Raw genomic sequence first — 509311 nt, forward strand, 5'->3', positions numbered from 1 at the left:
GAATTATTCACAAATTATAATCTTCACATCTTCACGGAGATTGGTAGTAATTCTCTCGACCACATTAATCCTCTGCCTTCCGATTTCACCCATTTGCTGAAATTACAAAATTACGGATCCACGACTTTTCGACCTTCAATTATGGGGTACATATCCTTGACGAGCATAGCCCATGTTGGTGCACGAGAATTGAATACTTTGGTAAAGGAGCTATGTATTCATGCGGGTCGTAGGGATACCTCCGAAAAGTAGGTAAGCACGCTCGAGACAGGGCGAATAATAGAGACATGTTTTTGGTTTGAGTTTGGAGGACTGATTATCTGATTTGATATGATCTGATGATAATTGAATTGACTGGCTCACCATGTTTGAGAAGTAGACTGATATCAGAGCCCAATATCATATTTAAAAAGTCTGATTCCCGCGTGAGTATCAAGAATGACTTGTCTCCTGTCCTTTCTTTTTCTACTCCGTCAAAGGATTCCATCTCAGCTGATCAAAGAATTAAATATCCAGAACAGTCTTCCCCCGATTTCGCTCCTCACCCACACTGTCACATCCTTTCCTCTCCCCAGCTTGTCGTCAACATGCTTGTCTGCCCCCCGCGTGTGGCGCCTGCAAAAAAGGTACCCTATGTGCCTATCCTGCTCCTTGGTAGTCTGTGGCTTCTGGTATTGCATAGAATGGTATGCCCATGAACATCAAATTTTTCCTTGTGCTTCTTTAAACCTTTTCCTTTGCTTGTTTCCGTCTCAATACAACGGTGATAATCATTGCGCGAGTATCTTTCAGTTACCCCTTCATCTTCGCCTATTTTCAATTTCTATGCATCGAATCGTGAAATTTACCAACTCTGCTGCAAACAGTCAATCAATTTGCCCAGATATATCATACATAGCCCAGTTTCAAGCTGAAATTACATCCCTTCTCATCATGACGTACTCCTCTTCTATTCTCTCCTCTCCTAAGACATCAATCAGTTCCCCCAATCTCTCAGGAATCTCCCCTTTGACCCTTCAAAATTATAAACAAATAATCAACAAACTTGTTATCTTTTACTCCAGATAAGCTGTGTTTCCTAACCTGAAAGCATCTAGTTTTTACCCCTGGAACTCATTAGCCTTATCGTCGTTGAAACCGGCCAATGAAATCCCGCATGACAAAAAGCCTTGACATCTCCTTCCACCTATCACATGTGTAGATGTCTTTATCGTTCCTGTTATCTTTAAACTAAAGATTGACTAAGAATTAGCTCACTCGGCTCGCTCGATGGGTCGTTGCAAGCTCCGCTTTTCGGCAGTACAGATAGATTAGACGGGGGGGCGTTCCTGTACGTTCTAGAAAAATACTTAAAGCGAAGAGGTAAGCGAGGAGGTGGGTGGAGTAAATTTGTATGTACGGGGGTCAATGCTTCCGTTTCCCTTTTTTTTCTCACACGAGCCGGAGTCTTCCGACATTGATATTTTATTATACAAATGAAAGGAAGGCACAAGTCTCCTACACATTTCGCTTTCAAATACCTAAATGGATTTCATCCCTATTGCTTCTATTCATATATCTTAATGCGGCTGAAATATTGGGGAGCATGAGGAACACTTTATTGGGATAGTTTCACATGTATTGTTTGCTGGGCAGGACCCCCACGTTTCTTGGGCGCAGGTGAGGCTGTCTTGAGGAGAATGCGAAGTTGGGGATCAAATCCTTGTACTGCATCAATGGATGAAATGAATTCTGGAAGGGAGACTTCCGAGTTGTAGGAAAAGCGAGAGATCAGAGAGGAACTCGAAGTATCGATAGGCTCTTGAATATTCGCGTCAACTGTCGATTATTCACCCATGCTTTTCCAAAAATTCGGATCAATACCATCCATCATGCCTCACGACACCCCCCCATCTGTCTTTCTCTCAACTCGTTTGAGTGCAACTCATGCAAGTGCCTCTTATCACTTCTTTCAAGTCGCAGACTCCATTGTTTCCTGTATACCTATCAGCGGGTCTGCTCCCATTTTCTCTTATCCAACTCTTGTTCTCCACACAGTCTCTTACACCATCTTCCTATCACGTCTCCTTAGTGTGATAAATATCACACAATCGCTATTCTCATTTATTTGTTTTTTAAAAAGAGAAGAATCGTTTCTTCTGCTCTACTGGCAATGCGGTTCTGCCAGGTTAGGGATAGTCGATTTGGATCAATTCGTATGTTTTCAATATGAATCTCTCAGGCTTACTAGCAAATTGGAGCTAAGCTGCCTATTCCGAAGGAACTCTGTCTCGAATCTCGTATTGCGTTCCACGAGGGTCAAGATTCATCCAGAATGAGCTGCTTAGGTTAGAATATTGCCGCCACAAGTCTATCTGTTGATCATAAGTTGATCGAGAAACGCAAGTAGTTGTTTCCGTTGTGGGAAGGTTGTTCCTTTCAAACCGTCGAGAAACATAGATGAGTGAAGACAAAAGCGAAGCTAGGTCGAAAACTGTAGCCTGCACCACTTGAGTCACAGTAGTCACTTGCTCTCTGCAGTTGCATGCAAGACTGGATGCTACTAGCTGAGCACAGTACCATATATGTGTTCTCGGTTGATGCCGGTGTCTCCTTATCCTCAAGAAAACCTTCTCTGGACGTTGGAAGTACCACGGTACCAGAATCCTCACGGTAATCTAGGGGCATGCGTGTCTAAGCAATTCACACCGCCCGTGTAACTCGAATTGTTTATAGTGTCCGAGTACAAATTATTGCAAGAAATTCTCTATTGCAGGTGAGGTGACTGATAAAATTGGTAGAAATCTAGAAACATTTTCTTGGTTGAGAATACTATGGAAAGGGGTTTTTTTAGACTTCAAAGAAGAGACATCGAAGGCAAGTGTACATGTAGCTCAACACTTACTGACACCAGTAATTTCTATGTACCGTCTTCCAACCTCAAAACCTGACCAATAAAAACTGCTTCAAGACAATAGCTTCAAGTCATAATGACCGGCATATGCCGAGGTTTCACAGTGCTGACTAAATATATGCACACTCGCATGAACAATCAACGACGTACGACCCCAGACCCAACCCCTCATTTGTTTTCGGTGAAGCAACGAGATACATTCTAATATAGGTAGGACGATTGTTTAGATTTGTCAGCCTTTCGCATATTGTCCAATTCTATCCAGGGGGGTCGAAGAATAGTCGATGTATATTGGCTCAACAAGCTGAAGGCTCTCAGGATATGTTGGTGTGGTAGTACTGTGTAGTCAGTCGCTCACTCTACATATCGGTATTGCGAAGCTGATGTCATGATTCAAGCGTTGGCTCTGAAATATGACATAGACTACGTTGTGGGCTCCGTCACGATATATTGCCGTCTTTACTGAGTATTACATCTCCACTATCCCAGCTGCCAGCTACGATTCCACCTCACTTCTCATGATATAGTTCATTTGAAAGTGAGTCCTAAACATGTCATCTAGTCCCACCTCCGCAATTCCCATTATCGACTTTGCTCCCTTCCTACATCCCACCTCTCCAACATCCCGTCTCGAAACTGCGAAAGCCCTCGTCAATGCTTGCCGTCATTTCGGTTTTGTATACATCATAAACCATGATGTCCCTTCCTCGTTACTTGAAGAAGCTTTTGGAATCACGAAACAGCTTTTCGATCTTTCACACGAGGCAAAAATGCAAGCGCCACATCCACCTGGTATGAGTGTTCACAGAGGATACTCGTATCCGGGCTTGGAGAAGGTATATCAGGTTATTGGTGACAATACTGAGTTGGGGGAGAAGATGAGGGGTGTGAAGAACTGTAAAGTGAGTTTATGGGGCTGTTCGGGAGGTTGTTCTATTTTCCGATCTTAGCATATCGCGAGACAACTATGAAGACGCTAGATCGAATTGGTATTTTATTATGCTAGACTAACGACACGCTCACAGGAAAGTTACGAAATCGGCTCCGAGGAAAATCCCTCCCAGCCAAATATCTGGCTCCCGGAATCTACACTCCCGAATTTCCACTCCTTCATGCAATCCTTCTACCACCGTCTATCGACGACCGCTCAAATGATTCTCCTAGCCCTGGGTACAGGACTAGAGCTTCACAGCCCCTCCTTACTTGCGGACTTCCATTCCGGACATACCAATCAACTACGACTCCTCCACTATCCTCCCATCCCCGCTTCTGAAATCGAAACCGGACTTGCGGTGAGACTACCAGCCCACACCGATTTTGGAACTATTACTCTAGTATTTCAAGATGAGTGTGGAGGATTGGAAATCGAGCATCCGAAGAAACCCGGTGAATTTATCAGGGCGGACCCAGTTAAGGATGCTATTGTGATGAATATAGGTGATCTGCTTATGAGGTGGACTAATGGTATTTCAACCCTTCAATTTTTTTTTCACTCCATTTCCTATACTCAGCGTATGATTTGTAATTGCCAGCATATTAACCCATACAGATGATCTCAAATCCTCACTCCATCGCGTACAACTCCCTCCATCAACCTCTCGCTACACAATCACCGAGGAAGGAGAAAGAATGACACAAGCGCGTTATTCGATCCCATATTTCTGCGGACCGGATACAGATAAATCGATAGAAGTTCTCGAGGTATGTGTAAAGGAGGGAGAGAAGAAGAAGTACGAACCAATTGTGGTAGGAGAATATTTCAAAATGAGAAGCGCATTCGCGTATCAGAGTTAGGTTGAGGTATGAGAATTTTGAGTGGGAGATCAGGAAATAAGGGTAAGAGGATGGACGAATTCTGATTTTCTACAGTTGTCAAAGGTTGATCGATTGGTGTTGTTTGACAAACCGTGAGACAGACATGATGGCATTGCTTGTTTTGCTTGCCACTGCCAGTTAACCTTAAAATCAAAGCTATAAAAAGTCGAGCGATAGATGCTTGTAGTTCTAGCACATTCCTTCTCGTCTGAATAAATCCCAAAATTTAGTCATGCTTAGACTGAATGTGTTTGTTTTCATATCAGCCCCCAGGAGAAGTTTCGGATGCAACGCTTTAATCTCTAATACGTTTACCACTTTGTCTTTCGGTATTTGGGCCATCATACGCGAAGTAACGCGGTCTAGTCTCAGAAGCTCGAGATATTGCCTTATGAAATCAACTTTAGACGCCCGCCAGGCGACCTGCATTGCATACCAAAAGAGTGTGCCTTTCCGCGAGATCGAGATGATAAAAGAAATGCCCTGCTCGACTTTGTAATTATATACCTCGCGTTCCACCACGGCTGATATGATAGCGCGATACTGATTCACCAATAACAGATGTCTGCATTTTCAAATGAAGGATTGCGACATATTTTCCACTTGTGAGTATGTATTCAAGCGTGAGAAACTCGGAACCCAGGATTTGTGGTGCCGAGATGAATATGTGGTTTTGCATTCAAAATGCAGATCCAGATCGTAATCTTATCTACTTGCTTTAGCTAGAAGCTGCGTACAGGCGTCTATCAGCAGCTGAGACGAATCCAAGCGCAATATGATATTATGGTGTTCGCTTCTGGAATTGAATTATCGGCACCTCCCTACTCACGACGTAGGCATCTTTCAACTGATATAAATTTCGATTCATTCTTCCCGATCTAAAGCCTAGAGATCCTTCGCCTGTAGTGTCACCATCTGGCTTCTTGAGATCTATACGATACATTATCCTAGCGATTAGAATAGACGTTTTCAACATAGTCGATTTTTGACCTGCACAATTAGACGCTCCACAGGAGAATGGATAAAGGGCAGAGTTGGCCTTGGTGACATCCTCGAAATTTACGCCTTATACCTCGTTCGCAATTCATGTCTCATGTCTGAAGACACTAGGACCTTGGAACTATTCCTCGTTGTAGGTAATTGACCACCCAGAAGTGCCGACAACCATGTCTTCAGAATAAAAGGCCCATCAACCATCAAGCCACCTAACGTCACTACGCGGCTCAATTCTTTGAGTCCCGTAGACGCCATGTGTAAATTTCCATTAAGACATGCTCAAAAATATTGACACAAGGAGAGCTTAGACCCAGACAAAATATCCTCGAGTGATAAGAACGTGGATTAAATCTCGTTTGTGGGTTTCTCGCAAGGAAGATGATTGTGAGCAATATAGAAGAAGAAAGCAGATAAAGTCACTAACGACGTGTCAGATCAAGCACTTATTAGCATTTGAGTCTCTCCTCTCTAATTAAGCGATGGATAGGGTGGCTTGCTGGTCTCTTCATCTCGAGCATTGAACAGGTAATGAAACGTATCTCGGTGAATGTCTTGTCCTTTGGATCCTCTATCTCGCAAGCTCTCTTCATCTTTTACTCAGTACATTTACCTCGGGCTCTATTATTATGAGTGATCTCCCGAAACATAGATCTCCCATGAGATCAAAGATGGTTAGATTGATAGATCGAGTTTCTAAGGTCGATAAATAAGGAAGGAATGGGAAGATGGAAAGACAATTTTACTTACGATTCAGAGCAATAGGACTTCATTCTAACGCTGGCCATGCACAGCAATCAGCGTCAATAGACAAAATTGACACAAACCTCTCCAGACGACAAACATAAGCAAAATACAGTTTGAAAATCGAAACAAACGAAACAATCCATATTTTCAACTGCCGAGAAATCTCAAACAACAGATTTCATAATCCGTATCTGCTCCTATAAGTCTACTCGATGAATGCAATGCATCCATCACCACCACATCAGCCGACTACCCAACCAATCGCCATCCTTACACCAGCCTGCACCTTCCCGCCGCATACTTGCATGCACCCATGCACTCATGCACCCACCTTCCACATTCACCAATATGTTGCATATCGTAAGATCTGGAACATTTTTACTACTGCAAAGACTAGCATTCATCGACCGAGTTTATCCATCCAATTACACTTCTCGGAGAGGTGAATACAAACACTCTAGCCCCAGACTTCTCGCTTGAAGGTTTTCGGATAGTCCGATAGTTGTTGTCCTATTTGATGGATTGATACACTCGGATAAATACATGAATATATGTATAGAATTTGCCATGAATATTTGGATGAGAAAAGCCACGGCGACGGAAGGCAAAAATCAGACGTGCAACAAAGGGGTTGGGAGAGATTTTTGGTCGGGTTAGAGCGATGAGATGTGCAGCAATTTGTTTTGATCGGATCGGATAATGAGAAGATGAGATGTGAGGGAGGGCGTGATCATGTGAGTGTGATCTTTTCATTTCAACATTTGTCTGTATCTTGACGGTACATTTTAGTGCATTGCAACAAGTCGTCTAGTGACGACAAGATGAATTGTCCTGATTTGTATGCATATTGAAATGCTTTTCGTTTTACATTTCTATTGTTTCAGGGCATATTATACGATATTACAAATATCCCTCCCAGCTTATGCCTACTTAGATTTAAAAGCCTTATATATGTCAATCGTTTGTATTGGTTTCCATGGGCAATGAAGATCTACTTGGAATATTTTGATAAGCGGAAATCGACGAGTGTCATCTAAGACGCAAGAAAGTTACACTAACTGGCAAACTGATTTGTGAACTTGGTGGGAAATCAGTACAAAATAATGAAATTTACTAGGAGTCCTTTGCTCACAAAGATGCAACGACGAATCGGAGGTTGTGTTTGGTTCCTAGGCAGTGTTTAGGTAAAGTGCATATATCCTCACTAGTATTAATAAGAAATCGTTTCATATTCTCATTATGGGACTTTCAAACGATAAGAAAGTCTCCTTACCTCTAGGAAAAGCCAAAAATATAGGGAAAGCATGATACCTTTTTTTTTTTTTTTTTTTTTTTTTTTCAATTTTTTTTTCAATCGAGCTAAGATTTATGTTTGAATTTAGATATTGTTTGTCCTTGCATCAAAACTTGGAGCAATGGAGAAGCAACGCTCTGGGATGACAAGTCGCAGAAGATTTCTGTCTAGATTATGAAGAATTTTTACGTTCTAACGTCACCGTCATGGAGATATAAAGCCCTATGATCATATAGCTCGAAGAGCTTCCTACGAAGCACCAGCGTTAAAGCAATACAGTTTTCCAACCGGACGTTCGCTGTAGATATATTTTCCCAATAAGTGTGCATGGCTCATTACCGTAGGAATACTTCCAATTGCCAGTACACAAACGATGCTTTAACAAAGAAAAGCGGGTACTTAACTAAGTACTCTCCATACTAGAAGCGACGGAGAAATGTATCCAACCATTCTTGGGGTATGAGAGATGAATTATCTTTCAAAGCTCAAGGAATTAAATGACTAAATCGCATACAAGTGGTTTCCTCGTCGACAACACTTGTTGGCGCTACTGGCCACTGTCATCAACAAAATAAAATTTTCAAACCACTACAGACATTCCATAGGGTATATCCACACTGCGTGCTCCTTGGTCCACACCCTCAATCACTTCAATTTCATCTCATACAACTCGCCACTCCCAGCTCCCAATCACAATATCTCGACCGAAACCCTCTAACGAGCAAAAAGTGCACAGGCGATTCAGAGACCTCCTAGAACCCCATCTCTCACCACACTACCCCAAGTGTATTTTCAATGTGCAGACACTATCAGATAATTATATCCTCGCACAAGCATGCATGAGAAACAAATCTAGAAACCCCATAACCACCGCTGTGACATCAACACATACAGATACACGTCACGCAGACCACTCCAATGCCATTGATCTAGCTCTCGAACAACTAGCCATGTCACCATCCCCAACCAGCCTTTCTAGCCAGCGCACTTTCCGATTTTACAGCACTGAACTGCAGCCAGCTCAAGAGTGTATGGATGACTTGCAGGAATCTCGTGTAACGTTACACCCCATCAATGCAAGCAGGCAAGTAAGCAAGTAATGAATAGCATGCCCATTTTCACAGAACCCCAAAGTCTAAGAGCACATTCACTAACCTCTAGCAACTCGCCATCGCCAATTCCATCCATCCATCCAGAACCACGCTCTCCAACCACTCTAGCACATTCACGTCCTCGTACGATGCGCCCAAACACCGTGGCGAACACATACGAAAAAGCGGTTCTGGAGTCCAGGGTCTTGACGTACTCACACATTCCCAACCCATCATTCCCGGGCCTCGAACACGAGCCGGCGAGCAGAACACGAAAAGGTTCTCGATGCATCATTCGCGATACGCGATTCACGGCCCGCTTGATAATCCGGAAGGAATGGCTTGGCTCGCAACGACCATGCAGCGTAATCACATAACGTAAGTTTTGCATGCGCATTTCGTATATCGGTACAGGCGAGCACACTTCAGCTGTCCCAAATTTTGCCAAGCCCTACCCGAAAAATCCACCTTGGATGACATCCGGAACAGCCCCGCTGCAGATATACGAAGATGGTGGCATTCTCATTGGCCGTGGCCGATTCCCGCCATTCAGGCTGTTTTAGCTGAAGAATTTTCGATCTTCGTGTTGTCAATGTACCCCTCTGTCAGCATATCCACTTACAGACTATGATGTTCATGAATTCTGTAGATCAGGAACTACTTCATGTACTACTAATACTCGTCTACTTTCTCCATTGCTAAACCAATCTAACAACGTTCATTCAACCAAAGGAATAATTAATCTCACCCAAACTCTCAAAGATATCAAAATGTTAACAAAATTCACCGCCCCCCTGGTATTCCTCTTCCTACGCACAGCCATATGCACGCCCCTTACCTCTCATCTCCAAGCACGGCAATCCGTCACCCCACCCCCAGAGTGCGACGTCATACCTACCTGGGAAGTGACAGAATTCTCCTGGTTTAATTCCACGCATAATTTAGATTGCGTTCACCAGGTAAACGTTCGTAAGTACCTACTTATCTACTTATCATTCCCATACTCCTTCCCAATTCCATCCCTATGAAACCCCAGCTAAGAGCCTCTCCAGCCGAAGTATGTGTCAACTCCACCGCCAACGGCCTCGTAGGCTGTGACGGCAATCTCGGTCCCTGCGACGAATGTGGCTTGAACGGCTGCCTCACCGGTCTTCCCCTGCAGCCTGCTGGCTTCGGCCCTCCAGACGACATTAAAATCGGCATTAACACTCCTAGCGACTACAATCGATGTGAGCAAACTAACCCAGCTGGATTTCGCCGCTACGACGTCGGCGATGGAGTTGTCTTCTGTGCAGGAGTGGCGTATCGAGTTTCCTTCATCGGAGATAGCAATCCCACCAGTGACGGTTCGCCAAATAAGGGAACGCTTTATTATGAACCGAACCATCAGTGGGCTTGTACGAATGGAAGCGTTATTCAAGGGTCTGGGAGTGTAGAGTTTGAACTTGATTGTTCATATGATTCGGGCAGTAATGCAACTTGTGTTATCCCTGAGGGGAACAATGTTGTTATTCCCCTCCTATCTTATACGATCATTTAGATAATTAGCTTATGAAATTGGGTTTCCCAATAAGAGGAAAATAGTCAATATCGTGTCGAATATATAGTCTAAAGATTATCAATCCACCCCGTGTTAGCCTGCAAAAATGCTTTCGTGTTCGCAAGAGGTAATTAATCATCGGATATCAAAATCGGGGGTGCAATAGATGAATATGAAATTTGTCCTATTTCTCCTTTAAATTAATATCTATATTCTTTGCAGCAAATGCCATATACCTAAAGGTCAAAAAGCTGTCTAATATCTCTCATGGTATCATCTGGATTCTTCACACTGTGACCAATTGTCCTGGGGTCCTCGTAAATCTCGTAGTCGTTTCCTCCCTTGTATGTCTTATCTCCAAAGAAATGAATAGTGGTGTATTCAATACCGCCTGGGCGCTTTGCGTCATTCTCAAGATGTTGGAGACAGTATGTCTTATCCCAGCCAGTAGGGAAGACATCGAAAGAAATTTGACCACCGATGGAGTAACTGCGTCGCAACCTATTAGCCTAGCCCATCAATAATTTTCCAAGCGATCAAGAATACTCACGTCAAGTCCAGACCAGTGAACTTTTCCTTCAATGCCTCGATGAATTTCTCTCTGATATGATGTTCCTTATCATAGACCTCATACTCATTTCTCTCCACAACACTCGCATTTCTACCAATTGGGCTAACATTGATCATGCCATTTCTGAACTCGATAAATGTTCCTCTCTTCACTGGAATATCCAAATCCGCAACATAATGCAAGATAAATCTGACCAACTCTTTGTACTGAGACTCCCCAATCCATTTGATGAAGCTATTCGATTGAAGAGGAACACCGCTCTTGAAAGCTGTAAGACCGTTTTCGGCGAAGCAGAAATCGAAGATGGAGGTAACGGGGATCTCAGCAGTGCCGAGTTGTTCTTGTTGCTTGGCCATGTCGCTGCCACCTACATAACCGATGGCGCATTTTTGGCGGAGAGCGGCAAGAAGATTGAGCATTTCTGCGGAGGCAGACTATAGTTTGAATTGTTAGCGGAGACATAGTGAAAGGTGTTGGGAGTTTGGGAGAAACATACCAGCCGCGCAGGAGAGAGAGTTCCATCAACATCGAAAAGACAGATGGTGTTTTTGACAGGTCGCTCTGCGAGAGGGGGGAAACTGGCAATTACGGCGTCTGTCATCTTGAAATGGTGTGTTTGAAGGTAAAATTAAAAATTGAACGAGAGAATTTAAATTGGAAGGAAGTGAAGGATTGAGTTTGGAAAGTTGACACTTTGGCGGTCTGGCTGTTTTACTAGAAGGGGGAATGAGGGGCATAGTCCGACAGGGATGAAAGCTGATTAAGATGTTGATCTAGCGAGAACCCTTGGCTCCACTACTCGAGTATCATTATCATCTACTATCGTTTGATCTACACGAGTAGACATTCTCGAGGCATACAAAGATCACAACTTAATTGGACACAGACTGGAGAGATCTTGTGAATATATTCTCCGACACTCAAGATTTTATTCCAGTGAATACAATACGGTGCAAAAGCCATCCTGTCGTCCCCACCCAGTGATCTCATCAATCTGTCTACAGGGAATACATACACCTCTCAATATACTTCTCAAAAGACCATAATTTCATTCCAAGTATATCTGGCTGGCACTCATAGGTTAGTTCATGGCATTAGAAGCAGGCATACACAGAAGTGTATTCTATAGGACTGTGTTATTCAGCTACCCAACTACTCTCTCTTGGTATGCTGCCACATCAACGAAGAAGGCAGTCCAACAAATATATATCAAGATTGCAATCATTACGAGAGTGTTTCGTCAACTGCACCGCGTTTCTGATACCTCTCTTGCCTATTGCACAGTCGCATACCGATCCAATCCTTCCTCTTCCTCTTCCTCATCATCTGCCAAACTCCAAACTGGGTACAATCACAGGGCCATATTTAGTTGGTGGACTAAATCCTCCATCTCCTTGCACCACAAAATCAACGGCCAGACTCAACTTGGCCAACCCAGCATTTCCACTGTGCATACTTCCATTTGCACTCATGCCGCCCATCATTGAATCTGGATCGAAAGCAACAAACGCTACGTAATTTCTCCTTCCCATTAACTTCTTCATATCTCGTGGTCCCCCATTGGTGTCTGTCTGGAATATCTCCATCATATCTTCTTTAGTATCGCTGACTTGGTTTGTTGTTTTAACACCATTTTGAGGAACGTAAAGCGGTTTATTGTTGTGAAGCATCTTGAGAACATATGACGGGGGCGGAGCGGCGACAACTGCAGATGCGATGATTTGATACATGGTTTTGTGGTCAGAGGGGTGAGAAGGATCGTGGACAAGTCCTGCACCGCAACAGTTTACGTCTAGGGATGAGTCAGAAATCTGTACTTTTGTAATAGATGCATAGGTAACTTACCGCCAGATAGGAATGTCATTCTGATACCCTTCTGGTGAGCAATTCCTTGCAAAGTCCGTATTAAATATGTCCGTTCCAAATCTTTACTTTCGTGTGTCCACATATCTCTCAACTCATCCGCAATATCAATATCACCGAATGTATTAAGCACACCTCCCATCAAACCAGATTTGCCAACTGCCTTCTTAACATGGGAAAAGCCAGTTGCCACAGCTTCTTTACCTCCCACTACTCCAGCCACGGAACTTGTGACTTTTCCGAGTAAGTTATACGTACTGTTCACAGCTTTCTTACCTGTGGCCATGGTATGCGCGAGACTTTCTACGGCTTCAAGTCGTGGATATACCACAGGAACTGATATCATCCATATGCAGTGTTGTACGCTCGGAGGTAAAGTGGCTACTTTAGGGAAGATGCCTTGATAGGTAGGGCCAGCGAGAACTTGGCGTTGATTACGTTCTGATCGACAATCTGGCCCTACCACAACGACGGAAGGTCCTAGATATTTGACAAAGTGCCAACCAGTTCCGGTAATTGTAAATAAATCAATATCAGTGCTAACATTTCGAAGAATATCAACAGTGGTGTGGTGCTGAAAGAGAAGATACATCTGAATACCAATACGACCAATGTTTCTGAACATGTTGGAATTTTGCATGTAGTCTGGATAAGAGCCATAGCCATCAAAACTTCAAAGTGTTAGTAACAGTAAGAGTGAAGAAATACAATGTCGAAAAACTTACATGTCATGGTCATCGACCTGTAGTATGTGAGGAATTTGAGCAAATGCCTCCCTCAAGTATGGCTGATCAAAATGACTAGTATAGTAATGGAAATAAGCATGCGAGACGTCCTCCTCATGTCTTGCTGTCCATGCTGCACTTTTTCGGTTTTCTTTGCCGCTCATAGCAAGCCATTGCTTCAGCAAAGGTACGTCCTTCCATAGTCTATCGCCATATATTTGATCGCCCAAACCCAACTGCACGTGAAAACCACCACATTCAACGTTTTTCTGCAAAATATCTTTCCACATGAAACCAATACCGCCAAGCTTTGAACGCTCGTTGACGGTAGTATTCATAGCAAAATCGTTGCCAGAATGCGCAATAAATCTCCAATTTGTCTCGAAACGTCCAGCCACCAGAAACTCATATCGCGTGCAACCCAAATGCGAAGTTATAGCATAGGTCCACTTATCACCTGGACCTTCTCCCATTTTCAAATCCACATCATAGCGATAGAAGACCCATCTTTGATGCGTGTATATTGGGTTTGGCTTAAGTTGCCTGGGATTCGGCGACAGATCGACACTTTGATGAATATGGATAGTTGGTGGTTGTGGAGCATCTGTCACAAGCATAATTGTACCCAGCCATACGCCATTCTCCATATCCATATTAACGTACCGCAAATAAGGACCAAAATACACGCCATTCGTGGGAGCAACTTTATACATGTCAACCCCTGCGGTGGGAGGCGGCCCAGAAAAGCCTGCAGTAGTTGGCGTGCCTGACGCCATACTCATAATACTCTCCGCATAGCCCGGGGTGTGTGGAGGAAATCCTGGTGAGCCAACAAAGCCAGGCGAGGCCATTCCATGAAAGCCAGGTGATGCAAGAGATTGTTTGTTAAACATGCTCAAACCCGGAGACGCCATGGGGTTTCCATATCCAGCATAGGTTGATTGTACTGGTGAAAGCGGAACATCATTTAGTGGAGTAGGGCCCTTGGGAAATTCCCATTGAGTGGCTTGAGTGGGAAGATGAATGTAATAATACTGACCAGAGTTCTGGTCGAGATGAGCGATCCAGCCCTCTGGAAGCGGTGGTGGAGATGACGGACCAGCGCCTTGAAAAGGAGAAATGTTGGCAGGCTGCGCTGATGGGCCAGCTTCAGTAGGCTGTTGATGTGGAATTTGTTCCTGTCGTGGCTCGTTTGCAAATGCAGGATGGTCAGGATTATTTGCGGGCGTTGCCAATGGCGGAGCAATATTTGGTTTTGGTGTAGTGTCTATGGCAGCAGGTGGATTGGTACGCTGTTGCTTCTCAGCCGGATACGCTTGTGAGTTATTGGCTCCAGGAGTCACACTAGAATAAGCTGGCGGTGGCTCTTCAGCAGACATTTGCATGCGCTGAAAGTCCTGTTCCAGAGTGTTAGCTGGCGGCGCCGAACCTTGTCTTTGGGGCCGAGTGACAGCGGGTGGAGGCGACGATGGTGTGATTTCATTCAAGCCTTGATATACTCTAGGCGGGCCATGCGGGGCATTCTCCGGAGACTCGGTTGGAGTCCAAGGTCTTGCGGGAGGCGATTGTGGCATTTGCGGAACAGGAGGCGGCGCATATTGATTAGCTCGCTGAGCAGCAGCAGCATTTTGCGCATGTAAACTACCTAAGGTTGCTGCACCTGCAATCCCAGATGCAGCATATCGCGCCTCGATACCACCACCTCCAAGTTCGTTTGGTGGATCGATAGGAGTTTCTGGGGGAGGTGGGGATCCTCTATTTGCTCTGGTAGTAGAAGTTGAAGCTGTGGAAGCGAATCTATTCATATCATTCCTTGGAGTTGGTGAAAGTATTGAAGGTACCGCATTAGAAGAGGTAGGCTTAGGAATAGGAGGTGGATAATAGTGTCTGTTGCCCTCCGAGTACGCACTTGCGCCAGATGAAGGAATTTGTTCCTTTGGAGGTAATCTGCCAAACATTCCTTCTCTATCTGGGGAGCTTATCTCTGGAGAAGCAGGCAAGGGCTGTGGTGCATTCCCCCTTCTCTCTGATAGCCCTGGGCCAGTTTTCTCTATAGGACTTGTAAATCGTGGTGCTGTGTCATACGCATTTTGCCTGCTATTTCCTCCAGGTATTCTATTTTCTTGATCGCTCAGCTGAATCCTCTGTGGAGCCTTTCCTCGGTCGTCAGGATAAGGGGGGTTTGGTTTCTTCTGAAAAAGGTCGTCGTCGTCATCATCAGGATATGGCAAAGGATTTGCGGAGCTTGAGGCACCCGGTGGCAAGGGAAATGTAGGCTTGGTCGCAGGAGGTGGAGATGCAAATCGACTGGAAGAGCTGGATTCTGCTCGATGTCTGGGCGGACTTGTCGGCTTCACAATTCTCAAAGGTTCTATAGTGACGGTAGGACTATCGCAACCATCGCCAGGACGTTGCATGAATAGCTCATCGCCGGGTTTTCCAGTGCGCCGAGCCATCTTGTACAGATACCAGCGCTCCGCTAGATAAACTTGTCAAAGGGTCGGTAGATTCTTCTTAATACGAGTTCTTCCTTCAATAATCTGCTGAACAGATGGCTGAAATCGAGCCAAGCTCTTTGCCGGCGAGGCGGGGGGGAAGTTGCGTCAGGTATTATCAAAGCTTACAGCGGCCCCGAAAAAGGCCTGTAGGGCAGAAACAGATAAACGATAAGAAAGCCTGCAAGAAGGAAGATCCAACAAGCCGTTGTAAACTTCTTCACGGCGTGAAATGCGAAACAGGGAAAGGTCTGGGATACAAATCCGTGTAGAGAGACAAGAATGAAGAGAGAGAGCTTACGAGTTAAGAAATCAAGCTTGGAGAGCAAGTTTAACAGGTTAGAAGATTGTATTTGATTGAAATGAGTGAATCTGAACGAATAACGAATAGGAAGGGCGGGGCAGTCAAACTCGCATACACAGGTTTTATCCTGAAGCCAGTCATCGTGAAGGGGTAAGGCAAAGACCCTGGCACAAAAGATGGGCGGCTACGAAACCTGATGGAGGGTGGTGGGATACCTACCGGTACTTATCCTCTAAACGCTTTGCGCATTGGTTATATTGAATGTGAGTGAACAGAAGTCTTCTTGGTATTGGTATTGACATTGGTTCTTGCTGTGTGATTGTTCGGTTGTGCGGTTGTGATGTATATATGATCATAGATGCGAATCTGTGAAGATTGTGAAGTCTAACTTGAAGCATGTTTGAAAGAGTTGGCTAAGAGTTTGCCCATCTCTTTCGCAATTTGTTTGCTTGCTGCCCAAGCTAATAATTCATTGATCTAGTAGTGGTGAGTACCTACCCCCAATCACCTGGTGGATGTACGCTGTAGATGACACTAATGCCAAGAATCAACTTTCTTTCTTTTTCCTTCCGAGTCCCGAATCCTTCCCGTGATCTACTACAATTAGCATCTCCTAGGTATCTGTATTCTATTCCAGGTACAAAGACAGGTAAATGGTGACATCTCACTTCCATCTAGAGGGAGTGAGTCAATGTAAAGTGCATTACACCTCCTTAGCGAGATTTCCGTCTATCCTCAACTATCTCGACTATCCACAGAGTAAGTAGACAATGAGGTTATCTTCACTTCCCATGGCAAAAAAGCTACTCGACATACCCACGTGATGGAATTTCCAACATTCACGTTCCATCGGTCTCGTATGCCATACCTAAAATAGCATATGGAATATTGATTTCCAAAGACCTGTAGGGACATCACACTCAGCACACTTATCACATCTTGGAGCACGTCTAGTTTGGCCTACATGTCTTTAAATATCTTTGGTATTCGAGAGTATGCAAATACTTGGCGATTAGGCTAATGAATACTCCATCCGACGTTCCAGTTGATTCATGCCATTTTCAAAATGTATATCAAAGCATCGTGAGAAGTTTGCTCGTGGTCTTCCGGTCGAAATCGCAACAGCTTACAACCGGATTTTGACAGTGAAGCTTGAATGATAGTCTTATAACCCTATAGAATCTAACAATCCGCATGTGCATTATCGTGTGCCGGTAATCCATACAATGGACATACTCAAATGCAACATTATCACAACTTGCATCAACTCCTTACATATTCTCGTGCCATGTGCATACATAGGCTAGACTTTGCCCGTTGCCGTACCATTGCTCTGCTACACCGAAATCATGAAATTCAGGGGTTGTTAGTACGCGTGAAATCCACTATACGCGAACGCGTTCAACGCGATCTTTTACATATCAATATCCGACCCATTGAATTTTGCAATTTGCTCATCATCACAACTTCCTCATTTCTCTCAACTCCAAGTAAAACTTTGCGTGATTAAGAAAGAACATTCTTGAATTGGGTTGGAGAGATATATACACATCATCAATTATGCCTTCTGTATTAGGAAAAAGAACCCGTAGCACCAGAGCGATAGCAGGTACGAAGCACCATTTCGCAGACATTCAATAACATTCTAACATTTCTTCTACAGAGTTCACAGTACCATCAACGCGCGCAAAACGTCAAACAAACACAGAAATATACAATGACGAGAATGAAAACCCTTTCATTACTCGCAAAAGGCGCGATGAGGTCGACGATTCCGATGACGATTCTATGGAGATTGACGAATTGTCGGCATCTATACCTATCAAGCCCTCGCCTTCGAAACATGGACTCGCAAGCAGAAAGATCGCATTGCCGAAAAAGACATTGATAGAAGAAGAATCTAAAACAGTCCAAATTCCTACTCCTCAAACACCTCGACATCGCGATGCGCTCTCCAAGAAAGTACAAATGACTCCTCGACATCGTGTCACTATTACTGGAAAGCCAACGACTCCTAGAACTCCAAGGACCCCTGTAACACCTGGCGGATCAATTGCGACTGTCTATAGTCAAGCTCGACAGATCTTCACACGGAGCTCAGAGCCTGGACGACTTGTTGGAAGAGAGACCGAAAAGGGCGAATTGAACACTTTTGTACAGAATTGTGTCGATAAAACCAGTGGAGGATGTATATATGTTAGCGGTCCTCCTGGAACTGGAAAAAGTGCCATGATCAATGAAGTTACGACGGAATATGAAGAATCGACCACATTACACAAGACATATGTCAATTGTATGAGCATGAAAACCTCGAAGGATTTGTATGGCATACTGCTGGAGTCTTATTGTGGTGAGGAAGTGGTTTTGGAAGGCGATGAAGAAAAGACTTTGCAGGACATGTTTGTTTCGAGGAAAAAGAGTAAGGATGTCTACCTCATCACACTGGACGAAATCGATCACATCCTCACATTGGATCTGGAGATATTATACAAGCTATTCGAATGGTCTTTACAAAAGTCATCGCGCCTGATTCTTATCGGAATTGCAAATGCATTAGATCTTACAGATCGTTTCTTACCAAGACTAAAGGCCCGGAATCTCCAACCACAACTACTCCCATTTCTTCCATACACCGCTTTGCAGATCAAGAATGTTATCATGACACGCCTTAAGTCACTGGTTCCCGCGGATAGTGCGACGCCAAATCACGTACCATTCCTCCATCCAGCAGCCATTGAGCTTTGCTCTCGAAAAGTAGCAAGCCAAACGGGAGATTTGCGCAAAGCTTTCGACATCTGCCGAAGAGCAATCGATTTAATCGAGACCGAAACCAAGCAAAAGCACGAACAAGAACTCAAAGACAAAGTTCTCCTCGATAGCCCTTCCAAACGAATCCTAGAAGACAACATCAATCTCTCCTCCATTACAAACACCCCCAGCAAAAACATCTTTCGTCCACGAACCTTAGCTCAATCCCTCGCAACCCTCACTGTTGAAACCGCCCCCCGCGCCAGCATTCAACACGTGAACAAGATCACCGCATCCACCTTTGGAAACGGCTCGACCCAACGTCTCAAAACCCTTAATCTCCAACAAAAAGCCGCTCTTTGCGCTCTCCTCGCCCTCGAATCACGTAATCGCTCTCAATCCTCCAATCTCCTTGCTACCCCATCGAAATCCCATAACCTAGCCCCAACCATCAAACAGTTGTATAACACATACAGCATGCTCTGTACTCGGGATGCAATCTTACATCCTTTAACGAGCACGGAATTCAGAGATGTGGTAGGCAGTCTGGAGACGCTATCATTAGTCGCGCCGGTCGATGGAAAAAATGGCTCGTTTGTGTTAAATGGAGGAGTCAGGGCAAGAGGTAGGCCCGGGCGATTCGGATCCGGTGTGGGAGTGGGTGATGAGAAGAGAGTGGCTAGTTGCGTTGGACAGAAAGAGGTTGCGGCTGCGGTGGAGGGATTGGGAGCGGGAATTTTGAAGAGTATTTTGAATGGAGAGGGCTTGGATTAGCGGGGTTTTTTGTGCCAATTTGTATATTGTTGCATAGCGTTGCGTTGCGTTGCGTGGTTTGAGCGCTTTGGTTTGTGGACATGCATGGGCTGATGAGGCATTTACTTGGAGGAGTTGTATCGTTGCATAGGATGGAATGGGTGTCATGAAAAAAATCACGCGGTGCAAATTATGGGTTTATGAAAGTAGTAGGATGGATAGAATAGATGGATACTACTTGTTTGTATAGGTAGTTATTGGTATAGGTATAGATTAATAGGATTGCACATTCAATCAATAATTATAATCAGCCATAACTCACTATGATCTGAATTGGAGGTGCAAACGTGGTATAATAGTCATTTGAAGTGATGCTGCATGATATTATTATCACTAGGGACAAATGTGAAAAATCTTATTATCACATCGATTGTAGAACACTCTCTCCTAATATAAATTCATTTCTAGGATGGATGTATTTCCAACTTTCGTAATCATATGATTGATCTAATGATTAATTAACATCATCCCAATCAGTGAGGGATTTCAAATCCCATTCCATTTTCTTTATATACGTATTATCATTACTTAATCCTCTCCTATATCACCTTTCTCAGCTTTTCATCATCATCATCATCATCATCATCATCATCATCATCATCATCATCATCATCATCATCATCTATCCATCCATCCATCTCATTCCTTCTTACTTCCCACCCTGCTCAGCAGCCACCGCAGCAGTCCCTGCATTCCCGGCCCCCAATCTCTTCCTGCTCACGACTCTCAAACCGGCAACCACAAGGACCAAGGCCTCAATTCCCAAAACTACCGCCAACGTAACCATAGCGCCGATCACACCCGCAACAGCTTTCGACATGCCTCCATTTCCGTCGCTATTCCCCGCGGAACCAGAGCCCGAGCTGGAAGAAGAAGATGCAGACGAAGAAGCGCAGTCGCCTGTCGATTCTCCACATGCTTTGCACCAGTCTGCTTGGTCACCGATGGCGAATTTGTTCATCTCGTCGACGAAGGTGGTGTAGGGGAGAGTGAGTTCGGATTGGTTGAAGAGGGGGTACGAGACGAAGGGGTTTTCAGAGGCGGTGCCGTTGGAGAAGTAGAAACGGACTGAGATGTCGGAGGGGGAGGGATAGGAGGTATTGGAGACGGTGGCGTTAGTGAGGAGTTCGAAGGTCATGGAGGATGCGTAGTCGACGATGCCGGTGAAGTTTGGGGAGAGCGTGGAGAGTCCCGAGAGTCCGAAGAAGGAGAGGAAGGAGGCGTAGGCGCCGAATTGGATGGAGACTGGCACGGCGGATTTTCCGGTGATGGTGGTGTTGAGTTGTTGGAGGCTAGTGGGTGTTAGTTGATTTGATTTGGTTAGGTTGTGGTGGACTTGGAGATGGTGGAGTTATAATTGTGTTTATTTGAGGAATAATAGATGTAAACTTTCATCTGATGATCTGACGTGAGGTATGATAAATTTAAGGACTTACATTTGTGCTGCCAATGTAGATCCAGCAATCGCACGAATGGTATCTGAAGCATTATATGCGAGGTTGAACTCGTGAGTGTTGGCTAAAGCTAGCAATTGGGACTGTGTCTCATCCGTGAGAAGGTCATCGGAAGGAATAGATGAGTTGTGAATGGTAGAGACGTGAATGTAGTCATAAACTATATCTATTAATAATGCACCGATCAAACGGAAGCGATCAGATCTTACTTGTGTATGCATTCTTGAAAGTGTCCGTGCTGGAATTGAAAGTGGTGTTGATCACAGGGAGAAGGCTCTGATAGAAGCTCTTGGTCGAATTGAGTAGACTCGCATATTCTTCCGAATAGAAGTAGTTGTTGGAGCTGGTGACAGCATTTCCACAACCACTGGAGCCTTGCAGCCAAGACGAACTCTCTGAATTGGCACTGCTAGATGCTGTAGCAACAGCATTGACAGGAATAAGTTGGAAACCACCTAAAGGTGCTTCAATAACTGTGCCATTGGCAAGTGTTTGACTTCCCAATGTTGCGCCAACAGGTGGGTATAGACCTTGGAGAAATCCGGATGCAGAGTTTTGAAGGACATTATCGACTGGAGCTTGAACATTCAATTGAGAGACCTTAGCTACGTCCGAACTGATCTTGTAAAGAGGAGAGGAGGCGTTGGAATCGATGTATCTGTTTCGATAGAAATTTCCAGAATCATAAACTTGAGCATATCCAAGATCTGTGAGAGACGTAGGAGCATAGGATTTTGTAGTACGGTCTCCATGACGATGGAAGATATAAACACCCAACACCGTTTCCGATGTAGATTCTTGAGCTTGAATCAAGGGCAGAAGAGCAGAGATAAAAAGAGCTTGCTTGGCCAACATCTTGAAGGTCCGGTGTATCAAACAAACAAGGTGACTAACAAACTGGCAGACCGAGTTTGAAAAGAGTAGTTGACTGCCCTTGAAAGAAAGCAGAGAGAGGTTTGAAGTATGAGTGACTGCTGGACTAATGCCATGTATATATCTACTATATTTCTGCACGCAGTCGGCTATCTACACCCGTCATACCTTCCTTATCTTTCAACCACATCTACTCGCAGATGTCTGTGTTGTACCGGAGATGCACAAAGCTACAGAGTAACCCAAAAGTGTGGTTAATATCCTCATTCCCATTAGCCTCCCGAGGCAATTAGCCAATCATTTCTTATATCTATCGTTAGTTCATGGAGGGGTATCAACAAAAGATCCACTCCCACTTTTCCCCTCACTAGAAAATTTTAGCTCTCCACTCAATTCGATTTATCAACTATCAGATCTTTTGGAATATTGGGAAAACTTCCTCAATCGGCCCCGAGGAAATGCTGCCGTTCGAAGATCGTGCACAACAAAACGAAGATTTGAGATGTGTCAACAGAGCAGCTAAATTATATCACACGGAATCCGCCTACGCCTTTCAATCACAAGCGGGGCTTCGGATTGTTTGTACATGCCCGTAGCTCTAGATTTATCCCATCTTTCTATCCACAAGGCCTCGGCCGAACAATGCAACGATAGCTTGGAGCCTTTGAATAGTTCCCGTTACCTTATATCAAGCTTGGAAATGGCGCCGATTGGTTGCGGGTGCAAGCTTTGGGAAAGGAACTACCCGCGTTAGGCATTGTCCGATATACAGCGATTTGATTTGATGGCTGATTTATGTAATTATTCTATGTGGTCAAAAAAAATGTATCGCGCAGTTCGCTGAAGTATTATAACATGTTCCCAGTAAATCAATCGACATCCTCCCTGACTGTTATCTGTTTAACGCCGAAATCACATGGTATCTCTCGCACATAAACTCCCTTCTGATAGAAACTCCCAATCCACCCGCAATACCATAAACTCCCGGTATTTGAACTAACATATTGTCTTGTATACTCGTTTCCACTTCGGCCATACGGCCTTTTCTGCTCGCTCCTCTGCTATCAAGGCTGGCAAGTCTAGACCGCGCATTCCGGTCTTTAGATCCATATCCTTGGATCTCATCACAGAAGTTCGATACCAAAATTTATATCCCGCGTAGAATACAATTACGATGGGTGCGGCCAAATATGCCAGAAAGAAGCTTTCGCATTGCTCGAGTGCTGTCATTTGCTGATAGCCTGTCGGCCATGCCCCAGTCCAAAATTGTGCGATCAGAATGAGGACATTGAACAAAAACCCAATCCACGAGCCGATGACGCCTGGCTGCGAACGAAAAGCCAACTCGTCTAGGCTATGACCCTGGAGTCCCCAAGCCCGTCGAAAACGAATATGGGCAAGACAGATAGATCCCCAGGTAAATATCGAGGAAAGTCCAGACAGTGCTAGCATCCAATCCAGAACTGTTGCCTGGGCACCAGAATCCGCTGCATAGGCAAGAAACCCAAGGGCCGACGATACGCCAATAGCTACGATCGGACGTCCTTTACGATCAACATAAGCCAAAATCTTAGGAGCTTGCCCCTGATCTGCTAATGCTGCAAGAGTCCGAGAGGATCCGAATATTGACGAGTTGCCCACAGATAGTACAGCAATAAGGATGACTGCATTCATAACAGAAGGAAGTACGGTTATTCCAGCGTTTTGAATAGAAATAACGAATGGACTTGCCGCGGTATTTGCATTTCCAGCAGCAAGCAATCTTTCGTCGGTATAGGGGACAAGGAGTCCAACGAGAGTAAGCGAGACAATATAGAAAAGAGTGATGCGCCAGAATACTTGTTTCACGGCCTTTGGCAATGACTTTCTGGGGTTCTGAGTTTCAGCGGCAGCGAGCCCCACCAACTCAGTGCCAGCAAAAGCAAATGCTGCAGTGACAAAAACACTACACATGCCTTTGAATCCATTGTTGAATGCGCCTGGATCACTCCACAACGTACCAGCTACGTAACCTTCTTCAAGGCTAGCACCGCAGTTGAGGATTATGGCCAAAAGTCTATTGACATGGTCAGTTTTGTGTTCTGTTGAAACATCCATAAAGTCTCCCGAAAAGCGTGAGAATAGGACGATTTTCAAAACATAGATCGAATATAATAACGGTTAGACCTACATATATCCAATAATAGCCACGACTTTGACAATAGCAAAGAAAAATTCCGCTTCTCCATACCCTTTCACTCCAAACATATTTATACCAATAATTGTGAAGAGAAATACTGTGACAAATATAGCGTGATCATATCGCTGTTGTATATCCCAGAAGTCGATTGTGATAGATGCCGCAATAATTTCTAATGGAAGAACCACAAGCCATTGCATTGCATAATTCTGTTTGCTAGGAGTCAGTATTTTATGCTAGTCTCCATATTGTCTAGGGCTTCTCATACCCATCCCATAGCAAATCCCCAAGCCTGCAAGTCACGCAATTAGTTAATGCCTTTCCCGTTATATCAATGGATGAACTTGCCGGATCCAAGAAACGAGTCGAGTAGGCCGAAAACGACCCCGAAACGGGAAACAAAACGGCCATTTCACCCAAAGCATGCACCGTGCAATATAACATGAGCCCGATGAGCGTAAAGCATATAATAAGCGATGCAGGTCCGCCGGTTGCGAGAGATTTGCCCGATGCAACGAAAAGCCCGGTACCTGTCCATAAAGGAGACTCAGTAATAGCCCCTTAAATCACTCGGCGCGTCAAGCAACTAACCTATTGAACCTCCAATCGCGATCATCTGCAGATGCCTCCCTTTCAATCTTCGTGCAAGAGGAGAATTCGCCGTTGCTTGCGCAGCAATCTCGGCATGGAAGACTCTTCCATTTGCGCCCACCACACCCGGCGGGGTCATAGTAAGACTTGGATCTCTTCGAAAGCTGTCTACAAAGCGTCGTCCAATTCCATGTTCTATTTGCGTTGTTTCTTCGTAGCTTGGTTCCCCGCGTCCGCTGCTGTAGTCCGGAGTTGTAGATTGGTCTTTATCGGGGTAGCTTGAACCCTTTTCAATATCGTTCATCCTGAAACTATTCATCTTGACGATTTCGAGTTTTGATGTGTATGTAGTCTAGGAGATGTCGCGAGCCTGTATTGGGAATGATGCTCGTCGATCTAGATCTTCCGATTCAGGATTGCCGGTGAGGCTGAGTTGTCTCGAATAATTAAGAAGAAACTATTGAAGCTCTCGACCGGTTGGCTAGAGCTCAAAGGGTGTTCAAGTGATAATGTATGACATATTTTCCAGGAGTTTCCAGCATCATGTTTTATGCTACGAGCATGAGTATGAAAGTTGGCTGAGAAAGGTTGAGTGAGTAGATGAAGTTGTGAGCCCGGAAGGCACAGTTATCTCGGGGAGCAAAGGGCTTATCTTTTGCATGAGATTGCTCGAAGTGATTGGACGTGATGAGCTTGATTTGGGGTACGGGGGCGCTAGGGCTTGTGGAGCTCCCATGGTAGCGGGATGAACTTCATCAATTGCACGCTGATTGCCACAAACACGGCGACGAGAGAAGAAGAACGAGAAAGAAAAGCGGCGAATGAAATCAGACGCTTCAAAAGGATACAGGACATTCGATTGATGCCACTCCATGACTGCCAAGTAGGTAAAATAGGGGCACAATGCCTCAACTGCTGGGCAAAGCTTGGTGTTCGACCTGCCAACAATTGGTGCAACGACGGTCCCGTCAGCTGAACGTGGATATGGGGTGTGATTGCAATTGTTGACTGACTTTGACAGTTCGACGCTTAAACATATTCTTCCAAAAAAAGAAAACTTCCGATTCGATTAGCCGGCTGTCAAAGTTACATCAGGGAAGTGCCGACCCAATGTCTGTGTATCATTTAAGTTTGAGAGATTTACGTTCGGTGTTTTGGATTGCGCTGCTTGAGGCAATGGCTCGCAATTTCCTTCCTGCGCAGTAAACCGATTCTCAGATGCAAGAATGGCTCCATAGGTAGACATGTATGTGTGCAGTTTGAAATGTTCAATGCAAGGCAAGGTGGTGAGACGAGGGGCAATGCAATGTGAAATCGTTCAGCTCGTTAAGTATGTATAGTATAGTAAACCATCGGAATGTAAATAGACAGGATATCTCGACGCAAATGCAATAACGCTATCTATGTTCAGATTGTTCAAATCCGCAAGTAGTAATAAGAAAGGCATGCAACAGCCCACAATCTAGATGCGATAAAAATACAACGAATTTACATGGTCATCATCCATTATATAGGTACAGTTTTGCTTTTTGTAACTTCACTTCTCACCACTCTTCACTTCCTGAACCTCGATTTCCTTCACTTCGGGCTCTTTCTTTGGTTCTGCTAAGATCTTTCCGTCTGGGCCCCTGGGCTTTCTCTTCCATCCAGTTGACAACAATGGGCCCATTTTGAATCGTGGGAAGGCATGCGCTTCCGTGTTAATAACTATTTGGTCTAAGGGAAGAATATCATTTGGCGAGAAAAGAAGATAAAAATATTTCAGAGTTTCAGCCTAGTTAAAGTCAGTAAATTGTCAACGGTAAGAGGAGATAGGGTGTACTTACAAGCCAGAAACTCTCCATGTTGTCTTTGGTTTGCGGAGGCAGAACATTGGCATTAGAGAGACTCGTGAACCCGCCACCTTCGCCAACAGCTGTGTGGTTCATAAAGGACCTGAACATCTCCCAGCCCCATTCTCTGTACATCTCCTCTCCTGTGATACGCCACATGTAAAACAAGGTTTCGATAGTTTCCGGTCTCTGGAGGTTGTGGTTATCGTTGTTCTTTATAATGAAGTCCTTGCGCCACTCTTGATTCTCCGGGTCATCAAAATTTGTAGGTGCATGATGTGGTGCATCTTCTGGCAATGGTGGATTATCAATGTTGAAATGTGCAATTTCAGGGGCAAGTCCGGTTGCCATCACCTTGTACATTCCCCAGCAGGTGTGCGTCAGTTCTCTTGCTAGTTTCATCTCTTCATCCTTCTTCGCGCTCCAGCTTGGTAGCTTACGTGCCTCAGCCTCCGTGATGCCACCAGTAGCACCTAAAGCAATTGTTCCACCCATAAAACATACCAAGTGATCCATCTTTGGCGAAAGAGAGCCACCCAAACCCTCAGGTCGCTCGGCAAGAACAGTAAATTGGGAAGGGCTAGAGTAAGTGATGAGATGCTTCCGAACTCCCTCGAGTGCCTCGTCCCACAATTCTTCATAGATAGGCTCTTCTTTTGAGGTTTGAAGATATTGCTTGATCAAATATTCGTAATATGAATCGCCGCGGCTGCCAAGACGAATGTTGCTTCCGCGGAAGTTTCCAGTATTCGCGTATATATAAATTGGCAAGAGTCCATCCTCCATGCCATTATCATCAATGATCTTCATCACCTTCTCAGCCTTTTCCCAGTACTCTGTCTCTCCTGTAAGTTTGGTAAGATATTTCAGTTCCAATTGCAACGTCGCTGCCTCTGCTGTGGATGAGGCCCCGCCATCGTCGTGAGATGCAACACCTTTGGTGGTCTTGAGATTAACGCTGGCGAATGGTATTCCAGAGGGAGAGTCAAAGGCGCCAAGCAAACGATCAGCTAAATCCCTCGACTTTTCCAGATATAAATCCTCCCCTGAAGCTCCTTCATCATCCTCGGCCAATGGAGCTAAGTGTGGATACTCGGTGGAGAGATAATGGGCGGATAGAAGACCCCCAAGCATGCGAATTGTAGTTTCAAACGTGTTGACCTCTTGGTCTTGGTCGTAGTCCAGTGAAGTTGTAATCCATTCCCTTGCATGCTGCACCCTGCTCGTCAGATTCATCAATATCATTGTATCCAAAGCGTCTACAATTATCCAGCCCATTCCTTTCGGTGTCATTTGCTTTCCATGTTTAGAAACTGGATGAAACTCATCATAGCCCCATGCATATCGCTCATATGCATCCCAACTCAAAGTAAAAGCTTCCTTGACCCTTTCCCTTCGATCCAGCCAATCAATTGAACTAGGTCTCTTTTCCGGCCGCTGTAGCCATGTCCATCGGTCTGTCGATTTCTTTTTCGTCTCACCACTAGATCCAAAGAACCCTAAAAAGTATAGCACACAAAATACAAATGCAATGGACCCGAATATGATGCGCCGCCGTTTGTAAAGAGGTTGTGCTCTCCTGGAGGAGGCATATGAATACGGCTTGTCTTTATACATCGGCAGATCCCTATTGTCTCCAAGAAGGTTTCCAACTCGATCTTGTATGCCGCTAATTACTCCTCCGCTTGTATTTGCCGTCGATGATCTCGCGGTCATGCCAGAGGCCGCCCAAGCTTTGTTTTCCAAATTGCGCTGAGGATCTGTGAAAGAGGGAACGTTTTTGGGTATAGAAAAGGTGGACATCTCTTCGACAGCTTGCTTCCCGGACTCATAAGCTTGCTCGCCTGCTTCTTTCACCCTCTGAGTGATATTTGAAGCAGCTTGCGTCGCAGTGCCTCGAAGGATGTTGAATGCTGGAGAGCGGCGTAGGTTAAAGGGGTCGCGACTGTTCATGGAAACTTCGAAATCATTTCATTACTAGAAGGCGCGACTATGAACAGACACTAAGATACAAAAAACTTAAAATATTTGAAGGGTATAATTAGGTGTCATTTCGAAACGCAGAGGCTCAAGAGTTATAAATTCTAGAGAACAGTACACGTAAGGCGTACTTACCGAGCCTTGGAAGTAATTACAGGCGTTGTTCTCAGCCTTATGTAGTACTCCGGTGCGTGCTACCGGTCAGATTTGCATTTCCAAGTTCTCCTTGAACCGTCAAATGTGTCCAATAGATCGGCTTGACGTTGATAATGGAGATTTGTGTCTCTACCCCGTATGTTTGGAAAATCATCATCACGCAGAGAAACTCGGGAGAAGAGCTGGTGAGAGTTATCTGGGTAGCTTCAGTGGGTAGCTTCAGTGGATAGACACCGAAAAGCACAGCTACCCCTGACCACGATTTTAAACTGGGGCAACTGATGGGAAAAGTTGAAATCACCACATCTTATACGTATAGCACTGTAGGTGGGTGTTCAAACGTTCCTTGAGGAGTGGCTACAAAAAATACAATGACATGAACCATCAGAACTAATATTCTTCTCCTTTCGAATCTACAATATCTAGAGCGTGAATTGACTTTCAAATTGACATCTGAAGAGCGTTCTGTTTGGCAGGATATACGAGGGATTCGCTAAATATTCACCGGCCACCTACCGCAACTGGCAAGCATAGCAACGACGGTCCTTACATCAATATTGATCTGTGGGTGGAATCTTTTGACCCTGTAGCCAGTGCTACATCGGTCATAATGGCGACACATCGCCATGAATATCGTCAGTGGCCATTTCTCACGGAAGAAGAGTTTGAGCTTGCCTGTGCGTTTCTTGATCGAAGATATTGTCGAGCATCGTTGGGACCCGCAAGGAAGAACCTCAAGCTGTCCATGGGACGAACAGCAACTACTGGATCATGCTATGTTGAAATCATTCGACTGATTCATCCACCACAAGATGACGATGATCTGTTACTTGCTCTCAGCAATTTGAGTAGTGGTTACGCTCCAGATTCTGCTCCGAGTCAAGAGGTGGATATGATGGATGAGGATGAAGACGACGTTAGTGACTCTCTTCATTCATGTTGATACAATGTGGAAATTCAGACTTATTGACGTGGCATAGGAGGCACTGCGTCTAAACAACCCCTCGATACTGAAGACTAACGCTATCCCCAAATACAATCTATATTCTCACCAGCCTTACGTTACTTATGAGATTCACCTGCATCCCACTTATAGAATACCGACTTTGTGGTTTACGCTTCACGATTTACCAAACGATGAGCCTGCGTTTGACATAAATTCTATTTATCGACATCTCGTTCCAGAAGAGTACAAAAGTGAACTTCGCGCAATAGGAGTTATGGGGGGAATTTCCGCTGCTGTAAGTCGCTAATGTTGCTGCGAAAATACATCCTAACTAGGTTTTAGCCGCACCCCATCACAGATGTACCAGCGTTCTTCATTCATCCATGTCAAACAAGAGAGGCAATGGAGAATTTTGACTGCCCGGCAGATAATTATTTGATGGTATGGCTTGGCTTGATAGGTGGGTGTGTGGGATTATGGATGCCTCATGAAATGGCCCAGGAAGATCTATAAAGAAGAGCTATTGATATTCTAGCTTCTCAGAGAGGTTCGTCTCCACACTGGATATATAATACTTGGATCCAAGATATCACATAGATATTGAAATTTCATATTCACTTTGCAGACATGAGACGGCAAAACCTATCACATGATTGAAACATCACCAACTAGGTATGTACGCTTGTGTTGCATCGGAAAAAGACAATGGTTTACACGCCATATCTGACATGTCATTAGAGGTCAATGTACTTCATATGCGAATTGTATAGGAGCCGTAGCCCTTTAGATCCATTTTAGTCGATAACCGTGTGACCAAAACCAATACGCCTCAAACAAATCCCCCAACGCCGTTGCCATGCAATATCATCAGTCGCTAATCGTCATCACTGTCTTCCTCCATTGCAACGTCTCCTTCACTATCTTCTTCCTCCTCTTCATCCCTGCGTCTTTTCTGTCCAGCAACACTTGCACTTGGGCTTGTTGCATCTTCCATAGCGTGATCAGAGGTGGGAGCTGGAACTTGGAGGGTTGATGGCGGTGGTGGAGGAGGTAAATTGCTCGTAGTGATAGCTGCGGAAGGTGGCGCATTGAAAATACTTTGCTGCAATTCTGTGGCCGTGACTGCAGCCGCTGCTGCAGAAGGCACACGGAAAGTACCGTCCAACTTGGCGATGGTGTCTGACTTTGATTTGGCATATTGGATATTCTAGTAAGGCGAATGTCAGCCCTTAATCATTTCAAGTAAATGGACAACAAAATTGTAGGATTTCCAACTAACCATTTCACGTCCAAGAAACTCAAATCCTTGTAATGCTCTCATAGCTTGAGTCGCGGTCTGGATATCTCTATACACTACATGTGCTTGGCCCCTCATCTTCATTGACTTAAGAGCTATGACATCGAGGACTGGGCCGTAAGTCGAGCATAATGTGTAGAGTTCTCTTCGTAAATCATCTTTTTGAATCTTCGACGAAGGTAAATTGGTGATGTAAATGGTTTGATTAGGAGGGAACGACGTCCTCACTGGGACAGGCTTTACTGCAGCACTCATTCTGTCGTTACTCGGTATTCTGTCGCGTCTTGAATTTGGGGTACTTCCAACATATATCAATATAGATATAAATTTCGAGTCCGCCTTTCACAGCCTTGCGCTAGCTTAAAGTGGTTAGTAATCAAACGTAAAGGGAGTACCCGCCCCACGTTCAAGCAAGCATCTCTCGCCCATGCGGTAATGCCAACATAAGTACATATTTACAGTGATAGTAGAGAGCTCCTCCTATCAAGAAGCAACAAAATGCCTGGTCCAGAAGTTCATCACCTTTTCCATCATCCTATCGCGGATCACTCGTTCTCAGCCGATAGACAAACATTGGCTGTAGCACGCGACACTAGTGTCGAGCTCTACGGACGAGACGGTAAGGGATTCAAGCTCAAGGACGAATTGAAAGGTCATGACAAGACCGTCACCAGTGTTGATATAGCTCCTAACAGCGGCAGAATTGTAACTTGCTCCCAAGGTTTGTACCCATTTAATCTTCCCGGTTTGAATTAAAAATGCTGATAACATTGGACTAGACCGCAATGCTTTGGTTTGGGAACCATCTCCCACTGGCTATAAACCTACTCTCGTCCTTCTCCGAATCAACCGAGCGGCCACATTTGTTCGATGGTCTCCTTCCGAAACGAAGTTCGCCGTTGGATCTGGTGCAAGGGTGATTGCTATCTGTTACTTTGAAGAGGAGAACGACTGGTGGGTTTCGAAACACATCAAGAAGCCTATCCGTAGCACCATCACAACTGTCGCATGGCATCCAAATTCCGTTCTCCTAGCTGCCGGCTCTACCGATGCTCATGCGAGAGTGTTCTCAAGTTTCATTAAGGGAGTAGACGCTAGGCCAGAACCTGGAGTCTGGGGAGAACGTCTGCCATTCAACACTGTCTGCGGAGAGTATCTCAACAATTCTGCTGGATGGGTTCACGCTGTATCTTTCTCGCCAAGTGGAAATGCTTTGGCCTTTGCTGCACACGATAGCAGTATCACAGTCGTATACCCCAATGGCGCAGACCAACCTCCAAAGGCTGTTGTCAGTGTCAGCACACAGCTTCTCCCTTTTATGAGTTTGATCTGGAATGGCGAAGCTGAGATCATTGCTGCAGGCTATGACTGTGAGGCATTCCGATTCGGTGGTAGCGAGGGAGGCTGGCAACTCACAGGTTCCTTGGAATCAAAAGGGGGCCCAGCCAAAGATGTTGGAGAGGAGAGTGCTTTCAATATGTTCAAGCAAATGGACTTGAAAGGAAAGGTCAAGGATGATACACAATTGACAACTGTGCATCAAAACACCATCAGCACTATTCGTGTCTATGAAGGTTCAGAGAGTGGGGTCAGCAAATTCACTAGTAAGTGCTCTTATGATCTAGATCTTTAACTTTAAGGGGAAACTAATAATTTTTAGCGAGCGGTGTTGATGGAAGAATTGTTATTTGGAACGCTTAGAATAGAGTTGAATAGAAGCACTGACGAGTTTCACAACTTTGTGTACAAAGCCTCAGCATGCAACGCAGTAGCTCTTTGCCGTTCCATACTTTCCATACAGAATTTAATATATTACATGACCCATTTCAATTATGCCAGAGAACAATCCAGCTAAGTATATTTCCTTCGAGAATCACACCATGCTTCGTTGTAATCATTGCCCTTAGAGGAACCAGACCTTATCTCTCTCACTCTCCTTCAAAAAATTTAGTATCCATTTCCATCTTCCATTCCTACCACCTCTGCCCTAGTAATACTTTCTCTACGCCATGAATTTTAACAACGATGAGAAATTTAAAGTTTTTCATCCTTTTGAGATTAATTCATTACTTCACACCCGAAGTTTTGGAGGCATTGAAAACGGGATCAATAATCCTATGCACTTATCTAGCCAAGCGATTCCTCATCCTCCTATTGCGTCTAGCACTCAGAGGTATTCGGTGACGGGAAACGCTAGCGCTGAGGGAGGTAGGCCCTTTCAAGGCAGAAATAGAACGTCTTGTGGGTATGTATTTCAAGAACACTCTCCAGCCATCGAGGCGACGATTGATCCTGATCCGGACTGTCTAATGACCACACCTGTCTCAACCCGACAAAATTCTCAGATCTTACCCAACACAGGTTACTGTCAATGCCAAGGAGGTTCTCGTATAACTGACAACCGCGCTGGACATTCACGTGCCCTACCTCTCCGCAATGTTTCTAGCAATTGTCTTCCCACTATTGCAATGATGCTAAATAACCCTCCGTCAGAAAGTGTCCCCATACCTTCCATTGGAACTTACACACGGTCTAAATCAACAATGGACAATAGGATGTCCATTTCGAATGCCTCAGATAGTACAATTGTTGCACCTGTATCGATTCCCGAGCAGCGCTACTTCCTCTTGAATACCCTCTATCAAATATGTCTAGATGCCACTACCACTTACATTCGCGCTCTTCCATATTCCTCTCATATTGGTGTCGGATATGAACGAACTCGTTCGTGTTCCCACCGATACCATCCATACCGTGGCAGGGGACGAGAAAGATCATATAACGATGACCATTCCAAGACTCTCATGGACAATATCGAAGTGATCAGTACATTTCTATGGAGAAAGGCCAGGAGAGATCAGATGGCACCCCATCGAGCCGAATCAGATGCGGTCATGGATATGAACAATCTTTATAGATGGGGAGAAAACTTGATCGATGGCATGGAAGAAAGAGCCGGGACCGAGGGAGCGCGAACTGCAGTATTGAATGCGGCTTTGGCGATGTGTGAGTGGTTGAGGATTTCAGAAGCTTGTACTTTATGCAGAGAGGTTGAAGGAGAGCTAAGAGGTCTTGCGAATTTAGAAATGGAACGCGCGAGAGAGGGAGATGGCGAGGAGGGTGATATTCTCTGAAGAGTGTGTATCTCAGAACTTGATGGGGATCCAGCTAGGTATGTCCTATGCAATTTATCAATATTGAATGCAGATAGCACATGATGTTCTCGTCCAATATGAAGCCATTCTTTGAAAGAATGTTAGGTGTTTGAAAACACATAATCGATATCACATCCATATATGATCTTGATGTGACCTATAACACAGAACCATCGAGATGATGTAACATGATGTAACATGATGTAACGGAATGCAGCCGTGACCGATTCATGGATCTAAAAGGCCCTCCTTGGGCCGAAAATAATTCAATGATTGAGAGGACTGAAACTTAGAGCCAAAGAGGAGGAGGGCTAGAACACAGATCACAGATCTAATCTTATCTTATCTTAGATCTACCTACGAATGACCGAAACGAACCCGAGTGAGGGGATATGCACGATAAATTTCGCCATACCGAGTTCCCTGCAGATCAACTACTTCCCGTCTCGTTACTAATAAGAGGATAAATAAAAACTATGAGGTCTGCTATGAGGCGTTTTCAATCATCTATACGCCCTCCATGATTTCCCAGTAACGCGTTAATATCTACATATCTTCACCCGTCAAGGGAGCAATTTTCACAAAATGGCAGCCATCAAGTCAGTGGCAATCATCGGCGCTGGACCAGCCGGCGCAATTGCACTCGATGCTCTAGCTCAAGAGCAAGCATTTGATGAGATCCGGCTCTTTGAGAGAAGAGAGAAAGCTGGAGGATGCTGGTGAGTACGAAATGTCTGGATGGCTAGAACATTAGAATAATCACTCATATTCATCTCACAGGCTCGGAGATCCGAAAGATCATGTCCAACAAATCCCAGACTTTGAAAAGCTTGCTTCTCGCAGACCGGACGAGACTCTTCCCATTCCATCCAAGCTTCCTACCACGCTTCCGCGCAATACCCAGTATAGATTTTCTGATACCTCGATATATCCTGCGTTGGAAACAAATATAGATGCTTTTGCTATGTCTTTTTCTCAAGAACCGTTTCCGGAAACAAGATCGGCGGTCAATATTAAGAGACATGGCGAAAATTCACCATTTCGCCATTGGAAGGTGGTGGAAAAATATATTCAAGATTTGGTGGATCGGAAAGGATATCCGGATCTGATATCGTACAATACTACTGTGGAGCTTGTTCATAAAGACCCACACACATCGAAATGGGTTTTGACGTTGCGCAAACCCCTTGACAATGGAATTGAAGATAGATGGTGGACGGAATCCTTCGATGCAGTTGTTGTAGCAGCAGGACACTACAACGTCCCGTTCATTCCTTCAACTCCGGGTCTTTCAACCTTTTCCCAAAATTTTCCTGGAAAGATTCTTCATTCAAAAGCTTGGCGTGACCCAGAAACATATCGTGGGAAGCGTGTAGTAGTCGTTGGCGCTAGCATTTCTGGTCCTGATATTTCGTATGCTCTTGCTGATTATGTTGAACGACCTCTTCATTCTGTTGTTAGAGGTAGATATCATCCTTACTTTTTTGACTACGCTTTCCAGCATCCTCACATCCTTCGACGGCCGCCGATATCCCACATAACCTCAGATCCTAATACAGATGATCGAACAGTTCATTTTGAGGATGGGTCTGTATTAGAGAAAGTAGACTATATTATTTTTGGAACTGGATATTCCTGGACTCTGCCTTTTATTCCTAACCTCGATTCTACAATTCGCAATAATCGCCTTCCAAATCTCTATCAGCATATATTTTGGCGCGAGGACCCTACCTTAACTTTCGTTGGTGCTGTGGGCGCAGGGTTTACATTCAAGGTATTTGAATGGCAAGCTGTACTTGTAGCACGATTTTTAACCGGTCGCGTCACTCTTCCTTCCGCTGAAGAGCAAAAGAAATGGGAAGAAGATAGAATCGCAGTAAAAGGGGATGGAGCAACCTTCACAGCTCTCTATCCCGATTTTGAAGAGTATTTTGAGACCATCAGGGAAATGGCAGGTGAGCCAAAGAATGGTAAAGGTAGAAGTTTACCGAAGTTCCAGAAGTGGTGGAGGGAAGGGTTTGATAATGGACATTTGAAAAGAATAGATATGTGGAAAAGGGGGAACGAGGAAGCGAGACGCAGAATCGAGGAAGAGAACCGTGAAAGTGTAGTATCACCAGTATCATGAGCCAGCGATCTGTAAATATCTGAACGATTACTTAAATATATTGAGAATTCTGGTTTATTGAACGGTTCTCTGATGTTATTAATACATGGGCATGAGTTTTATCTAACTCGATTCGTTGCTTTGGTTCTAGAGCAGCAGAAATGATTATTGCTGTGCTCTCAGACGATCCGTACTTAATTTTGCTCCTCCGGTCTCTCCTCCAACCTCTTTCGCTCCACCCTCTCACTCTCCATTTTTTCGTTCTTCTCCTGTATAAAATCTAGTGCAGTTTTCGTGACAAAGACAGGTTCACAGACATCAACCAATATAGGCCCTCTGCGGGACGTGGTTTGCTCTTTAACACCAGATTTTTTGTAGTATGGATATCTTTCCTTGAGACGCTGCACAAGTTCACTCATGTCGATAGCTTGAATAGCATATACATTCCTGACAAGGTGCCAGCCATTTTTGTCTCCGCCAAATCGAAAATAGCTATGCCAGGCATCGTCACCGCTGACATCAATGTCGAAGTCTTTGATATCATCAATTTTATCGGGCTTCCGACTCCACTCCCATAGTCTCGGGTCGCTGCACAATTTGTGGTGTACCACTTTTGGGTGATGACTGGGAAAAAGGGTTCCATTGATTGTAAATCCAGGCGTTGCCCTTATAACTATACTCCGACTCAAAATCTTTAGCTTCATTCTGAATTTTTTGAGGAAGGTAGAACGACTGAGCATCAACGGACATATAGTCGTAACAAAGTCAAGTGACTCGCTACTATAGATGTCATATTCAAGAACAATGCTCTGTATGAATAAAAGCTTTCGTCCGATTTTAGCAGAAACCATACATATGATCAACGGATCAGTGAATCTAAAGGTCTTTATCTTGTATAAAAGGGCGCCACCTTTAATCTCAAGATATGCCTGTGGACAAATCATCAAGAGATTGAACATTTGGGCTCTAAAGCTAGGGTGTACTGGGTCGATGAACTTTTGGCGAAAGTATGCTTGTTTTTGTAGGCAGGGTCTCTTAGCACTGATAGATCTAGTAAACAGATGCAAATCTCGATTATGCTGCCGCCGAGATATCTCTATTGTGATAGGTTTGCGACCGCAAGCTGCAACTGTTAGTATGTATACGCCTGCATCATTGAGACGCTGGAGATAGAGGATACTACATACGAAGATTGAGGATACAAAACTCCCAGATGATCAGGCGAACTTCAGGCAGTAGATCTAGGAGCAAACACTTTTCTTTCTGATGGCGAATGGAATTGGCCCAAGTTTGAGACTAGAAATAATTAGCCTCCTTCAAAGCGAGAGATCTAGCTAGAGGGCTTGGGCTCACTTACTTCGACACCCATACGCTCATCCGCGAGTCTGCAGAGTTTATTTTGCACTTTCAGAGTTTGTCGCGCCTAGAAATAGCTCAGCTTCAAATGATCGAGTAGTGTTTTCTCGCTATGAACTTACTGCTGCGGCGTTGAAACCCTTCGCCATCAAACTGCCTTTCAAAGAAGCTCCTGGCATGATTTTCTTGTGGCTCTTCCCTTTCCGTCTTTGAAACTTTCCTTTCCCCATGGTTAACAATGGTAGTCTATAAATACAAGACTGATATAGATAAACTGCTTGTTTGGATTACAGAAATCTTGGCTGTGGAAGGAGAATGTAAAGGGTTTGTTGAGAACTCTACCTCAGGAAAGGGCGAACACCTCAAGTGCTTAAATTTTATCTCTATGGTGGAACTTTAAAGCAACCTTTGGCTACTCGATAGACTGTGGCTATTCAATACCTTTTCTGCATCTATCACTGCACTATAGATGTCCAAATTACTCGTTTCATGTCATCTCGGTCTCTAAGGCAGAGGTAAGTAATTGTTTTGCTTCGAATCAAACTTTTGTCTATGAATCATTGATGGCCCAATTGATCGGACTTGAGCTTGCCAATTTCGTGATGAGGAACCTCCCATAGGAATGTAAATGTAGCGGATGATCCAGCGGTTATAGTTGCGAACAGAATGGAAGCGAAACAGAATCGCACTTCATACTTACTAGCGACGGTGCGACTATAGCTTTCGACGACTTCGTTCCTTCTTTTCTCTCCTTCCTCCTTTCCTTATCTCTAAAACAACTAGAAAAAGAAATCGATTCCATCAAGAACGACCAGAGATTTTCATTTTTCATTTTTAATAGAGCAAAAGCAAGGGATTTCAGTTTGCGAAAACTTTGGTTTGGAGAGATTGACCAGAAATCTGTTTCTATCTGAGGACTCAGCAACACCGGCCAATAGACCACCCACCATGATAGTGGTAGTATCAAGAGCAGCATCCACATCAATTAGCATCGAGCCTATAACAATGTTGGAAAGATCCTATATAATGAAGTGTACACGCCAGTCAATCGAACATGCTATGATATGTGCCAATTTATCTTCAACAATCCTGTCATGATGTATGTTAATCACTACTTCGCTGCCAGAAAATTAACCGACTTTCTCAAATTGCTACGAGCTGATATTAAGCCAAAGATCACTGGCTGACAAATGAAACCTGAGAAATGGAACTGCATACCGCAAATCTCTTCGAACCGCCATGCCGTCATACCGCGCGTTTCGTTTCGTATTTCGAACTTACGAATCTTCCACTTGACGAGGAACGTCAGGTTTCTTGAATCTTACCACCATATTAATGACCCTCGTAGAGTCTGAATGCTCCAAATGATCAGGAAAGCTCTGATCATCCATCGCATTAGCCCAAAAAATTCGAATCCTTCAAAGCACCATAATACCCCATCCCCAACGCTATCTATCCACGGTAGCCAACATACCCAAACCTCGCATCTGGAAGTCTAACTTCGCCCTCACCCTCAATAGCCCACTGCCTCTGTCTTCTCTGATGCCCTCCCCTTTCCCAAAATATCGTATGCTGTCTCTGCGCCTGAAGCCTATGCCTGCAAAGCCAGCTCTGCAACGGACCCCATCCATGATAGAACTCGGCCCAAACCCGCATCACAGAAACGCCCAACCACCCCCTCTCAGCAAACATTCGCGGCCAGTCCCGCGTGTCGAAAAACCGTCGATCACGGTGATCTGACGCATCTAAAACCCAGTGAAATTCAGCCCACATGCGATTTTGCAAAGGCGTGCCGTCTGTCCATCGACCGGCTTTCTTTTCCTGAGTTCTTCGCTTGGCTCGCCAGGCGGCGCTCATGACTTGTGCAATTCGACGACGGGCTTTGTGTCTCTTGGGAATAGGTTCTTCAATCTGAGTCTGCTCCATATCATCTGCTTTCACGGCCATTGCCTCGACGACATCGATTTTTCGCTTTAATTTTCCGTATTCTGCGTCAATTTCATTCGCAGCCCATACCTTTACGCCATCCCAGATCTGACAGTTCTTGATATGAACCTCCTCCCTAAGCCCTCTACCCTTCAAATCATAGAAGACGCGTTTTCTCTGCGCCCACCACGCCCCCGGCATTCTCTTCTGTCCGCGTCCAGCCATCCTCTCTTTCTCCGCATCCACACCCTCAAATACCTTTTCAAAAATACCCTTTGCCAACCCCCCATCAACAACAATTGAATCCACCTGTTCACCCCACGAAAATTTCAAAAACTGTTCCTGCAATTGAACCGCTTCCAAAATCTTCGTATTAGGTTTCTGCCACGGATTGAAATTATCATGCCATTGTTCTCCCTGAACTCGTGCGCGATTCCATCCTGCATTCAAATCCAGATGTGGATAAGGATTGAGTTGTTCATCGCGTTTACACTTTGCCATAAATCCAGCCATCTCATACCATTCTCTCAAACTCTCCTTCACCATTCTGGGGTGCAAGTGGATTTTGGTTGGGAGTGGCGTTCTAGAGGCAAACGACTCGGCGAGACGGCGGGAATCTGGTTGGCCATATTTGCGCGGTGTGATTGGGGACGATCGTACGCATTGTAAATATGTTTGTTGGTTGAGATCTCGGTTGAAGAAGGCCGGCGGTGGCGCAGGAAATTTAGGGCAAATGTTGGGATACTTCTCGTAGAGTGCTCGGAGCTCAATACGGGTTGTTGGAATGACGATTGTTGGAATTGCTGAAGTAGTGGTGAGACTGGTGACAACGTTGCTTTGATTAACGATTTCTCCTTTGTAATTTGAATGTTGAAGATTACTGGTATCTGGAACAACAGTACTGCCAGATGCTTGTTTTTCATGGCCAGTTTTAGAGATGACTGGAGTTTGAGCTTTACTATCGACTTTCAGACTTGGATTTGTGCTGGTGGATATGGAGCTGGATGCTGAGCTGGAACTAGATCTGGAACAGGGCAATGAAGGTTCTGGTGTCAACACAAATGGCTGTGTGTTAACTGTCAGAGGATCGATTTCTTCATCATCAAGAGCTTTATGCACCGTAGTTGTGAAAATACCCGTTTCTTTCCCATTGCCTTCATCAAAACCAGATCCAGGGGTTTCAGCTACCCCATTCAATTTGAATTTGTCATCAGAGATAGAAACAGCAGAATTAAAAAGCTGAGCAAAGTCAACATCAATGTAAGAATCAAGAGCCTGAAATTTTCGTATCGGTTTCTGCGTAGCAGAAATTTGTTCCATTGAAAGGGTAATTTATTTGTTGTCCTCGAGGGGGTAGAGGCTGTCGTAGTAACTTGAAGCTGGTTGAGAAAGCAAAAGATTATTATGTGATTGTTGAGCTGGGGAAACTGGCACAAGGCTAGAAGGAAATTGGGAGCAAATTTAAAAAGTAAATGCCATGTGCAGTGAATGGAAGATGAACAGAGCCGTAATGTAATGTGAAGAGCAACAATAGGTGTCCGAAGATGATCAGGCAATAGTAGCTATTCTGATACAACTCGAAGGGACATGTTCGCTTAATTGGCTTAATTGGACAGGGGATTCCTCATCATGACTTCAAAGTGTTAAGTGACAAGGTTTGAGCTAGCAATTTGACCATACACAGGTTTGACTGCACAAATCTTTGAAAAGGAGAAGAACTACAAAGTTCAGGGCCAGCCCAGCAGACTGCCAGATCTTCATGATAAATTGTTTCGATTAATTGAACATTTTTGGATCTTCCAAATCTTTGTAGAACCCACAATAGTTGACCATACCACACCACAATGTTACACCAATTTTATTCCGTTTTCCAAAGATTGACCAATGCCTAACCAACCAACCAAGCTCCAGTAAGACCCCGTATCATCATTCATTTCTCGTATCACTGACCTCGTAGGGCCTTGATTATCGCCAATTCCCCTGACTCAACGATAAAAGCCCTTGTATACAATCGACATCGTCCTTCTTACTCGGGCTCACCGGAGCTTGCATAAAATGTTGAACATCATCATCGGGAGCTTTGGTGTTCTTTGCACTAGTTTCTCCATCCTCAAAAACCTGGGGTTCAGAATGCGTGCTCTTTCTTCGCTTATTTCCATCGACGCCAAAGTCTGCATGAGTAGGTATACTAGGATTGTCTTGAAGAATCCCTTTCGGCTCTTTGTCACTCTCCTTTGGGATATGAGCAGGTCGCCGGCGCGGGTTTACACCAGTTTGAGACGGAACCCAATTCTCCTTGTCCGAGTCTCCGGATGGAGATCTCATCAACTGATCTTTATCATTAACGGACTGTCTCGATTTCTTAATACCACTCTGCATCCTCGCAACACTTGACGATGCGCGTCCCATTTTAGGTCTCTTCCCTTGCAGATTCGGTCGGGACGGCGTGTTTCGTTTATTGGGGTTAGGTTTCAAAGCACTGCTGCTAGTCGAGCGGATAAGACTAATCGCTGCGATTGCTGAACCACTGGACTCATTTTCCGCCTGAGTGGTGAGTTCGTCACGAGGCTCTCCTTCGGCGCAAAATTCCCAAGTCCGTGCATCACGCGAGCGGCCACTCAGTAAACGAGGCGTGAAAGGGCCATTAAAGGATGAAGATCCGAGAGGGAGAGCACTGTGGCTGCGATATAAGCTTCGCATTCGCTTTAGTGGAATGACGCTAGATAATGACGATGTAGGACGTTCGGCATGTGAGCGGGGAGGGGTGATTTCTCCTTCGACTAACTCTGCTCTACCATCAAGGCCAGTTGAGAGACGCACTCGAGATGTAGCAGCTGGAGTAGTATCCGTTGTGATTCTTTCGGGGCAAGACGATGGGAAGATTGGTCGAGAACTGGGTGTATTTTGTTAGTAGCCCATTTTCCATAGGAGAGTTGGAACTATAATTACATACATGGTGGGAGTTGTAAACATGATACTGTGAGCAGCAACAGGGGTTGAGAATGGGTTCACGTTATTCCAACGATTGGCCAGATATCCAGGAGTGGCGGAAAATGATTGGGATAGGGCGTCCGAAATCGACTGAGAGCGAGTTTCCTTGCTGGGTGTCTCTGAGACCAGAGGGTTATGTTCAGTCTTTACCGGAAGCTTTTGAGTACCTTCTGCAACTTTCTCTAAGGATTTGATTTTAGATGTTGTTTCGGGTGCTGACAGCTCAACATCATGTGAAATTCGAGATTCGTCCTCATTATCAAGTGGTCTTAAAGCCTCGTTCGGCAGAAATGATTCGGCTTGCTCATCCGTTTCCTGGCTGCTACTATAGTTGACAATGGATGCAGGATCAGAAGACAAGGGGTTCAGGCCAAGACCAAAGGCTGCAATCTCATGTGGGAGAAGTGGACGCGACTTTCTCCGATTGATTTGGCGACGGTTTTGGAACCATATCTATGGGGATCGGATGGTCAGTCGGGACGCGTCTCGTAATACAGTAAAATGGAACTCGGCAGCAGCCATACCTGAACCTCCTTCTCGTTCAATCTAACACTCTTGACAATTTCTGCACGCGCTGCTTTGTTCGGTTTGGGGTTTTCCTTGTACTGGGCTTCGAGAAATGCTTGGTCTTCGGGGCTACAGAAATAAACTCATCAGTACGCCACACTTCGTATAGTATATAACAATTGGCATAGAAACAGCAAGTTTAAGCCAAAATTCTCGAACAATATGACCTGCAGATGGCAGATAATGATATAGTCCTGCATACCTGGTCCGTTTCCTTTTCTGCTTTCCGCCTTCCAATTTCCCTTCAGTGTCAGGGGCCTCTTCCTTAAGGGGAACAAATGCGGCAACGTCGTGCGAGGAATTGGCGGATTCTAACTCCTCGTTATTATCTGAGTAGTTGGGGTGTTCCTTTTCTACTTCAGGTAGGCTCCGGGGATCAGATCCAGAATTAGGTTGGGGAATATGTTCAGGGAGAGTTGGTGAGGGAGAGCGGGGTGGAGGCATCGGGGGCAGAGTCGCGTCGTCCATATTAATGATTATTCATACCAGATGGATATGTAAATAAAGGATGGGTTATAGAAAGTAAAATCCTCAATAGCAAAAATTCCAATTCCGGTGTGGATAAGATGAATTGGGAGGGATGAGGAACTAGGGGAGGAAGATTTGTATGCATGAGTTGAGGTCGACGCGTTTGGGGAACCGCGACGCAAGCGAGACTCTAAAGAATCTAAAGAATCTAAGGAATTTCCACATCTACTACCCCGGAACAAATAATGTTATCATCACGAAGTATGACCAATTAATTTAAATGTTTCATGCAGTTCAAATTCAATTGATCAAAACTTTGAAGGTTCGTCAATATTTCACAATCAATTTTCACAATTCAATAAGGTCTTGGAAATATATCTATATTTGCTTCATGACGAACGATTGATCGTCAACACGTGACCTGCATGCACTTTCCGATACAGGACAGGGATTCTTGGTGGTAAGTATACTCTCAAACGGAAATACTTTTCTATCTTTACCAGTTGGGCAAACCAGCTGCTGCTGTACCAGATGCTGATGTGGATGACGGCAAGGCAACAAAAGGTTCAGTGTGAGTAGCTGAAGCGATGCCCGGGCTTGAATAGTTACTGGCAACCCTTGCCTTTCCTTCCGCGATGTCGAGGTCAAGTAATGTTCGTCTAAAAAACTCCAAGCTGGCTACTGGCTGGTAGTAGGGTACTTCATGTCCTTTTTGTAAGAGTCAGTGCGTGAATCAAATGTTGATCATGTATAAGTGTAGGGAGGTATGACACACCTGCTTCGTAGATCCTCAAGAAACTGAAGTTTCCATACTGTCTCACTTCTCCATACTCTGTTCCATCGACGATGAAAGGAGCATATCCTGCTGCCGCAAACTCAGCGCTGTGGGTGTAGTTTGCGGCTAAGGAAATGGCTTCTCCTCCGAACCACTAATTGGGTGTGTTAGTTTGGATTCTTAATTGTTGACGAATTAATTGTTTGGGGATAAACTTGCATTACAAATGTAATCTGCATCGCCGTAAAATAAAGATACTCGCACGTCATTTGCGAGCAAGTATTCTAGATCTTCCAAGAAAGAGGGATAGACAAAATCTCCAGTCTGTTGGAACGCGTAGTAAACCTCCGCACTGGAATCCTCAGTGTAATTTAAATTTACCCCCAAAGCATTCTGTGTAGAGGCCAAGTTGAGGTAATCAATAAAGTACGTTGGTGGAGTTGGATCATCTGAAAATGGAGTTAGCTCAATTTTATACCAATGTCATTTTTGAATCGCATGAAAAAGAAACTGGGGAGTGTGTGAAAGTGAGCCAACGAACCATATGGATGTCTGATGTCATAGGCTCCCCGCTCTCCATATGTATAGAAGACCCCTTCCACTGTGTCTCTGCAGATGTTCTCGGCTTCAGTACAAATTGCTTGCTCCACCGCCGTTGTCAAATTTGTTGCTCTGCAAAAGCCGATCTGGTCAAGGCAGCCATTGCCCATATTTAAAGCAAACTTTGCAAAGTTGTAGACTATTGAAATCAGTACAGACAGCGAAAGTTTCATGGCGGATCAAATACCTGTGTCATTATATGCCTTGATACCATATGTGTTGTTCACCGCAAATTCGGGATAACTATCGATTACATGATTAGTAGATCTTCGATACATGCACAAACATTAGTGACTTGACTTACAAGGGTGCTTGAATATATTCGTCGATGATTCCATTACCAACACCAAGGGTGTTAAAGTCTAGGTGAATACCTGCAATAGTGCCGTTTGCAATTTCCTGGTTTCTGTCGTAGAAGTACTTGTAAAAAGCTGGGCCATAGTGACCCCCATAACTTTCTGTCCATAGATTGAACTCCTTCTTCGTGGTGAGGTTGACAGCTGGGTCGAGTTGGGGCAAACCGCCAAGAAACCCTTGCCTGTGAAAACATTAGGACGATGAAAATCTTGAAGCTGTTATAGCAGGTTGAAAATAACAGAGATGAGAGACCCAAGAGATTGAAGCATAAGTAGACTGTTCCTGTACATTAAGCGAAGAAAATGAGTTTCTTACAGAACGTGCCAAGCAGCCACAGCCGCCAGATCTGTCGTGTCGAGGGCTGTCGCATTGGTAATAGGATATCTCCCTTGTACTCCAGCAAAAGAAGCATTTTCATAAGCACCGGTGACTGTTACTGAAGTTAGTACATCTTCATAAATGATGTGCCGAGCTACTTGCATGGATTCAAACTTCCTTCGCCTTCAGAACCATATGAAAAGCCAACACCCAGAGGTTGAGAAAGGAACAACAAGTTTGAATGCTCGCTAAACGAATAAGGGTTCAACTGAGTAGTGAGGTTTGCTGTAACATTACAAGGCCCCAATTCTGGAAACGTCAGCTAGCATCCGATGGGGGTCCCACGCTGGTACATGCCTTGGAAGAGACCAATCATAGAATCTGAGCCTGGTCCACCATTAAGCCATAAAGTGACTGGTGCATTTGCAGGATCATTTCGAGCTTCAAAAAACCAGAAGAAGGTATGTGAGTTGCTAAGAAAGTTTAGCATTCTGTGACTATAATACTTCAGATAGCAGGCTTCAAGATTAACGTACGCATCGAGGTCAATATATCCCGAGTATGAATTCACACCAGGTGTTGTTTCACACACGCCTTCTTTCCCGGGCTCCTTGTAACGAAGTGTTATGTTTTGAGGTGTAACAAGAGTCTTTACCCCAGTTGCGTTTGCTGGTACGCCTCGGCCTTCTAGATTAGCTTGTATATTCCTTTGGGTGATTTTGGCACCGTTCACCACGGTGAACAATGCCAATCCTGCCGTGATTGGGGAAATCATTGTTTATACAAAGGGGTATATTCAATGAGAATGTTATCTACATACTGCATGTACAGTTTTGGGGGTACGGTACTTATAGGTATGAGAAAACACGTTAGCATCGCGCATCTTAACGTCCTTCCTGATGTGTTTTAGCTCAATATCAGTATGCAAAACTCCTGCATCAACTCCACTGAGTGAGCATTATGAAGACCTGGTCACATTTCAAGTAGTTAAATCGAGTTCGGAATACGAGGTATAGCAGCCCGCCTCATCATATTGCAGATCGAGTGACGATTGTACTTCAAGGATAATCTCGGAATCTTGCTTCAACGGCATTGCGTAGGATACGGTTTATAGATAAGACTTATTTTTTTCGGTAGACGTTGCTCAAGGCTACCTGGAACATAGGAAGAGTTCGGCTCGGAAACATTCATTGGGCAATTATGATGAACAAACTTGTTAGCCTTCGCTCAACCTGGCATAACGTTGTACACGATAAGAACCGGTGCGGGGTTCGTTGGCTGGGGTATCTAGATGCAACATTCGTGTGTTCTTCACATGGAGTAGCATCTCTGTTGGGAGCTGCATCTCACACAGGGATACAACTGGCGACAAAAACGAAGACTATATCGTCATGGAACCAAAAACCGATGACAAGCAAGCAAAAAAGTATGAGGGGTAGATAGCGAGAACTTAGAAATCGGCACCCGAGCTTCCTTCTCTGGCCTAGTAGTCAAGTCTGACCGCTGATGTAGAAAGTATCGAGAGTTGAAATTGGCAAATGATGAGATTTGCTGACAATGCATGTCTGGGAGGTTGGGTGGTACTTTAAAAAAAAATCCATTTTCCCGGTCATGTCAATCACACTTTAACCACTTTTTTGTTCTGGCATGGCCTTACAAGCCTTTGAGTTCATAAAGTTGTCTATCAAAGAACTAATGGCTTTTTGCTCTAGCTACATAAGCTGCCAATGGCAGTGATATCTCGAGAATTAATTCTATCTCAAGATGTTCGTCGCTCGTAAAATTCCCAATCCATCCCTCCCAGCATACCCCTTGGCCTGATGTGCCCTGCCCCGAGTAAAAGAGAGAGCGTCATCTGCCTCTATCCGCAAAACCGTTCGACAGGAGAAATGCAAATACCACCGAGAGAAAAAGAACTATCTAAGATGCTGCTAATTGATCGAAGGTCCTCTGGACATTATTGTGGTCGATTTACAAATCGTTGTCATCCTCATCTGGAAGTGGCATAGCGGCGGCGTCCTCCATCTCCTTGTGGTAAACCTTCAAGAGTTCTTCGTCGACTTGTGCAGTTGGTGGTGCCAATGCTGGTGCAGCAACGAATTCCTGTTACATGTTAGTCACTTTACTTTTGAAAATGGTGAAAATAATAGTGTCCATACCAAAGTTGGGTTACCAACGAGCTTGCGGGCCAACCACAAGAAAGGCTTCTCGAAGTTGTAGTTGGATTTGGCCGAAATGTCGTAGTATTGGAGGTTCTTCTTTCTGTGGAAAGTGATGGTCTTTGCCTTTACTTTACGTTCCTTCACATCGACCTTGTTTCCGGTAAGAACAATAGGAATGCCTTCGCAAACACGAACCAAGTCACCTATTCAAAGATTTAGTTCTGAGACCACTGCCACACAAGAGTTGGAAGGAACTTACGATGCCAGTTAGGAACGTTCTTGTATGTGATACGGGAAGTAACATCAAACATGATGATACCGCATTGGCCGTTAATGTAATATCCATCACGGAGACCTCCGAACTTTTCTTGTCCAGCAGTATCCCAGACGTCGAATTGAATGTTTCCCAAGTTCTGCGAGAGTTAGTAAACATCGTCTTGGATCAAGGTGGGGGATTCGCAACATACGGTAGTAAATCCAAGAGGGTGAACTTCGACACCAAGAGTGGCGATATATTTCTTCTCGAACTCTCCAGTCAAATGACGCTTGACGAAGGTGGTCTATTTGATGATTAGTCTATATTTCAAGATGCTACTACGCTACTGTCGTTGGAATGGAGGCGCAGATTTCGCGACAATGATATCCAACTCGACAACTTGACAACGGCGGGAGCAATATGATCGTCCGGAAGTTCGACTTGCTTACCTTTCCAGTTCCTCCATCACCGACAAGCACGAGCTTGAAGGTTGGTGTTTGGGAAGCAGAATCATCCGCCATGATTTCTTGATGATTTCGTTAGGTAGAAATTTAGGTAAACAGATCTCGTACAGGTCGATACTGTTGATCAAATGGTCAGCGCAAATGAAAATTTGTTGATGCGAAAATGGATTTGATGACTAGAAGAGTTGTAGAGGGCGAGGGGTACCTGTTATCGTTGAAAATTCGTCGTGGACGTGGTGGAGTATGATTTGGTCTCCAAGGATGTGAGAATGTTTTGATTGCTACAAGACCAAAACTTTAGTGAGAAGAAAGCGGTGGGCGAACTTTATGTAAGCGAAAAATGGATTTTTGACAGAAGTCACGTTATTATTCTGTCATTCATTGGATTCATTCACTTGCCAACCAAGTTACAAAATCTTGGAACTGTGGAATTAGGTGGAATGGATTTTTTGGAATGCATGAATGCAGTTTGTGAATCATCACATCACATTACTTTTCTTTGTTTTGAAATTATCTTCAGAAATTATCGGATTCGAGGCCTTTATTAGACAGTGGCGTCGCGTGTGTGTGTACTTGCGAGCCTACCTGGTGGGTAGAGGATATCAGAAGTTTCCTTGTTCGATTTTGTTTCCCTGTGCGCACAGCTACCTGTCTAGGTATCAGGATAGCAACAAGTATATGTTCCAATCACAGTGTTTTCAGGAAGCTACTGGTCAACCGCCTTGGTTTTCAGATTTGAGATCATCTCGACGTTTCTATACCAAGCTATGCAGCTTGACTTTGATACACAGAAACCGTTCTTTAATCAAGAAGTGTCCCTGTTAACTACCAGCATATGCTGAATTCAACGACGCCCAAAACAACCTTATGTGTTGGCATGAAAAGTAGTTGGGCCGAACTATTCCACCTGAACCCAAACGCCATGTAAACTCCTACGCTCGAATAGCAGATGCCGCGACATGTTAATAAGAGTGGCCAGCTTTAATTTACAATGGCAGAATGTGACAACCCAAAAGTCCTCTGCCTCCCCAATTTCTTCGTGGTGTCAAACTTAATTGCAGCTCTTGGCGTCCCGAATCTCTCGAAACCTTTACCATAACCTCGCGCTGTTGTAAAAGTATAAATTAGCAAGATTTTCGAGCATCTAGTCATGATGTAGAACACATACGCCCTCATTTCCTTGTACACACTCTCCCACCCTTTTCAAGCCATCGTGGTTCGCATGATTGACATAACCAAAATTTCTGATTGTGTCACCAGGTTTTAGACCAGCGTCATCCGCAGGGCTTCCCGCTGCAACGCTATTGACCTTTGCGAAAGGTAGATCTAGAGGTGCTGGCTCATCGAAAGAAGGTACGATTCTACCAGCCTGAACTTCGTCGACAACGGGCTCCTCTGTGTTTGGGTTTTCGGCAAGCCTCGCAAAGTGTTCATGGATGTGCTTCTCAATGACGCTCATGAGAGCTTTGTGGTCGTTTTTAAGATAAATTATCCGTGATCTAGTAGTTCTAACTTTACGGAAGAAATTAGCCTAGATCATCCCTCCATAAAAGTAGAATGCTTACTTTGTGCAACATCTAAATCTGCTCTAGGGAAACCATCAGGAGTCAAAAGCCTTGTATTCATGTCCACACCATGCTAATATATATTAGCAGAAGCCCATATGATTTGAAATATAACCTGCCGAGTCGAGAACACCACTCAGAGCTTTGATTTCCGCCTCTATATTGTCTTTCTTAGCCTGAAGTTGAGAAAATGTTAGGCCATTAGTTTGTATTCCATTTGCAGCTCCTGGCCCAGATGTAGGGCCAGAGGGAATCGTAGGGGCATGTAGATTTTCCATGTTTAAAGGCAATCCCATCTCAGGTTGTGCTGCTGCTTGATATTCTTTAAGAATGTGAGATCATTCGTTCAGCCTTGTGGATTATGTTAGACCAGGCTGCGACGATAGACGCAATGCATTGAGCTTATGTAAAAATAGCGGGGTATATCAAGGTGGTGGATTGGGCTCCAGTGATGACTAATCTCCCGTTCCACAATCCTGCATTCACTCCAGTTGACCAACTTCCGTTCCTGAGCATCTTCATGAGGCTGGCGAATCACAAGTGTGATTATTGATATAATGCACTATCGACACACAGGAAGGAAATTTGCCGGTTAAAGTTTTCTTGTAATGAAGAAGGAATAAGAAGTTTGCAATGCCAGAGTTGAGTCATGTACGCTGGAAACGAGAAGTGTATCGATATCCATCACAGTCTGGAGACATATCATACCTCTGCATGCCTTTCCTCTCCCGTCATTCTTACCCGTTTGTTCAGCCATCATATTTGGTCGTTCCGTGCATCTCTAGGTCAAGACGCCACAAGAATAGTAATTCATCTTCATATCATTATGAAACTTGTACAACAACGAGAATTGGTGCTGCCCTCTGCCACCGTGGTAGATGCCAGCATCTAATAATCAAAGCAGTTATGAAATAGTGACATCACCTTGATACCGGGAAATGCTATCTCAATATCTAGGTTGTGATATTAGCGAAAGCAATGCATTATGTCCCTCAAAATCATTGATATTCACGCAAAGCTTTTTTGCTCACAAGAGGCACATTTTCTTTCTCTCACAACTTCCCCCTTTACTCCGTGAATATATCTTCTAGCTTTGTAAGTGGTTTGGAAAGTTAAGCTTGTCTGGTGATGTACTAGTGGCTGGCGTGCGAGTGTTGAGCGAAAGTCTTATAAGAAGGATGAGGGATTGTCATGGTGATTTAATAGGGATCGCGATACAAGAAACTGAAGAGAGAGCTCTGTTCGTCTCTTTTGATATCCCCAATGCTATTTGTTGTGCCTAAATCTTATGTGCAAGAGTTTATGCTTGATCTCTAAGCAGCAGTACGATACTTAGCTTCTGCATATATGACCCTTGTGATATTAGTATATGTAGATGAAAATATTGAGACAGCCCTCTGTATAGACCACATCGCGAAGCTTCACCGCAGAAACATGCCCGACGTTTTTGTTTGTGACTCACAACAAGAAACCAGATTAAACTATTGATATATGTTAGTCATATGACCCAAGTGCCGTTTCATTCTTCAAGTGTAAGGAGGTGCAAGGTAAACTTACAGCAAGCTTCTTATTATCTATAGAGCCGCAATTACAAATAAGTGACTGTGAGCCGGCGAGTGTATCACTGTGATGGCTGATGACTGTCAGTATCAATGGCAAAATGCCTCTGGAGCTGCGCTTCTAGGGATGCGTTGGCGATTTAAAGACATGGCTCGGCGGGAAATTCAGCAGCGGTATTCGAAAACTGTATTTTACTTAATTTTCCAAATGTGACTGTTTTTCGAGAGGCTTGGGCATGGTTGACATCCTTTGTGAATTCCTCTGTATTTTTCTATCTCTTCTGGTTAATATAACAAGACTTGGAAAGAAGTGTCTGGAGCTGGGCAGGCGTCAACCCAGGAGATCAAGTAAAAGAATGGCCTTTTGCAGTTCATCAAATATGAGAATCAAAAGAACTACAAAAATGCAACAAAAAACTACCAAAAAATAGAAGCACAGCTGGACAAGCAAGATAAGCACAACAAGGGAAAGAGGGCATGCATCTTAAGATGAAAGCACAACGTGACCAAAGCAAGGGAATTCGCTCTCTGCAAAGGTGATGATGGTCTTATGCAAGGTACTAGACCCATAGTACTTCTATTTGATGAATATCGCTTTACTTTGATATATGTACTACTAGCAAGCGAGCTCGAGTGGATCCCCCAAGCTAGTAGACGATTTTGTATGATCATAGGAGAGTCTGCGCATCCAAAGAGTAAGATCGAGAGATCAAAAGGAGGTTAACATTTATATTTCAAAAAAGCTATTCCGTGCTGGTTAGTAAGGGAGAGTAAAATCCGAATTTATTTATATCAAGATCCATACCCCACTTTCCAAATACCCAGCTTCGTTACTTGAATAGAGTGGATAACAATTTACAAATACTGTTTATGGCAGTTGTAGGCATAGTACTCGATTGTGTTGTGATTTGACCATAGAAAACCTCATGATAAAGTGATGCATAAAGAATCTATGCAGGATTGTGACAACTCCCCCAATTGTTGGTTGTTAATGTTGTGACAAAACTGAACATTATAGTTTAGTATTTGGCAATCATTTTTTGTTTATGCTTTGATTCTAATTTTGTTTTGTATTGTATCACTCGGCCGATGAGTTGTTGTGATCAACCTTTTTTTTTCAGACTCAACTTACATTTGAGATTACCCCTTCGCGTATATTTACACCAGAACAACCACCCCTCGAACCTTCCTATTTGACTTATACTCAGAGAGTTGCTCTTTCTCTCCATCCTATTGTGATATCAAAATTGATTTTTTTCAGTTGATCTTCTTCTCCTTCACAACTCTACATTGGCAAACCCTTCTTGGTCCATTGGAATGATTTTGTATCTACATTTTTGCTCCACTTGCTCCCTTCGCTTTTGCTCCTTTTTGATTCAATTTTGATTCAATTTTACTCCTTTTTTGAAGAATATTATGGAAACTTCTATCCAGGAAGATACAGCTCTTGACAGATCAATCAAATCCGCTCCCGCTATCAACAAATTTGGTACCTTGGCCAAGAAAAATACCCTTCTTCGTGGATCTAAAAATATAGGTACCTCGGAGTGTATCAAAGACAAATTTGGTGAGGAAGTTCCAGCTCTTGGTCAGAAGTGGTGGTCAAATAGTACAGCCGATTCACCCGTCAAAGGCCTCCGCGAAGCAAGATATTGCCCTGAAAATTGCATCACCTTTGACACCAAATACACTATCAACTACTACAACGAAGAAGGTATACCAATTGAAAGCCCTATCGAAGACCCTGTCGAAGAACCTATTCCAGCAAAGAAGTTAATGTGGAACAGAGAGAGAGCTTCTGGGCCCTCTGATACTGTTCATTCCGACGACGGTCTAGCGGTCAATTTCCAAGAGCTTATCAAAATGGAAACAGACACCCCAAACCATCCAAGACATTCCGCCACTAATGATCGCTTTGATGAGAATTCTGAAGCTAATACCGCGCCTATCATAAATCAATTTGCAGGCGAACTTACTGCAATGCAAGTCATCAACCACCAAGAGAAGCCTGCTACCGGTGGCAGCTTTGATATCAATCCCCGAATCAGCCACTCAGCCGTCGAAAATGAACGTGCGGAAGAATCCTTCACTGCAATATCAGTCTCTGCCGACCGAGAGATATCTGCGATAGACAACAGTCTCGGAAATAAAATCTCTAATACTATGCGAAACTTGGCTGCTAAAGGACTACAGGTGGTCAATGATTTAGATGAGAAAGCTGCTGCTCGCGCTCAATTTTTTTTCGATGGCACAGAAGATCAATATACGGATGATCACGTTGCAGCAATGACTGCCACCAGGCGCCATGACAAGTCTTCGACGAATAGCAGTCTTGGAAGCAGAGTCTCTAGCACTATGCGCAACCTGGCTGAAGTTGGATTACAAGTCATTCATGATCTAGATGAGAAAGCCGCTCGTCACGCTAGATTCTCCTTAGACAGCCCAACTCCAATGGAACAAGAGCCGGTAGTCACAAGCCAAACAAATCCCTTCGAGAAATTTCTACATACCATCAAGCGACGAAGTGGACATAGGAAGACAACCAGCTGTGACATGCCTAGAAACAGAATTGAAGGAGGCTTGTTTGAATCACCCATCACCTCACAGAGACCCGGCCACAGGAAATCCCTGTCGGGCAGTTCCTATGGGTTTGTGAATAACATGAAGAGTGTCGGAACCAGTCTTGCAAGCTTCAGTATTGTACCACGTTCAAGAACTGGCATGTCTTCTCGCCATCAGCGAACTGACTACAGCAGTAGAGCATCATATGCTGTAAGTAACCTACTTTCGGTTTTCAACTCACAGAGGTGCGCGACTAATATTATCCGATAGGGAAGAGCTTCTGAAGACAACGGAAACTGCTTGTCACGGGCATTTATCCTCGATAAGGACGTGATTAAGCGCATGGAACAACGTCAAGGTGTTATTGAGGAGATTATATCCACCGAGAAGGCATACCTTGATGATATTCAAGCTCTCATACGTGTATGCTACAATAAATCCATCCCACTTAAATTCTTTTACTGATTGTCACCTAGGTTTTCGACGGTCTCCTAATTGCGATCCCTATTCTCTCTCAAAGCTTACGCAAGTCCATTGTTCTTACTCTCAAGGATATTTGGAATCACAATAATGAGCTCTATAATGAACTCGTTACAGTTGTGGCTAATACAAACAAGTCTTCTGGGGTAGGAGTGGTCAATCCACCAAACCATCCGCCAGTCAAGGGACACAAGAGATGGCAAAGTCTAGGGGAAGCACCTGCTTCGGATCCTACCGAAAGCCGTGGTCGACACATTGGTGATCCTAAAGTTGCGGGAGAGATTGCAAAGGTCTTTTGTGGAAAGGTTCGGAAGTCATGCTTTCTTTGATGACACAGATATTAACACGTTATAAGCAGATCCCGGGATTGTTCTTGTATGAGTCTTTTGGAATCATGCATAGCGAGGTTATGAAGCAAATCCATACATCATACAGAACTACAGATGAATGGAAAGATTTCAACCAGGCAATTCGATCAACTGAGGAAATGATCATCTCTACTGATAATCGAGAAAATGGCTCCCGCAAAGGAAGACACTTCGACGATTACTTCATCAAGGTAAGATAAAGACCTCTTTTGAGTTTGCGGGCGCTGACAGTGTTCAAAGCCCATTCATCGCATTGCTAGATACGAAGTTTTGTTTGGTCGTCTCCTAGAACAAAGCCCAGTCTGTGATTGCCCAGAATCTTCAACCACCGTTGAGACTGCGCTTTTTAGAATCAAGGAAGTTCACAAGACAATGAATTCTGCTGCAGGAAATCATCAAAAGGCAACTGCAATGTCAAGAACATGGCTATTGCAGGATCGTCTGCTTTTTACAAGCCAGGTAAGTCTTCAAATTTCAATCAGCTGCCTTCTTCTCCTAATATTACCTAGCCGGAAAGCAGATCTCGTGATAAGGTCCGTATGCTTGAGCAGAACCATTTGTGTGGTGTGCTTCATGCTTGTTGGCAAACAAAAGACACTGTTGCAGGTCGTAATATCACCGGACAATACCTCATAGCTCTCTTGTATGAAAAGTTCTTCGTTCTTGCTCAGCCTTCTGGAACGCAAGACGAGGTTTACGTCATTCAGGCTTGTATTCCGATCAGTGAGCTCACTGTGGAGGATGTTGATAATGGAAAAGGTAGTAACAATTTTTCCTGCTTGATTAATTTAATATCCTTTGCTCTTCACATAAGTTCTGACATGAAATAGGCTTACAGTGTCACACGGCACCCCATTCCTGGAAGATTGTGTTCGAGCACATCTCTCAACTCTTCGAAATTATAGTGAGCGCATGCTCAGCAAAGGAAGAGTTGGAGTGGAAGAGCCGTTTGATTGATCGCTCTAGCAAGCCATGCAATAGCACTGTTCAGCAAGAAATGACTGCATCATTGTCATTTGATATCAAGCCAATGGGAACAGTCTATGGAAAGCCAGGTAGATTCCATGCACTTCTAGTATTTTCCTGTTCTTTCAGCTAATCGATTCTGCAACAGGTACTGTTGCTCGACGCAACTCTATCCATAGAGCAACAACAATGAAAGGTCAAACAACCATTCCTCGTAGCGTGATTGTTAGGAACACGAGTGCTACAGTCGAACCTTCTCTTTCAAGCTCCGCTTCCCAGCTCTCGATCAACAGATCTCAATCCCTGGCCGGTCCACATCGCCCGACAGTCCTTGCTCCTCCCCGCACAGAGCGTGTCCGTCTTGAAACCCTTCTCGCCGATGTCTGGACCCGTGATATCATCCCTTACCCTGGCATGGGCTCCAGAGCACACAGAGAGCACACGGTCAGAGCATCTGCAAGCTCTATGATGCGCAAAATCAGCCACGCAAGCATCTACAGCATCACAAAGCGTTCGGGTAGTATTGCCAGTCTTCACAAGAGCGCAGAAGATCACACTGCCACCGAGCTAGATAGTCTCAGACCCATGGTTGTCAATCGTCAAGCTCGTCACAGCTCTAGCGAAAGTGTGCCATTGCCCGAAGACGAACACTCCTTGTGTCAGGATGCAAGCGGCGGAAGACATGGCTCACGTCTTGCTGTGATTATCGATGAGAAGGAGGGCAGTGCTGGTACGGGTGCTGCTCGTTCTACAGCTGCCAGTCCAATCGTGGCTCGTCTTGCAAGTTTCAGAAGCAAGAAGAGCTCAGGCTCATTGGATGATTCGTTGAACTCTAAGCGTTCTACTGGTTCCAAATCCCCATCGGGAAAGAGCTCATTGGCATTACCAATTGTTACTGCTGCTCATGGAGAGGAAGTCAGAAAGGAGAATGTATTACATTCGTCAATGACTGTTGATGGTAGTAGTGGTGGAGAAGAAGTAGCTGGGGAATTATTGCAGGCACACCAGCGAAAAGGTAGAAACAGAACCATGCTAATGGAGGGATTCAAGAATCTTTTCCGTTAGATTCAGAGATAACATACTGGCTTGTATTAAAAACTTCATAGGTAGCATTTGTTTAAAGGGAATATTAAGGATTATTTGATACTGTTCGGCTTTGATGGTGTGACTGTGAAGAAGCATTATGAATAATAGGCATTCTGGGTTACGATATATGGGAAGATTAGCAGTTTGTTAGTTGCCCAACTTCAGTATCTGGTTCCACAATGGATATAAAAAAAATGAAGATCTTTTCGGTTTTTAGTCTAAACTCATAGCATTGTGTGAGTACTTAATCTCTACTCTGTCAATGCAGTTAGATGATACTCTATGGTGATCTTCCAAATCTTACCTGCCAAGGTAATACTAGCTAGAATGTTTGAGGTGATAGAACATGAAGTTCATTTCCATGTGGTACTATTTGGTAATTATTTGGATGTTTACAAGTTAGCTTATTAAGCTTTCTCCGGCAATAGATGTCGAATTACCAAATGTCTCGTAAAAATTTTATAGACAAGTTGAATTCTTTTATTTTAATATTTGAGTAATTTGAAGACTTAAAATCCTTTCATCATTGAACTGCGGTTCGCATTATTATTCGAACCCCCAGATTCTCCTTCCGTTTGATCGCCTCCCTTCTCGTCCACTACATGATGACTGGCTGTCCAAATCAACCCTTCACATTCACCATCAGCCCAACCCGGCCTTCATAATTCGAACAGCACCAAAAACGGAAATTCCCACAACTCCCTGGGATTGATCCGTCGTTGAAGATGGAGACCATGTAGAAGGACAACGATCGAGTAGCAAAGACGCGTTATTGTGGGTAATAAGAGTTTTAGAAAATGAGCGCTGCGTTACCGATGAATATCATCAGCAGCCCCGGCGTGAAGGTCATGAACAATGTATCGACGAAAGAAGACCAGTCGATTATGGCACATGGTTGGTTTGGGGGCTCGTACACGTATTTTCATCGTGAAAAGCGGAGTGATAAAGGTAGCGAGGGTACTAAGATCTATGATTCATACAGATTAGGGGAAACAGGCTTGTCCCTGAAGCTTGTATAGCACGATGTGGTAGATGATACCTCCAGCCGAGGAGCCCGATGACGCAATCCCAACAGCGAGACCTGTCTTAGTGGTAGAACATGTCGGAATCGAAGATACCATAGGTGTAATGAGCAAACTTCCCCTATTCCTAGGCAAAAAACTTATGCGGGCAATGCTTGCCAATACTCTGTGTACAAAGAAAGCACCATGAAAGCAAACACAACCAGGAAAATTCCCGTGAACAGGAAAAGACGAAGATAACCTCGGTCGTAGATAGGCCGGCAATGAGTCCCGTAAACTGGAGTAGAACACACTCAACGGATCCAATCCATAATATATTAGACGAAGAGGCCGTAAAAAGATAGCCCGACTCGTAGTATGCTTGAAAAGCAAACTAACACATGAGAACCAGTCGCAACCTCGTCCAATCGATTGACTTCCTGGCACAAACTCTCACCCGGCGATCTTGACCAAATGTATGTTCATGTTTGCAATCACTTTACAAATTCCAGACGGAGACCCGTTCATGGGCCAGATTTCTGAACTGCCATGTGACTGAGCCGTCGTTCAGTGGCGGCTGCAATAACCTGGGTAACAACCAAAGAAGAGATGCATGGAGGCGTGGAAAGTCTGATTTGCATTATTCTAGAAGATGTCTTCAAGATAAATTGTGGGAACCTTCGAAAGGCGTAGGGTATTCATCGTAGAGCAATGACTGTCGCCCAAATCATGGGCCTTCGCCGCTCCCATATACCATCTCTGCAAAGTATCAAGCCAGATCTTATTGCCGATCCAGGTTTTAAGTCGTTCGTCAAAATCCCATTGCTCGAGAGCAATCAAGATCTTAGAATTCTCAAGGCGAATCTATACGTAGGAGGTCAAAACTTGTCTCGTCTAATAACACTTGCCCAGATCTTTCCTATACACCACCACCTGGGGCGGGGCAACAGTAATCACTGAACCATCTGTATGGCACGGAGCAGGAATCCGGCATGTTATCAGATTATCTGTGCGCGCTTGAAGAATCAGACACCAATCTAAACACAAGAATCGATAGGGAACAGCATACTGATATGCTGCCAGAATCTAGTTCTCTTCTGCAAGCTCAGACGTATCTTGAAATGCCGGGGGTTATGGCTGGCGTGAACGACTGGCATTTTCAAGGTTGGTGTAGCAAGAGTAATAAGGATAAATTAGAAAACTCTATTTCATCCTTCTCCGCATAGATCGATTACTGCCCTAGCCATCATTGAAAATGATAACCTTACCACACGCCGATTGAAACACGGAATCATGTACCGTCAACATCAAATCTACGAAACGCAATATCTCTGAAACCTGAGCGTCGCAAAGACCAGCACAGGAAATAATTGATAAGAATACCAGGGTATGTTTTCGTCATGATTGTGACTTGTGGTGGCTTGTGTGCGATGATCGTTCAGGAAAAGTCACTTGATTTGAAGATTTGAAGCTTAGGTAGGCAGTGCTAAGAGTGCGTAGAGCTCTCTGCATTGCACAGCATATACGAGGACATCCGAAGAAGGAGATGAAGCATTTGTGGTTCCGAGGTGTGTGTTTGTATGTACGACAGCGCTGACCGAATCGCCGGCCAAATCACTGACCAAGAATGTGATGTGATGATGTGACGATGTATCACTCCACTACCCGGTATATCTAAGATTACGGTCAGATATTCTCGACTCCATCACCACCTATCAAGAGACCCAGCAAACCAACTTGAGCACATAAGAAGCGCGCGCATGAGAGCAGCCGCCACAGTGGCAACGGCGGTGTCCTTGCAGCAATGAATACATGGCATGGCATTGCGATATGAGGCATTTATATACGGAGGAGATGGTTCCCATTGGAAGCTTCGTTTGATACATACTATGGCTTCTTTTAACTTTACCGAACATTCCGGATGAGATGGGGCTTCTATCAACCCCACTCAATTCAAACAGCAAGATCCTCGTCGTCAAACTCAAAACAAAGCGAGGATACGACCAATACGACCAATACGGCCAATACGATCAATACGATCCCTAACTCATAACTCAAACTTCATCATTCCAAACAGAGCATCAGCACGATCTATACGACGGCTTGGACGCATACGATGCAATAGGTAGTTTGTATGAGGCCTAGTCTGCACAAATGCCACATCTACTTTCAAACTGGGGAACCCTTTATGAGGATTGTGGACAGGGCTATGCGTTTGTCGTTCCAGGTCTCATCTTCCCCTTACGACTTGGCCTTGGCCTAATTGATCTTGGCCTAGTTGACCTTGACCTAATTGATCTCAGCTTGCATTCGGTTGGGATGGTAACTGCGCCTTGTGGATTGGATTGGATTGGATTGGATTGGATTGGATTGGGAGGATTCGCAACCAGATGCTTATTCCACCCCGTGTCCGCTTACCTTATATTCCTTCTGGTGTTCCGAGGTCAAAGGATGTGTTGCCAACTGAAAACCGAAGCGCCGAGCTTTCTTCATAAAGAGAGTTTAGACTAACGTGGTTTATCATCGAGTGGCCCATATCATCGAGTGGCCCACTTTCACCTCAATTTACACTTTCAAACCCATATTATTCAACAACAATTGAATCAATTGATTAAAACTATTAAGAATCTAATAATCTAGGATCTATTACATTATTTTGACAGGTTCTTGCATTATGTCCTGTCTTTCCGCATTTACTACAACATCGATTAGAAGATGCTTCCCCATTAGAATTCCCCCCTTTTTGACGCTCGTCGCGTTGAATCTGAATATCAACCTCTTGCTGAGATAATATATCAAGAGCCTCTTGTCCAGTGAGCACTCCTCCTTGACGTAATTGAGTTTTTTTCGCGCGTCGACGCTTGCTTAATGCCTCATTTGCTGCCCGAAGTGTACGATTCTCTGCACTTAAAAGTGTATTCTCATGAGCTAATCTCTCTGTACCCTTAGCTAGAGCTAGTACAGTTTCGAATATAGGTGTAGGAGAGCTTGATTGATGACGAGTTATTCGAGATTTAACTAATATTGATTGAGAAAGAGCTTCTGTTGGGTTGCGAGGGGTTTGAGAGATCCATTGATTTAGATCGAAAGAGGGGGGGGTAGGTGTGCGAATTCGAATATCTAATTTCGAGAGTACAGCTTCAGGATTAAATGGGATTAAACCTGTTCCTCGGAATCCTGATTTCATATTCTGAGAGGTGATTGATTCCTCGTATGCAGCTTTAAAAGCTATAAAGAATTCAACCTTCGAAATATGATTGATATGTGCCTTGATAAATCCATCAATTTGACCACCATATGAACGTTTTAGATTGCTAAAACAGCCAACATCAAGTGGTTGAGTTAAATGACTTGAATGCGGTGGTAAACGTAAACATATAATATCGTTCTCTTTGCAGTATACTTGAAAAGCTATTGATTCGTGGCTTTCATGCCCATCCAGTACCAACATTCGATATTTGCCCTTTCTTCGATTCTTAGTATGCTTGTCGAAGTGTTTCAACCATTCTAAACCCGTCTCATTATTCGTCCACCCATTAGATGTAGGTTTAATAGCCCATTCCGCAGGAAGATTCGTTTCGGTGTACCAATTGGAGAGATGAACTTGTCCTTGAACTACTAGAAATGGGGGAATAGTTTCACCCTCGCCATTTCCGCATATTATTGCTGTAGCCCATTCTCGATTGCCTGGCTGTACTGTCTTGCTTCTGCCATTTCGTTCAGCACTAGTTACTACCATTGCTGTACATATAATCCCCATCATAAAGCCTGTTTCGTCGAAATTGTAGAAATCTCCGTCCAAAATGCCGTATTTCGCTCGCATATTCGCAACTAGTCGAAATCACTCTTCAAGAAGCTTAGGATCCTCGCAGAGAGCTCTTTGAAAGTCATAAACACGACTAAAACGCGTCTTTAATTCGATTCGACGCTTTACGAATCGATGCGCCCAGAGCTTCCCAACGCGTTTCGCACCCCTCGATTCGAGAATATCATTCGCCATATCTTCCACATTCTTTAGTTTAGGTGGAAATCCTCTTAAATCCATATCGAGTATATATTGAACAATCACCTCTTCTTCTAATTCTGTAATATTATGACGATTCGCTCGAGTTTCTGTACGAAGAGGTAAACCTTCCATTCTATGTCGAAGAGTCGTACGAGGAATATTATAGAGCATAGCAGCCTTTCGAATGCTTAATTTTTTATCTTTATGAATAGCTTCGATAGCAAGGAGTATACGAGCTTCTTGATTATTCGAATTCATTATAGGTTGTTGATAAAACGCGTGTTGAAAGAGACAGGTGTAAATTGAGGTGAAAGTGGGCCACTCGATGATATGGGCCACTCGATGATAAACCACGTTATTATTATTATTATTATTATTATTATTATATAAGCGGCCTTGTCGGACTAATCCAAATAGCGGCACGGTGGCGGTGAAGCCGATTATCCGCGCAGTAAGGCATAATAACAAACAGTGGCTGGCTTGATTTGTTTTTGGATTTATGTGCTCTCACCACCACTTCGCATGTCGTATTTCGCATTCCACATATCCCTATGTCTAGAGATCTGTCTGGCTTTGCGGTACCTTTTCCTTTCCATTCCTCCCTGCATACACAAGACACCCCGAAATTAGCCGGAAGGATCTCTGCCATCATTCCCATCATCATCGTCATCATCATCATCATCATCAAGAACCAAGCAAAGTAAGCAGTACTCGAGCAGCTTAGCAACACCTGTACTCCTGCGTGTACAAGTCGAACCTCACCGCAGTTCTTATATCTTCTCACCCCACATCATCAGCACCATTTTAGTTCTATTCTCATACAAGGCTGTGAAAGGCACATACATTAGCGAACCGGTACAACCACGTCTACTCCGTAATACACACATGCAGACGGACATACAGACGGATATCCGTCTAATATACCTAGACACCAGCGAGACTTTTGCTACATTGTCTCGCAAGGTTAAGGCTGAGGTCTCCACTAGAAGGAATTTAGTCAAATAATATAACTGCCTAACTATTTCGTCTCGCAACTACCTTGTCCCTTTCTAGTTTTAAACCATTTCCTCACCCAATTTGCTTTTTTTTTCTCAAATCCCCTGAACGAATCAAAACAAAAGTCACCAATTAGTCGGAAATTTGCGTACATTAGTCGCCTTTGACTCCCTGTAGATCTCCCGTACTAACCTTTAAGGCGGAAAAAAGCGTGGACCTGCGTCATACGAACATATAAACTGGCTGAGCCTCGTTCTTTGGCTTTGCCGTTCCCGTTTGAGCTCTTTGATCCAAAACATCATCTTTTCTAACAAGTACGGGAAAGAGGAGAAGAACGAGAGGAGAGTGAGAAGAAGAAAGTTTTGCATTTAATCCCTTTAACTCTATTTCATCTCTTCTCAAATTTCTTTCTCATCTTTGCTTTCTTTTGAATATTCTCCTACCTACTTACGGGTAACGTAACATAAGACGGACAATATGAAAGGGTTCGGAGCTATAGTTGCTTCGGTTGCATTATCTTCAATATGTGATGGTATTTATTCCTTCCAGAAAGTTCTAGCCTCAACCTTATTAACTCATTTGTAGCTCGTCAATTGGTTTTACCTCGAGATGCGTCTCCCAAAATCGTCGCTGCTGAAGTATTAGCTGCCCCTATGTATGCTGTCAAGCGTGCATTGCCAGATTCGCCAACAGGAAGCTATACACCAGGAGCAGTGGATTGTCCTGACACGAGACCAGCAATCAGAAATGGCAGTGAATTATCTGCCAATGAAACATCATGGCTAGAATTACGAAGAAATAACACGATTGACCCCATGATAACTTTCCTCGAAAGGATGAACATTTCTGGATTCGATGCAAAATCATATATAAACAGCGTCTCCGGCAATGCATCTACATTACCGAATATCGGTATAGCGATTTCTGGAGGAGGCTACCGTGCAATGTTGAATGGTGCTGGATTCATCGCTGCCGCCGATGATCGAACGGCTAATTCAACAAACTCGGGACAAATCGGAGGTCTTTTACAAGCTACAACCTACCTTGCAGGTCTATCTGGTGGTGGATGGTTAGTAGGATCAATCTACACGAACAACTTTAGTAGTGTCGAAAATTTACGAGATAGTTCTGACGTGTGGAACTTTCAAAATTCGATCTTCGAAGGGCCTAACGATGATCATATTCAGATCTTGAGTACTGCTGATTACTACAGCACCATCAAGAGCGAGGTTTCTGGAAAAGCAGATGCCCCTCTCAATTTCAATACATCGATCACCGATTATTGGGGACGCGCATTATCCTTTCAATTGGTCAATGCTACAGATGGTGGACCAGCTTATACATTTTCATCAATTGCACTCCAGGACAACTTCGCAAATGGCGAAATTCCTATGCCTTTTCTCGTCGCTGACGGCCGTTCGCCATACACCGAGATCATATCACTAAATTCAACCGTCTACGAATTCAATCCGTTTGAGCTTGGTTCATGGGATCCTACGACATACGCCTTCGCACCCCTTCGTTATATTGGTTCAAATTTCACCGCTGGTTCCATCCCTGACGGTCAACAATGTGTTCGTGGTTTTGATCAAGTCGGCTACGTGATGGGTACTTCGTCCTCACTTTTCAACCAATTTTTGATTCAAGCCAATCAAAGTTCGCTTCCAACTATTGTCACCGAAGCGTTCACCGCCATTCTTGACAAGATCGGATTCATCAACAATGATATTGCGCAATATCAGCCTAACCCCTTTTATGGATTCAACAATGATACCAATCGTAATGCCCAAACGACCCAATTAGATTTGGTAGATGGTGGTGAGGACGGCCAGAACGTCCCTCTTTATCCTCTCATCCAACCTATCCGTGAAGTAGATGTAATCTTCGCAATCGATTCATCTGCGGACACCACATATTTCTGGCCCAACGGAACATCTCTCGTTGCAACCCACGAACGTTCTCAAAATGCAACCATTGCAAACGGAACCGCATTCCCCTCGATCCCTGGCCAAAACACATTCGTCAATCTTGGACTCAACAAACGCCCCACTTTCTTTGGTTGCGATCCCTCCAATTCCACAGGCCAAACACCCTTAATCGTCTACGTCCCCAACGCTCCCTACATCTACCAGTCCAACGTCTCGACCTTCGATCCCACCTACAACGCCACCGAACGCAATCTCATCATTGAAAACGGCTACAATGTCGCTACCATGGGTAACTCCACCATCGATCCCGAGTGGCCAACCTGCGTTGGGTGCGCAGTCATCTCTCGCTCGCTGTACAAGACCAATACCACCGTCCCCGATGCATGCACCGCCTGTTTCAACAGATACTGTTGGAATGGTACTTTGGATACTAGCGATGTGGAATACGACCCTGCCTATATCGTCGGAGAAATTTCAGCTTCTTCCGATGCGACAGCCCTGGGAGGAAACAAATTCACGAGTATCATTGTTGCTGTCGCTGCAGCTGCATATGTTGTTTTTGCATAGAACGATATGAGGAAACGTACGTATGAAAAGGCGAAAAAAAAAAACTATCGCGGAAACGGGGAGAAAAACTTTGGATTTTGGGATGGGTTTTTGTATGTTTGTATATATAACGACATTCTAATGAGGGATGATGGGGGTCCGATTCTACACTTTTAGCATTTGCATTTGCATTGCATTGTATTGCATTGAGGAAGATGGTTGGTTACATACCTGGTAGTTGATTGGTTTTTATTTCTGAATATTAATTATGGGTGAAGAGATGATGAGCGGACTGTACTGTACTATGTACTGTTTATATCTAGTTCTTTGGATGTAAAAAAATCGAATCATATCGTGTGTGTATGTGTGTATCGGCATGTATGTATGTACTAGAGTATAAATATGAATCTAGAATTCGAAGAGTTGATAATTTGAGAGGCAGGAGTTATTAGGAGGTTGATATTTTATAAACTCATAAACCCACAGACTTGTAGACTTGTGTATATACATATGTATACAAGCAAATTGAGCAAATTACGCAAGAGATTTAAAAAGATGCACAAGGTGACTTTGACTACATACATAATCACATAATTATTTTCTCCCAAATGAGAAATCCCTTGTTATTCTTTGATTCATCCTCTCTCTCAAGTATATATATATATGTGCACTTCCGGATTCATGAGGTAGGTAGGATTGGGTTTTACATACATTTCCTGATCTCTCTCCACACTTAAAATCCAAAATCACCCTCACGCAACCTCTCTTCTCCTTACGACACAATCTCTCTCATTCTCTATCGAATCCAGCAATGGATCATATTTTTTTTCCTTTCCTTTTCTTTTTTCGTTTTTTTCTTTATGTATTCTGATATTCCATTCTGATATTCATATATCACCAAGCGCTTCATCCACGAGAAGCTTGGTTCACGGGCTAGAAAACGAAAAGAGGAGAGGAGAGGAGAGGAGAGGAGAGGAGAGGAGAGGAGAGGAGAGGAGAGGAGAGGAGAGGAGAGGAGTGGCTGAGAAGTGATGGATTGATAGAGTAGATGTAGGGAGGGGGGCGTAAAACAATATTTCTCAGTTCCTACTTCTCCACCTCCTGATTCCGAGGAAGGGGGGAGATATAAGATAGAGAGAGAGAGAGAGATATATATATATATATATATATGAAATCCAGAAGAAGCGAAATGAGACAAATCAGAATCAGAATCAGAATCAGAATCAAACCCCAAACTAACATCTCAAAACCCCTCCTCCACCTTTCCTCCAAACCCATCAAACCCACACACACCCAATCCAACCATACCATTCAAAAACCGAACCCCCAAATACAACCAAAAAAAATTCAATTCTAAATTCTAAATTCCAGCAAAGTTATATATACAAAAACCCCCCAACTCAACTAACTAATCAACCAACCAACCAACTAGCTAGCCAACCTTCAAAACACAACCCTGATGGATTTTCTCGCTGGATATGAGGTTACAGTATAATTGAATAGTCAGTTAGCCGAACTTGGAACATAATACATTGATACGCAATGCATATCCGGATAGCCGAATAGTCAATAGCTATAACGAGAAAATATCTTTCAGCTATTACTATTCTCTCTCTCCCTCTCTCACACAAGGAAAAGAACCCCAGCTTTTACTGAGAATCTGGCGAAAGCTCCCCTAAGAAGAATAGAACTCAAAGTAACTCACCGGTAGTGTCAAAATGCGTGTAGTTACAACCATATAAATCACAGCATCATCCTTATCATTTCAATATGCATCATGATTCTCATTTATTCTCATCTCCATACATACATCGAACCTTTCGCATCCATTTAGCTTCCTCTCTTCAAATACCCCCCTTACCCCTCACACCATACATATCCATCATAATATTCACTAGCATTCAATATTCCCCGCCCTTCCGTCAAACCATCCACCAATTTCTCATCAATGCATAATTCTCCACCGCCCAAAAAGTAGTAATAGTAGCAAACACTGCCAGTTCGCACAGGAACGAGTGTTGTGAAAGTAAATTGATTTGAGCCCTCAGAGAAATCTCCCGGATGGGTGAAATAAAACAAGGCAATTCCATGCACCAAACAAAAATACTTCGTCCAAATTTATTTGACGAAACGTGGTTTATTCCCTTTCCCCAAAAACGCCCTTCGCCATTCTGAAAACAGGTTTGGATGAGATAATCGAAAAGAACAACAAGTACTCGCAGTCGGTGGTATCTACGAAAAAGAAAATGGAAATAATGGCAGAGCTTTTCTATGCCCATCAATCCATGCATATATCATCGAACTTCGGCCACGATGAATCTCACACTAGCTGCTATGCGCACGCATTAGAAGCTACAGAACTGCTTAGTACAGGCTCTGTGGAATTTAGAATGTAGATCAGCAAGTGCTTACCCTCGCAAGTGGATCCTCAGCATCTGCCGTTACAAGTGAAGGACTCTCTGCACTTCCATGATTTATAGGGCCAGTGGTCGTGTATGCACGAGGTTCGATAGCCGGTCTCATATGGGCTGGTGTGGGACTTGATGCAGGATGCTGTGCACCGCGAGGACCATTTTGCGAATTGGGGCTCTCTTCATTAGCGGATTGCCTAACCTCCCTACCCTTCTCGAGCAATGCACCTCCAAGGGTTGCACATTTCAAGATCGTCTGAATAAGATGATTTTGTTTCAGAGGCTTAGAAAGATATTCATCCATTTGGGCTTGAATACATTTTTCGCGATCACCCAACATAGCGTGTGCTGTAAGTGCGATAATAGGCGTTCTTTGCGTTCCAAGACTCCGTTCGTACTCTCTAATCTTAGCGGTTGCTTCGAATCCTCCCTACAACAATGTTAGTTATGTCCCGTATTATAATGTGAATGCACCTTGCACTTACCATAATTGGCATTTGAACGTCCATGAGAATAACATCGTATCGTTTCTCCTTGATAGCATCTAGTGCTTCTTGACCATTGCCAACGACTGTGACGACGTGGTGATACTTTTCTAGAATCTTCACCGCTAAGCGTTGATTGACGATGTTATCTTCGGCCAAGAGAATGTCGAAGGATTTTGTGTTGTCCGCCAATGAGGGTGCAGCTCGATTCTCCAAAGCAGGAATCATACCATTGCCAAGATCGATCGTTAAACATGGAGTGGTCATGTAAGAAGTGATACCAAGATCCAAAGCAGACTTTAAGCTGACATGAATAACGGGAGCTAAGAGAACAATTGGAATATACTTGAACTCATCGATTGATCGCAGTTTTCGAGCGGACTCAATTGAGTCCACAACAATCACGTCATAAGTTGAAGCAATCTTCTCCTTGGTTCTTCCATTGCCGAGAAGAATAGTGTGCTGCTCAGAGTCAACAACAACGGGTACCAAACCAAGTTGTGTAAGCATAGTGATTATTTCTTTGCCATGGCCAGTCTGTCCTTTGTCGATAAACAAAACATTGTGACCTTGATATGGCTTGAGTTGTTTCTGAATGAAACTGATATCTGAGGTTGCGAGGCGGACGGTACACGTGAAGTAGAATGAACTGCCTTTTCCGTACTGACTCTTAACCCAAACATCTCCACGCATGAGGTTTACAAGTCTCTTCGAAATTGATAGACCTAGACCAGTACCTCCGAATTTCCTCGTCATAGATCCGTCAGCTTGTTGGAAAGTGTCGAAAATCAAATTGAGCTTATCAGCTTGGATACCGATACCAGTGTCAGAAACACAAAACTCGACTGCATATTCGTTCGGCGCACAATGATCTTGCTCGGCTTTTTGGATGGTCAACGAAACTTCACCATGCTCTGTGAACTTGATAGCGTTTCCAACCAAGTTGAGAATAACTTGTCGAAGACGGAATGAATCACCAACCACGTGATCTGGAACTGAGCTATCTACGCGGTAAGTGAGGTCTAGGAACTTCTCATTTGCCTTGACAGCGAGAGTCTTGAGGGCGTTGAAGACGGTTCCTCTAAGAGTGTATGGAATCTCCTCCATGATCATACGGTTTGCTTCGATCTTTGATAAATCGAGAATATCATCAATGATGGTCAATAAACTGTTGGCCAAGTTGTGAACAATGTTGAGCATTTCTCGTTGATATTGAGTAAGATCGGTGTCGAGTGTCAACTGAGTCATACCAATGATACCGTTCATCTATCACCAATGTTAGCGAAAAAGCAATTACATTAGGTTTAGGAGAATGAAAGATTGGTAAGAGGAATTAGTAGTGAACGTAAGAGCCTGCCACGTAGAGCAATTCAATGTTCAAGCCAGTACAAACAATTGAGAAGGCACTCGGCGTAATGTAAATGAAAAAGAAGAAAAAAAGAGACAGAGGGGAATGGAGTGGTACTGACAGGTGTTCGAATCTCGTGAGACATGTTAGCCAAGAATTCAGACTTCGTCCTATTGGCGAATTCGGCAGCCTCCCTAGCCAAGGTGTTTCTTTGAATACTGTCCCTCAGATTGTACACCATCTGGTTGATCTTTCGCTTCAGCTCATCCATCTCTCCAGATGCCTCGACAGTGATCAATTTTGTGAAGTCGCCATCGGTTGCGGCGTTAGTTATATCACCAAAGGCGCGCACTTGGGTTGTCAAGTTGTTAGCCATGGTATTGACATCCGTTGTGATCTCTTTCCAACGGCCGCCAATCCCAGCAACGTCAGCTTGGCCACCCATCTTACCATCCACACCCACATCTTTGGCGACTCTTTGCACTTCGTTGGAGAAGATACTCAATCTGTCTACCATGTTATTTATGGTTTCCTTTAGTATGAGTATTTCACCCGCAGCAGCAACCTCAATCTTCTGACTCATGTCTCCATTGGCAATAGCTTGTGTAACAGTCGAGATACCTCGTACTTGAGTAGTCAAGTTTCTGGCCATGGTGTTCACATTTTCAGTGAGGTCTTTCCACTTTCCTTCGACGTTATCAACTTGCGCTTGTCCACCAAGAGTTCCATCAGTTCCGACCTCCCTGGCGACTTTGCTAACCTCAAAAGCGAATGTACTAAGTCTGTCCACCATGGTGTTGATGGTATCTTTCAGCGAAGCGATTTCTCCCTGAACCTCGACTTCAATCTTCTTGGTCAAATCTCCTCTGGCGACAGCGGTGGTAACCTTTGCAATCTCTCGTACTTGTGTCGTAAGATTCATGGCCATACCATTCACATTTTCGGTGAGGTCTCTCCAAGTGCCTTCAACATCATGCACTGTTGCTTGTCCACCCAGTCTACCTTCGGTACCGACCTCCCTAGCAATCTTCGTGACTTCTCGCGCAAATTGTTGTAATTGGTCCACCATGGAATTTATAGTCTCCTTCAACTGCTTGATTTCACCCTTACATTCTGCTTGGACCTTTTGAGTCAGGTCTCCCTTTGCGACAGCTGTTGTGACAATGGCTATATCGCGCACTTGTGTGGTGAGGTTATTGGCCATAGCGTTGACGTTCACTATCAATGTGTTCCACATGCCCTGGACGCCTTCGATTTCTGCTTGACCCCCAAGAATACCTTCAGTTCCTACATCTCTTGCTACGCGGGTGACCTCGGCGGCGAACGTTCTCAATTGATCCACCATGGTATTGATAGTTTGTTGCAGTTGGAGTATCTCACCCTGGGCTGGTCTCTCAATCTTTTGTGTGAGATCTCCATGAGCTACAGCAGTAGTGACGGAAGCAATTTCTCGGACTTGATCGGTGAGATTTTGTGCCATAACGTTGACTGTAAACAATTAGCAAGTCCGCTCAGATAATTAAAACAAGGCCTTCAAAGTAGTAAAATACATACCATTGTCAGTCAACTCCTTCCATGTACCATCAACACCAGAAATCTTGGCTTGTCCACCGAGAATACCTTCTGTGCCGACCTCTCTAGCTACACGAGAAACCTCACTAGAGAATATCTGAAGTTGATCCATCATAGTATTAATAACCTAAAAAATAGTTAGAGAGGGTGGATGGAGAAAAGTCTGACATGCTATGCTTACACGCTTGAAAGTTGTAATCTCAGGGTCCATCTCCACGGAGTGGATTTGTACCTTCTTACTGAGATCACCCCTAGCTACAGCTGTGACAATCTCTCCTATTTCCCGTAGAGCTTTTTGGAAAGCCTCGTTGGCTTGTTGATGCTTCTTCAGTTCTCTTTCGAGAGCTGCTACGCGTTCGACTTCAAGAACGTTGAGTGCTTGTTCTTGTCTCTGCTTCTGCTCAAACAGTTGAGCATGTACACCGGCCAGCTCAGATTTTTGACTATCGAGTTGTTTCGATTGATGGTCGACATGTTCGCGGAGTGCTTCGAGTTCCTCGTCACTTAATTTCGTAAATTTAGGAGGTCTTTCACCGCCGGTGGGCGCTTCTCTGGCGGCAAGCAACGAATTTACGAGCTGTTGTCGGGATGTAGTACTCTTTGAGGCTCGGGATGGGGCACCAGTGAGTACATCTGCGAAAGCAGATGGCGCTCCTAATTCATTCGGCGTATCGGGCAGGGTTTGATTATTGACTGTGATCGCCCTTGCTTCTAATCTTTGGACTCTGGATACCAAGGCCGCAAGTTCTCGTTCGAGGGCAAGCTTCTCTGCCGTATCTGCACCTGGTAACCTAATCCCCTTGTTGCCGTAAACATTCGTCAGTGGAAGATCGATGCTCGATAATGCGAGAGTTTGCAGGATCGCAGTAGTATGTGCTATTGTAGAATCCTCCATTTTGGTCTCTGAATATGCAGCCAGGCTGCTAAGTCGTCACGAATAATTTTCCGTCTACCATGAAGACAAAAATCTCAGTTACCCGCTTCGACGGTGTTGGGTTTTTCGATCGGTAAACGCAATACGAGGTGGTGGTGTCAAGGGGTGGACGAGCTGCAATTTTGTTAGGTTGAGATGAATGTGTGTGTGTGTGTGTGCGTGCGTGAATGAGTGAGTGAGTCAAAGAAGACTTCACGATCGCATGACGCTCTTGAATCGAGGGAGAAGGGGAAGAATTATTACAATGATGGAGGGTAAAATAGGAATTGCCTCAACTCTTTTGAAGATGTGTGAAGTGGATGTCTTTTCTCTAGCAGAAAGTCCAACGGGCTTGTCTCCCTTGTCAGGTCGACAACTTTTGAACTCCACTACGAAGCGATAATGCCGATTCCCGATTGGAAGGAATTTCAAAACAGGACAGACCCTGATAAAATAGGTGGGAAGGGAATGAATGGGCTGATAAGGTGTAAAAAAAGAAAAAGGCGATGGATGATGTGTGATCGATAGAGTACAGCACCGAAAACTTTAAGTTTGAGGAGAGAAGAGAGAAAGGGCAGTGTGAGGGTCGAGACGTGCGATGCAAAGTGTGAGGTGGGAGTGTGACTAGATTGGATTCCGGACACGAGAGAGTGAGTGCACCAGGTAGGCAGTTTCTTTTGCAGATGAATAGTGTCAAAGAGGGGAGGGAGGGGGTGGAAGTGGCAGGTGTTGTCGTCGTCTTGGAGCCTCTACATTCTTTCTCTCTTTTGCGTGTGTTTGGATACAACTGTGCTGTGTGAAGAACGCAAGAAGAGGGTTTCGGTACTTACACAGTATGTGCACTTAGATACTGTCGGCGGGAAGGAGATTGTATGGAGGATAGAAGATATGTCTGTCTACTCTGTACCTGTGTCGGTCGGCAGCTAGAAAGCTTCTCTCCCCCTTCGATATCGACTGGAACGGGGACTGGAGCTGGAGCTGGAACTGGAACTGGTATTGATTTGCCTGCACGGGGTGGTATAGGACGATACAGAATAGCTTTTTGGGTTTGGGATTTTGGGTTTGGGTTTGGGATTGGGATCTTTTGCTTTCAAGGGTTCCCCCAAATTCTCACTGCACTTATCTAACTCGGTTTAATCACAGGGGCTTAGCGGTTCAGCAGTTTATCGCTTAGTATTCTTAGGGACCAAACCTTCCGCTACTTTGCTGGTCAGTCACAAGTGTCCCAAGTACATGCTAACCAAATGCACGACTAATCTAAATCTAAATCTAAAATCTCATTTCATCCTCCTGGCAGTGGTCGCGATTATAGAGTATTATATACTCTGTGGTGCTGCATGCGGAGCACATGCCGACTAGTTCATCTAATATAAGATTCATGATCAATGGCAGAAGAAGAAAATGATGAAAAAGGGCAAGGGAAAGAGGAAGAGCAAAAGGAAAAACACAAATGAGTGAACAAAAGAAAATATATCGAGCTATCTCGTTCTATCTCGTTCTATAAATAAAATATACGTATCAAACAACATTCGTAGACATCTTCCCTTCTCTTATTAGCCAGTTCCTCATTTCTGTCGAGTATGGAATCTGAGCCTGCCTACCCATCTACCATTTATTACACACCGGCTTCTCAACTTCCTCTCCGCCTCGAAACTTCTCATTATTAACCCTATCAGAGAGGAAACGTCAAATTCAACCCTTTCGACGTGCAAGGGATAAAAAGAAAGGTAAGAATCCTGAATGGCTTGTGTCCCAGGGATACATTTGCCAATCCATACCCAAATAGGTGAACGAGCGAATCGTATCCCATCTCACATTCTTCCACTCTGACCACGACATATTCACCCCACGACGCTTCTGCGTTATATTGGAGGAAATGATCTCTTCTTCTATCCAATGGCCCTTCTTTCCAACTGCTGCTCGCCTCAATATGCAGATGCAGTACTCGGCCATTTCATTACCATACCTGATTCTGATCGTGCCCAAGTTAAAGTGGAATATGCTTCAATCCATCATATCACGAGTCTTGGAAAGCATCACGAGCGATATCGATTTGACGCTGACGACTGAGGCTTTTAATTGTGTCCTTTGTATCGCCAAGTTTTGGATAACGGTTCCGTGTGTTTAATGTTCATCAATCATCCCTCCATCCCATCTATTTCATCCTTCTCTTCCTAAGGCTTCCTTGCCAACACGTTGGGTCCCTGGCATGATTCAAACAGCGCAGCCAATCTTACAAACGGTGTAATCTGGGGATAAACCTGGAGAGCGAGAGGAGTGAGAACGTTCGATATATTCCGACTCAAGACCAAATGCCTTCATCGTCTACCGAAGGGACAGAGTCATTAATCTTTTGAACCCTTACAAGCCCGCATATGTCAATTTGTCAACCCAAAAACTGTGTCACCGGAATCACAGGAATCACAGAGTTGAGACGTTTCAGATTATAGATCATTCAAGTAGATCTCTGCGCCCGATCTTCCATTTCCGCTTCCATCAGACCAAGATTTACGACCAACAACGCCTGTTGTAATCAAACTTTGGTGTCAGTTTCGAGAAGGGATCGTCGACCGCAACAGTTGCATGCATTAACTTAATTCTTATTGCCTGAAAAAGCGAACCTAAGCATCCACCCTACTAGCTGATGGGACGTTTTTTCGGTTAGTACTTCCCATTTTTCTTTTCAATACACCGCTGCTTCAAACCACCACCGACGTATACGATGGTATGGAAGCACGAGAAGCCCGACACGCCCTCGAGCCCCTCCAATTCCTTTTTCCCATATCCAAAAGCGGCCTTCGAAGAATGAAGCACCAATAGTTCGTCTTTTTCTTAACCTCGGGGATTGTGCAATATGCATGCGTAAATGGCATGAGTGGGAACTGTCTACAGACGTACCGGTCTTGATTGGCATTGACTGGCATGCTCATCACCTCAACCCCCTTATCAAAATCCATGCGGAGGCTGTGTACTCCGTTGTATGGTACGGATTGGTTCGATAATCCGTTACCGTTACCGTTGCCGTTACTAATAAGATACTGGTTTGGTTCAACCCCATCAATAGCCTCACACACGGCGAAACCGAGGCCAGCAAAGCAAAAAAAAAAATTGCATGAAAGAGCCGCTTCATGGGCACTGAGCCTCACTCAAAGAAGCTCCAATTTTCATACTTCTTTTTTCTTGGCTTTTATGACGCCCTGAGCGGATCCAAATTCAATTTCTTTACACGTGCAAGATTTTGATGCCAAAACAATTACCGAAATTCTCATACAAATTACAAGTGAGTCAGTGACGAAGAAAATGGGTCTTTCTCCCCCTTCCCTTCTTTCCAAAGAGTCTCCAAACTAATCCCTCGAATCCGAAAAATAGCAAACAAAACTACTCCAAAGAGTCAGTTACATATTTTGCTTCCCTTTCCAAAATCTCAGGGTCCTAAAATCCTTGGTACAGTGGACCCTTTCTTTCCCTATTTTAGCACCGAGCTGCCACGCTTGCCATGCTTGCCACACTTGCCCGAGCTACCCAGAGTTCTTAGATATTTCCACACTATACCTTAACCGGCCGCACTCTCTTCCGCATCTCCATAAATAAGGCTCGCTTACGAGTCGGCCGGCGCTTCGGATCTTTTGCACGTACGAAGGATATACGAAAGAATATCTGGATGCTGTAGATCTGCCGGTATATTCTTTCATCAGCTGCGGTGCGGGCTCTTCGACTTGATTACCTCACCGCATGAGTGTCCCGTGGTGTATATCAATCCTAATATACATTTGTCAGGAGGAATAGAGAGTTTGAGAGGACACTTGCTTCTTTTCAAAAAATATCTGCTAGTTTTATGTTGCGGATATGGATGGTGAAGGGATACTATCATTTGCTAGTCTACTATCAACGATATCAGATCCTCTCTCCATCTCCACCTCTATGTCCATCTTCATCTTCACCTCTACATCTCATAACATACTATACCGCTACATCTCCTAGCCCAACAAACGAATCCCCATCCTGACCCAACAGCCTCTCGACATCTATCTCCTACAACAGTCCATTACCATCCCAAACCACACCATACCATACACACCACACCACAACACACTACAACACACCATACCGATTCCCCGAATACCACCCACCCACCTACCAACCCACACATCTTCCCAATTTTCACAACAACAGCCCTATCCCAATCCAAATCTACCACCGCACCATTCCCTCTCACCCTCTCCTCTGCTCTCCTCACCTCCCCCCCCCCGTTCTTCCCTCCCCCCGCAACACCCAAAAATCCCAGCATATAATATGAATCCCCGTACACATCCCAGCATCGCATTTTACCATTTTACCATTTTACCATTCTCCATTTTACTTTTCGCCTCTTTGTCTTTTTCCCTTGCCTTTTCGCCTCGTCTTGCGTGTTCCTTCTTTGCTTGTTTATCGATCTGAAATCTGAGAACCAAAAAAAAAAAAAAAAAACACACACACAGATGTCAGAATCGGAAATCTGGAAATCAGACAAAAATGGAGATTGAGAATCAGAGATGTGTGTATTGTGTTGTGTTGAATAATATGTGATACCATAATACAGCACAGCACAGCACAGCACAGCACAGCATAACAACATTCCCCTCCCTCTCTTTCAGATATCAGATAAACTACAAAGCTACAAAAAAATAAATCCTGATTCCGATCTTGAGAAGCACAAATCCCCATGCCACGGAGGGGGAAGTACCAAGTCCAACGATCGATCCATCCATCCACACACATATTCCATCAGCAAACCTCGCCAAAATTCAGCTCACCGGTGATGGATGTGATGCTTTGAGATTAACAATTCACAATCAACCCGCTCCCCTTCCCAAAAACAAATATATATATAAAAAAAATTAACCCCATCTATCTCACCTAAATAAAAACAAAAGACATTCATTCCCAATCCATCAATCCATCACTTCTGTATAGTTACATTTTATACATATCAAAATACACACACATATATATATATATTAACTCTTCCATACCAATCAGTATGTTATGTTACGTTATATTAAATTGTATTATATTACCCAACTATCTATCTATCCCATGTAATTAGTATATATATATACCCAGCCAGCCAGCCAGCCAGCCAGCACTTACTCACATTATAATAAAGACAAGAAGCCAAGAAGCCAAGTCCACATAAATCTCCATCTCATCACCAACCCATCCCCATCCATCCATCATCGATCCAAGGCCCCAGAAGAGAAAAAATCTAAAGACATTCAGCTTCTCTGGTTTCTGTGATATTGATAAATGGTATGTATACACACAGATATTACAATTTCCAGAATGTTTCTTGATATTTGCTCTCATCCCATCCCATCCCATCTCACTCACATCTCCATTCCCCCTCCCCATCCATCCACAAAACACATAATCATTTCCAAATAATAACTTTTTAGAATTAATATCTCAGTATTTCTACATACCTAACCTAACCTACATACATACACATATACACAAAGGCCTTCCTCCCTTCCCTCCTTCCCTCCTTCCCTCCTTTCTTTCACACCCACCCTCGCCTCATTAATCCCCACCACCTCAATCCAGTCCAGTCCAGCCAAACCAAACCAAACCAAAACCAAGGCAAAGCAAAGAAGCGAAGCAGCCACCACAACTTAAACTCAACCCCAGCAGCCATAGATCAATCAATCAGCCTACACACACATTCCTTCTCTGTGAGATTTTCAAATGATCATCTCAATAATTAGTTCCTTATCCACCACTATTGTCTTTCCCTGATATCTTTCTACAAACCTCCTATCTTCTGCTCAATCTCTCGAGTAACAAAAAAAATCTCACCAAACCCCACCGAAACCTCAGAGAAAAGGAATAAAGAATATCTAAATCCCAAAACAAATATGCCAGTGGTATCTCTCAGTCAAAAGAATAACGCCAACCATCTTATCCCGTCTCCTGTCATAGATTCATAATTACTTCCCGTCATCCATAGATCCCATCTTTCTCTCTATTGAAAAGAGCCAACCTCCGCTATCTCCGAGGCAGATTATTTGCTCCAAACCTTGGTCCACCTCCACTTGCCAAACTTTGTCTTACAATCATCTCGGCCGCTGCAGCCGCGGCCAATCTCTCCTTCTGCCTACTCCTATCCCTCAAATAAGCCGTTGCCTCCGGTCTCATTCTTAAAATTCTCAAAATCATATCATCACTCGGATCTGCCTGTGCCTGTTTCCTCTTTTCCTCCTTGGCCTTTTTCATAGTTCCCAAATTTCGGCTCAACATGATACTCTTACTCCTGCGCATAGAAGTCGAGCCCATGAGACCTCCAAAAGAAGCACCGAGGGTAGCAGGCGCCGAAAGACGATTGCGTTGTTGTTGAGCACGTTGAGCGGTTGCAGTGGCCATTCGTTCCGAGGTGCGGATGAGGTTGTCGGTGGTATCAAAGTAGAAGAAATTGAGTGAGGCGAGTTCGTGATATTTAGGGGACTTAAGGACATCGGCGGGCACTCCCATTGCTTCGCCAGTTTGCTCATCCCGAGCATGAAAGAATTCAAATAGAAGTTCGAGCCATTTGAAAACAATGTCCATTTCTTGTTGTGTGAGAGGTCTTTGAGTAGATGGCTTGTCTGAGAGAGGTGGAACTAGGAGACTCTCGAGGGCGATGAGAACTTCCTTCCACAGTCGAGTCATCACCATAATCATGGATGCATCTGTTAGAGTCTGCTTCATAATGGCGAAATTCTCATCAAAGTAATTGAACAACGGCTTCAAAGCGTTCTCGACGTCTTGGGGGGTTAACGTTGGAGCTATGGATTGTCTGTTCTTCCAGAGACTAGTTACCGATGCTACTGAAATGCCTCGAGATAGCAAGCCCCTCAGGGCTTCATGCGAAAGACTACTATTAATATATTGCGAGAGCTATGATCGTCAGTCTATGCTATGGAGTTGGAGAACTGTTAATGAATTTAAACGTACCTTATCCGTGATCTTACGCGTCATATCTCTTTCAGTTCTTTTTAGCAATCGAAATGCCTTACCAAAATAGAATTGGATATCATCACGTTCTCCCTCCATACTGACACGCAATAACAAACGACCTTGAGTATCAAGGTTGAGCCAGTACTCACGAGGCATATAGTCGCTGAAGTGAGCTGGATCCAATTTCAAAGAAGTTCTTCCCACGTAATCATGGTCACCAAATGTATCCCAGTCCCAAACTGTCGCAATAATGTTTAATGGACCTTGTACTGTTATATCCACGGACTCATCCCACCGAGGATTGAGACTTCTCATTACGACTCGAGTCTTGGCTAAGCGCTTCTGATATTCGTCACCGAGAACGACATATGGATCGCTAGTGCCGTTAGGGTCACAAGCCTTGAGATCTTCGCCCTCCACAATTTTGATGGTAAATACATATTTCGCAGTTCTTCTCTTCTTCTCTACCGGTGGTGCGTTTTTAGCAAGAAGATCTGCACATGCATCGACATTTATTGTCTTTTCAAGTGCATCAAGTTGCTGCACGGCATATTCAATGTTGTTGAGCTTAACAAATGACTGTAATTTTGCATTAGATATGACCTTCCACATTTGCATGAATTCAACTTACTTCAGGGTAGAATTGGAAAGGCTCTATCTTCTCCTTGTTATTCCAAGCCTCTTTGGCCAATTGCATCCACTTCTCCTGTTTGGATTGTGACGCAGCCGCTTCTTGCGCGGGAGACAGTCTGTCCATCTCTTTCGAGAACTTTTGCTCGATGACTTCGCAATATCTCGCCAATCCAATGCCAAAGGATTTCGATAAAGCTGTCATGAATTTGGCGTGCTGGATCGCGTCGGCCCAATTGAGTTGGAATACCTGATCAGCCATTTGATTGAAGAGACGGAATATATCAATGATTGACACACTATGACGCTCATCATCTGATGGGATTTGGTCAGGATGATCCATGCGAACCTGAAATTGATCTTGTTTGATAGCTTGGTCAACAAGATCTACCGTTTTCGCATCAGCACTGCGAATCCAGCGCCAAACAAAGTCAGCAAGCAAATTTTCTATATTGAAAGCGAAGGATCTACTTGGTAGAACGTCATGATGAATACTGCGGATCTCTACAAGCTCCTTATACAGATCAAACCCATCTTGTAGAGGGACTTCGCTTTCGTTGGTATGTGCTACGTGTAAGATTCTCTGGATCAAATCATTCGCATCATCCTCAAAGCTGGGAAACATCGTCTCGACAAGGATTGTTAGAGGATTGACACCCATAATTTCGGGATTTTTCCGATATCTTTTCTGAATTCGCTCACATAATTTTACGACAGATTTCCCCAGCTGAACAACATGGAAAAATTCCCATTCCTCTTGATTTTGAGGAACCTCTGCTTCAAGATATTCCCTGTACACTTCTGCCGCTTTAGATTTAAGACCCTCAACCAACTGTTCGACATAAGCGTCGTAGCCGCCAGGGCTTGTTGAGAATAAGGGGTCATTTTTGATATGAGTTTCTAAGATGAGCAGGACTGGGCCAGGAGAAGGCGGCTTAGCCTCATAGCAATGCTGTAGAAGATCGTATAGATCCCGGAGAAGTGCATCATGTAGACTCGTCAAAGTTTGACGGTATAAAGCAAAATCATGTATCGTCCATTCATTTTGATCGAAAGAAGACAGGCTCGCAGAATGTGTATGCGTATTTGCACGTTTAGTTTCCAAAGACGATGGTGGATTCTTGATAAACTCAAAGGCGCTATCAAGCTCATCAAGCCCAATCTCCTGGTCTAAGAATTTTTGGCTTGCGACATCTAAGAACAAAACGAACCTTGAGATCTGTGGGATTCTCCAGCGAACACACAATTCAGTCAATAGTTCTAGAGACGGCTTGCTAAGAGGCTGAGACTCGGCGCCATCAGCTTGAGCATGGATCTGGTCATAGGTCATGGCATAAGTCAAGATTGTTCGATAGTATGCTCGTGTATCTGTCGGTATAAATGTATATGTAGACTCTTCCAGAAATATCTTCGAGGGTTCCTCGTCCTCCAGGTACAATGAAGACATATCTGCAGGTTGTTCGAAATTGTAGCCAGAGCCTCCATCTATGGGGCTTGTGATAGCTATAGACTTAGCTAAGTCTGCATATGCTTGATCCTCAGCACCTGAAGTGGTCGTGGAAAGTGGTGGGAGTGGTGGGAGAGTTCTATTCTTGCCTGTCGAGGCCTTGACAAGATCTGGCCTAGCTTGAAGTATTTCAGAAATCATGGCCGAAAGTTCTGGTATTTCTGACCTCTTCCATGTCTGGTATCCCTCATCAACGTCAAAATCCTCGCTTCGCAGCGTTCGTTTAGTGTTTGCATTCAAGCAATGCTGGTAAGATTTCAGATCATCGAGCGCTGCGGACTCCGTCCAGATACTTTTATTCAAGTCAATGTCTGTTTGAACTTCCGAATTACTCATACCAAATATTCTTCCAACAACCTGTGCCATAGGCATATCTTTAACATCGTAGCTTACTGGTGCGGTCACTTCAATGGAATGCCCACCGCCAGGTGCAGTGGAAGAGTTGACGTATAGATCTTGCGAGTTCGTCAATAGCTTGTTCTCCAAGGTTGATAGACGACTCATCAGCTCGGGTCGATCTTTGTCTTTGTCAAGATCCTTGAGAGTTGCACTAATCAGTCTTATGAACAGAGCCACATGGCGATCCACGAGACTTTTCCACGATTCATCATCCGCCGCCTTGCCCTTTTGTAAAGATTTAGTGGTGTTGGAGTAGAATATCAAAACCAAGTCTTCAACACGTCTCTCTTTATCCATACGCTTTCGAAAGCCTGGTTCTGTAAGAGCTGTATAGGCCTCTGCGAAGGTTCTTTTGACAACTGGTTCTTTGTATTCCGGACGCCTTTCAGTCCCTGTCAAGACTCCTTGCAAGCGCTTCTCTAACTGCGACATAAATCCATGGGGGAATTTGGTTTTTGTATCCTTCATAAGAGAAAAATCCTGCATCAACTCTCCTATCATGACGCTCTTCCTTGAAATAATCTTTCTCTCTGCGGGGACATATTGTTTGGTCTTTCGTCGCGGTTGGAGAAGGTGGTGCAAGTATGCAACCCTGAGGGCGAATGTATATGCATCGGTATACCCAATAGCTTTCGGTCGTGATCGAGAGCTATTTCGAGATATGGACATGCGCTCACTATTTGCCAGACTGTTCACCCGTCGGTTGGGGCGAGGTCGAGAGGCGGACGACATCTTGTCTTCTAAGAGGGCAGTTATGCGACAGAGAGACAGAGAGGAAGGGAGATGTGAGGGGGAGGATACCACGTCTTCGTTCAATGTCCTGGGGAAACCAGATTTATCTTTTCCCAATGTTTAAATATGCGATTTCAGACAGTAGGACTCTCTGATTGTGTGTGATGGCTGTAAGAACATTAATATATCTTGGCAGTGAAATGCGATAGTCAATTCAAACCGGCACAGGACGAATGAAGTATGAGGTAACAAGGTAACTTTTTTTTATGGCAAATGTCCAGGAGAGGCGTAACAGGTAACGAACGGTCGGCCAAATGCCAGCCAGCCTCAAGCAACGGGGAGGATTCAGGACTGGCGATTAGGAGAGAATCTTAAGCTCCAGGGGTCGCTAATCTGGCAATCTATCTTTCCAGGGTGTCAGATGCTCTTTAAATTGATCGGGTGAGTGTGCGTGGTCTGGTCGCGCTGCTTATGTTTTTGGAGGTCTTGTCTTGAGACAAGCACAAGTTCCAAGTTTGTTTCTTGGAAGTGGTGTGTGCACTTGTGCCGACCCAGAACTTGATGCTGATGTTTGCTTATGATTCTGTCGCAGTGAAAGGAGGTATTCACATATGTCGATACACGTCCATGTACGTCAAAGAAACTTTGGATGGGCAATGGGAGGGAGGAGGGGGATTGAGAAAGATGCAGAATCGGATGATGTTTTGTTATTCCACAACCCCCTACATTGATATGGAAAAAACAAATACTCTGAAACTCCGTATTTTTCCATAGCAATCTGCCTGTCTATCTATTTGATGGAACCTCATCCCTTTTCTTATGAGGATTCCCAAGTTCTTGCGAGGATAATCTATGCTGTCAATCAAACTCTGTACGAAGCCTGACGCAGTACCTGCCAAGGATAGATGAGGATACATAGAGGACGTTTGCGTGAGAATGGCTCTCCTGTTATCCATACGACATAACTCTGAGTGCCTTCTATGCTTGACATACTCAGGTGTTCAGTGGAGACTCGATGCTAGATAGTAGATAGGGAAAACTCTATGGTGCCCGGGTCGCGAGCGGCACACAACAATAACAATCATACCTAGGTAATGTCCACCCACATGCACTAGCTGTTAGCACTGCTCTTTAGTACGGAGGGAGATGTTCGTGCCTGAAAATCATCCGTGAGGCATCAACACGAGTGGCTGATGAGTGGGATGCCGCAATTGGCTGCAGCCACCGACCACCGACCACCGACCACCGACCACCAAGCACCAAGCACCAAGCACCAAACGTCCTACCAAAGCACCTGCTCATAAGGTTCCTTGTGTCGCTCTGGATACGAACGTCAACCTAATACTACCTGCCTACCTACTTGACTACCTTAAATAATTCAATCCTCCCCCTTCAAAAGACAAAAACTGCCAACAAAGGATAATGGTTTGATCGCAGAGACTCGCTTCATTCTACAATCTATTTACATGTCATCCAAAGGATGCTGTCTGTCCATACGAAGGGGAAAGTACTACTCACTGCCATCACCGTGAACGATTCTATATACAACCCACCTCCTCAGATCTCCATACCGCAACGCAATGACAGCCCACCTTCCTCCTCCTGATCCCCAACTCGATGATATTGTATCACAATCCGATGAATCTTCCCCTTCATGTCCAAAAACTTCCGCCGCTGCGCAATCATTTGATAGTTCCTTGTTACATGATATTATTGCTTCCGGTAGTGCGATGGCTACACCACCAACATCCGGAAAGGCTGACGAGGCTATGATCGATGCGAGATCGAAAATCGCCAGTCTACTGCCAAAGGATAAAGCACAAGAATGGTCTGCTGTAGTGGAGAAAAGGAATGGGCCTCTTCGACTGTTGGATCTACCTATGGATGTTCTCAAAGAAATTGTGAAGGAGGTAGACTATTGATTCACCTTTCAGCCGTCTCATTCAAAGCTGATGGAACATTTAGGTTACCCATACCAATGACTTAACTTCTCTGGCCCTCACCCATTCTGCTCTGCATAATTTAGCAATACCCTATATATATTCGCGGTTTGATATCGTCTGGCCCGATGCACATGCTACGTCTGACCCGAGGACCGGAGTCGATGCGCTTACCTATGGACTTTCCACTCTCTGCATGGGCAACGCCTTCACGAACTCAAATCCAACACAATCTTTTGTTTGTAAACATTGCGGAACAGACAATTCTATAGATTGCAGCCATGAAGCCAGACCAGAGCCATCTAGCTTCCCTAGGCGAGTCGGTAATGAATATCCACAGTTTACTAGAAAGTTTTCCCTTGGAAACGGACCTACCGACTGGGTACAAGAATATCTTATAACTAAAGAAAGTGGGAAGATGTTAGGCACGCTTGTTGCGTTGGCCGTGGCTAGAATGATAAATCTAGAAACATTTGTTTGGGATATGCCAACAGGGGTGTTAAGGGACGTCTGGCTTGCTCTATCCTCTTTACAATACAAGAGCCCAAAACAAGAATGTCGCCTAGAACGTGTTTGGGTCAGGTGGCATGATAATACTGACGCTATTCACATGTCATCAACACAAAACCCAACCTCCTCAGCCACTACTACAAATCAGATGTTAGCTGGGAAGACAATGACTTCGATAGGCTGGTTACTGCCATCCGGTTCTTCGATAATTTCGTCGCCTCCCATACAAACCATGGCATATTCACAAGGCCGTGTGGAGTATCCTACACTTAGCGTACTTCCACCATTGCAGAGCTTGTCTGTGTTGGATATTGATGAATTAGATTATCTAGACGAGATGAGTGTCTTGATAGCGCGGTCGAAAGATAAACTTCGGGAACTCCGTGTTGGCATTTCCGCGAAGGCCACCCACCGCGACTTTGCTCTTCCATGGGACGGACCTGAGCTCCAACAGGTTGATCACGAAGCAAAGTGGCCCGGTGCCAGTAAGATTGGCGAGCGAAGATTGGGTGGGGTACTAGGTACCATTCTGGGTCGCATCTTCGATATCCGAAATAAACGAAGGATAAAAAGTGAGAGGACAAAGGGTCCCAAACTTGGTTCTTTCATGGCGAATAACCAGGTGCAAGCCCAACAAAGTAGCATCGACGCCGGGGAGAATTTACTTCCCGAAATAGCCGGGAATGATCATACGGATCCAAGTTGGATCGATAAAGATCTTCCAGCAGCGTCAGGTGGACTAAATCCACAGGGAGTGGAATTCAATATCGAAGCAGAGTCCGTTTCAGAAAATGTTGATCCTGGCCATGAAGATTTACTGTCGAGTACTCTATTATCGCCTCACTCTGATATGGATTCGCTTACTGCGCTGATATCCGAACATCAACTGACCTCGGATAACGATACTACAGTCAATGACATACTACAACCACCTGTACCTTCCGATATACCTGCAGAACCTCCTTTGCGACGTTCTCAATCGTCGAATAGAAAACAAGCCCACTTTTCGGAGATTTTCCCCGCTGGTAGAGACAGACTTGAGGGAAAGCTACGTCTTCAAACATTGGAACTGGAGAGAGTTCCTTTATCTGTTTATGTACTGCATAGAGCTTTCGATTGGTCAGTTCTGACCAATTTGACGATTCTCGACTGTCCACACCACGATAAGCTTTGGTCCATACTCAAAAAGCATTTCGCGCCTTCGCCATTAGGTAATCATACCTCCACAAAGCACAGCACACAAATGATATATCATCTAAATCTTAAAAAGATTCATACTGATGCAGCATCTCCTTCTCTAATATCCTTTCTGAAAGAAACATTGGCACCAAACACTTTAGAAACACTATTCTTACAAGATAGAAAACGAGCACTAAACTCGTCGGTGACAATCGTAAGCTTAATATGTGAGAGTATGTAGTAGAGTGCTGACGCGACCATAGGATTCCATCTACCGGGGCCCACTCAAGAGACATCGTGCTAGTCTTAGAAAGCTGTTATTGGATAGCTCCGAAAGACCCCCAAGGAATGTGAATAGTACAGTCGAATCCTCCAAATGGAAAGCCTGGATGCCCAACCGTGATGTCTTGAATTTCATCACTAGTGGCCGGATGAGCAATCTCCGCGAACTAAGTATTGCAATTGATTATAAAGACTGGGTAAGTGTTCCGAAAATCACCCTTTGACGTATATTTCGATGCTCGTCAACAAGAAATCACTTCATTATTGTTGCAATATCTAATAATGGCCAGCATCACTTTCTTCAACGTCTCCCTCAAGTACCCCATCTCCGCTCTCTCAGTGTTCCTTTCATCGCCGATCACATCACACCCGCATTCGACCCTAAAGAACTCGCTCATCAGATTCTCGACGTGATTTTCCTCCGCCCAGAAGTTGAACTTTGCTACGTAGGCATATCGCATAAATGTTTTGAGATACTCGAAAATCGCCCTCATGAGGAACCATTACTTTCTTCGCCTGATCCCCATACATCAGCTGCAAACGGCGGACCTGTAACCGATGATGAAGAGGATGAGGATGATGATGGGAGTGAGGATGATGACGATGATGAAGGGGACGAAGAAGACGATAATGGGACGGCTATCGCCCCTATTGATCCAGACGAAACAGAGGATGAGCTATCAGATGGTGATGAACATGACGACGGTGAGAGCGACGAGGATAGTTGGGATGGGGCGAGTGATTGTGATGGTAATGGGAAGGTGAGGTTGAGGCTAAGGGAAATTCTGTTTTATGATGATAAGGTTGCAATATTTAAAGCAAGGCATGGTAGACTTTGAAGGCGTGTGCTGTTTGCGAGGAGTATCATTTATTAACTCAGGGGAGCATGGAAATAGGGATAGGATAGGTCTTCACATGGGTTATTATGGGGCATTACGGAACGTTGATACGATATAATACGGAGAAGCGAACAGTTTATATACGTTTCTCTTTTTCCTTTGTTTGGGAGGGCATCACTTCAAAAGCTAAACTGCAATGAATTATAGGATGGGGCGGGTGGATGCTTTTTATATGGAGTATATCATGTAAACAGGCAGGCATGATTGCATGGGGGGATGGCCATTCGGTCAATTACGTTAGAAGATACCGGACAAAGCGACGAATCCAGGAATGGTACAGCGAATGAAATTCACTTCGTATTTTGAAATGCTTTTTGCTTTGAAAACATAGCAAGGGGGGGGGGGGGTTAAAGTTTGGCGAAAATGTCTATACTCTCTGTACGCGGCGTGAAATAAATACCATGATTTTCAGAGAAGAGGAAGAAGAAAATACTTTTAGGTCGACTTAAATTTTTGTTTTAAACGATGTTCAACTTTTGGGGCAGATTATGCTGATGAGCTGGCTGCACACACATGGAGAGCTATCGGAAATGATGTTTTTCGTCGGTATATTTTAATTTTTTCCTCCTACCATGTTTCTCGTCAGTTCTAACCCTTCATGAGAGAAGAGAATCTAGAACTACTGGTATATATTTTCCTGCCGAAAATCCAAACACATCAATCAAACTAAGAAAAAAAATAGGAAAAAGCCAGTCCAGAAAATGAAGCAACGAAACAAGACTATCTCATCTCCCTCCAACCTGTCCCTTCGGAATCGGTTTCACCCACGACACTGCCACATTAACTGCAATTGTGAAGACGCCAATAATCCAAAAACACCTCGCATAGTCCTTCCCCTCGTAGCGGAAAATAATCGCAAACACGATTCCTCCCAAATTTCCGCACGCGCCAACGACACCACTGATGATCCCATTGGCGAATGGATGGATATGGGGCACAAGCGAAAAATTTGCCCCATTGCCTGCTTCGAGAAACAGTCCCATGCCTGCTACGAGCCCAAACATCGTGGAGTGGTTATGTGAGTCCGTGAGTCCGATGGCGATCAGAAAGGCGCCGGTGAAAATGGCAAGAGTGTGCAGCCAAATTTTCTTCGCCCACACGTTTCCTGTTTTGCGATAGAGGAGATCGGAGAGAATGCCGCCTAGAGGACGGAAAACAATGTTGAGGAGACCGAACATGGCTGCCCAGCGACCGGTTCCGGCTTCGCCTAGCTTGGGGAAGTTTTTGAGATAGTAGGAGCCGAGGATGGAGTTGATGGCTAGCTCGGCACCGAAGGAACAGAAGTAACAGGAAGCGACAAGGAGGGTTTGTGGAGTGAGTATTACGTTGAGGGCTTCGTGGAAAGAGGGTTTTTGGATTACTTCGCCCCGAGCTGTAGTGAGCATTTCTTGGGGAGGGAGGGAAGCTTCGTTGTTGTAAGGTTCTGTGGTGCTATGCTTGGCTGACGCGATTTGTGCTTCTTCTTCAAGGCGTTTTTCATTGCCGAATGTAGAGTTTGAGGAGGAGACGGGATCGGTGGGCGTATGGATGTTATCAGGCTTGCGGTCAGTGATTGAACCGGGTACGGACACTATATTGTCTGAGGGGCTGTGGATGCCGTGGGCTCGGAGATTTTGTTGGACCGCGAGGTGTCTATCTGACCATTTGCCAGTTGGGGTGTCAGGGCAGAGGATGAGCATCGATATGGCCGTTGTGGTTATGAGAATAAAGGGGACGATGAAGGATACTCTCCAAGCGACATGAGCAGTGAGTCCTTGGTTCAGTATCAGAGAGTCGACAATGGCTGGCATGACGAAATAAGTTATTCCTCCTCCACTGTGTGAGCAGATGTTAGTATGCGATAGTTGCTAAGTAGGATGTTATGTATCAAGGTAGTTACTTACGAATTTCCCCAACCACCGGTCAAGGAGTTGGCTGTACCAACAATGTTCTTATCGAAAAAGCCAGTGGACCATACTTGACATGGAACAAAAGAGCCACCGAGTATACCAATGAAGAATCGAAGGACCATAAGACCGGTTGCAGTCGTCACGGTGCCGGCAAGAGCAGTTGGAATGGCTCCGAGTAGTAAGCATCCTGCAAATGTGACCTTGGGGCCGAAGTGATCGCAACATGGTCCTGCGACTAATCGGACGAGAAGTCTGTGGGGGAGTGTTAGTACTTTGAATAAACATTGTACGTGCAGCTTATTATACATACGTCGCCACAAGAGCAATAATGTTGGAATTTGCGATCTCATTTTGAGTGAGGTGAAGATCTTTCTTGATAGTGAGAGATAGCTAGAACAGGTCAGAAAGCGAAGATCAACAAACAACAGGACTAGATCATACCAATGGCGGAAAGGCATACCTAACACAAGGATTAGCATGATGTGAGGTCAATAAGCAAAGGGGGGGGGGATGACTAACCAGGACCAAAAGGCTATTAAAAAGCCCCACCAAGAAAAGAAGAACACTCTGCCGTATTTGTTAAAAGGATTAAGGACGGGGATAGATCGAGCTTTTCCGTTGACCGGATTGATCTCTGGCGCCTGCCAGAGCGTTTGGATTTTGAACATGGCAAGAATGGTATGATATCGAGATGAGAAAAGAGAAAAGAGTTGTCAATTGGAGACTCGTTCTATCTAGATTGTTTCTGAACACGACTGATTTCTGAACTCTCAACTCGAGTAGATACAGATTGTTATAAATTGCTGATCAACTGAATACGAAAATCGAACGCATATATAAATTATGAAATGATATAGCCTGAGATCATAGATAAGTGACGCTCGCCCACTGGCAGTTGAAGCATCTCCGGCAGAGCAATCTTCGGTTCAATCTATAGGGCGAGTTGATAATGCCATGGATCCCTTCCTTGCGCAGATCAAAGGTCGACCAGATGTTGGGCGCGGGTACGGAACGCCTCGTCTGTGCTTGATAGATAAGCTGCGAGCCGGGTGTAGTATAGGTGAGCCGAGTATAGGACAGTCCAGCTTAGCAGGCTTGGGCGCCAATATCTGGTGGCTGTCAGACTATCTAGATGTGTATCTCGACTCTCGAGGCTGGGATATTAGATCTCCGGGGTGGTTTGGTAATGGGGAGTCTATGTTTGCGAGCTCGAGGTCGAGATTATGCTGGGGGTTTACACACGGCTGATATGATTGAATATGCAATATTGTAACGGGAAACATCTCTCGCGAGTGACTAGTGGAATATTGGGGGGGTAGTTTTGACCACTTCTTGGCTTCTTATACTTGGACTGTGTATTGTTTCCAACATTGATGTAACTCGGTAGCTGAAAGCAATACTCGAGAAAGTAACACGGTGATATAGATGGCGTCTTTGCATTCCTCCTCCCAAGCATCACGCATTTGCTTCTCTGAATTTAGAGACCAGTGTTCGGGGATTATCTCAGGAGAGGATCATCACTGGTACGGTCAAGATGAAACAAATCATCGCGCCCATGGTTTGAATGTGTATGGATGCACACACTCATTAAAAGAAATCCGGAGCACGCAAACCTTAAATCCAGCATATCCAATCACGCTCTCTGTAATCTATCACATCGGCGTCATCACCCACCCGGAAAAAAAAGGCTGGAGACGCTTCTGAAAGGCCTTCGGGGTATCGATCGTAGCAAAATCCATGAATGAATGAGGAAATGGCGTGGTCGCGTCGTCGGTCGCTTCTTATCTTTGACGAGGCTTAGCGACGCCCGGAATGGGAATCGACCCACTCGCTGTAGATAAGAGATTGTGGGGGAAAAATTTCGAGATGCAATTGCAATGCAGTGAAATGGAATGTTCAAAAGATATGGATATGACATGTGCGAGATTGCAGATTCGGTGTGTATCTGGCGGGGATATATATGATGTATGTATCTTCCTTCTCCGCGGCCGGTGGGTGTGGAATTTTACGCTGTCACAGTTTTTTTTTTTTTTTTTCTTCTCTCTGATTGCGATTGCGATGGGCGCCGGAAACGTTGATGGTGTTTCGTTTCGTTTCGTTTCGTAACTTGCAATTGTGTATATGTATGGGTTCCTGCTCGGTTGTATTCGTGAAAAAGATGTGTGCACCAGACTAGGCATATACATATGAACAAGCAGTGGCAACAGCACAATATGATAGCATACGCATCAATTGGTCCTCGCGATGCATTATTCCAGAGTTGTGTATGGATTGGATTGTCCGGGTTCCATTCGCATTCTTCAATCAGTTCCTGGCCGCGGAGATGATCATTTCACAGTCGTGATATCGATATCTATCTCGAGGACCCATCGCTTCTTTACTGTTGGTTTCATATCATATCGTATCGTATCGTATCTGTAGGTAGATAAGTAGTCCCCCACGATAGTGTTATCTTTCATATCTCTGATATCTCTGATATGCCGTCTGCAGATAAACCAATCAGCGTCTCTCGCGTTGTTCTGCCGTCTTATTTTAAATTAAGCCTTTTGGTGGATGTCAGGCACAAGTGGGCCTTCTTACAATATATATATATATACATGTACATATATACATACCTCCCTCTCTTTAGCTTCCGAGCAGGAAAAGCTTATTTGACCACTGGTGCTCGGAATTCTCGCAAGATATATAGATAGTAGGCCCCCCATCTTCAGCATATTTGCCCTTCTTCTAAAATAAGCTTAAATTATTTTGTATCATCCTTTGTTTCTTCCAACGTATCAGTATGTTCTTACCAGAAGCTTGCGGTGCAAGAAAGAAAGCAGTTGTCATGCTTACTGGGTCTCATCTCCCATCACTAACGTGTATCTCAAATACTCGTTGAGATTCAACTAAGATATACAGACAGGTATTGATTGATCAGGAGCATCTCTGGTCGTTTCACTTTCCTCAACATACATCTGCTTTTTTCAGTATCCTGCGTAGGATTTGATGAACCAGGAAAGAATTCTGATTGAAGATAATCATCAACATGTCTAGATGAGTTTGGATAATTTCAGCATTGAATACGACTTGTTTCTCTTCACAATTCTTCTAGCTTGTTGTATCTTTATTCATACTAATAGCAACAACCATCTCTAATTCCTTAAGAATAAACGAACCCCCTACATATGCTATTCAGATCATTGTTATTATATCCTTTGGGCTTCTCAGTATTTCCTTGATACAATTTCGATATAAATCGTTGATCTTTAAGGGCAGTAGTTTTAAATTTTACTTAATATCTCCGAGAAAGAGATATCTTGAACTTCGAATTTCATACGGGAGCATATCTATCTTTTCTTTGGTAGCTTCAACACTAAACTCTCATATTATTAATGAATTGTATTTTAAATGAGTGCAGCTCCATTTGATAAGATTCGTCAAGTCCTCTTCCTAAGCACAAAGAGTTTTTCGAAGGAGAATTTCCAATATCCATTACAAATTCTGCTTGCCTACTTGTACAGAGCAATTTCAGAAGAGGTTGCTTGGTACTGATAGTATAAAAATATGCTTTAGATTTGTCAGGAGGTTATTAATCTCTGTGTCGTAAATATTGAGACCATTAATAATGCAATAGATATGAGTATGTATATATATATATACATATCGGTTGCGATCAAATTGAGGAAGACTCTCAGAATTCCTTCTTTTCGTTCTTATTTCGAAAGCGATTGGGAAGCTTCTGAAATTAATCGCTGGCCTTTGTAGAGTTGGGAAATAAAAGATCAGAGAATGAATGATACTGTTCGGGAACTTTCCTCATTTTGATGTTGCAAAAGTGGTATGTAATCTTGTTATGGAGCTTTTGCTAGTCTTTCAAATTGTCTATCACAAAATTGAACAGAACAGACATTTCATGCCCAGGACTTCCCGTTTAATCAGAGTCTCTCCATTTAATAAAGTCTTGTTTGAAGTCTGTCGATGACATACGGACATAAAGCGTACATGTGAATAGAAGTATAGAGGTCTCAGAACTGTACGACCCTTATCAACAGAGGGTTAGATTCCATGTTGACAACAACTAGTGGGGGTTGTGTATATTAATCGAGACATCTCTACCTCCGAAGAGAACCTGGAGAAGCTAAGAGCCATTAGGAACTCTAGAAGATTATTAGTTGAATTAACAACACCTTCAAGCTCATCCCTTTGTGACGTTTATTATGATATTCTACTTCGCTAATAAGCAAATCTTATCTCCAAGAAACCTATTGACTTTTCACCTGTGGACTAAACCACACATTTCAGTGCATTTTCGCCTCATAGGTTATTGAGCAAGTGCTTTTCGGAACTTTGGATATTGCCTCCATGCGCTTTTCATTCGCCTTCCTCTCAGTTCCTCTTTCTAAATTATCTTTCACAATTCATTTCTATCCTTCTCTGGAAAGTAATACCTTTTATTACTCTTTACAATCATTTATGATTCCTCTCTCTTTCCAGAAGGCCAAAACCTGCGATCTGCTAGGAGGGCAATACCGGAACACTAGCTCTAGAAAGCAAACGAAAAGACAGAAAAGATGAAAATTTTCTTTATCGATGTATGATGGGCGAGGATATTTTACTTATGGCCCTCTAGTAGAATTGCCTATTGTTGCAAATCATTTGACAAGTTGAGAATGTGGAGGATAAGAAGCGGGGTGTGTGTGGCTTCTTGATATCATTCCAAAGTTAAAGAAGCATGCCAAGAGCAATTCAAGTCACGCCGTCGCTTGAGAATTGTACGGCACGCTTTGGATGTTTTGAACTCCCTGGGGAAAGAAGGCCTTATCAAAAGTATGCTTCATCTGATATGACGTCAAATGGCTCAATTTCATCCACGGTTTATTTGTATGATTCAACTCATAAAAGTTGTCATGAAGATGCGTCACAAACTTTGAAATACTGCAGATTTCAAACATACATCCAACATAAGTATGAAAACTGAGATCAATCAGGCTTCTACTCTTGAACTTTCCGAAACATTGAAACCGACTCCTTGAGCCAGTTTTTGTGGGTTCATAAATGGCTGTATATCGCTCCCTTAATGAAACTCCCTTCAAAATTCAAAGGCCTGATTGTTTTGCAATGGTTTTTACCATTGAGAAAAGAATCATATTAGTATATCCGTGCCTCTAATGCTTTTGAGCTCCGTATGGAAGAACAGCAGATGCACAGGTCGTGGAACCAAAAGAAGAGGGAACAAGATGACAAGTCATACTAGGTAAGGGACGGAACGAATCAGAATAGAATAAGATAAGTGTGCAGGATCTACTAAAGAAGGGGGGATCGTAGTAAGTCAAGACTCTGTAGATTATAAATCAATTGGCTCTGATAGTAGTCCCACAAAGCAGCATATCTTTTGTCTTATACCTAGAAGTCTTGCAGAAAGCCGTTAGCTAGGACCAGGTAGCTGTTTAGAAGAAATCGTTCAGAGTATCTTGGATAGAAGCTTGAGAACTATGGATTTTATTCAATTTGATTCCTGAATTTATGATCTTAGCTAGAATATTGACCTCCAAGAGTACATCTCCCACCGCATGTTCCGGACTAGTCGAATCCCAGAAGCAATCTCACACGCGACGATGCGCCAATACTTTCGCTTTCGTTCCGACGCTGAAGAAAGTTGCAGGCTGCATGTTCCGACTTCCCCTAGGGAATTATGCGGTTTGATACTCCGGAACGAAAAACCGTTCAACAAAATTATCAGACGCTACGCAATCAAGATAGATGTACGTGAAGATTGTCGGCGAGCCCGAGTACAAAATAACAATCAAGCAAGCATTGACATGCAGAAAAATGGACCAAATTGGAACTTCACAGTCATGCCACGCAGGATGTATGTAGTCAATCGTCTCAAGAATCAGGACTTCCAAGGTTTGAGACGTTGCCCATGCATTGTAACATTGTCCAGCATCCATTAATGCACTAGTTGCGGCACAATAGATCTGCACCTTTATCGATAGGTGTTTTATTTGCCCCTTCATCTATGTTAGAAAGTCCAGGGGTTGTTAGCACACCTAGTCGTCGTGAGTTGAAAGGGATTCTCACGATGAACGACAGGTTTCTACGACCGGGTAAATGCCCTTGAAGCAGTGTTATTTTGATTGGGTTTTATAGGTTAGCTCTGACAAATCAAATATGGGTCTCGCAATTAGCCATTTCTATCTATTGGTTCGGGTTTCATAAGACATAATCTCCCATCTAAAATGCGGGACAGAATATGGAATTTCGAGAACTGATCACGTCGTCACCTTGTCAATGTGCCTTGTAACTGTTACCTTATCACCTTGTCAACATTCTCAACTTGTTTTGGATTCCATATCTTGACGGAGCATTCATATGTACATGATCTCATGTATTACTGACACGTTATTTTTGTATCAGCAGTTTCCTACTTTATCCAGAAAAGAGGGGCGAACCCATGCAACTCGAGGCTGAAGGATCACATTGTGCCATCCCATTTACCGTAATTCAGAAGCAGAAGAGGCCAAGTGCAAATGGAGAAATGGAACGATGAGATCTAAACAGATATACGAAGAGAATCATTTTGGCGTAAGATGGGCATTCTGACACGCGGGAGAAAGTTTGCTCAAGATTGCTGACATACCTGTCTACCATTTCATTTCACCGCAGAACCGGATTCGAATATGATGATTGACTTCATACAAATTGAAGGACGCATGGTTGTAGTACAGCAAGTCTGATCTTACATACTCGGCCGGTACAATTCAATATCTCATTGAGTGAACATTCAGCTTTTACCTGAAAGTTCCCCTCGGCCACTCAGTGATATCAATTGCTTTAGCGTAAAAGATGGAGTCAATCGACCAAGTGGCCTTCTCTGCTCTCCAAGTATTCGCCGAATGAGAATCATGATAATAATCTGGCAACCTAGTTGAATAATTTGTCCTTTTCTCCTCTTGTTGCACAGCATATGCTGCGCTGTTGTAAACCTCAACTGGTCATCATATTTCGAAATAATATAATACGAAACACCACCTTTCTCGCCCTCTTGAGCAAACCATCTTACTCATTTATAGCCCAAACTGGAAATGGAGCAAACATCACAGACAAACCATCGTTCCGCACTTGCATATCCGTCAAGATTCCAATGCACTACGGTACAAAAAAGAACATGAGATTTTAATCCCTTCTTCCCTTCCCTCTTTGCATCTGCATAACTTTTTCCACGTTGTGCTGCAACCTCAGTCTGCAATGCAACACAGTAAGACAAACGAGCCAACCAACGATCACCGGCCCCCAATCCCAGATAGCAACTGTACTTGACCCATCCCTATTTGGCCTCCATGTATGGCTTCCCTCGGCAAGGAAGACACCTTGTGCGCATGGCAAACCGGGATATCCTCAAGTCCCCTGGCTTCCCAAAATCTCACCGTGGCCACATCCAGCCAGGACTGCTAAAGGGAACGCTGCAGGAATTCCACATGCCACGCCTGTTTAATATGCAGAAACATGGGTGCGCGCATTATGTATGTATATGTATATGTATGTAGCATTTAACTTCGTGTAGCACATGTAAGCAAAAATGAACGACGTTCTCTACGCCGCCCGCCCAGCATGCCATTCTGCGTTTCATGAGTATGTAAAACGTGCTGTACCTGATGCTGCACCCGCCTGGTCTGAAGTGCCTGGGAGATGCAGAGGCGTTGTTACTAGCAGAACTCGCCCAGCTGTTTGTTGCTATTTGTGAAGGGGCTGTGTCGTGATTTGGGGGAAATTATGTACACGATGGAAACCAATTTTCTTGAAACAAGAACGAGAACAGATGCAAAGGACAATTAACGAGTGCAATTCTCGTTTATGTGAAATTTCGGAGTCTGCTTTGATATGAGTGGAATCTGACTCTTCAACCTGTGCAGGTATTACATACAAATCACACTGCAGATTGGCTCGAGGTGTGAAGGTATGATGTATGGTGTGTCGCACATCCAATCAAGAGGGAGATCTTTACTCATTCTTACCTCCCTCAACCCCCAACCGACACCAGCGAATGTAGTCGTCTCCCCCACCCCCAAAGGACTGTAAAGTAAGAATGTAATAATCACAAAGCACACACCGACTAACAATCCAGCTTGCAATATAATGACTATAGCATTGCCAAAGAAAAAGCCTCGTCGCCACCGGCTGAAATCAGAGCTAACTCCCCTTTCCACAACCTGTTTACCGCACTTTTGGACCCCGAGTAGTACCGAACCTGACTCGTTACTGCCAACTTGACGCCTTCTTACATTTTCGCCCAACTGCAAGAGTCACGTCCAGCATTCATTATCTCGACACTTATTTCTGACCCTCCTCTTCCATCGACTCCATGATTCGTGCACTCGTAACCTAACTCGTCGGTTCAGAGAAAGTTCGGCAATAATCATTCATTCGATCAATCAGTCAATGCCTTGTCCATTTGCCAGTAGAATATCCAGCCCGAGAGAGATATTAAACAAAAGAGACCAGCTAAGCATGAAAATTGAATTTGTGTTCCATGTTTCCATACTACCGTTTTAGTACACAAAACCACACAAAACCACACAAAAATACACCAAAAAACATTGCCCATCCAGTCTTAATAATTTGATATCTTAATTCTTTTTCATATTTCCAAAGCCATAATACATTTAATCCAAATACCCAATGTATACCTAGTATATTGATCCCATGATTGATTCCAAACAAAACGATTGACAATTGCTTCCAAGGAAAAGTTGGGGGTATAGCATTGCAGATTGCAGGTGACAACAAGACCAGACCAGAAAAGCCAGTACAACATAAACATATAAATAAAAACAACCCAAAATCATTTTTTTCGCTCCCAAAAAACAAGACTCGCTATCCGGATAACTAAAAGTGCCTGAAAGAGTGTAGAGAAATGAAGTAGATGATCATATACATAAAACCCGAAAGATATCTTTCTCCAGCCAGAACAAGAAACCTAACCAAAACCCCAATAAATAGATGCGGCCAGTGACAGCTTTAATTTTAACTCCTCCCGTAGTCCAGAGACCTGAATATGATAATGGTGATGAGTGTGACGATGAAATTATGAGATGACCCGATACCCGATATTCTTACAATTCATTCATTCTTTCTCATGACGTCCTATTCGTCTCGTCTTATCTCGTCTGGTCGCATGTAATGTCCAATTCAAGTAAATGATGAAGAAGAGCAGCCCCCAAATAAATCAAACCCACGCCCAGTGTTGCACAGCCCCTGAAAATGAAACGCGCCTCTGCGTCGAAAAGAAATGAAGCCCGTACAGAAGGGCTAGCTTAAGAGTTTCTCCTCTGCTTACATTTCTCATGTGCCATATGGCCATTTCTAGCAGTCGTTCTTGTGAACTCGGCACCGCAATTGGGGCATGAAGATTTACTCGCTACACCTGATTTTTCACGTTGGTGGCGTAAAAGATTGGAGAAGGTACTGAATTGACGGCCATTGCAGCCATGATCCCAACACTGAGGCTTGGGTCGCGATTGCACGACACGAACGTGATCGCGAGGTTCGAGGGGCGAGGGATGAGATATCGAGGAGAGGGGAGTCAAAGGGGAAAGCGAGTGCGTGTGTGGTACATAGATACTGCCGAGGCTAGATTGATCGGAGGCAGATGAGAGTGAGTGTGGTCTAGGACTAGGAAGTGTTAATTAGATGATTTGAAGTGAAAATTCACTTTGGTTGGAAATACATACGCATATGAGGGAAGGGTACCATCGGGGCCTCCCATTGAGTATGGTGCTGAATATGCTGAGATTGGTGTATAATCGTTTGGACCCATTGTAAAGACTGGACCATACATATCGGAAGGTGTAGTATCAGTCACCGATACTTGTGGTGAGTATGGTGCGAGGTAAGATGGACTGGGGAGGCCATGACTGGGAGGACCTTGTGATAAGAGTGGAGTTGGAGCGAGTGAATTAGGGTTTGAATAGTGATCTGGGAGAGTTCGTGGTAACATGTCTGGTGTTGTTCTGTTTGATGCGTACGGGTTGCTCAGAGACCTCTCTCTTCTTTGCCTTGTCTTCGTTTCTCTCCTTGCATGGTCGCGCTGACGCTTCAATTCTCTCTGTTCAGGCGTGAGACTTGCTCGTGGTGGGCTATCTGAAATGGCTCGTGCGTACATTGGTGTTGGCTTAAGCTCGTTGTACGGTGATAGTTGCCCAGGACTCATATGTGGGCTCATATGTGGGCTCAAATCATGTTGTTGGATGAATTGTTCGTTCATCTCAAATTCTGCTCTAGTTAGTTCTATTACTCCCGAAAGGATTTTTGAATACATACGAGGCCAAGTGTATGATGGCCGTACACCGGCATCAAACCGTGGGTCATAATGCTGAATACCAAGAGTAGACATAGTTGCCGGAAGCGAATTTGAATGAATGGGAATTTTATATTCAAGATTTTCAATACCGGGAAACGTTTGCCCTGGGTGGATGCTTAGTTCAAGTGAGTTGCCTGATTGAGCTTCTGAATTCGTGATACAGGACCAATCTGTGTCAAGTTCACTCTTGTTGAGGACCGGAAATGGTGTGTATTGCTCAGGGGCTGGTGACGATAGACCAGTGGCAGTTGAAGATTCGGATTTTTGTTGAAGGAATGTGGATGTCGGTGGACTAATGAGTGTGGTAGCTGTTGTAGCTGAGGCTGCTGTTGCTGAGTCTGATGAAGATATATCAACTTGATGGTCTGAAGAAGTGGTGGGGTCAGTCTCAATAAGAAGACCTTGAAATTGCGTTGTAGCTGACGACAGGTGACTGTCTGTTCGGGACCTGAACTGACGTGAGTCTCTGTGCTCCACATACGGTGAATCCATCTGTGCAGGGGATAAGAAGGCTGTGACTAGTAATGGCGGCACATACAGATAGCTTTAAAGAGATGAGGCACTCGAAATAGACTGACGTTACGTTCGGATCTGGGGAGATTATAAACTCGGCTTTGGTGAGGAATAACAGACGTTGTGATGTACCTATTTTGGTTCTCTTCGAGGGATTCCAGGAGGCACTTAAATCATGGTCTTCGCCTCAAGTTGTCCAAGGGGAGTAAGGCTCTAAAGTACCTAAAGCACCTAAAGCATGTAAGTGGAAGGCGCTCTAGCGCTGCTCCCGTCAGCATGTGATTGGTCAGATTGGGGACATGCTCAAAGGATTCTGAACCCTGTCGTACATGGTTGCCCCTCGACCTGAGAACTGCTTGTGTGAAGAGATGGGGGAAAACAAAACAGGCGCCAGAGCGACACACCCGCACTTTGGGTTCATCTGGGCACGTCAACGTCTGAAAAAAATTAGCGCGACCGTAGGGCTTTCTAAGGAAAGGACGAGGCACACCATACAAAGTTAAAACCAGGAGCACAGGAGATTTTCCCCTCTCAATCGTGGGCTACGCCGCCCATCACGGACCCCATTGAGACCATTCGAGGGGCCCACAAAATGTTAACTCGCAAGATTTAATTAATGGCAATTCTAATTGAACAACCTTCCAGCGTCTGAGTGATTATTTCTTGGTGCATCGAAGTGGGATCTGTGATGAAGCAACTTTCGGTTAAAAAACCAGGGAATTGTAAATTGTCCGCCTAGATTCTAATTTGACTGTCGTTACTTCGAGGTTACCATCTGAATGGCATGCTGAAGAGACATTTCCAAACTTGCGGGTAATTTGTAACACAAAACTCTTAGCCCAATTCGTGATAGATCTGACAGTGTGTCATTATGTTGTGGTAGCAGCAGGCCAGCACCACGGTTAACGTTTTATAAGCTAGCCTCAAGAGGATCAGAAATATGCGAGGGATTATTCTCCATGGAGTAGCATTTATCAGGATAGCATGTAGCAGCTTTGACGAAGGCAGTGAAATTGGACCAACGTAAAGAGATATTGCGCGCGCTTACACAACATACCAATGCTCCGACATCATTTCAGATACCGTTAATGACATCTTGTAATGGACCGCAAGCTTGAAGATGTAGAAGAGGCTTGCCTTGTACTGTGACCAGGCAAAGCAATCTTAGTGTAGGCAGGCAAGAAAAGGGATTAAAAGAAAGTTTCGTAATGGTGCGTGCCCAAGTGACGGGTACAGACTAAAACTACCAACAATGGTAAGTTGCAGATCAACCGCATGAGAAATTGAGTGGTAACCTTACAATTACAAAGTTCCGATAGATGGAAACACCCTTTTGGTTCTTTAGTTGATTTGCCCCTTGATCCCTACTCCATCTCAATCATCCCTACCATCTCACCTTTTCTCCAGCCAGACCCACGTTTTTTGAATGAATCAGCCAGGGATCAGGAGCATGGCACCGCTGCTGCACCGGTCTGATAAACGCAAGCATGTCTAGCTAGTCACCATTGTCTCCATATAAAATGTACTTTAAATTTCAATCGTGACAGGAGAACAATTAAGAAACTAGACTATACCTCAATGAGATCTGCGGTATCTCCATACCAACATGTTAGGCGCGCTAAAAATAACGATCTTCTTCATTTCAAGCTTGTTTCCCCCCATCTCTCAAATGCTGCATTTTCTCATTTCAATATCTAGGTAGCCGAGGCTCTCAAGCGGCAAAATCATTTCATACCTAGGCAGTGTCTTGTTTCTGTTTGCATCACCGTTGTCGTATGTCTATTTCCTATACGGGATGTCATGTTTTGAGGAAGAACACGAACGAGATACAGTCAGTACTCTCTGACGTAGCACTGTTTGGTAGTTTTTGTGTAATCTGAATATTATAAAAATGGTATATGCAATCTTAATTTTGTAAGATGTTCATTTCTGGATTCAGCAGCCCAGCGCAGCCTCGCCGAGAATATCTTTTTCAATTCTCATCAGAGGAAGTATCGATTGTTGATTTGTTGAACACGCGAAGAACTTCATATCCGTCGCGTTACAGGTTCGCTTAATGATGGTAGGGGTCAAGAGAATCTACAACGCTATTATGTATTAGTATTAGCTTATGTGACATACTCGCGGGGCTAATATCCAAAATCTCGTTGCCTTGCGGAAGAGATCTATACTTGGTTATATGTGGATTTTACGAGTTCCACTTTCTCACTGAATAATACAACATCTATATTATCATACTCAACATTCAAATTTCACACCACCTTTTGGTGGGTCGTGGTGTGCGATCGCAAGAGTTACCAAATCATACCCTTCCCAAATCTCACATCGCTCCCAGGCTTACTAGCCCTCCTTTCTACCAATCATCGCTCGGCGGGGTGATTATCCAATGCGAACTCCACCTCGTTTACACTAGGTATCGATATCACCACCATCTTATTACCTCGTCTGGATCTAATCGATTTCGTCCAGTATCACCTGCATATGGCTGCAGTCTTGTAATTTAGAATCTTTGAAGCGATACGGCAGCATGGGGCAAAGGCCATGGTCCAGTCACTATCATCACACTTGGAACATGTCACCATGATTACAGTCATATACAGTGTGTGGAACTTGAAACATGGTTCTCGAGGCAGTGTCGGTGAATACTCGAAGGTGGGAGAATTTCTCAAAATAGAACCAACAGAACCCGAACCCGAGATCCGGAATCGAGGGATCCCATTCTTGATTTAATTGTCCGTTGCTGGAAATGCGGTGTTGCACTTTCTGGCTTCAACTCACCGCGGCTCTGTACAGAGAGAGGGCTACTGTCGACTCTCCAAGAAGGAAAGAGGCTCAAAGGATCATTTAAGATATTACTGATGATTTCAAACTTCACAATGTTTCCATTTTCGATTGTTTCAAGATCCAAATTTGGAAGTGACTAGTCCATTGTAATCACTATGCTGCTGTCTTGGGTATACGGAAGATACAATATACAATTGGACACCGTGTTCGTCCCGCCCGTCCAACAATGCTCCACGCAGTACATGGTAAATTATGGAAAAAGAGGCATTACGCCACCTTGGCCTAGAGATCTATCAAATCTACAGGTTGGACCAACCTACCGCACGGCTCACAAACCACCCGCTGTCCCCAATGCATCATCACGAATCCCATCACGAATATCATCACCAAAACAAGTTCTTCCATTCAATGGTTCACGAAGCGATATCCCGTGGTCGTTTCGATTTCATCATGACACTTAAAATAAACACAAAACAACAACACCACTCCCTGGCCTGGCAAGTATCTGCAGTCCTGGCCTGTTCAAACCTGCATATCTGCAGCTAGCCAAGATAGAATACTTCCAGAATCCCCCCCCCCCCCCCCCCATGATTACCTCATTTTGATTTTCGTAATGAGTTCCAATTTGTTCATTGGCAGCGTTGCATTCTCCCATTCTAAGTGCTTACCTGCTTTAACTGCTTTGTAACATCATCATGTGGGCAAACATACTCAAATACATGTACCTCTTCGAGTGTGATTGTATGAGGAATACCCTGTTGGTGTTGCGTAGACGAGCAATTGCTGGATACTGAATACTGGTTTCTAAAAAAGGTAATACTCAAATTGCTTGACCAGCTATCCAACCTCTGCTTATGTGATGATGGTTGTGTTCTGACATTACATCGTCTCTAGAATGTCTCAAAAAACTTGACAAGAAAAGTATCATTCATCCCATCCAAGCAATTAGTCCAGTAAGAATAGAATACGCCGTCAGAAAGGCAAATTGCCATTATGCCCGACCCCATCGACGATGATACCTTTCACGTACGAAGTCAAACAAACTTACGAATATAACCTCAGCAAATTCAACAACAATTTCAATAGCGCGAGTTTGATATGATAATGGCATAATGGCGTGAGAGCGATAGCAACCCCCCGGAAACTCCTCGAAAACTCGCAAAAATACCGACTCAGCATTGTTTTCCATAATTCACCAATCAAAAATTTCCATCAACCTCATGTCTACTGCACTACCCCTCGTGCCAAATCAGCATTGTTCACTCTCCCCAATCGCTTTTTTCCATCTCCCGTCAAGCCAGGGCCCAGGAAATCTCACAAACTCAATTTTCCGGGCCTTGTTCCGTTCCCAGCACATGTCAAACAAAATATCCTTCCTATCTTGGAGATCAACGAGATAAGCTGGTGCGATATCTTCAAAACCATGTGGCATTTGTAAACCAACAGACCTTATTTGATTAGCATCCCCATTTCCCACGGAACAAAGTATCCACATACACACTCTCTCACACCTTCTCGAAGCGAGCAGAGAACACACCCTTGCTGGTGTATGGCGCCTACATCGAGGATAGTGTGCGATGGGTCTCAGCTGAGGAGTCTTACTGGACATTTCATATGTAATACTCCATGTACACTGCAAGTGTGCGGCGGGGAAGTGTCTGAAACGATCAAGGAACCCATGAAAATGCAGCAAGCACAAGGGAATGTTCTACGAGACTCGATGCAGCAGGCCGGGATTCCCGGGTTATCTGGGAGATGTCAACGTTGAAGCAGCATCTTTACGATAACAGAAGCCAGCCGGTAATTGTTGATCTCAGATCATCATCATCGCTCACACCACCCACGAGCTTCGCAATCGTTCCCCGTCCCCGAAGGTAGGATGCGAGGATTCGGTACAGGCCGGAAGGTGGTCTTGGTGGCTTATCTATTTCCCCTCTGTCCTATCAGTTGCAACGGCGCTTCCACTACACAATCTCAGGGCAACACAGCCAATCTGGAGAATCAATCATATCATCGTGCTTGTGCATCTATCTACAACAATCTTCCTCTCTCCTGACGAAATACACAGCCAGTATGTAAGGTTCCTGTTGTGTTGGTTTGATCGACAGAAGGTGGGGATCAAAAGGCCCCGGTGGGTGGTAGGTGGGCCAAGCCATGAGGTTTCTTAAAATAGTTTTATACCTCTGCAAACTTGCAAACCCCTTGAACGGCGCTTCAATCGCGATTGGCATTCGAAGGCAATCTCTCGAGTCGCCAACAAGCTGGAAGGTTAATTCTCGACTCGAGAGTCGGCGGAGATAGCCTGATCATGGGGGAATTTCCTTCCGACCCGCATAAATCAGATAGTTGTGGGCAAGCCATGGCCGGCAATGGCTACAGGAAGGAGCCTATGATGCTGTCGCCATACTTCAATCAAAAAATGGTTAGCTCTTGAATTTTATTTTCCTCGGCAGAGCAAAGAAATTGTCCAAGAGCGAAGAGCTCAAGACCAACGACATGTAATGTACACTCTAGTCGTGTGGTCGCGCTTTCTTCACACATTGTTTTGGCGTAAACAAAAACTGGCAAGCACGATGTGGGATAGCAGTAACTTAGTGACCTGGCAATGTTGGAAACATCGTCTTCACATCCTCTCAACCCTAAGAAACTTCTCAGCACATTCATAATCTCTAGGATTGTTTCATACACTGAAAAGCTGCAAGTGAGAAGATGGCATCCCCGCCCGGCATAGGTCGTCCCTACGTTGAAAGCGGATTCAGGGGTATTATCGCATCGCCTTACGTTGCTGGGGCTGCTGTGTTGAGTACGGTTGGCGGACTTCTATTCGGTACTGATACAATCTGATCTTTTAATTGTTGGCTTTGATCACAGACAATTACAGTATTTGAGAGTCCTAACAGATTTCAGGGTATGACCAAGGCGTAGTCTCAGTCGTTCTTGTCATGGAAAGCTTCGTTTTCGATTTTCCTCGTATAGGCCCCAATTCTAGGGGCTTTTGGAAAGGCATTTTAACGGCTATGATCGAGCTTGGGGCCTTTTTCGGGGCTTTGAATCAAGGTTGGATTGCCGACAAATATTCGAGAAAGTACTCTATCATCATCGCTGTGGTTGTATTTATCGTAGGGAGCGTTCTACAAACTGCGGCAGTCAATTTCAACATGCTTGTCGTGGCTAGACTCGTGGGAGGCATTGGCATTGGGATGCTCTCAATGGTTACGCCCGTATATATTTCGGAAATTGCTCCGCCGGAAATTCGTGGGGTATTACTCGTCATGGGCAAGTTTTAATTGTTCCGTTGCAATTCAAACAATCAAAGTGTTGACTAGTCATGCAGAGGAGCTTTCAATTGTTGTAGGTATCGTCGTCGCTTTCTGGATAACCTTCGGAACAAGATATCTAGGTAGCGAGTGGGGCTGGCGCCTTCCTTTTTTTATACAAATCGTTCCTGCCTTATTCTTGGGAGTTGGAGCGTATTTACTTCCATTTTCGCCAAGATGGCTTTCATCTAAAGGTCGCGACGAGGAGGCTCTGAAAGCTTTAACAAAGTTGAGACAATTACCCGATACCGATTTAAGGATCCAGGAAGAAGCACGTCAGATACGCGACGAAGTGTCGCATATTCGAGAGATACACCTACAAAAACACGAAAAGCTTATGAACTCACCAATGAAGTTCGAACTAGCTTTGTGGGGAGATTGCTTTGCATCTGATTCTATCAAGCGTACGCACGTTGGCATACTTATCATGTTCTTTCAACAATTCGTCGGTATAAATGCCCTGATTTACTATTCTCCTACTCTGTTTGCTAGAATGGGCTTGGGGTCAGAGATGCAGCTTATTATGTCGGGCGTTCTAAATATTTGCCAGTAAGCCCTCACTTTCCTTACCTGTTGAATGTCCGTACAGTATTGTTTTGGAACAATGGACCACCCCCTGAAGCTAGTATGCTAACCGAGCATAGGCTCGTTGGTGTAGGCTCTAGTCTCTTTACAATGGATCGGTATGGAAGGAGGCCCTTACTTCTTATAGGCTCATTTTTCATGACTATTAGCCATGTTATGATAGCTGTCATGGTCTGTATGTTCTCTTATGACTGGCATTCTCACCAAGCAGCTGCCTGGGTTAGCGTGGCATTTCTTCTCTTCTATATGCTAGTTTTTGGAGCATCCTGGGGCCCTGTTCCTTGGGCATTGCCATCAGAGATCTTCCGAAGCGATCTTCGTGCAAAAGGCGTCGCTCTCAGCACCTGCTCTAACTGGCTGTAAGTTCAATTAGCGAAGGTCGCCCTTTAGACGACTTTCAATTACTGAATCAATTAGGAACAATTTTATCATTGGTCTGATCACTCCACCGCTAGTCGCATACACCAATTGGGGAGCATACGTTTTCTTTGCTGTTTTTTGTGCGCTATCTGGTGTGTGGACATGGCTTTACGTGCCAGAAACAAAGGGGTGCAAGCTGGAGGATATGGATGTTCTCTTCGATTGATTGAATGTCCGAATTTAAATCAAACAATGGGGAGGGTGCTAAACTGCTGGGCTGGGCAAATGAAAGTGTGGCTTGGAAATAGCTTTAGAATTCGAACACTCCTAAGATATTAATCCTATGACAATCAATCATTAACTCAACTTGCCACTTTTAGATCATCGGTATTAGAATTCAAAAGGCAACCCGTGATGTGATGGTTTTGAAGCAATCGGATTGTAGAATAAATCGTACTGGGCTTACAAGCTCAACACTCTGTAGGCGAGGGTGGAAATCCATTCGCAAGCTCATCCCGCTGTGATTGGCCTATATTCAAGGTCTGTGCGCCAGTCAAAAAACCACTCTACGCGTTTTCTCGACACCGCGTCGCAGCCCTTCCATCTCAAAAAGTCAAACAATCAACTTTGCAATCCAGAATATCCCTTCCACAAACAACGCTCTTTGAACAACTTCACTATAACCTTCTAATAATCATCTCATTACATTTACAGACTTCAATACCGTCAAGAGTATGTTATTATTCTAGTATACGCCACCCTCTGGCATTGCAATACTAAACATATACTAGTGTTAGAAGCCCGCCTCGAACAAGCAGACCTCCTCAAGAAGGTAAGAGAAAAGAACCGTCAACCTCCTCTCTTGTGCTGATAGTGTAACTTAGGTTGTCGATGCCATCAAAGATCTCGTTCAAGACTGCAACTTCGACTGCAATGATTCTGGAATCGCGCTCCAAGCTATGGATAACTCGCACGTTGCGCTCGTATCAATGATGCTGAAGGCTGAAGGATTTTCTCCTTACCGATGTGACCGCAATGTCGCTCTTGGTGTCAATCTCACTTCCCTCACAAAGGTCCTGCGAGCTGCACAAAACGAGGATATTCTCACCATCAAGGCCGAGGATGCACCAGATGTTTTGAACTTGGTATTTGAGAGCAGCGAAAGCGATCGATTGAGCGAATATGATTTAAAGTTGATGGATATCGATCAAGAACATTTGGGTATCCCTGATACAGAATATGCGGCAGTCATCAACATGCCAAGTTCGGAGTTCAAGAGAATCTGTGTCGATCTTATGGCTTTGTCCGAGTCTGGTATGTCTCATTGTCCCCGTTGCGCTCTCCCCTCACAAATGAGAGGTGATACTAATTCTTTGTTAAATAGTGTCGATTGAGGCCTCAAAAGATGGTGTTAAGTTCTCCTGTGCTGGAGACATTGGCAATGGTGCTGTCACCCTTCGCAGCCATAGCAATGTCGACAAACCAGATCTTAACGTCGATATTGAGCTTACCGAACCGGTCTCCTTGACCTTCTCCCTCAAATACTTGGTCAACTTCTGCAAGGCTGCTGGTTTGTCTAAGTCTGTCAAACTTTGCTTGTCTAACGAGGTTCCTCTCTTGGTGGAATACCAGCTTGCCGGAAGCAGTTACTTAAGATTTTACTTGGCACCAAAGGTATGTTTACATGTGTCATTTAGTATTCAGATCCAGAGAAGCTAACGTTTTACCCTAGATTGGTGATGACGAGTAGGTATGGCTGTCGAAAAGGATTAATGAACAATGATATCAAAGTTTAAAGCACATTCAGTATGGCGCGTGGGTTGGTTTATGGATATGGACAATGGTTGTGGTAAATTGTGCCATGGATGGTTTTGTTGCTCAGCGCATGGCATGCGATAAAGCAATTCATTGATTTTTTTCTTCAGAATCTGTTAAAAAAAAAACAATAATAAGATACATTCGGAGAACAATTTTTCTTACAATTTTTCTGTCATCTCCTCCTGTCTGCACACATAAATTTGCTGGTCTTCATGCATGTTCCTGGATTGAGGATAGCGCGGGGCAAACCTGATGCCCCACTATCCATATCGTCAGCATGAAATCTAGAGCAAGATAAGATTGATGTTTTCCCTTCGTTGAGAAACAAAACGTTCTTGGGCAGTGAACTTTTAGCTTCTGAACTTTGCATTTGAAGATTTGTTGTTCTCTTTGAGATACTTGGGTATTGCAATTAAAACTCTCCTCGCCAATCTTTCCTGACGATTCCGGCGCATTTCAATCTGATATCAAACCAACCCCTCTCTTCCTCACGAAGCAACATCTCCGTCAAACAAGCAAGATGTCTGAAGATTTTCCCGTGCCAGATACACGAGTTCTTGCTGTAGCCAGTCATGTAGGAAGGCCACCCTTACGCGACTTTTGCTGAACTAACGTTGTCTGCTCAAGGTTGTTTACGGGTGAGTCCCATGAGTCACAAATTCTCTCTACATTGTGTATGCAAGTCGACTAAATCATATAATGTTAATAAAGATATGTCGGAAATACCATGGCCACGTTCGTTATGCAATCTCTAGGGTGCGAAGTCGCTGCTCTGAATACAGTACAGTTCAGTATGTAGCCTGGATACACGTCCCATCGCAAATCGACGCGGAGACGATATGGATTGAAGGCTGACAGGTGTATGAAAAGGCAATCATCTAGGTTATGGACAAGCTAAAGGCACACGCGCTACCGCGAGCGAAATATCGGATCTCTATCAAGGACTCAAGGACTCATACCTCGATGATTTCAACATGATGCTCTCGGGCTATCTGCCTGGAGCCGCATCTGTAGAAGCCGTTGGCACAATAGCACGCGATTTGAAATTGAAAACTACAATGAAACCGGGAAGCTTCTTTTGGGTGTTGGATCCGGTTATGGGGGATAACGGGAGATTGTATGTGGCGGAGGATGTGGTGCCAGCTTATAAAGCATTGATCAAAGATGCGGATTTGATTCTACCAAATCAATTTGAGGTTGAGTAGGGCGCCCATTTTTTCTGTTCCTAGGAGAGTTTGAATTCTGGAAGAGGTGAAGTACAAATTAGCTGACTCACGTAGGACACTATCTGGTGTCAAAATTCAGGACATGGATACACTTAAATTGGCCATAACGACATTACACGAAGTATATAAAATCCCTCATATAATGGTTACATCCATTTCACTTCCATCTCCCGGCGCGGAGCCCCATCTTTCGGTTGTAGGCTCGACTATGACATCTACGGCTGAACCAAGAATCTTTAGCATCAAAATACCAGCGATTGATTGTTTCTTTAGTGGAACAGGAGATATGTTTGCAGCGCTCATGTTGGTGAGATTCAAAGAGGCAGTGTGTAATGTGGAAGGACTATTGGAGAAAGATGCGTGGATTAGTGATGATGAGGTGGAGGCTACGGAATTACCGCTTGCGAGAGCCACGGAAAAGGTTTTGGCTAGTATGCATGAAGTGCTTGGGAAGACAAAGATCGCGAGAGATGAGGAGATTGAGAGGTGGAAGAATGTTGTGGGTGGAAGGGGGAAAGATGAGGACTCTAAGAGAGAGGGATTGGTCAGGTCGAAGGCGGCTGAAGTGAGACTGGTCAGGAATGTGCACTTTCTGAAAAATCCAGTAGTGAGATTTAGAGCAGAAAGTGTGTAGAATTGGGGAGAAGCTACAGTTTAGACATCCTGAATACATAGATGCATCATAATAGACAGCGATAGATTTTTTTCATTTTTGTCTACGTCTGCCCGAACCACAGCCCCTCTTCTTTAAAATGTGCACAGCACGGTATATCTAATTATCTCCACCAATCCGAACAATCATCAAAGCTTCATTCCTTCTTCCCTTCCCCACAATCTAACCTGTGCTTCCAAAGCCGCCTTCACCCCTCACACTCTCCTCCAAAACCAAAACCTCTGTAACCTCTGGTGTATAAATTCTCTCCAAAATCAATTGTGCTACACGATCGCCCTCCTTAACCTCGAAGTCCTTTTCGCCGTGGTTGAAGAGGAGTACTTTGACTTGACCTCGATAGTCAGCATCGATTACGCCAGCGCCAGTGTCAATCATATGCTTGGAGGCGAGTCCAGAGCGTGGGGCTATACGGCCATCTGAACAGAGAATTAGTTAAATGCAATTGAGTGAAGACAATGTGATATGACGAAGAGAGGGGCAATAGAGTAGGAAGAATGAGGGGACAAAAAACATACAAGTTCCATCTGGCACAGCCATACTGATATCAGTATCCACCAAAACCTTTCCCTTCGCAGGCACAACCGTTTCTTTTGCAGCGTAGATATCGTATCCGGCAGCGAAAGCGCTACCTCGTGTAGGCAGACGGGCGCGAGGAGAAAGCTTCTTAATGAGGAGGGGGGGAGGGGTAGATGATTTTAGGGGTGTGGGGGCGGGGGCTGAACCGTTTGTTGCCGGTGCTGGAGTTGTGGTGGGCGCGGTGCTTGGAGTGGAAGACATGATTTCTTGGAGGGAAGAGGTGGCTGCGGCTGCGGCTGCGGCTGCGGGAGTAGATTTACTGGGAGAGCTCGAGGACGAAGTCTTTTGACGTTTGGGCAGCGGTGAGGTTGGAGAATTGGGTGGGAGTGTGGACATTGAGATAGGAATGTTGGAGAGAAATTTGTTAAAGAGGGTATAGGTGAAATTGACTGAGCGAGTGTGGTTGAAGAAGAGAGTTCGGGGTTGGGTTTGGTTTTGGAAGACTGCCGAAACAAAGTTTCGGTGAGTGGGAAAAGAAAAATATGGGGAGACGCGACGCGAGACGTGTTGGGCAGGGATTTTCATTTTTGGTTTCATCATTTTTCATTGTCACCCTCATTTCAGACGTGGTGAGCGTGACTAATTGGTCATTCTTAGTATATGGCGGGGTGTGAGGTTAGAACCAATGACAAGCTTACATTCTGCAGATGAGGTGTGGTTAGAGTAAGAAATTGACCCAGATTTATCACCACAGCCTCCAGTGATATTGCTCACCTCATGTCGTCGATGAGGGAGGTACGATCATGCCACCTCGAGGGCTGCTCCCTTCTTATAGTTCTATACGAAAGTGTCGAGTCTTTTCTCTCAAAGGACTAAAACTATCACAGCGGAGGTAAATTCGTATGTTCGTCGAATGCTCAGATATTCCTTCCTTGCTGTTTCCGAGAACTTTATATCAGATGAAGAAAAGGAGTAAACGGTTGGAATTTGGAGAGAACGAGTACGTTGATGTAAAGCAAGTGGTTTTAAATTCAGGATGAGCGCTTGCGTTCTTAAAGGGTGTTGAGGCGTTCAGGTGGCCAGGTCTAGCCCGTAGTTGTGCAAGACCCTCGATGCCTTCCATCGCCGCAGGTCTACTGACCTCTCTCTCCCTGACACCTTCTCGAACCTGCTTTTATCTCTATTGTACCGCAACTGGGTAGCATGCCAGTGCCTTTCATGGGATGTCGTATTGTATTCAAACATCTTGTGTATGAGTGTTGTCCTCATCAATTCTTCAAACCCCAAGCACTCATAGTGAATCCGTCTCTCTACCTACCCCTTTAAGCCCACTCTCTCGGGCTCACCGCACCGCCCTTACAGTTCCACTCCCCATCAGTATCGTCCTCATCGGGATCGAGAGGTGTTTCAATCCCATATTTTTTCTCGATCATCTCACTCGCCTCTTTCCATTTCCGCTCCTCGTTACATAGTTCAAGCTGTCGCCTCTGGGAATGTTGTGCCTTCTCCTCCTTTTTCGATTTCTTTAGCTGGGCCTTCATCTCTTGCAAACTTAATTGACCCGTGGCGTATTCCTCGGCCACCATCTGTCTTGCTTCTTTTGCCTCATTTTTTATCCGGTTCTTCTCGTCTTTCCTCTTCTTTCTTTGTTCTTCTTCTGCTGAAAAGCTTCTCGCTCCTCTTTCCTTTGCTAATTTGTTGTGGGTCGCCTTCCTTCTTTCATATAAAGAGAAGGTTAATGATTCATTCGTGGAGATCCTCTGGAGTTGCGGGTTTTGAGCGCAAGAAGGCCTCATTCCGTTTTGTAGCTTTCGAAGCTTGAAGAATAATTCTTTGGCGCCCATAATTGCCGTGTCTTTGAGTTGTTCGGTTTCTTAATTTGCAGAGATTGAGATTATAGTTGATATGAGAAGTACTATTGTGTAGTATTATATCTTGTGGAGGATTCGTTTAGCAAGCAACCAAGGTAAAATGTATGTATATTCAACGAAAGAATGAAAAAAAATCGAAGAGAAAGGACCTTTATATACTCAAGTGTTATATCGCAAATGACATGTCAAAAGAAAATCCAAAACCTAGAAGCGCGCCGTCGTGAAGCGGACTCGGATCTAGCGCATTCCATTTTACCAATGGGAGACTTTCACCCTCTCATCACGCTCTAAGTTTGTTAAGTACTCACCATGTGATATCAAGTGGCCAGCAAAACTCTCAATTTATCTCTGAGTGTAATAAAGGTTAAGTTAATGCTTATTCTGACAGGTATCATGATGTGAAGATCATTCATAGAAAAATTGATCTTATTGTAATAGATCTGGTTACTATTGGACCAGCCATACCCCTTAGGGCTCTGGCATCAAGCTAATTGCATGTTATATGCCTATTCAGGCTAGCACCCTCTTCTTCCATCATGATCAAAAGAAGATTTTGCTTGGCGATACCGGCTAAAAACACTGTCATACCTCGCACCTCTGCAGGTCCAGGTGTAGAAATTGAATCATAAAAAAGCATGCATCACTGTCATTTTATAAATTTTGTGTTTATCAAGACTAAATTCAGACTATGTGATCTATTCTGGATATCTCGAATTGATCGACTCTGACAACGTCCATCTACACTCCCTCGACCTTTCTTTCCATTTGCTATCTTCCAAGTTCCCTAACACTTCCCATTATTCAAATGCCTATTGTAATTTTCCCTCCAACTCAACTCTGGTACTAAATACTACTATGGATCTTCAGCATGCTCGACATGCTCAACATGTTCGACGCAACTATCCTTCTCCTCCCTCTATTTCTCTCCGTCCAATTCTTCTTCATCCCATTTCACCTCGTCCCATTTTTCCTCATCCCATTCTACTTCACTCCAGCCCCAATCATCCGCGTTCAGACATCCGTCTTCGACTTCACGATTCAAAGGCTCGATATCCATAAAATGCTTTCCCTCCTTTGCCTCTTGAGCAATCTCATGAGAATTTTTCAAACTAATCGACTTATCGAAGACATCCCCAACCAAATTACAAGTCTTCTTGGAGTGAGTTTTCCTCTACTGCTGCTCTTGCTCCTCGGCTTCCTTTGCCAAACGTCGGCGTTCTTTGTAGACCGAAAGCGTGATCGATGCTTGCGATGCAGTTCTCACTAGATGGATATCTTGGAGAGAGCCAGGACGGGTTTTATCAATCGCTTTCCACCATCCGAACAGTTTCTTTTCGGTATGCTGGATAAATCCCATGGTTACCGAATCGCTGAAATCGGCGCGAGGGAGTGGTGCAGATGCCTGTGGTATCGTGTGTTCTTTTTTCCTATGCTCAAAATGTCAGAAGTGGATTGGATAGTGATTTGTCATTCTGCTTGCCTTGAATAGTATAGAATTCTAAGTAGTAAGTACAGATTACGCTTATCGTCGTCTAGATACTATAATATCTTCCCAAATTTCAAAACAGCACAATCTCAACTCATGTAAAAATCAAAGATCAAAGTATTTTCTGTAGAGACGAAGCCCGAAAGAAAGACAGGAGAAGAATCATTACCATTGATAGCCGGCTCTCGTAAGCGGCCGACTAGTTGTTCCTACTACTGCAGAAGAAAAAGAAGATCGATCAAACCCATCTAACATAGAATTTCTCCAAAACGCCCATTGTGCGAAACCCTATCAACGTCTGTCTCAATGCTAAAAAGAATCGCCTCGAATGCCATTGAACTCTCGTCATTAATTTTCCTCCTAGCATACTAACTAGCATACCCATCTCGACGCATTTTAACACCATGACCAGAAGAGTCGGAGTTAATTCCATTTTCCCCACCTCTAGTCTTAGAATCACGCACTAATAAGCTTGTCAAACCTGCATTATTGCGCAATCGCTACCATTTAAGCTTTCCAGACTAGATATCTAAGAATAGTCTCGAGGGAACAATAATGGAAACAAATCCGCATCATCGATATCACATTACCACAGACTATCTCGATTCACGATTCGGGTTCGAGGAAACTTTCTGCTTTTGGGTAAAGATGTGATGAGGATGAGATTTCATTACCAATAGTGTATGTATTGATTAGCTAACGAGAACTTGATTTCTATGTGCCCATCTCATCGATACGATGAGGACAGCTCTCTAAAAGGTACTTAAGGTATGCATGTATAGCTAAAAGTAATTGGAGTGTGGGTATGCATGGGTATAGTACTCCTTCAAAGCCAGTGCAGTGCGAATGAAGTGAAAAGAAGACTGCAACAAAAAACGAAGTGCGCAAGGAGCGCGGATGAAAGAAATCTAAAAAAAAAAAAAAACACTACAAATATATAACCATAAAACCTATATGTCCGATAGCCTCTCTCCATAAAGTCCACCCTAATTATGTGCAATAAAATATTGGTATGCAAGAGAGAACTATCTCTTTCCCTCCCTAGCCTTAGCGTGAAAACACATGAAGATAAAAACTCATAACAAAAATCGGTTGATTGGTCCATTACAATTAGACCTTAATAGACATCTTTCTTGGTCTCTTGAGCTCTTCCGATAATTCTTCCCTAACCATTCGACACCATTTCCAAATTACTTCTTCGAATCCCTCCCATGCATCACGGTCTTCGCTATTTACTACTCCCATAACATCAAATTTGACATCTGCTTCCCATCTTAACTCGGCAGCCTTGACCCAGAATCGAAGGTTCTCGGCTGATCGATATGGCTTGTTAAATTCAGTATGGAACGTAGATATCGCTCCAAATGGTCTTTTGCTTTTCTTGACTGCTGCATTATGAAGCTTCACTAATCTTAGGCCAGTTTTCATTTCCGCGAGAAATGGTGTAGGGAGGAGACTGTCATCTTTTACATCGTCCACTAATGATAGTGGTGGCAGGGTATCGGGTTCTGGATCCATAGATTTTAAAAATGCATACTCTCTTTCGATCTCCTTTCCTGCCCAACCATCGGCATGAAGCCAGGTCCAACTCGCTATTAATTTTCGCTCTTCTTGCTCCAGGACTTTCTCCTGTCTAAGCATATTACGTACGCCGTCAACCCAGTTATCCATCGTTTCTCTTTCTTCTGTGCGTATTCCGTTGGCGAATCCTCGAGTAGCCATACGTTTTAAAACCTCCAGGACAGATAACAACTCTCCTCGGATTTCTCTTTCCGATTTGATTGCTAGGAGGCGTTCGGGATGTTCATGAGCGGTATAATACATTTTTGCCGCACGAATAGCGAGAGTCATAATATCCAGCATATTCATACCCTGTACCTCAAACCAACCTTTCTGCTTAGCATCGGGGGTTGCGGAATTTGTATTTTCGGCTTTGGATGTGGGTAGGGGAGAGGCTGGGGGAGTTCTTGCATGCTTTGCGTCTTCTAAGGCCGCAGTAGCATTATTGAGGGCATCCACCAACTCCTGCCTAAGCTGATTCAGAGTTGGGGGAGGTGCAACGACTTTCTCGCGATGAATATAGGTACTTGCTGTCGGAGGGAGCATGTGTAAAGGATTGTCGTCTTCTTCGCCGCTAAAATATTCATCTACATCCTCGTTATAGTCGTGAATAGGACTGTCCGCCAGCATACCGCCAAATTGAGCAGAGAGCTCTGGGCTGCTAGCCGTAGAAGCATATGACGAGTCCGCATCAGACCCCGAGCCAGGTACGAGGAATGACGTGTCCAAGACCGATAAATCCAGAGTCTCTCTACCATCCTTCCTCTTCTTCATTAATCGCCCACCTTTCCCGTCCAATAGACCAGTTCGGGCGAAGTAATACTGTAAATGTGCTATGCTTCCCAAGCTCAAGACGCTCTCTCTCGATTGTGCCGACTTTGCGAAATTGGTTCCTTGTGGTCGAACATAACCGCGTCGTTTCGGCTTTTCCTGCCCTGCCATAGAGGTTCTAGTTCCATAACTCGCAGACGAAGATCGAGAAACCGAGCTTCCGACCGAACTTTGCTCAGACGCACGGCTCATAGCACTTGATCTGCCAGAGAAGACCGAGCCTTCGGAGGCTGTCGAAACGCATCGAGCGGAATCCCCGGTTGCTCCTATCGCGGGTGAAGGCCTTCCAGTTGGAGATGGTGATCTTCTGGTGAAGGAGGGTCGTCCGGTGTATTCTTCGGCTGTCTCCATGTTTGCTTGTTCTGTAATGTAAGTTTCAGGAACGTGTATTGCAGATGACCTTGTAAGCCTTGAACCCAATGTGATATTATTAACGGTCGAAGATGATTCACTTGACACAGCCTTGGAATCCTCGGAATTCTTGTCCCTTCAAGAAGAGGAGTTTTCAAAGCAAAGATCTCAAAGCAACACGGTATGAATAACCTAATGCCGGCCGGTACAATAGCAAGACCTTCTGAGTATCAAATAATTTCCTCGGTGTTAAGGAGAAATTGCAGGGTTCCGCGTTTGAAACAAGTGAAGTGAACTTTTAAAAATATACACAGAACTGCAAGGCTGCCCAAAGCGTTCTTAATAAGCCTAGGTTTGCAGGAATCGGGATTCGATCGTTCTGGTCAGATCTTACAATGCAATGTAGCGAATGAAGTGAAGGAGGGAAGAAAGAAAGAGAGAAAGAAAGAGGATGTCAAGATTAGATAGTGTGAAGTTCCGAGCGTGAAGAGGGTTGACTTGAATGTCTTACTTGCTGTAATGTCTGTGTCTGTCTGTGTCTATGTCTGTGTCTGTGTTGTTCCACGAAGAAGTGCGTACGGACAGAGTACATGAAGAGGAACAAGAAGAACCATCGACATGGAGATGGAAACGCCTCCCTGGTATCCACGCCCGCTCATGAACATGTTGCCACGCTGTCTAATCTGCTAATCGGAGGTAATCTTACTCAATCAAACTCCCTGAATATATAATTTCGTCTCCGGACCATGAAAATGCGCGTTCCCTTGAGGAAAAGCGTCGGAAGGATCTCCACTCTTGGGTGAAATTAACTACCGATGCCGTCGCGCATTAATTGAATATAAACGAGGCGAAAGGGCAATTCACAAGAACGTATTTCTCAATCTCTTACCTAATTGGCCTGCACCGCGTGTCAATGTGTCTAATCGGCCAGCCCTACAAAATCCCGGACCAAGAATAGTTTGGAGACGAGCAACGCCGCGAACATGGAGGAGAGGGGAGGGACGAGAGAGGAGGGAGGGGGGAGGAGAGGGGAGGGAGGAGGGACGAGAGACGAGAGCGAGGAGTGTCCAAGGGCCACACCTCGTACCATGCCTTTCAATCAACAAGGGATCCGGAGGGAGTGCATGTCCATATCTTGGTATCTGGCAGGTCACGTTACCTGGTGTGGATATCCATCATTTTGTTTTGTTTCACATGAGTGCTTGACACCTCTTGTGGATTGAGAACTCATGACTCATACAATGTGGAAGACTCGAAAAACAAGAAGAATCCATTGATTGCCTCAGATTGCCTTCAAACTTATTCTTATTACTTCAAGAGTGGTGGAGCGGTGGAGCCACTCAAGAACCCCAGGAACATTGCAACCCCCATCAAGCGCCCAAGAACCCCCCAGGAACAATCCACAGCCTATGACTTTCCCGTTTCAAAATATCTTCCCAGCAAACTGGTCCTACTACCGCCCCAACGTCTGACTTGAGATCTCTCGATGCCAATCATATTGGTATAACGATAGAGAATTGTCCTGTTCGATGCAAAAAACATCTACAATTCACAGCCGCAGGTTTGAAGTCTAATCTGTTGGAGCTCATCGAATGGGCTGCTGATTCTGGATCGGAGAATGCGGTGAGTAATACTGTAACAAGGTAGGACTTCGGTGCTGTTCTATGTGTTTTATTTTTGGCAACTTGTAGACGCGGGAGAGGCAATGGAAGTGTATATAAGAAAGAGGAGGTTTCTGTGGAGATAATGTGTCTTTCCACAATATACATTTTAGTAGCTTTCCTGGCAGAGTGCAATAACTCGAAGATCTTCACTTCTATATTGATTGCCTGGTGCATCAAGGTTTATACTTTTTTCTTTTTTTTAAAAAAAAATTCCATTTTTCTAAATTCCTTTTTCCACGACGGTCTAGGTTTCATTTGCTGTCTGTCTCCTTTTTTTTCCAATTCCCACATCACAAATCAAACAACAATCTCAAAGTAATCCACGATGAACATGGAAATGGAAATGGATGCACCTCTCCTCCGCTCCTCAACTTCAACCTCTACAGACACCAACTCTACGAGTTCCTCCACAAGTACTACTCCTACCCACCGCAGCTTCAATTTCAGCCGGAGCAGACCCCTCTCCATATCAAATTCGTACACTTCATCCCACACCCTCTCATCTCATACCTTTACACCTCCCCGTTCCAACCCCCCAAGCACCCTCTCACGCACACGATCTCTCTGCGCGAAATTCAGCACCGAAGTGCAATTTATGAAAATGAAGTTGTCCACGCGGGGAAAGAAGGAGAAGGGGAAAGGGAAGGGGAGATGGGTTAGGGTTGAAGGGGAGGGGGAGAGTGAGAGGAGAGTCGAGATGGTGTGGAGGAGGTTGGATGGGGGTCAGGGTATGATTCCTTATGGAGGGGTGGGGAGGGAGAGATTGGAATGAATGGCTCTTTTGAGAGGATTTTGGGAAGAAAGACCAGTGATGTGATGTCATCGGAATGACGGGAACGAGAAACTAAATTCCCACGATCTGAGACGATCGAAGATATAAAGACGCTGTGTGAGAGAAGGGGAAAGGTTGCTGTAATAGATTTAGATTGGACAGCAATCAGCGATGGAAGTCCCCCCTTCGGTAATCATGGATTCTCTGAATGTATCCGAGGCTCGGAAATGATGGACGCAACGATGTCCATTATTACTAGGGAAGAAACGATGTTAGTATCATTGCCGTTAGATTCTCTGGAGAGAAATCTGCGGGGCAAGAATTCCAACAGTATCCCAATTGGATGTAACGGCACAGAGCTGTTTGTGTAGAAGAAGAAGAACCCCAGTAGAAGGAAGGTGGAACTATTGAGCTAGTCTCGAGGCGCGGTATGGACGAGAGACGCGGCGAACTCTTTATTTGCGATGACGAAGCATCAGAAGAACAATTGAATTCAAATTTGCTATAACCTCCACCTCAGGATATCCTATCCAGACTATATACATCATGTGTCCAACCGTGTGAATGACCTTAAACCCTCCATCCATACTCTAGAGACTGCCAACCGGCAACCCACCTCCAGCATGATAGCTGTACCAAAGATTATCCCCAATTGTGCCCGGTTCCATATCATATTGATCAAAAGAGTTACTCCTATGCTCCTCTACCCGATCTCTCAACACATCCCAATCCTGACACATCTTCATTCGCATGCAACCATCGACTCTATAGCCACTGATATACCAAAATGCGCAATCCAGATTACACATGATATATTAACGAAGAGAATTAAAACGACAATAACCGTGCCAATCTCAGGACATCGCCAATATTCTGCAATGAAGATGGAGCCTTGGACCAAATCAGCGATTTGCACCTTTGGATTTCCCAGCGGGGTTGAAACTCACGAAACTCGTATGGCATGGCATGGTACGTTTCGACAAGTTATACACACTTGGCTTTTCTCCGCCTCAAGCAAGGAGCACAAGTGGTGGCTCGATAGCATCGATCACAAAATCACTCCCGAGGTAAGCTGGCCCATATCAAGAATGAAAGACCCTTAGACTAACGGGACTGAACAGTGTCGTAAACTTCTCGAGGAGTATAGCAAGATCCCACCCGAGGACGTTCGTCAACACATATATGACATTGTGAGTCGTCTCTCCTACATGGCGATGAACATCATCAGTGCGTTTTATGTGGAGGAAAACTAACTGTTGTACAGCGTGAAAAGGCATGGGCAATTCGCCCATACCCGTGCACAGGTTTGGGTCGCTTCCTTGATAATCTTCTCGCTCAGTCGCCAGCGTACAAAGATATTGTTGCCCGACTCAAGGGCGGAGACTCATTCATAGATATTGGATGCTTCCTCGGCCAAGAATTACGTCAATTGGTGTGGGACCTCAATGGTGCGCCTACAGATCAGCTCCATGCCGTGGGCATTGTCAATCATTGGGGCTTGGGTTATGAATTTTTTTCGTGACAAGGATACTTTTAAAGTTGATTTTTTTGAAGACGATATGTTGCAACCGCGCGAAAAGTTGTAGGCGTTGTGCGGAACGATAGATGTTATTTTGGTGAACTGGGTTTTCCATCAGTGGAGTTTAGAGAACTGGATCGAGGCTGGTGACTTGGGAGCAACTCGGTAATGATCCTAAAGAGACTGCACATATGGGAACAGATGTGTTGATGTTGGAATTCGTTATTACTAGGGAGTAATTTGAAACTTATATCAATTCCTCCCTGAGAACACCTCATGCTTGTTTTTGAAAACTATGAGCTGGTGATAGACGTATCCCTGAACTTCGAGAATCTTAAAAATGTATATTCGTTGTTCTAGACGGAGTATTATCACGGTGATCAATTTGTTGGCCCTTCGAATCGACTTCGGATCCGGTACTGGACATGTTATCTCTGAGCCAGGGCTTTCCTCTCCTCTCAATGTTCCTCAAGATGCTATGGACTGTCGCGCCATCTTTCGAGCTCCCCAAGATTTTCGACCACTCCTCTTCATCTAACAAGTATAAATCCTCCCGATCATTTTCCCTCCTGTAAGTTTTGACGATATCGTAAGCATTATAGTCCGGTCGATTGCACACCTCGACTAAGGTTCTGAATATCCATACTTCTTGGTCAGCGAAGCTCCAGTCATGTTTGGGAGTACTGCTGGCTCTAATAGGTCGAAGTGACCTGTCGGATGCAGCCAGTAAGCCTTTGAGGTAGTCGGGATTGGACTCAGAATGGTATGTTTCATCTTCTTTACTTGCTCGACGTGAATGATTGTTATGGATTGACTCCGAGGTACGGGCACACAGCTTTTTGAGGAAGGATTTCACTGGCATAATGACCAAATTGGGGTATCCTAACGTGTAGTGAGGAGACAGTGTTGCTAATTGTATAAGAAGAAAGCAATTCTTCGTATGAATAGTTTGATATTAGTTTTGAGGAAGATATACTTGGGGTTGTGGGATGTCGTTGAGTGACCTGTGGTCTCTAGTTTTCCACTACATAATATCAACACTTACTAAGAGTAGTTTACCTCTTATAATGCAGTACCGGAGCCAAGAATAAGAAAGTACCGTAGTAGGTATGTGTAGTTCAAGAAGCACTACCGTGTGTGGGGTTTCGAATTCAATCGATTTTGAGAACTACTGGCCCAGCGAGACGATTGATTGGATAACCAGTCATTCTGGGCCCCCCAAATTCGATCAATGACACAACTATATGTCTAGTAAAATCCTTATTTCAACGGTGCCTGAATAAGCGTCCATCGTCACAGCAATATCAGCGATATCAAGGTAGTAAATCCCGCCACGTGCCCACCAACCCCGCGCTATGAGAATTTCGTCTCCAGAGACTGGACAATTGAGACGCTTGGAGTTTCCCCACGATATTATGATCGGCATCGGCCAGGCAATAAGAATTTGAGAACTACCCAAACCGTGGCCCAGCAACGATGGTTTATACGGATACTTATTGACCCTGGGAGTCTGTTCCAAATTGTGGTTAAGTTGCCCGTCTACTGAGGATGTCGTCATGTTCATGTTGCACAAAGTATAGGAACGTTGGATGCATCAAACAGCAATAATAAGAAGACTGGTTTCGACGGTGGTTTGTGATGATTCGAAAATTTAGATGGATCAAAAGATTGGAGAAGATTGGAGGGTAGAAGGGTGAAAGGGTGGGAGGGTTAAAAAGGTGGAAAGGTACTTATTAGATAATAGATGTATGAAATCACCTCGAGGTACGTAAGCAAGTTGAAACATTCGCCAGATTCCGGTTTTCAACACGAACAGCGAACTCTTCACGTGGGATTCCGCCATAAGGAAGGATATTGTGACATTTTATTACTTGCATCTCATTCGTACTGTGTTCCCTTGTTGCCTTGTTGCCTTGTTGCCTTGTTGCCTTGTTGCATTATTCCCCGCTCCTCCTCCTCCCTCTTCACTCCTCCCTCTTCACTCCCTCCCCGCTTCTTTCTGTCGAGCCAATAGAGCGTAACAAACCCGCGAACCTCCCTTGTCGTCGTCGTCGTTATCAAAACCCTTATCAGCCCTTGATTTCATGGGATTTGCTGTTCGGCAGTTCTGCGTCTGTGTTGCGTCCATTCCCACTCCCATTCCCATTTTTTTTCTTTTTCTTCTTCTTCTTCTGCCCCCAGCAACCATATGACGTAGTAGATGGCTCTCCCATCCTCCTGCACTGCATGAAAATCTGCACGCCATGATCGGATGCCAGACCGTGATTAGTCTGCGAGACAATTATAGCATGCGTATCTTATCAATGAGAATCCAAGCCGAGTCTAGCGTGTCTCGTGGATATCTTTCTTCGATTCTCAATTTCCCCTCCAGGGTTCAGGTCAAACACCAAGACGGCTGTACGGAATTCACGGCTCCAATTATAAGGAGTAGATTATATACATTTCTTGGAAACTTGGTTTTCTTTTGCGCTGGATTGGATTGTGTGTGCAAAAGACTAGCGAAGGTAAGCTTAAAGTTAGATCTCACCGTTGAAAAAAAAGAAGATCAGACCTCGGGATTCCTGGCAGTGGTTGGTGGTGGAGTCGATGGACGTCGGCATGTCACTCGACGGTGCGATATGATGATGTGATGAATGCGAGTCCCTGGGTTTTCTTTCAGTGCGTGTTCATTCAGTCCATCGCATATGCATTCCAGATGCACACAACCGGTATAACTTTTCCTTTCAGCCCTCTTCCTCTCATCCCGCCAACTCTTCCCACCCTGCCAAGTAGACGACCCTGCTATCCATCTTGGCAAAAGCTTGAATCAGTCTTTCCGGCACGACACCCTACGATACCCTCCTCTAATAAGAACTGGGTACTTCTCGTTGGCCTGGTCTCTTCTCTCTTACGCTCTAATAACTTCAATAACAATAACTGTATCCCTCCATCCGACTTCTTCCCAAACAGCAGCACCCGTGCGTCAAACCTTCCATTGTTGACTCGCGCCCATTGTCCGCATTCACCTTGTATCTACGAAATTAACCCAATTAGAGGGCCTAGTTCCATCCCGTTTTGGCGCTCCGTCGTATTCGTCCTTTCCTTGTCTCTCCGTTCAATTGGTTGCCTTGAGGATATATGAATTATTTTTCGTCTTTTTTTTACTCCCCTCCTTCCGTGTTGCACTTTGTCATACGAAGCTTGGCTGTCAGCTCATTTTACAACTACAATCACAACACTCTTCTTTGCGCAACATAACTCGACTGGAGAGGATAAGCAAAGATGTCGGAAAAGGTCGAACGTCAAGCACTCGGCGACATGTCAAATGGCGCAAATCACCCAGCGCAAGAAAGTCCAGCGCAGGTGACTCCAGCACAAGTAACTCCAGCGCAAGAGAATCCAACCCAAGCAACTCCAGCCCAAAATGGCACACAAAAGAATGGCGACCCAGAGAAACAAACCCCAGGCCAATTGAAGTCGGCAAAGGAAAAGGTTGCCTCGAAACAGCAGAAGCTGAAAGACATGGCCAACAACCCTCCAGGTGGTTTCGATGCGACGCCAATTCCCCATGCGCGAGATGGTTATACGGTACGATTTACGTTCCACCGAGCTGAGAACCTCCCTGCCTCGGATCTCAATACTCGCTCCTCCGACCCTTTTATCTTAGCAACTTTGACATCCTCGCTATTGAAAAGACACAAGGAAGATCCAGATCTCGTTATGCGAACTCAAACGGTACACAAAAACACGAATCCAGAATGGAATAAGACTTGGACGGTAGCGGGCATTCCCGGAAGTGGCTTCCGTTTGAAATGCCGTCTATATGATGAAGACCCCGCAGATCATGACGATCGATTGGGAAATGTTACAATTTATGCAGAATCACTGGGCCCAAATTGGCAAGGTTTCAAAGAGAGAGGATTTGATGTCAAAAAGAGAATGGGCAGCAAGAGAGCGTATGGAGTACGAGCTTGCGCTGCTATGTTTAGTAGCAATGTTCACATGGATGGTACACTATATGTCAGCGCAGAATTATTGGGACCATCCGAGGAACCATATGGCAGAATGTATACTGTCGCGGAAACATATTTCTTCAAGCATTATTCGCCCATGATTGGAAGATTGGCTGGTACTAAAGCGCCTGGAAGTGAGTCGGGAGATAAGCCACAAACTGAGAAATACGAGTAAGCAATTCTCCTTCGTACCTAAAACTATGACAATACTAACGAGTTAGTTTCCAAGCAAATCAGATACAACTTCAAGGTCCAGTGCCGGCAGAGTTATACCATCGCTTTGTCGAATTCAAGCCTTTCGTAAAAGGAATGTTCTCAAAAGCAGGCCTACGAGGACGAGTCTTGAATAAAGCTCTTCATCACCAACACGCCCGTGTGTATAACTTTAGCAATAGTACAGAATACGGAGTGTTCAAAGCCCGATCAGAAGAAGCTGCATTGCAATTTCTCAAAATGGTACACTTTGATGAAGGTGGAAGGATATTCACCTATGTGCTCTCACTCGATGGACTTCTTCGATTTACCGAGACGGGCAAGGAGTTCGGTGTTGACCTTTTGTCAAAACATACCATGCACAGCGATGTAAACATTTACATTGCATGTTCTGGAGAATTCTTCATTCGTCGACTAAAGCACCCACGTCGATCAGTCGATGATCCTAGCCAATCCAGTCATCCAATAGAAGAGCTTCCAGGAGGACCACCCCACGAGGCACCTCCCAAAGACCCCAGCCATTACGAACTGGTAATCGACAATGACAGTGGCACTTACCGACCAAAAGGCTCCCTACTTCCCCTCCTCAAGAAATTCCTCAATGAGAATCTCCCCGGTCTTCACATCGTCACGAAAGAATGCACCGACGATCATCTTACCAAGATGAAAGAAGGACAACGAGAACGCAAGAAGAAGGAAGGAAATGAGATTAATATGGTACAGAATTCAGATGATGAGATCAGTAGCAGTGACGAGGAGGATTTGAACGATTTGGTGGGCCCAGGACGCAAGAGCAAGAGGGAGAGACTTGTTGCTGGGCTTGAAGATCCGAGTCAGGCGGTGAAGGACCTGAAGAAGGACTTTGTACCAGGGAAGGCGAAGGCCCAGAGAGAAGGAAATGGAAATCCTCCAGAGACAGTGTGATGAGGAGAATTGTGAACGAAGGATTTCGCTGACGGTTACAATCAAAGACGAAATCTATCTCCGATGTTTGCATAATCAATCATGATTGGTCCTTTTACGATAGGGACTTATGTGTGGGTTAAGGGGGTGGAGAGGAAGAAGTTAATGGATACCACCACCATGCTGGGTGCAAATGAACGAGTCGACGAGTGATATTCTACCTCACGGTCACATCATAACTTAATAACGCTTTTTTTTTTTTTTTGTTTTTTTTTTGGCGACGTCCCTTTTTTGATACCCTCTACTAGGGCCCATTTATCTATTCTACTTCCATAATCATCCCCTTCATTAGACCATTGTGGGATAATAGTATGGGATGGAAGAGATTGTAATTGCCCAAGGAAGATGTTTTTTTTCTTGTATTGCTTTACATTGCTTTACATTGCTTCGCCTATCGTACCGTAGAGTACAGTATAGCATAGTTAGTCTAGATATCTTTTAGCAGTCAATACCTCCTCGTGGTTTTCAGTACTTTACATTATGTTGTTCTAATATATAACGGATTGAATTATTGACTGAATGAACAGAATGAATGTAGATAAATACAAATATATACCAAGTCAAGCAAGTAACCACCCTCCAATCCACAAATCAAACCACCTCTACGATATCATATCACATCACATCACATCACATCAAATACCATTCATTGCCCATCATCAAACTTCTCATTTCCTCATTTTTCTGATGTTTTTTTTTTCCCTACTGCCCTTTACATACAGACACACACATACGCAGGTAGACAGACAGGTAAGCAATTATGAGAACCCCCCTCGCTTATCTCTTCTACTCGATTTTTATCAATACACGAAGTCATAAAGAGGTATGCATATAATCAATAGACTATTTGGGATGTAATTTAATGTAACGTAATGTGTATGAGTATGTATGAGTATGAGTATGTGTATGTGTATGTGTATCACACAAAGCATCGTTCCACCATCTCACACCGCATGTGCATCCATCCATCCATCCATCGAGCCAACCCCAACTAAACCTATCCATCTCCACCCAACTCATGCGCCATTAAGATTATTCCTCCCCTTTTCCTAACCTAACCTATCCAAATCCAGGTATCTAGTGGCTTGCCTGCTTTCATTTCAATTCTTCAAGCCATGGTGGATATCGATACCATACCACTTGCTCACTATACAGTACAATGAATTATACCTCCTTGTCATTCATCATTGTGCCAATCTGCCAACCGTCGACTAGTCCCCCTTCCAGCTATAATATAAGCAAGCCACCCTAAGCTAATACAAAATAAAATATTTCCGACCAAGAACACGAAAAACGCCAACAATGCTAATCCCATGGTATCCCCAAATCATCCATCATTCATTAACATACCATGACATGTCATACCATCAAAAAATTTCATGAACGTTCCTGGATGGGCGTCTTAGCTAATCGTCCGCCAGCGCTGACACGTTTCTGCAATCTCGCCTCCCGCTCCTTAAGCTTCTCCTGTGGGGTCATTGTGGTTGGCAAGGCCCCTAAAGTATCACTAGTGCCTCCTGCACGCTGTGTCTTTTGTTCGATGTACAGCGTCGCGCTTCGACTCAAAGGAAATGCAGGCAATGAGGTTGGGATCTCAGCCCCATGTTGTATGAGCATTTCTGCGATTGGGAATGGCACAATCTTTGCAGGAGGTTCGACTCGAGTGGAGGACGTAACTTGTGCTGGAGATGCTGGATCAGCAGCAGCAAGAGCCAAGAATACTGAATGAGTTCCACGAGACTTATCAGTAACATTAGGGTTTGCCTTGAGCGCTAAGGCATATATCACTTGTTGAACATCGTTCTTCTTGACCGCGGCAAGAAGGGTCTCATCCGCCGTTGCATATCGTGAAAGAGTGGATGAGATCGGTTCCACAAAGGCTCGGTCAACATATTTGGCCGTGATGAACTTCAATCTCTGCTCGCGTGTAGCTTGTGGAGCGGGTTTTGTAGCTAGATCGAGTCTAGCTTCCCAGACCATATTGGAGACACGATTGCCAACCAATAAAAGTAATTCGACAATATCCGTGGTAAATGAATTGATATCGAGAGTCAAGGAGCGTACTTTGCTGATATGTGTCCCAAGAGAACGATGAATACCACTGCATTCGATGCAAAGAATGATGGCTAAGTTGATCGACACCCACTCTGTTTTGATTCCAGATCCACAATCTGCACACCAGCAGTTTCCTTGATCCGTTTCCCGCAGAAGCTGTAATAGTTTATCTGGGCTTTCATCAAAGCTACTACTATTCGAACGGCCATACGCAGGTCTCGCACCAACCGTCGTTCTTCTAAACACATTATTTGTGTTAGAAGTATTACTATGATTCGAAGAATGTCCGTGGTTCATCGAAGAACTCTTTCCTGTTAATATAGACCCAATATCTCTCCTGATCGAATGAGGCTCAGGCTGTGGCGCCAAGGCTGGGTAATCTTTCATACCTCTACCCTCAACCGCACTTTGAAGCGCATTGTTGATAGCGGAAATCCAATTCTTCATGTCGTCTTCCGATGTTGCCTGATATACTCTCTTGTAATGAGGTGTTATGACCTCAAAACAAAAACGGCGCTCGGCATCGCGAGCCTCACGAACAGATGCCATACGTAAATCTATAGGCTCCATGTGTAGGTCTAGACGCTGCTTCCAATTACTGTACTCAGAGAGTTTACCGGCATCAAGTACGATCCAAAATCTATGAAAGTTAGTGGGCTTACTGCGTCTATGCGTGTCAGACTTACTTGTGCCAAGCTTGCTTATTTAGGCCCCTTGGATCAACGTGGCTACCGGGCCTGCTTAAAGCCCAGAGAAGACCCTCTTTACGTTGCGTACCCAACTTCTCACTCGTCGTGATTTGACTGTGATCTTTTTCTTCGAGGTCACGTATGCCACGAAACCGAGGATTTGCGCCGGGGCTTCCTAATTGTCCTCCGACTGTAGACGAGAGGCTACCAGGAGATCTAGAAAACTCCGTCATGCCGCCATTGGTAACTGTAGCAATTGTACTATTTGTCGCCACTGGTCTCAGTTGATGCCCAGTGCTATCCGCTCTGTTGAGCTCAGAGTCTGATGTATATGCGCCGTTGCCCGAACTTGAGGTTCCAGGTACGACGGGTTCAACTGGGACCGCGGGAACTGTCTCAGGTTCCACATATGTAATAGTACTCTTCTCGAGATTGCGCCGTTTTTCTTCACGTTCAGTCCTCTGGTACTGGAATTCTTTGTCCGCATCCTGCACTTCCGCGCTCAATGCTTCTAATTGTGGAAGCATTTGTTCCACCTTCTTGGCTGCGGCGAGATAACTCCTCGTCTGAGCATCTGCATACTTAGTCAAATGCGACAAAACTTCTTGTTCTTTTCGTCCCCCATGAAGATCCTGCATGAATGAAGAATAATCGAAACGCTTCAGCTCGAAATTCCGACGTTTCGTTTGGTATTTTGTGTCGCTTTCAACGCGCTTTTTCTGTTTGAGCGAATCTTGACGTTGGCCCAAGTATCTCGAGACATATGCATAATAATCTTTACTTTCTTCCTCAAAGTCTCGTTTCTTTGATTCAGCTTGTTTGATATCGAGGGTATATAGTTTTGCAAGTGGCTCTATAATGACTTTCTCTAGGTTGAGAGCGTTCTGCTTCTCATACTGTAAAATCTCCCGCGCAATCTTATCAAAGTAATGGTCCAAAGCGGGCTGAACTGCGTTTGCGTTCGAATTAGATGCTTCTCGAAGCGCTTCCATAAATCCTCCAATGGCATCGTTGCATTGCATCTGAGCAATTTGCGCTGCCTCTGCCTTTCTGAGAACTTTCTTCATCCGTGTGCGCATATTTCCAGTTTTTTGCTCTAACGCTTTCATGGTAGCTCTGAACAACGGTCCATCTTCGGTGGCGCTCATATCTTCACCCGGGCGTTGACAAGACACATCAACCTTGGGTACATCCGCCATTTGACTTTGAGGAACAACCAAATCGAGGCTAAGGGGATTTGGCGACGGCGGTGCATCTTCGTAGGATAGTTCTTGTCCGCTCACGCGAGAATCGAGGGATTGAGAAGAGGGAAGTCGCAATTTTGGGGGTGGAACAAGATGGAATGGGGGAGATGGCGAGCCTGGCATACTCAATGGTTGAGAATCTAAGCCCTTGTTAGTAGATTATTGGGCTTTAGCAATTAGAGCCTTACTTGACACCCAGAATGAGAAGCTAGCCAAAGTATTCAATCGATGCGCCCGTTGATCATATTCGAGAAACTAGAAAAATGTCAGAATGAGTAGCATATGCGATTCAGTCGAACGTACACTACAATTATTTCTCCAACCACCCCCGCGATCTTCTGTTGGCTTTGGAGGCCTCCATTTCCAAGACCATTCGAACGACACTGATTGACTGCCTCCAGTAGAATAATCCCCAACCAATTGTACGTTGGCATTCTTGTGCAAATTCGGATCGGCGTGAAATTCTCGAGTGACTAGATTCTCTACTTCTCGCGCCGTCGAGGCCGATACATATGTAAGTCCATTTATAACTGAATCTATCAATCCGACCACATCTTTTGCGCCGTTTGTTGCAGGTAGGAATCCTTGCGATTGTCGAATAATGAATGTGAAGTTGAAGGTAAGTTCCTCCTCGTTATTGATTTTGATGAGGAAATTGGGAGCGGCGCCAGGAAGTGTATCAGGGTCCTGCAGAATTCTGATTAGGATTTTTGGTAATACAAATGCAATGTATATGTATGTATAATCGTTACCTGGACATATTCCACCACAGCACTGTCTCCCAGGTCGCGAATCGCAGATACTCTTGTTGCTGGAAAGCCATTTGGAACAATGTTTAAGAGTGTTTTCCTTCGCTGATTGGTGATTGACAAGGACGATATAGTTACTAGTAGTGTATCGTAATCAGTCCCCTCCTTCTCTCGAAATCTGATGAGTATCAATGGGAGTACTAACAGCGAGTTTGATCCCTCAAGTACAATGGCGCGCCATCATCTGGCCTGCTACTAACATTACCCATTTTCCTGTGATGTATGTACGTTCCTCACTCTCTCACTTTCTCTCTCCAACACAGACACACACACACACACTCTCTCTGTCTGTCTCTCAGGGTTTACCCCACTAAAGTTATCTAGTTGGAAGTTGTTGCAGGAGGTATGGCGGCCCTTGCTCTTGACAATATTGTCGAACACTGTAAAGAGGATAATGTTTTTGGCATCTAATCCGGATAATAGCAATTACGAACAAATGTAATAAAGAAGGGATTTGGCTGATTATTCTGGTGTATAAGGTTGATATGATATGGTACCCTAAACTCTGGGATTGCTAGAGTCGAAAGCAACGAGTGCTATTTTAGCAGCTAGACGGGGAGACTGGGAGACCGGTACAGTAAGGTTCTCGCTAGACGGGGTGCTGGCCGCAGTAGTAAAAGATTAGCCTTTGCTTTAGTTCGTCTCTTATTAGAGGCAACCCTGATGTAGTTTCTGTATCTGGGTCTGTATCTGGGTCTGTTTCAACTGTCGTTTCACTGCTGTTAACTTGATGAATGTTGAAGCCGCTGTGAGGAAAGGCAGATAGATGTAAGGCGACGAAGAATCGGATCTTGCTTGTTAGCCCCTGGCCGAGAGATAGTAGCGATGTGAGATGTGAGTAGATGAGTAATAAGTGCCCTTAGCAGTCGCGGTAGTCGCAATAGCAGATGTATAAATGGAATTAGATGAATCTTACTTGTAAGCAAAGCAAGGATATTACCCAAATTCTACATTATATGTGATACAATCCCGTGCATTCATTCCCTCTGCAGTGTCTCGTGTTACTTTTGACTCTTATTTTTCCCTATTGCATTTCCAGGTAGCTGATACCTAAAAGATTCAAATTCCTCCATGATTATTGTTCACAGCCTCTTGAAGCACGCCCGTACCCGTCGCCAATACCCACGTCCACGCCCTTGGTGCTGACGCACATTGTTGGGCTTGTGAATGAAACGGGCCAGGACCAGCAATCACAGGGCTGTTAACGTGTTTATAAGAGCGATAGAGTAAAACTTGGCATTAAACGGGCCCCACGGGCTCCAAGTGCCTTTTCGGTACCTAGACGTGCTAGACAGAGGCAGCGGAAGCAGATAGTCAGGGGGTCTCTTTTATCCAGCCAAGTGAATAATAACAGAGTCACGATTCTTGGAGTTTGTTCTAGTTTCACTCAAGGTTTGATACGAGTGTTATGTTATGTATTTCCGTCTGCGCCTCCATGTCTAGTAATGTGTGGCCAAAAAGTATGGTGAAGATTCGTCTTCGAGAGAGGTGTATTCGCGGCAAATGGACTACTCCGTACACTGTACACTGAATGCATTTTCGATACGAGATCCTGCCCTGCTGCGGACTACCTACTGCACTGGCACTCTGTATTGGAGCATTCCAATGCATTCATAGCTAGCATTCGCAAAATAGAACAAAAAACCTCCGAAGATACAAGCGTGTCACCCTTTTAATCGATAAGCGATAGAGCGTGCGTCAACCTCGGCATGTCTCACACCACGGCTCACCTCTCCAAGATACCTACCTACCTTTCCCTCCCCTTCCCTTCCCATCTCCACAAGAACTTCCCCAGGTTTCCTGAATATATAATTAGACCAGAAATTTGGGTTGCTTCGTGGATTGTTTCGTACTTTATTTCATCAATCTTTCCACACCTTCTCTTGTCTCACCTCCCACGTTTGTATATACGACATGACGTCCCTTCCTTCATCAAACACAGGTAGCAACTTTGCCAATGCTACCAAGGTCCAACAATTGACTTCGCATACCTACTCTGCAAACTTTCCCGATGTAAGATTCTTGATATATGCTGCATAAGTTGACTTTATGGCTCTGAGCTATACACACATGGGTTTAAATGATCTTACTCCTGACGTCCAATCTCGCTTTACTGAGGTGCCATACTAACAATCTACGCAGGACTGGTGCATTGGATCAGGTAAATAAGCATCTTACCAAACCCCCTACTTGGTTACCCATCTCTCAATAAATTTGTGGCCTTACCAGAAATATAGTTCCCCATGGCGGCTTCGTAACCGGTGTCTTTCTCAAAGTCTCTGCCCTCCATTTTCGCACCACCTTGTCAGCCCAAAACCAACCAAACCCCATCACGCTCCATCTAGAGTTTTTGCGGCGCACTGAAGCTGGTCCTGCCCTCTTTACCGGTTAGTCTTTCCCATGACTTCTATATATCTAGAGCGTCGTATGAATATCTCTTTCGTCCTATAGACTGGCTTCTGTGTACTAACGTTCTCTTTAGTCCAGGATACCAAACTTGGGAGGCAGACATCTGTTCTCCATGTGACCCTATCACAAGGTGACCGCGTTGAAGTAGTCGGTTATATCACGCACTCTAATACCATGACGGAAGAAGGCGTTTCTTCTCCTCACACTCATGTTCTTCATCCAGCCCCCCTTCCTGCCTCTCTCTCCCGTAAGCATAACCAATGTTTTCATCCAACGCCTTCGTCTTTATTGCCCCTTGCCATCTCCTCTTCTTAAATCCTACCAATTAACCCTCGAGTTTTAGTCCTGAAAACTGGCAACGACCCCAACTATTACCTCGAAGGCATGCCCTTCCCCAACTTCCGTAAAGCTAGCACAAAAGCCCACACTTACTTTCCTCGCACCCAACCTTCTCCCATCATCTCAGACGAATGGATCCGACTATCCACTGGCGAATTTGTAAGCACCGCGTTTCTTTTATAATACAGAGCCTAAACCCCCAATCGCTCCCTCCGCTCCCTTGCCGTATTCTTCTAGCCTACACCCTAACTAAACCACAATTCTAACCCAAATCCTAACCAGTGGACTGACGAAAGTCTCGGCTACGCTTGTGACATGTTTTCGCTCCCCACCGGATTCCTCCCAGAAACCACTGCCCCCTCCGAATCTAAACCCGCCATTCCTGGCGCAAAGTACTGGTTCCCAACTCTATGTTTAAGCATAGATTTCAAGAAGTCCCTCCCATCAGATGGCGTTGAATGGCTCTTCATTCGAGTTGAACGAAAGCAGACCCGAAATGGGCGCATGGATATAGAGTTGACGGCTTGGGATGAGGGAGGAGACTTGGTCGCTATCAGTCATCATGTTGCGCTAGTTGTTGGGAGTGAGAGGAACACGTCGGCGAGAACTTCGAGTAAGATGTGAAACGTAGAATTCGAGTATGAATTTTAGATTTGTGGGATTGGGCATAGAGTGGAGGTATTTGTTATATATATTGCACACGGGCTCTTCAACCTAGACTTAGGAGTCATGATAGAAATAGTGAATCACTTGTTGGAAACACGATAGATGATTGAAATCGTATAAAAAGGTATAGAAGCAGGTATATTCCCAAAATTACGTTCAGTCGTGCTCGCTATGTCTATCCATGCTTAAATCCGACTAGTATGTATAGCAAATCTTGAAGTCAAGGAAGAACCGAAGTGCAACCTAGAAATATCAGACCAGTCATGTCATTAACTCCCCCCCAATCACTAAACCGACCCAAATCCGACCCAGCACCATTTGCTGTCATCTATGTATCAATGTTTCGTCGTGCATTCGTAAAGGAGCAACTTCATCTTCGGCAGGTTCTGTATATGCAGTGTGTAGGGCTCGCTAGACACTAGTAATACTTTTGTACCTGAGTAGGACCGTGTAAAATTCCATTGGGGATGTATTCCCAGTTTTGACGGATGCTGGAGAGACTGAGTTGTGATAACTACAACTGAAGCCCTTTCACATAAAATCATCACTGCAACCCGTCAGTAATTGCTTCGTGGGAGAAGGGGTAACATAAACTTACTCTCCGAAATCATCATCATAGGCCTGGGTATCTTTGCTGCCCATAGTGTCCCTGCTTGCATTCAAGGTAGTCTTGGTTTTCTGTGCTTTAGACTTCTTTCCTCCCTTTTCAGCTGCCTTCTCCTCTTTCATTTTCTCGTTACTCAAAGCCGTCAGTGTACTGGCGATCTTCTTGATTTGATCACTTGGAAGTTCTTTGGAAATCTGCTTAGTGAACTCTTGCAAGAAGATGATGTATTGTGCTTTCTTGGCATTGTTGGTAATAAGAGGGACAAGAGTTTCGCGGAGCTTCTCAAATTGCAGCTTGGTCTTAGGATCGAAAAGTGGGAGGGTTGTCAAATCGACAGTCGCCGCGGGGTTCTTTTCGTCAATTTGCACTGCGTTCGCAGCACTCGTAGACTTGCGAGAGTTGAAACCAATGCTGCCAAAAAGATCCTCAGCGTGCTTCAAATCGGATTCTTGTTCGGTTCGTCTGAGACGTTCTCTTCTTGTAGCCTCATCCTCTTCACTGCTCTCATCGCTACCTTCTGCCAGTTGTCGTGCTCTCTCGGCCTGCTTCTCAGCGACACGTTGGGCCTTTGACTTTTTGTTTGCAGCAGCCAGTGCATCAGCCTTCGCCTTTCGCTCGGCTTCAACCTTTGCTTTCTCGCGCTCAACTTCAGAATCTTCAGCCGCACTCCAGGAATCTAAGACTTCATCGTCATCCTCCTCATCATCGAACTTTCTTCGGTTCGAAACGGCAGTTTGTGCGGGTGTTTGCTCCGACTCCTCTCCGGAGGATTCCTCATCTATGTGGTAGAGTAGCGGTTAGTTAGGGATACTTTGTTTGTGCATCTGTATGGCGGTAGGTCTTCGAACCAAACCTTCAAATGCTCGTCATTCTATGAGACATTTCGCGCAGAACACGCCGTAGAAAAAATAAAATATTCTGCCACTTACCCCACTTGTCAGGCATTTTCAAGACTAGATTTCCTGTGAATGGATTTTTTTATTGATTCTGACTTGACTGTTTCGAATACTGAGCCTGGAGTCTCAAAAGCCTTACTGCAATAGTCTTCACTATGTGTTGTGGTGGTAGAAAGGAAAATATCAAGAAAGAGGGATTTTGGAAGTTTGTCTTTAGGTTTGCGCCCGCACTTGTTAATAGGCAAGTACCCACTGCTGATGGTTATAAGTTAGACCGATCGGAACAGACAGTGTCTAGTAATGTTGATTGGTCCCGAATTTAGTAACCTTGTACAGTTACAAATGTGTTAGCTCATCACCAATTTAAACCTTTCCAGTCACATCCACGACCACAGACTGCAGTATGTACAATAGCAACAAATTGTACTGATTTCTTTATCATAATGGAAACAATAGGTTGCATTTATACGGCAAAATGAAACATCGTTACAGTCACAACAAAATATGGAAGTAAGCATTTTGTCAAATTGTTTCTCATTTTTAGGTATCATTCATCATTACTCTGGCTATGGTATCGCTCATCCCGCATAAGACAGTTACCTACCCAGCTTACTTTTGTCAAAGTATCTTCAGCTCATTTACAAGTTGACGGCAGTTCTGAAGCTGTCTCCAGCATAGACAGCCTTATCACCGAGCTCCTCCTCAATTCTCAAGATCTGGTTCAACTTGGCCAAACGCTCAGATCTAGCTGGGGCACCAGTCTTGATTTGACCAGCACGGAGACCAACAACAATGTCAGCGATGGTGACATCCTCAGTCTCACCGGAGCGGTGAGAAACCATAACACCCCATCCAGCAGCGAAGGAGTCCTTGGCAGCTTGGATGGACTCGGTAAGAGTACCGATTTGGTTGACCTTCAACAAGAGGGCATTGCAAGACTTAAGTTCAATAGCCTTCTTAATTCTGATTGGGTTGGTGACAGTCAAGTCATCACCGACGATTTGGAAATCGGAGGACTTGTAGAAGTAGCTCCAGGCCTCCCAGTCATCTTCAGCGAATGGATCCTCAATGCTGACGATTGGGTACTTCTTGGCGAGGTTCTTGTATTGATCGGCAAGTTCAGTGTAGGTAATCCACTTGGTTGGGTCACTCTCTGGGTTCTTGAAGTCCAAATCGTACTTCTTGGCATCCTCCTTGTAGAACTCGCTGGAGGCAACGTCCATGGCGATGTTCATCTTTCCGGTGTAACCAGCAGCCTCAATAGACTCAGTGATGAGCTCAAGAGCCTCCTCAGCAGTTTGAATATCTGGTGCAACACCACCCTCGTCTCCGACATTACCGGCAGATTGACCGTACTTCTTCTTGGCGAGGGACTTGAGCTTTTGGTAAACCTCAGCACCTTGTCTGAGAGCTTCGGTGAAAGATGGGGCAGCACTGCAGACTATGTTAGCGTATGATCTATTGAATGTGGAATGTGCAAGTAGTAACTTACGAAGGGACGATCATGAACTCTTGGAATGCCAAACGTCCACCAGCGTGGGAACTATGCGTTGTCAGCGGACTAATATACAACTCTCAGAACTACCAGATTGCTTACCCTCCGTTAAGAACGTTCATGAATGGGACAGGGAGAACATAAGGCTTCTTAGTTCCGGCAAGATCGGAAACGTGAGCGTAAAGTGGGATACCCTGTTATTGAGCGTTAGGCAAGCAGACGATTGTAAGAATGCACTGTGACTGACCTTCTCAGCAGCTCCGGCCTTGGCAACAGCCAAAGAAACACCAAGAATGGCATTGGCACCCAACTTGCCCTTGTTTGGGGTTCCATCGAGGCTGATCAAGAACTCATCAATCTTGGATTGATCCTTGACATCAACGTTCTCCTTGATAAGAGCTGGGCCAATGATATCATTGACGTTGGCGACAGCCTTGGTAACACCCTTTCCAGCCCACTTGTCCTTATCTCCATCACGGAGCTCAACGGCTTCGTGCTGACCTGAAGTGCCATCCGATCAGCCTTGTGGGTTTCTAGTATTTGGAGCGATATACGTACCGGTGGAGGCACCAGATGGAACAATGGCACGGTGAAGACCAGTCTCGGTAACAACATCAACCTCGACGGTTGGGTTTCCACGAGAATCGTAGACGGAACGTGCGTGAATCTTAGTGATAGCCATTTTGACTTTCTATCGAGTAGTGGTCGTTAGTATTTGAGCTTATAGACCAAGTTATACAGATGGGGAAGGGTGCTGGAACAAATGGTGGAGATTGAAGAAGAAAATGTCGGTATCGATGAGGATGGTGGGGTGAGAGCACCAACTCGAGCTTCAGCTTAGAGCTTGTTTCTCTACTTATCGATTCACTTTCATCAAGAGATAGAAATGAAGCTTCTGACCGCAGGTAGATGCCCATACACGGACAACAGTTGAAGGGAGAATATCGTCAAGATGCGCTTACCTTGAAATTTATTGAGACTTTTGGGAAAAGAAGGATGTGATTGTGAGAAAGTGAAGATCAAGAAGTTGGAGTCACAGAGAAGAACGAGATCTTTTTCAACCCCTCGCCCCACCAAACGTGCCAATGCGTCGTCCCTTCCCGTACCAGCCTATAATCCCTGTTGGCCGGAGTTACTCTTAGTAAGTGAGTTACGCCGAAGTCTTGACTGGCTCGATTGGATAACGAGAATGTGCTTCCACCTGTGTTTTGGGCACAGTTTTATGCCAATCTTGGGTGGAAATGTATCGAAATGTATATAAAGTGGAATTGTGTTGCACTTGGAAGCTATCTTGGAAGCTGCTTGTTGAAAGTTTGAAACATCCAAGTACAAGTCAGACCTCCCAGACTAACACCAACGACGTTAGGAATGGCACGTCCCGTACTCTTTGGATCTCAACCATTATTGACAGACGAGAGCCGGATTGTCACTACTTTCAAACTTAAACATGGATACGTGTGTCTATGGAGTAGCATCTCAAGCCAATGCCGTGTCTGGATTCTGGCTGTGCGAACTTTGCGAGCTTGTGGTCGTACTATTCACCTCTCCGGTGGCCGGACCCGACTTGAAGAAAGTTTCCCGAGTGCTCTTGGGTCTCGCGTCTAATAAAAAGATGAACAACGTACCTACCTACCAAGGTGACTGACATTCACTGTAATCCGTACAAGTATGGCACGAATGATAGTAATGCAAGATGTCCTAAATGATCACACCATCACTTTCATCACTGTCGTCACTGTCGTCGCCGTCAAAACCTTGAGGTTGGAACAGGACCAAAAACATACAAAGCGCCGAATCCTCCTGTTGGTATATGAAGGTGGTCTCGTATCTTCTATGCATTTTGGGTGCTTTACATCTCCAAATGCAGCACTTGATATCTACTTGCGGGTGATGTTGAGAAGCGTTGGCTGGGTAGGTACCTGGGCAGTTTGACACCATTGTGAGGGAATTGCAGGCCGGAGCATTGGGCTGCCTCGAAGTGCCGTATATGTATCGCCTGGTAGTGAATATATGCAGGTAAACATAGCGATGTAATGGTCAATCAACAAAATGTACTTGGTAGATAAAACATTGGGTTGTAGATTCTGAGGTTGAGGTTGATCTGAATGCTGTATAAATCTAGCATTGATATTATTGGTTGACTTCAAGGAAGTATGGCCTGACTAATGCCCTGGCTGACCTCAGGCATCTAGATTTTGGAGCTCACTCGATCCACAGGCAACAAGAGCTTCGCATGCAACTTAGTTAAGCCATCTTGGTACCTTTACTTTCATCATACACACCTTCCACGCAAATCTGAAAGCAACGCCCACATTACACTTCCGATAATTCAATCACCTTCACCTAATAAAACATCCCATACATACTATCGGACTCCTTGCGACATTCGACATGGCTACCGACGGCGTTATGGAGCGCGAACGTGCGTTGAACACATTTAGGGAAAAGTTATTGGAGTCCAGAGAATGGGAGGCAAAGCTCAAGGCTTTACGGTTAGAAATTAAGGGATTGCAGAAAGACTTCGACCATACAGAGGATAATATCAAAGCCCTGCAAAGTGTTGGACAAATTATCGGCGAGGTTTTGAAACAACTTGATGATGAGAGATGTGAGTAGGCCAGCGGTAATCCAAATCCAACATTACTAACATTAGAATTCCAGTCATCGTCAAAGCATCATCTGGGCCCAGATATGTCGTCGGCTGCAGGTCGAAGGTTGATAAATTGAAGTTGAAGCAAGGAACCCGTGTAGCACTCGACATGACAACTCTCACAATTATGCGAATGTTACCTCGAGAAGTCGATCCACTTGTTTATAACATGTCTTTGGAAGATCCAGGACAAGTGAGCTTCGGTGGAATTGGTGGTTTGAATGAACAGATTAGAGAATTACGAGAAGTTATCGAACTGCCACTCAAAAATCCGGAATTGTTCTTGCGAGTTGGTATCAAGCCTCCGAAGGGTGTTTTGTTATATGGACCTCCAGGAACTGGAAAGACTTTGTTAGCAAGAGCTGTTGCCAGCAGTTTGGAGACAAACTTTTTAAAGGGTGCGAGTTATGCCTGACATCATTTTCACAGTTATACTAACGTGCTGTAGTTGTCTCATCTGCTATCGTCGATAAGTACATCGGAGAATCTGCGCGTCTGATCAGAGAGATGTTCGGTTATGCCAAGGAACATGAGCCATGTATTATCTTCATGGACGAAATTGATGCTATTGGTGGACGTAGATTTTCGGAGGGAACTTCGGCAGATCGTGAAATTCAGAGAACCTTGATGGAATTGTTGAATCAACTCGATGGTTTCGATTATTTGGGAAAGACAAAAATCATCATGGCTACTAACCGCCCGGATACCCTTGATCCTGCGCTTCTCAGAGCTGGTCGTCTCGACAGGAAGATCGAGATTCCTCTGCCAAATGAGGTTGGACGATTGGAAATTATGAAGATTCATGCTTCCAGCGTCGTTATTGATGGCGAGGTCGACTTCGAAAGTGTGGTAAAGATGAGTGATGGTTTGAACGGTGCTGATTTACGAAACGTTGTCACAGAGGCGTACGTATTCCCTCAGCACATTGCACATAAGACTTTGCTAACTTTTCTAGTGGTTTATTTGCTATCAAGGATTACAGAGATGCTGTCAACCAGGACGATTTCAATAAAGCTGTTCGTAAAGTGGCAGAATCAAAGAAATTGGAAGGCAAGCTGGAATATCAAAAACTATGATTGGTACATAGATTTCGTTTTAGCATGGCGCATCGCATAATTGAGGGATGGTTGGGCATACCGCTCGACTTTGTAAGAATACCACATGAAAAAGAACCTCTTTGAAATTCCATGAACCTGTGCAAACGGGACAGCGTGCCATGAAATAAAATTCTTTTTCCAAATTTCAATCGGCCGTAGTTTGAGTGCATCCATTTATTGTCCCCACAAAGCCATCTTCCATGCTCGCTTGAAAAGGGGCCTTCCTCATTAGGTTTTTAGGGTACGGTATATCTTCAACATTGGTTCCTGTGGGGTGATTGGCGGGGAGTTTGAGGGTCAATAAGGAAATCAATATATTGATTCGCCGAAAGAAAATCTACAATTACATAAAACCCAGATGTAGATTACTGTAGCCTGGAGAAGAAGCGCGAAGCACATCATTTCTCGCACCGGCAAAAAGGAAACACATCTGCCCTGCTCACAATCCTAATGGCCGATTAGACATGCGAATTTTGCATAAATGGCCAGCAGTAATAGTGCCTCACACAACGTGAAGCCGCCGTCCCGCAAAAGGAATGTGTGCAGGTCGTTGGCTTAGCTGGCGGTGATACGGTGTGATTTGGTGGATGGCCTGGTAACCCCAAAACGACGGGCTGTCCGGTTCTTCTTTGTTAGACTGATTCACGGCGTTCACGATTAATTGGGTTTAGATTCTGTTGTTGAATTCGACTGTGAAAACACTCGCCGATGTACTTTACCAGTCATTTGATATAGTGCCGGTACTTACAACCGCTGCTCTGACGCCCCCAACACACGCCGTACAGAGAGTTCAGGATTGTACGTCATGGTGAAGCTTCGATAGAGGAAATCTGTCTGGATAGAGTTGTGCCCCCGCGACCCTAGGTACCTGATTAAAACTCCCCTGTGCCTGGAGAACTTGGAATGTTGCTTTATTTAGATTAACAGGTGGGTCAATTGTGTGGCTTATACAGCTTTAGCAGAATGCTCCCCTGTTGAGCATCTTCAGTAATTGGTACATGAACGAGGAAGACGGTGGGAAGAAGAAGAAACTGAAAAGTCTGAGGTCAAAACTGACAAGAAAGGGCGTTTGGATACGGTTCCAAGACTGCGACTATTCGGGATTGGGTTGGTAAGGTAAGATTTCTTTTTGAAAAGTACGAGAGATGCAGCCGCAAAGGGTTCTCAGTCCAGTTATTCCACACTAGCATCCTCGTGGCCGTCACATATTAGTCAGTTTGAGATCCGCAGCAACAGTCAATTGGCCCCGTATCATAGCAGCTAATAGATTCGTAAACACTTGTTACCGCATTTTCTTTTCATTCACTGGCTTGACAGGTCAAGAGGCAAAGGGCTGTGGGGGTGACAACGTGCACGTTTACATTCAGACGAAGAATATCCAACCCACCATTCTTCCCTCCCACTCCCCTTAAAACCATCCACATCCCTCAACGAAAGAAAGGAAACCATACGTCCCATTTTCATTCGTTTTCTTTAATCTACAATCGTTCTTGCTTTCGATACCCTTTCTGCACACCCTACCAATATCTAGATCCCATCGAACACATCCCCTTTTATTGCAACAATGTGGTATGTATATATGCACTGGAAATGCCTGCTATCTTTCGAGGACGAGGACATCAGACATTTGACCATCTAACTGACCATCTTCGCAGTGGAATCTTCGGATACATTAATTACTTGGTGGAGAAGGACAGAAAGTACATTCTTGACACACTTGTCAATGGTAAGATGCCCAAACTGCCCCTCCTTTTGACTGAGGTGTTACATATACCGCCATTTCAGCCAACAATGTCTTTCAACACTCGCACAGCTGCCATCAACTCTTTGGGATCTGCCAGTTAACAATCTGCAATCTATAGGTCTTTCGCGCCTTGAATACCGTGGTTACGATTCTGCTGGTCTCGCCATCGATGGAGACAAAAAGAATGAAGTCTTTGCATTCAAGGAGGTCGGCAAAGTTGCAAAGTTGAAGGCTCTCATCGAGCAAGAGAAGCCAGATCTCACCAAGGTTTTCGATTCCCACGCCGGTATTGCACACACCAGATGGGCTACTCACGGTCCTCCATCTCGTCTTAATTGCCATCCTCACAGGTATGTAAAGCTATTGCAGGATCCCTATACATTGCTGATGTGAGATTTGCAGATCTGACCCCTCCTGGCAATTCTCGGTCGTACACAATGGTATCATCACCAATTACAAGGAGTTGAAGACTCTGTTGACATCAAAGGGCTTCAAGTTTGAGACCGAGACCGACACAGAATGCATTGCCAAGCTTGCAAAATACCTTTACGACCAGCACCCAACAATTGGCTTTACGGATTTGGCAAAGGCAGTCATCAAGGAATTGCAAGGTGCTTTTGGTCTTCTGATGAAGTCAGTACACTATCCACACGAGGTTATTGCTGCACGTAAGGGTTCGCCCTTGGTCATTGGTGTACGAACAGAGAAGCGCATGAAGGTTGATTTTGTTGATGTCGAATACGCTGAGGACGGACCATTACCAGCCGAAAAAGCTTCACAAAATGCTGCTTTGAAGAAATCCAACGTTGGAAATTTCCTCTCCGCTAGCAATGCTCTTGCTCCAGCAGACAAGTCCTTGTTGCACAGATCCCAATCTCGTGCCTTCATGACTGATGATGGAGCTCCAATGCCAACCGAGTTTTTCCTCTCTTCAGATCCTTCTGCTATCGTCGAGCACACCAAGAAGGTCATGTACCTTGAGGACGATGATATCGCTCACATCCATGAGGGTTCCTTGAACATCCACAGACTCACCAAGGTTGATGGCTCATCCAATGTCCGCACAATCCAAACTCTTGAGTTGGAACTCCAAGAAATCATGAAGGGTAAATTCGACCATTTCATGCAAAAGGAGATTTTCGAACAACCAGAATCAGTCATCAACACAATGAGAGGACGCTTGGATGTCGAGAACAAGACGGTTACACTCGGTGGTTTGAGATCATACATTGCCACTATCCGACGTTGCAGAAGAATCATATTCATCGCTTGTGGTACTAGTTATCACTCTTGCATGGCGGTTCGTGGTGCTTTCGAAGAGTTGACTGAAATTCCAATTGCCGTCGAGTTGGCCTCGGATTTCCTCGATAGACAAGCACCCGTCTTCCGTGATGACACTTGTGTTTTCGTTTCTCAATCTGGTGAGACTGCAGATTCCTTGATGGCTCTCCGATACTGCTTAGAGCGTGGTGCGTTGACCGTCGGCATTGTCAATGTTGTCGGCTCCTCCATCTCCCTCCTCACTCACTGTGGTGTCCATGTCAACGCCGGTCCCGAAATCGGTGTTGCTTCTACCAAGGCCTACACTTCTCAATTCATTGCTATGATTATGTTTGCTCTCTCCTTGAGTGAAGATCGTTCCTCAAAACAGAAGAGACGCGAGGATATCATGGATGGGCTTGGAAAGATCTCAGGACAAATCAAGGAGGTCTTGGAGCTCGACCAACCAATCAAGGAGCTTTGTGCCAGAACATTCAAGGATCAAAAGAGTTTGTTGCTTTTGGGTAGAGGTAGCCAATATTCTACCGCTTTGGAGGGTGCCCTCAAGATCAAGGAAATTTCTTACCTCCATTGCGAGGCTGTCATGTCTGGTGAACTTAAGCACGGTGTTTTGGCATTGGTTGATGAGAATTTGCCAATCATCATGATTCTTACTCGTGATGAGATTTTTGCTAAGTCTCTTAACGCTTATCAGCAAGGTATGCTTGCACTCTCAAATTCTTTTTAACTAAACAACCAACGCTAATTTTTATAGTCATTGCTCGTTCTGGCAAGCCGATTGTTATCTGCAACCCCGGAGATGAGGAATTCCAGACCAGTCAAGCCGAGAAGATTGAGATTCCAGCTACAATTGACTGTTTACAAGGTCTCCTCAACGTTCTCCCACTCCAACTTATTTCCTACCACTTGGCTGTTGCCGGTGGTCTCAACGTCGATTTCCCAAGAAACTTGGCCAAGTCAGTCACCGTCGAGTAAATAGGTTTCCGGTATGGCGTAGCTATAAAAGGCTACTAAGCCCCATCGCTTTGGTATTCTGCTGGACTCGGATGCATTGAAAGGAAATGGAAGAAAAGGATGGGCAAGAAGTCTAGCTACACATTCAAGTGTTGTGCTTCTTTATTTTTTTGCGTAGATGTGAGGCTTAGCGAATTGTGGGCACTAAAAACTCGGTTTGGGATCTTTTGATGGAGGGGTGGTATGTGCTTCCATAGTTAGCTGCTATTGTGATGAATGCAATGCACTCTCTTTAGATATCTACTTCTGCGGAAGCGCGGTTGCAATTTGCGTAGGGAAGTCAATGGCCAGACAAGCTCTCTTTTTTGATAGACAATGAAATGAAATACATTGTTAAAATATATTGCTTTTTGGTGCTACACGATATGATGCGTGTTACGACAGTCTGGAGCATTCAGCATAGATTGCAGGGTGTCTGCCATATGCCACAACCTTTATAATTTGAAAATGTGCAAAACACAAAGGAATGAGTTTCATAGAATTCCGAACCAATGAACAGCTTTAAAGGTATATTAACAATATCTATTTCTGACTAGTAGGTATGATACGTGATGCCCCCAATCAAACTTCGACTTCCCCGCTGCCACAATGTGGACAGCTCCAACATGCATGCATGTCATTCCATAATCATTAAACGGGTATGAGAGCATCAAAAACGACTTTTCGCCCGCGTGCCCAGCAGTTTCTCCTACCTTACCTCACCCAACGTATGTACAAGCAGAAGAAGAATTCAGTCAGAAAAAGGCGGAAAGGTTTAAAGAAAAGCATAATACAAGGGTGAAACTATGCAGGGAAAGGTTAATCCCATCCTCAACAAAATCGCTTAGCCAGAATTCATTATTTGCCATTCTTCTTTGGCGTCTTGGATTTTGGTGTCTCCGGCTTTGATGCCTTGGATTTTGGGGTTTTTGATTCTGGCGCCTTCACCTCGTCGGATTTAACGGGAGATTTGGCTTTTGCATCCAAGTCCTCTGGATAGATGCTACCTTCGGCGTTGTCGAAGAGAGTTTGGTCGCCCTTGCCACCCATCTCAATGAATTCATTTGGATCCCGTTGAGCTGCTGGGACTTCTTCATTCTTGTTTCCATTTTGCATCGTGTCTTGTTGAGTTGAGGGCTGGTTGATACAATTAGACTTAGCATTGGGATTTTTGATGTATACCTTAACAGGGTTTTTGTCGGAGTTGATGTGAATGATCTTGGAAACCTTAACCTCGTTGATGTCGCTGAGTAGTGTTCTTTCTCTTACGATCTTACGCTTGCTAAAGTCGAGACCAGCAAGTCCGCCGACTAGACCGTCTGTGCTATCATGAACATTGAGAGTCTTCTGAGTCATCCATGAATGCGCCAAGCACTCATCAACGGTATAACGCTGCTCCGGGTCGACTGTCAGCATATGATCAATGAGATCCAATGCTGGATCACCAATACTGTCCCAGTATGGAGAAGGATAGTCAAATCTACCGAGCTTGATCTGGGCTTTGAGGTCGTAAGGATTGTCCCTGGAATACAATTCATCGGAAAAGGGTGGGAATCCACAGAGGCATATGTATAGAACGACTCCTAATGACCAAATATCAACTGCACGAGTGTATTTTCGATGGTGGCTGTCTTGCAGGATTTCCGGGGCTACGTAGCTTGGAGTACCACAAAGCGTTGTCGTAAAAGACGCTTCTCCAATAATTTTTGAGAGACCAAAGTCTGCAAGTTTTACATGCAAGTCTTCATCTGTCATCAAAATATTTTCTGGTTTGATATCCCTATGTACGATACCACGTTCATGCTATTATTGATTAGTTAGCTAGAATCGACGGAAAGTTATCAAGACAAGCGCTCACCAAGTACTTCAAGCCTTCAAACAATTGAACGAAAACCTTTCTTGTTTCTTGTTCTGTAAGTTTGCCCTTTTTGACAATCCAGTTAAATAACTCTCCTTCCGCTGCGAGCTCTAGGACGAGGTAAGTTCCGCCAGGTTCATCAAAAGTATCTTTCAAGCATAGAATGTTCGGATGACTGACGCCCATTAGTATTGCAATTTCTTGCTGCAAGCCTTCAATTCTTTGTTTTTCTCCGAGGCCGGGATTCCTTGTAAAGACTTTGACTGCGAAACGTTGACCTGTAGCCTTTTCGACGCATAAGTAAACAGTTGCATAATGTCCTGACCCAAGTTTTTCTAGTAGTAGGTATTTCTGCAAGAATTTGCTGGTTTCGCGCAGCTTTGGGTATCGAAAGACAAATCTGACATCATCCACTACTTCTATTTCATCTCCATCTTCGAGTTGGCGACGTTTGTTTCGTCCAATGATACTCTCTTTGATGAAGGTGCCATTGCTTGACAGATCCTCGACGAATGCAACGTTTAGACCTGCTTGATTTTCGGTGAAAATGAGACAATGTCTATTGGAGACCCTGATATCATCGATGTTGAGATCTAGAAAGATCGTTAGTACCACACTTTTGTGTCAGATTGTCTGGGTGTCACTTACCACACTCTGGATGTCGTCCGATCAAGTATCCTCCAGAAGCAATGCCTTTAAATTTAGTAGCTTCATAAGCCTCTTCTTCCTTATTCAAATCTTTACCTGCACGAGGGTTTCCAAGATCACTGTCCTTATCTGGCAAAGGACAAGCATTTCTTCTCCTCAAGACAAGACGTCTTCCATACTTGTAGTTGAGAGGCATCAAGTATCCCCAAACACCTTCCTCTTCCTCATCTTCGACCTGGCTTGACAACGTAGTTGCGTCTCGTTGTGATTGGCTCAATTCTTGAGTTTTTGCTTGGGAATATCGAACAGGAGATGACAAAGCTTGTGAATCCTTATGGAAACGTTCATTTGGTTCTGGAGTTCGGTGCTGGATCTGGCTTGGTCGACCCTCTGGTGGTGTTGCAGTGACATCTCTAAGATTGTCGCTAGAAGAAGAATCTCGATGGGTAACCGGGGAAGGAAGGTGCTGCTTATTCGAGATTGGAGTATGACCCGGTTGTGAGAGTCTTTCTGAACGGCGCGGCTTCTTGTATGATTCGCTCTCTTCGATCGTTCCTGCCTACATTGAGATTATCTGTTAGCCTTTCCGAATTCGACAACTATAAGGAAGGGATTATTTTCCTACCCTGTCGCGCTTCAAATTGCCTTTTCCTCTTTCTGAAGGCATCTTGACACAGATTGAAGGTCGGGCTGATTCTTGATGCGATTTGAGATAGTATATTTCGCAGAAAGTGCACGAGTTGAGAGATTGAAGTGAGCTGAGGTGTTGAGCTTCTGCAGATGTTGCAAATGCGTTAATTCTTAATGAAAGTAACGGTGTACGTAGCAATTCAAACGGATTATCAGTGAGTTTTTCTTTGCGAGGAGTATATTTTCTTTTGATTGGGGAGTCGGATTGACTGATTGATTCATTCTTTTCGATAGGTAATCAGAAGGACTAGGTACTCCAGATCTTCTGTGCCATGCTAGGAATAAGGGCTCGGCCGCTCGGGGTAGAATGAACTAGGGGCCCACCAGCCTTTACTGCCTAGAAACGAGAGAAAAATGTGTCGATCGCATCAATATGTGCACGTAAACCGCAAACCGCAAACCCCGCCAGCTGCAGAGGAGAACATGCGTGAGCATTCACTTGTCATATTACATGCGGTGAATTGGCAGCACCACCACAAAAGAAAATGTCCCCCAGGCAGCAATTCCCACGGTACCTAGGTAGGTATCTCGGGCACGAAGAGGGGAAAGGAGAGGTCCGCATGTTGACTGACATTGGCAGTGTTACTGATGGGATTGGTGTCGGTATTCGTAGCCATGATTGGGTCTCTCGTACCATTTCATCCACGAGTACAAAAGAGCATAAACACCACCAAGCTTCGACGCACGGGCAAACGTTATCATCACTATGTATAAAAATCACTTTTTCCCCATGTTGAAGTGGAACTGAGACTAATAATGAATGTGGATATAAGGTAAATGTATGCCATATGGCCAGTGGGGGTGAAGATTTATTAAGCCACGAGTAAGATGTTTTGGGCTGAAATTTGCATCAGTCTAGATTTTGTCTAGTTCTTCGCCCTCACACATGCAATATCATCAAATATCTCGAGAGCCTCAACCCAAATTCTAGTTTGAACCGATTCCCTTCGAGCTGGGATTAGTCAAATACAATATCTCGTGATATATATGCATGCGCGGGTCTTGTGAATACACGAGTAGTGTAAACAATATCAGAAGGGGTCTGCTGGACCATTGTAAAACATAGTCTCTAGGTCTCTTGTCATCTGATGTCGACCAAGGCTCTCTACCCCGGTACCTTATGATGACGGAACCTCGAGTCTTCTAAGTGTCCCAAGGTCTTTGCTTAAATCTATCTCGTACCTCTTCAGTAAAGACTCGAAGTCGTACCTAGTCCTCAAGTCGAAGCTTGAAACGGCTTGTTGTAGTTTTGAATGGATTTTCATCAATAGGCCGTGAATCTCAACTTTCAAATCTTGTCTTTCTCTTGACGCCTTGCGTGTTTGACGAATTAGGCCTACCCTTATCGAGTCCCGCCATGATTCGTTCGGCAGTGCTTTTTTGTCCCTTTCCATTAATGCTACTGGTATTTGAAATCGCGCTGCGAGTTTCGCCCGAGGCTGTTGCAGGTACGAAGTCCAGAGCTTCCCTCTGGCCTCGAGCTTTCTTTTCCTCTCGTTCCTTCAAGATTTTTTGTTGGCTTTTCGAGAGTTCCTCTTTGTAAGCATACTCGGGAAATCCGGCCGGATTCCATAGATCCTGAGGAAGGGTTGTTGCGTATTGTTCCGCCTCGTCAATATCCGCAAAGTCCATGAGCTTCTGCATCAAACTCGGATTTTTGAGCGCCGCTGACTTTGCAAGCTTTTCATTGAAATGTGTCCCCTGCTTTTTGAGGTCGAGGAAATGCTTAAATTTCGCGTTCGTGCTGGTAACTGGTGAACCTGGAGGTGAAGGGGGAATATCGTAATTAGGGACAGTCGGGAGGGTGAGATCTCGTAACAAAGCTCGGTTCGCGGAGTATGGTGACTGTGGTTCTCCATCGCGTTCCCCGTTCATGAGATCCTCTACTTCTGAGAAGTCCGTCGCCTCGACTGGTCCCAGTTGAGGACCAACGAGTGGAGCGTTTGGTTTTGGATTGCTTGGTAGTTCAATAGTCTGTGGATCTTCTGTAGGCGGAAACCCTCTCGCATGTGGCTGCACATCTTTCAAGCAGTCAGAAGTGCTGTAAGTCTAACTTCTACCGTAAGGTTCGCGTACCTTTTGCTGTGCCATTTGCAGTAGAATTGTTGGATATTAAATCGCCAGAAGTCTATAGCCTATGATGTCAGCGACTTCTATAATGTCAATTGCATTGAACAGATACTCAGCTTACGTTTGAAGAGCTCTGCGGCTTGTCAATCTGAAGAGAGTCCTCCTCGTCGCTGCTTCCATAATCTACTAAACCTGCCATAATGGTTGTATTGCGAGTGGTTTCGATAAGGAAGGATCATTTACATGTACCGGCACACAAGTGATAAAAAGTGCCAGTGCTAGCTTTCCGCGTTCCAGATTGGTTCCCGGGGCTTATTTTCCGACATTTGGCCTCAGGTTGCAGAAGGCGCGTCCCGAGCTCTGCCTGGAACAACGAGAGCTCCTCAAGCTCCAACACTATCAATCAATAACTTTACCCCCATGAACATTTGAAGATACCACACAATACCTTAACAACCCTTCCAATCCCAATAACCCTTCAAACATCATGAATCACCTTCCACAAGCTTGGGGCCGTGTAAGTACAAATATACTCCCAATATGAGTGAGATATGTCCAGGTTACTGACGTTCAAATAGCCTAGAGATGATGTTTATGGCGCCTATGATGCTTCATATCTTCAACAAAACGGACCAAATCAACACACTCAATCGCCCATCGTCACTGGTACATCGGTTGTGGCGTTAAAGTTTAAAGACGGTGTCGTAATCGCAGCAGATAACTTGGGTATAGCCTATAACTATACGCTTCAAATGCATCTCACTAACAATTCCAATAGCATCATATGGTTCTCTCGCACGATTCACAGACGTAAAACGTCTTCGAAAGTTCGCAGATACATCCGTTGTTGGATTTGGTGGCGACGTATCAGATATGCAATACTTGGATCGACTTCTCCAGTCCCTCGATACCGAAGAAGCATACGGCGCATCAGGTCACACCCTCAATGCTCATAACCTCCACAAATACCTCTCGAAAGTCCTTTACAAGCGTCGATCCGACTTCAATCCTCTATGGAACACCTTACTGGTTGCAGGATTGGATGAACATGATAAACCTTTCTTGGCGAGCGCCGATTTATTGGGAACCACATTCTCTTCTCCAAGTTTGGCTACTGGATTCGGTGCACATTTGGCCCAGCCGTTGTTAAGAAAGGTTGCACCAGATGAGGAGGCTGCTGCAAAGTTGACCAAAGAAGCGGCTTTAGAGGCAGTTAAAGAGAGCATGAAGGTCTTGTTTTACAGAGACGCTAGGAGTATGGACAAGTATTCGATTGCGGTTATTACAAAGGAAGGTATCGATTTGAAGGAGAACGAGGAATTGGAGAAACAAAGTTGGGCTTTTGGTAAGATTTCAAGTATCAAACACTCCGTGATGGTATGCTAACAGTCAAATAGCTGAACAAATTCGGGGATACGGGACCCAGGTCAACTAAATGGATGATTTTAATATACCTTGCGCTGTAAACTAGACAATGATGAAATGAAGCATATCAAGTTTTGAGGTTCCTTGCCTCGTGGGTTAACAAACACCATCCATCTCATCCCCAATCTATTTCCTCGGTCGTTTGAATGTTTTTTTGATTTGTGTCGTTTCTGTAGGTGCAAGATATTGTGTCAGATTTTGAAAGTTTAAGAAATCGGTTCTTGCCATGTTTTTGTGGAATTTTAAGAGTAGGATCTCCGAATACGCTGTTGATATACCTAGGTAGGTACATTCAACTACCTCTTCCGGCCTTTTATGTCGGAATGAATGATGGAGCGAAGTTGGTTTAGTGAAGTTCATACGTCAACACTAATGAAGGGGTGATCTACCACAAAGAAGGGATGTAATTGCAGCATTTCTACTCCTTACGTTGCGTTCACACATATCTAGTCAGTAATCACCTAAACTTTTCGAATACTAATAGGCTATCGTTGTCTACATAGATAGGTAGCTGTTTCCGAGAATAGCGATTTCACGTTATCCAAGCAGTTAAGTTATAACATGTGCATGTCCTAGCCCCACTTATTAGCTTCGATACTCCATGAATGTCACCCCTACACTTTCATTGGTCAAAGCTATCCTCGCCAAAAGTGTAGGGAGAAACCGAAGCAAGAGACTATACTTCCTACTTTCTTATATAAAATATGAGGTTCTTACGTTCAGCTGTTTGCTTTTCTTTAAAGATTTTACTACTCTTCAACTTTCTTGATTACTATACTTCGAAAAAGAAGTTCTGTTCTCAATATAAAAAATCTTCAAAGTGTTTAGTCGAGCAAAAGCCTATTCAATATGACTAAAGTCCTTGCCTCCGAAGATATCGTCTCTCCAGAATCTACCAACCAGTTCCCAAGATCTTCCTCGGATGTCCCATCTCACTCTATAGATATTGAGAAGAACTCCCACCTCCAAGATCCATCTGAACCTCAAAATGGTTTCCAGACAGATCACCAAAAGACTTCCCTTTTTAAAAGTTTGGGATGGCTTGATCGGCTCCTAGCTTTATGGATCTTCCTCGCTATGGCCATTGGTATCTTGCTGGGAAACTTTGTGCCTAATGTCGGGACTGCATTGCAAAAGGGAGAGTTTGTGGGTGTTAGTGTGCCGATTGGTTCGTACTTATTTTCTTCCTTTCTGGTCTAGAGTGAAGTGTCACAACAGAGGATGTCGACTTGAGCATCTAATGTAGAGGAAAGGTTAAGACGTATTAATTGGTCTCCGCGCTAATACAATAATGATAATATAGCTGTGTGTTTGTTGGCAATGATGTATCCCATTCTTTGCAAGGTCAAATTCGAAACCCTGCATCTTGTCTTTCAGAAGAAGGATATTTGGGTTCAGATCGGATTTAGTTTGGTCGTTAATTGGATTGTTGCACCGTTGTTGATGGTACTTGGACCTCTCCCATCTATCTTTCACTCTATTACAGGACGCTAACCAAGACTCACATATATATAGTTGGCTCTAGCATGGGCCTTCCTCCCCGACAAAGAAGAGCTTCGATCCGGTCTGATACTTGTGGGAATAGCTCGCTGTATTGCCATGGTATTTTACCTTCCTCTTACTTCATCTTTACAAAATAGTCGACTAATGCCTCTCAGGTGTTAATATGGACCGGCCTAGCCGGCGGCTCAACTTCCTACTGCGCTATCCTCGTGGCCATAAACAGTCTATTGCAAATGGTTCTCTTCGCTCCCCTCTCCGTGCTTTTCATCTCCGTCATATCCGGCGCCGAAGGTCCTGCCGAATTCTCCTACTCAACCATCGCCTCCAGCGTAGCAGTCTTCCTCGGAATTCCTCTCGCAGCCGCTATCCTCACACGTTTTCTCCTCCGCCGCCTCACATCTCCCTCCTGGTACGACACTGTATTCCTCAAATACCTCTCGCCCCTCTCTCTGCTAGGTCTCCTAGCCACTATCTTGATCCTTTTCGCAAGTCAGGGTCAACATGTTATCCAGCAGATCGTTTCGGTCGTACGAGTTGCAGCTCCTCTAGTCGTCTATTTTGCGATTATCTTCTTCTTGACTTTATTTGTGTGTGCCAGAATGGGTTTCGGATACAAGGTTGCCACGACGCAGAGTTTCACAGCGGCAAGCAATAATTTCGAGTTGGCCATTGCTGTGGCGGTTGCGACATATGGTGCGGATAGTGAACAGGCGTTGGCTGCTACGGTTGGTCCGTGTATGTATTATGGATATGCCTTATTAGGAATATCTTTACTGACATTTTTCTATAGTGATTGAGGTGCCAGTATTGCTGGGGTTGGTATATGTGGTAAGGTGGATTGGAGAGAGAAGGGGATGGAAAGATTAGAGTCTGGGGTGGAGTAGACGTTGGATGTACGCGTAGAGAATCCAATTAAGAACATCACTTGCATTATTTGGTGGGTTCAGGGGTTTATAAGAGACGTATTAGAAGGATTGTATACCGGACCTCAAACCTTCCAAAGAATAATTCATAATTCATGATCAAACTATAGATGTAATCCTGCATATATAGCTCCTGGTAATTCTCAAGCATTGGGGATACTAGCCAAGTTACATCTCAGATAATTATTTTCAATCTTCCTACATGCAATACATATTGTTAGATAATTATATGTACACATTATGACCACCATCATATAGCAACACGCCAAGCAACACACCCGGTAACTCCAACGCTGAGCAATTCATAGCAGATCCCAAAAAGGGAGGATGTATGTATGATAATGGCACACTGCAGCTTTATTCATCGCTATCGTCACTATCCACAATTCTCCGCTTGGCTCCTCTCCCCCTTACATCGCCATCCCTCTTCCTCGTAAACATGTTCGGCGTCGCTTTCTTCCCACTACTTAATACACTACTAGATGGAAAATCTACAGTTTTTTTAGTGGTAGTATCACCTCTGACGAGATCTTCAATGGTAGGTAAGTCATCATCGCTACTTTCTTGCGTCATCGTAGGTATCGATCTTTGAGAAGACAGGTTCTTAGCCTTATCTCTCTCCACTGCCCTTCCCAACAATCCGCCTCTTCCTCTCCGCTTTTGTCTCTCATCCCCATCCCATCTCTCCATCTGTGGTGGGCTTGACGAAAAGCTGGACGTCCCTGTAAGAGTCATCTGGGTTTGAATTTGCGTGGGATCGATGAAATCAACCAGACTTCCCAGATCCGAGTCATCACTCGCTTCTAGATCTTCCATGTCACTGGTTCTGTCAACTCTTTCACCCGGCCCTTCTTCTTCGGAATCGGGTGTTGGTTGAGGAATTTGAGACGAGCGGAGATTGGATACCATAGCCATAGATGCAGTACTGTCTTCCGAGTCGGAATTCTCGTGTTGAAGAGGGCGGTTACGACGCGTCGGAGCCTTTTTGGGTATGGCTTTTCTAGATGCAGGTGTTTTCTTGGGCGCAGATGTGGTTTTAGTGACTTGAGGAAGTTTTGAAACTTGTGTGGGCTTAGGGGCTTTAGGAATTCTAGCGAGTTCTGCTTCTAATGGCATCGTTGGCATTTTACCGAGGTCAGATGGTGCTTCATCTCCATATGGTTTGATATCACGGTCCTCAGATGCTTGGGATCTCGAAAGCTTGCTGAATAGATCAACGCATTTTCTGGTGTATTTCCCGTGTGAAACCTTAGCTGTCATGGTTAAAGATCGTTGTGTGATTGTCTGAGCTGTCAAATCGGGCATCTCGACTTCTTCCAGAGCACCATCTGGCACTCTCAAAAAACGGCGATCAAGCTCTGCCATATCCCTCCCACTTAGTAGCACGGAGTCGAGTAAGGGTATTGGCGCTAGCTCGTCGTCATTCAGCTCATTAGGCTTTCGTTTGATGCCGAATATTCTTGAAGGGGGGCCCGCAACATTGCCATTGAGTTTCGAGGCGTTACGAAAACCCGTCTCAACACCATCAGGCATATGAAATTTCTTTGCTGGCTTCTTCCTGGCTTTGGCACGTCGTTTCGGTTCCGGCAAAGATGGATCTTGGGTATTCTCCGGAGGAATTTCAATAAAACGTTTTTCTACCTCAGGTTTAACATCTCTCGGAATGATCCGAGCAGATAAATCATGACGAAAAGTGAAGCGAGAACCAGAACTAATCATTCTTTGCATCTGCTCATAATTGTCCTTCGACTTCTTGTATGAATCTTCCTCCTTCCCGCGCATGAGAAGGAGAACAATCTTGCCAGCTCTCTTTCTTCCTGTACGTCCCATTCGCTGCAACATCCTAATAGGGGATGAAGAAGAGTCATAACAGACGATCAGGTCAACTTCTCCAATATCCAAACCCTCTTCACCGATACTTGTCGCAACTATAACATTTATGCCTCCTGCTTTGAATTTGCGAATGGTTTCGAGCTGTTTTTCCTGATTCATACCTTCTGAGCGCTTCGAGTCACTTTGGCCTACAAAGACAGATGCTTTGATCATTGGCCCATGTTTGTTAAGTACCCGTGCTATATCTTCAGCACTATCTCGGTATTCGGTGAAGACAATTACCCGAGTGCTTGAAGGTGGCATATTGTCACCCGTCAACCCAGCGCCCGCGTCAAGAAAGTGATTCAGCACTGTATCGCACAGATGAGTGAGCTTTGGGTGGCCAATAAATTCTTCTTTGTTAATCCAACTTTGAATCCTATCCATCATCTTTTTAAAGTCTGGATCATTAACGACTTGGTTTTTGTATTTCCCGCCCTTCTTGTTTCCCTCGACCTCTGCTCGGAAGTCCTTGATATTCGAAAAGAACGGCCCGATTCCATGAAAGTTGAGAATCTTTATCGCATGCCCCATACTCGTCAACACAGTAAACAAGGCATTCATCATTCCTTTGACGCCCATGTTCGCACTCTTACCTGCACCAGATGCCATCCACGTTTTTCTAGCTGTAAGCATGCCAAACTGAGTGAGTGACATGGGATCCTTATTGTAATAGGCTTTCTGCGAGCATAGCAAATTGACAAGCGGCTGAAGCGCCTTGCTGAAGAGGTCTCTGACCATAATGATCTCATCGGAAGGGTCTATGAGAATCTCAGTGATATCTCGCCGATGTACGTACTCTTTAATGTCGATGGACTCTTCTGTTCGAATTTCGACCTCAGCAATCTCCAAATTATCAATTACCTCCTGAACTGCTTCCACGGTTGATCCAGGTGTGGCTGTCAAAGCAAGTACACGGAAACTCTTGTTGAATCTTCGCAGAAACTCAACGACTTTAGTATATGCGTATTTCCCGGTTGCTCGATGTGCTTCGTCAACAACCAGAAGTGCGATCCTCTTAGGGTCAGCTATACCAGTCTTCAAATCATTTTCGACAGTCTGTGGCGTCATGAAAAATACTCTCTTTTCATCCCATTCTTCGGCTCTTAAAGCGGGCGTCTGGTCTCCTGTGAGCATAGTCGTTGATGATCTCGGTATACCCGCAATCTCGAAGCAAGCCTTAACTTGCTGAGATACCAAAGGTTTTGTTGGCGCCATGAAGACTATTTGTGAGTTTTTCGTCCACCGGAAGAAGTTGAGCATGATGGTTGCCGCGATAAATGTCTTCCCGAGACCTGTTGGTAAAGCCACCAAGAGATTATTAAAAAGTCCCTTATGTACGATGGTGTATTGATACCGCCGTTCTGGACCTAGGTTATTTGGATACACCCATGTTTTGATAGCCTCCCGGTCCAAAGAATGATGCGTCGGTGGCTCTGGTACCTTATCTACCAAGTAATTATGCACCTTTTTAGCTTGAGTGGAAGATGGCGCCTGGTTCGGAGCACGCCCGCCAAAGAGTGTAGTTTGGCGAAGGCCATTCTGTGGTGCGACCAGTCGCTGAGAAATAATTGATTGTGTAGATTCGAATGGTGGCGATGAGTTTATCGTAATCAAACCAGTTGACATGCCTTGTTGTGGCGGGCTTGGAGAGAAAGCATCGGATGGCAAATCCTCGAGCTCTTTGGAGAAATCATAGGCGGCGGCTGGCGCGGGCTGGGGAACAATATTCTGCTTCTGGGCTTTGGTAGGCCGAAACACAGAAGCCAAAGCCTGTGTGGACTTGGGCTCTAGTTCTGGTGATGGGAGTGGTCTCGGCCTTTTATATATAGGTCCTCTAATTCTGTAAGGACTCGAATCGGGCATTCCATCCGCTTGTGTCGCCCCCATGATGACTGCCGCCGGGACTTCTTCCGCGCCGAGATGTATTCTGTATTTAGACTGCCTTTTCTCGTCTCCTTCATCATGGTCGCTAGATGCAGAGCCTCGCGATCGACGCCGTTGCTGGATTGAGAGACCGTCATCATTGTAATCGTCGAGCTCTTGGTCTGAGCTAATTCGCCTTCGTTTTCTGCGATGAGGGGAATTTGATGGTAGAGTTTGCGATGCTTGGGTCAGTGCTTCAGCCACATCCCAAACGTCTTCATCAATATCTCCATATTCGTCATCCGACATCTCTGTCAAGTTTGAGGTGTTTCCTTGGGGTGTTGGTTGGGGCCATAAGAAAGCTGTCGCGGATATCGATATAGCCAAATCGCGTTCCTTATCGCAATTGCTGATTGGGGAAAGCAAAATCGCGTCTGCACGTGACTATACTTGCGATAAAGCAATATTTTGGCAATTTGGCCTGCCGTACAAAATTCGCTTCAATTGCAATTAATCCAAGTTTCCCTTTCGACCAAGAGACTTCAACATAAGGATAAAAACCAAGCTTGGTGATTCAACTTCGTTGCGCGAACAATATCCAAAGCCAGCATTTTAATTTTAGTGTGATAGAGTGATATTGATAACTGGGTGAAAACTGAGGGATCTTGAGGGTTGAGTTATTTCGGATACCTGTGAATATCTAGCATATATATATATCAGCAACCAACCAACATTCAAGGGTGCCAAATTGACATTTAAAAATGGTCAATTAAAATGTCTACAGAATGATTACTATTTTGAAATACCTTTGTCTTTCATGGTTTCGTTCTCGCGCTATATTATAGGTATCAAATCACCGGAGCATTTTTGAGGACGCGGAATAATTATGGCATCTAAACCTGACAAGACCATTCTCGAAGCCTCCATGGGCAGATATATGAGAGGATTAAGAAATCACAACACTCTTGGAGAGTTTAATGTAGTCTATCCATCATGAAAAGAAAGAAATCTTTTTTGTTCCTTAGCTAATCCAGAAACAAAGCTTTAAAGAGACGTAGGATATTTTTCTAACAAGAAGCGAGACGTGTGGGGAAGCGAGGCATTTTTCATCACACAATACCTAGGCCAACAGCTATTCCATCATAATTAATTTAAAGCTATGACTTAGCAGACTATATAAAGTCTTTGGAATAGAGAAGTTGCCTCAATAACAGGTGCTGCTCACCATTTCAAAGCTTCATATGCAACTTTCCCGAAGCGAATGATTGGAGAGCATCACGTTCCCAGTCTCGCAAATACTGTCAGATTGTCTCTAGCATGAAAGATAGTATTTGTTTGTATGAGTAGAATACAAAAGACATAGCATTCATGATTTGCGTAGGCTCTATATATCTAATTATATTCTATCTGAAGAGCTAGCTATATATAGGGAATGATATACCTTATATAAAGCCTACCAGAAAAAGCTAGTCTCTTTCGCATTCGCTTAGGGCTTTAATATAGTAGCTATTGAATTGAAGGCATTCACTGCGTTCACACCATATTCTATTGATGTTACGATTGATAGCCAATGGTATCCTACGACGTCTAGAGCATTGAAAGAATAGCTGAAGAGGTTCGACATTGGCCAGTCAGTTTCGTATCACAAATTTGTCCTTTCATCAACTCCTATACCTATAAGTCGACAATGACAAAAAGTACGTATATTCTGAGGAACCTATTCTTGTACACTTGAGTCTTCTAGGAACAAATAATCAACATTTGAAAATGTTTCCGTTGTAGTTTTCAACTTTCCGAACTTCAACTCGAAAATAATGAGGCGAACCCCGAAATTCGCTTGGAATAAAGATATGTATGCTAATTTATATTTGCAAGTGGTTTTTTTTCGTTGATCTTATCAAGACTCACCATTGCAGAGAATTTACATGCACAGTATCAAAGTCTAGTGTCACATCCATCCCGTCTTTTGCTGGCGGGTTGATATGGGTTCTAGTCGTTAAATTTAGGTTCCAATATTGACTTTGTTAACAAGCATATGATATTCTATGTATCTTCCCAAGTATTTGGAACGAAAATGCGCCGGAGCAATAGAAACTTCCTCAAGAAGCCCGCTGCCTCCCTCCCGATTTTGCATCGGACCTTTGCACTCGACCGATGGGAGGAGTGAGAAATTCCAGCTCGTTGGGTTATCCATTTGTCTGGTCGCCTGGGCCAACTAGTAGCAATGAAAAGATCCAAATTATTTGTCGTCATCGTCAAATTTTTGTCAGTATAATCGCACTCCCAAGATGCACTATTCCGTCTGTACTCCTTCAGTGAATCCGCTGGAAACTAGAGTCAAATCCAATCCTGTTTATCTTGGATGCAAGACTCCGTCTCCAAGCCGTGATGATAATCCTCCGAGCCAAGACGAGTACGTAGCTACCGGTAGAATAGTTAGTACATTAGGAATCGTGATGGAATTTCCGGTGCTGCGCCAACATCTTAGTCGGGATTTCAGCAATTTGGAAAGCAGGGTCTAGTTTCCTGAGGGCCACACGACCATCTAAATCGGTAGTACCAAGTACTATAAGTTCAAAATGGAATCTTGAAATGGCCCCCAAACACAACATAAACTATCTATATGCATGGAGGCTCTGTGCATCAGCTGCGAATCTTGGCTTATCCTTATCCAAATATCGATGCGTGGTCGCACACTCACCCACATGCAATTAAGCTTTTAATGCATGACTATTCTTCCCGTTGATCTCAATCATAATTGCTTTCCTCGCGTTCGGCATAGAAAGAAGCATGATATGGCCGTCGGCTTTCCGCATCATCCAGTAGTGCGGCCCGTCACTAACGTTCCAAATCTTTGTCGCAAGTCGCAGGCTCCCGATAATTTTCTTCCAAAAAACCAGCCTCGATATTCTCATAGGAAATGTTTCACGGTTGGGAGCAACCGAGGTGGCGTTGCAGGTGACACGAAGTGTGACAAGTCGTGAAAAGGCTGGCGCAGAAGACATGAGCATTGTACCATGTTACCTGGACTGCGTTTTTGGCAGGTGTGGTTTTGACATGTGCATTTTGACAATACTATCTACCAGATCTAAGATTTCTTCCAAATTGCTGCCCAAATTCCAAATTATGGTCCAGTATGCAAAGAAATAATTTAATCACACTGGCGATGCTTTCCAACTTCCCTCTGAGAGCTTCCCGTCAACTCTTGGAATTGAATCATTTACAGCTTTTGATTTCTCTTCATCAACCCTTGCAAGTCCTACTTCTGTAGCCGTTTCTTCTCCGGCGGTATCTTCCTCGTCTGTCTCATCTCGTATTTTGTAAATGATAACTGGCGCTGCGACAACAAGTGAAACAGCGAGAAGGACCCAGCAAATCAAAAATTCATTCGTCGCAGAAATGTTCGAGTTGTTTATGCGGTAACTGATAGCACCACCCGCAGACTGAATACCTTTATAAAAGCCGATATATATTGACGCCGTTCGAGTATCGCTAGTAAATCTTCCCAAGATCCTAGAATATATCAGCTCAAACTTGTTTTCCACTACCAACTCATGACTCACCAATATACACAGTTCTGCCACATGGCGTTGAAAATTCCATAAGCTATGTACAAAAACATCGGTCCAAGGTAATGTGCATTATCAAAATCCATTTTTTGACCCTCAGCGGCAATATCTGTTTGATAATAGTGCCCCTTCTGCCACATATATCCACCTGTCCAGATTCCAAAAGTTAGAAGTACAAGTCCAGCAACAAGCCCTTTTGCCCGAACAGACCGGCTCAGACGATCGTTATCCAAGGTATGGCCCACGACCAGCGCACCTAAAATCTCTGATAGCCAATAAAGAAAGTTGTTCAGAGCTCTGGTGCGGATGTTGAATGTTTTAAGGTTGAATGTGTTGAATTGATATGGATAACACCAGTTTGAAGTGAGAAACATGGGGAATAACAGAACAATAAAATAGTCTTTGCGGACCAGTTTGCAAAAATGCATTACTTCGTTGCGCCAGTCTGTTTCCACTGTTACTGTGACGTGGACGCGAGATCCATCCTTCCTTTTGACATTCTTGGGTTGGCACAGACAAAGAGACAATATCGCCCCAGCGAACATTAAAGCAATGATAGTAATGTATATATTGTCAGAAGCAACATTGCCGGAACTTGTTTGGAGCTCTTGAAAAAGAGTAACCTTGGGACAAACTGTCAGATTGACTTGACTGGAGAATGAAGTTACTCACAAGACTTCCTATTGCAGCACCACTATTATAGATGGCCCAGAACCAAGAGGTAGAGCGTCCTTTCTGCTCATCAGAGGGATAAGATATTAACATAGCCCCTTGCGCTGCCCAGAAGGGCCCTGCGCATAGTCCTAAAAATGATCCTCCAAAGATTAAAAGGCCTCGATTTTCGATGTGTTTATAAGCGAGAAAGCTACCGGCGTAAACCACATATGATATGCCACCAACAAATAGTGATGCCTTGAGTCCAACTACGTTGACTATGAAGCCAGCGAAGAACCCTACAATCGCAAAACCAGCGTAAAGTGCGATATTCGACTCATTTGCCGGACCGGGGGCTACCAATCCAGCTCCTCCAAGCCCATTGAGGGCATTGAACATACCAGGACATAGTAGACAAATGACTGCAACGGTTAATAGCTGAACTGACGGTGATGTTATTGGAGGAAGTTGTAAGAAACTGAATTTGCAAGAATGATGTATTAGGGAAATTTCGCCTGACAGACATGGAATCTCGAGGTAAGTCGAAGTAGCACTATGCTCAGTGCTAGGTCTACTTGTGATATGAGATCGCGTGATACTCATCTTTCAGAACCGATGCTTTAACACGATGACGAGGAGATTGGTGTTCTGAGGAAAGTTTAAGACGAGGAAAGAGAACACCACTATGTTCCCATGATCTTACTATATCAAGATAAGACTTAGCAGTGATCCCCCTCGTACTTGCCTTACATATTCAACAGGGATGTTCACGAAGTGGATAAATCAATATAATCAGTATAGTCTGCCAGTAGGCGAGTAGACATCGTATTTGCATACGTCAATCAGATGAGAGTACAGTTGTATGTATATGAAAATGAGAACAAAGCGCCCATTTCTGTCATGTTGCATATGTCTCTGCAGGATCTTTGCGGGTTGCCCCAGAATAAGCGGGAGTAACGGATCGGCCGTTGAACATCATCACAGTCGCTGTTCCACGGAGAGGGCCTAGCAACTCCAGAATATGATATCGGCCCCCACTATCCGAATGTTGTGTTTTTGTCATGTTGAAAAACTGCTATGTAGCTCCACTGAGACCCAAAATTTCAAGAGAGAAGGAGGAAGGCATAACGTGAAACCGAATACCTGGTAAAGGGAAGGAAGGGCGAGGTTGAGGTGCAGGGTTGAGAGACTCACATCACGTGCTTCCCAAAAATATCTCTCCTCAATCCAATGTTACGTGAAATCGAGACAATCATCTCATCCCGTCGTTTCTTCGCTCGAAATTCTATGTGAATAATGTTAGTACCCCCAAACCTGATGCGGGCTATTGATTTAAGGTTGGGTCCAATTCCATCTCCTTTCGTTGCCCGTTCCATGTACACATGCATCTGTTGATTGTATAGATATCAGCCTTTTAGTTCAGCTCAAATTGGTCAACATTGCTTGAATACGGAGGGCCCGATTATTCTTTAACGTTGAAACAAAAGCCCAGCTATCCTGGCGGTTTTTTTGAAGCTATCCTTCCAGTCAGATTGGTTTTAAAATCACAATGGACTGTACGTATAGGCTGTCTGCATTCTTGAGTAACGCCACTATGGAAGGTGGATCGGGAGAGTAGCGTCGTGCTTCGAAGGATTCCAATTTGTTCTCCACCGACACCTCGCACATATCTTATACTGTACGACGCAAGTGAATCTTACAATAAAATACACATGGGGGTAGGTATCTGGCGCTTGGCACGTGTGCAGATGAATGGAAGCTCGTCCACTCGGTCTCCATCCGCTTGCCATCATGTGGGAAGTAACACAATCACAAATCTCCACCTTATGGCTACTGATCGTAATCCTCGAGCCATAACTCCTAGTATATAGATATCAAGTTTCGATACGGAGGCTCTAGACTGCTCCCGTGTGAAACCCACCTCCACCAACCCGCACCCTCCCACTCGCCCTATCATAGGAACTGTGGTATTGAATTTATTAACAGATATTGGAAAATAGAGTCGTCTAAAAACAAACAGTTTTACAGATGTTAACGGTCCCTTAATTGGATCCTTTAAGTCATGGCGTCTTCTTTTGACTACTTGCATCTCTTCTTATTGCCAGCAGGAGTGTGCCGGCAAAGTAGTTTGCTATTCCCCGGCCCGCCATGTGTCTCCTGTTGATTCTAACAAACGAGATAGTTAGTGGCTTCGTACTTTACTAAATCGCGGCTTCAAATCGAGATAGTTGACATGCATCTCGTGGTGACGCGAGAATCTTGGACGCCGTTCTATCCTAGTCTTCCGCACTTTCGCAGTCAAGAGTATACTAGGTCCCGATGCATTTGAGGAGCTCCCTGTAACTATTATTGTCGCCTCTATCATTCTTTATCTTATAAATTGAGTTACGTTGTCCGTGTCCCGGACTTCCTCCACACCATTTCACAGATCTTGTACGCTTACTAGAATACTTGAAAACCACCTCCTTGGCCCCCAATAATTTTTCGACAACCAGTACGAAAGCCTCTTTTGTTGAAAAAATGCTTCCAGCGATCCTCATCTTGAATGACCGCTACTATCCTAGTTCCACAAACTCCCCTGCTAAGGTTGGAGCGACTGCTTTTGCGCTACAAGTAATACGAGTCCTGGAGGGGGCGGGGCTATTTTGCGGCGTGATTCTCTATGATCGTCAGAGTCACTTAGCGGCACCTGTTGTACAGCTTGTGACAAGAGATTCAACACCATGCGTCAAGTTGTCTTTCAATTTTGGCATGAACACTGTGCAAGTCCGATATGCCTTATGCGCCGCCACAGCTCTACTCATGGCAAAGTTTTCAAATATTCTACCACCAATGCTATATTATCAAACCGATACACTCCTCAGATATCATCCGAAGCGTCTACCTTACTGTGTCACCCACCACGGCCCTTTCTACGACGATTTCACTCGTCACTTTACGAAAGGCCTTGCTGCTGTAGCATATGGCTCCGAGAATAAAGCTTCTCATCTGGCAGTGACTCAGGAGGAGGGCTTGCGATACCTCAAAGCTTCTGATCGTGCCTACGTTCTACAGCACTCCAAAAAACAAGGCGATTATCTCATAGAGCGAGGTATTGATCCTGCGCGAATTCGAGCACTCAACCCCCCGATACATTCAATGAGAATGTATCACCATCATAAAACAGCCAATATCGAACAACTTGTATCCTTTTCATCGAGTGAAAGAAATCTCATCTTTACCGCCGTTGCTCGTCTAGATTATTTCAAAAATATAGAGTTATTAGTAGACTCGGCGGTATCACTCCTCGACCGTGGGAAACTTGTGCGCTTATTGATAGTGGGTGGCGAAGGGACTTCGGATACAGCATCAGCGAGATTGATAGCCCGCGTCCCACAAAAACATAGCGCTCATGTCAAGATCACTCCCAAAATTCCGAAGGATGACATGTATGCACTCTTTGATTATGTACGAACGCATGGAATATTCGTGTGTACATCACGCTATGAGACTCTTGGGATCACCCCACTTGAGGCAGCCCTGAGCGGTGTGGCCACAGTGATGCCTGACTGCGACCTTGTCGAAGCCTCACGTTATTTTCCCTCAAGCTTTCGCTTCGAGCCTACGGTAACCGGACTTTCGCATGTATTAGAAAGGTTCCTTCAGGACGAGTCGGGACAATCTGGACTGGAGCTGCAATGTTTCATTAACAGCTTGATTTCAGAGGAGAGATTTGTATTTGACTTGCTGGCGGCGTGGTCCGATTTCTCACAGCTTGCCCTCAAAACTTTACCCACTTCAAATAGTACTACCTTCAATAAACCCACTCGACCATTGAAGATCAGAGGTCGAAGATATTCCATGTAGCCCATTTCATGTATCTCATTTTTTCTGCTTATCCCGATTCCAAAAAAGGCCTGTTTGGGTGTTTCGTTGGGGGATTGATCATAGTAAAGCTTCGATAAATGATATGTGATTCTGACTCAAGCCACGATGCAGATATTGTTTCCTCTGTATCTTTTGATCGTTGCTGGGCGAGCCCATAATAAATATCATATGTAATGTGGGAATAGATCCGTTCATCATGTGCCAGATCCCCTTTCCGAGGCTGAACCTCCGTCCCCGATCACTAAGCGTCATACTTGGGGACAAATGGCATTTGAACAAAAAGCAGTACGAGCCGTCACTCCAGATATCAACTCTTGTAGAACTAAACGCCAAGAGGAAGGCAGACTGAACGAAAGCCAGATGCCTTTTGTCTGCCACATATACCTTCCAGAATCTTGCAATGAGGATGCTCGGCAGTCTACCCAAGGGATTGGGTAGCATGAAGCTATAGCGGAATGTTGGGATGGGATCAGAAAAGGTTTGAAGCTTTGTTGGACAACATGATCAACTCCTCCATCAAATCACTTTCGTGTTCAAATCGAGGAGGTAAACGTATGTTGATGCTATAAAGCTGCTTAAGTAATTCATAGGGATTCGGATAAAAGTAAGCGGATGTTTCCTTTTAAAGAATCGTCTTTCATTGGCTGTAACATTCCAGGAATTCCAGTCCCCACTGAAAAAGGCCGCTAGTAAGGTGCACCCGTAGACGCGTTCCTAGCTCTATGTAATAAATTGTGTATCTGATGTTGAGGTGGAATTGTTAAACATGACATTCTGCCCTCGTCAATGACATAGGTGAAAACTATGAAATTTATCAAGCCTTCTTGGCTTTCTCACAGCGGTAAGTTTGCCTTTATTGTCTACCGATTAATCTGCCCAAGAACTGGCTACTCGTGTTGTTCTATTGATGTCGCGTTTGGCTAACTTTTGCGCTCAATGCGCCTCGACATCTAGGAGAGCAGAAAGACCACGAAGTCTACAGTCTCCATGTATCGCCCGATGGTAAACGACTGGCGACAGCTGCTGGAGGTAGGATGGAGTATTCTAATTGCTGCATTTGCAAAGACTATTGCTAAATGCTGGAAACAGATGGCCACGTTAGAATTTGGTCAACAGAGGCGATTCTCGGGGCAGCAGGGGAAAACCCACCTGCAATACCAAGGCAGTTATGCCATATGAGTTATCATTCAGGCACTATACATACTGTTCGGTTCTCGCCAAATGGACGATGGCTGGCTTCTGGAGCAGACGACAAAATTATTTGTATTTATCAACTGGATACACAGCCAGCAGCACATTCTGCATCCTTCGGTATTTTTGAGCCTTTGATGTTGCGGGCAGACAATAAGATATATGCTGACGAGTATTAGGAACCAATGAGCCACCACCGGTAGAGAATTGGAAAATTGTTAAGCGTCTGATTGGACATGATAGCGATGTACAGGATCTTGGATGGGCTTATGATTCTTCGATAATGGTATCCGTAGGGCTGGACTCGAAGATTGTTGTTTGGTCAGGGCATACATTTGAAAAACTCAAAACTCTATCGGTCCATCAGAGTCACGTCAAAGGAATTACATTCGATCCAGCAAACAAATTTTTTGCGACTGCTAGTGATGATCGAACGATCAAGCTCTTTCGATTTACCTCACCGCCACCTAATGCTACTGCTTATGAATGCATGAACAACTTTACTTTTGAACACTCAATAGCCGCACCATTTAATTCGTCACCTCTCACGACATATTTCCGACGATGTTCTTGGTCTCCAGATGGTAACCACATAGCCGCAGCAAATGCAGTCAATGGGCCTGTGAGCTCTGTTGCAATTGTGAATCGGGGAGCCTGGGATAGTGATATCAATCTAATTGGCCATGAAGGTCCAGTGGAGGTTTGCACATTTTCGCCGCGTTTGTTTAGCAAGAACGAGTTCACCTCTGAAACTACGGATCAAAATGGTTACAGTACACAGCCTCTGGTTACGGTAATCGCCTGTGCTGGACAGGATAAAAGTTTGAGTATTTGGAATACCAGCAGCTCTCGGCCATTACTCATTTGCCAACAGTTGGCCAGAAAGTCAATTTCTGATCTTGCTTGGTCACCAGATGGACTGTCTCTCTTCGTCGCGAGTTTAGATGGAACAATAATCGCTGCACACTTCTTGAAGGGCGAGCTAGGTCATATTGCACCATTGATGGAAAATGAGAAAGCTTTGAATAAATTTGGTGGCAATCGCAAAGGTGCCGGTGTTGTTGAAGACGTGTCGTCAATCCAATTGGAAGAGATAAGCAGGGCCGATGAACGTCAAAAAACAGAAGGAAAGATGAGCGCCCTGATGGGAGGCTCCGGTCCAGTAGTCGTCAATAATGGAAATTCGTCGTCAACCCCAATGACCGGGGTAATCAATGCAGCCCCAACTTCGAATGGCAAGGCTTCACAACAACCAGAGACCCAACAGCCAGCTCCAGCTGATCCCAATGCAGAAAGATTGGACGCTTTAAAACAACGAGTTACAATTACGAAAGAGGGGAAAAAGCGTGTAGCGCCCTTACTTGTCTCTGCGTCAAGTACAGGATTGTCATCTTTACCCCAATCTCAGCTCATGGCGTCGAGTTCCAACAATGTTCAGAATGAAGCACCGGTATCAATATTAGATTTATCCAAACCTTACGATGGACTCCCAAGAGGTGGTCTTACGGCCATGCTGTTAGGCAATAAGAGGAAAGCCATTGTTATGGAAGGTGATGAAGAAGAAGATGATGATGAATATCCTAACAAGCGATCAGCACCAGCTTCTGGACCCGTTCCAATAGTAATCAATGGGGTTAGTGGATTGGAAAACGCTTTACCGATACCACCGGTCAATGGCGTTGTTCCAACCCCAGAATTCATTCGGCCAGCTGTTGTCAACCCATCTCTGTCGGTTAGTCAGGTACGCTTAGCAGTGCCAAAAATAAGAAGCCACGTTGTCAGATCCCTCAATCGCGGCAACCTTGCATCAGCAAATAGTAACGGTGCTGGAGGATCTGATGAAGGTGCAAAAGTATCCGAGGATGTGATATTGGAGGCCCGGAATCCCATTGTGATAGCCCCTGTTCAGGTCAAAGACCCTTGCCGAATCAGCACCATCAAACGAGGTATCACATTGTGGCAAGACTTTCTTCCTAGGGCTGTCATCTTAGTTACAGGTAACAAGAACTTTTGGGCGGCCGCTTGTGAAGATGGAAGTATTTACACATGGACCCCTGCGGGTCGCAGGATATTCAACGCTCTCGTGACTGAATCTCAACCAGTTATTATTGAATGCCGAGGCTGGTGGTTACTCTGCATTACAGCTGTTGGAATGTGCCATGTTTGGAACCTCAAAACTCTCGCCTCACCACATCCACCTGTCTCCATGGCACCAATTTTAGAAATTGCCATGCACTCATTGGGCACACATACAACATTTGCTCCAGGTGTAACATCAGCCCATCTTAACTCGACTGGTCATATCATTGTTACACTGAGCAACGGTGACGGTTACATGTATTCTCCTAAGATGTTTATTTGGCAGCGATTGTCTGAAGCATGGTGGGCTGTGGGCAGTCAGTACTGGAACTCTAATGACTCCTCAATCAGCCATTTGCAATCTACAGGGGTTGGTCCCGAAAGTCGAAAAGACGGCGAGATTGATAGCTCAAACTTATCAGCAGGGATCATTCCTCACCTGGAAAGACATACTACCGGTGAAGTGCTACTCAAAGGTAGAGCCTACCACCTACAACGACTCATCAAAACCTTACTCTCCAAAGATGGTTTTGAAGGCTTTGAATCAGGTGTCAGCATTGCTCATCTCGAAAATCGCGTTGCTGCTGCCTTGCAGCTTCAGGCCAAGGATGACTTCCGCCTCTATCTATTCATGTACGCGAAACGTCTTGGGGCAGAGGGGCTCAAGAACAAGATCGAGGAGCTTTTACGCAGCATCATTGGTGGAATTTTACAAGAAAAAAGCGATCTTTCCACAGCTGAAAAGGGGGAAGGATGGATGAGTGAAGATGATCAATTGTGTGGATGGGACCGGAAAGAGCTCCTGAAAGGGGTTGTACTAATATTGGGTAATTTTCTCTTTTCTTTGCTCGTCTAATTCTTTCATGGTCTATATGCTAATTCACCTGACAGGCAAATATCGAGATTCGCAGAGACTGACGGTACAATATGCGAGGGTGCTCGATATGGTCGACCACGAAACTATCTGAGCAACATTTTTTCATGGATGGATGGCTTCATTGCAGCGGCGTTGTGGATGGATGATTGGGCTTTATATGAGGGGATATCTGGAATCGGTGTCCTTGGTCTTGGCTTGGCAATTTCGCCTGTGTGCGAATATCATGTAATCATTGATAATACCCTGTATGTGATTATGAAAAGCGATTTGAAAATATTCTTGTTCGGGTGTTTTATAGTGTGAATAATATGATATTAATCTCGGATATGACAGATATGTCCGGCAAGATTTTCAACGACGCCACAGGATCTTTTGTGACCAGAACATCTTGGAGACCATTGGTCAACACATCTCTACCAAAACACTCGGCACAGACTAAGTGGCGGGAACTAGATATTAGACTCAGAACGCACTGCTTTGTTGCACGTCTATATGGTTGTACAGCTAAGATGGCGGGGTGTTTAGTTTGATGTGGGGAGCTGGCTAGTAGCGAATGAGATACTATTATACCCAGTATGAGTTGCAAAGAGAGAGGCATGATGGTAAAGCATACTTACTGCATAAAATACGTAGCTTTCATCAACTATCAATCACTACGAGATCGAACAACTCAAGGCCTCGAGAGCGAAATTATGGTCCAGAACCCATATGCCAAGGATTCGGGGGATCATCAGTGCTTCCGAGTCGAATCATGTCATAAAACCGAAAATAGATTATCACGCATTTTTGGAATATACTCGGTCGTATATCTACATAGTACTACACGGAAATCCCATGCCGAAAGTTTGAATTGAAATGCCGAGGTTCCGAGATGGATATTGAATAATTTCCCTCATGTTAGAATTGTACCGCGATTTTGTTCTTCCCACGCGACAAGTAGCTCACCAAGAAATCTGCCTTACCTTTTTCCACGATGCTGTGAACTAACCTCCATTGATGAGATGTTTTCATATTTGCTGATAGGTATATTGACCGGAAAGAATTGCCCACCGGTCGTGCGTGGATGAAATATTGTAGTTGTCTGTCTCGCGGTTGTCAATCTAAATCTTATCAGACGATGGTGTGCTAGGATGTCGACATCGCTATCAATGATGGACCCATCTGCAGTCAGGATTCAAATACATAAAGTTTCACATTGACTCTTCCACAGTCCGAAGATCCAGAATCTCAAGCTCAGAAGCTCAAGCTCACCTCCAGACCTTCATTCACGGCCGACACAACTAAGGTAGTTCACAATGATTTTGGAATACTTTCATCATTTCATCGCCGAGCTGGGCCTCATTAGTCTCTACAAATCACCCCTCGATACAAAACTGCTATGCCTTCAACGCTTCACCCGAATGTTTGCATATGCCACTGCCACCCTCATCCTCGTTGAATATCTGTCTATACTTCACATCTCCAAGACGAAGATAGGGGTCTTCATGACGTTGACATTGATTGGAGACACACTGATCAGCTTTGTTCTTACACTGTTCGCAGATGCGCTGGGAAGGAAATCTATCTTGGCGGTGGGCTCAGGGTTAATGATGGGGAGTGGTATAGTTTTTGCGATCTGTGAGAACTATTGGGTTCTACTTGCTGCTGCCGTTTTGGGGGTTATTAGTCCCAGGTATGAAACAGCCTAATTTGTTGCTGTTCAGAGGTGCTGATATCACGTTCAAAGTGGAAATGAAATAGGTCCTTTCAGAGCAATCGAAGAATCCACTCTTGCACAGCTTACTCCCTCATCAAATCGAAGCGACATATATGCGTGGTATTCGTTGATAGGAACAGCGGGCCAGGCGTGTGGATTTGTTGTTTCTGGTTGGGTCATCAATTACTTGCGGAATGAGTGCGGCTGGACTGATGTCTCTACATATCGAGCGGTATTTTGGAGCTACGCGCTATTTGGATTCATTAAATTTCTACTTTCAGTAGGACTTAGTCAAGCAGTGGAGATTGAGAGAAAAGATTTACCAGTCGAAGACCCTGAAATTGCTCCATTGTTGGGTAACGGAGCTGAAGAGGTGGTTGCTACGAAAAAAGGTTATTTTGCCTCAAAGTTGCCCGATATAAGTAAGGAGAGCAAGATAGTTGTGTTGAATCTTTGCCTCTTGATGGGGCTTGATTCCTTTGCGTCTGGTCTTGTACCTCTGTGAGTCTGATTCCATTCTACACTTGCCCTGTTAAGCTAATTAGAGGAACACAGTTCATGGGTGACTTATTTCTTCCGTGAGAAGTTTGGCATTGAAGAAGGGAAACTGGGCTCTCTTTTTTTCACTACGAGTATTATATCAGCTTGCTCAATGCTAGTTGCTTCGTCTTTAGCAAAACGTTTTGGAAATGTCAAGGTACTCTTTTTTAATTCCTCTCACGATGCAGTTGTTACTAACACAGTACCTCCAACAGACAATGGCATTGACTCATTTTCCCTCTACTATCTTTCTCGCTTTGATCCCCGTGCCTTCTAGGCTTCCCTTTGCGATAACTTTTCTCATACTCCGACATTCCACAGCATCTATGGATGCAGTACCGCGTTCTGCCTTTATCGCCGCAGTCGTCCATTCCCATGAACGCACTGCGGTCATGGGACTTTTGAATGTCGTTAAGACATTTGCGCAAAGTCTCGGCCCAGTCATCACGGGCGTGTTGGCTGGACACAATCTTTTCTGGGCTGTATTTGTCTCCGCGGGAATTCTTAAGGCTTGTTACGATTTAGGGCTACTGGCTGTATTTGCCGGTCACCAGACTCACGATGACAAGGTAGAGGAGGAGAGGAGAGTGCTAGAAGCGGAAGCAAGAGCGGTTGCAGAGAGAAGTGCAAACCTGGAACGCTAGATGACGCATGGCATTAAGTGTTAAGAAATGGCCAAAGATGATACCAGTTTCATTTTAGTTAGATGTACAACAATAGGCTATATGGGCTGTTTACCAATCATTATCTGGTCTTTGTAGTAAGAGTTCATCTGAACAATTTTGTAAACTTCCACTATAGAAATCTTGGGACCTTTTGAAAACTACCTGTGAACATAACCCCGTGCTTGATACACTCCGTTTGCCCTCTGCTCCAAACAGGCTATAGAAATTCCTTCACGCCATGACAATAAAGTCGAACTTGATTTTCCTTATCTCGAATACGTCAGAAACGAAATAAACGTAGCCCTTTCATTACGCTACTTCTTCGTAACTTAATTATTCATATATCCATTTATTTTTTGGAGGCCTTTATTGAAATTTCCTAACCAACAGATTCTGACGATATTGAATCCCCCCCCGGATCTTTCCCTGCGATATCGAGTGTGGTAAACGTGTAGTATTAGTCTGAAAATATTGTAAAGGTACTTGGAAAGCTTGTAGATGGAGATTAATACCAATTACCATCCCATCCTCTGTCTCTCCGAATCCCCTCATCTTGCATAGGTATCTATATAGTTTTTCTTGGCGAAATCGAGTAACACTTTCAAAATGCTGTGCTGTTACTAAAGCAAACCCTTCCTTTGCTTAATTATTTGTTGAGAAGCTCGCCTCTGACATCTCGAACCCCCTTCTATATTGATTGAACGAATATTCGAGATTGTCGCGTGAGGTAATGCAGATTGATCCCATCCATGCAAGAGTAAGCGAAGAATGGCGAAAAGGGGCAGGAGCGGCTACTAGCGCTCCTGCGAAATATTTTTTGATCCGTTACCTTACAGCTGTTTCACCTTGAACTGTGTTTTATACAGCAGAATCAAGGTTCAGGATATTGAGGCAATTCCAATGTCTTTGGAGGGGGGAGAGTTGAGCTCGTTCTCAAGACTGTCCTCGGGATACCAATAATCTCTACAAGATATACACATGTGAATACCCAAGCCCTGGGGGGTTTTTGCTCCTCCTTTACAATTGATCATCTTGCAGAAGACATCCAATTACTCCAACCCGGTAACCGAAATTTTCTTTGAAGCCCACTCTTCGATTCGTTCCGTCATGTTTCAACTGCCAGTCGCGCTAGAGGCTTTGCGAGACTAAAGTTGCCGTTCGATAACTTCTTGGTGCGAATGATATAATCAATAGCTCTTGGCTTCAAGTGTTGTACAATATGGCGTGCATAAATGACAGCTTTGAAAAGTGACAGTAGAAGAATGTAGTAACCCTGCCGTTGCCTTTGGAATGTCGCCTCACGTTTTGTTTAGGGGGAATACTCTTGCTGCTCACCTTGACCCTTAAGGATCTACAATGCTTACGATGTCGATTTATTTAAGACTCCGAGACAAGTTCCAACGCTGTGTTTGTGGAACGATAAGAGACTGCTTATCGTGGTTCATGCGTGATTCACGAATGCGGGGTACAATACTTGTCGCCCCGCTGTTGACTTTTCTTGACATTCTTGACGTTCTTGACGTTCTTGACGTTCTTGATATTCTTGATATCAGAGAGCGTGGAGCGACGAATGAGATCCTTCGAATCTCGTGTTGACCGTTCCTTCTCGAAAGCGTTCCGGAGGTTTCCGATATAAGAAGCCAGCAACTTGGAAGCCATTCATCCACAGTTGGGCAGCGGTAGTGGCCACCAGCAACGCAGCATGGCTGCCGGCAAAGCTTGGTGTTGTTACACGTCTTTCATGTAATGCCTATGCCACTGGATTTTCCTTTTGAATGCCTGACTCTTACCTAACATGCCACTACCACACATAGCATACCGCTCTTTCTCCACGAAAACTTTTGATTTTCTCCCACGCGCAATTTCCGAAATCGACTGCCAGTGACATTCGGTTTCAATCAATGAGGTAAGAGATTGAGATGTACCGTCAGCATGCAGTTATGCAGCAGCAATGAGAGAGCACCATCTTTGTAGCATCTCACCGCCTTATCCCCAATAATCATTCGGCGTTTGGCTTTTTCCCGGACTCATAGATGCTCCGATCACGCTTGTTGTTCTGACGGCAAGTCTGGATATGGCACAACCCCCAACAATCCCACTTTCTTCACAATCAAGCCACCCGAATTGTGTGACACAAAACAATTTCAAAGTGCAATTCGGATGTGCGTCAATCTCGGAATTACATAACAATTTAACCATCCACGAAAAGGGCCCTGAGAGTTTTGCTCGCATGTTGGCAATTCGACATGCTGAATTAGCATGGAGCAGGAACTGCTGGAACGATGGATGGAAGTTTAACTGATGTATGACCAATCGCTACCGGGGTTTGGGGGGTTTGGGAGGTTTCTTTTAGCAATAATCATGCACTAGAGGGGTCGTGTGTTGTGGGGTTGGAAGATCATGTTTAGATTAGATCATTAGATATCAACATCATTGCTTGGATCTGGATAGATATGTACGTATGGAGCACCTGCTGCCGCTAGACCTATTACTCTGCAACGATATCGTTGATTATAGCTTGGCTAAGTGGCTGAGCAACTTAGCATATGTACAAAGGTCAGGATAGCATCATAACTTGCGTAGCCGAAAGGGGGGCTGCAGCAGCAAGGATCGATGAGATAGCATGTTTGAGAGACGATAAGGAAATGCCGTGCGTTGAGTGGTTGAAAGGTCGAAATAGATAAATAGATTGAGAAATAGATGGGATGTATGGGATGTTGCAAACTCCATAAGTTTTAAGTAATTCTCCAGATGTGTCCAATGAAAGGTTTTGCGTTTCAAAAAATTACGTATAAGATATGTTGATTGGTTGCACTCACGTGGATAGCTCGTCGAAGATGCATATTCATACATATTCTGGTGTCATTGAAACTGTATTCTAAGTATGCCTGGGACTGAAAGTTGATCAAAGCGTAAGCATCGAAGAGTCAAACCGACTCAAACGAGCTTTGCTCGAGTAGGGGAAGCCGGAAAGCTTCCAATCTCTGTGTAGCTTTTCCAAGATTGATGACCAAATATTGGCCAGCAGCCAGGAAAATGCTCATTGTCTGCGCTGTAGACTAGACGAATTGTCACGAACTTACCCAAACCTACGTAGGTGACCGTTACCCAAATCCTTCTAGGGTTGGATGTGGATGTGCCCATCGCACCGGCAATGCAGATGCGAGGTACGGATTAGTAGATTAATGCAAAAATAATTATTTCGGTTTGATAGAGATATCGGTCGGATCTTATATTGGTCCCTTCGCCTTATCTTGCAGCATGAGAAAAAGGACGCCAAAGCTACGTCTTTAAAACATGGGAGAACGTGTTGACAACGCGGGATTGACTAGCTATTTGTCCTGCTAATCATTTAACTTACCTACTCACTTACTCAGTTACCCTTATTATTACCATCTAGTTTGGTAACAGTTCGGCCAATATCATCCGGATTCTGGGCTTCTCTTACGAAAGTACTGTTTCTAGTAAATGCAGATCTAGCTTTCATCTCTCCATATCTCCTAAGCTTCTGATTTCCTTTCCTTTCTTCTCATTAAGTTCTTCTTACCAATATCATTCATTCAGTGTTTCTGAAACATCTAATACGCTCCCGTTGAATCCCTTCCTCATGAATGACGTGGGAATCTATCCATCATCTCATCCTGCTTCACTCACTAGCTGGCACATGCAGTAGTGATAGCCACCGAATCTAGTTCCAGGCCAACCTGAGTCTTTCGGACATACGGGGAGAAGAGAACTCTGGAGTGAACAAAAGACTTTTAATATTTACCATTATCAGTAAACATATTCTATTTGCGGCTGGTTTTACCATACCCAAGCTTTCTTATCTACCCGTTCAACACAGACCGGGAACTTGCAGATTCTCAGTGCAGACGACACCACAATTTTCCCACTTCAAACTCCGATAAGCTCTTTTAAGAATATCCGGATTACGGGACCTCCAGCATACAAGAGATATTTGACAGGCAATAGAGTGGAGATACACATCGATAAGCGTATCTGATAATCTATCCTTCAAACCACTCACATCTTTTGGAGTATCATATCTTCTTCTATCTTGGTGGACTTCCCCTTTTGAGGCAGCTTTATGCATCACTAGGCCATTCCTATACGCTATCATATCCTCGGCCATCCATCGCGCTTCTCCGAGAACAGGGGACTACACCAAAAATCCCGTTTCTCATTCATCTTCCCTGGCAGCTGCAGTATCCGCGGTACCAACCCCAGGGTCTAGAGCAGGTCATCGGGTTAACACAGACTTACGGAACCTGACTGTTGACGATCTCGGCGGATATTGTTCCACTAAAGTCTTATTACGCAGTGGCCATCATGTCGACTCCAACTTCTATAGCACGTACTGCCCCAATTGCCATTGCTTCCAAGAAACCTCATCTAGATACCATTCTCGATACTCCTAACAATTCATCAAACGGCAGAGACATCTCTAGTTTGTCAACCAGTGTGAGTAGTGCGGCATCGATGGATCTAGGAAATAACATGAGAAGTCGAAAGGATAGACCATGTGATGCTTGTAGGAGGAGGAAGAGTAGATGTGTAATCAATGAAGGGCAGTCCACGTGTGTTCTTTGCCAGTTTCATTCTCAGGATTGCACCTTCTTGTCAAGTCCACAGCCGAGGAAAAGAAAATTGAATGCAGATGGGAAGGAAGAATCCATGGCTAAAAGAAGGTATGTGAAGTTATGTTCAATAATTTATGCATTTTCAAATCGCGGCTGACAGGTTCGCAGATCTCCTGATAGGAATTTCGAAAGGTCCAGACCCCACGAGTCTAGCATATCTAGTACTGGTGCTACCAATTCACTGACCGAGGATTTGGCAAACATTGGGGGCCCAACGTTGTTAAAGCGAACGTTGGGGTTACAGCATGATCGATTCAGTCAATACATTGGCCCAACTACAGACTTCGAGCCTTCACTCATTGATTTATCACCGTTTGACCCACAAGACGAGAGTTTGTTATCGAGAGGGACATTAAGAAAAGTGAGCGATGTTGATACGTTTTTAATGCTTCCGGATCATACGACTCCCGGCCACGAACATCAAATTGAAGATGTGGATGCGGTTGAGGATTTGGTGGCGCCACACGGTCCTATACTACTGGATTTATATTTCCGTATCATTCATCCAAACTTCCCCATCCTTCAGAAGAATGTATTTTGGGAGAAGTACAACAGATCTTACCGAGAATTTTCTCCGCCTCTTTTGGCTGCCGTATACATTCTTGCGATCAATTGGTGGGACCACAGTGAAGAACTTGCACATCTGCCTAGGCCCGACCTTAAGGAGCTGGAAAGATTAGCAAGAGTGACATTGTCGGATGCTATGAACAGACCCAAACTATCAACCGTACAAGCCGGACTCTTACTATCCCAAGCCCCAGAAGGTGACCAATGGGCACCAACCGCACAACTCGTAGCAATTTCCCAAGAATTAGGTCTTCATCTCGACTGTTCGAATTGGAAAATCCCGCCATGGGAACGCGGACTTCGCAAACGTCTCGCTTGGGCATTATATATGCAAGATAAATGGGGATCTTTAGTGCATGGACGACCGTCCCATATATTCGCTACGAATTGGGCTGTCCTTCCCTTATCCCAGAATGATTTTCCGGATATCGAACACGATGACACTAACGACGAGCAAAGTGCCGAACACGATCGCGGCAGACAACTTTTCTGTCAAATGATAGCCCTCTCCCTGATTCTCTCCGAAGTTTTAGATACCTTCTATACGCTATCTGCTATGTCTAATGTGGCTAATGCTGGGGCTCAAGGCACAGTCCTTGTCCTTCAGCTCGCGAAGCCCGTGCAGCTCAAACTCAAAGACTGGTATTCGGCACTCCCTGCTTGTCTCCGTATGGACGCTCCTCCCACCTCTTCGAAACTATCCTTGTCCTCCACCGGTTTTCTACATCTCGCGTATTTTGCAACGGAAATCACCCTTCATCGTCGCATCATCCGTTCCTTGACGCCTCCTCCGAACTCCTCGCACACTCACATCAAAATCGAAGGGCAATCATCTCCCGTCCAACCAGATCCTTATATCCAACACATCTGTCGCAGTGCAGCAAAAACCCGCTTAATATCCGCCATGGATTTTGTGAACCGACTCACGACTAGTCATTTGAGGTCCTTCTGGTACTTCGCAAGTAAGACGAACTTTGCGCTGATAGGAACTTTTGGATCTTTGTTGTGGGCGACGGCGCCGGGAAGAGAGGAGGCCGAGTGGTATAGAAGGAGGTTGGGAGAATATAGGTGGACTTTAGGGGTTAGCTGTAAAGGAGGCGAGCTGACAAGATGGGCTATGGGTATGTTGGATACGAGTACAGGTTTATTAAAGGGGTTGCCTGAGAAACCAGCTTTGAGTAGAGTGGGAAGTGTAGGAGAAGGGATGGAGGCAAGTGGAGGCCCAAGAAGAGTGTCTGGCAACCCGTTGGGATTTGTGGGCGGGAGTCTACCTACTGGGTTTGGAAGCATAGGAGTAGGGATGGGACTTGGAGGCGGTACTGGGTTTGGAATTGAAGGGACAGGAAGTAGGATGAATGGGAGAATAACCACTGGTATTGATGAGGAAATGACAGGTCTAGCAGAAAGCAGTGGGTTGGTTAGCCCAAGTACGAGTGTTAGCAGCAGTGAGGAGAGCAGAGGCGAACGCTACGACGGTTACATGTTGCCTCATCCGAGGTTTGTGGATGAGAGGTATCAGGATTGATACGTTTTTCTCTTTGGGGGACGCGGGTTTAAAAAGATTGCGGGTAGGGGTTATTTACGAAGTCATGAACGTTTTGGTAATGCGAAGATGAAGACAAGATGGATGGATCTGCATAAAGTGCGTTTTGTTTGGGTTTGCGAGGATATCCTGGTGTGTTTGCGTATTATAGATTGGACACCACATGCGATGTACGTGCATTGAATCAAATAGCAATTCATTTTTATATAATACTTCATTTCATGCCTGTGTCTTTGAACTCGTGATGAATTATTTGTAACATCCGTGTGGTGTGGATGGGAAGGTAAACCGGGTGTAAGGAAGTGCGAGGTGAAAATAATGCTATTCTATCTCAGAACCACAATTATTACATGACATGGAATATCTGTTATATTTTCTTGTAACAATTTGGGGAGATCATGACCGTCGATTTAATTACATATATATATACATGAATATAAATTGATGTATTAGTGAGTGTAGTTGGAGTGTACCGCGGGAAGAGAATGAGAGGAGATGAATTTGGCTTTTAACTTGCGGGAAAGAAAAAACATGGCGCAGAGTTCAGAGACAATTGAACGAACATGCTTATAACATGTTGATAATGTGTTCATACAAGAGTATGAAAGACTACAGGTATTTGCATGGATGCATCAATCTTCGATGTAGTTTAGAGTGTCTCAAGATATCCCATTCGAATATATTCACTAGACGCGTCGGTGTACCCCCTTCATTGTACTCCATAAGCGAGAACAGGAGGGAATCGATGACATCGCGAATCTCTTTAAGGTTAATTGGCGACAAGGCATTGCAGGAGATCCCCAGCTAAGCCGAATAATAGTCAATTCATAGTTTGGTTGAAATCAATTCGATTTGAGTAGCGAATTTGCAACCCTACTAGTTTAGTAAAGCAATATGCCAGTACTGAACAACGAGAGATCATATGATCATCGCATGGACAAGAAGAATTGCGAACTTCATCTCCCAATATTCAAAATGTTTCTGGTGCGCGGTGTCTTCTCTCTCAATGCAATTGCGCTGGGTGTTACACGCCTTTGCGAGGAGATCATTTTAACCATACCAGTGTACCACTAGGCATTCTACGTTATTAAGTGTCTTCAGATGTATTTGAACAATGCAATTGTAATGGCATAGCTAGGATAGAAATAGAAAAGACCTATCTGCGAGTAGGGGAATGGGACGTACTTGCCCTCCGTAAGAAGGTTAGAGCACGAGGAGAAGACTACATGTATGCTCGTGTTGACACGATTGCTCTCGATTCGTGCACGATTCATAGCGTTCCTCTTCCGAATTTTTAACTCCTGGAGTCATTGGCTGGACGTATCGAACAGAAGTGTAGCTCTGGAGAATTGAATGAGCAAACAAATGAGTGAGTCATGAGGTTGCGTGCTGGGCCGAATCAGTTCTTGGGGACAATAAAAGTATAAAATGGCTGTTCCTTTTTCAAAAAATTGCTTCCCTGCTTGGCAATGCCGGCGCTTCAAACGGGCGACGCAAGATACTGACTGGCTGGGGTCGCAGACACTGGCGCTCCCCGGAAGTCCACTAATTGTTCCTGCCCTGATCGGGCGGGCTAGAACTTTTCCAGAAGTCTGACGATACCCTGACTTGGAGATGGCAGAGATGTGGAGATGATCTCAATTTAGACCATCCCCATACTCCGTAATGGAGGACTAATTATGATATTCTTCACTATCCTCCTCTAAGTCCTCCAAAATGCAAAATTGTATCCATCGCATCAAATCTGGCGAGAACAATTATTTCGTAAAAGAAAGCCAAAAATGCCGGGACCAAGCATATTCCTGGGGAAAGGTAGCTCTTGTGACCATGAACCTGGAACCAATCAGGATTCATGCTACTTGTCATTCACTACCAATTGTCAAAGTCAGCCATGCCAACAGGGTGGAGATGGAAGCTTTAGCAATTGAACCCGAAACCATGAGTTTTAGCGGACTCGAAATAAAATTCGGTAGGATAGCTTTGAAATGAAGTCAGTAGAAACGCACAACACAAACAGAAAGAAGTACAGACTTATAAGTTGGTAGGCCTCGTTAGGTCCGATTTGAGGCGATTTGGACGGAGAAGCTACAACTTGCTCCGTAGGGTGTCGGTGTTGCTATCACATAGTGATTGATCTGGCACATATTTGGCATGGATTTAGCAAGGATGTGCCGCAGGTCTAAGGGTGCACTCACAGGATGTGGTGGATGCATGAAGGAGTAGACACTTGACAGATATATAGCTTCGACAGCCCTTGAAGACTTTGGACATTGTTGACCTTGATATGAGAAGGCTGTTCTGAGCATTAGAGTTCGTTCTTATTAGAAAAGAAGATTTCGAAATTCTAGAGATCTTATCGTCATAAATTACTAGTTTGCATAGATAGCCTTTAGTTCAATAGCTAAAGTTTGGGTTTCTATCCCCCTTATGGGTCCTTATCGGCACTGTGGAGTAGTATGTCCCGCTTACTTGGGCTGATAGCCAAGTTTGCGGCTTCTCGCCTGCCCGAACTCAACTCAACTTAATTCAACTGAACTTAACCATTCAGATCCTTGATGATTGTTCATTTGCGATTCAGACTGTTGAAGTTATTCTTCTCAACTACTTGACCAGCGATCTTACAATGCTAACAACATTGTCCTCCTGTTCGTACAAAGCGCTACTCTTGAGTAATCCCATATCATAAGATTGCGAATATGGCAGCGTATGATACTTTGACCATTTCATCATCAACCTCTCCTCACAAAATTCTACGACTAACAGCTCCGGGCTCAAGGAGTAATCAATTCAACATGGATAACTTCGAACACGATTTAAGTTTCGAGGCGGACGGCTTGTTGTATGTTCAATCTTGAGGCATCCCCAAGGAAAGAGGAGTACATGTACTGACGGCCGAGGAGAAGGGACGATGTTCATATAGGAATGCCCTCATTACCATTCACGCCCTCGTACGAAATATCTGACGCATTTTCTACTACCTTTGAAGATCCTTTTTCCTACAACTCTGGGCCTTTCGAGTCACTACTCGACGACCCAAATCCAGAAAACAATGGCGATACCAATTCTAGCGACCCGGATAACAAATTACTCGGATTTGGCGCACCGATAATGAAAGTGCCGATTTTAGATGACAATGGACAGACTTGGCCAGCAATGAATGCAGAATTATATGGGATGTTCTTTGTGGCCGAAGATGTATTTGGTAGTGAGACTGTGGGGAGACCAATGGAATTGACCTGTTATCGACGAAATCTATTTCAAATTTCTGGGACCATTATCTTATCAAGATCCATCACGAGAATAATAAATGAACAAGGCCAACATGTTCCAATATATAATCTGACTGCGACGATATCTGCGCTAGAAAGCATTGAGGGGAAAAGTACCGAAATTATCAGTGTGCCGTGGAAGACAGCGAATGTGACGACTTCTGAAGATAAAGCTGGTGCAGCCCCACCACAATGGCCCTTGGACTTGAGCATCAATCCGGAGCTGGATCCTACATGTGTTTCCATTCCTATAGCGTGGAAGCGGCTGCAGTTCAAGCATGCGACGGCAAATAATGGAAGGAGGAAAGGACTGCAGCAACATTATGTTATACAAATTAATTTGATGGCTACATTAGCCACCGGGGAACAGATTAAGTTGACAGAGATTCAATCCGGAGCAATCATCGTGAGAGGAAGAAGCCCGAGAAATTTTGACAGCAGGAAAGATGTGCCTGTTAGTGAGAAGAAGGGGGAGCCAAAATCTAGGACTATGAGCAGTGAAGCCGGACCGATGGTAAAAGTTGATCCGACAACCTCTCAATCTTCCTATCGCTTCTACGCTCCGAATGCTGTTCAGGTATATCTCCATATCATTCTTAACCCCTCTTTGAAACTCTTTGTCAAATCTTTGTGGTGAGTATGGAACTAACTATTCTCAGCAACCGCTAGACTTACCTGACTGGCCTAGCCTCACATCTTCATCTCTAACACCCGACCAGCCGCCCACTCCGTCACACCGTACGAAGAGGAATTCATCTCATAATCGTCCCCCTGTTCCTAAAACTCGTTGGAAAACAGATTCCACAAATGTCAAGCCTTCATCCCAGTCTTCTGCAGCACCAATAGATCTATCTCTAGCTGATGACGAAACTGGATTTCCAAACTCTCAGATTCCTTCTAGAAATTCATCTGGTGTTTCAGACAGAGATAAAGATAGGGGCACAGGCCAAAGAGGTAGTTCTGAGAAGGATAGTGGGGTGAATGGAAAGATTGGCTGGTCGAAGAAACCGATCAGTGTGGGCAGCCCCGAAGACAACGAAGAAGCACTTTATGAGTACTTCCCTTTGAGCTTGGATGATTGGTTAGTCTCACATTTTCGTTGCTGGCTCCGTGCCGTCTATCTATCATTGTGTGGTCAAATTTGGCTGTTAATGTTAATCATCAAGCTTCGGGTGGGATTCAAATTATATGAACTCCACATGAACGATGGGCACAATGGGTATCAAAGAAGCATGCTGACAAATATTTATAGGATGCCACCAGTAGATGCGATTTATAGACCTCATGTTGTACATCATACAGTTATCCCAGACGATTTCAAAGCGCAGCAAGGGAAGGGCAAGACCAAGAGATATTTTTCAGCAGATGATTGATTATTCTAAGCATTTGTGAAGTACTTATCTGGAGAATGGGTATTCCATGCCGTTGAGGTCTATTGTAGCCCATTTGCTGTTGGCTAGCCCATATGACTATCATAGTCCCATTTATGAGGGGATTTGACATCTTTATCTCCGTCTAGCATTGCACACAACAGGAAGATATGTCGGTACCACCGCCGTAATGTAGATGTGGAGCCGCATAAAGGTAGTTCCTGTCATCTCTGGTGTTGAATGCTGAAAGAGAGGTGAGGTGGAGAACCCCAGGAGAAAGGGTGTGGCAATTGCTGTGAAGGCCACAACCGCCAATCAACTTAACGTTGAAATGGTTGAGCGATGGGTAGCCGAGGCCACAATCGAATTTCAAGTAAGCGAGCCGTTGAATTTCGTACTCATCACAAAGAAAAGTCTACTCCGAAAACAGTCTCGCCATAAATGTCGGTGCTAGTATTGGGGGAAAAGTTCTACTTCAAAATAGCAAGAGCTGCTTCATGCTTCAAGATTCAGAGTGTTAACAAGCTTAGCCAATTAGCGCAAAACTAAACCTTTTCGTAAATAGTATTGACACGCCTATTCACAAATGATTCATCCACCGTTTGTTCATGAGAGAGACTATTATATTCTCCATTTGCAAGAGAAAATTCGTGAATGTCATAGCGGTCTGTGGGGTTTTGGGAAGAATGTTAATGAGTATGACAAGATTCGACGAATGGATCTACGAGGAACCGGGCCATACATAATTTCGGATCAATTATTGCATGATCGATTTTGGAGTTCCGCATACTTAGTTAGGACGAGGTCGGAGATTTTGATCACTTTTTTTTAGGACATGACAACTCAACCTCTCGCTCTGGCTATTTCTATTACACTATCTGCATGTGTGATTGTTTGTTTATGATGACTTAACGGTGGGTTAGCCTGGGCAATGCATTTTCGGTTCAATGGCTGCGCGGTTGCGAATATTTTCCGGTCGATGCGGTTGATTGATCACCTCTGAGACTTCGATATAGAAGAATGATATGATGTCGATCTCTTGGCTCCGATGAGATGAGATGATGCAATATTTTGAGTGGCTGTGTACAACAATTGTAGGTCGCTTTACACGTTCGAATGAGACTGTTGGAGGGATGTATTTACCAAGCTGCGGAAGACATACCCTTTCTTTATATCAGATGAGAGCGTTTATTATATGAGTTGTGGTTGAGCAATGAGATGTATTGACCTTACATCTTTCCGAGACCAGGCTGGAACGATTTATCAAACTGCTGGAGTTAGTGGCACTTTCCACATATTTTCGCTGAAGCCAATTTTTATAGATATCCAATCGTTTATTCCAACCTTCATTGCTGGTCATGGTATAGTGAGGATTTAGGTACGTGCAAGAAACCAATATTGTACCTTTCACAATCACAATAAATATACTATGATCAAGCATCATAAGTCCTTGGCCTTGGCCTTGGGTGTATTATCAGTTACCTCACAGTAAGGGGCAATTCTCTTTGTGAGACATATTCCGATGCGGAAACTGCATGCCGGAGATATCTTTGTTATGAAAATTGATATCTTCATTTGATCTCATGTCAAAACCTGCGACATTTTCAAGCTTCGATTTTCATCATGTCGCCCCAAAAAGATACAAATGTTACTCCCGCCAGAGTGAGATTACCCCGGGTAGCAAAAGACAAACCTAAGACATCACCTGAACCTGTTCCAAAGACTTCGCCCCAAACAATTAAGAAAATTCCAGGTCGTTCAAAGAAATCCGTTACTGAGAAGATATCCACTTTAGAAGCAAGTTCGGCTCGCAAAGTGAAAGGAAAACAACGAGCAGCAACTACGGGAGAGCCCTTGAGATCTAGTCCCAATGATGAAATAATACATCAAGAAGCAACCTACCCCAATCCATTCTCGACAGAAAGCTCTCGTAAGAACACCGCGGCGTTGCTTTCTCAATGGGATTCCACCAAGTCTCCGGCTTTTAATTCACCAAATTCGGGAAGTGGGTTGGTCAATAGAACTCCAAAGTCTAAGTCGCCAAGATCTGCGAGATCTAAGCATGATAGATCATGCTCGATATTGGATAAAGGACACATTGCAATTCCCTCACCATCTTCGAAAGACAGAGGAGAGCAAACCTCTCGGCTCTTCGATGCCAATAAACAACAACGTTTGAATTCCTTAGCGGATGGAAAGTTCCCCGACCCGACTTACCCACGGGCGAGTATTTCTGAAGGGACAGAGCCTTCTCCGGGGTTCAGTGCCGCTATGGGGTTTAGATACTCTCCAGGATTTGGGGGACCGCATGGCTTCAACACGAGTCCAATAAACCAGTCTATTTTTAATCTGGCGCAGAATAGTTCTACGATACCAGGAACTGGGGTTCAATTATCCTCAGAGAGTACCAAAACAGCAGACGAAACCAAGCACAGTGCTGTTGCTGATGCAGGCCGGAGTTTTTGTGACGATGGAGAAAGACTTGGTATTTTATTATCTAAGAACACATCTACAGTTCCAGCTGCAGGAGTCCTGCAATATTCCTCAGGGTATAACCAGCAATATCCTCAGGCTATTACACAGTATTCCGATCCTACTTCAACAAATTGGTCTAACATAATGGATTGGAATCAGAATAAGTTTTCAGGGCAGTTACACGCAGCACCCCAACCATCAGGACCGAATGGATCGTGGTTCGGACCTGGACACACACGAGACTTCGACCCCGAAAAACAAGGCTGGTATGCTGATTGGATGGCGTCACAGCAAAACTTTCCTTCGATACCAGGCTACCTTACAAACCCGATGATGAGTTACTATCCAATGCCAGATTTCGAACTTGCTTCTACGAATGTTCCGCACCAAGCAAATTTCGGGCTAGAACAGGCTGCTCAGGATACCACAGTGATTGACAATGCAGAGCCCCAGGGTATTAGAGAAAGCAGAATGACACGGGAGAAAACTATGCTTGTACCAGGCGGGAAGATAGTTAAAACAACGACAACAGTATTCACACCCACTGACGAAGAGAAAAAGAAAAAGGGCAAGAATGTAGAACACGATGTAGAGGACAAAGTTGGTATAGTCGTAGTAGACAAAGAGGGCAATGTTGATGTCGAGTCGGGAGATTGGCTAGCAGGATTCAATAGAATCGAAGGATGGGAGGTCGAAGCTTTACTCGGGCAAAGTAAAAGGTGGCGATCTTATAAAAATCGGAATGGGGTTACGAAGAAAATCATTACGAAGAAATCTAATCATAAAAAGCCCACAACCTCGAAGAAAGCTGTTGCTCCGTCACAACAGCCAATCTCACCCAAGCTGCGACCAAAGTCCCCCCAATTTGCGCAGTCAACATCTCCCGAGTTTACAAACCTCGGTGACTCTATGCCTATCCCCATATCACCTACTCTAAATTTCGTCCCCTTTGATCTTCCGCGCCTTGCCAACACAAGGTCCACTCGATCACGAGTCACACGTATATCAAAGCCTCAACCTGTCAAAAAAGCAACTGCAAAGAAAGCCACCCCAAAAGGTAAATCCAAAACACCAACACCAACACCTAAGCCCAAAGTCGCCGCCATCAAGGTTACCAAGCCAATCCTAACTCCAGTTCGTAGTCTTCGTTCAACTAACCCACCTTCCAATGTCAAAATCACTGAGGTTAAACCTGTTGCCAAATCCAGTTCCTCCAAATCCAAATCCTCATCAGGGAAAGAGCCCCCTAAAGCTAAAGCTGCAGGCAAACAAGCCGCCGCGCAGAAAAAGAAAGTGCAGAATGTTAATAACCAGGGAAAATCTCCCAATTCTACAGGGGATTCTACCAGCCATGGCGTCGATTTCATCAACGGCTTTACGCGCAACACTTCAGAGCTACAGAAAGAAGTCCAACGTGATCAAGCTCTTGCCAGTAAAGCAGCTGAAAACCTGGAACGATTTCGTGGAAGAGGCGCTGAGCAAGCTTCCAAGCATTTTGAGAAGCTCATAGAAAATGTTGAGAAAGGGCGCAAGGAATTGGAAAGGCGTAATAAGCAGGCTAATTCATGAAGGAGCCATGTAGGGATATGGAACATGAGAGATTATACAGATAGCCACGTGAAACAAAAATCTTTGGCCGTTAGCTAATAAACATGATATTTTGTCTTGTGAACACTTTTTTTTTTTTTTTGGTTTATCGCTTAGAAAGATTTGGTGATGGCCATCGTGCGAGTCCTTTCATTGATACTACAGTATATATGTGTGTAAAATTATACTATCTCAAGTTTTATTTCAACATGCCTGTCCTTCATGATCTCAGTACATCTCTCTCGAAGCCAAAAGACTTGCTTTGCCTTTGCAACCTTTGTTTTCCTGTCCATATGTGTAAGATTGATTTTAATTACTTGTTTAAATTACTTATAGGATGCATGCATGTGTGTATGTATCACATATCTAGCCTCCAGATTATTCTACGACAAAGAAGTTGAGCACTCTTTTCCAAAATACAAGTTTTCTCGACAGATACTGATGATGTATAGAGTTCAGATATTCCTCCAGCTTTTACTCTAGAACAAATACATGCTTTTGAAGCCAAAATTAGCGTCAAGTTCATTACCGGATACGGTTGCGGAAGATAAAAAAGTGTAAAATATAATTGAAAGCGTTTTACTGAACCACAATGCCCAAAGAGCGGAACTTTTAGATCGGAACGCAAAAAGAGCCTTCGAGACTACTGCTGAAAAGATGAATCAACAAGCTATGTGAAACGATAAACAAAGATCAGACGCATAGCACCCAGAGCCAGAGAAGACCTCATCTAAAGGCTTTTCTCTAAATTAACCAACTCTCGAAAGCCTTCTTTCCACTTCGTCATCTCATCACTAGTGGGATGTGGTAATGGTGCACGACCATATCCTCCGTAGCCCAACCAACTCTCCATACCAGCCTTAGTGCTCACAATACCTCCCTGAATAGCCGCCCAATCACCTTGGGCAACGATTTCCTGAAGTTTCTGAGCTTCCTTGATTTTTCCTTCGTGGTATAACTTTGTCATTTCGATGCAAGCCTTCGGGGCAATATTTGCTAACCCCGCGAGGATCCCATGACCACCCCCAATCAGACTCTGTAGGGTGAAATCGGCACTACCTCCGAGGACCAAGAATGACGGAGATGCGGGGGAGTGTGGCTTGGAAGTCCTTGTGGCTGCCACGATTCGATTTAATTTGCCAGTATTGCCACAAGTCAGCTTCACACCCACGACATTGGGGTGAGCTGATAATTTAATGATAACATCTGATGAAAGGTCTATACCGGAGACAGCTCCCGGATAGTTATAAATTAATAACGGAATTGGAGATTGGTCCGCCACAGTCGTGAAAAACTCGATTACGGAAGCAGAGGAGGGCAAAAATAGAGGTGCATAATACGAAGGTGGTAGAATAAGTGCGTAGTCTCCCCCAGCCGCGAAAGCTTCTCGGCAATATTGCACTGTTTCTCGGACAGATTGTGCGCCACAACCGACGATTATAGGAAGATGTGGGAACCCAGCCGAAGTGAGTGCGGCACGAGTTGTTGCCGTAACAGTCTGACGTTCTGCGTGGGTGAGATTAACGGCTTCGCCGTTAGAGCCTTGAGTAGCTAGACCAGTGACTCCAGCTTTCGCGAGACGAATCGCATGACTAGAGATGGTTTCTGTATCGAGTTCTTCCGTGGCCGGGTCAAAGAAGCAAACTGTGGGAACGTAAACGCCAGGAACTAGAGGGCGAGCCATATGATCGTAGGCTTCTGTTGAGACACTGCTGTATGAAGAACTGTAAGAGGATTCGTTCACTGAATATATGCTATTTTCGTTGCTCGACTCTCGCAAGACAGAGTTTATTGGAGGGTGGAAAGACATGTTAAAATCTGTTGAGAACTCTCTTGCGGGTGACGGTGAATCGTTACTGTGCGGCGCCATGGTGAATATAAGGTATTCGGATTATATATACCAAGATGTATGCCAGAAAGAAATAATAAGGCTATGCTACTTTGGAATGTAGGGATTCAACTGGATTCTATTTGAGAAGGTCAGTCTAAGACAGCATTGACTTAAGGGAAGGCAAAATTCTTGAAATGATATTATCAAGGGCCTCTGTGTGGGTAAGAGTCGGATATTAAATATTGTTTCCTCGGTATGTTCCTGGTGGCGTGTACGAGCTACTGATTTCGTCGCATAGTGTGGGGGGTCAAGAGTTCTCTAGGAGTTGGACCTCGTGGCATGGCTTGTTTTCCCTGGTCATTTTAGTAAACGGCGAATAAAAGTAAGACCAGATACAAATGCAAGATGGGAGATTGTGAAGCGTGGGCAGATACCAGCGTTGCATAATGGTAAAGAAAACATCGTGAAATCCAAATGTTACTTTCCATGTCGGCGACGGCAAGGAGTAGCAGGTGACGGCAACTAACGGCAACGACCCCCTCCATTTCCCGACCAATTACACATCCAACTCAACCGAGCTGGGATTCCTGATCTGGCAATTAGTAATTGATTGACTGCGTCTCGATATTTGACATGCTGCACTCTCCGTTTTTGATCAATGATCATCAACGATGTTGTATTTTGATTTCAATAGAGAACGGCGGAGAAGCCTATCTTGGTGTTTTCTGCTTGCCAAGGACGAAGCGTAAGGGAAGCGCAGTCTCTGAACCCGTATTTCATTACATGTCGGACGCCGTTTGCTCCTTCCTAGACTACTTCACCTCACCGCATACATGATACCTCAGGTAAAGTCGACTGTCTATCCAATAATCTGCTGCCAATTTCAACTGCTTATTTGCATCATGACCTTAAGAGCTTCCGCCTCTCCGAGTGCGACAATGTAAGAGCTTTCTAACGGGTTTGACCGGGGGAAACTCCTGGATCTTGATTGATGGTAAAAAACAAAAGCTAGGAGATGGAGGCTCAGACTCAGAGCAGTCTCACTCAGCACCAACCACACCATCCATATTCTCCAGAGCTGAACTGTTGTATTTTGCCAAAAGCTCATTCATATTGGGCTGAAGAAACCATGTCTGTAGACGAGTTTGTCTTTCCTTCCAGGTGTGTGAATTCACGTATTATGGCCTTTTATCGAATCGTACCTGTCGCTGCAGAGTCCAATGTCTGCTGATACGGGATAATGACCTCGATCCCTGAAAATCGCGGGGTTCATCGACCCTGGTCTTGTAAGATGCTTCCCCAGATGGCTTAGCTGACACAAGAATCCAAGATCATGGTGTTGGTAACATGTTCGGACAGCCGTTTCTTGTCGACATTCAGCGAAGGAACGTGGGGGTGGAGACATGAAGAGGAACGAATCAACCGTAGTTAAGCCAACGAGAATCTGAGACTTTCTATGATATCTTGGCACACATGACATTGACTTCCAATTTCTGTATCGAAGCACCAGAGCCCCGAATCACCTTCTAGGATCACGAGATATCACAGTCGAAGAGATGTATCATATTCTCGAGAGGCGACATTACATAATGACTCTACGAGGACCGGCAACTAGACACCCAGAGACGCCATTCCCAACGTACAGTCAGACCACGCTGTCGCCTCCGGGCTTCTTTAGCATCTGCGGTGATACATGATACATAATGCATTCATCGTACCAATGGCTGAATGGGACCACGATGCAAGAATTTACTTTCGCTTGGTCATTCAGCGCTTTATGTTCTTGCAATCATGTAAACCTCGGCATTGGAAATGGTCTTACCTACGAAATCGAGACGAATCAGACCATCATTGTGAGAAATGCGACGAGAGTCTCTTAGAATAGGCAGCTCCCGTGGCATATTTTTGATGCGTTTCCTTGAATTTTCTCTACCTGCCGAATGTGATTCGCCAAGCAACTGGTACGATAAAAGTCTCCTATCACTATTTTTTGATATTCGAAGCAGCGCGGATTCAGAATCTTCACAGCCGGTAATGCAACTATGACAATCCTTGCAGATTTTCCTAATCTAGAAGCTCAATATTGTTGTCTTCCATGATAGTAACTGTACACCGGTACTGTTCATCTGCCAGAGCAGTGCATGTCCAGCACCCCCTGGCGCCCGTTTTCAGATGCGTCCGAACACAGAAGAGATACCATGGCACGTGGACATTAACCTACAAGTTAGCGCTGTGGGCACAGCTGCTGATTAGCAAGCTACACATACTACAAAGGGGCCTACAAAGCGAATAGACTATATGCGCTGTCTTGACGAGTGCATCCAAACGTTGTCCTACTATCGCGTCTTCTCTATTACACCAGGAAGCGGGCCTGGCACTCTCCTTGTTCGATAACGGCTTCGTCGCATCGAAGACCTCCGACTTCATGAGTTTCCATCAGCTTCAAAGCTTGAGTGATGAGCAACCAAGGGACTTTATTTTCGGCTGGTACAATTACTTGGCTATGTTCATGTCGCAATAAGTACCGGCACGAGCTGTCGAGCTTGCCAATGAGGTCTCGCCGTCTTACGGACACGGGAAGATCTCTAGTACCCACCGAGTTCGCATAGAATGAGGTTATGTATGCCCCTGGTCTCACCAAGCATCTAAAACTAGATTTGTGGATCATTACCGGCTCAGTTCATCCGGTGTGACACGCGTACTGGTCGCACCTCTCGGGCTAGATTATTCAGCCATCTGCAACTAATCCCGTTTATAATGGCGTGGGGAGTCACTTCACATACACTACATTGAATTTTGGTGCCCTTGCTTGTAGTGGGGGTCATGCGGGAGTGAAAGAGTGGCCTTTTCCTTCGAATGGCGAAAATGATTTCCCTTCAACTTGAGTGTCTCAACTCTTTTATCTGTTGCCTACCTTCATGCGCATACTACCGCGCACTGATTTGAATTACAGTGGTATTAAAATGCAATTTGTCTTACTGGGTAATCAGGTATCTGAACTATACAGTGGGCAGTTACTATGGCTTTATTGCATACTGGAAGTTTGATACCAGATTTACCCGCGGCAGAGCGTTGAGCATTATCATCCCTACAGCTCATGCCATCAAGCTTCTACTCTACTATATAAACCCGCCCAGAAACGATTTTCTCATCGAGAGCGCAAAGGCGGCAAACATGCTTGTTTGTTCGGGTCAAAGGCGCTCTTGTGGTGGAGTGGTAACACGCCTGGTTCGAATCGGAAAAAATTACCATCGGGGGTTTCTCCTCCCGCCCCTCTCGTGGGGCGGTAAGGTTTTGCCATTCTGGAGGACACTGTTCAATTTTATTTTTTTGCCTTTGAAAGAATAGAGTCGGTAGGTGAGATTGGTGTCGTCGGCGAAGCAAGGCGACGTCAACATATATTGTGGGGCAACAAGCGGGAAAAAGAGGCGGTCTGTTTAGCTACGCGGAGTTGGGATGAGAATACTGGGATAACCGAATGATAAATATATGGTGAACGTGATGGTGAAATTGGAGATGAAGACGAGTGAATTGCTGCACGTAATAACCAGGTACGGCTGATATATATACTCATCAACAGTCCATATTCTGTTGATGTCCTAGAGCTGAAATGATAACTCTGGCCGATAGCGTTGAAGGCGAGACGGCAATAGCAGACCACTTACTTACTACACGCCGATTTATGCTTTCATCTCATTTCCTGCTACTTGCCATATCTCTTCGTTTACACAATATCCTTTCTTATCCTGGACGGGCCAAAGGCTCTGAGTTCATCAAAAGACGTTTGTCAACCAATCACCGAGTTTGTGAATGCTCCGAGCATCACCAATTGGCTATCTATCACAATAGTTTATGTGTCCAATCTACTCTTCCGAGTTTCTCAAACCCACCATCTCGCCCTCTTTTGCTATTTCTCTAATCTGCATCACCTCTGCAGGCATCATTTTGGAGACGAGGCATAAAAGTGTCTTGATCTTTAGATACCAATCTGAATTTGAACATAGGAAGGAGGTCACTCATCCAGCACTAATATGGCCGTTCAAGTTTAAGTATTTCACTACTACTATTTTTTCGTGGGGATGGAAGAGAAGGACGGCAACGCATATTAGAGAGTATAAGTAAGAAAACGGCGTTTTTGTGAACGAGGGGAGTGGATTATCATGAGATGAATAAGTCCTAGATGAAGACGATGAAGTGAAAGGGAATGATTTGACGTTAGAAATCTAGCTATGTGTAGAAACGAGTGCAGGTATTCCATGAAATGTCATGTAGAGGCTGTTGATCTATGAAGCATATCAGGATGAACTAGGTAGATGTAACACTGTACAATATCGTCAGGGAACAATACCAACTGAAAAGGGTTTCTCAATTTTATTCTACAAGATGGAACGAGTTTGCCATATAGGTAGATGGACCTGATAATCAGTAGGTGCTATTATTAGAATTCACCGTCTCATTATTTTAAAAACTACCTAGTATACACTGACAGAGTAACCACGATCCTCAAGTGATCATCTTCAAGCATCCCAAGCCTCCACTTCTTTTTCCCAGTCATCTACTGCAGAATCCTGTTCTTCTTTCTTCTTTTTCGCCGCCATTTTAGTTCCCAAAACGGTGAAGCTGCTTTTTACACCTATGTCTGGTCTCACTGGAGCTTTGCTTCCGCTGGCTCCTTTGGCCACTTGACTCCATCCGCCACCTAAATGATCATCTTCTCTCCTAACGACATTCAAACTCGAATCCACACTACAGAGAACAACTGTCGGCGCCAATTGAAGTGATTTGACCTTTTTAACAAGACTATGTTGCATAGCACTTAGTGCGGATTCAACTTTCGTGTGCCAAGTCTCGGAAGGTCTTCCACGAAGGACAACTTCACTAGAAGGTAAGAAAGATACGTCGAAATCGAGGCCCGCATTTGCGAATTCAGACGACAAGTCAGTGTGTATTTCATCGATAGTCAGTCCGAACCTAGGATTCGACAATAAAAAGGCATTGAACGGCTCAGCTGTAGCAACCAATCCCTTTGAAGATGTGGCTTCTACGACTGCTACTGGTTTGACTTTGGCACATTGTGCCAGAGTTTTCAATGGTGCAGAAACAAAGCGTGGTGTCTTGAAGATTGAGACATGACGATGTGGCTCAGGATCTTGACTTTCACTATCAAGACCATAATCTTCCGCCAATGAGTGCAAGAATGCTCTCTGATGAGATGGCATGGGCTTAAATCTCAATCTCTTCTCCGATGGATCCGCTGCGAAAACGCGGAATTCGCGCTCGTAGGTTTGACAAAATTTGAGCATGTCTTTAACCATGTCCAACGTTTGTTGCGAGTATGGAATATGATCATCCGTGTGAGTGCTTGGGTCAATGTTCAAGGCTGCGGCAAGCTTTGCATTGCGTTGAAGCTTAAGACATTCGTCGTTACAATCTAGTGTCTTTTTCGAATTGCCCTCGCTGGTTTTCGACGCAAGGCACTTGACTGCTTGCTTCTGATGTTGACATTGGCAAGTGATGAAAGTTTTGCCTTGGCAAGGTAGCGTTTCCTTGCAGGGGTAAGGGGCATGGCAAGCATTGGTACAGGAGTGATCGCAAACACTTTTCTGCCTTCCACACGGTTGATGACATGGCGAAGTCGCGTCTTCGCATTGCCCAGCACGATGACATAAACTTTGACAAGAATGTATACCGCACTTCAACTTTTTGGCACATGGCAAGCCACACCGAACTTCAGTGAACCAACACGGAATGTTTTTCAAAGTTCGTTTGCCACAAATACAAGGCTTCTCTACAAGGAACGGACACTTGGGACAAGCTTCCCCATCGAGATGGCATTGATGCTTAGTTTGTGGATGACCACAAGTTCCTGCTCTTGTACATTCAAAACGGCACTCGGGCGGTTTCGTCCCGCAAGGCATTGGAGGCTGCAAAACGGTACGGCCACAAGCGCAGCTGATTTCTTCGAAGATAGCCTCACGGCATGATCTGCAAGGGCCCTTATGGCAAAGTTCAGCGCAAGCATGTTCACCACATTTGAGTGTGCGTCCACAGACTTTGAGACAGATATGCTCAGCCTCAATGTTCTCTTCTGTCGGCGGAGCATTCAAAGCACGATGCTTTCGTTTTGAGGCTTGTCGTTCACTTGCTTTCTTTTCGCCAGAACAACATCGCTCGCCGCATTCATGTCTCCCACAGTTGAGTGTTGCTCGACATACTCGAGGGCACTGGGGCTTCTTATCCACTCCTTGATGACACATAGTGTTTGATGTTACCCTACCGCAGCGACATGCAATTAACACCGACTGAAAGCAAGGTCGGCACTCGCCTTCATGGCAGATAGCTTGGCAGGTATGCCCGCACTTCAACGGCAATTCACACTTCTCTTGACAGTGAGGGATATGCTGGGTGCAATCGGTTCGTGGGGTTTCGAGGAGTGTAGAAATTGGCGTTTTCCCGCAGGGACAAGTTGTGACAACGTCGGGCGACAATGGACAGTGTGCAGGCATTAGATCTTGAGGGTGGCATCTAGTCTCACAGTAATGATCCGGTTTGCCGCAATCAAAAGGTCTACGGCATTCAGAGCCACAGTCAAAAGATCCAACCCATGTCCTCGTTGCCAAACTTTCACCATCAAGCGTATTGGTTGGTGCTTGGCTTTCACGCTCTTCATCGCGTTCCGAGCAAGGTAGAGTTTTCTCGACTTTACCACAATAGCATGTTGATTCAATAAGAACTTCACAACTGCCACAGAGGCCCTCATGACAACTTCGCTCGCAATTGTGTTCTCCGCAAGGAAGTACATCGTCGCAAATTTGCCCACACCCCCATCCGCTTTCGTACTTCGTATCCAAACATCTTCTTGAAACCGTCTCTTTGCCACAGAAGCAAGGAAGTGAAGGCCCCATATGAGGGCAAGGCGGACACGGTCCAGCATGGCACATAAGATCACATGGATGAGGACAGTGTCCAATCCGCTTTTTTGAACAACTTTGCCCGCAAGAATGTGGTGGTAGCCCAGCTACTGATCGTGGTTCAACCTCCTTCTCACACCAACAAGTATATGATATTGGTAAGTCTTCTTTGGGCAAGTTACAACCGGGACATCTCCACTGTCTCGGTGGTGGCAATTCTCCATTTTCAACTGCTCGTTGTTGATGTGTAGATACTTCGTTCTTCGACCATTTTTTGACACATGATAAATGGAGAACCGACCAACAACTTTTACAGTTCCATACCTTAGAATTTGGCAAAACTTCATTGGTGCAGATTGCGCATTCGTATTGACCATTTGTGATATCTTCGTGTGTTCGAGTGGGAAGATCCGCAGCTTGCGATTTCGACATTCGACGTGCGCGCGGAGCTCGAGAGGGTCCAGGTCGGGCGGCAATAGGTTGTCCAGGTGTAAATGCTGGAGCATCACCAGCAAGAGAACCAGCGTCAGATGTAGGACCAGTATGCAGGTTTGAGGTAAGTTGCCCTCCAAACACTCTTCCATTGGCCATGGGCTGTCCGCGACCACCTCCTCTTCGACCCCCTCGTCCAAACCCACCTCTTCTACCATTACCGCCTCCTCGATTGTTTGCGTTCGAATTTCGTAGATTTGAAGGGGTTGAAGGATTTGAGTCTGGCAGTGGTGCGACAGAAGCCGATCTAAGAGCTAAAGGACCATTTGGTGGCTGTGTTGTTTGATTTGGAGTAGCGTTTGTATTTGCATCTGCTGGTGCAGGTCCAGTGTTCCGATGGCCGCCCCGTCTTGGGCGACGAGTCCGCGTTCGAGGAGGACGATTGGAGCCTGACGCTGGAGATGGTTCTGCAGTGGCCATGATGTGTGAATATAACGAGCCGGTATTACTACACGACTTCTCGATAATTGGTCTTGAAATCGATTGTTGAGCAGTGGCGGGGTCGTTAGTTTTTTGTTTACTGCGATGCAATGCAGACGAATTCCAAAGGCTTGCAAAATACAAAACTTTTGTAAACAACAAGTAATTGCGCCTCAAGATATACGGCGACTTCAGACAAGAAAAAGAATGAAAAGATTAAATGGTAGAAAATGGGATGAAAATACTTTGTGCTTGCAAGATACGGAAGCAGCACTTCTGGCATAGAGGGGAATAAGGCTGATTTTATTGTGGCAATCCATGAGCTCTTTCTCGACGCTAACCTTATCAACTAGCGCTCTTCTGGACTCTTCGGATAAATTTGTCAACTCCAAGACTCACACATGAGAGTTGACTCATACTCGCTCATTATCTGGAACATTGTAACATTTGCATTGCATCATTGCATCATTGCGTCATTGCAGGAGATGACTCCGAGGAGGGCCATTGCGGAAAGAAACTGATTTATGAGTCGAGAAAAGGAGCCACAAACGTATTACTGTCTCCATCTCTCATACGAACGAAGTTATATCAAGTCGTGAATCCAATAGCCTTGCGCTAAGGTTACAAGGCTGGGTGAGGGGGCCTTATTCATAACTTCAGATAGGCACACACCAACCACGCTTCGTGGCAAGTATTGTTGGCCATAAAACTATGCACTGCTGCTTCGTAGGTTTCCTTGAGCCACACGGCATATCAAGTAACTCAGTCTCTCCACCGACAAATATCTCGGTGAATATCTGGGTATTTGTTCCTTCTCCAACGTTCGGAGGAGGAGCTTATCCACTATGGCGGTGCTTAGGATAGATACAACATAGACGCCCGAGGAAAAAATCTGGATATAGCCTCAGTTGTGTAAAGGAATCGCACTCAGCGGTTATCTAACATGTGCCTATAAGTATGTTCCAGACCTAAGTAGTTTCTCCTGTTGGTATTCATTTCTTACCTTTTTTCCCCTTCATAATCCGACACGATGACATGTAACCAATAAGCTCAATTCACTCTACCTCGAACATCTCACCCCTTTGATTCTCGGCTGAGCCATTTTCTTGCCACTTCCTTATCAATTTATCGATTCAATATTTGTTATTGTCCAAAATCAACTCCTCATTCACATTAAGATTCCAGTCTTCAGTTGGAATTCTCCAAATATGCCTCACTCTACCATTGAAACAGATTACAGCCTATCTAATCTCAAACCTTTCTCTTCTCCATCACCACCTCAACCCCTCACAAGCTTCTCACTCTTCCCTTTCCTCCCCCTAGAACTTCGTCTCCAAATTTACACCTACTGTCTCCCATCCCCTCGCATCCTCGAATTAGAATTTTCTCCCCCCTCTCAGACATTCGTTCCTATCTACTTTTCCTATTCTAGCATTCCCGTTCTCCTCCATCTCATCTCCGAATCACGTTCTTTCGCTATCCACTACTACCAATACATCCCTTCTTTGAATCTCTGGTTTAGTCCCTTTAGGGATAGTTTCTATTTTCGGATAGATTCTAGCCAGATCTACAGTCCCTACTATTCGGCCTGGGTTGAGAAACTCGGGAATCTGTTAAGGTTGGGAGAGGATTGTGATGGATGTGGATACGGGCTGCAGCGATTAAGATATTTAATCATTGGAGACGAAGCTTATTCTCACCTGACCGTCTCATCCACTATTCTCGCTTCGCTTCGTGATTTGAAGGAGATAGGGGTAGTTACGAAAGAAGAGACACTCCCTCTCTGGCCGGAAAATGAAGTCATTTTATTTTCAGATAGGAAGACGAGATCGACAAAGGGGAAGGATAATAGCATCAAGGGCCCATCTATCAATTATTCTCACGTTCGCCGACGCTTCAAAGGTGTGCTGATGGGTAATTCAGACGGATCGTTTGTTAGGGAGGAGAAAAGGGACCCTTTTGCAGTTGGCTGGTGAAGGATTTGATCTTGATGCGCAAATTATTCATCGGGATTGGTTATGTTACTTCAATCTAGTCATCTAAAATTCGTTAAAAGCTTCACACCATATGCATTATCCACTGCAAATATTGATTAAAGGATGTACTAGATTTCCAAGCTACAACTCCAGGCTAGATTCGATCCAAATGGGTATTCTCTCGTCCAATCTCCCACCAGTATCCGAAATTTCTATCAGTTATCACGATACGTTCCTTTCTCAATTCTTGTTCATTTTTAACCGGCTCTCGTGTTTGCAATGTCAAGAATCAAGATATCTGTCGCTCCAACGGCCGTCAAATCATCCATGACCACAGCGATCTTCTTCTTCTCTACCATTGAACTAACAGCCACCCAACCTTCCTCCTCCAAAGCGTTGATCGTGGGTGCTCGCTTTCCAGGGGTAATCTTGACTGCATCTGGGAGGGCTGTTCGTTGAACGTTATACTGGCACAGGACGTATTTTTGTGCAGTGATAACACCTCGAATACGGGAGGCAATAAGTTCTACCAATGCTGGGTTTGAGGGTCTTTTGGATTTCACGAGAATTGCTGTACTCGAGACGACTGTATCGATAGCCTTTAATCCTGCTGCCTTCATGGTTTCGCCAGATTCTGATAACATATTAATACGAAATTTCTTGGGGTTGATCATGTCGTTCTTTCACTCACCAACTAGATCCACAATTCCATCAGCGACACCAAGAGCACATGCAGCCTCAACACTGCCGCTGAGCTCGATAATCTTGGTCTTCAACTTGCGCCCGGATACGGCACCACCGTCTGCCTCAGCTTCTAACGCGCGGAAGAATTCCTCAGATAAACTGACAAAACTGGTACCAATATTCTTTCCAATGAGATCTGATGGCTTCGCATATGGTCCCTTCTCTGGCACTTGAACTTGTAACTTGCAAGCACCAAATCCCAAATCCATTATCTCCACACATCCTTCTTCCTTACCCTCTTCAACAGGGGTTGAAGTACCCGATTCCGACTTAACTCTCCTCTCGGTTTCAACTCCTGTGGCATGTTCTGCAACTGTGTCCCGTCCGGTAATACCAATATCTACTCGACCTTCACCAACGAATGTAGGAATATCGGCAGCGGGAAGGAAGACGAGCGCAATTGGTAAGTTTTTGACCAATGCTATGTCAAGTCTTGATTCTCTTCGAAACTGAATATCGGCACCTTCAAGCAGATTGAGTGCTGCCTGTAATAGTCTTCCCTCTAACGATTCGATCAGCCGTCAATTTCGGATACAGGATTCGGTTCCAATGGTGCCATGACTCACTTTTTGGTACTGCGAACAGCAATCTACCTTCTAAGCTTTTGTGATCGTTAGTGAAAGGTTCATACTCTTCAGACTCTTCGTCTGCAATGTATAACTCCTTGAGGACTTTCATTGTAGCTTCTTTGAACGGTAGGAGTTGCTAGGTTCTGCGTCCAAAAATGCGAAACTGACAGCTCCAAACCGTTTAAATAGGCTTCAGTGGCAAGTTCAAGAGCCAACAAGGTAAAAAAGGACAATTCTTACTGATTCACTAAATCCATTCTGTTGAGGGTGAGGAGAGCAAGCTGCTTGTTTCTGTGCAATGTGAAGATATAATCACTCTGATTGCGGGGTATTCACTCGAATCACAAGCAGAAGCGGAGTATGTTGTGTTGGTAAATGATAAGAAATGTATGGCTTGAATAATTTGAAATATATTTGAAGCAAGGAGAATCACGATAATTGGATAATATGGGAAAGGGACAAGACTTCACGTTTAATATGACTCGGAGATGTTTGGCGCAAACTCCATTATTAAAAAAAAGTCACCTAGTACTCAACTTCATCATTCTGCCCCACGTGTAACACCTGGTACTTTCGGTGGTCGGCGTCTTCTCGAAAATGACTAGTCCCGATTGATATTAGCGCAAGGATGCTTCCATTTCAACGCTAAGAATATTAACGAGAATCTCTTGCCCTAAGATTCTGCGAACAGGCAAAAAATTATCACCAAATTCACGTCGACCAGTAAGCCCCAAGTCAATTTATCAACCACATCCCAAAATCCAAGCGCATTAATCCTGTGAGTGACTCAGGAGCTCATCTACGGTTCCAAGATTCTAACAATTTTCAGATCGCAAAAATGGAGGCATCAAAGGTCCCCGTCAAGCTTGTTAAGGTCACCCGTGTTTTGGGCAGAACCGGTATGTCGAAATTTGGAGAATCCATATCTGCGGGTTTGAAAGGAGGTAATTCTGACAAAAACTAGGTTCCCGTGGAGGTGTTACTCAAGTCAGAGTTGAGTTCATGGACGATACCACCCGTTCCATCATCCGTAACGTCAAGGGCCCAGGTACGATTCCACGATTATTTTAAATCCCTCTAGAATTACATTTCGACAGCAAACATTCGAGAAGGGAAATGCTAGGAAGCTAGGGAAGGTGTAGGCTAACATTTCGAAATAGTCCGTGAAGACGACATCCTCTGCTTACTCGAATCTGAGCGTGAGGCTAGAAGATTGAGATAAATTGTTGGTCATACTTATCAAATGATGGGAGCATTGGGAATTTCTTCATGCATTCAGGTGCAGGCTTTTGCTACGGCTATGGGCTGGATGTACGTTTGATGAACATGGATGGATCAGTTCAAGGAAATACTTTCACCACAAAATAACACGATCGATGAATTCCCGGTACCTTATTTCTGCGACAATGTGCAAATCTTGAGACGTGAGAGAATTATTCTTGTGGCCTTGAGGTGATTTGGAGGATATGGATCACGGATTGCCGCAATTTCACACCGTTTTTCGAGGGACTGGAATACAATCATGAATGTAGAGAGTCTAGATTCATGGGGAGGATGCAAGTGCGATTTTTGCATTGCTCTTCACTTCTTGTTCAGCGTGCACCCCGCATTGAAGTATGGAATCCGAATACCGTGTTTCCAATTTTAGGTCTGGGGAATTCAAGCAAGTCTCTTCAATCCACTCAACTTTCATATTTACCCATTTACTTCCCCCAGTGCACCTTGAAGTCTTTGACCCCATTCAATATTTCAGAAATCAGCAACATCTTTCTTTTTTCAATACAATACATGCTATTTTTTCTTCCATTGCCAAATCCCGTATCAAAACTCAATCTACCCATGAGTAATTCCACCTGAAAGTTCATGGCTATTTGCATATTCTAATTTTTGCGATCAAACTATCCTTACGACCTTTTGTTTGAGCTGAATATGATGTTTGAATCCGTTTAATTGATTCAACCACTTGAGCAATTCACTATTGATCAATCAACATGCCCAAAGTATTGATATTTCACTTGACTCATGCACGGCAACTTTCCATTCGCATCCACATATTCCTCAATTCAGCCACCATCGTTTCCTCTTGAAAGGACATACAAACCAAGCAACAGCCTCCTCAACTCCACGTCGTATCTAAATCTAAACTAAAACGACTTCTAACACATCCACCAAAATGTCTTCCCACCCTTTTTCTCTCGCTATTACACTCTCCCAATCCTCTTCTCAAGAAGTTGATGGATTCCAACAACCTCGACTAGACTCCCCGCCTCCACCTCCATCACCTCCAAACACAATGCACGCAATGGTAGACCCAATACAACATTACTATTCCTCTCTTTTATCTTCTCCTCAACTGGGTTCTTCGCCTCAATCAGTTGTGTACGCCCCGCTTCCCTTACAACCACAAGTACAATCGCAGGAGACGCCAACACAATCCCAACAATCCCCCTCTCCATCCACGCCATCTCCCTACTCACGCCAAAAACAACAAGCACTGCGAAATGACACTTCACGCTCTCAACCTCACTCTCGACCAGAATCTCATCATCACCTTCTGTCACCATCCATCCCGTCCGTCTTCCAAACCGAACACCAACAGACCTCGAATGTAATACATTCTCCAAAATTAAATTACAATACCATCTCTTCGAGCCAACATCCAGTTTCAACCCAATTTCCTGATTTCTCAACTCGTCCCTTTCCTTTATTTTCCCCGGGATTACCTGTGCCCCACTGGTCCTCCTCGCCACATACATCTACATCCACACCCGCTTCTTTTTCCACGCCCTCTTCCTTCTCAGCTTCGCATTCCAATGCACACTCAAATTCAGATTCGGATCTAGAAACCGGCATCGAAGACGACAACAGAGCAAGAGAATTATCATGGGACGCACAGCATACCCAAAAACTCGCAGTGCAGAGGGCGCAACACATGTGTGCTTGGTTCACGGGCGTTGTGATTGGGATGTTGGGGGTTGTGGGGGTGGTGCGCTGGGTGTTTTATGGGTGAGGGAGGGGTGTGGAAGAGTAGTGTATAGTACATGGTATATGATATGAAGTGAGAGATATGAAGAAAAACAGAGCAGAGCAGAGGAAAACATAGCACTCTCTACATTTCTACCCAATATCTTGGCTGGGCATGATATGATATAATATGATATAATATAACATGAACGATATTAAACAAGAAACAAGCAGACCACAAAACCAGAGAGAATTCCACATAAACGCAAGTGTAAGTGCGAGTGCAAATGTGATTGAAGTCTAGAAACGATGATGTGTGGATTGGGTGGAAGTGTATCCATCCTGTTTGTGTGCTTGTGTATATATATATTTATGCATATCCAAAGAGGAAAAGAAAGACCTCCCCTTGTCTTCCCCCTCTTCAAATAATATTTTTTTTCTTCTTCTCATAAATAATATCGGGATGTATATATATGCACGCACGCATGTATGTATGTATGTATGTATGTATGTAGGTAGATAGATAGATACATATAAGGATATAAACAAGAATCAGAATCCGAATCGGCATCTTAGATGTTTCTTAAATAAATTTTATCTTTTTCAAAAAACAAAAAAAAAAAAAGATAAACAAAAAGGGATATGCATCATCATCATCATCATCATCATCATAGATAATAGATGACAGGGAGGGAGGGAGCAATTTGCGTTTAAAGTTAGTTACCCAGAGGGAAAGATATCACTTATTATTTATGCTATTAAACGAAAATCGTATATGAACTTGATATCAAGTGTATACAACACCACGCAGCCATTTCCATGTTACATTTACACATCGAGTTACTTTTCCAGCACATTTTTACAAGCGAGATATGGAATACCGATTCCGGAACTATTTTTTCAGAAGGAAGACATTTATTGTTTACGTTTTATTGACTGATTGATTGCTTGATTGATTGAACCCACGAATATCCCCTTCACATTATTACATCTGACTCCCTACTCATCGCATGTCAAGCCAGCACACCACAGCCATTAACGTGATATCCTGGATCCAACCAGCCTGAAATATGTACCTGAAAGTACATTCAAACATAAATTCAATCCCCATACAGCCAGTCCCGTTTAGCCCAGCCCTTTCAAACCCATTCCATTCCAATTCAATTCCACATATCTCGTACACTTATTTATGCCCATCCATCCTTTCCTATTCCGATCCAACCTAGAAGTCAAACCCGCACGCAATGCCCTCATATACATGATTAACAGCATATGCATAAGCATAATCCAGCAGAAAACGTAAACACGATAGATGTATGAACAAGAAGAACAAGAACAAAGACAAGAACGAGAACAAGAATGAAAAGCGCATGAGAAAAGTACAAGTGCAAGTACAGAACAAACAAACAACAACAAAAATCTGCAATCCAAAACATACATCTCAGAAGAAAGAAGAAAATATGGTATCACAATGCTCCTCCTCTCATTTCTGTTCGATCTCCGTTGCGCACCCCGCCCCATCTGTTGGCGCCCCATTTTAATGTGATGCATGTTCACATAAACAAGACGATCTCTCCTCTATCATTCTTCTTCATTCTCAAACTCCTCCAAAGTTCCTTCTCCTCATCCCCCTTTCCCAGTGCTAGCCCAGCAGCCGTTCTCTCGCGATGATATCTCTTCAATGCTTTATTCATAGAAACACCCTTCTCGCTATTGGGGCCCTTGTTCACCATACTCATGAGGAGCTCTGCACGGGGTTTGTAGACGATCATTTGATTCTCGCCAGGAGAAGAATCGCCAGCACCGTTCATCGGTTTGTATTCGAGCATCTTGGGTCTTTCAGATGACTTAGTACGATGCTTGTGCTTACGTTTCTTGGGTCGATCTTCTGAGTGCTCGCGGGAAGTTTGGCGAGTGGTAATCAAGGACATCAAATTGCTACCGAACGTGTCATTACGAGTGCGAGCACGGCTGGCGCGTTTAGATTCCTTGGTCTTCTTGGGTCTTGCGCTAGGCGATTCCTTCTCAGCATCGGCACCGGAATAATCTGGCGATGGAGGGAAGACTGAAGGGCGGGTTTGAAGTTTGCCAATTTCAGCGGTCAATCCTGAATGAAGAACTGGTGGCGCATCATTCATTGGGACATCGCCTTCGCGGGATGATGTGTCAACATGTAAGCGTTTGCGCTTCTTGTCTTTCTTCTTCTCATCTTTCTTGTCCTTTTTCGATTTTCCCTCATGTTCCTTGGCTGGTTTCCACTCAATCGCTTTTGGCGCTGGTGTTTCGAAAGGTCCGTTGGTAGGTGCTGGTCCAGAACCCCATTCGACGAGATTGGTAAGGCTGGGACTATCTGCTGCATTTACTCGTACGAGATCCGTGGAAGGTTTATTCTCTGCTTCGGAACTATCTGCGTTGTCGCTCATGGGTTCGTCACGAACTTGTTGCTCAGGCTCAGAATCGTCCATAACCTCATCAGCTGCGGGAAGATCTAGTCGCGACGCATTGGGTGTTGGATCCACGAGGAAATCAAATACATTGACGGGTGCTGGCGTTGAAGGAGCAGCTTCTGGTACCGGGGCAGTAGCGTGTTGCGAATTGTCGTATTCATCTTGCGCATCTTCGACGTAGGCGTTGTGGGCGGGTGTAGAGTGAGAATTATTATGCGAATTATTTTTTTGGTTGCTTTGTTGCTTTCCCTTCTTCCCCTTCCCCTCTCCTCTGTATAGCGCACCTTGATATTTTTGCGCCTCGCTCATACAGCTCTAAATTGTTGTCAGCAAATGATGCCCCGCGTCGGATGCATGTTTGTTTACATACCGTATGCGAGCGATATTCTAGGCCTTGAAAATGTACCATGCAGTCCAGGCAAGTATATGAAGCCCCGCGACATTGATTTCGGTGAGGGTCGAGTTTCTTCTTCGTGAGGACGTCTCCGCAATTCTATAGATTGTTTCTTGTCAGACAAAAGCTTGCTTGCGTTACCATGGTAGATGTAGATGTAGGCATCAATGTAGGTGCAGGTGTCGGTGTCGGCGTCGGTGTTTCAACAGGACATTGAAGTCGTAGGGATAGTAAACATACCTCGCAGCTGAATGATACCATGATGATGATATATGCAAGTTTTCTTTTCTTTCCCTGCAGGAGTCTCGTGGATTGTTTGCGAGTGTGAAGTATTTGTAGAGGAAATTTGCGAGGGAGAAGATTGATACGAGTTTTTCCTTTTTTTTTTTTTTTCCTTTTGGCGAAGGATGGATAAGTCTGCGAGGTCTGTTCTAGTATCGCGGGGGTGGGAAGGAAGTAGCCAGCTTTTGGGGAATGTGCGAAAAGGGACTTGAGATTGAGATGGTAATGCTGCGTAGGTATACTCCGTAGACAGGTATGTCAAGTGTCTGACATGAAACTCGGGGGAGGGATGGAGAGGGATGGAGGGTGTTTCTAAATAGAAATGTTTCCTCTTTGGATCACAGTGCAAGCCTCTTTTGTCTTGCTGCTTCGATGTTTGACTGGGGGGGAGGGAAGGGTGGAGGGGTATTTGGGATGGTGTGGGCTGGCTCGAGGCTGGTGGGTATGCAGGAAGTAGGCAGGAGGAGTCAAAGGAGGAGGGCTAACAAGTATTAGGTATTAGACACAGCACGTCGACGTCTTGAAGTAAATCAACAACAAGTTGCAGATAAATCAGTAGACAAAATCCGCCCTTGAGATGCTTCTCGGATCGTTTTCACCCTTTTTAGACTTTGGACCTGGGGCCTTGGTATTTGGACCTTGGGATATTTTGGTGGGATTCCATTCAAGGCCTATGCAGGTGTACAGCTCGCGCGTTAGTATTTTTCTGGGTTGCATGAACAGAAAGGCGATGGATGCGTGAATGGAGGGAAAAACGACGGAAAATGTTTGGTTGGAATTTTTTATACTTTGCTTCCTGCGTCCTTGACTGGTGGAGATGCCGCCCACTGGTGCCCTCCCTAGAGAGAAAGAGAGAAAGAGCGAGACTAGAATACGCCCGGAAGCATGTTCAGAATTAGATTCGTGCTACTCGTGTGTGTGTATGTGTGTATATGTGTGTGTGTGTATGTATGTATATATGTATGTATATGTGTGTGTATATATGTATGTGTATATATGTATGCGTATATATGTATGTATGTATGTATATATATGTATACCTTTTGCTTGCTACACTTACCACACCTGCTACACTGTGATACCCACGTACAGATTGTGTGATCCATTGAACAATGTGAATCTGTGAATTTTGTATTCATGCCCCCTCCCTTCCCTCGCAATGGCTTATACCACATTGGCATCGTAATGGTAAGCAACAAGTGGAATCACAGAAGAGGAATGCAATGTTCACCCAACACACATTCACCACCACCACCACCACCACCACCAGGGGATGGACATGCGGCATGCGATATGCAACATTGAAAATTCTCTAGCTTTGGGCGTCAATTGCAAAGGAAGCCGCCTGCTTACCTTATTACCTTACGACCCTACCTTACGACCTGGGCCGGGGAGGTGTCTTCATACGAACAAGTGCCTAGTACCATTGGGTCGCCTTATGTATCATTATGTGATATCCTCACTTCTCCTGCTTCGAATTCATTATCATTGGGCATTGTATCCAAATGCAAATCTACCGTGCCTTTGCGAGCATACCTTGGACACACGGGGGGACATTCTTCATTGGATGGTCCCCTGGTTCCGCCACACATTGGGATCCCAATCGTTGAGATCTTGCTAGGGAGGCACGGGAGGAAACGTGAGATCGGGTATTCTAGGCCGTTAGTTTCGATTCGATTTTTCAATTCCCATGTGTATGAGTGGATTGCTGGCGTTGAAGTCAAGGTGACCGAGTAGACGGCTGTCTCGCTGTACAGTCGTCAGAGGAAAAGGAAGGCGGAAGTGGGTATGGTACGGTATGGTATGGTATGGCATGGAAGATATCCTCGACGGGGCGACTTAAGTATGAGAGAGACAAACTTGGCGTGAAATCTAACCCATGAATCAAATCCTCCTTCCTCTCTCCAGACGTGTGTATCATCTTGGATAAATTCCCCTCGAGGCCCCCAAAAACATGAATCACATTGCTCACACCCGGCTCCGTATCTCGTACCCAACTCATCACCCGTGTTTTATCTCAAGGTGTGAGGGATTGAGAAACTAAAAGTGCATCCCTCTTGAAAGATGGTGGCTTAGAACATGACTTGATAGTTGCATCACTGCTATATCGTGTACTCCCATTGATGCATCTTTCACCCAGATATAATCTAATCACGACAACATTACAGCATTGTCTGCGAAACTGTCACCTGTACGACAAAACACATGTATGGGATGTATCTATTTGATTCCTCATGCTAGTCCGCCCCGAGGAGAGAAATCGCCTTGTCCGAAATACCTTCATTGGTCGGTCTACTCTCCGATTTTCTCCCCCTTCGTCTTGCCGTGTTTCTTCTGCATTGATGGTGTTGGTGCTAATTTGATGATTTGATGTTTCGACAGCCACGATTCCCATTTCTCTCATACAAGACGATTGCCCTTGGGCTGATACATTGCAAATGTATACTTTTCATGCTATGATTAGCTGACGTTTGAACTCGTGCTTACCCGACGATCGCAGACAGGAATTAGTCGCAGGATGGCGCAAGTATGCGAACCAAAATAGATCGCGGGAGGTTTGAAGGGTGCGTAGATGTACCTTGGTGTGGGTGTGGTTCTTGTCGGTGTCTATCTGGATCTCGACCGACCCCGAGGGTAATTGATGTTGAGCATTTGATGTGTTTTTGTGGAGTGGATGGAATTCGCAGTGACGGGATTTGTTGGTGCTTGCTTGCACTCCTGAGAATCTGAGACAAACAAATGGATTTTGATATACAAGAGTACGAACGGAGGGAGTATGTGATGACACTTTGGCGGTCAATCCATCCATCCATCCATCCATCCATCCATCAATCCATCCATCATCTCTCCTTGACTCTCAAAAGGGACCAAGGGTTCAACGGCTCCACGGCTCATAGACATAGAGATAGATATAGACCATACCTACTAATACATAGATATACATATACACATATATATACATACACATATATACACATACACATATATACACATACACATATATACACATACACACACACACACACACACACACATATATATATATATATATATATATATATATATATACATACACATACATACCTATACATACACATATATATACATATACATACACATACATATATATATATATATACACACACACATATATATACACATCAATATACACATACACCATTCATTACCTTTCGAAACAATCCATTATTATACTACTTGCTATCTAGTTCTCCTTCGGCCACTTTTACTACTATTACTACATTCACCACTTCTACCACTTCTACCACTTCTGCCACTTCTGCCAACTCTCCCTAGTCCCCTTTGCACCAATCAAGCAATACATCGTCTTCTCTCGAGCTCTCACTCACTCCCAAGTAATGTCCAACCGTCAAAACATCAATTTCTGAAGGATCCAGATCCATCTACCAATTGCATCAAGATCATGTGTTGCTACGACTGACAATTTGCATCTCAAGTCAATCTAATCCCATTCAGCATCACAACCCGTCTTCTCCTCTTCTCATTTGCATTGGAGGAAGGAAGATATTTGACCCTTTTTGGTCTTTGAGAAACGCATTCCTACCCTCCCGACTACCGACTACCGACTGCCACTCTACTCCCACTCTACTACCACTCTACTCCCACTCTACTCCCACTCTACTCCCACTCTACTCCCACTCTACTCCCACTCTACTCTACTCTATCGTACTCTACTCTGCTGCTGCTGCTGCTGCCTCCTTTTCAACACATGAAGATGTCTACACAAGATTCATCTGGCGGAGGTTATATTGAACAGGTAACTACTGTTACCAGTTCTATCGCAGGTTACCTCAAATTTCCTGTCCTTGTGTCTTCGGTACATTTTCTTTCACACAATATTTGGTGGTCAACTGGGCCACGCTTGTTTTTCATTAGCACTTTCATTCATTGTACTCGTACTCACGAATAATTGCAGGGTATAACTTTGTTACTAAGTTCTCTTCTTTACTTCAAGCAAAAGTATATATTTTTTTTCTTTTTCTTTTCCTTTTCCTTTTCCTTTTTCTTTTCCTTCTTCTTCTTTTTCTTCCATCATCAAATCGCACCACACATCACACACCACATCGTGCACTCATTCACAGCTTCCTAGAACCATGTTCCTATTTAATAAAATACTGATCAATATGTTTCCTCAACCATCAGGTCCTTGATCTATCCAAGTTCCATCCCAAATGCCGCCCGCACCCAAGTTCCACGACCCTCACAATTCGGCATCTCGGATTTCGAGGAGTTGATGATCCCTACACCTGATGGGGAAAAGCTTTCAGCCTTCTACATTCGAGCACCGCTGGCGAGGAAAAGAAAGAATGTCACAGTCCTCATGTTTCACGGCAATGCTGGGAATATTGGTCATCGAATACCGATCGCGAGACGACTCATAAACGTTGTGGGATGTAGTGTCTTGATGTTGGAATACCGGGGTTATGGTCTCTCGACGGGATCACCGGACGAGAAAGGTCTCATGATAGATGCTCAGACTGGTTTCGAGTATCTTCGCAAACGAGCAGAGACGAGAGATAATGATATTGTCATCTACGGTCAAAGTCTTGGGGGTGCGGTATCAATACAACTAGCAGCCAAAAATCAACACGACAAAAGACTAGTGGGTCTAGTTTTGGAAAATACTTTTCTGTCCATGAGAAAATTGATCCCATCGTATGTATACGTCGAACACACACAACTAAATTCAACTACTAATATGCCGTAGTGTTCTTCCACCAGCCAGATATCTCGCCTATCTATGCCATCAAGTCTGGCCATCAGACACATACCTACCTACCATTACCGAAGTCCCCATTCTCTTCCTTAGCGGTCTCCTGGATGAGCTTGTACCGTACGTTCTTATCTTTCCATTTCTTCTTCCCACACACCATCCTTTAGAATGATGACCCAATTTCCATCCACAAAACATGACCTCCCTTCTGGGACCAGATTACACAATACGAGAACTATTTGTCTGACTACCTCAAAACACACATTTTGATTAATGCCACAAAACTGCTCTATACCATACCTTTCCACTGACTCCCCCAACCACAGACCTAGCCACATGCGTCGTCTCTTCGAGATCTGCCAATCCCCCACCAAAGTATGGAAACCTCTCCCGGGCGGTGACCACAATTCGAGCGCGGTCGAGATTGGATATTTCGAAGCCATCGCCGATTTCGTCGGTAACCTAGACACAAAACAAGGTTAACACCATCCACCGTAACTCCACACCAGGGAGCACGATCCAACATTCAAATCTTTCTAGCATGCATTGCGTTGCGTTCCAGCACAAAATTAATATAGCATTTGGCGAGGCGTTGGGTGCATTCCGGATACTCCTTTTGATCAAGCGAGACCTAGACCTTCACTTCACTTGTGATATCCGTATGAGCGATGTATGGATATCTACGAAAAGTTTTTTTTTCTAGAATGGAGAAGATTTGGTGCAAGAGTAGAGCGAACGAAAAATTACATACACTTTATTATTACGAGATTCTATATCATGATAGGCATAGAGAGATGCAGTCAAGAACAAGGGGGACCACGCGCTTTTGAGAAGCCGGTTTTGCATCCTACGAGTACATTCTTTCTACGTTTGATGTTCTACTGTTCATATATATGACAAGACACGCCACGCAAATCACACATGCAATTTAATCATAGTCTAATCAAATTTTGTTTTAATAGAATTCTCATATTTTTCATTCCACACGTGCCATTCCTAGAATTTAACCGGTATGATTTCATTTCTTTCCCTGCTCTCCATATTCATCTCTTCCTACGCAACGCACCGCAATGCAATGCATCAATTGCCCATCTGCATCTCTGCACTTTCTTAGATGAGAAGAAAGAAGAAGAGAAAAAAGCGAAAATTTCCTACACAAACAATTCAATAAACTCCTTCACACATACATAATGATCCTCGGGTATCCATCCATCAAGTGCCTCCCATCTTCCTCTGCGCATTGCTTTTCCTTCTTCGAAAAAAGTAAACAAGAAAAGAATCCATCCTCTTTCCCATCTCTCCCTGTCCCAACCCCAAACCAAATAAAAGACAACAAAAAAAAGTTTCCTCTCTGAGCTCAAGAAGTCAAGTCCATTTCCTCCATTCTCTCCTGTCCCACCCCTCTAATTCTTTCCCCCCTTCCCCTTATCACTGCGCGGTCTGTTCGCCCTCTTCCTCTTTTCTTTCCCCTTTCACACACTCTCTCTTGCTCCCCTGGTATATTCAACAACTAAAACTAAAACTAAAACTAAAACTAAAACTAAAAACTAACTCCAACAAACCAGAGACATCATCACCTCATGCATACAATCATGAGCGCTGCGAAAATCCCATCCGGCTATATTAACAACCCAAACCTGCGGCCTAAACGTTTGGAAATTTTTCGGAAAAAGTGAAAAAAAGAAAAGGAAAATACGCTGCAAATGTGGTTCCATCCCATCCTTCATAAAGAATCGCTCCATAACAGACACTCTAAAAACAATCTTATCGAATTTAGAGATCAAATGAAAAGAGAAGAAAAACATAAAAAAAATCAAATGAATGAATAACTCAGGCTTGTCTGAACGCCCATCCCTAAATCAAGAACGCCCCTTCTTTCCATACAGACCCGAATTGTGTATGCCAGGAACTAGCTGTAGTCAGGCGAAACAAATAAAATGATCCAATATAATCATGTCCTGCCATCAAGATTGAGTTTATGACACCGCCCTATTTGCGCCGGTAGCCCTCGTAAATTGTTGCTTTTCTGTGCAAGATTATTCCGGAAGACGAGTACAGGTAAGCGTCCAAACGCCAAGTCAAGGATGTGTTATTGCTAGGAGAATCGAAAGAAAATGGAATAGTACACGTTGGAAGGGGCAGATGATGGCTCATCAATCCATGGCGAGACGAGCAAAGTGCTTACTCCAGATCCAGCCAACTTGATCAGAGCCATCATCTTGATTTTTAGCCAACCATAGCTCGCCCTTCTCACCAATGACATCAAAGATCTAAGAATAAGTTAGTTTATGAAGAGAAATATCAGATTCATTTATCAACTTACTTCACCGGGTGAGTAGGTAAGATAAGGGTAACCAGCTTCAGTCTTAGTAGCTGCAATATTAAATTCGAATAAACTTGCTGCCAGGTAGATGACATTGTACCGACTTCTATGGGCACGATCCACTGAGGAGGCTCTTGAGGATCGAACGCTATCTTCAGGACCATCGGGTAAAGGCATTGCCGAATGGAAAATGCCAGAGAATGGCCGTTGATCGCGAAGAGGTCCATCCACCATGTATGATGCAGATGCTTGAGTAGAACTTGATTCCCTACGATGTCCCAGATCTGTGCTAATTCTTGACATGCCACCATTATCCGAAGTAATGCTACGTGATGTTGATGGTCTGGTGGAACCATAAAGACGAGGGGCACTTGCATCTGGTGTCGCAGGAGAGCCCGATCCAGCACGAGAATGCCCTACAGAGTAAGCTGCTGGTTGGTATGGAGCATGCGCTGGGAAGCCAGGACCATTTGACAAAATTGGCGAGAATGAAAATTGCCCACTATGTCGCTTTGCAAAATCTGGAGTCGGTAGACATGGAGATGTATCATGTGGAGCTGCCAAGGACAAAACTCGTGGACGAGCGGACGAATCAGATAGCCGGCCTTTTGTTTTTATAGATTCGTTATCTTTAATGCTGGTAACGGGAGTTGAATCCAATCTGTCCAAAAAGCAATCGGCCTCGAGTGTACCATTGATGAGGCGAAGTTCTTGGGTTTGTGCGAGTACATACTTATAATCCCTCTCAAAGGATTGTAAGATGTCATTCTCATTCATTGGTATCTGGTTAGCATCCAACACAGTCTTGACTTTCTCTTGCCATATGTAGTACCAGGCTGTTTGACTGAAGATGAGTTTGGCAAGGATTGTTTGCCCTATCTGCGCCGTCAATACCGAGAGCCGGGGCATATCCGTCTTCAACGTTTCATTCAGAGCATCGTATTCTTTAGCTAGCAATTGAAGCTTTTCGTCAGGCTTCTTGCCATTGGCTTTAACAGCCATCAACTTTTCATAATCTACGCGCCTTTTCGCACGTTTCTTCATGAACTCAGTAGGCCCAGAATACAACCGAATCACGGCTTCGATTGGCTCAATGACTTCTTTTCGGATCTGACCAACCTATGTTATATTAGTATTGATAATGTTCAAGATCACAGAAAAATGCTTACATGGCTTTCCAAAGCAACGCTCCCCATATCTCTCATCGACAGATTAAACTGAGTCCATCGAGCTTCCATTTCTGGGTGTGAAGAAGGGCTGTGTCGCATGACCACTTCCATAGCAGAAAGAAATCTGAGAAAATCGTTGACCCAAGTAGCAACCTGTCGAGTATAGTATTCAACATCACGCATGACTACTTGCAGTCGTAGGTAATCATGCCCAAACTTTTCATGCAACTTGACAAAAACTTCATCGTCATGGGGGCGAACCACGTTAGAAGTCAACTTTTCTGATCGTCGTCCAAATGCCTTGGCGATTCCGAGGCGGACTTCTGATTCCTTGCGTTTTCGACCAACAATCTTCCCGACAACTGAAATGCGTTCTTTGAGCCTGTCAATAGTCTGCAGTAAGTTCAATGTTTCTCGAGCTGCAATCGAAAGAGCATTGAAATCTGGATGATCCTCAGCTGTATGTCTCACGAGGTTGTCGATTAATAGCTGGTATCGAGTAACCCGTTGGACTGGTTTAACCATCAGAGCGTCGAGATCCCAAGCAGCCGTTAAATCCTTTGCGACATTGTTACATTCGATAAGCCATACATTAACCGCAGGATCTGCTGACAAGATCTTCAGGCGATCTGCTGCTAATTCACTGTTCTTCAGAAATTCCGTGTAGACTTCTTGCATCCTCCTGAGATGTTTACCAAAGGTATAGCCAATATAGGTCTTCCGGTCCCTTTCTTCATTGAAATCGTTAAACTCCGGAGGATCCGAGCTACTGTCATTTGGACCTAGCGATGCAGGAGTATTTGCCGCAGTAGTCGTTGTGGACGTAGCCTTACTTTGTCTGGCACGAGCCTTGGAAGTGTAGACAGCTGCCCCAGCCTTCTTCAGGTCATCTAGTAGAGTTGTCGAAAAAGCTATGATCTCATCTGTATTTCGGAATATGGTCTTGATATCGCCAAAATCCAATTTGGGGCATGCTTCTGCTGTACCTTTGTAAATTTCTTCAACTACATTCATGTCTTTCAGATAAGCGGACTCTGTATCAATTATTTCCTCGATAATCTTTCGCCGAGTGAATAAACGTGCGCTTTTCTTCTTGGCAATTGCTTGCTCCTCCTCTGTAAGAGGTAGCAGGGGAACTTTAGGAGCGGGATAACTATTGTTTAAAGATACGTCTTCCTGAGATATTTGCATGCTTGATCTAGGGGTGAAAATGGAAGGTGTAGAAAGTGAAGGCCGCGGCGAAACTATGTCATCGCTTGGGCGTCTGGATTCAGCATGTCGGCTAGTAGTGTTTTGGCTGATTTGATCGGTACCCGACTGTGGACGACTATCTTGCATAGCAGGAGGAGGGGGTGTACGATTAGGGGGGCCTAACTTCGCAATTGCATCCTTCCGAGAAGTATGCTCTGAAATTAGTGGAGGAGTGAGGTCGGACCATACTGGGACGGTTGGAACGCTATAGATGGTGTCCGAGTCGAATCCGAGGCCGAATCCGTTGTGGGATGTCAATGGAGGTAGTTCGAGTCTAGAAGAATTCTCGGAACTTGTGTCCTCGATCAGCCTGAGTGGCCCGGGAGAAGGAGGCAATTTTGGGGGCGGTGTAGGAGCTTTCTGCAGTTCAGGAAGCGAGATTTTCGTGTTTATCCACTTCTGATTCTCATCTTGGGAAACTGGATCATCTGTTGTCGCAACTGAGAAATCGGTCCAAGCAGAATTTCGGTTTTCACGGTGGTAGGTGTCAGATGTAAGATATAACTCGCGATTCTGGTCATAAGATGGCCCATACAAGTCTTCTTGTTCACTCGTATTCCCGGTGTTTCCCGCGCGATTGTCATCAGAACTTTCATACTCGATATCTGTGGGAGTGTATAAGTCCGGTTGTCTATCGTTCTCTAGTGGCGATAGGGACTCGGCAAGTGCAGTGCGCAAAGCTGGCAATTCTAACCTGGGGCCTTCTCCGGAATATGTGTCTGATTCTGAGTGTAGCTGGGAGCTGTCCGTATCTTCTTCAATTCTGATGGGAATATCTACCAGCTGCTGAGAACTTTCGTCGTATAAACCCAAACCGGTAGGCTGAACAATATCATGGTTGATACTTGCAGGAGCAGCTGCCTCGAAGTTCATGTGATGCATTGAAGTCGGATTAAAGATTTCTGATGCCAACTTCTTCGCGCTTGGGAGATCTGTAACAATGTCTTTGGCTTGATCATCATAGGTGACGACATTTGATGGACTTTCAGAGGCTTCTGATGTCAGATCATGATCAATGGACTCTGGCAATGCTTTACTAAAATCCTCCTTTGGAGTCGTTCCTATTGAGGTTTCCTCGACGGAAATTCTATAAGAGTCCGTTGTAATCTTCGCTCGATCCTCAGGAGTCACATCATCTACTTCGAACACTTGAGCAGGTACTGCAACTGAATCCGCAAGCTTTATAGACGGGATACGGGCAAGGCGGGCAGCTTCTGTCTGCGCTTCGTTTTCAATAAAAGTTGTGGCAGAGATATTTGAAATTGCGGACATTGGTACATCCTCTTCAATAAATGCTCCAGGCATGCCGTTAGTGACACCCAAAGTTGGCGAATCTTGATCCATTACAATCTGATGCTCAACTGGTGGTGGGGAAATTTGTGGGTCGAAGCTTGTCAAGATCTGCAATGATTCGGGCCCTGGTGATGGCATATCTGGAATCTGATCTCCACTCGAAGAAGTATTTCCATGTTCAGACTTGGGGCTTTTGTCACCGTTTGTGGCTCGAGTACTCTGTTCGTTGACATGGTGTGCGTGAGATGCTCGAATCTTCTGCAGTTCAGATTCATGGATTGACTTAGTATATGCGCGTGTAATTTGTGCCCGCCGTGCTGCATAGTTAACTGGTTCTGTGTTTGTTGTCTTACGTCCTTTCGTCTCATGAGTTCCGCTAGCTCTAGTCGCTTTAATCCCAGCTCTTGTATCATGTGGCGATGCCGATCCATCCACTGCCTTTTGTCTTGAACTAGCGGTGGTTGCTGCAGAAACAGGCTGCCGAGGACGTGAACTTCGTAATGGCGGGGAGTTTTTTGCGGGCGGTGCGGAAATGTAAGCTTTCAAGCTACCACTGCTAGAGACTTTGTCTGGGCTACGCGTCTTGGCACGGCTGTTAGGAGGTACAGAACGAGTCGCTGATGTCATCGAGCGTCCCGCAGGACTCCATGGTCGATGATCTCGAGGAACCTTTCCATGGAGCGCGCGTTTGCCAGTCAGGGGAGAACTCGCACGCGTTGATGGAGAACTTGATCCATCTGACTGAGTACTCGAGCGTTTGAGTGCAATAGGAAGTCGAGATGACAGCTTTGGAGGCTGAAGTTCGAATCCACCCTCAGCTTCTACATGAGAAGAATCTAGCGCAATGTTTGGATCTGAATCCTTGGCATTGACTGGGGATTCTGGTAATAGAAAAGAGGAGCGGTTGACATTATGCATAGTATTTACCTTGGTGTCTGCAAAATCACTATGAGCACGATTGTGCCCTGACCTCCGCGGCTTGTTTGGCTCTACGTCACCGAGCGATGGCGTTACTCCCAGATACCAGGCGGTTGGCGAAGTTGGAGATATATCGGCATCCGTGCGACTCCGCTGCTCAGTAGAGATAACCGAAGGTAGCCCTGATTCAGATGTCCTTCTTGTAGCAGTTGGTATACCGTAGCCAGCTTCAAATGTACCTTGACCCAAAGTTGAAACCTCTCCAAATAACGGACGCTTCTCCGGCACCGCAGGTGGTGGTTGAGCTTGAGATGCTGGCGAAAGATTATTCATTGACTTCGAAGTTGAACTGGATTTGGTACTTGGTGTATTCCTCGTCCGCATGCTGCGGGCAGAACCCAAAGAAGCATTACTTGATTGTTGGTCCTCCGTCGCAAATCTCGGTCGTTGCATTGCCCTTGTACTGGATGAAGGCGATTTAACTCTGGTTGATCCCGGCTCCCTCATAGTATTACTTGCCCTTAATGTCGAACTCGTAGTTGTAGGTCCCGGGTTACTAGCCACGCGGGCAGAGTATGGATTCGATCGATCCCTCATATATCCGGAACTGATCCCAGCACTATCTTTTGTTCGTACCGAAGGTTTCCGTGGCATGGGAAGGGACTGATCATTGTTCTGATCAAAGCGCTTCAAGAGATCCTTCACACTTGGTTTTTGTGAGGGTTTTCCGTATCCATTGACTAGTGGTTTGGTTGATTGCTTTTGATTGCTTTCAGCATGCGATAGATTCGAGCCGAAGGGTGGTCGCGTTGTGGTTCTTGAGGTAGAAGGGGTTTGTTTTGGCGGGCTGCTGGTATTACTTGATCGCATTGTGGAGGAAGCCGGTCTAACATCTGATGTTGTAGCAGCCATATCTAATAATTGATCCGGCGGGCCGTTTGTCTGTTGAAGCGGTTGATAATCTCTGTAGAAGTCATCTGGCTCACCACCATCATCAGAAGAGTTCATATAGCCATGCGTATTGGTAGTCTGTAACTGTAAATTCGAGGTCGTGAGAAGAGGAAGCTTAGGAGGGTGAGGGGGGGCCGGGTCGAAGTCAAATCTCTGGGAAAAGTGAGGAGATTCGCAAGTGGTCGACGGAGGTATTTGCCGGTGTTGTAGAGTCAAATCCGACGAGTACTGGGATTGAGATTGGGATTGCGCTGGGGACTGAGCTTCTGACTGGGGAAACGACCTAGAATAAAAATTCTGGTCATCTTGAAATCCATCCTCCATTGTGCCTCAACATCTGTTGAAGCTCGTGCTCTAATTGTGAGCGATGGCAATGCTGTGACTGTTTACTGATGATCCATACAATTGTGGCAGAAGTTGAATGGCCCTTGGAATACTTGTAGCTGATTCGATGGATTTGATTTGAGCAACAAACCTTATCCTTGAGCTCTGGGCGCACGAGGGAGAAAATGGAATGTATGTGGCAGTAGGTTGGACGGAAGAATCATCGGACAAGAGTTGGGTATACTTTGAGTATAATGCGGGAGAGAAAGTTGGAGACGGTCAAAGGTAGCGTGGTTTTGGTTATGCAATTGGATGCAATTGCATGGAGTGCAATCAATTATTATGGGTTAGAGGGTTACCGGTAGTCGTTGGGGGTTAGAAAGCTTTAATGGTTTTTCTCCACAACGTCTGTGAAGTTGTTGCTTTTCGAGTTTTAAGAGGGTGAAGGGGTGAAAGGGAGGGAGGGAGTGAGGGAGTGAGTGTGAGAGGGAGGAATTAAGTGTGAGTGGTTGTTGTGCAATAAAAGACGAAAAGGTTACTACCACCTAGCATCCCACCTAGCATGTGTGATGACTTTGAAGTGATCTACGAGGTAGGCAGTAAACAATTCTACCCGATAGTATGAAAAGGTGCAAAAGCACAATACTGGTCAAGTAATGTCATGTAGTGTAATAAAAGTGTAGTGTATTGCATTGTGTATGTCTTCAGCAAATGACAGTGACAAGGCAATCAATCGAAACCATCACACACATCAGCCATTGAGGCAGTTCTGGTCAACCATGGTCAACCAATACCGGGTTCGGAAGGATTTACTTCACAGTCCATTGAGTCAAGGAAAGCTTTTGGTACCGTTTCAACTCTCATGGCCATGGATCTATTCACTATGGTACCCGTCTGCTGCTGCCGTTTGTTTCGTGTTTCCCTTCCAGAGTTTCCTGGCACTATATATACCGGCTGCGATTGGCGGCTGCCGCTCGTGATACCTTCGACTTTTGGCCTGCACTTCCATTCTCATTTTACTGCATGTACAGCCATAAACTATATCGAGTGCTTGTGACAAATCAACAGTGTGAGTGAAGGTTTTGGATTGAATGCTTTGCCATCCATTCTGCCCAAACAGACACTAGACGAAGAAGCAAATGGCCTGCCTCCTTCAGCCACTCTATCTATATCGAATGGCCCACAGCATTAACTCCTCAGACCTGGACACCGACAGAAAAAGCAAATGTCAATATTGATATTGACTACAAGGCTCTGACTCGGGGACTGGGAGTTCACAGATCTATTGTGCTTCAAAGTTTGACAATCAGTCAAGCCTGACTCTAAAATAGCATCTGGCTGTCTAGGTAGGCAAGCAGACACCTCAAGAAAGAATCTGATTGTCAGAACCCTTGAAGGCTTGCTTCATATTGGATTTGACATCGCACAGTCTTACTTTTAAGCCAGCAGTAACCTTAGCCGAGTCTCATTCATGCATTCATACATTCATCAATCATCGTCCCTTCTTCGAGAATCACCCAGGGCCTACCCACAGCCTTTTCGGTTGTGTATAAAACCCAGGCAGGAACCTCACTTTGATATTTCACTGGATGCCCTTCTCCTTCTCCTTCTCCTTCTCCTTCTCCTTCTCGTGTCCCTTGTTTTGTTGTGTGATGCTGGCTCGAGACTGTTCTCCCATCAACATCACATCACATCACATCAAAGTCTTATCCGTTATCGATATCCTCAATTCTAGATTCAATGTCAACATTTGACCAATAAGTAGCTGAATCCCTCCCTAGTAGATATGTGTTAAAGGCCGTGCTTTCCGGACTTTCTTTTCCTTTTCTCTGTTCCGACTTTGTCTTGCTCAATATAATTGAAACAACTCCTTACTTTTTCACAACCATCGATACCCCTTACTTCATCTGTCTATTTATAAATTGAAACTTCGATCATATGCTGTGTTCTCGTATTCGTTGTGAAAGGGAGGAATCCTTTCTTATTGACTTTCCAAAATCAAAGTCACCCATACAATCTGATCTACGATACAGCCTCGCAACTTTGACAAGGCTGCATAAAACAAGCTGCATAGAACTAACAGTCTTCCAAGCTTGCTATATCGATCTTGCTTGAAGATCGACATCACGCCTATGGGTCATCATCTGGGTCATTATTGTCCATTGCAGATCGTCCAACGCTAAGACACTACTTGGTGTGCTTTGCCAAAGATCAAGAATCAACAAAAGCAATTGCTTAAACATGGCTAGAAAGAGAAAGAGAAGTCATGCTGCCACAGGGACTGATACTGATAATCGCACTGGCCTTACAGATCTCAACAAACGTCAAAAGGCCTCTGGAGATACCCACAGAAAGGATCCTCCGGTAAAGCAAGCTTTGTTGGCCAAATACTACCCCAACGTCTTGTGTCTTCGTGATTATTTACTATCAAAGCTTCCAGTATCCTCCAAGGTTAGGAGAAAGAAGTTGTTGTCAGTGGGCCACAAGACTCCAACAAACATTGAAGATCAAGGAGAAGATGATCATGACGAGAAAGATGAAGATCATTTATTAGGTGACTTTCTTGATAGCACGTTGATAGGTGTGTCATCGAATCATGATTTTTCCCAAGAAAACAGGTTGAAAGAGTGGGTTTCTTTCTCTCAGAAAGGAGACATTTCTGTATCGACCATTGCAAATTCCAGTGGTAATGATGTTTACTCTCAATCAGAGGTGGGTATTTATCAATAATCTTCCTTCCGGAATGTTCTTGTCTCGGAATACTAACACCCCAACAGATTGTTGATTTTGTTATTTGGTTACTATTTTCAAAGTCCAAATCATCAAATGGGAGACTGCAACACTTACTTTGTCAAGGATATCGTAAAGATATCAGTTCTCATTCTGTTAATAGGGATGAAGACTTCAGGACTTCTATTCCAGGAGTCAATTCAATGTATCCCAATAGTCATGTGACAGCTATGAAAGCATGGCCATGGCCCCATGTTCTTGCTTTGCTAGGGAAAGCTGGAGAACGTGTCATGTGTGATTTGATTCTTGATTGTGGTGTTTTTGTTCAGATAGAGAATGCACATGGTAGCTATTACCAACTCAGTGGTGGGTTTAAACAGTGTCTGGTTTGTTTAGTCTAGACTGACGACTACAAACAGGTCAGCCCTTGAGTGAACTGACACCCATTGCAATTGCAAAAATTCATGGAGTATTATCTGAGACAGACAACCCTTCCAGGAAAAGCCAGCAATTCGTTGTCTTGCATAATCCAGCGGAAATCAATTTTGTAAGAAATCGGATGCTTTACGCAAAAGCTGCTTTGAATGCAAAGGGTGAAGTTCAATTTGGTTTCAGGCACATCCGTAGGTTACCCTTGAGCTGGCAGCTTGGATTCAAATTGATTGATTGTTCTGTGCAGACGTTTTGAACCGATTTCCATGTCAAGTCAATAATGGAAGTGGTACTATGTTTAGTCGTCGACGGCCTGAGGAAAATATCACCCAAATTCTAATGTACATATTCCCCATGCAATTCGGCCTTCACAATGTCTTTACTTCAGAAGTTGACAATCGAGAAACTGTTCAGCCATTTAAAGATTATACTTTACGTGAAGAAGAAATTGATTCCAAATATCCTGATGCAAAGGCCATCAAAATCCCTAAAAGACTTCGTGGAAAAGCCAGGGATCTGGTCAAAAAATTCCAAATTTTGCACTCCAGGTGCTCATACAATAGCTTGTTAGAATATTATTGCCCGGTCAGTCTCCGAATTGGAATTTTGCGGCTTCTATTAACATTTGCAGAATCGGAAGAATCAAGATGGCAGCGTAGAGGACATGAAGGAAAAGTGTTCTTCTAATTCGACGTCATTCGAGAGCCAGTCTTCTGGAAAAAGCCGCGCCTCCAATACATGTTCATCGAGTGCCCCCTCAATTCCAGCCCGAAAATCAACTTTGATGGACCATGCAAGTTCTGGTGCTGATGTATCTGCTTTCTGTCATGCCGTGCTTCGAAATATCGTACCACACGAATTTTGGGGCACGGGAGATGTGCAGGTACATAACGAAGGCATCTTTCAAAAGAATATGGATAACTTTATTAGACTGAGAAGATTTGAAGCTTTGTCACTTCACGAAGTCACTCAGGGATTCAAGGTGAATTTTCCGTCATGATCGGACTTCATTTTGTTAATATGCAACAGATTGCCGAGATTGAATGGTTGGAAGCACCAAATACCTCGAACCAAAAATTGTCACTAACTGATTTCAACAAACGTCGTGAAATATTCCTTGAACTCATATACTATTTATTTGATTCAGTTCTTATCCCATTGGTTCGTTCAAACTTTCATGTCACTGAATCGAATATTCATCGTCAGCGACTATTCTTCTTTCGTCATGATGTCTGGAAATCTGTGGCTGAGCCTGCTCTGGCTTCATTGAAGTCGAAGATGTTCGAGGAAGTAAAATTGGGAGAGGCTCAGCAGATACTGGGTTCGCGAGTCTTAGGCTTTAGTCAGATGCGACTGATACCTAAGGAGACCGGCGTGCGACCAATCATGAATCTAAGGAGAAGAGCAATGCGAAAAGGTGATAAGCGTCTGCTAGGCGCCAGTATTAATAGTGTGTTAGCGCCTGTTCATAACGTACTCACCCACGAGAAGGTAAGCGTCATTTACAGTCGTTTTTTTGTAAGACCTAACATCAGTAGGCAAGCAATATAGCTCGCCTTGGATCAACTCTTTTCTCTGTCGGCGATTTATATCAGAAGGTCAAATCCTTCAAAGCATCTCTCAACTCATCAACAAAACCTCTCTACTTTGCCAAAGTTGATGTCCAGGCTGCTTTCGACACCATTCCTCAAGCTGCAGTCATCAAGCTCATGACTACCGTTCCTTCCGAATCAGAGTACAGGTTCGCGAGACATGTTGAAATCCGTCCCACAGAAGCCTATGCCACCGACTTTAATGCACCAAATAAACCCATTCGAAGATGGAAATCACACGCCAAATCTCTTCATCATCTCGACAATTTCGATGAGGATCTCGAAAACGATATAGCCATTGGCAAGAAGAACACTGTGTTTGTTGAAAGTGTCGTCAACCAAATCCGTGATACCGACTCTCTTCTCCAAATTCTGACTCAACACATTTCACAAAACATGGTTAAAATCGGCAAGAAATTCTACCGTCAAAAGGAAGGAATTCCACAGGGCTCAGTCCTTTCCTCTTTACTTTGTAATTACTTCTATGCGGATCTCGAAGCCAAACATCTATCTTTTCTAAAATCTGGGGAAAGCCTGCTGCTGAGATTAATTGATGATTTCTTACTTATAACACTCAATCCCGCACATACAAAACGTTTCCTGAAAATAATGCATGATGGAATACCAGAGTACGGGGTGGGTGTAAATCCAGACAAGACACTTACTAACTTCGAGGTGATGATTAATGGTAAGAAAATAAAGAGGGTGGTGGGTGAGAGAATGTTTCCTTATTGTGGTAATTTGGTGGACATGAAGACTTTGAATATTGCAAGAGATAGGGATAGGAGGAAAGATCTAGGTGAGCTTGTTTTGATTCGTTCTGCTTTCTCGTAGAATATATTACTACCATGAAACTGAATGCTAATACGTGACAAGTAATACAAGACTCGCTGACAGTCGAATATTCAAGAATTCCGGGTAAAACATTCCATCGGAAAGTGCTCAGTAAGTATCATTTCCTGATCTCGTTTTTCACAAAACTACAACGTCACAACATATGGAGGTATAACCCCAAACAATGCAACTGCTGTCACATACGACCATAGACTGAAGAGAATTGGGCATCCCGTCCGCTCTGCCATACACAAGCTTCAGATCGGTGGATTAGTAGTTGGGTGGGTGACCACCAGCGAATCCCCACTGTTGTATGTTTTTTTGTTTTGTTTTCTTTTTCTGAAAAGAATCTCAATGAAGCTCTGCATGTCCGTCCCTAGATGCTGCCATTTTTCTCTCCAATATTTATCTTGAATGCCGCCTTCATTTTGCGCCCCGCTTCCCCGCGCTCGCATTTGCTCTCCACTTTTACTTGAAACTTCAAATACAAAATTAACACGCTCGTAGATTCACTCACCCTCCAAACCCACCCTATGTACCTCGACACTTCTCACAATTCTCTTTCCACGGTCCGGAAAAATATCTACACCTCTTATGTTGAAAGTGCAACGAAAATGATGGCATATATAAAATGCTTACCTGTTGCCAAAAAACCAAAACGTGCATTGGTGATTAAGACAGTAGAGGATTTAGTTAGGTTGGGATGGTGTTTAAGTAGACGGGGAAAGAAGAGAAGTAAAAATGTTGACGGGAAAGGGGGTGATCTGGATAAGGATGAGGAAGAGGAAGAGGAAGAGGAAAAAAGTGGCAAGAAAGATCAATATGCAGGTTATAAATGCGAGATTTCGAAGAGGGAGATGAGGAGATGGGGGCTGGGCGCTTTTTTGGAGGTCATGAAGAAGAGGCAGAGTGGGTATACGGGGGTGGTGGAATGGTTGGAAAGGGAGTTGGCAAAATTATGATGGGGAAGGAGAGAGGAGGAGATGGGGAGTTGGGTAATGTATCGATTTGTTCGATGGATCATTTTCCAAAAGGGCATGGGGAGGAGAAGGACAAGCGAGCGTCATTTGAATCGTGGAGGCATTCGTACTTGTACTTTTATTAGTGTCTCATTACTATCTAATATCGATCCATTTACATATGGATTCTAATACGGATAGATACACTCAAACCCAGAAAGTCCATACTCAATCTCATATCACAACCACATATCAATTACGCATGCGATGAAAGAGATGTGATTTTGTATATAATGTATGTCCTACCAACGTGAGTGCCTCTTTTGCGAATTTTCCAAATTGAGATTGAGTTCATTCATTCATTCATTCATGCTTTTGTTTATTCTCGCCTCGCCTCGCCTCTACTGAGTTCGAGTCTGAATGAGATACTGATGTGTGTGTTGCGGGTTGTGGGTTGTAGGTTGTAGGTTGTATATCCGTATCTATATCACTACTTGAGTTTTGAGTCTTGAGTCTTGAAAATTGAGGACATCTTGCGATTTGAGAGGGGAAGCGAGGGGAGAAGGGGAGAAAGAAAGAAAGAAAGAAAGAAAAAGAGGAAAAGAGGAAAAGAGGAAACATCCTTTTCTCTCCCCTCTCTTCACCTCGCCTCTCCTCTCTCTCTCTCTCTCTCTCTCTCTCTCTCTCTCTACCTACTGGAAGACAAGCCCAAGTCCAAGTCCGGGGTTTTTACCCGACTTGATTTTCATTTTTACAATTTTTGTTGTTGAGTTTGCTTGGGTGATGGGTGATAGTAACATTTGTTTATTTGCTTGTACACAAGGGAGCAAACAAACCATACTGGAATTCGAGTCAGTTACATAAAAATACCACATCCAAAAAAACAAACATTATTTATTGACTTTTTACACAGATATCTATCTACACACACACACATGCATGGAATCCTAGGATTAATAAACCTTTCCAATCTCCATTTCAATTTCCTACCTCAACAGATTCAATCATCTATTCATCTACCATCATGCATGATTGCACCATTGTCCCCCTAAGTCGCTCTTCCAGAATTCCAGAATTTCTATGGCCCATTTCATTCCATCCCCCGAATTATTGCACTATGAATAATCGTCGTTCCTCCTAACCCCAAAACTCCCAATTTAAAGTCCTGTTTTCCAACTCCTTGCCAGTGGCTCCAAATTCCAAGATAACCGCGTGCGGCATCTTGTACCGGCAAATTATACATAAATAAAAAAAACGACCATGCCCCTAGGCCCATTACTCCTGCTTTTCCCAAGCGTATACCCATTTTTAATACCTCGATACCAATGTACATACAATACGTTAAGAATGATCAGTTCCTCCGATGCTCGTAATTAGGATGTGAGTTCGAATACTGCGCATGAGGATGGCCGTTACCATTACTGTGAAGATGTGGCGGATTTGGCGGATTTGCGTATTGCGCATGAGAGGGGCCATTGCCGTTGCCATTACCATTGGCATGATTTGGGGCCGCTATTGGAAACTGCGAAGGAGCTGCGATTGTATTCGAATACTGCGCATGCGATTGACCATTGCCGTTGCTATTACTGTTGATATGCGATGGAGTTGCTGATGGATTTCCATACTGTGCGTGTGTGGGAATCACTCCATATCCACCCGTGGGCCAACTTACATATGGCTGTTGGGGCTGCATTCCCTGCAGCGCTGTAGCGGTGACTTGTTCGTTAATAGCAGGCATGCTACGGTCCATGTATGAATCCATCATCGGCGCTGAGACTTGTGGGCTATGAGTAAAGGCATCCGGTCCAACTTTCCAAGGGATACTGAAATTATTCCCTAGAATTAAATCAAAGACGTTGTCAATATTGCTCTGCTGGGGGTTTTCGAATTCAATGTCGATATCAGGGATGGCTTGAACATGAGACTGCATCTGCATGGCATCGTAGTGTTGAGATTGTGCGGCAGTTACATGGTTATCAATTATACCGACAATTTGAGCAAATTGGAAAGATACCTGTGTGAGCATAGCGAAGACTGGACAAAGGCGAATGTTATCCATCGCGTTCCTTACATCAAAGACGGCTTTCCTGCGAGAGATTTCTTCGTCATTGTCTGGCTCATCTTTGGCTAGGAACTCCAACGCGATGACGGCCACGCTGTGATATACGTAGTAGGGATCAGTCCAGGTTACACCATTGAATTGGTTTAAAGTGATAAGATGATAGATGAGCTTAAGAGCTTCCTTGGAAGAAAGGCCGCATTTGGAACTCAACTTGTGTTCTTGTTCACCGAGATGGTTAGCGCTAACGTGTTTCCCTTTTTTCCGAGCTACCTGTAGCATTGCTTTCCGTACTGCGTAAGGCCGAGTAACAAGTGACTGTACAAGATGGAACTGAAGATGAAGTAGATAAATCGCACGCGAGTGGGCTCGTGGAATTCCTTGAAGTCCGAGGCGAAGGTGTGGTGGTAACCGTTCGCGCCATTCGTCCGACTCCGCGAGTAATCTATCGGCCCAAATGATCCTGTGTTTCTCATCACCCGGAGATAGAATGACGTTAGAGGGATACATCATCTTACTAGTACGCGCCATTATTCTTGTCAAACGACACAACTCCTCGACGTATCCCATAGGTACATGTGCACTGCCGTCAAGCAGGTCTTCGTTGGGATATTTAACTGTGACTTCCATGTCGTCAATAGAACAGGGTCTGCCCAGAATAGTGCATGAATTCTGTTCGAGTACGTAAATTGTCCACCACACCCGGCGTCGAACCTCAATTTCGCCTGCATCGAGATTTCTGTTGCCTCCTTCTCGATGCATTCCAAGAGTCATGGCCATTCTCAAAACCGCACCTAGCATCGTCCAAGCTGCGTTACGTTCAGACATGTTATGTAAATACATATGCAAAAGGAGCAGAGCTTGAATATTGACCAGTGTACTGGTATATTGAAGTTGGGACACTCGCGACTGGACCCATACTTTATAATTGTGAATCATTTGCAGGTACAAATCATCCTGTGGGTCGATAGTTTGAGCTCCGAGTACTAGAACCATGAGAACAGAACATAGCCACCCGGCTTCGAAATCTTGCACTTGATTACCAAGTTGGCTCCACATGCTCTCGTAGCGCTGTTCAAAAGAGCGACGTCTAAAAAGCATAAAATCGGGGTGAACATGGTCAAAGAACGACTGAACTAAAACATCCGCGATTTCTCGAGCAGGAAGAAGTGAAGATAGAGGCTCTTTCTCTGATGGATCTTTGCCTGGGACAAGTGGAAGCACGTGACGGCTTCTAGATACTTGAGGATCTCGTTCGAGATCTGCTGGTCCAGGGGCGGTATGTTTTTCTTCGGCCGCTTTGGGCTCTAAACCTTTGCTCCATTTTGACGTCGCGAAGTTTATCATCAACTTCATACTTGGATCGTTCTGGTCAAGAACTTGAGCATATGATCCTACCAGCGCACGAAGATTGAGGGCAAATCCAAAACTTGAAGAAGGTCCAATAAAATGTGATTGTCCCCCCGAAGGTGTGGGAACAAGTGTTTCCTGTGGCGAGCTGGGTAAGGTTGCAGATTTCTCTGTTGGCGTTGGCTCTTCTTTCAAGGCTCGTTGGCTACCCTCGGAATAAGCTGGTGACGATGCCAATTCCTTTGGGACTTGTGCAAAAATTTCCTCCATGCGCGTATCGCCCGCAGCGAGGTTTTCTTCCGTGAATTCGGGTAACGTTATTTTATGCTCTGCAGCAATCTCATAGAGAACGTCGATCTCATTCGTATCCTTATTGGGGAGTAATCCTTTGACCAGCGCATCCAGAACGCGATATCGCATACTAAGCGTCTCAACACTTCCATAGATTCGCGTCTTCCGGGGTAAGGTGGATTTACATTCTACACGGGCTTCCACACAATTCTCGCATGGATCCTCTCCCACTCTAGAACAACGCACTCTACGCTTTTTGCAACGATCGCAAGAAACCAGAGCTCTTTTTCGCAGGTGATCCGCAATACGGACCTTGCCAGGCTTTTTCCTTTTGGACGAATCCATCTTCTGTACGCAGGGAGGGGGGGGGGAGTGAGATCTAACCCCGCAAAACCCAGGGTGTCAAGAGATAGAGTCGTAGGGATTTCGATTTGAGTATCAATAATTTGTAACAGTTATGCGTGTGAAGGGTTATGAAGAAGCATGGAGGTTTATGGATGAAGGTCTTGAGTACAGAAATGAAGACGTATCAATTCATTTCTTCACGATTGTATGACTAGGGAGGAACAATACAGTTACTCGAATGAAGTGCAATTAGTGTACTAGTCCGTGCTAGTACTAGGTGCTAGGTAGTATCTGAATGTGAATGCGATGTGACTGAGCGATTGCCAGATCTCAGATCTCGTGTGTGATACGGAGCCCAGTATAGATGGGGGAAAGATACCATATGGAGTAAATATCGCATGTACGGAAGAAGGAGGGTGAAGAGGTCAAACTTGAGTGATGGGACAGGGAGGGAGGGAGGGAGGTACGAGGAGGTAATCTTATGATAACGAAGAAAGGACAATTCAATAATCAAGGATAGAAGAGATACCCAGCACGTTGATCATAGGTAGGTAGGTAGGTAGGTAGGCCGAGGGGAGATGGGAGATGGGAGGTGGGAGATGGGAGATGGGAGAGAAGTCGATGTTCGTTGCTGATGCGAGTGCTAGTGCTAGTGTGCTAGTGCAGTGCTGCTGGTGCTGGTGCTGACTTATCAACTTTTTTTTCATTAGCCTCTTTTTTTTTCTCGCAATCGTTTTGGGCCAGGGCCAGTGGGTGGCCATGCCATGTAACAAACTTGAGAAAGTGCCGGCGCAGATAGACAGACACGGAGTACACATATCCCTCCTACCCAGACACCTAGGGAGATGTTCATTTGCCTTGACAAGGATGCGTTACGGCCTACGGGTTTGCATATGTTGGAAGACAGATTTCACAAGGACCGCTGCAGAGGCTCCACACGGACAGAATCCATCGTGCGTCGCGTGAGAAGGGCAAGAATATAGTAAATAGAGTTGATGATTTGCCGGTAGATGTCGACATAGGCAATGTGTAGCTATTAGCACTCTCTATTCCGTATAGATACCATTGAAGCTGTACATGTACCAAGGTACCCAGGGCACCTAGGTAGTAAGTAATAGCAGGTATTAGGTCTTCCTCTTACTTCCAAATACTAACGATATTGTACGGTTGGACTTGCACCTGGCTTGAACCTGGACTTGAACCTGGACTTGAACCTGGACTTGGACTTGGACTTCGACTTGGACTTCGACTTGGACTTGCTTGTACTGTAACTTGTTTGCAACTTGCAAGACTTCCTTCCCTAGTACTTGATCAACCCCCGGAAATGTCCTGATCGGAAGATTATCTTAGTGTGAAAGTATACACACCACTGCGGACAGATGGGCAAAGCTGGAAGTTTGCTCATTGGGGATTTAATAGGTTTCAGTGTCAGGTAGATCTCAAACTACCACAAACCCAGCCAAGTGCTAACCAAGATCTCACAAAGTGCATAGTCTATATATCAAATGCAGCCCCTCCTCGCCCCCCAGCTGCTCATCATAGTAGATCCTTAGTATTTAGGTTCTTTTTAGTAGGTATCGTGCATCTCAACTTGGTAGTTCTTGACGAGATGGAGGTTTTGGAAAAAGCAAATCTGATACATGATGTTCACCAGTTGTTATCGTAGATTGAGGGGAATGGGAATCCGTCTGCTCCATGACACCCATCAAATTCTCCCGTCAACCGTATGTATGTGTGGCCATTGTTAGTCGCCTCCAGGACTTAGCTACATCCAGTACATGCAAAGACGAGGAGATCTACCCGAGCAAGCGTTGATGCACCAGGTGAGTGAACCATTCTTATCTTATCGAATTTTATATTGATGCATATTCCAACACGTTGCTAGATAACTGGGCAGGTGTTTCGTTATGATTCATTATTGTGTTGGTACTCTGCTCTCATGATTCATTGGACATCAGTCCTTTCCGAATTGAATTGGGGCTTTTGGTTTGAGGAATGCCAACGAAATGTAACCTGCCATTCATCTCTTATCCATCTCTTATCCCTTATCCATTGACCATCCATTGACCACTTACCATTGACCACTTACCGTTGACCACTGTCTGCTGCCCATCGCCAATTAGCCTTTAGACTTCATTTTCCCCGTCGGTACCGATACACTGGAGCCAGTCTCCAGTCATTTCAGCACTGCAACTTGTTACGAGGATATGGAGCATGCCTAGGAACCGCACCTAGCATCGCTCTATTGGTTGCCCCCCTATCATCCGCACTCCGTATAAATTTCGACGATGTTCGATGTACCTCGTATCTCGACATTACGGTAGAATGATGCAGGTATTTCGTACGTACCTAGCACGGTCTGCATGGTCTGATGTGTGTGAAATACCAAGGCTCTTATTATTAACAAGACTCCGCTACCGGTGGCCGTCGGAAATGACCCAAATCACACAATTCACTCGCTGCTGCTGCTGCTTTTATGCCTTGGGCCAGTGCCGGCAATCCATGTTGCCCCAGCTGGTGCTGGTGCAGGTGATTCGCCTCCAACTACCCACATTGTGCGATTGAACTTGGCTTACATAAGCAGCCGTCTCTTGGCGCTGATTCGCACATTATCCAATACTTTGAACCTCCGCCGTGCTAGATGTTGCAGTTCCATTTTTGATCCACAGAGAGTGCGTAAGATACTTTGCAAACGAGCGAATCAGCACTCACGACACACAGGAAAAGCGGAAATCGAAATCAGAGTTCACAAACTTAATCAAGTTCGGGCCAAGTCTTCACTCAGACGCCCCATTCACGCCTTCCCCCTCGTGCCCTTGTGGTCTGGCTCTCTCTTCTCTCTGCTCTCTCCTCTCTCGATTGAGTTACTACGACTCGTCCTGGCTACGATTACCCCCAACATGTTTCTTTCCCTCCTTTCGTAAGGGACAAGCTTTTTCGTATCCAATACAACTCATTAGCTGAGATTGGCGCTCCGCCGACTAGGTATAAAATGGAGAAAGAGTGAAGAAGAAGAAAAAAAGAAACGAAAAAGAAAAGAAACGAGAGAAGAGTAGATGTGTTGATCGATGTTGCTATGGTATGTTTATCATCCTATCGTTCCTCTCTTCATTCAAGTCAAAAAAGAAAGACATACCGGTTTAGTATTTTTCTTCTCCCTTCTTCTTGCTCTTGCTCTTGCTCTTGCTCTTGCTCTTGCTCTTGCTCTTGCTCTTGCTCTTCTTCTTCTCCTCCTCCTCCTCCGCCTCCTTCGTCCTCTTTTAACAACTGCCGTCGCTCTTTCCTACCTACCATATACCTATCCTACATCAAACGATCCATTTTACCCGGTCATTTTACTTCTTGCGCTGTATTCCTTGTATCAAAAACAGTTGGTTCAAATTTATAAGGTTATTGAATCAATCAACCAATCTATCAATCAATCTATCTATCCACTTTTTTCAATATCCTCAAATCTCATTCATCGTTCGAGATCATTTTAATCCTTACACACACACACACACACACACACACACACACACACATACGGAGTACATATACACATGCAGAGTACATGCTCCGTACATATCTAAACCATAAACTAATCCCAATTGATTACACGATCCCTTGTCTTCGTCCACCTTGTTCCGTCTGCCCTGTCAAGTTATTGTAACATACATTTATTATACATACCGTTGTTTTTACATACCTCCGTGCCTCATCGGTCTCACTATACCATTCTCTCGGGTCCTCTTTTTCAGATCGGATCGTTTAGAAAGAGGTATGTTGTGCCGTCTTTTTTTGTTCTGTTGCTGTACGGAGTACACTTCGTTGATCATTCGGTTATCATCTAGAAGGTTGTTGAAATACAACATGTCGTATGGCACCTCCGTAAGGCTTGTGTTCATTTGCTGCGTTTTCATATAGTTATTATAAATTTATAGTACAAGATATAATACTCAAAACCATTCGTCTACACAAAATCTCCAAGCCGATGCTAACCATATCTTCTTCTCTATATATACTTATATATATTTATACACGCAAGGGAGCTAACGCCCTTTCTTTTCATAGTACAACAATACCAACACGAGCATGTAGTTCGAATTGGACCTCGAAATCTTTCAAAACTCTCAACCCTCTCAAATCTACCTTCACCCTTTTGGACAACCAGCAATCTTTTCATGACCAAGGATAAAGGTCGGCAGTTGTTGTCTTCGCATCACAAATTCCAACATGTCATCAATTCATTCAAATATTGACCAACTTGACTCCCATCAAAAATCCGTCCTTTGTCTGGAGGAGTCAAATTCGACGTCTCCAACCCCAGAAATCAAGCTTGATCAACATGGATTACCATTAGTACCCCAGCCCAGTCGCTTCAAAGATGATCCATTGGTATGTTGTAATTTTCCATCATTACCCGATATTGCCATGATATCAAGATTCCAAATACATCCCTTCATCTCATCCAGATTTCTTCCATTCGATAAAAAAAAGTGCAAAGCTGATGATCTACTAGAATTGGCCAACATGGCTTAAGTGGGCAGTCCTGATTCAAGTTGGCTACATGGCCTTTCTAGGACCTTACAATGCAGCACTCGTTAATCCAAGTTTGGTTCTCCTGAGTGATGCGCTTGATGTTAGTCCAAAAGTGGCTTCGTACAGCACAACTACGGCAATCATCATGGGTGGTGTTTCACCATTTATTTATGCGCCTTTGGCGAACATCTATGGTCGTAGACCTATCACATTGTGTGCAATAGTTTTAACTATTATTGGAGGAGTGACATCGGCCAGTTCAAACACTTTGGCACAACTTGTGGGTACACGTGCTCTTTGTGGCTTTGGGTTCGGTGGAATGATGTCGGTGGGTACCGCTTGTGTAAATGATATGTTTTTTCTCCATCAGAGAGGCGAAGCTACTGGTGTATACTCCCTCTTTGTTACAAACGGTGCTCATGTGGCTGCAATTAGTGAGTCGAGTCATCTTGAGTCTCACACTCTCCTCGAAGACCTAACTAACATACTCAATTTAGTTGGTGGTTTCCTTGGATCATCCCTAGGCTGGCAATGGGATTACTGGATTGGAGCCATCAGCACCTCCGTTTCACTACTTCTCGCCATTTTTCTTTTCCCCGAAACTCTTTTCTCTCGCGATCCATCCTATCTCTCCACACGTACCAAAACCCGCACGTACTATGAACTTCTCTTTGATTTTCGCGGGAATTGTCTCCCTAATCGCTCACTCCAATTTTCCCACTTCTTAGAATCATTCTACATGCTCCGTTACCCTTCCATTCTGTTTCCATTCTGGTACTACACGTGGGGATGGACTTTCATCAACGTCATGCCTGCCATCTCTCTCGCCGCCATCTACACCGAATTGTACAACCTGAAGTCTGGTCCAATAGGTGCCTGTCTGGGTGTCTCACTTATGATTGGTAGCTTATTGGGAGAATTCAGCGCTGGAAAAGCGAGTGATTATGTCATGTATCGGATGGCGAAGAAAAATGGAGACATAAGGAAGCCGGAATATAGACTCTATCTTTGCTGTTTATCAGCGGTGTTTATGCCGATGGGATTGATTGTTTTTGGGGCTACAGTGGGAAAAACTCATTATACTATCCCGCTTATTGGACTCGGTCTTGGTGTGTTTACCATTTATTTGCTTTTGTCTACCATTTCATTCACTCGATATCTCTCTTAGCCCCTCTTTGCTATCCTCGCCTATGAAACCCCCACTTTGAACCCTCTTTTCAAACTTTATTCTCCTACTTTAACCCCACTTCTTCCTTTACCTAACCCTCACTAACATTCTTCCTCAGGTGTCTTCGGTCTTCAAATCGCTTCCACAACCCTATATGCCTACGTCTCTGACTGTTATAAGCCACAAACTCCTGAAACAGGCGTTCTCTTCAATCTCTCCCGCGGTCTCTCATTCGTCGTCGGATATTTCGCACTACCATTTGCAGATGAAGTAGGGTTTACATGGGCGTGGTTTACATTTGCAGTTGTGTTATTTATGTTCTTTATACCAGTTGGGTCATTGATTTGGAAGGGAGAGCAGTGGAGGATGCAAGGGGGAAAGCCAGGGTTCCATGGATGGCTGTAGGGGGCTGGAAGAGGAGGGCATTTGAAAGGGTTTGAGTTCATGGAATATGGACGGCAAGTGAGGCTGGGGTTTGAAATTCTGCGAGATGATACCAGCGTGGGGTGGAGTTTGGAATGGGGTTACGTTATGTTATGGTATTGTATGATTCTCAGTACGGTATAAGGTGGAGAGGTCGCTTGTTGCTAATGCTATACTTTGTCGTTTGTAATGTAATGTATTATACTATTCAATAAAATCATTCAAATACTAGGAGCTGGGAATGTCATTTCTCTCATTCAATAGCCTAACTCGATAAGCTATCAGCACAAACTAAAACTCTCGCTCAAAGAAAATCAACGCAAAGACTAATTAATACCCACTCTATTTTACCCATGCTATCCTGTTATATCTATCCTACAACCCAAAAAACCAATCTCATCACCGAACCGACGGATCGGACCCCGCAGCCGAAAGTTGAAGTGGGTTATTAAAACGCGGTATGTGAGATTCTTGGGTAGAACTCTGATTTTTTCGTGATCGTGCTCGTGATCGCGATCGCGATTGTGAGTCTGAACTTGAAGAAGAAGAAGAAGATGATGATGATGATAATGATGAAGGAGAGCGGTGATGACGAGAAGAGGAATTCCTATACTCAGCGTTCTTTTTCTCAAAGATGCGCTTACGGCTGTCCTCTTCTTTAGCGCGACGACTGGGGAGGTCAGACAGAAGGGGTGGGGCTTGGGTTGTGGGGGAGTGGGAGCGGGAGTAGGAGCGGGAGTGGGGAGAAGAATAATACGAGGAACGATCGGAATGCGAAATGGATGATCCGGGGTTGACGGATGAAATGGATGATCCTGCATCATCGTCCTCGCCATCGCCATCGTCGTAGTCATAGTCATAGTCATTGTCGATTTCGTCATTGGACATGGAGATCCCGGAATCGTGAAAGGAGCTCTGGTCGTGGTAGGAAGGGGACGGGGAGTGAGAGCGATGGCGAGTGTGAGAGCGAGATTTGTGTCGGGGATTTGAACTTGAATTTCTGGAAAGAGATACGGAGGAGGAGGCTCCTTTCGAGGGGTTGGAAGACGAGTTTAGGGACCAGCCGGCGTGGTGCGTTGATCGGGCTCTGGAGAGATGACGATTGGATTCGCGGGTTGAGCGGCCGAGGGAGTGTTGCGACGGAACAGAACGAAGCCAAAAACCATAATCTCCATTCTCCTCTGCCTCCCGCTCATTCTGGTACTTTGAAGGTTCTCCCTTCCCGTTTCCCGTCTCAAGAGTCCTCACATCTATAATCGACTCGTCAATTTTACACGGTGTACAGCCCCTCTCCCAGCGCAATAGTCCTTCTCGAATCCAAGTCCCGACAACATCGTTTGTGAAATGTGTAAATGGACGCTGGATGTTCTTGCGCACTTTTTTTGCGAGCGAGCACGCTTTCTTCACACGGCTTTTGCTGCGGATGTAGCCGAGGTGTTCGAGGTTGCTGGGGAGGGAGCTGGGGGTGGAGAAAGGGAGGGAGACGGATTCGTGGTGGATGGATCTGAAGTAGGAGGACTTGGAGCTTTTGGCATGGGGATTGAAGATGAAGAGGAGTTCGGTGCTGAGGAGGGGACTAGTCGTGGAGAGACTGTAGACTTGGAAGTGGGGCTTTGGCATGGTTTGGGAAAGGAGAGGGGTGGAGAGAGATTGATGATGATGATGATGATGGTGCCAGAAGTTGAGAATGGGGGTGAAGTTATGCGGATATAAATCTACAGCAACTGACTGTGTAATGGTTCTTTCGGAATGAAAACTGGAAAGAAATGAAATAGAAATTTGACAATTGTCAATTCAATGAAAATGAATACTATCTCGGTCCGACGATCCGTCAAAAAAGAAAGAAGAAGAAAAAAGCATCAACACCAACAAGTCAACACAAACACACCAACATATAACTAGCAAAATCCCGCATCGACAAAATAATTGTTGGCGGTGCGATAATAGGTCTCAAAGCCATAGCATAGCCATATCCAACCCAATCATCGAACCGCTCCTCCGTAAGGCATCGAAGCCCCCGAGGAACGTTTTTCCTTCCAGGCCGGTTGGCGGCTGGATTAATGGTCTATCTTTCATCATTCGTTACAACATCGCTAGTCGCGTTTGGAATTATCTAAGGTAGAATTCCTTTGAAACATTTGTTCATGATGCTTTGGCTGTTTCAACATCAAAGGTCGATGAATCCTTCTCGCCGACCTTGGGGGTCGGAGTGGCGAATTTCTAGCCGAGATTGTCAGGAATTGAAAGTTTGTGTGGGAAGAGAGGTATTTTCTTCTAGTTTAATCCAAGAAGGGGATCTTATTGGCTGTTGTTCTTTGTGACTCTATTTTTCATCTGCATTGCCGTTTTGATCAGGATTTGTTATTTGGGAATAGGAGGGGGGGGGGGGTTCGTGTTTACTTTCTGATCTATTCGATGCGAGATTGAAATTATGATATCCAAAGTGCAAACGAAACGTAGTAAATTTTTTAGAATGCAAAACGTAGAAAATCGACGAGATGATGTGCCCTAAATCAAGGATCAGAACTCTAGAAGGCAAGCAAGAAATCGTGTACGGGTTCTCCGCCGGATGATTGCAGCGATGTTTCGTTCCATTACGTTGGCGACGGTAAGTTGCAGGTCTTTATCGTCATGTTACATCAGAATTTTGATTGAGGTGGCTCCAATGAATACCCTGCAATGGACTTTTGTTTTTGGGTTACCTTGTTTTATGAGTAATTGCGAGCGGAGGTTGAATTGATATGAAGAGGCTCTGGTCGTCTCCATTTTTCGTCGCATATTGTATTCAAGAATATCCATTAATCGTGAGATCATCATGGTTGAATCCTCTCAAAAGCTTTCAAAAGTTACGTGCGCCAACTTTGATCAAGATGAAGGTGTTAAAGGAATTCCATGTACTAAAACCGCCTCGAAAGCTTGCAATGGGTGCTTTTTGGTTCAATATTGCAGTAGAGACTGCCAAGTTGCACATTGGCAAACCCATAAGAAAGATTGCAAATCTCCATTCATGAAGAAATCTTGGAGACCACAGTGGGATGTGGAGAAACGACGTCCGACATTTATTCGAGACAACGATGATCCTGCTCTAGGTGATCAGCCGGTGACTATGTTGCAACACGGAAGGAAGAAGTATTTATGGGGTAATGTTCCTGCCATTGATATAATTCAGAGTTGCCAGAATGAAGGAAAAGATTTGCCAGAGCAACTCAAGCTTTTATTTGCGGGTAAGCGTCAAGTCCAAGGGAAAACTGCGAGCTGATAATTTCACAGCATCTGGGGATATCAGAAATGTTGTCAAATCTCTCGTCGAACTTCCAATTACGTACCGGGGTGAATGTGAACTCATAATTAACGACAAGGATTTTGACGTTGTCGCCCGGAATGCAATGTTGCTCCTCACAGCTCTGGTGTTTGACCCCATTGAAGCGGCAGACATCATGATTCATATCTGGTACTCTGCATTCATAACCGAGTCAAACTTGCAGAAACTTCAAGATAAAATCCTTCCGATGATTGAAGATGTTTGTGAAAAGGTAGCTGGCCGCCCTGGAAAATCTTTGCAATCCAAAACTTGGACATTCGGCACTCGTACCATAAGTTTGGTGTTGCCGAAGGCTTCTTGGGATCTCCTTCCTTCGTTTTTCAAAGTTCCAGATGGACTATCAGCTAGCAAGGCACAAAGAGTTATGGTTGAAACCACATTATCGCCCTCGAGAAGAGACAATCTCGAGCGAGAATTGTATACTCGACCACCTGCATGGCGTGTCTGTGCTACGAAGTTCCGCAGTGACGGTGTACTTCTTCCCTTCGGACAGTCTCGCAAGGATTTCAAGATGCCAAATCCGTACATAGCTTCAAGTCCTTTGAAAGCGTACTTGCTAATTCAATGACAGAACGCTGTTCCAGAGCACTGACTTCTGGCCTATGATGGATTCTGCCGACCCATTGGAAGGATGGCCTTTTGAAGAATACCTTTCGAAACCGTCACCTGCTCGAAACGATGTCTATGGCAGCCTTTATTTCTATATTCAAGACCAACTTCAGAGATTTTGCAAGCGAATCGAGAATCTAACAATCCGCTTTCAACTATTTGAACTTGATGCATTGCATCTACCAGGTATTTTGAAGGAGCGTGGCATTGGCAAAGACTATTTCGACAGGATTGAAGTAATTCTTTAACTGCCCGTGAAAGGAGTATAGATTACTGACAATTCACAGGTTTCAAATATTGGAGACCGTGCCTACATTGGACCCCTAAAACTTCTGACGACTTTTGCTCCTTGCCTGAAGCGTAAATCACAGAATCCGCATGCCACACTTCTTGTCTTGTTCCTCAACGCTGTCCAAGAAAGCCGTACTGATAAAGATTACATTGACAGCATAACGACTGATTCTGCAAAGTTGGATCGGTACATGCCAATTCAGCTAGATATGCTTCAACCTTATAACGCAGACTTTTTGAAACACAACGATGCGCGATCTCGGTTTCAAGACGTTGACGAGCTTTTCAATAGGTTTGTGAAGGAGTGTTACTTGTATGAAATCAGTGAAATGGAAGGGTTAAAGATTAAAACCAAGAATACGTTGGTTGAAAAATGGCCCTTTAGGTTTCGAAATGGGGCAAAGCAGGAGGAATTTGATATGTTGATGGCATCGGGACATTTGGGTTCGGAAAGGTATGTAGAATGGGAGAGTTTGATGTAGGATTGACATGAGAAGTCTGGAAGGTTTGAGAGAGGAAAAGAGAGGAAAAAATTACCAAATGAATAAAAAAACAATTCTAATAAGTTTGGACGGCTCTACTCCATCAGATGTTCTTGCTTCGAAGGTCGAGTTCCCTAGCGCAATAGGACTGTTGAGCGTAATCTTATACAACAAACAAACGACTTCACCAAAACAATTCATCCCGTCTCATCAATCACTACCCAACCAATCATACCCATATTTGCGATATAACTTCAAATCATACTCTTGTCCCAAGTTTATCCCTCGTTGGCAGACGCCATCAATTGAGCCATGCTTTACACTTAGATCGGCACTTTGGCAGACGTTCTTTAATCTTCACTCTTTGCCGCGACGGTGAGACATGGAAACGCGTAGTCTTCACTATTTTCAGCACCCATTCCTTTTGTCTGCGGACGATAAACAGTGATCAAGAACTATTACATTCTTCCTGATTACTGTTATCATCAAAGAAGTATTCGTTCGTATCGCTGGATAGTTTCGAAGGCGAACTGGAAAGCAATCCCATTCCCTTGCCGGGTTTCGACATATTCACTATTGCGATTTACGACGAAGCAATACTGTCACTCTCCTTTCATCTTCACAGTTAATCAGCCTAGTGCCCACTTTGAAATTACAAAGTCAACTCAAAGTTTGTAAGAAAAAGTAAGCGTTCATCACACAAGGTTCCACACTTCCCGCCAAAGAAAATCAACACACCAACAACTCTCAAACGCCATCCATCCGACGAGAGGATAAGGCCTCTATGATGTTACCTTGCAAGTACTTCATAACTTCTACTGGGTGCGGCCGTGGTAATACTTGTCAATACAGCCATGATACCACCATCACAACAAACACGCCCGATCCAATTCTTTTGTTGATGTTTGGCAACGAAAACCAACCTCTTGGTCAGAATCTACGTCCTATAGCAACAAAGCTTATCGCTTGTAGGTTCCTTGCGAAAGGTCATTGTCAGAAGGGCGAAGACTGTCCTTTTAGCCATGGAACTGAGCCAGCAGCTCCGTCGCAAAAATCATCTGTCACTCCACTCTGTAGCTTTTTTGCAAGAGGAAGATGTCAAAGGGGTGACAACTGTCCTTTCAGTCATGAGATTGAAGTGGAAACTTCTTCGGAAACCCCGTTCCGCACAACCTGCAGTTTCTTTTCCAGAGGAAAGTGTACAAGGGGAAGCAATTGCCTTTATCTACATACCTCAATTGTGCCCGACCACAAAGAAACCAAGCATCTATATACACAACATACCAAGAAGACTGGGTCAATTTCTTCCACCGCCACCGATACATCATTTGATGCTCTAAATGTACCATCTGCAGCCACCAAGAATTATGTATGACTTGTCCCTTTTTCACCGTGCTATTGTATTGAAGTTAGGACTAATATATCACCTAGGATAATGTACCAAACGGCATGGTTGCACGCGCAATTTCTGGAGTCTTAGCAATATTTGGAGATGGAGGAAAAGTCTACAAAATTTCAGTTCCATCTGACTTTACAACCATCCGAATCACCGGCTTGCCACAGGATACCAACATTAAGTACATTGAGACCATGCTAGCTAGACTCGACCTTCCAACATTTGGATCTTGCATTCGAATTACTAGCATTGGTACTCCGCCCTCCGTTCTTGCCTATCTGCGACTTGAAGATTCCACCGTCGGCTCGGTTTTGAGCGAAGAATTAGAGTCTGGTTGGAGAAGATTTAAGATATACTCCGGATTAAAGGCGAGCCCAATCCCTACGAATTTGTTTCCCGTCTCTGGATTTTCAAGTGAAGTTGACTTCCATGAAGTGTTTTTGTCTTGGTATCGATCTTCTAAGATGGCTGTCTTAAAATATGCAAATGAGGATATCGCAAATATGATATGCATCAACTTCAATGACGGTTACTACAGAGTTTTAGGCAAACATTTGGCCTGCGACTCGCCGATAATCTCTCACATCTTGACCGATCAAAAACACAAATTATTATGTGTCTTAAAAAATGTGCCCGCTTTTGCTGATAAAGAGGACATCTTAGGTGTGATGGATGAGAAATACCGACCAGATGAATTTGAAATTGGCAGACCGAGCTATGAAGCATCTGACGAAGCATCTCGTGAATATGTCAAGAAATTATGCTCAGCCATTGGCCCTGTGGAGTCTTGGAATCCTGTTCAAGATCCGGCTGCTAAGAGAGTTAAAGTAAGAGTTCGATTTCAAGACGAGTCAGATGTCTGGGAGGCGATCGCACAATTGAACAACAAGAACATTGAGATATTGGGAAAGGGGAAACTCATGGCTCAACAAATCATTTCAACTCAGTTCAAGGTTATCACAAAGATATATTTGGCTGTACAATCGCAAGTTGAAGAAGACAGGAAGTCACTGATAGAGCAGAAAATTACTATCAGAGCATACCCAAGCACTGATGTCGCGAAGAAGTTCACAACTTTAAAGATTGAGGGGGAGCCCGGAGAGAATTTTGCCAACGCCAAGAATAGGCTTCAGAAGGTATTAATCGGTACGGTGGCTGTAGCAAGTGGTAAGCCAGTTTGGAATGACTACTTCATGCAACCAATTGGATTGATGAAGATTAAGAGAGTTGAAAACGATTATAACGTTGTTATTGATCGAGACAGAACAAGACAGCAACTTCGGCTTTATGGTTTCTCCAGAGATATCGGCAACGCCCAGCATACACTTCACAAAATCATTACATCAGAAGTAGAAGGCTATGCTATTAAGCTCACTCCAAGTGACTTTTTGTGGGTAGCAGGTGGCGGATTTGATCAAATCGTGTCAGTTCTTGGAAAAGATGTTGCTTCGATTGATATCTTGTCAAATCCAAAGAAGATCTTACTTTCTGGTAGTCCTAAAAACTACCATACTGCCATGACAATCTTAAAGCTCGGGGGTGCTGCTACTAGCAAGATTGACAAGGGAGAGACATGCGATGGCAAAGACAATTGCAGCGTCTGCTGGTGTCCTGCTGAGTGTCCAGTCCGTACCAACTGTGGCCATTTGTATTGCCTTCAATGCTTCGAGCATCTATGCTCATTGATCACATCTAGTGACCTAGAGGTATCTATCAATTGTACGGCTATCGGATGTGATGCTGTCCTCTCTCTGCAAGAGATTGAGCAAAATCTACCATCCAGAAGTTTTGAGCAGGTACTTGACGCATCGTTCACTTCGTACATACATCATCATCGCGATGATTTTAATTATTGTCCAACTGTAGACTGTGAACAAGTCTACCGGGTCAATATCCCCACCAAATCCCGCACTTGTGCCAAATGTCTCGTTGAGACCTGTAGCCCATGCCATGCGTCTCATCAAGGTCAAACATGTGCAGACTACAAATATAAGAAGCATGCTAGGGATGAAGCACATATTATGGATGAAGAAAAATGTTCTGATCATTTGAGCGTCAAAAATGAAAAATTGGGACTTGAGGAAGGTGTTGAAACAGACTTGGTTAGGCTTGATGTTCCTAAAGTAAAACGGGGTATGGGGTTCCACGGTACTCAAATGCTCGAACGAATTCAACAGGAGCTTGGTGGATGGTAAATACTGAGCCTTCGTGAGCGAGATGCTTTTTTTTTTTCAATCTTCGAGGAAACGTAGGTATTGACAAGCTCTCTGAGCTGCCATCAATTGTGTTCCACGAACAAGGGAAAATACGTATTTGCATGATAATATCGGAGCGCTATATTACAGACTGCATAATGAATTCGAGATTATACAAATATATCATCTTTCTTGGGGTGGTTGTGTATGCTTTGATTTGATAATGATAACAGATAGCGAAAAAGGAGGGGACAATGTTCTCAGATTACGACTCCGCAACTCAAAATTCATTCATATATTATCTTCGACTACTTTATAGCTGGATTTAAAACACTCAATTGCCCTGACTACTGCCGCCTTCTCGGCAAGAACTGCAGTCTCCTCTTAGGCCATCTGGGTATGCTGGGAAAGATTTTCTGAGGGATGCCACCGGTGACATAAATGAGGAAGTTTGACCCTACCCATGGTAATGTTACCTGCTTCGTTCCTTCTACAAATAGATTTACTATTAGGTCTCGTTAGTTCTTGCAATTTTTCAAGAGACTTAAATTTCCAAACACAGTACCATTTCTTTCTTGATATTTAGAGATAACGGCAAATATGTTTCTTCTGACTATCTTATTGTAAGACTTACTGGAGCTTCATTCGCTCTTGACATACGGTTATACAAGCATTTTTCCTTTATCAGCATTTCTAAGAACACCTGCGGCATTGGTAGCATTAGCAATACTTTAAGTCAAAGTTGCCACGTCCATATCTCTATAATCGCAATTGCAACAGTAAAGAGGTTGGTGATAAATGGAGATGGAATGTCTGGGGCTAACTTCAACATACAAAGGTAGACTGCAGGAATTTCCTGGTATACATTGATAATATCGAAGCGAAGAGAACAACATGGATACGCCATGGGAGATTACTTTCAGAGACGCCCTAAACTATCTCAATCAAATTCGTGTACGTCATATTATATCACTGAATTGTGTAACGGCGACACATGTTGACTTCTACACCACAGGATGCTTTCCAATACACTAAACCGGGAATGAAAAACGAGTTGCTGGACATCCTGCGTGCATTTGTAATACATCGTTCGCACAGGGCGACGACCCTCCAGTGGACGAACCTTTTGGACGTCAATCATCTTGATATAATTCATGGGTTTAAAGCTTTTCTGCCAGTTGAGGAAGCCAAGCAGCTGGTCGATCTCAGAATCTTGTATTTGTCTTTGCAAAATTGGTTGAAAACAAGCATGGAAGTGGACTGGAGTCATCCGGATTGGTCTCGGATTTGGGATTCGATAGGAGAGTGATGATATTAACCAGGGTGTATTGGAAAAATGGGATAGCGTCTATATTTGCTTTTGGAAGAGCCTGTAATTGATGAGCAGTACGGCCATATGTAGCAAATCGATCTCTCTTGAACCTCGGAACCTTGTCCGTGAAGTATTTGTGATATATTGACATAGGCGATGGTTCAAAGAATGATACAAAGATGTTGTGTCATAATAGCAGTATGCATTCAAACTTGTGTGCATCTTCAGATAAGTGGTAAGCCATTGATTCGTATTACTGATTGCTTGATCTGGAATAGAATATCGGAAATAGTTCCTACGTATATAAATTTGCACTAACGTTTTGGTGTGTCGTTTATATCGCATATAGACCATGTCATATCCGATGGGAATGGCCAGTCATATTCTTGCGCTAAGTGTTTTAGAGTCTAAGTTACTGACTAGAACTCATTGTTCGGACGAAGATGTAAGGGGTGGATAAAGGCAATGATGATTTCTTAGGACTTCCTGCAAAATTCCGTCTGTTGACTGGGTAAGATTTAAGCGGGGGACGCTCCCTCAAGGGGGAGGAAAGACGTCTGGTATATCTGGATAGACCGGCTCGACTGGGTGCAAAGTGTCAATCCATCTCCAAGCCAAGAACGACAGAAACTACATGGGGCCTTGACACAAGCATTGAAACTCAATGCTGGACAAACAGATCTACCGGTACTGCACAAAATACTCGTCGTCCGATGTTTCTGTGGTTGAAAATATTTCCAAATGTCTCAGCTCACTCGGAACATTTAAAAATCCCCGAGAAACTTTTCGCCTCAGGCATCAAGTTTGGAAGAAATCGTTCCCAATCTAGTAAGCGCCCGTCCCCTCATTAATTTAAAGCAATCTATCTTTCACAATTTAGGTTTCAACCACTGTCAAATCCATCCCATCTCGTTCTATCTCAAACCCACATTATCCAAGCGACACGCATCTCTCTGGCAAGCTTGCCTGTCAACGTCGTTGTCGAGATCGTAGCGTCGGTCGTGTTGCTTCGTTTCGAGCAGCTCCGTGAAGAACGTTACCAATAAGGAGAAATCTCGTCGTGTAATCTAGACCTCTTGGCCCGATTTGGTACAGACATGTTCGTTTATTGATGGGGATGGGAAAGACAGGAGGGGGTCGAAACTTGCACGGCATCGATGGGCATAGGAACTATTGTTCCTTCATCTAAAGATCCTCCATGCAGAAACATGATTGCTTGTTGTGTGGGGGATAATAGGATGGATATATACCTAACGCAGGACAAAGTACTCGTTTTTTTTCTCTCGCTATATCTATCGTTGTTCGAACTCTGTGACTTTGCTTCTTCATCGTGCTATCCATTCATTTTCTGTTGCGTGTACAGGTTACATTCGTTCTTTTCCATTTTCCTCTACCACCTACTTGACTTGTTATCTTTTCCTCTATTACCATCTTTTAAGTTTAAACCACGAACATCAAACTCTCAAATCGAACAATCATAGAAAGAAATCATGAAGACCACATCAGGGCTTGTTTTGGCCACTTTGGCAGCTTCCGTATCTGCGGTCCCATTCAATCATGCATATGGCAGCTATAATGGGGGGCATGTAAGACCAACATGGTCTCCTCCAAGTGCTTCATCAGATGCCGCTCCTGAAAACACTGCTTCATCCACAAGTGCTTCCGCCGTTGCCGCTACTTCTGTGGCCTCAAGCGTCGTTGCTGCTTCAAGTGTTGTCGTTGCCTCTAGCGCTGTCGTACTTGCTGCATCAGCAGCATCTCCAACAGTATATATGTGCGGTGATTCTACAATGGCTCTCGGTGGAGGTGGAACTGGAACTCAAGGTAAATATAACTCACCAAGATTCTCATATAGTGGACATATCTAATGACCACAGGTTGGGGTGTATACCTCCCATATTCCCTCACCATCCCCGTCGTCAACGATGCCAAAGCCGGTCGCTCAGCCCGTTCCTACACCGATGAAAATCGTTTCGGCGCCGTCATTGATACCATAAAGTCCGGCGATATCGTCATCATTGAATTCGGACACAATGACGGAGGATCCCTCACTCCCACCGATAACCTCCGCTCCGATTGCGTCGGAGCCGGCAACGAAACCTGCACCACAGACGCTGGTGTAGTCGTCCAAACATACCCCACCTACCTCACCAATGCCACTGAACTCATGACTGCTAAAGGCGCACATGTCATCATCTCATCTCCTACTCCAGACAACACATGCGAGACGGGTACATGCTCATACACATCCCCTCGCTTCACCGGGTATGGCGAGATTGTTGTCGAGAATGTTGGAAGCATGGCCAGCTTCATTGATCACGGTACTTATCTTGCTAATCAGTACGCGATCCTTGGTGCTGCAACTGTTGACACCTATTATCCAAATGACCACACTCATACTTCTCCTATTGCCGCCGACTTGGTTGCAGGTGTGTTTGTCAAAGGTGTTTTGTGTGCGGGTTCTTCTAACCCTCTATACTCCTACATCAAGAACAGCACTGATAGTGTTGTCGGTACCTGTATATAAGAGAGAATGTTTGTGGATGCATGGTGTTGAGCAAGCGATGTTGGAAGGAGGATGAATATTTTACATGTATATATTTAGCTGGGATAAATGTAGATATATCGATAATATACAATGCTTGAAATAAAAAGGCACTTTCGCAATAGCACATCCCATACCAATCATGGGAAAGTATGATACCAACACACATATGTGCATAAAAAAGACCAAATCCAATCTACGAGTACATAAATGTATCATCGACACCATCCTTCAAGATACATCTTACCCTATTCCATAAATTTTAAAATACAAATAACAATTACCTAAACTCCGTAACAAATACCTACCTACTCCTTGCCCCAAACACAAAGTTGAAACCATAAAACAGAAACTTGGGAATAACACTATGTATTCCTTTCATTTTACTCAACTTATTCACATTAGCAGCAGCAGGTAGCTAGCAGAGTAGGTAGTGGACAACACGATGTAATTCCACACGTCATTTTCTCCACCATTCCAAAAATCCAAAGCAAAGTTCCAAATGCTCTCTAGGTACTCTTTGGGTCCCCATCAGTCATCTCGACATCTCTCCCACGGTCCCTCACAACCAGCTCGATCTCCAAGCGAATCCATCCTTGGAAATGAACGAAAACAACTGGATCCGAATAAAAAGTGTTCTGTGAGTCTTGATTCATACACATAGCAACATCCTACAAATAACAATGTCATTCAACCTCATCCAAACGGAGATTCGACGGCCCCAGGACACCGGACACCGATCCCCAAAAGTATCTTCAAGAACTAAACTAAACTAAACCATGGATACTTATTCCACATCTCAAATTTCTTGAAACCCGTATATCCTTTTCAATTCTAGCATCTCTCGTAAAGAATGATTTCTCAAAATCACCTTATAAGTCTGATGAGTTAACCCGTCAAGAAGAACCAATGCTTCTACAAAATACCCATGGTCAATTATTCAACGCACTGTTTACGGAAAAGATCTATTTCTATCGCATGGCAGAACATTGGATGGATGCTAGCTATCATCGCATGAGCAGTAAGATGATTTGCCCAAACTGTTTCGAATGAATGAATGAAAGAAAGTAGCTAACTTGAGATTCTTTACATAGCAGCTCCATAGTCGTACATGGGAGCTGCAACTATAATCATCCAAGTATCAAATCTCAGTACTCTGATTAAGACAAGAACCGCGCCCCGCTAATTCACCAGGAATCGCAATTCGAGCTTCACCAATTTCAGATTCTGCAATAGTTCTGTGATAGCGTATTAGAATAATCTTTACAAGTTCTGGACCGCCTGTTGAACCGCGCGCGCCCTTTCTCTCGCCCGAAGCATTCACGGCCTTACGCCCAGTTTTCCTGTACGATCAATTCATCTGCCAAAGGAAATGGTACCAACCAAAAACAAAAACGAGTATGGTCTTTCGCTGGAGAGAGTTTGCATACCAGGCGTGCCAACGACACTGTGCTCAATCATTGCCATCATTTTGTAGGATTGACATTGTTGGCAGGCGTAGCGCATATGGTACGTCTGATACTTAGAACACCTTTAGCCACGTGAGTATGTCTAACAATATTGGAACAGTATTATTTTACCTGAGCTTGGCACATACTTCAGCTCAACATCTCTCGGGAACCCATCGATACGCTCGCGTAATGGGCCGACAATGTTTGGCATCACTAGAGAGTGGAATTCCCGCGAAGGGGAGTGTTGAGTAGCATCAGATGTTATTCTGCGATATTCTAAGAAAGATCGAAGGGATGTTAGGAATCGAGAAATTGATAGCATATTTTCGTCTTCGCAGACTGCAGATACTGGTGTATTTCCCGATAGGAACCATGAAGCAGCATTTACAGTTGCAATCCCGGTGTGAACAATGATGATATTCAAGATCGTATGCAATAGATAACTGAAATAGCATCGGTTAGACACGATGGACATAAATCGAGAGGCAGGAAATACTGAAGCACGAATGTGCAATCATTAATAAGGTTATGGAGAGGAATCAGGAAGTTCGCATCGATAGATTCTGTGAGCGATGAGATAGCAATCAGAAACAAGAAAAGAAGATATGCAGTCACCAGGAATTTTAGCGCTCTCGCGCAAACGATAATCGTGTGTACTAGATATTCATTTAATCTAATTTTTGGCAGGCCCCTCACGGAAATGACCCGCAATCAAGAAGGCCATTTCTAGTGCTTGTTTTTCGTTCAGTCTTGGATCGCAAAAGCTGGTGTAGTTCAATGATAAATCTTCCTCGGCAAGCTCCTCGCTACCGCCAGTACATTCTGTCACAGCATCACCGGTCAATTCAAGGTGAACACCTCCAAGATAGCTTCCTTCCTCTTGATGGACTGCTAAAGTCTCTTGAAGTTCAGAGAATATGTCTGTGAATTGTCTTGTTTTGATGCCGGTCGAAGTAGATCTTGTGTTTCCGTGCATTGGATCGCATTGCCAGACAACGCTTCGGGCATATTCGCTATCTTCGACTGTTCGAATATGTTTTGGAAGGAGTGTGCGAACCTTTGATGCTCCGTAACGAGTGATGAGTGTTATTTTACCAACTTCTACCGTTGGGTTGAGTTTTCGAAGAAGCTCCAAAAGATCCGCGGAAGAAGTTGTAGGGCCTACTTTGACGCCGATAGGATTGGCTATACCACGAAAGTACTCAATATGTGCCCCGTCCACTTGTCTTGTCCGGTCGCCAATCCAAAGAAAGTGGGCTGAGGTATTGAAGTATGCTTTTCCATCCTTAGTAGGATCGACATTCTTATTGGCGTTTGCACCGGCTTGTAAGTTTTGAGATGGGTCTTTAAGAAGTCGAGTGAGGCTCTGTTCGTATTCAAGCAAAAGACCTTCGTGACTAGTATAGAGCTCAACTCCTCGAAGTTGATCAGCTGTATCGGCACCAATGGTGCGCATGAAACGTAAACTCTCACTGATAGAGTCTACAATTTTCGAGTATTGCTCTTGCAAGCCTGGGTCCCGAACATGGCCGAGACCCCAGTTCATTGGGCTATGAAGATCGGCAATACCAGATGAAAGAGATGCGCGTATGAAGTTGAGAGTAGCTGCGGAGTGAAAGTATGCACTGCTGCGAGTCAGTCAAGTACCGTGATGGCCCCACAGGTATCTGCTTACCTAACAAGTCTCTGTGGATCCAAGTTTCTCTCATCAATTTCGTAACCATTCAAGATGTCTCCTCTGAAAGACGGGGTCTCCTTGCCGTCTACCATCTCCGTGGGGCTTGATCTTGGCTTCGCATATTGCCCCGCCATTCTAGCAATTCTGACTACTTTCTTGTTGGCACCCCAGACAAGAACCAAACTCATTTGAAGTAAGAGCTTGATCTTTGATTCAATGGCATTCTCCTCGCAGTAGTCGAATAGTTCAGCACAATCACCGCCTTGAAGTAGAAATGCTTTGCCCAGAGCTACATCCCGCAAGCTTGCTTTGAGCTGAATGATTTCCGTGGGAGTAACAATGGGAGGAAGACGTTGAAGTTTCGACAATGACTTCTCTACATTCTTGCGGTCTTCATATATGGCGTCTTGTTTGATCGGCCTTGTGGTCCAAGAACTTGGTGACCACGGCTCAACCTCGTGGTGTGAGTCAATGGGTCTGGCTATTTGTGCCCCATCATAACTGATTCCCAATTCTGCTCCAGGGCCAAAGGTTGGCATTTTAGATGAAGCAGGGCGTATGATAGTGTTCCCAGACTGGAGAGTATGAAGCTATTCCGAGCTCTGATGCGATAACCAATTGACTTTGAGTGACAAACGAAGAAAGTTGGAGAAATAATGTGATTGTTTTGTGGAGGAGGGGTTCAAATAATAAAAAATGAACTGTGTGGCTTTATTTCACTTGGCTCGAGCTTGTGGTTGGGTACCCCTCAGCCCCTCAGAGTCTTATTAGGCTATATCAGGCTACCGTCGGGGAACAGGTTTTCCGACACAAGCCTGTTAGCCAGTGTCAGCCCTACAGGTGTGGGATTTGCAGCCCCAATCCTAAACTTAAATCAATGATTGTGCTTGGATCCCTTTAGACGTCACTCTGACAGTCAGTCTTGTCTTCCTTGTGCCAAAGTTCACACAACAATTCTGTTCACCTGCAAATCTTTTTGTTATCGAAATGTCCGAATCCCAACCTCCGACATTAGTTGAAGGTGCAACCACCGGCGATGTAGATGACGAAATCCCTCAAAAGGCCAAGTCGGCAGAAGACCGTAAAGCTGCTGCCGCTCTCTCCTCTCTCGATGCCCCTCGCGAAGACGACTCGGCCGGGACGAAAGAGCTAGATCAAGAGGCTGTGAGGAAAGCTATGGAAAGGTTGGCAGGTACGGGCGCCACGAATGGAAAAGTTGCAAAGAAGGGAGATGAGAAAAAGGTTGTGAAGAAGATAGTGAAGGTGGAAGCGGCCGATGTTAATTTATTGGTATGTCAGTTTTATTATACAGAACTCGGCTATTGAGCATTGGTTTGAATTATATCCCCTTTGTCCAAGATAAAGTCTTTGTTCTTAGCCACCATCACTCTGAAGCACTGCGGTCTGATTTGCTTTTAACAATCACGCTCTGCTTTCTCCTACTCCTCATCAATACTGCTTCCTAGCTATGATTTGATGCTTGATCCTAGTGCTCGAGGCTAACCAAATTTCTATCACAGGTTGAGGAACTCGAATTGACGAAGATCAAGGCCACGGACTTATTGAAGGCTCATGACGGTGATGCCACGACAGCGTTGAGGGCATATATTACCCCTGTGGTATAATGAAATTAAATTAAGGAATGAAATAACGGATTTTAATGAATTGAGCACGGCGTTAAAGCTACAAATATTGCTGGATGGCTGTCAGTGAGCCTTCCAAAAGTTTTCACTCCAAGGTCATAGGGTCTAGTCAAGAATCTGGCCTCAAAGTTTGGCATGCCAAATGTTTCTTCATGTTCTTAACGTGTTTCCTTATACCTATCTGTGCATATTTGACAAATTTAGGAGCAGTCCGGATGCCAGTCTCGGATCATCGGTATCCCGTAACTTGGTCCACCAGGTCGGCGATCCAGAGCAGCGCTACTGTATCGGAGTCATGTAGTGCCAGAGAGTACAAGCTCTACCAGCTCCCCAGGTTTTGATCGTTGTCAGACTCTGTCTTCCACTTAATCGGATCTTTTTGTGTCTCGTAGATCGCTGCAATGCGAACCTAGAGGCTTGCTTGGTGATGTAAAAAAAAGCATGTAGAGGTATGTGACTTTCGCGGATCTAGATACTATGCCCTTGCCTTGCAGAATCGCTCTTGCTAAAGATGACAACAATGTCTTTTGTGTGTCAGCAACGACTCTCGCTACAATCACCAAAGAACTCACTTATTGCGGGTAGCTGCATATTCTTCTTACACAACTACTGCACCATTGCAGTATTGGTCTTGATATGTTTCACGGCTGTGCCAAGCTTCAACGTATGATTCATGGATAGCAACCTGGCAAAATATGCAATTTCCCGCTCGATGATCAAGAGTTAGATTCTGTGAAGTCGAAAAGGGTATGATTCGCATCTCAACTGGTGGCGCAAATCCTAGAAAAAAATCGTTGAACCGGTCAGCAATGGTATGGTAACTTTCCGGAGAACTCTAAGAACTTGAAGAACGGGAGGGGTAGCTTGAACTGGAGCGTGTAGGGCTGCATAACAACATCATTAAGATTGTCTGTTGCTCAACGTGGGAGTAAGATGGCAGCTTGCAGCTTTAGGTCTCGAGTCCGAGATTGTATATGCTTGCTTGATTGCTTGCTTGCTTGGCCATCCAAAGAGCCCAGCGCTGAAGATTCGATATAGATGTATGCACGAGTAGGACAAGATCGGATAAGGTTGTGAGACCTCAAATTTCATCTTGTGGGTTTGAGAAACTTCTTCTTCAGATGATATTTGTCTCTTTTTAAAAAAACATTCATTCTCTATTCCTCTTCTTCTCTCTTTGAATGTTGGTGTTTCCCCTCCCCTCAGCCGACTTCATGAAGAGCCGGAGTGTCAAATTTAAAGTTGGTACTAGCGTCAATCTGGGGATTGTAGGAAGATATTCACCGAGAGGGGCAGAATTTACATATTCACATTCAAGTTCACATTCAACTGATTCTTTCTCATCTTCGACTTCCTTTCTCTTCCATCTCCGAGTTGTTACCTTTCCATTGAAGAAGTTTTCTCTCTGAAAACTTTCCTTCTATCAAAGACAACAACCAACTCTCTTCAGTCAGTGTATAATCATAACAACCAGTCACCACAAAACACAAGTTGTCTGGACCTGAGAGTAAGATGGCTCCTCTGATATTTCCTCGTGGGGATGTTTCTCCATCAAACTCCGAGCTCCTCCATAATACTATCGGTTTTGTGATTCCTTCTTTCATCTTGTTCGGTTTCCGCATGTAAGTACAATCACCTACCCTTCTCGAATCTGCTTCAGATATTTGGGTCTCAATGTCATGGTTTGACTGACACGGTTGTTTATTATAGCCTCAATGCTACCTGGGTCATGGCTAAGATGAGATTTGAAGATTGGCTCATGTGTGTCACAATGGTAAGTTGTATTGATCATCCGTACGTTGCGCCTTTTTACAACTTATATCTAACAAGCCTGCAGTGCTTCTACACAGTCCTCTTGATTTTGATCAATGTTTCTGCTCGTTATGAAACCAATTTGTTCCCCCCAGACCAGCTGGCTTCAATTATGGCCGACCCCGACGACGTGGCTTCGCGAATTTATGGCTCTATCATTGTCATTCCGCTTGAACAATGTATGCTTGCTTCCACCTGGTGCGTCAAGATCTGCATTTGGCTCTTCTTGTGGCGTCTTTGGTAAGTTCATCATTTGTTCTATTTTCAGCACACGTTTAAGGCTAACTCCTTCCAAGTCGCAATCTTCCAAATTTGCAAATGGCACTCAAGATCCTCATGGGGTACATTGCTGTTGGCTACGTTGTAATCATGTTTGTCTACTACGTTGGTGTCTGTCGTCCATTTAAACAATACTGGGCAGTTCCCGTTCAAGATGAACAATGTGCGACATACCAGCATTATTCAATCGTCCAGATGGTTTTCAATATCAGTTCTGATTTTGGTTTGATCCTCATTCCACTCTGGATGTTCTACATTGCACGTCTTCCACCTATGCGCAAAGCTATCTTGATGGGCGTCTTTTCTCTCGCTGTCTTCACAATTCTTGCAGCCATCTTGAACAAGTAAGTTGTTCCCAAGCTTCAACTTTTGATGGAACACTGACCCGTGCATTAGATATTACAATTTCTCTAGCCCAATGACAACGACTTATCAACTTTGGTACATTCGCGAATCTTCAGTTGCTATCTGGGTCGGGAATCTTATTTGCTGCTGGCAAATCGTTCAAAAGATCTTCAAGGCTCGCTCTTTCGATAATCAAAAGGCAGAGATTGATATGCACCCAGAGATGATTGCTCGGATGCAAAACCCTTCAAATTACACTGAGAATGGCAGTCCAAAGCCAAAAGACTGGATGGATCAACTCATTGCTCGCCGCAAGGCACTTGGGGAATTTCTTTCTGTTGCTACCCGTTCACGTTTCACAACCCGTGCTACTGGCCGCTCTGGAGCACCTTTGAACTCTTCCAGCGAGCAAACTGCTCTTGCTAACTCTCGTGGTGATCCTGTGTAAGTACTCACATTCTCATCCATTTTTCCATTTCCGCTCCCTTGATCAATGCTAAGTCTTATCCTCAGCTCTATGATGACGATGGAAAAGGGTGACGAGGACGCTATATTGCCAACTCTAGCCTATAGAGAGAACGAGAAAATTGACTAGGCACCTTTCTCATTCTTACCTACGTCACTCTAGACCTCGACTTGAACTTTTCGAACTGGGCTATGATAGAACTGACCGCTTGGTACACGTTATGATATTTAATGCTTTTACGAATTCGGACGAAAGACGATACATGGTGATGACTAGAAAAGGAGTTAGACGCGGATGGTGGTTCAATTGCTTTACTTCTATAGTTGATGTTTTCGAACTCCCTGTTTTCTCCATGAGGATGTTCCATTGACTCTCCTGTACTTTGTAACTTTAGTTCACGAGTCGCGCGAATGCTCGAATATGGTGGGAATTCCCATGTGTAATATAGTATTCTAGAAATGCTTTATACTTCAATCTTTGCAATATCCTCTGAATGTGATGATCAATAGAATTCTGAATTGTAACAGAAGCGTCCTTGCTAGGATTCGCTGCAAACACAGGTGATGCATGCGGAGGCGAGTGATGACCCAGATCTTTGGTACTGACTGGATAGCTGCACATGTCGGCTATGCTGCTTATGCACCTCCAGGGTTCGATAACATATCTATGCAAGGCTGACACGGCGGGGTAAGCGTGCCAAGAATAGTTTACGGAAATCAAGATGGGCATCTAATCAGTCGTATAGACTATTTACTCCAACACCGTCTGTACATGAGCGACTAATGCACCTGCGACTTTCCCCGAGAATCCTTCACATCATTCACTTAATCTAGCCCCGAGGCTCATCTGGTGCATTCTATATACATCTCTCGGAAATTAGAACCAAATGAGCACTATACAGCGAAATTCAACACATTGGAATTAATCACCACGGAGTGAATCCAAGAGGTTGAAAGCCGCAGACACCGTCAAAGCTTCATAACTCTGCCACACTTGCATCTCATGGTCTACTCTTTCATCTCACTAAACTCACCAAAATATCTCTAGGTATCCCCGATAATCGTAAGCTAAATCCCTGTTTTGTGGATGAGAGCTGGTGGATTGCGGCTGCGGCTGCGGGATCGTGGTTTGTGCTTGCTGTTCTTCTGGGGATAGGCTGCTACGTAAAGCAGATGGTCTTTGATATCTGTAGGCTTTCGCAGCTAGTCTAGACTTCTCGTTTCTTTTCTGCAGTGTGCAAGCTTGTGGTATTGGGTTTGCGCGGGGTTCTTTGAAAAGTCTCATGATGCGAGCTTGTATATATATATTGGTTACTTTAGAAGCGTTGGTATTTAAAGATAGAAGAACAGGATCACTGATTCTAACTCATAATAACATGCGTGCTCCAAGCAAAGGACTTACCATACCAGAGAAGTTTATCGATCTCGATGCGGAAGAGAATTCAGAAAAGATGCAAATAGGAGGAGCAAGCTAGATGCAGTTTGATGATGAAATCTCGCTTAATTTTGTATGGGGCCACCATAGTAAGTTTCAGTATCTGACATTTACCGGCTGCTTCATGCTTACGTATTTTAGGTATATCCATAGTCTGAAGTTTGAGGGAGTTGCGATTGTGGTGAGAGATACTATATATAATCCTCCTGAGCCCTTTATTCATTCTAATTGTTTTCACATGATTGTTCAGTCCCACATTTCTCCACCACTTCCTGTGCTTGATAATGCCGCCAATGATCCATTTGCATTTATTGCTCGTCTCGAAGGCTGCTATCAGGTTTTTGAATTGGTATTAAGCCTTTGAATTGACATCCTTCAGTTTGTGGTTCTCCCCTAGGTATTTCCTAAGAAAGCTTGAAGTCAGTTACTGAAATTTTGTAATCTCATAGTGACGAAAAGAAGTACATACCATAACAACAATTGCCGCCACATCATCTTCGTGAAAGCCTCCCAACTTTGCTTGCCATCAGTCAGAGCGTCTCCCAATGTATGGACTATGTTGCGTCCAGGCGAGGTCCCTCTGCATGCGTTCCTTGGGGCGACGAAGCACCTTGAGATGTTCGCTCAACTCTGGTGCTTGGTCTGGCGCAAGTTAGACCAAGCACCAGACCTCGACAGCCTCCAAGGTACCAACGGAAGTATAGTAGGCTTGATAGCTGAAGCCGCATGCGGAAAATCAGTTTGTGTGTAATGGAAAAGATTGACAAAGGATAGACATACGATTTTCAAGAGAAACACAGAGCGCCTCAGGATAGGAACAATGAAAACTCGTATAGTAGGCTTGATAGGTGTGGGTTATTCCCCAATGCCGAGATTGAAGAATGATATATCATTGTGCAAAGATTTCTCATGTTACTCGCTCTCATTTCCCGAGATTCACATCGATCGCTTGGATGCTGGACGATTGGATCAATATGATCCAGAGGGACTGAGGTGCCATTGAGAGGGTCTGTGGCCATAGTGTTGAGGAGTATCATGGTGATGAAGCCATGAAGACTTGTATAGTAGGCTTGATAGTTGGAGTTTGAATTTCGAGTTCGTTGCTGGCGAAAGCAAACTTGGACCTGGCAATAAAGAAGAAACAGCTGGTGGAGGGTTTGGGGGAAAATAAACTTTGATGGCAAGAAACTTTGTTTATGAATCTATTCATATTTGATGTGAGCTTGTTTTCTGATTCCGTTTTACTTGGATTGAGGATTATGCTATTCCTTTTTCTACCTAAATACCTCAACTGGGGAAAACAAGGCTAGGGCTCGGTCTCCGGGCTCGGGAGACTTTTTAGTTCCGAGATCAATATTTCAATCTAGAAAGATCAGATGAAAACCTCCTACAAAGATTTTTGTTGGGGAAAGTGAATTATGGGGAGATATGTTGTTTTGATGTTGAAACTAGAGAAATCTCAATCTTCTTCATGTTTGTCCTGATCGTTGATGAGTTTTTTTGTTTGAAAGGAAAGTGTTTTTTGTTCATATAAATGATCTAAAGTGAGTCTTTGAGAGGAATTTTTCACAAATTAGATTCCATAGATTCACAGTAAATGTTTGGAGAATTTCCTATAAATTTGTCTGGTTCTTAGACACTTTTGACATACATGATTTGAGAATAAAAGCCCTAATACAGCCTCTCTCATTAATCACTCAAGTTAAAGTAATGATTTAGATAATAGAAGTTAGTGCTAGTGAACTCTGACATGTAGACTTCTCCATCACTCCAAAACAGTCAAGTCAATAAGACAGTTTATGGCAATTTCATGTTTACGCAATGGCATTAAATTTACCAAGAAACTTAAGCATCATAAATAGAAATAATGAAATCAAATTAATCACACATAGTTCCAAAAAACAGAACGTACCTAAGCGTTAAGCTTCATGAGCAAATGAACTCAAGTGAAGATGCAGAAGTGAAAACATAGATCTCCCCCCCGCAAAACTATCTTAGAAGTGGGGCAATGTACGTCCACACCAGAAATGATCGAGGGGTATATGAATTCAAACTGTCAAGAATCTCTCAATAGTAGGCTTGATAGCTGGTTAACTCGAGCTATTACACCTACTATATTACTTTTGCTCATCCTGATTTTTGGACTAGTTTTGCATAATTTTGGGATCTCTGGATAGATACACTTCCTAGAAGGTTAATATTAGTTTTTGAGAATTTGTGTGGGTTTTCTTATTTTTATTGTAGGGGAATGGGAGTGAGCTTGTTATATTTCCGCTATGCAGAATGAGTGTTGTTTTCACTAAACTATAAAGAATCACTCTATCATTAAGAATCGTTTTAGAAAATAACTACTTATATTATAGGACATGGGGATGGATGGGTTTCGAACAGTCAAGTTCAAGAACTCACTATCATATAACTCTCTACTCAAAGGACTGCCCCCTTCGACATTCCAAGAATTATACCTCAACATCGTAAGATGCATGTCATCTTCTAGGAAACATTTTCAAAAATACTGATTTTGGCTACAGCTTGCCTGCATTTGTTATTGTTCACGTTTTGCACAAACTTTCATTTTCTCGAATAGTTATTGAGAGAGTCTGTGGCGGACGTGTTGTATGATAAATCTTGAAGGCTAATAGTGGACACTTGTGATAGAGAGGTATCAAGCCAACTCTTCTCTATGCAGCTCATTCTGAGAATGTTAAAAGAAGCACCGATATGTTTCATACTTTCACGGTTAATTGCTTATTGCTTATAGATTGAACAATCAAATTTTCTTTTGATACCTTTTAGGTCTCTCTTTATCTTGAACCTTACATCTTGGAACTGATTTATAACTCTGACCAATAAATTTATTTTCTATTTGTTTCCTAGAAAATTTACAATATTGGATAGTGAAGTACTTGTGTGCTATTGCTACAGTGCTCAATGGCTTTTGGATGCCATTTGTTTTGCTTACGAAGCATGAGTGGTATGATTTTGGTCAAGCTGTCTGATCAAGCGAGAGGTATCCCTTGACTGAAAATCATTGACAGATATTCTCCAGTACAATTGATACCTTCCACTTTAATAGCCATGCCTTAGAAATAGAATGGAGGAAGATCAAATGCACATCTCAGCTCGTTGAAATCTTTGCAATGAGTGTGATAGCTAGCAGCTGGCCGGCTGACTTGATCCCCTACCCATTGTGTCCTCTCCTGCATAGTCATATCTTCAAGAGCCTCCACCCATATAATATCATTCGTCCTACACTTCCAAGACGTACCTTTACCTTTTTTCACAGCTGTTAACGGCATGCCAAGGTAGTTGTAGTCATAAGCATGTAGTATGGCTCGACCCCTCTTATCTAATCTCGCGTAAACAACTTCCCACCACCATGGATTCCACCTATCCCTTTTCACTCTACGAAAGCCCACAAAGACTCCTAACAATACACCTTGGAAATTCGCATTTTGATGAGGGCCTGCCACGTTTCGTGCACCGGGAAACCGATTCCTGGCATCTAGAGATTTGTGTGTGGCGATAAACCAACCTTGTCGTTGCGGGTTCATCCCTATGTTGTATACAGGAAAAGGACCATTGGATTGACGGATTAACTGTCTGCCCGGATCCAATATATTAGGATGAATGGTATTGTTGTTGTCTTCCTGAAAGGATGGTAGAATACCAGGCTTTTACTTCACGGCGTTAACATAGTCTTGCCACTTCTGAGGATATGGATAAAAGTCAAAGTGTCCCACTTGCGTTAGTGGTTCAAGATCCTCTCTTTGCCATAGTTTAGACAACCACCTCCATTGAGGGTTTGCGTTAAATCGACGATCCCAGTGAGGGCCCCACATAGCGCTGCGTTCAAGGCCTAGCTGCCTTTTCTTGTCTTCAAAGGGTTCCATTGGGTTTGCCATCTGAGCGATGTAATTCGACTTTCGATCGAGGTGTAGATTTTTTCCAGCGCGCAGATCCCTCACAGATAGCATTTCTACAAAAAAGGCCATGAGAACAAAGCACTTTGCGAAGACAAACGAATCCTAAGAGAACATTGTACGCTTTGGGAATCGCTCAACTACAAGCGATTCTGAGGAATACTGTAATACCATGCCATACGATTTAGCAATACGAGTAACGATATCAAATCATTGGAGAAATGGATGGCTGAATGTAAACGATGACTAGACGTGAAATTGAAGTTATGTAGAGAGGCTAACTGCACTTGCAAAATAGCCTCAAATATTTAGATTGGTGTGAATACTGCTGTATCCTCTAACCTTACCATGTCACGCATGTTATATAGGTGTTATGTAGGTGTTGTGATGTGTTATAATGTGGGAGGTTTGGTTTGGCCTAGCAAAGTATATCGCTTATGTAATCATTATTATCTTTGACTGTCGCCTTTTGGGGTCGTTTATACCATAATAGCCAGGAGCCATTGATCAATCAATAATGTGAGTACAGATGGCCTTGATACATCGGAACGATGCGGAAGTAACATCGGTCATTCTGCATGCTGTCGTAACTCTACAAGGGTTTCTTACAAGTATCTCTGACTAAGTATTGCTTTTCATTCCATCCTTCTCTTTCCTATCTCATACCCCTCGTTGTGATTTGTATCGCGGATATCAAGACGCAAGGTAGAAATGTCGTATCCACCTGTTCCTCTTCCAAATGGTAAAGCTCTTAATCCACTGCTGCATCCATATCTAATAAGAACCAGGCCAAAACTTCACAGCCACTCTGCACAAAACTACCTACCCCGCAATCGACTCCGCGACCAAGTCCGACCACAGCAAACACATAGTTTTCATAACAGGTGCTTCGAAAGGTGTTGGCAGAGCTACAGCTATATCATTCGCAAAAGCTGGAGCTGAAGGGATTGCCGTCGGTGCAAGATCGGATCTCTCCATGCTCGAGACAGAAATCCAAGAGGCAGCAAAGGCGGCAGGAAAGACCTCCCCAAAAGTCTTGCTGATCAAGCTTGACTTACTCAATCACCAAAGCGTTAAAGACGCAGTCCAGGAGGTTGAGAAGACTTTCGGGAGATTGGATATCTTGATCAATAATGCGGGATATTTAGCAGCCAGTCAATCAATAACTGAGTCAGACCATGAAGACTGGTGGCAGACATTTGAAGTCAACATACGTGGGGTATATTGGATGACCCGTGGTTTTCTTCCCTTGATGCTGAAGGATGGACTCAAGACAATTATCAATGTAGCCAGTACTGGAGCGAACTCGTTACGACCTGGAGCCAGCGGATACCAAACCTCGAAGTTCGCATTATTGAGATTGACAGAATTCGCAATGACGGAGTACGCAGAACAAGGATTGCTAGCATATAGTGTGCATCCTGGTGCCGTTAATACAGATATGGCCAAGAAGTTACCGGCATATCTTCACGAAGGTAGATTGTATTTTCCACAGCTAATAAGGTGCTAAATAATTGAAGGCTGCTTGCTAATTTGTGAAAACAGTCTTGAGAGATGATCCGGAAGTTGCGGGTGATTCAATGTGCTTTTTGTCTCAAGAGAGAAGAGAATGGTTGGCTGGCAGGTACATAAATTGCACCTGGGATATTCCAGAGTTTCTGAGCAAAGAACAGGACATCGTGGAAAATGACAAGCTGAAGGAGAGGATGTTATTCTAGACAAATCGCCTATATAAAATGACACTCTCTTTGACCAATTGTACTTGGCGGGCGGTTCTCAGCATTGATCAAAGTTGCAATACCTCGGCATCTCGAGCTAGTCATCTAGAATCATTGCTTGAAGCTTGCCAACCAAAGCACGTACTATGCACTTAAAAACTAGGGAAGGTATCCCGATGTCAAATGTATATCAATCCCTTGCAGGATGCCACATCCTTCGTTCCCGGATTACTTAATCCAGCAGTCCGGCTAAGAATGCGGAGAAAGACTAAAAGGTGGGCCGTGGGGGGAAGCACATTTACCCCAAGCTCTAGACATCTAAAATCAACCACTCACGTCTTGTGCCCCTTCTGTGACCATGTTCTTGAAGTTCTAGATGATTTGATAGGCTTATTGCCATTAACCCGCTTCCAATTAGAAGCATTGGCTCATGGAGCGTCAACACACAAAGAACCATGATTATGTCACTGGGGCTAAATCAAATGGCTCGTTATGGCCTTTCCCTGCAAAGATGATATCGATTGCTACATGCCCCGGCCATGCATGGATCCGAGATGCTTTGTGAATCCTCTGAATAAGCATTGGCTCCTACAATTGCTTAAAAGGTGTTGTTTAAGGCAGGCTTTACATACAGCTCGTTCTTCAACCAGTGTTCTTCTAATTTTCTAGGCCTGTACCGCTTAATCATATAACACACAGTTACGCGGCCTTCTCTTCTCAACTATCAACCAGCCCTAGAGCTACTGGAGTCATGCCTGCCCTTCGCAATGTTCATCGTGTCTCGTTCAGATATCTCCAATCCCATCCTCGTCCCCTCACGCGCACCTTCTCTGTCCTCCCACGCCTCTTAAGTCCGCCATCTCAAGCGCGTCAACCACCGCCTGCACCCGATGCCGAAAGTGCAGCACTCAAGAGTGGTCAGCCCTCAACATATCTAGGTACCAGAAAACGTCTACCCGAATTCAGTTTGGTCGATAAAGTGGTGTGTGTTTCTGGGGCAGGTAGAGGATTGGGGTTGGTACAAGCGGAAGCATTATTGGAGGCCGGTGCTAAAGGTATGCAATTTCGATTGCAATTCAAGAATATATCGAGATTGAATTGTTTCATCTAACAAAATAGCATAGTATATGCCCTTGACCGTCTCGACACCCCCTCTCCGGATTTCGATCGCATCGCACAGCGCGCAAAGGAAGAACTCGGTACATCGCTCTCATATCGCCGCATCGACGTACGAGATGTCGAGGGCCTCAATTCTATAGTTGAGGAGATTGCTCAGAAAGAGGGACGAATGGATGGCCTGATAGCAGCAGCTGGAATTCAACAAGAAACTCCAGCTCTAGAATACTCAGCAGAAGATGTTGATCTAATGATGAGCGTTAACGTAACCGGTGTTTTTATGACAGCACAGGCGGTGGCAAAACAAATGGTGAAATTCGGTAACGGGGGAAGCATAGTGCTTATTGCCAGCATGAGTGGAACTGTTGCCAATCGAGTTCGTCTTCCCCTTCTGTTCGACTTGATATCACTACTAACTCGTGATCTTTAGGGCCTCATATGTCCAGCTTACAATGCATCGAAATCCGCAGTTCTACAGCTGGCGCGAAATTTGGCTAGCGAATGGGGTGAACACAGTATCCGAGTCAATACCATTTCTCCGGGTTATATAGTGACAGCCATGGTAGAGGAACTCTTCAAGAAATTCCCAGAGAGGAGGACAGACTGGCCCAAACAGAATATGTTGGGGAGATTGAGTGCCCCAGAAGAATACCGAGGGGCGGCGGTGTTTTTGGTTAGTGATGCTAGTAGCTTCATGACTGGTATGTTACTTTTGAATTTTGGTTTTACTTTTAGGACGAATCACTGACTATATCTTGTAGGCGCGGATCTGAGGATGGATGGCGGACATGCAAGTTGGTAGAAATACTTTGAAATTTGAGGTTGTTGCGATTAGCACGAGGAGCAGGGAGTTCTGAGATGAGCGTTGCAGCGTTGCATTGATCTTAAAGAAATGACATATACACATAGTGCCAAGCTTTTATTCCCAGTGACTAGAATTCATATTGACCAAGTCATGTAAGGTTCAAACTATCAATTCACTACACCTCAGCAGACAAAAAGGTAAGTGCGAGACTTCTGAAAAGCCCGAAGGCTTGTGGCTATATTTTTTCGTTTTTTTTTGTCTTGCAATTTTTGATCATAGGGCTTCTCAGCTGGTTAGAAGTCAAGTTGCACATCCTAACCTCTGTACCAGCTAATCATAATATTGGTGGACGTAGAAATGATTATGATATAGGAGCCCAGGCGCGGGATATGGATTTATTAAAGAGAGATATTCACTATTTGATGTACAGCCGAGTTGAGGTAGGGTTTAGTTGGTAGTGAAGCAGATGATGGTATGGTTTGGTTTACAGGGGATGATAAGTTCCGAGTAGTGAGATATGAATCGCATCAGCATGGCATGTATATACTTTCTGAACCTCTGGATTACCGAACCTTTCAGAATTCATCCTCTTTCTCGTTCATCTTTCATCGAATATGGTATTTATGCAAGCGCAAGAAATAGATATATAAAGATAAACAATTTACATCCTCTCTGCGACCGTTCCACTATCTCAGATCCCCCATAATATAATTAACACCCACACATCTCGGTTTCCACAAATCCGTCTCGTCAATTCCCCATCCAGGTCTTCCGGGCCGATATCCACCTGGTCTATCATCTCCTCTACCAGGCGGCCGATGATATCCATCGTCTGGCTCAGGTCGATCTCCATATCGATGTCCAGGCGGCGGATGTCGAATCGGTCCATTACCTCTCCCTAACATAGGCCACATGGGGATATAGCATTTTTCATCCGCTGCACATTTCTTTTCACAGCTGGTCCATTCACCGGCCCAGCCCAGCCAGGCCATTAGTTCTTGGATACCGTGGATCCAGCGGAGGGTTTCTTTTTTATTTTCACTAGAGGAAATGGATGCGTCTTTTGAGTTTGGAGAAGGTTGTTGAAAGGTTGAGTTCCAGATATTTTCAATGGAAAATCCAATATCGATTAGGATATTGCAGATTCCGGCTTGGGTTTCTTCGACGGCCCACTTGAGAGACTTTTCTTCGGGTGATAGGTAGATACCCAAGGAAGGAGAGAGAAGCCGTGTGTGGTGGTAGTGACAGCGAGAATGGGTGATTTGGAAGAGATTGGAGTCTCGTTTCCAGATTGAAGGGTTCTCTTTGGGAGACGGATATTCGAGGAAGGGAAGAAGAAAGGAGTGAGTCTGGTCCCGAATGGATGTGATCCATTTTCTTTCTACTGATTTATTGGTAGGCGGAACTGACGAATAAGTCTGCAGCGTTTGAAGAAGTTGAGCTAGTGGAGAAGCGTAGGTTTGAACAATTCCGTTGGTCATAGTTGTCCAGTCAATACCGGTACAATGCGAAGATTGGCTGAGAAGATTCTCGAGAACTTTTTCCGAGTCCACTTTCATCATTGCTGCTTCATCTGTACTGATATCGTCTAAATTATGAGATCTTCTCCTTCGCATCAAAGCGTTCAACGCAGTCATTCTTGCGTTTTCGTCCTCCAGATCAGCTCTCCAGAACCCTTCACTTGTCAAGTTCAATGTCTCCCTCTCTACTAAACTTCGCGCCTTTGCTTGACTCTCAAATTTGGGAGAGTAATAGTTCAGGATTCCACATGTTAACAGTTTGACTCTGTTTTCGCCCAGTCCGGGTCCTTGTCCAGAAGATCCGTAATGAGCAGAGGCGCTCGTGAACCAACCCCAGCCTTGACTTCGAAGAAACGGTTCTCTCTCAGAATCATGTCTGAAGTTTGGTGGCATGGCAGGATTATTTTCAGTGGGGTTCTTTGTAGATGTAGATTGCGGCGGCCGAGTTGTTCTAGATGGTAGTGGAAGGTAGGATGTGAGATCCGCTTCTTTCTGTTCATATATATTCTCTGGTGCGTTTGGGGGGAGTAAAGGAGCTGTAACATTCAAATGCTCCACTAATCTTAAGGTTTCGCTCTCAAAATCACACCAGATCATCTCGAATCCAGCATTCATTCTCACAAATCCTTCAACTCCCCAACCTCTTCCACCGAGACCTCGTTCGCGAACCCAGGAGCAGAGGCCTTTTGCCCTATCATACTCTTGTACCAAGCCTGGTCCAAAGTGTCCATTAGGATCTGGGCCAGTTACATTGCCGTAGATGTGGAGCATTTGTGTATCCATTCGACCTTTTCCCATGAGTGTAGCGGATTCTCCGTCAAAATAAACGCATCTTGCTGTGCGAGTAGTCTGAAATGTGAGAAGATGGGAATTTCTTGTAGAACCCATAATCCCATAGGCCATTTCACTGGAGCATGGTCAGTAAATTATCTAACCTAGCATCATTTGTATTTGACGGATTCAGAATGGAGCGTATGACGATGATTATAACACCAGAAGCTATTTAGATTGGTTTTCCAATGAAAGCGAAATGTAGTTACATGAAACCTCCGCCTAACCTCACCTATTCAAACGAGCTAGCAGAAAGACGAATCTTTCATCGGCATTGCAAGACTTGAACATTTCAATTCGTTCCGGAAACTCTCCTTCATTCAACTACATCATTCAGAGATTTGTCGTTTTTCCCCTTCTTCTTTTTCTGGAAGCAGTCCCTCTGGACGCCGCACTCACAGGTTGAGATTATAAGCTCACCGGAAAACCAATTTGGTGTCTATTCAGGGGGAAACGGTTGCTAAACGAAGAACAAAAAATGGAAATATACTCACATGTCGAAAGAAACCCATTCTGGACTTTCAGGTAGAGATTCGCCATCTCTCCGGCCATGGTACACTTTTGTGAGAGGGGGTATCTCACACGGCACAATACTATGCCCACTCGGAAAGAATGTATTTGGCCATTGTTGAAGAAGTCCGTAGACTGATGCAAAATAATGAGGTGCTGATGAAGAGAAGTTCAATTTCCCTTCTGCGTTGTGAGAATTGATAGCCTCCAAAGATGTGAAAAGAGGGTACTGAGGTTCAGCAAAGGCCGTCACAGAATGAAGAATAGTGATACAAAAGACCGAAATGTAACATAACACAAACATTGCTTCAGAAACGATAAAGTACCACTATGGACTATACATCATAGAAAAGAAAAGGAGAGAGATGCATTTTGGACAATTCACTTGAAGATATAAACACAGTTCATGCCGCGTAAGCTCTGTTGAAACATTCGTTGCGGTCGAAGATAAGGAGTCCTAACGCCAATCATAGCCTTAACCTTGCGATTCAGGCTTGAAGTTTAAGCTAGCTTCCCCAGAAATCATTGAAGCTCATCAATACATCATCAAGCTCTCATACACTTATTCATTTTCACCAATAACGTTGCCACCAATCTTTTTTTCCCTTAAGCAATCTGAAATACTCGAAAGATGGGAGCTTCGCAATCAAAAAGTCTAGCAAAAGCTTCTAAAGCAGCCTCTTTGTCGGCTTCAAACACTGCACGCAAATACCCAACTCGAACCCCGCCGCCTTCATCTCCCCGCACAAATGCAGAACCAATTCAACCAACTCCTTCCGCAAAATTGGGGCCGGCTGTTCATCCAGAGGCAAGCTCCTCATCTGAAAAGAACCAATGTTTGTTATCTTCTATCAACGACTTCTAGCCCCTCAATCGAAGTTGACATCTTCTGAGAGGTCTTGAGTTAGGAATTCGCCTGCTAACGTAGTGTCTTATAGCAATAAGTTTCGATGCATCCGATCCAGATATTGGTCTTAATTCTCGTCTTCGTGAACTCGGTCCTGTTACACCTTCGCCCACTCTCTCCAATTCATCTACATTCAACCGAACCTCAGCACAAGATCCTGTCACATCCGGCAGCAATTTTATCCCCTCTGCTTCCACACCTTCGCAATCGATATTTCCGACCGCAAGTAATCCTGCGGTTTCCCTTCTGACAGCGAGATATAGAATAGCAGAAGAAGCAGAGAGGGACTTCGAGAAAATCGGCAGGAAGGGATTTCAGGGAAGGAAATACCTGGACGTTGCGACTATTCGAACAGTACTGGCTTACAGGTCTGAGGGCATGCCCGATTCCGAAATTGAGAAGAGATTAGAACTTAGGAGTGGTATTGTAAAAAGTTTGGGGGGAAATGTGGTGAGTGTGGCAGGTATATAACCCGAGGGAATGAGGAAATCGAATCCTCATATCCAACTTCGAAAACAAGCCTACAGTGGCGATATAATTCCAGCCACAGCATAGGTATTACAACTTGTCTTCGACTGTTCTACTATATCCTTCAAACAGATGCGAAGGTAATGGCCGGGTTGAGAGTGTACAGTATAATGAATTATGAAGGGACTGGTGAAAAGGAATGGGCGACATTCTAGCAGGTGTATTGGCCACTGTAGACAGAGATGTGTATTATATGTCACCAAAGAAGATTGCTTCTCAAGGGAAGGGAAGGCTTTGTAAAGGAACCGAGAATCACTACCAGAAGAAAGCTTTGAACTGTGTGCTATGTGTTTTAATCTCCTTGGAGAAGCTGTTACTACCAGTACTTGGGCGAATCATAATCATCACATAGGATACGGGCTTGACATGTCTTCATATGGAATAGACGCTCCATACGCCTCTTGAGTTTTGTAGCCTCTTGCTCTTTACAAGGCTCAAAGTAACTGTTTGTGAATCGCAAGTAGTCAAGGGTTACAATACAAGCAATACAATATCTAGATTTCACTCCCACAATCCATGTCATAAGCAGATTGCGGGGCATGTTTTTGAAGCTATTCTGCCGGGCGGTGTGAGACCTAGACAATCATCATGAGTACTATCTGGGAATCGATTCCAAACACTTTCTGGTGGACAGTTTCGTTGAAGAACTTGGCCTTCTATATCAAATGTGTTCCAGCACTTTGATCTCTTCAATATGTATGAAATTTGTTCATCTACCCTCCATATATGAATACTCACGCAAAATAAGCACCATCTAATTGGTCGATCACTTCCATGCCGAAAATTGTTCGGTAACTTCCGAGAAATCATGCAAGTTTATATCCTCACATCATCGCAACTCTTATCAAGAGCTTTCGAAGCTCGACAATCACCCTCGCAATGATTGTCCGGTCTCCTATATTTGCTGGTGCTCTACGGCAAAATGGACTGGGAAATGTGTGCCTTTCATGTTCCCTGCGAACGGAATTGAGGGGCATTCGAAGAGCTGAGAGGAATTTCTCGAATACAAATGGTAGGAAAACAACAATAGTGCAAAGATTGGGGACTGGATATTTCTTTGCAAATAGAGACATCTTCGGGAATATAGGAAGGGGTGGCATGAGTACTGCTGTGGATTCACTCAGTAGGAAAGATGTAGACGGGGCAAAAGAAAGCATTGAGAAGAGATCTACGATACCGGCTACTGCACAATTAGAAAACCTGCCACCGCATCGACGAAGGCGGCATAAGCAATCACTTGAACAAGAAGGCGATAAAGAATTCCTTCCTGAGAATGCCTCCACGATCCATGCCGACCGCGCGAGTGCACTCCCGCAATCCTCCATAAAACGACTATTATCCATCCTCTTATCGCTCACCAAACCCCGCCTTTCTATGCTCGTCGTTCTTACCGCATGCTCAGCCTATACATTATACCCAGTACCTTCACTCTTATCCTCGACTCTTCTTGAAACACCCAGTTTGAGTACCCTTACCCTTCTCTTCCTCACGACCGGTACGGCCCTGTGCGCCGCTTCCGCAAATACCCTGAATATGCTTTACGAACCTAAATTCGACGCGCAAATGTCACGAACACGAAATAGACCTCTTGTTCGTAAACTCATCTCGCCGGGTGGGGCTTTACTTTTCGCAATCGCGAGTGGAGTTGTTGGGGTAGGAGGTTTATATTATGGGGTTAATCCCACCACTGCATTTTTGGGTGCTTTGAATATTGGGCTATATGCTGGTGTTTATACGCCATTGAAAAGAGTTACAGTGTTTAATACCTGGGTCGGTGCAATAGTTGGAGGTATTCCTCCATTGATGGGGTGGACTGCTGCAGCTGGACAAACATCCTCGCATCTTTCTTCTTCGTCGACACCTGAATGGCAGGATCTACTCCTTGGACCAGATAGTGCAGGAGGTTGGCTGTTAGCAGGATTGCTATTTGCATGGCAACTTTCGCATTTCATGCCTTTATCCTGGTCTATTCGTGAAGAATATAAAGGTGCCGGATACAGAATGTTATGTTGGGTAAATCCTGCCATGAATGGTCGCGTGGCTCTGAGATATAGTATCGCATGCATACCCCTATGCATCGGTCTTTGCTATGCGAATGTAACTGAATGGACATTCGCAGCAGCTAGCATGCCTGTAAATGCATGGTTGGTGCGAGAGGCCTACAGGTTTTGGAAATACGAGGGCCAAAAAGGAAGCGCGAAAAAGCTTTTCTGGGCAAGTGTTTGGCATTTACCAGTCGTACTTGTTTTGGCAATGGTGGAGAAGAAGGGCTTGTGGAGTAGAATTTTATCAGTGATTTTTGGACAGAGAACAGAGGATGACGAGGAGTGGGAATACGTGGACGAGGATGAGCATGAGGAAATATCTGTGCAGAAATCACCTGTTTCAGTAGCCGTCTCGGCAAACTCAACTAGATAAATCATGCGGAAGAAAATTTGTATGTTTATAGAGATTCTCTTATCCATCTCTACTTTTGTATTTTGTGTGTACAATAGTTTTCGCGTGTGGTTTTGTAGATATGAACCTACCAGCGGGCGTGCAATATTAGAAATATTACTCTATAAATTCGAGATTACGTCTCTCAATCATGAGCTAAATGGATGCCGAAATACGTTCTTACTGGCATATAGTTCTCTCCTCTTTCTAGTCTACCAATAACACGATCTTCACCTCTCAAGAGTCAAGCCTACTCATTTCTCATCTGCACTTCCTATCACCACTTTCTTGTATGTATGTGTTTTGACACGGGGCGCAAATATGGAACTACTCCTGAAACCTCGTTTCAAGGCCTATAATGTTATGTTATGATGGCTCCTGCTGACTAGCATTCAGCAAGATACTGCAGTGCGGTGAATACTGCTTTTCGACACAGTAATGACTCTTTGGGAGATTGGAATATGATTCCGTTTAAAGAGATCAAGTTGAGTACTGAAAAAAACCAAAACATTCGATTCGATTTTAATCGATAATAATGACTCTCAAGAGGAAGAAAAAGTCTTGGGATGACTGTATGAGCATATCAATCTTGATACAAAAGTAACCACGTTCCCTTCTGTGTAAGGTTTCTGACCTTCTACCTGCAACCCACACTCCAGAGCCTACAATACAATTCGAAGATCCCGTTTACATTCAAACACAACAGTATCTTCCATAAGATTGGATTCTTGTTACCAACTGTTCTGATACCTGGCATTTACGGACTACTCTCTTCTCATCAGCATTCCGCCGGCAAGTGACACAACTTCAGAAGATACCTATCTGATTTGATCTTCCCGTAAGATTTCCGCGACGCCATTTGTCGTGCAATTGTTTAACTTGAATCAGTCAAGTAATCGCGCCAATAGACCCGCCTCGAAGCATTCAACATCTTCCTGCCGGCATCTATTCCGGCCACCACAAGATGTGCAAAACAATAGTTACCAGAGGACCGTGCTGGTGCAACGGTAACAATGGCAAGATTGTCAACGTTCGCGAAAAGTTGGATGAGTGCGAGAACGTAAAGAGCGGAGGCTCACATGACGAGTATTGGCAACCTTATATGAACATGGATATTGTTGGAGGAGGCGAATGCGATGAGTGCCGCGGTTTAGCGTTCGAGGCCGAGAGATTAGAAATAGAAGCGCGAGAAGCACAGAAATTGGAGGCGGAAATAGTAGAGGCACAGAGACTGGCAGAAGAGCGTGTAGCCCAAGAAGCAGCGCAAGGAAGTTATCAAGAAGGTTATCAAGGAGGCTATCAAGGAGGCTATCAAGGACGTTATCAAGGAGGTTATCAAGGAGGTTATCAAGGAGGTTATCAAGGAGGCTATCAAGGACGTTATTCAGGAGGATACCAAGGAGGCTATCAAGGAAGCAATCAGAGAAGCTACCAAGAAGCCCATCGAGAAGGTCATTCAAGAGGCCATCGAGGACACAATCGCTGATTAGTATGCAGTATTAGAGAAGCTACAACAGGATGAGGCTGGAGCGGTGGTGAGCTCCATTAACGTCTCGTTTTTTGCCGTCGCGCTGGAGTTATGCGTCGGACTTTCTTAGAGGATATAGACATTTCATCCTTCGCCTGCTTAATCTGGAGCGTCGAGTAGATAAATGCAAACCTTCTATACACTTTGGTCGGGTTATTCAATATGCAATGTATTGCAACACTTGGAGTGTAAGTCTCGACATCTGATTACACTTGTAATCGATTTCATTCACATCGGTCTTCTGTGCATTGTAGGCGTGGAGATGTACTTCTACACTACTCTCGAGCCTCTATATACTCGGCGTGCTTTTTTTAATAGGACTGGATTCCTAGACTTCGATCTAATTATGCTAGAGTGTGCGGTTTCTTCCAGGGGCTTTTCATCTTCACAGCTTCTTGCCTGTCAGTTTCCTAACAATTGTTTTCATACCTCCCGCTATCATCGCGATCGCGTCTTTGTGTTTGGTCCGTGAATCGCAGGCGTCGGAAATCTATATACTAAAACATACTTTCGTGCCCTGAATAAAATATCTTGTTCTAGATGATGGCCCCTTTCAGGCAGCGAGATGGGGGAGGAAGGTCTACGGTGAATTGCTCCCCGGTGCAGAAATGACTCTTTTAGCAGAGGAAAGTCACTGATTTTGAAGACACAGAGTGGACTCCCTTTCGAAAGAATTGGAATTAGTCTTCTTGAAGAATTTTCAGTGACTCCAGAAGGAGAATTGCAGTGGCTCTCTCTCTCTCTTGATAATTCTTAATGACTGTGTGAGCCTAGTCTCCTCGACACAAAAACTCTTCGTTTCTCTTATGGAAGTATTCGATCTTTGATCTTTAACAATATCCAACAATCCACATATCTTCAAACTTGCAAATATTTGAGACTTCGGGAAATAGCATTGCTTTCCGTTAATATCATGTTCCTCTCGATCGTTCCCTGTCTGTACAGTTCTAAGAAATTCTATGCCTCTGTAGTTGCTACAGATTGGCGGTGTAACGGAAACTCCCGCATTTATGTTGGCTTGGAGGAAACTAAACTCGTTTGTGGCAAGGCAATAGAGGGACACCGATGTGGAGAGGAACCCGAATAAAACAAAATCATTTACGACTCCTGGACATACGGTATGCGCTGGGGAGTGAGCCCGGATCAACAGAGGAGACTGCAGGAAGCTGAAGCTGAAGCCCAGGCAAGAGCCGCATGGATCTGATATTCTATCGAAGGACAAGATGTTATTGATGTATCAGTGGTGAGATGGGTCCTAATCTTGTTGTCGATTTCTTTGGTTTGCAATGGGGTTTTTAAAGGGTTATTTGTCAACTCCCCGCCTAATTAGAGAGTTGAGCATTTAGAACAACTTCAAAACCTTTACATATATATGGATACGCGTTGGGCTTTCGTAAAAGTTATAGAAGCCACCTCCTCCACCTGGAGTGTTGAGTAGATGAACATAAACATTTTACACAATTTGGTCCTGTGCTGGAAGAGAAACATGTGATGTATTCCATTGTAGCGTATATAGACATTGAACCCGATGACTTGTAGTAATCGTATTGGCTCGGTCTGTATTGATAGTCCTTGTATCAAAAGTACAGAGATGCATGTTCCAGCTCTACCTAATCTGATTCCAGAGTGTGCCGTGCGGTGGATGATTATAAGTTTCGACTCAAGAATCTACATCGGTTTTCCAAGTTCAGAGATCCTTCGGGTAAAATCACGGCTATTAAATTTTTAATACTCATCGTGAGCTAGAACAGTCATAATAGGGCTTTACATGATGCTCTATACTACTTTTTTTTTTTTTTTTTGGCGAAATGATTTAGGGAGATAAGTATCCCATCCAGTAGAGTAATAGTTCTTTTCGACTAGTAAGCCGAGTACATCCGCGAGGAAATAGGCATGACTCCTCGAGAAGAATAGCAGTGGAATGACTGCATGAGTATAGCACAGTATGCATAAAAAGCGTCGAGTCCCCTGTGGTGTAGAGATTGTATCTTCCGACTTCCTCACGTTTCAAGACAACAAGACATTTCATCAAAACCAAATTACCAGTAGTTATTCAATACTCTGTTACATTGTTTCTACAAATAATTCTCTTCCCTTCTGTAAGAATATCTACATTAAGCTCCCCGTGCCAATCCACGATATCTTCACAGCAAATATCACGCATAATCTAACCGCGATAATATATACCTGCTTCAAATCCACTTGTTTCTCCCATCTATGCGAAATGTGTTTTCTACGGCGTCCATGGAAATATTGCGTGTGCAATAACGCTTGCGGTGACGACAACATATCTCCAATTTGGGTGCCGGAATGCAACCAGATCAAGAAATTCTGTTGGGAAGTAAGCTCGGGTCTACTTGAACACGACACAGAGTTTTGGGAGCAGGCAGGAAATTTTGAATTCGTAGAACGGGAATGTGAAAAATGCTGGTATCGCATACAACATATTAAGAAGAGACAAGAAGAAGCAGCAGCAGCAGCAGAGAAAGCAGCACGGGAAGCCAATGACCAAGCAAATTTGCAAAAAGAAGAAGTAAGAGCAAATGCCTCATTCTTAGAATCGGGCTCTGCTATATCAAGGGCTCGAGGAGATCGGTATGGTATCTGATGTTTGGGGGAACGAAAAATGTCGATGGCAGGCTGGTGGAAAGTCTGGTCATCATCTCGATGGATTTCTTTTTGTTTACCTAGGACTTTGAAAGGGACCGCTTGATTCGGTATCCTCCGCCTATTCATAAAGTTCGGCTTTGGAATGAGTGTAGACCCTTTACAAAATTCATCTTGGATGAATGCGCGTTGGACTTCCGTAGAAGAGTTTAGATATTTCGTGCTCCGCTTAATCACTAGAGCGTTGAGTTAATATGAATATAAACCCTTTACACATCTTGGTCATTCGTAAACAAGTCCTGCACAGCTCCTTGAAAACAGAGTCGCACTTAAGGCTGGCTCTTCACGAATTTCCCTTCAGACTGATTGTCCCGTACAAATGACTTGTTCATACGAAAGAATCATCACCGTTAAAGTGTTCCGAAGGAAAATTCGGAAAGAAAAGACGGATTCAAAATAATTCCCAAAGACCAACAAGAATCATCGCCGGAGCAGTTCAGTCTTTCTCTCACACAGATCATAATGAATCAAGCAACCAGCAGAAGTGAAAAGACGAAGAGCGAAATTGAATGTAAATCATATATTCATATATTCATCTCTCCTATATACTTCCTTCATTATCCATCCATCCTATAGGATTTAAATTGTGACCACAAATCGAATACTAATATAAATTTCATCCTCCCATATTTCATAGCTCATCTGCATTTATTTACTCATAATCCATCGCACTTTTTCGAGCCACCTGACTGATTCTTTGCCACCCATTATCTACAGTCGCCATCATGAAATTGTCCGAAACGCATCGAAACGTGTAATGCTCTTCGAATCGACTAACAATGCATATTCCATCGAGATTCGAAACAACAAAATCCAATGCCCCAAAATTTTCGTAAGGATCGAAAGACCACCTCGTAACATCCGCGAAAATGCCAACATTTCAGCCTAGGAAAACGAAAGACACCGACCAAAACTTTTGGATATAGATACACTCGCGAAGAAAAGACGAAAGCGTACTTTGTTGCAAGCTTGAGGAAAAGCTCTCTCAGCTCTGACCCGACACTGAAGCAACCCCCATCATTACTATCATCTCCTAAATACGTCTCATCAAGCCCTTCTTTCCCTTCATCTCTCTTCTGGACTTGGCCTTCTTTTGTCCATCTCTCTTGACATAGATAACCTCGTTGTCAGGATCGACTTGCTCACCACCGAACTCACTTCCTGGTCCGAAATCAGGCTCACCTCCCAAAGAACCGAAGATATCTCCGATATAGTTGGTAGGAGCTACACCTGCAGCGAAAGTTGAGTTCCAGCCATCAAGAAGTCCCTTGATAACTTCGGTACCGGCGATGTAGATGTTTTCAACAGCTGGTTCAAAAGCACCTTGGTTGGAATACAAGAGGTTGAATTCGACAGATGCACCGGGGTATGGGCGGTCGAAATCAGAGGCTGTGCGCATAATGATGATACGGGAGAAATCGACGATCTTGAAGAGAGCGGCACGCAAAAGAGCAGAAAGAGTGGCGTTATCTTCTTGGGCAGTCATGCAGTAAACTCCCGAACCGTTGGTGAGCAATGTAGTGGTGTTTTCGAATGCTTCTCCGAGGAGGGTACCAGAGTAGTAGACATCTGAAGTTGCGGTGTCACATGTGATGACAGTAGGAGCGTGAGTTGCTGCTTGGTATTTGTTGACAGCGGCTGTGGAGTTGTCTGTTGCGTACAATGCACGGTAGGCGATGGATTCGGATGAATCGTTCAAAGATGCCTTTTTCGCGAATCCTACGGCCAAATCACGGAGTGGTTCGTTGACCTCGAATACTTCGGTTCCGTAGATGTTGCCTGGGTATTGATCTGGGGCATATGAACCTTGGGGGAAATATCCGGTTGTGAAGTTATCGGGCTTTTCTCTTGCGTCGAATTCATATTGAAGAGCAACTTGGATGGTGTACTTGGAGAATGCGACGTCACCAATACTGCCGTGCTTTGGGTTGATACCAGCAATTCCACCAACGAGGAAATAAGTCGAGCTGAGATCGAAAGCGGGGGAGAGAGTCAAAGCGGTGATGGTTGAAGCTGCGTTGATTTCAGATTCACCAGTGGTGAGTTGACACACGGATCCATCGGCAAGACAATGGGCTTGTGGGAAGAGAGGGGAGAATCCGGGCACGGTGATGTTTTTGGCAAGGAGGTTTCCGATTGAGCCTTCGGTGAAGGAGTTTTCATACCAAATGTCTGCTTCGGGTGAGAACTAAGAAAAAGTCAGATGATATGCCTGAATTAAACATAATTGTCGTATCTCTTAGGGCAAGAGTAATGCGAAAAACCTAATATTGAGACCCGTCAAGATGACGTAAGGAGATACATACCATAGAAATGATGAAGACCTTAGGTTTGACCACGCTAGATGTCGAATTGGTAATATCCAACTTAACGTCCAAACCATCAGCTTGAACACTGAGATGGATGTCCTTCTTGTCTAATTTGGTTTTTGGAAGTCCATATGGCTTAGTGGTTGCAGCAGCAGCCACAGATCCTACACCCGCCAAAAGGCTAAGAAGAGCAGAAGTACGCATATTTGCGAGAAGGGTAGCGGGGGATGGGTAGGAGAGAGAAGCACAAGAGAGAAGATCTTGGAATAAGAAGACTTGATGATCTGTCTATTACTCGAGGGGAGGAAGGAAGAGCGCGAGAGAAGCTATAGAAGAGGTAAAGAGAGAAGGAAGAAAAAAATCATCTGCGTGCGAGGTTCTGGAAGGTTAATATATTCCGTGGTACCTGCAGTGAATTGTTAATCAAAGCAAAGAATGCATTGTGGATGACCCATATCCCCACAAATCTCCTCGAAAGCATGTTAATCACACGCTTCGGATATTCACGCATCTGTTCCTGGTTCTGAGGCTTTATCCAATAAACTTTCTCGTTCGGTTGAGAATACTTGACCGATTTGACGGGGGAGCTGATCTTTGATCTTCCTTGCAGATACTAGAGAGGGGAGCTGGATTAGTCTAGCTCGTCTGGATGGATAGGTATGGATATTGGTATGGATATGGAGTACCAAAACGAGGTATCCCACAATACACCCAAACGATATCAAAAGATAGCAAATAATGGTAATAAATCTATTAAATCAGCCTCGCTATCCAAGCCTCTTTCCAAAAATCAGTCCAACTCCGATATCGTTACCAGGATTCATCATACAAAAAAACTGTAGAATTCAAGCCTTATCGCAATGCGTGTGAACCCGCCGCTAAAACCTACGTAGTACATCCTGTAGGCTGTATGTAACCATGTTGTATGCACATAAGCCTTGGAATTTTCTTGGGAATCTCACCGTCATCATCCATTTCAAGACGAACGTCTACAGTATCTCTTCTCTTCGTCACATATACGGGATAGTCTCCGTAGGAACTCGCCAATGGAAGACTTGGCGAGATACCAGAGCGATTGATAAATCCGGGTGATTGTTGTTGTGCGGAGAACCAACACAAACAGGCAGAAATCATTGTTATTTTCAACTTGTCAATATGATTTGATTGTCACGGTATCTTTCGTATATCTATCTACTCGAGCATCGATAAGAGAATTTCCCGCCAAGTCGATGATAAAAGTGGACGTTACTCATTGCCGCATCTAATTATTCATCTAAACTTCGGCTGACTAGTCGAGCTAGTCTTCTGGTATATTTCTCGTTCCTAGATCCATTTACGGGAGCTAACATATCATTTCCTCTTGTAGAATAGGATAATCGAAGAAGAAGAAATTTGTACAACTCAAATGTTGAAGTCTCATTGAGTCATTGTGCAGTAGGTGATGTAAACAAATAACAACCGTACACAATTGGGATTCTCGGCTCCCTTGCTTCAATTCTCAATCATCTAATAATCCATATCAATCAATCGACCATATCATCCCATCCTATCACCATCTTGGCAAAGTCCTCAGATCAATTTGAAGCATTGTAAACAATTTTGATACCGCTCGCAGGATAATCCTCGGTGAGCTCCGCAAGTCCCCGTTCATCCCATCCAAACAGCGCCGCAAAAGATAAGCTCAACCACAACCCCCCCATGCCATCATCCACACCTCCACTTGAAGAAGTCAATCTCAAGTATCTACCCAGTACATGTCTTCGACCTTCCTTTTTTGTGCTAGACCTCACCGACGACGTTGAATTCTTGTCAAAAAGAACCATCCGATTACGAACCATGTTTCTATCCTGGCGTTTTTGTGCTTCTACCAGTCATGAACGGTGGGAGTGGGAGAGAGATTGGCTTTTTGTTCCAATTCTGATTCGATAGTTGTGCTATACTCTTCATTTCTCAACATCCTTCTCGGATTCCAGTCTACATTGAGGCTCATGCCAAGTTTACGGGAAAATAGTTAAAAACTCGTGATAAGAAAGGTTAATCAAGACATATGACAGATCCTGTAATCACCATTGGAAAAAATACCAGATCTAAACAACCCCGTAGCGAAACATCAGAAATTCCTCGTGGTATCCGATTGAGACATTGAGACATTGAATTGAATGGAATGCCTATTCCTTCCCGAGACCAATCAATCAATATCAATAAATTATTAATATGGATTCGATTTGTATACAGTACCACATTGGAAAAAGTTAAATCTATTCCATGAAAAACTGATCAAGCATACAGTCATATTTTAATTTCTCTTGTTCTCTAGATTTTATTCAATTACGATCATGATGACACAAAAGTAACAATTCATCACGAGCTGGATAACCTTCGATCATTGTGAATTGTTCCAGTTGTTCTCCCTCCCACTCTCATCATCATACCAACATTATTCGAGATGTCTTGAAATTCATTAGCAGAACTAGCTCTCCGGCACCTTCCTAGTTTCCCAGTCAACCCGCAGGCGGAACTCATCGGTACAAACCGACAAGAAGTGGAGACTTACGTGCCGAGGAGGCGCGTAACTTCTCTTATCACGCCTCGCAACACCATTATCGCGATATCTGGCGATAGGATCATGATAGTGTCATGAAAATGCTGGTTGAAGACGATATTATTAAACTTGTGAAGACGGGTGCCTCGGGAGTCGATATGTTCCTGAAATACGTATCTATGAATCCTCTCACCGTCGAGTTGGACGACCAGAAACCGTACCGAGGTGAAGTGAGTGTAAAAGTAGGTATCAAACCATGGAGAGAGATATTGTTCGCTCTGGTGAGACTTAACTCTGAGGGCGTTGTCTTATGATTGATCGTGACGACCGCAGGCCTTTGTGGAGACCCTGATGTTACTTCCTTTGGGCATTCTGCTGTTCCAAAATACCAGCTGAAGTTGGGTATACCTCTTCTCCTCCAGACATGTCTCGGGAGCATGATGTCAAATAGATGGCGACACGTTCATCTATATCCACTGGGTTTGACTCGTAAGAGAGGAGAACAAAATTTCTGGAATGATTGGTGCTCGTCACTTTATCAGATCGTCCTCATCGCATACACTTCAAGCATGCAAAGTGATTGACGGTCTCGATGCTCTGCTAATTCCATTTCGAATCCTCATCATCACATTCAATATGATGAACATTAAATGATTCGTTCTCGATTTAAAGGTGTGCCTTTCTGATCCATGGCAGCAACAATAGCAATCGAGATGTCAGAGACCTTCGCAACAGCGACGTGACAATTCTTGGCCGCTCAGTAGCCAAAAAAGTGAAAGCCGCGATCATTTAGCCTGTCGCTATCGTGCTGTCTTATTTCGTATGCTAAATCAATCATTTTGCGGGCCAACTACGATATTTGTCAAAGTTAGTCTCAGGTCCTGCTTTGTCGTAGGTTCCAACCACGGGCGCCGCAATGACATTGGCATTGATCATCAGACCAATCGGCCTGGCAATTCTCAGATTACAGGATATCCGGCGACTGGTCTAGATTCGAAGGCTAAGAAGATGGCAGCACGACATTGTCTTCCGCCACCAATGTTCTTGCCTTTCATGAAGAATTCACGTCCTGGATTGAAACCCTAGGCGCCGATGAATATAGGGGTTAGGAGGTGGGTTCTCTCAGAGTCAGCCAGTTGCCATTTATAGGAACCCTTACTCAGGGGCGACACAAGGCATTTTTCGGATTTGGATTCAAGTATCCGACTCGACACACGACGAAGGTAATTATGCCATCGTATCGTAGAATCCTATACTAGGTAGGTATCATCGATTTTTGTATAGACTCTGACGCGACCTGAGCTAAACATAAGGCTTCTTCCAAGCTCAAGTGTTTCAAAGTATCGAAGTGTCATTTCATTCTTAGCTGCGGGCATGTATACTATGCACCTCCTTTTCGTCATCAATGCTTACATATCGAATCGGTAGCAAGAAGCATGGGTGAAATCTTACTTCCGAGTTTTGGACGCATGCAGGCGCACGGCGGCGTGTTCGAAAGATGTATACAAGGGGAAGTCCAGACGAGTAGCGACATGCGCCGACCTTCGCCCTAGCCGCGGAGAATTATGGTAGCAAGTGGTCGAAGGATGGAAGCTTGTGGGGGCATTTTCGGGCTTTATCGACATCAGATTGCCATCCAAGAGAATTGTAAAGATATCAGCTAGGTTTCTGGTAAGATTCGAAGAATGAGATCAAGAGGTACTAATTTAGTCAGAGGGAGCCTTTCCACATACTGTAACAACAATAATAACATATCTCTACCATATTCCGGTCACTTCAGAAAGCTCATTTCAGCCATGGTATCATGTGTGTCATCTTGAGATCGTTGTGAGAGTGTAGACCTCTCAGAAGATTCGACCTCGTTTGAGCCTTGCTCATGTGAAATCTAGCATGAATCTGTAGAGACGATATGGAAGCATGCGCGTATCTGTGGAAGTCTGCTCTCTAGACCTATGCTAAGAAGACTTATTGTGCCTGTTTGTTCATCGATTAATACTCAAGCTTTCGCAAATCCATAAGAATGGCATTCTAGAAACCTTGTCTGTAGATTTGTGGTTAACAAATAGCACAAGTCCCTTTCGGGGTCAACGAATAAAACCGATGCCAACACAAATCAACGCGGATGGTCGAAATCTTTCTGACCGAATTGAACACAATGTTACGGGCATCATTTCTCCATATTGCGAACTTGTAGTTAAGAGCCTTCGACTGTCCCTCTAACTTTATCAGGGACAAAATCACGGTATGTGACCAGTAGTCCGAGAGATAGACAAACATGAGTTTTTGCTTCATGGTGAGAATCCTCTGAATTACTGAATTTCAGTACTTCGTAGTATATCCAATGAAGTAGGGGTATTCTTAGGGAGTCAAAGTGTGGATTATAATTTGGTCCGTTTCATCTAACGTTGTCGCGTCAAACTTACAGATCGATCCTTCGACACATAGAAATAGACAGATGCGTCAGAGGTGTATGGTGTTAGGGTAGCAAATCCCATAGAGCTTCGGCGTAATATATGCCAGCGCATGTCATCAGATCTGTAGGCCATTCGGGGACCCTCTCCGATTCCGTTGAAGATGGATTAATCATTTAAACCCAAGGCTTAAATTTCCGAAAAGCTAGTCAGGTAGGATGAGGTCAAAGTGAGAAATCCTGGAGATAAATCTTATTGCAGATTATTTGCGGAAAGTAATACTGTGTGATCCTGTAACACGACAAAAATGATATCGAAAGCACCCAAGCACCAAAAGGGTCAGTGTAAGGATGATCTGACCCTATGACACCTTTCGAATTAATATTAGCAAACTTTTCAATGGTTTGACGGTTAATATCCAGAGAGCATGCAGGTACAGGATCACAGGAGAATGCTCATCATTTTCATGCAACTAATTATCAACCTCGTTTTAACAAGGGTGTTGATTGAGGCGCAGTTCCGCAGTACATATTACCAGCTACATACCCCAACATCGAACTGCGCAAAGACCAGATGTTTGTTACTAGTAGTTAAAATAAGAACCGTACGGCACTCTCGAGGATCAATTGAAATTATATCGAGGGGGCACGTACCGTGGAACGTCTCGGAAGGATGATGGCAAGGATTCCGAGAGATGCCCTCCAGATTATCTATCGCATTTGCTGGCGATGGCATCTTGTCAGAAATTCATCATGCGTAATGTAGATAAAAGTGGCGGTAGTGGTGGAGGGATCGTTTGAGGTATCATGCACCTGTGGGTGCGAAATGCATGCTAACTATGCAAAAGCAAGACGAAGCCTCTCCGAACAACTTTGAGCAAAGTAGGCATATTATGCCATCTCGTCGCATTCTGCTATAAAGGATATTCGCCCCCAAAATGGACAACAGTTGAAACACGGGAGAGCGGCGTCTAAAGTAAAACAGATGAGAAAATTTGTGATTGGTCACCCAAGAAAACTATTCTGGAAGAGATAAAAACAAACTGCCCAAGATATTATTTGTGTGCTAGTTGTCCAACTGTTGGTAAACCATTCGTAATTGAGCATTTTCAGATGAAACAAATGTATGTTATGAATACCTGGTTGAAGAAAACAGTTCTCCCATATACAGATAGCCGCCGCTTGCAACAGTGCAGAAAGACAATGGAGAACTCTGGTCCATTGAAATGTTTCAATCACATTCTTTGAGTTTATACTTATACATACCAGCACGTGGAAACTGTACTGCCGCGCGTGATGATACCATTACCGGACTCTTACCGAGCATATCCCATAAGTTCAAGGGAAGCTTGTCAGCGTGAGGATATTATGTTGGCCTGTGTGATTCGGTGCCCATGTATAGAATTGGCACAAGCGTTGGATATTCACCGATGGGGTGAGACAAGAGGAAACCCCAGGCAGAGCGGCTGTTGGCACAGATGATTATCGATTGTGTCCGGGAAAGAAACACATGAAGTCATTTCTCCATTGCTTTTCCCGGGGTGTTGCGGTCGTTGAGATTTCTTCGTCTTGTTGTGTTGGATCCGCACTCCACTCACTGTTGGATGTACGACCTCATGAAGATTTTTTCTGTGGTCCTGGCCATGGCTATGAGGAGGAATATTGAGTCTTTACGTTACTGTGAAGATGAACACTGCCTAATGGATTGAGGCCTTCGATGGCCTTTGTCCGGTCGAATTGTTTGTTTGTTGAAGCATAGCAACAGTGCCTGCCAAACTGCATACCGCTTATCGCTATTAGGCGCCCTTGCAGAACTCCTTGTGACCAGGCCTGGGATGAAGATATCACGATTAGATAAACCGAGATAATCTCGGGCATCTGCGAGGACAGTTCGGTAGATTCCCGAGTAGAGAAATCGAGGTGGAGGCATGCTGCAAGGGAAGCAAATTGTAGACAGGGTATAAAGAGCAAATGCTTGGATGATAGAAACCGAGAAGGAGCGGGTAGAGATGGGATGAGTTGATTTCCCATCTGTGCACCTGTGCATATGCATATCGTGTAGATCAGTGTCAGTGCTGTCTTGGAAGCAAAGATCCTAGTAAGTGAAAGAGATTCATTCGAATTGCCTTGCATTTCCCAAATTAGTCATCCAATCGTTTTGCCAGGCAAGCAAGATATTCCATGGCAATGCTCTTCTCGATTCGGAGCAGGAAGGAGACAGGAAAGGAAGAGGAAGAAGCTCCAACCAACAGAGGCCCAAACATCACCAATTAGGCCTTTTCACGTGATGTCTAGTCCCAATACGGCATTCTCGTGGTACTATTCACGCAGGAGTTACAACCTCGGTAGACGATGTACAGTATGTATCTATAGAGTCTAGACATATCATTTTACACGCGCGCATCAAATAGACGGTTCTTTTCTTTCTTCTAATTCACAGTCTTTCGTCTACGTCTTCTTTTCATCTTTTCACCCTTACCTACCATTTTCAACATCTCCCATTCGTTACGAAACAGGATCATTATGATATGTTTCATTATCATCTAATCTACCAAGATCTAACTATCTTGAAAGGCTTCCTTAGAAAATCTCATACACAGCCCTTGTAAATTTAAAATACCTAGCACTGACCCTATTCTGCCATCCCCCCTGTACAGATCTCTCCCGTTTGATTCTATTTTCGGTACGCGAACGCCTCATCCGCAGCTTACTTGTTGACGCCCACATAATTTACGCGCCCATCAGATATTTCTCCAAAATTCGAGATGAGACTACCGCCCAATGTCCTTAGAAGAGACCGGTATTCTTCTGTTGACCAATACAATCATCTCTTGTTCGTCGCCCCTCGAGCTTTGGAGACTTAATAGTCTATCCGCGGCTACTGCTGTTGATCCTAGTCACAAAATTTCGTGCATTTGCCAACGTTTGAAGGCCCAGGAAACTGGGGTCGGATTTATCAAAATGATATCTAAAATCGGACCCATCTTGTTTCATCATTTAGTTGAGGTCTCATTTTTGGACATTGAGCGTTAATGAGGCTATAGACACCACCCAAATGGCCCCCAGCGTTATTTCTTCCAACAGATAATCGAGCTGGTCAATTCTGTATTATAAAGGTCGGTCGCCGGTACACTGGCTAAGACCTTTCGTCCTCATTCAGCATCAACATCATCTTTCGGCTTCTACGAATTTCCTATTGTCAACTCGCTTTAGATTTCAATTCTCAACATCTGACTCCATTCGTTTTCGTGTCAAGTGTTTTCCACGTTTCCTGCCGGCTGGTCTGCAAGTTTCTTATACATCTAATACTTAATTGACTCGTCAATTGTTTCAACCCCTGTTTACTACTAAGTAGTACCAGCCTCCCATAAACCCGCCTTTCTAGAATGCCAAAGGAACAGCGTTCATACAAAGCTATGGATTACTATCGATCACCACCTCTCACCTCTAATAACCTCGTATATCCACCCATCAACTCTCGACCCATGGCCACACCATACTATGAACCACTGCAACACAGCTACCAGAATATGTCGAGCTATGCAACAGGAGGTCCTGTACAACAACCTCCTTTACCACTTCCAACTCAACATTATGTCCAGAATACTCCGATGCCACCTTCCATTCGACCTTCATCTGGAGCATGGACACCCATTGATGATCGAACTTTGATAGCAGCACGGAAGCAGGGATTGAATTGGCAACCTATCCAGGCAACTTACTTTCCAAGCAAATCAGCTAACGCCTGTCGAAAGCGTCATGAACGTTTGATGGAACGAAAGTCTAGTGACGATTGGGACAATGTTAAATCCGAGACGCTTGCAAAGCATTATATGGATATGCGCAAAGAGATCTGGTCCGGACTGGCCGCCGCTACTGGAGAGAAATGGACTGTTGTGGAGCAAAAGGTATGTATTGAAATGCAGACACCTAAGATTTATACTAACATGAAGAAGTGTATGTCAACTGGTCTCAAAAATATGCAAACGTCTGCCAGAGCTTATGCTCGCCGCGAACGTATGATGGAAGTAGGAGGTCAATCTGGAAGCGCACCATACTCGGACCACAATGATTATGAAGTTCATGAAGATAGCGGGATTAGCATCAACCTCGATGGCGACTATGATCGTGATAATGGCTCAGAAGCTTCTACTAACGACCCGCTTAATCAACAACACTATTCATACGCACCACAAGTTCTCTCCGATGGTCGACCGGATGGATATCCACAGACGGACCGTAATGATGGCTACCCACAATCGGATCGCAACGACGGCTACCCACAAACTGACCGAAGTCCATACCACCAAGATAACCGAGCATCATTTCACTCCCGCTTACCTTCGATGGATATGGGCATCGATGCTATTATTAATCAACCATCTGGTCTCTAACGGCTTGTCTATCCTGTGAATTTAATTTCGAATCGTTTCTATAAATTATCGGAGAAATAAGGGTCGGTACTATGAGGGTCAAATTCCTCAAGCTATCTTTGGAAAATGATACCAGGCGTAATTGATATTTTTTATCCGTCATGAGGAGGGAATTAATGAGCTTTCGGCGTTAGAGAGAAGAGTTTTTCAAAATACACTTCGTTACAAGTGTTTCACACAATCATTTCAAAGTTGGGGCGGGTTTCATTTGTGGGCTGGGTTTTGCGACATGAATATGACCTTTACGTCTTTATTTTATCATGTTGTTGGGAATGGAGTATTTGGAAAGGTTTGGGATTTGTATGGTGGAAGGGGACAGGTTTGGTGGAATACTGTGTTATTAGATACAGATTAATATCACCAGAGGATTATCGAGTCCTCATAAAGAGACGATATTAATATAAAAATTATTTGTCTTGACTGTTTTGTTTTCTATTACTGCATATCGTTTGAAAATCCATCGGAAATAAACTGTCTAGTAGCGCTAGCAACATATTTCATCTCATTTAATCAAGATCCTCTACCTGATCCCAATATCAATGCACGTAAGATATTTGACAAAGACAAGTTTATCATAGTTGGCAGTTGTCTGATAGTATCTAGGTACGTACAATCCTTTTCAATAGCCTCAACCCCACACCTAATCCTCGACCCACGGCCGCGCTACCAAACCTTGATTCAGTAACTCAGATTTCAGATACGAAAGTCTAGAGCCAAGCTTTGAGGATGCCGAGTAGCATTCAAAAGTGGGGCTTGTTGTTTGGCTACCTCACGTACGTTTTATTTCGATAGAAGCCCGTATCTGAGGTTGCTCAATGTGTGCTATTTCTCGTCACTTGACGGTAACATGTTGTTGTCTTCTAAGGAACGACATAACATTCATATATATACTCGAAGTATCACGGGGCTTCACTTAAATATATATATTTCAACGTGTCTAGAACGGAGACATCTCACATCGAAATCTCCAATCCAACACCCACGACAGCATACAAGCAATCATCCACTCTCTCTAACCAACCAACCCACCCACTCAAAAAACACCACCCAACTTCCACATACATCTAACCCAAAATCCGGGCCTGACGCTAGACAGATCCACAAATGCCAATATCGCAATCTCAAGATCCATCCATCCTATCCTCGCGATCCTTTCGCTTCGGGGATTCCCCACATATTCACCGAATCACGGATTTCGACTCGTAAAATATCCTTGCTTTGATCTCTTCCTTCCTTTCGCTTGTATCTTGGTAGGAATTTTGGGATTTTGGATCTTGGATGTTGGAGATGGGGATGGGGATCGAGAATTGTGTACCTACCTAGGGTGCTGCCGATGCTTAGGTCATGCATATGATGCGTGACTTTTAGTTGAGGTACGCTGCGAGTGCGAGTGCGGGTGCGAGTACAAGTCCTTCTAGTGCTGTGCGATGCTTGATCTTCTGGTTATATTTGTTGTGTATTGTATGAGTGAAAAAGTCAAGTCGATGTCCGAGGTAAGTTTGGTATTGAAAATAAAAGCCAGTGTTGACCTTGCTATCTACCCCTCTCTCTCTCTTCATTTCGCAAAATACGCACTGCAATTATTCGAAAATTGGAAGCAATGCCCCCTATTTAAAGAACCTCAATAAACCGCCAAATTCATCCACGAATTTTAACTCAAACCAAGCATCAGGCCATCGCAGATCCGACCTCCCTCTAAATCTATCTCGCTAGTCTTGCAACTAGCACTTCCAGAAAGCCCTAGGAATAATTCTCGAGTAAGGTAAGACTGTGAACAACCTTCTCATATCACTTTGCCAGCTCACCAGTAAATAGACTCTCAAATATCTAACAAAGGGATCTGTCAGTTACACTTCCAACTTTGAGGCAACTACTATCCATATCCATTCATATCCACTACAACAAAAACCATTTCTTCCTCTTCCTCTTCCTCTTCCTCTTCCTCTTCCTCTTCCTCTTCCTCTTGCTCTCACCCAACTCAAGCGACAAAAACACCATTACCGAGTATCTTATCCACGGTGCCTATAAATCTCTCCACAAGCAATCCACAAAAGACACACATATACATAACAAACCATTCCAATCACTTCAGGCACCCGAGAACAAAACCAAGCTCTCCTCAATCAAACAAAAAAATAAACCATACGCACAGATATCTGATACATCCTATCCACCCATGCAGATCCACACCCCGCACTGGCGCTTATCCCGCCTCTTTCTTCTCCCCCCCCATCTTCCCGAATCTGGATATTTCTCCTCCTCTCTATTCTCTGTTCTCTGTTCTCTTTTGAGAACAAAATTATCCAATCTTACTTTCTTTCAGCCTCAAGACTTAACCCCGCTTTCATCTTGATTAGACTTCGGGCTGGGATGTTGATTCCCTGTATATGCTTTGAGAAGATTATTTACATGAGTTACTCATTGTAGAAGATTTATTCGAATGTATGTAAGGATAGGTAAATTACTTTCACGTCCCTCCCTTAGATTCCACACCTGAATAGATAGAATCTACCTTCCCACCATAAAATCCAACCACAGAACCCACACGCAGCACAACACGTACGAGTTTCCGAGCAGAAGATCAATCCACCATATACACAATCAATAAATACAACAAAGCAACAAAGAAGCCATTCCTTGCACAGAACAAATCCAATCATCCTATTCCAGCATGCGAGAATAAACGAAGCTGATGATCTGCAGATACATATATGTGAGATAAAACCTACCTACCGGTAGTTAATCGAGACCCACAGTGAAAAATGAAATATATATAAATAATCCTCCTAATGATAAAGAACCTCCCCAGAAATCAAGCTCCATCCGGTTTTCCAAAAAAAAAAAAAAAAAAAAAAAAAAAAAAACAGCACAAGTAGAATTCCCACGACAAGTATGAAAAAGAATCAAGAGGAAAGAGGAAAGAGTAAATCTACACCCAAAGCTCCAAACTCTAAGAACTCCATACAAACCCCTCATTCCTGATTCGAGATTCCAGATCCACACTTCACGAAATTCGAAACTCGAATCTTCTATTGTATATATATATGTATATATGTATTACCTCACTCATCTTCGTCTTCATCTTCATCTTCATATCCACCCGGACATATCTCCAAACTAAACTTAACTAAATTAAACCCACCATATACTATTTTCAAATTTCCAACACCTCCATATCCTCATCCTCATCCCCTCAAGATATTCATTCACACATCACAACACTCTCATCCCATCCAATCAATCAATCAATCAATCCAATTTTCACATTTCCCCAATCCTGCATTTGAGATCCACATTCTACAATAATATATAGTATACGTAATACATAAATATGAACCAACATCCCACCCCTCAGCATCCCAACCCTCAACATCCCAACCCCCTCCCCTCCCCTCCCCTCCACACAAAACCAGCCGATCCCATCTCTCGCGAACCAGCTCGCTATAGTATTTCCTCCGGAAACCCAGGAAATCCATCGATACGAATTCAAAGAGACGAGTAATAACCATACTCGCTCACGCGCGAATGAATCACCGTCTGACGATTCCCGGATGCTGGAAAATCACTCATTCATTCATTCAGTAATTGTTCGGCACAGCCACAATGGAGTTTTGTCTCCTGCGAAAACGCACCATGTGGCTTACGCAGGGGGAAACGATAAAAGCTGAATCCGGGAAGGAGAAAAGGAGAGGCGTTGTTAGTGTTTGAGATTTCGTTCTGACATTCATGGATGTGTGATTGGAGGGTGTAGAATCGGGGTAAATACGTGTGGTGCAGCTTGTGAGAATAAGCAAGCAGTGAGGATGTGAAATTAAAGTGAAGGTATTTTTGCGGATTGGAATTTGATAGGGTGGTGGTGGGTGTATATTGATTTGATGAGAGAGGACTGGATGCAAGTAAAGAAGTGCTGTTGTTATTATTTCCGGATCGAATAGTTCCATGCAAAATCTTATAACTGACTTTTTTGGAGACCAAATCCCATGGCGTTAGATGTAGGATTTCAACTCAGAAAAGTATCGCTAGACAATTGAGGGGGCATGGCTGATGGTCAACCAGACGAGTTAGTCAACAAGCTAAGACTTTGCGAGAAATCTTTTGTGCTGTTTGGATATCGTCTAATATCGTTTTCGAGGACTTCCTTCGCTTCATCCATCGGCTCAAGTAGCATCTCTGAGTGCCTTTGGGATGTCTTAAGCAATTCTAGAAAGCAGCGAAACAAGATCTGAGTTAATCCTGGCTAACGCGCTGGACAATGACTTCCTCTTCAATCTTGTCAATAGATATGCTACCTGCAACCTGACCCGCGGGACTTTCGTAGAGAATATTGTTTTCGGATATCGTAGATAGCGTATTGCTACTGCTGCAGTCGATATTCTGTGGACGAGATGTCGAAGCCGAAGATTCCATTTGGGATGAAGGTATCAATGATGGTCTAGGCTGAGAGGGAAGATCTCCTGTGCATGTCGGTGCTAGTGATGGATAACTCTCAGTCGAGCTAGCCGTATCCGAGTTTTCAGATAAACCAAAAGTCTCATCCGTCTCATCTGGAAGCAAGAGGCCGGAAAATAAAGAATCCTCAGCTTCCCAATACATGTTACTTATTGCGTCTGAGAAATCTGTAGGATATCCTGGCATAGTTATTGATGATAGAGACGTTCCGAATATACTCATCAATGTTGTTTGTTCAAGAGATCTTGAAGGGCTCGCTGTTTCTGTTCCCGTCACAATAGCTGTACTCAGCACCGCTTGCTGGGTATGAACCTGTAACTGCCCCTGAAGCCGCGGAGCACCATTATATCGTCGCTTTCGCACCGACTTTCGCACTCTCGCCTTTTTCGCTATGCTATTCGTAGAAGTCCAAGCAATGTCACCCATGTAGCTACCTGCGCAAAAGACAGAGCTCATGCGACATTCAGTATCTGCACGGAAACATCGATCGCAGCATTGCTGGTCAGCGCATTCGCGAAGACATCGCAGTTTTTGGCCACGGCAACGATCACACGCAAATCGTCGAGATAAAATTCCACACGCGTTTATATCCATCACTTTTAAGAATATATGAACAGAATGTTGAAACTAAAAATCGCGAAGAAAAGATGTGTATTTTGAATAAGAGAAGACCCAACTCGAGAACAACTTTCTGAGCAGTGAGAATATGAGTACTTCGAACAAGACGAGAGCCAACCCGACTTAAATAACACAAAGAAGCAGGCAGTCATGCAAGAAGAAGGCACATAGCATAGCATACGCCACTTCAAGGAACAGACACATCACATCGCGTCATGCGACCAAATCCATTGTAAACATCTCTATCTCTCCAATCTCCCCTACCACGTATGCCTTTCCAGATCTCCAAGCAGACAGCACACTTATCCGAGCAGAATCACACCCCCCAACCCAACACTCTCATCTATCTTCAATACACAATCCCATCACAAACTCCTCGCTATACAGAAATATATGAATTCCCAGAGCTGAGTTGCTAGCAAAGCAGTGCTCTAACAAACTTGCTCCAACAGTTGGGATTACGAGATATGTGCATTCTATCCATTTGGTTGCAGATTTTACGGCGCAGGTGGCTATAATCGAGCGAGTATCACATGACCACTTGGTATTACATGCCCTTACTCTGATTGGTGCACTCAGGGGCTTAGATACATACACTGACATACACTATCCCCTAGACTAGGTGCTCTCTTCTCAAAATTATATATCAAATCAATCTATCAATATTTGAATCGAAAAATTGATAAAAATGATAGAAAAACATTCAATTTATTATACGTTTAAATCTTGTAATATCACACGTATTTCGTACGAAGAGACGGGTTTGCGGCTAATTTCAGTTTTATATTGACTAATTTGAAACCACTAAAAACTTTAAACTTCCAAGCAAATCCTATCGGATTTCAACAGATTACTAACGCCAGTGAAAGTCAACAATCCCAGATCCCACACTCCATAAGTTCCCATTGAATTACAATTAACCTTAAGCTTAAGCGGCGGCAGCAACCTGAGCTGGAGCGACACCAACACGCTCCTTCGACAAGATGTCTACAAGGAGAGGATTTGGTCTGTTGTCTTTGCCGGCTGGGTAAACAGCTTGGTTCTTCTTGTAACGTTGAACATTCTCAATGTACATGTCGAAGAGGTATGAGGAATCCATTGGTCCTCCCTTAGCCTCAGGATGGAATTGGGTGGAGAAAATTGGACGGGTCTTGTGAATCATTCCTAGAATCTGTTAGCAAGTGTTTAAGAAAAAAAACTTGGCAAAATTTACCTTCGTTGGATCCATCGTTCAAGTTGACGAAGTATTCCTTGAAATCGGATGGGAGAGTAGTCATATCAACGGCATAACCGTGGTTTTGACTGGTAATGTGGCATTGACCGGTGGTCAAATCAAGAGCTGGGATGTTGTGGGCACGGTTTCCGTACTTGAGCTTGATGGTGCGGGCACCAGCTGCAAGAGCAAGCAATTGATGTCCCAGGCAGATACCAAAGACTGGTAGTTGGGATGACTCCATCAATCTAGTCAAATGGTAGACAGTCTCTTGACAATGAGTTGGGTCACCAGGTCCGTTGGAGATAAAGACACCATCGAAATGGTGGGCGACCTTATGAATTGGGAAATCATAAGGGAAGACAGTAACGCTTGCGCCACGGCTAACCAAACTTCTGAGAATGTTCTCTTTGACACCGCAATCGATAACTGCGACGTGCATATCTCCATGGGCAGAGCTAACGTGGAATGGAGCTTTGGTGCTGACTTTTTTGACCAAGTTGATTTGCTCAGGATCAACGAAAGCCTCATCTTGATCGGCATCATATTCTTCTCCGATGGTGATTCGAGCCAAAGAAGAACCTTCCTCTCTCAAATAGGTAACGATGGCTCTGGTATCAACACCAGAAATAGCTGGAACACCCTCACGGGCACACCAATCACTCAAACTCTCCACAGCGGTCCAATGACTGTACTTCTCAGCATAATCTGCAACAACCACACCAACACATTGAATGTTTGGTGACTCGAAATACTTCAGAAGCCCATGCTCATCTCTGGCAGATGATGGAACACCATAGTTTCCGATCAAAGGTTGAGTGAAGACAAGAATTTGTCCACGGTAAGAAGGATCGGTCATGGATTCGGGGTAACCGACGAGGGATGTTGTGAACACGGCTTCACCAGAGATGTTGGACTTGGCGCCAAAAGATTTGCCGTGGAAGACTGGGCCATCCTATCAAAGATCGTCAACTCAGAAATTTCTTCACACGCCAGCCAATGTAACATACCCTGATTGTGAATGTAGCTCGGTCATGGGAGATTGGAGTAGCACGAGGCCGGGTGTATGGCATGGCACGGCCAGCACTTCCTTCAACAGTAGCTAGGAATCGAGTCTGCTGAGCAACTCTTTGGATGCCATAGCCGGTTGGCTTAAAAGCTGCAGGCTTTACGAATCGGGAGAACATGATTGTAGTTGTTTGTTTTTGTAAAATTTAGTAGACGGTAGGGTTTGAGAAAGCTATTTCAGTTGACTGAAGCTTTCCAGATGTGATCTAAAAGGGTGTTAGAGTTTTGGCCGTGGCAAGTAATCGTTAGGGAGGGGTCATAGATAGGGTTGCGTGCGAACCTGAGATATAATCCTGCAAGAACATGCTGTTAGCCAAGTCGCTCTTAGATGATAGAATCACTGTAGATATTTTGATTGATGAAGAGTCACATCTCTCGAGGAAAGAATGGTAGAAGAGTTGGCATCCAAAATTCAAGTCCACAGATAAGAATTGAGGAATTCATGACGTTTGACTCATCCTCCTCCTCCTCCTCATCATCATCATCCACATCCACATCCAGAGACAAAGAAACCGAACATACCTGAGAAGTAAAAACTGACGAGCGACCACTCATACGCGCGACTTTTCTATTCGTATCTGATAGATCAGTAGGAAGAAGAGTTTTGAAGATGTTGAGATGTAAATGTTCAGAAGGAATTCATTGAGGTGGGAAGTTTAAAAATTGTGGAGTTGTGTTTTGGTGTGACAGATGGATAGTCCAAAGTCAAAAAAGATACACCAAGTGGGAAAAAAAGGTTGAATGCCGCTTTGTTCTCTGGGAATCGCGCTAATGTTGTGTTGGAATTATGTAATTGGTCAATTGTGTGGGTTTACGGTGCTCATCGAAAAAAAGTAAGGAAAAAAAGAAGTGAAGATAGAAAAAATTAAGCGAATGGTGATGGGAGTGATGGGAGAGAAGGGAGAGAAGGGAGAGAAGGAAAGATTAGAAAGCCGATGACGGACTTGAGAGCACGGAATAGTAAAAGGGACTAGAAGAACCACCTGGTGAACCAATGAAGATCGCCAGAAGCTTCAATTGTAAAACGCAATTCGATTTCTTAATGCTTTGATTCCCAGCCGGCATTGGCCAATGGCATTATAAATATCACATCTTATCTTTCCCGTTCGGGGATTTTGGGACCATCACACATCACATCGCAACAACGTAGATCCAGGAGACGACGGGGAGGAGGTAAAAGCAGCGTCCCGTTTATACCTCAAAGAGTTTCAACATTTTCTGCGATGGAGATGGCATCAGCATCGTCAATCGGCACGGAGGAGGAGGGGGGCACGTGGGAGGAATGCACAGTACGTACAGGACATTGTGCAGACTGAGTATCATCTAGGTAAGGAGTACGTACCTATTGCTATTGATCATTGATATGCAGACATGTAGCAGAATCCTCTATTGTGCCTTCTTCTTTTCCCCAGCCATACGTGAAAGAAAGCCAAGCACGCAAAGGTAGCATCGCATTGTCATCCGGAAAGAGCACATCGGAAAATTCTACTTCATCATCGACCCATCCATCCATTTCACGTTTTCATCCAGACTCCATAGATCGATCAACAATAACACGCAGACCCGAGAAAATTTGCAAATTCTGCACACGTTTGGCCCCATCTCAACCCATCCCACCCCATCCCACCACTCATTCATTGCTGAGCTGTATTGTATGCACTCTGTCCGCCAAAGAAAATCAGGGGCTGCGAGAAAAGAACCCCGCCATGTGGCTGGGGCTGCTGGGCGTACGAGTAAGAGCAGAGCAAATTAGGTCATGCGAATTACCAACTTCTTCGCTTCTCGGGAATTCCTTGGTCAACGACACACATACTTCCCCAGGTATCCGAGAAACATTACATCCGTCCGAGAAAACTACGGTACTACCAAGAGTCTGTATGTATGGTAGTGGTACAACATTGGTATTATCTCAAGCACCCAACTGATCATAGGTACCAGGTATTGAGAGTCACTGCGAGTATTTTCTATCATTACAATCAAATCATCTTACAACTCGACGGGCGATAGCCCTTCTCATCTGCGGTGAAACTCTCTAGCTATGTATAGAGAACTTCACCTGTTAAAATCTTACTTCTCCTTTGCTTCTCAATAACGTCTATCTTGATCTCGGGGTGGTCCTCTGTAGCTGTCATAAGATCCTCTATCATAACCTCTGTCGTAGCCTCGATCACCCCCCCTACCTCCATATCCATACCCGCGACCACCACCACCACCACCACCACCACCCCCACCTCTACCTTGGTAACGTCCTGGACGCTGATTTCTTGGCCCCCGGTGACCCGATGGAGGTCTGATGCCCGAGAAGATTTCTTTTCCACGATCAACAAATCTGTCATGATCCTCAAATGTATATCTGTTGATATCTTGTCCAGTATGACGTAGAGTATCCTTAGTGGTAATGGCTGCAATTGCATCTAGTCGCCTATTGACCAATTCTTCTGATGCGGGCTGCCAGTACAGCGTTGGTTGTGTTGTAGTAGATTTAAAAAGCTCCGACAAGTTTCGCACAGGTGCAGCTCTTGGACCGCCTAAGCTTCTAGGTCCAGATGGTGCTCCTTCGATACCCCTTGAAGGTCCTGTCGGCGCAGAAAATGGAATCGATTGCTTTCTGGCAGACATCATTTGAGGATCCCCCGTAGATTCCTGCAAGACAGCAGTAACTTGACGATCACCGTCATTTTCTATCTCCTCATAGACTACCTCCCACTTTTTCGTATTCCGCCCAGCGCCGGATGCTTGTTCTTGATCGATCCATTCTTTAACTTTTTCGTCTGGTATGAAATCCACCCACAATGCTTTGCGATTAGGCTCATCAGGCCAGACACGATCGTGCATTACGCTGCGAACTCTTGCTGCGGCAGAGAGCGTTTTAAATTGAACGAGCGCATGAGTGCGGACGCGATCGATGTGGAAATGTAAAATCGCATCTGGATCTGGATCACTGCCAGGTGGAGTAGCCAAAGTTGTGAGATAATCATGAAGTCGAGGTTCTTGAAGTGGCCGAACGAAGTTGCGGATATATAGAGCTGAAGTTGCAGGATGAATAGCGGGAGTAATCGGATTGTATGATGCCTCATCCTCTACAGGCTCTTGCGAATAATGTCGCATTTCTGTGTCTTCATTCGACTTCTGTGGAGGGGAAAATAAATTTTTGAATCTCGAATCGCGTGGCCGTGAGAGTTCCGGTGAAGCTGTCACGAGTTCACCATGAGGCTGAGGCTCTTCAATATCGATGTCCATTTTATTGGCTTCTTCCTCATTTGTATTGGAAACTGCCTGCTCGACGATTACTTCTTCTTTAGAGTCATCGATAATTGTAGGTCCATCTTCACCCATTGTCACCTCCTTCGATTCAACGTTAACTTCGCCTGTATCAACCGCATTGTGTTTCTCCACCCATTCCGCATCCTCATTGGAAGTCGCAACTTCTTCGATATTGTCGCTTGGCCGAGCTCGTTTTCGAGAAATATCAGTGGCTGTAGGCGCTGGACTTTGTGATCTGCGCTTTCTCTTTTGTCGATCTTCAATTGCTTCTCGAGGTTCCACGGAGAGCTCGGCGGAGCGATTACCCTCAGGTTGTTCGGGTGGCTGAGATGTAGCTTGCGAAGGAGGCAGGGAAGATTCCGTCGTATCTATTGGTTGTGCAGGCTGAATTTCCTCTTCTTCCTTTGTTTCATCTGAGGGGTGTTGTTCATCATCTGGAGCCGAAGTTGACGTAGTCTCCGCCTCCTTCAAATCGACAGGCTCAATGGTCGGATCTGTTTGTTGCTCTGCGGAAATTTCAGGGGGTGAGGTTTGGGGTTCGCTATTCTCAGGAATTGTGTTTCCTTGCGATTCTTCTGTGTTGTCAAGTCTGGACTCTGTGCCAATGTCGAAAGATGTTTGTGTGGGTGAAATTGTGTCTGGAGATGTCGTAGACTCTGGGTTTATTTTGCTCGCATCATCCTGTATTGTCATGTCGCTTTCCGACTCATTTTCGTTCTCTGCAGATATAAGTCGAGCGACAAGAGCAGGTTTGAGACCAGTTTGGGGAAGGCCTCGTTTTTTCAACTCTGCCTTCAGGTCAACGACCTTCAATTTATTCCAATCAGTCATTGTAAATGGTGTGTGCAAGTCAACTTAATAATTGCGCATTGCTGGAAAACTCAATTGAATGGGATTTATGTAATTGTGTTCTTGATGGGATACTGTTCTGTCTTCAATCTGTCGTAGAATTAGAAATTAGAAATTGTATCCTGCAAACAATTTATCAAAGCCCGGAATCAAATTCAACGCGTCAGGATCACGTCTGATCCTTGCAAAATGTTACGGAACCATCCGAACTATGCCACATGGATGAGGTCCATTACCTAAGGCGGACTGGTACTTTTGCCTTAAAATCGAGGCTTCACAATCATGGGCACTTTTGTCTTGCGCTTCGATTCCAGCTGGAAGACATCTTGATGGATACCTCATCTCATGAAACCAATTATCGAGTACTATCGAGTCTGCGTAGATATCACCATGCATGTGAATTCAAGGCGCGCCCATTATGGATTATGTATGTCTATTATATTTTACTTTCTTTTTCGACTAAACAGTTATACTGCATGGCCTATATCTTGTCGACTCTCTGTTCTCGGACTGCTCCTCCCTGTCCTCGAACTACTCCTCCCCGTTCTCGAACTGCTCCTCCCTTGTTCCCCCAAATCGCCCCCCGACTCAATTACAGTGACGGTTGTCGTATTCTTGACACGTCCTTCTCTGGGGTTTTGTTGCTCATTTCTCACACTCACTTCTCTGCTTTCCCATATTTCCAGCCTATCATCAACAGTTAGTTCGTTTTCTACCATGTAGACGACCAAGTCCGAAAGATGCAAACATCTGAATTGAGATGTCAAGGACACAAGAAACTTACCCTATTGCTCCATCTGAAATATCTTGTGTGCTCCCGTGTATTATTACATCTCTACTTTCACTTCTATACATCGAGTTGTCTCTTTTATTTCCGAATCTTGAACTGGTCGCATTCATCAAGTATCTCTTCGGAGCCGTTTTGCTCTTTGACTTGGTGCCATCACTAGTTCCAGACCACGATCTCCAACCAAATAGTTTTCTTGCTAACGGCCAACACATCGGTATATTGGTCACAAACATCACAGTTGATGCTTCTCTTATATACCACTTTATTAACCAATATTAGCGTTTTGAAGACAGAAACAGTTAATGGAACTTACGTAGGTCCACATCACACCAAAAGGGTGTACGAAGGAATAATATTTGTTAGCTGCAGCAGATATGATGGCAAATATGCCGAGAGAGAAGACGCTGATGAGAAGAGCTTTCCTAAACATGCTGTCAGTAAATCGCACAAACGGATGACTGAGACCAAAGGAAGCAAAAAACGAACTTCATAGTAGGGAGCTGTGCCTTGATAACCATCGGCATTGGTAGAAACAACATCATGAGATCGGAACTGATGTTGAACGTTGCGTTTACTATCAAGTGATGGAGAGCTGTTGAGCATTGCTCTGTAATCTTCATATTAGTCTACTATCTCGAAAGAAAAGGCATCGCTTCGGACGAACCATTAGGAGTAGGGACTGCCCAATAGTTTGAGAATGGTCGACACCATACCCCAAAATAAAGAACCTCCATGACCAACAAGCTTGTACCCACGTATGTGGCGACTAGTTTTACAATGAAACTGTGGGGTTTAATACCCTGCCTATATCTTTCATTAATATAGCTAACAGACGACGTTGGGAGGGGGACATACATCATCTGCATATACATCAACAACAAACAAGTTTTGCCACCCCAGATCGTCATGATCATTGACTGTTCCACTACAAGCACGAGTTTGCTGCCTTTCACACGAGATGCAATTGATTCGGGAGTGAGCTATTGAGCTACCGTCAGCTCTCCAGTTTGGAAGACTTTGGATTAGAACACGAACTTGTGGAATATCAGATGGTAGAATCAGATTTGTATCTAAATTGAATACAATATTTATAGATATCATGAGAGTAGTGTAGAAGAGCTATGATGTGTGTTAGATTTGAAAAACTGATTTGAAATAGGTATCACTTACAAACACGACGAGCATGACATAATCTTGTAGTTGGTAACCCTTTACCGACCCAAGTTGTAGCCATCTCGAAATACTGAGAAGAAGACTCGTTAGTTCTCACTGTGGTCGGGAGGACAGCATCAACCTCAAAATCACGGTGGACGAGATGCTACTGTCAATGCGTGATAATACATACTATCTGAGGATTAAAATCAGCACCACAAACGGGTACCAAATCGCCGCTTCTACCAATAGTGAATGCATTTTGTGTTTCTCGGTCGTTTTTCAATCACGGTTCCCCTATGCAATATCCCGCAAGAGAATTCTCGTGCATGTACCGGTAATTCTTATATCATGATAGGCTCGAACGAAGGAAGTATTAAGCGCATCCAACGAAATTAATTAAAGGGATGGCGATCGGGACAAAATTCGAGGGAGACAGCACATGAAATGCAAGATGAGAGAATGGGTAAAATAGCCAACTTTCAGTGGGAAGTTTATTCTTGTATACCAAGAATTAACATTTCCGGGAGCACGTCTCTAAGATGAAATGGAAGATCACGAGCAGAGATAAGAGCGCGCTAGAAGCAATTTTGATACTTCTAGCTTGGACGTCAAAAGATTCGCTATGACTTTTATCGCCGAAAAATGTTATTTCACATGGCAAATACTCCTTGCCACAGTGCCATAGGGAGTATGGAATCGCGTCTTTCCTTATCAATGTTCGGAAATATAGCTGTTATGGGTTTAGGCGTCGTTGGCTTGATCGATGTGGTTTCACATATCGAGTTTCATTTGTGTTCGAAGTATTAAATTTGTATATATTCATTCGATCACCCGTCATTCACGTAGATACAAATGTCTAAATCTGTACCTCATCTCCCGTTCTTCTCTTTCTACCCCTTCTTTTACTTTATTCCATTCATACTTTCAACAAGGCCTCACTGAACTCCACTCTCCCCCCCAGATCGACATTCTTCGCCCAAGACCACCCACTCTCCATTCCGCTTCCCCATCACACAATATTCCCTATCGGATTATCCCATCGAATCAGCACAGCCCTCGCGCTCATAATCAGAGACAATACAGATCTAGAAAATAAAACGTAGTTTCAATCAACTCATGCATCCCGCCCTATTCAGGGGTCTTGCTAGTACACAACACGGATTCCCTAACGCTTTCCTGCTAAGCGAGTTGTGTTAGGGAGACTGGGCAATCTGACTGGTCTGGGTATGTAAATAGAACGTAGGGCCAAGCCTCGCGGTTCGTGGCTTACTCCGTATTCCATTGACAGAAGTGGACATGCGGGTATGATGTCGGAGGCGGAGGGAAAGATGGTGTATTCGTGCGCGCTGGAATGACATAAATTCATACGGATTTGTCTTGCGTAGATAACAGTAGCGACGCGGTGTTCAATATTGATCAATAACCTTTTTTGCTAATGACAAGCAGACTCGACTCGAACCGACTCGACTCGAGTCAAAATGTGAACTACACTGAATCATTCTTGGATGCTTCGGATGGAAAAAAGAGAAAAAAAAAAAGAAAACCATAAGGTTCCGTCGGATTTTCACAACTTCAAAATTAAATAGTTCAAAGTTTATATTATTTAAGATTGGTGATTCACAATTTCAGGGCCATGGGTACTAATGATGATTGGTGAGACCCAGGAGAGTTACGAGTAAATCATCGCACTAAATAGCCATACACCGTATAACGTCAATGTAAGCGAGAGGGAAAATACACCTTGATGTATACGCTCCCCATAATAATCAAGCTTCTAAGAGAGTCAAGACATCTCATCAAATTAACAAATTTAATTTAATTATATTGATGCTATCAAACCTTTCTTTCTTGGGCTCTGGATATATGACGATGATCTGGAATTATTGGAGGGATGATTTACAAATTCTAAATAACCTTCTCGTAATGTACGGAGGGTGCCACTATAGGAAGGTGATGTTCAGTAGGGAGACAAAGTTTGACAGTAAAGAAGTTGGGGAAGATCGACGTCGACAAATTAGCTTTTTTGAAAAGTTTGGGTCGCTGGGGGGTATCGGAAGTGGGATGTGTACTTCGGACAGATATTCAACCTACGGAGCAGGACACACTTTTCCAACGGTATTCGGGCAGTGTTGGGTTGGCTTTGGCTCGCGATATCATGTGAGTATTGCGCGTTCATTATAATTCAACCATGGGGTAATGCACAAAGTTTGGTTCTGCGAAGTATGCGATATCAATGAATTGGGCAGAAGGCATAGCATCATCAACAGGGAGAGCTCCTTCAAGCATCAAGCACAGAGCGCTGATTTCGCACTGAATCTATCTCTCGTCATAGATCCACTGAAATGGTGAGGGTAGACTTGATCATTCCTAACTTCTACTCATGTCTAAAGCCCTTCGCCTGATCCTGTAATTCGTACATATTTACACCCATTTTCGTCTATGGTCGTTTCCCATCCCTTTATAATGCGCCTAGTTCCTTCAATTTGGAGATCATTCCATCCACATCGTCGACTTTACCACCTCCTTGTCTTGGCGGTGGTTCTATATCCATGTTGTTAGTAGATATCCAGTATACCCACCCGCGCTCGAAACATCAAATGCCTGCATAAAAGGATTAACTTACCAATGACCTTCAAAGTCTTCAGTCTTTTGGTACCATCCACGCCCCAATCACCAAGTGTAGATTTCTCTAACTTCTTCTTCTTTGCCTTCATAATACTCTGCAAGCTCGCATATCTCGGTTCGTTCAATCTCAAATCTGTTGTAATGACCATAGGCAATTTGCCCCTCACCACATCCGTTCCGCCATCCACCTCCTTCGTAACCTCAACTATATCTCCATCCTTGAACACTACCTTACTCGCCTGCGTCGCTTGACTCCATCCCAATAACCCTGCCAACATTTGTCCTGTCTGCCCCGCATCGTCATCAATACTTTGTTTCCCCAAAAACACCAAATTGCTCTTCTCCTTCTCCACAACCTTTTGTAACAGTTTCGCTACTCCCAATGGTTCTAATTCTTCTCCATCTTTCATCTCAACTAGTAAGCTGCGGTCGGCACCCATAGCCATAGCTGTACGTAGAATATCTTGCGATTTGGTCGGTCCGGCGGAAAATGCGAGGATTTCTTCGACGCCCCCGGGCGCGGATTTCTTCTCACGAATTCGTACAGATTCTTCGATTGAGAGTTCGTCGAAAGGGTTCATGCTGTGTTTGACGCCATTGGTCTCTATGGCTGTCTGGGCTTTGTTGACGCGGGGTTTGACCTGTTGTGTTTGGGTTGGTTAGAACTATTTTTTTTATTTTGCGCAGCGTAATCCAAGGGATTGAATTTGCTGTTAAAAATCCGGAGAGGACAGGAATACGGACCGCATAGTCAATAACCCTCTTTACGGGTACAAGGATTCTTAGGGCGGACATGTTTGTAGTAGGGGCGTTGAAAAGTACGTTTGTCGTCGTGGAAGAATCACAGTTTGAAGCTCTTGATGATGAAGGACCGACCGGTTTCGCTCGGCCTAAGCTTCCCCACACCAACCCGCTTCCTCGGTAGATTAGTGTCACGTGCATGGCGGTTCCTGAAATCTTTATGGCTGTGATTTTTCCTCTTAACTCTTCATTTATTGCGAGAATTACTTTTTTCAGACTGTATACTGGTATATCATTATTAAATTGGTATCTGGTCCCAATATGAAGTTGTTGGAAGTAAGAAAGAAGAAAATCACGGCATTGTTTTTACCCCCTGGCCCTATAGCACCCCTCTACCAGCTGTAAGCTGGAGTATGTTGACAGCATCAATATTCTACGAACGTCTGACATAGAAAGGACTATTCAGCACAGGATAACTCGCAGATGAGGGTTGAATCGTATCAACTTGTCTGGGTGGTAACGTTGGTTCTCACTGAGGTCATGCAACGTAGTCCTTTCAGAGAACTACACTGTGGTCTTGGTTTGCAAGACAGATATATAAATAGAGAATTGATCATTCTAGGATATCCTATGATAAACTGTTTTACGATTGACTAAACCTCTTCAGAAATCCATAAAATCATCATAAACATTAACATTACCATCCCTTCTCAATTTCCGGTATAAGTAAGACAAGCGTCCTCAATTCCTGCCTTTGGCGTCGCATAATGCGTAATCAAAGTACCATTTTGCTTACCTCCCAGTATCTCCACGCTGCCCTCTCCGTATTTAGGCCACCCCGCGTTACTCAGGCCATTCTCAGGATCCCTTGCGAACGCCAACCAAAGATCCTGCATTACCTCACTAGTGTCCTTCTGGAACCGGGTTCCATCTCCACCAACATCAGCATATGTTCCAAATATCATGGGCAGCTCACTAGAATGATACGCTCCCATGAAGGGGAGTGGCGAGAGATTACTGAAGTTGCCGGAATATTCAAAACGGTAGGTTGTTGCGTTGAGGGATTGTCGGATTTGCGCTTCGGCTACGACGCCGCAACGGACGTGTAACGTGGCGGCCAATTCCTTTTCGGGGGCTGGTCCCTCGATGTTAGGAGGGCCGGAGGAGAGTGCAGCGGTGGATGCTCCATCAATCTGTGATTTGACATGTTAGTAGGCCTTATTCTAGAGGGGGGGCTCTTGCTAGTGAGAAAGCAAGAAAGAACAGAATGAAAAAGAGCTTACCAAGTTATGTCCCAAGATTTTGGGTAGCTTTGCGTAATGTCCAGAGAGATATGCCGCGGTATAGTTCGCAAATGTGTTGTTATTATCATTATACGACTGGAAAACCAACGCAGGCGTCTTGCCAGCATCAGTCCAGTACTGAATAAACGCCTCGATATCAGCTTGGGGATAAGTGCTCATACACTCGACCTGACTAGTGGTATTACCAGTACACCCAAGCTCATTCGCCAAAAAGGTAAAGTTCGAGTGAGTGGTATCAGTATAAATGGTATGGACACCTTGACCCTCGACAGCGCCAGAATCTTGGATAAATCCAGTGACAATTGGATCATCCGGCCAACCGATACTGAGGGCCCCAGTCAGAGTAGCACCAGCTGATTGACCCCAGAGTACCATGCGCGAAGGATCACCACCAAATGCGGCAATATTGTCTCGAATCCATTCGAGGGCAGCTCTAGCATCAAATATGTAGAGCCCAGCATTCTCGGTTGGTGTGTTTGGTTGACCGAAAAAGTTCAATCTGTATTGCAATGAGACGACGATATGAGATTGAGTACGTTGGACCCATCGCTGTGGATTCTGGTAAGGCACAGATGAACCACCTGTGGTCTGACCACCTCCATAAATCCAAACGATTACGGGGACTTTGTCCTCAGTTGGGTACAACGGTGCCCAAACGCTGACGCTCAGACAATCATCTCCGTTGACACCTTGGATAAAATATTCACGTCTCACGTCAGTGTAGACAGATGCAGCGGTTGCTTCGTATTGGGGGCAGTTAGGGCCGAATGCATCGGCTTGGATGATTTGTTGCGCTGCGGATGCGGGAAGTGGTTGTGCTTTTCGGAAGCGATTTTTGCCGAATGTTGATTGTGCGTATGGAATACCTAGAAAGTGTCGGGTTAAGGGAACACTTTCGTTGATGGCACCATGAACTTATCGAAATATTAGTCAAATTTCTGCCCGGCTATCTTTTTGATCCATGGTGGTCGCTAAACTACTTACCAATTCCACTGGATGTTTGAACCACAAGCGGAGCTTTAATACTGAAAGTCTCAGAATCACTCGTGCTTCTTGGTCCTAAGACTATTGGTCCTGCATTTGCAAGAAATGATCCAGAGCCAATAGCCAACACAGAAGATACAACTTTAACCAATCCAACCATCTTGTCGGCGTTTTGAATAAAAGATCCAAGAAAAGTGGTATTCAACACCCAAGAAGAAGCTGCGTCTGGTTTGTATAAAACCAGATGATCTGAGAGATGCAGATACAAATGCAGATGGATGATCAAATACGAAATTTATGATAACCCCGGAGACCTTATATACACAACATGAGATAAAAGAGAAGTCGAGCTAATTGCCCTTCGAAGTTGAATCGTCGGCAAGGTTGAGGCATCACAAAAACGAAGTCGGACCCACTACTCTCCTCTTAACAATGGCTGCATTGATACGTCATCTTCATCTCAAAACAAATACGAAAGAAATCCTTATTCGTAGCATGGGGTTACTAGCAATCACGGTTTAGACAGATGTCAAAATGAGATGTATTTCTGCATTCGTCAAGTTGATGTAGGGCATGTATGCAAGTGCATGCATGCACCTAACCAATGTATAGTTTAGAGTTGCAATAGTTACTTTTCGCGACGAACTGACATACCTTAGTCTCCAGTTTTTGAGTCCCAAAAACTAGTTTTTTTGTTTTGATGGACGAGCGGCTGCTCGGTGTTGATGTGTATCTCGCCCCGAATCTACTTCGCTAACAAGATTATGTAGCCATAATCCGCGAGTGATAGGTTCGAAAGTCTATAATTCTCGGCAAGAAGTACTGAAACTTTGATGTCATCTCACTTCTGGTCCTGATAGCAAATCGTTGCAGGAAACATACATTCCTCTGCCCACCATTATGCACTATCAATGCGTTTGCTGCAATCCATCGTAGTGCAGATTTTTACGAAAGACTTTGTGGTTGATTCCCCGCATTCAGTTCTCCGCAAAACCCAACAGCCTCGCATAAGCCGAAATGGGTTCGATGATTGGCTTATGACGGCGTCATGTCAATGCTAGTTGAAGGGTGGGGGCTAGGGGTAAGGGTTGAAAATCCCCACTCGCGTTGACATACTCTAAAATTGTGCCTTAAGTCCCATTATACCCGGTACACCGGTACACTGGCTCGGGACCGACAAAAAAAGAAACCACGGGGAAAGCTTGCTAAGGCGAGAATTGGTTAGTTGAGAAAGAAGGGCCGAAAGCTAACATGTTGTTTACATAGTTGTTGTGCTTTTTTAGGTCCGGAAGTTTGCAGCCATAGGACTGCAAAGTTTATTCCTTAAATACCCGCACAATCAACTTCGCTTATGGGGAAGAAGTTTACTCCGTATTGTAGTTGAGAATACTTGTAACCTCTGAAAACCTTGCACACTTGTTCTATAGTGGATTAGCGATTGATTCTTTGGCATTCACTAGCTGAAAATCCCCGGCTGACACAAGAAGTCCGTCCCATAGTTCTCAAAGTCTCGTCTCGAGCTCGTGTCATCGAGAAACCTTGTATTCTCCGCAATGGCTTAACGAGGAGGCAAGGTAGACTTCAGTGGTATGCTCCAACCCCAACCCCAACCTCACCTCCACCCTTTCCCCATTGTTTCCAAAGGTCTTTGCGTGATTCGTTCGAAGTCGACACGTGGCAGACTAATAACTCCGTTTTGCTCCTATAATTCTATTTCCCTTTTTCGTAGCTAGCTTGATGATACCTAGAAGTCAATATCTGATTTAAGGGGGAAGTCGTCGCATTTTTATCTTAGTATTTTCGCATATTTTCACTTTCCTCTAAGAGGATCATACATGCTAACAGATATCTGCCAATCCTTCAATATGGCATCGCTTGCTCTCCGTGCTGCCTTCTTTCTGTCTTTTGTCCCGTCACTCGTCGTTGTACAGGCCTCTATCAACATCACCACCATTCCCCTCCCCGTTCCGGAAGGACCATATAGTTCTACAATCGCAGTATCAGAGCTCACTGACACGTCACGGGCTAACCCATTCAATGGATCCTCCCCATATCGTCAACTTGTAGTCAGCTATTATGAGCCATATCTTAGGGAAGATTGTGCTAATATTGGCGAAATTGACTACATGCCAGCTGCAGTGGCAGATTGGTTCAATGAGAACGATCTCCCAAGCCCTGGTTTGACAACATTCTCTCAAGTCAGATTTTCTGATATCTGCCTTGAAGCACCAACTACCAAGCCCGATACACCTCTTCTTATCTGGACTGGTGGTTTCTATACCAGCCGTCTCCAGTACGGTGCGATTGCACAAGCAATTGCCAGCTGGGGCTACAGAATTGTGACAATAGATCATCCATACGATGCAGCAATTGTAGAATTTCCGGACGGAACAATCATTTACAGTGCGTACGCCAGTGGAGCACCAACTGACGCTACTAGCGCGTATCTCCAAAGCATCCGTGTCAAAGATATTGAGTTCGTTACGGGTGTATTTTCGAAAACTTCTGAGGTTGTCGGCCTGTATGGACATTCCTTGGGAGCATCATCTCAGACCGCCGTGTTGCAGGCAGATACAACGGGCAAGTATGTGGCAGGCTGCAACTTGGACGGTAAATTGCAACCCCCTGTTGGACCGACTGGACTCGGTAACTCATCTGAAATAAAAAAATCTTACATGTTCTTTGCACATTATAACCACACTATTGCTAGTGACCCATCATGGACTGCATTTTGGAATACGACAGATCTTTTGACGCCGAACGATCCTAGAGTATCCCTTGAACTCTCCAACACAATCCATAACTCATTCACTGATCTACCGCTTGTTATCGATGTGGCTGGCATACGATCAGTCAACGAATCTTACTTCGAGACACTCATCGATACAATTTATGGGCCTCGTGAAATTCACGATATCACGTCGTATGTTCGTGAGTTCTTTGATTGGACTCTTAAAGGTGTCGAGACGCATCCACTTTTAGATGCGTCGAATAGCTCTTTCCCAGATATTCTTTTCGTTCGAAAGGCTGGATATTAGGTCCGAATGAATATTTTCAGGGAGGGATTTGTCAATTATCCGCCTGAAGAATGGATGGAATAATTACTTTGATATAATGGAAGAGATAGTGGCACCACAACTATTAGAAAGTTAGACAGAGCATGGAAGCACTTGCGAAAGCTATTAGCACAATACGTGAAAACCAGAATTGCCAAATTATATGATACCATTAATTCATAAGATACTGACGTTCAAATCTGCTATTTGTCGGTCCAGTTTACGTGCTCAGTCCCTCATGTAGCCACCCCCTTTCTTCGACCTACACTCCCATTATCGCTAACTAGACCGTTTGATTAAGCCCATTAAAAATTACCTAAGGGTACCCTCTCATACTATTATGCTTTATATAGACGCAAAATCTCCACAGGTCATAGTCATGATGTTCAACTTCCAGGTCTGAACACCTTCCCCCGCCAAGCTCTTGGAACATACATTTGTCATCCATAGTTTCCAGTTTCTCGATTCGTCCATTACCTCGCCCCCACTTCATTTTCCAACGGGATAAACACCATGTCTCACCCTAGAGCCCAGGGATGCCACAAGAATAACGAAGTACAGCTCGTTTGGATGGATTATGTTGCGCCTACTGATCCTGCAAATTGGCAACTCTCAAATCCTACCAATACTGGTACAACACCATTCTCGATACAGCAGATTTGTCATACATCTGTGCAAATCGTCGCATCTCTTGCATGAGTTGTGGGGATGTTGTAGGAGTATTGCTTTTCAACGCCTGGTGGAAGTGCGAGATATTCAAGATTCTGCTGCTCTTGACATGTAAAGACTCACCCGCCTCTGTGTTGCGATATTCTCGTTGCGAGATAACAGCGGTTTCAACACACAAAGCCATGATGTCTGACCCAGTATATCGATGTGTTACTTCCGCAAGCTTTTTTAGATCGACACTCCTATCTAAGGATTCTTCTTTTAAGAACATCCGGAACATATTTTCTCGTGCTGAGATTGTGGGGAGTCCAATGTAAATTCGACAAGGTACTCGTCTCAACACTGCAGGGTCAAGCAGGTGAGGTAAGTTTGTTGCAAGAAGTAAAAAGGGCGAGTTTGAATCTTTAGAGAGGCCATCTGCTTCCTGTAGGAGCTGATTGACGAGTTTTCTCTGGTAGATTGACCCTGATCCACCTTGACTACGGGAACTGAATAAAGAGTCCGCTTCATCGATGAAGATGATAGATGGAAAAAGCATCTTTCCAAGCTTGAACAAGCTTGCAACAAGCTTTTCCGTCTCACCGACATATTTGCTTTCCATCTCGGCGCCAGAGACACTAAGCATGATTGATCCAGAGGTCTTTGCAAGTACTCTTGCGAGTTGTGTCTTACCAGTCCCTGGCGGACCGTACAGTAGTGCACCCCCAGCAGATGTCTTAAGAATTCCACAAGAATCTTTTTGAGATTCTCCGAGTGAGATTATGTCTGTAATTCGAGCCTTGATATCTGAGTCGAGTTCGATATTTGACCAAGTTGTATTAAGATCGCCTGTGAATTTTGTAAGAATTTTATTTTATGATCAAGACACGCAATGTGATGGCATAAGTACCTGGACTGACAACAGTGTCGAGCAATTGGTACAAATGCTCGTCCTGTTGACTCTTTGATATCTGTTCCGCTATGCTCCAAGCCCGTTGGGGGAGCTTCGACTTCCACGGCTCTTTTAGATCGTCTTTATCTTCGTGCTTTTCGAGCCACTGCTTCTCTGCCTCATTTCGCTTTTCATATGTTTCCATGACTATCTTCATAGAGTCAATATCTAATTTGCCTTTCGCAGCCCTTCGGGCAATAATCTCTATGTTATCCCAAGGAAAGAAATGGCGGCGCATGGCTCGTAAGGTAGCATCTGGGATGAAAGTCTCCCAATCCACAGTGTAAGGCTGTGCCAAAGGTGACATTTTAGCTTCTGGCGACATTCTAATGCAACGTTGCAAGTGTCTTATATTTTCCTTCAATCTTGCGTTCTCCTTATCTTTTTCGAGAAGTCTATACTGTTCCTGGCTCCTGGCAGTGAACATACGCATGATTCCTTTTTGGGTTTGATTACTGACAGAATTAAGAATATCCTCGTCGTCTCCTCCTAACATCATAACAATCGTGTTTTCTTTTGACAAAGTCCTGATAGCGGCCTGTAGATGTTTGAATACCTGAAGATACTTTTGGTAATTGCAAAACCTGCCAACACCCGAAACAAGAACTACCAGGGCTGGTGATCCTACTTTATTGTTCTCTTCGTGTTTCTCCAGTGTCTTTTTCATCAAATGAGACTCAATAACATTCCTGAAGAGGGTAGTATACTGAAACCTCCGCCTATCGGCAATTTCCATCTCCTCTGGTTTGTCGATAGAAACTCCAGTTTGATGAATCTTCTGCATTCCATGTTTTGTTACCGAGTCAACGTTTTCCAACTGTTCGTCAACAGACAGTAATTCCTCTTCGTCTTGAGATAAAGTTGAGTCCATGTTGTTGTAGATCCTTGACGACATCTTTGACATCAATTTGTGACGGAAAATGATGCTCCCGGCCAAAACAGCAATCACCATCAACACAAGTATCGTGGCAAAAGTCAAAAGACCAAGGTACTGAAGGAAGGAGAAGAGCTTTTTACGAGACCTTCTTGATCCTCTCCTGCACAAAAATTCATATTCCTGCGAGTTTGTCGTTCCAACGCTAGATTCACTGCTATCAGATGCACTCTCACTAGATGCACTCCTTGTAACAGGAGACGACGAGCGTGATGTAGTACAGACAGAAGAGGCCGGGCAGCAAAGCTCCACACACATGCACTGATCATAGAGTAGATTGAGATAGTGATCGTCACCCCTTCTTTGGTCATCTCGCTGTTCTGAATCCTCTCCGTTTCCAAAATGCTCTGCCAAATCTCTGAAGTCGTCGATATTCAATTCAATCAAGTCCGCTTGCACATCACTAGCAAATTTCTTTGCCACCTCTGACAAGAATTCTTGACCGAGAAATGCATGAAATCCACCCGGGAGAAGAAGCTGAACAGCATCGAGCGCAAACTTGGGGGTTTTTTCTGAAGTAAAGGTCGCTCCGAGACCCTCAGCCTGTTGTTTTGGCAAGATGGCTTTGTCTTTTGGCATGACCAGATTAAGAAGCTCATCGTACAAGAAAGAATCCAATTCATATCTTTCTTCCTGAGATTCCTGGCCATTTAATGTCGTATCTTGGACTTTTTCGGTATGATTTGGCGGATTTGGCGGAAGGATGACAATTCGACGCGCTTCTTGGCTCAATTCAAATGCAGTTTTGACACAATTTTCCATAAACCACGAAGGCATGGAGACATCTGAAATAACCTCCTCGGCCTTATTTGCGTTCACCCTGGCATCGACATCTACGGCCATACTTGTTGAGAGGACGGATCGAGACTTGAAAAGACACCGGAAACAGTCAATCTTGAAGGTTGTGATACAAAAAATGAAGAAGAAAAAAAAAGGTGAGAGATATAGGGGTGTGAAGAAGATCATTACGCTAGAAGCAGCGCACCTATCTTTCAACGAGAGGCAAAAGGAATTTCAGCAAACAATATGGCATGGCAGATTATGAAACTAGTCTTTTCTACCGTGAATTCTCCCCACATCTATCAAGTATCTACCTACACTAATTCGTTGTCCATAAGCCCTAGATTCTACTTGCAAGCAGCAAAAGCCGTGCGGCATGTGTAAGATCTTAAAATACTTTGGCATACTATCAGCCCGTGTCTTACGACCATCCGAAGGCATTCGCTGATTTTCTGGTCGAGTAAGAACTATCGAAGGCTGACTGTCGTACCTAGTCAGTTTTGACCGGGAGTGTTACTTCATCGGTATTAGAACACAAGCGCTGCCGTCTGACTATAAGCTAACTCACGATTTCATTCACCGCTGCTCGCTTAAACCCACGACATGAACTGAACTCCCTTTTAGAGCCTCAACTTTATTGTAACATTACTGATCCCCCAAGGATTTTTCGTTTAGAATTGCATAGATATTCTACCCCCAAAATGTGCATTTCGGGATAAAAACATTGTCGAGAAGAAGGCTCGAGGGCCCGCACTGACTTATCCCTGACCTCAATAACCAATCGCACTGCAACACATTGTTATGCACCACCGAAATTGTTAAATCTGGAAGCCTGATGCATTTGACTCACAACACAATATTGTTTCAAAGCTAGGACTTGAGATTATCCTGCCTTGATGAGATGTCAAGATTGAGTGAAGATCCTCAGCCTTCGTTCTTCGAGGTACAGGAGTATTTTTATTCGGATTGCTGTCTCCGGTTATCACAGCATGAGACACGAAGACTCCCTACTGCACATTGAAAAAAAAAAAAACCAAGTGGCTCGCTGCAATGACTCAATTTATCTCATGTTCTAAAAATTACATAATTCGTTAAACATCGTTCTATCATGGCACAGATAGACCATGATAGTTTTTCAAACTTCACGAAATCCTCTGGATCATGGAAACTTAATCAATACAACGATGCAACTGGACTCAAGCGTTAAGAGAAAATTGGAAATTACACGTGGTATCTCCAACCTTCCACGCGCGACACGTGTTTATCATTGTTTGTTCGGTTGACTTTAGGGGTTTAGAACGTCCAGATTCCTTTTCCAATTGTTCTCCAGAAACGGATTCATCATCAGAATCTTCAGGCGCCAAACGGTAATCTGAATGCAATGATGTTACAACAGACTTTGAATCCGAATCCGCATCCGAACATAACAACGTTCACTTCAACTTCCGAATTCGAGTAAAAGTTTCCTCCCTTCCCCAACCGTCAACCCGCTCATTCTGAAGAAACTGCAGATGACCACTTATAATTGAGGATGAAGAAACAGGACCACTCAAATAATAGCACTATTGTTTGGAAACTGATTTAATGAAGAATTATTCTGAACGTTGGGGATTTTCGGGTCTGCCGGTTCTTTAGTTCCGAGTGAGCCTTTTTAAACACAAGGCTTGATTGATCTACAGGGGCTGCCAGGTGTTTTTTTCTTCACCACTTTTTATAAAGCCCTCATGATCTGCTGGTACAGAGTCCTAGATAGTGGAGAACAGAATTCCTCTATCTTGCTGCGACCGGTGGATTTGTTGGAATCGATTCTCTGGTTTGAAGAGTTCATTCCAGAATGGTGTTCTCTATCGTACTCGTCTTCTTCATCGTGCTCGGAGATTGGTGGAGCTCTATATATTTTTTTCATATCAATTTTATGGACAGAAACTCTCCTCTGATCGTGTAGATCTCTACCGAGAAACTCATCCCTATCGTACTCATTGATCTCATCGCAACCAAGGTGTTGGTGCTATCGGTGTCTTTCTTTTGCCTTGACATCTTCTCTGTCCGGCCTTTTGAAAGAGTTCAAAGTGTCTGACCTATAGGTAGGATTATTTGCTCTCATCGACTTCTCGTCGGAAATGTAGATCTGGTCGTTTACCGGCAGTTGGAGAGCCAGTAATTGATATATCGATAGTTTGCTGCTACTCATAGCGAGTCCTTTTTACTAGATGCCCCTCCTTGTCCACACTTCTCCATATTGATCTAGAACAGTAATACGCAGTCTTCACTTCTGAGTATATCAGATCTCACCATAAGAGAATTCGATTTGCTATGAAAAGATGACGCATTCACTATTGATTGATTGAAGGGAGCTAATTTTGACAAGAAACAGATTTTTCATCACATACTTCACTCTATTCACGTGTTTAATGAAACTTTTCAAATTTATATTGATGGTGCAAAATCATATCTATTAAAGGGCTAATAAAGGATAAGTATGTGAGAATATCTTACCACGGTTTTCGTTCTACTAGCAGCATGTATATATACTCACTTGTACGCCGGCCACCAGCATACATGAGTGAGAAAAGAAATGGGAGCGACTTACCTCATAATACTCATGTGAGTTTTTGGGCCTTGGTAACAAAATTATCGTAGGAAGGATTGAAATGCCTCTCGTCGAATTCAAATGAACTCGACCACATGACCACCACCCATGGCTGTCTTTTCTGCTGCGCCCTTTGTTCTTTTCTCGACTCGGACCTTGTCGGATATTAGTTTCTTGCCATAGTAGTATGCTTGAGCTGGGCAACCAAGCCACATGAGATAGTCAACCGTGGTAACACTATTCTCGTCCCCAAATCCAATTGGTCTTTCGACGTCGGCTCGGAGTCGCTCGAAAAGCTCTTCGTCCTTGACGTGGCATGCCTTTTCAACCAACTTCACGCATATGTGAACCCAATGTAAAATGCCCTCCGAGTCAAGAGTTCCAGGGTGCTGACGGAACTCGATCGTGCGTTTTCCAAAAGTAGAACGAAAAGGGGGGGCCAAATTGCTTATGTTGAAGCCTGCATTTCTGGTTCCCAATGCCACACATACCTGTTCATTATCAGTAAGTGCCAAGATACAATTTAAAAACTGAAGGCGTGTGAGCTCAATTTTCCCCCCAACCAGTGGGGACCAATCAAGGGGTTTACAAAATACGTTCTTTAACCGAATCTCAGGCATCAGCAATAAAATCTGACGTTCGTAGGTCCATGCGATGGCCATAAAGTTGCGTAAAATAGGCCATTCGAAACCATGGTATCCATTACCAACGTGAACATGCAACCCTGTAGTTTCGTTAACACGAACTAAGTAATTATATCTCAGTGTTCGCACCACTGTTTCTACGGCCCTTCGAGAGACATCATCGTAGTAGTAGGGTGGTGATATAATTTCCATGCCATATTCAAAATACTTTCTGGTGTTTGAACTTTGCTTACCTGGGTCAACGGTGCAGTCGGTTTTCAATATCCAATTGGTAGCAATGTTTGCAGCCACTTCATTATCATTCCCAAATTCAGACTCCTTCACGGTTGCTAGAATGCCAACTTCCTCCAATTTTCTCTGGATATCATGATTTATGGAATCTTCATCCGCGAGAATTTTTGCATCTACTTTGCGAGAGTCGCTTGGATGGGGGGTTTCACCACCCTCAGGCAAAGTAGCCAAAAGGAATTCGAGTTCGACACCAAAAGTGAGCCGAGACTCTGCTTCTGGAGACGGTCCTGTTGGGTTAAGCATCTTGATTGTATTAATTGACAAGACGAGTTTGTGATGCAAGCATTAGAAGCATTATCAAAATTGATTTCGAGAATCTGACAGGCTTTTGATATAGTCAACAATGGATTGTTCTTGCATAGTTGACTAACACTTATTAAAGGGAAGCAACCTTTCTTTCACAGAATTCCTACAACGTAACAACAGGGTTGGGCATCCTTTGTGAGATACAAAGACAACTAAAACTATACACAGTTGACAAGGGACTGAGTTTTTCTTCCAGTCGTGACCAGAGATAATTCTTTGTTCTTTTAAGGTCGGCAATTTTGACAAAAGTATTCTCGGAGTTGGAGAATATTTAAAGACCTGAAAATTTGCATGAATTGATTCCAACAGTCGAATCAATTTCATCTCAAAACGACCTAATTGGCTGTTATTTATTTTGACCAAGAGCTTTCAAAACAAATAAACCAATTGGAGCTTGAAATGGCGGGTCAATCACGATGATAACACCTTTAATTTAGGAAACAATACCATTTATACGATGGTATCGTAGTATGAGCCCATAATCTACAATATCAGATTAGTTCGGATTTTGAACTAACACTGGCACCAAACCAGCGCTAGACAATCGCTAGACAAAAGCTAGACGATTGGCGTTTGGTTAGAGCTGATTGATATGACAGGGCAAAGCCATTCTAGCGCCGATGCAAGATGCCACACTTCCATCAGATTAATAATTACCGCCAAGAAATTGAATAGACTTTAAATAATGAGTATCAAAAACAAACGTCCTTGGCACAGAGAAATTAGCAGAGAAGCCGGGGAAGAAGGCGTTGGTGATTGAGAACCTAGTGCAGAATGTATATATTTAAAGTTTGACTAGACATGCGCTATACCTTGCGAGAATAACTAGTGGGCAGAGTGATCCCAGATACTTAGGTATATATATATAGTTTCTGCTGCCCAGTCACTCTCCTCAAAACATTCTCCTTTCCCTCTTAATATAGTGCCTTATTCTGCCCATAAATCCTTTGGACAGTAGCTGAGAATAATTCCTACATAACTTTCTACTTCATATACAACTGCAGCAACCCACAACCACTCCTTTCAGATTTCAACCAGTCTATACCATCCTCTGGGCTTGGAAGGATTTGTAGCTTATACAATAACATACATAAGTCATATATCCTTTCGGACAGCGATCAATTACTATTGTTGTTATAGCAGCAGTACAAGTATTGATTATCTTTACAGTCCCGGCGACGTTTACTCTCAAGACTGACAAAGTTCTAGAAAATCAACATCGAAGAGGCCGAAACGTTTCAAGATTATTATCATTTGGATTTGAATCGAACTCATTCAAATTATATTAACAACATCGCAAAATGTGTAAAGAATTGTATGTGTATCATAAGTCGTGCGGTGGCGATGGTATCAAACCATGCATCTGTGATAAGTCATGTCCATACTACGAACCCTACTTCGCAAGTACCTGCAACTCTACTTGGCTAAGAGGAGATGATAATTCTACATGTAAGAGATGCCCCCACAGAGCCATGGACGACGAAAGAGATAAGACCGGACAAATTATGCCTGTCGTCGCGTGTCACAGCTGTCCCGGACATGAGGGTCACATGAAGGGCGCCGATCTACCAAAGGCTAATCCTAGCCATCGGTCAGCTATATCAAAAAGAGCAATAGAAATCAAGAACCAGTTTGAACGTTCAAACATTCCAGCAAGACCTTCTTCAGTAAAAACTGCTGGAGCTTCTCTGGCGAGAGGGCCAGAATTTGCAGAGTACCTTGGGAAAGTTTTGGCCCAAAAGATGTAACAATTCGTGATGAAGTTATTATCAAAGTATTCTAGCGTCAAATGACTTCGCAATCAATTCCAGCACGCCACACTATAAAAGGCGAGACAGAGAATGCTGAAGGTAGGAGGAAGAAAATAAACGAAGAGGAAATACATGATAGTAGGAGAATGAGCGAGAGTAGAGACAAACTTTCTCTATCGAACACCCGAACCGTTTCCTCAGATGACCCTACACAGATACACTCTCCAGTATCTTCAATCTGCTAGATAAATAAAATTGCTTCGATTCACAAGCTCTGGCCCTCAGAACATCGCCAAACACTTTCAAGCAAATCTCCAGAAACGCGGCTTCGCCCCAATTACCTCGGAGTCGAGAGGTTTTAAAGTCACTCAACTTACCCCACAGTCAAAGATTCGACGAAGCTTGATCAGAATCCTGGGCGGAGTGGAGCGAGCTTTTCGCTATGAATAATAATAAGCTTAATCATACCACAGCAAGACATCTCCGATATCAATTGAATGTGCAAGGAGCGCATGAAGGCTTGAAACGTTGTCGTGCTTTATGCACTTCTTTTGCGGTCCTGACTCCCAAAAAGCAATAACATGGACCAGGATCCATCACCGACCTCTCGTTTTACGGCTTGCACTTCCAATTCACGACCACACATACGCAAAACAGCGAGCTTGGCAAGAGAGACCTTTTCATTTCAATACACGCGGGGTGGCATTTGCTTGACAGAAACAAACATGACACCGTTCACAGCACCATCAGAGACCCAGCCTCCAGAAAAGAAAAATTCCAATGTTATCTTATATTACATAATCTTGAATTTGATTGGAGCGCATTCCATTAGAATACGCGTATTCGGAAGGCCCAAGCAAACAGAATGCAACGCCCCACGACCCCTTAAGGAAGCGCTAACCCAATTGAGTAATCTGCATGAGTTTCTGCAAAATTAATTGAACGTATCGACGTATACGTCTTCGAATACGCGTATCTGATACGGCGTAAACAGAAATTGCAATCGATATCTCTGTAGCAATAGTCCAGAATGCTAAAGATGCTGAGGATAAAACGGATTGATAACCTCGAGTTGGAGTTGGAAGTTCATCTCCAGCTCTTCGCTTTTACATCGTACAGTTTTGATCGTTCCTTTTGATCGTCCATTTGCAACGGCCTAGAGCACCCTTCATATCAACACAACTTCACGAATATCAAACTACTACTTCTTCACAATGGCGAAACTCGAACCCTATCGTGGAGATTACTATCTCTGGAACTACATTCCGTCCATAGCTGCAGCTGTGATCTTTATCGTCCTATTTCTCATAACAACTGGTCTCCATACCTGGCGTATTTATAAGACTAAGTCCTGGTTCTGCATAGCGTTTACCATCGGATGTCTCTGTAAGTACCCCAGCATCTCCCTTGAGATTTGAGCATGTTCTAACCTCTACAGTCGAGGCCATCGGTTACATCGGACGAGCGAAGGCGGTCAACAGTACCGGCAAGCTCCTTCCATATGTCATCCAAAGCTTCTTCACCCTCGTTGCTCCAGCCTTTTTGGCCGCATCGATCTACATGACACTCGGCCGAATTATACGATATGTCCACGGAGAACATCATTCTATCATTCGGATCAACTGGCTCACAAAAATTTTCGTCATCGCGGATCTTTTGTCATTTTTCGTACAAGCAGGATCCTCCGGGTTGATGTTCAATGACAGCACTGCCAGTCTTGGTGAAAAGGTCGTGTTGGCCGGTCTATTCATCCAGATCATAGCTTTTGGGTTTTTCTTCCTTAGCGCCCTTATATTCGAACGCCGAATGAGAAGAGAGCCCACGCCGGAGTCTTTTGTTGTTGAAGCAAACTGGATTCATCACTTATATTGTCTATACGCCATGAGTACTCTCATTCTCATTCGATCGATCTTCAGAGTTGTCGAGTATGCGGCGGGCCAGAAGGGATATCCACTGATGAATGAATGGACTTTATACATATTCGATACAGTACCAATGTGGATCGTCACCGTTATTTTCCTAATTTGGTATCCTTCTCAATTTCAAATCAAGCCGGGAACCGTAGCATCTCCAAGTGGGGTGGGGGAAGAGGCGCAGAGTGTTCAATTGATGAATAGTGCAGAGCAAAAGCGCGATAGCAGGACCAAGACAAAACTGTACGGCGCTCGAAGTATGGTATGAAGACATTATGACAAAAGAGGCCGACATCAGATGTCGTGTGGCCAATGAGACAAAGATTTATGGTAAAGGTTTGCCCTTACTGATATGATTTATATTTGGGTTGTCTGAGCAAGACATTTGGTAAATGGGAGTCAGGAGTTATTCATTATAGCCAACTGGATGGAATGGTTTTGTAATGAGAATTGCAATGAAGGATTTTGGAAGATGGCATAGCTGTAGCCAAGTCAAAAGTAATGGGATGAAACTAAATTTCTCGCACCCATTGTCCACGATTTCATGTCCCTAAATAGTACGTGTACATGTTGAGTAATTGTCTTGTTGAAGTGCACCCAGCCTTGAAGCACTGTGAAAATGGGGTCAATAAATTGGGATATTAAGGGACAGATAGCAGCGTTAGGTAATTCTCCAGGTGGATAGAAAGTAAGATGAACAACTCAAACCTTCGATCGCGAGTTTTCCCATTTCGTTATCATCCGACAGTCCCAAGAGAAAGCGCAGTGAAAATATTCATTTTCAATTTGACATCGAACACCCGCAGAAGCAAAGCAACATTCTTGCAATACGATGCCGTTTTTTTTCTGTAAAACCTTCAACCTTATGTTGTAGAATTAATAAATGCCCGACTTTCGCTTTCAACCGAAGCCTGAATGTATTTTTGATTGTTGACCATCACAACTTCGAAAGACTTTTCCTCAGAAGTGTAGTAAGCAACAATGGAGAAGAATGCTCAAGTCGTGGTATATGCAGTCAGATCGGCGTGGTAGATTCAATTGAGGATGTATTTGCTTTCCAGCCTCGTTCACCGCGTATGTCTCTACATACAATGACAACTCATCATCGCGTAATGACTCCGGGCTTTTCATGCGTTCTCACAACTTTCACATTATCCAATAGGCACAAATCACAGTTAGGAAGATAAATTCCAATGCGCGCGAAGAACACTTTCCTACCGGCGACGGGAGTAATCAAGAGATACCATCCCAAATGGTTCCTGGGGCCACACTGGTGATTTTCAGCAGGTGAACTTCGGAATGGCTTCTCTTATCGAGATGAAGGTCTACCTCGCTAGGTTTTCTTGTTGATGGATTTTTGAATAAAATTTCACTGTCCAGAATCTCGACACGCGCACAGTTCTTTGACATCGTGCAAGTGGCAGGAGAGTCAGTGGATTCATGAATTGGGTGCACTTGAACTGATTCAAAATTAGTACCGGTATGTATATACTAGTATACGGAGCAGGCGACGAAGACTATATTTGCATGTGTGTGGATCAAAGCCAAAGCAGTAATGCCGTGCAATTTATGTACTCAACGTGGCTCTAGCTCCTTGGTAACCTTAACCTTATGATGATGGACACTGAAATTGTATCCCTGATCGTTCGTGCACATGTAATGTTTGTGTAATACCTACTCCCGAGCATGCAAGTGAATTGGGCAAGTCAAGGACAACGAGGTGAGTGAGTCTCGAGAGTCATGTTTAGGAGGTTGTCGACGCCCTCCCTCGGACTTTGGAAAAGTACGGACAACGGCAGTGATGGACACGTGACAAGACAACTGGTACGTACCTACTCATAGCTTCTGAACCATGTGCCCCTTGCAATTGCGCATGCGCAGTCACTTCAGACTCCTTCACTCTTATTCCTCCATGCCCTTCAATCCAGACTGCGAAGTGAGTACATCTCATATCTCACACCCCATAGGGCTACTTTGCGTTCGATTTACCCTCTTGATATCAGATATACATGAATCAGAAATCGTCCTATTCGAAAGTAACCTTGCGCTAAATACACCAGATGCCTCAGGCATTGAAAGGGTATTTCAACCACTCGATTCATTAAGAACTTGGACATAATGCGTATTCTATCCTATCTCTAATAATCTATGTAGGGATTGAAGATATATTAGATGTCCGATAGTCTCTCCTTTTTTGTCAATAAACACTTCTATTCGAATGTTTCAGAAACTCCCTTGATTCATTATCTCGATACGGAGCTAAACTGACAAATACCCAATACCTAACGTTACCTCTAATAAATTCCAACACAGCCACGATCACGCACACACAAACACCCTTATCAAGAGCTATCTCTCCAGTTTATCGATTTTTACTTGAATCTTTCACCAATTGAGAGATAAAAATGAACCGCCGATCCCATAGAAAGTCGAGGAAGGGATGTTTGCAGTGTAAATCGAGGCATATCAAGGTTAGTAGCACCGTAGTACACAGAAAGTGGAGCAGCACTCTTCCTTCCTTTTCCCATCCAACCGTCGAGAATATGCAGCTAATGTTGGAGAATGATCCTTCTTGTAGTGTGACGAAACGCATCCAGAATGTGTAAACTGCAAGACAGCGAGTCACAAATGCTCTTACAAGACTCCTGCGAGCACCAATACCAGCAAAGTCACGACCCCAGAATCGGCATTTACCAATTCACCAACTCCAACTTTCCAAAGTGACCCACAAACACCACAAGGGCCCTCATTGCAGCCGGAACCTCCATCATTACCTCCATCATTACCTCAGTCATATGTGAACTTCACACACCTAGAGTTGTTTCAGCATTTTTATAATGATCAAAACTTTCTGTGGGATGGGCAATTTCGAGGCCACAAGTCCAAGATAATCAAATATGCTTATGCCGCCCCGTTTCTCATGTACGAGCTTCTTGCTTGCTCAGCATTGCATTTGAGTACCATTCGTCCTGATCAATTCCAGTTTTATCGCGATGAATCTTCAGTATTGCAAGAACAATCAATGAAAATGTTCAACGAATCGGTACAAGAGGTGCACGATGACAATCTGATCCCGGCCTTTATGTATTCGGGAGTTTTGGGTCTTCATTTCTTTGCAGACACATTCTCTATGCCTGGTTCGGACTTGAATCAATTCATCGACAAACTTGTCCAGGCCATTAAACTGATGCGTGGAGTTCGGGTTTGCTTTACTGGGTGGTGGGATGTTTTGCTGCAATCCGAGATTCGTGATATTATACAATATGGTGATGGAGGTATGGAGCACACTGATGATTTTGTGGAGCATCTGCTCGTACTTCAAGCAAAGCTACCTGAAATTCCTGGTGTAGAGGAAGCGGAACTTGAGGTGTTGCTTGAGGCTGTTCGTCAGTTAAAATGGGTGTATGTATCCAGTCTCTTTAACATTCAAAATGGAACTCCTAGTCCAGGAATGGTTACATCATGGCCAATTACGCTGCCAGTGGAATTCGCAGATCTTATCGATCAGAGAAAGCCCGGCTCGTTGATTGTGCTAGCGCAATTTAGTGTCATTCTACATGTTTGTCGAGACTTCTGGGCAGTTGGCAATGCTGGGAAATTTTTGTTCACGGTGGTCGAAACTTATCTTGGTAGAGACTGGCAATCATGGTTGGAATGGCCTAGGTCAAAAGTCTTCGAAAGCGAAAGTGTTTGAGCTTTGCAAATTTGAATTGAACGAAGAAATGAAGGCTTTCAAGAAGGATCTCATGAAGCGTCGGCGCAAGAATGATTTGATGCGGACCGCACAGAGCGGTAACCTTCATTGACGCCATTGACTAACATGCATGACCGAGAGAACATTTCGAGCGTGTCTTTCAAACCATTTAAATTTGTTCACTAGAGATGTCATGGAACACAGTCCATATGGCCTCCTCGATTCAAGCATTCTAGATAAAGGCCCAGATATTCATGTAGAATCTTTCGTCCTTTTTGCTAAAACAATCCCAATATCAAAAAAATCACAAAACTTGCTAAGACAGAAAGACCATCCGTACAGATGTAGCTCCTTCATTCACTTCATTCTACAACCCTCCCAGATCAACAGTATCTAGAGCCATATATATATATATTAACCATCATACACCTTCATCAAAAATTATTCGCGCACTCAATCTGGATGAGCTGGTAGCTTCAATGATTACAGAGTCGAGGAAAATTGGGCCCGTGGAATAAGCCAAGTTCCAACCGTGAGGGTTTGAGCCCCTCCAATTCGTCAGAATTGACAATCCAGCTTCGACATAGAATAATCGTGTCAACCGATGTCTGGTGCCTTAGAGAGTTTAGAGTTGATATCTCTTTTGTAGATTTGGTTTTTGTCTGGAACGAGGATGGGATCTAGCAATGACTTGTGGGCGATTCATGATCAGGGCGACTAACAGGTGGTTGGTAGCATTATTATTTTTCTGATGTGGTGGACAGATATTTATGCCACCAGCACGTATGTGACTCCGGAGCTGGATGCACATACCGCAAGATAGCAATCTGCAATAGAAATAACCTGGATACCTTTTCGCAGCGGAGTTGCATACTTTCTACTCATAGCCCATGAGTATTCTCTGCTTCCCCAGATCAATCAAACCACACATACATCTCTTGACCGTTTTGTCTTGGCCAGTACGTGAAAATCTAGATGCAACATTTAACTCGATGTAAGAACAGCAGATCTCTGACAAGTGAAAGGGATTCCGGCCCCCTGATATTCTCTATTATGTAAAGTGGTGGGTGGTCCGGATAAAGTTACAAACAAGGAAGGGTAGCTTATCCACCACGCGCATGAAACGTGGAAAATTCCCACGGTCAGCAAGCTGTGCCGTGAGACGACCACTTTCACCACGACGTACTTTGTGAACACAACACCACTTCGACATCTCAGACCAATATTCAATACTTCAATCCCCCATTCTTCGACATGACAACAAGCCTTGGCCGCAAGCAGTATGGTATCATAAGATGCGGACGTGCTCGGCGTGCATACAAAGTCGACCCAAATTATTCAGCTGGAGACCCAAATCCCTGCAGAATCCTTCAGACTGGTGAACCATCGTGAATAGACCAATCATATCCAATGTCAGATCTTAAAATATCGTTGTGCAGTGAAGGATCAGTTTTGGAGCCGCATTCTTTCGTCTTATCTGTGGGTAGCAGAACCTTATAATGCCAGGGCTGAGATGTGGATTACCGACTTGATTGATATTTTCCTTATATCCCATTACTGGAATTCCATGTATGTTGTTTGTTGAAAATTCTGTATTGATTTTGAAAGTTCTTCGTTTTTTCATCTCCCAAGTTCGAAGTATTGAAAGAGAGAACTTTACCACCTATCGTGGTGTGTTGTCTAATAAATAGACAAAATGTCACAACATACTTACGATCCCATAAATACCTCTCCCCAGATCGAAATGTCCAGTCCCATTCCCACCAGCACACTGCCACCCTCTCCACCCATCCAAACCTCCAGCAGTAATCATCTCTCCCACTCCGACAGCGCCGCTACCTTACTTTCTCACGAGCAAAACTATTCACATTTCGAAAGTCATTTTCACAAACCCGAACAATCTTTTACCACCGTTCCTTATAAATCTAAGACCGGAAAACAATTCTGGAATATTTTGTTGAAAAGTTTGGCACGATGGTTGATTACGCTTGTTTTATGTATTGCTTATTTATTGGCGTTGAGGTTCTGGAATAGGAAGGGTACGGTGACAGAAACTTCCAAGAGAATTTTCAATGCAATCACCACGGGCATTAGTATTGCTCTGGGTATCAATATTGCTACTTCCTTGAAAGATATGGCGTTGAATGTGCGTTGGGCAGTTTTACATGCTAGGAAGAGAAATCTTTATGAAGTAGGTGCACAATCGTTAGTTCTGAATTTTGAGTAGTTGTTGATGAAATAGTAGCTTGACCTTACTTTACATGCGGATAGTTTGATGGATCTTGGAAAATTAGCTTTTGTTTCGAAGAGGCCGATGGTTTTCGGTATGGCTATTTCGTGGTTAATATTCAATATTGTAGGTTATGATATTCCCAAGTTGAAAGAGGAATTGAACTAACGAGCAATAGTTTGTACAAGCAGCCATTGCAGCTATTAGTCTAACATATGGTTTCGATACCAGCACAGAGAGCTACTTATTCACGCCCGGAAGTGTTACGATTCCAGATATGAAGCATTTCTCTAACACCACCAACCCCCAAATCGAAGATGAAGAATACACAGCTCACGCTTATGGGAGTTTAGCCTGGAATCTCGGAATCGGCAGCTCAATTGGAGATCTTCCCACTCAAGGAGAAATCTACCAAGGACTAACCAACAACTACAGCATATGGCAAGACGAACCGAACAACAAGATGGTTTTCGTATTCACCGAGTCTTCCTCTTCTGCATCCGCCCAAAAGACCGGTTCATTAAGCGTCTACACCAACCGAACACTCGAAATGGATTACTCCTGTTCCTCCTACAGGGTCACAAACATCGACGAGACAACCGGCTATTTCAACACCAGCAATCCAGACATCAATCCCGTCTATATAAGCTCCTGGGCCCACAACGCCACCACCTTCTTCACCGACATGGCCAATCTCTGTCCAGACATTCCACGCTGTTCTATCATCCAAGCCTTAGAAACCAGCGATATCAATACTCAATGGTACTACACATGCAACATCACACTCTCCAAAACCCACAACGACGAGAAAAACATCTCCTACATCAGCGACGACATGGCATGGATGTCCGCCGGCGCCATTGCAAACACCGGATACACTTATGATGTAAATTACCAGCAAACCAGTTCGTATCCGCAGAAAACCATCTGGGGCTCCCCCCTCCACGGCAACGCCTCTCAAATCGGAGCGCAAATTTCCGCCTTCGGACTCTCCGCCCTCTCAGTCGCCGCGGCGTTTAATCCATCCACCACCTATTTCGGACAGGAACCTCACACGGGCTTCGCGCTCGGAATAAACCATACGTATTTTTTCCTGCTTATTGTCTTTCTCATCCCGCTAGTGCAGTTTGTGATGTGTTTTGTGGTGGCTGTGTGGAGTAATTCTGTCCAGGTGGGTGATGATGCGTATATTGGGATGAGCTTGCTACTGCGCCCGATTGCAGATGCGTTGTTTGGGGTCAGTGGGGGGGTGGATAATCGCGCGTTCAGGGAGGCGAAGAAGAGGGTTTTGGTTAGGTATGAGAGGGGTGTGGATGGGAGGTGGGGGTTCGCTATGAGTTGATCTGGGGGAGGGGAGAGATTATGATTTTCTTTTTAGCTGGTCTGGGAAGGGGGTGTTTGGAGGTTTTGACTTTTGGCGGTTTGCACATTTGGTGTGATTGGAAGTTTGAAGGGATTCAATGGCATGCCATGCAATGGCATGGTATGAATCGGTTCAATTATTATATTACAATGTTGATCTATGAGGAACGCTAATACTTGTTGGTAGCTTCTATATATAAGATACCGTCACTATATAATATACAAATCTCATCTAATAAAGTCTATAAATTATGTATAGTCAAACTACAAGTCATTCTAATGACGCAAATATCTAACGAGATACCACTTCTCTCACTACGCGCCCGAAATCCTGACTCCCGGGATGCAACAACAGCTAGTGATCAGAAAACGGCGAATAGGAAATTCAAGGAAAGTTGACTGTTCAAAGATACGTAACATAATGTATAATATCATGTACATCAATCGCAAGAGACAGACGCTGTTCCCGAAGTGTTCTCGAGTTCGATCACAGCATTCTCTTTCTCGCCGCGCCGAGTTCGCAAGCTACCTGTAGCTCTTTCATTAGAAGTCTTCCCTCTAGCTTGAGAACTCGATCCTGATGTGATAAGATCTCCCTAAGGAGAATTCCTTTGCTTTTTAAGTGCAAATAATGTCCAATACTAATGAAACTGAATTGAGACATTCAACATCAGATAGAGAGTAAAAATTTTGTAAAATGCAAGTATCCAGGTAGGACATCATATGTAGACTCGATAAACTAGTACCTGCCTTGCACTTGGCTACTTTCCTCCCCTTTACAAGAAGGAGTACAGTACATTTGTCGACCCGTGACTGTTATCACATGACCTGACTAGAATTCACCAATCTTACTAGAGTTTACTCAGGACGCGACTAATGAACATACACGGCTTGTTTCAAAATTTTGATCACCCATCATGAAAATCACATAAAAATTATGTGTAATTGGATCAATACGGTGCTCAAAGGCTTCTCGTAGATGTTCTCAAGACAAGATTGTGAAAGATTGGAATTGTTGGGTACAGGACAACACGTGTGAATGTGCGCGTGATATTAGTAAGCAATTGATGTCGCCAAAAGCGGTGAATACTTAAAGTGGTTTTTGACGCGCGCTGGAGGTTTGTCGCGTTTTCTGCCTAATTAACTTTCACTGGCTAGGTTCACCAAGTCATATTCTCCAACCACGCGAGTATCTGCAGGACAAATTACAAATTACCCAAAAACCTTTCCAGTGCTCAAGTATCTTCTCAACGAACAGAAGATGGGTTTCGGTACAGCTATTTCATCTACACGATAGCTGCGATCTTGCAGCCATGGTACCGCCATCTTCAACTACTGCAAAACCAATCAATCCTGAGCCGAGACCTTCAACTCCTACTGAGCCTGAATCCAGTGAGCCGCGACCTTGGTTTCGATTCTTCTTGAATTCAAGAGACAAATCACCCCGAAAGCTTAAAGTTAATACTCCAGAGTCATCTGCGGATTTCACCAGTACACCATCGACGACCAGGAAGAAAGTAGTCTGGTCCGAAAAGTACGATTACAAAGATCCTCCCAAAATTATTACCGATCGAAAGACACTATCTGCAGTTCTATCGCCTTTGACACCATCAGCGGAGCGAAAAGCCACGAAATCAATCCTGAAGACACACCATGTCCCTGACCCTACACAAGATACTGTGCCTTCCGAAGGTAACGACACGACATTAACCTCAAAACCTCCGACACTCGACGGCAGAATGTTGGAATCGATATCGAAACAATTGGCTGGGAAAGACAGGGGATCGAAACTAGATGCATACGCGACCTTATCGGGTGCCTTGAAGGCTTGCGACAATGTTCCGGATAGAAAGGCTTTGTCGGATAAGATGGATTTGATACTTCAATTCATGAAGCGGGATCTAAATGCCAAGCTTGAAACTGGAGCTCTCGATACTCAACTTGTGAAAGAGGCTTTAGTACTCATGTCTAGCTTTCTCTATAAGAAGTCAATCTCAGATATGTTGACCCCCGATTTCAATGGCTATATTGTGGACTACGCCTTGATGACTTTTGAGAATCCTGGAATGTCAAAGGAGATTGTCAGACATCTGATGTTTATAATTGCACAACAAAAGTTCTCGGCAAGGATCATGACAGCGGATAGGGTTACAAAACTGATATCTGCAGTCCACAATATTGAGGATTATGTGCGAGGCAAGAGCATCCTAGAACAGCGCATCAACATCTACCGAACTTTTATTCGACAATCCAGATCTCATATGATTTCTAATTCAGACTGGCTTGGGGATCTCTTCAGCGACATGCTCAGCAGCTATTCAAATATACAGACTGCTGCTATTGCGTTTGGTGAAGAAGCTGGCCTTGAACTTGGGACGGAGAGCAGAATTTCTTCAAAAGTCACAGAGATATTCAAAGGATCGGATGGAAAGGATGTCAAGTATGTGGAATTTCTTGCCGATAGACTGCGAAATATGGCAAAGAAGCCTTCAAGCTCTACACCCCGTATCTGGGCGGCCATCATACTGTTTCTCCGTGCTCGACCTAAACAGCTAGAGCATTGGGTATTTATCAAGACATGGCTTGACGTGATCAAGGTCTGCTTCAATTCCAGTGACCAAAACACAAAATTAGCGGCAAATCTGGCATGGAACCGCATGGTATTTGTGATAACTCTAGAGGAAAAGGTCTCATTTAGTATGATTAACACACTCAGCCAACCCTTGATCTTACAACTTCCAAGAAAAGATGTTCGTAGAATCTCAAACTCCGACAATCTGCACCGCAAGTCAACTCTGAGCAGTATATGCAATTTATTTTACTACTCGGTGAAGCCAAATACAACCCAAGCCCAGCTTGACACATTCTGGGACACATATATAATTCAGATCGTCCGAGAAAAACTCATTCCCACTGATTTCGTGGAAAATCCCGCATTGGCTAAGCAGGATTTGGGTGACGCGTGCAATATCCTTTGTGGTTTGTTCAATGCACATACCCAACGACCCTGGATACCAACCCGGGCTCTGAATGATAATGCTATCACACCTCGAGAGCTTCCAGGACTCGATCCGCGATGGCTACGAAAAAGTGCATCTCGAGTGTTCTCTGTTCTGAGTCCAGTTATGGAGCTGCTCTTTTGGGAGTTTCCTCTTCCCAAAAGCAGAATATCACTTCTATGGGAAACTTACATTTTCTCAATCTCATCCGCAGCGGCAAAAGAGGTCAAAACTTCGAATGATACCATGTCATGCCTTGCTTTTCTTTTCAGCACATTGTACAAATTTTGGCAAAAGGGGCCAGATGGCTTGCATACATTGATATCTCATCGCAAAAACGAAGCAAACTTTTTGGCTAGCTTTCAAGTTATTGTAACTACTGCTATAAGTGGCTTGGGGGTATTACCATTTACCGAAAGGCTCCTGTCTATGGGGCAACAAGATGATTTCATTGTCGTTGCGACTCCTTCACATCGACCCGGAAAAATAAAGGGCGATATTAGGTCACCACTTCACCATCTATTCCTTCTTCTTTCTTGCCCTCCTCCCGGCTTTAAGCATGGTCTAAAATTCTCAGAAATGGCCGTAGCCATACTTATGCCTTTTTTCGAAGCTCGACGTTCGAGTAAGGCTAAAATGGATTTGATCAAGGATCTTTTAGAAATTCTGCCCGCGGATAATACTGAGTCGTGCGGAGCTCTTTGGTCAGTTCTTGCAAAACTTGCTACAGCGGCGATAAATTTTCGAGACGACGGTGTCGTGACCAGCACCATTCATGATTCTCGTCCCCTTGGTGCTGAATATCGCAGTGTTGCAAAAATTCTCGACGTTGGGATTGACCTGTCACCAAAGGAGCCTTTGGAAGGATGGGAAGATCTTTTTCAAGCTTTGGCAACATCTGCTACCACCGATTCGGGGCATGGAGGCAGGGCCATCGTCGTTATTGAGCCAATAGCCAAGGCTTTGGCCTCAAATTGGCGATCGGACGACGAGCATTTTGGTAATAAAGTAGCTTACTGCCAAATTCTAGTCAAAGAAGCATCATACCCAAAAGACCGACAAGCCTTGGACGCAGCTCGGAGGCGTCTTTGGGGAAGTGCAACTGCTGGTCCAAAAATTAACATTTTCGATCCGTATTCCCAACTATACCAATATATTTCTCGGTGCTTGAAGTATTCATATGCCGAACTTTCATCAAATGATCATATCGCCATATGTGGTCTACTTGGTGAGGTTGAAGCGCTTTTAGTACGATGTCCAAAAGTTTTGTTTAGCGAAGCTTTGACCCAGCTTCAGAGTGGGATTGTTTACTGGATAAGCGATGAAGAGGGAAAACTGCATAGTGGAAGTGATGTGTCCCGAACCGTAAGTTGGCGTCTCCCGATCAATCAAATAGAAATGCTAATTATCTAGGTCAATTCTCTTTGGAGTAAGATCTGCTCATTGTTGGGTTCAAACGATTTATCAAAAATGCTGAACGACCTTGAAACATTATTGTGCGCTGGCTTAGGAAGCAAACGTGCATTTATTGCAAACTCAACCATAGAAATGTGGAAAAATGCATTCAGTTCCTTCAAAGGTGAATTGCAGTATCCTCCTATGATCAAAGAAGTTTTGTCTAGACTCCTCCCGATGACGGACCTCTCCCTTGCATCATTATCCGAAAGCTCCGAAAATCAGATATCAAACAATCATAGGCAACCTCTCGATATTTTTGATACGCAGAAAGACACCAATATCTCTAATGAGATCAATCTGCCGAAATTCTCGAACAAAGCTCCTTCGTCCAGTGTAATTCAAACACATAAACAAAAATCGATAGATTCATCCCCACGAGTCATCATTGAAGCCAGCAAGGCAGCATCCCGAAAGAGGTCTCGTGAGACAACCCCGGAACCTGGGAAAAGAAATTCAAGGAAGAAGGGTTTCATCGCTAAGTTACGACATGACGACTCCCAAATTCAATTCGAAGCGATTGCTGGTTCATCTCCTTTTTCGGAAACAACATATGACTCACAAATTTTGACCGAACGGCAGAAAGAGGTCAGAGAAAGACAAGCTGAAGAAGCAGCCATGTTCTCAGATATCAGGTCTAGCCCTCACCCGAGCTCAAAACTAACTCCCAAGCATGTCGATAATGACATTGAACTACCTTCCCATCACTCTGCTTCAAAGTTACTTCTAGAAACACCAGCCAACAGTGAAAGGCAGAGCACCCCTGATACTAAAATCGTCGAAAACCAGGATACTTTCCTAACATCATCGCCTACTCCAGCACGTCGTACACTTTTATCAAAAGACTCCTCTCGCCCTCCTTCTTCGCCAGCTGTAACGGCTGATTTAAAAAAGCGGCAGATACAATCACCTAAAGATAGTGATATGACAATCACGTCATCCCCACCAGAAGCCAAGACAAGGAAAAATCTGCCGCGTAACGTTGTAGATGAAGACGAGGATGAATTTGGGCAATCACCTTTACCGCCATATCGATCAATGTACCAAAATGCTTCGATGCTATCCACTTCGTCCGACGAGTTCAATGTCACCTCGTTTCCTAGTCACTTTCCGGATGAGATTAACAACAATGCAACCACTAATCGCTCATTAGATGCTCCTACACAAGTCGATCCATACGCTTTTGATTTGGGCCAAACCATGTCTACATACAGAAGTTCGCCTAGAGATTCAGATCTAGATGAAGAGATGGACGCAACTGTTGAACTTACCAGTAGCGAAGAGCAGGCAAGGGATGAAGAGCTTCAGAAAATATTTGCTGAGCACAGAACTAGCAAGGCTTGGAGTATCCAAGTTGCGGAGACCTTTATGGATCCGGTTAAAACTGATAGGGCAACCCTACCATCGACCCCAAGGCGAAGTCAACGTGGTGTAGCAACGATGCTGCCAGCGCCAAATAACTCGAAAGGTTATGGTCTTGACACCAGGCCAAGTGTAGTACATTCTGACAGACCTATGAGCGACGATGAGACTTTTGAAGATGCTGTATCTTCTCCACGAAGACTGCCACCTAGGATACAAGAGTTATCGATGCTATCTTCTATGCTAAACGGCAGTTCTTCTCCTCTGAGCGATATCGACGAATCTAGCTATATCAAACTTGCAAAATCTGTAGATCGGGAGCTAGCTGAAAATAAAGATGGAATTCCTCGTCAAAACAGGGCATTAACAGAACTAGCTACCACCCCTGTTCATGCCGAGCCCATTCACAAGATTTTGAGTCCAAAACGTCGCTCTCCAATACGCCCTGTGTCTCAATCGTCGGCTATTCAATCTGTCATTCCTGAGACTCCTGCACCACAGTTTTTGAAAAGCGATGGAAAAGAGAAAGTGCTGCAGAGATCTGCGACTGACGAATCTGAACCCGGCTCTCTTGTTATTGCAGGGCAGCAGCAAATGCGTCCAACCAACACGAGTAGGAGTCCAAAGGCATTCAACCCTAAGAAAACGCCAAACAAAATCAAGGTTGGGTATGGAACTGAAGGAAATGATGGTGGTGTTACTCCAGCGAAGAAGCGAAAATTCGACGATGCCCTTGAAGATGGCAGTTCGGTGCTTGACAGTCAAGAGGCATCCCAGGATGGTACGTATAATATTCTCTTTATGTGGAATGAAAGAACACTAATTGATTGTACAGTCTTATCAGTGCCACCAACAAAGAAGAGAAAGGGTCGTCCCCCGAAGACACCAGAACCTGTTGCAATACAGAGTATTTCTGAAGCCCAATCTACTCAATCTCAGCGGTCTGAACGAGCCACTCGAAGAAGTACACGATCGTCAAGAGCTAGGAGCATGTTTGAGAACAATTCCAGCATTAGTGCATCTAGAGAATTCAGCTCTGCCCCAGATATCACTGAGATTAGTTCGTCGATAGTCGCCGACGACCGCTCTACTATGCCAGTCTCTAGTACTGAAGCTGTTGACGATATCACTCGCGGCAATTCAGAACATGTGGATCAAACAAGTTCAGCACTTGAGCAAGCCGATGAACCAGAGCTAGATTTTGTGGAGGAAACTTTACTACAATCGCAAATAGCTGAGGAGATGGAGTTTGGATCACAGAAGGCTAGGAATGATCAACAGGAGAAAATAGTAGAGCCTGCTACAGTCGCTCCCACATATGAAACTATAAAGGAGAGGCTGCTGAGCTTGGTTAAAGATCTTGATGTGGCTGCTTTGAGCCGCAAAGAAGTTAACGAGATTGAGGATGTATTCATGGATGCCAAATCAAAGCTGTATGATGCAGGCAAGCGAGGGAGAGAAATGGCTGATGACTAAGGAATTTTGCATTGCCATGGCGTTTTGCTTATGGTTGTGGTTGGCTAACACGTGTCACATGAAGACATACATGATATGATTGCATGGAGGAGTTTCGGTGGATAATTTGTAGCTTAGATACCAGAAATAATACCAATTATGCTGCACATATCATATGTATAATTTTTACTTCATCGTTCCTCTCTAGTCCTCAATTACTCAGTATTAGATGGTGCATAAGAACTTGATTTGCCTATCGTACCTGGTAGTTTTCCGATAATCGGCAAGGAAATGATGCATTTGAGTCCCAGTTTGATATTAATTCGCCCTTTATCTTTGCCCTCTACTTGCTGTTCCATTTAATCCGTTCAGCTCCTGCCAATATAGATGAAACCAGATTATATATACCTACACCAAGCAGCATCTCTTCTTTGCCCTCGCCGTCGCCCTCAAATGCCCTTTTGTCCATTTCCGTACATAAATTCTTAGACCAATCATCATTTGGCCTGATGTAGTCCTTGTTGTTGATCAACCCACTTTTAGTCTGGTTTCTATTCGTGCCTAATCTATTTTCAGCTCTCTGATCTTGGATCCCCTGGTCATTCTTTCTTGTTTCAGGTTTCTCGCTTACATCCCACATTTTGGCGTGGTGTACTAGATTGTCTTAGGTAACTCCCGTCAATTGGCAACTCTAAGACTCGTCCCTCACTTCAACACTTTACACCGCACCTGAATAACTTCACAAGATACTCATCTCTCAGCTTGTTATACACAGCTGATACAAACGCGCTTTACGTTGGTTTCATTCCACTTGCAGTTACGTTACACACACAGAAGTATAAATACATCGAAATATCCCACCTGGTTGATAAGATCTCATCCATAGCTAGCTTCTTTCATCGATCAATTTACCCCTCATTTGACCTAACAATACCCAACTCAATCATCCACGCAACAATCTCAACAATGGACCGACCCAAGAAGCCATCTGCTCTCTCTGCCACTCCAGGCCTCGCACCACACGCCCAAATAAATACTACTCATTCCAATTCCCGTGTCTCCGCCGTTCTCCCCACCGGCGAATCAGTCGAAATCCTTCTTTACGGCGCCACAATCATTAGCTGGAAAGATGCTGCCGGAACCGAAAAACTTTGGCTCAGCGAAAAAGCGGCGCTCGACGGTACAAAGGCTGTGCGTGGTGGTATCCCTCTAGTATTCCCGGTGTTCGGAAAGGTAGAGGGCGAGGAAGGTAAAGCGAAGGGTGTCGATACTTTACCTCAACATGGTTTTGCGCGCAATTGTAGATGGGAGTTTTTGGGAAAGAGCACTAGTGAGAGCAGCACTACTAAGGGTGGTGATAGCAGTGTGAAGCTGGACTTTGGTTTGAGTGCCAGTAATTTACCGGACGAGACACGAAAGTTGTGGGGTGGCGAGTTTGGGTTGATTTATAGTGTTACGCTCGGCAGAGAAGGTCTTGCGACTAGCATGGTGGTTAGAAATGAGGGTAGTACAGCTTGGGAGTTCCAGATCTTGATGCACACTTATTTGAAGATCCAGGTATGTTTATTTACACTAATCGCTCCACAGGCGTCATATGCTAATGTGCGATCAACAACAGGATATCTCCCAAATCTCCATCACAGGTCTCGAGAATGCTACATATGTCGACAAACTCACCGAACCAATTTCTACAAACACCGCTCCAACCGATCCTCTCACCATCTCTGCCAAAACCGATCGTGTTTACACTCCTGCCGGCGGTCCATCCACTGAAATAATCGTTTCCGAGGGAGGAAAAAAGAAATACACAGTCGCGAGAGATAACATGAACCAAGTTGTCGTTTGGAACCCTTGGATCGACGCCAAGGATATCGGCGATTTTGCTCCAAAAGATGGATGGAGAACCATGATTTGTGTCGAGGCTGGATCTGTCAGTGGATGGCAAAAATTGGAGGCCGGAGAGACTTGGGAAGGTGGCCAAATTATCACAATTGCTAACTAGCAATTCATGGGTGCAATGAATAAGCTACCACGCATGTAAGCATGTTTTTGGACGAAAATGGGAGTGAGTTTCTCTATTTGAGCGAGCTGAAACTTGAGGGCGCTATTTTGTGCTATGCAACGTAATGAATGCAATATTTGATGAAATGGGGAATCTAAACCGCCTCGTTTGGTAGAGATCTCGTTAGATAAAGGAATCAATTTGGTACTCATAATTTCTAGTCCTCTGCTATCATTCTTGAAGCAAATGTGTACTTTCAATATTTGACTGCAGGCCTTTCGAATCCTAGAGTAGCACTACATCGAATTCCTAAGTGGGAATCTTGAGAGGATAAGTACTTCGAAATGCGGATGCTTGGATAATCCGCTGATGGCTACTATTACACTGTAAAAGGTGGAGTTTTACAAGAGGGTGGGAATTTATAAATTGTTGCAAATTACACGGGATTCGGGTACCTGGAAAAATTAAGGCCTTCTCTGTCAAGATCTTTACCCGGCTCTTCAAGGCAAATTCGAAGGGACTTGTTCCGTGGCATCGGTGAGGAGTGAATATATCCGGCTATTTGAGGAACTGAGAACTATTCTCCGAAGTCTAAATTGAACTGTGTTTAGAGGTTAAACAAGCTTTTCCTCTTGTACAGGAGTTCTTGTCCGTCGTGACTCTATATATGAAGTTCCACAAAGTATGGCGGAGTCGCATCTACTTGCTAGATTGTTGTTCTTTTGGTTCGTCGTTGTCGTTTTGGATGTTTGTGATAAATCTTTTTTTCGTTATGAGGTTGTTTGTGTTTTGTTGGCAATTTTACATTCAGACTACTCTTTTTTATTACTCAGTCTAACCTTTAATCATTAGATTTGAAAAGGTTGATACTTCATCAAGATTACGGGCCAAATTGGTTGGTGTGTGGTATGAAGGGATTCTCTCTTCCTGGCAAGTTTTGAAGTCGTGCTTCGAGCCTTTGGATGACCAACAGTCCTGTTGTACACCATTCCTCATTGTACGAGTATGTGCAGAAGAAATGCCACTTAATGGAGACTCTTTTTACAGGTTGAGATTGACTTCGGCGGTAGCCAATGAAGGGTATTCTCTATCTGCTATAACTCATTGATTTGGATAACACGTGAGCTTAAATCAACTATAGCTTTTAGAATTACAGCAATTGGAAGCATCCATCACCAATTGTGATTAGTCTGTTAAAGCCTAGAAACGTGTAGATCTTAGGATGAATCAACGTGCGAGAAAACAGATCAACATCCAGGCAAAAAGTTTACTCGACTAAGGCACGAAGTCTCGGTAGATTATTTCGCTGATCATTTCTTGTGCTCTGAACCTTGATCAGTTGGAGCTCAGAACTGTGGGCTGAAGTTTGGCAAAGTTCACATTGGGCAGAAGGAAAAGTAACAGTAGCTTGTATGGTTTGTTGACAGCGTCTACTTTCTTTTATCGCCACCTACCTGCGCTTACAAAATGTCGAAATGTAACTTTCACTGTCACTCCAAATATTACGCTATTTGTTTCTAAATGCATGGGTTGCAGAGCTATGATAGTGTTATAGTAGGCTGCGCAATGGGTACCTACGGGGTCAATGATGGCCATGATAGATAATCTTCAGGTGTTCTGTCGGCGGTGTGGCTGAATCAAAGTCTGGGACGAATAATCCACAGAGTGTTTACAGATTATCTGTAGGTACCTATTTCTATATTCCGTAATAGATATATGTTCTCAATTAAGGGGGCAGGTCAGTGGAATGCATGTATTATTGACTATGTAGAATTGTAGTAGTGATCTAAAACTAAACCAGGAAGTGGAAGATATTACACAGTGCACGTGCCATTTCTTTCCAACAATATATTATAATGAACTCGTAGAATTAAGCAAGACTAAATTATGCTCCATATTACGTCATCGTCTATCTCTATAATCGCACCATTTCCATATTTGCAGATTCATAAAACCTTCTCTGATTGGTTTTGAATAATGTATAAAATCGGGTTTATCATGGCTTTTTCGGTTGCTACGATGATTCGCGGTGCTTTCTCTTTCTCTTCTCTTGTTAGATCTCTTAGAAGTGAGATTATCGTCTCACCTATTTTTTATCTCAATAAGCTTAAAAGGGGATAGATGACTATTTATAGGAGGGTAATAAACTCAAGTGAGAGAATCAAAGAAAGTAGTGGCATTGCTTCAATGAGAGCTTGACTTTCTTCCCTTCAATTATAACCCTCTTGTCTTATATAAGCTTACGTCCCCTGACGATTTACTAAGGGTTTATTTGACTCCATTTAAAGTTGAGTCCATGGGAAACTTCAAGGTGAAAACATGAATATAATCACCACAGGATTTACTCAACGAAACTCGACGTTAGGCAGGTGTCTCATCAATATGAATAATAGCTCAATCAAAATGATCACAAAAGATTGGAGCGATTTCGAGAAAGAACAGTTTACGATTTTTCAATAAGACGAGTCCGACAGGACAACCTCAAATTCTCAAGAAATGGAGGTCTTTGCATGGTCTGCTGTTGTGAAGAAATAAATCATTATATTTATCATTAGAATTTCAAAGTACGCAGCACTGTCTTTTGGCTGTAGGATTTGAATTCGCGTGGTACGTTCTATGTGTAAGACATGGCTAAGTCTTTGGCCATCTCAAGGGTGCCATCTTTTGCACATGGCAACACTGACTTGGATTATATCATCAGCCTCAACACCGTTACAGAAGACCTATTGTAACCCTAACTCTGGAAATTTCTTTTCAATGTGCCGATGAGTCGGCAAGGTAGTGGCCAAAAACTACACCCCCGATGAAAACGCCAGCCAGCACACTCATAAAATATCCGACATTCATGGTCATTACCGCGATCATTCTGAAATAGTGTTAGCATGTCTTTTACAGATATATTTCCGAGAGTGGTACTACATACATTAGATATCCCACGCCTGCAAGAACAACGTCCATGAATCCTAACAAAATCGCCTCTCTTGCTCGCCATTGACGGCGAACTGACTTTCCCTCGCGGTGCGGCTCATAGACTATTCCACCGCTGCGGCGGGTATCGGCAGCAGCCAGCAGCTGATAGAAATGGACTCGAATAGCCAACAGTGCTCGAAATATTGCTGCAAATGCGATCAAGAAGATGCATGTGCCTGCGTACTGGCCCATGGTAGCCGGTGTCCAACCCATTGAGAAGAGAGGTGTGGTTGAGGAGGTGAAGAATGTCATTGCCATAGAGTCCATAGTCATCATTGTATCGGATGACATTGACATCGAGGAACTGGTTGAGCTGGCCATCGACATTCCTGACATTGTGCTGGTTGCTGACATCGACATGGCCATGGAGTCTGTTGAACTGGCCATCGACATGCCTGACATAGTGCTGGTCGGTGACACCGACATGACCATCGAACTTGACGAGCTGGCCATTGACATATCCATAGTTGGCTGAGTTTGCAAAATGTTAGAATTCGAAAGTGATTAATCAATGCTTTGTTCGTCTCTACCACTTTTAGAGATTCTTATTATCATCCGTTGCAAGACGCCCAATCCCCACTTAATACCGCTTACCCAGTTATCCTTGTCATAGCTCAGTGATGGATCTTCCTAATCCGGAAGAAACTTGCTCAAACTCCCTTACACCCCTCTTCTTATTGGCGAGGGTCTACTGAACTTGTCTTGAAGTAGAGATTTGATCAGTTTGCGCGAGTTTGAGTGAAATATTACGCGCGCTAGAAAAACTCGACTGACTAATTATTGTCTTCGCTAAATCTACGTAGGACGGGTCGTTATTCTCCTAATGAAGTGGGTTCGGAAGCTTGAAGGTTTCTGATGCTACTTGACTTGACAATCATATTCCTTGGATTAATAAGCTTTTTCTTTCTATTCATGATTTAGGGCCGTCCAGAATAACTCTATCTATTTCAAACCAGGACGACCAAGAAAACGAGCCACCAAGGCAGTCGACGTCTTGAACTTCCCGCAAAGAAAACTAAAACAACATGGCTGCATGGATACCTCAACCTGTTATGTTCGAGTCCGGCCGAGCATTCGATTGTGAAGGCTTTGATTCCGACCAGTGCCAGTATTATAAACACCCGTGGCGCAATTGGTGAGCCCTATACCTTCTACAAGATACCACTCAGCACCAAGAATTTACATTGACAAATGCGCCAGGTATGTGGCAGACTGGACATACGCCCTGCCAACAATAGCACTCTTCATGTGCATTATCGGCATTTTCATAATCGGCTATATCTTGACACAAGTTCTTGCTTTGTCCCACAGACCTGAGCCTTTGATATGGCGAAGGGGCGTTGCATTAACTCGATACTTGACATACCGAGGTTTTCGCATCGAAAGTTTAAGGTGGAACTCTGCGCCAGTGGGTGTGCTATTGTTGGGAGCGATAGGGGCCATATATTTTTTCTGTAAGTTAGATGCTGATTTGCAGCTAGCTGAGAAACATAAGGACTGATCTCTTCTAAAGGCATGGACTTGATACCATCTCCATATTATTGGCCAGGTTCGGACACTGTTTGGGGCGGCTCGCCACCATTAGGTACCAGGTCTGGCTGGCTGGCGTTAGCTTGTATGCCCTTCGTCTTGTACGTCCATCTGATCAACGATGCGAAGCCATACTAATGATGCGTAGTGCAACTGCAACCAAGACGAATTGGATAACATTGGTGACCGGAGTACCCTATGAGAAGCTCCAGGTCTTTCACCGGTGGTCTGCGTATGCTTTCCTCATCCTGGCGTTGATGCACACATTTCCATTTATTGTTTGGCATATTCATAATGGCGACATGGTCAATCAGTTCACTGTGAGTAACATCTTCGAATATTGGACCGGCGTTGTTGCGCTTGTATTCCAGGCGTGGCTCACATTCGCATCTTGGGGTCCTATTCGGTAAGCAACCTTGATATAAAATCATTCCACAGACGATTAATCATTTACTAGAAATCTCGGCTATGAGTTTTTCAAAGCATCACATTTCTTATCGGCTGTAGTGTTTATGGTGATATTTTTTTGGCACTGCAGCGGTACACTAACATCATGGTATGCTCTGTGAAGCAAAATTTATCATCAAGAATTTCCTAACAAACTGATAGGGACTATTTTGTCGCAACAGCAGCAGTGTACGTACCTTGTTGGACGTATCCTTGGCTTAGGACCTTGTTCGAATACGGTACACGTCAGAAAGCAGAAATCTTCATTGAAGACAATGGATTCACACGTATCACAATACCAGCCAACTTTAAATGGCAACCGGGACAACATTGTTTCTTGCGGTTCCGCGGCTTCGGTCTTCATGCTTTAAGCTCTCATCCATTTACCATCTGCTCGCTACCATCTACATCCATTAATAAACCGTCCGAGCTTACTTTCTACATCCGCCATCAAGCAGGCTTTACAGCAAGGCTGTATAGCCATGCAATGAATCGCCCAGGCGTACAGGTACCTGTGTTTGTTGATGGTCCCTATGGAGGTATAGACAATCAGAAATACTTTAGCAGCGGTCGTCTTATTGTAGTTGCTGGTGGCTCAGGAGCTGGATGGATGCTTCCTTTTATCGAGCAGTTCCTACAATATCAGTCTTCGAAGGGGGTTCCCGAGCCTCTGGCTGACGAAACGAAAGAGGACAAAGAGACCTCTGACAAGCCATCAAATCAGCGAGATCCTCGTAGCCCCCAATCATTGCGGGTCATACTATCAACACGAGACATAGCGACTCGCACATGGTTCCATACAACTGTTAACAAGATGTTATCGGACTACCAGTCGCTAGGGACACACATAAGTGTCGAGGTACACGTGACTGGCGAAGCTGAGCCTATGGGGCAACCTCCAACCAAATCTGCTCCAGAGCTCGAACGGTCCGATCTTTCATTAACAGAGAAAGACATCATCAGTAAGCATGCAGGAGCATCTCGAAATTCCGACGCAAGTGATGAACCGAAAGATGAAGTGCGCGGGCGCCCAGATTTACCTTTGATCATCCGAGAGGAGTCCGCGACAGCGAGAGCAACCGGACAGACAGTAGGCGTCTTCGTATGCGGACCGCTTGCTATGCAAAATGATGTGCGCAATGCTGTCGCGAAAGAGAACTTGAGTATTGTAAAGAGCCCAAGCTCTGGTGGAATATACTTGTATTCTGAACACTTCTCGTGGGCATAAGAGAATATAAACCGACAAGCTCGGCATCTATAACTAGTTTTTCATCGATATCAATCACTGCATAATCTCTCACTTCTTAAGGGCATTCCTTGTTAGAGAAATGAGGATGGACACTACCGTACAGCAGCCATTAAATCCAGTATATACAGGTACTTTTTACTCTGACTTAATTCCACTTCTCAAGTCTTGATAATTCTCTGCTGTGAAATTCTCGGCACGAAGTCCACTTTCGATGATGTCCTCTTTTATGATTGGCTATTTGACCTCCAGATACTACTCCCATAACCCATGGGTCATTTTCAAGATGCGAAATGTGTTGCTTGTCGAACAATCTGCAACCGGATAATGGTTAGGTAGGGCGTGTTTCATGCTTCGATGGCTATTGTAGTTGTCTTGAAGACCATTGATATCTCCAAGTAGTGTTTTATGTAATTTATCTCTCTGCTATCAAGACATATTACAGAGCGTGTTCTACCAGTAACTATGTTGGATTTTTTGAAACAGATCTGGTTATAATAACTCATTAAGGGGGGGGGGGGGGGGGTGGATGAATCTTAGGCCGAATTTTTCTCTCCATATGGTGGTTTATCAAGGCTACCTACTACATGCAGGATTTCAAAGATAATGTAGGACATTCTATTCTCAGAAATCTAAATCGTTCTAAAGTCAAGGCAAGGAATAACGTAATACAGCATCAAAGTAAGTGAGACCCAGAGCGCTTCGTTCCATACTATTACATTATGGTTGTCTACCTTGTGATTGCAAAAGCGCAATGCGATCGGTCATGCCTAACAATTCGTGGCATCGCTTAGCAAGATCCTTGTGAGGTCTTTGTGCCCGCAATGCACTCAAATATGCTCTATTCACAAACATCCGAGATTGCCTACTGAAAAAGCTACGGTGACTTGATATCCTATTATTCGAATCAGCCGTGATAAGTAAGACTGTTGGTGAGGAAGTCTTATATTGAAGTGTTGAGCTGCATACTCTGGATGATCATCCCACTTCTCTTTAATCTCATCATGGATACTCGTTACTTACCACTTCCAAAGCGAGTCTTGTCTCCCTTTGAATTAGAAATCCCCTGGCACAGACTCAAAGGTCGAGTGTACTTCATGTTGATAGAAGCTCAACTCATTATAACTATCATCTGTTTATTTCTTGTGGGATATCCTGCGGCTACCCGGAAAGCTCTTTGGGAAGAAGGTGGAGAACATGGATTTAATTCGGACCCTAAAATGCGCATCTATTTTTATGCAAATTATGTGCAACCGCCAGAAATTCCCTACATCTGGTCTCGACGGTATGTTGTGTTGTTTCTGATTAGTTGGCACGCCCCAGCTAACACCTCCTTTCTTCTTGATTGCAAAAGAGATCTCTGACAAAATTATTGAGCTCAGATGTACTGAGTTCAATCTGGCAGCTGGGATATTCGCTCTGTGTCTATTTCTCACTAGGCAGCTACTAGCAATGGCAGTTTCCATCAGCACGCGAATGGAAGTCTATCTGCTCAGCTGCGTGCTATTGTTTTGGACCATGAGCTGTATTGGCCAGAGATCACCCGATTATAGTGACGCTGATCATCCAAGTCGAATGCCATGGTATTTGGAACATAGCTGCAGTATTGCAAGTACGAAAAATCAAGCTGCGTGCTATGTTGCGCAAGCCTCATATGCTCTAACTATTGTGTTAATGTGAGGAAGTTTCTATCTACGTCAGGAAATCATGTCAAGGACTAATTGTTGGTTTTTGAGAACAGATTGTGGTACGCATCTTGGATTTTGATACTGGTTCTATATGAAGTCTTTGATTGCAGCATTAAAACATGTCTTTGTACTTCTAAGTTGTTTCCCAACGACTCGGCCTCTCACTTCTGCGCTGAAGTAGAAAGAGAACTTGATTCTTCCGACAGCGAAGGCCTATTGATGAGGGCCTGGGATGATTTTTGAGAGAATTGCAATGTTAACGACTGCAGTTATGTACAGGTTGCAAATTGATCTGAAAGATTTAGCGTATGAGATTTCATTTGTGTGATGCAAGGTTAAAGGTCGATCATAGAGAATTAAGCTGCGGTTCAACACTGATCACTTGCCTTCAAATAATCCGCTAGCTCATTTTAACTCTTTTTATAAATTATTTGACTTCTCGGAAGATGAGTTACTCAGAACGAAGTAAGGATAACACATGAGTAAGATATATATTTTTACTGGTATATTTCGACGGGTTATTGGTGATTTTCCTGATTAGACCTTCTGGGTGTAATTGCTTGCCAGCCATTCATTGATTCTTCTATATACCTTCTGAACTTTTATTGGCATTTCACAACTAACATTCAAAGAATGTCATTCATGTTCAACTCATAATACATCTCAGCTTCGTTCCTCCCCACCTCCCTCCATGTAGTGTCACCAGAATCCGATTAACGTCGGCCATTTCAACGTTTCAACAATTTGACTAACCACAGCAGACAGTTGCCTCTTCATTAACATTAGGTCTATTTCATTGTTAGCTCCCTTTTCAACCCAATTGCGAATGTGGCTAACCTTAAATCTATCGGTTCCCAACTGAACACAAAAGCACCTAGGAAAGCTCCAATTATGATGCTGATGATGATGTATCCATTATAATACATAGCCAACAACATAACGAAGTATGCGACTGCGAACTGCATCATATGAAAGAATGCTCTAATAGTCTGTTGCAAGAGATGGGGTCGAAAAGTTTGCGTATTGTTTTGTGAAGTAACGACAGTTTGAGTTGAGTCAGGGCCTGGTCCGTTTATCTTAGGGTCGATAGCTATAGCTACGTCGGACGTGATGTGCTGGAGTTGATTTCGTGCTTGACGGACGATGTAGCGATCGTATTCCCGAGACGCTCGACGAAGAAACTCGAGTGACATGACGAGTAGTATCACGCCAATGCAAGAGCCGGCAAACATTCCATTAGAGGTGATTTTCCATGTACTGGAGATAAAACCTGCAGAGTCGTCAATGATACTGCAACAGAAGATGGTTTGTAGTTTTATTATCTGTTCACAGGTATAAAAGGCAGAAGGAAACTTGACGTACATGAGTCAATGGTATACCAGTTCCAAAGCATCTAGATGAAGGTTATTAGACATAATTCGCATAACACTCGAAATGATAGAAAGCAATTCATAGGGTTCTCACAGAAATTTGACATCCGCCTCCCATATCCATGGCCGCAGCAGTGCTCTCTGCAGCCATCGTCCCAGTTGCAGTAGCAGTCGCCATCGCACCTCCCATGTCCATGCTTGATGTTCCCATGTCCATATTTACTTAAAAAGCGTTTCCCTTTGCCTTTTCGCTCTGCAGTTGTGTTGTATGTGAAAGCTTTGCGGCTTTTAGAAAAAAAACAAAAAAAAGACTAGACAGTCACCAGCATTTAAGAGAAAAGCGAGGATATCACAGGTCTCGCCGCGAGAACTTTTATTTCAATAAAGAGAGAATCTTGTCATAAGCGGTTTACCTAGCCAATCGGCCGCTAATCACTCGTTGGGTGGTTCAGGTTGATGCGCCAGTTTGAGCAAGATTTGATTGACTGTCGTGTTCTAAACGCCTGTATCAATGAGGCAGCCTTCGTCAGAGCAAGGGACTAGAACTCCAGGCTCTAAACATGATTGGCAGTTTCTGCCAAGAAATTGAGCAAGATTCTTCTGGCTCTGCTGTTGTGGGTCAAGGAAACCTTCTCAGCATTTTCTTTTCGGAGAAAAGATTCTCAGTCTATTCGTTGGCCAAAGGAGGGTATACGATTTTTTTCAAGCTCTGGATGATTCCTTTTGCATCAGCTATAGAGGTTAATGATAAAGCTAGATTCAGCTAGAGCGATGGTTTAACGAAGTTCTTCACTTGTAGATATTTACATGCGAATTATATTGATACGCCACCATATGAAGAAACCAGACACATCTATTTTCAACTATGAATGCCAATGTGTGATTTCAACTGACATACAACTACTAACCTGATCCAAACCATTAAGGCCAAAAACTGATAATTGACCAAAGATATATGAAGAATGAATGACTACAGGCTTTCGAGTGTTGACTTTTCGGAAGATGGGAGTATTTTTGGGAGTCAAGATACATGGAAAGAGATGTCAGTGATGAGACGAGATATGAAAGAGATGACATGCGAAATATTGGATGCAAGATAATAAGATGCTGTACTCAAAACTCCAGGCTAAATGTTTCAATCTAAAGTGTGCCATCCAGGTATTGTGACATCTAATCACAAAACGAAATACCCCCAGAAGTAACCGCCCTTAACCGTCTAATCCGCTAAGCGATCTATTTTCAATAGCAATATGATATTCTAATTTGAACCTCCCGGCGCTTTCACAAATCAACCACAATATCCACTGTCCCTTCGCCTTTCAACCTTTCAACTTCCATCCAGCCTCCCTCTTCAACACCTACAATCAAGCCATCTACACAACATCGCCTCCACTTGAAACCTTCTCCGGATTCCTCAAAATTTATCCTTAGCTTCTCGATACTTTCGTACCCAACTTCCCCTTTCTGGCCATCCTCATCCCATTGCATACCAATATGGCTTCCGTCTTTGTAGGCCTCTCCCATAACCTTCATTGTTTGCTTACCAGTTGCAGCTCCGAAGTGTATGACTCGCAATTGGCCATCCAAGGGCTTACTTTCAGGAGATATCGTGAAAGTTCGCTCAAGATTAGATACAAGTACTGAGAGAACGTATCCGTGCTCTTTTCTTTGTATGACTTCTTCTGTACCATCAGATCTGGTCAATGTGACAGAAGCTTTATACGCGTGTGGTAGAGCTCCATCTTTTGGAAACAATAAATCACCAGCCACCAGGTGAAATCTCTGGTCTCCATGTTTTCGATACTCGACTGTGTCGCTGTCGGCAACTAGAGTTGCATGTAGGCCATAACTGGCGACAACCGCACCATAGACAATATTGTTCGTGAGTGGTGTCTCTGTTTGACCTTCGTTCGTAATGGTTCGTGCTCCGGAAGAGAATTTCACACTGAATATCGGAAGTGGTAAAGGGGTACCACGAAGTAATGTCCGTAGACCCTGTATATATATTGACGGGATTGGAGAAGGTCGATGCAAAGAATGGAAGAGGGCGTTTCCTGTTCCAAGAGGAAGTTGAGATAATGTCGGTTTTACATACGACCTGTGCATAGGATGTTAGTAGTGAATAGCACAGATAGGTTGTGCGGAGAAGCCCACCTTGATTTTTCTCCACTCTCAAGCAATCCATTTATTGTATCCACCATCCCACCATCGCCACTTAACATCAATATCGATTGTTTTTTTCCCTTATTTGCGCCCCCCAGCAATGTCGAGCTTGCAAAATCCTTGACGGAATCTGCATTATCTGTTCTGATTAAGGTGTAGCTTCCTTCCGGCAATCCGACAGAGCCGAGAATTTGGTATAATACAGCGTCGTAAAAGTCTGGCGCCAATCCCGTCCCGGACAACGTTGAGATCAAAACGTATATCTGCGTTTCTGCGGAGCGAAGATAAGTTGGCAGACTCCTAACCAGATAACTTTCGAGACATTCTTGGGGAAGGTTGGTGGCAGATGTTGTCTTCAACTCGAATGGAAGTTTTTTGATTCCTCCTTCTGTTGGAAGCAGACTGAAGATTGTGTAGCCCAGACTACCATTGGGCCCCTCATTCTCCGTAACGCAAATCACATCTTCTCCCTGGATTTTCCCACCAGATATCCTGCCATCGATTCCGACAGCTCCTGACCATGTGAGGTCTCCATCCCGATAAGAGAAATGCACAGGGTCATCGGCGAGATAAGCATAGGTCGTCGCACTGCTATCAGTCACTTCGGTATCATTGTCGGAACTATGTGCAGCGTCAGAGCTAGAGGAAGGGATAGAATTTGCCATCTCGACAAGACGCTGAAATGAACCTGAAGGTTGTTAAGGAATGCAATGCCATGATGAATAATGTGAGCAATCCCGATTAAGTTTTGAACATGGGGGTGTCTCTGTCGTGATAGCAGATGAGGTGCTCGGCTTATTTATTTGGGTGGGGTTGAACCACCAATAAGGTGCTAAGGTAAGCCGGCCCTAGATTGGCCTATCATAATCTCTCTCTCTCTCTCTCTCTCTCTCTCTCTCTCCCTCTCCCCCGTACATCTTGGTCCATCATACCAAAATGAAATAGCAAGGCTTTCTGATATTCCCTTCAGTTGACGGTAAGTAAAGGGGTCAGCATTGCTAGGTGATCTTTTTCACCAATTTGCCGATCGTTTCCATTCTTACACGACGTGCGATGACCTCTCTTGCAATCCCGGGCAGTAAGTTGTCGATCTCGAACAGTTCATGCAACACGGCCTTTTACATTTGTCTACTACGAGATGTTGAGATCGACTTGCATATATGTCGTGAGCGCCTTGCGGGCGGGATTGAAATGTGTCAATTAGTCGAGGCATATTGTGTTTCTCACGAAGTCAATGGGTCTATTCCGGGTCGGCAGCTTTGCGCATGGGAGTGAATGGGGAGGAACCCAATTTTGAGGCCGAGGATCTTCCTGGCCCTTCGAACCGTTTCATCTGTTATCTAGAGGTTCTCGATGATGGTGTGCATCAGAATTGGTGATGGCCGGGATTGAGCTTAGTGATGAGTGTATCCTCACAAAACAGCGGCAGTCTTGCTATTCGTGCTCAGCATTGAGGAATGTCTCAATATTTATGGTGGCTTAGGAAGCTCTCCTTATTCTCTCGAAAGGGTTCATAGTGAATTCATTGATCAAGACACGCGAAGGTGCTCTTGCCAGGGGAGCCGTGAGCCCCTTTCAATGTGCATGCGTGGTTTTTTGATTTGGAATAGACAGTTTTGGGCTTGCAGAGTTCGGTTGATAAATCAAATGCGAAGAATCACGAATAAAAAGTCACATTTTGACAGGTCTCATATATGGAAAAACTTGTAGATAACGGAGGTGCTTATTAATTTCAAACAGGTCTTAATCTCATTCCTGGATCAACACATACTTTTAAACCTTTGAAACTTTCTTCTCCTCTGAGGAATAGAATAGAGCTGCTCCAACGATGAGCTGAACATAATTAGCACCATTGCTACAGGTCCTGTTTGGGGAGTACAGTTCTCTGAACCGAGAGGATGGGCTAGCAGGGGAAAATGAAGTTATTAGATAGGCAATGATATCAGTGATGGGTAATATCGAGCTTACCATTTGAATTACAAGACCGCGATCAGCCTCATAAAAGATCTGGTATTTAACCCGCTTGTCAACCGGAGTGCTAGGTGAGAGGGTACTAAAAAGCTACAACTGGCCGACAAAAAGACTGAAGCGAAGGGACCTACTGTATGATTTACTCATCATCAGTCCATCCATCATACATCTCGTCTAGAAGATTTCTACGCGGGATATCGATATTGAAATTATGGCTTTATCACCTTTATAGTGATCCCAGACTAGAAAAATGATAAGCACAGCCCCCAAACCGTAGAAAAAACCGATTATCCAGGAATCATCCCAAGCGAATACAATACCACCATTCCAACAAGCAAATAGAAGCATAAGATAGCAGGAGTAAGTATAACAAAGCTAGAAGATCCAGGTGTGTATCCAATGAACGAAAACGGACATGGAACGAGGTCTCGGATGTGATTGAGAATGCGAACCACAATCATAAACACCACTCACTACCTCTCCACCATCGGGAAGATCGAGGTGAAAGCTTAATAAGTTCAATATGCTCCAGAGCTTTGATTATAAGAGAAAGTGAAGGACTTACATCATCTCTAAGTGGCAAAGTCTATCAACAGGCCACCGAATAAAGAACCGCTGGTTAGCCCTCGCCACGGGACTAAAATCCTGTCCGTACCACTCAATACCATTCAAAGAATGAAAATTATCGGTTATGCGAGGAACAGCAGCGACAATAATGGTTCCAACAAGAAGCATGATGAAAAGAACTAAAGCTACAGCAGTCTTGAAAGCCCAATGTTGAAGGCCATTGGCCCAAACGGGCTCTGAACATGGATTCTGGATATAAAAAAAACACGCCAGAGGTTTTTTTTGCTTCTGCGCTCTGAATGCCATCAAGTTTTTCTTATTGGATAAAAGACTTCGAGGATGGATCTCCCTCTATCTTTTCTTGAGACTGGCGCATTAGATGGTTGCTTTAAAGAAGCTCGCTTTGGTGCCTCTGCTGATGCCTCTGTCGATAAATTTCTATCTCAAGATCAAGGATCGAAATTTTAACAACTGATACTTTCCAAGCTCGACAGAAGAGCGCTGATAAATACAAGAGAGCATGGACAATATCGCATTAAGCTTCATGACGTTTATATCCCTAATAGAGTAGTATAGCAATAATTAAACTATAATCAAGAAAAACGTCACCTACTCGAACTCTTGATTTCTCATTCAGTTTAAGCATTTCTTGCAAGATCAGTTTCCTTTCGTGTCTCGACTCTCTCTTTGAGATACCTCACATTCCTGACTTGTGAGAATGGACCATATACCCAGGAGTGGAGTAGATCATACTCAGATCAAAATGTTCACTTCACTCATCTTGAGGCCCACGATGACATACTTGACATGAAACTACCCAGTCAAGATAAATCGTCCGTCGATCTAAGGACGGGACCATCAGAATTGCTCTTAAATAATGAGAATTTTGTTTATACCCATCATATTTCTACAGCAACCAGGGTAAATTTTAAATCTGGTTGGAATAGTACAGCTGTTGTGAGAGACCAGCTGGTAGTGCTAATATTAGATGTTGGCTCTTGAACTCGTGTTGATGAGATTTAAGGGTGCTAGCTGAGAGCATGTGGATTGAATTAAGTAGTCGATTTGTGTTCCTACTTTCCGTGTATTTTCACGGGATGCTTAACAAAGATAAATCTGTTGTGGCATACATCTCTCTTGAATATATACCAAACTATTTCCTTGCAGAGCGTGTTGCCACAGATGGCAGGGTATTGGTGCATGTTACACAATTGGAGGATATCGTTGAGCAGTGAACATGTCGATAATTGGCCCAACCTGTCCACAGCAAAACAAGGTTGCGTACAGAATGTCTTGTAACGTCTCATAGATGTCTGGAGCAAGAGAATCAATAGCTATTTTGGTTGAGAAGAGTGCATGTAATGAATGCATCAGGACGTTCAGTTAACGCACTGTGTTTCGGAAGGCTGTGGACGAGAGCACTTGCGCATCAGCTCACAGCTCCGACATCAGTCATACACTGAAAGTCAAGCAGATTCATGGTCGAAAGTATAAATCCGAGTGGAGGAACCGCTAACCCCCTAACGTTGGAAAGGGAAGCAAAAATTGCGAAGCACGAGTTTGAAGTCGGTCATTGTCGAGTGGAAAGTGTCATGGGAGAAGCTCGGACTGAATAGCCCCATCGGCGTAATCTAGGACGTTGACAAGTGTTTGCATATAAAGTTATCTTTGATTACCTCTGTCGAAAACGAGAGTGATAGTCGGTAAACGTCCAAGTTAGCGGAACTTTATTAGCGACATGTGACTGCTCACTGATTGTAAGCAGATCATGTCGACTTTGATGTCCTGGGGGTGCTCCAATTGCGGCAATGATACAACACAGGTTCAAACGAATCCGTCTTGGGATCATCATTTAGCTGTGGTGGAATTTGTATGTATGAGCTTCTTGGACAATTGCTCCGTGTCATGAATTTGAGGGGTAGCTTGTTAGCCAATTGTGACTAGCCAGGCACGTGTCAGGCCAGCAAACTCAACGCATTCCAATTCACGATATAGAGTTTGAACAGGTCTCGGAATTGGCCCGAGAAAGAAGTGCTGTGTTTATATTTTGGCTTTTGACAGACTGATAATAATGATGATAATAATAATAATAGTTGCTTTTGGTGGCGTCATTTGAATCACCCGCACTCTAACCCAGGAATTTCGTGACTAAAGCTTGAAAGTATGTTAATTAACTCTTGCCGATTACCTCGTAATTGCATTCAACTTGTTTCCCCATAATCAATCCAAGACAGCGCGTTTCACTAATGCAGTTTCCCACCCGGATGTACTGTTTATATTGGACCTTTCGGGCCTTTCAGTCTGACCTTTCTTCTCCAGGTATTCTTCTCGTGAATCCCATCCTGATTGGGATATGTCTGGGGAAGAGAAGGGGAATGAATGGACGTCTTTCGAATTCTACCATCACGTACTGCTCTAAGTGGGGCGAACACGTTTTTGTCTGCTCTGCTCTGATAATCATCGTCGTTCCTGCATCGACTATAGGAATGATATACTTGCTAGCACACATACTACTTGACATCAGCACCTGCCGCGTTGCAACTCTTACTCGTGACATTTCCCAGATTTGCTCTCCCATCTCTGTTCCAACAGTTCTTGCCTAAAATTAAGTCTGAGATTATTTTGATTAGACATCTCGAATCCACGCATCCTGGGCAACGGCAGCGGCAGTCCTGATCGGCGCCAATGATAAGCAGTTTATCAAAACGTTTCGAGAAGATCGTCAGTATATCTGAGGAGCTCTTATCGTAAGCCCCTACTCAGCCCCGCCGGCTCTCACCCATAGAAAACGTGATTTGTCCACTTGCTGAGATTGTCGACAATCTTGATATTAAACGCTCCACAGCCGATCAGGAACTTGCAACTTCTTGAAACATGGGTTTTGACATGTTGGTGAGATTTACCTAGGAAGACCACGACATACGAGGAACAGATTTCTGATCCTAGCCGTATTTTCTTCCTCTAGCTGGACTGTTGGCATTAGTTTGACAGCAATGGGCTATTATTGTATTCGACAATTCGTGAAAGTCAAGAAGCTTCACGAAATGCTTGGTTAATTTAAGCATTTCAGACCTTGTTACACCTTATTCAGGGCTCAGGCAGGAGCAGGCATATTCCCAACTACCGCCTTGGCACTTGCGTGTCCCTAATATTTTCTAACAGAAACTCTCGAGGGTCTCTGGAAACATCTCTATGGGACCTAAAATAGCAGCAATTTGTATCAAACTAACCTTTAAATAAAACTGACATGACAGTCAGTCAGTCTCGTCGTCTCAAACCAGCGTGCCAGCCTCAATCGATAGTCTGTCTGATCATAGATCATGCCATCCATCACTGATCAGTGATTTTGCTTCATTTCCTGCTTTTATCCCGCTAATCACGAACTGCTTGCTATCTAGACATTGTCTTGTGGATCCCTATCACTCAAATTTACCAACAGATAGAGCTAATTAAATAAATCACCCTGATGGCCAGTCATTTCTCGATAGCAATACCACGTTCATTTGTAGAACCTTGAATTCCTTTCCAACCGCCCTTGCAACGAGGTGTATAACTTTATTAGATTCGCTGGTGGTCTCTCTGCACATGGGGATGCTCATCTTGGGATGCCTGGGTAGGCAGATCTACTATTTCTATCTGCTACATTCATCAATCCTCAGAACTTAGACGTATATAGATCCACTGAAAGCGACCCCCTTTATATGAATGAGCATAGTCGATGATTAACTTGAAGCACCTCGAATTTTCCAACCTTGAATTTTGGATTTTCTTTACTCTAATTTGATTATTCCCCATGGTTTAATTTAATTTACTATCTTGCACCAGTGCCACCAGAGACCAGGGACTATCAAACGCTTCGTCATCCTGTCCGAATTCATTCTCCATCGTCTCCACCTTTCTCCTATTCATTCAGCTATTTTCTCTCCCCATTTCCCACCTAGACCTTCGTCCGACCTTTTCCATCAATCTAGAATTCAGTCCTTATTCTTCTCTTTTCCTTCCTTTCCTTTCCTTTCCTTCACACCTTCATTTGTTATCTTGCGTTCTTGCTTTGCGGCTGCACTGCACTGAATTATATACGACACGAGCGAGTATACTGTTGATTGGGTGTCACTACGATAAGAGTCGCTAGCATCTACAGGAAGTGATTACCGAAGCCCAGGCGATAATCTCCACAAGAGCCCGACGAGAGCCCCCAAAATGCCTAGAATGCCTGTGCACCGCTTTCTCGCGGTTGCGACGATAGCATTTTTCCTCATTTTATCATACTACCACGAAAATGTTTCCCAGACTTTCGTACCTGCCTTTAGGGAAACGCCACAAGAAGAGAATGTAGCACCGCCAGAAAAGTCACAACCAACTGCAAAACAGGTTGCTCAAACTCATGAAACACAACAAGCTCAAATTGCACCAGTGGAATTAAACATCACGGATGTTGACGATGCTGCGTTCTTAGAAGATGTTCTAGCGAGGAACAATGTCGAGATGAACATCAATTATGCGATGAGAACTATACGATATGTCACAGACGCGAAGGAAAGACCGATGTTGACGAATACCAGCCAAGAATTGTTTCCTCGTGGGTGGAAGAAGATCAAGCTTTCAGATGTTGAGAAGCTGCCGGCGGATACATTAGAGCCTTTGGAAATTCACGTTATGAAAACTCCACGACCAGACGAAATTGACGCTTCCGAGTTGTTGTTTGGAGTTTCGACCACTTACAAGAGATTCAGTGATAAAGTTGATGGGCCTGTCAAGGAATGGGTACGATGGCTCACAGATGGAAATGGCACATCGAACGGAGCTGGTCTTGTTTTGCAATTGCACGATACCACCGATGATCAATTGGCAGCTGCTCAAAAATTGCTTACCGGTGTTGGAATTGATGCAACGGTCATACACTCGGATCCTTCGCTCGATATGCCGGGTAGATATGTCGATTTGGTACCAATTCTTTACAGCCATCCATCAAGGTCAAGCAGAAAATACCTGTCGTTGATTGACGACGATACTTTCTTTCCCTCGCTTGGCGCATTGATGAAGGAGTTGCACAGTTATGATCCTAACGAGGAGAACTATATCGGTACTCTCACAGAGCGGGTGGATTTTATTATGCATGATCGAGTTCCCATGGTAAGAACTTAAAATCCTTCTTGTCAATTGCCACTAACAAATCGTAGGCTTACGGTGGAGCTGGTGTTTTTATTACTGCCCCTCTCGCACAAACTCTGATTGGACTCCCCTGTCTCGACGTGGATCCTTCCACGGGCGAATATACCGAATCCGGGTTTCAGGGCGACCGACTCCTCTACCACTGTATCAAAAACCATACTTCCATTACTCTGAACTATCTCCCCAGACTTAACCAGCTCGATCAATGGGGCGACCCATCCGGTTTCTACGAAGCTGGCCATCAACCCCTCTCTTTACATCATTACAAATCTTGGCATCATGCTACTCCTGAAGTATCTCACATTGTTGCAGATGCTTGTGGTGAAGCATGTGTCTTCCAAAGATTCGGTTTCGACGGAGTAGGATCATCAAAGTGGGTTCTCACAAATGGATACTCTCTCGCCGAATATCCAACTGGTATTCATTGGGACATGTCGAAGATGGAAGGAACATTTGATCTCGGCGATTCAGATGTTTGGGCTTCTGGAAAGGAAGATGTGCGGTTAGCTTTTGCTTATGGCGCTCTTCGTGAGGGGTTGAGTTACACGGGCAAGAAGCGAGCCTGGGAGGCGCTTGGAGGAAGAAAAAGAGCTGATGGTGTGGTGGATATGGTTTACGTCAAGAGGCGGGGTGACCATAGATGGGTTGGTGAACATGAGAATGAAGAAGATAGGGAGAATGTTGTGGTTTTGAGGTTCATTCCATAAGTTGGACCTCTTCTAGTTTAGGAGAAGGGCTACTTGCTGTCTTCTCTATTACAAATCTTTCTGGATATAGGTTTGCTGGATTTAGGGGATGTTTATATTCGTGTGTCCGCAGACAGTCACATAGGGTTCTGTTGCATATCGGCGTTTTTGGGAAAATGGGGTGCGGATCATCTACGCATTGAATGCTAGTAGATTCTGGCTGGCGTTTTGGACAGATTCTTTGCACCGAGAGATGAGGATGGCGAAGGGTATCTGATTGAATTGGATATATGTGTATATGGCTGGAGATCTACGGTGGATATTTATGGATGAGACGAAACTTCGGTTTATAGAAATATAGATAGACTGATGATAAATTAAGTGTACAACAAAAATACCCTGGAGCATGATGCAATCTTTTTTTTTTTTTTTTTTTTAAACTTTGACTTTGGAGCTATGGGCATTAGTGTGCTTGGTGATTATTTGTCTGTGTGTTTGTAATTTCTTTATGCTTTTTTCTATGCTGATTGATATTCTATTTCCATCCTTTCATAATGTGGATAGTGGAGCTCCGAGGCAAGGTACTCGTTATGGAGCAACTTGAGTGATGGAGTTACATCAACATACATCAACATACATGTTCATATAGCAGTGATTGATCTCTGCTCTGGAGTTACAGCCATCTAATTAAAGTTCCCATTTCATAATATCTTTTCCCTTCGTAGCGAATTTATATCAATGGATTGATTGTATACGATAAGTTAACATACAGTTGCAAAGATAATCCTAGCCCCCAAGACCGTTTCAAGCTCTTGTTTCACGCGAATCCCTGAACTAGAAGGATGTTCTAATTGGTACATATTATTCCTGCGGCTGAGTCGGGTGTGCTGTACTGTGGGGACACAGATCGATTTTGTGGGTGTCCAAGGAATGGAGGGAGGTATTGGGGGTCGGAGATTTGATGTTTTTGTAGATAGAGTATTGTTTGTTTGACCTGGAGCCTTTGGTTGTTGTAAGATAGTATGTTGTGCTCCATATACAGAGGCGTACATCTATCATCTAAACATCAATTCTCCGAGAATATTCTCACATCTGCAAACCCTCGTGTCCAAACTAATCATGGAAATCTTCTCTCTATCTCGTTTATTCTCGACTCTGTGAATGACACTTTGCAGAGACCCGGTTTTATCTTTGGTGAAAAGCTTTCCCAATTGGCAACGAATCATCAGGATGAACGGTCGCTTTGAGTCAATTTGTCTACTCTTATAAATGACGCTGGGCTTTTCTGTAGGTAAAAAGCACAAGGGCTGAAGTGCAGAAGAGCCCAGCAAAAAGGATCTGCATGAAGCAACGCTTCTTCATCTGAGATCAAATCGGCTTACCGTTCTGTGTATGTGTAGACTTTATCGAGAAGGATTAGATGGGTCACAAAAGAATTGAAATAAAAGTCGTGGTCATTGGAGCAGACTCTCAAGGCTATTGATGACTGACTACTTTCTTTTGACTGATATAACTCCCACTTCTTGTTAGTAAACTGAATTCTCAAGTGGACCCAGCTAGCTAGCGGTTCACATTCCCAAACGCTGCAATCGCTCTGATGGATTCACGAAGTACATCTAGCTGCTTTTTCTCGTCCTCCAACTCCGATTCCAGCCTTTTCTTTTCTTCCCCCAGTTCCTGGGCTCTGGCGATTTCAGCAGTAAGTTTTGATTGTAGACTTTCGCCATTCTTGACCTCAGAGCTTAAGTTTCGATTCGCTTCGTCTAGGTCTCTTTCAAGACCTTGCTTCACAGCATCCATTTCGGGAAGTTTACTATTTTCTAACGTAGACAGCTCGATCTTCGCTATTTGTGCTTCTGCTTTCAAACTTGTAACATTCGCCAGCAGGGCTTGGTAATCTTGGGCTAGCTTGGCCTTCTCTTTTTCCAATTTGTCTGCCTCTGAGATTTTTGCCTCAGTCTTAGCCTTTTCATTACGGAGCAGGCCTTGCAAATTGGATTTTTCCCTTCTCGCCTCCCCGATCTCAGCCTTTCTGTGTTCGAGCTGCTCCTCCAAATAGGAGACTTTCTTTCTCAAATTTTGCGGATTATTTTCTTCTCGCAACCTGGTGTTTTCCGCATTCAATCTCTCAATTTCAGCGTCTTGATCATTCACCTTAGTTTCCAAAGCAACGTTTTGCTCTTTGCAAGTATCCACCTTCTTATTCAGCAATTGAATAATTTCGTCGGTTTCTTTGTTGACTACATGACGTCTCTTTATTACTTCGTTAACATCGTTTGTCGTCTCCTCCCTCTCTGTATTTGGTCCCTGGGATACTTTGCAGTGTTAGCGTAGTAGAATGATTTCAACCTGTGATACGAACGATTGGGAGTTTTTGTGCCCCGGGTCTGCGAGCCATGGTTTATTCTTGAAGCTTCTGCTTCGTTTTGTGAATATCCACCATCGCGATATTGACTGAAACTTCGCTTGTCGTTATAAAATTGTTGCAGATGTGGAGACGGCATATCTCGTAGTCTTGGAAACGAAGCTCAGGAATATCTGCGGCCTCAAGTTATAAATGAAGGCTGATATTGAAGTATGAACTAGGAAACGGAAAACCAATAATCTAATTTACTATTTTTTTGCATCTTTAAAAAGATGGAATTTAAAACCAAGATGTGCATCTGTATTGGTTAGTGGCAAGTAGCAGTAATTTGGAAATGGAAAGAGCGATGTTTGAAGATTGTAAGAGCAAGCACGTAACTCCTGGGCAACATAACCATGACAGCAGTCGCGCATCACTAAATAGCATCGTCGCAGGAACAACTTCATTCTTAATAGACTTAGATCCTATCTTTGAAATAATTAGCAGATTATTAGCAGATTAAACAGCATTGAATCATATCAGCTCATGACTCATCATCCCCCCCGCTCAACACCCTCCGCATCTGAAATCTCCAATCTTCAAGCTTCGTTAGCTTTGCAGATTGCTTCTCCATCGTTGATTCTAGCTCCAAGTTCCTTTGAACAAGCTTTGCAATCTTATTCCTCTCTCCACTCGATTTATCAGCATCCCCTCTCAACCTCGCAATCTCATTATCTCGTGCTGTAACATCTTCCTTGAAATATGCTATTTCTTCGCTAAATGCCGCTGCCGATTCTTTCAATGCCGTCTCGGCAACTTGCAGCTTGGCGCGGAGTTCTGCTGTCGACCGCTGGTGAGCGATGGCCTTTGTTTTGACTGATGTCAGAAATTTTTCGCCCTCTGTTATCGTACTCAGCAGCGTTTCGAGTGGCGTGTTTCTGTCTGGGCAACCTGATCAGCGTTTCTCGAGGGCGATGAAGTAAATGACAATCTCTATCTAAAGCATACCCTCTTCCGTGCTTTCTAACACTTCATTGTGTTCTTTTGCCAAGTCTATGATGTCGCCTGTTGTTGATTTTGATTTATTCTCAAGGGAAAACGAAGGTAGACTTGACCGCACAGAGATATCTTTCTTGGATAACTCGAAGGTACCTATGGTGGCTGGGAGCGAGACTGCGTTGTATATACTTAGATTGACTATGTCTGCAAATTCTTTTCTACTTGGAAATTTGAGCTCTTACATTTGATGGTAATCTGGCCAACTGCATCGAGATGTACAATCGCTCTCTCGCCGTCTTCGTTTGCTGTCTCCGATCCATTTCCTTCTTTGAAATCCAAACCAAAACATGATTTTTGTTTCAAGATACGCGGTGAGCGTCTAGGTTCTTGCATGGCAGTATTCATCATTGAAGTAGGAAACATATGGGAGTGATAGTTGCTGTGTTTTCTTGTAGAGTAAAGATGTTCTTGATTCCATGAGTAAACGGAAACATAGCTACGTTCATGGAGTGAGTAGATCCATTAGCAAGCATTAAATCCCATTCCTATTGACCAGACCCTGGTAATCTGGCTAATGGAGGGTGGTGTTGATACCTGATGTAGTTTCTTTTCTTGACGAATCAATGTTCGGTATTCAAAAGCCTTCAGGGGTCTCGGCAGTCTGCATAGATCTACGGTGGGATTGGTTGAATGATACGCTCGGGTCTCTTTGCAAACCGTCTCGCTGTTGATAGCCAATAGGATCGTTAAAGTAGACGTTACTGCCTATGATAAACAGCATTGCTATGGGTTTGACCCACTTTGCGTAACATACAAACGGCTACTGTTCATCTAACTTAGTTTTTTTTTTATATCTCTCTTCTCCTTAAGTGTTATCAGGACTATGAGTGACTGTCTATCGCATATCTTTCATCGAACAACTGGCATGCAAAAGGACGAGAATTCGTCGATTTCAAATAGAAATATGGTGAATCTCATCTCAAGTTGTCAGAAATACTCTGTGGTTTTAACATGTCGCGTAGAAATCTTTGCCATATCCAAATCCAAAATCATTAATCCCCTCGAAAGAAGAAATGGTAGATTCAAGGATCAATCGTGAGTGTCCACAAGTTCCAAAAATCCCTTGTCATAAATAATTAGATTTAACTAACATTCTTAAAGGCAACAAGAGAGCAAGAACCGACGCTCCGGTTCAAGACGATGTTAACGACGATATTGACAATGGCAATCATACGAAATAGATTATTCACCAAAGCGTTAGAGATTGAGAGTCTCGAAGCACGAGTTGAACAAACGAGCAAGGATTTCAGTGCAGCCATGTCAAGATTCTAGCAACTATCCAATGACAATGCAGTTCTGGAGGAAGAGAATGAAGATCAAGCCAAGAAAATTGAGAAATATCGATTCCAGTTGTCAAGCATCAGGAAAGAAATGGAGAAATCAATATTTAGGGCGGAAGAGAGGTGTAAACAATTTTCAGTTTCGAATGCCGAGAAAGACGTGTTGATAGCATGGTATGAGGATAAAGTACAGTCTCTCTTAATAGATAAAACTTCATCTATAACAAGAGCCAAAGAACTTCACCAGCGAGTAGCAGAAGGATGGGACAACAGGGCAGAAATAAGAGAACTCACAAAAGCTAACTTGAAGGAACTTGTTGGGAAATAGGACTTTTGCTCGGATACCCTATTTATTCTTCATCAGTTTATTATTTATGTTACGTATGCGAACTTATTGCTATCGTCCATCAGCTAAGGTAATTTGATACTAGAATAATCAGCGGGTCGAATATTCATGTAGCCTACAGTCTTCCCACGTTTCTCCAAAGTGTACACAAAATACATCTAAAAGAAAATCGAAGTGATGACTGTCAAATCAAAAGTTTCCTTTCAGACCTTTTCCAATCTCTCCAATATCAAAACGAACCCCCATTTATTTCTAAAATTCTGTGAAAATACATACAAACGCAGGGTGAGATGTTCATTACTTTCTGTGATGCCAACCCCTCCCTGTGACTGTCCTTGATCCGCCTATCCTTTCACTTCCCGATTTCTACTATCATTTCTCCAACGCCGAATATCCACAATTCAATATGACATATAAGAAGAAGTCTTCCAAAAAAAAGCCACCTTAAATCTAGAATGACTACCAACAAGAGAATGGAATTTCTTCCCCAAGAAAAGATACTATTAAGGTATGTCAACCAGATGGCTCAAATTGATTTGCACTTTCTGATGGGTTTCTAAGATTTCACAACCACTAGCGATGCAGAAAACTAGAACAAGGAAACTCCCAAAAGATCCCAAAGCCCTCACAGTAGTAAAGCTACAATTCGAAATCCAGTCCCAGTTGAAAAACTCTATCGAATACATCGATGATTTTGTCAGTAAATAATTGACGAGAGCATATTTGCTTTTGATCTTGATGATGAGGCCCAATGCGGGGCCTACTATTAAACAGCTTGAGAAGCGTTTTCACCTGGACCAGATGAGAGTCCTGTATCAAAATTACAAAGAAGAAAGTGAGACGAATATTGTTGAGATTTATAAGAGAAATGAAAAGATGACGCAAAAGACTCGTGGATGGAGGGCCGAGAGAATCTGATCCAAGTAGACAATGAAGTTTGAATAGATAGAGCAAATACTGGCCCTGATTGGTCCTACTGGAGTCTGGAAGAGGTTTTAGTGAAGATACTGAAACTATACGAGTACAGGAGATATTCTGGTTGGAATTTTATGGAATATCAATCAGCCACTGGAATATCGATCTCTCTGAAAATTTCAATGGAGCTTTTTTTCTTGTTTAATCCGTACGCTATGAACAAACGTTCTAACCCAGCTTGACGACTCTGACTTCCGGGATAATAGTCACACACAGCCGACTCCATAATCCAATTGATTTCCCTATTGGCCCTCTAATAATACGTAATACGCCCAAAAGCTGTGTCGACCATGACTCTATGATACAAATCAATCTAGAAACAAGTACTTTAGCATCCAATTTCTGGCATATGCATGTCCGCATTTTTGGCTGCACTGAAATCATCCAACCCATTCATTCTCTCTATGCATACTGTTATAACTCCATGGCACATCTACGCTAGTTCTTGTCTAATCGGCTTTTCTGCAGCTTTGGTCTGACTGGCACTTTATGTCATATTTCCTCGCATAACGAATCTTGTCCTTATAGCTGTTCTTTGTTGCCTAGGTCTCATAACTGTTTCATGGTTCCGGAATTCTAATTCTAGATGTTCTTTGATCTCGCCCTCCTCGATTTCAGAGTCTGTGTCGTATCGTCCTGAGCGCTGGGGACCTGTTGGAATAGCCTAGGAATGCTGCAGGAAATCTCTCTCTTCAGGTTTCGAGGAACTGTCCACATGATTTGCGGAGCTTCCTGTGCCAGACTTGGAGCGGCGTCTCGCGAGAGCGGTCTTGAGTTCTTTGCAAGCTTGATCCTATGGCTCACTAATACCCCGATTTCTCTTGATTCCACTTGTCTTGTTGTTTGCTTGCTGCAACCTCGCGAGGAAGCTTTGTAGATTAGACTGCAAGAATTTGGTTTGGAGAGCAGCTAAGTAAGCTTCTTGTGCCTTGCCCAATTTAATCCGGGACGCTTGATGATTCCTCTTGAGTAGTTTTATTGTCTCATCCTCTGCAACTTCAATTTGTGTTAGGAAGTCGTGCTGGACAGGACTCAGAACTTTTGCAATATCCTCATCTTGTCTTTTTTGGAGATCTCAGCAACGGTTCATAAGCCATTTTATCATCGTACTATCTATTGAGTTGGCTTTGAGTTCTTTCTTTACTGTGCCAAGGGATTGATCTTGATCGCCGCTCAAATTTAACGTCTCTCTAATCTTTTCGCTTTTGTTGGGCTTGGAACTAACACTATTGCGAGCGTTTACTAAAGGCTTCTCTGTTGTCTTTTCTGTATTCTGTTCTACGTCAGGATGAATGATACATGGAACACATCGTCGACAAATCAAGCCACTAGAGTTGGGGGTTGCAATTGTCGCATTGAGTGATTTTGTACAACTCATGTGATATGCACCCGAACATTCTAAACAAAAAACTAGTGACTCGGATGTTCCGCTCATGTAATCCTCTTTATACAGCCTATGGCATATCTGACAGCATTCCTCAGAAGGTGCCCCTAAAGCTATTAACATATATCATTGTTTCATACTTCGACATGGAAACGTACTGAATGCTCTAAAACAAGAGCATTTAGTCTCATCAATGTGCTTCTGAATAATTTGAAAGGATTTGCGAACAGACTGACGGAGTTACAATGATGACGTTTCTGTGAACACGCGAATTGCAATGAAGGTTCGGGGAATTTTGCACTGTTGACATGCGATGTAGATACAGCAAGCAACAAGAACTGCTGGCAGTTTATCCATTGTTTCGTCCAAACGAAGAGAATTGTAGTCTGCAGCAGCCTGGGAGAGTATCTTCCAAAGGTATTTTGCTCTGTTAGAAACGTTTGCTGGGAGATTCCCAGACTGACAATCTTTCTCGATTTTTTTGCAGCCCTCGACATCGCTAAATCGATATTTATGTTGCGGGGTATCATATTCCGGGCCCTAAAAAAGGTGAGAAACTGTGCCTACTATTATGCGAGTTTTGGCACACGGTATGCCCTACGTTGCTATTCCATTGGCTAAAACCAGGCCTCATAAACGGAGAGGTAGAACGCGGTAATATATTGTAATCATCTTGGGTATTGAAAGGCTTGGGTTCATCCAAAGGACTTTCCATGTATTGAGTGTAATCGAACAGCGGTGGTGTGAGCGCATGGAGAATCCGTCGACTGGAAGCTTCAGGACTAGGCGATGTTTGGATTACAGGCATATCTACCATATGAATGGCTATTGCTTTCTCGTGCTGGGAATGAAAAGGACTTGATTCTTCTACCGGGAACTCTCCACCACGAATACCTTTGTTCTGACCCAACGTAGGCCTCAAAGATCTCCCTGAAGCTTTTCTCCAAACTCTGGAATAGGTACATTTGATCTTTCTTGATTCCATCCAAGGTGTGGCTTTACGCTCAAAATGTTAACCCAAAAGTAATGATAATAATTGGACGAGAATGTTGTTGGGCTAAGACAGATATGTGCAATGCGTACGTAGATTTTACACATGGATTCAATCGATCGCAATTCACAGTTTGTTGTAGATAGTGTATGATCGAAGGCGCCTGCCCTGAATGAATTGTCGTTACTATGGTCAAATGTATAATCGTGCTACGCACCTTCCTCTTAAACTTCACAAAAGTCATCTTTTCAAAATCGATATTCCACTCAAAAATATAAAATCGGACTTGCAACTATATCATCTGGCAATCCAACTGTACTACTCTCGAAATCACCAGACAATAGAATTGATCATCCGGCTCATACAAGATATACGTTGTTGGTTGATATCCCTTCAAGTCGCATCTAATCACCTCGAACCGGACTTCTGAACTTGATTTGGGGTCTCTGGAAATGACATCTCTCATAGCTCGGTGTGCTTTCATTGCAATCAAGGTAACAATAGAAAGGAAGATAATGAACACTATTGGAGGCCTGCAGGCTTCAAAATTTCTAATTGATAAACCTAGAAGCACATAGCGTCCGATAGAAAGTTGACCGAGAATCTGCAAGAAACAAGAGAGGCTATTCATTACACCACAAGTTCAGTTTGGGGCATATTATTTCCATGCATAAAAGACACAAGAGAGAAAAAAAAATCGAAAAAAAAAAATCGATAGAGCCTTAAGTGTCGTGTCCACTACAGCTGCACTTTTTCAGAATATTGAACGTGCCAGTAATGGGTGAACTCTGTACTATCATCAACAGCTGTAAGGAATTATTCTACCAAAGTGATAAATGACCATTCAATCCATTCAAGCAAACCATACCATTCCCTAACCCGTTTTGGTATATGTATATGGATGAACCTATCCATTTCCCCTCAAACAATCAAACGAAACCAGAATCTTGGTATTGTTGTGCCCCTACCGCTTGCCCATGCCCGCTTGCCCCAATGCCACAACGCCCACATGCAAAACTAAACAATCTTCGGACCCCGTGAAAATAACAAAGGAGACTAAATACAGAGGTTTGGTCCCGATGACCCGATGTATGGCGCATGGATGGTATCTGCGCTTGATTCAAACATAAAAGAAAACTTGTATTAAAAGATTGTACGGTTTATCGGTCCGCTTTTGGTGGTGACCAACCATTGAGATATGCCATTAATCCCATACCAACCATGACAACGCCAAGCATTGAGACATAAGGTGTTGAGTGGTATAATAAAGGATCGTGGTTGACATTCTTTGAAACGATCGCACGTGTGAGCGATGCATGAAGGTCATCATTTTCCGATGAGGTATGTTTCATACCATTTGGTCGTCTTACGGGATGCAGTGTCAAATCACCTCCATTCGCAGTCCCGTTGACATGTTTCTCAAAAGCCTGCTTCGATGGAGATCGGGATCGGTCGGAAGCCAGTTGTCTCAATTGCTCATCTGAGCGGATCTTTTCAATCATCTCTGCTAAGGTTTTTCGATCGGTATCCCTCTCCCCCTCGGCGCTTTCTGCTCTTTTCTTGTATGACTCCATTTGGGATCGCAGCTCCTGCATATCAGAAACCATAATTTCGAGGCGCTGTTCCAACAAACGAGATGAGTCGGCAATACCAGTAGCATCTACTTGTGTATTGGCTTTCTCCTGTGGCGAAATATCATCCGAGGGTGGCTCAAAAGCATCTTCGAGTATTAATCCTTCCGTCCCAGATCTGGCGCTTCCGTTCAAACTATTGTCTGGTGCTTGGAGCTCCAATCTTTTAGCCATTTCTTCAGCCGTTTCACGGGCCTGGCGTTCCTTTTGAAGCATTTCTTCCAAGTCCCGCATCCGAGCACTTTGAGAATCGATCTCTTTCTTTGCCGATGCCAATGCCTCCACTAACGTGATTATTTGACTACTGACTTCTCTTACAGGAGATCCATTCGCTAAAGACCTCTGTTTTTCTGTATTAGATCTTCTTAGAGAGGCATTGGGTGATGAGGGATCGAAGTTATGAGAACGAGCAACATCTGGCTTTTCAGGAAGAGGTTGTTGGGGCGGCGGCGCGGGAGGATCAGAAAATCGAGGTTTTCCTTCGGCCCTAAAAGATAAAGCGGAACCGTTCGCGGCAGGCTTTGGTTCTACATTTGGCGCACCCTCAATTTCTTTCACATTATCCTTAGATAGCAGGCCACCAAAAAAGTTATCTGCTCGTCCAAGGTCCGAGTTTTGCAATCGGGCCGTTCGCATCTCGTGCTAGATTGTATGTCAGTTGAAATGAATCAATGTATATAGATACATAAACCTACAGAAAGCCTCTTTACTATCTGCTCTGTTGTAACGGGGGTTAACCAGAAATTCATCGGGCGCTGCTGGCCCATCATGCTCATCTGACTCCCAGCTACGCTACCTGGTAGCCCCATGCGACCATTACTACCCATTGAGCTTTGGCTTCCAGTTCTTCCCCTCATCATTGGGCCTTGCGACGGTAACATCATTGATCCATTGGCAGGATTTAAATCACCAAAACTCATGTCCAAAACGTTGTTAGTTGAGCCTGCAAAACCTGCATGTTCAACTTTTGCAGCTACTTTGTGATGTACAACAGTCTTTTGATCTTCGCTAACGATATCTATACCAAGCTCGAGATGGTCTTGCGACTGCAACTCATGCGGATCTGAGTCCTTGTTTTCGGCTGATAAGCGAGCTCCGTTGACGAAGGTACCGTTTGATGATTTAACATCTCGAATCCATATCTTCCCACTGCGATCTGCCCAAATCTCTGCATGCTGTCTCGAAAGGACCTTCGAATCAAAAAATCCATTCGCAGGCGATGGTACTGTTTTAGCATTTGTTTGACGCCCAATTCTTAAGCTATCCGGATAGAACGGTACTGATATTCTCTTGTGGTCAAAGGTGCCGTTCATGGATAACAAGTAAAGCATTGGCTCCCCTTCTGTAGGTTGGCCTTGGGGTCTAATCTGCTGTGATCCATTTGGTGTAACATGTTGGGATGGTACCATGGGAGCCGGTTGATGTAATGGAGTCATGGATGAACCAGAATTTCCATTTGTCAATGCCGATGGAGGTTGTCGTGTCGTGTGGGAACCAGGGTTCGAGTCTGATTTATTGTTCCATGGCGGTTGCACTCTTGGGGCCTTCTTTCGTGCCGCTGCCGTACCCCAATTATTTGATTCATTAGGTTGGGACATCGGTACACCATTAGTCTGCGGGGTCTGTTGCGATACCGTCGAGTTGGATGAAGTAGAGGAAATTGAAGACAATGAAGTTATCGACGAGGATGAGTTGGCACGCTGAGCGCTTTTCCGTGGCATAAACATTCTGCCCACTTCGTCGCCGTTAATAGCATTCATTCCTCCTTGGTTAACACTAGATCCCCATGCCGACCTGTTGATCTGCGGGAAACTTGGTGGATTTGCGACTGCCGTCATCGGTTAAACTGATTATTGGCTGTATTTTACAGTAGATAGGTTTATCCCTGACGATGTTGATTGAAGCAGATCGTTGGAATGTTGTTGCTTTGCTCCCCCCATTCAACCTCAACTACAACAAAGATGCTCCGCCTCAATGACCCTCTGGTCTATATTGTGGATGCTAAGTGTCCGCAACTTTCTGTCTAATGAACTGGATGGAAGAGATATCGTATCGCACTGGAAGTTGTGATGATCGTTAGTAGATGCCCACAAAGTTTTGGCGCCATGATGACGAGTGATGGGAGATGAGAAAGGGAGCGCAAAGAAAACTGGAATGCATCACGAATCATACAAAGTGGATTCTAGGCTTGAGGCAAAGAATAAGAACACTTACATCTATGCAATGCAGGTATTGTAGGACAATTGCTGGTGGTAGAAAAGGAAACCTATTTCAATTTGATGTTGCCAAGGTGGAAAGTTTGGACATTCAGGTTGAGACACGCGAGGTCTATGTTTAGCCAACCAGAGTTCGAGATCGGGGATAAGAGCACTTGCGCACGCGCTCTCTTGCAGATACAAAAGGGAGGGAGGGTCTTTGATGGGTGAAGAGAAGAGAGGAGAGGAGAGGAGAGAAGGGAAGAAACAAAAGGACGAGAGGAAGAGGTTGACTGTCATGAGAAAATTAAAGATTTTGTACAAAAGCTATCGCAAAGACTCTTTTGTCTGCGAAGTCGGTATTTTTAGTATGAACCACCACAACAATGTCCATTCTCCAGAATTCCAAGCAGGAATCATTGGAGTGAGAGGAATATCACGTGATATAGGGATCCTTTTTCGCCGCTGTGCCTTAGAATATAAGGCCACAATGTGCTTAGAGTGTGGGGGAATATAGTGTGCTTGTGTGTGGATGGTCTGTGCTTTCGGCAAATGCCGTGATCATTTTACAATTTAGTACTTCGAGGTAGATTTGGACATTTGGATCTTTGAAAGCTCCAAGCTGCGAGATCTAAGCTGATGAACTCTGCAACTGCGCGATACAGATAAATCAATAGAATCTTTCGACATCGCCAAATATGCCTCCAGTACCACAACCTCAAGGTCATCCCGGTGGCCAAACTGTCTGGAATAAGCGTAAGACTTTGGTTCTACCCCTCTATCCAGGATTTTTACTGACTATGCATGGTTTACAGTCCAGATGGGAGCTATGATGGGTGGCAGTATGCGATCATGATCTCGTTCATATATATATAAGTTACTGACCGCGTTCAACAACAGCTGTCGGCGCCATTTTGGGGTTTATGTATGGTATGTTGAAGCTGGAGGGGGGATAAAAAGATTCCATTCTGACAGGCTCAAGGCACACTTACTATCATTAAATTTGGTCCTGGACCAAATGGAGTCTGGAGGACTCTGCGCACATACATGCTCACTTCCGGGTCCACTTTCGGGTATTGTCATTCCCTTCTGTCAAATCAGTTTCAACGTGCTAATGAGTTCTCACTCAGATTTTTCATGGCCATTGGCAGTACCATCCGTTCAGATAGTATCGCATCTCCAGAAACGTTGGCAGCATTCGGCCGTGCGAACCGACGTCCTCTGATTATGAATCGTCCATGTCGTCCTTCGCGAACATCATAATCAAAAACGCTCTATTGGAGTTGGAAGGGGAAGCCCATCTATCTTTGGGGAAGATGGAACGGGGCGAATGCTTTGTAATTCAAAGTATATGTTTATACATAAAGGGCAGAGAAATTTCAGTTGTTGATCTTCGGGTCTCGCCGCTCAACTCTTTGCATAGGGGTGGAGTTTAATGGGGGGCAATCTGTATCAACAAAGCCTCGCCCAGCGTTTTTCTTTTACTCGAGCCTCCTGATGAGCTCAATTCAACAATAAACGAATCTTACTACTTTATCATTGGTTCATCGGTGTCATGAAAGCTCGAATTCAGTGTTGTGGCAAAGAGGCTTGGTGCCACTAATGTGAGATGGTCACGAAGCGTTCGTGTTTTATGTTACGCCTTCGATTATCTGAAGGGGCAAGCTACGCGAGCGCTGCTCTTGACCTCTTATCTTGGCCTTCCTTAGGGGATCTTCAACTATTAAGTGAGGGATCTAGATATAAACCTTGTTCGCAGTATTATTTACTCCTAATCGAGACACACATTCTTGACGGATTTGCAATCGCATTCTTGAAGGCATACGAAACAGACGCAGTGGGTGGGTAAAATTATTTCAAATTTGTTCTCGGCATAACGTGTGTACTCTTCAAGCTCGCGCTTTCGGCCTTAAATGGTGGGTTGGGCCCCTCTCAGCGTGGGTGGAAATCGAAGTCTTCTTATGAGGTTGACGTTGTACCGAAATTCATCAAAGGTCATGGCTATGACAGAAGACAATTTCAATCCTGGATGTTGATCCCGATCCCTACAATTTAGGAATCCGACGATAGCTTTTATAATGGGCCCCCAGCCATTACATGGTGTATCAAAAGACCATCTTAAAGTGAAATTGTATTCCTCGGTACGGCAAAGAGTATGGGCTTTACGAAGTCTTGATCAGACGAATTATACTGGTTCATCCACACGAACCAGTATAGTCAAGTGCTTTGGTTTGCTTTGCGGCTGACATCGACTTAGCTCTGTAGATAGGTAGGCACTCGCCACTGGGCGAGGTACTTGGTCCTTCAGTTCTCATGGTGAAACCCCACTTCGACTAACGGCCTTGAGCAATGACACAGTACCATCGAAAGAATTTGAGTTGGCTTCAGCTGAGATTTATGAAGAAAACATTTGAATCAAGCTAATTTATGCTTGTTGAACCGATGAGAATTCTGAAGTGATCATGATCTTTACTCGACTCATTTGGCCGCATCAATATCACTTCGGAAAGTAACATGTCCGTACAACTTGATCATCATCGTCAAATAGTATCAGAACTCAATTACATCCACCAAGAGATCAGCAGTGACGCTCCGTCGGGAAGTGATCATTCTTTCGGAGTGCTTGTCCAACTAAGAATATTTTCCGGTTTGCAATTGTTCCTTGGGCAAAATGTCTACTTAGCGTGAAGTACGTATCTTTTTTCGCTTGGCACGTCTGGGATAACTAACAGAGAAAAGTATTATCCATGTACATGTCTGCAACCTCTAGTTCTAGAACTAATTGAACCGTAAAAAGACTACTTATGATGGTAAGACACCGGCAGCGACGAATGACAACATCCATAATTCTTCAAACTTCATCAATTGTGTATTACTATCGAAAGCGGAAGTTTTCACAACTCCTTTTTTGCATGAGCTAACGATCCGGAGTTGCATGCGAAAACCACGACGTTGTGTACTAATAATCAACGACCACGATTGTTGTAACCAATTGATGACCAATACTGGTACTCAATAAGCTGTGTTATGTGTTACTATCATGGCCTTATTCCTTGACGCTTCTACCGTTAATCGTGGTTACCTCGTGTCAATACTGACTTCAAATCATCTACAGGCTCAATTGCCACCAAATCCTTCAGCCAATTGAGTAAAGCTGACCTCTACGGGCCCTCACATTATCACGGCTAGCAACACATCACTGTATACAAATAGACCATGAAAGGTATCATTGTTAGTAATCCCTTCTTCACTACTCGACTACAACGAAATTTCTGATTCCCACGATATATTGCATAAAATCCACATGTTGGCTGATACATACCTCGGTGGTACCTGATACGGACAGCATTATTCAATCACTCAATGTAAATCTTGATATTTACTCAGGTACCCACTGCCGAATCTGGACATGACTTTGTTTCGAAACATCTTGAAGATCTGCACTATGCTTCTTTTGAATAATGATCAACCGGTCATCGGAATATTGTTTGAGATACATACGGGAATGGTCACTATACACAAACGAGATTTCTCACATTGGGATACGAAGTGGATCGCTCTAAGGGATCCTTTCAATCCTTCAAATCAAATAAGAAGTCAAGGAGAGGGATCTTTTGTTTTTTTTGGTTTTTCCCTTTCTCTTCTTTTCCAATCCAAGGGATTTTGTTTCAAATTAGAAAGTTCTAATATACAGAGTATAGCGGGAACTCGATTAGCTTCGCTTCGTTGAGGTTAGTCCCTTTGCCGTCTCATGTTATCCCTTCATCGCATCTCGTTAGTGTCACTCGGTACCGTCCATGCGTTTTTCGTTTGTGGAGCGGAGTGGATCCCCGAGTAACCTTATCTGCAAAGCACCATTCACAACCTTTATTGACGAGGTACCTAGAGGCTATGTAGGAACTATGTAGGTACGATGTAGATATGATGTCGGTACTCGTTAATACTAACTTAAATTTCATACTTTTTACCAAAGTTTAGAGAGAGATTGCGGCAGTACAAGATATGCTTCCCAAGTTTCCAACTCTATTAGGAAGGTAGGCTAATTCTGATGAACCTCTTCCCGTGTTTTGTTATTGCAGCATTTCTACAATTTGCGCTAGATGTGTCCATAGTTAGAACGATCTTGCCCAGCCTTACATCAGTCTCTTCTTTGATGACAAAGTACAGAATTATTCAATCACTCTACCCTAGACGTCAAGCCCCAAATAAAATGTAGGGAACATCTGATCTTTTTTAAGTTACACGGAGAGTTAAGTCTGTGCAATATTATACTAGAGTAAATCTTCGTCAAATTAGCGCACCGGGGAATAATGGGCGCTTCGGGAGCCTTTTTTCTTTCATATCTATATAGTATCATCACTTTCCCACATCTATAATCGATATCTACACATCATCTCACAGTCTTTATTCAATCTTGCCACGACAGTCATTTCAAAATGACTTTTTTTGGTCTCTTCGCTGGCATCTTTGCTGCTGGTGCCGGATTTATCGGCACTTTATCTCAAACCGCAACTAACGGGTGAGCCTCAATCCTTCAGTCGAGGAAAGTCTATGCTTGTAGTAGTCTGTTTATTAACTCTTATCTAGAAATTCTGTTTGGGGAACTCTACAAGCTCCAACTTATCCTCCCTTTCTCTCAAATAATCCTCTTCCTTATGGATATCCCTGGGGTTCAATGACTGCAGGTGGGAATAATCCATACACATCAGCTCCACACACAGGGGCTGTTCGATCCTATGACTTTACCGTCACAAGAGGCCAAATTTCCCCGGATGGTTATTTAAGAGATGTTATACTTATTAATGGCCAATATCCTGGACCTGCGATCGAGGCAAATTGGGGTGATACCTTCGTGATTACAGTACACAATAATATCACTGGACCTGAGGAGGGAACATCTTTCCATTGGCATGGATTATTACAAAAAGGAACTCAATATATGGACGGTGTCCCTGCTGTAACACAATGCCCTATCGCCCCAGGAGCTTCTTTCACGTATAATTTCAAAGCCGATCTCTATGGAACTTCCTGGTATCATTCGCATTACTCTGCTCAATACGCTGGTAAGACCAACATTCATTACATTATATTTCTATACTGACATTCATACAGGTGGACTTGTGGGACCTATGATTATCCATGGCCCTAAAAACGCACCCTATGACATTGATCTTGGACCAGTTTTCTTATCCGATTACTATCACAAGGATTACTTTTCGATAGTCAAATCGGTTGTCGAGAGCAATGGAGATGGTAAACCATTTTCAGACAACAATCTCATCAATGGAAAAATGAATTTCGACTGTTCTACAAAAGCTGAAGGAGATAACACAGAATGCTCTGATAATGCTGGTTTATCGCGATTCAAGTTTACCACTGGAAAAACACACAGATTGAGATTAATCAACGCCGGTGCTGAGGGAATGCAAAGATTCAGTATCGATGGACATAAGATGGTTGTTATCGCCAATGACTTCGTACCAGTTGTAAGTACCGCAAACTTCTCTGATCACTCGAAGACATACTGATCAATGCAGAAACCATATACCACCAACGTTGTCACCTTGGCAGTTGGTCAAAGAACCGATGTTCTCGTCACCGCCAACGCCGGGTCATCTGACTCATCATTCTGGATGAGATCAAACATATCCACAATATGTTCTTTAGCCAATCAACCAAATGCTCTTGCCGCAATCTATTACGACAGCGCCGACACAAACTCGACTCCAGCAAGTACCGCATGGGATGTTCCAGATCCAGGAACTTGCACCAACGATGAGTTAGACACCACCGAACCCTATTATTCCCTCTCCGCAGAAACACCTTCCACAACCCAAAACCTCGATATCAACTCCTACGTCAATGAAACTGGAACCTTCCTTTGGACACTTGGCGGAACGTCTTTCCGTGCAAACTATAACAGTCCAGTCCTCTCCCTCGCCAATCAAGGAAATTTCACCTACCCCGATGAATGGAACGTTCGAAACTTCGGCAGCAACACTACCATTCGCATCGTAGTCAACAACCCAACCCCCGCATCGCACCCCATGCATTTGCACGGACACAACATGCAAATCCTTCACGAAGGTGACGGAGATTGGGACGGCGTTACCATTACCCGACAATCGAACCCTCAACGACGAGACGTGCAACTCGTGCGAGCAAATGGTCACTTGGTCTGGCAAATCACCACGGATAACCCGGGCGTCTGGCCTTTCCATTGCCACATCGCGTGGCACGTTAGCGGAGGTCTCTATGCCAATATCTTGGAGCGACCAGACGATATCAAGAATGACGACATTTTCACCTCGACGGAGAAATCGTGCACGGCTTGGAATGCATATTCTAGCACAGCTGTTGTGGATGAGATTGATTCGGGACTTTGAGTTTTTGCAAATGGGGCCCGGTGTTTGGAGAAATTTTATCATATCCCTGCTGCGTTTGCCATGGAATGGAAAAGCCACTTGATTTATTCTTTTTATTTCTTTTGTTTTTATTTTTTCTTTCTTGAAACATTTGTATTATGGGGTTAAGGGGATTAGATGCCATGATCGCATGGAAACAAAGGGCGTCTATATCAGTGATTGGGGACTTTTTACATTTCTAATGATTCATGAACATAGTTGTTTATTTATAGACTTTACATTTATAAAAAGTTATCTTTATTCTATCTTCTGCGATATTAGAAATCATTGTGCTTGTTGTGAAATGGGAAGAGACTCAGATTGTGTAATAACTGTGATAGCCATTGCGAGGTATGAGACGGGATTTGGTGATTACATTGCATGACAATATGATCCTCAGCATTATCTCTTGATAATCTGAAGAATAACCACGAAAGCTTAACGCAACATAACAAGCAGAGCACATATATCAAAAAACCTCCTATCCCATGATATCGAAGAAGAGGCAAAGTCCCCCAACACAAGACCAAGACGCAAAAAACCGCTCCGTTCCTTTTCATCAGGGACATCTGACTACCTACACACTTCCACAAGATTAGAATAAACTTTACCCACATCCTCGCCACCGACGATATGTTTTTTTTTTCTCCCTCGCAGTCCTTCTCAACACGACGATAGAGTTTCTCCTTGCCATCCAACCCGCCACCGCACCCATTTCCAAAATAACATGAACCCCAACCTCTTATCATAAAACTCTATACTTATCCTCCCCTTATCTCCACGCATACCATACCAATCCACATTCTCCCTCTCCCACCCACCGCTCTCGTTCCCCTCATAACTCATAGCTCACAACCCCATAAACCCTAATCCCACAACGCCACGCACCCCCTATCAAAGACTATTCCCCGCCCATCCTCTCGCTTTCCAAAATCCAGCTAGTCCGCGAACGCACTACCCAACCACCCCAGCCACACCGCTCCAAACCTTATTTTAAGCACCACCAACCCCCGAGGAACCATTCCATTCCAAAACCCCCCCCAAAAAGCGCCAACGCCAAAATAAACAGAGTTTACTAACCTCCGAGCGTCATAGTCTGTCGATCTGCCGTATTATATGCAGCTTGTGTACCCCTGTAGATGCATCGAGAATTAAGGTTGAATTAGGGTTGGATTAGGGTTGGATTAGGGTACCTGCGGCTTGGGCGTGGCTGGTAACGTAATCGATGTAACCTTATCGTATTCGTATTGGGTGTGTGTATGGGATTTTATATATGGGATGGGATTTTGTATATCGTATTTATTGTATGTACGCGATGTATGTCTGATATGACGAAATCGACTGCGTTTTTGGCGGTGGCGAATTGGTAGGCAGATGAATGAGTGTCTTATTCGTCTTTTTTCTTTTTTTCTCTCGAGGAAATGAATGCTTGGATTTGTTGGATGGGTTTTGTGTGGCGATGTTGAGGAGGGAATGTTGTGAATACATTCCGATTACATAGAGGGCAAAGTTGGAAGACTGAGATGAGAGATGTGTGAGGATCTCAAAATGGTATGAGAGATATTGATATGTGATACGGTTGAGCTTGCTATGCATTGCACGGCATGATTGATAGATTATGGACCTTTACATTGTGGTATGCTGATTTTTAACTACGGAAGAGGGGAGAGACGGTCAATAGATGAGAAGGCACAGGCTATGTAGGTTTGCAGATACTCGTCTAGATAACACAATGAAGGTGGACACAAAGCTATCATGGCAATTCAAAACGTAGCCATAATTTCGAAAGCTGCGAGGTATTCACGAATGATCTAGCATGGGCTTTGATAGAAGATCTGATATCAAGAGCGATGATGTTTCTACTGAAAACTCCTAACATCTATATTGCATATCCCAACCCATCAGATGAGTACTCGAGTTTCTCTATATTTTGATGGCACAACTTGAGGGGTTACAACCACTGTCTATTCTCAATCATCTTGTTGCATATCTTATGTTCGTGGTTGAGTGTCCTACAAATTGCCTGGAGCAGGTGCTAGCTACAAAGGGTGCGTGATATTAGCAGACAGTACAAAAACAAAGAGACAGTTTCGTGGTATCAGATTTGAATTTTTGGTGTGCTAAATTTAGATATTGAAAAGTTGGATGTATATATCAGTTCTCTGTGGTATTAGGCGATTATTTTTGAGCAGTAGAGGTCATTAACTTTGTGTATCTTGAAATACGTAACCGGCAAGAACAATGCTTGGAACAGGAATTGTACTTGGCGACCTAGGATATGACACAATGTGTAGCTGTATCAGGCAAGTAAAAAGGTATCAATATTTCAGTCCGGGGAGGAGGAAGAGATGATGTGTCTTGTGGCCGTTTTCTTCACATCTTTTTTTAGATCTTGAAGTACATCCGAGGTGTAAGTTTTAAGCATAAATCAATTCAGCTATATGTTGTTGGGCGGCCATACTTTTGAGTCATGGCACTACTGCTTGACGTTTACGTTTATGATAAATGTTCTTTCTCTGAAACTGTCATTTTAGATTTCTTTTTATCAGACGTCTTCCATTGGCGTCCCAGCTCTAGAGATTAAGTCTCCCAAGATGTGCTTGTCATCGGATATTTTTACTGCCAATGTCGACATGTCAGCAACAAGGGAAAACGGCATCAACGGCCCCAGTGATTTGTAAAGATAACGAGGCGCAGTCCCTTTCCAATGACACAGAAAAGTATGTCGATCACTGTTGAATTAGCCCAGTCGCAGGTTTGTTTCAGAATACCTAAAACGCTTCTCCACACTTTTCATTCGTCCATTTCCTGCGAGGAGAGGCAAATTTAACCACAAGCTTAAAATTTATCGCACAGACGTGAGGTTAAAGATCACTAGATCGTTTCGTAACACATCAAAGATGGATAATTTTCCGAATTTGAGGCTCCTTTACACACTCTAAGCTTGTCTCAGTATTGGATAGCTCCCAAAAAGTCTCGGCTTTTAGATACTGGATTGGCCGGATATAGATTTCATGACGGTAAAGCAACTCCCGCATGAAGTCTGACATCAGATATTCTGAAATTCGGTTCCGTAGACTCCAGTTATGCTTGAACAGATGAAAATTCGATTTGGAATAGGAGGAAGAAAGCTTGAAAGTCTGATGCGAACTGTCTGATGCTGACGCTAGGACTTCCAGGGCTGGTCATCTTCCATTTTCAAGTATGCATATATAACACACAATCCCGACGTTTTCTATAGTTTGCCTCTTAATGCTACTTTTCACAAACTAATAACCAATCACTTGCCAACAAATAAAACATCATGTACTTCACTCAGCTCTCCGCAATTGCTTTGATGGCAGCCAGTCTCGTCGCTGGTGGTAAGTTTTGTGGATCTGAATTATAGGAATCGCCAGCTAACAAACTCCAAGTTCCAACACAAGCACCCAGTGCTGCAGATGCAAAGGTTCATACCGTTGTGGTTGGTTCAACCAACACTTCTCTTCTTCTATTCACGCCACAAGAAATCACCGCGAAGCCTGGTGACACGGTGGAATTCCAATTCCACGAAAGGAACCACACTGTCACACAATCCGCCTTTGATTCACCATGTCAGCCAATGGCCAATGCAATTAATAGTGGCTTCGTTCCAGTAGCGGCAAATCAAAGCATGATCACGACTTTCACTATGACTGTCAATAGTACAGATCCGATGTTCATGTATTGTGCGCAAGGAAAGCATTGTCAAGCAGGAATGGTATTGACAATCAATGCATCGTAAGAAACTCCTATCTCATGAGCATTGCTCCACATAGAATGTGACTGATTTATTATTTAGGAATGGAACCCAAAACTTCGGGACATACAAAGCGGCAGCAGCCAAAGCAGCCAGCAATGTTCCAGCTGCCGCAATGGGCGGCGGTGTCATGGGACAAATTGCGGCCGATAAAGCTACAACAGTTCCTCTGCGACGAATTTGAGGAGGAAAAGACCGTGAGGCAGGTTCCTTGTTTGAATGCGTAATGTTAATTGTTTATTCGGGTTTGAGATGAGCTCTCAGCTCTCCCATCGGTGGTTCTGGTAACCACGTGTCATATTTCGTTTACAATACCCATGGTTTATTTCATCTTCTCTTTAGCTTTGTCTCTTTGCTGTGTGCTGTCCGTTGATCATGTCTGGAAGTAAAGGCTTGTGGTTCTAGAGGTGGATATGTATATTAGTTCGCAGCTCACGCTTGAGTCTGTAATAAATGTTCTCGGGGGTATTGGCATTTACCAGAATTCCGGAGTTAAGAAATATACAGGAGGTTATTTAGTAGAAATTTTCAACAAATGTACATATATATTCATGCAATAAACCATGTATAACGGGTTGCAGTTTCAAATTGAAATCCACACTGATCGAGAAAGAGGTAGCTGCTCTGATTAGTCATTGCCCAATGCCAAGACTTCTACCTCCTTCCGAAATGTCGTTTGACGTGTGAGGTATTCCACTGTAATGCTCGTTTTTGCAGGAAACATGCATCTACATATCAAAAAGAACGAAAGACCAATAAGTCTGTTTTGAGGAAGCTGCGAAAATGATTTGGAAATAATCAAAATATACCATCGAAACGAAAGGCTAAAACACGACCACCAACGAAATGTTCATCCACTCGGGCCGCTCCGCCCCATTACCAAAACCCAAAGCCAATGTAGTGATTAAAAAGCATCCTAATATATACAATCATTCCAGCATTCACCTACCCCCCTTCAAATCTCTCTCCTAAATCTCCTTGTCCCGGCAGCCGTCTCCGAAGCTGGACTGGGCACTCTCTCCCCATTTTCATCCCACCCACTCGGTTCACTCCCCAACACAAACTCCATCTTTCCTCCCTCTTCAAAAATATCACTCCACACCACCCAATTCTTATCCCAATCGACACCATTAACCTTCAGACTCTGCACATAGTAATTAGAATCCCCATTTCCGTCACCACCTGTACTGGTTATGGTAAGTGTTTTGCGATTGCTAGCTGAAGATCCGTTGGGGCTTAAATCTATAGTTATGGATTCGAACCAGGGGGATGTGATTAGGAAGTTCGGAGTCGCGGTGATGGGATAGAGACCGAGCATATTCCAAATGAGCCACGTTTGCATGGCTCCTGCGTCAGAATTGCCGGGAAGACCAGCCGGAGAGAGGTTGTAGGTTTTGGCTACTTTTCGAGATTGGTAGGTTGAGCGAGATTGGTTATTGATGAAGTTGTAGAGGTATGGGACATTGAATGTGCTGCGTTTTGTTAGTTGCTTGCTTTAGTGTTTTTGTTTCGAATGTTATAGAACGCGAGATACGTACACTTCATTTGTGCCATCAAAGATGATACCCCCTGGGTTGTTAGGATTCGCTCCAACGGTAAACATCGTATCCAATCTCTTGTAAAATGTAGCGTCTCCTCCCATATATTCAATAATAGTATTCATATCATGAATATCGCCAAAAGAATAATGCCATGAACTGCCCTCATAAAATGGGTCACCCCAGTATCCATTATTGTTTAACGGATCCACAGCAACAAAGGGCGTTGAAGAGCCTGCTGCTGTACGAGGGACCACAAACCCTGAGTATCCGATAGAGGTTAAATTGGGATTCCAGTGATTTCTCCAATTTCGTGAGCGAGCTAGATATTTGGCTGCATCTTCTGTGTTTCCCAATCCCTTGGCTACCTGATAAAGCGAAAAATCATTGTATGCATAATCTACTGCTCGAGAACCGGCACGACTATACGTCGGAGTAATATAGCCATATTGTTTCCAATCGGGTAAAGCACCTCTTCCTTCCTTTGTTGATGAGTCCGGGGCCATTGGATCAGGTGGAACGGTGTTGTTAGGTTGGACTTCGGCATCTTTCACCATGGCTGCGTAGCCATCATCCCAATTGATCTGACCTCTTACACCCTTCACATAAGCATCGGCAAGAACATTGTCTGCATTGGAACCGCCTTGAGTTCGACCATTATAATTCGAAGAGCGAGCATCTGGCATGTAGCCATCAAAACGCCAGATATCAATCAAGGAACGTATATATTCTTCATAAGCAGTGGGTTGGAGAACGTGGAATAAAGCTGTACCACAACGGAACAAATCCCAAAGAGTGAATATGTCTTGATAATATGGTTCGGTGGAAGTCCATCCTGGATTTTCTCCTGTTTGGTTTGTTGGAAGAAGACTCATGAAATACATAGACGTATATAGCAATCCAAGGTTGGTCGCATTGGTAGAAGTAGTTGTGATTCTTGATAAGACTTCATCATTCCAAACGGATTTGGTGTCGGAAACCGCATTTGAAAATGTAGTATCATCTGGGATCTCATTGTTGACATTCTGGCACGCCTTTTCCTTGGAAATCCAAGAAATCCCAACTCGTGATGCAACAACAGTTGTGTTGAATGTATAGAGCCCGCCAACAGCAGTGTTCAAATCAGCCGAAGTGGCTGATTTACTGGGCTGGATGACACTACCAGCACCAGTATTGGCGTAGACATTCGATGCAGAAGGTGTTACGTTAAAATAGCCACCTTAATCAATTAGTATATATCAGATATCTTACGATAAAAATTAGACTTACATGAATATATCGTCCAGTCAGGAGATCTATTCCATCCATTGTTGTAAACACCAGATGCCTCATAATGGCCATCTGAGAATATTTGAAAACTTCCTCCATCATATGCTTGACCCAATCCTTGACCTCTGAAAGATGGCACCACATGGCTGACATCAATTAGAATATTGTTCCCGGTGCTAGTGGGAGGAAACGTGTATTGGTATAGTCCGGCGTGCGATGTAGCGGCAAGCTCGACAACAATATTATCACTCGTTTGAGCCCGGTAGTAGCCCACGGAGCCTTGGTCAGGAACTGCTCTGCCGACAGTTATACTTGACAAAGGATCGGTGATTGTTCCCACCAAAGGTAATTGGGCAACCGTTCCATACTTTGGTGCACCTCCAGTACCTTGCTCATGCATCATACTAAAGCCTGAGAAGTTTCCATTAGGAAGATAGCCAGAGTATGAGTCGGTACCCTGAACGAGTAGGTCGGGACCAAGCTTGACCATACCCCAAGGTCGAGCAACACCGGGAAAATCGTTTCCTCCATTTTGTGTTCCAGTACTTAGGTAGTTAGAGACTGTTTGCATCGAAAGAGTCTTGTGCACTTACAACACATTCACATATTGTGAATAATCGGGTTGGGCTTGGACAATGTCCAATATGAGAAAGAAAAATATCAAAACTAAATTCATCATTTGGTGACGCGCTACGAATAGCTTGAAGAGAAGGAGAAAAGACTTTGTGGTTACCTGAAGAGGTTTTATAAGAACTCCACAACCATAGTGTACATGGTTCTGAGAATGGGATGTTGTGCAGGTTGTTTAAAGAAGGCCACTTGGAAGGCTATGTTTAATGTTGAGCGCATGGATAAACCAGAAATATGAGACTGCATGCTCTCTTGGAGGGGGGTATATAGCAATTAATGATGCAGTACGACCTAAGACTTCTATAGAATACGTAACTTGTGAATGGCAAAAGACAGGAAGGTGATTGGAAGTAATGTTACTCTACCAGTGTGCAACTAGTATATGCTGTAGAAGCAACACGCCAATTTTCTTCTATATTTGGCATAGACTAAATTCGAAGCCATCGAACAAGGCATGTTTTAGGGTGCCGATCATATACTCTACCCAATGACATCGTCACTTGATTGTCCATAGTACGGTGAATCATTTTTAGATGGTCTTAGTATCAAGAACATCGACAACACTCGATAGTAAATGTGAACCTCGACATCTACCACCTGGCCACACGTGCGAAAGACGCGAGACTTCATTGTAGTATTGGCGATTGTTCTCCTGATGTCTCGATCCAGTTAAATACCAGGATAATTATGGGTCGTGGGGTTAATCGGATAACGTCTCTCTTTCCGATGCAACACTATCCAACCACGGCAACGAAAAGGACCTCATGGCAGTCTTGAAGATTTCACAGGTGAAAACATTGTTTAAGGAACACTGCAGAGACATGCATCAAATACTTGGTAGAATTCGGACCCGATCGAAGCATCAACTATGATTTCCAAATCTCAAGTCGTAACGAGATGGTAAGAGGAAAACATGTTTGTGACTTCCAGTTGACCTTTTCTCGAGAGTTTTGGCGGGCGGCTATGTCAAATTAGTGTTGTCCGCTTAAAGCCACCTTTGAGGCGAATTTAGCGCCGTGAGACTATCTTCTTGGGCGTTTAACCTTTATACAGAGCCACAAGCCACAGGTACGAATATCTCCGAAGGTGAGTACTTGTGATGCTGTGTACTTTGTCCATTCCTCGAAACCACCGCTGCTCAACTCGTCCCGGTGTAAGAGCACGGTTTTTCTTCGTATCTAATGAAGTTGTAATTTTATATTCTTTCCGCCCATTGTCCCCTTTGGAAGCAATCTAGCCCTGCGGCGGCAACAGATGAAATTAACGACGTCATTGCTACCCACAATGTACTGCACCTGTTCGTTGCCGATTGCCGAAAGATTGTAGGTTCTGGAAGCTTTGATAGTGAAAGCAAATTGAGATCGCCAAATCCTTTCGCGAGCCAACCCCATATCGAGGTATACATCGCGTTTAAGGTCGTTAGGATTGCAAGATGGTCCACTTTCGTTTGTCTTGTCATGATTTGAAGGAGCATATTAGGAAATCTCAATTTCTATGAACTCGAAACATGGGATGCACCTATCAATATTGCTGCCTGGTAAGAATCATCATATTATCCCGGGACAACTCGCTACATTTCTTTCCCAGCTTGTTTTGCTCGGTCTGTTTTCTTACATGTGTCATTTCCAATCAAGATTGACCATAGAAAAGTACCTGTCGTATTAGACTCAAGCTAGATTTCGTCCTCGTCATTCGCGCAGCTAGTGGATATCCCTGATTTGGGTAATGAGATAAATGGCATCTTCGCGTTAGAAGGGTGGTATTAATCAGATAATTATCTATTAGGAACAAATATTTCCAATAAACAAATGCAGATATTGTGATTCTATCTTTTCTTTATAGTTCCTCAATAATGTATGAACAAGCTTTAAGGGGATTTTTATGCAACGTGTATGCTTCAAACCATTCTAGTAGAAACTAAAATGAAAGTATGAACACAAATGATTGAATTGAGATGTTTCAAATTTATGAAATCGCAATAATGGCGGTGAAAAATATGGCATCTCAATGATTGTTTTGCCGCAGCCAAGTATCTCTCCTTCTTGCATCTCGAATCGGCGTGTCTCTTCCAGTATGGAATTCTACCTCATCGTAACCAGGAATTCTAATACCCAACCCACCTTTGTGAGCATCGCTACTAGCGTTACTACTAGCCTCTCCAGCATCATTCTCTTCCTTCAGCACCACTTTATCCCCCGAATCATCTCTAACTAAAGTCCTGAATTTCCCCTCGACTTTATTCTTCAACTCATCGAAACCACCACTCTCAACTATCTCTCCCTCTTCCATCACCACGACTCGTCCCGCTATCTTCATCATTTCAGCCGTATGACTAACAACCAGCGTGGCCATTCCTTCTCTCTTCTTCAACTTCTGCACAGTCTCTCTTATCACCTCTGCACTACCACCATCTAATCCACTCGTCGCTTCATCTAATATCAATAAAGTTGGTTTTCTGACCAGTGCTCTTGATATCACAATTCTCTGGGCCTGTCCTCCCGATAACTCTTGTCCTCCATCTCCTACCATAGTATCATAACCTTGTGGAAGCGATGTGATAAATTCATGGATCCCAGCATCTTTTGCTGATGCAATAGCAGATGGAAGACTAGCACAAGGAGAAGATTCTGGGAGACCATAAATGATGTTATGGAGAATGGTAGCTGGAAATAGAATCGGTATTTGTGGAACGAGTGAGAGAGAAGCCCGGAGAGACGGAATGTGACAGTTACTTATGGAGACGCGATTGAATGTCAACGGTGGAGGTGTTGAAGTATCTGGCGGATAGAGACCAATGAGCAGAGCAGCTATTGTAGATTTTCCGGAGCCGGAGGGTCCGACAAGTGCAGTTGTTGAGTTAGGAATCAGGGAAAGAGAAAAGGATGATATCGTTCGTTTTTCAGGACGAGTAGGGTATGTGAATGAAAGACGGTTGAATTTGATTGGAAAGATTGTCGAAAGCCGTTCGGTTCCTTTATTTTCGTGGGAGGAAGATGAATCGAGATTGGCTAATGCAAGCATATGCGTAGCTGTAACGCGAGAAGAGTTGATTTGTGGTATCATGGCCAGCATATTCGTACTATTAGAAATACCAAATAATAGAAGATTGACAGTCTGTAGTGCAGTCGCGATACTGATCTCTCTCTTGGTAATGAGAACCGTGGCATAATAAAAGATAGTTGCAGTGATGAAGAATGACATCGCATCTGTCAATCCCCACAGCAATCCCGAGTAGTTTGCTCGTATTAGTCCAACTTTATAAAGTTCTTCTGTAGCTTTGGTGTGTTTTGTCTCAAAGTAAGTTTCCAGAGTAAAAGCCCGAACCACTTTGATGTTGGAGAACGTCTCTGAAAATATGCCAGTGGTCATTTCAGAGGCGTAGTTGCACTTGTTTTCCCATTTTCCACTCACGCGATTGAACGTTTTGGTGACAGCGTATATAACTGGCCCAGTTGCCATCGAGACTAATGTCAGTTTCCATGTATTCACGAAAGCCCAAATGATTGATATCAATAGCATAAAAAATGCTGTGAATACAATACCAGCAAAGCGGCCAACGAGATTACGCATTTCCTCAGAGTTCCTATCCAAAACTTCGTTCAACCGGCTAGGTGAATTCCTGGATTCCTCAAACCATGACTTCGGTTGTGCGAGAATCTTCTTTAGTGCTTCTACACGCAGAGCACTAACCCAAGCTTGTCCAGCACGTTCCAAAGCATAATGCGAAAAGAAACAAGATATGCCATCAATGATGGCGATTCCGAGTAAGACAAGTGACCATTTTAAAGCATTCGAGTTGCGGTTCTCCTTTTGGTAAAAAGTGTCAAGAAGTTTGGTATATATTATAGCAAAAGCTGGGGTTGATACTGCCACAATAAATGCTGCGGCAAATGCAACCGAAAGGATTGTGCGTTCCTTCTTGTTCAGCATGGGCCAAACAGTCTTTAAGATCTTAGTTAAAGTATCGGGTTTGAGATGACCCGTTTCGTTCTTCTCTTCAGAATCGCCCGCATTATCAGCAGAGTCATCTGAGTGTTCCAACAAAGAATCCATAGGCGCGACTTTAGAGTCTCGATTCTTTTCGATTGATACCAAGCTGAGAGGGCTTTGAATCAGAGGTTTTCTATCAAAGCTTGGCTTGTCTGAGGGATGTTCTGGGATCGATTGGAATCCTGCGTCTTGATACCTTGGTGGCCTGATAGGATGTATAGACTGCCTACTAGCCGACTCTTGGAACTTCTGAAACTGTGAGGTAGGTCTTTGCAAATCATCAAACCTTGAACGTGAACTGTCAATTCCAGATGTCCAAATGTTATCTGATTGTAGGTCATTGGCATAAGCTATTGAAGCATATCCAAGAGATAATCGTCTGTTTGATATATCCAAGGACCTACGATTTGCTGCATTTGGACCATAGATTGTAGACTTGGTAGAGAAACGAGGTTTCAATTCTTGAACAAAGTCTTCAAAGCTTCCAGTTAATGGTGTTCCAGGGTCCGAGTTTCTTCTGATGTTGGACAAGTCTGTCGACTGTTCAACGGGCAATCCCGGGAGTTGCGAAAATGTAGCGAAAGTACCGTTTGCTTTCGCAGAAAGCTTCCTACGATATCCTTCCTGGACAACCTTACTCTGATCCATAACGTAAACGTAGTCATCATCCAATATCTGGGAAATATCATGAGTCACAATAATTGTCGTTTTTCCTTTCCTCCATTCTCGAATATTATCCATGATTTTGAGTCGGTTGGTCAGATCAAGAGCACTAGTTCCTTCGTCAAGAATCAAGATTGGTGCATCTCGTAATCTAGCTCGTGCCAATGCAACACGTTGTTTTTGTCCACCACTCAGTTGTCTCTCCTTAGAGCCAATCATAGTATCAAGTCCATCAGGAAGATCGGCAATTACTTGTTCTAGATTGGCTGTAGAACAGGCGTCTATGATATCAGCTTCATTTTTTATTCCTTCCTTGCCAAATTCTATGTTTTTCCTAACCGTCTCGTTGAATACCACACTCTGCTGCAGTACGAGAGTGATGTTGCGTCTCAGCCAATCGGTATCGAGATCCTGTATACGTTGGCCATCTATCAAGATACTTCCCTCCTGTGGCTCGTAAAATTTGAGCAACAAGTTTCCCAATGTACTCTTTCCAGAACCACTTTTACCAACTACAAAAGTAGTCTCGCCAGCAGGAAAGAAGAATGTTGTTTTTATAAGAGCATTGTGCTGTCGATTGGAAGGATATCCAAATGTAACCTGATCATGATTAGTCTTGATGGTTTATCGTGGCCATCTCTACTTACATTATTGACTTCTATATCACCGTTGCAGGTTTTAGGTACCATTAACCCTTCTGGGTGTTTTGCAACTCCTCCTCTATCCACTTGGTTCATGATAGACTTGAGAGTCGCTCCAGCGGACATTCCTTTTGCTAAGACAAGCCATTGTGGTAAAACGACTTCTATAGCCATCATCCCAGTCAAACAAGCATAGAAAGTTGTAAGAACCTTTCCGGCATCTAGTCCATGATCGACTAACGTGAGACCATACCCAAAGCCTTGAACAAAGATGGCCACCATGACAAATTTGGTAATCCCAAATTGAAATGCATTTGACCTGGCTTGGATCATGTAATGAACTGTTGATTTTTTGATTACTAAGAAGTATTGCCAAACTTCCTGGTCCTGTCCGTTGAATGCTTTGACAGTATCGATGGCTGTAATGGCTGTATTTGTAAATTTCGAAGCTTGCGATAGCTCTCTTTTCTGGGCTTCGATGGCTGGGCCCATGTTTCTAGAAATTAGATAAAGTATTCCACCGGCAATTGGAAATGTCGCTATAATGACAAGAGTCAGATTCCAAGAGTAAAAGAAGGCAGTCCCAAGAGCTGCACATGCGCTAGCAGTCTCAAACAGGAGAAACCCAAGAGGCTGGGATGTGGATAATTGGAGCTCTCGAATTTGTCTATTGTTCAATCAGTATGTTTTCATTTCGACCATAAATGGATTCCACACACGTTTCAATTCGAATTAATAATGATCCAATGCCATCTCTACGCAGATCAAACCATTCCAAATCCTTCTCCAACATGCCGGCAAACATTTTCTCGCGCACGCTTCTAGCCTGGAGCTCTCCAAATACCATCCACGAACACAGAAACAAGCCTTCGAACAACCATACTGCGCCCCCAAGAACAGTTATAGCTATGCACCATTTCGAGACATGTTGTAAGGTCTCTTGTGCGGTGAGAACACCGGACCCAAAATTTGTAAGAGTACCAAAGATATTTCCGTAAAATATTGCCGATATAGGTTTTAGAACGCCGCTAATGATTGCAAATACTATACATGGAACTATGGTAGATATGTGCTTTTTTGTTGTGAATGTGAATAGGGATTTGAAAGATGATTTGATTTCTTCATCGGCGTGGTAGTCATTGATATTTCGCAATTCGATGGACGAATTCTGATCATCATCTGGCAATCGGATGCGTGAGGTAGAAGTAGAATGACTGTATTTTTTGTGACTCTTCGAGCCTTTGCTTTTCAATATTGTCATTGAAACAGATTTTGCGTGCGACAAATGGTGTCGAAAATCTCAGAGAAATTCGTGCAGCATGGACAGAAGACATCAAGCAACATTGCAACTAGCATGATCCCAAGTCATGCAATTGTAATCAGACCAACATTATTTCGGGTCGAGGATCAATTCTGGTGCTTCCCCTTAGTATTGTTGTTTAAGCGAAGCGTGAAGAACAATACGAAGATTATTGAAAAAGATAACCTTTGAGAAAAACATTGTTCTAGAAGTATCTACTTATTATTTTCTGGAAGTCTAGGAGACTAGAGATCTAGGCATCGTATGTTAACAAATGTATCCATGATACCAACCATGACAATGACGTAGCAGCAGCTCGCAATATAGACAAATATGAAGAAATCTGAATTCCCAAAGCCTTGCTCTAGAAGCATTGAGTTTTTCTCAGAACAAAGCGACAATGGAACTTCAAAAACATGGAAGGTTGTTGCAATAGGGTATCATTGCTGAGAATTTCAGATCGTTCTAAATTGTTTGAAGATTCTCGAACATGCAGTCAATTGAGTTTTTGACTATCAGAGTCATTTTTCAAAAGACTTGAACAATGATTGAGGTGATCTTCCAGGATCGAATCTTGTTAGTGCATCTCATTTTACGTCGGAGGATTGATACTCGCCATTGCCAGTATAAGCGACAGACGTGCAGTGATATAACCGGCATAGAGTGTGTAGTGAGCCTCAGAGTTCTAGGAAATTATCTCTCGAACTCAGTTCGAGCATCTTTGCCTTAACCTTCTCCTTTTATTACATTTGTCCCAGACTCAGAGAAGTCTTTGCCAAGTCTTTCCTTTCTACGCATATCAATGGCATATATAGCTGATGCGACCCTTTGGTTTGTTCGAGGCTTCAGAATTAAATAAGAGAAACAGCATCTGGGCGAATGATTTTGACGCTACGCGGAGATACTACTGTTTTCGACTCTGCTTTCTTTGCCGCACTTCCTTGGATAATCATTACAGATTCGATGAAGATGTATTTCCGGATCCACTACTCGAAGGAAACACAATCCTTTGTGGCCACCTCGAGCTAATGCTGTGTGGAATTCGAAGGGGACTAGGACCACTTTTGCGCTAGACTATTTGATGAACTCTGATTAGTCGTAGGTCTTTTGACTTGATTGCCTGCAACCCAGAAGTTTTAATCCCCGGCTTGAGATTGAAATTTGTAGTTACAAAAATCGGCCTGGGCGTTACGTTCGAAAGCGAATCGTTACTATTCTCCGGGGCGTATATTGATGCATTCTGAGCTGTAAAGTGTGTTTCTGGTCAGAGGTTGATGATGTTGGCGATGTTGGCGAGATTGGCTGCAATGCAAGGGTTTGAGAGCGTTGGTGAAGGTCACGAGATCAATTGGCAACCGAGGCTTAATACACGCACATGCACATCATGCACACTTCAGCTATCAATTTGATCCTTATCTCCTCGTACCAATACCTGGTACTTACCATCGAATCTTATGATATGACTTGGATTCCAAGTGTCAAGTTACCTCCATACGATCTCCCAATCCTGTTCCTTTACGAGGACGCCATCGCTCACTTTCTCAGATATGAGGAACATTCAGCTTGCGTGGAACTCACACTTTGATATATCAAACCGACGTGAGGAATCTACGTGCTAGTAAAGATTACATGGATTGCAGTACATTCATTTCAGTATCCTATCAACTCAATTCTATTACGCTAGAGTTATGCACATGTACAAATACATTGCAGGAATGAGTTCTTCATATTTACCATTTTAGCCTAACAACCCCCCATTCTCGCAGATGGTGGGTGACTTTGCAAGAGATATTGGTATCAATCAACCATGTCCGAGTTGCGATACAGATATGTCAAGGAGTCACTACGGTTGCAGCCGGTCAGGGGGTTAAATCAACGACCTGCCAAATCTAACAGTCTATTATCAAGAACAGGTTCCCCGAGCTCCACTGGAATGAGACTCGAGCTTATCCATGAATGCTTAATCCCCCGCATTATCTATTGGACAGGCATTATCAATACAGCAGCAAGTTTGATTGACTTCCTAAGATTCAAGCGAAACTATAGGTTGTACAAAATCTTGTCAGGGGATACAATCGGGTGATGACACTGAAGAAGAAATTGATCAGCGAACCCCTCGTTACATTGAGGTACAAGCGATGCTATCATGGTTGAAAATTACCACGCGCGAGTACTTCATCGGTCCAAACTTCCGTTAGAATCTTCAATCAAATGTTTTTCTGCAAGGTCAAACGACGGCACGTGTAACAACGATGCTACTACACGAGCCACACCGATACGATTATTGTTTTTGGATGATATATTATCTACCTGCTATCATCCTTTTACTTATGTTTCTTTTCTTGCTACACTTTCGCTCCTTGGTTATTGATCATGTCGAGGTTTGAATATTCACAGGTCCCGGTGGACGAAAAACTGGAGAATGAACGACCAGAAACTCCTCGCAAAAGATCTCTAGCAAGTGCAGTCTTCTTGGCATTAGCTGGGGTTGTTTTGTTTACTGCATTTACTGCATTAGTTGTGGGACTTACAAAAATTGAAGACGTTCAGCCAAAACACAAGTCTTCTAATACCAATTCCGGATGGGCAAACAATCATGAACACGAAACTCGAGCAACGGGTGACCCATATCTCATTGGAGTCGGCAAGGCCGATATTACTGGGTAAGGCTTGAGCTCTTTTCCTACATCTTCCTGTTTTACTGATGACATTCAATAGTCCTGTTGTTGAAATAAACTTTATGGGCTATGCTAGTCTCCCACAAGTCGGAACAGGGTTGCGTCAACGAATTTACTCCCGAGCCTTTATTGTCGGTGATGTAAACACCCCTGCCAATAGATTTGTCTACCTAGTTCTCGACACAGCATCTGGGGACACTGCAATCAGGTATGGCATTCTTCAAGGATTAGCCGCTTTGGGGCCGGCATATGCAGTCTACGGGCAAAACAATATTGCCGTCACGGGAACACATCAACATTCCGGTCCCGGAGCATACTACAATTATCTTTTACCACAAGTCACTTCATTAGGTTTTGATAAGCAAAGCTACCAAGCAATTGTCGATGGCGCAGTTCTGTCAATCAAAAGAGCTCATGATTCGCTCACCACTGGATATCTAACCACCGGAGACACAAATATCACAGATGCAAATATCAATCGCAGTCTTTATGCATATCTTGCCAACCCTGCAGCGGAAAGGGCATTATATACGGACAATGTTGACAAGACTTTGTCCATGCTTCGATTCCAGCGGGCTTCAGATGGATTGAATATTGGTGTTTTGACATGGTTCAGTGTTCATGGCACTTCCATGTTGGAAAATAACACACACGTCACTGGTAAGTTATTCAAACACCCTTGGGGATTGAAAGATACGTCTACTGACTAAGCACTATAAATTCAGGTGACAACAAAGGAGTAGCAGCTTATCTTTTCGAGAAAGCAGCCTTAGCAGACCCTAAAGCGGCTCCAGGTTTCGTCGCCGGTTTCTCACAATCAAGCGTCGGAGACACCTCACCAAACGTTCTTGGCGCCTGGTGTGACGATGGTTCTGGCCAACAATGTACTCTGGAGAACAGTACTTGTGCCGGTATCTCCGAGACATGTCATGGAAGAGGCCCAGCTTTCCAAGCATTGGATTTGGGAACTCAGAGTTGTTATATCATTGGGCAGAGACAGTATAATGGAGCTCAAGCTCTTTATGTAAGTCTTCTCTTCCCTTCGTGAAGAGTGATTTAATCAAATTCTGATTTGTGTAGAACACGTTGGATTCAGTCGGTACTCCTATCGTGGGAGGGAGTGTCAAATCATTCCATTTCTTCCAAGATATGCAGTACTATGACTTTCCTCTCGCAAATGGATCGATTGTCCAAACATGTCCTGCAGCATTGGGATATTCGTTTGCAGCTGGTACAACCGATGGACCAGGTGCCTTTGACTTTGTACAAAATGATCCAGGTACACCCTCAAATCCTCTCTGGAGTCTGGTATCTGGTCTTCTCCGAGTGCCAACCGCTCAACAGGTATGCTCTCAGTCATGTGAACGTTGCTTATTCTAGATCCAGTATTAATTTTCTCTAGGTTGCTTGTCAATATCCCAAGCCTGTTCTCCTAGATGTAGGTGAGATGTCAAGCCCTTATGCTTGGACTCCCAATATCGGTACGTCATTCTTTCCTGAGCCTTCTGAAAATTTACCTCAAACCACTTTCTCACCCCCATCTTCCTCACATCATCAAACTTACCCTCCCCCGCTAATTCGCTCAAGTCGACGTGCAACTCCTTCGCGTCGGACAACTAATCATGATCATCTCCCCCTCCGAAGCAACCACCATGTCCGGACGACGCTGGAAATCCGCCATCTCGGCCGCAGCCGTATCATCCAAAATAACCAGCGCCACCCCCAAAGTAGTTCTCGGCGGTCCCGCAAACACGTACGCCCACTACCTCGCCACCCCCGAAGAATATTCCATTCAGCGCTACGAAGGCGCTTCGACTTTATTCGGCCAACATGAATTAGACGCTTACATCCATCTCACCACATCCGCCATCGGATATCTCTCCGCTACCAATAGCAGTCAGCCTGCCCCGGGACCCAGTCCACCAAACAATGTCAATTCGAGTTTAAGTTTCATAACCGGAGTAGCATATGATAGTGGATCATTTGGAAGCGTATCCGTACAACCAGCTGCATCTTACAAGATCGGATCTGTAGTAAACACAACATTTGTAGGCGCTAATCCTCGCAATAATTTAAGATTGGAAGGTACATTTACGGCGGTTGAACAATTGGGCTCGAATGGTAATTGGACAACGGTGAGAAATGATAATGATTGGTATTTGGTGTATACGTGGACGAGAGTTAATGGCTTGACGGGTACTAGTAGTGTGGTCGTGAGTTGGGAGACGGGAACTGGAGATGGAACGAAGGCGGGTACCTATAGGGTTAGGTATAACGGGGATTCAAAGAGTGTTTTGGGCAATATTAGTGCCTTCACGGCGGTCAGTAATAGTTTTACCTTGAGTTGAGAGTGGTTTAGAGGAAAGGCATAATGGGGCGAAGGGGGGGGTGTATGCGGATGAAATGTGAAATTTCATCGGTATGAGAAATGAGGAAATGAGCTTTTTACATTCAGTACTTTAAATCTATACTTCAACTATTTTATCATCATCCGAATCTGATGCAGGGTCTTCTGCATCTTGTGATGCCCAACTTCCGGCAATACCATTCGCCTGCGACGAGAATGGTTTTGGCGAGGATGAAGGTTTGTCAGATCTTCGGGCCAAAGTTTTCATGCCTGCATCCACTTTCTCCTCACCTTCCTCATCTCGCATCAAAACCTGTACTAGTCTCTCACAGGCTTCTCTCATTTCATCGTGATCAACCTTCAAGTGCAATTCCCTTATGATTGGGTAAACCTTGATCTCTCTCATAATATCTCTTCCTTCTCTTGTGGTTGTGAGTAACATCAATGTTTCCACATGTGTTTGCATGATAACGGGATCACTATCCCTCTCCTTATCTGGCGGTAATAGTTGTAGATCTGGTAGCATTGCCATAGTTTCCTCTTCATCGAATTCCTCATTTCCCATAATAGGTAGCAGTAGATATGGTAATATATTGATCTCATCCTCTGACAGGAATGAAGGATGTGATTCGATTTCGAACGCAACATTTTTTATCGTCGATGCAACTCCTTTTCGACGAATGTCTGATTTGTGTTCGGTGAAAACCGTCATTTTCGTGAGAGGTACAACCCCATCGTATTCTTGTTTTGTCAGGAAGTATTTTCTTCCTTCTTCGTGCTTGGCTAGATCTGCGAACAAATATGCGAGGTAGTCATAATCTGCATCTTTATTGTATGTTCCATCTGCACCCTTCACGAAAAGGTCCATTAGTTGATCGATCGCGCGATTATTCGAGGTTAATTCTTTCGGCGCAGGACGTTCGAGGGCTATGATATGCTTCAAGTCGTCCCATTTTGCAAGATTCGCGAGTAGCATAGCAATGAGATTTGCATTTGGTTCTGCGGGGTTCTGGGGACGAAGAACTATTAGATGCTGTCGGTTTAGAGACTAAGAAAGGAGATTAACGTACTGTCAACTTGTTGAATAAAGTATTGATGAACTCCTTGTCACTCGCAAGATATTCCAAAACTTCCTTGTCTGTCGACAGGTTTATGAGAATTGTCATTGCATCTTTGGCAATTTGCTATACAGGCATTAGTCGCGCCTCTACCAACGATCATGTTTGCGAGCTTTGAGTCGTACTTTGTAGTCGCGGACCAGTAGTTTTAAGTCCTTTACTGGCAGAAGCTCATTTGTTTTGAATATTGAAGGTTGCGATAAAGAATATGGAATCAAATTCTCGACGGCTGTTATGGCGCAAATCAGTCAAAGTTTGAACGGATGGTTCAAGTATCATAAACATACCGATCGTCCGCACTTGAGTGTTTCCATGCGATATAAAATCGACAAGCTTCAAAACTGGTTAGCATGATTTCAATGAATAGAATAGGAGCTGAGTTCTACCTCTTCTAATTCAGTCGGCATATTGATAATATTTCGAGTGTTTCCAGTGATGTCAATGACGAACTTCTTCAAAAATATTTTAGAGGGGCAAAATGCAAGCCTTCTTTTCTGCCGCTCTGTTGGGGTCACCGCTTTCTTATCCCGCCCCGCTAAGTTCGAATAATTTACTACCGGTGAGCTCTACATGGTATTTTATATTGTCTTCGTATGGTGTCAAATGAACCTATTGTATCATTTTCTACCTCCCACGATTTCTATTCAATTGTATATTTTCAATGCATGTTCTTGATACTGTCACCTAATCAAAGTTGTGTCAGATTTTTTTCGTCGTCATTGATTTATGATCTCCTCGCCGTCACAAGAACCTTGTGCCGAAGAACATATTTCGGCCATCAACAACGATTACTGAACAACTAATATACTATTTGCTTCGTCTCTCCTAGCCTTGCCCAGGATCCCAGCCCCCCTCAAGCACAATTGATACCTAGCAAAGTCTTATTTACATTCGTACAAGTCCACGTTGCAGTTTTCTTGCTCGGCGTTGTGACGTTGATATTCTGAGCCGAGATGTTTATGCAGGACTTCTCATTCGTTAGTCAAGAGTAATTGATAGGCGGGTCATGGTTTTTGAGAAAGGACTATATGATTTGTGACAAGAGGGATGTACTCACAGTAGCACTACTGCACACCAAAGTTCCGACCTTAGGGTCATGTTTTTTGCTTGCGACACCGACAAAGTTCTTGAATACTACATCTTGTATTGTCATTTTCGTCTGGTAGAACTGTTAGCTAGCTGTCTCGGACTTCTTGTGAGCGAAAAAGAGGATGATGGATGGATTACTCACAGGATAGGCGTTGCAATTTGCAGTAGTTTGCATATAGCAAGAAGTGAGCTCAATCGCGTCTACCATTTCTCAATTAGTAATGGAAATTGACCCAACTTCTAATAAGATGATGTGAAACCTACAATCAACACTAGAAACCGACATCTTGTCATATGTGATATTCCTCACCACGCCACTACCTCCACCTGCTCCATAAGGTAGACTTCCATCCGAATTTGGTACTGCGCCTGCCCAGACCTTGATCCTCGCTGCATCACTGGCATTACTTAATGTGTTGTTGTAGATGTAGACATCTTCAACGATATCAGTGACTCCAACGTATTGTCCTAAACTGCCAACGGATATGCCGTGAGAACCTGAGCATGCCAAATTCTGGACGATAATGGAACTGCTGTTGGGTTTGAAGGATACGCAGTCGTCGGTATTAAGGATGGTTGAGTTTTGGATTGTGATATGAGAAGAGAGGTAAGTGTCCCAGCCATCTTCGAACATTTGTTAGTCTCATGTGTAAACCAAAGATTAATGAAATTCGGCAAAGAGTAGGGGGGAACGCACCAGAATTCTTGACCGGGTTAGAGTTACTTGTTACTGCCGTCAAAGTCATCCCACTAATGAGTACATCCTGACTACCGGTGATAAGATTGAACCAATTTGGTGGACTCTTCATTTTCAACCCGCTCATACTTCCTCCCGTCACTCCATTCATAACAAACAATATCGGCCGCGCAAGAGTACTATCTTTTGCAAAAGCATCCCACCATGGTTGCCCATTGCCATCAATGGTTCCCCCTCCATACCAATTGATGTCATTTCCACTCCATTGCCAAAAGGAACTGCTGTTTTGGAAAACATACTTAAAGCTATTGGCTGTCCAATAGGTTATGTTAGAGGAGAATTGAATGGTACCTGAGATGTTGAAGTCGATGGATTGGAGAGATTTAATGTCTAGCGCGGTGGAAATCGTGTAGAGGGTTTCATTTAGTTGGACAACTCCGCCGTTGTTGCAGGATTTGATGGCGGCAAGTAAGGCGGGAGAATCATCGCGGCCAGAGCCCAGGGAGGAGACATGGCAAGTGCGGTTTCGGGGCGTAGAAAGTGCAGTAGTTGCCAAGTGTGCCTTGGCAGGTTGGATGGGAGCAACTATGATCTCTGGGCGTGAAAGGGATGAAGATGCGGTTTCAGCACAAGAAGAAAGATTAGGGAATGAGGAGAGCAAAAGAGCGGAGAGAACATTGTAGGAACGGGAATTGAGATGCATTTTTGCGTGTCTTCAATTTTCGCAGATATGAGAGGAAGACGAATGAAGTTCAACGAGAGAAGGAGAATGAGAGAAACCAGAGATATCTTTCATTGATCTCAAGTACCTACCTCTTAGACATACCCCGGGAGGGGAAAGTTATGCATTTCGGACTCCAACTCCACCGAGAGAGGAGTCACGATGTTCATGTTGGCCACTGCTGTAATATGGCCAAGTAGATCTACCACCTTTTTAACCTAAGCTCCATCCGAGAGGAGAAGTTAATTATATCAGCCTAGATTGAAGATTGCCAAAGCATACAGGCTAATATTGAAGGAAAACAGCTCTCGAAGCGCCACGCAAGGAACACGCTTCTCGATAACGAGACATGCTCTGTTATTTCACTTGAGAATCGAGGGTTTGCATTGGAACTCGACGAAATTCTCGGCGTCTCTAACATTGAAAGGAACAATGTCAAAAGGCTGGTAGAAATCCTGAGGAACTGTCTGCTCACCAACTGTTCGTTGTAAGATTGATGAAGCTTACAGACTTGAACCGTCACGGGAACTAATGCACGCTCCAGCCGTCAGTTCCTACGCTAGTTTGCGGTGGGGAGAATTATGATCCACCAATGATAATACTTTCCATTTTCCATTTTCCATTCAACATTCAATAACCTTACATGCGGCCGCATGCATGATACATTGGTACCAGAATGCAAGCACTTCAAATAAGAATGACTTTTTCTAAAAGTACATTCTCACGCCGCAAATTTGAGCCTCGTCGATGGTCTTGAACCTAGTCCCCCATACTTCAAGCTCATCATGACCAAACTTAATACTTACACCAACCCTATTCTCCCCGGAAGCCATCCCGACCCCTCCATCATCCGCTCCGGCGATAACTACTTCCTCATCACATCTTCCTTCGAATACTTTCCTGGGATACCCATATATCACAGCACTGATCTGATATCGTGGAGACTCATATCTCATGCCTTGACCCGTCGTTCCCAGCTTGATATTCGGACTCCCGAACCAGGAGGTGGAATATGGGCTCCGACTATCCGGGAGCATGGTGGCTGGTTCTATATCACAGCTGCGTGCTTTGATAGGTATAGACCACAGGAAGATCAGAGGGTTTGGCCGAGAGGATTTTATGTTAAGTGTAAAGCGGAAGATGTTTTCGGGGGCGAGTGGAGTGAACCAGTTTGGTTTGATGAAGTAGGATTTGATCAAGATGTAAGTGCTCATTTTGAGCTTAGATATTAGCTGCTGTCATTCAGATGAAAAGGAACAATGATTTGGATGCTAACAATCATGGAAGCTGTTTTTTGACGACGACGGAAAAGTCTACTTATCAACCACTAGACGCAAGCATGAGCGTACAATTGAAAAGCCTCTCAAAGATTTTGCCATCCACATCACCACTATTGATATTTCCACTGGGGTGTCTACATCTCCTCCCCAAGTAATTCGCTCCTCTCCATCGGGTATTGCAGAAGGATCTCATCTTTTCAAGCGTGGGAAGTTCTACTATCTATTTACTGCTGAAGGTGGCACCGAATCGGGACATTGTGAATGGGTATCGCGATCATCAACTGGACCCTTCGGACCATGGGAAATCATCGATGCTCCATTATGGAAAATCGGTACTGTAGGTGACGAAGTGGTTAATACAGGCCATATTGATATTGTTGAAGACCAAGAAGGAAATTGGTGGGCAGTCATGCTTGCATGTCGGCCTATAGTACTAGCTGACGGAGTCAAATCTTCTGTTTTTGGTAAGATCAGAAAATTAGCTGCCTACGGGTATATCAGCTAATTTGGAAATTCAGGAAGGGAGACCTTTCTCGTACCTATGACGTGGGAGAATGACTGGCCAGTTGTAAACGAAGGCAAGAAAATAACTCTTCAAGGGAAGGGTCCTGGACTATATCAAACACAACAACCCACCAAGTCGCGTGATGACTTTACGAGTCCAGAGTTGCAACTTGGTTGGTATCGAAAGAGTAGGCTCACCTTGTATGATCCTTAACACAGCACTCAAAAATTCAAACGCTCATGCCAATTGAACATGCTGATCATTGCTCTAGATACTCCCCAAAAACAAGACTTCGAAATAACTTCCAATCCATCTAGCTTACGTCTATTCGGAAGTCCATACACACTCGGTAGTCCAGCTTGCCCTACCGTGTTCTTCCGTAAACAAACATCTCGCATAGGGGTTTGGTCTACACGGCTCTCCTTCAATCCCACTTCTACCCACATGGAAGCAGGCACTGTAGTATACTGGAACCATTTAACTTACGCCCACATCGGAATCAAGGGCAGTCCCCAAGAATCTTGCAGACAGGTATTCAGTCATATCTTCATCAACGGTCAGGCCAAGAGACATAACATCGACGACCTAAAAACCAAAGGCGACGTAACACTATACATCTGGTGTACAAACGAAGGATACAAATTAGGCTTCAAACCAAGCGATGAACCCACCATAAAAGCCATAAAATGGATAGGCGAAACAATAGTCGAGGAGATAACGGCCGATCCCCCCATCGGTGCCGCGTTTACAGGAATGATGCTCGGAGTCTATGCGACTGGGAATGGGGATTCGGGCACTGTACCTGCGGATTTCAGCTTCGTGGAGTTTGACACTCTTTCGAAGCCCGAGTCTTCGATTCCTGGGGATCAATGAGCTCTTGACTATTTAATTGCTGATAATTAATGATATTAGAATTATAATGCAGAAATCAAGATTATCTCAAACATAAACTGAAATCCTCAACCGTTAGTAAATTTTGAGAATTTAGATGAGAATAAATAATCCAAATATCATTCATTACTCATATTTTATTTAGAAAGGCACCCATATGTTTGGTATCAAAACACTCGCTAGAAAGATCTTGATTGGATTTCAAATTATCAGGAGATTTTAATTTATGTGTGAATGGATGAATGGATGGATGAACAAATGAACTGTGCCGGGAGCGACATTTAAAAATCAAAATTTTAACATTTTCAGAGCTTATGAGAAATAGCCAGGCTAACTTAAAAAAAAAAAAAAAAAAAATGGTTACACATTCTCCTTCTATGTTAAGCCATACATTTCCTCGATATGATACGATCAAATGGCTGGCTGGCTGACTCGGTAACAATTCAGACATCAGAGAGAAAATGAGTCTGTAGGGTACTTCCTTTATATCTACACGGACACTCCCACGTCTAATCTCATGTCCAAGAGCTTTCACACAACGTGCATTTATTTTTTCCACCGTGGGTATAACATAACCATTCAGCAATACAAAAAGCGTGAAAACATTACTCGAGATAAAAAAAAACTCTGGTGATTAAATGCATAAATGCATAAATACATAACATTATCTCATATTAACTAATTCCGCATCATAAGTAGGCATGTAGGTTAATAAGTAAGGTACAAGCCCGTCATACCCCCAAACCCAATCATAAAACCCATCATCATACCAATGCGCGAGTCCATCCATCTTCTAAAAGTTCCAAATCTCAAAAACGCATTTATCAGACCCCGCTTCTGCGCACCTAAACCTTCTCATGCATAACCACATTTTCGCTTTCCACGCCCGCGATATCCGCGCCTTCCGTCTCGACATGCTGAACATGCGCATGGTGAGTATCTTCGAGGCCAAGCTGGGCACCTCCTTTCTCAACATGGTTTACGCCTCCGAAGAGCACGTCCATTTCTTCCAGCGCAATATTTCTAGTTTCTGGCACGATGAAGATGACGAAGACGGCGAGGAGACAATTTATACCGCCAAAGAAGAAGAATGTGTAGCTAGAAGAGGGGATGTTAGTTATGCGTACAAGGAGAAGAGGAAGCAAAGGGGTGAGAGAAAACTTACAAACTGCACTTGGCCAAGAAAACGGGGAAGAATTGATTGAAGACCAAATTCGACACGTTTTGCCATTGACTGCACATACCCACGGCCTGGGCTCTGACATTCATACTGAAAATTTCAGAGGTCCAAATCCAAGTTGTGGCTCCCCAAGTAGGTTTATAGAAGAAGATGAACAAGAAAAGTAAGAATGTGAGTGCGATTCCGACGGGTTGATCTTTGGTGAGTGTTTTCGTTGTCCCGTTCATATAGTAAGCGTCTGGTGTTGCGATTCCGACGGCTGCAAAAGCGATCATGCAGAGAGCCATTCCGAATCCTCCGACGATGAAAAGGAATTTACGTCCATAACGATCGACGGTCCAGACGGCGTTGAGAGTGAAGATAATACCACAGGTACCGTTGATAGCGTTGATGAGGTTGATAGTTTCGGCATCTTTGTAGATTCCCTTGTAGATAGCTGATGAATAACTGTTGAGACTTCCCTGACCAGTAAGTTGTTGACCAGCATTGACGATAAAAGCAATCCACATTCTCTTGCGGACAGATTTATCCATCCACAAAGCCTTGTAAGAGCTAGTAGATTTCTGTTCCCTTTCATACTCGAGCGCTTCTCTGATCTGGAGGAGTTCATCTTCGACTTCTTGCTCGGTGTCGCGGACTTGGAGAAGGGCATGGCGGGCTCCTTCAACGTTTCCATGTGAAATGTACCAACGAGGGGTTTCGGGGATGAAGGGGAGGAGGACACAGATGAGGATTGGAACCATCATTTGGAAAATGACAATTGTCTTCCAATCCCAATCTCCGAGAGCAGCGGTGTGTTTTCCGGTGGCGAAGGCAATCCAATAGGCGAGGAATGAACCGACTGAATAGAACAACTGCCAGAAACCCATGATTTTACCACGGATCTCGGATGGTGCAAGTTCACCGATATAAACTGGTCCAGCGGCTATGCCATTGTTAGATGTAAATTTGTACAATGTTCTGATCGGTACATACTCAAAGCAATTCCCTGTCCAAGACCAATAATGACACGACCTCCAATGAATGCATTCAAGTTTCCTCTTGGTGCAAAACATTGGACGAATGTAGCAACAATGGTTAAGAAACAACCGATTCCCATTCCCCATCTTCGTCCAAGTCTATCGGCCTATAGTCATGTCAGCATCTGAATCATTTGTCAAATGATGAATATCCTACGTACAATTGGTCCACCGAAGAAGAATCCAGACACGATACCACCGATGTTATAAGATGTGTTGACGAGACCGAGGGTATATGTACTCTGAAAAGTGTTAGCATCTAGTGTCTAGTCAATTGGACGATTGTGCTACTCACGGGGTGATCGAAGTATGCAACCCAATGTTTGGAGTTTTGACAGGCATTGAAAACGGAAGCGTCATAACCGTACAACACCATGCATGCGGCTGCCACCATAGAGATGTACCTGTAGACAAATTAGATTTTCGTTTGACTGTTGGAAATTTCGGGATGATACTGACCAATTGTACCATCTCTTGTTAGAGGTGTTAAACATCTTGAATTTTTCTCCTATTCACAACGCCGATTGACTCTTCTGGTGATAAGGCAACGGACACAATTGAAGCGAATTCCTCCTCAATCAATTGACTTCTTCTGCAATTGATAGCAAGCAAGAAGTTACAAAGGTACAATGAATGAGATAGAACTGACAGCCAAGTGTAACCTCAATCAGGGGGTTCGAATTGTATATATACTACTTATCGTATTTTCCCCATGGGACTTTGATAGCTGTAACATGGTCTACTGCGCCGTACGATCTTCTACACCGTTCCCAAGGGTTTACTTCCACACGGAAATGATTGAAGTAATAATTGCACCAATCCGCACCGAATGTTTTTAGTTGTTTAGTTGTGGCGTTCCAATAGAGACGCTCGCCTCACGTTGGTTGGCATTGATCCTGGAGTAATCCTGGAGTAGTCCTGGAGTAATCCTATAGCAATCCCAGCAATCCTGGAGTAATCCTGGAGAAATTACCTGCACTTGTGGGGGACTTTTTCCATATCCGTGGGGAAATTCCCCCAGATAAGAACTCGCCGAACTTTGTTGGGGTCATTGGGGTAAACCTCCGCTCGTGCGCGAGTAAGCATACATGGGGGTATGAAAAATGCTGGTACAGCATTTCCAACCCTTCGTATTGATGAATCAAATCAAAAGATATCGAGAAAATCTGGAGCTTCCAATATGCGGGGAAGCACAAAAACAATATTTACAATGCGAACTATCTTTTGGTAAAAGCAGGGGACCAAATCCGCTTGGATTCTTCACGTGGAACTGGAAGACTAGAGTTAATCACCAACAAATCATGCATATTAGTACTGTTCATTAACAAGAGCTAATCCCCATTTTCCATCTGATCATACAGTAATCATCTATCTCTTCCCCAAGAACGCCAAGTGCTCCAGTTTTTCCGTCCGTCTATCCTTTGTTCGACATAGCCTGAGATGTCCATGTCGCACATGGAATTTTAGACGTTTCCAGCCGCAACCACCTGCTTTTCCCATCCGTGAATAGTATCCAGTAGAATTTGTAACTCAAATTTGGAGTCGTTGGGAGAATCAGGAATCGGATCTAGAAGTCCATCTTTCGATTGATATTTGGTTCCAAGAGATTTGATGATACCCCATGCACGCCTAAACTCATCTCGAATGGATACAATTCCATTGTGAGTCACAGTACGTGCAATATTATGCTCAATCTCGAATGGATCTTCAATTGCTAAGAGATACCGATGACGAACCTCCTTGATTTCTTCCATAGTCTTAGGAGCCTGTTTGCCTTCTGGCGCCGCAGATAAACTATTAGCATTCTTCTTCGTAACGTTTGGGGTCGAGATAGTCGAAAACGCTGGCGTTGTAGGGGTAGGGGGGGCTGCGATTTGCGTGGTTTCAACGACCGTTCTTGCGCCAACCCATCCTTTCTCGTGCTTGCTAAGGATGCCATGGTTTGATCGTAAACTCAACACTTCGCGACCCCATTCGAATCCTCTTCCTTGAACCGTTGTCATCTGTTGACTCTGTGCAAAGTATTCAAAGAATCCCCGAAGCAACATACCCACAGAGTCATGATTATGTGTTAACATCTTACGCTCTGCCAAAGATCTGATCTCTGTTTCGTTTCTCCAAAATCTCACATCATGACCATCACAAGTAGTCTGGGCTTCTTTTTCGGCAGGAGAAAGATGCGCAGGTGGCTCTTTATTCATGTGCTGAAGATTGGGTAAAACCGGAGGTTGGGCAATATTCATTAGGTAGTGTAGAACCATCAGTACGTAGCCGTAACTTCCAAGCGTACCACGATATGGAGTGTTGATTCCTCGAGTCTTGGCCCAATGCTTCACAAATAATACTACAATCTTGACTCTTGGGTCACAGATAGAGTACAGTCTGAGAAGTAATGTGTTATGCAAAGCCAAATGATTTGAGAAATTGATATCGCATTGAATTCCAACTTTGTCTTTGGGGAATTCAAGATGATCCTTGTATCGGTCTCGAGGTTTGTTAGGTGATATTTGAGTTGGGTCGGGAAGAGTACGGATGATTGCTACCAATTCTGCTTGTGAATAATCAACAGAAAATTGTCTAGTAGCTAGGTCTCGTAAAATTGGAATGTATCTTTCAATGTGAGGTTTTGATTCCTCGTCGTAGAGATTTCCTTCAAGAGCATGTTCATAGTCTTTCGCCAGTTGCAAAATTTGATGTCGGCGAGCTACATCTTTTAACGTCACTATTCCCTCCATACTTTGCAAGGTATCGCGAATTTGAACATCATGGATGCCATCAATGTAGTGTTTGATAAACTGGCCAACAACTTCTTCTTCCGTTAAGTTACGCGGGCGAATGAGGTTTTGGGGCAACCCCTTGCCTTCAAGATCTTCCTTGAGTTTCTCGACTCTTGCGAGGTATTGTTTTGGACCCTCAAACATCAATTGGTCAAGATATGCGAAGCGTAAAGAATGGATCCTCTTCAAACGTTCGGTAGCGGCATGCAATTGTCTATTGTAAATATCAGACTCGGTAACGGGCCCTGTTTTATTCCGTAAAAGGTTCCATGACTCGAGAACAGCAAGAGCATCCGACTCTTGTTTATCAGTTGCTTCCAATAGAACCCGCTTATCCCATGCCATTGCTAGTCTTTCTCCTTCGATTTGTGTGCAAATTCCATTCAGGGATCGCTGTACAAAAGACACAGCAGGATCAAATAATGGGGAGATGGAAGGAGAATCAGATAACCGCTTTGATAAGTCCGCAGAATGCAATCCTTGAATAAAAGCCCGACAAACTTCATTGAGAATCTTTTCTTCCTTCGCATTAAGGTCGGTGGAGTTCACAGATAAATCGCGGCCGCCATGTTTTCTCAAAGCACGCTTCGCACAAATATGGTAGTCAATAAGATTCTGGTGTTCTTTTTGCTTCAAGTTGATACCCTTCTTCTCGGTTTGTTGTGCTTCTCCTTTGCTATCTGATTGGCTTGTGTTGCTGATAATTTTGGTCAATGACTTAGCTTTCGAATGTGTCTCTGTTGGGGTTGGCTCAGGAGACTTTGTCGTGTGACTGTCCAAGTGCTTATCGTCTGCATCATCATCTTGACCTTCGCCCAAACCACCCTCCCATTTATTACGCTCCGCCAGAAGATCTGCCATCAACTTTGGGAGTGGTTTCTCGCAAAGCTTGATAATAGGAACCCTTGTTCTAGTGAGTAATCGTGCGCCATATCCCAGGCTGAGCAACCGCTTTTCCAACAGCCGCGGTATTTGAGACTCCGAAGACTCCGCAGATGGATTCGAGAATGGTGTTAGAATCGCAAGATCCATATCAGATCCTTTGGTTGCAAAGCCCGAACTCAAACTTCCATAACATTTCAATTGGACAGTCGAAGAATCAAATTCTTTGTTGCCACTGTTTTCTCTCTCATGCTCTGTAATTGCTGCTTTACAAATCTCCTCAATATGAGCTCGGAACTGCTCTTTCTTTTTTGCCTCATCGACATCAATCGCTATTTTCGGAACACACTCTTCAGCCAATTTGTCCAAGAATGCACCCTGTCCCATCATTTCATCAGTAGCTGCTCCAAAATATCGCCTTCCTTGTCCACTAGAATTCGAAGGACCTGGATGATACAATTGTCGGTTTTGTGGTGGAGGTCTTTGGGTGAAAGAACTAGACCCGGGGCTTGTTTGATTCATATTTTGCCAAGAATGCTGTTGATGTTTTTGAGGGTACACAGGACTCTGAAACGGAAGATTGGGACTTTCTTGATTCGAGAAACCACCTGATCTAGGAGAATTATGGTATGCCATTTGAGGAGTATAAGGAGACCGGGTTTGTTGATAAGATAATTGTGGAGAGAATTGTCCTTGTTGATAAGCTTGTTGCGGTCTTTGATTGTTCCTTTGATTGTTGTTGTAGTATTGAGGTGTGGATGGTGTTGAATGTTGCTGTCCTGAATGAGGTGTGTAGTTTCGAGGTGATGGGCCTGTTTGCTGATGGTGCTGAGGTTGTCCAGAGTTGACTGGAATCGAAAGTTGAGCATTCATCTGTCTTCTTTGTGCTTGGTTCATTCTCTTCTTTCCAGGTTGGGGGGATAATGGAACAGTGCTGCCGGGGGTATGCTGTAATGATCCAGTAGCTTTGGAGGCCATGTTGGAAAGGTATTCTTGTTGCTCTGATGGGCTGGCTGTGAGCATGTGTGGTGGTAGTTTGGCACCAGTTGCACCACTTGCAGGAAGGGGATGCATATTGATGTTTTCATTGTTCGTGACAACATTAGCATTATTAAGAATGAGACCCCGAAGACGATCCTCAAGTCCATTATCACCAAAACCTCCTCCAGGCAGGTGGCCGCCTTGATCCTTGCCAACTGGGAACATCCTTATAAACGTACGGGGACGAGTTGGTTTGAAGTTTTCCGGAAGAGAATAGCAATCTATTGTTAAAGATTGATGTGTTGGTCGATGCCTCTTAGTATATCTCTAGATGGTGACTACAACCCAGGTAGCAGATATGTTCTGTATTCTAGAAGTGAATAATAAGATCAATGAAGACTAATCATGTGATGATTTCTGGAAGCCTGATGTTCACTATCTCGGATGGTCTTTTGAATTGGATGTGAAGAAAAAGTTGAATCGGCTTGAATTGACGCAAATTCCTGGTCATGAGATAGCTTTGTATAGTGAGATGGGACGAAATATGTCGTCGTCGTTGTTGCTGTGGTGGTGGTGTTGAACAGTTTCCATATGTCTTCGTTTGGTTGATTGATGGTCTAGAATCTCTCTTTTCCTTCTCTCGGGGGCCCTCCCTCTCTAGATCCAGAAGTGGTGGTTACGAAGAGGTACGTGATGGTGGCAGCTGGCAGTAGATGTGGGATGTCAGATGTGAATGAAAATGCGAATGCTTCAAAGAATGTGTTTCATGGGCAAAATGTGTATTCCCCTCCTCGAGTGAATGTGATGCAAACAAGATATATCAATCCGACCTGCACAAGAAGCTTTGGCTTTTGGTTTTGGCGCTTGGTACTACGGCCACCCTACCACTACCACTACAAGCACTCCGTACACTGTGCACACTTTCTTCAACTGAACAGGGATGGTCGATCCGGGACTCACCATACGACTTTAGGACTAGTGGGGTTTAATGGCTTGTCATTGCAACAGAACCGAATTGTATCTTGGATGGTAGAAACATATCAGAAAGTCAACCAAGTTGATCCACAAAGCAAATTTAATTTCAACAAAGAACATCCAACTCTCACTTTGGAGGATCAAACTGCAAGTCCTCGATACCTACTCAGATATACATACCTACTCATATGTACACAACTCCAAGATCAAAGATACCGGTTCTTCTCAGCTTTTGCGACAGAACATATTTCAACCCTCTGCCCCAAGGCAACAGCAACAACAGCTCTCAATTCTATTCAAAGGGAGAAGGAACTCATTGGGTCTGTTCAGTCTAGAAGATTTCTATATCAGCTGTTCAGTCTATTGTCTCGGTCGAACCTCCATCATCAAGCATCTAGTCACTTTCCGAAGAATCGCTCAAGATGTCTGCCTCCCCATCTGGCATGTCGAATGGTCGAACTCCTACCCCAACTCCCAACAGCGGCGGCGCACCACAATTTACACGTAAAGTCAAGGCTGCTGATCCTCTGAGACCACGAAAGAAGCCTATCCGCAGACCAAATCCATCTTCCACACCTGCCGGCGCGAACTTGAATGGCTTGACACCAGCTACGCCGAATGGGCCTACATCTTTAAACTACCTTTCTGGTCCACGCGCACCTGGTCCGAGAGGGCCAATTCCTATCAATGGCAACACTGCGCCTAGACAAACATATGGTGGCTGGACCCATCCTCCTAAGGGAGAAGTCACGGATTATCCCCTCTTCACTACTAGGCGGGCTTTGCGCGATGGAATTCGATATCATGCAATGAGATTTGCTGGGAAGAAAGAGGTTGACCCCACAAATCAAGACGAGTTCACGCGACCAATTTCTCTTCATCGCAGAGACCCTCGGCAACCACCTCCGGGCAAAGCATTCAAGGATGAAGATGTAGTTATGGAGGACGCAGTCGATTCCAAGGAGAGAGAAAGACAAGAAATATTAAAGGCTGAGAAGGAGGCGCAAAAAGCTGCAGATCGTGCGCAAATAGCTCCTACCGGCAATAGTGCCAATGCAGCAGCTGCTAAAAAAGCTCAAGCTTTCCGAAATGAAAAGACAACTCAAGTACATCGCCTAGACAAGACGGCAGAGCAAAAGAAAGAGTCTGATCTTAGATATGAAGAAGCTTTACCTTGGCACCTGGAAGATGCTGACAACAAGAACACCTGGGTTGGTAACTATGAGAGTGCTTTGTCAGAAGTCAACGTTATGTTCTTTACAGAGGGAAGTGCTTTCAAGATGATCCCTGTCGAGAAGTGGTACAAATTCACCTCGAAAAACAAATTCAACACGCTTACAATCGATGAAGCCGAAGCTTTGTTGAGTAAGAAGACTAAAGAATCCAGATGGGCTATGAAAACCCAAGAGAGAAACGAGGCTCAACGTGCAACCCAGGAAAATATCCGAGGGATGAACAAGCTGTACACTGTCAAGACAGAAAGTGCAAGTTTCAAGGGTTCTAGCAGAAACGAAACTAGAGATATTGATGAGCTTGACTTTGATGCCGATGATTTGTTTCAGGATGATGATGAGCTTGCCACAGTTGAGCCAGATAGGGATGAAGATACAAAGGATGCTCAGGAAAGAATCAAGCAAGATCAGAGAGGTGCGAACTTGTTTGGTGAAGCAGATGAAGAAACCGTTGAGAAAGACTTCATCAAAGAGGAACAAGAATTGGAGGCAAAGAAGAAATTGGGAAAGGGTGTCCGAAAGGCTTTAACCAAGCGCGAAAAGAATTTCATTTATGACAGTGATTCTAGCAATCCATATGCTTCTTCAGATGTATGTATTTTGAAAAGGGCATTTGATCTACCTACTAACATTTAACAGAGTGAAGATGACACATCCGATGAAGAGAAGCAAAAGGAGATTGACAAGAAGAAGGATGAAGAGGCCAAAGCCAAATTAAAGGCTGAAGCGAAGCCTTCAGGTACTTCATCAAAGGGCAATAACACACCTTCCGGTCGACCTAAGCACACTGATCCCTTGAAAAAATCCAAGAATCTCAAGAGATCTGGATCCCCAAACCTTTCAGAATCTAGTGGAAACGAATCTTCTAGAAAGAAGCATAAGAAGAAGCATGTCAGCTCATCGCAACCTACAGGTGCATCTACTCCAATTCCAGGTCAACCTCAGAGAAAATCATCTATTGTCAAGATGTCGGTAAGTCCAAATGAACTTTCAAGAATTAGTTCTTCTGCGCCAAACCCGCAAACTGCTACAAGTGATGGAGAAGCCACAGGTGGCGAAATGTCAGATGGCGCCGGTTCAAAGAAGAAGAAGATCACTCTTCGTATGGGAGGATCACCAACGACTTCAAGACCTGGTAGTCCAATCCCTGGTAAATCGAGCGGTAGCCGTGCTGGCAGCCCTTCTCAAGGAGCTGGTAAGAATGTCTTTTTGTGCTCAACTTCCGGTGATTTTTTACATCATAGACATTTACTGATATCACTACAGAAGCTCCATCGCCCTCTGGTTCCGGACCAATTACGCCCAAAGATATTGCTGGTCTTCCATCAACAGGTGTCTCCATTAGTCAAATATTGGCATACTTCCGCGGAAGAGTTGGTGATGGTGAAGGACAGACCACTAAAAAGGAGTTCATGGAAATGATCAAGAAATATACCAAATATGGACCTGACAAACTTTTGCGACCCAAAGTTTAGGAAGCATGACATCATGATTGCTTAATTATTTATGTAGAAATGAGATATTCAAATATAATTGTGGAGGGGGTCTAATGGTGGATAGTGGGTGGGAATGTGAGATGGGAGGTGATTTGATACCTTACGAAAAAGGGTGGGTGTTTCATAATATGGATACGAAAGGAGAGTACATTGATCGCTATGGTATATGCAACGAATTTGTTACAAAGGCATGATGATGGATGCATCGGGGTGGGAAGAAGGGAAATATCTTTCGAATTGGCGAAGATGAGATGATGTTAATTGCGAATACCAATGAGGAAGGGATGAAAAGATTTACTAGTGGTGCACAAGTTTAATATGCATGTGGTCTATTAGGCCATGTGCAAAGTTTGCTTGATGTTCTCAGATACCATTCACAGCCTGTTTAGAATACCTACATAGATCAGGGAAAGAAATGACAATATGCAGAAATATATGATTGTCATGTTCGTATCGTGCATTATCATTATCTGAACTCCATTGATCGTCGCTTTCCCGGGGTATACGTAACTGGCAATTTGTAATATGTAACATAGGCTTAGGTATCCATCTGCCATTGAAAATCCAAATCCTTATTCCTCACCCTCCTATTCTCCCCTTTGAACCTCTCCGCCTCCCATCCATTACCCCTATCTACCCCATCCCAACGATGACCCGGTCGAATGCCATATCGATTCGGCGCCGCCGAACCTTTGTATAACGGTTTCCCCGTCCTACTCTTTCCCTTCTTCTCTTTGCTCAAAAATTGCATTGCGGGATCATTCCACCGCTCTACTTCCTTCAGTTCCTCATTCATCTCCACATCATCCACTCCTCTCGCCACCGTCATAAACTTCGCTTCATCTAATTCCTCTCTTCTTTTTGCCTTTGCTAATAATTGTATGTCTCCCTTTTGCGCCTCTTTTTCTTCCAATTCCTTTCGTGCTTTTTCGTCCATTTCTTTCTTGGCTTCCGAACGTCGCATACTTATGTCGATTCGTCGACCTGTTGCATCTCGATAGACCGTCTCTTCCTTGCCCTTACTCTTGCCCGAACCAGATTCGCGCGCCCATTGCGCGGCTTCAATTCGTTTTTTCTTCTCGGCTTGCGCGGCGGCTTCATCGCGCGTCTGTAGCCCGCCGCGAGTTTCTTCAATAGTAGGTTCTTCGTCGGCGTGGAGAGCGGCAGAGTTTTCGGCGGCGGCTTGCTGGATAATCCGATCGGCCTCGGCGGTGTCTTCATTTTGTGGTTGGAGGGCCGGTACGCCCACGGTTTTCCATGATGATTTTTTGGATTTGCGGAATTCAGAAGTGCTGTGGTTGGTGATCATGGGGGTATCGTCGTCGGAGGCATGGTCTTGAGAATTGGACCAACCGGGAGCATCGTCATCGGCGATTATGAGACCGGTTTGCGCGGCAGTCTTGCGTTTGCGTTTTTTGTCTTTGGAGGTACTGGAAGAGGAGGTGGAGGCCGTAAGGTAATTTTTGGCAAGATAGGAGGAGAGTGACATGGCGGGTGGTGTTGTTTGTGCTGTGATAGGAGTGATAGGAGACCGATCGCTTCGATAGCTGGAAAGGTATTAGATAGCGCTCAATGACGCGGGTGTAGAGACCACAATGCGGAAAAAATGCCTCGGTCTGACCACCAGCTATACTCGATTCCGACGTCCTAGTATGCTTATTTGCTCAGCTCCAATATTTTGTGATTATAAATGAAGTACCGAGAGAACGAGAGGGCTTCGCAAATTGGATGAAATTCCGTACTTCAAGATCTAGCCTGTGTGTGCGTCAGTGCGAGGCTGAGTATAACTTTTAGCCTCATGCGACATCGCGGCAATTTCGCTTGACATGTACGCTAAAACATTTTAACGGGTCTAGCGCACAATAGCCTTGTCGAGTCATGAAGCGGCCACCATGCAGATCTCATACTTTGGTATGAGTGATTGCAAATTGGGGCCACAAATTAGAAATGTCCCCTGGTGGTCGTATCTATTCTTGGGTCCTTTCAAGACCAAATATACCTTGATGGCGGAAGAGATTGGATTGTCAAAAGTGTCCAATGATCAACTCCTCATGGCATCTTTACTGCTGGTTCGTGAGAAGATTCCCAAATTTTCACGACTGTGAGTACGTACTAATGGTTGGATGCATAAACAAACAGATGAACATTGCCCCTTTCAATCGACTCTCAGACTCTAACTTTGAGGACACAACCATGCGTCCAGGGACATGCCACTGCCACTGCCTCTGCCACTGCCGCTATTCTACGGAACGGTTCACCGGCATCGAGTTCTTTAGCAACTTGCAAGCTATTCTCAACACTATACTACAGATATTATAGACAGCCACCGTACAGAGCGTATACAAATCCGGCTTATGGAGCCTGGAGTCTTTGACCTGAAACATCAAATCCATTCTAAGGGGACGTGTCAACCCCACTGCCAACTTTATGCTGCACAGTATAACTTCCAGGGGACTTTCCGAGTATGGCAATTCATTCCCAATGAGTATGAAAGCTCGTGCTTTACTGTCGATCGGTTAATTACCAGTCCGGAAGTGCTCAGAAATCTCTCGATATTCATGTCCCCCATTGCCTTCCAGACCTTTCTCGCAAGGTTATATTCAATTGCTCCAGGTGCTTTGGCACAATGCTATTTTATGTTATCCACATTGGGCTTATTTTTACCTCGAGAGTAATCAGATCAAGTCTGTGAGTGCAAAGTTGCCGTCCGGCTTCTAGAATTTCGTCCGATGGTACCCCATATTTTTACACAAAATATGGAAAATATGGAGATGGTGTTTTTTTAGGTCAGGTACGGAACAGGGGGCTCCAGTATGAAAGACACTTTCATTTCGGAGAGTAGATCTACCTTTCTCATTCGAGATGATCAACATGATAGCTTCAATGCGTTGCCAAGATTCAAGGGGTGAGAACGTTATGGTCGTCGTCTTTAAAAGATGTTCTCCTGTCCATGTTTATTTTTCCTCTCAAGCTTGCTTTGCATTCTTTACCACTCTCTTTACGAAAGGTCCTTCTAGGCCTATTACAATCTTTTTTTTTATATCTTTTTTTTCATATTAAACACATTCATTTTCGTTTATTGTTATTCTATCAGTCATGTTTTCATCGTCTCTCGGGACGGCCCTCGTTGGGGCAGTCCTCGCTACAAATGTAGTGGCATATCCACCAGCTTATGCACCCGACAAGTATTCTGATCGTATAGATTCCGTTCATACCGGTATTTCTGCCGGTGTACACTCTGGTGTGTCTGCAAGAACATCCCACAAGCAACTCTGCAGTCATGATATTGGCTGCTCAAAACAGAATGAGGTCTTATTAGATACGTAAGGGTTCCCAAAAATGATACCATGTTAGGTTTGTTGCTAACATATTTATAGTGGAGTCAGTGCCGCATTGGATGTATTTGGTCTTCTTGACCTTGGTCTCGGTGCAGATATCGGGATCAGCTTTGGAAGTGCATCGGGATGCCAAATCAAGTGTGTTGATTGTCGAACATGGGGTACAGCCGTCGTCAGCAACACCGTGGCCGAAATTTCCAGCAACATCATCGAAGAGGTGATCGAGTTCTTGGAACATCCTTACGAAACCATTATTGAAGCCGCAAACTTGGAATGTTTGATTTCTTTGGAGGATGTTGGAGGACACATTGAACTCAATGTCTTCGCCGCTGAATCCGCCACCTACACTCTCAATATTTTTGAAGCTGGTCTTATTGCCGATATTTCTCTCCTCGATACTGTCTCGGTTGGCTTAAATGTTTTCCTCGATTTGGTCATCTCCGTTGATGCTCAAGTTGATCTCTCTGCTGGTTTCGAATTCTCCTTCCCAGAGGGTGCCTCCCTTACTGTTGATCTCTTGGCCGGTGCTATCAAGGACTACAATTTCGACGGAGCTATCATGAATGACCTTCCTATCGTTGTTCTTGCTGGTGAAGCCACATTACAAGCTTCTATTCGCTGCAGAGTTGAGGCCGGTACTACCGTCTCTCTCTTGGGTATTGGATATGGCTTTGAACTTGGTGTCTATGCCGATTTGCTTCAATATGTCACCCAAATCGGTAGCACTGATGACTGTCCTCTCTCCATCTCGGGTTCGTGCGATGTTAACATTGGTGCATATGCCGCTTCCGTTGCAAGCATCGACTTTGCTGCCTTCGAGATTGCACCAACTGCCGCTGTTACTGTTAATGCTGCTGCTCTCGCAGCTGTTTGCACCACTAGACCAACTTCTACCAGGGCTTTGGGTTCTATTTCCACTGGATCTGCTTCCAGCGGTTCTGGTTCCTCCGGCTCTGGTTCCAGCGGCTCTGGTTCCAGCGGCTCCGTTTCATCCGGCTCTGGTTCCAGCGGCTCTGGTTCCTCCGGGTCCATTTCCATTGGTCTTGGCGGTGGGGTTTCTATCGGTCTTGGAGGATCTGGCTCTGATTCCGGCTCTGACTCAGGCTCTGACTCTGATTCCGCTGTACCTAAATCTGGCTCTGGTTCCACTCCATCTGGAACTGGACATTTCTCGAATGGCACTATCCCAACTGCTTCCCAATCATCCGGTTCTTCCGCCACTGGTTCATTAATCGGCACCATTACCGGTGCACCATCTTTGACCACATCTACAGTTTATGCTACCCAAGTTACCACCATTACTAGCTGTGCTTCAAATGTTATCCACTGCCCAGCAACCCTTGCAAGTACCACCGTTGTTACTCAAACCGTCGTCGATTACACTACTGTTTGCCCAGTCACTGAGGCCGGCAACACCGCATCAGGCCCATTGCCATCATTTACTGCTACGGCCCCTGGCAAGGTTGAGCCATCGTCCATTCCTGGCACAATCATTCTTACCCCAGTTGCCTCAGCGACCACGTCTACTTACGATGTTCCAAGCTCAACTCCTATTGCTGTCGTTCCTGTCGGTACTGGAGCTTCAAGCACTAACTTGGCATCCATTACCTCCGCCTTGTCCAGTGAACTCGCGGGCTCTTCTCCTTCATCCAGCGTGATTGGTTTCGGAAGTAACACTGCTTCAGTTCCTTCCCCAAGCAGTACTGGAGAGCTTAGCGGTGAGACAACCTCCCCAAGCGGTTCATCCCCAAGTGCATCAGGTTCTGGAAACTCAGGAAGTGGTTCATACCCAAGTGCTTCAGGACCAAACGATTCTTCCCCATCTGGCAGCGCTGCTGCCTCTGCCCCATGTGTCTCATCAGGTGCTCTTCTCTCCGGTCAAACTGCTTGCCCAGTTTCTGGCTCCATTCCAGCTCAAACTAGCACCGATGAACTCAGTGGACTTTCAACAGCCCCTGCTGGATCTTCTCCATCAGGATCTGCCGGATCTGGTTCATCCCCAAGTGCTTCAGGACCAAACGGTTCCTCCCCAAGTGCTTCAGGCTCAAACGGTTCTTCTCCAAGTGCCTCAGGACCAAACGGTTCCTCCCCAAGTGCTTCAGGCTCAAACGGTTCTTCTCCAAGTGCCTCAGGACCAAACGGTTCCTCCCCAAGTGCTTCAGGCTCAAACGGTTCCTCCCCAAGTGCCTCAGGACCAAACGGTTCTTCTCCAAGTGCTTCAGGACCAAACGGTTCCTCCCCAAGTGCTTCAGGCTCAAACGGTTCTTCTCCAAGTGCCTCAGGACCAAACGGTTCCTCCCCAAGTGCTTCAGGCTCAAACGGTTCCTCCCCAAGTGCCTCAGGACCAAACGGTTCTTCTCCAAGTGCTTCAGGACCAAACGGTTCCTCCCCAAGTGCTTCAGGCTCAAACGGTTCTTCTCCAAGTGCCTCAGGACCAAACGGTTCCTCCCCAAGTGCTTCAGGCTCAAACGGTTCCTCCCCAAGTGCCTCAGGACCAAACGGTTCTTCTCCAAGTGCTTCAGGACCAAACGGTTCCTCCCCAAGTGCTTCAGGCTCAAACGGTTCTTCTCCAAGTGCCTCAGGACCAAACGGTTCCTCCCCAAGTGCTTCAGGATCAGGAAATGGTTCATCTCCATCTGGCAGCGCTGCTGCTTCTGCTCCTTGTGTCTCATCAGGTGCTCTTCTCTCCGGTCAAACTGCTTGCCCAGTTTCTGGCTCCATTCCAGCTCAAACTAGCACCGATGAACTCAGTGGACTTTCAACAGCTCCTGCTGGATCTTCCCCATCAGGATCTGCCGGATCTGGTTCATCTCCAAGTGCTTCCGGCTCATCCCCAAGTGCTTCCGGTTCATCCCCTAGTGCATCTGGCTCTGATAACTCTGGAAGTGGTTCATCCCCAAGTGCATCTAACGGAGCTTATCCATCTGGATCTTCGCCAAATGCTTCAGGTTCTAGCAAGCCTTCTGTCAGTGGTTCATTGCCAGCCGTTTCTTCCAATGGTTCTTCTCCATCTGGATCTATCAACATCTCAAGCCCAACTGGTACCTCCGATTCCAGCGGTGCTAGTGTTACTGGAGGCTCTTCTCCATCTGTTTCCTCGTCCGAAACTGTTTACACCACCGTTATCGTTGATTCCTACACCACTGTTTGCCCTGTTACCATGACACAAACTAGTGAAGGTGTAACAAGTCTTTTGACCACTTCAACCATTTCAACTGTTTACAGCTCATCCACTATGACTGCCACCAAGACTGTTGTTGTGACGCCATCTGGTTCATCGCCATCTGGTTCTGCTCAAATCACTGGCCCAGCTGGTTCATCACCATCATCATTCTCATCTGAGACTGTTTACACTACTGTTATCGTTGATTCTTACACTACAATCTGCCCAGTTACCTTGACTCAAACTACTGGAGGAACCACCAGCGTTTTGACTACTTCTAGCACCTCCACAGTCTACAGCTCATCAACCGCTATTGGTACACGTACTATCACTGTTGCACCCTCCGCAACTACTGATTCCGAGGGCGCCAGCGTTATTCCATCTGGTTCTGCTCAAATCACTGGCCCAGCTGGTTCATCACCATCATCATTCTCATCTGAGACTGTCTACACAACCGTCATTGTTGACTCTTACACTACAATCTGCCCAGTTACCTTGACTCAAACTACTGGAGGAACCACCAGCGTTTTGACTACTTCTAGCACCTCCACAGTCTACAGCTCGTCAACCGCTACTGGTACACGTACTATCACCGTTGCACCCTCCGCAACTACTGATTCCGAGGGCGCCAGCGTCATTCCATCTGGTTCTGCTCAAGTTACTGGCCCAGCTGTCTCTTCCCCAGCTCAATCTTCCGAGACTGTCTACACAACCGTCATTGTTGACTCTTACACTACAGTTTGCCCAGTTACTTTGACTCAGACTACTGGAGGAACCACCAGCGTTTTGACTACTTCCAGCATCTCCACTGTTTACAGCACCTCTACTGTTGTCGGTACTAGCACCGTTCCATCTGGCTCTGCTCAAGTCACTGGCCCAGCTGTCTCTTCCCCAGTTCAATCTTCCGAGACTGTCTACACAACTGTCGTCGTTGACTCCTACACTACAGTTTGCCCAGTAACCCTTACCCACACCAGCCAAGGTACAACCAGCTTTGAGACAACCACTAGCTTGTCCACTGTTTACAGTACCTCTACCCTTCTCGCTACTAGCACCGTTGTCGTATCTCCAGTAGCCTCCGTCCCAGCTGTCTCCCAAGGTGTTTCTACCGAACAAATTTACAGCACAGTCTCCGTCCAATCATACGTTACTGTCTACCCAGTTACTTTGACTCAGACAAGCCAAGGAGTTACCAGCCTTGAGACCTCAACAAGCTTTGCAACAATCTTCCAGTCTTCTACCATCTATGCCACTAGAACTGTTGCCGTTCCTTCACAAGGAACTTCTTCCCCAAGTGGTTCTGTCGTTGTTCCACAAGGTAGCGCACAAGCATCCGCATCCGCCCCACCCTCAACATCTACTTTTGACAATTCTGGTGTAACTGTTCCATCTCCAGCTGCTTCCGTTGTTTCCACCAACGGTATTCCTGTCGCTTCTACTCCAGCTTCTACACAAACTGGATCTAACTCAGGAAACTCTGGAAATGGATCTCCATCTCCATCTTCCGCTATCAACACTGACAGCGGAGATGTGTCTTACAGCACTGTGACTGTTGTTCCAGTTGCCAGTCAAGCAGTCAGCTCAGCTCAAGGTTTGACCACATCTGCACCAGTAGCAGGGTCCTCTCAACCATTGACCTCTGCGGTTGGCGTATCTGGAAGTTCAGGATCTGAAGAATGTTCTCAGCCATCTGTCATCACCATTTCTGCTTCTCCTTCTATTCTCACTGTTGTAAGTTTTACTTTCTAATTGTTCTTAAGATCTACAACTAATAAAACATAGACTCAATCTGCATCTGTCGTTACCGTCATTCAAACCGCCGGTGCTAGCTCTCCATCTGGCGTTGCTTACCCAGGGACTCCTGAGAACTCTACCGTCTCTGGTCTCCCAGGTAAGGCTGTTTCAGTCTCATCCGTTGAGGGTATCACCATCGCTTCATCGACCATGATTGTTCCAGGTTCAGGCGTATCATCCACTATCGTTGTACCAGGAGCTATTCTCCCCACTGGATCTGAAGTTTACCCAGTTGGCTCATCCACTGTTGTTGTACCAGGAGCTGTCGCTCCCACTGGATCTCCAGTCTACCCAGGTGGCTCATCTAACGGTACCTCCGGTCATTATGCTAGTGGAACCAGCATCAACAAGCCCACTCAACCAACCTCCTCTGCCACTGTCACTGGCATCACCGCCGCCAGTGGATCCGCAACTGCATCCCCAAGCATGATTATCACTGGTTCTGCTAGCCGTTCTAGCATCTCCATGGGATTGATTGCTGTCATTATGGGTGCTATTGCTCTTTTGTAGATTAGGTGACGAAGAAAAAAGTGGGTGTATATGAGTGGTATGAACTGAACTCGAGGATTTCCTATGTCTGAACGAGGTATTGATACCATTGAGTATCGTGTACAGTATTTTAATGTAATTTTAATTCAAAAATAAATTACGGAGAGAAGATTTGTCTATACACTTCTTTTCGTCCAGTAGATAGTCAATACATAATTGACAACCTGTACCATCATGATCTTGTGGGTGTGTTTTTAGTGGCTGTCTTACTTTTGTATTGTATTGCTCTTACACCTCGGGCATTGCCATCTTCAAATTTTCTATGCTCGCCTGAGAATTTGACTTTTCGATTATTATTAGTCTCTACCCCTTTTAATTATTACCATCTTCATCATTGAGAGATTAGCTTACATTCTTTCACAAGGTTCGATAACAATTTGAAAATTTTGAGAACCCTAGTTTCACAATTGTGAAAAAAAATACTCAGAGTGATTTGTCCATCGAATTCTTGAGACTTTTAAATGTTACATCAATTCCTAGCTTACTGCTCTGCTGTTAAGGCGAAATATTTTAGAGCCTACAAGGAAATTATCGTGTCGAGATTTTTATGGAATCTTTGGGTGTGGTGTATAGGTAATGTTTTTTTTATTTATGGTAGGTCAGACTGAATTGTATGGTTGTATGGTGGATTATGTGGTAATGCGTGGAAGTATGAGTGTGATTGTATGGTATGAATTGGGATATTGATGGGAACTGGAATACTGATACCAATTAGAATAATCATGGGACCGTGAAAGAGGGGGAGCAATCACAAGGCATTTTCTCATTGTATCTATACTCACATTCTCACTCCCGCACAAAGACTCCATAGGGATGTACTGCGCACAATACAGATTCCCAACATGGTTACGTCTTTTCACACATAGTCATGTCTGCTCATGACTTGGTATGTGAACACTCGATAACAATATTCTACGGAGCAATTTTCTCCCTTCCCAGACTCTCCAGCATTACTTTGTAGTCAAAACCTTTATCGGCACTGACAAGTCGAACAATACCATACTTGAGCCATAGTTTGGAGCATCCGGGCCACGTTCAAGGTTTCCAGTATTTTCCGGGATAATTTGGAAATATCATTCTCGTGTTAACATGATGGAGTTCTGCCGGGCTTCTCGGTGTGGACGAAACAGCCGAGAATTATATCCCCAGTGCTCCTGGTACCGAGTCTTTCCTATGGACAAAGATGACTGGAAAATATGAATCCAAATATTCAACTAAGAACTTATATATTGAAAATCAATATAGGTGGAATTGTGCAGTGTAGTGTGTGATGATAGCTATTAAGGCTGATGATACACTGCACTTTACGACTAGATGTTCGACCAAGTCCAGGTTTGCTGCAGGCTGCAGCCGAAGTCAGAATCGCTAGATTGATTCATGACTTTGTTAAATGGTCCATGATGCCGGTGTGTTTTCTATCCTGAACGTTAAGAGTGACTTTATGCCCATGATTCGCGGTCAAGAAGATTGTTATGTTCTGACGAGTCTCGCTCGGCTGAGAAAAAGAATTTGTAATTGAAGTTTGTAAAGTGGTGTGCTACTTTTTGTCTATGGTATACACGGGCAAGATTGAATGCGTACTCGACATGAGAGATTTGAGAAATTGGTGATTTGATGGGGACCGGAAGGATGAGCTGAGTAGGAGGTTGGATGCATCAGATTCTTAGATAACGCAGTCTCTGTATTCTTGATCTCGAGTTTTCATTTAAACACCTTGTGTTTCATTCCGGCTTCACCGTTCGGCCAAGTCGATGTTAGAAAGGTGTGAGTTTTAATTATACGAGGAACAATCGTAGGGTCGGTATTCATGAGTTCGTCTCCAGTACATTATCCATCTTTCAACAGCTCAAAAAGCTCGGTGAGATTGGTTTCCGTGGGTTGTAATCAATTTCCTCAAAAAAGCAGAACCAATGACCCGGGGCAACAGAACAACTTAGGATTTCGAATTCCCACAACGGATTCAACACATGAGATGGACAGATCTTTGTGGAACAATCTGGATACAAGAAGAAATAGGTGGCATGGAGATGGTCCAAACCCGAGTATTGGAGGGGGGAGGGGGGGTTTGCAGAGGTTGACTGAGAAAGGTCGTGGTGGAGGAAAAATATAGTGAAGTGATGGGTTCTTATAACTTATTGTGGGTGGACAAGTGGACGACCTTGAGTTCACATGTATGTTCTGGCCATCGTGTTCCAGTATCTTCAAAATCTGTGAGCATTTTTCTCTTACTTGATTTATCAATCGTACGATATAGTGAACGTTTACTACAGGAGATCAGTAGCGTGCTACAATATAGAACTTTATACTTTCCAAATGAGCATCGTACGATCGACAAGGGGACGTGATATCACGCATGTACGACGCCGTTATTTGCGGAATCCATCTAAAGTTTGTTTAGATTATGGATATGCTCCGGACGGTAATTGAACATTCCTCCGCAGCGATAGGGGCAAGTTTAATGCACTTGCATGGGAATTTTGATGGGAAGCTCGATAGACTATGTTATTTTGCAAGTATCTCACTTGGGATATCTGCAAAATCATGGTGATGAGACGGAAGAATGGTAGCGTGGGGGTACACAATATGGATACTGTGGTATCAAAACGCCGATCCTAATGGTGACTTCCTATTCTAGAGATATCTATCGTCTCGGATTCTCAAAACAAGGCAGCTGGGAGGACCTGATAACAATCTACCGTCGAAAGCGTAGGAGGTGCCTCTAATTTCAAAGCTCCTGGGGAGCATGAGGGGGTTAGATTGACAGTGGACACACTGGTTTGCCCTAGATACCTCAGACTACTGAGCTTCTCAATACAGACTATGTTAAGTCTAGACTCGGATTTTGTGCGCTTTGGGTATTTGATACGGAATTAAAGTGGATTTTGCAGACTTTCTTTCTGAACGATGTGTCTGTCGGGTCAAGTTTTATCAGAAATCATGATTTCAAATTCGACGCCTTGACCGTTTGATATCTGCAAAAGTGTTAGGATTCAAAATTCTATCCGTTTTCATGATAGTTATATTTGCATAGTGGGGATTGACATTCGACACCGGATTGCAACGGAAACCTACTTTCGTCACCTCTGGATAAGGTTTAGGTCTTTTGGTGAGTGACGGCATTTGAATGCTATCATGCGTGATTGAAGATTGTAATTGTATTTGGAATGTGACGAGGAGATTTTGACATCAGCCACGTGCATAAACAGGATTCATGTACTTCGTAGGAAAGCCACTGATGAAAGGGCTTATACTCTGTACTACTATGGGCGGAGTGATAACATGGGGTACATTAGCAGGTTGATTTATTGCTCAAATCTGATGCCTACCTAACATAGTCACATTGGTGATCCAACCCACTAACCTTACGATCACTTCATGACATTTATCTTTTGAGCCTCACATAAATTTTTCCCAACAATTCCACGAGATTTCAAACACCATACTTTGCTGACAATCAAAATAACCAAAACGGGGTACGAATTTTTGAAGGAGGAAAACTATGTGGTGTAGGGATAGTTCGGAGATTGCTAGGTTCTAATAAGCATTTACTTACAAATGTACGGACAAGTACCGACCGGTAAACCCCCCATTTTAACGAATTAGCGCAGCTTAACGTGGAGAGACCCCTTGGAACATACGTATGCAATCTGAAGAGAAATTGGAAACCCAAAATCATCCGGAATTCGGGATGAATCATTACTGGCTTATTCTCTGGAAACATTACACAAAATCTAGATAGGTCAGACATACCAGACCGCTAAATTCTCCTCGTGTAATAGCACTGCCGAAACCTGGAATATGGATATCTTTATTTTCATTCGCGGCCTTTTATATTCTGCCGTCTACTTTATTATATCTTGAGCCTTGAAACAAACCCATGATGGTCCGGTGGATCCGTGGTTTTCTATTCAAAATTCAATCCGCGTCGTTGCTTGGAGGAATCTGTTCGGCAGCTATCCAGATGTTTTGACTCCACCAATCGGTGCTTTGATTTATCTTTGCGATCTACACTTTACCGTCCTTTTTGGCATATAATGGAATTCTATATGGGTTCTATTCAGATTCTGGTACCTGTTAGTGTTGAAATATGCATGTGGGTTTTATCGCTTTTCCTCCTGATCGTACTTGTAAGTGGGCAAAACGGCAACAGAGCAGTGCCTAATAATGACACCACTACTACTGTATCCTATACACATTGTCACATTTTCTTCAATTGCATGTTTTCAATATGTACAAGTCTTACAATGACATCTGGAATCATCTTGGCTGCAAAGGTCTAAAGAAATTGGCATTGTGGGGATTCCAATGTTAAGGTTCATCATGGGTATTTGGGCCAAGAAATGAGGGGATGGGATTCTTACGCGTCCCACCGAATTCGGCTATAGTAAAATCCGGGGAAATTGTAACTACCGGTCTGGAATGGTCCGATCAGTTGTATTTGCGCTGAGCGTGGCAGGGAAAGAGGGTCTGTCGCTCATATTGTGAAAGTCTCAAGGAGTGCTTACGAGATTAGATCCGGAATAATTGATTCCTTTTGCTAAGTCCATTCTACCTAAACCTTTTGCACTTCTGAGCCCACCCCATTCTTCAGTGAACCTTGGTGGTCTGGTCAGCGGTGGATAATGCTCTCGATAGATCTTTCCTTGTTGTTCAAAGATTGGTCTAATTGACAACAAGAAAAGTAACAATGCTACCTTGAGTCAAATTGTCGTCTGCAGTGGGTGCAAGTTTGTCAGTCTAGATCTTCCGTTCCCATGCAACGAACTGGGATAAGAAGTAAATATCGCATTGGAGATTCTTCCAGCACTAAGAATGATGACTGGGGGGTCGGGAGTCTCAAGGTCAAGCTTTCTTCCAGTGGGTTCCCACATGGTGCCAAGAAGATGTATAAGAACGCCAAGTAGTCGCTTCCAAAGCCAAGAAGCTACACTGTTCATCAATACACTCTCATCTCTTGGCTCATCCTAAAAATGGTTAAGTTTTCTGCCTGTCTCCTCTTGGGAGGGCTTTCCGCTTTGGCTTCGGCTCTTCCCGCCGCAGCACCTGCTCCAACGGCTGCTCCAGATCTTGATAAGCGAGCAACTACCTGCACTTTCTCCGGCTCAGGAGGAGCTTCATCAGCAAGCAAGTCCAAGACTTCTTGTTCAACCATCATTCTATCTGCACTTGCAGTCCCATCTGGCACGACCTTGGATTTGACAGGTCTTACTAAAGGAACTACAGTAAGTTTTATTCAAAGACCCTGAAGTTTGGACTCTACTGACTGACTGATCAATAGGTCATCTTTGAAGGTATCACCACCTTCGGCTATGAAGAATGGTCTGGTCCTTTGGTCTCTGTTTCGGGAACAGATATCACTGTTACTCAAACCACTGGTGCTTACCTCGATGGCGGCGGAGCTTCTTACTGGGATGGAGAAGGTTCCAACGGAGGAAAGACGAAGCCCAAATTCTTTTACGCACACAGCTTAATCTCCTCAACTATTGAGAACCTTTACTTCTACAACCCACCCGTCCAAGTGATGAGTATCAACAGCGCTACCGATTTGACAGTTTCCGGAGTTACCATCAATGCACAGGATGGTGACACTGACAGTCTTGGTGCTAACACGGATGGTTTTGATATTGGATCCAGCACGACCGTCACCATCACCGGTGCTAATGTATACAATCAAGATGACTGCGTGGCTATCAACTCCGGAACTGTAAGTCGATACTTTGTCAATCTTTGGGGCAAGGACTAATTCATTTGTTAGGGCATTACTTTCTCAGGAGGTGTTTGTTCCGGTGGCCATGGTCTCTCAGTTGGATCTGTCGGCGGTAGAGATGATAACATTGTTGAGACTGTCTTGTTCGAAAACTCCGAGATCAAAGCATCGCAAAATGGTATGCCATCTTCAATTGCGAGGTTAATGACCTTCCTTCTAACATTCTCTAGGTATCCGTATCAAGACCATCTCTGGTGATACAGGAACCGTCTCTGGCATCACTTACTCAGGCATTACCCTTTCCGGTATCACCGACTACGGTATCACAGTCAATCAAGCTTATGATGGAACGTCCGGTGAGCCAACCAATGGCGTTGCCATCTCCAAATTCATTCTCGAAAATATTACTGGAACCGTTGAATCTACCGCCACCAACATTCTTATTGAGTGTGGAAGTGGTTCTTGCACCGATGTAAGTTATCTTCCTCCCAATCGATATCCTCGTGATATAAGAAATACAAGATTCCTGACTTTGAACAGTGGACATGGACCGATGTTTCCGTGACAGGCGGCAAGACGTCATCCTCTTGTCTTAACGTCCCAACAAGCGGCGGTGTCTCTTGTTCCTTGTAGACACTTTCAAGTAAGACTCGCGCACGTAGTCTAAACATGACAACGTCATCCATTTTTGGAAATGATGATCCATGATCACGTGTGCCGAGGAGGAGGAGGAGGTCAAACTTGTTATTTCCAATCTCACTGTCACTTCACACCTGTACATACTACCCTTCGTTAGTGTATATTTTCGGAGCTTTCCGACCGATTGCAATATTGAATAGTTGTTCCTTCTTGGCATGTGTTTGTATTCGGGTCCTGCTTCACGTGATAAAGATAAGCGTTTGCGTTTGGGGATCACATGTGTGTGCTACATTCTCCGTTTGATCGAGAGATGATATTTGTCTCAGTGCCATGAGGCGTGTGAGTATCAGTTGAAAGCATCATTATGCAGTTTAAGAATTATGCCTGTGTTATGTTTGTGAGGTTCTTATCCGGTGTCTTAATCTCGATTCGATGGATTGCATTGGATCTCCTGATCATGGGGCCAAGTAAGTCGAAGCAAGTCCTTCCCGCCTCTAGGGATACACGATATACCTGTTGCATTCCTGGGACGTGATCAAAGAGAGGTTCATAACCTCGGTTTTGTAGGGCTGTGAAAGCTGGGAAGGGTGGTTCATCCTGGGGAGAATCAATCGTCATGATGTAATGCTCTCTTTGATTCATCAATGATGTGAGCCGGGACACATACAAGACAGACAAGACAGATCTAATAATACACTATTACATACAAACATCACTGCTTCCTTGCTGCTCGGCCATCTGGGCACGTTGTGTGTGTTCACTCTGCTCGAACTTTGCCAATGAGCACCAGAGGATTGGAAGCATGGAGGGTGCCCGCCTAGTAAGCGCCGAGGTGTCTCTAAAAGATTATGCAGGCACATGAATACGGACCCTCATGATTATGCAGAGCGATAAGAGTTCCAGAGGCTGGTGCACCAGTGATGGCTGTTGTATTGCATGCGATTATGGAGATAAGAGATTGGACTCGAGCTCCCCCGCGCGCAGAGCTTTTGACCAACTCAGCCAACAAGGTGTCATCCGGTTTCATCCCCTATTCCTACTGCTCGCGGCAAGCAATCGAAGAGGAGAGGAGGAGAGGAGAGGAGAGGAGAGGAGAGGAGAGAAGGGCAGAGACAAGGAGAGAAGAGAGGAGACAAAGAGAAGATAGGAGACAAGGAGAGAAGGGCAGAGACAAGGAGAGGAAACAACGAGAGCAGGACCAACAGAGGAGAGCAGGTGGGATTCACAAGAAGGCTTCCCGCTGTATGTATCTTTACTAAGACCGAGTACATTTCCCCATTATTACTCCAGGTCCGGTGATGGCCGAGGGCAATCTAGGTCATACGCCATACGCTCATCTACCTGGGGCTAATTGGATCAATGGGAAGGAAGGGATGGGATTGTGCCTTGTTTGAGTGGTTTGTGTGTGTGTGTGTGTTTGTTTGTTTGTTTGTTTGTTATTGAACGTGGCTGGAGGCTGGAGTGCTGGGTAATGCTGGCGGGTACATGATGGATGTTCAGGTAAGTGAGAGGAGGTGGGTGGCAGTCTTTGATAAGCAATGAAACATGTCCCATATATCTATCTTCCTCTCTCTCCCTTCTCCTCCTCCTTCATCCATCATTCAAAGAACTATCCAATATCAATAGCTACAGACTCCAATTCTCTTCCATTTGCCTCTTCAATCACAGTATCATTATTCATATTTACATTTACATTTACATTTACAATTTCTACCTAATCCATAATCAAGCCTTCCTGCAGATTCCTTCGTTGTCCTTCTTATCCGGATATCAACATCGGATATCAGCCTCGTCCTCATCTGACTCACTCCCCGAGCACATCCTCCTTTCATCCAACACAACCTTTGCATTTGGATTCAAAGGACTAACAAACCAAATTGCAACATCCACCACATACAGACTTCCTGCCCTTCACCACTTAATTGTGTTTTGATTCGCAGTTGCTCATCTTGGAACGTGTGACTCGATTTCCCCGTGCCGCAACTACTCGTTACAGTCATCCGGTCAAAGTCTGAATCATCATCTTACTCACGAGCCTTCTGCTTTATTCTTTAATAGCCCTTTCTTTCTCTTTGATAAATTTGCCTCTGCGAACATCCTACGAATCTTCTACACGGCGCTACATTCTTTGAAATCAAAGAGTAAAAGCGATACAGATACGATAAGTACGTGAACGGAACGGAAAGGAAGACATCTCTATATCTATTTAAAGGAACAAACCAACACAAAGAAAGCCTTGCTGCCACGTTTTTTCTATCTTGGCTTCATCTTCTGTTACAAGAAACGTCTCTCAATAGGCATTCCAATCTTACAATCTTGCGTCATCCCCGTCTATCAACCAAAGACAGGAAAGACTTACATCATGTCTGCCATTACATCTAACACTCCAATCTCTCCTATCCAACACCGAGACATTCGATCTGAGGCTCAAGCCTTCAAACGTGATAAGGATCACTCCCAGAAATGGGTTATGGGGGCTCGCCCACTCGCTGGCGCGAACAAGGCCTTCACAAGTTTGACTGATGGCCCCAGCGATGAATCTTCCAAGGGAAAGGAGAAGGTTAGACCTCAAAAGTTATGGAGTCAAGTGTATGTTTGCTATCCTACCTATATAAAATACAAGAAGCCCAAACTAATCTCATGTTCCTTCAGTGGCAGCTCCGACCGACATTACCGCAACAGTTCCCATGCTACTTCAAAAGCATCCGGGTCCCCATCTTACAACCACGGTCTTACATCTTCTTCCCGTATCGCCCGCAAAGTCGATGCCCATGTTGAGGCTGCAGATAAGACCTCCCACCCTCTCTCTAGATCTTTACTCGACCTTCTTCCTACACATTACAATAACACATCTCCATCCATCGCCACCGCAATCATGAATGCCGGTGATGAAGGTGTTCTTTACTCTTTCGATAGAACAGACACACCAAATAACAGAGTGGACTTGGGTGGGTTAGTAGACCTTGCTGAGCAGAGATGGGTCAATGAACAAACCGAGAAGATCGTTCGGGGCGAATATGAGGTTTTGGATGCAGAAGGAGAGACTGTTCTTCAAAGACAAAGAGGCAGAAAGAGTCCTAGATCCAAGGCTCTTTCTCGTACTCGTGGAGACTCAAAGGCTAAAACTCATAAATCAGAGCCACTTGAGGATGATGGGTTTGAGCTTATCTAATCCCGAAACCCGACATGAAGTTGGGAGATAGTGATCTCTCGTTGATCGTTATGGTTACTCCAATATTGTATTCTCGTACAGCACACCTTGCATTGAGCCACAGGCTTTCGGAGTTTTTTGTTATCTTTTCTTTACATCTGGCATTTGGCGCGCGCACAAGCATAGGATACCGGCAGGCAGCTTACTCTGGAGTCTTTGATACACAGAGAAGGATAGCTAGCCTTTGATTTTTGGTTTCAGTTTCTGCACAGGCATTGATAGATTGGCCCGGGGCCTGATTTTTGTATCTTGTTCGGGTGCATTATGGTTATTGAGGTCTGCGTGGTGCATAGCATGGATAGCTTACCGGTCTGGGGATTGGGAGGATAGCTTGGTGCTTAGGTGATTCTTTTACTAGGGATTTTTAATGAGTTTCAAGCTGGATGGTGTGTATGTCAGGAATGAATGGGATGGTTGATACATTGCGTAGTCAATCTCAATAGTTTTGATAAGGTTGAGACGTTATGCGGAGATCGCAATATCATACCTATTAGCCACCAGACTTTATTTGAAAATTCTTGTGCTATGTTACTGTGATTTCTTTGCTCTATTATTCAATGTGCTTATTCGCCCAGTGGTGACCATGGCTTGTATCGAGCTAATTTGGATGAATGTGGTGACATTGTCTGATTTAATTATTTCACAATTGTAAAATGTAGAAATGGTTATGAGACTCCTAGCACTCATCTTGCCCTGCCTGTTATCAAAGGTTCTAATTTGCGCACCTGCATTAGAAATGAATATTTTGGGAGTTCTCTGAATCCTTGAGTGTGAAATCTTATAAGTTATGCCGAGTTCGTTCTGCTGATAAGTATCTTTAGGGTGTATAAAATAAGTATTATTTGCGATCAAGACTAGAACTTCAACTGCAGTATTACAGTGTTCCTAAGGTGTTTGAGTATATCTTCCAACACATATTTTTCACCAGAATACCGATATAGCTATGGGGTCGATGAAGGACGAGAGATTATCAGAGTGTATTAGGTTCAGTATCATGGATCGCGTGTCACGTGCGGGTACGCGCGTTGGTTAGCAACGTGAACGTGTCTTTTTCTCTGGTTCACTTGAATAACTTGATCGAAGAAGAAACACCAAAAGTGAAAGAAACATTGAATTCCGGAAAGGTCACAGGTTTTACCTATGTAAGTATAAACTCGAGGTCTGAATTGTATGACACTTTTTGAACGGCCGCATCACAAATCTATCTCAATTGCATAGCCACCTCGAATCTGATAGTGTCTAGGTTAAAAATGGTTCGCTATCTTGCTCAACGATTATATAGAAACGGGAGTGAAAGTGCTAAAAGCATTTTTATATTATATACAGATATATACATTTCATAGAACCATTCTTGCCACTTTCCATCAAGAGTCAGAGAGAAACGGAGGTGATGTTACGGGCATGAAGCAGTTAAGCCGACCCGAACTGCTCCCCGGTCTCAAAACCAGTGTAGTTGAAGCCGGCGTATACGGCGCCAATGTCGTCAGCGCCACCATACAGGTTCAAGTATAAAAGGTATGTTTGGTAATCGAGCAGGACGGCCGAGCTGTTGGCAGAAGAAAGCGCTGAGCTGGCGCGTGTGATGGCATCATCAAGTTGGGTGTAGGCGGCCTGGGTGACCCATTGCTTGGTAGAGGAAACATCAGAGCCATCGGCACTGACCGTTACGTTGGCGAGTTCGGCTTTGGCCTGGGCAATGGCCCGGGTAAGGAAGGCGCCTGAGTTGCCGGCGCTCGTCATACCAACGGGACCTCCAAAGTCTGAGGCATTGGTGACGGGCACGAGCCAGAGGCTAACGTTGAGACCCGCGGCCGTGTCGTTGGTCAATCCGAAGAATTTTTGGGCGTCGGTGAATTCACCGGGTCGGTTGGAAATGGGTAGGTTGTCGCGGGAGAAACGCATAGCATCTTCGTAGACGACACCACCGACGTCGTAGTCAGTGTGGTCAGCACCGTCGATAAAGATTCCGAGAATTTCTTGAGCGCGTTTCATGGCCCAGCCGTTGGGGCCGTACCAGAAAAGAGCGACGTCGCCGGACTCGATAGCAGTGTCGAAGTTGGCGGCTGGGATAGGCATTCCACTGCCGTCGAAATTGGCGGCGTCGAAGATAGTACCTTCGTAGGGAGTCTTGTTGGCGACGTCGATATTACCGCGGTAGACCGAGTATGTGCCATTAGCGTTTTGGGTAACGGTATCGATAGTAACACCCTCGAGGTAGTCGGCATCGATGAGGTCAGTGTAGCCATCGCCGTTGGTATCCCAGAAGCGCACTTCAAGACCTGCAACAATGTTTGTGACGAGAGAAAGGGCAGCTGCGTCGTAGCTACTGGCCTCGGTCTCAGCCTCATAACCACCCCACCAGCTCGCGGTCGTGGTATTGTAGTACAACCAGGGCACTTGGTTAATCAGGTAGCCGTCGCTCACACACTGGCTGGTGTTCTGAAAGGTGGCCTCGGTACCTGGAATGGCCCACAGGTTGACGTAAAACTGGCCGCCGGCGATCAGAGCTTTGACGCCCTCGAGAGCGCTACCTTGCTCAAAGTACTGATCGTACTGGGCGGCAGTGACATTGGCGGCGTCTGTGCCCAAGTCGAGCACAATAGCGCGGAGTAGTGTGCCATCGACCTTGCTACTTGAGTAAGCAGCACCACAGGCTGCCAAGCCAGTTGAGGGCAGCATAGCCAGGATCGAGACGTCGGAGAATTTCATTATTGCAGTGACTTCGAGGGAGCGGAAGATAGGTGCAATGGAAAAGAACGTTAATCAAGACGGGGAAAGAGTGACGATCCGTCGTTGTTATATAGCTATCCTCTTCACATACTTGATATTTATCTTATTTCGAATTCAAAACGGATACTTAATTTCCATATCCCTATCATGCGCATCTAGCTCGGTGCCGGGAAAAAGCGTCGGTACTGAATCCTGTGCACTCAGATATGTGGGTACGGCTTGGGCCCTGTCCCCACCGGATTTTCGACAATTTGAGAATGTATACACAATTATACCTTGGTTTATTACTCCCCTGAGTCTTCTCCTTCCTAAAAAAAAAAAATACATTATATCGTGGGCTCATACATTTTGTAGCCACTTATCTGCGGCTAACATTCGAAAATCCACGGCGTTACACTCATTAGTCAGAAGGAGGGAGGTGGGGAGAGAAGTATATCAGAATTATCAGATACCCCACAAGGACCTCTCGGTCCCGAGATTGAAAAGCGATAAAGATGTCGAGAATCTATTTCGGAGAACTACCGCTCGTGTTATACACGACTCAAACCCCCCGCTTATGAACCGGATCAACCATCCTTCTTCCAAGGCCCTAGTCTCTAGAACTTAATATCTTCAAAGCACTGAGAAGGGTCCAGTTGGAATGCACCTGCCCGCGGAACGCATGCGGAACGTACCGGCCCACTGAACGACTAAACTTATTTCGAGCGATACTTTAGTAGAATTTTCCCTTCCGGAGGGCTTGGAACTCAATCGACTTTGTTAGAACGGATATCGACTACTCTATAATCATCATTATTGATGATCCGTTCCGTTGGCAGGTGGGCCCTTTTAGTCCTCCTGAGCCACTGCTCCGATGCGATTGCTCCTAGTGTTTCCGATACAAACCATAATTAATTGGCGTCGAGGTTGTACCCAATGGACTCCTTCAGATTCTGTATTTCAAAGGATGTTATGGGTGTTTTTTTAAGAAATTTTTACTCTGTAGAGGTAAGATTAATTGTTCGGCTTGGAGAAGATGAACCCAGAAATCTAGCCTAACTCTCTCGGTTACTGGACATCACTTCATCATACACTTAGCTGTAGATCGTAATTAACCGCCCCAACCTCTTCACTCATGAGAAGTGCTGATTGTTCTTTCATAGCAGCCTGCGGCCTGCTCGACTGTGCTCTGAATGCTTGAAATCTCGAAGGCTCTGAGTGCGTCCCTCAAGCTCTTTTCTTTGAGAGTAGAAAAGTGGGTGTTTTGGAGAAGTAATCCTGCATCATATACATCCCTCGGTGTATGTTCCGTGATCCAGAGTCTGGACGGCGGTGATGTTCTTGAAAGTTTCCATGTCCTGATCTGGTAGCTCAGGGATCCAATAAACCGGACTGCAGTCCAACAATATAAGGTTTTGAATGTCCAAAAGCTGTTAGAAATCTGAGAATGGTTCGATTTTCTAATCAAATCCAAGGTCTCAGATGATTTGAATGTTCTGATTGGTTTGGAGATTTGATAATCTTCATTGTAATCTTCATTGTCGGACTGCAGTCCGAACTATTGGACACCCTGCTTTGATTCTGGCTGAGTAGGTTTGTACAGTCTCTCAAGGATCTTCCGACTCAGCGTTAGCCCAATCCGTCTTTTCTTCAGCAAGATATGTTTCCCCACTACTCCGTAGAGTTTACTATTGGCGCCAATGGCACTTTTCTTATTGGTCGTCAGAAAATTGTTACAGAATCAGCAAGAGAAGTTAACGAGCATCAGACCACCGAAAATTCATTGATCCCAGAAAGACTTCAGCTAATCGAATTTTCATCATGTGGCTAGCTAATTCAGGTCCTCGATAACCCTATCAGTCTGTCAGTCTCAAGAGAATGATTGATATGATATCAACTTCGATAGATACAGGTAAATTTGGCTTGAATGCGCGGATGCTGAACCGGTGCGATGGGCATCGATGATACAGGTAGCGTTCGAAATGGACAATGTGATGGAAGATGGAATTGATTGATAATCGACTGTAGTGCCTCACCGGTCTTCTACCACTATCGCCAATGACACCTTCTTCCTTGCTTAATATCGAAAAAAAGAGAAGTGACACTCCTTCTGAGAGAACGGTCCCGAAGGCATCCCCTGTCGTTAAAATCACGATTTCGGCACCGAGATCCAAAACATACTTTTTGCGGATGTTTCTGCGAATGTGCTCGCGTAAACCGGTATACCTTTCCTCGTGTTTGCAAGCCATGGTGCCATCTGTGGCCATCTCCTTTCTTACATAGGTAGCTAAAGCATCTGGCCCTCTCGTTTCCGAAAACACATGTGTGTTCTGGGCTCCACCAGACTTCTACCGTGCGTGAGACCCTCATCTGTAACATCTTTTGTTTTTCGTCCCGATCTGCCACATACCTATCATATATAGTAGGCGTCGTAGGCCTTCTCGTTGGATTTTGTTGAGGGAAGGGGTAGCAGTCGATATGCTGCGAACTTACTGACGACATCTTGTCAAGACAGTTGATAATTCGCATACTGTATGCTGCGACTGGCTTTGAGGCAGAATACATGTATAATATTTTCATTGGGACTTGTTGCATTCAATCGTATCTACATGCCGTCCGTCAATCTGATTATATATCTGCTTGAGCTGAAGCAGATAATGACTGATATCCAGAGCTGAATGCACACACTTTACGCCCTTAACGTTCACAGATTTGACAAACAAGGATTGTAGTATTGATTCCTTCGTTGCATTCTCGAATAGCTATCCGTCAGTATGTATCGTTCCTCTCCTATTTTATGGAGCGTACTGTATGTTGATTTTGCGAAGTAAAATTCGAGCTAAAGGATTGTTTTCATGCTTTTTCCATTTGTGGTCTATACTTATATATAATTTGAGAGTATGTCTGATTGTATTTTAATTTCATTTCGTGAATTCTTTGTGTGTTCTGTGTGTACTTATTTTTCAATGTTAACCAAGTCATTTTCATGTCCCATACACAGACCATGGTTGTGGTCCAGCCAATGAAAATCGCAAAGCTCTTTTTTTTCTATAGGTAATGGGACCCCGGACAAAAATGCTAAATATGTAGCAATATAACCCACCTTTCTTCAACAAAACTGGCGTCGTGACGGAGTGGTTAACGTGATTGACTAGAAATCAATTCCTTTCGGGGGCGCATGTTCGAATCATGCCGACGTCGAATACTTTTGACTTTTTGGAGGCTGGTGGGTGTTTCTCCTTTTTTTCCTGTTAAGTTTTCTTTCTTTACATCGTGTGCGTAGGATTTTTATTGTATTTTGAAGTTTGAGGAAATTGTGGTGTTGGGAATTATTTTCATGTGGAGTCGTTTAATGGAGTAACTGGGGATTGGCCGATGTATAATTTTTTATGAATATATATGGACACGTATTTGAAGTTTGTGGTATGGAATCATGAATTTTGTATTTGGGTAAAATGCAGAATAAGGGTATGATGGTAGTTGATGCAGATGTTGAGCTGCTCCGTACATGTCTAGTAAATTCACCGCTATGGACTACATCGCGAACAATGTCTGACATGAATGATGGACTTGTCTGGAGAAAGTTCTCTAGTGTTTATGTGTTCAAGGCACTGGGGTTTTTGTCGTGGACTTTCATGGCTCTCTAGTCGATATTTATGGACTAAATAGGGACCGGTATGTCTGGTGTGTGAGTTTTGGCCAGCATTCTAACTACATCTAAACTGCAATCCGGCGTTAGCCTTCCCCGTTACCTCCAATCTATTTGATACACAAAGTGCGAGATCTAAAGTTGTATGAGAAAGTGTCTCAAGAAAGGAAGCAAGCAAGTTTGAGCTTCGATGAATGGCAACCGCGACTTTCTGTGGTAAATTTTGACAGTTGTCCCGCCCTTCAATTTTCTAGAAGAGGGAATGCTCACTCTTCATTTTGTGTTGATGTGATATGAAAGAGTTTACATTCAAGCATCTTTTTAAAACAACCTGCTCATTCTTGGAAAAGTTTCCTTCAAACTGGAGCTTGTATTAATCCCAACAGAGGATGGATTGTAGTCGACGTTACGCTAAATCCGTTTAAATTTGAGGTCGAAAGGTGTATAGACTTTCCAAGGCATGGATTTAAGTGTCTAAGTATGTCAGTGACAAGTGAGAATATCTATTTCCTATTAATTCTGGGGCGGTTCTAAATTTTGATGTTCTCGATATTATATATGGCAAACATCGTTGTGTTGCGCGCGCTCGCAAGCGTTGGAGTTACACGCTCAACAAGTGATGTCGGCAAATCACGAATACCCCTTTTTCGGATTAGCATCGTAATTTGATATCTTCCATTACTTTCACTTCTTCAACCTCCAAGAAATCTTTTCCAATCAGTCCATTGTACGAAAATTTTAGGATAAGAGAATATTCTTTCTTTATGTCCTCGCCTTATTCCGGTAAGGATGTCTTTATCTCTCCTGGGTTGCCTTTTCATTCAGCATCCAAAAACGTCAAACAGATTTTGGGCAAGGGAAAGAGAGTTCTTTATCACTCATTAGGAGAACATAATATAATATTCAATATACACGGCCACCAGAACGTTGATGGCGGATTCGAGAAATTCCATCGCATTTAAAAAGAAGTAGTAATATTTTTCGAAATACACAAGTCTGGTCTCGTACCTACACTTCTCAATTTCAACACGATGAATGAAGAACAGCTCGCCCGCGTCCTTAGACGCGATCCCAACATCAACGTCCCCCGACCTCAATATCGAAGACCCGAACGAACCCAACCTCTCAGATGGGCTCGAAGCACTCCCCACACCTTGAAGCAAAGAATATTACCACTCTACAGGACGATCCGTACAACCGAGCCCCTAAAATGGATCCCAGATGAACATTTAAAGACCGCATGGCCATTCCTTCCTAATCGACCCCCCGTATATCCCGAGCTTCCCGTGAAGAAACACGGTCGTGAAGAACTCGAGATTGAAGAAGCAAGGAAGAGGCAAAAGGCGGAGAGACGTAGAGCCAAAGCAGAGGCAGCAATCGCGAAATTAACTGCTCCTCCAGCACTCAAGCCCGATATCTTTCCTCTATCTCCACAAGCTGCTCGCGCGCCCAGACCGAAAGATCCATCGACGGAAGAGATACGCAAAAAATGGCCGGGCCCTGGAGACTTTGAATTTAATTGGAAGGATAATCCACACAAGGATCACAGTATGGCGGTAAGAGACAGTATTCCGAATGACATGTACGAGCCTCCAATTGTCAGGGCAATGCCCAATCGAAAGCCTTTGAACAATTCTACGATAAAACTACCATTCGTGGAAGATGCCACCGTCTTTTATCCGAGTAAAATACCTGGGAGTGGAGATTGCTTTTTTGGTGCAGGTAAGTTTATGATACATTATTGTTACAGGGTATTGATCGGGTCTCTTGCTAACAATCTCAGTTTCCATGGCTTTGTATGGAACAACCATGTATTGGCACTATACAAAGTACTGTCACTTGTGGTTCTTTCGTTACGTGCTCACACATCCTGCGCATCCGCGACATAGCTTTTATTGGCATATAAATTCTATTGGGGACGCTAATGGCCAGATGAATACGTGGCACCGATTGAGTACTCCACATGTAAGCCAGTGCTCGTACTGACCAATATGTTGATGCGGCGACTAATCATAAATCTCACCAGGCCTGGCAATTAAGCGCGCTCTTCAATGTCACAGCCGATATCTACAACCTCTTTGTAGTACTATACGAGGCACCCCAAGCGATCGATCTATTTGGCCAATACAACGCGACGCACGTGTTCTTCCACCTCATCAATAGGAATCATTATGAAAGTTTGATCCCCAAAGATAATGAGGTCCTATTTCCATTTCCAGATGGCATTAAGATCAATCCCAGGCCTGGAAGAGCAAAGATACGGCCTCCCAGCGGACACGGCAAAAACATTGTGCCGCCACCTATTGCACTGCCAATCATTCCACGCCCATCATTGATGGATATGACTCGGGTTCTTGGAATCAATACGAAAGGTGGAGCTCTAGATATGGATGTAGTCAGAACCGGGCTCAAGAGAGAGAGAGCGTTAGCAAGAAAGCTGAATGATCCTGGAGAGATCAAGTGGTGGTTGGCAGCCGAGGCCAAGGAAAGGAAAGCAGAAGAAGATGAATGGCTTGCCATCATAGGAAAAGTGCCATCTTCAAATCAGGGCAAATTGCCGACGAACGAGGAATTGGCAGCAAATCTCTCCAAAACATTGGGAAAGGGGAAGAAGCCGGGGCCAGGAGAGGTTCAAAAGGAACCTGAGGGCGATAAGTTTACACCGGGAGGAACGAAAAAGAAAAAATTCACCGGTTTCGGTCTTGATAGCGATGACAGTACTGATGACGAAACAGAAAACCCGACAGGTGGTTAGTCGCCGAAAGGGAAGAACAAACTCCCGTAAATCCGGATAAGAAGCCTTCTCTCAAGACGCCCCACGGTAAGGGAGCAGGGGAAAAACCACCTAGATGGTAAGAGATAATATCTTGGATGCGAGGGGTACGGAATCCACGGATATTTTTTTTTTTTTAAATAGTATTGGTTGATGGATTGTGCTTTGGCAAAGAGATGCTGGAGTTAGTATATATGGGTTTTGTGGAGTATGTTGATTGTCTTGTAGAAACTTTATTTTTTATAGTATAGTATCCAGATTTCAATATTGCTCATATCTATGTTGTTCTCGAGTCACTAGATGAGGGGGTATAGCCATCTAGTTATTTGAAACGTGAAATTTGGAAACTGTCCATAAGTGATAAGATAACAAACGTGATATGTAGATCTGGAAGAGCTTTAATGGAAAATTCGACGAAGAATCGACGAAGAATCGAAAACTATCTATCGTAATTCTAAGCGTTGTTCACGTCTGATTAGTCCTATACACTTGTTAGGTTGCGGGGATGAAGTATCGATTTCATCATTAAGTTTAGTGCATTTCGAACAAATAACATTGAGATTCGAAAATGAAACAAATCGCAATCCTGGAAATCGTTTTTACATTCGTATTCGTCACAAAATCTCCCAGTACAATTTCTGCATGGTCACATGTACTAGACTTTCTATACACAAGCCCCTTTCCCTCTACCTTCGCAACATACAGCATAAACACTGACCAATACCACCCCCTAAAGCTCTCACTCTCTGTATTCTTTATCCTAACACCATCAAATCCGGACTTGGACTCTTCTTTGTTCAACACCCATTGCTCAAGCACCATCCCCCAAGCAACAAAGACCGCTTTATCCCAAGAAACCGACCATAGATCAAGCATTCGACAACAAGCAAGCGCAATGATTAATTCCCATCCCAACTTCGCATTTCCCCCGTTCATCCACAAACGTCCCCAAAAATGGCCGCAGAATACGAACCCCACCACACATTCGACAGCCGAGATATGTTCCAGCGCCCCCCCACCGGCGCCGACATAAGCGACTACATCCCCCTCCAAGTCGGCCGCGAAGACCCCGAAAAACTCACACCCTTCAACGTGATCCGATGGCTCTGCGTATTCTTCGACCAGCAAGTTCCTCCACTCCCTGTCATACCCCTGAAGGATATCGAGGAAATTCCTGATCAGCAACTCCAGGAAACCATGGATGAGTATCGAATCTTCACCCCGACAGTGAGGGGCGTGAAATTAAACCCCTTTACCGAGATTGGGATCAAGGGCTTTCCGTTGATTGAGGATACGGTATTTAATGTCGTGCGCAGCTATCCGGCCGATGAACAGTATAGGGGTCCGCATAGTTTGATTTGGCTGGTGTCAAATTCGTATTGGAGAGCGGGTAATTATATAATCTATTTAACTCCTCTCTCCTTTCCCTCAGGAAAACAAAAGAAAACAAGCAAGAAGGCTAACACAACTCTAGTGGCCTGGGCCATCTTCGGCAACTGGGAACTCTGGCCGCACGTAAAAGCCCAACACCGCCTCGTATTCCAACAAGTACTCTCCACCCCCAACCACCCCCGACATACGCTCTACCGGGGCCTGAACGAGAAGTTCAAAGGCCACAACAACCTCAACATCAAAGATCGTCTCGGAATTCCCTACTGCGCCATCCGACACGACGACATCCAGCAGGTCACCGCCGACATCTACGGTATCTTCCTCGTCATATTCACATTTCGACCCGAGGGCCAAGGGGTGAATTTTCTTGGCTATCAAAGCGAGCTATCGGAACGCCACTATGCGCCCACCCTCCGCGGCGAGTTCAACCGCCCGCATGTACTCATCCGGCTTTCCATCAGCACCGTGCCCGAAAAGTTCGAAGATCATCCCGACGCGAAGCTGCTGCCCCTCTGGGAGATATACGAGCCGCTCATGCTCAACATGCCGAATTTTCGGCACGCGGATTTCAAATACACACTTCCGACGGTTAAGAATACACGAAAATCATTACCTCATGAAGCGACTTTGCGGCCCGTGGATTTCAACGGGGTGAAACATCCGTGGAGAGCAGTGAATGTTCCATGGGAAAAAACGCATTTGGCTCAACAAACAGGGATTCCAAATCCGCTTACACAGGTGTCGAATTGGCCCGGCGCGATTCCGATAAAACCAATGTCCCTGACGGTTGCGATGGGATGTATACTTTTGGAAAAGGGAGATCCGAAGGACCCAAAGTCTTGGGCTTATCCGGTAGATACTATCAAGTGGATAAGGCCAGACAAGAAATTGCCAGAGGAAAAGGTAGAAAGTGCAGTGTTGGGATCGTCTGCAGAAGCGGAAGCAACTATGGAATCCGTATTTCCCGTGTAATTAGCAAGGAGATCTTTGTAATATAAATGTCTGCTCTGCATTTTTAGCAGATGGAAAAAGTATCTTTACTAGTGTTGTCATATCATGACCAATCGTATAATACTATTTGGCATGATGAATAGAGTATACTCCGATTGATAATCCTCTCAAAGGAACTTGTTTAATGCCTCCTTTTAATCACAATCAAAAAATTCCGTACACACGTCTATAACTAATTCCCGACAATGTTATGGACACCGCATAACTGAAATCTCACTTTATCTAAAACAAATCTCCACAAGAAATAATTTGTATAATTCAAGGCGTTCATAATGATTGACATAACTATTCACGCAGGAAAAAGCAGTTGGCGGATATGATCTGACAGTGTAAAATGATCAGATATTCATTTCACAACCTTTATCTTCACTTGTCCTTTAATATCATACAAGAGCAATACACCTTTAATTGATCAACACAGAGATCCACTTGGAGTATACATATACTTGTGACCAAATAATCTATGAGGGGCATTGGCAAATTAAAATACTTGGATGAATTAATGAGACTGTTAGAAACCAAACCCGATAAACTCAGAATTCAAATAGTATACACATATTCCGCATCATTCACACACTCTCCATTCTTATCAAGTACTCAAAATATCTCACTCACAGAGTCCTCCAAGCCATTCCTTCCTAGCATCTCAGTAGACCTACACGTAACAGCACTTGCGTAAATTTATATCTGCAGTGGGGCTAAGAAAAATATAAGAGGGGATTGCCCGCACATGCAACTGCAGGCTACAGCCCCATGGGATCTGACTGTACATATCCAAGTGTGCTGAAACCTACAGCGGTCTCAATATGATAGGATACACGAGATTTAGGAGGAGATGAAACGAGTCGGGGGTAACTGGAAAAGGAAAAGAAGGAAAGCTTGGGAACGAAGTAGAGAGCACTTACAACGTATACTCATACTCGATTTTACATTATTGAAGTTTCACTCGAAACGTTACATGGTAGCACACAAGAAAGAAAGGGGGAAATATTGAAAAGAAAAAAGTTTGGGGAGGGGGGGGGGGGGGGGGGGGGGGTTCGTTTTTCAGGAGGGTTTTTTCGTTTCGTTTTGTTTTTGGGTTTCTGAAATGAATAGAAATGAAAAATCCTAGAAAATCCTAGAAAATCCTAGAAAATCCTAGAAAATCCTAGAAAATCCTAGGGCATCCTAAAACAAATGAAATGATGAAATCTAAGTATTCTCATGTTGCATTACAAATGAAAGATGGAAGATGTTACCATTGTGTTCTTGTATGTTCATATACTGATATCGCGAGCAGGACTGACATCTCATACGAGCTTAGGCGTCGCTTCTTATGGAAAGTTTCCTGGGAGCAAAATGACCTTCAGGGACATCTTCATTTTCTCCCTCTTTCCGTAGCTTTCCAAACTTTTTTTTGAATGAGTCCAGCCAGTGAGCGGATTTCATGTGATTTCTTAGATTCTGCGCGAGGCCTTTGAAGTCATGTCCACATAGCTTACAAACAGCTTTCGGATGAGATTTGATCTCATGGATGCGTACACTATGAGCTCTCATACTCGAGAGATGGAGGAATTCCAAAGTACTTGCTTTGATTTTACAACCAGAATAATAACATGGAAAGGCTCCATGGTAACTGTTTTTATGCGCGTTGTAAGTCTTCACACTTTGGTTTGATCTCTTTTTGTATCTGCTCGGTGTGTTTGATGAGGTCACTTTTCTGGAAGAAGTGCTCGCCACAATGCCATTGCATTTCTGTAAAAGAATTTCCTTGTTCCATGTCGGCAACAGAGACAGGCTCGAAAACTGAACAATCCCTTGTCAGGAATTATGATTTAGCACGAAAATGTTCATTGGCTAAGCTTTACTTTCTGCATAAAAATCAAGACGATTGTACATTTCAGTATGTATAACGTACAAGATGAGATCTTATGCTGCTTCATACCCCACGTTCAACTAGTAAAAGCTCGAGCAAACATTTGCAATGTTCGTCGTCATCTCCATCAATGTAAAACACATCACGTGATGGTTACTGCATTTTCGGGAACACAACCCCAGATTGAGGAAACGAATCGAACTGCTTTCGTCCGATCTGTAGATCAAACATTGTGAGACATCGAGGGTTCATCCCACCTATTGAGAGGATTTCTCTTTCCATGACTCCGTGGATGAGTGCAATTGGACGCATGACACATGACGAGGTTGAATACTAGATATCCATATTAACAATCATGCCAGGGATTTCAAAAGAGAAGCAAGTGATGCTAAAAAGAAGAATGAGTGCAGCAGATGCAAGAATAGCAAATCAGTCTCGTGAATTCATCTCAACCTGAGATGGTTTGATAAATGAGCGCGAAAACTTCCGACACATCATACGTTTGAGCAACCACACGCTTTGTGCAATGTGGTCTCAAGTTGGACGACCCCTCATTACGACAATATTGTTTGATCTGAGGAAGGAAGAGATGATATGGAAGGATTGGACGATGGAGTTTGGAACCAAGCACGGAAAGTTTTAGAGATGCGCAAAAGGGCTGTTTCGAGCATTCGGAGAAATGAAAGCAATACATGGCGCAGCATGGATTGGAAGGACAAGAAAAATAACATTATTCGCCAATTTCAAGCTTCATTTTGAGAGTTGTAAGAGTTGTAAGAGTTGTAAGAATAGCATTCTCTTGATCCTCAATAAGAATAGTTTCTCCAGAATGGAGCGATTAGTGAGTATCAAACATATTCCTTTTATTCAGGAAGAGGATTTTTGAGTAATTGGTGAGGTGTGAGTTGGATTGAGATCTCCACTCGACCGCTCTTCAGCCAATAATGACTCTTTGGGATAAAGTCGAAAGGATCTTCAAGGCTGCAGCAGTGCATTCGGGGAGAGTTGGTACCTTGAGTATGGTAACGTTTAACCACTCCAGATTGATGGCATCTTATCTCATCTCATCTCGTTTCATCTCATCTCATAAATATAGATTTAGGAAGAGGCTGAGATGAAGATTGAAAGATAGCAACTGGAGAATGATATGAATTGGTAGCATGGAGGAATTTGGAGGGAAATGCTATTATTTGAATATCGGAAATTTTCTCTTGCTGCGGTGCAAAGGAATCATTTGAATTAGATGCAAGAGACCGACGGGAAGGAGCATTTTTGGCTTATACACGTGCAGAAGTGAGGTAAGTAGGTAGTAGTAGTAGATCTAATTGTACGCAGGAAGATGATAGAAAGAATACATTACAACCCTACCAACTACCGACCACCTATTACCTACTACCTAGCAGTCAAGAGTCATGAGATTTTCTTTTTTCTTCCATGAAAGATTCTTCCTGATGCCCGGCACGTGAAGAACGCGAACTGCGTGAATCGGATCCTTTCCTAAAACTCATTAGGAGTGAAGAAAGGAAAACGAACTGCTCCAATGAATGATCTTCACGTGGTTTTTACGGTCCTTTTATCGATTCTATGCAATGTGTTGTCGTGTTGTCGTGTGGTCGCCGGTGAGCCGAGTACAGGATCGTATCTAGATTCGACTAGGGTACGAGACGGTGCGGGACACGTTGAGTCGTGAGTCGGTCGGGTCAATCACGTCAATATGCACCGTGAAAATGCTTTTAATTGAATTTTCTTTCTTCATTCTAGTCAGGTACAGCCCATTCTAACTTCTAAGGCTGAAATTCTATTGGAAGTTCTCACCACAAATTAACCGTTAACCATGAATTAACCGCCAATTCAGGTTAATTCAGGTACCGGGTTTTCCCAAGGGATCCATTTAAATTTCGCTTGTTTTCCGAAGCGCCTATAAAACGAGATTTGTCTCAAAATGATCCTTACTGCTTGTATATCGAATCCTGGTCGCATCCTTGGCCGTATCCTTGTCTTTCACGCTCAAATTTAAGATTACGGCTGTTTGTGGGGATTAGCTTTAGCTTTTTGAACTCGACGAACCGGACGCTGTTACAGTAAGGATGAACTGGCTAACTAACGGAAACACGCTTTCGATCTTGTCTTGACTTTTTGCATCTGGACTCTGGACTGTGAAAGTCTTGACTCTCTCTGCTGGACTCATTACATGTGAAGGAAGTGTAACAGAAGCGAAGCTTAGCACTGCTCGATGTTTTAGAAAGTGCAAAGACTGAAGTTTGAGGCGACAAGAAGATGTAAGTCAACAGGAGCAAGACTTTCATCTTTCTTTCAGCATGCCAGGCGATGTCCTTTACAAATCACGATTCGAGAATGTTCAAAGTCAAAAAGGAAATGAAATGAAAGATGACGATTAGCCATGGAGATGAGAAGATACGGTGTAGCGGTACTCCCGTGTACATACACCGTACAAACTTAACGGGCCAACTCAAAATCCGGAGATTGTTAACGTTCAACAGAACAGACTTCATTTTATTTCATTTGTATAACTGTATGACAGAAACTTACCTCTTCCTTGTTCATATTAGATTTCCCCCCATTCTGATGATATTAGCAATAGGAGAAAAGAGTCATTTGATTAGATCGCTTAGATTAAATTTTATATTGTCAATCCAACTTTATATCTTCCATTGCGGTGTATTACCGTGGGAGATCTTATGGGTTCCCTCTTTTGGATATAACGATTGGGATCTGGATTGATGTGTTCTAGGATTATCTGTGGTACAATGGACCATTTTCCACTCATTTGTCAAGCATATCAAGCAAGTCAGGCAAGTCAAGCATGCACTTCAATTATTAGCCGGACCAAGCTTTTCTCCTTCCCCTAGTCAACCTGCGAAATCCGCCGATTCCAACGTGGGAAGAAAAAGAGGAAAAAACATACCGTTGTCAATTTACCCCCCAATCCAATCACGAACCACCTTTGGTAGGGAAAACCGGAGATCCACTTCTACTCGACCGCTCGCGCTCGCTCAGATATCTTCTTCATCTTGCGCCCCAATACTTCTTCTTCCTTCTTCTCTCTCTTCCAACAACACACACCTTCATTATCCCAATACCTGCAGCTTGCTCCAGACAACTCACAATCAGACTTCGTTGGCAAAGTCTACACTCATTCAAAGTATATTGCAAGAAAACATACTCCAGACATCTATCAGATTCACTCACCATCATTCGATACCTCCCCATTCACCAAATACAATATCCTTTCTCCCTAGCTACTGCTCAAGGTTTGAGTCTATTGACCTAAAACACTCCACTTTCGAAACAATATCAAACATTATCTACGCTTTGATCAATATCTTTCTGATATACATCTGCCGCCTCCAAGCAGCTACCCACCAACGACCACTCAAATCTATTTAACGTTGGTCTCGATCCTCCAAAACTATAACACACATTCCTCTCACACAATTACTTTCTTGTCAATAAATTCAAAAATCTATACTCAAGAACCTTTCGCCAACCACCACATTCACAATGCAGTTCCACGGTCTCACAGCATTGTTGCTTTCCCTTTTTGTCGCATGCGTATGCGCACAATCAGTTACCTCCACCACAACCTTCACATCTACATCCACCCACACTCGCACCATGACAGTATCTGAAGTCATCGCATCCGTCACCTCCACCTACTCCACCCACAACACCACTGCCATTGCACCTACCGGATCCGTTGGAACCGTCATCGCATCCACCACCTCAAGAATTGGCTCACCATCAAGCGCTCCTCTGCCAACCAACTTCTCCGGTGCAGCTTCAAATGTTCAAGCAAGCTATGGCGTAATGGGATTGTTTGTCATGGCTGTTGCAGCGTTGCTGTAAACAAACAAATGATGAGACAAAGAATGCGGGTCCATCTAGACGGCGCCGATCATGCATTTGATTGATCGTCATTCCTGCCCTATGGCATCTAGATCTTTTTCAGGAATGCGTTTCCAAAAATACCCTCTCTCTTCATCTTCTCAAGGAAAGAACCAAATAAACAAATCTTCCCACCCACGAAATCTTCGATGCGACATCTCCTCACCTCAATTATACTCTTCAGACTTCTTTTATTTTATCTTACGAACCCCCCCCTTTTACGGCTTGACGATACCTTTTTTGTTCTTTTTTGATTTATTTCTCACGCCTGAAAAAAATTCTTGCTCGCTTCTTATTGATCTTGGCTTCTTTTTTCGACGGAGCACGAATACCCCCGATTAACGATTAAAATATACCCTCACACATATCTTTGATTCGTTACCTGGAGTTCTTTTTTCGATCCATCTTCTTTCTTGGTTATTCTCTCTACCCACACCTCGAGATTCCGATACGTTCAGTCCATGCGTATGTTGCGATATTGTCACTTGTGATAACTGGAACACGCACTCGTTATTATGAATACTGGTCATATCACAATGACTATTCACACTGTCGAATACGTGTTATGGAATTGGTATAGGTGTGGATAATCAAGATTTGGTTGATTTGGATCCTTTTTGATTTTTGATTTATGGATGGGTGGCTTGATTTGCATTGGCGGTCATTGGCATGGAACAATATTTAAACCACCCTGTTTGTTGTCTACTCGCCGCTGATCGGCTTGAGAATCTTGAACGGAGATGACGGGATTGGATAGAGAATTCTTTTCTTGACGAGACGCTTTTATACCTTTAGTTGTGCATAGTTTTTGTGGTGTGGTTGGTGTTTTTTATGGTGGCGGTGGATGAATGCATAAGGCATGAGTAGTGGATGAGAAAGATAGATAGAAAAAATGAGAATTCAAATATGAAATACGTTGTTATTAATTATCTGCTTATTTTATTTTATTTTTTCTGTGAAGAACGTTGATGATTGATTTGTAGGTACGTGTTGATGTAACCGGATAAATTGCTACTCATATATACTCATCAGAAGTTTCGAGTGGAACTCTCTTTCTTTCTTCCTTTCTTTCTTCGTCTTGTATATAAGTATCTTATCTGCGCGTTCATTCCCACTCATTTCTCTAGCCTATCTACCTGTATGATACACAAATATGGAGGAACAAGACATTCGCACCTTACATCGTCGTGGTTACTATTATTATACTCCAAGAGGTGTTACATTTACATTTACATCTACATTTTTACATTTGCTCGCCATCCCATCCCGTCTCGAAATCCACACATCGACATTCTCGCACACTTCCTCACTCCCTCAGCTCCAAAACACCCAGCCCATCCATCCATCCATCCATCCATCCATCAAAAGCTCATCAAGTCAGATGGGGAAGATCCAGCGATTCAATCCGAGTGAGTATACCTATAGAAGATAAAAACCATACTTTCCAGCCGAAAATACCAGGCTATTTGTATCGCTTCTTGGATAGCTGGTTGAGTGATGATGATGATGATGATGATGATAATGATGATGAGGGGAGAGGTATTTATTTAGAAAGTACCTGACCTTTAGCTTTGGAAAGGAATAGAGAGGTAGATCTGGGCTCTGGCTGGACTACCCAACCCACCTAGCTATCAAGGTAGAATCGAGGTTGGGTGAAGAACCACGAGAGAGGGGAAATGGGTCGAGGTGAATCAATTCACTTGCGGATAATTTCCAGTTATCTCTGTACGCTTTGCATCTTGGCCCTTGGGTGAATATTTCCTCATAACTTTGAGTTCCCGCAATCGTGAGTTTTACACAAACCTACAATATCTTCTAAACCCCAATCTTATTAATCTTGCCTCTCGCTGTGCCGATTGAACCCTCCAGCTACACTTAACATGCGATTACTTGTCTGAGATCTGAGGAATGGGGAGCGCGAGGAGATGTTTTTGGTAGGTACTTTTTGGGTAGCTGTGATGTTTTGTTTTTGCCGGACTATATTTTTGTCGTCGATGATGATTGATTGATTGATGCTATCGTTCAATACATACATACATATATATATATTATCATCAGATCACTTAAAAACAGAGACATAAAATGCAAAACACATATTTATTTTCACACAACTCAGAACGCAACAGAACACAAGACTAAACAGATGATTCTCGATTGATTCTGTTCATGTGCGATTTTATACCTTCCCGTTGATTGCAATGGTGTTTTACGATCGAATTAGCAGTGTCTTAGATATCGCACCCTGAAAAAGATTCTAACGGAGAATTTTGACATGGAGCTCAGGAATATCTTTGAATTGGTGAATCATGCAGACGGCTTAATCACCATTATAGCAGTCTTCTACAAGCTCTGTTATGGAACGCACTCGAGCGCGCAGGGCATTCTCTCCTCGTGCAAAAGAATCAGGTGTTCTCTGAAAATCTGCCATTCTGTGGTATTTAAGAAGGGGCTATTGTGTATTCTAAAAACTGTAAATATTTCACCCGCACGTCTTCAGCTGGGTAAGTGGGGGGGGGGGGGGGGGGGTCTCCTTCGGTGGTGAGAGATATCAAAACCAGAAGATGGTAACTCGATATTGAATGTGAGAATTAGAGATATTACTTCTTTAATATGAGAGACGAGATCGGGGGTTGGTTTCCTCTGGAATTTTCATGTGCTGATATTTTGCTGTCATTAAAAGACAGATGATACGATTATTATCGGCAAATCCCTCATCATTGTCAATATTTCTTTTCCTTGTACGTATACTCGAGTATCTAATTCCCCGAACTCTGACGACAATTAAGCTAGATAGATAGGATATCTAAGCGATTTGAGAACTTTCTAAACTAGGACAATAATTTCATTTTTTTGCCACGGGGAGTAGAACAGAACAGGATCCTGCCACTTAGCGTCAGTGTTGGCCTCAAGATTTACGGCTGCAAGGAAGGTTGACTGGTCTCTCAAATAAGTAGGAAGTCTAACAGCGAAGAGACGTTTGAGAGGAACTTCGAGCGAGGTAAATGGCATTTTGGGATTGTATATATACTATTGGAAAAGGAGGGAAGATGATCAGAGGGGTAACAGGACAGGTCTGGTGAATTATACGCATGTATTTAATACAAATAAGTAAATTATGTTTGATCTAGTGGGTCAAGATGCACTAGTCCGCACTACTAGCAATCCAGGCCCGAGATCAAGGGTTACCTATTTAAAGACCTTCTACTTCCTTTGATATTCGTCATAAATCAAGCCCCTGGCAGCGCGAACTGTTCACAAGTTTGCGGCGAGACAAATGTTCCGATCCGAGAAGTATTTTCCTGCTGATTTGATAAAGTTTTAATCTATATCTCATTTTCACGAGCATTTTACTATTGGAGAGTCTCAAGATATCGCTAAATAAGACCCCTTTTCGTTATAAAATATCAAATTTATCATGCTCGTTGTCTATGCTCATATCCATACTTCAGATGACAACAAGAAACAACTCAAAAGTTGGGACTCAGCTAGCTGAAAATAACAACTTATTAGCTAGCGGTATTATTAGATTTTAGGGAAATTGAATACAGCATGGGAATTCACCTTGCCCGTGTGTCTCGGTATGCCAGTATTGTAGATTTGAAGGACAGAGGAAAATATTCAACGCAGGTTTTTATACTACCAGCTTTCCTTTTCCATGATGATCATTGAGAGATGAAATTTCAATGATTTAAAGAGTAAGAAAATGGGACTGAGTGAATTGGCGCGGGGTAAAAACTAAATTATAACTCTAAGGTGATGTGACCACAGCCAAATGAATCCAGAACAAATTATTCAAAGATCGTTTCCCAGCTCGAAGTAATGTAAAGCCCCAAGAACTTTGGGAAGAAGAAATCATTGGGATATCAGGATTCGCTTTATGTGTGGTCTTGTTTTCGATGCCTCAAAATGTGCGGAAATACTTTATTATAGCAGTAATTGACACAATACTAGTGAAACTTCACTGTGTCTGAATCTTCGAAGTTGTCAATCTCAAGCCTCTCCCTTTGGACTATTCTTCGAATTTTCACCAATCTTATTATCACTGCAGATAATGATGTATACAACACAAGATTGTCCTAAATGCTTGGATTTAATTACCTTGAACCAAACTGCTTGTTATTGGTCTTGGTGCAATTTCAGCAAAGCTGTCCCCACTATACGAAACTATATGACCTCCTCATCACCCATTGTTATTTCAGTATCGAGACATAAGAAGGTATGAGTACGAGCTTATATAGCACATCTACTATTCTTCATAGTATGATTTGTGTTCGCGAAGAACAGTGAGCTGGAGCGAAAGCGGGGGTTGTGGATAGCAAGTAAAACCCCAGTTCTTTTGCTCTTCGAGCACACGCCTGATAGTCTACAATAAATATGTAACTTATGTAGAAATGTCGAAGACCTCGTTTTATCTTTGTATGCCCTCGGGGAAGATATTTCGCGCTACAGTAAGTATATTCGCTTAGCATCTCCAGGTAGTTTCACGTAATCCTTGGACCTTGCGTAGAGTGATTTGCAGATGTATATTCTGCGGGGTAGAGTAAGAAAAGAATGTGTAGATGTGATAAGGTTGTGATTTAAATGTGAGCTAGTGGTAGCTTCTGTTGTAGCTTCTGTTTTAGCTCCCTACTATCTCTCACCTATTCGACGCCCCTTGGAAAGTCATCAATCATCTGTCTATGACGAAGAATACAAGCAAATGAGGTGATTTTGCCTTCAAAATTCCATTCAATCGAAAATGCAGGTCATCATGACGAGGACAGTAATCCATAGCTATATTCTGAATAGACAGAAACAATACTTTTACCACAGCTCGCTCGCACAATGCTAGATAAAAGCAACCACAATATATCAAATCTTAAAAAAAGCGTCTACCAATCAAGATATAAGAGGGGTAAAATATAACCCAACATCAGGCACGTCATATCAAGTACCGACCGATTAAATGCGAAAAGAAAAGCGCACCAAGCGCGCAAACAAGCCATTCTTTTCATTATCATGATTCATTACGCAGCGTTGCAGTAATTTTACAGGGGCTGAATTATATCTTACCAGAATAGTAATTGGATGCAATCGTGCGATGCAACGAGGTTCTAGTCCACAAATACCCAACAACCCATAGATTAAACTATTGAATTCTTTCCGCATTTGAATACCCATATTTTCTGACTAGCCAACTCTCTGTATTGATGTTTGTCAATTTGGGTTGTTGCTAATAAAAGCGGAAATTCTTGCTTGCCATTCTAGTCCTTAAATGATGCCAACGACTAAGAATTTGTGAACTTTGACGAAGCATGAGTTTGAGATCTTGTCGTGGTATCGGAAGCTTCAACTTTCGTACGAAATTCAAACCCACTGATAACAGCTGTCCGGTTGTCAATATTATCCAGGGTCTAATCTTTAGTTGTGGCGCTAATCTGCATGGCAGATGCAAGAGCAGTGCCAATTTGTAATGCAGATTAAAGATCGTCTCATCACGTTGCATTGAGTGCTCTCGCCGCACACGTACATATCAGAAGGCGGGAAAGTCTTTATTATCTAACACTGGTATTCAAAGACACTCGAAAAATGTGCTTCTCCCATTTTCTTTTGAAGGTTGGAGATTTTGGAGATTTTCATGATTCCGTAATTCTAACAGTTAGAAATGACGAATTTATTTATTCTTTTCCTCTTCCTTATCACAAGCGAAGCAATCACTATATCTAAACCTCCACTTCATACACCCGTTTCAAGTGTACCAGTTCAATTGAGAGCCCGTCAAACGACGTCATTTGCTTCACTTTGCGGATATTCAAATGGTGACATTGAAATTCCTCGGACAGCTGAACCCGGATATGCTTGTCGTGAAGATACTGTCAATAACTTATGGGGTTTTTGCCCAAACACTATAGCTGAAGCTACCAATTGTGATTTTGTTGGCTACTGTGTCGACGATGGTACTTGCTCTACCGGCTGTGGGAGGTCTAGTCTGACACAACTTCATTGGTATGTACATCATTTGGCTGTCAAACAAATACCCTGTCACTTGAAGACTAACTTTACTGTAGTACAAACGCGATGCCTTATTGTTCAACAGCTTTATTAGTTTCCGAAGAACAAACATATACATATCTAACATGTGCGACATCGCCAACTACCAACTTTTATCTGGTCAATCCAACAAGCAATTCTGTCTCGACAGTTTCGTCGGCTTCGACATCACAAGTATCAACAACGCAATATTATTCTACGATTGTTGGCGCAACTTCCTCATCAGCTCCTAGTGCTCAGTCAACTAGTGCGCAGTCAACTAGTGCGAAAGCTTCACCAAACAATGTTGGAGCTATAGTTGGAGGAGTCCTTGGAGGTCTTGCTCTTATTCTCCTTATTGTGATTGCTCTAATATTCTTAAAACGATATAAACCATCGACTTCACTGAAAGGCGAGAAAGACACGAATGGGGAATCAATGGCTTTTACAGGACCTATTGCCGACAACGGCGGAATACACGAACTTTATGATTATAGAAAAGAGGCTAGGGAGCTTGATTCTACCACCTCGGTAATGAAAGGAAATTCAGATTTGAAGTCTGGAATTTTGACTGGGGATGAGACAACAAGAAGAAATCCTGCTGCGGTTGAATTGGATATATCGCCTTAATCCATTCGATAGATCATGTGTGTTAAAAGTTTGAAACTATTCTTCAAGTGACCATCATCTGGCGACATCAACTCTGATTTGGCCATTTTTGATGCAAGAGAACCATTATATCTCGAGATTCTTTGTTGGTTGCCTGAACGATCCTGCAGTATAAGCTATGAAACCGAGCCTCAGAGTACGGTCATATTGAGATGGCCATTGATTAAAGTCATGAATGCATCGTACAAGCAATGGTCAAACATCAAGGTATCTTGGCATCAGTATTGTCACTAGAGCTAGGAGTGGAACAAAGCGATAGTGAAATACCTACTTTGAGCAAATCGGGATCTTCCAGTAAATGAAGTGGTTCAAATTCTGTATGGACTGATTGAAAGAAGCATTGCTGGTCAGTAACATTCAATTGCATCCAGCCATCGATCGCGCAATGTTGATAAAGTCGAGGTTGAAGTTTTCACAGACGGACAGACCACTGGAGGACGACCTATGAAACTGCTCCATGAATTTGATTGGAGAAAATGTCAATATACACGTGATCGAGTTTGTTTTGTTGCATGTCTCGGCTTGGGAGAAAGTTTTGGGTAGGATTCCCAAAACCGTCAAAAGATTCCCCCAGATTCTCGGGATTCCCAAGACCGCCAGAAACGATTGTCATATTTGACAAGTATTGATCCAAGTTTCGTATTTGTCCAAGTTCATTCAATCTTGACGAAAATAACCTCCACTACTTGATTGTCAAAGTTGATTCTCGGATTTTATCGTTCACGTCAAGTCATGGGTGATGCTGACTTGTATAAAGTTTAGGCCGGCTTCTTCTTTCTCTGCATGCTCTCTTCCTTCTCTCAACGCAGATATCACTAGTCCCTCTACGTTACAATCAAAACTACCCGCAATGGAGGTTACCTGACTCTATCGCACAAAGCTGTTTCTGCGGAAGCAAAGGCTTGACGCAATGATTGAGGGCCTGTCCTTATAATGGCAGTCGCGATGCGCAATATATTCGTATCGTTGTCGTGAATAGGTAATCTGGAGTACGATGACCAGATTCGGGGTTGCTATTTCCTAATTTGGACCCCCTGAGGAAGTTATGTGTAGGAAGAAAGTTCTTCATTTCAAAAGTCCTTCGAGTTTAAACGTGAGACACACCCACATGTATGGTCTTTTCTTCAATTCCTATCGCTCAATCCTCAAATCATGGCTTCAAGTCTCACAGTATCTCTCGTGGCAGCCTTTCAAGCAAGCATGGCTGTACTCCTGGTGATATTCTACGGTGCTCTATCGGTATACATGAAGCTTCTCGATAGCAAATCTGCCAAAATGATGTCCAAAATCTCAGTCAAATTCTTTTTACCGGCATTAGAATTTGTCAAGATTGGCAGAGAATTACATGCTGGAGGCGGTCATCGTTACAACGTTATTTTGGTGTGGGCATGCTTAACACATACGATATCATTCTTGATTGGTGCCGGTGCTCATTTTGTCTTCGGGATGCCAGATTGGATTACGGCAACTATTATGTTCAACAATACGACGAGTTATCCTTTGATGTTGATTCAGGCTTTAGATCAAACTGGTCTTTTAAACCCTTTACTTCTAGAGGATGGAGGAACAGGATATAATCCAGTCGAACAGGCAAAGTCATATTTCCTTGTTTATTCGGTTCTCTCAAGCTGTCTGACATTTGCCATTGGTCCTCGTATGATGGATACAGAGTTTGCAATTGACCCGCCCGATGAAGAAGATCTTTTGTCTGCACTCGCGCAAGTACAACAGGACAGGGAGGGCGAGAGCGAAGATGATAGTGAAGTATTACACTTTCCTACCGAACACACCAACCTTCTTTCACCCCATCACAGACCAGCAATTTCTAGCAGATCTACCTCCTTTTTCCCATCGAGGCGCGCTTCGGCTACTATGACACCTCCTACACGAGATACAAATCGAGCAATCGTATACGAAAGACGTCCTTCCTCTATTATAAGTAGACGAAAATGGTTTGAGCTTAGTGATCGAGTTAGATGGTGGTTACTCTTCTTTTACGACTTCTTGAACGCCCCTCTTCTTGGTGCCATAGCCGGTGCAATCGTCGGACTGTCACCAGTTCTCCACCGAGCATTCTTCAACGAAACAGTCGACGGAGGAATTTTTACAGCATGGCTCACTGCATCTCTCGAAAACATTGGAGTTCTTTTTGTCTCCCTCCCTGTCGTAGGTGCAGGAGTATCACTCTACTCAGCCGTTACCAAAACTAGTGAAAAAGGGAAAGGCAAGGAACCCACTAGTACACCCTGGTTTACAACTTTCTACGTTCTTGCAGTACGATTCGCAATTTGGCCTGTTATTTCTACGGGAATCATTTACTATTTGGCGAAAAATACAAATTGGCTTGGAGAAGATCCAATGCTTTGGTTCTCTATGATGTTCATGCCTTTGGGCCCACCGGCTGTGAAACTTATCACGATGGTAGAAGTTAGTGATGCTAAGGAGGAAGATCAACATAAGGTTGCTAAGTTACTTGCTGTCAGTTTTCTTGGTCTCCCTGAAGAATAGTGACTAATTCCTAAATAGATTTCCTATGCTATATCTCCAGTCATGTGTTTTGCGGTTGTAGGAAGTTTGAGCGCATGCCAGGCAGCAAGAAATTAATGGTTTCATCTCATGACTTTTTCGTATGCTCATTAATGGAAAGAAAATACGGGATATCTTTGAAGCTTTCGGGAAGCATTATCAATATTGCGAAATATGAAATTGAGATGGTTTGAGAGGGACTGGCATACAAGATATGGTGCTTTGCATCGTGCGTCAAGCTATTTGTATTTATCATTAGATCTTGATTTTCATCATACTCTAGCTTAGATCTTGGTTCGTCGAGAGAATTAACAGTTATGGCGTCTTGTTTTGACTTGTGTGAATGTTTTCGCACATTCTGCGAAGCTCCTAAGATATCGTATCCTGAGATATAGCCTTCGACTATGTGATGAAAGAATGGAGTAGAGTATCGTTGGATATGGTAGTGAGTACAGCTTCAAACGAAATGACTGCAATGAACTTAATACCAGGTTTACCATATCGAAGCTTGTGTTGGTCTCCAACATTGACACACTTAATGGGAATATACAACTTTTTATTTTCTTTTCTTTTCTATAGAAGGAAATCAAAGCGTCGAATCTAGAGATTGGGTATGAGTAAATTCTAATTCACATCTCGATTGCAGAATATGTGATGTAATGTGGTGTAATGGTGGGTATCGGAGGTAGTGAATGTGATTTCTGGAGAGTAAAAATATCATGTCGAATGATATGTGGTGGTGGTGGTTTTTTTTCTTTTTTATAAAATCAAAAAAAATCTCGAGTTGGGTTTGTTGTTTGAGGGTTGATGTTTGAGGTTTGTTGTGAGGAGGGTTGTGAGGAGGGTTGTGTGTTGTGTTTAAAGTGGTTGGGTGTGCTATTGGTATTGGTATTGGTATTGCTGCGCGTATTACCTTTCGAGTGGAACGGAATGGAGTGAGTGAGTGAGTGAGGGAGGGAGGAAAGGGAAGATGAAAGAACGAAAGAATGGGCGGGATTTGGAACTTGGGATTTGGGACTTGGGACTTGAGGTGCGACTGAGGGGGTTTGCCGAGGGAGAGAGAGAGAGAGAGAGAGAGAGAGAGAGAGAGAGAGAGAGAGAAAAGAGTGCATCACCGAGGAATTTTTAAAATTGCGTTGCAGAAATACAAAAGGGAGAGGAAAGAGGAAAAGATAGGAGATACAAGATGAAGCATACCCGCTCCACAAACACAATCGAAGAAAACTCGTCAAATACGCGAGCGAGGGAAGTTCATGCCCACCCGAGTGTGGGTCTCAAGTAGTGATTTAGGAAAGGCGTGTGAGGGTCTATAAACTGGAATTCATTCTGTGTGCATATATATGTATATATTTCACAATGCGTGCGATTCATCATCCATCTATGCATCCATCCGCCTATGAGCAAAGAATCGGATAAAAACGGGAGTTTTTCTATTGCTGATTGAAGGAAGTCATCGATTTCTTGCAACAACAAGAAGAAGAAGAAGAAGAAGAAGAAGAAGAAGACACCTAGACCAACACAGCACACCATAGCACACCACAGCACAGTACGTTACAGTACAACACATCTCGCTATGTAAATAATGAGAAGGGAAAAGAAGAGAAGACTAAATACCAAAATAAACAAACAAACACACAGATCAATCAAACCCTCAAAGTAACATGCATGCAAGCGGCGGCGCGGAAAACATTCTTCACAACACCGTGTGTAGATATTAGCAGGTTCTGTCTACTCTTGCATCACTATCGATGTGAGATTTCCTGGATTTCTGGATTCTTTTGATCTTGTATTTGAAATGAAGAAGAAGAAGAAGAAGTTTTGAATATATTAAGAGAGAGAGAGAGAGAGAGAGATGCAATATAGTTTTATTTCATCTATTTCAATGAAGCTTTTCAGTTTCTTACCATGATTGATTTCATTTCTTCTAGTTTTATCCATCACCTTTTCACTATTTGCTGATTGATAGTTTTGCAGTGGCCATTGGTTTTTCTTTGGGAGCGGGAGATCGAAGGATGGGGTGTCTTCACACGTCGAATTTAGATCTCTATTTTCTTGGCATCGCTAGATATTATTCTTTCTTTCACTGGCCCAAGCAATTGTACCTCAGATGTAATTCGCACAATTTGTATCAAGAGATCACATCGCATCAACCAACTTAAAAAGGGAAAATATGCAAAGCAGTATTATTCTCAACACCAAGGCCCGATATTTTTTGACGACTACCCGACTCACAGAATTTCTTGGTGTATACCAAAATTTCATACTGATCCCGGACGAAAGAGCTATAAGTCATGAAAGAAAAGCAGTCAAGGGCTATGATTATTCGGTCTCCAGTCCAACAGTCCAGTCCAACAGTAGGTAGTTCTTGATTTTGGGAATGATAATACACGTGGACTGCAGTGCATACATCCTAGGTACAGACCAAGAGAGACCTTTTGATTAGTTAGAAATCTTAGTATTCCCTGCGCCTTAATTCTGAACGTTCAACGGCCAGCGAATAGAGGAAAGTGTGAAATCAATACCTAGAACTTTGAGCATTGACTGCCTAGTAGTAATGCGGGGTAAGACATGGCATGGCATCTTGGGAATTTAGCTGAAAATTAAGTTTGGGGATTTTGTTGTCAATGCAGCTTTGTAATTCACTCCCTCGAGCTTGCAAAATGCGGTTCATCGCGATTGTCAATTTTAACAGGATAGGTTCGGATTAGGAATAGTTTGCTTTGAAATGTTCGACGGTGAATTACGTGAATTTCACGTAGCCACCTTGAGAAATGTTGAATATGTTAAGGAAAAAGACTTTGGTTGAAGCCTTGCATCTTGAGGACACCAAAATGTGAAAGAAGAGAAACTCCATTTGTGTTGAAGATTTTTGAGCACACAAATCCTTACCACTTGGCCCCAGGAGTATATTCTTAGGCCATATGGCCAAGTTGACACTGATGACTTTACACTAGAATCAAGACATTCAATATGAAAGCAATGCGAGGGAATATTGTATGAATATAAGCATGACTCAAACTCTTTTACGCATGAGATAAAACTAACCAAGAAGCCTCATGTCTCGAGAGGCAGTGTTCAATGAGACCCTTGAAGCATAAGGTTTGAGTTCTTTGTCGGTCAAACTCAATAAAACAAACGAAGCTCATACGATGATCTTATTAGTAGTCCAACACTAGATTCTTCATAATACGCTCAGCTCCATTGGGTTGGATTCGGATACATGCCCACGTACCGACAGTCCGAAGATTGATACCAGAGATATCTTTCCATGTCCTCAAGAACTCTCTTTTACGTGCAACACTTGGCATGAAAGTATAACCGATTCCTTTAGGTTCAGTGTCGGGAACAAAAAGATATGCAGATAAAGAATACTGGTTAGTGTCAGGTCATGCGGATGCTTGACGGTGATATCACGTGACCGAAAATGAATAACACACAAAGAAGCCTCCCTTTCTTTCCATTTCAACTCGGACAGAGCACTGGATCACCGAGAATCATAACAGATCATGTCGTTGAACATGAGATTATCTAGTTGAGACAACATTGATGACTTCATCTAAATTCCATTCCCTTTTTGAAAGGATTTTCTACCTTTTCGGCACGAGTATCATACTCCAAAGTAATGATTGGATGGCTGTAAAAGTGCCTTTGTTGAACCACGAGAAAATGAGGGATTGAGGAATCGAGGAATCGAAGCTTGCATGTTAAAAATGGAAGCTTTTATTTATCGATGTTGAATTCGTGCAATCAGAAGCCATAGCACAACGTTAGAGGGGTTTCTAACCTCGCATTTCGAGCTTCGGGTGGCTTCCAAGTGGACACTATTGATTCGTCACAACATTTAATTGTCGCTTCGCCTCCACTCAAAGCTTGCGGTTGTCTCGGAAAATGGCAATCATCGACGAATTCGACATTGATCTTCTTGGGGGCCTTTGATGATCCTGAAGATCGAATGGAATATCTGGCTGATGTATATGAATTAAGGAGTCGATTTTCCCTTGTTGTTGTTTCAACAAATTGGATGAATGTGTGATGACCCTTCATAGCTTTCCATGCCTTTCTCTCGGCGTTTACTCTCGATGTGGAAAAGGACGATCATTCGTCATCGTGGGCAATGCTTTTGATAGCAACGGCCCAGAAATTGACAAGAAAGCTTAACACACCATCCGAGAGAAAGTATATGAAGTAGATATGCATACTTATGAGAAGCTGCATCGATTGGATTGGTGCACCGTACAAGAAATCCACCAGGCGTATGCAAGATTATCTTGTCCAGGCGTGTGAAAGATTCCCTGGACCACTTAAATCTGGGGAAAGGTCCACCAAAGCATGTAGTGATTTTTTAATAGATGCCACACGGCAGATGTAGAAAAGTGGAAAGTGGTGAGTGGAAAGTTGAGAAAAAGGAAGGGGGCAGTTCTGGCCAGCAGACGAATGAGAAGAAGACGATATGCTGTGTAAAGCTTGCAAGGCCTTGTCCAAGCTGATTGAAAGTTTTGATGGGGGTTCTTTGTCGTTGCTGATCTCAATCGTGAGCAATCAGACACAATTCCAAGAACAAGCACTGACTAGTGAATGCATCGACCCCACGGAGGATGGGAAGATCAACGCCAACCCTTTTTAATATGGGGAGGAAAGTGGAATTCAAGTGGAAATTCAAGTGGAAATTCAATCAATAATCTAGATGATCTGATGAAGAGCGAGAGGGAGAGTACGCGTATCTAGAAGTCATGAGCATTATCAATCGGATGTTGTGGCTTTCGGATAATGCCGATGTGATAATCATCCTACGGCCAGGACCCTCTGCTTCCTCAGGGAACAAACACAAGAGGCCTGCAGATGAGTGAGTTCATGGGAAAATCCATACGATTAATCGTACTGTATATCCTCTATCGACTATAGTATATACGGGTAATCACGCAATGATACGCAATACGACCGAGATGATGCAGAATATGTGGTCTGTCGGTAGTTATTGAATGTATCAATAACCTACCTAGGTAGATATTATCAATCATCTAATAAGAATTCGCTTCACGTGAGAACGGTCTCTTTCGGTAGATAGATGGATGCGAATAGATCAATATGGAATACACATGAGACAAATATTAAACAAATGGATCAATCATGGCCATAATCATAGTAATCGTAGCAATAATGGTAATCAGCGACAATCACAAGATACAAAACAAAGAATATGATGATATATCTATCCCAAGCTCCCTCCTACTCTCTACCTCCGACATTCGCACAGAGACCGCTTCCTTGCGGTTCCTTGTCCAAAACGACGTCAGATCCAGATCGGGCCTAGTCTTCCAGATTTAGCACCCTTTGGCATGATTCTCTTTGCGGGGAAGGCCTTAGCGACTGCAGACTAGACAGGGATGGCGGGTCTAGCGTCCTGTGGGCAGTGTGTCCTTCGTGGTTGCTGTGAGTCTGTGAGTGAATCACCTTAAGAGCTTAACACCGCAACCCCTTCCTCTTCTCCCCCCTTCCCCTCCCAGCTTCATACTTCATAAGTCGATCGGATCCCTCTCTCTTACGCCATTTTATATATCAATGGACGAGTGAATCTTCTTCTTATCTCTTCCCTCTTCCCTCTTTCCCTCTTTCCCTCTTTCCTATAAATCCATCCACACCAAATCAGAACACTTTTCTTCATTCCCCAACAGACAACTTCTACTTCACACCTTCCTTCTTTCTCCCTTGCCCGTCTAGAATTCTCTCTCTTTTCCACACACTCAACTCTACTGTTTCTGCACTCCATACATACATCATACACTGTCCGTCACGTCCATACGAAAGATCGAGATCTTACCCCACCTCACGCACATCCATACACACACACACTATAAAGTTGCCAACCATTAGGTAGGTGACTTCAACGGAGAAACGAGAAGAAAAAGAACAAAGAAACGAGTGAGGATAGCTGCGTTGATATCAATTCTAAGTAATTTCAACTTCATTTCATCAACGACAAAGAAATCCTTATCAAACACAACACAAATCGAACATATCAGCTCACCCGTCACTCCGAGGCTGAGAGAGCAGCTTACGGCTATCCGGAGAATCTCTCATTCAATACTCGTCTAGGTTCAACAATCATACCATCAACATCGTCGACCTGATATTCGTCCAAATAAATTTCCTACCTTTAAAGCTCCAGTCCAAGCGCAGATATGTCTTCCAACGCCAATAGCAACAACGGCGGCACCACGCCTCCAAACGAATCCTCCTCTAGACCCCGTCGTGGTTCCATCACTGCACAAACATTCACCAATATCTTTCGTTCAAACAGCACATCTGCCGGAGGTCCGGTCGGTCCATTCCCGGGTCCTGTTAGCACAGGCGCATCTCATGATCACAAACGAAGAATGTCGATTTCTACACTGGGTTTATCTGGTGCATCTCCTACACAATCGTCGGCATTTCCTTTTGGTGGTCGACGTGGTAGTGTATCAACTACAGCTTCCGAATCAATTGACGAAAGCGCCATCGATGATGAAGATGGACCTTCCAGAGGCACACCAACTACTCCCTTTGCACGTCGTATGTCATTTGGGGCTCAAGCACTTCGAACTGTTCGTACGGGCAATGGTAGCCCTGGCACAAATGGTAGAACTCCTTCTTATACTACTTCTACATTATCCCCCATTCCAGCAGGTTCAAAAGGTGGTGGTAGAGTAACCCCTCCAGGAACTCAGTCTCAACAGGCAAGCACGCAATCAAAACCCAGAACTCCCTCTGACTTTGCTTCTTCTGCTCGTCCAGGTGAAGGCGGTTTCAACTGGTCTGAGCAGCTTAGATCTCGTGCCGAGAGTCAAGTCTCTCAATCCCAACGTCCGATCATGTCGACCTCTCCCCCAAATAATCAAAGATTCAATGTTCCAATGCATGAGCGAGCTAAGAGTATTGGTGACGCCCCAGCTCCACCCACTTCCGCCATTCCTCCCGTCGCAGCACCAAAGCCCGCTCGAAAGCAACCAGATGCCTTCCAAGAACGTATTTTGAAGGGAGATTTCTACATGGATTGATTATTATGGATACGCACACAAATTTCCTTTTGTCTTTCTCGAGCAAGAGCTTGAAAATGACCGGAGTGGGTCTTTCAAAGTTATGGCGTTTATTGATCAAATGATTAAAAGGAACAAAGAAATTTCTTTACAACTATTGATTAAAACCATCCGCAATTGCTTTCGCTACAATATAACATGGATACGGAATGTCGGATCTGCAGAATTGGAGTTGAACAGACACAACGATGGAAACAGAAATAACGAAAATATTCACCGCTCTCGATAGAGCAAGAAATGGAAATAATATAGGATTAGGTGATCAGATATCGGAGCGTACGCTGGACGTTTCATTCTCGAAATTTATTTTACTTCTTGGTTGAGGTTCAAGATGCTAGCTATAAGGCTTACTGGGCTCAGAATATGCTCGACGGAGCAAACGATACAAGCAAAGAGAGGATTACTGAGCAGACTGGCGCTCTCGGACAGATTTGTGAGATGGAATATATGGATGCCTTTAAAAGATCCAGATTGATGATTGATGAAATTCTTTGTATTGCTGGCGCTTGTACTTCGCTGGGATTGTAGGCGGATGGTTTGGCATGGCTTGCTTGCTTGCTTACATGAATGAAATGAAACGAAATGTTGTTGGGGATTGGGACTGGGAATGGGATGGAATGTTTAGTTTATGCGTTTGAGCCTTTTACGCAGCTGGCCTTCTCCTTTTTTCCCAAATTGTACTTTACATGAACAAATTAGCTAGCTGTTCTCGGTTGACTTTCACAACGTCGACGAGTGGATGGAATTCAAAAAACATGTTAAAATCGATATCACTCTCGACCTAACTTTTTGAATTGTGACTTTTATGCAGATGTAACAACTTCCTTGGTGTGTGTGTCTTCATCTTTGCAAGCTTCGAAATGGTAAACCATCCATCACAAGTCTGCCTATCTCCAGATTCTAAATAGATGGCGATAATAACAACCAATCCTGAACAGTATACTGCTACTATTACTACCACTCACCTATAACGTATAATATAATGTATAATGTATAATAACAACAGTTGATGGGGGCAAGCCCCCAAACCCCCATTTGCTCGCTGCGCTCGAGGTTTTTGGGATTTGGTTAGTGAGTAGATACCCAGGGTGTATATGTATATTTCTTACTACTTGGTACTTGCTACTTACTACTTGGTACTACACCTGGGTGATTATGACTTAGAGATAGAGAAGCAAATATACATACACACTTACATATAGGTAGGTATATGAAAGATGAGAGAAATTCGAATGCATGAATAATGATACAATGATAGGAAAAAGTCATAGAGAACCGAGGACTGGCGTCATTATTCACGAGTAAATTCTGGGAGTTGTATTAATTTTGTTTATTCTGCTTTGACTCTGAATCTAACGTCCTACATAGATATGAAGGGTTGTTGAATGGATGTAGGGTGCATACTCCTCAGTATGGTACGGTATATTCTTGCTCGTATCTGCCTTTCCCCTTCTTTACCACAGGAAATCATGGCTGCAAGAAATTGGTATAGTTATAATGTGGCCTTCGCTTCTTTTTCTCTATCCCTTTCTATCCCATGTCTGCTTTACTTTTTGGAAACTCGAACATTACGTTTACGATTTAATCATGAAAATCTGTTGAACGATTAGTATTTAACTTTCACAAAGTAGAAAATCCCCTTGAAGCAACAAGAATACGAACCTGGTTCAAACTCGCAACATCCATACTAGCCATCCTCTTCTGCGCAATATGTCGAGCTCGTATGGAGCGTATACCCATTGGCGTTGATCTTCCACTACTTTCTGAGACTATTGGTGTACTTTCTTTGGTTGAGGTTTTGGATGTGGAGGGTGATTTGTGTTTATCCTTCTTAGATTTCTTGGAGGATTTGGAGGTAGAGGATGCTTCTTCTGTGTCCGCGCCTGCTGCTTCTTTTTCTTTTCGCTTCTTCTCTTTCTTTTCCTTTTTGCGTGCTTTCAAGGCGGATTCGTCCAAGGTTTCATCTTCTGCTTCAGAGGTAGATTTTGATTTTGACTTGCGATCTTTCTTAGATTTTTTCGATTTCTTGGATTCGGATTTGTCTTTTTCGTCCTCGTCTTCGCTTTGCCTCTTCTTACTCTTCTTTTCCTTTTTCTCCTTTTTCTCCTTCTTGCTCTTCTTACTAGACGTCTTCTCTTCGTCTTCCTGTTCTTCTCTCTTACGTTTCGATGACTTCTTCTTCTCGGCCACGGGTTCTGGTGATTTCTCTTCCTCCTCGTCTGAGCTAGAATCGCTTTCCTCACTACTACTCTCTGCTGCCTTCTCTTTGATCTCCAAAGCCTTCAGTCTCTCCTTCTCTCCATCAATTAAATCTTGAATCTTATCACCAATCAAAACACCTCCCTTGACAAATCTGATACTCCCCCATTTCCTCTCCGCGTAGATTGCTCTCTTCAAATCCTCCCTCCCTTTCTGTTCCTTTTCTATTTCCGCTTCTTCCTTTCCATTCAACCTCCCTAATAAGTTCTGGAAAACATCTAAACCTGTGCACTCCCCGTGCCCTACTCCACTCCCTATTTTCGCACCCAACCCTAACGTATTATCTTTAATCACCACACGAATATGCGAAGCATTAGCTTCGGTATGGAATTCTGCATGCGCGGCATCTTTTGCTCCAAGATATTCACCAGGTGTCCAGCCCTGTGATTTCATCATGCGATGGCCGAAACTGTCGGTATTTCCAGACCATCTTGTATTATTTGGATCGTGGGAGAGTTTTATTTTGCTAGAGAACCGTCTGTTAGTTTATAATCCATGATAAATAATCGACCGATAGCAAGCAATGGAGGGGCAACACACTTCTTGGGAGCAGCGAGACCCATCTTTGCGGTGGAATTGGGTGCGTTGGTAAAGAGTTGAAAAGCAAAGAACGTTTAATGTTTTGGTGTTGATGGATATCGAGAAATTGGAGAAAAAAGTGGTCGGGAACTTTTTGTAAATTTTAGTGGGGTAGGGATATCAAGACAGTAAGCTAGTGTCTGATTGGCTGTGTTGGGGAGCTCGAATTTCACATGCATCTCATCTCGTTGTCGACTTTCACTCTTCACTCAAACATTTATTCATCCATCCATCCTCAAGAGCTCTCCACATCCAATATCTCAAATCTCCAGATCATCAAGAGTTCCTCGTCTCACTTTGGTACACACAAAATATCAATTTCTTCAACATACGATCCTCACGTTCCAGTTCAATTCACCATGGATGACGATGCAGGATCCCTCATTTCCTCCCAAGATTCTGTTCCAGATATGGATTTTGTTGAAAGAGCCAACCGGATGATGGCTGATGTAACGATGCCTTTTTATATCTTCCTTATACTTGAACTAACAAGATATCCAGACGAAAAAACGCCGTGATGCAAAGCGTAACAAGATTGAAAATGAGCGTGGTCAGCGCATCAAGGAAGTCAAGAAGAAGCTTGGTGTTTTGTATGAGAATAAGAGAATTCAAAGGTGTGTCTTATTCTCTCCCAATTCATCATTTGTTTAAATCCTTACACGGGATGTGATCTCCCAATCACAGCTGTCGAACTCGAGCTTTGGCTTGCACGAAGAACTCATATGGTCTATCACTAACGACCAGATAGAGCCAAACTTCAGAGAGCTCAGTGGAGACAACTTCATTCACTGGATAAGAAACGCCAAGAGCTTGAACGTCATATTCTAGACAGCATGAAAATCGTCGAAAGCAATACTTTGAGCATAGCTCGAGAATTCAACGCTGTCATTCTTAAACGTTTGAGTGCCATGGAAAACCTGACCGATACCCAGGATGCTGCTTGAAGATATACTCGTGGTGTACACTACGTTTTTGTGGTAGTTACTGATATTGTCATGGACAAGGTTGACGTCTAAGATTCAAACATTGCTATTCATTATTGCTACACACATACTCACTCATAGAACACTTACTTATTTTAGGGCGTTGAACACATGGAAAGGGAAATCTGGGTTGGGAGTACGGTCGGAAGATACCCCTGAGAGCTTGCTTATTTATATTGCACATTATTACCACAATTCAAACAATCATCTTTTCACTGATATGCAGAGTCCAAACACTTCCAAAGTCCCATTGAATTTTCCTTCCATAAATCTTACAATTCCTCATGCCGCTACCTTGGTATCTATGCAATACTATTTTACAATCAAAAGTCACATCCCCATCCATCAAAACCCCGTATCCTCCTTCCAAAACCCAACAATCCTCCCGAGTTCCGCAATTCCATTCCTGACCGAGTCAATAATAACCTTAGCAATTCCCTCTCTCTTTCCCTTTCCTTTTCCAGCTCCTTCTGGCATATTCGGTTCCTCACTCCCCATAGTCGGCAACACATTATCACTCGCAGACAAAGACACAAAGAGTGCGAACGGCGTCAACCATACACACAATCCGAAATACGAAGCTATCTGCGTGAAATCCGGATATCCAGACGTATCGTAGATAGAAGTTGGGGTTTGTATAGGACCTGCAGCGAAATGGCGGAACCAAAGATAGTGGTTTACTATCACCAGAGCTATTGCCTGTCATTAGTTTTCTGTCCGAATTTGAGAATGGGAAAGGGGGAAGGAGAACATACCGCAAGAAATGAGAAATAGCGGATTGCTCAGATGGACCACTGGGAATCGCCTCATGTTCCCCAAATAGACCAGATGAGAAAGGATACTCATGACGCTTAATTTGAAACTGAATCCATCGACCAGACATAAAAGGGCTTGGATTCCAATAATCGCATATATCATTCGAGTCAAGAAACGCTTTGCCATCACCGTATGCTCTTCGACGAGCTCGGAAAGATAGTATAATCCGGAGGCTACATCATATACAAAATCAGCATTTACACATACATACATACACAGATCAAAAAATAGCATCGTCAATGAATTCAGGAGACGCGTTCCAGAAACCCAAGCTCGAGAGGATAGAATAAACTTACCAATAGCAGTAGTCAGGAAACCAAACCCAACCGCCACGCCCAGATATCCGACAATGGGTAAGATCCACATGATGTTTGAAAAGTGACAATGAGATGTTATGAGTGCTGCATTCTGTTTTCCGATGTAGAAGTGTAAATAGGAGGGGTTCTAGTTAGCTGTTCTTTACCTACCCCAGATCTTCGGTTCGGTTGATATTCGGCACAGTTTTTCTGGTACTAGAATTTTTATCTTCTTATCGCATTTATTCGGATCGAGAATTGACAAATTTGTGTGCGACAACTCAATTCACTTTGTTTCTTAGAAAGTTCAACGTCACCTCTGGACAGTAATCTTTCCTTGGGTATATCTCAAAGACCAGATAAAATCAAAGTCAATCCCCCAACACAAAAATGTCTCGCCCAGAAGATACACTGTAAGAATTCCCCTCCTCCCCTCGCCTCTATGCGACAATTCCTCATTCCCATCTGTTTAACACACCTCTAGCCCCCCCGACCTCCACTACAATGACACCGAAGCGCGCAAATACACCACCTCCTCCCGAATTCAAAACATCCAAGCGAGCATGACCAACCGCGCGCTCGAGCTCCTCGACCTCACCACTCCCTCCCTCCTCCTCGACATCGGCTGCGGTTCCGGTCTCTCAGGCGAAATCCTCTCCGCCGTGCCCGAAGACGAGGGCGGGCCACATATCTGGGTTGGAATGGATATTAGTGCTTCCATGCTTGACATTGCATTGCAGCGAGATGTAGAGGGCGATTTGATGCTCAGCGATATTGGACAGGGCGTTCCTTTTCGAGCCGGAAGTTTCGATGCTGCGATTAGTATTAGTGCGATCCAATGGTTGTGCAATGCGGAAAGTAGTGAAGTGTCAAGTGCAGGACGACTTTCGAGGTTTTTCGGAGGATTGTATGCTTCGCTGAAGAGAGGAGGAAGAGCTGTGTGTCAATTTTATCCAAAGAATGATCAGCAAAGAACGATGATTACTGGTGCCGCTATCAAGGCTGGTTTTGGAGCGGGTATATTGGAGGATGATCCAGGAACGAAGAATGCGAAGTTGTATTTGGTTTTGACAGTTGGTGGAGGAGATGTCGAAACGAGTAATGGAGATATTACGGGAATAGTAAAGGGAATGGATGGAGTTGATGTGTTGGATGCTAGGAGGAAGCATAGAGAGAAGGGTAGAAAAGATGTTAAGAAAGGTAGCAAGGCATGGATTTTGGGAAAGAAGGAACAAATGGAAAGGAAAGGAAAGGTGGTTAAGAATTCAAGTAAATACACAGGTCGGAAGAGAAACATTGCTTTTTAAAGGGCTTGGGTTGGAAAAGTTCACGCATGTATTTGCATGCAATGGCGTTGGGGGAGACTGGGGTACGGAGTGTCTATGATATCAGTTATTTTAACAACAACGAAAGACATATTTTGTGTAATAACAGGATCCGAATGATGGCGACGATGATGCTATGCCCATATTTCTAACAATCGAAATCCCAAGAATCTTGCCATCTACAAGTTTTCCTACCTGGCCTAGTGTATCACTCTTGAAATAGCAGAATAGTCCAAGAGGGATGTACAGATAGACAAATCCTCACTGTACGTACTCTAGTCTACCCTTACGATAGTAGCCTTCGAAGGGCCAGCGGAGCGTCATATTTCATTGATGCTTTTTTATTGATAGGGGCAAGCCCCCAAACCCCCATTGCTCGCTACGCTCGAAAGCCTTTTATCATTGGCTCATCCCCCATGACTTTGAACTTAAAGACAGGGGCGATTGGACTCTCAGTGAAATAATGGGGAGGATGTGGTAGGGATTGGAGGAGGTTCGAGATAAACAACTAAATCTCTGAACCTATATGCCACTCTTTCTGACTCTCTTCAAAACAAGGAGTGTAGATTAACTCTGTTCTCTGCAATCCCGAGCACCTTGATACCTCTGTTGCTAAAATCCATGACTAAACACAAACATCACTTCAAAGTCAACGTAAATTTGCGGATATAATGATTTTTTCATGCACTTCAACCCCTTAATGTACACTCCGATCCATATCTAGGGTATTCTTTATACAGTCTATCCACCAATCTATGCAGCCAACTCCATCTTATCCAAAATAGCACGAGTGAATTGGTTAGTTGAGTTGTTTCCTCCCATATCACGGGTTCTAACGGCTCTAGAGGAATATTAGCAACTTGTAAACACTCAAGTAATGATTGAGATCACTTACCCTTCAGCAATAACGTCATAAACAGCCTTGGAGATTCTGTTAGCGTGGTCATCAAGACCAAGATGTCTCAAAAGCATGGAACCAGAAAGAATCATAGCAGTTGGGTTAGCTTGATCCTTGCCCTTGATATCTAAACCAACGTGACGGCAACCAGGTTCGAAAACAGCAACTTCACGTCCCATGTTGCATCCAGGAACAAGACCTGGACCACCGACCAAAGCAGCACCAACGTTGGACAAAATTCCTCCGTACAAGTTAGGCATAACCATAACATCGAATTGTTGTGGTCTGGATACACATTGCATAGATGCGTTGTCGACAATCATATCGTTGGTCTCCAAAGTGGGGTAGTCCTTAGCGACATCGTTGAAGGTTTTACGGAAAAGACCATCTGCAAGCTTCATAATGTTGGCCTTGTGAATACAGGTAACCTTCTTACGGTTGTTGGCAAGAGCAAAGCTGAATGCGAATTTGGCAATTCTCTCAGACTTGGCGCGGGTAATGATCTTAAGAGATTCAACAACACCTGGAACCGATTGATGCTCTAATCCAGAGTATTCTCCCTCGGTGTTCTCACGGATAATGCAGAGATCGACATCCTTGTGGCGAGTGTTGTAACCTGGGATGTTCTTGATGAGAACAATGGATGCGTAGATATCGAGTTCTTGTCTGAGTGCGACGTTGAAAGATTGGTGACCAGATCTCTCGACAGGTGTGTGCAAGATACCCTTAAGACCAAGCTTATTTCTCTTCAAGGATGCTATTGACTCCCGGAACAAGTCCTCGGAGTGCTTGTCTCCGGTTTCAACACCAGATACATCAACTTGTTCCCATTCGACCGGCACATTGTCTGCTTTGAAAATTGTCTTTACAGACTCAGCAACCTCGGCTCCAATACCGTCACCAGGAATTAAAGTAACGGTATATTTTCCACCATACTTTGTAGGCTTGAAGATATCGGATTGAACAGTTGCGAAAGTTCTAGTGGGAGCGACGTGGGCGGTTCGCAAAAGGCTCTGATAAGAAGTTGGTATTAGCTTGTGACAGACTAAGAGAGAGACATGGACATGATCTGCGAATGAAGAATATGCAATTGAGAATTCTGGATTAATTTACATACTTGCGCCGACCTGACAGAGTTTCTTGCCAGCATCTTGAAAATGAGAGAATATTAAGGATTTTTGGTAGATTGATTGTGTTCGAGAAAGCCGTAAATATTCAGTTGGTCGGAATACCCGTGAAAAGGTAGAGTTTAACCCGGCTGGAGAGAATCAGCCTTTACCTAATTGGGAAACGGCATGTGGAATCGGTTTGTCACGGAGCGGAATTTCACGCTTCACTTGATTTTTTTCACTTTAATTAATCTTCGGAAATTCTGGCTAAGGACCAACATGCACCACCTACGTCTACAAAGCAGATGCATATAATTCGTGCATATTGTTTCTTGAATGTTAAGTATCGTCCTACTCATATGATATGGCAGAGTAGATATCGGACCGTATTTTCTTATTCGTTATATAAATCGACACAGCTATCGACGCGGTTCAGCACTTGATGGGAAATTATAAATGCCATTACGTTTACTACCTATCGAGGTATCTGGCACGTGTCTGCGTAGAGTGGGTGCTCCATTGAAATCCAACATGACGCTCCTCTGGGCCACTGTCGTGGAGGTGGAGGCCATTTCGCTTTGCCCTAGTTCTAGAAGAGTATCTGTTCACACGTTAGAACTTCAATCTATTACACTCTTATGCCTGTTATACGCTACGATCAGTATCATCGAGGGGTAGTCTCGCCTTGCGGGGAAAGCTCGGGCTCTATTCCCTTCAATAGCCATGATTTTTATGCATGGCGGAATTGAAAGGAGACAAATTAGGCCCCTGGTAGTCTCTCTCGTTCAACTTCAGTAGAATATTTGATATTCCCAAGTATCAGTTGATGTATTAGAATACTGGGTACTGGGTAATGGTAGTTTGGGTGAGTAAAAACACAGGATTGTGATAGCATGCGCATGTCTCTGCATAACACCTAAAAATACTGGTTTAGACAGACGTACTGAAATTTAGATCTCGAAAAATTTAGAGGATTCTGGTTGTAAGTTACACCATGAAGAATTAGAAGCTTAGTCTTCTGAGCATCTAAGTCCCGACTTCTAGAATGTAGTGCGAAAGATTAGTAGAGACAAGTTCACAAAGCCATTGTTCTCATAATTCATGAAACCGTTCCCAGCACATCCCGAAACGGGGGATAATCATTTCTTTGATAATTTAGGTAACCTTTCCAATTGCTAACGACATAACGTTGACCTGAAGTTCTATGAGAGAACTCTCAAGATGCTCATCACTCAAACATGACAACTGAACCCAAATCGACACCCTGCGAATTAATCAACACCTACCATCAGACATGTAACCATGTTACAACATCTCTTCATCATGCTACTCGCAACATACCATCCAAATCCTCCGATCCTAAGACATCTGCTTCCTCTGACCAAATCATAACAACCTGTCCGCAAGCGATCCATAACCTATCACTTCCTCCTCCACTAGATCAACAGCAAAAATCTAGCACAACACTTTGTCCCTCGATCCTAGGACGTACAGTCATAAATTCAGGATATGGATGTCCAGATTGCGAGCCAGAGTATCATCAATCAACCGATTATATCACGGCGGGACCAAGTCTTCGGGACAAGAAAGTGCTGGATAAAGAGAAAATAAAGAAGAAGAGATTCGAGTGGTGTATGCTTGCGATTACGGAATGGGAAGCTAAGAAAAAGGCAGCGGGCGGCGAGGGAACATCGGAAGGGCATGGCTGAATATTCCAGGAAGAATAGAAGATGATGAACCGGATTTAATACTTCACAATAAAACCAAATACATCTGCCAAGATCGCAATTTTGAGAAGTTTTAAGACTCTGTAACAGTGCTGTCTCCTTATACGTAGACTTGGATATTTTCAACGACGGAGTGTGCTAGCCCCTCAATAATTAACCGACATCAAACGAACTTATATACCAACTACCGCGAAAGTCTATTCAAAATAATGAAGGACCAACCCGTTTCATATTGTATTTCTGATTTGTCATAATTGTGATAGCTCACAAGCAATCTTGACCTTCTATCCGCGAGGATCTTCAGTTCTAGGCAACGATTTGTTACATACAAGTTTTTGATCTCCCTTTCCATAGCTCCATATCGTTGGTAGGATCGTAGTAGGAAAATCGAAGGCTATGCTAGGCTTGATTACTGGCAAAGGCAGCTGGTCTTAGAAGCCGAGTAGCAACATGGCTTTGATAGTCTAAGTGTTCGGTAGGCAATACCATAAATGGCAGTGATGACTGAGTCGGAGGTCGAGTGGTGAGATGAAGTTGATAATCGAAAAATAATAATAATAATAATAATAAATCAGTAGGTAGTACCATTGGCGGTACTGGGCTTGGGCTTAGATATACAGAGCGATAATTCGAAGGATGGCAAGCCAAATTCAACTCATGGCTAAGCTGAGCCATTTATCTGCTTCGGGATTGCTCGCTTTTCAGGCCACTGTTATGTGACGATGCGCTCGCTGAAGAGAGTCGACCCCGACCTGTGCTGAGGTTGAGCCAAATATTCGCTTGAATTTCCTCGGATTTCGAGATAGCTGATTTTGCAAAGTCTGGTTGTTGCTGTAGTTGGATCTAAGTGGGTGCAGTGGATGAGAATGTGACATATTCTGGAAAGTTGCGCTTAAGATTACACAGGTTCCATATGGCTTCGTCTACAGACTTCAGAAGTGATTCCGGAGGAAGGGTTCTTCGTAGCTGTCCCATCTCGGCGCAAAATTTCTCGATTAAACCATAAAACTTCACAGTGGGGCCTTGCTTCGATGTATTCTTTAAATCAGGAGAAAACGGTGCCAATCATTGAAAATCTCCCACTCCACCTTCTCATCCTCAAATAACAGCAGACTAACAAGATTTTGAACGTCGTTCTTTTCACGTCCAATGGCTAGAAATACTGCCGTGAAAGTTTGATAAATATGTTGAATTTCTGAAATCAATCAGGATTGTTTTCGCGCAAATGAGAACGATATTAGCATCACAAGCACTGATTTCATATGCTGCTGTTTCAATCATGAACCGGAATAACTCAACACTGTAGCAAATATTTGAAAAGAATGACTTGTTCCCTCAAACTATGTATGCTCGAGAAGTTCTCCTCGGTTTGCATCTATTGGATACGCAGTTATCTAGCTCCAACAGGAGCATACCCTTGTTGCGTGTCCCCGAGTCCAACATTTAAGCCCTTTCTTTTATCAACAACTTTTCTCACCGCTGCCCAACCAAGCAAGCCTAAAGTACCAGCAATGAAAGTCAGTACCACAATCTGATCCTTTCTGCTATCTCGTTGAAAGCACGTTGTGAAAACATCTTTCTCCTCGGCCTCTTTACATATTGGTAGTCGCTGAGCGAGACAGAATGCTCGATTACACATAGTACATGTTGCAGCTGGGGCACGAGAGTCGTGCTTCGAGTCTGATTTATCGGATGAAGAGCTCGAATGTGAAGACAATGGAATGATGGTGCTATTCGTAAAGCAGGTACATTTGCAAAAAGACGGCGGTGCTTTAGAAACAATTAGCAAATAGAGAATCAATAACATTGAGCAGGTACCTACAGTCCGCTATTATTGAAACAATCAATGTACACAATAAAAGCAAGAAGTATATGCCCCTCATCTTTGTTATCTAGGGATGTATCAAGCACTTCAAACCCTGGATATTTTGAATTGCTCAAATATTGATGAGATTCCTATTGATAGATGAGAGAAACTCCAATCAAATCATCTAACAATGACACCTCTCGTTGTCACAATTGATTTTCTGGTGAAGTTGTTACTATCATCGTTTTGCGATGCGATGATGCGCTTCCCCGGTTGTAGGTCTAAGTCAAGTGTCTGCACATAATAATCCTAATAAGCTAGTACTCTTAAGGACTAGCTCGTTTTGATCCAAAAAGTTCAAGCTCAAAGAGATATCCAAATAACCTCGTTGGACTTCAAACTACCAATCCACACACAATGCGTCGAATATCGAGAATAGATAGGTCGGTTGACCTCTTACGTACCCGGTCTATATCCCAAAATCCGTTCGCATATCGTTGCTCAGCATGCAGAAACCAGGCTTCTTCATTCTCAACTTCTTTAAGAGGGGCAGACAAAGAATCACTTGGCCAGCGAGTGCGACGAAGTCTATTCAAACAATCCACCGCCACATCTTCAGATCCTTACACCGGGCCTAGTCAATTGTTGGCGAAAGAAGCAGAATCAAAGCTTGAACGAAAAGAGGCAGGACCAAGGGCTGAACGGAAAGAGATAAGAGCAGCTGAGGATGCCGAAGATTATCAGCCGGCAGACAATGGGAAGGAATTGGAAACTATTGGTGGCTATGAGGCTTCTTGGGGCGAGGAGTTGGATGCGCAGTATCCATACAAACTGTTTTTTCCAGAAGAAAAGATCGAAAGTTCTGCAAAAGCGACCGCGGCGTTACATCGTGCTTTAGTCGAAGTTTTCGCCTTGAGACAAGCTGGAAGGCCACTGTGGGAAATTTCTCAGACTCAACCCGGTATTGATCTTACTGAGAATGTACAGATCAATCCTTCGGAATCAGGTGCTATCTTACAATTTCTAGAAAATGGTTCCCTAGAACAGATTATCCAATCACTGGCACCCCCCATGGCAACCTCCAAAAAAGGCAAGCAAAGACGTAAAGCTCGTCTCGCTGCAACATCCTCCATTGATGAGACCTCGGAGAAGACTGCGCCCACAGAATCTGAGGAAGATGTAGCTGCCGACAGGTCGCCCATAGATCCGTTACACCCAGAACCTACACCAAAGATTGACGAGACTGTGAAAAAGGAAAACCCCACCGAGTCGGAAGAAGATGTCGCTGCGGATCGTTCAACCGTGGATCCATTGAAGGACAGCGCTGAAGCACTGGTCGCGTCTTGGGGAAATTCGTGGCTACAAATTTCCCTCGCTGACCCAGCCATTAAATTTGCTGTAGGTCACATCATGAAAACATTTAATGAAGCATTTACTGATAATCTACAGGTTGTTAAGCGCACAATGCAATTAACAGGTCAAAGAATACCCGACCATGCCATCAATCATTCAAATACTGTCGAAAAGCTCTTACAACATCTCATCGCTCCACCCAAACCTCCAACCCTGAATAAAGCCTTGGAAGAAGAAAAGATCCTGTCATTGCCAAATGTCAGTGTTATTGGAAAACGTGTTACACCAATCGATAAAGAACGAAATATTGGAAGGTTGAAGGTCATCAGGCAAGAATTCAAATCTCGAGGGTTATCACAATCTCAAGAAAGTGGATGGACTGGTCGACAGCGTAATAAGGAAATATGACCTGTGTAATTTGTACAGTACTCTATCATGACAAAATGTATTCTTCCACAAGATCATGAGAGAAAATCAGGCACATGTACTATTCTTTGCTGTGCATTGATTACTCTATTCAGACTTTTGCTTCTGGCTCCCTCAGAATGTTTTCTTCAGTCGAGTTTGTAACTGTATAATCTTTTGACTTCGTCATTACTTGCAAATGTGAATTTAATTGATGGGATATAACATCTGAATGGTAAAAAACGAAGGTAGCGGACGGCGAGTGCTCTTGCTACTATCTTCGTGTACACCAAATGCTCTAAGCTTCAATAGGTGTTGTTTATGCCTCGCCGGCCATCGTCACAAACTCCTACCCTACGTTCTGCAGTAGGCGTATCTTTCTCATTGTTCCATACAGTGACACTCTGAATTTCTCAATTTGCAGTGAAGATTTCATCCAGTTCAACTCTTTTTTGCGTGTTGATGTAGGTCCAAGCACAATCATCATCACGAGCAGAATAACAAAGCCTAAGATTGTGTTGCCTGGTTTGTGCATTTCGGAAATGAGGTGATCTGAGGCAGCTAGCGAGCCCCTATGATTTTTCTCTCAAGGGTAATCATAGGTTTTTGTTGCAACGCTCCAGAAATCAAAACTACTCCAGCTCACAGGCCCATCATAAATAGGATAAGGCATATACTTGTTTAAGTGCATACAAGAGTCCTAATGATATCTTGAGAAGCGACAGCCCAGTCCCTGACACTATACTTTGTCTTCCACACTAATACCATCGAGCTTGATTCGACAAGAGCATATTGAGGGCCTAGGTAGTAAACATTCTCAGGTCATACATATTTCGAATTTATGCACTTGTTTCATTCACCAAACACATTACGCGGCACAGTATTCAATGATTCTACTTGCGCTTTTGATTAAGACCTACACGCTAACTCGGTTAAAGATACAACTTTTACCTGGTGACAGGATATAGCAATATGGTTTAGAAACCTAAAGGAAAATTCATGTCATTTCCTCCCCTTCATACTTATCCGAGTTACGTTACGTTACACAGCGGTCTCATATCCTCGTTCGATATTCGTTATCAGCAGTCATAGCGGAGCTTGCTTTGGATATCCAGCTCTTGGAAATGGATTTAGGGGTCCAATTCTTGTAATTCTTTTCTAGTGCCTTAGAGTCGTTTTTTGTGGTATGATTACAGTCTGGTATATGAATACCTCACCTGGTGAATATCATTGCGAAGAAGAAGAGGAAGAAGAATTAATGGTTGAAAAGCAGTTGAGGTACCCCATCATAACATGACTCATCTAAATAATCAATATAAATCCAATCCTATCAGGAATCTAAAAAGCCCATCTATCAAATTCCATCGTCAGAAGACTCCAACCCCAAATCCGAACATCCCCCCCCCCAAAAAACAAACTCGTGTCAATCTTTCACAAAAGAGAAGCTACAAAGTAATTAATATTAAATATACCAAATGGTCAAGCAAAGCTACAAGATACATTCCTTACTACCTACATCCCAGAACACAATCTCGATAAGTAGAAGCTCGACATAAAGAGAAAACAAGATGCAAGTACCATATAATATCACATCATATCGCGTAGTATCGTACCCGCAACACATATGCAAAAAGTGCCAAGTGCAAAACACGAGCCGGATGTTTGTGATCACAAAACGATATAGTCAGTGGGCTTTGGCTTGTGAGGAAGGATATCGAGATCTGGAAGAGGTGGGTAGGGGATACTCTTCATGTAAATCATATGTTCCACTTCGTGAATCAATCCCTAGTCTAGCATGCTGCTACTGTGTTTATAATATGCATCGATCACATCACTATCGTTGCATAACTCAGATCAGCATTATCATATAAACACACATCTCACATCTCACATATCACAGCTAACATCACACCACATCCATCACATCACATCACATCTCACAAAAATCCCCAACCCATCAATATCAAAAAGAAAAAGGACCAATCTGGGGGAAAAATCATAATAATAATAATAACCTGACATTCCCGAAGCCTCAGCACGAATCTCTCCCTCCCTCTCAGAGAAAGAAAAAAGACCCCAGCCAAAACCTTATCAGAAGATACATCATCCCCCATAAAATAAATAATCGAAACACCACAGCCAGCGCCGTATCCTAGCCCGCAAGAAATCTCCTCTCTCTCTCTCAAGAGAGAGAGAGAGAGAGAGAAAAGATCCCAGCAAGACTACTCTTAAGCTCCAATAGTACTGTATTCGACATTGGGGTTGAAGAAAAAAAAGAAGAAAAAAAGATAAGTCGAGGAAATCTTGCCTGTGTGAAGATTTCTAAAATCTTATCTTTTGTGTTTTGTTTTCCCAAAGTGTGTCTGCCAGCCACATATCGATATCCATGATATGATATGACATGACGACGACGTAGAAGTGAAAAATATGTATTTTTTTTTTTTTGGTAAACGAAGTATACACATGCATGTATGTATGCATACCTGAAGAAAAGAAGAAAAATAAAGAATCGAAGTTTTTCCAACGGCGCAAAAGTCTAGCGCAATCTGTGTACTGCGAAAAGTCTAGTCTAAGAGACAAAGGTAAATGCAACAAGAAAGAGAAGTGTAAGAAATGCATGGATGGAGATATCGCTACAATCAGTCGAACCGAATGCTACGAGACGAAAATCTTCGTAAGCAACGCGTCATCCTTTTCTCGGCGCGATATCCTAGGCAATGGTGTGGAGCCCCTTACAATTGCGCAAGCGCAACATCGGCAGCATAAGCCAAAGCAAACGCATCTCTCTTGGCCTTGCGGCAAGGTTGTCCGGGACGTCCGCACCAAGCCTCAGCATTGGCCTCCGCCTCAGCAAGAGCTTCGCGCTTGCATGGTTGACCGGGGCGTCCGCACCAGGCCTCCGCAGTGGGCTCGGCAAGCGCCTCGGCAATAGCTTCAGCAGCACGCTTGACGGCACGGCAAGGTTGTCCGGGGCGTCCGCACCAGGCCTCGGCTTCGGGATCCGCCTCACGCTTCTCCTTGCATGGCTGTCCGGGGCGTCCGCACCATGGCTCAGCAGTACGCTTACATGGTTGACCGGGACGTCCACACCAAGCCTCAGCTTCGGCGAGAGCCTCGCGTTTACATGGTTGCCCGGGGCGTCCGCACCAAGCTTCGGCCTCGGCAAGAGCTTCTCTCTTGCATGGTTGTCCTGGGCGTCCGCACCAGGCCTCAGCATCGCGCTTGCATGGTTGTCCGGGACGTCCACACCAGGCCTCAGCCTCGCGGGCAACGACTTCGGAAACCTCACGGGTCTCGATGTTGAGGGATCTGAGGAACAGATCAGAATCCTCAACGGTCTCGGCAGTAGCCTCGGCAAGATCTCTAGCGAGTCTCTTGGCCTCGAAGCAAGCTCCTCCAACCATGTTGCATCTCTTGATGGCAGCCTCGGAAACATCGGCTTCGGCATCACGTTTGCAGGGTTGTCCTGGGCGTCCACACCATGGCTCGGCGAAAGCCTCAGCGACGGCCTCAGCTGCGCGCTTGTTCTTGCGGCAAGGTTGTCCTGGACGTCCGCACCAAGCTTCGGCCTCGGCCTCTGCGAGAGGAGTACGTTTACATGGTTGTCCGGGGCGTCCACACCAGGCTTCTGGGAGAGCCTCGCGCTTACATGGCTGTCCTGGGCGTCCGCACCATGGCTCAGCATCACGCTTGCATGGCTGTCCGGGACGTCCACACCAAGCTTCGGCTTCTGGGGTACGCTTGCATGGTTGTCCTGGGCGTCCGCACCATGGCTCAGCGACAGGGGCAGCGACGGCGACGGCCTCACGTTTGCATGGTTGACCGGGTCTAGAAGTATAAGTTAGCGATGAGTTCTGTCAAGAAATGCATCAGGGGGAAAGGAAATGATCTTACCTTCCGCACCATGGCTCTGGGACCGCAACAGCGGTGGCAGTAGCAGCCAAGATGGCGAGAGCAATTGCGTTTGTGAACTTCATAATGAATGTAGTTTGAAGTTAATTGGTTTTTTTTTGAGTGAGTGTGGGTGTAAAATCTTAAAGATTGAATATGGGTAAGGAGAAAAGAAGAATCGTATCAAAAGCAACGAAGTTGACGTGATTTATAGATGATTGGATTTTGCACTGTTCAGGATAAACAAGAAGATAAACCGGGAACTCCGTACCTGCGGGCCCAAAGGATCTTTGAAGAGACGTCCTTCTATTGGAGGTTGAAAAGGAAAATTTCCTGTTGTAGGTCTCAATAAGTTTGGAGGCGAGAGAAAAAGGGTGCAGAGACGACAAAGGCTTAGGAAACAATTTCTTTGGAAGATTGATTACCTTATATCCACGTAGTGGGTTCGATATGAGGGCAAGAAAAGTTGCTTCTTAACTCCCTGTACAGAGTTTTCACGGAGTTTGGAGAAGCAATCTTCAATTTGATTGCAAAGTAAGCATGTGATATTCAAAGTTAGAATCGATTGTCATCTCAAGATATGGTGTATTGAGCCGATGATAATTCCATTCGATGTCATGTGTAGATATGCATACCTGAAGGACTGAGGGCAACGCTTCCTAAATTCCCCGCCAGATTTACTCTCCTTGCAGAAAATTTCTTCTATATCAAAAGACTCTTCTGACACTAACAGAGAACCTATTCAAAATTTCAAAGACCGCTTCAGATTCTGTGAGGATATAATAAAGAGCATATATCCCGTGACTTTAATGGGAAGAAGAAGTATTCTATTGAGTACTCTATTGAGATCTTATTGAACACCCCTTTCGTACTCGCTTAAAAAGATCAAAAAAAGGCAACACGGATTTTTTCATTCATCCCATCACCCCATCTAATGAACTGACATATATCAACAGAAAGCAAATACGAACTAAAGGGATTCTTAGACCAAAGATGAAGCTAGAAGACATCAAGAACATTCTAGAATGGGCTTATTACTAGAGCTGCAGGAGTTTGTTTGTTGCATAGTAGACTAACTGCTTTCTTTACTAGAGTGCATTCAAGCCAAAAAGGCAAACATGAAGACAAACATGAGGAAAATATACGATATTCTTTGATAATAGGAGGTTGACCAGTAAAACCATAATAACAACTCTGAAAATGCCGAATAAATTGCGACAAAACTAAGGGGGGCTAAGAGACGGCCTAGTCACGCTGAAAGTTTCGATCGGGACGAGAAGACAAGATATCAAGTTCCAGAATTGGACTTGGCTAGACCTATGGGCTTTTGTGAATTGCGTATGGAATATTTTGGAGTGAAAGAGTTATGGTTAAATTTGTACAATGCTTCAAAAAAGCCAAACGGACTGTAGCCACCGACTCACTTGGCGTCTCCTTACTGCAAAGGTAAAATGTTGAGATGTTCAAATGCCGAGGATCATGCCCCAGGGGTAATTGCAATCATCAATATGAAAACAGGAAAAGGTATGCATTCAAAACAAAAGCCATGTGATGGGATATTCAAAACCAGCCATTGACTTCAGGGCTGCGGAGCTAATTGCCTCTTAAATTGAAATCTGATCAAACTTTTTTCTAAGCTACAAATATTTTGTTACATCATCTACCCAATATGTTACTATGCTCAACGACCATTCTTCTTATTTCTCCTTGTTGCTTTACCATTGCCGTTGATAGCAGTGGTCTTAACCTTTTCAAGAACTTCAAAATCATCAGCACCGGAACTGCTAGATGCTTCTTCAACCTCTTCATATTCTTCCTCGACTGGAGTTTTGTTCAAGACACGACCAATAGTTTTGTTGAAAGCGAAGATTGGTAAGCGGAAAAGAGCAGTTTCTCTCATGGAAGGGGCAGGCAGCTCGTCAAGCTAAATTGTAAGTTAGTAAGATGTTTTGAAATAAATTAAGGAGTGACTTACATCAAGCAAGAATTCTTGGGTTTTGCCATCCTCGTCAGGTTGTTCCAAGTAAACATTATTGGCAGAATCAACCACGAGAATTTTGCCATTTTCGGCAACGACCCTCTTCTTTGGTCCAGTAATAGTGGTTGGAGTTCCGGGTGCTGATGCCTTAGCCTTCTTGACTTTCTTGTCAGTCTTGTCAGTCTTGGAGAATTTCTCTTGTCTGCGTCGCTCCTTTCGGTTCATTGGTTGCATAGGATCGGCATCACCATCGGTATCGGTTCCAGGTGTAGAGACTCCATCAAGACCAGGGATATTGAGGTTGGAATTTCCACCCCATGCAGCATTTCTTGCAAATGTGATGTATCTTTCAACGAACTCGCGCTGTCTTTTCCAACTCAAATAGAGGGCGAGATAATGGCCTCCACCGCCAACAAAGATGAAGAGGCCTACAAGCACTGAGCCAAAACCAGGACGGAATCGAGCATAGTAATATCCAGTGCCCTTCCACTTTGGGAATCCATTCTTCAGAAAGTGGTCATAACGTGCGCGACCTTCTCCCAAAAGAATCTTGTTTATAAGACCCAAACGTGTAAATCGATCGCTGGCTTGTTGGTAATGTGCCTTGATTTCAGCTTGCGAAGGACCCTTTGAGACATTGGCCCCAGACTTCTTGTTCTTAGACTTTTCGCCCTTTCCTGTAGATTTATCGGCAACGAATTGAGCCTTGACCTTATCAGGATGTTGAGTACGGGACTTCTTTTTGTACGCAGCTCTGATTTCCTCTTGGTTGGCCGATGGTTTAATATCGAGGAGATCGTAAAATGTAACCTCGGGGCCGTCATGGGTAGCAACTTCGTTCTGCAGACGAAAGATTTCTTGATCTATAATTTGCCATGAGCTGATTGATACATTCAAAGTGTGCAAGACGTAGTTCAGGTGAGGAATTGGGCCGAAATTGACAAATATCAATGGGGTGGGCTATATAAGCCAACTCACCTTCTTTACTCCATGCCGCAACAAAGGCCAAAAGACAGGCCAATATGGCGAAGGTATAGAAAGAACCTCTCATCTTGGCTGAATTAAGAAAAAGCTGGGAGTATCAATTCGAAGAAGCACACCGACGATGTGGCCCTTCTGCTATTAATACTTTCTTCTTTCTTCCTTTCTCACTTTACCGGAACGTTCTCCTGGTGAATGGAATTATATAAAGATGACAGCGAGATTTTTAGGATACTGCCAAGGATGGCCGCTTAGTGGAATTCTGGACCTGGGGGTAGACTCGGTGTGTACCTAGTATGTAAATGCCCTCTGCTTAGTCATTCACCTTGCAACAATTCCATAGGTTGGCCGATGGAGGATTCTCATGGTTGCGCGGAGTTGTGCATTTTGTGCATTTTATGTATTTTATGCACTCCATGTGTAAAATACATGAATCCCAAGGCCCCATGCCTTGCTGTCTCCAATTGTTCATTGGATCGTCCTGGGATAGCTTCATGCATCATGCAAGTACACGCTTTTCCCATCCGCACGCTTCTCTCTTCATCCTTCCCACCCTCCCATCTCTCTCTCTGCCCTTCCAAGTTCTCCATCGGTGTTTTGGGGGCGCCGATTTACCCAAAGCTTCACCGCAACCCATATTAAATCGGTGCTACGGATCCCACCTGGAACTTTTCATTCATCTTCTTTCCTCCCCCCCTCCCTTCCTCCCTTCCTTTTCCTTCTCCAACTCTTGATCTGCTTCTTTTCTAGAAGATCTTTCACAGGACGTTTGAAGACAGAACTTCTCGAATCTGCATGTGTTTCAGATCCCTTATTTAACCCCCCTGGCTGAGCGCCCGGACTCTTCCTCTATTGAGGCTTTTTAAAATTCCTAATCTTCCTCCCCCGGCAGCTCTTGCTGGGGATCGATCTCTCACAGAGGGTGTAAGGGGCCAATCGTTCGTTTGTTTCCTCAAGGGATAAATTAATCACGAAACTTACAATCTCGACGCAGCTACAGTCGAGTTCATCTATCTATAAAAATCTATCCGTTAGATCTTCAATCGCTTTTACACTCCCGTACGCAACTCATTCGTAAGTCTTTTCCATCATGACCAATTGGTATCCATTCCTTCATTCGTGCCTTCTACTTGGCTTGCATCCATTATCTCCTGCCTATTTGATGACGAATGCTGACCAGAACTTTTTTATATTGACAGATCTCTTAAACAAAGGCACTTCAAGGGGGAACTTATTTTCAAACGTCTCACCAAACCTTCTTTCTTTACAAACCCATTGCAGATACAAGAATCTTGAACAATTCTTCAGCGATTCATAAAGTAGCCCTCTACATTTATAAAAATTTCTTCAAACGTTTGGATTCTTCTCACCAACAGACACAATGTCTCGGATCAACATCCCCTTCGACGTTATTACGTCTCGATTCAACCTGTCCGACAGATTTTCCGGTGTGCGATCACAATCTTTATCTACCAGATTTGCCAATCTGAAGCCTGTCAACGAGTTCTTCGACTTCAAACGCCTCTCCAAACCGGCAAACTTTGGTGAAGTTCAGTCCAGAGTTAACTATAACCTTGGACACTTCGCCAGCAACTACTTTGCATTATTCATTATGCTTAGTATTTACAGCTTGCTCACCAATCTCCTACTCTTATTCGATATCATTCTCGCTGTAGGAGGAATGTGGGCTATCGGAAAGCTCGAGGGACAAGATTTGAACGTTGCCGGTTTCCAAGCTACATCCTCGCAACTTTACACCGGTCTCTTAATTGTCGCAGTTCCTCTTGGAATCATTGCGTCACCATTCACAACACTTCTCTGGCTCATTGGAGCAAGTGGAGTCAGCATTATAGGACATGCCTCATTCATGGACAAACCAATCGATGAGGCTTTTTCCGGGGAGGCGGTCTAGACGGTCGGCCGCAATCTCCCAAATCTATGCCCCAATGGGGAAGACCACCAGGGGCGAAGGGGAGCAGGAGGAGGAGGCAGTGGGAGCAGGATCAAGGTCATTGGCAACAGTCGCGTGTCGAGGAGCTTGATAGCGAGGGTGATACAGATACACAAGGCGTTGGGTTACATCTGGGCGAGAAACGATTTGCAAGCGATCCACTTCATTTCACGGGTATAGATATTTCTTCAAACACAAGGCCTAGGCGAGGTTATTCTTACGATGAGGCCGAGAGATCTTCCGAGTCCGATTCTGAAGACTCCGACTATCATGATGGTGGTGACAAACAATTAGCTTTGCGAGGGGATAGCGAGGAAGCAATAGTACAAGGTGCTCTAGCTCGTATTCGACGTGCTCAAGAAAAGGGTAGACAAGATGTGAAGCTCACACAAGAAGAGCTTGATGCCTTGGAACGCCGACGAATTCGTATGCAAGCTGCTGCTGCCGCGAAAGCTGCCAAGAAAGGAAGCAGTGGAAGTGGAGCTGAAAAGAAACGACGAAGCGATCGAAAAACTGTTGATATTGCATCTCTCATGGACCCGAAGCCAGCTAGTGATCCAAAGAAAAGAAAGTCGAAAAGAAAATCTGGTAGTTCTTCACACAGTGCTGCCGCGGGACCTGGAATCCTTGTTGATGGACCAGATGGACCTTCGTATACTCCAATAGGTGGTTACCATCCTTCGGACAGAGGCACATCTCGTTCTCGTTCATCAGCACGTCATGGCCATTCACCCCCAGGTACGAGTCGACATTTCTCTGACGGCATGCGTCCTACTTCCCATAACAACAGTCCTCGTCGTTCCTTACCCGAAGAAGAAAGCTGGCATTCCACCAATAGCAAACGGACTTCTCTTTCTTCTCAATACCATGTTGCTGATCCCTTTGATTACCAGGTTACCGCTGATCAGCCACCACCCGTCCCGCAACAGTACGCACAATCATCTTCTGGTCGTCACAATTATTCCGGTCCTGCCGACATTTCTTATACTTCCGTTCGACGCAGTTTACCACAAGGCTATGCTGCTACCGATAGGATCCCTTCTGATTCATCCCTCAGATATCGAACTTCTCCGAGGGGAGAAAGAGAAGTCATCACTATTCCTGATAGTAGTGAAGAATCCGATTCAGCCGATGAGCTAGCGAATGAAGTACAAGTTTTTCCGGAGGAACGAGAACGAGTAGTTTCTAGGAGACCTGCACCTGTGAGTGGGGGTGGGAGTGGAAGCGGGAGAAGAAAAGGCAAAGGAAGATAAAAATATGGGAATCTCGTTTATGGAGCTGTTCAATAACTAGACTTTAACTCTTTGCTCTTCAATGAATTATTTCTTGCCAAAATTGTGCTCTTTTTATCTGATTTGTGATTTTGTGGGTTGTGTATGGTATGGTTTCAAGGCAGTTTGTTGGTGATGGGATTATGCATACATATACCACCTACCTAGATGATGCCCGCATCTTCGGAGTTGATTGAAGACAATAGAAATACTCGAATCTCTAACTATTATGACGCATGAATTATAATGCATTTTTGTGATGGATAAGTAGATGGCATACAGAATGGAAGATGGATGAGGGGATTAATAGGCAAAGTCTCTTGAGCAAGATATTGTATTGTGTGTTGTGTATTGTGTTGTATTGTATTATATTGCAATTATATTTGTATTGATTGGCGTGAATTAGTGTCGAGAAGTGGGAATTATTGTGCGTGCCTATTACCTATTACCTATTCCATAATTTTGCACTATTCATTTCCCTCCCTCTCTCTCTCTCTCTTTCAAGATTCCCTCAAGCGAATTCCCCTTCCCCTCTCTCTCCCACCAAAACCAACCCAACCCAACCCAATCAAACACACCCTACTGAAAACTCATACCCAACACAGCACCCACATCCCCACCCCTCTTATGCAAATCCAAAATCATCTGACCGAACAGCCCATTCGCCCAGCTAAACCACTGACGCGTCCACTGGTGCTGATCAAACGAATTGATCGATTCGTGGATCAGACCTAGGCCGTCGGTGCTGCTGACGATTTCTTTGAGGGTGCTGTAGATTTCGGTTGGTGAGGAGGTGGTCAGGATGCGGATTATGCTGGCCATGGGCCAGGCGTTGCCGGGTCCGACGTGTGGGCCGCCGACGCTGGTGTGGGGTGTTAGTGAGCGGAAAGGGGAAAGAGGAAAGGGGGAGGGGAGAGGGGAGAGAACTCACGCGTTGATAACGGGACCGCGCATGAAGTAGGGGTTGTCTTTTGAGAGGATGAATTTGCGGGTGTTTTGGTAGATTGTGTCGTTTACGCTTAGGTAACCGAGGAAAGGAGCTGCAAGGAGAGAGGGAATATTGGCGTCGTCCATGCGGTTTGCTGGTGTTTGGTTTGGTTAGATAATTGATGGGTCTTGGTTTGAGGGGTTGAGACGCGGACGAGTGACTTACCAGAACCGAATCCATCGACCTCGTAGGCGTATACTTTTCCGTAGACGGGATCATTTACAATACCGTATTTGGTGATGGAGGCTCGGATGCTGCTTGCGAAAGTGTGCATGTGGTCTGAGAGCTCTTTTTGGCCGGAGATTTGGGCCATGATTTTACTGCACGATTCGAGGTAGCGGGAGAACATCATGTTTGCTGGGATGAATAGTTGATAGATGGTTCTGTGGTAATATGGTAAGCTTTTGTGACATCTGTGGTTTCTGGAGACAATACTCACGCATCGTCACTGGGTCTGAATGCAGATCGGATCAGTCCAGTGCCTTCTTGAACAGGATTTCCAGCTCCAGTGTTACTCAGTGTCTCGGTTGAACTGGTTGTTTCTCGTTGCCATGTATATGGGCTTGTGTTCACACTGCCATTTGCAGAATATGTTCCGATCAAAAGCCCTTCCGTTGTGGAAATGATGGTCTCGATAGCATTAACCCAATTGAATTTTTGGAAAAACGTGATATCACCCGTAGCATCGTAGTAGTCGCTTGAGATTTCTAAGAATGCAGCCAAAGAGTCTAATTCATATTTACACTCAAAGACAACACTGGTGGGTTCGGCGGGGGTGAAGTTGTCTGGGGTTGGTTGGTTTTGTTGTGGTGCAATTCCACTTTCGACGGGTGCTTGGAAGGAATTGCAGTATGGCGCTTCGAGAATGTATCGAGCTTGAAGATTGATGACACCTCGATAGAGACTTGCAAGGGAATCTTGAGACGAATCATTTGTCAATAATGGCAAGTAGCTCTGCATCTGGTTTGCCGAATCTCGTAGCCACATAGCATCGATGTCTCCAGTAATCAAGAATGTCAATTCTTCTTCCGCGTTGTCTGCTGCATAGCCTCTCCACTTCACAGCTGTATCGAGAGAATTGGGAAATGAGTTTTGGAATATGCGGTAGAGATCAGGGTCCGCAATCACCGACTCCATATCGCTTATGGTTTTCTCTACAATTGAGGAGTTGAAAGTCCGACATGCGGGTTCCGGTCTCATCCATGATAATGCATATCTTCCGCTGCTAAGAGGTGGATGTTGTGTGAGGGAATATTGAGAGTAATCTGGACATTGTGCTTGAACTGTAGAGAGCAAGAATGTAGCCGCAACGGCGACATTGTTAGACAAGACTTTCATGATAGTATCGGCACTCTGAACCTTTGGTTTGAATGGATGGCCTAGACTTGGAAGGAATTGAAAGAAAATTGATGCACTTATTCCCTACAGTAATAAGTGCCTGTGAATCTTTAACCCAAGCAACCTCCGAGGGGATATGATCGTATATACATGTAATAATAAGTCTGGCCAACATCGGTTAATCAGGTACCAGATGTATTGAGTTGTTTACCCCGCGATCTCCTCTCAATTCACCACACAACCATGCCGGTGTAAAAAGTATTCACTGGCGCGTGAGATCATTATGCTTTTGTGAAGCTCCATGCGTGACTCAAAAGAGGAAGGTGTAAAGTATACGACCGGACGATTCGTTGCAAATTCATCGATTCGTCCATACCCTTGTCAGGGCAGATGCGGACCCAAGGTCATTTGCTATCCATCGGATAATGGCATAAGAGACTGACTACTGAGCAGTGAACACCTTGTTTGCACAACTGCACTTGCTTGTTGTCATATTGTGGTGCTCTTAGTCAAAAGGTTGTGATCTGCGAGAGTTTGCGGGGTTGTGCTTCCTTGGCGTACGAGCAGACTTCGCGGTACATCTGCCCGAGCCGAGATGTTGGCGAATGGTGTGGTCTAATTCCCGAGAAAGTCCCGATTGATATTTTGGATTTTTATTATTAATTTGTACCTACCTTAGTTGAAAGCATCTGGCATTGAGAGTGTGAGGTGGTGTCTCAGGACTGTGATAGGACGATATCTACTGTATATGTGGTTACGCTTTCACGACAGTGGTCTGTACAGTGAAGGAAAGCATTGATGGCTGCGGAAAAGAGACAGCGGTGTCTACAGCTATCCTAGTTTATACTAACAAGTTGCACTCCTTTACAGGAACCGTTCATTATGGATGGGTGCTTGTATGCGTATCTTCATTGTCATTGCCATTGCCATGAGAGATCTAGTGGGAGCTGGTGTTGTCTGTCTGCATCGTTGTATGGGTGCACCGGGCGGTAGACGGCTTCTATTGAGTCGCATTGTCGGTAGCGTAGAACAGAACAGGGATTATTTTAACTGCATACTTCTTCGAAACCTACCAAGTAGCTCCAAGTATCTAGTATCTGTCTATTGATTTTCTATTTGCACGAAAAGACAACTCTCACACATTTTCATTTTCATTTTCATTTCCAATTACCTCTCTTTACTGATTGTTTTATGTATACATCTTGATGGAGTGATTGACTAGACTGAGGAAATTTATGCTTCGCGACTTTATATGCTCACGCGTAGTGGGGTTGATATATCAAAAAGATCTCGAGCTTATTGGCATATGATTTTGACTAACATCGAATATGCGGGCAAGATACAACATTCGCAATTGCGGTTTCCACCTTGGGCGCCGGTTGGTGCCCTTGCGTGTACCATCAAGAATGGTTTCAACACAGGCGGAGCCCGTCAGCGGAAACCAGCGATTGAAGCATGAGAGACTCGCCAACAAAATCGAGCAAAACCTGAAGCGTAAGAAGTTCGTCCAATCGAACGATTGGGTCGATGAGACACCAGCTGGACAGAGAAAGATTTTAAAGCCTTTTGATGACGAATTCCACAACACCTACTTGCCCAATGTCGTCGAATCTTCCTGGTATAGCTTTTGGGAGGAGCAGGGACTTTTTAAACCACAAATAGAGAACGATGGCAGTCTTAAAACAAAAGGAAAATATGTTATTGCTATGCCACCACCCAATGTGTGAGCTGATATATGTATTGTTCATATGGCTATCTGCTAACACCAGTCGCAGGTTACGGGCAGATTACACATTGGGCATGCCCTAGCAGTCTCATTACAAGATACTCTTACCAGATTACATCGTATGCAAGGTCACTCAGCACTCTATATTCCTGGCTGCGACCATGCAGGCATTGCGACTCAAGCTGTCGTCGAGAAGCAGCTCGCCAAACACCCGAAAGATGGAAAGTCTAGAAAGCAGGATTTTACAAGGGATGAATTTGTACAGCTGTGTGAAGACTGGAAGGAAGTTTATCAAGAAGCGATAATCAAAACGATACGCAGGCTGGGTATCTCTCCAGACTGGGACCGTATTGCCTACACAAGGAGCGAGCCATTTTCCAAAGCGGTCAATGAGAGTTTCGTGCGGTTTTTTGAAGAAGGCCTCATCTACCGAGCGAATAAGCTTGTACATTGGTCATGTAGCCTCTCTACATCTATATCGACGCTTGAAGTTGATCAAAAGGAGCTTCAAGGAAGTACCAAACTTAGTGTGCCAGGTTATGACAAAAAGATCGAATTTGGAACATTGACATATTTCAAGTATCCAATTGAAGGGTCTGATGAGACCATTGAAGTTGCAACAACGAGACCAGAGACAATGCTGGGTGATACTGGTATTGCCGTCCATCCTCAGGACGATCGATACAAGGATTTCATCGGGAAGACCGCACAACACCCGTTTATCCCCGATAGAAAGTTAAAGATTGTCGCTGATGAATATGTTGACAAAGAATTCGGAACTGGCGCTGTCAAACTAACACCTGCTCATGATCATAATGATTTCGATTTAGGCAAAAAGCACAATCTGCCATTCATCAACATTTTGAACAAAGACGGTACTCTCAATAGCAATGCTGGTCCTTTTACTGGAGAGAAGAGATTCAATGCGAGATATGGTGTTATCAATGAACTCAAGAAACTCGGCCTCTACACGAAACAAGAGCCTAATAAGATGGTTGTACCGATTTGCAGCCGATCGGGGGATATTATTGAGCCGTTCCTGATACCTCAATGGTGGATGAGAACAAAATCATTGTCGAAAGCTGCAACGGAAGCAGTTGAAAATGGCGAAATCATTATCCAACCAAAAACACAAAAGGACCTATTCTTGGAGCGATTGCAAGACCCCGAGGACTGGTGTCTGTCGAGACAACTATGGTGGGGACATCGAATACCAGTCTGGGCAGTCAGTATCGAGGGTGAGGACTGTGGAAACAATGCTGACGATGAGCACTGGGTGTGTGGCCGGACAGAACGCGAAGCTCAGGAAAAGGCAGAGCAAAAGTTTCCTGGCAAGAAAGTGACACTCAGGCAAGATGATGATGTGTTAGATACCTGGTTCAGCTCCGCACTTTGGCCTTTTGCCACCCTTGGATGGCCAGAAAAGACGTCAGATCTCGAAAATTATTTTCCGACTACGACTTTGGAGACAGGTTGGGATATCATGCCAGTCTGGGTCAGTCGTATGATCATGTTCTCTCTGAGATTGACCGGAAAGGTGCCTTTTACTGAAGTCTTCTGTCATGGTTTGGTACGCGATAATGAAGGCCGGAAAATGTCAAAGTCTCTTGGCAACGTTATCGACCCGATAGATATCCTTGACGGAATTAGCCTAGAAGATTTGCATCAAAAGTTGCTCCATGGTAATTTGCCTCAGAATGAAGTCAAGAGTGCCATCAAGTACCAAAAGAAGGCCTTCCCACAAGGTATTCCGAAATTTGGAGCTGATGTTTTGCGGTTCTCGCTCATAAGCCAAACTCAATTATCTGGTAGCGATATGAAAATCGATATGAGAACGATGACTGGCTCCTCTAGATTCTGTAACAAGATCTATCAGGCCACAAAATATGTCCTTGGAAAGCTTGGTAGTGATTTCGTTCCTCGAGAGAGCAGTGCTTTAACAGGAATTGAGAGCCTACCAGAGCGATGGATCTTAACAAAAATGAACACAGCTGTGAAACAAATTAATCAGGCACTGGAAGAGCGTAGGTTCGGACTATCGACTAAGATTAGTCAACGGTACTTGTACGATGAGCTGTTCGATATCTACATTGAGAACTCAAAATCGATCATTTCAAATGGCACACCGGAAGAAGCTCGTTCAGCTATGGATACACTGTATACCACAATTGAATATGGCTTGCGACTTCTATCTCCATTTATGCCCTTCTTGACTGAAGAACTCTGGCAGCGGCTACCACGCAGACCAAACGACAACACATCTTCAATCACAATCGCTGAATATCCGAAGTATGAGCCATCCTTTCATGACACGAAATCTGAGGTGGCTTATGAGCTTGTCCTAGGCTGCTCTAAAGGTATTCGTTCACTGTTAGAAGACTATGCTGTTAAGGACGAAGGCGTGGTTCATATCTCCTGCCTTAATCAAATGTCATACGATACTGTGTCGGCGCAACTCCCCACGATCCAATCACTCTGCGCAATCCGTCGCAAAACACCAGTGAAGATCAGTGTTGCGAAGGCTGGAGAAACCAAACCTACTGGCTGTGCAGTTTTCCCTGTTTCAGCTGATGCAAATGTTTATCTTGAAGTCAAGAATCGCATACAAGATGCTGCGAAGGAGGCTGACAAGTTCAGAGTGAAGATAGATGAAGCAAGAAAAGAACAAGTTGATGTGCATGCCATCAAAGCAGAGCTAAGCAAAGGTTCTGATACTATTCAATTTTACGAGAACCGGGAGCGAGATATTGACGCAAAGATACAAGCATTACAAGAGACCGTAGAGATGTTTGAAAATATGAAGTTTTAGGCTTTGTGGCCCTGCTGGCTGACAGCATGACCTAAAGTACTACCTCATAACAGCATCTTACCAAGCTAGGATGCACAAAGAATTCGGATGGAGAAACTTGAGGTGGCCGGGGAGCTACAATAACCAAGTGGCCGCACTTTCACTAGAGCATAGTATGAGGGGCTGATGTTCGCCGTATGTTGGAGATGTAGAGCTCTCTGAACTCTCTACTCTTAATCAATGTGAAATTAATAACTCACTTCTTGAAACGCGATGTGATTTGTGATAAATGCAATAGATTACTTAATATTTTCATACTTTTTAATAATATGCGCGCCAAATGTGCTCTAATATTCACATACCCTCTTCAAGATTCTATTTACTATCCACTAATGACTTAAAGGCTTGTAATAGATCATCTCTCAAATCTTCCCACCCCTCAATTCCTACACTGACCCGTAACAATTTCTGATCAATAGTCGCGTCTGACATTGCCCTCCACTCAATCAAACTCTCCACACCACCCAAACTCGTAGCATGATGGAACAAGTCCAACTTGGCGGGTAGCTTCTTTGCAAACCCCACTTCTTTTAAAATGATGGAAAACACAGGTCCAAATCCATTTGGCATCTGCTTCAATAGCCACCCATCCTTGATATCCTCCTCTTGCAAACTTGCATGCTCAATTTTAAGCACCGTCTTCCTCACCACCTCAGTTTCAGGATCATTAGACTTCAAAGCCTTGTCTAACCACGAAACGAGATTCTGCGCCGAGGCCGATTGATGCTTGACGCGAATTTCCAGCGTTCGAACGCTGCGGATGCCGAGCCATCCCTCCATCGATCCCATCACATTCCCCAGCACCACTCGCTCGTTCTGTAGCCCCTGGAACCAACCATCTGCAACGTGTTTGGGGTTCACAGTGAGGATACCGCAGAGCATATCGGAATGTCCTCCGATGTACTTGGTGCCGCTGTGCATGACGATGTCTGCACCCCAGAGAAACGGATCCAGCAGAGGCGGCGGCGCAAACGTCGCATCGACGGATAGGAACGCACCGCGAGAGTGCGCTTTCTCGGCAAAAGCAGCGAGATTGTAGGCGGTGCCATAGGGATTGAGCGGGGTCTCCACGTGGATGATGTCCCCGGGATGGAGATCCTCGGCGGGACAATCGAGAGGCAGTTTCTGGAGCCCGGTCAGTTTGGTGTGCACGTTTATGACGCCGTGACAGCCGTGGTAGCCTTCGCCGATGGAAATGCGTTTGGGGTTGAGATAGACGAGCGCGGCGTGGAAGGCGGAGAGACCGGATGTGTATGTGAGGGTGGGGCCTTTGAGGATGCTGCTCAGGATTGCTTCGAAGCGGGTGGTGGTGGGGGCGCTCATGCGGGAATAGATGTGTCCATCTTGTGGTGCTTGGGACTGTCAAGTGGTGTTATTAGTGGTGAGGTTTGGGAAAGGGAGGGAGGGGTGAGATGGGTAGATCATGTGATTGAAGTTTGAAGTGTTTGGATAGACTGCGGGGTACTTACATCTTGTTCACTTACTGGAACGAGGTCGTCTGGGTTATTACTGTAGCGGAAAGTGGTGGATACGTGCAGAGGTGGTGCAACATCTTGGCCTTTGTTAAGGAAATCGTCGGCGTGAACAGTTTGGGAAGAGAGTGATAATGCAGAGAGTCCTTGATCGGGGGTGTGATCTTGAAGATCCTGTTGACCATTTAGACCGGGCTGAGAGGTTGCCATGTTTTTTGGGTCTTGTAAATGTCCTTGAAGTCTTTACTTTCTGTTTGTGTAGGTATGTAAGATAGTTTGGTTTGAACAAGTGTAATGTGATTCGAGAGACTCGAACGATTGTTTGTAACGATGAAGATTTATTATTGTTGGATATCTCTAGTGTCAAGTCGATGAAGTAAAAAAACTGGAGCTTTGAAATGAAATAACCGCTCCCGCTTGCAGACTTATTAAATCATATAGCCAGTTATCAGAATCAAGAATGAATATTCTGAACAAAGTATTTACGGATTGACAAATAATTACATATGTATCTATAGTTGCAATACTCAGTAACAGATACCACGGCGTAAACCATGAGCTTTTTGCAGCTAAAAGTCACCATCCTTTCTCTGTACGCCCTTTACATTAACAATCACAATGGCGCAATTCACACCCTTGACAGTGACAATCACATTATCGATGCTCCACAATTCGTTGCTTCAGACCTGGGTATCGCTAAGACTAAAGTTCCCCTTTTGATTCTAATGCTACATACATTGCACAAGTTCGAGGGAACGATGAACTTCCAGAAAGGGTCGAGAAGCTTAAGATTTAGCTTTTTGAGATTTTAACCATACAGTAGTTTGAAGCTCACCTGGAATACAAATAGGGTATTTGATGATAAGAAAGAGCAAAATGCTCAATTCATATTCGTCACAGTTGCAGCTTGCAGTTTCTCTACAAACAGCTCCATTTCTTTCCCCATAATCTTCTTGTCCTTGCACCGTTCTGCAGTATCGAAACTTACCAAAACCGCTTTACCTTGCGATATCAAAATCTTATTCTTGTCTAGAGAACCATGTATAATCCCCAATTTGTGTAATTGTCTGATGAGGGTCTGGCAAAGAGAGAGGTCGGCAATTGTAGCTCTTCTGCCTTCAACATTTTCCGTTAGTAAACCTATCACGCGTCCACCCTCAGTTATATACCCAAGAAACTTGGGGATGAGGATCTTGCGATTATGCAGCCAAGAATATACTTGGATTTCGGCAATGTAGTTTGTTTCCCAGTAGAAGTTGGCTACTTTCGCAATGACTGGTTTGTCGAAGGCTGGGGAGGATACCAAATGCACATTTGGCTCTAATTTTCGAATGAAATTGAGTGAGAGATAGTCAATATGACTTATTGGCTTAGCAAACCATGAGCTATCAATTGTAGGAAGGGCAGCTTTAAAGGCTTCGATCACAGTTGGAAATCCACCTACTAGAGCAACTCGGGCCAGATTCCAACTTTCAGCATCTCCTTCGGATGGAAATGGAGGTAATTTCTTTAAGAGAAGAGAAGGGAAGCAGAGATCCCTTGCGAGATACGTCCCAGGATCGATTGTAATATATTTGAAACGTTTTCCATCCACTAGAATCCGGAAGTAACTAGGTAGAATGTTCTCGATATCGATATCTTGGTTCAGTATTTCGATTCGAGGATGAGACATTGGCAACGGCCAATGTCCATGGTGTGATGAAACGATGATGTCTCGTACTGCGATGGATTCGATCATAATCCTGTTTGCCAACAACTGTTACCGTTTAACATTGAGTCTTCGACCAATGTTTCCTTCTGATGGCTTCATATACTTCAATTTCAATGCTTACCTAGGCAGTAGAAACAATCCTACGATGCATCGACCTGTTAATTGACATGAAAGGAATTGCCTTGCCACAAAACTATGGATTGGTGTGTTGGTGGAACTGTACCTCCTGCCTTGTGCTTGGGCGACCATATGAGAAATGGAAGATATGTCATATACTTGCACATGTATGATGCACAAGGCAAATTGTCATTATTGTAGATGGTCGGTCTGATGTTTGAAGTTTCGATATCATGTATTGTCAAATTGTGGAGACGGCGCTAGTCCCCGATTGATGGAGAAGTTATGATTTGTAAGCACTTCACCAATCTCAATATCTAATTTGCTATGCAACCAACAACATCGTAACAAACTCAAGCACCATCAAAATCCATATCCTGAGACCATTGATCAAATCCTCAGTAGTGCTGGGTTCGTTTCATGACAGTGTTGGTTTGATTCTATTTCTGTACAACAGCCTCGCCACATCGGGTTGTTGGCCCTCGACCGGCGACCACCACAAGGCCAAGGTCAATGAGGACAACAGCTCTCTCTAAGGCTATCATACCATACTCGCGCGGTTATTGCTGCTCACAAGAAACTACACGCGATATATTCACGATAAGATAGGCAGATGGCTTGAAATCAACTCGGCGAGGCCGCACCCATATATTATGGAGATCTCCAGCTGGCTTTCTTCTTGGTCTGACTTTCTCTTTCAGTACATATCTTGTCAACTATCCAATCTCCAATAGCCAACATGGTCTTGGGATGGTCTTCCAGAACTGCTTTACCACCCACAGTTGGGTCAACAGATGGAAGGAATGGTCATGATCACACCTCTCCACACTGTGTTTGTGTGGCCCGATTTCTTTCTCTTCCAACCCGTGCTCGATAAACATGTGAGTCAACTGCGCCCTCATACAAAGCTGTACATTAGGTAGTTGTTTCTTGGATTTAAATTTAGTTTTAACATCTAATTTCGAATCTTATTCTCCTCGGTACGATTCTAAATTAATTTCTCTGTGGTCAAGGACAATCCTCCTCAACTTTCAAAATGAGTTCCCAAGATTCAACACCCAAGTCACCAAGACTTCACCACATAGATACATCATCTAACGGCGGTGTCTCTGGACCTTTCTGGGACTCAAACGAGCGTTGCTTTTGGCTGATGAATAATCGTCAAGTCTACACGCATCCTGAAAATTACAGCGGAAGTTCCGCATGCGCAACTATCGCGTCCGCAAACCCTGATTCTGCTTACCCATCTGGCTGGTCCAGGGGTCAACGCACACGATCACTATCAGGTTCTGACAATTCACCGAATTCAGCATCACACGAATCCAAGCGCATTCGCCCGGAGTCCCTTGGCAGTGCACCCCCAAAGAATGCAGAATCCAAACAGCCTTTGCGTCAGGGTACTCCGGAACAACAACGCAAGTTTCCCCAATACGATTTATCCAATCTTCCACCCCCACCCCCGTTTCCTCCTCAGAGATCCCATTCGGTTCGTTTTTCCCCAGATATATCTTATTCGGATGACCCTGTGAAGAAACATAACCCAGGAGCTTCCGTGCCCAGCTTCCCTCAACGCTCTCAATCCGTCCGCATCTCAAACGAGCACGATCAAGGCTTCACTCGCTCCAGAAATCCATCCCCCTCCTCTCCCCCATCTTCCTCTTCACATCCCCACCATAAACCCCTTCCCACCCGTCCCCAATCATTCCCCGCCTCAACCTCAACCTCAACCCCAACATCAACATCAACAAATCCACCCACAAAATCCCCCTCCCCTCTCCCCACCCACTACAGCACGCATCCCCCAACCACCCGCTACACCCCACCCCACTACCTCCGCGACCCCGAACACGAAGACGAAGATTTTTCCTCTCCCTCCTCCGCATCCTCCGCCTATTCCTACTCCAAATCCCCCTCCTACTCACACCACCGCGCCCCCTCTTCCCGCGACCGCCACGAATCCCAACGTCAGCGCACACACCACCGCCGCATCGAATACGACTACGACACCGATACCGACCTCTCCGACCAGAAAGAAAAGAAACTCAGAAGACAGAAACGCACGCGTGAACGGACGCCCGACGAGCAGAAGAAACACGAGAAAACTCTGAAAAGTATTGGAGAGACGGGAAGAGGAGATATGGGGCGAGCGGTTTTGATGGGGGCCCTCCCTCTCGCGTGTTTTTTGGCGAGATTAGCAGCTTGATGTTTTTTTCGCTCCTTCTTTTTCTCTCCCCTTTTTCTCTAGCTCTCTGGCTTGCTCACACTCGTTTACGTATGATTGGTTGGGTTTTGGGCTTTGGTACTAGGAGGTTAGGTTTGACTTGGGATTTATGAATAGATTGTGGATTAGCTGGCGAGGTGTTGGAGTTTGAGTGTGTCTATATAGTCATCATACAGCAACCACTCTTTCAGCGATTCAGAACAACAATAGAAATTACATACTTATTTCGAAGAACCTAGAATCCTGTCTTGTAAAATCTTTGTATATTATCACGTTGATTCATTCTTTCAACATCCCAGATGTGCTCTATCTTCGCTACGTATCCAAATCTATGTACCTAATGTAAAAATCCACAAAGAAAAATAATTAAGAAAACCTAGTGATCATTCAGTGTCATTATGTCATTATACTTTTGTGCATATCTCCCATCCCATCACATCCCGAAAAGTTCCCCTTGGTTCCCCAATCAAGAATGTAAATATGATTCCACTCGCGCCTCATATTAATCTTCAATCATTTCATCACATAACTATGCATTTTGCCGCACTCTTTTTCTGCTGCGGCTGCACTTCTGCATCTTCTACTACAATCGCTGGTGAAGTAGCAGGTCGCGAATCCCATGTTACGTCTGTCCAACCTGCACTACTTGCCGCATCACTTTTGTGCTTAGTTCTCTTTGCCATCATACTCTTTCTCCAGCCATTTTTCTTGGCATTTTTGACGTTTCGTGACGCACTACGCTCCGCTCTACTCGGTTGTCTGGTGATAGGTATTGGCGGTATGTTGTAAGGTGAGGTGACTCGAGTAGAAGTTGCGCTGTGGATTGTCTCAAGACGTTGTAGAGGTGGACGTAAGCTGTTTGGCGATGCAGAATATCTTTGCGAACCAAGGCTGGTTCGTCGAGAAGGAGAGCCATGACCAGAAGGAGGACGAAGGCCTGTATTCGGACGAGGAGGACTTGCCACATAAGTCCCAGCAGCTGCACGGGGTGGTGTAGACAGACGATTCGATTGCTCAGGAGCAGTATGAGGAAGTTGTTGAGATTGGTTGCTAAAACCTTGCAGTGGTACAGAGTCTCGAGGGTTGGAGCCAGAACGACGCCGAGATGGATCCTTTAGGGTGTCTGGACGTCCACTTCGACTATTGAATCGCGCTAATAGATCGGCACTAGGCATTACTAATCCAGGGACTCCGCCCACAGGAATCTCCACAGGTGCAGAATTGACTCTTCTCCAAATAGGGATAGGTTTATCAGTAGACTCTGAGAGAGCTGAGCTGGAAGGAGTGTCACCCGTCCGTGGAAATGTTGAGCTCTGCTGTACAGGTCGTACATCGGGTGACCCCTGTGCTGGTACTGTCGGTAAAGTAGAATTTATTCGTGGAAGATCAGAGTCGTCTCCTTGTTCTCCGGCTACAGCGGTTGTAGGTCTGCTATTTTGCATAAGAGAGACTTGATCATCAACTGTTGTGGTTTCCCAATCTAGCAAGCGCCTGTCAAGAGTTGCACTCATAGGCTGAGGAATGGGGGAGACAGGCGATTGTAACGTGGCTCTCATAGACAAGTTTGGGTTATAATCGAGCGTGCTATTCTCATCATCGTTGAGTTCTACAGAACGTTGGGAGATTTGCTGGGGCAAGGGCCTTGTAAGGCTTGGTTGTGGAGTACCGATTGGGGAAACATCATAAAGGCTGTCAAAATCAGAGGTCGTAGGGCGTTCATCAAAGTTTGCAATGGAAGGACTTGTCACTGGTCGAGCCACTTCGTCATCTACGGGACTAGTCATAGAAGGTGCAGTAGTTGTATCGCTAAGTGATCGCCGAAACGGGTATCTTTGCTCCCGTAAAGCTTCAGGAAGAGGTCGTTGAAGAACTGGAGCATCTAATCCTGGAAAGTCAAGGACTGTAGCCCGTTGATTGTTCGTTGCTTGCATAAGCCTTGCATGGTCTGCAAGTATAGATCTCTGAATGTGTTCAGGAAGTGGAGGGACCGGGTCTTTTTGATAAGGAGGAGGCGGCGGCTCCCAATTGTCTGCATCACTTTCATGTGGATGCTCCTCCCGACCATCTGCACGGCGGTACTCGATATGTTCTTGTATCATAGAGCGAGGATGTAGTCTTCTATTGACCGCAGCAGCTGTTGCAGCGCGGCGTAGAGTCGTGCCTGAGCGAGGTGCGGCATTCGCATAAGGATCATCAAAAGCTTCCTGGTCATCATCAATAGAAGCTGTCTCTGCTGAATCAGTCGTATTTCCTAGGCTGTTTATTTGTCTAGGTAAAGGAGGAAGCGGGATGTTAGATGAATTGCTCAAATTAGGCAGTGCAGGAATTGGCGGTGGTTCCGGGCGCGTCATAGTAGTAGCTGAACGAGCAATACTAGCACGGTAGCTTCTTCGCTGTGCTACTGTTCTTCTTCTAACAATAGCCACCTCTGTGTCTATGTCCCTGTGCTCTTCCTCTAGGATTTCCGGATCATCTCGTTGGCCCACCTCTATAGTTGTTGTGGTTTTCTTGCCATTGCTCGTACCACAGGAAAAATCTAACACACAAATACGGCCGCCGTCTACCGGACTCATACTATCATCCTCGTCTATGATGCATTGGCGTTTTACTCCTGGTGCAACAGCTACAAGTCTTTCACCGTAGAGCTGTTTTGATTCTTCTTGGACCCAGCTTAATGCACTTACTCCGTCTAAAGTGGTTATGTGATAGCCTTCAACGAATGTATTGCGCGACTTATCGCAGAGGAGTTGCCATTGTGGAATGCGAATACTGCTGTGGTCCAAAGACCTATTTACAGAGCGTAAAGATGGAGCACTGTTTCGACGTCCAATTTGACTCAGAGGTGTGCCTGGTGCGGTTTCTGCATTACTATTCGAGCCCGCAATGGCAGGTGTAGGATCCAAATTCTCCGGAATTCCCCAAAGCCAAACGCTACCTCGACTATAACCAACCGCTGCTAGATCTCCAGACTTATTTGCTGCTGCTTTTGATGCAGGAGGTTCCCCATTGGGTCCAACAAAATGAACTTTGCCATTGCGTAAATCATCCATCCTTACTGCCCGAAAAGTTTCAAAAACTCGATCATATGTAAAAGTCCAGCTTGCTTCGTCATCATGAGGACTGGGTAACAGGACTGCATGACTACAGTCCCGGCTACCAGTGGGGAAGAGTATTGAAGTTGTCCAAAGAGCACTTACGCTATCTTCAGGAGAGACGCTCCCGGGATCATAATAAGGCGCTGTCAAGACGACAGTACTAGGGTTTCTAGACTGTAATGTCGTGCCCAAAAGTAAGTCAGAATCGCGAGAAAAGGTCAAAGAGTCAACGCCATAGGCCTTTACGGCGCGACTCGTACCATTTTCGCGGAGAGAAGTCAGTTCTACTCCAGAGCTATGGGCGGCGAGTTAGCAGCACTTCAACGAGTAAGGGGCAAGATAACAATGAAAGATATGGTCAACACTTTCTGTTATGTTTAGAAAGAGGAGTAAATGGCTACAAGGAGCATAGTAGGAAGAACAATTTAGCAAAATTTATCAAATGTAATGCACTTACTCATAAGCCGCGGCAAGAACTTGTCCAGTTGGTGAGAGAGCGATGGTCCTTGGCGTATGATCTAGTGTTACAGACCTCGTATGCTTTGGTGGACGCACAGTTAGGTCGTAAAGGTTGACCTGAAGATCGGTCGACAACACAGCAAGTAGAGATCCATCATCTGTGATTGTTGTTGCCGCCGGTCGTCGCAAGATCTTGAGTTCTCGTATGATGTGAACCTCCGGGGCTGTGACATCTATTATATGAATTCGAGATGAATTATAGGCTAGAACTAGAATTCCACGAGGAGAAATGGAAAAATGACAGGCTTCACCTCCAGGCGCGCTGGATGAGCCTATCGATGTCGACACTAAATTGATGACCGTCTCCTGAGGTCGTAAGTATGCTTCGAATAAATTTCGCCTGACCTCTTGGGCAAATAGACCCCGCAGACGTGGAAGACTATCCTTATCTTCGAAAACAGGATTTGTTTTATGTGTGGCCGAGTAGGAAGGGCATTGGGCGAGTTGGTGCGAGTAAAGATAGGCTTGTTGCGAGATGCCCCTCCATCTTGAATTCAGCAGAACGAGGGAGGCAAAGGTATTGGCATTGGTCAGAAGAAGGATCCTAGAAAATGTGGTTAGAAGTTTTACATAACATTTCTGATTGATGCGCTCACTGTAGAATAATATCTTCCGGTAGCCTTTCAAATGCGGTCTTCTCCATCTTGGATGTTTCTGACAATTGTTCCTCAGAACCCACACAAGGGATTGAACTTATCGACGCGCTTCTATGCGACATTTTTCTTGGAATTGAAGTCTATTGTCGTCAATTCATTTGCGCTGAATTAGAATTGCCGGAAAAGAAAAGCATCCAAGAGAGTAAATCTGGCTCGCAGATTCGCATGCGCAAATACGAGTTCGAGGATCTCGACAGGAATATTAATCGAGCTTAAAGCTTAATGCTTAAGTTTAATGTAAGATTGATGTGATGGAAAAGCTCGCCTGAAACATGGTTGTAGCTAAGCCTCCAAGGCTATCTTCTCTCTCCGAATGGATGTTATTAAATTCAAGCGCCTTCACAGTGATTGAGGGTGAAATAAAATCAATGTTGTAAGCAGCCAAAGATTCCCTGGAGATCAGGAATGATCGACGTCGCATCAACAATCGAGGGGGTCCAGCTTCCAATAATAGCACGATTAAGGATTGGGGCAGAGGAACTTTTCTTTTGGAGTTTTGTACAAACAAACACGACGGGTGGTGTGAGGGGCGAGAAGTTGATATCTTGTGAAGCCGAAGATGGTATTGCTCGTAAATAAGGGAGGCAGGCACATATTCCATTGCCTAGTATCGATCTATCTATCAATTCCATCTATGCTGGAGCCCCTGAGCCTTTTGTCTAACAACGATCAAAGGATCAAAAGACCTCCTACCCAGCACCTCGAACGGCGAGAACGGCAAATCGAAGGATCTCCATTTCAGGTACAAATCAAAATCCTAGACGCTCGGGAAAATGGATCTATGCACTCTTACGAATGAGAAATCGCATGTAAAAGCTAGTGGCACGAGATCCCGCCCAATTATGACATCTACCGCCCAATAGCGTTTCGGCTCGAAGCTTTTGCAGGTGGTGTTGGGTGCATGTGTCTACTGGATACCTGGTATCTAACAGTTGGTCAACATACATATCACCAATTGTTATCCAACCGACGACAAGCCATGATATCGGCTGGAGCATCAGAGAGAATCACAATACCTGCTGAAGTATACCAGACGACGATGCTGTGAAGAAGTGCCTACGTTAGCTATCTACGTCTACTTGAATATCTAGATATCTACCACAGGAATAACTTGTAGCAATTAGACAAAATATCGGTATCCGTATCCGTATCTTGCAGTACGCACGCTTATTACGGTGGCCCGTACACACCTCCATACATTCTCGCTCTTCTGACAGTTTATTACTATGTACGGTAGAACCCGCAAGCGCCAACAATCGTGGGGAACCTCAGACCCTCACCTGATGCATTACATAATCCATTACTCAAATCCCCTTATTAGTCATTTATATGGAAACTTTCATCACTAGACTGAAGCTAAGCTCAAGCAAATTTTAGTTTCGCGAGGCCCTTTTCTTGCTTTCCAATCTTCGTTCCATCTTCCATCTTCCATCTTCCATCTTCCCACCTTCCCATCTTCCCACCTTCCCATCTTCCCACCTTCCCATCTTTCCATACCTACACATCTTTTTCATGAATTTTACCATTTCTTTCTCATTCTCTCTTTCTGTCTGTACATCATGCCATTGCAAGACCTTGATTATGAGGAACTTACCAATACCTTAATTAACAACTTTAATATTTTAGCAGATGAAGTTCAACTTCTAAGTGATAGAAAGACAATTCTAGAACACAAACTGCGATATTCGCATTCTCAAGTAAGTTTGAATATTTTCTTTGCAATTACACCCCCCCCATGTCCTTTTAATGATGTACACAAATAGCTCTAGAACAAAGTTACTTGTTGCAAAGTAGCAATGCCGATAAACTACCAAATTGTCTGAATTTTTTTGACTCTCAACGTCATTTTATCACTTTGGAATTAGTTTTGCGCGAACAAGACTAACATTTCCTTTTGTAGTATCAATCTTTGGCAGATAAATATGCCCCCTCAGACCCTGAGATAGCTAGTACACTGGCAAAGCTTCAACTTCCGCCAGATTTACAAGTAACTGTTCCTGATCGTGGTGGGTTTGTTCCGTTGCCGCTTCGTAAGCAGCCAACCTCAAAGCAGCAGACTGCCGTTGCAATAAGGGACGGAAGAAAGGCAGCGCAGCGTCTTGCGGCTTTATCTGGAAAGTCTGCCGGATCTACAACTAGTAAAAGTATATCCGGTGGGAGTAGTAATATGAGATTTTCACCACATCGAACCTCCCTTTCAACTGTTCTCGAACAAGATTTCACTGTGCCTGGAAAGAAGAGTTCATTATTGTGTCCATTTGTAACTATGCCTGACGGAACGAAATCCATGAAGAATCCAAATGCTCAGGATACCAGCACTGGTGAATCCGATCAACCTTTGACTCCTGCCGATAACCAAGACCCCACTCCCCACCACTCCTCAGATCCTATATGTGCGCAAATGTACGCCGAAACGATGTCGTCCCCGCCCCCATCAGCATCAGGCCCTGGAGCTCAATGTCCAATTCGATATCTTAATCAGCATTCACCTGAAGAGATAGCACGATACTTTGAGGTTCACAAACACGAGGTTCCCCGCAGTCATGAAATATGCGTCAAGCGATATCAACGAAACGAGGATGATGTAAGGATGCTAGATGCAAAATATGGAAACTTAGTGAGCATGATTCAGGGCCTGGGTCAAAAACATCAGCCAATGTTACCTACAAAGGAAGAGCAAGAAGCATATGAGGTCGAACGTGCTTCCAATGAGAGAGTGGAGAATTGGGCAAATAATGTCAGTGTTGATGGGAACGATTCGCTGCCTGGATCTCAATCTACTTCCGCAGACGACAGAGAAAGCCGCTTCGATAGGCCAATGAAGGAAGTTAGGGTTGGAGAGTCTCCAAGCAGACCATGGGGAATCTCTGTTCCAATCTATGATCAACCACCAGACCATAGACCTGTGTCTCCACCACCAGCGCCTGTATCGGTTCCCTTGGACAATTTTTCAAAACCTCCCGGAAAATGTCCATTTGGGCACACGGCTGGATCAAATACACAACCAAAATCAACACAAGAATTACCAGCGACTCCAGTTGATGCACAAATACCAGCAGGCTGCCCTTTTAGCCAAGGCCAAAAGGCTAATAAAGAAGAAGCTCCCTCCACAAATTATGATGCACCTCCCATATTACACGACCAACCAACCTTCATCCAGCCCGAGCAACTCCAGATGCAGGGGAATGGACCAAAGATGATATTCACAGGGCCCGTGTTTATAGGATATCCGATCGAACAGGCAGTGGCCTTCATGAAACAATACCAGGCACAAAATGAATGAATATACGATTTGATGACGAATTATTGATAGCGAATGGTTTTGGGATTTGATTTTTAGCGATGGCGTTTTAGTGGTGCATATGGAGCGGATGCAAATGGCGTTCTCTTGTAGGAGTATTGTTCTATTTTCTGCACCACAAGGTTGCTTTTGATCAAGGCAGGCAGGCATACATTAGGTTAACTTCATAGTGAACAAGAGTCATGAAACACTGCGAATTATCAACATGTTCAAAACAAATGACATAAAGATGCTACAGAGCAAGTGAATGTTTTCTTGCATCTTAAGTGTTGGTGGCATCAAAAGTTTTTGTACTCTTTTACCTTCTAACTAGATATCGTCGTCTTCTAATACAAAGAAGACATGCATAAACCATACACCCTTTAATCATTTCCATCTTCCGAACGCCAAACTGTGGTGACACAACTAGACCCAATCAAACCCAGTACGTATCCAGCATACATTTCATACAACATGCCCCATCATGATTGACATACCAAAACCCCATACGCGAAATTTAAGTCCCCGCCGTCTTTCCCTTCCCCCCAATATTCCCTTCCTCATCTAAATCTCCACTTGCAAAAACGTCTGCCTCGTCCTCATCTACGAAGTCCGTGTATCCCGTCTGTGCATCTTCGTTGTCCCATAAAGAAATATCATCATCGTTCATTAATGCCGCATCATCATTGTTAGCATCACTGTATTCTGCGGCAACTCTTCTCCCAGCAGCCACGTCCCCATTTGCCGCTTCGAGCTCTTCAATCTCGAGTTCTTTGGCGCGCGCCATGGTGC

The 509311-nt window shown here is 44.1% G+C and overlaps 156 protein-coding genes across 185 annotated transcripts in view, besides 3 other annotated features; 81 read left to right on the top strand and 75 right to left on the bottom strand.

Annotated features, from left to right (window-relative positions):
- The first annotated feature begins 3073 nt into the window (after positions 1-3073).
- Positions 3074-4973, top strand: BCIN_01g06050 (hypothetical protein). The gene is made up of 3 exons (XM_024690594.1): positions 3074-3795; positions 3919-4357; positions 4443-4973. The coding sequence occupies exons 1-3, from the start codon at positions 3445-3447 to the stop codon at positions 4685-4687; spliced, it is 1035 nt and encodes a 344-aa protein (XP_024546363.1). The 5' UTR covers positions 3074-3444; the 3' UTR covers positions 4688-4973.
- A 4489-nt stretch (positions 4974-9462) lies between these two features.
- Positions 9463-10518, top strand: BCIN_01g06060 (hypothetical protein). Its single transcript, XM_024690595.1, has 2 exons — positions 9463-9802; positions 9886-10518. The coding sequence occupies exons 1-2, from the start codon at positions 9604-9606 to the stop codon at positions 10371-10373; spliced, it is 687 nt and encodes a 228-aa protein (XP_024546364.1). The 5' UTR covers positions 9463-9603; the 3' UTR covers positions 10374-10518.
- Positions 10519-10531: 13 nt separating this feature from the next.
- Bcsec53 lies at positions 10532-11659 on the bottom strand. The gene is made up of 3 exons (XM_001561264.2): positions 11441-11659; positions 10924-11378; positions 10532-10862 (listed from the first exon to the last, which is right to left on the bottom strand). Exons 1-3 carry the CDS (start codon positions 11543-11545, stop codon positions 10610-10612), a joined length of 813 nt encoding a protein of 270 aa, XP_001561314.1. The 5' UTR covers positions 11546-11659; the 3' UTR covers positions 10532-10609.
- A 186-nt stretch (positions 11660-11845) lies between these two features.
- On the bottom strand, positions 11846-16412 carry BCIN_01g06080 (hypothetical protein). The gene is made up of 3 exons (XM_001561263.2): positions 13533-16412; positions 12790-13478; positions 11846-12736 (listed from the first exon to the last, which is right to left on the bottom strand). The coding sequence occupies exons 1-3, from the start codon at positions 15986-15988 to the stop codon at positions 12267-12269; spliced, it is 3615 nt and encodes a 1204-aa protein (XP_001561313.1). The 5' UTR covers positions 15989-16412; the 3' UTR covers positions 11846-12266.
- A 1357-nt stretch (positions 16413-17769) lies between these two features.
- Bccdc6 lies at positions 17770-20146 on the top strand. Its single transcript, XM_001561262.2, has 2 exons — positions 17770-17940; positions 17995-20146. The coding sequence occupies exons 1-2, from the start codon at positions 17892-17894 to the stop codon at positions 19851-19853; spliced, it is 1908 nt and encodes a 635-aa protein (XP_001561312.1). The 5' UTR covers positions 17770-17891; the 3' UTR covers positions 19854-20146.
- Positions 20147-20238: 92 nt separating this feature from the next.
- BCIN_01g06100 (hypothetical protein) lies at positions 20239-22321 on the bottom strand. The gene is made up of 3 exons (XM_024690596.1): positions 21556-22321; positions 21329-21506; positions 20239-21184 (listed from the first exon to the last, which is right to left on the bottom strand). The coding sequence occupies exons 1-3, from the start codon at positions 22199-22201 to the stop codon at positions 20542-20544; spliced, it is 1467 nt and encodes a 488-aa protein (XP_024546365.1). The 5' UTR covers positions 22202-22321; the 3' UTR covers positions 20239-20541.
- Positions 22322-22986: 665 nt separating this feature from the next.
- Positions 22987-25967, bottom strand: BCIN_01g06110 (hypothetical protein). The gene is made up of 5 exons (XM_024690597.1): positions 24990-25967; positions 24747-24928; positions 24667-24690; positions 24390-24607; positions 22987-24275 (listed from the first exon to the last, which is right to left on the bottom strand). Exons 1-5 carry the CDS (start codon positions 25306-25308, stop codon positions 23216-23218), a joined length of 1803 nt encoding a protein of 600 aa, XP_024546366.1. The 5' UTR covers positions 25309-25967; the 3' UTR covers positions 22987-23215.
- A 331-nt stretch (positions 25968-26298) lies between these two features.
- On the bottom strand, positions 26299-28906 carry Bcmns1. Its single transcript, XM_001561259.2, has 2 exons — positions 26816-28906; positions 26299-26763 (listed from the first exon to the last, which is right to left on the bottom strand). Exons 1-2 carry the CDS (start codon positions 28772-28774, stop codon positions 26527-26529), a joined length of 2196 nt encoding a protein of 731 aa, XP_001561309.1. The 5' UTR covers positions 28775-28906; the 3' UTR covers positions 26299-26526.
- Positions 28907-29286: 380 nt separating this feature from the next.
- Positions 29287-30483, top strand: BCIN_01g06130 (hypothetical protein). Its single transcript, XM_001561258.2, has 3 exons — positions 29287-29873; positions 29938-30198; positions 30246-30483. The coding sequence occupies exons 1-3, from the start codon at positions 29568-29570 to the stop codon at positions 30414-30416; spliced, it is 738 nt and encodes a 245-aa protein (XP_001561308.1). The 5' UTR covers positions 29287-29567; the 3' UTR covers positions 30417-30483.
- A 174-nt stretch (positions 30484-30657) lies between these two features.
- Positions 30658-31503, bottom strand: Bcmsl1. The gene is made up of 2 exons (XM_001561257.2): positions 31183-31503; positions 30658-31110 (listed from the first exon to the last, which is right to left on the bottom strand). Exons 1-2 carry the CDS (start codon positions 31453-31455, stop codon positions 30778-30780), a joined length of 606 nt encoding a protein of 201 aa, XP_001561307.2. The 5' UTR covers positions 31456-31503; the 3' UTR covers positions 30658-30777.
- A 128-nt stretch (positions 31504-31631) lies between these two features.
- On the top strand, positions 31632-33024 carry Bcarc40. The gene is made up of 3 exons (XM_001561256.2): positions 31632-31921; positions 31980-32804; positions 32861-33024. Exons 1-3 carry the CDS (start codon positions 31699-31701, stop codon positions 32899-32901), a joined length of 1089 nt encoding a protein of 362 aa, XP_001561306.1. The 5' UTR covers positions 31632-31698; the 3' UTR covers positions 32902-33024.
- Positions 33025-33108: 84 nt separating this feature from the next.
- BCIN_01g06160 (hypothetical protein) lies at positions 33109-34475 on the top strand. Its single transcript, XM_001561255.2, has one exon. It carries the CDS (start codon positions 33210-33212, stop codon positions 34332-34334), a length of 1125 nt encoding a protein of 374 aa, XP_001561305.2. The 5' UTR covers positions 33109-33209; the 3' UTR covers positions 34335-34475.
- A 278-nt stretch (positions 34476-34753) lies between these two features.
- BCIN_01g06170 (hypothetical protein) lies at positions 34754-36540 on the top strand. The gene is made up of 2 exons (XM_024690598.1): positions 34754-35074; positions 35136-36540. Exons 1-2 carry the CDS (start codon positions 34941-34943, stop codon positions 36481-36483), a joined length of 1482 nt encoding a protein of 493 aa, XP_024546367.1. The 5' UTR covers positions 34754-34940; the 3' UTR covers positions 36484-36540.
- Position 36541: 1 nt separating this feature from the next.
- On the bottom strand, positions 36542-38096 carry BCIN_01g06180 (hypothetical protein). The gene is made up of 4 exons (XM_001561253.2): positions 37941-38096; positions 37820-37885; positions 37650-37758; positions 36542-37585 (listed from the first exon to the last, which is right to left on the bottom strand). The coding sequence occupies exons 1-4, from the start codon at positions 38046-38048 to the stop codon at positions 36657-36659; spliced, it is 1212 nt and encodes a 403-aa protein (XP_001561303.1). The 5' UTR covers positions 38049-38096; the 3' UTR covers positions 36542-36656.
- Positions 38097-38920: 824 nt separating this feature from the next.
- BCIN_01g06190 (hypothetical protein) lies at positions 38921-41137 on the bottom strand. Its single transcript, XM_001561252.2, has one exon. The coding sequence runs from the start codon at positions 41062-41064 to the stop codon at positions 39271-39273; it is 1794 nt and encodes a 597-aa protein (XP_001561302.1). The 5' UTR covers positions 41065-41137; the 3' UTR covers positions 38921-39270.
- A 265-nt stretch (positions 41138-41402) lies between these two features.
- Positions 41403-43943, bottom strand: Bchox7. Its single transcript, XM_024690599.1, has 4 exons — positions 43505-43943; positions 43260-43371; positions 42698-43188; positions 41403-42637 (listed from the first exon to the last, which is right to left on the bottom strand). Exons 1-4 carry the CDS (start codon positions 43768-43770, stop codon positions 41710-41712), a joined length of 1797 nt encoding a protein of 598 aa, XP_024546368.1. The 5' UTR covers positions 43771-43943; the 3' UTR covers positions 41403-41709.
- A 144-nt stretch (positions 43944-44087) lies between these two features.
- BCIN_01g06210 (hypothetical protein) lies at positions 44088-46688 on the bottom strand. Its single transcript, XM_024690600.1, has 10 exons — positions 46357-46688; positions 46178-46293; positions 45983-46129; positions 45818-45932; positions 45450-45683; positions 45333-45388; positions 45087-45284; positions 44765-44994; positions 44546-44699; positions 44088-44478 (listed from the first exon to the last, which is right to left on the bottom strand). The coding sequence occupies exons 1-10, from the start codon at positions 46593-46595 to the stop codon at positions 44267-44269; spliced, it is 1701 nt and encodes a 566-aa protein (XP_024546369.1). The 5' UTR covers positions 46596-46688; the 3' UTR covers positions 44088-44266.
- Positions 46689-47398: 710 nt separating this feature from the next.
- Positions 47399-48987, bottom strand: BCIN_01g06220 (hypothetical protein). 2 transcript variants are annotated; one of them, XM_024690601.1, is made up of 6 exons: positions 48908-48987; positions 48688-48819; positions 48450-48542; positions 48242-48395; positions 47980-48185; positions 47399-47923 (listed from the first exon to the last, which is right to left on the bottom strand). In XM_024690601.1, the coding sequence occupies exons 2-6, from the start codon at positions 48757-48759 to the stop codon at positions 47792-47794; spliced, it is 657 nt and encodes a 218-aa protein (XP_024546370.1). In that variant the 5' UTR covers positions 48760-48819; positions 48908-48987; the 3' UTR covers positions 47399-47791. The 2 variants fall into 2 exon arrangements, with proteins under 2 accessions (XP_024546370.1, XP_001561298.1); XM_001561248.2 differs by lacking the exon at positions 48908-48987 and having other exon boundaries at positions 48688-48898.
- A 215-nt stretch (positions 48988-49202) lies between these two features.
- Bcnas2 lies at positions 49203-50638 on the bottom strand. Its single transcript, XM_024690602.1, has 4 exons — positions 50387-50638; positions 50268-50340; positions 49871-50214; positions 49203-49808 (listed from the first exon to the last, which is right to left on the bottom strand). Exons 1-4 carry the CDS (start codon positions 50561-50563, stop codon positions 49689-49691), a joined length of 714 nt encoding a protein of 237 aa, XP_024546371.1. The 5' UTR covers positions 50564-50638; the 3' UTR covers positions 49203-49688.
- A 2272-nt stretch (positions 50639-52910) lies between these two features.
- Positions 52911-57399, top strand: BCIN_01g06240 (hypothetical protein). The gene is made up of 8 exons (XM_001561246.2): positions 52911-54598; positions 54659-54811; positions 54865-55173; positions 55227-55427; positions 55477-55695; positions 55746-55995; positions 56067-56291; positions 56351-57399. The coding sequence occupies exons 1-8, from the start codon at positions 53243-53245 to the stop codon at positions 57265-57267; spliced, it is 3630 nt and encodes a 1209-aa protein (XP_001561296.1). The 5' UTR covers positions 52911-53242; the 3' UTR covers positions 57268-57399.
- Positions 57400-63504: 6105 nt separating this feature from the next.
- BCIN_01g06250 (hypothetical protein) lies at positions 63505-66297 on the top strand. The gene is made up of 2 exons (XM_001561241.2): positions 63505-63823; positions 63877-66297. Exons 1-2 carry the CDS (start codon positions 63769-63771, stop codon positions 65784-65786), a joined length of 1965 nt encoding a protein of 654 aa, XP_001561291.2. The 5' UTR covers positions 63505-63768; the 3' UTR covers positions 65787-66297.
- A 1239-nt stretch (positions 66298-67536) lies between these two features.
- On the bottom strand, positions 67537-73533 carry Bos1. 6 transcript variants are annotated; one of them, XM_024690605.1, is made up of 7 exons: positions 73325-73533; positions 71763-72629; positions 71564-71708; positions 70131-71497; positions 68662-69927; positions 68178-68606; positions 67537-68117 (listed from the first exon to the last, which is right to left on the bottom strand). In XM_024690605.1, the coding sequence occupies exons 2-7, from the start codon at positions 72474-72476 to the stop codon at positions 68091-68093; spliced, it is 3948 nt and encodes a 1315-aa protein (XP_024546373.1). In that variant the 5' UTR covers positions 72477-72629; positions 73325-73533; the 3' UTR covers positions 67537-68090. The 6 variants fall into 6 exon arrangements, with proteins under 6 accessions (XP_024546373.1, XP_024546375.1, XP_024546374.1 ...); XM_024690608.1 differs by having other exon boundaries at positions 72759-73533; XM_024690604.1 differs by having other exon boundaries at positions 67537-68606.
- A 4393-nt stretch (positions 73534-77926) lies between these two features.
- BCIN_01g06270 (hypothetical protein) lies at positions 77927-83389 on the bottom strand. Its single transcript, XM_001561237.2, has 3 exons — positions 80098-83389; positions 79464-80045; positions 77927-79406 (listed from the first exon to the last, which is right to left on the bottom strand). Exons 1-3 carry the CDS (start codon positions 82732-82734, stop codon positions 78519-78521), a joined length of 4107 nt encoding a protein of 1368 aa, XP_001561287.1. The 5' UTR covers positions 82735-83389; the 3' UTR covers positions 77927-78518.
- A 649-nt stretch (positions 83390-84038) lies between these two features.
- On the top strand, positions 84039-87872 carry BCIN_01g06280 (hypothetical protein). The gene is made up of 4 exons (XM_024690609.1): positions 84039-84644; positions 84700-86577; positions 86627-86842; positions 86936-87872. The coding sequence occupies exons 1-4, from the start codon at positions 84315-84317 to the stop codon at positions 87482-87484; spliced, it is 2973 nt and encodes a 990-aa protein (XP_024546378.1). The 5' UTR covers positions 84039-84314; the 3' UTR covers positions 87485-87872.
- Positions 87873-88167: 295 nt separating this feature from the next.
- On the bottom strand, positions 88168-90210 carry BccrnA. The gene is made up of 5 exons (XM_001561234.2): positions 89953-90210; positions 89875-89893; positions 89744-89823; positions 89428-89685; positions 88168-89359 (listed from the first exon to the last, which is right to left on the bottom strand). Exons 1-5 carry the CDS (start codon positions 90099-90101, stop codon positions 88270-88272), a joined length of 1596 nt encoding a protein of 531 aa, XP_001561284.1. The 5' UTR covers positions 90102-90210; the 3' UTR covers positions 88168-88269.
- A 7803-nt stretch (positions 90211-98013) lies between these two features.
- On the bottom strand, positions 98014-101452 carry Bcyoh1. Its single transcript, XM_024690610.1, has 5 exons — positions 100779-101452; positions 100314-100725; positions 99736-100223; positions 99147-99687; positions 98014-99087 (listed from the first exon to the last, which is right to left on the bottom strand). The coding sequence occupies exons 3-5, from the start codon at positions 99806-99808 to the stop codon at positions 98730-98732; spliced, it is 972 nt and encodes a 323-aa protein (XP_024546379.1). The 5' UTR covers positions 99809-100223; positions 100314-100725; positions 100779-101452; the 3' UTR covers positions 98014-98729.
- Positions 101453-103965: 2513 nt separating this feature from the next.
- Positions 103966-107707, top strand: BCIN_01g06310 (hypothetical protein). The gene is made up of 5 exons (XM_024690611.1): positions 103966-105899; positions 105980-106348; positions 106407-106938; positions 107034-107333; positions 107392-107707. The coding sequence occupies exons 1-5, from the start codon at positions 105782-105784 to the stop codon at positions 107558-107560; spliced, it is 1488 nt and encodes a 495-aa protein (XP_024546380.1). The 5' UTR covers positions 103966-105781; the 3' UTR covers positions 107561-107707.
- Positions 107708-107928: 221 nt separating this feature from the next.
- Bcpol30 lies at positions 107929-109315 on the top strand. The gene is made up of 5 exons (XM_001561230.2): positions 107929-108066; positions 108126-108166; positions 108219-108648; positions 108719-109008; positions 109067-109315. Coding segments are annotated over exons 1-5 (780 nt in total). The 5' UTR covers positions 107929-108065; the 3' UTR covers positions 109085-109315.
- Positions 109316-109454: 139 nt separating this feature from the next.
- On the top strand, positions 109455-111061 carry BCIN_01g06330 (hypothetical protein). The gene is made up of 5 exons (XM_024690612.1): positions 109455-109726; positions 109780-109790; positions 109864-109943; positions 110023-110353; positions 110433-111061. Exons 1-5 carry the CDS (start codon positions 109673-109675, stop codon positions 111010-111012), a joined length of 1056 nt encoding a protein of 351 aa, XP_024546381.1. The 5' UTR covers positions 109455-109672; the 3' UTR covers positions 111013-111061.
- A 13-nt stretch (positions 111062-111074) lies between these two features.
- On the bottom strand, positions 111075-112150 carry Bcdut1. Its single transcript, XM_024690613.1, has 2 exons — positions 111567-112150; positions 111075-111467 (listed from the first exon to the last, which is right to left on the bottom strand). Exons 1-2 carry the CDS (start codon positions 111961-111963, stop codon positions 111214-111216), a joined length of 651 nt encoding a protein of 216 aa, XP_024546382.1. The 5' UTR covers positions 111964-112150; the 3' UTR covers positions 111075-111213.
- Positions 112151-112796: 646 nt separating this feature from the next.
- BCIN_01g06350 (hypothetical protein) lies at positions 112797-113555 on the bottom strand. The gene has a single exon (XM_001561227.2). It carries the CDS (start codon positions 113409-113411, stop codon positions 112890-112892), a length of 522 nt encoding a protein of 173 aa, XP_001561277.1. The 5' UTR covers positions 113412-113555; the 3' UTR covers positions 112797-112889.
- A 527-nt stretch (positions 113556-114082) lies between these two features.
- On the bottom strand, positions 114083-115058 carry BCIN_01g06360 (hypothetical protein). The gene is made up of 2 exons (XM_024690614.1): positions 114919-115058; positions 114083-114865 (listed from the first exon to the last, which is right to left on the bottom strand). The coding sequence occupies exon 2, from the start codon at positions 114793-114795 to the stop codon at positions 114610-114612; it is 186 nt and encodes a 61-aa protein (XP_024546383.1). The 5' UTR covers positions 114796-114865; positions 114919-115058; the 3' UTR covers positions 114083-114609.
- Positions 115059-115899: 841 nt separating this feature from the next.
- On the bottom strand, positions 115900-118668 carry BCIN_01g06370 (hypothetical protein). The gene has a single exon (XM_001561225.2). The coding sequence runs from the start codon at positions 117664-117666 to the stop codon at positions 116035-116037; it is 1632 nt and encodes a 543-aa protein (XP_001561275.1). The 5' UTR covers positions 117667-118668; the 3' UTR covers positions 115900-116034.
- Positions 118669-119405: 737 nt separating this feature from the next.
- Positions 119406-120609, top strand: BCIN_01g06380 (hypothetical protein). Its single transcript, XM_001561223.2, has one exon. The coding sequence runs from the start codon at positions 119656-119658 to the stop codon at positions 120100-120102; it is 447 nt and encodes a 148-aa protein (XP_001561273.1). The 5' UTR covers positions 119406-119655; the 3' UTR covers positions 120103-120609.
- A 12-nt stretch (positions 120610-120621) lies between these two features.
- Positions 120622-121865, top strand: BCIN_01g06390 (hypothetical protein). Its single transcript, XM_024690615.1, has 2 exons — positions 120622-121292; positions 121367-121865. The coding sequence occupies exon 1, from the start codon at positions 120726-120728 to the stop codon at positions 121203-121205; it is 480 nt and encodes a 159-aa protein (XP_024546384.1). The 5' UTR covers positions 120622-120725; the 3' UTR covers positions 121206-121292; positions 121367-121865.
- On the bottom strand, positions 121851-122531 carry BCIN_01g06400 (hypothetical protein). Its single transcript, XM_024690616.1, has one exon. The coding sequence runs from the start codon at positions 122481-122483 to the stop codon at positions 121956-121958; it is 528 nt and encodes a 175-aa protein (XP_024546385.1). The 5' UTR covers positions 122484-122531; the 3' UTR covers positions 121851-121955.
- A 2022-nt stretch (positions 122532-124553) lies between these two features.
- Positions 124554-127347, top strand: BCIN_01g06410 (hypothetical protein). The gene is made up of 2 exons (XM_001561219.2): positions 124554-125784; positions 125835-127347. Exons 1-2 carry the CDS (start codon positions 124883-124885, stop codon positions 126748-126750), a joined length of 1818 nt encoding a protein of 605 aa, XP_001561269.1. The 5' UTR covers positions 124554-124882; the 3' UTR covers positions 126751-127347.
- Positions 127348-127621: 274 nt separating this feature from the next.
- Bcage1 lies at positions 127622-132471 on the bottom strand. Its single transcript, XM_024690617.1, has 6 exons — positions 131732-132471; positions 131530-131663; positions 131081-131464; positions 130966-131032; positions 129531-130917; positions 127622-129484 (listed from the first exon to the last, which is right to left on the bottom strand). Exons 1-6 carry the CDS (start codon positions 131793-131795, stop codon positions 128167-128169), a joined length of 3354 nt encoding a protein of 1117 aa, XP_024546386.1. The 5' UTR covers positions 131796-132471; the 3' UTR covers positions 127622-128166.
- An 853-nt stretch (positions 132472-133324) lies between these two features.
- Positions 133325-135096, top strand: BCIN_01g06430 (hypothetical protein). Its single transcript, XM_024690618.1, has 6 exons — positions 133325-133599; positions 133729-133747; positions 133824-133973; positions 134069-134242; positions 134339-134493; positions 134617-135096. The coding sequence occupies exons 1-6, from the start codon at positions 133501-133503 to the stop codon at positions 134956-134958; spliced, it is 939 nt and encodes a 312-aa protein (XP_024546387.1). The 5' UTR covers positions 133325-133500; the 3' UTR covers positions 134959-135096.
- A 21-nt stretch (positions 135097-135117) lies between these two features.
- BCIN_01g06440 (hypothetical protein) lies at positions 135118-136779 on the bottom strand. Its single transcript, XM_001561216.2, has 3 exons — positions 136537-136779; positions 135599-136385; positions 135118-135547 (listed from the first exon to the last, which is right to left on the bottom strand). Exons 1-3 carry the CDS (start codon positions 136550-136552, stop codon positions 135532-135534), a joined length of 819 nt encoding a protein of 272 aa, XP_001561266.1. The 5' UTR covers positions 136553-136779; the 3' UTR covers positions 135118-135531.
- A 229-nt stretch (positions 136780-137008) lies between these two features.
- Bcenol1 lies at positions 137009-139073 on the bottom strand. 3 transcript variants are annotated; one of them, XM_024690619.1, is made up of 6 exons: positions 138961-139073; positions 138557-138689; positions 138246-138499; positions 138101-138192; positions 137996-138046; positions 137009-137937 (listed from the first exon to the last, which is right to left on the bottom strand). In XM_024690619.1, exons 2-6 carry the CDS (start codon positions 138678-138680, stop codon positions 137142-137144), a joined length of 1317 nt encoding a protein of 438 aa, XP_024546390.1. In that variant the 5' UTR covers positions 138681-138689; positions 138961-139073; the 3' UTR covers positions 137009-137141. The 3 variants fall into 3 exon arrangements, with proteins under 3 accessions (XP_024546390.1, XP_024546389.1, XP_024546388.1); XM_024690621.1 differs by having other exon boundaries at positions 138824-139073; XM_024690620.1 differs by having other exon boundaries at positions 138820-139073.
- Positions 139074-140214: 1141 nt separating this feature from the next.
- On the top strand, positions 140215-141886 carry Bcrpt4. The gene is made up of 4 exons (XM_001561213.2): positions 140215-140606; positions 140660-141046; positions 141097-141553; positions 141604-141886. The coding sequence occupies exons 1-4, from the start codon at positions 140390-140392 to the stop codon at positions 141722-141724; spliced, it is 1182 nt and encodes a 393-aa protein (XP_001561263.1). The 5' UTR covers positions 140215-140389; the 3' UTR covers positions 141725-141886.
- Positions 141887-142749: 863 nt separating this feature from the next.
- Positions 142750-146145, top strand: BCIN_01g06470 (hypothetical protein). Its single transcript, XM_001561212.2, has 5 exons — positions 142750-143314; positions 143401-143471; positions 143608-143839; positions 143892-145468; positions 145525-146145. The coding sequence occupies exons 1-5, from the start codon at positions 143310-143312 to the stop codon at positions 145743-145745; spliced, it is 2106 nt and encodes a 701-aa protein (XP_001561262.1). The 5' UTR covers positions 142750-143309; the 3' UTR covers positions 145746-146145.
- A 106-nt stretch (positions 146146-146251) lies between these two features.
- BCIN_01g06480 (hypothetical protein) lies at positions 146252-149145 on the bottom strand. The gene is made up of 4 exons (XM_001561211.2): positions 148895-149145; positions 148270-148828; positions 147622-148214; positions 146252-147566 (listed from the first exon to the last, which is right to left on the bottom strand). Exons 1-4 carry the CDS (start codon positions 148934-148936, stop codon positions 146622-146624), a joined length of 2139 nt encoding a protein of 712 aa, XP_001561261.1. The 5' UTR covers positions 148937-149145; the 3' UTR covers positions 146252-146621.
- Positions 149146-149755: 610 nt separating this feature from the next.
- On the bottom strand, positions 149756-151282 carry BCIN_01g06490 (hypothetical protein). Its single transcript, XM_001561210.2, has 3 exons — positions 151151-151282; positions 151036-151087; positions 149756-150980 (listed from the first exon to the last, which is right to left on the bottom strand). The coding sequence occupies exons 1-3, from the start codon at positions 151226-151228 to the stop codon at positions 150241-150243; spliced, it is 870 nt and encodes a 289-aa protein (XP_001561260.1). The 5' UTR covers positions 151229-151282; the 3' UTR covers positions 149756-150240.
- A 75-nt stretch (positions 151283-151357) lies between these two features.
- On the top strand, positions 151358-152600 carry Bcpre4. Its single transcript, XM_001561209.2, has 4 exons — positions 151358-151546; positions 151608-151755; positions 151808-152374; positions 152427-152600. The coding sequence occupies exons 1-4, from the start codon at positions 151517-151519 to the stop codon at positions 152462-152464; spliced, it is 783 nt and encodes a 260-aa protein (XP_001561259.1). The 5' UTR covers positions 151358-151516; the 3' UTR covers positions 152465-152600.
- Positions 152601-153160: 560 nt separating this feature from the next.
- On the top strand, positions 153161-155046 carry Bcarr3. Its single transcript, XM_001561208.2, has 5 exons — positions 153161-153622; positions 153758-153900; positions 153970-154056; positions 154113-154692; positions 154748-155046. Exons 1-5 carry the CDS (start codon positions 153304-153306, stop codon positions 154822-154824), a joined length of 1206 nt encoding a protein of 401 aa, XP_001561258.1. The 5' UTR covers positions 153161-153303; the 3' UTR covers positions 154825-155046.
- A 3-nt stretch (positions 155047-155049) lies between these two features.
- Bcmph1 lies at positions 155050-159425 on the bottom strand. The gene has a single exon (XM_024690622.1). It carries the CDS (start codon positions 158925-158927, stop codon positions 155238-155240), a length of 3690 nt encoding a protein of 1229 aa, XP_024546391.1. The 5' UTR covers positions 158928-159425; the 3' UTR covers positions 155050-155237.
- A 2183-nt stretch (positions 159426-161608) lies between these two features.
- On the bottom strand, positions 161609-163578 carry BCIN_01g06530 (hypothetical protein). Its single transcript, XM_024690623.1, has 3 exons — positions 162860-163578; positions 162182-162810; positions 161609-162131 (listed from the first exon to the last, which is right to left on the bottom strand). Exons 1-3 carry the CDS (start codon positions 163442-163444, stop codon positions 161774-161776), a joined length of 1572 nt encoding a protein of 523 aa, XP_024546392.1. The 5' UTR covers positions 163445-163578; the 3' UTR covers positions 161609-161773.
- A 1473-nt stretch (positions 163579-165051) lies between these two features.
- On the top strand, positions 165052-167244 carry BCIN_01g06540 (hypothetical protein). Its single transcript, XM_024690624.1, has one exon. The coding sequence runs from the start codon at positions 165362-165364 to the stop codon at positions 166685-166687; it is 1326 nt and encodes a 441-aa protein (XP_024546393.1). The 5' UTR covers positions 165052-165361; the 3' UTR covers positions 166688-167244.
- A 181-nt stretch (positions 167245-167425) lies between these two features.
- Positions 167426-171218, top strand: Bchir1. Of its 2 annotated transcripts, XM_024690626.1 has the most exons (6): positions 167426-167549; positions 167663-167737; positions 167798-168019; positions 168079-170805; positions 170870-171100; positions 171189-171218. In XM_024690626.1, the coding sequence occupies exons 1-5, from the start codon at positions 167513-167515 to the stop codon at positions 170944-170946; spliced, it is 3138 nt and encodes a 1045-aa protein (XP_024546395.1). In that variant the 5' UTR covers positions 167426-167512; the 3' UTR covers positions 170947-171100; positions 171189-171218. The 2 variants fall into 2 exon arrangements, with proteins under 2 accessions (XP_024546395.1, XP_024546394.1); XM_024690625.1 differs by lacking the exon at positions 171189-171218 and having other exon boundaries at positions 170870-171187.
- Positions 171219-171784: 566 nt separating this feature from the next.
- On the top strand, positions 171785-173911 carry BCIN_01g06560 (hypothetical protein). The gene is made up of 4 exons (XM_024690627.1): positions 171785-172527; positions 172582-173052; positions 173107-173248; positions 173307-173911. Exons 1-4 carry the CDS (start codon positions 172151-172153, stop codon positions 173733-173735), a joined length of 1419 nt encoding a protein of 472 aa, XP_024546396.1. The 5' UTR covers positions 171785-172150; the 3' UTR covers positions 173736-173911.
- A 3049-nt stretch (positions 173912-176960) lies between these two features.
- On the top strand, positions 176961-180723 carry Bcdal81. Its single transcript, XM_024690628.1, has 2 exons — positions 176961-178444; positions 178505-180723. Exons 1-2 carry the CDS (start codon positions 178086-178088, stop codon positions 180486-180488), a joined length of 2343 nt encoding a protein of 780 aa, XP_024546397.1. The 5' UTR covers positions 176961-178085; the 3' UTR covers positions 180489-180723.
- Positions 180724-183013: 2290 nt separating this feature from the next.
- On the top strand, positions 183014-185844 carry BCIN_01g06580 (hypothetical protein). Of its 2 annotated transcripts, none has more exons than XM_024690629.1 (4): positions 183014-183345; positions 183407-184352; positions 184435-184856; positions 185028-185844. In XM_024690629.1, the coding sequence occupies exons 1-4, from the start codon at positions 183203-183205 to the stop codon at positions 185146-185148; spliced, it is 1632 nt and encodes a 543-aa protein (XP_024546398.1). In that variant the 5' UTR covers positions 183014-183202; the 3' UTR covers positions 185149-185844. The 2 variants fall into 2 exon arrangements, with proteins under 2 accessions (XP_024546398.1, XP_001561248.2); XM_001561198.2 differs by having other exon boundaries at positions 183410-184352.
- An 827-nt stretch (positions 185845-186671) lies between these two features.
- Positions 186672-189278, top strand: BCIN_01g06590 (hypothetical protein). 2 transcript variants are annotated; one of them, XM_024690630.1, is made up of 2 exons: positions 186672-188677; positions 188763-189278. In XM_024690630.1, exons 1-2 carry the CDS (start codon positions 186769-186771, stop codon positions 189128-189130), a joined length of 2277 nt encoding a protein of 758 aa, XP_024546399.1. In that variant the 5' UTR covers positions 186672-186768; the 3' UTR covers positions 189131-189278. The 2 variants fall into 2 exon arrangements, with proteins under 2 accessions (XP_024546399.1, XP_001561247.1); XM_001561197.2 differs by having other exon boundaries at positions 186672-189278.
- A 233-nt stretch (positions 189279-189511) lies between these two features.
- Positions 189512-191252, bottom strand: BCIN_01g06600 (hypothetical protein). Its single transcript, XM_001561196.2, has one exon. The coding sequence runs from the start codon at positions 191075-191077 to the stop codon at positions 189938-189940; it is 1140 nt and encodes a 379-aa protein (XP_001561246.2). The 5' UTR covers positions 191078-191252; the 3' UTR covers positions 189512-189937.
- A 2974-nt stretch (positions 191253-194226) lies between these two features.
- Positions 194227-195382, top strand: BCIN_01g06610 (hypothetical protein). Its single transcript, XM_024690631.1, has 2 exons — positions 194227-194589; positions 194669-195382. Exons 1-2 carry the CDS (start codon positions 194528-194530, stop codon positions 194955-194957), a joined length of 351 nt encoding a protein of 116 aa, XP_024546400.1. The 5' UTR covers positions 194227-194527; the 3' UTR covers positions 194958-195382.
- Positions 195383-195390: 8 nt separating this feature from the next.
- On the bottom strand, positions 195391-199142 carry Bcfap1. The gene has a single exon (XM_001561194.2). The coding sequence runs from the start codon at positions 198859-198861 to the stop codon at positions 195556-195558; it is 3306 nt and encodes a 1101-aa protein (XP_001561244.1). The 5' UTR covers positions 198862-199142; the 3' UTR covers positions 195391-195555.
- Positions 199143-199928: 786 nt separating this feature from the next.
- On the top strand, positions 199929-200924 carry BCIN_01g06630 (hypothetical protein). The gene has a single exon (XM_024690632.1). It carries the CDS (start codon positions 200070-200072, stop codon positions 200835-200837), a length of 768 nt encoding a protein of 255 aa, XP_024546401.1. The 5' UTR covers positions 199929-200069; the 3' UTR covers positions 200838-200924.
- A 17-nt stretch (positions 200925-200941) lies between these two features.
- Bchis1 lies at positions 200942-202656 on the bottom strand. Its single transcript, XM_001561193.2, has 4 exons — positions 202391-202656; positions 202148-202182; positions 201529-202083; positions 200942-201471 (listed from the first exon to the last, which is right to left on the bottom strand). The coding sequence occupies exons 1-4, from the start codon at positions 202405-202407 to the stop codon at positions 201095-201097; spliced, it is 984 nt and encodes a 327-aa protein (XP_001561243.1). The 5' UTR covers positions 202408-202656; the 3' UTR covers positions 200942-201094.
- A 171-nt stretch (positions 202657-202827) lies between these two features.
- Positions 202828-203902, top strand: BCIN_01g06650 (hypothetical protein). The gene is made up of 4 exons (XM_024690633.1): positions 202828-202928; positions 202980-203049; positions 203115-203198; positions 203311-203902. Exons 2-4 carry the CDS (start codon positions 202989-202991, stop codon positions 203370-203372), a joined length of 207 nt encoding a protein of 68 aa, XP_024546402.1. The 5' UTR covers positions 202828-202928; positions 202980-202988; the 3' UTR covers positions 203373-203902.
- A 333-nt stretch (positions 203903-204235) lies between these two features.
- On the top strand, positions 204236-205563 carry BCIN_01g06660 (hypothetical protein). Its single transcript, XM_024690634.1, has one exon. It carries the CDS (start codon positions 204324-204326, stop codon positions 205158-205160), a length of 837 nt encoding a protein of 278 aa, XP_024546403.1. The 5' UTR covers positions 204236-204323; the 3' UTR covers positions 205161-205563.
- Positions 205564-205936: 373 nt separating this feature from the next.
- On the bottom strand, positions 205937-209149 carry BCIN_01g06670 (hypothetical protein). The gene is made up of 3 exons (XM_024690635.1): positions 208196-209149; positions 207932-208054; positions 205937-207876 (listed from the first exon to the last, which is right to left on the bottom strand). The coding sequence occupies exons 1-3, from the start codon at positions 208214-208216 to the stop codon at positions 206668-206670; spliced, it is 1353 nt and encodes a 450-aa protein (XP_024546404.1). The 5' UTR covers positions 208217-209149; the 3' UTR covers positions 205937-206667.
- A 1043-nt stretch (positions 209150-210192) lies between these two features.
- On the bottom strand, positions 210193-211197 carry BCIN_01g06690 (hypothetical protein). Its single transcript, XM_024690637.1, has 2 exons — positions 210816-211197; positions 210193-210682 (listed from the first exon to the last, which is right to left on the bottom strand). Exons 1-2 carry the CDS (start codon positions 211060-211062, stop codon positions 210423-210425), a joined length of 507 nt encoding a protein of 168 aa, XP_024546405.1. The 5' UTR covers positions 211063-211197; the 3' UTR covers positions 210193-210422.
- Positions 210416-210885, top strand: BCIN_01g06680 (hypothetical protein). Its single transcript, XM_024690636.1, has 3 exons — positions 210416-210523; positions 210620-210677; positions 210738-210885. Exons 1-3 carry the CDS (start codon positions 210472-210474, stop codon positions 210796-210798), a joined length of 171 nt encoding a protein of 56 aa, XP_024546406.1. The 5' UTR covers positions 210416-210471; the 3' UTR covers positions 210799-210885.
- A 745-nt stretch (positions 211198-211942) lies between the features above and the next one.
- BCIN_01g06700 (hypothetical protein) lies at positions 211943-213912 on the top strand. Of its 2 annotated transcripts, XM_024690638.1 has the most exons (5): positions 211943-212093; positions 212193-212236; positions 212420-212932; positions 212985-213110; positions 213317-213912. In XM_024690638.1, exons 1-5 carry the CDS (start codon positions 211986-211988, stop codon positions 213471-213473), a joined length of 948 nt encoding a protein of 315 aa, XP_024546407.1. In that variant the 5' UTR covers positions 211943-211985; the 3' UTR covers positions 213474-213912. The 2 variants fall into 2 exon arrangements, with proteins under 2 accessions (XP_024546407.1, XP_001561238.2); XM_001561188.2 differs by lacking the exons at positions 211943-212093; positions 212193-212236 and having other exon boundaries at positions 212256-212932.
- Positions 213913-213949: 37 nt separating this feature from the next.
- BCIN_01g06710 (hypothetical protein) lies at positions 213950-221647 on the bottom strand. Its single transcript, XM_001561187.2, has 3 exons — positions 216483-221647; positions 215314-216432; positions 213950-215260 (listed from the first exon to the last, which is right to left on the bottom strand). Exons 1-3 carry the CDS (start codon positions 221217-221219, stop codon positions 215144-215146), a joined length of 5973 nt encoding a protein of 1990 aa, XP_001561237.2. The 5' UTR covers positions 221220-221647; the 3' UTR covers positions 213950-215143.
- Positions 221648-222922: 1275 nt separating this feature from the next.
- Bcest2 lies at positions 222923-228005 on the top strand. The gene is made up of 9 exons (XM_024690639.1): positions 222923-223931; positions 223997-224315; positions 224369-224572; positions 224629-224966; positions 225013-225363; positions 225411-225872; positions 225920-226772; positions 226850-226918; positions 227315-228005. Exons 1-9 carry the CDS (start codon positions 223461-223463, stop codon positions 227767-227769), a joined length of 3522 nt encoding a protein of 1173 aa, XP_024546408.1. The 5' UTR covers positions 222923-223460; the 3' UTR covers positions 227770-228005.
- A 635-nt stretch (positions 228006-228640) lies between these two features.
- Positions 228641-232381, bottom strand: BCIN_01g06730 (hypothetical protein). The gene has a single exon (XM_001561184.2). The coding sequence runs from the start codon at positions 231809-231811 to the stop codon at positions 229118-229120; it is 2694 nt and encodes an 897-aa protein (XP_001561234.2). The 5' UTR covers positions 231812-232381; the 3' UTR covers positions 228641-229117.
- A 2825-nt stretch (positions 232382-235206) lies between these two features.
- On the top strand, positions 235207-238154 carry BCIN_01g06740 (hypothetical protein). 2 transcript variants are annotated; one of them, XM_024690641.1, is made up of 6 exons: positions 235207-235571; positions 235645-235681; positions 235865-236188; positions 236313-236766; positions 236830-237441; positions 237619-238154. In XM_024690641.1, the coding sequence occupies exons 3-6, from the start codon at positions 236027-236029 to the stop codon at positions 237903-237905; spliced, it is 1515 nt and encodes a 504-aa protein (XP_024546410.1). In that variant the 5' UTR covers positions 235207-235571; positions 235645-235681; positions 235865-236026; the 3' UTR covers positions 237906-238154. The 2 variants fall into 2 exon arrangements, with proteins under 2 accessions (XP_024546410.1, XP_024546409.1); XM_024690640.1 differs by lacking the exon at positions 235645-235681.
- On the bottom strand, positions 238065-240487 carry BCIN_01g06750 (hypothetical protein). The gene is made up of 3 exons (XM_024690642.1): positions 240324-240487; positions 238265-240257; positions 238065-238188 (listed from the first exon to the last, which is right to left on the bottom strand). Exon 2 carries the CDS (start codon positions 239541-239543, stop codon positions 238323-238325), a length of 1221 nt encoding a protein of 406 aa, XP_024546411.1. The 5' UTR covers positions 239544-240257; positions 240324-240487; the 3' UTR covers positions 238065-238188; positions 238265-238322.
- A 117-nt stretch (positions 240488-240604) lies between these two features.
- BCIN_01g06760 (hypothetical protein) lies at positions 240605-243041 on the top strand. Of its 4 annotated transcripts, none has more exons than XM_001561176.2 (4): positions 240605-241147; positions 241194-241767; positions 241817-242090; positions 242142-243041. In XM_001561176.2, the coding sequence occupies exons 1-4, from the start codon at positions 240739-240741 to the stop codon at positions 242625-242627; spliced, it is 1743 nt and encodes a 580-aa protein (XP_001561226.1). In that variant the 5' UTR covers positions 240605-240738; the 3' UTR covers positions 242628-243041. The 4 variants fall into 4 exon arrangements, with proteins under 4 accessions (XP_001561226.1, XP_024546413.1, XP_024546412.1 ...); XM_024690643.1 differs by having other exon boundaries at positions 241817-242040; XM_024690644.1 differs by having other exon boundaries at positions 241194-241456.
- Positions 243042-243117: 76 nt separating this feature from the next.
- Positions 243118-246386, top strand: BCIN_01g06770 (hypothetical protein). Its single transcript, XM_001561175.2, has 2 exons — positions 243118-243996; positions 244059-246386. The coding sequence occupies exons 1-2, from the start codon at positions 243412-243414 to the stop codon at positions 246216-246218; spliced, it is 2745 nt and encodes a 914-aa protein (XP_001561225.2). The 5' UTR covers positions 243118-243411; the 3' UTR covers positions 246219-246386.
- Positions 246387-246829: 443 nt separating this feature from the next.
- BCIN_01g06780 (hypothetical protein) lies at positions 246830-247646 on the top strand. Of its 2 annotated transcripts, none has more exons than XM_024690646.1 (3): positions 246830-247005; positions 247057-247172; positions 247234-247646. In XM_024690646.1, the coding sequence occupies exons 2-3, from the start codon at positions 247113-247115 to the stop codon at positions 247525-247527; spliced, it is 354 nt and encodes a 117-aa protein (XP_024546416.1). In that variant the 5' UTR covers positions 246830-247005; positions 247057-247112; the 3' UTR covers positions 247528-247646. The 2 variants fall into 2 exon arrangements, with proteins under 2 accessions (XP_024546416.1, XP_024546415.1); XM_024690647.1 differs by having other exon boundaries at positions 247061-247172.
- Positions 247647-248409: 763 nt separating this feature from the next.
- On the top strand, positions 248410-250188 carry BCIN_01g06790 (hypothetical protein). Its single transcript, XM_001561173.2, has 2 exons — positions 248410-249354; positions 249408-250188. Exons 1-2 carry the CDS (start codon positions 249021-249023, stop codon positions 250055-250057), a joined length of 984 nt encoding a protein of 327 aa, XP_001561223.1. The 5' UTR covers positions 248410-249020; the 3' UTR covers positions 250058-250188.
- Positions 250189-252137: 1949 nt separating this feature from the next.
- On the bottom strand, positions 252138-253820 carry BCIN_01g06800 (hypothetical protein). The gene is made up of 2 exons (XM_001561171.2): positions 253202-253820; positions 252138-253151 (listed from the first exon to the last, which is right to left on the bottom strand). The coding sequence occupies exons 1-2, from the start codon at positions 253741-253743 to the stop codon at positions 252200-252202; spliced, it is 1494 nt and encodes a 497-aa protein (XP_001561221.1). The 5' UTR covers positions 253744-253820; the 3' UTR covers positions 252138-252199.
- A 223-nt stretch (positions 253821-254043) lies between these two features.
- On the top strand, positions 254044-254973 carry BCIN_01g06810 (hypothetical protein). Its single transcript, XM_001561170.2, has 2 exons — positions 254044-254494; positions 254725-254973. Exons 1-2 carry the CDS (start codon positions 254192-254194, stop codon positions 254827-254829), a joined length of 408 nt encoding a protein of 135 aa, XP_001561220.1. The 5' UTR covers positions 254044-254191; the 3' UTR covers positions 254830-254973.
- Positions 254974-256218: 1245 nt separating this feature from the next.
- BCIN_01g06820 (hypothetical protein) lies at positions 256219-258231 on the top strand. The gene is made up of 6 exons (XM_001561168.2): positions 256219-256469; positions 256558-256621; positions 256685-256899; positions 256956-257282; positions 257335-257727; positions 257797-258231. Exons 1-6 carry the CDS (start codon positions 256360-256362, stop codon positions 257876-257878), a joined length of 1191 nt encoding a protein of 396 aa, XP_001561218.1. The 5' UTR covers positions 256219-256359; the 3' UTR covers positions 257879-258231.
- Positions 258232-261993: 3762 nt separating this feature from the next.
- BCIN_01g06830 (hypothetical protein) lies at positions 261994-262834 on the bottom strand. The gene has a single exon (XM_001561165.2). It carries the CDS (start codon positions 262735-262737, stop codon positions 262267-262269), a length of 471 nt encoding a protein of 156 aa, XP_001561215.2. The 5' UTR covers positions 262738-262834; the 3' UTR covers positions 261994-262266.
- Positions 262835-263602: 768 nt separating this feature from the next.
- On the top strand, positions 263603-264955 carry BCIN_01g06840 (hypothetical protein). The gene is made up of 3 exons (XM_024690648.1): positions 263603-263848; positions 263895-264581; positions 264652-264955. The coding sequence occupies exons 1-3, from the start codon at positions 263818-263820 to the stop codon at positions 264822-264824; spliced, it is 891 nt and encodes a 296-aa protein (XP_024546417.1). The 5' UTR covers positions 263603-263817; the 3' UTR covers positions 264825-264955.
- A 404-nt stretch (positions 264956-265359) lies between these two features.
- BCIN_01g06850 (hypothetical protein) lies at positions 265360-266891 on the top strand. Its single transcript, XM_001561163.2, has 4 exons — positions 265360-265879; positions 265949-266316; positions 266371-266641; positions 266702-266891. The coding sequence occupies exons 1-4, from the start codon at positions 265576-265578 to the stop codon at positions 266740-266742; spliced, it is 984 nt and encodes a 327-aa protein (XP_001561213.1). The 5' UTR covers positions 265360-265575; the 3' UTR covers positions 266743-266891.
- Positions 266892-267133: 242 nt separating this feature from the next.
- Positions 267134-269989, bottom strand: BCIN_01g06860 (hypothetical protein). Its single transcript, XM_024690649.1, has 2 exons — positions 269591-269989; positions 267134-269172 (listed from the first exon to the last, which is right to left on the bottom strand). Exons 1-2 carry the CDS (start codon positions 269908-269910, stop codon positions 267432-267434), a joined length of 2061 nt encoding a protein of 686 aa, XP_024546418.1. The 5' UTR covers positions 269911-269989; the 3' UTR covers positions 267134-267431.
- Positions 269990-270091: 102 nt separating this feature from the next.
- Positions 270092-271551, top strand: BCIN_01g06870 (hypothetical protein). Its single transcript, XM_001561161.2, has 2 exons — positions 270092-270442; positions 270545-271551. Exons 1-2 carry the CDS (start codon positions 270238-270240, stop codon positions 270982-270984), a joined length of 645 nt encoding a protein of 214 aa, XP_001561211.1. The 5' UTR covers positions 270092-270237; the 3' UTR covers positions 270985-271551.
- Positions 271552-271666: 115 nt separating this feature from the next.
- Positions 271667-273710, top strand: Bccox10. Its single transcript, XM_001561159.2, has one exon. The coding sequence runs from the start codon at positions 271921-271923 to the stop codon at positions 273457-273459; it is 1539 nt and encodes a 512-aa protein (XP_001561209.2). The 5' UTR covers positions 271667-271920; the 3' UTR covers positions 273460-273710.
- A 425-nt stretch (positions 273711-274135) lies between these two features.
- Positions 274136-275135, top strand: BCIN_01g06890 (hypothetical protein). 2 transcript variants are annotated; one of them, XM_024690651.1, is made up of 3 exons: positions 274136-274315; positions 274366-274820; positions 274881-275135. In XM_024690651.1, the coding sequence occupies exons 2-3, from the start codon at positions 274442-274444 to the stop codon at positions 274961-274963; spliced, it is 462 nt and encodes a 153-aa protein (XP_024546419.1). In that variant the 5' UTR covers positions 274136-274315; positions 274366-274441; the 3' UTR covers positions 274964-275135. The 2 variants fall into 2 exon arrangements, with proteins under 2 accessions (XP_024546419.1, XP_024546420.1); XM_024690650.1 differs by having other exon boundaries at positions 274366-275135.
- A 3047-nt stretch (positions 275136-278182) lies between these two features.
- Positions 278183-280308, bottom strand: BCIN_01g06900 (hypothetical protein). The gene is made up of 2 exons (XM_024690652.1): positions 279979-280308; positions 278183-279860 (listed from the first exon to the last, which is right to left on the bottom strand). The coding sequence occupies exons 1-2, from the start codon at positions 280183-280185 to the stop codon at positions 278706-278708; spliced, it is 1362 nt and encodes a 453-aa protein (XP_024546421.1). The 5' UTR covers positions 280186-280308; the 3' UTR covers positions 278183-278705.
- Positions 280309-287346: 7038 nt separating this feature from the next.
- Positions 287347-289776, top strand: BCIN_01g06910 (hypothetical protein). Its single transcript, XM_024690653.1, has 2 exons — positions 287347-288841; positions 288890-289776. The coding sequence occupies exons 1-2, from the start codon at positions 288320-288322 to the stop codon at positions 289325-289327; spliced, it is 960 nt and encodes a 319-aa protein (XP_024546422.1). The 5' UTR covers positions 287347-288319; the 3' UTR covers positions 289328-289776.
- Positions 289777-293271: 3495 nt separating this feature from the next.
- On the bottom strand, positions 293272-294352 carry BCIN_01g06920 (hypothetical protein). The gene has a single exon (XM_001561150.2). It carries the CDS (start codon positions 294269-294271, stop codon positions 293594-293596), a length of 678 nt encoding a protein of 225 aa, XP_001561200.2. The 5' UTR covers positions 294272-294352; the 3' UTR covers positions 293272-293593.
- Positions 294353-295208: 856 nt separating this feature from the next.
- On the bottom strand, positions 295209-296920 carry BccarA. The gene is made up of 3 exons (XM_001561149.2): positions 296657-296920; positions 295647-296601; positions 295209-295597 (listed from the first exon to the last, which is right to left on the bottom strand). Exons 1-3 carry the CDS (start codon positions 296831-296833, stop codon positions 295362-295364), a joined length of 1368 nt encoding a protein of 455 aa, XP_001561199.1. The 5' UTR covers positions 296834-296920; the 3' UTR covers positions 295209-295361.
- Positions 296892-296920: a sequence feature (Short protein (BCIN_01g06935, ATZ46014.1) was converted to a misc_feature.).
- A 74-nt stretch (positions 296921-296994) lies between these two features.
- Positions 296995-297007: a sequence feature (Short protein (BCIN_01g06935, ATZ46014.1) was converted to a misc_feature.).
- A 229-nt stretch (positions 297008-297236) lies between these two features.
- Positions 297237-297269: a sequence feature (Short protein (BCIN_01g06935, ATZ46014.1) was converted to a misc_feature.).
- A 1333-nt stretch (positions 297270-298602) lies between these two features.
- On the bottom strand, positions 298603-300950 carry BCIN_01g06940 (hypothetical protein). The gene has a single exon (XM_001561148.2). It carries the CDS (start codon positions 300807-300809, stop codon positions 298800-298802), a length of 2010 nt encoding a protein of 669 aa, XP_001561198.1. The 5' UTR covers positions 300810-300950; the 3' UTR covers positions 298603-298799.
- Positions 300951-301173: 223 nt separating this feature from the next.
- BCIN_01g06950 (hypothetical protein) lies at positions 301174-303253 on the bottom strand. Its single transcript, XM_024690654.1, has 9 exons — positions 302963-303253; positions 302788-302860; positions 302653-302736; positions 302473-302597; positions 302282-302421; positions 302104-302224; positions 301931-302039; positions 301612-301877; positions 301174-301514 (listed from the first exon to the last, which is right to left on the bottom strand). The coding sequence occupies exons 1-9, from the start codon at positions 303028-303030 to the stop codon at positions 301295-301297; spliced, it is 1206 nt and encodes a 401-aa protein (XP_024546423.1). The 5' UTR covers positions 303031-303253; the 3' UTR covers positions 301174-301294.
- Positions 303254-304937: 1684 nt separating this feature from the next.
- On the bottom strand, positions 304938-306254 carry Bccir1. The gene is made up of 3 exons (XM_001561146.2): positions 306142-306254; positions 305396-306038; positions 304938-305313 (listed from the first exon to the last, which is right to left on the bottom strand). Exons 1-3 carry the CDS (start codon positions 306190-306192, stop codon positions 305231-305233), a joined length of 777 nt encoding a protein of 258 aa, XP_001561196.1. The 5' UTR covers positions 306193-306254; the 3' UTR covers positions 304938-305230.
- Positions 306255-306734: 480 nt separating this feature from the next.
- On the bottom strand, positions 306735-308845 carry Bclip1. Its single transcript, XM_001561145.2, has 3 exons — positions 308427-308845; positions 307422-308356; positions 306735-307331 (listed from the first exon to the last, which is right to left on the bottom strand). Exons 1-3 carry the CDS (start codon positions 308584-308586, stop codon positions 306849-306851), a joined length of 1578 nt encoding a protein of 525 aa, XP_001561195.1. The 5' UTR covers positions 308587-308845; the 3' UTR covers positions 306735-306848.
- A 1328-nt stretch (positions 308846-310173) lies between these two features.
- BCIN_01g06980 (hypothetical protein) lies at positions 310174-311630 on the top strand. Its single transcript, XM_001561144.2, has one exon. It carries the CDS (start codon positions 310262-310264, stop codon positions 311462-311464), a length of 1203 nt encoding a protein of 400 aa, XP_001561194.2. The 5' UTR covers positions 310174-310261; the 3' UTR covers positions 311465-311630.
- Positions 311631-311634: 4 nt separating this feature from the next.
- Positions 311635-314927, bottom strand: BCIN_01g06990 (hypothetical protein). The gene is made up of 2 exons (XM_001561143.2): positions 313041-314927; positions 311635-312979 (listed from the first exon to the last, which is right to left on the bottom strand). Exons 1-2 carry the CDS (start codon positions 314857-314859, stop codon positions 312102-312104), a joined length of 2697 nt encoding a protein of 898 aa, XP_001561193.1. The 5' UTR covers positions 314860-314927; the 3' UTR covers positions 311635-312101.
- A 2501-nt stretch (positions 314928-317428) lies between these two features.
- Positions 317429-318632, bottom strand: BCIN_01g07000 (hypothetical protein). The gene has a single exon (XM_024690655.1). The coding sequence runs from the start codon at positions 318562-318564 to the stop codon at positions 317464-317466; it is 1101 nt and encodes a 366-aa protein (XP_024546424.1). The 5' UTR covers positions 318565-318632; the 3' UTR covers positions 317429-317463.
- An 872-nt stretch (positions 318633-319504) lies between these two features.
- BCIN_01g07010 (hypothetical protein) lies at positions 319505-320447 on the top strand. The gene is made up of 2 exons (XM_024690656.1): positions 319505-319778; positions 319837-320447. Exon 2 carries the CDS (start codon positions 319929-319931, stop codon positions 320373-320375), a length of 447 nt encoding a protein of 148 aa, XP_024546425.1. The 5' UTR covers positions 319505-319778; positions 319837-319928; the 3' UTR covers positions 320376-320447.
- Positions 320448-321322: 875 nt separating this feature from the next.
- BCIN_01g07020 (hypothetical protein) lies at positions 321323-322859 on the top strand. The gene is made up of 2 exons (XM_001561139.2): positions 321323-321764; positions 321817-322859. The coding sequence occupies exons 1-2, from the start codon at positions 321593-321595 to the stop codon at positions 322557-322559; spliced, it is 915 nt and encodes a 304-aa protein (XP_001561189.2). The 5' UTR covers positions 321323-321592; the 3' UTR covers positions 322560-322859.
- Positions 322860-324411: 1552 nt separating this feature from the next.
- On the top strand, positions 324412-326968 carry BCIN_01g07030 (hypothetical protein). Its single transcript, XM_024690657.1, has 2 exons — positions 324412-324762; positions 324870-326968. Exons 1-2 carry the CDS (start codon positions 324697-324699, stop codon positions 325983-325985), a joined length of 1182 nt encoding a protein of 393 aa, XP_024546426.1. The 5' UTR covers positions 324412-324696; the 3' UTR covers positions 325986-326968.
- A 534-nt stretch (positions 326969-327502) lies between these two features.
- Positions 327503-329839, top strand: BCIN_01g07040 (hypothetical protein). Its single transcript, XM_001561134.2, has 3 exons — positions 327503-328176; positions 328231-328341; positions 328394-329839. Exons 1-3 carry the CDS (start codon positions 327682-327684, stop codon positions 329555-329557), a joined length of 1770 nt encoding a protein of 589 aa, XP_001561184.2. The 5' UTR covers positions 327503-327681; the 3' UTR covers positions 329558-329839.
- An 852-nt stretch (positions 329840-330691) lies between these two features.
- BCIN_01g07050 (hypothetical protein) lies at positions 330692-337017 on the top strand. Its single transcript, XM_024690658.1, has 3 exons — positions 330692-333941; positions 333990-336174; positions 336229-337017. Exons 1-3 carry the CDS (start codon positions 330891-330893, stop codon positions 336867-336869), a joined length of 5877 nt encoding a protein of 1958 aa, XP_024546427.1. The 5' UTR covers positions 330692-330890; the 3' UTR covers positions 336870-337017.
- A 9-nt stretch (positions 337018-337026) lies between these two features.
- BCIN_01g07060 (hypothetical protein) lies at positions 337027-337528 on the bottom strand. Its single transcript, XM_024690659.1, has 2 exons — positions 337261-337528; positions 337027-337198 (listed from the first exon to the last, which is right to left on the bottom strand). The coding sequence occupies exons 1-2, from the start codon at positions 337486-337488 to the stop codon at positions 337064-337066; spliced, it is 363 nt and encodes a 120-aa protein (XP_024546428.1). The 5' UTR covers positions 337489-337528; the 3' UTR covers positions 337027-337063.
- A 15-nt stretch (positions 337529-337543) lies between these two features.
- On the top strand, positions 337544-339061 carry BCIN_01g07070 (hypothetical protein). 2 transcript variants are annotated; one of them, XM_024690660.1, is made up of 3 exons: positions 337544-337684; positions 337739-338405; positions 338467-339061. In XM_024690660.1, exons 2-3 carry the CDS (start codon positions 337815-337817, stop codon positions 338848-338850), a joined length of 975 nt encoding a protein of 324 aa, XP_024546429.1. In that variant the 5' UTR covers positions 337544-337684; positions 337739-337814; the 3' UTR covers positions 338851-339061. The 2 variants fall into 2 exon arrangements, with proteins under 2 accessions (XP_024546429.1, XP_001561181.1); XM_001561131.2 differs by having other exon boundaries at positions 337544-338405.
- Positions 339062-341372: 2311 nt separating this feature from the next.
- Positions 341373-342342, bottom strand: BCIN_01g07080 (hypothetical protein). Its single transcript, XM_024690661.1, has 2 exons — positions 341774-342342; positions 341373-341716 (listed from the first exon to the last, which is right to left on the bottom strand). Exons 1-2 carry the CDS (start codon positions 342283-342285, stop codon positions 341605-341607), a joined length of 624 nt encoding a protein of 207 aa, XP_024546430.1. The 5' UTR covers positions 342286-342342; the 3' UTR covers positions 341373-341604.
- Positions 342343-342645: 303 nt separating this feature from the next.
- On the top strand, positions 342646-345472 carry BCIN_01g07090 (hypothetical protein). Its single transcript, XM_024690662.1, has 6 exons — positions 342646-342955; positions 343021-343274; positions 343334-343451; positions 343499-343756; positions 343808-343906; positions 343960-345472. Exons 1-6 carry the CDS (start codon positions 342846-342848, stop codon positions 345023-345025), a joined length of 1905 nt encoding a protein of 634 aa, XP_024546431.1. The 5' UTR covers positions 342646-342845; the 3' UTR covers positions 345026-345472.
- Positions 345473-347210: 1738 nt separating this feature from the next.
- Positions 347211-348452, bottom strand: Bcctr1. The gene is made up of 4 exons (XM_001561127.2): positions 348196-348452; positions 348094-348124; positions 347569-348001; positions 347211-347519 (listed from the first exon to the last, which is right to left on the bottom strand). Exons 1-4 carry the CDS (start codon positions 348316-348318, stop codon positions 347480-347482), a joined length of 627 nt encoding a protein of 208 aa, XP_001561177.1. The 5' UTR covers positions 348319-348452; the 3' UTR covers positions 347211-347479.
- A 652-nt stretch (positions 348453-349104) lies between these two features.
- Positions 349105-351035, bottom strand: BCIN_01g07110 (hypothetical protein). Its single transcript, XM_001561126.2, has 2 exons — positions 350256-351035; positions 349105-350199 (listed from the first exon to the last, which is right to left on the bottom strand). The coding sequence occupies exons 1-2, from the start codon at positions 350927-350929 to the stop codon at positions 349383-349385; spliced, it is 1491 nt and encodes a 496-aa protein (XP_001561176.1). The 5' UTR covers positions 350930-351035; the 3' UTR covers positions 349105-349382.
- A 5470-nt stretch (positions 351036-356505) lies between these two features.
- BCIN_01g07120 (hypothetical protein) lies at positions 356506-359074 on the top strand. The gene is made up of 2 exons (XM_001561122.2): positions 356506-357935; positions 357983-359074. Exons 1-2 carry the CDS (start codon positions 357003-357005, stop codon positions 358679-358681), a joined length of 1632 nt encoding a protein of 543 aa, XP_001561172.1. The 5' UTR covers positions 356506-357002; the 3' UTR covers positions 358682-359074.
- A 1007-nt stretch (positions 359075-360081) lies between these two features.
- BCIN_01g07130 (hypothetical protein) lies at positions 360082-361288 on the bottom strand. Its single transcript, XM_024690663.1, has 2 exons — positions 361023-361288; positions 360082-360975 (listed from the first exon to the last, which is right to left on the bottom strand). The coding sequence occupies exons 1-2, from the start codon at positions 361162-361164 to the stop codon at positions 360221-360223; spliced, it is 897 nt and encodes a 298-aa protein (XP_024546432.1). The 5' UTR covers positions 361165-361288; the 3' UTR covers positions 360082-360220.
- Positions 361289-361477: 189 nt separating this feature from the next.
- Positions 361478-362489, bottom strand: BCIN_01g07140 (hypothetical protein). Its single transcript, XM_024690664.1, has 3 exons — positions 362246-362489; positions 362013-362177; positions 361478-361946 (listed from the first exon to the last, which is right to left on the bottom strand). The coding sequence occupies exons 1-3, from the start codon at positions 362424-362426 to the stop codon at positions 361549-361551; spliced, it is 744 nt and encodes a 247-aa protein (XP_024546433.1). The 5' UTR covers positions 362427-362489; the 3' UTR covers positions 361478-361548.
- Positions 362490-362828: 339 nt separating this feature from the next.
- BCIN_01g07150 (hypothetical protein) lies at positions 362829-363809 on the top strand. Its single transcript, XM_024690665.1, has 3 exons — positions 362829-362970; positions 363026-363098; positions 363165-363809. The coding sequence occupies exons 1-3, from the start codon at positions 362887-362889 to the stop codon at positions 363242-363244; spliced, it is 237 nt and encodes a 78-aa protein (XP_024546434.1). The 5' UTR covers positions 362829-362886; the 3' UTR covers positions 363245-363809.
- Positions 363810-365999: 2190 nt separating this feature from the next.
- BCIN_01g07160 (hypothetical protein) lies at positions 366000-367067 on the bottom strand. Its single transcript, XM_024690666.1, has 3 exons — positions 366650-367067; positions 366207-366588; positions 366000-366155 (listed from the first exon to the last, which is right to left on the bottom strand). The coding sequence occupies exons 1-2, from the start codon at positions 367031-367033 to the stop codon at positions 366289-366291; spliced, it is 684 nt and encodes a 227-aa protein (XP_024546435.1). The 5' UTR covers positions 367034-367067; the 3' UTR covers positions 366000-366155; positions 366207-366288.
- Positions 367068-367514: 447 nt separating this feature from the next.
- Positions 367515-371352, bottom strand: BCIN_01g07170 (hypothetical protein). 2 transcript variants are annotated; one of them, XM_024690667.1, is made up of 3 exons: positions 370885-371352; positions 369366-370727; positions 367515-369312 (listed from the first exon to the last, which is right to left on the bottom strand). In XM_024690667.1, the coding sequence occupies exons 2-3, from the start codon at positions 370506-370508 to the stop codon at positions 368200-368202; spliced, it is 2256 nt and encodes a 751-aa protein (XP_024546437.1). In that variant the 5' UTR covers positions 370509-370727; positions 370885-371352; the 3' UTR covers positions 367515-368199. The 2 variants fall into 2 exon arrangements, with proteins under 2 accessions (XP_024546437.1, XP_024546436.1); XM_024690668.1 differs by lacking the exon at positions 370885-371352 and having other exon boundaries at positions 369366-370878.
- Positions 371353-371424: 72 nt separating this feature from the next.
- On the top strand, positions 371425-372448 carry Bcmgr2. The gene is made up of 5 exons (XM_024690669.1): positions 371425-371621; positions 371681-371707; positions 371766-371795; positions 371848-371938; positions 371996-372448. Exons 1-5 carry the CDS (start codon positions 371564-371566, stop codon positions 372126-372128), a joined length of 339 nt encoding a protein of 112 aa, XP_024546438.1. The 5' UTR covers positions 371425-371563; the 3' UTR covers positions 372129-372448.
- A 2394-nt stretch (positions 372449-374842) lies between these two features.
- Positions 374843-377485, top strand: Bclcc5. Its single transcript, XM_024690670.1, has 4 exons — positions 374843-375384; positions 375453-375928; positions 375978-376351; positions 376403-377485. The coding sequence occupies exons 1-4, from the start codon at positions 375302-375304 to the stop codon at positions 377249-377251; spliced, it is 1782 nt and encodes a 593-aa protein (XP_024546439.1). The 5' UTR covers positions 374843-375301; the 3' UTR covers positions 377252-377485.
- Positions 377486-380345: 2860 nt separating this feature from the next.
- On the top strand, positions 380346-381616 carry BCIN_01g07200 (hypothetical protein). The gene is made up of 3 exons (XM_001561111.2): positions 380346-380631; positions 380683-381028; positions 381090-381616. Exons 1-3 carry the CDS (start codon positions 380574-380576, stop codon positions 381229-381231), a joined length of 546 nt encoding a protein of 181 aa, XP_001561161.1. The 5' UTR covers positions 380346-380573; the 3' UTR covers positions 381232-381616.
- Positions 381617-381823: 207 nt separating this feature from the next.
- On the bottom strand, positions 381824-384736 carry BCIN_01g07210 (hypothetical protein). Its single transcript, XM_001561110.2, has 4 exons — positions 384448-384736; positions 383855-384399; positions 382586-383804; positions 381824-382519 (listed from the first exon to the last, which is right to left on the bottom strand). Exons 1-4 carry the CDS (start codon positions 384531-384533, stop codon positions 382003-382005), a joined length of 2367 nt encoding a protein of 788 aa, XP_001561160.2. The 5' UTR covers positions 384534-384736; the 3' UTR covers positions 381824-382002.
- A 1605-nt stretch (positions 384737-386341) lies between these two features.
- On the bottom strand, positions 386342-391113 carry BCIN_01g07220 (hypothetical protein). Its single transcript, XM_024690671.1, has 3 exons — positions 390498-391113; positions 389785-390445; positions 386342-389737 (listed from the first exon to the last, which is right to left on the bottom strand). The coding sequence occupies exons 1-3, from the start codon at positions 391037-391039 to the stop codon at positions 386489-386491; spliced, it is 4452 nt and encodes a 1483-aa protein (XP_024546440.1). The 5' UTR covers positions 391040-391113; the 3' UTR covers positions 386342-386488.
- Positions 391114-392512: 1399 nt separating this feature from the next.
- BCIN_01g07230 (hypothetical protein) lies at positions 392513-396172 on the top strand. The gene is made up of 6 exons (XM_001561106.2): positions 392513-393741; positions 393797-394416; positions 394482-394780; positions 394837-395100; positions 395159-395237; positions 395344-396172. Exons 1-6 carry the CDS (start codon positions 393452-393454, stop codon positions 396102-396104), a joined length of 2313 nt encoding a protein of 770 aa, XP_001561156.1. The 5' UTR covers positions 392513-393451; the 3' UTR covers positions 396105-396172.
- A 13-nt stretch (positions 396173-396185) lies between these two features.
- Positions 396186-397661, bottom strand: Bchgh1. Its single transcript, XM_024690672.1, has 5 exons — positions 397608-397661; positions 397509-397554; positions 397347-397450; positions 397174-397287; positions 396186-397112 (listed from the first exon to the last, which is right to left on the bottom strand). Exons 1-5 carry the CDS (start codon positions 397626-397628, stop codon positions 396222-396224), a joined length of 1176 nt encoding a protein of 391 aa, XP_024546441.1. The 5' UTR covers positions 397629-397661; the 3' UTR covers positions 396186-396221.
- A 131-nt stretch (positions 397662-397792) lies between these two features.
- BCIN_01g07250 (hypothetical protein) lies at positions 397793-399801 on the bottom strand. The gene is made up of 5 exons (XM_001561105.2): positions 399008-399801; positions 398575-398934; positions 398453-398511; positions 398279-398380; positions 397793-398188 (listed from the first exon to the last, which is right to left on the bottom strand). Exons 1-5 carry the CDS (start codon positions 399708-399710, stop codon positions 398075-398077), a joined length of 1338 nt encoding a protein of 445 aa, XP_001561155.2. The 5' UTR covers positions 399711-399801; the 3' UTR covers positions 397793-398074.
- A 464-nt stretch (positions 399802-400265) lies between these two features.
- BCIN_01g07260 (hypothetical protein) lies at positions 400266-402519 on the top strand. Its single transcript, XM_001561104.2, has 4 exons — positions 400266-400930; positions 401016-401472; positions 401527-401700; positions 401785-402519. Exons 1-4 carry the CDS (start codon positions 400514-400516, stop codon positions 402384-402386), a joined length of 1650 nt encoding a protein of 549 aa, XP_001561154.1. The 5' UTR covers positions 400266-400513; the 3' UTR covers positions 402387-402519.
- Positions 402520-403019: 500 nt separating this feature from the next.
- Bchxt19 lies at positions 403020-405256 on the bottom strand. The gene is made up of 6 exons (XM_001561103.2): positions 405063-405256; positions 404899-405007; positions 404765-404845; positions 404560-404710; positions 403570-404509; positions 403020-403502 (listed from the first exon to the last, which is right to left on the bottom strand). The coding sequence occupies exons 1-6, from the start codon at positions 405095-405097 to the stop codon at positions 403250-403252; spliced, it is 1569 nt and encodes a 522-aa protein (XP_001561153.1). The 5' UTR covers positions 405098-405256; the 3' UTR covers positions 403020-403249.
- A 649-nt stretch (positions 405257-405905) lies between these two features.
- BCIN_01g07280 (hypothetical protein) lies at positions 405906-410051 on the bottom strand. 2 transcript variants are annotated; one of them, XM_024690674.1, is made up of 2 exons: positions 406654-410051; positions 405906-406380 (listed from the first exon to the last, which is right to left on the bottom strand). In XM_024690674.1, the coding sequence occupies exons 1-2, from the start codon at positions 409466-409468 to the stop codon at positions 406067-406069; spliced, it is 3129 nt and encodes a 1042-aa protein (XP_024546443.1). In that variant the 5' UTR covers positions 409469-410051; the 3' UTR covers positions 405906-406066. The 2 variants fall into 2 exon arrangements, with proteins under 2 accessions (XP_024546443.1, XP_024546442.1); XM_024690673.1 differs by having other exon boundaries at positions 405906-410051.
- A 172-nt stretch (positions 410052-410223) lies between these two features.
- Bctfg1 lies at positions 410224-413391 on the top strand. Of its 2 annotated transcripts, none has more exons than XM_001561101.2 (3): positions 410224-412041; positions 412090-412645; positions 412717-413391. In XM_001561101.2, exons 1-3 carry the CDS (start codon positions 410641-410643, stop codon positions 412923-412925), a joined length of 2166 nt encoding a protein of 721 aa, XP_001561151.1. In that variant the 5' UTR covers positions 410224-410640; the 3' UTR covers positions 412926-413391. The 2 variants fall into 2 exon arrangements, with proteins under 2 accessions (XP_001561151.1, XP_024546444.1); XM_024690675.1 differs by having other exon boundaries at positions 412090-412422.
- Positions 413392-414697, bottom strand: Bcbud13. The gene has a single exon (XM_001561100.2). The coding sequence runs from the start codon at positions 414433-414435 to the stop codon at positions 413485-413487; it is 951 nt and encodes a 316-aa protein (XP_001561150.1). The 5' UTR covers positions 414436-414697; the 3' UTR covers positions 413392-413484.
- A 164-nt stretch (positions 414698-414861) lies between these two features.
- BCIN_01g07310 (hypothetical protein) lies at positions 414862-415501 on the top strand. Its single transcript, XM_024690676.1, has 2 exons — positions 414862-415015; positions 415086-415501. The coding sequence occupies exons 1-2, from the start codon at positions 414950-414952 to the stop codon at positions 415263-415265; spliced, it is 246 nt and encodes an 81-aa protein (XP_024546445.1). The 5' UTR covers positions 414862-414949; the 3' UTR covers positions 415266-415501.
- A 447-nt stretch (positions 415502-415948) lies between these two features.
- Positions 415949-421965, top strand: CND7. The gene is made up of 3 exons (XM_024690677.1): positions 415949-416269; positions 416324-421178; positions 421230-421965. Exons 1-3 carry the CDS (start codon positions 416043-416045, stop codon positions 421749-421751), a joined length of 5604 nt encoding a protein of 1867 aa, XP_024546446.1. The 5' UTR covers positions 415949-416042; the 3' UTR covers positions 421752-421965.
- Positions 421966-426710: 4745 nt separating this feature from the next.
- On the top strand, positions 426711-428335 carry Bcpg5. Its single transcript, XM_024690678.1, has 5 exons — positions 426711-427012; positions 427069-427494; positions 427546-427675; positions 427728-427969; positions 428038-428335. The coding sequence occupies exons 1-5, from the start codon at positions 426761-426763 to the stop codon at positions 428128-428130; spliced, it is 1143 nt and encodes a 380-aa protein (XP_024546447.1). The 5' UTR covers positions 426711-426760; the 3' UTR covers positions 428131-428335.
- A 1407-nt stretch (positions 428336-429742) lies between these two features.
- BCIN_01g07340 (hypothetical protein) lies at positions 429743-431847 on the top strand. The gene is made up of 2 exons (XM_001561092.2): positions 429743-430725; positions 430789-431847. Exons 1-2 carry the CDS (start codon positions 430499-430501, stop codon positions 431306-431308), a joined length of 747 nt encoding a protein of 248 aa, XP_001561142.1. The 5' UTR covers positions 429743-430498; the 3' UTR covers positions 431309-431847.
- A 797-nt stretch (positions 431848-432644) lies between these two features.
- BCIN_01g07350 (hypothetical protein) lies at positions 432645-434162 on the bottom strand. Its single transcript, XM_001561091.2, has one exon. It carries the CDS (start codon positions 434054-434056, stop codon positions 432758-432760), a length of 1299 nt encoding a protein of 432 aa, XP_001561141.1. The 5' UTR covers positions 434057-434162; the 3' UTR covers positions 432645-432757.
- Positions 434163-438637: 4475 nt separating this feature from the next.
- Positions 438638-440577, top strand: BCIN_01g07360 (hypothetical protein). The gene is made up of 3 exons (XM_024690679.1): positions 438638-439427; positions 439489-439670; positions 439732-440577. Exons 1-3 carry the CDS (start codon positions 438737-438739, stop codon positions 440458-440460), a joined length of 1602 nt encoding a protein of 533 aa, XP_024546448.1. The 5' UTR covers positions 438638-438736; the 3' UTR covers positions 440461-440577.
- Positions 440578-441066: 489 nt separating this feature from the next.
- On the top strand, positions 441067-443044 carry BCIN_01g07370 (hypothetical protein). Of its 2 annotated transcripts, XM_024690681.1 has the most exons (2): positions 441067-441868; positions 441953-443044. In XM_024690681.1, exons 1-2 carry the CDS (start codon positions 441433-441435, stop codon positions 442840-442842), a joined length of 1326 nt encoding a protein of 441 aa, XP_024546450.1. In that variant the 5' UTR covers positions 441067-441432; the 3' UTR covers positions 442843-443044. The 2 variants fall into 2 exon arrangements, with proteins under 2 accessions (XP_024546450.1, XP_024546449.1); XM_024690680.1 differs by having other exon boundaries at positions 441067-443044.
- Positions 443045-447412: 4368 nt separating this feature from the next.
- BCIN_01g07380 (hypothetical protein) lies at positions 447413-449564 on the top strand. Its single transcript, XM_024690682.1, has one exon. The coding sequence runs from the start codon at positions 448259-448261 to the stop codon at positions 448601-448603; it is 345 nt and encodes a 114-aa protein (XP_024546451.1). The 5' UTR covers positions 447413-448258; the 3' UTR covers positions 448604-449564.
- A 4641-nt stretch (positions 449565-454205) lies between these two features.
- Positions 454206-455599, top strand: BCIN_01g07390 (hypothetical protein). The gene is made up of 2 exons (XM_001561082.2): positions 454206-454627; positions 454690-455599. Exons 1-2 carry the CDS (start codon positions 454287-454289, stop codon positions 455279-455281), a joined length of 933 nt encoding a protein of 310 aa, XP_001561132.1. The 5' UTR covers positions 454206-454286; the 3' UTR covers positions 455282-455599.
- Positions 455600-456372: 773 nt separating this feature from the next.
- Positions 456373-458202, top strand: BCIN_01g07400 (hypothetical protein). The gene is made up of 2 exons (XM_001561081.2): positions 456373-457798; positions 457847-458202. Exons 1-2 carry the CDS (start codon positions 456473-456475, stop codon positions 457922-457924), a joined length of 1404 nt encoding a protein of 467 aa, XP_001561131.1. The 5' UTR covers positions 456373-456472; the 3' UTR covers positions 457925-458202.
- A 5082-nt stretch (positions 458203-463284) lies between these two features.
- BCIN_01g07410 (hypothetical protein) lies at positions 463285-465692 on the top strand. 2 transcript variants are annotated; one of them, XM_024690683.1, is made up of 2 exons: positions 463285-464461; positions 464618-465692. In XM_024690683.1, exons 1-2 carry the CDS (start codon positions 464026-464028, stop codon positions 464878-464880), a joined length of 699 nt encoding a protein of 232 aa, XP_024546452.1. In that variant the 5' UTR covers positions 463285-464025; the 3' UTR covers positions 464881-465692. The 2 variants fall into 2 exon arrangements, with proteins under 2 accessions (XP_024546452.1, XP_001561128.1); XM_001561078.2 differs by having other exon boundaries at positions 463285-465692.
- Positions 465693-466130: 438 nt separating this feature from the next.
- Positions 466131-467818, bottom strand: Bcpxr1. Its single transcript, XM_001561077.2, has 3 exons — positions 467719-467818; positions 466582-467644; positions 466131-466514 (listed from the first exon to the last, which is right to left on the bottom strand). Exons 1-3 carry the CDS (start codon positions 467739-467741, stop codon positions 466494-466496), a joined length of 1107 nt encoding a protein of 368 aa, XP_001561127.1. The 5' UTR covers positions 467742-467818; the 3' UTR covers positions 466131-466493.
- A 132-nt stretch (positions 467819-467950) lies between these two features.
- On the top strand, positions 467951-468947 carry BCIN_01g07430 (hypothetical protein). 2 transcript variants are annotated; one of them, XM_024690685.1, is made up of 3 exons: positions 467951-468206; positions 468259-468371; positions 468442-468947. In XM_024690685.1, exons 1-3 carry the CDS (start codon positions 468117-468119, stop codon positions 468503-468505), a joined length of 267 nt encoding a protein of 88 aa, XP_024546453.1. In that variant the 5' UTR covers positions 467951-468116; the 3' UTR covers positions 468506-468947. The 2 variants fall into 2 exon arrangements, with proteins under 2 accessions (XP_024546453.1, XP_024546454.1); XM_024690684.1 differs by having other exon boundaries at positions 468506-468947.
- Positions 468948-468961: 14 nt separating this feature from the next.
- Positions 468962-469973, bottom strand: Bcsvp26. The gene is made up of 3 exons (XM_001561073.2): positions 469853-469973; positions 469496-469729; positions 468962-469432 (listed from the first exon to the last, which is right to left on the bottom strand). Exons 1-3 carry the CDS (start codon positions 469920-469922, stop codon positions 469086-469088), a joined length of 651 nt encoding a protein of 216 aa, XP_001561123.1. The 5' UTR covers positions 469923-469973; the 3' UTR covers positions 468962-469085.
- Positions 469974-470100: 127 nt separating this feature from the next.
- On the top strand, positions 470101-471343 carry Bcbud23. The gene is made up of 2 exons (XM_001561072.2): positions 470101-470265; positions 470337-471343. Exons 1-2 carry the CDS (start codon positions 470243-470245, stop codon positions 471157-471159), a joined length of 846 nt encoding a protein of 281 aa, XP_001561122.1. The 5' UTR covers positions 470101-470242; the 3' UTR covers positions 471160-471343.
- Positions 471344-471650: 307 nt separating this feature from the next.
- Bcidh1 lies at positions 471651-473370 on the bottom strand. Its single transcript, XM_001561071.2, has 3 exons — positions 473193-473370; positions 472073-473088; positions 471651-472018 (listed from the first exon to the last, which is right to left on the bottom strand). The coding sequence occupies exons 1-3, from the start codon at positions 473223-473225 to the stop codon at positions 471931-471933; spliced, it is 1137 nt and encodes a 378-aa protein (XP_001561121.1). The 5' UTR covers positions 473226-473370; the 3' UTR covers positions 471651-471930.
- Positions 473371-474314: 944 nt separating this feature from the next.
- On the top strand, positions 474315-474971 carry BCIN_01g07470 (hypothetical protein). The gene has a single exon (XM_001561069.2). It carries the CDS (start codon positions 474423-474425, stop codon positions 474891-474893), a length of 471 nt encoding a protein of 156 aa, XP_001561119.1. The 5' UTR covers positions 474315-474422; the 3' UTR covers positions 474894-474971.
- A 1166-nt stretch (positions 474972-476137) lies between these two features.
- On the bottom strand, positions 476138-476989 carry BCIN_01g07480 (hypothetical protein). The gene is made up of 2 exons (XM_001561068.2): positions 476734-476989; positions 476138-476681 (listed from the first exon to the last, which is right to left on the bottom strand). Exons 1-2 carry the CDS (start codon positions 476792-476794, stop codon positions 476302-476304), a joined length of 441 nt encoding a protein of 146 aa, XP_001561118.1. The 5' UTR covers positions 476795-476989; the 3' UTR covers positions 476138-476301.
- Positions 476990-477086: 97 nt separating this feature from the next.
- On the top strand, positions 477087-478665 carry BCIN_01g07490 (hypothetical protein). Its single transcript, XM_001561067.2, has 2 exons — positions 477087-478116; positions 478168-478665. Exons 1-2 carry the CDS (start codon positions 477136-477138, stop codon positions 478477-478479), a joined length of 1293 nt encoding a protein of 430 aa, XP_001561117.1. The 5' UTR covers positions 477087-477135; the 3' UTR covers positions 478480-478665.
- Positions 478666-480902: 2237 nt separating this feature from the next.
- BCIN_01g07500 (hypothetical protein) lies at positions 480903-482598 on the bottom strand. Its single transcript, XM_001561066.2, has 2 exons — positions 482371-482598; positions 480903-482304 (listed from the first exon to the last, which is right to left on the bottom strand). Exons 1-2 carry the CDS (start codon positions 482451-482453, stop codon positions 481209-481211), a joined length of 1179 nt encoding a protein of 392 aa, XP_001561116.1. The 5' UTR covers positions 482454-482598; the 3' UTR covers positions 480903-481208.
- Positions 482599-483914: 1316 nt separating this feature from the next.
- Bcerj5 lies at positions 483915-485542 on the bottom strand. Its single transcript, XM_001561065.2, has 3 exons — positions 485324-485542; positions 484343-485208; positions 483915-484291 (listed from the first exon to the last, which is right to left on the bottom strand). Exons 1-3 carry the CDS (start codon positions 485394-485396, stop codon positions 484049-484051), a joined length of 1182 nt encoding a protein of 393 aa, XP_001561115.1. The 5' UTR covers positions 485397-485542; the 3' UTR covers positions 483915-484048.
- A 184-nt stretch (positions 485543-485726) lies between these two features.
- Positions 485727-488626, top strand: BCIN_01g07520 (hypothetical protein). Of its 2 annotated transcripts, XM_024690687.1 has the most exons (3): positions 485727-486400; positions 486526-488015; positions 488171-488626. In XM_024690687.1, exons 2-3 carry the CDS (start codon positions 487265-487267, stop codon positions 488179-488181), a joined length of 762 nt encoding a protein of 253 aa, XP_024546456.1. In that variant the 5' UTR covers positions 485727-486400; positions 486526-487264; the 3' UTR covers positions 488182-488626. The 2 variants fall into 2 exon arrangements, with proteins under 2 accessions (XP_024546456.1, XP_024546455.1); XM_024690686.1 differs by having other exon boundaries at positions 486526-488626.
- A 243-nt stretch (positions 488627-488869) lies between these two features.
- Positions 488870-491043, bottom strand: BCIN_01g07530 (hypothetical protein). The gene is made up of 4 exons (XM_001561063.2): positions 489976-491043; positions 489702-489919; positions 489480-489630; positions 488870-489410 (listed from the first exon to the last, which is right to left on the bottom strand). Exons 1-4 carry the CDS (start codon positions 490872-490874, stop codon positions 489128-489130), a joined length of 1551 nt encoding a protein of 516 aa, XP_001561113.1. The 5' UTR covers positions 490875-491043; the 3' UTR covers positions 488870-489127.
- Positions 491044-491967: 924 nt separating this feature from the next.
- Positions 491968-495667, top strand: BCIN_01g07540 (hypothetical protein). 2 transcript variants are annotated; one of them, XM_024690689.1, is made up of 2 exons: positions 491968-492597; positions 492650-495667. In XM_024690689.1, exon 2 carries the CDS (start codon positions 492722-492724, stop codon positions 495407-495409), a length of 2688 nt encoding a protein of 895 aa, XP_024546457.1. In that variant the 5' UTR covers positions 491968-492597; positions 492650-492721; the 3' UTR covers positions 495410-495667. The 2 variants fall into 2 exon arrangements, with proteins under 2 accessions (XP_024546457.1, XP_024546458.1); XM_024690688.1 differs by having other exon boundaries at positions 491968-492595.
- Positions 495668-495678: 11 nt separating this feature from the next.
- BCIN_01g07550 (hypothetical protein) lies at positions 495679-497376 on the bottom strand. Its single transcript, XM_001561060.2, has 2 exons — positions 496918-497376; positions 495679-496807 (listed from the first exon to the last, which is right to left on the bottom strand). Exons 1-2 carry the CDS (start codon positions 497128-497130, stop codon positions 495764-495766), a joined length of 1257 nt encoding a protein of 418 aa, XP_001561110.1. The 5' UTR covers positions 497131-497376; the 3' UTR covers positions 495679-495763.
- Positions 497377-497410: 34 nt separating this feature from the next.
- Positions 497411-498955, bottom strand: BCIN_01g07560 (hypothetical protein). 3 transcript variants are annotated; one of them, XM_024690692.1, is made up of 4 exons: positions 498753-498955; positions 498365-498676; positions 497756-498281; positions 497411-497704 (listed from the first exon to the last, which is right to left on the bottom strand). In XM_024690692.1, the coding sequence occupies exons 2-3, from the start codon at positions 498656-498658 to the stop codon at positions 498273-498275; spliced, it is 303 nt and encodes a 100-aa protein (XP_024546460.1). In that variant the 5' UTR covers positions 498659-498676; positions 498753-498955; the 3' UTR covers positions 497411-497704; positions 497756-498272. The 3 variants fall into 3 exon arrangements, with proteins under 3 accessions (XP_024546460.1, XP_024546459.1, XP_024546461.1); XM_024690691.1 differs by having other exon boundaries at positions 497756-498289; XM_024690690.1 differs by having other exon boundaries at positions 497756-498676.
- A 448-nt stretch (positions 498956-499403) lies between these two features.
- BCIN_01g07570 (hypothetical protein) lies at positions 499404-501207 on the top strand. The gene is made up of 2 exons (XM_024690693.1): positions 499404-499633; positions 499762-501207. Exons 1-2 carry the CDS (start codon positions 499543-499545, stop codon positions 500949-500951), a joined length of 1281 nt encoding a protein of 426 aa, XP_024546462.1. The 5' UTR covers positions 499404-499542; the 3' UTR covers positions 500952-501207.
- A 3-nt stretch (positions 501208-501210) lies between these two features.
- On the bottom strand, positions 501211-505997 carry BCIN_01g07580 (hypothetical protein). Its single transcript, XM_024690694.1, has 3 exons — positions 505180-505997; positions 504522-505127; positions 501211-504359 (listed from the first exon to the last, which is right to left on the bottom strand). Exons 1-3 carry the CDS (start codon positions 505299-505301, stop codon positions 501491-501493), a joined length of 3597 nt encoding a protein of 1198 aa, XP_024546463.1. The 5' UTR covers positions 505302-505997; the 3' UTR covers positions 501211-501490.
- Positions 505998-506624: 627 nt separating this feature from the next.
- Positions 506625-508757, top strand: BCIN_01g07590 (hypothetical protein). The gene is made up of 2 exons (XM_001561056.2): positions 506625-506936; positions 507140-508757. Exons 1-2 carry the CDS (start codon positions 506799-506801, stop codon positions 508520-508522), a joined length of 1521 nt encoding a protein of 506 aa, XP_001561106.1. The 5' UTR covers positions 506625-506798; the 3' UTR covers positions 508523-508757.
- A 13-nt stretch (positions 508758-508770) lies between these two features.
- Positions 508771-509311, bottom strand: part of Bctvp38 — a 2191-nt gene continuing 1650 nt past the window's right edge. Inside the window, exon 1 of the mRNA XM_001561055.2 lies at positions 508771-509311. This exon is cut by the window's right edge and continues 1650 nt beyond it. Coding sequence (XP_001561105.1) covers positions 509037-509311 — 275 coding nt within the window. The 3' untranslated portion in view covers positions 508771-509036.

This window comes from Botrytis cinerea, chromosome 1 (assembly GCF_000143535.2).
Source record: "Botrytis cinerea B05.10 chromosome 1, complete sequence".
In the NCBI taxonomy this organism is placed as follows: Eukaryota; Fungi; Ascomycota; class Leotiomycetes; order Helotiales; family Sclerotiniaceae; genus Botrytis; species Botrytis cinerea.

What these genes read in the sequence shown, in the direction of transcription:
- BCIN_01g06050 (XM_024690594.1), top strand. Translation starts at nt 3,445, where the DNA reads ATGTCATCTAGTCCCACCTCCGCAATTCCCATTATCGACTTTGCTCCC. An exon ending in GGGGTGTGAAGAACTGTAAA is followed by an intron (nt 3,796 to 3,918) that starts GTGAGTTTATGG and finishes ACACGCTCACAG; the next exon opens with GAAAGTTACGAAATCGGCTC. An exon ending in GCTTATGAGGTGGACTAATG is followed by an intron (nt 4,358 to 4,442) that starts GTATTTCAACCC and finishes TAACCCATACAG; the next exon opens with ATGATCTCAAATCCTCACTC.
- BCIN_01g06060 (XM_024690595.1), top strand. Translation starts at nt 9,604, where the DNA reads ATGTTAACAAAATTCACCGCCCCCCTGGTATTCCTCTTCCTACGCACA. An exon ending in CGTTCACCAGGTAAACGTTC is followed by an intron (nt 9,803 to 9,885) that starts GTAAGTACCTAC and finishes GAGCCTCTCCAG; the next exon opens with CCGAAGTATGTGTCAACTCC.
- Bcsec53 (XM_001561264.2), bottom strand. Translation starts at nt 11,545, where the DNA reads ATGACAGACGCCGTAATTGCCAGTTTCCCCCCTCTCGCAGAGCGACCT. An exon ending in CTCTCTCTCCTGCGCGGCTG is followed by an intron (nt 11,379 to 11,440) that starts GTATGTTTCTCC and finishes TTCAAACTATAG; the next exon opens with TCTGCCTCCGCAGAAATGCT. An exon ending in TTCACTGGTCTGGACTTGAC is followed by an intron (nt 10,863 to 10,923) that starts GTGAGTATTCTT and finishes GTTGCGACGCAG; the next exon opens with TTACTCCATCGGTGGTCAAA.
- BCIN_01g06080 (XM_001561263.2), bottom strand. Translation starts at nt 15,988, where the DNA reads ATGGCTCGGCGCACTGGAAAACCCGGCGATGAGCTATTCATGCAACGT. An exon ending in CAGGTCGATGACCATGACAT is followed by an intron (nt 13,479 to 13,532) that starts GTAAGTTTTTCG and finishes AACACTTTGAAG; the next exon opens with TTTTGATGGCTATGGCTCTT. An exon ending in AATGACATTCCTATCTGGCG is followed by an intron (nt 12,737 to 12,789) that starts GTAAGTTACCTA and finishes ACTCATCCCTAG; the next exon opens with ACGTAAACTGTTGCGGTGCA.
- Bccdc6 (XM_001561262.2), top strand. Translation starts at nt 17,892, where the DNA reads ATGCCTTCTGTATTAGGAAAAAGAACCCGTAGCACCAGAGCGATAGCA. An exon ending in TAGCACCAGAGCGATAGCAG is followed by an intron (nt 17,941 to 17,994) that starts GTACGAAGCACC and finishes TTTCTTCTACAG; the next exon opens with AGTTCACAGTACCATCAACG.
- BCIN_01g06100 (XM_024690596.1), bottom strand. Translation starts at nt 22,201, where the DNA reads ATGTTGGCCAAGCAAGCTCTTTTTATCTCTGCTCTTCTGCCCTTGATT. An exon ending in TTTCAAGAATGCATACACAA is followed by an intron (nt 21,507 to 21,555) that starts GTAAGATCTGAT and finishes TAATAGATATAG; the next exon opens with TTTATGACTACATTCACGTC. An exon ending in TCTACATTGGCAGCACAAAT is followed by an intron (nt 21,185 to 21,328) that starts GTAAGTCCTTAA and finishes AACACCCACTAG; the next exon opens with CCTCCAACAACTCAACACCA.
- BCIN_01g06110 (XM_024690597.1), bottom strand. Translation starts at nt 25,308, where the DNA reads ATGAATAGTTTCAGGATGAACGATATTGAAAAGGGTTCAAGCTACCCC. An exon ending in CGCGATTGGAGGTTCAATAG is followed by an intron (nt 24,929 to 24,989) that starts GTTAGTTGCTTG and finishes CTTTATGGACAG; the next exon opens with GTACCGGGCTTTTCGTTGCA. An exon ending in GTGGCTATTATTGGATATAT is followed by an intron (nt 24,276 to 24,389) that starts GTAGGTCTAACC and finishes CCATGTCAATAG; the next exon opens with ACTTTTGGCCATAATCCTCA.
- Bcmns1 (XM_001561259.2), bottom strand. Translation starts at nt 28,774, where the DNA reads ATGAACAGTCGCGACCCCTTTAACCTACGCCGCTCTCCAGCATTCAAC. An exon ending in ACATGGAGAGTTTCTGGCTT is followed by an intron (nt 26,764 to 26,815) that starts GTAAGTACACCC and finishes GACTTTAACTAG; the next exon opens with GCTGAAACTCTGAAATATTT.
- BCIN_01g06130 (XM_001561258.2), top strand. Translation starts at nt 29,568, where the DNA reads ATGGCGACACATCGCCATGAATATCGTCAGTGGCCATTTCTCACGGAA. An exon ending in TGGATGAGGATGAAGACGAC is followed by an intron (nt 29,874 to 29,937) that starts GTTAGTGACTCT and finishes GACGTGGCATAG; the next exon opens with GAGGCACTGCGTCTAAACAA. An exon ending in TGGGGGGAATTTCCGCTGCT is followed by an intron (nt 30,199 to 30,245) that starts GTAAGTCGCTAA and finishes ACTAGGTTTTAG; the next exon opens with CCGCACCCCATCACAGATGT.
- Bcmsl1 (XM_001561257.2), bottom strand. Translation starts at nt 31,455, where the DNA reads ATGAGTGCTGCAGTAAAGCCTGTCCCAGTGAGGACGTCGTTCCCTCCT. An exon ending in AGTTTCTTGGACGTGAAATG is followed by an intron (nt 31,111 to 31,182) that starts GTTAGTTGGAAA and finishes TCGCCTTACTAG; the next exon opens with AATATCCAATATGCCAAATC.
- Bcarc40 (XM_001561256.2), top strand. Translation starts at nt 31,699, where the DNA reads ATGCCTGGTCCAGAAGTTCATCACCTTTTCCATCATCCTATCGCGGAT. An exon ending in AATTGTAACTTGCTCCCAAG is followed by an intron (nt 31,922 to 31,979) that starts GTTTGTACCCAT and finishes ACATTGGACTAG; the next exon opens with ACCGCAATGCTTTGGTTTGG. An exon ending in TGGGGTCAGCAAATTCACTA is followed by an intron (nt 32,805 to 32,860) that starts GTAAGTGCTCTT and finishes AATAATTTTTAG; the next exon opens with CGAGCGGTGTTGATGGAAGA.
- BCIN_01g06160 (XM_001561255.2), top strand. Translation starts at nt 33,210, where the DNA reads ATGAATTTTAACAACGATGAGAAATTTAAAGTTTTTCATCCTTTTGAG.
- BCIN_01g06170 (XM_024690598.1), top strand. Translation starts at nt 34,941, where the DNA reads ATGGCAGCCATCAAGTCAGTGGCAATCATCGGCGCTGGACCAGCCGGC. An exon ending in GAGAAAGCTGGAGGATGCTG is followed by an intron (nt 35,075 to 35,135) that starts GTGAGTACGAAA and finishes TTCATCTCACAG; the next exon opens with GCTCGGAGATCCGAAAGATC.
- BCIN_01g06180 (XM_001561253.2), bottom strand. Translation starts at nt 38,048, where the DNA reads ATGGGGAAAGGAAAGTTTCAAAGACGGAAAGGGAAGAGCCACAAGAAA. An exon ending in AGGGTTTCAACGCCGCAGCA is followed by an intron (nt 37,886 to 37,940) that starts GTAAGTTCATAG and finishes AGCTATTTCTAG; the next exon opens with GCGCGACAAACTCTGAAAGT. An exon ending in GTTTTGTATCCTCAATCTTC is followed by an intron (nt 37,586 to 37,649) that starts GTATGTAGTATC and finishes TAACAGTTGCAG; the next exon opens with CTTGCGGTCGCAAACCTATC.
- BCIN_01g06190 (XM_001561252.2), bottom strand. Translation starts at nt 41,064, where the DNA reads ATGGAACAAATTTCTGCTACGCAGAAACCGATACGAAAATTTCAGGCT.
- Bchox7 (XM_024690599.1), bottom strand. Translation starts at nt 43,770, where the DNA reads ATGGACGACGCGACTCTGCCCCCGATGCCTCCACCCCGCTCTCCCTCA. An exon ending in CAGAAAAGGAAACGGACCAG is followed by an intron (nt 43,372 to 43,504) that starts GTATGCAGGACT and finishes TTATTTCTGTAG; the next exon opens with CCCCGAAGACCAAGCATTTC. An exon ending in ATGTTTACAACTCCCACCAT is followed by an intron (nt 42,638 to 42,697) that starts GTATGTAATTAT and finishes AAATACACCCAG; the next exon opens with TTCTCGACCAATCTTCCCAT.
- BCIN_01g06210 (XM_024690600.1), bottom strand. Translation starts at nt 46,595, where the DNA reads ATGATTTCCCCAATCACGGCAGGATTGGCATTGTTCACCGTGGTGAAC. An exon ending in GGATATATTGACCTCGATGC is followed by an intron (nt 46,294 to 46,356) that starts GTACGTTAATCT and finishes AAACTTTCTTAG; the next exon opens with CAACTCACATACCTTCTTCT. An exon ending in CAAGGCATATAATGACACAG is followed by an intron (nt 45,285 to 45,332) that starts GTATTTGATCCG and finishes TGATTTCAATAG; the next exon opens with TCTACAACTTTGCAAAGTTT.
- BCIN_01g06220 (XM_024690601.1), bottom strand. Translation starts at nt 48,759, where the DNA reads ATGGCGGATGATTCTGCTTCCCAAACACCAACCTTCAAGCTCGTGCTT. An exon ending in GTGATGGAGGAACTGGAAAG is followed by an intron (nt 48,543 to 48,687) that starts GTAAGCAAGTCG and finishes ATCATCAAATAG; the next exon opens with ACCACCTTCGTCAAGCGTCA. An exon ending in TCGTTGGTAACCCAACTTTG is followed by an intron (nt 47,924 to 47,979) that starts GTATGGACACTA and finishes AACATGTAACAG; the next exon opens with GAATTCGTTGCTGCACCAGC.
- Bcnas2 (XM_024690602.1), bottom strand. Translation starts at nt 50,563, where the DNA reads ATGGGATTGCCTTTAAACATGGAAAATCTACATGCCCCTACGATTCCC. An exon ending in AGATTTAGATGTTGCACAAA is followed by an intron (nt 50,215 to 50,267) that starts GTAAGCATTCTA and finishes TCTTCCGTAAAG; the next exon opens with TTAGAACTACTAGATCACGG. An exon ending in GTGTACAAGGAAATGAGGGC is followed by an intron (nt 49,809 to 49,870) that starts GTATGTGTTCTA and finishes CTTTTACAACAG; the next exon opens with CGCGAGGTTATGGTAAAGGT.
- BCIN_01g06240 (XM_001561246.2), top strand. Translation starts at nt 53,243, where the DNA reads ATGGAAACTTCTATCCAGGAAGATACAGCTCTTGACAGATCAATCAAA. An exon ending in ATATTCAAGCTCTCATACGT is followed by an intron (nt 54,812 to 54,864) that starts GTATGCTACAAT and finishes ATTGTCACCTAG; the next exon opens with GTTTTCGACGGTCTCCTAAT. An exon ending in GTCTGCTTTTTACAAGCCAG is followed by an intron (nt 55,696 to 55,745) that starts GTAAGTCTTCAA and finishes AATATTACCTAG; the next exon opens with CCGGAAAGCAGATCTCGTGA.
- BCIN_01g06250 (XM_001561241.2), top strand. Translation starts at nt 63,769, where the DNA reads ATGAAAGGGTTCGGAGCTATAGTTGCTTCGGTTGCATTATCTTCAATA. An exon ending in ATTATCTTCAATATGTGATG is followed by an intron (nt 63,824 to 63,876) that starts GTATTTATTCCT and finishes ACTCATTTGTAG; the next exon opens with CTCGTCAATTGGTTTTACCT.
- Bos1 (XM_024690605.1), bottom strand. Translation starts at nt 72,476, where the DNA reads ATGGAGGATTCTACAATAGCACATACTACTGCGATCCTGCAAACTCTC. An exon ending in GAAGGAGTTGACTGACAATG is followed by an intron (nt 71,498 to 71,563) that starts GTATGTATTTTA and finishes AATTGTTTACAG; the next exon opens with TCAACGTTATGGCACAAAAT. An exon ending in CTCACGAGATTCGAACACCT is followed by an intron (nt 69,928 to 70,130) that starts GTCAGTACCACT and finishes CATTGGTGATAG; the next exon opens with ATGAACGGTATCATTGGTAT.
- BCIN_01g06270 (XM_001561237.2), bottom strand. Translation starts at nt 82,734, where the DNA reads ATGTCGTCCGCCTCTCGACCTCGCCCCAACCGACGGGTGAACAGTCTG. An exon ending in CTTTCCAATTCTACCCTGAA is followed by an intron (nt 80,046 to 80,097) that starts GTAAGTTGAATT and finishes GCAAAATTACAG; the next exon opens with TCATTTGTTAAGCTCAACAA. An exon ending in CGCGTAAGATCACGGATAAG is followed by an intron (nt 79,407 to 79,463) that starts GTACGTTTAAAT and finishes TGACGATCATAG; the next exon opens with CTCTCGCAATATATTAATAG.
- BCIN_01g06280 (XM_024690609.1), top strand. Translation starts at nt 84,315, where the DNA reads ATGACAGCCCACCTTCCTCCTCCTGATCCCCAACTCGATGATATTGTA. An exon ending in TCAAAGAAATTGTGAAGGAG is followed by an intron (nt 84,645 to 84,699) that starts GTAGACTATTGA and finishes TGGAACATTTAG; the next exon opens with GTTACCCATACCAATGACTT. An exon ending in CAATTGATTATAAAGACTGG is followed by an intron (nt 86,843 to 86,935) that starts GTAAGTGTTCCG and finishes AATAATGGCCAG; the next exon opens with CATCACTTTCTTCAACGTCT.
- BccrnA (XM_001561234.2), bottom strand. Translation starts at nt 90,101, where the DNA reads ATGTTCAAAATCCAAACGCTCTGGCAGGCGCCAGAGATCAATCCGGTC. An exon ending in ATTATTGCTCTTGTGGCGAC is followed by an intron (nt 89,686 to 89,743) that starts GTATGTATAATA and finishes ACTCCCCCACAG; the next exon opens with ACTTCTCGTCCGATTAGTCG. An exon ending in ACCGGTGGTTGGGGAAATTC is followed by an intron (nt 89,360 to 89,427) that starts GTAAGTAACTAC and finishes CTGCTCACACAG; the next exon opens with TGGAGGAGGAATAACTTATT.
- Bcyoh1 (XM_024690610.1), bottom strand. Translation starts at nt 99,808, where the DNA reads ATGTCTACTCTTGGTATTCAGCATTATGACCCACGGTTTGATGCCGGT. An exon ending in GCCATCATACACTTGGCCTC is followed by an intron (nt 99,688 to 99,735) that starts GTATGTATTCAA and finishes TAACTAGAGCAG; the next exon opens with AATTTGAGATGAACGAACAA. An exon ending in GGTACCCTTCCCTCATATGC is followed by an intron (nt 99,088 to 99,146) that starts GTATGTATTTCC and finishes AACACTTCCTAG; the next exon opens with TCCTAGACCACACTCACTCT.
- BCIN_01g06310 (XM_024690611.1), top strand. Translation starts at nt 105,782, where the DNA reads ATGGCATCCCCGCCCGGCATAGGTCGTCCCTACGTTGAAAGCGGATTC. An exon ending in GGCGTTCTAAATATTTGCCA is followed by an intron (nt 106,939 to 107,033) that starts GTAAGCCCTCAC and finishes AACCGAGCATAG; the next exon opens with GCTCGTTGGTGTAGGCTCTA. An exon ending in AGCACCTGCTCTAACTGGCT is followed by an intron (nt 107,334 to 107,391) that starts GTAAGTTCAATT and finishes TGAATCAATTAG; the next exon opens with GAACAATTTTATCATTGGTC.
- Bcpol30 (XM_001561230.2), top strand. An exon ending in AAGCAGACCTCCTCAAGAAG is followed by an intron (nt 108,167 to 108,218) that starts GTAAGAGAAAAG and finishes AGTGTAACTTAG; the next exon opens with GTTGTCGATGCCATCAAAGA. An exon ending in TATGGCTTTGTCCGAGTCTG is followed by an intron (nt 108,649 to 108,718) that starts GTATGTCTCATT and finishes TTTGTTAAATAG; the next exon opens with TGTCGATTGAGGCCTCAAAA.
- BCIN_01g06330 (XM_024690612.1), top strand. Translation starts at nt 109,673, where the DNA reads ATGTCTGAAGATTTTCCCGTGCCAGATACACGAGTTCTTGCTGTAGCC. An exon ending in TCTGAATACAGTACAGTTCA is followed by an intron (nt 109,944 to 110,022) that starts GTATGTAGCCTG and finishes GTGTATGAAAAG; the next exon opens with GCAATCATCTAGGTTATGGA. An exon ending in CCAAATCAATTTGAGGTTGA is followed by an intron (nt 110,354 to 110,432) that starts GTAGGGCGCCCA and finishes TGACTCACGTAG; the next exon opens with GACACTATCTGGTGTCAAAA.
- Bcdut1 (XM_024690613.1), bottom strand. Translation starts at nt 111,963, where the DNA reads ATGTCCACACTCCCACCCAATTCTCCAACCTCACCGCTGCCCAAACGT. An exon ending in GGCTGTGCCAGATGGAACTT is followed by an intron (nt 111,468 to 111,566) that starts GTATGTTTTTTG and finishes TTCTCTGTTCAG; the next exon opens with ATGGCCGTATAGCCCCACGC.
- BCIN_01g06350 (XM_001561227.2), bottom strand. Translation starts at nt 113,411, where the DNA reads ATGGGCGCCAAAGAATTATTCTTCAAGCTTCGAAAGCTACAAAACGGA.
- BCIN_01g06360 (XM_024690614.1), bottom strand. Translation starts at nt 114,795, where the DNA reads ATGGGATTTATCCAGCATACCGAAAAGAAACTGTTCGGATGGTGGAAA.
- BCIN_01g06370 (XM_001561225.2), bottom strand. Translation starts at nt 117,666, where the DNA reads ATGGAGACAGCCGAAGAATACACCGGACGACCCTCCTTCACCAGAAGA.
- BCIN_01g06380 (XM_001561223.2), top strand. Translation starts at nt 119,656, where the DNA reads ATGAACATGGAAATGGAAATGGATGCACCTCTCCTCCGCTCCTCAACT.
- BCIN_01g06390 (XM_024690615.1), top strand. Translation starts at nt 120,726, where the DNA reads ATGATAGCTGTACCAAAGATTATCCCCAATTGTGCCCGGTTCCATATC.
- BCIN_01g06400 (XM_024690616.1), bottom strand. Translation starts at nt 122,483, where the DNA reads ATGCCAGTGAAATCCTTCCTCAAAAAGCTGTGTGCCCGTACCTCGGAG.
- BCIN_01g06410 (XM_001561219.2), top strand. Translation starts at nt 124,883, where the DNA reads ATGTCGGAAAAGGTCGAACGTCAAGCACTCGGCGACATGTCAAATGGC. An exon ending in CCACAAACTGAGAAATACGA is followed by an intron (nt 125,785 to 125,834) that starts GTAAGCAATTCT and finishes CTAACGAGTTAG; the next exon opens with TTTCCAAGCAAATCAGATAC.
- Bcage1 (XM_024690617.1), bottom strand. Translation starts at nt 131,795, where the DNA reads ATGGGTAATGTTAGTAGCAGGCCAGATGATGGCGCGCCATTGTACTTG. An exon ending in CTTCTCATTCTGGGTGTCAA is followed by an intron (nt 130,918 to 130,965) that starts GTAAGGCTCTAA and finishes ACAAGGGCTTAG; the next exon opens with ATTCTCAACCATTGAGTATG. An exon ending in AATAAGCAAGCTTGGCACAA is followed by an intron (nt 129,485 to 129,530) that starts GTAAGTCTGACA and finishes TAACTTTCATAG; the next exon opens with ATTTTGGATCGTACTTGATG.
- BCIN_01g06430 (XM_024690618.1), top strand. Translation starts at nt 133,501, where the DNA reads ATGACGTCCCTTCCTTCATCAAACACAGGTAGCAACTTTGCCAATGCT. An exon ending in CCTTCCTGCCTCTCTCTCCC is followed by an intron (nt 134,243 to 134,338) that starts GTAAGCATAACC and finishes CTCGAGTTTTAG; the next exon opens with TCCTGAAAACTGGCAACGAC. An exon ending in GACTATCCACTGGCGAATTT is followed by an intron (nt 134,494 to 134,616) that starts GTAAGCACCGCG and finishes AATCCTAACCAG; the next exon opens with TGGACTGACGAAAGTCTCGG.
- Bcenol1 (XM_024690620.1), bottom strand. Translation starts at nt 138,915, where the DNA reads ATGGGCATCTACCTGCGGTCAGAAGCTTCATTTCTATCTCTTGATGAA. An exon ending in ATGAACGTTCTTAACGGAGG is followed by an intron (nt 138,047 to 138,100) that starts GTAAGCAATCTG and finishes GACAACGCATAG; the next exon opens with TTCCCACGCTGGTGGACGTT. An exon ending in GAGTTCATGATCGTCCCTTC is followed by an intron (nt 137,938 to 137,995) that starts GTAAGTTACTAC and finishes CATAGTCTGCAG; the next exon opens with TGCTGCCCCATCTTTCACCG.
- Bcrpt4 (XM_001561213.2), top strand. Translation starts at nt 140,390, where the DNA reads ATGGCTACCGACGGCGTTATGGAGCGCGAACGTGCGTTGAACACATTT. An exon ending in ACAACTTGATGATGAGAGAT is followed by an intron (nt 140,607 to 140,659) that starts GTGAGTAGGCCA and finishes TTAGAATTCCAG; the next exon opens with TCATCGTCAAAGCATCATCT. An exon ending in CGAAACGTTGTCACAGAGGC is followed by an intron (nt 141,554 to 141,603) that starts GTACGTATTCCC and finishes TAACTTTTCTAG; the next exon opens with TGGTTTATTTGCTATCAAGG.
- BCIN_01g06470 (XM_001561212.2), top strand. An exon ending in CTTAATTGCCATCCTCACAG is followed by an intron (nt 143,840 to 143,891) that starts GTATGTAAAGCT and finishes TGAGATTTGCAG; the next exon opens with ATCTGACCCCTCCTGGCAAT. An exon ending in TCTTAACGCTTATCAGCAAG is followed by an intron (nt 145,469 to 145,524) that starts GTATGCTTGCAC and finishes TAATTTTTATAG; the next exon opens with TCATTGCTCGTTCTGGCAAG.
- BCIN_01g06480 (XM_001561211.2), bottom strand. Translation starts at nt 148,936, where the DNA reads ATGCCTTCAGAAAGAGGAAAAGGCAATTTGAAGCGCGACAGG. An exon ending in GCAATTTGAAGCGCGACAGG is followed by an intron (nt 148,829 to 148,894) that starts GTAGGAAAATAA and finishes ATCTCAATGTAG; the next exon opens with GCAGGAACGATCGAAGAGAG. An exon ending in CGGACGACATCCAGAGTGTG is followed by an intron (nt 148,215 to 148,269) that starts GTAAGTGACACC and finishes CGATCTTTCTAG; the next exon opens with ATCTCAACATCGATGATATC.
- BCIN_01g06490 (XM_001561210.2), bottom strand. Translation starts at nt 151,228, where the DNA reads ATGGCAGGTTTAGTAGATTATGGAAGCAGCGACGAGGAGGACTCTCTT. An exon ending in AGCCGCAGAGCTCTTCAAAC is followed by an intron (nt 151,088 to 151,150) that starts GTAAGCTGAGTA and finishes CATAGGCTATAG; the next exon opens with ACTTCTGGCGATTTAATATC. An exon ending in TGCAAATGGCACAGCAAAAG is followed by an intron (nt 150,981 to 151,035) that starts GTACGCGAACCT and finishes ACTGCTTGAAAG; the next exon opens with ATGTGCAGCCACATGCGAGA.
- Bcpre4 (XM_001561209.2), top strand. Translation starts at nt 151,517, where the DNA reads ATGAATCACCTTCCACAAGCTTGGGGCCGT. An exon ending in TTCCACAAGCTTGGGGCCGT is followed by an intron (nt 151,547 to 151,607) that starts GTAAGTACAAAT and finishes ACGTTCAAATAG; the next exon opens with CCTAGAGATGATGTTTATGG. An exon ending in AATCGCAGCAGATAACTTGG is followed by an intron (nt 151,756 to 151,807) that starts GTATAGCCTATA and finishes CAATTCCAATAG; the next exon opens with CATCATATGGTTCTCTCGCA.
- Bcarr3 (XM_001561208.2), top strand. Translation starts at nt 153,304, where the DNA reads ATGACTAAAGTCCTTGCCTCCGAAGATATCGTCTCTCCAGAATCTACC. An exon ending in GGGTGTTAGTGTGCCGATTG is followed by an intron (nt 153,623 to 153,757) that starts GTTCGTACTTAT and finishes ATGATAATATAG; the next exon opens with CTGTGTGTTTGTTGGCAATG. An exon ending in GGCTGCTACGGTTGGTCCGT is followed by an intron (nt 154,693 to 154,747) that starts GTATGTATTATG and finishes ATTTTTCTATAG; the next exon opens with TGATTGAGGTGCCAGTATTG.
- Bcmph1 (XM_024690622.1), bottom strand. Translation starts at nt 158,927, where the DNA reads ATGTCGGATGACGAATATGGAGATATTGATGAAGACGTTTGGGATGTG.
- BCIN_01g06530 (XM_024690623.1), bottom strand. Translation starts at nt 163,444, where the DNA reads ATGAGTATCACGCGATCTCATATCACAAGTAGACCTAGCACTGAGCAT. An exon ending in GTGCTGCAATAGGAAGTCTT is followed by an intron (nt 162,811 to 162,859) that starts GTGAGTAACTTC and finishes GTTTGTCCCAAG; the next exon opens with GTTACTCTTTTTCAAGAGCT. An exon ending in TGGCAGAACTGTGTATATTG is followed by an intron (nt 162,132 to 162,181) that starts GTGAGTCATGAG and finishes GATATATTCTAG; the next exon opens with GATCTTGGGAAGATTTACTA.
- BCIN_01g06540 (XM_024690624.1), top strand. Translation starts at nt 165,362, where the DNA reads ATGCTTCCAGCGATCCTCATCTTGAATGACCGCTACTATCCTAGTTCC.
- Bchir1 (XM_024690626.1), top strand. Translation starts at nt 167,513, where the DNA reads ATGAAATTTATCAAGCCTTCTTGGCTTTCTCACAGCG. An exon ending in ACTGGCGACAGCTGCTGGAG is followed by an intron (nt 167,738 to 167,797) that starts GTAGGATGGAGT and finishes TGCTGGAAACAG; the next exon opens with ATGGCCACGTTAGAATTTGG. An exon ending in AGGGGTTGTACTAATATTGG is followed by an intron (nt 170,806 to 170,869) that starts GTAATTTTCTCT and finishes TTCACCTGACAG; the next exon opens with GCAAATATCGAGATTCGCAG.
- BCIN_01g06560 (XM_024690627.1), top strand. Translation starts at nt 172,151, where the DNA reads ATGATTTTGGAATACTTTCATCATTTCATCGCCGAGCTGGGCCTCATT. An exon ending in TTGGGGGTTATTAGTCCCAG is followed by an intron (nt 172,528 to 172,581) that starts GTATGAAACAGC and finishes TCACGTTCAAAG; the next exon opens with TGGAAATGAAATAGGTCCTT. An exon ending in GCGTCTGGTCTTGTACCTCT is followed by an intron (nt 173,053 to 173,106) that starts GTGAGTCTGATT and finishes AGAGGAACACAG; the next exon opens with TTCATGGGTGACTTATTTCT.
- Bcdal81 (XM_024690628.1), top strand. Translation starts at nt 178,086, where the DNA reads ATGTCGACTCCAACTTCTATAGCACGTACTGCCCCAATTGCCATTGCT. An exon ending in GAATCCATGGCTAAAAGAAG is followed by an intron (nt 178,445 to 178,504) that starts GTATGTGAAGTT and finishes ACAGGTTCGCAG; the next exon opens with ATCTCCTGATAGGAATTTCG.
- BCIN_01g06580 (XM_024690629.1), top strand. Translation starts at nt 183,203, where the DNA reads ATGGCAGCGTATGATACTTTGACCATTTCATCATCAACCTCTCCTCAC. An exon ending in TTCGAGGCGGACGGCTTGTT is followed by an intron (nt 183,346 to 183,406) that starts GTATGTTCAATC and finishes ACGGCCGAGGAG; the next exon opens with AAGGGACGATGTTCATATAG. An exon ending in ACGCTCCGAATGCTGTTCAG is followed by an intron (nt 184,353 to 184,434) that starts GTATATCTCCAT and finishes AACTATTCTCAG; the next exon opens with CAACCGCTAGACTTACCTGA.
- BCIN_01g06590 (XM_001561197.2), top strand. Translation starts at nt 186,769, where the DNA reads ATGTCGCCCCAAAAAGATACAAATGTTACTCCCGCCAGAGTGAGATTA.
- BCIN_01g06600 (XM_001561196.2), bottom strand. Translation starts at nt 191,077, where the DNA reads ATGGCGCCGCACAGTAACGATTCACCGTCACCCGCAAGAGAGTTCTCA.
- BCIN_01g06610 (XM_024690631.1), top strand. Translation starts at nt 194,528, where the DNA reads ATGGTGAACGTGATGGTGAAATTGGAGATGAAGACGAGTGAATTGCTG. An exon ending in TTGCTGCACGTAATAACCAG is followed by an intron (nt 194,590 to 194,668) that starts GTACGGCTGATA and finishes TCTGGCCGATAG; the next exon opens with CGTTGAAGGCGAGACGGCAA.
- Bcfap1 (XM_001561194.2), bottom strand. Translation starts at nt 198,861, where the DNA reads ATGGCCACTGCAGAACCATCTCCAGCGTCAGGCTCCAATCGTCCTCCT.
- BCIN_01g06630 (XM_024690632.1), top strand. Translation starts at nt 200,070, where the DNA reads ATGCCTCACTCTACCATTGAAACAGATTACAGCCTATCTAATCTCAAA.
- Bchis1 (XM_001561193.2), bottom strand. An exon ending in GCTGTTCGCAGTACCAAAAA is followed by an intron (nt 202,084 to 202,147) that starts GTGAGTCATGGC and finishes TCGAATCGTTAG; the next exon opens with AGGGAAGACTATTACAGGCA. An exon ending in TGGAATTGTGGATCTAGTTG is followed by an intron (nt 201,472 to 201,528) that starts GTGAGTGAAAGA and finishes ATATGTTATCAG; the next exon opens with AATCTGGCGAAACCATGAAG.
- BCIN_01g06650 (XM_024690633.1), top strand. Translation starts at nt 202,989, where the DNA reads ATGGAGGCATCAAAGGTCCCCGTCAAGCTTGTTAAGGTCACCCGTGTT. An exon ending in CCGTGTTTTGGGCAGAACCG is followed by an intron (nt 203,050 to 203,114) that starts GTATGTCGAAAT and finishes GACAAAAACTAG; the next exon opens with GTTCCCGTGGAGGTGTTACT. An exon ending in CCGTAACGTCAAGGGCCCAG is followed by an intron (nt 203,199 to 203,310) that starts GTACGATTCCAC and finishes ATTTCGAAATAG; the next exon opens with TCCGTGAAGACGACATCCTC.
- BCIN_01g06660 (XM_024690634.1), top strand. Translation starts at nt 204,324, where the DNA reads ATGTCTTCCCACCCTTTTTCTCTCGCTATTACACTCTCCCAATCCTCT.
- BCIN_01g06670 (XM_024690635.1), bottom strand. Translation starts at nt 208,216, where the DNA reads ATGGTATCATTCAGCTGCGAG. An exon ending in TGGTATCATTCAGCTGCGAG is followed by an intron (nt 208,055 to 208,195) that starts GTATGTTTACTA and finishes AACAATCTATAG; the next exon opens with AATTGCGGAGACGTCCTCAC. An exon ending in TAGAATATCGCTCGCATACG is followed by an intron (nt 207,877 to 207,931) that starts GTATGTAAACAA and finishes ACAACAATTTAG; the next exon opens with AGCTGTATGAGCGAGGCGCA.
- BCIN_01g06680 (XM_024690636.1), top strand. Translation starts at nt 210,472, where the DNA reads ATGCTAGTCCGCCCCGAGGAGAGAAATCGCCTTGTCCGAAATACCTTC. An exon ending in TGTCCGAAATACCTTCATTG is followed by an intron (nt 210,524 to 210,619) that starts GTCGGTCTACTC and finishes ATGTTTCGACAG; the next exon opens with CCACGATTCCCATTTCTCTC. An exon ending in TGGGCTGATACATTGCAAAT is followed by an intron (nt 210,678 to 210,737) that starts GTATACTTTTCA and finishes CGACGATCGCAG; the next exon opens with ACAGGAATTAGTCGCAGGAT.
- BCIN_01g06690 (XM_024690637.1), bottom strand. Translation starts at nt 211,062, where the DNA reads ATGGATGGATGGATGGATGGATGGATTGACCGCCAAAGTGTCATCACA. An exon ending in AGAACCACACCCACACCAAG is followed by an intron (nt 210,683 to 210,815) that starts GTACATCTACGC and finishes TAGCATGAAAAG; the next exon opens with TATACATTTGCAATGTATCA.
- BCIN_01g06700 (XM_024690638.1), top strand. Translation starts at nt 211,986, where the DNA reads ATGAAGATGTCTACACAAGATTCATCTGGCGGAGGTTATATTGAACAG. An exon ending in ATGAGAAAATTGATCCCATC is followed by an intron (nt 212,933 to 212,984) that starts GTATGTATACGT and finishes AATATGCCGTAG; the next exon opens with TGTTCTTCCACCAGCCAGAT. An exon ending in CTCCTGGATGAGCTTGTACC is followed by an intron (nt 213,111 to 213,316) that starts GTACGTTCTTAT and finishes CCCCAACCACAG; the next exon opens with ACCTAGCCACATGCGTCGTC.
- BCIN_01g06710 (XM_001561187.2), bottom strand. Translation starts at nt 221,219, where the DNA reads ATGGAGGATGGATTTCAAGATGACCAGAATTTTTATTCTAGGTCGTTT. An exon ending in GCGTTGCTTTGGAAAGCCAT is followed by an intron (nt 216,433 to 216,482) that starts GTAAGCATTTTT and finishes AATATAACATAG; the next exon opens with GTTGGTCAGATCCGAAAAGA. An exon ending in TTACCTACTCACCCGGTGAA is followed by an intron (nt 215,261 to 215,313) that starts GTAAGTTGATAA and finishes ACTTATTCTTAG; the next exon opens with ATCTTTGATGTCATTGGTGA.
- Bcest2 (XM_024690639.1), top strand. Translation starts at nt 223,461, where the DNA reads ATGGCTAGAAAGAGAAAGAGAAGTCATGCTGCCACAGGGACTGATACT. An exon ending in AAGTCACTCAGGGATTCAAG is followed by an intron (nt 225,364 to 225,410) that starts GTGAATTTTCCG and finishes AATATGCAACAG; the next exon opens with ATTGCCGAGATTGAATGGTT. An exon ending in ACGTACTCACCCACGAGAAG is followed by an intron (nt 225,873 to 225,919) that starts GTAAGCGTCATT and finishes TAACATCAGTAG; the next exon opens with GCAAGCAATATAGCTCGCCT.
- BCIN_01g06730 (XM_001561184.2), bottom strand. Translation starts at nt 231,811, where the DNA reads ATGGATTCGTCCAAAAGGAAAAAGCCTGGCAAGGTCCGTATTGCGGAT.
- BCIN_01g06740 (XM_024690641.1), top strand. Translation starts at nt 236,027, where the DNA reads ATGTCATCAATTCATTCAAATATTGACCAACTTGACTCCCATCAAAAA. An exon ending in TGCTCATGTGGCTGCAATTA is followed by an intron (nt 236,767 to 236,829) that starts GTGAGTCGAGTC and finishes TACTCAATTTAG; the next exon opens with TTGGTGGTTTCCTTGGATCA. An exon ending in GCTTATTGGACTCGGTCTTG is followed by an intron (nt 237,442 to 237,618) that starts GTGTGTTTACCA and finishes ATTCTTCCTCAG; the next exon opens with GTGTCTTCGGTCTTCAAATC.
- BCIN_01g06750 (XM_024690642.1), bottom strand. Translation starts at nt 239,543, where the DNA reads ATGCCAAAGCCCCACTTCCAAGTCTACAGTCTCTCCACGACTAGTCCC.
- BCIN_01g06760 (XM_001561176.2), top strand. Translation starts at nt 240,739, where the DNA reads ATGGTTGAATCCTCTCAAAAGCTTTCAAAAGTTACGTGCGCCAACTTT. An exon ending in ACTCAAGCTTTTATTTGCGG is followed by an intron (nt 241,148 to 241,193) that starts GTAAGCGTCAAG and finishes ATAATTTCACAG; the next exon opens with CATCTGGGGATATCAGAAAT. An exon ending in GATTTCAAGATGCCAAATCC is followed by an intron (nt 241,768 to 241,816) that starts GTACATAGCTTC and finishes ATTCAATGACAG; the next exon opens with AACGCTGTTCCAGAGCACTG.
- BCIN_01g06770 (XM_001561175.2), top strand. Translation starts at nt 243,412, where the DNA reads ATGATGTTACCTTGCAAGTACTTCATAACTTCTACTGGGTGCGGCCGT. An exon ending in CTGCAGCCACCAAGAATTAT is followed by an intron (nt 243,997 to 244,058) that starts GTATGACTTGTC and finishes TATATCACCTAG; the next exon opens with GATAATGTACCAAACGGCAT.
- BCIN_01g06780 (XM_024690646.1), top strand. Translation starts at nt 247,113, where the DNA reads ATGGATACGCCATGGGAGATTACTTTCAGAGACGCCCTAAACTATCTC. An exon ending in ACTATCTCAATCAAATTCGT is followed by an intron (nt 247,173 to 247,233) that starts GTACGTCATATT and finishes TCTACACCACAG; the next exon opens with GATGCTTTCCAATACACTAA.
- BCIN_01g06790 (XM_001561173.2), top strand. Translation starts at nt 249,021, where the DNA reads ATGAAGACCACATCAGGGCTTGTTTTGGCCACTTTGGCAGCTTCCGTA. An exon ending in AGGTGGAACTGGAACTCAAG is followed by an intron (nt 249,355 to 249,407) that starts GTAAATATAACT and finishes TAATGACCACAG; the next exon opens with GTTGGGGTGTATACCTCCCA.
- BCIN_01g06800 (XM_001561171.2), bottom strand. Translation starts at nt 253,743, where the DNA reads ATGCCAACCTTTGGCCCTGGAGCAGAATTGGGAATCAGTTATGATGGG. An exon ending in GATCCACAGAGACTTGTTAG is followed by an intron (nt 253,152 to 253,201) that starts GTAAGCAGATAC and finishes GACTCGCAGCAG; the next exon opens with TGCATACTTTCACTCCGCAG.
- BCIN_01g06810 (XM_001561170.2), top strand. Translation starts at nt 254,192, where the DNA reads ATGTCCGAATCCCAACCTCCGACATTAGTTGAAGGTGCAACCACCGGC. An exon ending in CGGCCGATGTTAATTTATTG is followed by an intron (nt 254,495 to 254,724) that starts GTATGTCAGTTT and finishes TTTCTATCACAG; the next exon opens with GTTGAGGAACTCGAATTGAC.
- BCIN_01g06820 (XM_001561168.2), top strand. Translation starts at nt 256,360, where the DNA reads ATGGCTCCTCTGATATTTCCTCGTGGGGATGTTTCTCCATCAAACTCC. An exon ending in GGCTCATGTGTGTCACAATG is followed by an intron (nt 256,622 to 256,684) that starts GTAAGTTGTATT and finishes ACAAGCCTGCAG; the next exon opens with TGCTTCTACACAGTCCTCTT. An exon ending in AACTCTCGTGGTGATCCTGT is followed by an intron (nt 257,728 to 257,796) that starts GTAAGTACTCAC and finishes TCTTATCCTCAG; the next exon opens with CTCTATGATGACGATGGAAA.
- BCIN_01g06830 (XM_001561165.2), bottom strand. Translation starts at nt 262,737, where the DNA reads ATGAACCCGCAACGACAAGGTTGGTTTATCGCCACACACAAATCTCTA.
- BCIN_01g06840 (XM_024690648.1), top strand. Translation starts at nt 263,818, where the DNA reads ATGTCGTATCCACCTGTTCCTCTTCCAAATG. An exon ending in ACCTGTTCCTCTTCCAAATG is followed by an intron (nt 263,849 to 263,894) that starts GTAAAGCTCTTA and finishes AATAAGAACCAG; the next exon opens with GCCAAAACTTCACAGCCACT. An exon ending in ACCGGCATATCTTCACGAAG is followed by an intron (nt 264,582 to 264,651) that starts GTAGATTGTATT and finishes TTGTGAAAACAG; the next exon opens with TCTTGAGAGATGATCCGGAA.
- BCIN_01g06850 (XM_001561163.2), top strand. Translation starts at nt 265,576, where the DNA reads ATGCCTGCCCTTCGCAATGTTCATCGTGTCTCGTTCAGATATCTCCAA. An exon ending in GTGGAACTGTTGCCAATCGA is followed by an intron (nt 266,317 to 266,370) that starts GTTCGTCTTCCC and finishes CGTGATCTTTAG; the next exon opens with GGCCTCATATGTCCAGCTTA. An exon ending in TGCTAGTAGCTTCATGACTG is followed by an intron (nt 266,642 to 266,701) that starts GTATGTTACTTT and finishes TATATCTTGTAG; the next exon opens with GCGCGGATCTGAGGATGGAT.
- BCIN_01g06860 (XM_024690649.1), bottom strand. Translation starts at nt 269,910, where the DNA reads ATGTTTGTGTTATGTTACATTTCGGTCTTTTGTATCACTATTCTTCAT. An exon ending in GAATGGGTTTCTTTCGACAT is followed by an intron (nt 269,173 to 269,590) that starts GTGAGTATATTT and finishes ACCATGCTCCAG; the next exon opens with TGAAATGGCCTATGGGATTA.
- BCIN_01g06870 (XM_001561161.2), top strand. Translation starts at nt 270,238, where the DNA reads ATGGGAGCTTCGCAATCAAAAAGTCTAGCAAAAGCTTCTAAAGCAGCC. An exon ending in CTCATCTGAAAAGAACCAAT is followed by an intron (nt 270,443 to 270,544) that starts GTTTGTTATCTT and finishes AGTGTCTTATAG; the next exon opens with CAATAAGTTTCGATGCATCC.
- Bccox10 (XM_001561159.2), top strand. Translation starts at nt 271,921, where the DNA reads ATGATTGTCCGGTCTCCTATATTTGCTGGTGCTCTACGGCAAAATGGA.
- BCIN_01g06890 (XM_024690650.1), top strand. Translation starts at nt 274,442, where the DNA reads ATGTGCAAAACAATAGTTACCAGAGGACCGTGCTGGTGCAACGGTAAC.
- BCIN_01g06900 (XM_024690652.1), bottom strand. Translation starts at nt 280,185, where the DNA reads ATGCGTACTTCTGCTCTTCTTAGCCTTTTGGCGGGTGTAGGATCTGTG. An exon ending in AGGTCTTCATCATTTCTATG is followed by an intron (nt 279,861 to 279,978) that starts GTATGTATCTCC and finishes ACTTTTTCTTAG; the next exon opens with TTCTCACCCGAAGCAGACAT.
- BCIN_01g06910 (XM_024690653.1), top strand. Translation starts at nt 288,320, where the DNA reads ATGCCAAAGGAACAGCGTTCATACAAAGCTATGGATTACTATCGATCA. An exon ending in GGACTGTTGTGGAGCAAAAG is followed by an intron (nt 288,842 to 288,889) that starts GTATGTATTGAA and finishes AACATGAAGAAG; the next exon opens with TGTATGTCAACTGGTCTCAA.
- BCIN_01g06920 (XM_001561150.2), bottom strand. Translation starts at nt 294,271, where the DNA reads ATGAGCTCTGTCTTTTGCGCAGGTAGCTACATGGGTGACATTGCTTGG.
- BccarA (XM_001561149.2), bottom strand. Translation starts at nt 296,833, where the DNA reads ATGTTCTCCCGATTCGTAAAGCCTGCAGCTTTTAAGCCAACCGGCTAT. An exon ending in GAGCTACATTCACAATCAGG is followed by an intron (nt 296,602 to 296,656) that starts GTATGTTACATT and finishes GATCTTTGATAG; the next exon opens with GATGGCCCAGTCTTCCACGG. An exon ending in GAACGATGGATCCAACGAAG is followed by an intron (nt 295,598 to 295,646) that starts GTAAATTTTGCC and finishes AACAGATTCTAG; the next exon opens with GAATGATTCACAAGACCCGT.
- BCIN_01g06940 (XM_001561148.2), bottom strand. Translation starts at nt 300,809, where the DNA reads ATGACTGATTGGAATAAATTGAAGGTCGTTGACCTGAAGGCAGAGTTG.
- BCIN_01g06950 (XM_024690654.1), bottom strand. Translation starts at nt 303,030, where the DNA reads ATGCATTCACTATTGGTAGAAGCGGCGATTTGGTACCCGTTTGTGGTG. An exon ending in TTGATGTATATGCAGATGAT is followed by an intron (nt 302,422 to 302,472) that starts GTATGTCCCCCT and finishes TGAAAGATATAG; the next exon opens with GCAGGGTATTAAACCCCACA. An exon ending in GGCAGTCCCTACTCCTAATG is followed by an intron (nt 302,225 to 302,281) that starts GTTCGTCCGAAG and finishes TGAAGATTACAG; the next exon opens with AGCAATGCTCAACAGCTCTC.
- Bccir1 (XM_001561146.2), bottom strand. Translation starts at nt 306,192, where the DNA reads ATGTCCGCCCTAAGAATCCTTGTACCCGTAAAGAGGGTTATTGACTAT. An exon ending in AGAGGGTTATTGACTATGCG is followed by an intron (nt 306,039 to 306,141) that starts GTCCGTATTCCT and finishes CAAACACAACAG; the next exon opens with GTCAAACCCCGCGTCAACAA. An exon ending in GAAGACTTTGAAGGTCATTG is followed by an intron (nt 305,314 to 305,395) that starts GTAAGTTAATCC and finishes ACATGGATATAG; the next exon opens with AACCACCGCCAAGACAAGGA.
- Bclip1 (XM_001561145.2), bottom strand. Translation starts at nt 308,586, where the DNA reads ATGGTTGGATTGGTTAAAGTTGTATCTTCTGTGTTGGCTATTGGCTCT. An exon ending in TCAAACATCCAGTGGAATTG is followed by an intron (nt 308,357 to 308,426) that starts GTAAGTAGTTTA and finishes TATTTCGATAAG; the next exon opens with TTCATGGTGCCATCAACGAA. An exon ending in AAATCTTGGGACATAACTTG is followed by an intron (nt 307,332 to 307,421) that starts GTAAGCTCTTTT and finishes GTCAAATCACAG; the next exon opens with ATTGATGGAGCATCCACCGC.
- BCIN_01g06980 (XM_001561144.2), top strand. Translation starts at nt 310,262, where the DNA reads ATGCTAACAGATATCTGCCAATCCTTCAATATGGCATCGCTTGCTCTC.
- BCIN_01g06990 (XM_001561143.2), bottom strand. Translation starts at nt 314,859, where the DNA reads ATGGCCGTAGATGTCGATGCCAGGGTGAACGCAAATAAGGCCGAGGAG. An exon ending in CGACACTGTTGTCAGTCCAG is followed by an intron (nt 312,980 to 313,040) that starts GTACTTATGCCA and finishes CAAAATTCACAG; the next exon opens with GCGATCTTAATACAACTTGG.
- BCIN_01g07000 (XM_024690655.1), bottom strand. Translation starts at nt 318,564, where the DNA reads ATGCTTAACCCAACAGGACCGTCTCCAGAAGCAGAGTCTCGGCTCACT.
- BCIN_01g07010 (XM_024690656.1), top strand. Translation starts at nt 319,929, where the DNA reads ATGTGTAAAGAATTGTATGTGTATCATAAGTCGTGCGGTGGCGATGGT.
- BCIN_01g07020 (XM_001561139.2), top strand. Translation starts at nt 321,593, where the DNA reads ATGGCGAAACTCGAACCCTATCGTGGAGATTACTATCTCTGGAACTAC. An exon ending in GTTTACCATCGGATGTCTCT is followed by an intron (nt 321,765 to 321,816) that starts GTAAGTACCCCA and finishes TAACCTCTACAG; the next exon opens with TCGAGGCCATCGGTTACATC.
- BCIN_01g07030 (XM_024690657.1), top strand. Translation starts at nt 324,697, where the DNA reads ATGAACCGCCGATCCCATAGAAAGTCGAGGAAGGGATGTTTGCAGTGT. An exon ending in GTAAATCGAGGCATATCAAG is followed by an intron (nt 324,763 to 324,869) that starts GTTAGTAGCACC and finishes TCCTTCTTGTAG; the next exon opens with TGTGACGAAACGCATCCAGA.
- BCIN_01g07040 (XM_001561134.2), top strand. Translation starts at nt 327,682, where the DNA reads ATGTCACAACATACTTACGATCCCATAAATACCTCTCCCCAGATCGAA. An exon ending in GGAAGAGAAATCTTTATGAA is followed by an intron (nt 328,177 to 328,230) that starts GTAGGTGCACAA and finishes ATGAAATAGTAG; the next exon opens with CTTGACCTTACTTTACATGC. An exon ending in CGTGGTTAATATTCAATATT is followed by an intron (nt 328,342 to 328,393) that starts GTAGGTTATGAT and finishes AACGAGCAATAG; the next exon opens with TTTGTACAAGCAGCCATTGC.
- BCIN_01g07050 (XM_024690658.1), top strand. Translation starts at nt 330,891, where the DNA reads ATGGTACCGCCATCTTCAACTACTGCAAAACCAATCAATCCTGAGCCG. An exon ending in GAAGTGATGTGTCCCGAACC is followed by an intron (nt 333,942 to 333,989) that starts GTAAGTTGGCGT and finishes CTAATTATCTAG; the next exon opens with GTCAATTCTCTTTGGAGTAA. An exon ending in TCAAGAGGCATCCCAGGATG is followed by an intron (nt 336,175 to 336,228) that starts GTACGTATAATA and finishes TTGATTGTACAG; the next exon opens with TCTTATCAGTGCCACCAACA.
- BCIN_01g07060 (XM_024690659.1), bottom strand. Translation starts at nt 337,488, where the DNA reads ATGTGGGATGTAAGCGAGAAACCTGAAACAAGAAAGAATGACCAGGGG. An exon ending in AAGAAGAGATGCTGCTTGGT is followed by an intron (nt 337,199 to 337,260) that starts GTAGGTATATAT and finishes TAAATGGAACAG; the next exon opens with CAAGTAGAGGGCAAAGATAA.
- BCIN_01g07070 (XM_001561131.2), top strand. Translation starts at nt 337,815, where the DNA reads ATGGACCGACCCAAGAAGCCATCTGCTCTCTCTGCCACTCCAGGCCTC. An exon ending in ACACTTATTTGAAGATCCAG is followed by an intron (nt 338,406 to 338,466) that starts GTATGTTTATTT and finishes GATCAACAACAG; the next exon opens with GATATCTCCCAAATCTCCAT.
- BCIN_01g07080 (XM_024690661.1), bottom strand. Translation starts at nt 342,285, where the DNA reads ATGGATATGTCAATGGCCAGCTCGTCAAGTTCGATGGTCATGTCGGTG. An exon ending in GCAGGCGTGGGATATCTAAT is followed by an intron (nt 341,717 to 341,773) that starts GTATGTAGTACC and finishes ACACTATTTCAG; the next exon opens with AATGATCGCGGTAATGACCA.
- BCIN_01g07090 (XM_024690662.1), top strand. Translation starts at nt 342,846, where the DNA reads ATGGCTGCATGGATACCTCAACCTGTTATGTTCGAGTCCGGCCGAGCA. An exon ending in AAACACCCGTGGCGCAATTG is followed by an intron (nt 342,956 to 343,020) that starts GTGAGCCCTATA and finishes CAAATGCGCCAG; the next exon opens with GTATGTGGCAGACTGGACAT. An exon ending in GCATCTTGGGGTCCTATTCG is followed by an intron (nt 343,757 to 343,807) that starts GTAAGCAACCTT and finishes ATCATTTACTAG; the next exon opens with AAATCTCGGCTATGAGTTTT.
- Bcctr1 (XM_001561127.2), bottom strand. Translation starts at nt 348,318, where the DNA reads ATGGACATGGGAACATCAAGCATGGACATGGGAGGTGCGATGGCGACT. An exon ending in CTGGTATACCATTGACTCAT is followed by an intron (nt 348,002 to 348,093) that starts GTACGTCAAGTT and finishes ACGACTCTGCAG; the next exon opens with GTTTTATCTCCAGTACATGG. An exon ending in TGGGAACCGATAGATTTAAG is followed by an intron (nt 347,520 to 347,568) that starts GTTAGCCACATT and finishes ACAATGAAATAG; the next exon opens with ACCTAATGTTAATGAAGAGG.
- BCIN_01g07110 (XM_001561126.2), bottom strand. Translation starts at nt 350,929, where the DNA reads ATGGCAAATTCTATCCCTTCCTCTAGCTCTGACGCTGCACATAGTTCC. An exon ending in GAGAGTGGAGAAAAATCAAG is followed by an intron (nt 350,200 to 350,255) that starts GTGGGCTTCTCC and finishes TCCTATGCACAG; the next exon opens with GTCGTATGTAAAACCGACAT.
- BCIN_01g07120 (XM_001561122.2), top strand. Translation starts at nt 357,003, where the DNA reads ATGCCTAGAATGCCTGTGCACCGCTTTCTCGCGGTTGCGACGATAGCA. An exon ending in TGCATGATCGAGTTCCCATG is followed by an intron (nt 357,936 to 357,982) that starts GTAAGAACTTAA and finishes AACAAATCGTAG; the next exon opens with GCTTACGGTGGAGCTGGTGT.
- BCIN_01g07130 (XM_024690663.1), bottom strand. Translation starts at nt 361,164, where the DNA reads ATGCCGTCTCCACATCTGCAACAATTTTATAACGACAAGCGAAGTTTC. An exon ending in GGGCACAAAAACTCCCAATC is followed by an intron (nt 360,976 to 361,022) that starts GTTCGTATCACA and finishes AACACTGCAAAG; the next exon opens with TATCCCAGGGACCAAATACA.
- BCIN_01g07140 (XM_024690664.1), bottom strand. Translation starts at nt 362,426, where the DNA reads ATGTTTCCTACTTCAATGATGAATACTGCCATGCAAGAACCTAGACGC. An exon ending in TGGCCAGATTACCATCAAAT is followed by an intron (nt 362,178 to 362,245) that starts GTAAGAGCTCAA and finishes TATACAACGCAG; the next exon opens with TCTCGCTCCCAGCCACCATA. An exon ending in GTTAGAAAGCACGGAAGAGG is followed by an intron (nt 361,947 to 362,012) that starts GTATGCTTTAGA and finishes CAGGTTGCCCAG; the next exon opens with ACAGAAACACGCCACTCGAA.
- BCIN_01g07150 (XM_024690665.1), top strand. Translation starts at nt 362,887, where the DNA reads ATGAGTGACTGTCTATCGCATATCTTTCATCGAACAACTGGCATGCAA. An exon ending in CGATTTCAAATAGAAATATG is followed by an intron (nt 362,971 to 363,025) that starts GTGAATCTCATC and finishes CATGTCGCGTAG; the next exon opens with AAATCTTTGCCATATCCAAA. An exon ending in GGTAGATTCAAGGATCAATC is followed by an intron (nt 363,099 to 363,164) that starts GTGAGTGTCCAC and finishes ACATTCTTAAAG; the next exon opens with GCAACAAGAGAGCAAGAACC.
- BCIN_01g07160 (XM_024690666.1), bottom strand. Translation starts at nt 367,033, where the DNA reads ATGGAATCAAGAAAGATCAAATGTACCTATTCCAGAGTTTGGAGAAAA. An exon ending in TTAGCCAATGGAATAGCAAC is followed by an intron (nt 366,589 to 366,649) that starts GTAGGGCATACC and finishes CACCTTTTTTAG; the next exon opens with GGCCCGGAATATGATACCCC.
- BCIN_01g07170 (XM_024690667.1), bottom strand. Translation starts at nt 370,508, where the DNA reads ATGACGGCAGTCGCAAATCCACCAAGTTTCCCGCAGATCAACAGGTCG. An exon ending in AGATAGTAAAGAGGCTTTCT is followed by an intron (nt 369,313 to 369,365) that starts GTAGGTTTATGT and finishes CATACAATCTAG; the next exon opens with CACGAGATGCGAACGGCCCG.
- Bcmgr2 (XM_024690669.1), top strand. Translation starts at nt 371,564, where the DNA reads ATGCCTCCAGTACCACAACCTCAAGGTCATCCCGGTGGCCAAACTGTC. An exon ending in GGGAGCTATGATGGGTGGCA is followed by an intron (nt 371,708 to 371,765) that starts GTATGCGATCAT and finishes GTTCAACAACAG; the next exon opens with CTGTCGGCGCCATTTTGGGG. An exon ending in CATTTTGGGGTTTATGTATG is followed by an intron (nt 371,796 to 371,847) that starts GTATGTTGAAGC and finishes GACAGGCTCAAG; the next exon opens with GCACACTTACTATCATTAAA.
- Bclcc5 (XM_024690670.1), top strand. Translation starts at nt 375,302, where the DNA reads ATGACTTTTTTTGGTCTCTTCGCTGGCATCTTTGCTGCTGGTGCCGGA. An exon ending in TCTCAAACCGCAACTAACGG is followed by an intron (nt 375,385 to 375,452) that starts GTGAGCCTCAAT and finishes ACTCTTATCTAG; the next exon opens with AAATTCTGTTTGGGGAACTC. An exon ending in CCAATGACTTCGTACCAGTT is followed by an intron (nt 376,352 to 376,402) that starts GTAAGTACCGCA and finishes TGATCAATGCAG; the next exon opens with AAACCATATACCACCAACGT.
- BCIN_01g07200 (XM_001561111.2), top strand. Translation starts at nt 380,574, where the DNA reads ATGTACTTCACTCAGCTCTCCGCAATTGCTTTGATGGCAGCCAGTCTC. An exon ending in AGCCAGTCTCGTCGCTGGTG is followed by an intron (nt 380,632 to 380,682) that starts GTAAGTTTTGTG and finishes ACAAACTCCAAG; the next exon opens with TTCCAACACAAGCACCCAGT. An exon ending in GTATTGACAATCAATGCATC is followed by an intron (nt 381,029 to 381,089) that starts GTAAGAAACTCC and finishes TTTATTATTTAG; the next exon opens with GAATGGAACCCAAAACTTCG.
- BCIN_01g07210 (XM_001561110.2), bottom strand. Translation starts at nt 384,533, where the DNA reads ATGATGAATTTAGTTTTGATATTTTTCTTTCTCATATTGGACATTGTC. An exon ending in TGACTGGACGATATATTCAT is followed by an intron (nt 383,805 to 383,854) that starts GTAAGTCTAATT and finishes TAATTGATTAAG; the next exon opens with GTGGCTATTTTAACGTAACA. An exon ending in TTTGATGGCACAAATGAAGT is followed by an intron (nt 382,520 to 382,585) that starts GTACGTATCTCG and finishes AACAAAACGCAG; the next exon opens with CACATTCAATGTCCCATACC.
- BCIN_01g07220 (XM_024690671.1), bottom strand. Translation starts at nt 391,039, where the DNA reads ATGACAATATTGAAAAGCAAAGGCTCGAAGAGTCACAAAAAATACAGT. An exon ending in TTATTAATTCGAATTGAAAC is followed by an intron (nt 390,446 to 390,497) that starts GTGTGTGGAATC and finishes ATTGAACAATAG; the next exon opens with ACAAATTCGAGAGCTCCAAT. An exon ending in GTGATATAGAAGTCAATAAT is followed by an intron (nt 389,738 to 389,784) that starts GTAAGTAGAGAT and finishes AATCATGATCAG; the next exon opens with GTTACATTTGGATATCCTTC.
- BCIN_01g07230 (XM_001561106.2), top strand. Translation starts at nt 393,452, where the DNA reads ATGTCGAGGTTTGAATATTCACAGGTCCCGGTGGACGAAAAACTGGAG. An exon ending in GGCAAGGCCGATATTACTGG is followed by an intron (nt 393,742 to 393,796) that starts GTAAGGCTTGAG and finishes GACATTCAATAG; the next exon opens with TCCTGTTGTTGAAATAAACT. An exon ending in GAGTGCCAACCGCTCAACAG is followed by an intron (nt 395,101 to 395,158) that starts GTATGCTCTCAG and finishes AATTTTCTCTAG; the next exon opens with GTTGCTTGTCAATATCCCAA.
- Bchgh1 (XM_024690672.1), bottom strand. Translation starts at nt 397,628, where the DNA reads ATGCCGACTGAATTAGAAGAG. An exon ending in TGCCGACTGAATTAGAAGAG is followed by an intron (nt 397,555 to 397,607) that starts GTAGAACTCAGC and finishes CCAGTTTTGAAG; the next exon opens with CTTGTCGATTTTATATCGCA. An exon ending in CACTCAAGTGCGGACGATCG is followed by an intron (nt 397,451 to 397,508) that starts GTATGTTTATGA and finishes GCGCCATAACAG; the next exon opens with CCGTCGAGAATTTGATTCCA.
- BCIN_01g07250 (XM_001561105.2), bottom strand. Translation starts at nt 399,710, where the DNA reads ATGCATCTCAATTCCCGTTCCTACAATGTTCTCTCCGCTCTTTTGCTC. An exon ending in GTCGGTTTCTAGTGTTGATT is followed by an intron (nt 398,512 to 398,574) that starts GTAGGTTTCACA and finishes GAGAAATGGTAG; the next exon opens with ACGCGATTGAGCTCACTTCT. An exon ending in CAAATTGCAACGCCTATCCT is followed by an intron (nt 398,381 to 398,452) that starts GTGAGTAATCCA and finishes CAGTTCTACCAG; the next exon opens with ACGAAAATGACAATACAAGA.
- BCIN_01g07260 (XM_001561104.2), top strand. Translation starts at nt 400,514, where the DNA reads ATGACCAAACTTAATACTTACACCAACCCTATTCTCCCCGGAAGCCAT. An exon ending in AAGTAGGATTTGATCAAGAT is followed by an intron (nt 400,931 to 401,015) that starts GTAAGTGCTCAT and finishes CAATCATGGAAG; the next exon opens with CTGTTTTTTGACGACGACGG. An exon ending in ACTTGGTTGGTATCGAAAGA is followed by an intron (nt 401,701 to 401,784) that starts GTAGGCTCACCT and finishes TCATTGCTCTAG; the next exon opens with ATACTCCCCAAAAACAAGAC.
- Bchxt19 (XM_001561103.2), bottom strand. Translation starts at nt 405,097, where the DNA reads ATGTTTAACACCTCTAACAAGAGATGGTACAATTG. An exon ending in TCTTCTTCGGTGGACCAATT is followed by an intron (nt 404,711 to 404,764) that starts GTACGTAGGATA and finishes ACATGACTATAG; the next exon opens with GCCGATAGACTTGGACGAAG. An exon ending in TTCTTGGCCAAGTGCAGTTT is followed by an intron (nt 403,503 to 403,569) that starts GTAAGTTTTCTC and finishes CCCCTCTTCTAG; the next exon opens with CTACACATTCTTCTTCTTTG.
- BCIN_01g07280 (XM_024690673.1), bottom strand. Translation starts at nt 409,468, where the DNA reads ATGTTCCCAGTTGGCAAGGATCAAGGCGGCCACCTGCCTGGAGGAGGT.
- Bctfg1 (XM_001561101.2), top strand. Translation starts at nt 410,641, where the DNA reads ATGTCTGCCTCCCCATCTGGCATGTCGAATGGTCGAACTCCTACCCCA. An exon ending in ATCCATATGCTTCTTCAGAT is followed by an intron (nt 412,042 to 412,089) that starts GTATGTATTTTG and finishes AACATTTAACAG; the next exon opens with AGTGAAGATGACACATCCGA. An exon ending in CAGCCCTTCTCAAGGAGCTG is followed by an intron (nt 412,646 to 412,716) that starts GTAAGAATGTCT and finishes ATATCACTACAG; the next exon opens with AAGCTCCATCGCCCTCTGGT.
- Bcbud13 (XM_001561100.2), bottom strand. Translation starts at nt 414,435, where the DNA reads ATGTCACTCTCCTCCTATCTTGCCAAAAATTACCTTACGGCCTCCACC.
- BCIN_01g07310 (XM_024690676.1), top strand. Translation starts at nt 414,950, where the DNA reads ATGGCGGAAGAGATTGGATTGTCAAAAGTGTCCAATGATCAACTCCTC. An exon ending in TCATGGCATCTTTACTGCTG is followed by an intron (nt 415,016 to 415,085) that starts GTTCGTGAGAAG and finishes ATAAACAAACAG; the next exon opens with ATGAACATTGCCCCTTTCAA.
- CND7 (XM_024690677.1), top strand. Translation starts at nt 416,043, where the DNA reads ATGTTTTCATCGTCTCTCGGGACGGCCCTCGTTGGGGCAGTCCTCGCT. An exon ending in AATGAGGTCTTATTAGATAC is followed by an intron (nt 416,270 to 416,323) that starts GTAAGGGTTCCC and finishes ACATATTTATAG; the next exon opens with TGGAGTCAGTGCCGCATTGG. An exon ending in CTCCTTCTATTCTCACTGTT is followed by an intron (nt 421,179 to 421,229) that starts GTAAGTTTTACT and finishes AATAAAACATAG; the next exon opens with ACTCAATCTGCATCTGTCGT.
- Bcpg5 (XM_024690678.1), top strand. Translation starts at nt 426,761, where the DNA reads ATGGTTAAGTTTTCTGCCTGTCTCCTCTTGGGAGGGCTTTCCGCTTTG. An exon ending in GTCTTACTAAAGGAACTACA is followed by an intron (nt 427,013 to 427,068) that starts GTAAGTTTTATT and finishes ACTGATCAATAG; the next exon opens with GTCATCTTTGAAGGTATCAC. An exon ending in GAAGTGGTTCTTGCACCGAT is followed by an intron (nt 427,970 to 428,037) that starts GTAAGTTATCTT and finishes GACTTTGAACAG; the next exon opens with TGGACATGGACCGATGTTTC.
- BCIN_01g07340 (XM_001561092.2), top strand. Translation starts at nt 430,499, where the DNA reads ATGTCTGCCATTACATCTAACACTCCAATCTCTCCTATCCAACACCGA. An exon ending in CAAAAGTTATGGAGTCAAGT is followed by an intron (nt 430,726 to 430,788) that starts GTATGTTTGCTA and finishes ATGTTCCTTCAG; the next exon opens with TGGCAGCTCCGACCGACATT.
- BCIN_01g07350 (XM_001561091.2), bottom strand. Translation starts at nt 434,056, where the DNA reads ATGAAATTCTCCGACGTCTCGATCCTGGCTATGCTGCCCTCAACTGGC.
- BCIN_01g07360 (XM_024690679.1), top strand. Translation starts at nt 438,737, where the DNA reads ATGAATGAAGAACAGCTCGCCCGCGTCCTTAGACGCGATCCCAACATC. An exon ending in AGATTGCTTTTTTGGTGCAG is followed by an intron (nt 439,428 to 439,488) that starts GTAAGTTTATGA and finishes TAACAATCTCAG; the next exon opens with TTTCCATGGCTTTGTATGGA. An exon ending in ACCGATTGAGTACTCCACAT is followed by an intron (nt 439,671 to 439,731) that starts GTAAGCCAGTGC and finishes AAATCTCACCAG; the next exon opens with GCCTGGCAATTAAGCGCGCT.
- BCIN_01g07370 (XM_024690680.1), top strand. Translation starts at nt 441,433, where the DNA reads ATGGCCGCAGAATACGAACCCCACCACACATTCGACAGCCGAGATATG.
- BCIN_01g07380 (XM_024690682.1), top strand. Translation starts at nt 448,259, where the DNA reads ATGCAGTTCCACGGTCTCACAGCATTGTTGCTTTCCCTTTTTGTCGCA.
- BCIN_01g07390 (XM_001561082.2), top strand. Translation starts at nt 454,287, where the DNA reads ATGACGAATTTATTTATTCTTTTCCTCTTCCTTATCACAAGCGAAGCA. An exon ending in AGTCTGACACAACTTCATTG is followed by an intron (nt 454,628 to 454,689) that starts GTATGTACATCA and finishes ACTTTACTGTAG; the next exon opens with TACAAACGCGATGCCTTATT.
- BCIN_01g07400 (XM_001561081.2), top strand. Translation starts at nt 456,473, where the DNA reads ATGGCTTCAAGTCTCACAGTATCTCTCGTGGCAGCCTTTCAAGCAAGC. An exon ending in AGGTTGCTAAGTTACTTGCT is followed by an intron (nt 457,799 to 457,846) that starts GTCAGTTTTCTT and finishes ATTCCTAAATAG; the next exon opens with ATTTCCTATGCTATATCTCC.
- BCIN_01g07410 (XM_001561078.2), top strand. Translation starts at nt 464,026, where the DNA reads ATGTCTTCCAACGCCAATAGCAACAACGGCGGCACCACGCCTCCAAAC.
- Bcpxr1 (XM_001561077.2), bottom strand. Translation starts at nt 467,741, where the DNA reads ATGGGTCTCGCTGCTCCCAAGAA. An exon ending in GGTCTCGCTGCTCCCAAGAA is followed by an intron (nt 467,645 to 467,718) that starts GTGTGTTGCCCC and finishes ACGGTTCTCTAG; the next exon opens with CAAAATAAAACTCTCCCACG. An exon ending in ATGTTGCGAGTTTGAACCAG is followed by an intron (nt 466,515 to 466,581) that starts GTTCGTATTCTT and finishes ATCGTTCAACAG; the next exon opens with ATTTTCATGATTAAATCGTA.
- BCIN_01g07430 (XM_024690684.1), top strand. Translation starts at nt 468,117, where the DNA reads ATGGATGACGATGCAGGATCCCTCATTTCCTCCCAAGATTCTGTTCCA. An exon ending in CCAACCGGATGATGGCTGAT is followed by an intron (nt 468,207 to 468,258) that starts GTAACGATGCCT and finishes CAAGATATCCAG; the next exon opens with ACGAAAAAACGCCGTGATGC. An exon ending in GAGAATAAGAGAATTCAAAG is followed by an intron (nt 468,372 to 468,505) that starts GTGTGTCTTATT and finishes ACGACCAGATAG; the next exon opens with AGCCAAACTTCAGAGAGCTC.
- Bcsvp26 (XM_001561073.2), bottom strand. Translation starts at nt 469,922, where the DNA reads ATGTGGATCTTACCCATTGTCGGATATCTGGGCGTGGCGGTTGGGTTT. An exon ending in TTTCCTGACTACTGCTATTG is followed by an intron (nt 469,730 to 469,852) that starts GTAAGTTTATTC and finishes TATATGATGTAG; the next exon opens with CCTCCGGATTATACTATCTT. An exon ending in GCTATTTCTCATTTCTTGCG is followed by an intron (nt 469,433 to 469,495) that starts GTATGTTCTCCT and finishes GACAGGCAATAG; the next exon opens with CTCTGGTGATAGTAAACCAC.
- Bcbud23 (XM_001561072.2), top strand. Translation starts at nt 470,243, where the DNA reads ATGTCTCGCCCAGAAGATACACT. An exon ending in TCTCGCCCAGAAGATACACT is followed by an intron (nt 470,266 to 470,336) that starts GTAAGAATTCCC and finishes ACACACCTCTAG; the next exon opens with CCCCCCCGACCTCCACTACA.
- Bcidh1 (XM_001561071.2), bottom strand. Translation starts at nt 473,225, where the DNA reads ATGCTGGCAAGAAACTCTGTCAGGTCGGCGCAA. An exon ending in ACTCTGTCAGGTCGGCGCAA is followed by an intron (nt 473,089 to 473,192) that starts GTATGTAAATTA and finishes ACTTCTTATCAG; the next exon opens with AGCCTTTTGCGAACCGCCCA. An exon ending in TATGACGTTATTGCTGAAGG is followed by an intron (nt 472,019 to 472,072) that starts GTAAGTGATCTC and finishes ATATTCCTCTAG; the next exon opens with AGCCGTTAGAACCCGTGATA.
- BCIN_01g07470 (XM_001561069.2), top strand. Translation starts at nt 474,423, where the DNA reads ATGACAACTGAACCCAAATCGACACCCTGCGAATTAATCAACACCTAC.
- BCIN_01g07480 (XM_001561068.2), bottom strand. Translation starts at nt 476,794, where the DNA reads ATGAGGGGCATATACTTCTTGCTTTTATTGTGTACATTGATTGTTTCA. An exon ending in TGTTTCAATAATAGCGGACT is followed by an intron (nt 476,682 to 476,733) that starts GTAGGTACCTGC and finishes TTGTTTCTAAAG; the next exon opens with CACCGCCGTCTTTTTGCAAA.
- BCIN_01g07490 (XM_001561067.2), top strand. Translation starts at nt 477,136, where the DNA reads ATGCGTCGAATATCGAGAATAGATAGGTCGGTTGACCTCTTACGTACC. An exon ending in ACCCAGCCATTAAATTTGCT is followed by an intron (nt 478,117 to 478,167) that starts GTAGGTCACATC and finishes GATAATCTACAG; the next exon opens with GTTGTTAAGCGCACAATGCA.
- BCIN_01g07500 (XM_001561066.2), bottom strand. Translation starts at nt 482,453, where the DNA reads ATGAAGTTCACAAACGCAATTGCTCTCGCCATCTTGGCTGCTACTGCC. An exon ending in CCAGAGCCATGGTGCGGAAG is followed by an intron (nt 482,305 to 482,370) that starts GTAAGATCATTT and finishes TTATACTTCTAG; the next exon opens with ACCCGGTCAACCATGCAAAC.
- Bcerj5 (XM_001561065.2), bottom strand. Translation starts at nt 485,396, where the DNA reads ATGAGAGGTTCTTTCTATACCTTCGCCATATTGGCCTGTCTTTTGGCC. An exon ending in TGCGGCATGGAGTAAAGAAG is followed by an intron (nt 485,209 to 485,323) that starts GTGAGTTGGCTT and finishes GGCAAATTATAG; the next exon opens with ATCAAGAAATCTTTCGTCTG. An exon ending in CCCAAGAATTCTTGCTTGAT is followed by an intron (nt 484,292 to 484,342) that starts GTAAGTCACTCC and finishes CTTACAATTTAG; the next exon opens with CTTGACGAGCTGCCTGCCCC.
- BCIN_01g07520 (XM_024690686.1), top strand. Translation starts at nt 487,265, where the DNA reads ATGCCCCAATGGGGAAGACCACCAGGGGCGAAGGGGAGCAGGAGGAGG.
- BCIN_01g07530 (XM_001561063.2), bottom strand. Translation starts at nt 490,874, where the DNA reads ATGAAAGTCTTGTCTAACAATGTCGCCGTTGCGGCTACATTCTTGCTC. An exon ending in TTCAGACCCAGTGACGATGC is followed by an intron (nt 489,920 to 489,975) that starts GTGAGTATTGTC and finishes ATATTACCACAG; the next exon opens with AACCATCTATCAACTATTCA. An exon ending in GGTCGATGGATTCGGTTCTG is followed by an intron (nt 489,631 to 489,701) that starts GTAAGTCACTCG and finishes ACCAAACACCAG; the next exon opens with CAAACCGCATGGACGACGCC.
- BCIN_01g07540 (XM_024690688.1), top strand. Translation starts at nt 492,203, where the DNA reads ATGCGGGCAAGATACAACATTCGCAATTGCGGTTTCCACCTTGGGCGC. An exon ending in TTGCTATGCCACCACCCAAT is followed by an intron (nt 492,596 to 492,649) that starts GTGTGAGCTGAT and finishes CACCAGTCGCAG; the next exon opens with GTTACGGGCAGATTACACAT.
- BCIN_01g07550 (XM_001561060.2), bottom strand. Translation starts at nt 497,130, where the DNA reads ATGGCAACCTCTCAGCCCGGTCTAAATGGTCAACAGGATCTTCAAGAT. An exon ending in TTCCAGTAAGTGAACAAGAT is followed by an intron (nt 496,808 to 496,917) that starts GTAAGTACCCCG and finishes ACCACTTGACAG; the next exon opens with TCCCAAGCACCACAAGATGG.
- BCIN_01g07560 (XM_024690690.1), bottom strand. Translation starts at nt 498,658, where the DNA reads ATGATCGAATCCATCGCAGTACGAGACATCATCGTTTCATCACACCAT.
- BCIN_01g07570 (XM_024690693.1), top strand. Translation starts at nt 499,543, where the DNA reads ATGGAAGGAATGGTCATGATCACACCTCTCCACACTGTGTTTGTGTGG. An exon ending in CGTGCTCGATAAACATGTGA is followed by an intron (nt 499,634 to 499,761) that starts GTCAACTGCGCC and finishes TCTGTGGTCAAG; the next exon opens with GACAATCCTCCTCAACTTTC.
- BCIN_01g07580 (XM_024690694.1), bottom strand. Translation starts at nt 505,301, where the DNA reads ATGTCGCATAGAAGCGCGTCGATAAGTTCAATCCCTTGTGTGGGTTCT. An exon ending in CCGGAAGATATTATTCTACA is followed by an intron (nt 505,128 to 505,179) that starts GTGAGCGCATCA and finishes CACATTTTCTAG; the next exon opens with GATCCTTCTTCTGACCAATG. An exon ending in GTTCTTGCCGCGGCTTATGA is followed by an intron (nt 504,360 to 504,521) that starts GTAAGTGCATTA and finishes CGCCGCCCATAG; the next exon opens with CTCTGGAGTAGAACTGACTT.
- BCIN_01g07590 (XM_001561056.2), top strand. Translation starts at nt 506,799, where the DNA reads ATGCCATTGCAAGACCTTGATTATGAGGAACTTACCAATACCTTAATT. An exon ending in TGCGATATTCGCATTCTCAA is followed by an intron (nt 506,937 to 507,139) that starts GTAAGTTTGAAT and finishes TTCCTTTTGTAG; the next exon opens with TATCAATCTTTGGCAGATAA.